General features: G+C 40.5%; 21 protein-coding genes, 2 long non-coding RNA genes and 1 pseudogene across 32 annotated transcripts; 5 read left to right on the top strand and 19 right to left on the bottom strand.

Moving 5' to 3' along the window:
* Positions 1–25,100: 25,100 nt before the first annotated feature.
* On the top strand, positions 25,101–35,359 carry LOC141778257 (metalloreductase STEAP4-like). Its single transcript, XM_074652444.1, has 9 exons — positions 25,101–25,301; positions 25,414–25,521; positions 27,231–27,301; positions 27,768–27,852; positions 30,565–30,843; positions 30,943–31,037; positions 31,133–31,286; positions 31,390–31,560; positions 33,285–35,359. The coding sequence occupies exons 1-9, from the start codon at positions 25,101–25,103 to the stop codon at positions 33,543–33,545; spliced, it is 1,425 nt and encodes a 474-aa protein (XP_074508545.1). The 3' UTR covers positions 33,546–35,359.
* A 6,825-nt stretch (positions 35,360–42,184) lies between these two features.
* On the bottom strand, positions 42,185–43,905 carry LOC141778256 (serum amyloid P-component-like). The gene is made up of 5 exons (XM_074652443.1): positions 43,895–43,905; positions 43,636–43,690; positions 43,264–43,366; positions 42,874–43,165; positions 42,185–42,723 (listed from the first exon to the last, which is right to left on the bottom strand). Exons 2-5 carry the CDS (start codon positions 43,688–43,690, stop codon positions 42,475–42,477), a joined length of 699 nt encoding a protein of 232 aa, XP_074508544.1. The 5' UTR covers positions 43,895–43,905; the 3' UTR covers positions 42,185–42,474.
* A 3,783-nt stretch (positions 43,906–47,688) lies between these two features.
* On the bottom strand, positions 47,689–49,409 carry LOC141778255 (serum amyloid P-component-like). Its single transcript, XM_074652442.1, has 5 exons — positions 49,399–49,409; positions 49,140–49,194; positions 48,768–48,870; positions 48,378–48,669; positions 47,689–48,227 (listed from the first exon to the last, which is right to left on the bottom strand). Exons 2-5 carry the CDS (start codon positions 49,192–49,194, stop codon positions 47,979–47,981), a joined length of 699 nt encoding a protein of 232 aa, XP_074508543.1. The 5' UTR covers positions 49,399–49,409; the 3' UTR covers positions 47,689–47,978.
* Positions 49,410–54,610: 5,201 nt separating this feature from the next.
* LOC141778254 (serum amyloid P-component-like) lies at positions 54,611–56,116 on the bottom strand. Its single transcript, XM_074652441.1, has 4 exons — positions 56,062–56,116; positions 55,690–55,792; positions 55,300–55,591; positions 54,611–55,149 (listed from the first exon to the last, which is right to left on the bottom strand). The coding sequence occupies exons 1-4, from the start codon at positions 56,114–56,116 to the stop codon at positions 54,901–54,903; spliced, it is 699 nt and encodes a 232-aa protein (XP_074508542.1). The 3' UTR covers positions 54,611–54,900.
* A 5,416-nt stretch (positions 56,117–61,532) lies between these two features.
* LOC141778252 (serum amyloid P-component-like) lies at positions 61,533–63,247 on the bottom strand. The gene is made up of 5 exons (XM_074652440.1): positions 63,237–63,247; positions 62,978–63,032; positions 62,606–62,708; positions 62,216–62,507; positions 61,533–62,065 (listed from the first exon to the last, which is right to left on the bottom strand). The coding sequence occupies exons 2-5, from the start codon at positions 63,030–63,032 to the stop codon at positions 61,823–61,825; spliced, it is 693 nt and encodes a 230-aa protein (XP_074508541.1). The 5' UTR covers positions 63,237–63,247; the 3' UTR covers positions 61,533–61,822.
* A 5,201-nt stretch (positions 63,248–68,448) lies between these two features.
* Positions 68,449–70,547, bottom strand: LOC141778251 (serum amyloid P-component-like). The gene is made up of 5 exons (XM_074652439.1): positions 70,531–70,547; positions 70,273–70,327; positions 69,528–69,630; positions 69,138–69,429; positions 68,449–68,987 (listed from the first exon to the last, which is right to left on the bottom strand). The coding sequence occupies exons 2-5, from the start codon at positions 70,325–70,327 to the stop codon at positions 68,739–68,741; spliced, it is 699 nt and encodes a 232-aa protein (XP_074508540.1). The 5' UTR covers positions 70,531–70,547; the 3' UTR covers positions 68,449–68,738.
* A 7,486-nt stretch (positions 70,548–78,033) lies between these two features.
* LOC141779129 (serum amyloid P-component-like) lies at positions 78,034–81,421 on the bottom strand (annotated as a pseudogene).
* Positions 81,422–91,399: 9,978 nt separating this feature from the next.
* Positions 91,400–94,971, bottom strand: LOC141779846 (serum amyloid P-component-like). Its single transcript, XM_074654875.1, has 5 exons — positions 93,518–94,971; positions 93,239–93,293; positions 92,154–92,256; positions 91,763–92,060; positions 91,400–91,669 (listed from the first exon to the last, which is right to left on the bottom strand). Exons 2-5 carry the CDS (start codon positions 93,291–93,293, stop codon positions 91,400–91,402), a joined length of 726 nt encoding a protein of 241 aa, XP_074510976.1. The 5' UTR covers positions 93,518–94,971.
* A 5,390-nt stretch (positions 94,972–100,361) lies between these two features.
* LOC141779125 (serum amyloid P-component-like) lies at positions 100,362–102,962 on the bottom strand. The gene is made up of 5 exons (XM_074653789.1): positions 102,777–102,962; positions 102,489–102,543; positions 101,371–101,473; positions 100,977–101,280; positions 100,362–100,880 (listed from the first exon to the last, which is right to left on the bottom strand). Exons 2-5 carry the CDS (start codon positions 102,541–102,543, stop codon positions 100,662–100,664), a joined length of 681 nt encoding a protein of 226 aa, XP_074509890.1. The 5' UTR covers positions 102,777–102,962; the 3' UTR covers positions 100,362–100,661.
* A 2,326-nt stretch (positions 102,963–105,288) lies between these two features.
* Positions 105,289–108,239, bottom strand: LOC141779123 (serum amyloid P-component-like). 4 transcript variants are annotated; one of them, XM_074653787.1, is made up of 6 exons: positions 108,044–108,239; positions 107,751–107,805; positions 106,523–107,273; positions 106,347–106,449; positions 105,956–106,253; positions 105,289–105,809 (listed from the first exon to the last, which is right to left on the bottom strand). In XM_074653787.1, the coding sequence occupies exons 3-6, from the start codon at positions 106,530–106,532 to the stop codon at positions 105,591–105,593; spliced, it is 630 nt and encodes a 209-aa protein (XP_074509888.1). In that variant the 5' UTR covers positions 106,533–107,273; positions 107,751–107,805; positions 108,044–108,239; the 3' UTR covers positions 105,289–105,590. The 4 variants fall into 4 exon arrangements, with proteins under 4 accessions (XP_074509888.1, XP_074509887.1, XP_074509889.1 ...); XM_074653786.1 differs by lacking the exon at positions 106,523–107,273 and having other exon boundaries at positions 108,044–108,221; XM_074653788.1 differs by lacking the exon at positions 108,044–108,239 and having other exon boundaries at positions 106,523–106,604; positions 107,751–107,806.
* Positions 108,240–113,878: 5,639 nt separating this feature from the next.
* LOC141779126 (serum amyloid P-component-like) lies at positions 113,879–116,731 on the bottom strand. Of its 2 annotated transcripts, XM_074653790.1 has the most exons (5): positions 116,628–116,731; positions 116,335–116,389; positions 114,937–115,039; positions 114,546–114,843; positions 113,879–114,399 (listed from the first exon to the last, which is right to left on the bottom strand). In XM_074653790.1, exons 2-5 carry the CDS (start codon positions 116,387–116,389, stop codon positions 114,181–114,183), a joined length of 675 nt encoding a protein of 224 aa, XP_074509891.1. In that variant the 5' UTR covers positions 116,628–116,731; the 3' UTR covers positions 113,879–114,180. The 2 variants fall into 2 exon arrangements, with proteins under 2 accessions (XP_074509891.1, XP_074509892.1); XM_074653791.1 differs by lacking the exons at positions 116,335–116,389; positions 116,628–116,731 and adding an exon at positions 115,112–115,854.
* A 1,387-nt stretch (positions 116,732–118,118) lies between these two features.
* On the bottom strand, positions 118,119–120,018 carry LOC141779122 (serum amyloid P-component-like). The gene is made up of 5 exons (XM_074653784.1): positions 119,920–120,018; positions 119,631–119,685; positions 118,943–119,045; positions 118,556–118,853; positions 118,119–118,465 (listed from the first exon to the last, which is right to left on the bottom strand). Exons 2-5 carry the CDS (start codon positions 119,683–119,685, stop codon positions 118,247–118,249), a joined length of 675 nt encoding a protein of 224 aa, XP_074509885.1. The 5' UTR covers positions 119,920–120,018; the 3' UTR covers positions 118,119–118,246.
* Positions 120,019–121,711: 1,693 nt separating this feature from the next.
* LOC141779121 (metalloreductase STEAP4-like) lies at positions 121,712–128,604 on the bottom strand. The gene is made up of 10 exons (XM_074653783.1): positions 128,102–128,604; positions 127,608–127,718; positions 127,442–127,512; positions 127,237–127,324; positions 126,093–126,371; positions 125,900–125,994; positions 125,702–125,812; positions 124,793–124,835; positions 124,509–124,673; positions 121,712–122,898 (listed from the first exon to the last, which is right to left on the bottom strand). Exons 1-10 carry the CDS (start codon positions 128,324–128,326, stop codon positions 122,641–122,643), a joined length of 1,446 nt encoding a protein of 481 aa, XP_074509884.1. The 5' UTR covers positions 128,327–128,604; the 3' UTR covers positions 121,712–122,640.
* A 16,470-nt stretch (positions 128,605–145,074) lies between these two features.
* Positions 145,075–152,555, top strand: glipr2l (GLI pathogenesis-related 2, like). Of its 2 annotated transcripts, none has more exons than XM_074653782.1 (5): positions 145,075–145,215; positions 148,395–148,503; positions 149,853–149,956; positions 150,400–150,477; positions 152,238–152,555. In XM_074653782.1, exons 2-5 carry the CDS (start codon positions 148,466–148,468, stop codon positions 152,402–152,404), a joined length of 387 nt encoding a protein of 128 aa, XP_074509883.1. In that variant the 5' UTR covers positions 145,075–145,215; positions 148,395–148,465; the 3' UTR covers positions 152,405–152,555. The 2 variants fall into 2 exon arrangements, with proteins under 2 accessions (XP_074509883.1, XP_074509882.1); XM_074653781.1 differs by lacking the exon at positions 145,075–145,215 and adding an exon at positions 147,484–147,829.
* Positions 152,556–153,985: 1,430 nt separating this feature from the next.
* nacad (NAC alpha domain containing) lies at positions 153,986–167,772 on the bottom strand. The gene is made up of 10 exons (XM_074653778.1): positions 167,424–167,772; positions 163,849–164,132; positions 158,304–163,731; positions 157,801–158,049; positions 157,211–157,302; positions 155,482–155,550; positions 155,217–155,363; positions 154,999–155,133; positions 154,745–154,867; positions 153,986–154,129 (listed from the first exon to the last, which is right to left on the bottom strand). Exons 1-10 carry the CDS (start codon positions 167,506–167,508, stop codon positions 154,115–154,117), a joined length of 6,627 nt encoding a protein of 2,208 aa, XP_074509879.1. The 5' UTR covers positions 167,509–167,772; the 3' UTR covers positions 153,986–154,114.
* A 1,828-nt stretch (positions 167,773–169,600) lies between these two features.
* tbrg4 (transforming growth factor beta regulator 4) lies at positions 169,601–177,052 on the bottom strand. The gene is made up of 11 exons (XM_074653780.1): positions 176,927–177,052; positions 174,630–175,130; positions 174,184–174,504; positions 173,906–174,080; positions 173,276–173,433; positions 173,039–173,149; positions 172,793–172,937; positions 171,303–171,545; positions 171,054–171,165; positions 170,784–170,898; positions 169,601–170,178 (listed from the first exon to the last, which is right to left on the bottom strand). The coding sequence occupies exons 2-11, from the start codon at positions 175,038–175,040 to the stop codon at positions 170,077–170,079; spliced, it is 1,893 nt and encodes a 630-aa protein (XP_074509881.1). The 5' UTR covers positions 175,041–175,130; positions 176,927–177,052; the 3' UTR covers positions 169,601–170,076.
* A 2,883-nt stretch (positions 177,053–179,935) lies between these two features.
* Positions 179,936–192,716, top strand: LOC141779115 (potassium-transporting ATPase alpha chain 1). Its single transcript, XM_074653777.1, has 24 exons — positions 179,936–180,103; positions 180,285–180,389; positions 181,172–181,231; positions 181,484–181,687; positions 181,879–181,992; positions 182,190–182,324; positions 182,768–182,885; positions 183,018–183,286; positions 184,403–184,481; positions 184,883–185,002; positions 185,211–185,320; positions 185,527–185,661; positions 185,884–186,076; positions 186,372–186,547; positions 186,700–186,836; positions 187,033–187,183; positions 187,999–188,167; positions 188,562–188,716; positions 188,943–189,066; positions 190,132–190,277; positions 190,416–190,549; positions 191,062–191,163; positions 191,874–191,965; positions 192,072–192,716. The coding sequence occupies exons 1-24, from the start codon at positions 180,092–180,094 to the stop codon at positions 192,098–192,100; spliced, it is 3,069 nt and encodes a 1,022-aa protein (XP_074509878.1). The 5' UTR covers positions 179,936–180,091; the 3' UTR covers positions 192,101–192,716.
* Positions 192,717–193,630: 914 nt separating this feature from the next.
* Positions 193,631–212,005, bottom strand: LOC141779114 (DENN domain-containing protein 3-like). 3 transcript variants are annotated; one of them, XM_074653775.1, is made up of 28 exons: positions 211,841–212,005; positions 208,408–208,570; positions 207,092–207,281; positions 206,837–206,914; positions 206,608–206,723; positions 206,262–206,386; positions 206,047–206,158; positions 205,712–205,831; positions 205,529–205,627; positions 204,638–204,757; positions 203,792–203,907; positions 203,478–203,633; positions 203,290–203,386; positions 203,046–203,149; positions 202,536–202,723; positions 202,254–202,413; positions 201,879–202,074; positions 201,576–201,744; positions 200,073–200,332; positions 199,788–199,958; positions 199,274–199,403; positions 198,716–198,823; positions 197,887–198,026; positions 196,494–196,654; positions 196,214–196,350; positions 195,088–195,206; positions 194,545–194,682; positions 193,631–194,197 (listed from the first exon to the last, which is right to left on the bottom strand). In XM_074653775.1, exons 2-28 carry the CDS (start codon positions 208,492–208,494, stop codon positions 193,979–193,981), a joined length of 3,816 nt encoding a protein of 1,271 aa, XP_074509876.1. In that variant the 5' UTR covers positions 208,495–208,570; positions 211,841–212,005; the 3' UTR covers positions 193,631–193,978. The 3 variants fall into 3 exon arrangements, with proteins under 3 accessions (XP_074509876.1, XP_074509875.1, XP_074509877.1); XM_074653774.1 differs by lacking the exon at positions 211,841–212,005 and having other exon boundaries at positions 206,837–206,917; positions 208,408–208,574; XM_074653776.1 differs by lacking the exons at positions 206,837–206,914; positions 207,092–207,281; positions 208,408–208,570; positions 211,841–212,005 and having other exon boundaries at positions 206,262–206,318; positions 206,608–206,666.
* Positions 200,218–205,639, top strand: LOC141779116 (uncharacterized). Its single transcript, XR_012596202.1, has 3 exons — positions 200,218–200,349; positions 200,610–200,702; positions 205,503–205,639. It is a non-coding gene; the product is annotated as an uncharacterized LOC141779116 (long non-coding RNA).
* Positions 212,006–213,890: 1,885 nt separating the features above from the next.
* On the bottom strand, positions 213,891–227,788 carry LOC141779112 (solute carrier family 45 member 4-like). Of its 2 annotated transcripts, none has more exons than XM_074653773.1 (13): positions 227,625–227,788; positions 224,272–225,272; positions 221,717–221,905; positions 221,453–221,632; positions 220,636–221,318; positions 220,306–220,440; positions 219,976–220,224; positions 219,666–219,785; positions 218,965–219,064; positions 218,732–218,812; positions 218,197–218,327; positions 217,685–217,753; positions 213,891–216,700 (listed from the first exon to the last, which is right to left on the bottom strand). In XM_074653773.1, the coding sequence occupies exons 2-13, from the start codon at positions 224,492–224,494 to the stop codon at positions 216,398–216,400; spliced, it is 2,463 nt and encodes an 820-aa protein (XP_074509874.1). In that variant the 5' UTR covers positions 224,495–225,272; positions 227,625–227,788; the 3' UTR covers positions 213,891–216,397. The 2 variants fall into 2 exon arrangements, with proteins under 2 accessions (XP_074509874.1, XP_074509873.1); XM_074653772.1 differs by having other exon boundaries at positions 220,306–220,443; positions 227,625–227,787.
* A 2,166-nt stretch (positions 227,789–229,954) lies between these two features.
* Positions 229,955–240,316, bottom strand: LOC141778250 (G-protein coupled receptor 20-like). Its single transcript, XM_074652438.1, has 7 exons — positions 240,233–240,316; positions 233,040–233,318; positions 232,655–232,921; positions 232,324–232,568; positions 232,044–232,128; positions 230,517–230,642; positions 229,955–230,338 (listed from the first exon to the last, which is right to left on the bottom strand). Exons 2-7 carry the CDS (start codon positions 233,229–233,231, stop codon positions 230,150–230,152), a joined length of 1,104 nt encoding a protein of 367 aa, XP_074508539.1. The 5' UTR covers positions 233,232–233,318; positions 240,233–240,316; the 3' UTR covers positions 229,955–230,149.
* Positions 240,317–246,082: 5,766 nt separating this feature from the next.
* Positions 246,083–266,621, bottom strand: dgat1b (diacylglycerol O-acyltransferase 1b). The gene is made up of 17 exons (XM_074653771.1): positions 266,093–266,621; positions 263,961–264,048; positions 260,937–260,977; positions 260,158–260,243; positions 257,122–257,174; positions 256,492–256,597; positions 252,053–252,181; positions 251,624–251,686; positions 251,405–251,508; positions 250,859–250,897; positions 250,562–250,603; positions 250,429–250,473; positions 249,490–249,602; positions 248,982–249,047; positions 248,437–248,524; positions 247,900–247,962; positions 246,083–247,211 (listed from the first exon to the last, which is right to left on the bottom strand). The coding sequence occupies exons 1-17, from the start codon at positions 266,311–266,313 to the stop codon at positions 247,062–247,064; spliced, it is 1,497 nt and encodes a 498-aa protein (XP_074509872.1). The 5' UTR covers positions 266,314–266,621; the 3' UTR covers positions 246,083–247,061.
* LOC141779111 (uncharacterized) lies at positions 265,742–447,695 on the top strand. Of its 2 annotated transcripts, none has more exons than XR_012596200.1 (7): positions 265,742–265,869; positions 268,060–268,147; positions 270,221–270,352; positions 270,733–270,788; positions 378,931–379,031; positions 445,789–447,516; positions 447,653–447,695. It is a non-coding gene; the product is annotated as an uncharacterized LOC141779111 (long non-coding RNA). The 2 variants fall into 2 exon arrangements; XR_012596199.1 differs by lacking the exon at positions 265,742–265,869 and adding an exon at positions 266,480–266,615.
* LOC141779109 (transcriptional repressor scratch 1-like) lies at positions 392,925–403,568 on the bottom strand. The gene is made up of 2 exons (XM_074653770.1): positions 402,550–403,568; positions 392,925–397,265 (listed from the first exon to the last, which is right to left on the bottom strand). The coding sequence occupies exons 1-2, from the start codon at positions 402,656–402,658 to the stop codon at positions 396,538–396,540; spliced, it is 837 nt and encodes a 278-aa protein (XP_074509871.1). The 5' UTR covers positions 402,659–403,568; the 3' UTR covers positions 392,925–396,537.
* Positions 447,696–449,937: the final 2,242 nt, after the last annotated feature.

The following is a 449,937-nucleotide window of genomic DNA, read 5'->3' as shown; positions in this document are numbered from 1 at the left end:
GAATCACTTCTGTCCACGCTGTGTGCTTGAGTAACTCCGAATTGAAGTGCCCCTCCTCTTCCCCCTCCTCCTCCTCCATCTCTTCAATTTCTCCTTTCTTTCACTTTCTTCTGCTCTTTCTCTCTTTTTTTTTTTTTTTTTTTTTTTTATACTTTATTTTTTTCACTTTTTTCAAGGTTGTTTTCATATATGCAATCCACTGTTTGGAATTACAACAGTCTATAAACCAACTTTTAAGTAGATGAACTTTACAGACAAACCCATCAAGTACACTATAGAGAAAACAACCTCAACTTTTAAAAACCCCAAAACAAAACTAAGAAAAGAAATAACAATAATAATAATGACAAAAAGAAAGGGAAGAGTTAAAAAAACAACAACAACAAAGCAAACAAAAAAACAAAACCTCCCCCCCCCCCAAAAAAAACACACATTACAAAAAACAACAACAACAACAACAATAAAACCCAAATAATAGTACAAAAATACGAGAGTAATAATAAAGGAAATCAACAAATATATATTAATATCATTTACATGGGCACACATCCTGCATCCTCCTTCACATGTCAGGTCACCTCCAAGCATCTGTATATGTGCATGCGTGTTAACCCATGTAACTTTCCTTCTGTTAGACTCCATCTCTTCTCAAAAACATCCTCCATATTGCTCTTTCTCTTGAGGAGGAAAAGGAGGATAATAAACTTTATTTACAAGGTGTGCGTCATTGTGCGCGTGATTTATCTTCAAATGAGCCTCCAACAAATGTGTCAATCTCTCTCTTTCCAATGCCTCCTGGTCCAACATCACCTCTCTCTTTTTTCCGTTTCCTTCTTCTGAGGGCATCAAAGTGAAAAAGCGCCACGCTTTTTTTTTTTTTTTTTACAAGGCCTCGGTATCGTCAGGGGGAAAAGGAAAAACCTGGCTCAGTTTGCAACCTCGGAGCCAATGATTTGATTACAGATAAAAGGGTCTTTCTCCGGCTTTGGCCTGTCAAACTGCACCGTCAAAGAGTGTGTAGCTCGGAAACTGGCTGCAGCTGAGCCTCAGTGAGTCTCAGCGGCTGTATGGCGCTGTCCACCAACGTGGTGCTGAAACTAAACAGCCACAGCACCACGGCGAGTCATGCATATTCAGCCCGGGATTAGGGCGCCTTTTGTGCTCCACGTCAACACTTAAACGCTGCAGACAGCTCCGGGTGTTTAGAGGTAAACATGAGGTGGAAGGACACAGAGGGACACAAGTCAAGGCAAGGTAAGGCAAGTTTATTTATATAGCACATTTCATACACAAAGGCTAAGATAAAAACGAATAAAAGAATATAAAAGTATAAGTTAAAAGAAAAAAAATTAAAAGGATAATAGAAACAATCAAAAGACAGTTAAGTGCAGCATTTGATCAATTAAGAAAAGCGTCTGAGAACAGTTTTTGGTCTGGAGTCTAGATTTGAAAGTGGCCACTGTTGGTGCATCTTTGATCTCATCTATAAAGTTTGTTCCACAGTTGAGCAGCATAGCAGCTAAAAGCAGCCTCACCATGTTTCATTCTCACCTTGGGTACTACTAATAGATTTTTTTCCCAGTGACCTTAGAGGTCTAGGAGGTGTGTACTGCTGAATCATATCTGAGAGGTAATTTGGACCTATCCCCTTTAGTGATTTGTAAACAAGCAGTAGTGTTTTAAAGTCAATTCTGTGACTTACTGGGAGCCCGTGTAGGGACTTAAGTACTGAAGTGATGTGATCACTTCTTTTGGTTTTTGTGAGAACTTAGCAGCTGCATTTTGCACCATCTGAAGCTGTTTGATGGTCTTTTTAGGTAGTCCCATTGCAGTAATCGACTCTGCTCGAGATAAAAGCATAGATACGTTTTTCAAGGTCATGCTTTGACATGAGACCTCTAAGTTTAGCTATGTTTTTAAGGTGGTAAAAAACTGATTTGGTTATCGCTTTCACATGATTATTGAAGCTGAGATCACTGTCGATTAAAACACCAAGATTTTTGACAACATCCTTTGCTTTAAGTCCCTTTGTGTTCAGATGATTAGCAATCTTAATTCTCTCATCTTTCTTCCCAAATAAGATAGTTTCAGTTTTGTCCTTATCCAGCTGTAGGAAGTTACAGCCTGCTACTTTTAAACTTGATGTATGCACCCACAAAGAGATATATCCTAACTTTCATTCTGCTATCAAGTTGTTTAAGGTATAGAGGACACCTGCCACTGTAGATGAGTAATGTCTCAACAAACATGTCTGACTCTTGATAGGCTACTTATCCTCCCAAGAAAGTTGCTAGATTTAGTGCAGCTATCAATTCCGCTTTAGGCTCTTTAAGTAGCTGCCTCCACATAGTGACTAAATCAAAAATAAGAGAAGGCTGCTGTTGTTTGTGATGCACAGAAAAACCCTCAACAAAACTTTCCTCTGATCGCATCTTTTATTCAACAAACACCCAAAGGACACCTTGCAGAAAAAACTTTTTTTGGTTTCTATTACCGTTTCTGAGGCAATTTAACCTCCAAACACTTGTATTACAAATATGGCTGACCCTTGTACTTTTTTGCAGCTTTTGCAAACAAGTTATTCTCGGCAACCTCCTACACTTTGTCAAACTGTTGCTCCTCTGCAACCTACTCGTCCTTTTCTTTCTACTGCATTTTCTGTCCAGTCCTCGAGGCCAGGTGCTGCCACTTCTCAGCCCTCTCAAACCACGGCCCTTTGTAGCTGCCTGCATCACTATACATGATGAACCAGCCTTGGAGCCATGTTAGTCAAAGCCAACGTTGCATTTTGGTTTTGATCTGTTACGAATGAGAGAGTGTGTGATGGTGCCTTTTTTATATGTGCATGCCCTCCTACATGAGAGGTTTATTCCTCTGGGATTCTGCAGCTCCTAGTTACAGTAAACACAGAAAGAATGATGTGTCTGTCTATACATACTCCTCAGATATGGGCCTATTAATGAACTTATGCCCTACACAACACACACACACACACACACACACACACACACACACACACACACACACACACACACACACACACACACACACACATATATAAGTCTGTAAGAAGAGGCTTGTAATACAGTAACATCTTTGTTGAAACAAGTATGGTGACCCTCTGTGGGTTCTCCGGAGACAGAGGTTCCTCAGTGATGGATTTCCCCTCTGCTGTAATGGTCGGTAGAGTGTACTATGGCTGTGTGTGATGCTGTGAAACAGAGAGAAACACATATCTGGAAAGTGAGGAGCTTTGGCGTTAGCCGACACATACGTGAAATGGCGTACAGAAGCCTGGTTGAAAGCATTTTATGATATAACATAACAGCATGGTATGGCAATCTGAGTGCAAAGAGCAAAAAAGCAAGCTCTCCAAGATTGTCAGTGTTGTAGGGAAGGTGATTGGCAAGTCACAGAAACAACTTTGCCTCACACCCACTACATTTAGAGTTTGAGCTGCTCCCGTCTGGCCATCGATTTAGGGTCCCAAGGGTCAGCTGGAACATATATAAGAAGTCTTTTATTCCCTGTACCATACAGGCATTAAATTCAGAATGACTGCACCAGGGAACACTTGTTATATTATAAGATAAGCTATCTTTTCTATTAGCATTTATATACTGTATATTTTATTTAATGGTGTTTTGTGCTATGTGTATTCTATCTATCTATCTATCTATCTATCTATCTATCTATCTATCTATCTGTCTATCTATCTATCTATCTATCTATCTATCTATCTATCTATCTATCTATCTATCTATCTATCTATCTATCTACTTATCTAGAGAGAAAACGTGTCAGAATGTATCCAACATGCATCTATTTGCTTCTGTGTGTCTGTTATACTATATATCTTCTGAAGTGACCTCAACAACCCAACCCTGTTAATATTTAGTAGGTCTGATTCCAGTGACCGAGTCAACATAATAAAGAACAGGTGCAGCACCTATTTTAGGATAGCGATCTAACCTTGGATTTAAATATACAGCCAAAGCAAAGTTTAATTAAGCCCCCTTTTTGAGGCAGATGTTGGCCCAGAACTCCAGTTCAAGCTGGTCATACACATTTTTTTTTTAGATATTACAGTAAGTTATTGGCTTCTTGCACATCACATTGTAGTCAGTAGTGTCTCTCTTTGTGATGGCATGTATTGAAAAGAGGAAGTCTATAAGAAATAGAAGTTGTGTCATGTTTTGTATTTATGTGAAGGACCCTAGCTGCTACTGAGGACACGGCGGTCTTGTCCTTGGTATTTTTCTGGTTTACACTAGGTAGATATTTTACAGGCTGATTCCAGTATTTTTTTTATTCTTTTCATTTTTTACTTATTTTAAGCCAATAAATTAATAGATAAATAAAATTACCTTCCAGTATTGTATCTTCCTGTGCAGAATCGCTGCCCATTGAAATCTACGCATCTCCAAATTTGGTGGTTTTGCATTTTTCAGACAAATAAAAGGATTAAATGTTCTCCCTACTTCTTAGGCTAAGACATTAAAAAAAAAAAAAAAATGGCTTATCTGAAAAATGCCACAAAGCAGGACTGTTTTTTTCAGTCATGAAAAGGTGGCCATACATGGTTTTCACAGAAGAGATCTTCATGTATAATATAACAATATAACTGAAACTGAAAAACTATTAAAAATGTTGGTGTGTGGTCAAGCTCTCCTGGGGGGGAGGAGGTACGTGGCCTCATGAATTCAGTATTTCCAATATGCAGGCTACTGCGCTGCTGTGCTGATCATGTAATTTTGCATGAGTCTGTAGGTCTGCATGCTCTTACATAAGTACACCACTAGTCCTCTGTTCATACTCCCTCCAGTGATTTTCTTTCTGCTAAGCTGTCTAGGATCTTTTGCCAGTTCATTGTAACCCGAGGGTCAACAGTGTGTGTGGCTGTTTACACTGTACTGATGCTGATCTGTCCCAATGGCCAGCATTGTCAGTTTGTTGACTGCTCAGCAGTCTCAACTCTAACATCACCTCGTCACTCTCCAATTTCCTCCTGCAGCCACCGGCCCCGAACCTCGGCAGATCATATCAGCACAACTCCCTAATGACAATAAAGCTGTCTGGGTGGAGAAAATATCACTAACCTCATATCTGCACCCGGACACCTACACATACTACAGACACTCGACACTCGAAACATTGTCTTTATGCTTTTTCTCAGCCACTTTTACCACCTGGGAATACACTTCTCACACACGACGAAAAGGAAACCAATTTTACGCAGGAAATTACCTCCGTGCTATCTTCTGGCTAAAGCTTTAGTTAATGTCTCATACACTTAAGCACTGCCAGGTAATGTATTTTCTGTGTCCTGGAGTGCTACTGAGAGCGGAGCAGCGGCAGTAATGAGTGCATCCTGAACAATCAGGTAATGCAAAAAACAATGGCACAAACACTTAAGGCTCCTCGATAGTGATTGAAAAAAAGGAGCTCCTTTGTATTTGTTAATGATGTTCTAATAATGTCAGGGAGCGAAAAGCACACAGTATGGTACAGGTGTGTGATTCAGTACCTTCAGGTTATACTATGTGCAGAAGGGGGGGAGGGGTTATTTGCAATGATCATTCACAAGAGGAACACTGTTGTGTATATTTTAAACACTCTAATTCCCTCAAGTACCTCCCCTCTCCCTCGCTATCTCCCTGCCACTGGTGCACTCATTACTGTTGGAGATGATGCAGTAATACTGAGAGGATGGGGGTGGGTGGGTGGGAGAGTCAGGGCGAGAGACAGACAGAAAGAAAACGAGAGAGAGAGTAGGCAAAATCTCGGTGGTATCTGTTTTCCCCAGTTGCCGCCTCTGGCTCTTTCTCCCTCTCCTCTCTCCTTATAAACCGTTGAAATATTACAGTTAGGTTTTGGGCGCATATTGCTGTCTTTTATGCAGCGTGGATGAGATTGCATCTGAATGTATTATGATCCAGAAGTGGGTAAGTGTGTGTGTGTGTGTGTGTGAGAGACAATAAATCTGTGTGTGGTATGTGTGTGTGTGGCCAGACAAAGTCTTTGGCCTCCAATGACTCAGCATGGCATCTCTGTGAAAATAGTATGCAAATAATTTGTATTAAGTGTGGAGGCAGATAAACATTCTTACAAAAAGATATTTCTTTACCGCTCATACAAACAAGACCAAAGAGCTCCACAGAGAGGGATTTCTTTTATCAGATAAACATTGCACGGTTCAAGGTAAATTGTGGCTCATTTTTAAAACAGAGTCCAATTTATGAACACAATATAACGGAGCTATGATTTGACTTTAAGCTACCATCAGCTACGAGCGGGTGTGCGAGCACTTACTGTATGTTTGCATATATGTGGGCAGTTAAATTAGGATTTACCACCCTAATTTGTGCATCTGTCCATGTGTGTGCTGGTGAACATTGAGATTTATTGCTCAGTGTGTTTGTGTGCATGCTATGTGTATGTATGTCTACTCACCTGAATGTGTGTGTGTGTGTGTGTAAATCTGAGTACGAGCATATGTGTGTCCGCACATGCACCAGTAAGAATATAAAAATGCCACGAACAGTTGTGTCTGCATATGGGCGAAGCCATGCACACGTTGGTCTTGCAGTGCAGATTGATAGGAATGAAATATTCTGTAATCTAAATGTAAATGGAAGTGAAATTTACTGGTGGGTTCTATGTAATTACCAGTGCCACAATTTATTAGAGTTGTGTTTGTGTAAGGTGGAGAGCAAGAAAGAGGGTATGAGAGAGAGAGAAAGAGGGGGATGGAGGGAAGAATAAAGAGAACAAATGAGAGTGTGGAAGGGCTATCAGAATGGCAGAGTAAGAGAAAGGATGATTTATATTTAGTTATGGTTTCACGGTTGAGCGGTAAAGGCTCGCTGCATAGGGAGAGGGGATAGGAAATAAGAAGCTGGTCAAATCTGGTCAGAAGACGACAGAAAAATAGGAGTGGAGCGTTGAATAAGACTCTGTTCAGCATAAAACAGAGAGGGTAAAATATGGGATGAGAGCCAGACTTGGGCCTGTCAGAGCTGACAACCTGGCTTTGGATTTGGACTTGATCTCCTGGGTGGCGGTCAATTAGTCACTCTCCGGTAAAGGCTTCTGATATGTCTTTGATATACGGACGGCGCGCGTGCTCTGTCCCAGCCTGAACCCTGCCGGCCCCGCAGTTAAAGTGAAATGGTGTCAGAGGCAGTTGCACCGAGAAAGATAGGGATCATTAAGGTGTGCTGCTGCGCTAACACTATTAATGAGACTGCAACTCTGCCTCATACATATGCGGAGGAAGTGTCCACTTACAAGTGTGTGTATATTTCTCTTTCTGTGTGTGTGTTTGTATCTGTATTTGCATGCATTTGCTCAAACTCCTTCTCCTGCTGCATTCTGGTGTGGTAGAGATTCAAGATGTAGTTTTAATGTACTTCTAGCAATTCATTTCACATATCTCAAAATCCTCTCCTCCCTTTTTTTTTTGCCCCGTCTCCCCTCTGCAGCCCTCTCCTCTCTCTTGGCATGCTCCCTGGAAGCTAATCAGCATAATTCTGCTGCAGATGAAAGTAATGGCCCTCAGAAGAGTTAGCACTAACACAGAAATACACAACACCCGGTCCAGAATGAATGACATCAGTCTGAAAGTGTGTGCATGGACATGTGTGCATTTGTGCATTACTCTTACTCTTTTGTTTGTCTTTGTAAGCGTGTGTGCCATGAACTTTTACCGCTCTCGACCCCATACTTGTTTGGCATTGTGAAGCCTGATTCGAAACGCTATTGACTGGATCAAAAGACGCCGCTGGTGTCTCGGTGCCAGATATATGAATATGTTTCCTCTTGTTTGTGACAGTAGAAAGTTGTTTGGAATGGCAGTTAGCTTATTTGTTGGAATATCAGCGGCGCTTTGTAAATAATAGATAAGGTCTGTTGACGGGGTCTCTGGTTCGTCCCGGAGGACAATGGGAAACACACTGTGCTCAGCCAATTTTAGTCAAACACAGGAGCACACTCAAGAGTCCTCTCATCGGCAGTTATTGTACTTCAAAGCAATGACAGTTAAGATTAAATACGGTGTTAGAGAGAGCACAGGGAGAGGAGAGGAGAGAAGAGGAGAGGAGAGCAGAGCTATCATAGCGGTCCAAGCTGATTTGGAGGAGCCCTTATCTGGCCTGGCTCGGTGCCCCCTCTGCTCTTGGCTGCCAGCCACGTCGAGGAGTGCCTAGCAGGGTCAGAGGAAGTGAGGTCATGTGAATCATGGAAGCAGTTAAAGATCCACTTGGCAGCAAATGGCAAATTCACCACTGAAGGTCAGACATACATCACCCATCAGAGAGAGATAGGGGCAGAAAGAGATAGAGAGGGGGGGGAGGGGGGAGAGGGGGAGACAACAGAAAGGGAGATCTTCCATCTTTTGACTCTATTGTGGAGAGAGCAGATATAGGGCCCGTCTTTGCGGTAACGTATAGCCCACCGATGGAGCTTTATAGTGTTGTTTTGTGCTTGAAAGCAGAGATGCCATGCAGATAAACAGCAGCTGCTGCTCTATTCATTTTATCCTCTCTTCCATCCAACTGCACTTGCACAAACACCTTTTAATCTCAACAAAAAGATATTTGCCAGAGAATTAAACACAGGCGAGCATCCGCGGCCGTGTCGTCCTCCCGATGGTGAGAGTCTCTGGAGCCAGAGGACCGGCACAGTGACCCGTCTCAGGCCGCTTTAATCCAATCTGTCTCCTCAACTTCCTGATAGGCTGGTGGTTTCCCAACAGTCTGCTCCACTGGGACTGTTGCTGCTTTTATCTGTTGTGTGGCTGTTTACTGTTCAGGGGTCAGGCCTCTCTTTCTGTTCGAGAAACCAAAGCTACATCACAGTACATTACATCCAAGCTCACTGTGATTAATGTGCTGGGGTATCCACTTGTGTGTTTATTCCATGCACAAGTGTGTGTGTGTGTGTGTGTGTGTGGTGTGTGCTTGCGTGTGTTTTAATGTGCTGCGCTGGGTCTATCAGACTTTAATCTAATCTGGTAGCCAGGCCTGCCATGGTGACCTGTAATGATTTAGAGCTGACCTCAGCTCTCTAACTCAATACACTCTTTCCCCCCTCAGCCACAGCGTGCATATGTGTGTGCACATAAATGTGTGTGTAAGAGCATGCCTGCTTATGTGCCAATACAAGCCTATTAACATAGAGACAGTGAGGATGTGCTTGTGTGTCATGATGCCACCTTGACTTTGCCCCCCCCAGCCCACCCCCCGCACACTCTTTGAACCCCTCGTCCACAACACACACACACAAACACACACACACACACACACACACACACACACACACGTTCATGCAAAGCCCCACACATACAACCCCCACTCTTATTCTCACCATACCTGACTCAGTCTTTCTTTCTCTCTTTGACCTTCAGTTTGAGTTTATGAGAGTAACCTCCAATCCTATAAACAGGCCACAGTCTACCCCCCCCCCCCCCTCCCACACACACACACACACACACACACACACACACACACACACACACACACACACACACACACACACACACACACACACACACACAATGGTTATTGGATTCATAACTGGGAGACTCCTATCCTCCTGCTCTCGGTGCAAGATGAGAGGTGTTGAAATGAAATTCTCCCGCAGAAAAGCTCTGCTCTTACCTGGGATTTAGAAAATCTCTCTCTCTCGCTCTCTCTCTCACTCACACACACACACACACGTGCACACACAGCCTCAGGGTAGCAGAGGCTGTACATTGAAAGAGAGTGAAAAATAAGTAGAGTGAGCGAATGAGAGTCAGAGAGACAGAGAGGGATTACAAGGGGGTAAACTGGGAATGGTAGCAGGATGACAGCAAGAGGAAGAGGAGCTATGAAGGCGCTCAAAAAGACACGGGGAGAGCTGAGTTTCAGACAGAACTGATCTGTCTATCTCTGAGGCTGAAGAGAGGCGGGCGAGAGGTGACCAGGGGTGGTCAATGGGGCAATGGAGAACTCAATCTGTTCTCATGACAGAGCTGATGTAGCTGCACTTATTTTTCCCAACACGTAAATGAATAAAATGCTCTAACAGGACTGTTTTTTCCCAAAATGATAGAGTAAAATACTTTGAATCTTAACAACATAATAGGTTGTATGTCATTACTGTCCAAATCAACATGAGTCATATGAAAGTTTTTCTGATCTGCCATTTTTTTCCCTGAGCACTTTCAGGACTTATCATCTCTGTTGACGTTGGAACACTAATCTCACCTCAGTGTCCAATTAGCAGCTGTTCTGGAGCTTTCAGTCATACCACATGCTCTACATCACCATATGGAGTGTGCCCACTTTGTATTTGGTTCAAGCCTCTGAACACCCACACAGGTGTTCTCAGTTAATCTGGCCGATGAGAGTCTTCTCAGGAGTGTGTGGGGCGTGTTCAACCGGTGAGGGCGGAACAAATTAACACCTTTATCATTCTTATTGGTTAATTTGTGACCCGATAAATTCCCATCAAAGCTTCGACCCTCCTTCAACCTGAGCAGAGGTCTACTCAGCCAGAGTGAAAACACCTGTGTGGGTGTTCAGAGGCTTTAAAGGTATAATACGCAACAATTTCCTTAAAAACAACTTATAGACTGATACAAAAATAGTCCATCTCAATCATCACTTATACTAGAAGTGTGTGGCGGTGTCTGTTTCTGCAGAGACCCTGCAGCCCTCTGCCTGTAGTTTTTCTTTTCTTCATATTTTGATTTACTCTCAACGCTTCTGGTCGCCTGCAAACAGCCTTTGGGCCCCATGTGGTGGTATAACCACCCCCGCCCACAACAGTGCGCAAGGGTGTACGAGCCCGTTCAGGTGGTCAAATATTGCCGCTTTGTCACGCCCCTTGGCTTCTGATACCAAGGCACAAGTCCCCCTTTAGATGCTTTGCGCCGTATTTGACGGATGAGAACGGCTTTGTTACATCGCTGTGAGTTCCCCTGTTCCTCTGTCTCTCATCTGCTGTGTGCAGTGGCTGTTGTGTGCTGCTAACGGCATGTCAGTTTGACCGAGGCACAGACACCAGGCAGAATGGACAGTCTGCCTTTCATTCAAAATCTGTCAACACGGCACCTTCCTGTAGGGGTGTGCGGAGTTAGTTGTAAAAAAATAAATAATAAAAATAACATTTTATTTCTCTGATTCGCCACTGACTGCGCTCTCTCTCCATTCACAATATAGCTCGCTTGACCATTGTTGCTTTCTCTCTCCCTCTCTCGCTAGTTGAGCTGTGGCCAACTTTGAATGCTGCCAACTGTTGTATAGCTTTAAGGCAAGGTAAATATGGGGGTCATGGTTAAAAGAAACCAACACTGATAGTTGTCAGGTGCCAAGATGCGAATCACGGCCTCTGATGTCAAAGTCTGACACTTTTTATGCCCAATCATCCACCCTGACTTCTTTTCTAAGAGGTTTTACAGCATTACAACTACATCACGCTATTTCAGCCTTTGCCGCTCTGAGACAAAAGTCATTATCCACATGACATTTGAACAGACAATGCTGTTGTTTTCTGGTCAGGTCATGCCCCTAAAATTGAATTGAAAATTGAAAATGCCCATTTGCCAAGATCCTCCCTTCCCCATTTAATCCTCGTTGAGTTTGTAGGATCCAAGAGTGTAAACCTTAAGGCCTCTGATCTGCCACACATGTGTTTTCAGTTATTCTGGCTGATTAGAGCTCTTCTCAGGTTGAAGGTGGGTGGAGCTTTGATGGGTATTTACCATCAATAAGAATGATAAAGGTGTAATTTCTCCTGCCCTAACTGGTTCAACAAGGCTTTAAGTTGACTTGTATTTCTTGTCTTATACAATAAGACTTCTAATGACTCCTCTTGTAATGAATAAATTGTGATTATGAATTTGGCAAAAGATTTACTGTGTAATTTTTCTCTTGATCAGTCCAGTTGAAGCATTGTCAACATAATAACACACTGTATGTTTAAATGAGTGACTTTCTCGCTGCTTTGGCGATGCAAAAATATTATAATTATTGTTCCATTAAAGTTCTTTGAATTGCAGAGGCACAAACACAAAGGAGACGGAGACTTTAAGTAAACATCTTACAGAAAAACCTCACCTGAAAAAACAGACGGACAACAGAACATTATTTACACTATACTAAGCCAGCCTGCGATCGGCTATAACCCTTTCTAGGGTAACATGCAAACATGCACATTATCTGCTTGAAAGTAACAGAAATACAAATTATGGTAGCCATAATTACAACAGTACAATAAATAACCGCTGCAACTACTCCCCAGAGGTGTTTGCTTTGGTTATATAGATACCACGATAACACAGCGAACCTCTCTATTCTCAGCCTGAAGCAATTAAACGACTCCCATGATTGCACCCATAAAACATCCCGTGTCTTTAACAGGTCCTCGTTTCTGTGTTGTTAAGCAGAGTCATTACGTCTAAAAATGTTTTTTTTTCTGTTGATGGAGTGAGTGTGGTTGAAAAGTGAGGGAAAAAACTGCAGTTGGATGAATCTTGTGAATGATTTCATAAAGTCTCTATTTTAATTATGTCAGAGTCGGGAGAACAGAGACGAGGTCACAATGGCCCTCTTGCTCTCCCGCGCTATCGGCCCATCTTTTAATTATCCAGCACTCCTGTGTGGAAAGCAGAGGGTTGGTATGGAAAAGCAGAGATAGCAGGGGCTTACATTCCCTCATCAACTGCCTGCCAGAAGTGTACGATGATTTGATGATTGAGTTCCCTCTCTTTCTCTCCTCTCTCCTCTCACTATCTTTTTTTCTTGAGTCTAATATTGCAATAGAAGATTCATCTCATCTTAAAAGAGTCTCTTAAACACTTGTCTCTCCTCCATCTCCCCCTATACCTTCACAATCACTCTTTTGCATACTATATACTCACTGTAGGGCATTGGAATTCATTTTAGAAAGAGATACTAACATGACCTGGAACTTCTGTGAGGATAAAGGGAAATACCCGCATGGAGAACAGGAAAATCCATCAGAGGAACATGTGAAGAATGTTGAATGTTGAATGCTCCTTCGAAATACGATCTATAGACAACTGAATCTCTGCTGCAAGGGTACATTGAAGGAAAGCATTACAAAATGTGTCACCATACCATGAATCACTCTCAATGGTTTGATATTTACCTTGACCCGTAAGCCACTGCAGCTTATTCGCTGTGCCTCTGTAAAAGAAGAGCTGCCTCTGTGAGGTCTGTTAAAGCAGATCGCCTTAAAGGACCAGACGTATCACAGATTTTTTTTTTTTTCCATTACAAATCATGTGCCTTTTACATTTAAACTGATCATTTTGCAAACAATGCTGTGGGGATTTTTGGGTGTATTTTTTTCTACAATTTTAGGAAAGCATTTGTCTTTTCAACTTGGTATCATGCGGAAATCAATAAGCAGACAAATGAAACTTGCTTGAGTTGTCTAATCCATCACAGAGAACATCAAGTTTACAATAATTTGTATCAAAGTTGCTTTGTTATTGCAGTTTATATGCAGATAAAAGTGCAAATCTGCAATGCATTACCACACAATGATAACGGAAACTTCTCTCCAGGTCTGTAAGTTGTGCTGTTGATAGTACAATGACTGGAACGTTCACTTTCTCACATTTTGTCACCTTTTTCTCATGTAATAAATTATCTCTGCATCTGAAGAGCCTCTTCTTCTCTTTTCAGTGTGAAGGCATTTTTTTGCAATGAGATGAGAATATAATGCAGACTTAATGTTCACTGTGATAGATTACACAACTCAAGCATTTTTTCACGAGTCTGTTAATTGATTGCCATGAAATGGAAACCATTATCTGCTAGGAATGGTAGGGAGAACTGTACATCGCACATTTGAAAATGATCTGAACGAATATATTGGTTGCAAAAACATTGCAATATTCCTTCAAGGAAATCCACCAAACCTCATGTCAATATACAGTGTACTCCAGAGTAAATTATATTTACTGCAACCCATCAGGTCCTGTATTTCAACTTCCTACATTTCATACTATTAATGTTGACCAAATGTGTATAGGTAACAAATCTGAGAGAAATCTTCCTGATCGTTTATTCAAACTTTTCTAATTAACAGATTCATTCTCACTCATCCAGTTATTTAATCCTCTTCTTCCCAACTATCTCACAAGCAGAGGTCAATGTACAATCATAGACTGTATATAAGAAGTGGATGTAGTCACTGTGATGTCAACCATTGGTTTGTGGACTGACGTTTCTGCATTTTGGCCGTCACCATCTTGGTTTTTAGCTGTCGCCATGTTGTTTTTTTGCAACCAGAAGCGTAGTACAACCGAACGCTGAATAAGACATTTTTAGGCAACCAAAAGGTTCTAATTAACTTTGATGAACTGAGAACACACTGGGAAAGGCTTAAAGTTGTAAGACGAAAACACAAACAACTCCCAGACCAGACAACGCCGTGGTAGCGACCTGTCAAATCACAAGGTAACCACGCCCTAAAGCTTACCCTGCTTTATGGTCTATCTGACTCTAAATGGGACCATAATTTACTAAATGAACATCATGCTATATTGGAGGAAACTTGAAACTAGCGATTGAGACCATAAACTCATGTTTACAATGTTTACTGAGGTGATAAATCAAGTGAGAAGTAGGCTCATTTTCTCACAGACTTCTATACAATCAGACTTCTTTTTGCAACCAGAGGAGTCGCCCCCTGCTGGCTGTTAGAAAGAATGCAAGTTTAAGGCACTTCAGCATTGGCTTCACTTCTCAGACCCGAAGGTAGCCCACTGTGTACAATAAGATATAGTGGTCTTGGCATATTATTATTTTATGATCATTTGGTTAAAAATAAATGTTCCTTAAAGTTCTACAGACTCATTAAAGTCCTAGAGTCTAAGAAATATTGATGTTAGGGTCTTTTTTTCCTCTACTTATTATTTCAATGTCAGTTGGTTTAACTTGGGTAAATAGTAAAACTCAAACTCTTACACATCCTAACCTCTTTTATAGAGGAGTTATATCACCTCACTCTTTATTTCAGTCTTTAGACTTCTTTGTAAAGACTCATTTTCAGACTTTCTTATTTGGACGGTGAGAAGAAGCGGCTGTCTCTGGCATTTGGCCTTCCTCTAGCGTACCACGACAAGAGGCTTTTCAGAAACTCCACGAGGCATTGTGTTTGTCAATGTGTGAGAATATCTGTTTGCATGTGTGTATTTGTGTGCACGCATGTGCTTGCCTGTTGACTGTAATCTCTAATCTATAATAAATCATTGTCACTGTCCTAGAATCTGAGCTTTTTGTTTCGCAAATGTGAATACCACTCGACAATCTCCCCTCTCTCTCTCTCTCTGTCTCTCTCTTCCCCTTTCTTTCCCATGGGGAGTGTCTATTTTAGGAACCTGATGTTCTCTGACAGCTTTCACACATTCCTCCGTGGCATTAACACTGAGAGAGGCTCTCTCACACACACACACACACATTAGAAGGGAAAGCATGCACAGCACCTATACATAGAAGATTACTGAGTCTCTCTAACAATAACATTTGCAGACGGTCCTCAGGACACGTCATGTCAGCCGCACTCGGGCAAATTAGCCTCTGGACATACACAATGAAATACAACACAATACAAAATGTTCTTCTAAAAGGCACAGTGCATTACCACGCACAATACATAACATTAGCATACAATACAATATGATGTGGCACAATGCAACTCTGCTCAATATGAAAACATCACCATACAGCACAATAAGATACGCTGCATTATGTGCATTTCCTCATCCATTTAGTATTGAGTGCAGTCAGGCTGTCTCTGTTAGGGGTCTGCCAGCAATGATGATATGATATCATGTTATACTTTCTGTCATAACTTGTCAAGTAAGATTACGGCCAGCTTCAGACATGACATAGAAATGGGGGGGGATCACATCTTGAGGCTTTTGTACAGTGTGTATGTGTGTGTACAGTATGTGTAATACCAATACGACAGATGGTTCTGAATATGGCACGGACATAACACACACACACACACACACACATTTGTGCAGCGACACACACACCAAGACATAAGAGTGCGAATGACACTTAAATGTCAATCTGTAGCTCAGGACGTGAGAGACTAATTACACTCCTCTGCTGACACAAAGACGCTCCATTGGCTCCTTCTTTGAATCTCCACGGCTACCTGACAGGATACGTGACATCGACAAAGCCAGAGGGATTACTGTCCTCAGGATGACCACATGGTCTGGGGAGAAACATTATACAAAGTGATCCCTGTCACAACACATGTATGCATTCATACGTAAAGTTTGTCGGGCTATATTTTGTCATCTTCTTCACAGCTGGAGAGATAGTGTATGAACAGCCTACGTAGCATGTGATCATTTGACATTTTGAAGCTGGAGCTTTAGCTATTCTCTGATTGTTTTTTTTCTTTTTTCCAATCTAAAGTGAAGAACTATTCTGTTGCTAGATTAAAAACATCTCTAGAGAAAAGAAGCACTTAGAATTGTACCAATGAATTTAGTACAAAACGACTGATAAAAATAGAAAAATTCGCCACGCTGGACTGCGTTCCCGGCAACACTGTGTGTGTTTGTGTCTAAAAAATGTGTGCCTTGAATGTGCTCCTCTGAATATGAAGGTCATCAGCAAGGGTATTCAGAGTAATTATACATTTTTCTCTTCTGCAGGCCAATCAGAGGAGGCCACGCCTGACCTTTGACAGGTCAGAGTTCACTGCTCTCAGCATGGTCACACAGCAATTAACCTACACATACTGTACAAACTGTCTCTCCTCCTAACTCCCTGTCTCTCTCTTACACACACACACACACACACACACACACACACACACACACACACACACACACACACACACACATTCATGCACACATGTGTGAACTGCAACTGATGCATATTTGAACTGCATGTCTCCCCCTCCGCTCCTTTTCCATCTGTGCCCTTCTAAATGGGGTCAGTTTTATCAAATGGATTATTTTAGCAGTCATTAGCACATTGGAGGGAATGTAAACTAGTGTGTACAGCAAGTTTTTTGCCAATCTTTGTCAAATACTGTCCCTGCATCCTATACAGTCTGTCTTTCTTTCTAACTCTCTCTATCGCTCTCTCTCACACACACACACACACACACACACGGGGCGTATACTCAAACTGAGGCTCAATTCATCATCCAGTGTGTGATTTTCACCTGTTCTTGCCGACACCTGCCATTTCAGCTTTGCATGCGCTGCATTTTTCATCCAGCTGCCTCATGACACATAAACTCTCTCTCTAGCTCACACACACACACACACACACACATCTGCACACATCATTCATGCTTGAATTCTCTAATATTTGATTGCCGCAAGTCGTTAATTATTTACAATCCTCTCGAAATCAATTTTCCTGAACGACAAGGTCAGACGCTCAATTCAAAGAGGCCTTATTGACATGACCACAGTGAAACACAGCATTGCCACAACACATTGTACACCTCTCTCTCTCTCTCTCTGTCTATCTCACACTTGCAGCTCTACACATGTTCGTCTCACACACACACAACACTGAAAGCCAGCTCTATTTCAGCTGTTTTTCTCATGTTGGTCTGTTGTAAGCCTCCGCTAATTAAGAAAAATGCTAGTATTGTTTGAATTATTTATAATAAAAAAATGAAGTCCCACATTTGGCAAGCATTATATAATAATGCACACATTTAATACCAATTATAAGATATATTTTCCATTAAAATGTGACATACTGTATGTGCTGCAGGTGAAATGCTTCACAATGGAAGAATCTCTCTCTCACACACACACACACACACACACACACACACACACACACACACACACACACACACACACACACACACACACACACACACACACACACACACACTGAAAGCAAAGGAGAGTGAAGAAAACACAGTTGTGTTCTTTTATGACAGCTTGGCAGTATGAATATTAGATATTACACCCAATCATCATTTTTATTTATTCATTTATCTGCTAAATGTCTGTTTCTTATCGCTGCTAGCAAACCATCTGCTATTTGGAAACACAATGTTGAATGAAGGCGCAGGAATGTTCAGCACAATAGAACATAATAGAATCACATAGACGTACGGTTTTACAGACTATAACAGATTAGTGTAGAAGACAATGAATAATTCTCGCTCTCTATTAAAACCCCCACATGAGACAGCAAAATGCACAAGGAACTGGTGTGTCTTATCAGCGCTGACAGTATGTATGGTTGTATTTTCTCCAGGGAAGCACAAAACGGGCAGGATGGTTCTGAAATACTGAGAATGTTTTTTTTTTTTGCAATTAAGGAGAAATTTAAGTAACAATGCTTTTACATTAACATTACAATACACTTCAATTCAAAGCTAATCCCTGGAAATCATGTTTCCCCCCTGAATTATTACATCTGCTGGCGACACAGAGATAGACGGGTGACCAGACGCACAGACAAACTCACAGACTGATAAACAGGCAGGCAGAGATACACATAGGTATTGTCAGTGAAGAGAAAGACAGACTTTCATATTGTCTCAAGAGGCTTATTTAAATTCCATGTACTCTCTTAGCTTGGTTTGTATTCAAACTGGGGAGGCACCAATAACCACACCACAAGCAGAAAATGCAGGTCGCCATCATTTATAAAGCTAACTTTATTGCGGTTTGTTAGAAATCACCACAAAACATAGTTTTATATACATAAGGAGAGAGACGTCTGCTCTGATATTATCAACACCAAACCGACAGTTACTCATATAAAACAACCCGCAGTTGGAACCGATGCTCACATGCATATTTCATATATTCATAGCACTTCATGTATTCTTAAAACCAAAGGAAAGGTGATTCCAGGCAAAGCCATCATTCTTTGTTACAGGTACAAGCACTGAATTCTGATTTACCAATATTTTCTGGCACCACATTCTAACAAAACATCCTTTATGAATTTATAAGTATTTGAATGTTGTAACTAAAAGCATTATTAAAGAGGATCTATTATGCTTTTGTGCTTTTTCCCCTTTCTCTAGTGTTATATCGTTTTTTTGTGCATGTGAAAGGTCTGCAAAGTTACAATGCCCAAAGTCCACGCCAAAGGGAGTTACTCTCCCAAACAGAAACACTGCTCCTGAACTGCCAGAAACACCTTTCTAGAAGTCCCGCCTTTTCTTCCGTAATGTGGTGATGTCACCAAGTAACACATCTACACAATACATGTCTAGCGGCTAGTTTGGCACACCCTAAAACAAAGCTATTTAGAGTGGAGCTGGAGTGGAGTCCGATGAGCTCAAACAGAGTGATTCAGACAGAGGGCGAAAAGAGGTGCTGCAGCACAGCCGGTATGAGAAAAATAAAGCGTTTTGTTTTTTACATTGAAGCATTAAAACATGTTGTAGTAGAAACCCAAAATACAAATAGTCGATGCACTTGAAAATGAGCATAACACCTCTTCCTAACTGGATGCGATGCGAATGAGCAAACATCAGATTGTTTCAGTTTTTCCAAATGAAGATGTCCTAACATCAGTGAGTCAGCAAACAGGCAAACCGACGTGTCGCTTGTTTGAAAAAAAAAAGCTTGCCCTCGCTCCATTTATGCAAAGCTTCGCCTACCTCCCACCTATTTTTCTACCTACCCAGTCATAACAGTTTATAAAAATCTCCCTCTCTACGTGATAGATCGTGACATTGCTTGTACTACAATTTTTCACGCTCCATTCGCCAGAGTTCGCTCCAGAGGTCGCTCCAGAGGTCGCTCCAGAGGTCGCTGTATGTTAGGAAGAGGTGTAATAGGTCCTCTTTAATTGTAATAAAACAATCCTGGTTGATTTAACGATCACCTGTCGTGATCAGTGCTAAACGCGATGACAAATACATTGTATTTCCTGTGGTTGCTTCACAATAAAAGCCAACCTGTGTTTCACCATTTGAACACTTTTAATATGACGCAGCGGCAGTGGGATGTCCCGTTTGCATCAGCAGTATCTTAATACGATATAAAGACAGTGAACAGTTAACAGTGAGGCTGATATTACGGGATTATACGCTGCATCATTTTCTGCGATGTGGACGGCAATTTAAATCCAGCGTGTGAATGGTAGACTCCGCCAGTAAACGGTAAAACAGATATACATGCAAGACAGAGAGATAGACAGACACGACAGACAAGACCTCAATTAAAGTTAGTAACCATGGTACTGATCTAACAGGCCTGCTGCAGGCTTGTAATTATTTTTCACCAATCATGGGTCTATGTGAGTTGACATTGTATCCCAGAAGGCAGTTTGAAGAGGAATGAGAACAAATGGCATCCTCCCTTGTTAGGAGATTTTTTCCTCTGTGTTTCCTGGTGTGAAAATGTACATAGATACAACAATTTACCTAATCACCATTTATCACCATACTGCTCATTAAATGTGTGCAGATTGCATGCTGCCTATAGCCCACTCTCTTCTTCCCTCACCCTTCCTGCTGTAAAAAATACAGAGCAGGGAAAATGCATCTCTGATGAGTATGAGGTTTTCATCCTTATAGAATTAGACTTCTGTGTCAGCTTTTTCCTACCTTGTCAGCTCTTTCACTCGACTGGAGGTAAGGCTGAGGAGATGAGGCGAAAAATTCTTTAGGCCTATTTCAGCCTCATAATGGGCTGCCGATTTCCCCGCAGCCACGAGGGAGGAGCTGTGTGGATGCATGCTATTTGCAGACCACAGCTGTTCGTCAAAGATATGATTATATAGAATGACACAGATACATCAGAGATTTCCATCTCAAACCTCTCACAGCATGGCAACCAAAATGGCTCTGTTCAGTTTCATCTCTCGTAGATCACACAAAGAGTGACGCGGAGTGGAAGGAAGGAAGGAAGGAAGAAGTTAGATGAGGCAAAAAGATTGTCAAAGCTTGCTTTCCAAGGAGGGGGGATAAGACAATCCCATGCAAGCATTATCTTTGTGGAGATATTTTCAAAGCGTCACAGTCCCCTGTGTTGTTGAATTCTGAAATAAGCAATGTAATTCAGCAGCGATGTGTGTCGGACGAAAGAGGAAAATCTCTAAATCTGCAGTTTCATGCAGCTCCTCCCCGCCTCTGATTTCTGCCGCTTGGCTTGCCAGATAAGATTCTGAACTTCAAACATGCAGTCAATGCTCATGCTGTTAAAGCAGAGATAGAGGACGATGTTATGTAGTATGTAGGCCTGCTGAGGAGATGGCGATAATGTTACTCGCACACAGTTTCTTTGCACCGAGCAATGACACGCACGGAAACTCGCAGGAACATGACAAATCCCAGAACACTGAGAAACGCATAAACAGTATGTTGCATATACATATGAACTATTAACATATCTCATCAGCCCTGAAGCAGCAATTTCATCAAAGACAAACATCTGCAGAAATAGGTTACACTTTCATCCAAACTGTTTCTGCTTCTCCTTAAACCTATTCTAAGTGTTTCATAATGAACATCCCAGGCGAGTCTGTCTGGAAAGCTGGTAATGGAATATTTATAGAATATTTCTGGGGATACTTGTGGGAAACTCTGGTTCTAACAAGCGTCTTTGTTCTACAGAGGCATAATTTCAGCTTTCCTAAGTTGCATCTCTACTTTTATCTCTTTTTTCTGTGTTCCACTCGCTCTGCTATTCTCTCTCCGTTTCTTTCTCATTGTATATACAGTATCTTTTCTCTGCGCCTTCTTACCTTTCTCTCTGTCTGCTTTCTCAACAACCTGAAAACCTGAGCTCAGTCAGAACCTCAATCTGAACCTCATACCTAATGCATTACAGTAGTAGCCATCATATAACAGGAATCCCACAGAACTCATCTATCCTGCAGGCTTTTCCTTGTCCATTGTTGAACTACATGGGCTACAATATGCACACTGTAACTCAAAACTCTCTTTAATAACTGTGCCTCATATCATTCTGTGTGCCTTCTGACAGCTGGAAGCAGCTGGAAACTTCCAAATAATTGCCCTCGGGAATTGAACCTCAGCACCACAGCAGTTCACTCTTGCTCGCAGTGCATGCAGTGCAGTGTTGGCGGTGAGAGTTGCAAATGAGATATTTTTTTTGTCTGCTAAACTGGCAGGATAAATGTTTAATGTTCACTATTGCAACACTGCATGTTCTTACAGTAATGCTGTAGGCTGATCCAACACAACGATAGACACAATTTGAGCTGGTGTTGCTTCTCACGTGAGCTGTAATCTGCAACTCCACCCTGACATTTATAAAATGGCAGTTCAGCATGTGTTTGATATAAACATGTCCCAGAGCGCATCACTGTTAAATGTCGCAAGATGTTTTCGGATAAGCACAAAACTCTCCCATGCTTTCAAACCCTCTCTGGATTTCTGTGGAAACCTTCAAAGATTCGGGTCTGAAGACGTGTGTGTATGTGTGTGTGCATCAGTGAGTTTTTGTCTTGCCACATTTGGAGACACATTTTGGACTACACACTACAGTAGCTGATTAGAGACTGGTAAATGTTTTCTTCTGAATTCAGCCCCTCAAGCCCCCCACCAACCAAAGTTTGTTTGGTTTAGGTTATGGCCACATTTAGTGTTTGACATACAGTATATTGGTTACAGTTACAGTTCTAATCCTTAAAGTTGCTTTATTTTTTCTATTAACAATAGATCAAATGACAATGTATAATGTGAAAGGGGTCAACAGAGAATGATCACCCGAGTCGGCATGGTCCTTCAACAATAGATTGGATTTACTGGGCAGGTGATTGGATGAACAATCTGTCAATCAAACTCTTACCGAAGCCAGACGGGAGAAGAGCGAAAACATCTTTTCCATTAAAAAAAGCCTTCAGTGTCGTTCTTTGATCTTCTTTCAATGAAGAAATACTCTCCAGTTCTGATATAACCGATGCTATTACAGCATCTACGCTAACCTCTTCAGGAGCCGTCATTGTTGTTTAGGAGCCGTCACAGTCGCCTCTCTGTGGCGTCACACACACCTCAACCACGCCAGTAGCTGCCAGTAGCTCCTCACAGGATGCTGATTGGTCCGACACAAATGCATTACTTGAAGCCTGACGATGTATTTTCATGTGATCTTGTGATATCGCGAGAATACAGCTGCACGGGATTCAAATTGCATACTCATGCACAAGGGATTTACAGGAAATGATGCATGCACATACTGGATGTGATGCAGAAGACAAAAGCTGGTGTCAGAGGACATTGTTGACTGTCTTCTGTAGTCTTCTTGAATAAAAACAATGTGACGGAATGAATCGTGTCGGCCCACAGTTTGTTTTGGTGCACAGATGCACAAGTTGCTCTTCTGCTTTTGCATCTCTGACCGACGCGCCTCTTGAGGTGTGTTTGCTGCCCCCGGTGGTTGACACGTGTCATTTCATGTCCCTCTGGAACCTGTTATTAAAACTCCCTTATTGTAACTACCAGTAAGCACAGGTGTCGCCGAATCAACCACAACTGAAATCTGAAGGATTAGCTGGAGCAAGCCATTAAATAGATAATTAGAATAATTAGTAATAATTAGAATAAGTGTCCTTAAAATGTTCAACCTTTGTGTTTCTGTTGATACGCTCGAGAGCAAAGAGGCATTCTTTTAGTTTACCCTGTTCTGTTGAACAGAAAGTAATTATGGCCAGCTTCACTTGAATTTACTAAAAGATTTCGATAGTTGTTAATTTAGGGACAGATTGGAAAAGAGAGGTGGGGGAGCAAAGGGACCGAGCGAGTGTGGTGAGCAAAAAGAAGAAAGAAAGGCAGACACTGTGGGAGAGAGAGACAGAGAGTGACTTTTAGGCAGATAGAGAAGGAAAAGGAGAAGAAAGGAGAGATGTCCCCGAGGCAGAGCGAGTAAATGAGTCATCGGAGTGGATCTGCTATCAGGTCTATTCTAACAGCGCTACAAGTGAATGGATGCCTTAAAGGTTAGGCATAAAATGATTTCTCATTTTGCTGCGATATCCCCCAAGGTAGACATTAATGCTTTAGTTATGGACTTGACTGTAAAAGCTCCTGAGGTAACGCGCTGCTTGTCTTCCATAAATATCTCCGGCTATCTATATGCACATTGTGATTCCAATGAGGCCGCTTTTATGGTGAGGAGCGTATTTTTGTGCAAATAGTCAGTAAAGTTGATGTGATGCTGTGTGTCATTTCTACAGCCCAGGTAGTCACCCCGTCTGCAGAGCCAACTCCCCAGGTGCTGCGGATCACAGCTGAGACTCTAGTCCGCTCTGATCATCCTGACCCATTTCAGCGTGCACACACATGCATGGGCACACACACACACACACATACACCGATGAACACTTGCAAGCCGCCATGCATTCATACAAAGTAAAGCAGAACACACACAAAACACTTACATATGTGCCGAGCTTTATTTCTGCTCTGTTGAGTCTGTTCATGTCACAACTTTGCAGATGTTTTAGCCATGGGGACATGAACACTATTTGCACAAATTGTCTTCCCAGTCGTTTGGTTGGAACAGTGGGTTTTTGAAATGATAATGAATCTGTGGGCCAGGATCTCCCACATGGCACCATGTCTAGAGTGGAAACAGAAGAAATAGAATAAGGCAGCCGTGGAAAGCAGCAGAATAAGATTTTTTTTTTCTTCTGTCAAATGTGAAAGTCAAATCCTGGCTGAACTAGATATCCTCTTTAAAGCGGTCTGTGTTTCTAAGAAGCGATAAAATGTTAAAAAAAAGAAGGAAGATGTGAATCTGAGATTATAGTTACATCAGCAGAGCACAGATGGTTCCCCATACAAGTGATTTAGAGTTTAAAGTCCTGCTGTATCAATCAATCTCTGGGATGCACAAGCAATAATAAAAAGATAGAAGTTGTTGGGTGGAGTGACTCAGAGACTCACAGTGACAAATACACAATCATATGACTTCAGGCTCGCATGTTCCTACACATATAATCTCAGGTGTTGATTGCAGGTGTAATAAACGAATACACCCCCACGTGCAAAGGGGAGAGGCAGGTCAGACTCCACAGCAATATAAATACACAGCCGGGATCATTGACTATTTAAACTCTGAGTGTAAACACAACAGTGGTGAATGCATGTCGAAGATGGTGAAGCCCGGGAGTGTACTGCTGCATCCTCTGGGCATGACAGCTGCCCCTGAGCAGGAGCTGCTGTGTATCTTTGGGACGGGGGACTTGGGGCGCTCTCTGGGCCAGCGTCTGCTCCAGTCTGGCTATAGGGTGGTGTACGGCAGCCGCAGACCACACAGCTGTGGCCCCTTGCCTCAGGGAGCTCAGGTACAACACATGGCATCACATAACACTTTTTAGTCTACCAAAATGTACAAAAACAAGTGTGTGTATGCAGCTCAAACATATCTTAATGTCTTGATATGTGTGTGTCGAACAGGTGATGAGCCATGCAGCAGCGGCCCAATCAGCCGGCCTGATCTTTATTTGTGTTCACAGAGAACACTATGAATTCCTGGAGACAATAGCACCCCATCTTGAAGGAAAGGTGAATCAAGGTTTGATGTTAGAATCTGTAACAATAAGGTTCACAAAATCCTTAGTAGTTACTAGTGGAAAAAAATCAGGAAGGTGCTAATTAAAAAGTAGTTCCTGTTGCTGAATCAAGAGATATAGTATAAGTTAAGAACTTACTGCTAGAGAGCTTACTAAGCTAGAAGATATTTCTCATCTGTGAATCTTCATATTGACAATCAACTTGTTGCCCCCGGTAAAATCTGAATCAGGTGAGGCTAAACAATAATTAACCAGTAGGCTACTCCGTGATTACATATCAGTTACTATTTTTGTGCCCCTCCCTGCGTAAAGTAGTTTTAAATTGACTTGAAAGTGAGGTAATTATGGAGTAATAATGATGCTTAAATAATGATAACAACTCACAGGGAATGCTATATTTCATTTGAGAGGACACAAATATGTACACAGTATAATAAAGTAGCAATGATACGTTTTTGGTTAGGTGATACACATCAGTATGAAGTAAGTCAGTTGACTTTTGAGTAGTTCCACCAAAGAATGATAATTTTTTCTCAGACTGTTTCATTTGAATAATTTTTTAGAGGCATGAAGAGGTTCAAGTATGAAGTTTTTCACAAGAAACAAATAGTGAGTCAGAACCTATTTTGTGTAGTAGAAGTATGTTTTGCCTCTAAATCATCCTGAAAGATTATGTTGTGATCCCTTGGAGGAGTCCCGATCCTCCACGTTGGGAACCACTTGAAGTAAGTGATCAGTATGCAGATTCACAGATAGGAAATAACAATGTAGTTCTCAAATAATGCATCAATAGTCACAATATAATCCATTCAGAGTTAGCTGTTAATTTGTGTTTGTTAGCTATTAATTAATTCCCGTTTAATTCCAGATTTTTTCTTTACATATTCCTCAGCACCTGTTCTGAATTTTGTGTACCATATTGTAACAAACTCAGTGTAACTTTTCGATCATCATAAAATGAATAAACAGATTTTCCTGTAGCACAAGCTTTACATTGTTTTCATTTCAAACAGTTGTACTACTGTGTTCACTTCCCATTGTGATACCTGATATATCTTGAGGGCAGAATGAAGAGGTTAAAAACAAAGACTATAACTCAAGCGACAACTTATAATGATCAAAAAACACTTTATACACATACTGTATATACCCAGCCAATTTCAAGACAAAGAGCTTAATAGGCGAAAATAAAGAAAAGATTTAAATATTTCATCACTACAAAAAATAAAATCATGAAATTACACGTGGTGAACTGAAATAAAATAATAATATATACCTAAATAAAAATAAGATAAGCAAAAACAATGCAGATGAGGTATATTTGAACTGGAAAATAAAACAATATAAAAATATGAAGTGATGAAGTTTTAGAAAATCAGATCAGAATCAGAGTTTGTAATTCCTGACAGTGGAACAGTATGTAATCCACTTTACTCTGTTACACAATAAAGTAGCGTGATTACAGTAACACTTTAGTTTATAAAACATTATTGCTGACGCTGCATAATCAGCTTTTTTTTCTTCTTTTTTTTTGTTATCAGTTCTATTCATACCTTTATCATAATCTCTGAATAACTCGACATTCTCCCTTAATTGTAAGAGGAATATGTATGAGACAAGATAAGAGTTAATTGAATTGATTGAACTCCTTTGTTTCTTTTGTTTCCTGCACCCTGTCGATGCTGATGGGCTGATCACAAGGTCCTGGTGGACCTCAGTAACAACCTGAAGAAGGACATGTACCCAGAAGCCAATGCTGCCTACCTGCAGAGGTAACACACTCGAGTGAATGCGAAGAAAAGAAATAAAGGATGTCACATTCATAAATATACTGTGCATGTAAAATGCTTCCATCCTCATAAATGTAATGTTTTATTCTTGCCATGATCTTAAAAAAAATAGAGCTAACTTTTCTGCAAACAAATCTATGTTTAATGTCAACACTCATTTTGCAACAGTGGGTGCCACTTTTTTTTTTTTTTCAAAATGCTGTCTGTCTTTTTTGGGAAAGGGCTCCTAAAAAACACTTAGAGCATGAGACATCAAAACCCTCAACTGAATCCAAAATAAATGAAAAAAAATTGCGGGGTTGCAGCTCCCTTGGCAGGACGGCCTGCTGTGTGTCTATTCATTTGAAGTGGAAACATTGATCCTCACCATTTTGAGGCCCTTCCTTCCCTGTTTGTGTATGTGTAGATAGAAAACAACTAAAGTCCTAAAGTGCTGTGTGTTCCTCAGACTGGTTCCCGGTGCTGCTGTGGTGAAAGGCCTTAACACGCTGTCTGCCTGGGCCCTGCAGAATGGACTTCTGGCAGGAAAACAGGTGAGAGAGGAGAGGATGTGAGGAATGTGTTAAAAGATGTCAGTGGGATCAGGGCGAAACAGAGCCGGGAAGCTTCCGAGCCTTAAGGAAGGCTTTGGTTGACTGGAGTACAGATACAAAGACGGAGCAGTAGGGGGGATTATCAACTTGATCTTTTCATGATGAGACATGTTTGACTTCAAACCCCGGCAACAATAACTGCTCTCAACATTTCCTGGAGTACAGCGGGATAAGTGGCTCTCAGTTAATAATAGGAGATGAATGCTTCAACCGTACACCGACGCAAAATTTAGAAAGGGAATTTGATTTCATTTGCATTGATGCAGATGATTGATTTAGCCGTCTTTCCATAACAATGCACTAGAAAACGAGGACAGCGCTTGTATAAACACACCAACAAACAAACAAACAAACACACTTAATGATGTTACAAAGTAGATAGACCACTGTTTATTGCAGCTTCCGCTTCACAGCTACAAAGAGAAACACAAACATGCTGGAACCTCTGGAGACCAAACCTGAATCTGCCTCGAATCCTCTTCAACACAAACACCCCCCCTAACCCCACATACACACACACACACACACACACACACACACACACACACACACACACACTCAGATACCACTGCAGTGCTCTATTTTCTTTGAAAACAGGTAGCTGTGCGAGAACAGGAGTGTTTGAATGTGTGTCTTTAGCAGTGCATGTGTAGGTACAGTATATATCCACATGCACATGCTTGTAAGTGTGTGCTACTCATCGGCCAGCAATTTCATTAGATCCACAGCGGGGCTGTGGCTCTGTCACATTTACATTCAGATGGAGATTTAGTCTGTCGGCCGTCCCCTGCTGTTACTGGTGCAGTAATGTAGGGAGACATGGCTGGCTGCCCGGTCCACTTATACACACACCTGGGGGAAAAACTGCTCAATCCCACTGACTCCACTATACGCCTGTCAAACTGCTCTCTCTCTCTCTCTCTCTCTCTCTCTCTCTAGCGCTCTCTATCTCTCTCCCTTTGTAGAATTTGTTTTTTCCCCCCTTTTACAAACAACTTAATCGTCTTATCACAGAGCTGTGAGTGTGGTAATAACCTTCAGCATAGTGAAGCTCTAGAAATAGGATTACATATCGAGCAGCGTATGTATATATAGCATGCATGTGTCTTTGCATAGTCACACACTTCCAGGGGCTTCATCTCAAATTTACTGAAACAGCACGGTGGAGAGCAACAATAGAAGGGTAATTCTGTAGACAGACGCTGTAGGTGTACGCGGTGCAGTCATGCGCTATTTATTCCAAACAGGGCCTGGTGAGTCATCTAACAATAATCTTAGAGTAATTATTAGCAACTGAAAAACAAAAGCTGAGCAGAATGCGGCAAGAGGAAAACATTTCTATTTTTATTGTTATTGTTTCTGAGTCATTTTTGAAGAAAAGATGCACTTGGTTTTTGGAATTACTGACTGATAGACGATATAATTGCAGATGAAGATATAATAACTTGCACATGTTGAAACTTTTCAGATTTTTTGAAAATAGTGCTTGTCAGGTAACTAAAACTGAACTGAACTGAACTGAAGTATACATCTATATTAAGTTATAGGCCCTTTTCACAGCAGCCATTTAGACATGTCATTGCAATGTAAATACAGGTGTAATTAATAACATTAATTATGGCCCTGGTATTGTGCATGCTGGCTGACTGAAATGGCTGTGACACTAAACACAACAGGATCATAATTAATTGTATCACTTACACCTATGTTTACTCTGCCATTACATGTCAAGATGACTGCCGTGAAAAGGGCCTATTAGGACCAGAGCAACATGTCCCTTCATTACAATGAACATGGACACTGTAGTTTATTTTGAGTCAGTCCCTCGTAAACCATCCTGCGGCCCTAAATACTCACCGGCGCACCAAATATGTGGCTGGAAATACAGTAGTTCAGAACAAATACACAGTTGACTCTTTGAAAATAAATTATGTTCTGCTTTTTAAGGAAATTATTTAGCCTTTTTTTAAAAAAAATGAAAGTATATATTTGTCACCACCTTTAAAGATTGAAAGATTCTTCAGCGGGAATCAATGGGCCGAAGTTGGAAAGTAATGAGAGATGGACCGTTGGTTATTTTATGGTATTTGTTGACAATTCAATCAGGAGAGACTCGTATGAATTGAATGGTGATTTATTACAAAGTGCACAAATTTATGAATAGTAACAGTCTTTGGCGATTTAGACCCAATGTGACATAATAAGGGGGAAGTGATGCCGTAGTTGGATTTAGGATTATTCCCCCCGGGTCTAGACACTGGTGATGGTGGTAGTGAAGATTGACGCAGATCCGATGAATGAAGTGGAGCAGGATTGCTCTGATGTGATGAATCAGGAGGTGATGGGGTGGTGGAGGGTCGCATCGGTTTGTGCCGAATACTGACACTGAAAACAGCATAGAGGAGAATGTTTTTTAAACTTTTGACAGCAACAATGTGATTGGTTTAGGGAGATATGGCAAGATCTGATTTGTCACGGAAAAGAGAGACGCCCATGAGAGAGAGACCCAGAATGAATGAGAATGAATGAGATTGCACCTCTAGTCTTCCTGACTGAATTTACACATAAGCTTCATTAAAAAAATATTGGACATCACCACCCATGGCTCTACTGCAACCCATTTTAAAAATAACCAACACCTCCATGCTCCAGGTGTTCCTGTGTGGGAACAGTGCAGAAGCAAAGCAGGCAGTAGCAGAGATGTCCACCAAACTGGGCCTCACTGTTCTGGATAAAGGGTCTCTGTCAGCAGCCAGAGAGCTGGAGGACTTCCCCCTGCGGCTCTTCCCAGAGTGGAGGCTGGCGCTTTGCGTGGCTGTCGGCCTCTCCGCCTTCTTCTTCTTCTACCTGCTCATCAGGGACGTCATCTACGCGTATGTTGAACAGGGGAAAGACATCTCCTTCAGAATCACGGTGGCCCTGGGCAACAAGGTAAAGATTTGACCCACCCCACCCTCTGGTTAAGTGTCCTGTGGATGGTCTATCTATTACTTTAAAGGATGTGTTCTGTGTTTATCCCCCATCTTTCAGGTGTTTCCAATTGTGTCTCTCATCATGTTGTCTCTGTGTTACCTGCCTGGTGTCATAGCTGCCTTCCTTCAGCTCTACAGAGGGACCAAGTACAGGTCAGACATCAAACCAGGACATAAAGTACCTGTGCAATTTGTTGTAAAAGCTGTATCATTTTTGGAGGCCTATAGCTCACTTTTGCATGTTCCAGGCGCTTCCCTGATTGGCTGGACCGCTGGATGCTATGCAGGAAGCAGATGGGTCTGATTGCACTCGGCTTCGCTTTTCTCCATTCCATCTATACGTTCGTCACTCCTACTCGCTATTCCGTCAGACACAAACTCATCTCGCTTGTGGTGGATGAGGTAGAGCACAGCATGCTGGTTCAAACATTGCAGTGTTTCTACAATCCTATATGACATAAAAGCTAACCACACTTACAATACTGTCTCTCTCTGTCTCCCTTAGATGAAGAAAAATAAAACTACCCCATTTTACTTTGATAACACAGAGGCATGGGGCCAAGACTCCTTCTATGTGCTAGGAATCCTGGGCTTCTTTCTTTATGTCCTGCTAGGACTAACATCCCTGCCCTCTGTGGGAGGCTCTCTCAGCTGGAGAGAGTTCAACTTCATTCAGGTCAGAGCACAGCTGGAAATGTACAGTCCTTTATGTGTATATGTTAGAGTGTGGGTGTGCATGCTTGTGTTCACCTTAACGCCTACAGACGTTATCAGTCATGTGCTTACTATCAGTAAAAAACGTCTTTTAGGGCCGAGATAATCTATATTTGGGGTTTTCCGAATCTTCATTAGAGTTATTAAAGTGTTGTAAAAGCAATATGTCACTGGCAGTCATATCCCCGGAGCCTAGTTAACTAACTGCCTGACAAAGGCACACAGAGTGAAAGCCTGGCTGACTTTAGCCCAGGATCTTAAATGTTAAGTTATTCATTAAATAGAATTATGATACCTGGTATAATCCTCAGGGAGGAGATTTGTTAATACAGGTCACAGGTCCATTTGTGTAAAGGTCAGGTCCATAGGTAGACCTCAGATAGGGAATGAGACTCCTCAGAGATAGAGGTCTAGGTCAAGATAATCATCATGATCTGGTGAGAAGAGTTGTGAAAAACATATTATAACTGGTATCAATTTACATAAACTGATTTTTTTTCAGGGGTTGTAAACAGAGCAATGTAATTTATTGAATGTTAATGCTCACAGCAGAAGGATTTGCTATCCTAAAAGGGTTAAACAAGATCCCTGATTATCATCATAAGGGCAATAAGGGCACCGTTCATTACTGCACTACTTTAATATGAATGTTTCCTTATTGTGCTGTTTACTTTAACTCACTGTGGATGAGAATATCAGCAGCCAAATGCTAAAAATGCAAATGAAAGCACATTATCCAAGTAATTAACAATAACTAAGCCTCAAAGGCCACTGGTGCTACAAAAGCAATTACTCTGGAACGGCTGTGAAACAATTTGTATTTTTAGTTTATTGTAACACTGGTGGATTCCACACAATTCATCAGAAAAATACCACAGAAAAGTTCAGTATGTGACAGGGTTTCTATTCATAAAATCAGTTGTACAATAGCTTTAATCTATCCAAAACAAAAAATGTTTTATTGGAAAATAGAAAGATATATATTTTTTTTTTATCAAGCAATATGTCTTATTTGTATATAAAACTCTGAAAGGAATAGTGTAATGTTTTGGGCAAAGTGCTTATTTGCTTTCTTGCAGAGAGATGAGAAGATTGATACCACACTCCAGGGCAAACAGAGAAATGTTCTTCTCCTCCCCACTGATTGCTTGCTGATTGGGCTCACCCGTGCCTAGTTCAGAGTCAACAAGGCACAGGTGAGCCTGTGGCTGCTCTCAGAGCTCATTAGGATGTAGGCAGACATGATGCAGTTTCTAACACATAAAAGACTGACAACCGGAGAAAACAGCTAACTTGGCTCTGTACAACGGTCACAAAATCCTCCCACCAGCTCCTCTGAAGATCATGTTTTATTACACTTGTCATTATGAAAACCGGAATGTAAAAACAACACTCTTTAGGGGGGGTTATGTGCCGGACTATTGGCTGAGCGTGGTAATGTAACATATGAATTAGTGAGCTTTAGAGGTGCTGGTAGGTGGATTTTATTAGCTTTGAACATTACGGACTAGCTCCTTCTGCCTGTTTCCTTTGTGCTAATCCAAATATATATTTACCATGAAGACACGAGAGTGGTATCGATCTTGTCGTCCAACTCTCGTCAAGAAAGTGAATAAACGAAATTTCGTAAAATATCTCAATACCATTTTAACATTTCCATTTTATGTGTTTTTTTTTTTTTTTCAGTCTAAGCTGGGCCACCTGACCCTGATCATATGCACGACTCATGGCTACCTTTACGGCTGGAACAAATTTCTTCGTCCTTCTACCTACAAATGGTACACTCCTCCTGGCTACATGCTCTGTCTGATTGTGCCCTCTGTGGTGCTGGTGCTCAAGGCGCTGGTCCTCCTCCCCTGCGTGGATCGAAGCCTAACCCGCATTCGACAAGGCTGGGAGAGGACCCAGCCAAGCGAGGGGGAGATTGGTAAGGTCACCAACCTGTGAACTCTGACCTCTGAGGTCGTCTGGGTTTCTGATTATTGAGTTTCATTCAGTCATTATTTTGAGGGGGAGAAAAAAATCTAAAAACTGTACATAACTATACATTTTAAATAGTATTAAAAATACTGATGATCATAAAGGGAAAAATGTTTGTATTTTGTAAATACATGCAAAGGATGTTCTGAATTTTCAAAAAAAAACATAAGTTATTCATTTTCTAAAAATGTACTCTTTGGAAAAAATAAATCTATTTATATTGAGGTTGGTATGTAGAATACTAAAGAAAAAAAAAAACATATCCAAAGATAATTTTGTCCTTGCTCATTTGGTGTGTGATTGTGTCCTTTGAGCAGTCGGCACTGCTTACTCTCAATTGTGCAATAGCCAAACAAAACAAAAAAGTATAGTTTATTTCAGCCAAATGGACAGGTCTCCGTGGATATAAATGCTTTTAATGTCTATTTCCTTTGAGCTTTGAAAAAAATAAATAAATGATTTCATGTTTGTGCTGTATCTTTTTCACAGAATGTGGAGAAAAATAGATTGATATCCCCCGCTGACCCATTGTTTTGATAAACATAGGCAACAGTTTCCACTTCCCTCCCTCCTCCTCTCCCTTCAAGTTGTGCGATTGTATCCCTGAGGTTGCTCTCTTTTCAGGATGTTATTGATCTGCCTGTTTTCTAACACAAATACCTCGCTAGCCAAACCTGCCTGCCTCTTAAGGGCATGCAAACGTGCACACTAACACACTATGCTCGCAGATGCACATTCACAAGGAGAGTAAGGTTAAGCTAATTATATTACCCCATGCAGAGTCAACACACACGCACAGATGTACACGTACAAGTGCCAACACCACAGTGAATAAGAGATTTGGAAACCAAAAGCAGACTCAGGAGGAAGAACAGGTCTTTTATAGATCTAACACAGGGCAGCAGAGGGCTCAAGCAGGAAGATAATCAGACCGTGTAGCAGAGCAGAATGCAGGCCGTATAACGAAGACAGTTTGGCGAAGACAGGTGACTCGATGAGGTGATGAGCCGAGGTGGCAAAGTCAATAGTAACGGCTGGTAGTGCAGAATGCCAGGTGTGGAACAACAAGATATGTTAGTATGTACAACACTAATCAGATGATCCAAAGTCAGAGGAGGGAAGAGAGGAGGATGGAGCAGCTGTCGCCATGACAGACTCTGGTGTTACGAGAGAAATATGCAGCGCCTTCTTTGCCCAAAGCAGAACATTTAGTCAGAGGCATCCTGTTATCTAGCATCTAACAGCATTATCTGCACACACAATCTGCAATCCCTTACATCCTCTCGCATTGTATTATTCTCCTATTACCAAAGAACTGCTGTTGATTTTAGCCTATTTCCTGCTGTTGGGGTATGTGTGTGTGTGTGTCTATATAAATGAGATTGCCCTGGGAAAGAATTAAGATGTAGCAACGTACAAAAAAAGCTGTGAAAAATGCTAGCTTTCTACTCGTGTTTAATTTCACACACCCTGAAACCCATAATACGATTCCGTGTGTCCAGCCATGAAGGCTCACATTCTATATGGGCAAAAAATAAACAGCTGAAATTGCCTGTAAAGACACATATCATTGAACGCATTTAATGAAGAGTTCCCCCAGGATTCATCTGTGTAATGTGCACTTAGAAGGTATATAATAAAATGACATACTGCACTGTGCCATGCCCAAAGTTTGGACTTTGCTTTGTAACAACATGATCTTGACATCAAATTACATGTCTTGTGTAAGTGCTGTAAAGTTGTAAGATAATATGTTAAAAAAAACACAAAAAACAATTAATGAATCAAGATGTGTATTAGTTACGCCCAAGTCTTTTGCTTAGTTGTATGAAATTTCATACCTTATCTCTTATGCAGGTTATAGAAGTAAGATTTGAATGTTGATTACTATGTAACATTACATTAGTGTAATACTTTCTTCTGTCAAGCAAAGCTGATAACTTATCTCAGTAGAAGCTTAATCGATTTCGTTTTGTCTCGATGTTTTGTCTTGTCTCAGTAGTGTTTTTGTTCAGAGAAATCCAATATGCAGATCAAAATGTCCACAAGAAAGTACCTTGCAAACAGTTTACTTGTGAACAGTCATAAAAAACTGAATACACAGTTTTGAATGGAAGAATTGTAACCCTAACACAGTGAAAGTCATAGTGTTAGAAGTTGTTGAAAAGGACATCAGAGGAGGCTATACCGCATTAAAAGACTACTCCGATGAGAGACCTTTTGGATTGTACAGCTAAAAGCAACAAAATACCCGGCCTCAATGATGAGATAGACTTTTCTCCTTTTTTTGTGAATTGTCACTTCAGGAATAAAATACAAAATGTCTTTCAATATATTGAACCATTAAAGGTAAAGGCAATTTGTAGATTATATGGGTTTGTGGCCATGAACAGACATATTTATGAAATATCACTTCAGGAACAACAGAAAATTGTATTTTAATATATTGAACTATTGAAGGGTAAGATCACTTTGTAGTCAATTTGTGTTTGTAGGCATAGGAAAATGTGGATCAGACTATAGTTATAAATTGAGGAACTCATCATGTGTAGACCTACATAAAAAAGTATTAGGTCCACCTTGACTTAGTAGTCACGTTGGTCATTTTAAACAATTATTGCCATGTAAAATAAAGGCATTTTAATTTTGTTCAAACACTACAGTGTGCCTTGGATTATTTTTGAGGGAGACTTGCATTTTGTACTTTTTTGAGACCGTATTCCACCAATGCAATGAGTCCTTCACAAGACTGAATGAGCCCAACACACCTGAAGGATCCAAAGAGCACTTGTATGTGGTTACCACAAAGACCCAGCAGCACTTCTCCTCCATTGTCTTCAAGAAAGTTTTTACACTGAAAAAACACTGTTTCACAAAATCTATTTAATGCACTGTTGAATGGATCTTTTGAATTAACTTCCATTATTTCTTCTGTGAACTCTGAATTGTGAGCTCTCCAGGTTCAAAGAAAAACTGAGTCTTGTTACGTGGAATAGATTAAATAAAAGTCTTTACCCATATGGTAAATCTTTTTTCATACAGATCAGAAAGCCGGACTCTGTAACGCCTCAGGATTGCATTTAACACTGTATAACTCAGCACAGCATGGGGCACATGCACCGTGGCCCAGGACATCAAGGGGGCAAATGGCATCCCAAGCGACAGTGTTCCTCATTGTCTGGGTGAATTAAACTTTTACAATGTGCCCAAACTCTCAACCTCTCAGCCTGTTGAGGTAGTAGTTGCCCTCCATTACATCAGCGAGCAGCTAGCGTACCACAGGGGGCTTTTTCTGAGTTCTCACGCAGCACATAATGCTTAATTGATTCAGCAGGAATGTCAAAAGAGAGGCGTTTAAGGTGAGTAGTGTTACTGCTACAGCTCCTATCGTGCAGCCTAATTTATGGTGGAAGTCTCTGGACGTTTGCAAGGTGCCTGAAGCATCACTGGTGCCATATAGTGTGAGCAAATGCTGCAATTCATTCAGAGAAGAAAATGTGGTCAAGGAAATAAAGAAAGACTGGTTCATCTTGCCAATGAATCGAACAATAATCCATCACACACCTTGATGACAGTAAAAGTTGATGACATAAAGCACTGCCCGGTTTATCAAACCTGCAGGCTTGGTGTGTAGTTCCTTGTTTCTTGTTCCAAACGTCACAGCAACATGCAGTGAGAAAACACAGATCAACAAGATCAGCAAACAACACAAAGCCATGTCTACAAGGGCGTCTTCAAACTGCCTAAATGAGGAACCGGCATCTTTGACAGCAACGATGAATCATTTGAAACATTTTCAATAATACACCGGTCTCTCAAAGAGCTCACAGTTGTTATACTTTGATGTATTATTTAGATTTTATTTCCCGTCTTTATTGTCGCTAAGTACGGCAGTCATTCAGTTACAGAAGTTACTGAGGTTTCTGGTCTTGCTTGTCTATAGTACAAGTAATACTGAGCATTCTTGACTGAGACCATTTATTATTATATTATTGATTTATAAAACAGGCTTAGGAGAAAGAACTGAAATGAGGTGGAGTCATAAATTGTTGGGTGAAAAAGCCACAAAATGAAGAGGAATATAATCACAAGCCACCACTCTTAAGATCCAGGCATTGAACTTCCCATTGGTTCTGATTCAACCATTAAATCATGAAGCAAAAACACTGGAGCCCACTGTACAATAAATGCACAAATGGTCATTGTAACATTAAAGGCCTTATTGATAATATTTTCATGTAGACAAATATTTAAAAAAAATGCATTTACAGAGCTTTTAGAAAGGTGCTGAATAAAAGTATGGCTTTTCTTGAAAAAAAATATGATTGTGAATTAATTATTTAAAAAATTTCCGTTAGTCCAAAATTTACGTTTTGTTTATTTCTTTGGAAGATATCTGACAGTTGGTTACCACTTGTAACAATAGTAGTAAAAAATAGTAAGACAACGTTGGTATCACGTGGTATCTGTGGGTCGTCAGTTAGTGTGGAAAAAACGGATAAATGGCTGAGACTGACGGTAAGTGCCTGGCAACGACTTGTTGTGAAGTAAATGCAATGCAATGGGAGAAGGAGAATGTGACATCTAGTGGCTGAATGTTTTGAATGTTATCAATTGAATCTTTAATAAACTGACGAAGATGTTTAGAAAATCTAATTAAATTTTCGAATTTTGCACTATTGATGCACAGTGTAAAATAAATAGCCTCCGCCCCTATCCCCTGTGGAAAATATTCCCTTGCAGACACTGAAGCAGCAACCCGAGCAGTACCCGTGTCTTCATGGCCTAACGTCGTAATTGCCTATAGGCTAAAGAAGACAGATGTAACGTACAAAGTCAAGCTTTGGTAGCACCTTGGGGACCCAGAGCTGGATTGGGCCTCTGCAATAAGATAGAGATTAAAAGAAATGTGTTGCATCAAGGCTTGTTGAGCTGTTATCAAGGGGCCCAACATTTCCAGGGCACCCCTGCCTTTCACTGATGTGCTGAATATTATTAAATGATTTATGTCAGAATGACGGACATGAGACAGGACTACAGGAAAAATGTGCCGTTTTTAATGAACTGCAAGAAGTACATCACACCAAAAACAGCAGACAGACCCCAAGATATATCACTAATGTCACACAATTACATGTAACAATTGCACCGTTAATAACACACAATACATTGAAGATGCTGATCAGAAATAAGGATTGTAATTTGTAAAACATGGTCGTTTTTTAATTCAAGCTGATTAATGCCAATAAACTTCCCAAAGACTAAGCTGCAAACTTCTCAAAGCCACTGTTTAAGTCTACAGGCCGTTTGCATTTCATACTCAATAGAGAACACGCGGGCATTGCTTGTGCTCTTCACAGGCCTTTTGTTTATCTTCTGTTAGCACTCTTCCGGTGGTCATGCTAGTCAGCGCACTCCAGTTGACCATATTCCCTGGGGGGTAGTTTTCATCATTTTTCTTTCTCGCCACAGATGGCCAGCAGCTCCCGCACCTAGATGTCTCGCCACACATCCACATAAGTATCCCTCTGCTCTCAGAAGGGGGCTGGGTCACGCGTCATCAACGCGCCATCAGTTACACTGCGCATGTCTTATACCCTGTGATCTTAATGCTCAGGCTGATCAGAATCATTAAAGAAATTCCTGAATCCGGATCATGATCCAGGTAGCCACCAAAATCGAATGGATTGTTCATTGTGCTACAATCCACCCCTCCAAAAAACTAAATTCAAATCCATCGTGAACTTTTGGAGTAATCCTGGTCACAGACAAACAAACAAACAAACAAATAAACAAACCAACAATGGTGAAAACATAACCTCCTTCCAAGGCCAAGAGGTAATAAGTGTTATGAAGGCCAAGCATGGGATAATAAAAGATACAAACACACCCATGCATTTCTCATAAGGGTGAAGATGACAACATGGGACACCTTTTGTTTTTTTGCTCTGAAAGCAATAATTATTAAAATCAAAATTATTTGGGTGAGGTTGTGATACCTGTCAAGTGTTGCATACTTGGAGACAAAATGACTTCCTGGCGTGCATAAGTTTAAAAATAGAATCCTTTACTGGAAACACAGAAACACAGCGCATTAGCATTGCGCAACTACATCCTGCCCATACGTCTGCTGAATGCTATAAACATTCACATTTGTTTTATTTTAGTCTATTTTTTTAATTATTTTGCACAATTTAAGACTGAGAGGGCGATCTGTGTCTTGCTTGTAGGGCTGTCTGGACTCGAGGCCTACAATGGTTATGTCATCTGCATATTTGATTGTTTTCACAGAACTGTCCTTGGATGTAAAGTGGGTGGTGTTCAGTGAAAATAAGCAGGGGGAGAGAACACAGCCATGAGGAGCTCCTGTGCTGAGGTCAAGAGGGCGTGAGGTTAGGTTATTAACCTTCCCCCTCTGTGGTCTGTTCCACAGGAAGCTCCGAATCCAGTGGCATATGACTGGGTCAATGTTCATATCCAAAATTGTGGTAAAGAGCTTGAGTGTGTTGATGGAATTAAAGTGGAACTGAAGTAAATAAATAGGATGAATGTGTGTGTTTGGGTTATTCTAAGTGTTGCAGGGCGTGATGGGGTGCTATGTTGACTGTATCCACAACAGACCGGCTGGCTTGGTAAGTAAATTAATAGGTGTTCATCAGTGGGGAGGAGCAGGATATCAGGTGCAAAAAAAAATACAAAAGGAAATATGTGTCAACAACGTTGTGCACAGGAAATTAAAAAATGCAAACACTCTCACGCATATCTCATGAAGGTAAACCTGGGACACCTTTTGTTCTTTTGCTCTGAGAGCAATCATTAAAAAGGTATTTGGCTGAGGCCATACATGCTATCTGTCAACATCAAAACAGGTCACAGTATCTTACAAAGCATCTAATTTTTTACAAAGTATTTCATATGTACAGTATGAGATTGATGAACCAGCTGCATGTAGGTTATTGAAACCGTACATGCTGCACTTCCTGGGGATCAGTATAGTGCACTCCAAGAGGGGCAATGAAGGTCCGCACCGGATCATCAGGTTGAGTTTTAACTACGTCGGACATTTTCAAACTGTTGTTTTGTTGAAACTTTAATTTAGTTAAATGTATTGAGCAACACTGAATCAAAATGCTGTGATGTCTAGACTATTTAACTAAGCTGAAGGATCCTGCTTACAGACTTAAACACAATTCTCATTGTATCATTAATCAACTCACAAAGATTTTTTAAAAAGCTAACTGAATTTTCGGTAACTCTTTACAATAACTGCTCCCAATCAAATTTCATAGAGTAGGTAAAACGAGTAAGTAAAACTGGGAGATCCTATATTAATGAATGATTAAGTAATGATTAGTTCATGAATATATGTGACTTGATCATACTAACAACTTTCATGAGTCGTTCCTGATTAACTCTGAATAGGCTGCTGAGTGGCACAAAACTAGCAACAACTCATTAAGTACTGATTACTTAAACATTAGTTACTGTTTTTGTGTCCAACCAAGTAAAGTGAAACATAATACGGAGTAGTTACTGAGGTGTCCCTCATTACTTCACTACTTCATCATTAGCTTTAAATGAATTCCTTAAAAAAATCAGATCTTCATCATATTCGGACCACATATACATTAATATCCACATCCATGAATATTATGAAGTTGAGCATCATTCCAGCACAACAGCTCATAGGTCGCTCTAGTCCTAAAGACTGTTGTCTTCATCACGTTAGATCAGTGGTTAGCCTTTAGTATGTTTGCAGTTAGTAGAAATGATAACTCTAATTATTTGTCACATTGGCTACGTTCACTTCACTCACCAGTTCTTGTTAGACAGTTAGTGTTGAGGTTAAATAAGTGATAACATAATTTCAATTTGTCCACCTGACAGCCCCAAATATTATGTTTCACTTTACATGGTTGGACACAAAAACAGTAACTAATGTTTAAGTAATCAGTAATCATTGAGTCATTGCTAGTTTTGTGCCACTCAGAAGCTGATTCAGAGTTAATTAGGAATGACTCATGAAAGTGGTCAGTATGATCAAGTCACATAATATTTATGAACTAATCATTACTTAATGATTCATCAATATAGCCTCTCCTAGTCTGTTCTCTAGTAAATCATCATTATCTACTATATAGTCCTCATTAGAGAAGTACTCATCAACAACTTATCAATTATCAAATCATCCCTGATTCGTTACTACACAGAAGAGACTTTTGTTTCGGCTATTTCATATTTCACATTTCTTTTAGATCTTTATTGGGTAAATTATTAATCTGACATTGTCCCTCCCCAAATGGGCTTGACACAGACACTGAAGTAGCAACCCGAGCAGTACCCGTGTCTTCATGGGCCAATGTCGTAATTGCCTATAGGCTAAAGAAGACAGATGTAACGTACAAAGTCAAGCTTTGGTAGCACCTCGGGGACCCAGAGCTGGATTGGGCCTCTGCAACAAGCTAGAGATTAAAAGAAATGTGTTGCATCAAGGCTTGTTGAGCTGTTATCAAGGGACCCAACATTTCCAGGGCACCCCTGCCTTTCACTGATGTGCTGAATATTATTAAATGATTTATGTCAGAATGACGGACATGAGACAGGACTGCAAGAAAAATGTGCCGTTTTTAATGAACTGCAAGAAGTACATCACACCAAAAACAGCAGACAAGACAGACCCCAAGATATATCACTAATGTCACACAATTACATGTAACAACTGCACCGTTAATAACACACAATACATTGAAGATGCTGATCAGAAAGAAGGATTGTAATTAGTAAAACATGGTAGTTTTTTAATTCAAGCTGATTAATGCCACTACACTTCCCAAAGACTAAGCTGCAAACTTCTCAAAGCCACTGTTTAAGTCTACAGGCCGTTTGCATTTCATACTCAATAGAGAACACCTGGGCATTGCTTGTGCTCTTCACAGACCTTTTGTTTATCTTCTGTTAGCACTCTTCCGGTGGTCATGCTAGTCAGCGCACTCCAGTTGACCACATTCCCTGGGGTGTAGTTTTCATCATTCATGAAGCGCATGATCTCACAGGGTGAAAGGACGTAGTTCCACACGTGGACATCACATATCATGCCAAGGAAAGACTGACTCCTGTCAAACCGCCCGCCATGGGAATCCTGTTCCTGTAGTGATTGTTGAGATAAAAACTATTATATTCTGTCCAATTCTTGTTAAAAAATGAATACTTCACAGACATAAAATTAATCAAAAACTTAGCAACATACAGAAATTTGTAGAATTCTATAAACTAAATGTTTATCAATTGAACTGACCTGTCCGAGGATGATAATGGGATTTACAATTGCTGGTCCACCAAAGTATTTCTTAATTGTTGACTTTCCATCTAACCACAGCTGAACCAGACCAGACGCAGCGTCCCATGTAGTACAAATGGAGTGCCATGTGTTCAATTTGTAGTCCTGACCTTCAAATTCTTTATTTGCATTCCCGACATACACGTCAATGTCATCACCTGAACTGTCCTTGAATATCAGGAAGGCATTGTGATGCGTGGCTGTGGCCAGAGAGAATAGTGCATGGTTTCTGCTGAGATCGGTCTTGAACCTGCAGACATCGAAAGAAAGAAATAAAATAAAATATGATGCTTCTACAGTGAGAGATATAGTGCGTTATTTAATTTATTTTTTCCCTTTAAACATTACCTGAGACAGACAGTTATAGCAGTGAGACGTGATAGCGCAGGTATCAGTTTCACATTAGCTGTGTTGGTTTCCTCTGGGAAGATGAACATTTTACCAGAAAGATCTACAAAAAAGAAGAAAGTTGCTAAATGTTCATGAAACAAATGAATGTCGAGTTGGAATATGATATAACGTATATGTTAAAACATTTTTATATTTTACACATCATGACAATACAACAGATTTACTCAACATTAGTAATTGCAACTATATATTTGTTTCACCCTAATAATTTAGGAAAATAGATTTTTGCAAATGGTAACACACTTGTAACTTATTTGTGAAATTCCCTTCTGTTTCCCCTCTGTTAAATAAAGCATATATATGTTTTACCGGTAGGCATTGCAGCACATGCTGTCAGCATCAGAAGGAGAAGCCAAAACGCCATCTGATACAAAGACAAATAAAGAGACACCAAAATATGTTTTAGTTTAAATCTACTAAATTAAATGCTGTTGTGTTGCTATTAACGACCAGTGGACACTTCAAATTCAAAATAAAAATTTACGGTCACTTGCAATTGCATGACACATTATACAGCACAATACAGATGGAAAAATTGCAGTCAGCTTAATTTGCTCTTTGATCTTACCTTTAAGGTTGTTTCAGGATGTTGTGCACAACAGCGAATACGAGCGAGTTTTATACCCTCACTGCTTCCTCATTCTTCTCGGGGTGTGTTCCAATCTTGGATCTGTTACTTTAATAGGTTACTTAATGTTCACACGCTAATTCAAATTAAAAGGTCATGCTTGCTTGAAAAAAAAAAAATGTGTTCACATTTATTTTCTTCGTCACCCAACAATGTTGTTACTAAGAGCAGGCAAATGCACATTACATGCTTTTAATGAAGTTTTATCACCCAAATTACATTCACACACATCCAGTTGGAGCTCTTTATTTACTATACAAAGGTAAAAATTTAACAAATTTAATAATTTAAGGCAATAAAATCAATAGATTACATTGTTTATTAGCCACATGACCAGGGTTGTTTTTGTTACAATTTGTTGTTCTCTCCAGCACAAATACATAAATGGACACATCAGACAAACAAGCGTAACAATGTGATTACCATAAATAAACAACAACCGCCTTTAGCCGACTTTCTTACGTAACGTTACGTAAAAAGCATAAAAGTGTTTGTTTCACCTATTCACAACCCCTTCTGCCCTTAGTGGACTTTCTTGCTTGTTGTACTCATGTAAAATGCAAAATGCAAAAAAAAAGTTCACATTCAGCGTATCCGTAGTTTACCCAAATATAAAAATGTTCCTAGTGACTGAGCTGTCAACAATCTGCTGTAGTTTTTTACATGTTTGACTATCCATGCTGTTATATCCTTTCTGTAAGAGAGGATGTGATAACAAACTCAATGATGGCTGAGTAGAACAGGAACTGTTGCTTGCACCGGAATTTTTTTTTTGCTGTCTAAGGAAGTACAGTCAATGTTGAGCTTTTGCAATGATGTGTTCGTGTTAGTTTTCCACTTCAGGTTGCTAAGTTGTGTTCCAAGGAATTTAAAAGAGTCAGTGGTGCTGATGAGGTCTCCATTTATTTGTATGGGTATTTTGGGATTTGGCATAAAATGGAAGTCAATAATGAGTTCCTGGGTTTTGGATGGGTTGAGCATGAGGTCCTTGCTTGCTCACCAAGTGACAGCTTGGGCCACCACATTGCGGTACTGGGTTTCATCATTATTGGAGATGAGGCCTACAATGGTTGTGTCATCTGCATATTTGATTATTTTCACAGAACTGTCCTTGGATGTAAAGTGGGTGGTGTACAGTGAAAATAAGCAGGGGGAGAGAACACAGCCATGAGGAGCTCCGGTGCTGAGGTCAAGAGGGCGTGAGGTTAGGTTATTAACCTTCACCCTCTGTGGTCTGTTCCACAGGAAGCTCTGAATCCAGTGGCATATGACTGGGTCAATGTTCATATCCAAATTTGTGGTAAAGAGTTTGAGTGTGTTGATGGAATTAAAAGTGGAACTGAAGTAAATAAATAGGATGAATGTGTGTGTTTGGGTTATTCTAAGTTTTGCAGGGCGTGATGGGGTGCTATGTTGACTGTATCCACAACGAAAAAATGAAAATGAAAAACACACCCATGCATATCTCATGAAGGTCAACATGGTACACCTTTTGTTCTTTTCCAGGGCACCCCTGCCTTCCACTGATGTGCTGAATATTATTAAATGATTTATGTCAGAATGACGGACATGAGACAGGACTACAAGAAAAATGTGCCGTTTTTAATGAACTGCAAGAAGTACATCACACCAAAAACAGCAGACAGACCCCAAGATATATCACTAATGTCACACAATTACATGTAACAATTGCACCGTTAATAACACACAATACATTGAAGATGCTGATCAGAAATAAGGATTGTAATTTGTAAAACATGGTCGTTTTTTAATTCAAGCTGATTAATGCCAATAAACTTCCCAAAGACTAAGCTGCAAACTTCTCAAAGCCACTGTTTAAGTCTACAGGCCGTTTGCATTTCATACTCAATAGAGAACACGCGGGCATTGCTTGTGCTCTTCACAGGCCTTTTGTTTATCTTCTGTTAGCACTCTTCCGGTGGTCATGCTAGTCAGCGCACTCCAGTTGACCATATTCCCTGGGGGGTAGTTTTCATCATTTTTCTTTCTCGCCACAGATGGCCAGCAGCTCCCGCACCTAGATGTCTCGCCACACATCCACATAAGTATCCCTCTGCTCTCAGAAGGGGGCTGGGTCACGCGTCATCAACGCGCCATCAGTTACACTGCGCATGTCTTATACCCTGTGATCTTAATGCTCAGGCTGATCAGAATCATTAAAGAAATTCCTGAATACGGATCATGATCCAGGTAGCCACCAAAATCGAATGGATTGTTCATCGTGCTACACTCCACCCCTCCAAAAAACTAAATTCAAATCCATCTTGAACTTTTGGAGTAATCCTGGTCACAGACAAACAAACAAACAAACAAACAAACCAACAACGGTGAAAACATAACCTCCTTCAAAGGCCAAGAGGTAATAAGTGTCATGAAGGCCAAGCATGGGATAATAAAAGATACAAACACACCCATGCATTTCTCATAAGGGCGAAGATGACAACATGGGACACCTTTTGTTTTTTTTGCTCTGAAAGCAATAATTAAAATTATTTGGCCGAGGTTGTGATACCTGTCAAGTGTTGCATACTTGGAGACAAAGTGACTTCCTGGCATGCATAAGTTTAAAAATAGAATCCTTTACTGGAAACACAGTAACACAGCGCATTAGCATTGGCGACTACATACTGCCAATACATCTGCTGAATGATGCGCTATAAACATTCACGTTTGTTTTATTTTATTCTATTTTTTTATTATTTTGCACAATTTAAGACTAAGAGGGCGATCTGTGTCTTGCTTGCAGGGCTGTCTGGACTCGAGGCCTACAATGGTTGTGTCATCTGCATATTTGATTGTTTTCACAGAACTGTCCTTGGATGTAAAGTGGGTGCTGTACAGTGAAAATAAGCAGGGGTAGAGAACACAGCCTTGAGGAACTCCTGTGCTGAGGTCAAGAGGGCGTGAGGTTCACTTCACTCACCAGTTCGTGTTAGACAGTTAGTGTTGAGGTTAAATAAGTGATAACATAATTTCAATTTGTCCACCTGACGGCCCCAAATATTATGTTTCACTTTACATGGTTGGACACAAAAACAGTAACTAATGTTTAAGTAATCAGTAATCATTGAGTCATTGCTAGTTTTGTGCCACTCAGAAGCTGATTCAGAGTTAATTAGGAATGACTCATGAAAGTGGTCAGTATGATCAAGTCACATAATATTTATGAACTAATCATTACTTAATGATTCATCAATATAGCCTCTCCTAGTCTGTTCTCTAGTAAATCATCATTATCTACTATATAGTCCTCATTAGAGAAGTACTCATCAACAACTTATCAATTATCAAATCATCCCTGATTCGTTACTACACAGAAGAGACTTTTGTTTCGGCTATTTCATATTTCACATTTCTTTTAGATCTTTATTGGGTAAATTATTAATCTGACATTGTCCCTCCCCAAATGGGCTTGACACAGACACTGAAGTAGCAACCCGAGCAGTACCCGTGTCTTCATGGGCCAATGTCGTAATTGCCTATAGGCTAAAGAAGACAGATGTAACGTACAAAGTCAAGCTTTGGTAGCACCTCGGGGACCCAGAGCTGGATTGGGCCTCTGCAACAAGCTAGAGATTAAAAGAAATGTGTTGCATCAAGGCTTGTTGAGCTGTTATCAAGGGACCCAACATTTCCAGGGCACCCCTGCCTTTCACTGATGTGCTGAATATTATTAAATGATTTATGTCAGAATGACGGACATGAGACAGGACTGCAAGAAAAATGTGCCGTTTTTAATGAACTGCAAGAAGTACATCACACCAAAAACAGCAGACAAGACAGACCCCAAGATATATCACTAATGTCACACAATTACATGTAACAACTGCACCGTTAATAACACACAATACATTGAAGATGCTGATCAGAAAGAAGGATTGTAATTAGTAAAACATGGTAGTTTTTTAATTCAAGCTGATTAATGCCACTACACTTCCCAAAGACTAAGCTGCAAACTTCTCAAAGCCACTGTTTAAGTCTACAGGCCGTTTGCATTTCATACTCAATAGAGAACACCTGGGCATTGCTTGTGCTCTTCACAGGCCTTTTGTTTATCTTCTGTTAGCACTCTTCCGGTGGTCATGCTAGTCAGCGCACTCCAGTTGACCACATTCCCTGGGGTGTAGTTTTCATCATTCATGAAGCGCATGATCTCACAGGGTGAAAGGACGTAGTTCCACACGTGGACATCACATATCATGCCAAGGAAAGACTGACTCCTGTCAAACCGCCCGCCATGGGAATCCTGTTCCTGTAGTGATTGTTGAGATAAAAACTATTATATTCTGTCCAATTCTTGTTAAAAAATGAATACTTCACAGACATAAAATTAATCAAAAACTTAGCAACATACAGAAATTTGTAGAATTCTATAAACTAAATGTTTATCAATTGAACTGACCTGTCCGAGGATGATAATGGGATTTACAATTGCTGGTCCACCAAAGTATTTCTTAATTGTTGACTTTCCATCTAACCACAGCTGAACCAGACCAGACGCAGCGTCCCATGTAGTACAAATGGAGTGCCATGTGTTCAATTTGTAGTCCTGACCTTCAAATTCTTTATTTGCATTCCCGACATACACGTCAATGTCATCACCTGAACTGTCCTTGAATATCAGGAAGGCATTGTGATGCGTGGCTGTGGCCAGAGAGAATAGTGCATGGTTTCTGCTGAGATCGGTCTTGAACCTGCAGACATCGAAAGAAATAAATAAAATAAAATATGATGCTTCTACAGTGAGAGATATAGTGCGTTATTTAATTTATTTTTTCCCTTTAAACATTACCTGAGACAGACAGTTATAGCAGTGAGACGTGATAGCGCAGGTATCAGTTTCACATTAGCTGTGTTGGTTTCCTCTGGGAAGATGAACATTTTACCAGAAAGATCTACAAAAAAGAAGAAAGTTGCTAAATGTTCATGAAACAAATGAATGTCGAGTTGGAATATGATATAACGTATATGTTAAAACATTTTTATATTTTACACATCATGACAATACAACAGATTTACTCAACATTAGTAATTGCAACTATATATTTGTTTCACCCTAATAATTTAGGAAAATAGATTTTTGCAAATGGTAACACACTTGTAACTTATTTGTGAAATTCCCTTCTGTTTCCCCTCTGTTAAATAAAGCATATATATGTTTTACCGGTAGGCATTGCAGCACATGCTGTCAGCATCAGAAGGAGAAGCCAAAACGCCATCTGATACAAAGACAAATAAAGAGACACCAAAATATGTTTTAGTTTAAATCTACTAAATTAAATGCTGTTGTGTTGCTATTAACGACCAGTGGACACTTCAAATTCAAAATAAAAATTTACGGTCACTTGCAATTGCATGACACATTATACAGCACAATACAGATGGAAAAATTGCAGTCAGCTTAATTTGCTCTTTGATCTTACCTTTAAGGTTGTTTCAGGATGTTGTGCACAACAGCGAATACGAGCGAGTTTTATACCCTCACTGCTTCCTCATTCTTCTCGGGGTGTGTTCCAATCTTGGATCTGTTACTTTAATAGGTTACTTAATGTTCACACGCTAATTCAAATTAAAAGGTCATGCTTGCTTGAAAAAAAAAAAATGTGTTCACATTTATTTTCTTCGTCACCCAACAATGTTGTTACTAAGAGCAGGCAAATGCACATTACATGCTTTTAATGAAGTTTTATCACCCAAATTACATTCACACACATCCAGTTGGAGCTCTTTATTTACTATACAAAGGTAAAAATTTAACAAATTTAATAATTTAAGGCAATAAAATCAATAGATTACATTGTTTATTAGCCACATGACCAGGGTTGTTTTTGTTACAATTTGTTGTTCTCTCCAGCACAAATACATAAATGGACACATCAGACAAACAAGCGTAACAATGTGATTACCATAAATAAACAACAACCGCCTTTAGCCGACTTTCTTACGTAACGTTACGTAAAAAGCATAAAAGTGTTTGTTTCACCTATTCACAACCCCTTCTGCCCTTAGTGGACTTTCTTGCTTGTTGTACTCATGTAAAATGCAAAATGCAAAAAAAAAGTTCACATTCAGCGTATCCGTAGTTTACCCAAATATAAAAATGTTCCTAGTGACTGAGCTGTCAACAATCTGCTGTAGTTTTTTACATGTTTGACTATCCATGCTGTTATATCCTTTCTGTAAGAGAGGATGTGATAACAAACTCAATGATGGCTGAGTAGAACAGGAACTGTTGCTTGCACCGGAATTTTTTTTTTGCTGTCTAAGGAAGTACAGTCAATGTTGAGCTTTTGCAATGATGTGTTCGTGTTAGTTTTCCACTTCAGGTTGCTAAGTTGTGTTCCAAGGAATTTAAAAGAGTCAGTGGTGCTGATGAGGTCTCCATTTATTTGTATGGGTATTTTGGGATTTGGCATAAAATGGAAGTCAATAATGAGTTCCTGGGTTTTGGATGGGTTGAGCATGAGGTCCTTGCTTGCTCACCAAGTGACAGCTTGGGCCACCACATTGCGGTACTGGGTTTCATCATTATTGGAGATGAGGCCTACAATGGTTGTGTCATCTGCATATTTGATTATTTTCACAGAACTGTCCTTGGATGTAAAGTGGGTGGTGTACAGTGAAAATAAGCAGGGGGAGAGAACACAGCCATGAGGAGCTCCGGTGCTGAGGTCAAGAGGGCGTGAGGTTAGGTTATTAACCTTCACCCTCTGTGGTCTGTTCCACAGGAAGCTCTGAATCCAGTGGCATATGACTGGGTCAATGTTCATATCCAAATTTGTGGTAAAGAGTTTGAGTGTGTTGATGGAATTAAAAGTGGAACTGAAGTAAATAAATAGGATGAATGTGTGTGTTTGGGTTATTCTAAGTTTTGCAGGGCGTGATGGGGTGCTATGTTGACTGTATCCACAACGAAAAAATGAAAATGAAAAACACACCCATGCATATCTCATGAAGGTCAACATGGTACACCTTTTGTTCTTTTCCAGGGCACCCCTGCCTTCCACTGATGTGCTGAATATTATTAAATGATTTATGTCAGAATGACGGACATGAGACAGGACTACAAGAAAAATGTGCCGTTTTTAATGAACTGCAAGAAGTACATCACACCAAAAACAGCAGACAGACCCCAAGATATATCACTAATGTCACACAATTACATGTAACAATTGCACCGTTAATAACACACAATACATTGAAGATGCTGATCAGAAATAAGGATTGTAATTTGTAAAACATGGTCGTTTTTTAATTCAAGCTGATTAATGCCAATAAACTTCCCAAAGACTAAGCTGCAAACTTCTCAAAGCCACTGTTTAAGTCTACAGGCCGTTTGCATTTCATACTCAATAGAGAACACGCGGGCATTGCTTGTGCTCTTCACAGGCCTTTTGTTTATCTTCTGTTAGCACTCTTCCGGTGGTCATGCTAGTCAGCGCACTCCAGTTGACCATATTCCCTGGGGGGTAGTTTTCATCATTTTTCTTTCTCGCCACAGATGGCCAGCAGCTCCCGCACCTAGATGTCTCGCCACACATCCACATAAGTATCCCTCTGCTCTCAGAAGGGGGCTGGGTCACGCGTCATCAACGCGCCATCAGTTACACTGCGCATGTCTTATACCCTGTGATCTTAATGCTCAGGCTGATCAGAATCATTAAAGAAATTCCTGAATCCGGATCATGATCCAGGTAGCCACCAAAATCGAATGGATTGTTCATTGTGCTACAATCCACCCCTCCAAAAAACTAAATTCAAATCCATCGTGAACTTTTGGAGTAATCCTGGTCACAGACAAACAAACAAACAAACAAATAAACAAACCAACAATGGTGAAAACATAACCTCCTTCCAAGGCCAAGAGGTAATAAGTGTTATGAAGGCCAAGCATGGGATAATAAAAGATACAAACACACCCATGCATTTCTCATAAGGGTGAAGATGACAACATGGGACACCTTTTGTTTTTTTGCTCTAAAAGCAATAATTATTAAAATCAAAATTATTTGGGTGAGGTTGTGATACCTGTCAAGTGTTGCATACTTGGAGACAAAATGACTTCCTGGCGTGCATAAGTTTAAAAATAGAATCCTTTACTGGAAACACAGAAACACAGCGCATTAGCATTGCGCAACTACATCCTGCCCATACGTCTGCTGAATGCTATAAACATTCACATTTGTTTTATTTTAGTCTATTTTTTTAATTATTTTGCACAATTTAAGACTGAGAGGGCGATCTGTGTCTTGCTTGTAGGGCTGTCTGGACTCGAGGCCTACAATGGTTATGTCATCTGCATATTTGATTGTTTTCACAGAACTGTCCTTGGATGTAAAGTGGGTGGTGTTCAGTGAAAATAAGCAGGGGGAGAGAACACAGCCATGAGGAGCTCCTGTGCTGAGGTCAAGAGGGCGTGAGGTTAGGTTATTAACCTTCCCCCTCTGTGGTCTGTTCCACAGGAAGCTCCGAATCCAGTGGCATATGACTGGGTCAATGTTCATATCCAAAATTGTGGTAAAGAGTTTGAGTGTGTTGATGGAATTAAAGTGGAACTGAAGTAAATAAATAGGATGAATGTGTGTGTTTGGGTTATTCTAAGTGTTGCAGGGCGTGATGGGGTGCTATGTTGACTGTATCCACAACAGACCGGCTGGCTTGGTAAGTAAATTAATAGGTGTTCATCAGTGGAGAGGAGCAGGATATCAGGTGCAAAAAAAAATACAAAAGGAAATATGTGTCAACAACGTTGTGCACAGGAAATTAAAAAATGCAAACACTCTCACGCATATCTCATGAAGGTAAACCTGGGACACCTTTTGTTCTTTTGCTCTGAGAGCAATCATTAAAAAGGTATTTGGCTGAGGCCATACATGCTATCTGTCAACATCAAAACAGGTCACAGTATCTTACAAAGCATCTAATTTTTTACAAAGTATTTCATATGTACAGTATGAGATTGATGAACCAGCTGCATGTAGGTTATTGAAACCGTACATGCTGCACTTCCTGGGGATCAGTATAGTGCACTCCAAGAGGGGCAATGAAGGTCCGCACCGGATCATCAGGTTGAGTTTTAACTACGTCGGACATTTTCAAACTGTTGTTTTGTTGAAACTTTAATTTAGTTAAATGTATTGAGCAACACTGAATCAAAATGCTGTGATGTCTAGACTATTTAACTAAGCTGAAGGATCCTGCTTACAGACTTAAACACAATTCTCATTGTATCATTAATCAACTCACAAAGATTTTTTAAAAAGCTAACTGAATTTTCGGTAACTCTTTACAATAACTGCTCCCAATCAAATTTCATAGAGTAGGTAAAACGAGTAAGTAAAACTGGGAGATCCTATATTAATGAATGATTAAGTAATGATTAGTTCATGAATATATGTGACTTGATCATACTAACAACTTTCATGAGTCGTTCCTGATTAACTCTGAATAGGCTGCTGAGTGGCACAAAACTAGCAACAACTCATTAAGTACTGATTACTTAAACATTAGTTACTGTTTTTGTGTCCAACCAAGTAAAGTGAAACATAATACGGAGTAGTTACTGAGGTGTCCCTCATTACTTCACTACTTCATCATTAGCTTTAAATGAATTCCTTAAAAAAATCAGATCTTCATCATATTCGGACCACATATACATTAATATCCACATCCATGAATATTATGAAGTTGAGCATCATTCCAGCACAACAGCTCATAGGTCGCTCTAGTCCTAAAGACTGTTGTCTTCATCACGTTAGATCAGTGGTTAGCCTTTAGTATGTTTGCAGTTAGTAGAAATGATAACTCTAATTATTTGTCACATTGGCTACGTTCACTTCACTCACCAGTTCTTGTTAGACAGTTAGTGTTGAGGTTAAATAAGTGATAACATAATTTCAATTTGTCCACCTGACGGCCCCAAATATTATGTTTCACTTTACATGGTTGGACACAAAAACAGTAACTAATGTTTAAGTAATCAGTAATCATTGAGTCATTGCTAGTTTTGTGCCACTCAGAAGCTGATTCAGAGTTAATTAGGAATGACTCATGAAAGTGGTCAGTATGATCAAGTCACATAATATTTATGAACTAATCATTACTTAATGATTCATCAATATAGCCTCTCCTAGTCTGTTCTCTAGTAAATCATCATTATCTACTATATAGTCCTCATTAGAGAAGTACTCATCAACAACTTATCAATTATCAAATCATCCCTGATTCGTTACTACACAGAAGAGACTTTTGTTTCGGCTATTTCATATTTCACATTTCTTTTAGATCTTTATTGGGTAAATTATTAATCTGACATTGTCCCTCCCCAAATGGGCTTGACACAGACACTGAAGTAGCAACCCGAGCAGTACCCGTGTCTTCATGGGCCAATGTCGTAATTGCCTATAGGCTAAAGAAGACAGATGTAACGTACAAAGTCAAGCTTTGGTAGCACCTCGGGGACCCAGAGCTGGATTGGGCCTCTGCAACAAGCTAGAGATTAAAAGAAATGTGTTGCATCAAGGCTTGTTGAGCTGTTATCAAGGGACCCAACATTTCCAGGGCACCCCTGCCTTTCACTGATGTGCTGAATATTATTAAATGATTTATGTCAGAATGACGGACATGAGACAGGACTGCAAGAAAAATGTGCCGTTTTTAATGAACTGCAAGAAGTACATCACACCAAAAACAGCAGACAAGACAGACCCCAAGATATATCACTAATGTCACACAATTACATGTAACAACTGCACCGTTAATAACACACAATACATTGAAGATGCTGATCAGAAAGAAGGATTGTAATTAGTAAAACATGGTAGTTTTTTAATTCAAGCTGATTAATGCCACTACACTTCCCAAAGACTAAGCTGCAAACTTCTCAAAGCCACTGTTTAAGTCTACAGGCCGTTTGCATTTCATACTCAATAGAGAACACCTGGGCATTGCTTGTGCTCTTCACAGGCCTTTTGTTTATCTTCTGTTAGCACTCTTCCGGTGGTCATGCTAGTCAGCGCACTCCAGTTGACCACATTCCCTGGGGTGTAGTTTTCATCATTCATGAAGCGCATGATCTCACAGGGTGAAAGGACGTAGTTCCACACGTGGACATCACATATCATGCCAAGGAAAGACTGACTCCTGTCAAACCGCCCGCCATGGGAATCCTGTTCCTGTAGTGATTGTTGAGATAAAAACTATTATATTCTGTCCAATTCTTGTTAAAAAATGAATACTTCACAGACATAAAATTAATCAAAAACTTAGCAACATACAGAAATTTGTAGAATTCTATAAACTAAATGTTTATCAATTGAACTGACCTGTCCGAGGATGATAATGGGATTTACAATTGCTGGTCCACCAAAGTATTTCTTAATTGTTGACTTTCCATCTAACCACAGCTGAACCAGACCAGACGCAGCGTCCCATGTAGTACAAATGGAGTGCCATGTGTTCAATTTGTAGTCCTGACCTTCAAATTCTTTATTTGCATTCCCGACATACACGTCAATGTCATCACCTGAACTGTCCTTGAATATCAGGAAGGCATTGTGATGCGTGGCTGTGGCCAGAGAGAATAGTGCATGGTTTCTGCGGAGATCGGTCTTGAACCTGCAGACATCGAAAGAAAGAAATAAAATAAAATATGATGCTTCTACAGTGAGAGATATAGTGCGTTATTTAATTTATTTTTTCCCTTTAAACATTACCTGAGACAGACAGTTATAGCAGTGAGACGTGATAGCGCAGGTATCAGTTTCACATTAGCTGTGTTGGTTTCCTCTGGGAAGATGAACATTTTACCAGAAAGATCTACAAAAAAGAAGAAAGTTGCTAAATGTTCATGAAACAAATGAATGTCGAGTTGGAATATGATATAACGTATATGTTAAAACATTTTTATATTTTACACATCATGACAATACAACAGATTTACTCAACATTAGTAATTGCAACTATATATTTGTTTCACCCTAATAATTTAGGAAAATAGATTTTTGCAAATGGTAACACACTTGTAACTTATTTGTGAAATTCCCTTCTGTTTCCCCTCTGTTAAATAAAGCATATATATGTTTTACCGGTAGGCATTGCAGCACATGCTGTCAGCATCAGAAGGAGAAGCCAAAACGCCATCTGATACAAAGACAAATAAAGAGACACCAAAATATGTTTTAGTTTAAATCTACTAAATTAAATGCTGTTGTGTTGCTATTAACGACCAGTGGACACTTCAAATTCAAAATAAAAATTTACGGTCACTTGCAATTGCATGACACATTATACAGCACAATACAGATGGAAAAATTGCAGTCAGCTTAATTTGCTCTTTGATCTTACCTTTAAGGTTGTTTCAGGATGTTGTGCACAACAGCGAATACGAGCGAGTTTTATACCCTCACTGCTTCCTCATTCTTCTCGGGGTGTGTTCCAATCTTGGATCTGTTACTTTAATAGGTTACTTAATGTTCACACGCTAATTCAAATTAAAAGGTCATGCTTGCTTGAAAAAAAAAAAATGTGTTCACATTTATTTTCTTCGTCACCCAACAATGTTGTTACTAAGAGCAGGCAAATGCACATTACATGCTTTTAATGAAGTTTTATCACCCAAATTACATTCACACACATCCAGTTGGAGCTCTTTATTTACTATACAAAGGTAAAAATTTAACAAATTTAATAATTTAAGGCAATAAAATCAATAGATTACATTGTTTATTAGCCACATGACCAGGGTTGTTTTTGTTACAATTTGTTGTTCTCTCCAGCACAAATACATAAATGGACACATCAGACAAACAAGCGTAACAATGTGATTACCATAAATAAACAACAACCGCCTTTAGCCGACTTTCTTACGTAACGTTACGTAAAAAGCATAAAAGTGTTTGTTTCACCTATTCACAACCCCTTCTGCCCTTAGTGGACTTTCTTGCTTGTTGTACTCATGTAAAATGCAAAATGCAAAAAAAAAGTTCACATTCAGCGTATCCGTAGTTTACCCAAATATAAAAATGTTCCTAGTGACTGAGCTGTCAACAATCTGCTGTAGTTTTTTACATGTTTGACTATCCATGCTGTTATATCCTTTCTGTAAGAGAGGATGTGATAACAAACTCAATGATGGCTGAGTAGAACAGGAACTGTTGCTTGCACCGGAATTTTTTTTTTGCTGTCTAAGGAAGTACAGTCAATGTTGAGCTTTTGCAATGATGTGTTCGTGTTAGTTTTCCACTTCAGGTTGCTAAGTTGTGTTCCAAGGAATTTAAAAGAGTCAGTGGTGCTGATGAGGTCTCCATTTATTTGTATGGGTATTTTGGGATTTGGCATAAAATGGAAGTCAATAATGAGTTCCTGGGTTTTGGATGGGTTGAGCATGAGGTCCTTGCTTGCTCACCAAGTGACAGCTTGGGCCACCACATTGCGGTACTGGGTTTCATCATTATTGGAGATGAGGCCTACAATGGTTGTGTCATCTGCATATTTGATTATTTTCACAGAACTGTCCTTGGATGTAAAGTGGGTGGTGTACAGTGAAAATAAGCAGGGGGAGAGAACACAGCCATGAGGAGCTCCGGTGCTGAGGTCAAGAGGGCGTGAGGTTAGGTTATTAACCTTCACCCTCTGTGGTCTGTTCCACAGGAAGCTCTGAATCCAGTGGCATATGACTGGGTCAATGTTCATATCCAAATTTGTGGTAAAGAGTTTGAGTGTGTTGATGGAATTAAAAGTGGAACTGAAGTAAATAAATAGGATGAATGTGTGTGTTTGGGTTATTCTAAGTTTTGCAGGGCGTGATGGGGTGCTATGTTGACTGTATCCACAACGAAAAAATGAAAATGAAAAACACACCCATGCATATCTCATGAAGGTCAACATGGTACACCTTTTGTTCTTTTCCAGGGCACCCCTGCCTTCCACTGATGTGCTGAATATTATTAAATGATTTATGTCAGAATGACGGACATGAGACAGGACTACAAGAAAAATGTGCCGTTTTTAATGAACTGCAAGAAGTACATCACACCAAAAACAGCAGACAGACCCCAAGATATATCACTAATGTCACACAATTACATGTAACAATTGCACCGTTAATAACACACAATACATTGAAGATGCTGATCAGAAATAAGGATTGTAATTTGTAAAACATGGTCGTTTTTTAATTCAAGCTGATTAATGCCAATAAACTTCCCAAAGACTAAGCTGCAAACTTCTCAAAGCCACTGTTTAAGTCTACAGGCCGTTTGCATTTCATACTCAATAGAGAACACGCGGGCATTGCTTGTGCTCTTCACAGGCCTTTTGTTTATCTTCTGTTAGCACTCTTCCGGTGGTCATGCTAGTCAGTGCACTCCAGTTGACCGTATTCCCTGGGGGGTAGTTTTCATCATTTTTCTTTCTCGCCACAGATGGCCAGCAGCTCCCGCACCTAGATGTCTCGCCACACATCCACATAAGTATCCCTCTGCTCTCAGAAGGGGGCTGGGTCACGCGTCATCAACGCGCCATCAGTTACACTGCGCATGTCTTATACCCTGTGATCTTAATGCTCAGGCTGATCAGAATCATTAAAGAAATTCCTGAATCCGGATCATGATCCAGGTAGCCACCAAAATCGAATGGATTGTTCATTGTGCTACAATCCACCCCTCCAAAAAACTAAATTCAAATCCATCGTGAACTTTTGGAGTAATCCTGGTCACAGACAAACAAACAAACAAACAAATAAACAAACCAACAATGGTGAAAACATAACCTCCTTCCAAGGCCAAGAGGTAATAAGTGTTATGAAGGCCAAGCATGGGATAATAAAAGATACAAACACACCCATGCATTTCTCATAAGGGTGAAGATGACAACATGGGACACCTTTTGTTTTTTTGCTCTGAAAGCAATAATTATTAAAATCAAAATTATTTGGGTGAGGTTGTGATACCTGTCAAGTGTTGCATACTTGGAGACAAAATGACTTCCTGGCGTGCATAAGTTTAAAAATAGAATCCTTTACTGGAAACACAGAAACACAGCGCATTAGCATTGCGCAACTACATCCTGCCCATACGTCTGCTGAATGCTATAAACATTCACATTTGTTTTATTTTAGTCTATTTTTTTAATTATTTTGCACAATTTAAGACTGAGAGGGCGATCTGTGTCTTGCTTGTAGGGCTGTCTGGACTCGAGGCCTACAATGGTTATGTCATCTGCATATTTGATTGTTTTCACAGAACTGTCCTTGGATGTAAAGTGGGTGGTGTTCAGTGAAAATAAGCAGGGGGAGAGAACACAGCCATGAGGAGCTCCTGTGCTGAGGTCAAGAGGGCGTGAGGTTAGGTTATTAACCTTCCCCCTCTGTGGTCTGTTCCACAGGAAGCTCCGAATCCAGTGGCATATGACTGGGTCAATGTTCATATCCAAAATTGTGGTAAAGAGCTTGAGTGTGTTGATGGAATTAAAGTGGAACTGAAGTAAATAAATAGGATGAATGTGTGTGTTTGGGTTATTCTAAGTGTTGCAGGGCGTGATGGGGTGCTATGTTGACTGTATCCACAACAGACCGGCTGGCTTGGTAAGTAAATTAATAGGTGTTCATCAGTGGGGAGGAGCAGGATATCAGGTGCAAAAAAAAATACAAAAGGAAATATGTGTCAACAACGTTGTGCACAGGAAATTAAAAAATGCAAACACTCTCACGCATATCTCATGAAGGTAAACCTGGGACACCTTTTGTTCTTTTGCTCTGAGAGCAATCATTAAAAAGGTATTTGGCTGAGGCCATACATGCTATCTGTCAACATCAAAACAGGTCACAGTATCTTACAAAGCATCTAATTTTTTACAAAGTATTTCATATGTACAGTATGAGATTGATGAACCAGCTGCATGTAGGTTATTGAAACCGTACATGCTGCACTTCCTGGGGATCAGTATAGTGCACTCCAAGAGGGGCAATGAAGGTCCGCACCGGATCATCAGGTTGAGTTTTAACTACGTCGGACATTTTCAAACTGTTGTTTTGTTGAAACTTTAATTTAGTTAAATGTATTGAGCAACACTGAATCAAAATGCTGTGATGTCTAGACTATTTAACTAAGCTGAAGGATCCTGCTTACAGACTTAAACACAATTCTCATTGTATCATTAATCAACTCACAAAGATTTTTTAAAAAGCTAACTGAATTTTCGGTAACTCTTTACAATAACTGCTCCCAATCAAATTTCATAGAGTAGGTAAAACGAGTAAGTAAAACTGGGAGATCCTATATTAATGAATGATTAAGTAATGATTAGTTCATGAATATATGTGACTTGATCATACTAACAACTTTCATGAGTCGTTCCTGATTAACTCTGAATAGGCTGCTGAGTGGCACAAAACTAGCAACAACTCATTAAGTACTGATTACTTAAACATTAGTTACTGTTTTTGTGTCCAACCAAGTAAAGTGAAACATAATACGGAGTAGTTACTGAGGTGTCCCTCATTACTTCACTACTTCATCATTAGCTTTAAATGAATTCCTTAAAAAAATCAGATCTTCATCATATTCGGACCACATATACATTAATATCCACATCCATGAATATTATGAAGTTGAGCATCATTCCAGCACAACAGCTCATAGGTCGCTCTAGTCCTAAAGACTGTTGTCTTCATCACGTTAGATCAGTGGTTAGCCTTTAGTATGTTTGCAGTTAGTAGAAATGATAACTCTAATTATTTGTCACATTGGCTACGTTCACTTCACTCACCAGTTCTTGTTAGACAGTTAGTGTTGAGGTTAAATAAGTGATAACATAATTTCAATTTGTCCACCTGACGGCCCCAAATATTATGTTTCACTTTACATGGTTGGACACAAAAACAGTAACTAATGTTTAAGTAATCAGTAATCATTGAGTCATTGCTAGTTTTGTGCCACTCAGAAGCTGATTCAGAGTTAATTAGGAATGACCCATGAAAGTGGTCAGTATGATCAAGTCACATAATATTTATGAACTAATCATTACTTAATGATTCATCAATATAGCCTCTCCTAGTCTGTTCTCTAGTAAATCATCATTATCTACTATATAGTCCTCATTAGAGAAGTACTCATCAACAACTTATCAATTATCAAATCATCCCTGATTCGTTACTACACAGAAGAGACTTTTGTTTCGGCTATTTCATATTTCACATTTCTTTTAGATCTTTATTGGGTAAATTATTAATCTGACATTGTCCCTCCCCAAATGGGCTTGACACAGACACTGAAGTAGCAACCCGAGCAGTACCCGTGTCTTCATGGGCCAATGTCGTAATTGCCTATAGGCTAAAGAAGACAGATGTAACGTACAAAGTCAAGCTTTGGTAGCACCTCGGGGACCCAGAGCTGGATTGGGCCTCTGCAACAAGCTAGAGATTAAAAGAAATGTGTTGCATCAAGGCTTGTTGAGCTGTTATCAAGGGACCCAACATTTCCAGGGCACCCCTGCCTTTCACTGATGTGCTGAATATTATTAAATGATTTATGTCAGAATGACGGACATGAGACAGGACTGCAAGAAAAATGTGCCGTTTTTAATGAACTGCAAGAAGTACATCACACCAAAAACAGCAGACAAGACAGACCCCAAGATATATCACTAATGTCACACAATTACATGTAACAACTGCACCGTTAATAACACACAATACATTGAAGATGCTGATCAGAAAGAAGGATTGTAATTAGTAAAACATGGTAGTTTTTTAATTCAAGCTGATTAATGCCACTACACTTCCCAAAGACTAAGCTGCAAACTTCTCAAAGCCACTGTTTAAGTCTACAGGCCGTTTGCATTTCATACTCAATAGAGAACACCTGGGCATTGCTCTTCACAGGCCTTTTGTTTATCTTCTGTTAGCACTCTTCCGGTGGTCATGCTAGTCAGCGCACTCCAGTTGACCACATTCCCTGGGGTGTAGTTTTCATCATTCATGAAGCGCATGATCTCACAGGGTGAAAGGACGTAGTTCCACACGTGGACATCACATATCATGCCAAGGAAAGACTGACTCCTGTCAAACCGCCCGCCATGGGAATCCTGTTCCTGTAGTGATTGTTGAGATAAAAACTATTATATTCTGTCCAATTCTTGTTAAAAAATGAATACTTCACAGACATAAAATTAATCAAAAACTTAGCAACATACAGAAATTTGTAGAATTCTATAAACTAAATGTTTATCAATTGAACTGACCTGTCCGAGGATGATAATGGGATTTACAATAGCTGGTCCACCAAAGTATTTCTTAATTGTTGACTTTCCATCTAACCACAGCTGAACCAGACCAGACGCAGCGTCCCATGTAGTACAAATGGAGTGCCATGTGTTCAATTTGTAGTCCTGACCTTCAAATTCTTTATTTGCATTCCCGACATACACGTCAATGTCATCACCTGAACTGTCCTTGAATATCAGGAAGGCATTGTTATTCGTGGCTGTGGCCAGAGAGAATAGTGCATGGTTTCTGCTGAGATCGGTCTTGAACCTGCAGACATCGAAATAAATAAATAAAATAAAATATGATGCTTCTACAGTGAGAGATATAGTGCGTTATTTAATTTATTTTTTCCCTTTAAACATTACCTGAGACAGACAGTTATAGCAGTGAGACGTGATAGCGCAGGTATCAGTTTCACATTAGCTGTGTTGGTTTCCTCTGGGAAGATGAACATTTTACCAGAAAGATCTACAAAAAAGAAGAAAGTTGCTAAATGTTCATGAAACAAATGAATGTCGAGTTGGAATATGATATAACGTATATGTTAAAACATTTTTATATTTTACACATCATGACAATACAACAGATTTACTCAACATTAGTAATTGCAACTATATATTTGTTTCACCCTAATAATTTAGGAAAATAGATTTTTGCAAATGGTAACACACTTGTAACTTATTTGTGAAATTCCCTTCTGTTTCCCCTCTGTTAAATAAAGCATATATATGTTTTACCGGTAGGCATTGCAGCACATGCTGTCAGCATCAGAAGGAGAAGCCAAAACGCCATCTGATACAAAGACAAATAAAGAGACACCAAAATATGTTTTAGTTTAAATCTACTAAATTAAATGCTGTTGTGTTGCTATTAACGACCAGTGGACACTTCAAATTCAAAATAAAAATTTACGGTCACTTGCAATTGCATGACACATTATACAGCACAATACAGATGGAAAAATTGCAGTCAGCTTAATTTGCTCTTTGATCTTACCTTTAAGGTTGTTTCAGGATGTTGTGCACAACAGCGAATACGAGCGAGTTTTATACCCTCACTGCTTCCTCATTCTTCTCGGGGTGTGTTCCAATCTTGGATCTGTTACTTTAATAGGTTACTTAATGTTCACACGCTAATTCAAATTAAAAGGTCATGCTTGCTTGAAAAAAAAAAAATGTGTTCACATTTATTTTCTTCGTCACCCAACAATGTTGTTACTAAGAGCAGGCAAATGCACATTACATGCTTTTAATGAAGTTTTATCACCCAAATTACATTCACACACATCCAGTTGGAGCTCTTTATTTACTATACAAAGGTAAAAATTTAACAAATTTAATAATTTAAGGCAATAAAATCAATAGATTACATTGTTTATTAGCCACATGACCAGGGTTGTTTTTGTTACAATTTGTTGTTCTCTCCAGCACAAATACATAAATGGACACATCAGACAAACAAGCGTAACAATGTGATTACCATAAATAAACAACAACTGCCTTTAGCCGACTTTCTTACGTAACGTTACGTAAAAAGCATAAAAGTGTTTGTTTCACCCATTCACAACCCCTTCTGCCCTTAGTGGACTTTCTTGCTTGTTGTACTCATGTAAAATGCAAAATGCAAAAAAAAAGTTCACATTCAGCGTATCCGTAGTTTACCCAAATATAAAAATGTTCCTAGTGACTGAGCTGTCAACAATCTGCTGTAGTTTTTTACATGTTTGACTATCCATGCTGTTATATCCTTTCTGTAAGAGAGGATGTGATAACAAACTCAATGATGGCTGAGTAGAACAGGAACTGTTGCTTGCACCGGAATTTTTTTTTTGCTGTCTAAGGAAGTACAGTCAATGTTGAGCTTTTGCAATGATGTGTTCGTGTTAGTTTTCCACTTCAGGTTGCTAAGTTGTGTTCCAAGGAATTTAAAAGAGTCAGTGGTGCTGATGAGGTCTCCATTTATTTGTATGGGTATTTTGGGATTTGGCATAAAATGGAAGTCAATAATGAGTTCCTGGGTTTTGGATGGGTTGAGCATGAGGTCCTTGCTTGCTCACCAAGTGACAGCTTGGGCCACCACATTGCGGTACTGGGTTTCATCATTATTGGAGATGAGGCCTACAATGGTTGTGTCATCTGCATATTTGATTATTTTCACAGAACTGTCCTTGGATGTAAAGTGGGTGGTGTACAGTGAAAATAAGCAGGGGGAGAGAACACAGCCATGAGGAGCTCCTGTGCTGAGGTCAAGAGGGCGTGAGGTTAGGTTATTAACCTTCACCCTCTGTGGTCTGTTCCACAGGAAGCTCTGAATCCAGTGGCATATGACTGGGTCAATGTTCATATCCAAATTTGTGGTAAAGAGTTTGAGTGTGTTGATGGAATTAAAAGTGGAACTGAAGTAAATAAATAGGATGAATGTGTGTGTTTGGGTTATTCTAAGTTTTGCAGGGCGTGATGGGGTGCTATGTTGACTGTATCCACAACGAAAAAATGAAAATGAAAAACACACCCATGCATATCTCATGAAGGTCAACATGGTACACCTTTTGTTCTTTTCCAGGGCACCCCTGCCTTCCACTGATGTGCTGAATATTATTAAATGATTTATGTCAGAATGACGGACATGAGACAGGACTACAAGAAAAATGTGCCGTTTTTAATGAACTGCAAGAAGTACATCACACCAAAAACAGCAGACAGACCCCAAGATATATCACTAATGTCACACAATTACATGTAACAATTGCACCGTTAATAACACACAATACATTGAAGATGCTGATCAGAAATAAGGATTGTAATTTGTAAAACATGGTCGTTTTTTAATTCAAGCTGATTAATGCCAATAAACTTCCCAAAGACTAAGCTGCAAACTTCTCAAAGCCACTGTTTAAGTCTACAGGCCGTTTGCATTTCATACTCAATAGAGAACACGCGGGCATTGCTTGTGCTCTTCACAGGCCTTTTGTTTATCTTCTGTTAGCACTCTTCCGGTGGTCATGCTAGTCAGCGCACTCCAGTTGACCATATTCCCTGGGGGGTAGTTTTCATCATTTTTCTTTCTCGCCACAGATGGCCAGCAGCTCCCGCACCTAGATGTCTCGCCACACATCCACATAAGTATCCCTCTGCTCTCAGAAGGGGGCTGGGTCACGCGTCATCAACGCGCCATCAGTTACACTGCGCATGTCTTATACCCTGTGATCTTAATGCTCAGGCTGATCAGAATCATTAAAGAAATTCCTGAATCCGGATCATGATCCAGGTAGCCACCAAAATCGAATGGATTGTTCATTGTGCTACAATCCACCCCTCCAAAAAACTAAATTCAAATCCATCGTGAACTTTTGGAGTAATCCTGGTCACAGACAAACAAACAAACAAACAAATAAACAAACCAACAATGGTGAAAACATAACCTCCTTCCAAGGCCAAGAGGTAATAAGTGTTATGAAGGCCAAGCATGGGATAATAAAAGATACAAACACACCCATGCATTTCTCATAAGGGTGAAGATGACAACATGGGACACCTTTTGTTTTTTTGCTCTGAAAGCAATAATTATTAAAATCAAAATTATTTGGGTGAGGTTGTGATACCTGTCAAGTGTTGCATACTTGGAGACAAAATGACTTCCTGGCGTGCATAAGTTTAAAAATAGAATCCTTTACTGGAAACACAGAAACACAGCGCATTAGCATTGCGCAACTACATCCTGCCCATACGTCTGCTGAATGCTATAAACATTCACATTTGTTTTATTTTAGTCTATTTTTTTAATTATTTTGCACAATTTAAGACTGAGAGGGCGATCTGTGTCTTGCTTGTAGGGCTGTCTGGACTCGAGGCCTACAATGGTTATGTCATCTGCATATTTGATTGTTTTCACAGAACTGTCCTTGGATGTAAAGTGGGTGGTGTTCAGTGAAAATAAGCAGGGGGAGAGAACACAGCCATGAGGAGCTCCTGTGCTGAGGTCAAGAGGGCGTGAGGTTAGGTTATTAACCTTCCCCCTCTGTGGTCTGTTCCACAGGAAGCTCCGAATCCAGTGGCATATGACTGGGTCAATGTTCATATCCAAAATTGTGGTAAAGAGTTTGAGTGTGTTGATGGAATTAAAGTGGAACTGAAGTAAATAAATAGGATGAATGTGTGTGTTTGGGTTATTCTAAGTGTTGCAGGGCGTGATGGGGTGCTATGTTGACTGTATCCACAACAGACCGGCTGGCTTGGTAAGTAAATTAATAGGTGTTCATCAGTGGAGAGGAGCAGGATATCAGGTGCAAAAAAAAATACAAAAGGAAATATGTGTCAACAACGTTGTGCACAGGAAATTAAAAAATGCAAACACTCTCACGCATATCTCATGAAGGTAAACCTGGGACACCTTTTGTTCTTTTGCTCTGAGAGCAATCATTAAAAAGGTATTTGGCTGAGGCCATACATGCTATCTGTCAACATCAAAACAGGTCACAGTATCTTACAAAGCATCTAATTTTTTACAAAGTATTTCATATGTACAGTATGAGATTGATGAACCAGCTGCATGTAGGTTATTGAAACCGTACATGCTGCACTTCCTGGGGATCAGTATAGTGCACTCCAAGAGGGGCAATGAAGGTCCGCACCGGATCATCAGGTTGAGTTTTAACTACGTCGGACATTTTCAAACTGTTGTTTTGTTGAAACTTTAATTTAGTTAAATGTATTGAGCAACACTGAATCAAAATGCTGTGATGTCTAGACTATTTAACTAAGCTGAAGGATCCTGCTTACAGACTTAAACACAATTCTCATTGTATCATTAATCAACTCACAAAGATTTTTTAAAAAGCTAACTGAATTTTCGGTAACTCTTTACAATAACTGCTCCCAATCAAATTTCATAGAGTAGGTAAAACGAGTAAGTAAAACTGGGAGATCCTATATTAATGAATGATTAAGTAATGATTAGTTCATGAATATATGTGACTTGATCATACTAACAACTTTCATGAGTCGTTCCTGATTAACTCTGAATAGGCTGCTGAGTGGCACAAAACTAGCAACAACTCATTAAGTACTGATTACTTAAACATTAGTTACTGTTTTTGTGTCCAACCAAGTAAAGTGAAACATAATACGGAGTAGTTACTGAGGTGTCCCTCATTACTTCACTACTTCATCATTAGCTTTAAATGAATTCCTTAAAAAAATCAGATCTTCATCATATTCGGACCACATATACATTAATATCCACATCCATGAATATTATGAAGTTGAGCATCATTCCAGCACAACAGCTCATAGGTCGCTCTAGTCCTAAAGACTGTTGTCTTCATCACGTTAGATCAGTGGTTAGCCTTTAGTATGTTTGCAGTTAGTAGAAATGATAACTCTAATTATTTGTCACATTGGCTACGTTCACTTCACTCACCAGTTCTTGTTAGACAGTTAGTGTTGAGGTTAAATAAGTGATAACATAATTTCAATTTGTCCACCTGACAGCCCCAAATATTATGTTTCACTTTACATGGTTGGACACAAAAACAGTAACTAATGTTTAAGTAATCAGTAATCATTGAGTCATTGCTAGTTTTGTGCCACTCAGAAGCTGATTCAGAGTTAATTAGGAATGACTCATGAAAGTGGTCAGTATGATCAAGTCACATAATATTTATGAACTAATCATTACTTAATGATTCATCAATATAGCCTCTCCTAGTCTGTTCTCTAGTAAATCATCATTATCTACTATATAGTCCTCATTAGAGAAGTACTCATCAACAACTTATCAATTATCAAATCATCCCTGATTCGTTACTACACGGAAGAGACTTTTGTTTCGGCTATTTCATATTTCACATTTCTTTTAGATCTTTATTGGGTAAATTATTAATCTGACATTGTCCCTCCCCAAATGGGCTTGACACAGACACTGAAGTAGCAACCCGAGCAGTACCCGTGTCTTCATGGGCCAATGTCGTAATTGCCTATAGGCTAAAGAAGACAGATGTAACGTACAAAGTCAAGCTTTGGTAGCACCTCGGGGACCCAGAGCTGGATTGGGCCTCTGCAACAAGCTAGAGATTAAAAGAAATGTGTTGCATCAAGGCTTGTTGAGCTGTTATCAAGGGACCCAACATTTCCAGGGCACCCCTGCCTTTCACTGATGTGCTGAATATTATTAAATGATTTATGTCAGAATGACGGACATGAGACAGGACTGCAAGAAAAATGTGCCGTTTTTAATGAACTGCAAGAAGTACATCACACCAAAAACAGCAGACAAGACAGACCCCAAGATATATCACTAATGTCACACAATTACATGTAACAACTGCACCGTTAATAACACACAATACATTGAAGATGCTGATCAGAAAGAAGGATTGTAATTAGTAAAACATGGTAGTTTTTTAATTCAAGCTGATTAATGCCACTACACTTCCCAAAGACTAAGCTGCAAACTTCTCAAAGCCACTGTTTAAGTCTACAGGCCGTTTGCATTTCATACTCAATAGAGAACACCTGGGCATTGCTTGTGCTCTTCACAGGCCTTTTGTTTATCTTCTGTTAGCACTCTTCCGGTGGTCATGCTAGTCAGCGCACTCCAGTTGACCACATTCCCTGGGGTGTAGTTTTCATCATTCATGAAGCGCATGATCTCACAGGGTGAAAGGACGTAGTTCCACACGTGGACATCACATATCATGCCAAGGAAAGACTGACTCCTGTCAAACCGCCCGCCATGGGAATCCTGTTCCTGTAGTGATTGTTGAGATAAAAACTATTATATTCTGTCCAATTCTTGTTAAAAAATGAATACTTCACAGACATAAAATTAATCAAAAACTTAGCAACATACAGAAATTTGTAGAATTCTATAAACTAAATGTTTATCAATTGAACTGACCTGTCCGAGGATGATAATGGGATTTACAATTGCTGGTCCACCAAAGTATTTCTTAATTGTTGACTTTCCATCTAACCACAGCTGAACCAGACCAGACGCAGCGTCCCATGTAGTACAAATGGAGTGCCATGTGTTCAATTTGTAGTCCTGACCTTCAAATTCTTTATTTGCATTCCCGACATACACGTCAATGTCATCACCTGAACTGTCCTTGAATATCAGGAAGGCATTGTGATGCGTGGCTGTGGCCAGAGAGAATAGTGCATGGTTTCTGCTGAGATCGGTCTTGAACCTGCAGACATCGAAAGAAATAAATAAAATAAAATATGATGCTTCTACAGTGAGAGATATAGTGCGTTATTTAATTTATTTTTTCCCTTTAAACATTACCTGAGACAGACAGTTATAGCAGTGAGACGTGATAGCGCAGGTATCAGTTTCACATTAGCTGTGTTGGTTTCCTCTGGGAAGATGAACATTTTACCAGAAAGATCTACAAAAAAGAAGAAAGTTGCTAAATGTTCATGAAACAAATGAATGTCGAGTTGGAATATGATATAACGTATATGTTAAAACATTTTTATATTTTACACATCATGACAATACAACAGATTTACTCAACATTAGTAATTGCAACTATATATTTGTTTCACCCTAATAATTTAGGAAAATAGATTTTTGCAAATGGTAACACACTTGTAACTTATTTGTGAAATTCCCTTTGTGGTATATTTTCAGGTCTTATACAAGACAGCGGGGCCCCTCTTATGCAAACATGGGTAAATAGCGTACGTGGACATAGGGTCCAAAGTCCAGGGGTTGAAAGATAAACATGTAGGACACACATGGACTTATGCTCAGCTCGCATGTTACATGACAGATGTTGCATAACATCTGTGCCCGATATAAGGAGGCGCGAGAGCCCCAAAGGGAGGACTCTCAGATTTGAGTTGAGACCTCCGGACGTTCTAGACGTTCGTTATGACATTTGTTGCTTGTTTGTAATAAACTCTATTATACCAAAAAGAACAGTGTCCGCGGAGCATCCTTCCTCATCACTTCAACAGCACTGTCGCAGGAAAGATACGACACCTTCTGTTTCCCCTCTGTTAAATAAAGCATATATATGTTTTACCGGTAGGAATTGCAGCACATGCTGTCAGCATCAGCAGGAGAAGCCAAAACGCCATCTGATACAAAGACAAATAAAAGACACCAAAATATGTTTTAGTTTAAATCTACTAAATTAAATGCTGTTGTGTTGCTATTAACGACCAGTGGACACTTCAAATTCAAAATAAAAATTTACGGTCACTTGCAATTGCATGACACATTATACAGCACAATACAGATGGAAAAATTGCAGTCAGCTTAATTTGCTCTTTGATCTTACCTTTAAGGTTGTTTCAGGATGTTGTGCACAACAGCAAATACGAGCGAGTTTTATACCCTCACTGCTTCCTCATTCTTCTCGGGGTGTGTTCCAATCTTGGATCTGTTACTTTAATAGGTTACTTAATGTTCACACGCTAATTCAAATTAAAAGGTCATGCTTGCTTGAAAAAAAAAAAATGTGTTCACATTTATTTTCTTCGTCACCCAACAATGTTGTTACTAAGAGCAGGCAAATGCACATTACATGCTTTTAATGAAGTTTTATCACCCAAATTACATTCACACACATCCAGTTGGAGCTCTTTATTTACTATACAAAGGTAAAAATTTAACAAATTTAATAATTTAAGGCAATAAAATCAATAGATTACATTGTTTATTAGCCACATGACCAGGGTTGTTTTTGTTACAATTTGTTGTTCTCTCCAGCACAAATACATAAATGGACACATCAGACAAACAAGCGTAACAATGTAATTACCATAAATAAACAACAACCGCCTTTAGCCGACTTTCTTACGTAACGTTACGTAAAAAGCATAAAAGTGTTTGTTTCACCCATTCACAACCCCTTCTGCCCTTAGTGGACTTTCTTGCTTGTTGTACTCATGCAAAATGCAAAATGCAAAAAAAAAGTTCACATTCAGTGTATCCGTAGTTTACCCAAATATAAAATTTTTCCTAGTGACTGAGCTGTCAACAATCTGCTGTAGTTTTTTTTACATGTTTGACTATCCATGCTGTTATATCCTTTCTGTAAGAGAGGATGTGATAACAAACTCAATGATGGCTGAGTAGAACAGGAACTGTTGCTTGCACCGGAATTTTTTTTTTGCTGTCTAAGGAAGTACAGTCAATGTTGAGCTTTTGCAATGATGTGTTTGTGTTAGTTTTCCACTTCAGGTTGCTAAGTTGTGTTCCAAGGAATTTAAAAGAGTCAGTGGTGCTGATGAGGTCTCCATTTATTTGTATGGGTATTTTGGGATTTGGCATAAAATGGAAGTCAATAATGAGTTCCTGGGTTTTGGATGGGTTGAGCATGAGGTCCTTGCTTGCTCACCAAGTGACAGCTTGGGCCACCACATTGCGGTACTGGGTTTCATCATTATTGGAGATGAGGCCTACAATGGTTGTGTCATCTGCATATTTGATTATTTTCACAGAACTGTCCTTGGATGTAAAGTGGGTGGTGTACAGTGAAAATAAGCAGGGGGAGAGAACACAGCCATGAGGAGCTCCTGTGCTGAGGTCAAGAGGGCGTGAGGTTAGGTTATTAACCTTCACCCTCTGTGGTCTGTTCCACAGGAAGCTCTGAATCCAGTGGCATATGACTGGGTCAATGTTCATATCCAAATTTGTGGTAAAGAGTTTGAGTGTGTTGATGGAATTAAAAGTGGAACTGAAGTAAATAAATAGGATGAATGTGTGTGTTTGGGTTATTCTAAGTTTTGCAGGGCGTGATGAGGTGCTATGTTGACTGTATCCACAACGAAAAAATGAAAATGAAAAACACACCCATGCATATCTCATGAAGGTCAACATGGTACACCTTTTGTTCTTTTCCAGGGCACCCCTGCCTTCCACTGATGTGCTGAATATTATTAAATGATTTATGTCAGAATGACGGACATGAGACAGGACTACAAGAAAAATGTGCCGTTTTTAATGAACTGCAAGAAGTACATCACACCAAAAACAGCAGACAGACCCCAAGATATATCACTAATGTCACACAATTACATGTAACAATTGCACCGTTAATAACACACAATACATTGAAGATGCTGATCAGAAATAAGGATTGTAATTTGTAAAACATGGTCGTTTTTTAATTCAAGCTGATTAATGCCAATAAACTTCCCAAAGACTAAGCTGCAAACTTCTCAAAGCCACTGTTTAAGTCTACAGGCCGTTTGCATTTCATACTCAATAGAGAACACGCGGGCATTGCTTGTGCTCTTCACAGGCCTTTTGTTTATCTTCTGTTAGCACTCTTCCGGTGGTCATGCTAGTCAGCGCACTCCAGTTGACCACATTCCCTGGGGGGTAGTTTTCATCATTTTTCTTTCTCGCCACAGATGGCCAGCAGCTCCCGCACCTAGATGTCTCGCCACACATCCACATAAGTATCCCTCTGCTCTCAGAAGGGGGCTGGGTCACGCGTCATCAACGCGCCATCAGTTACACTGCGCATGTCTTATACCCTGTGATCTTAATGCTCAGGCTGATCAGAATCATTAAAGAAATTCCTGAATCCGGATCATGATCCAGGTAGCCACCAAAATCGAATGGATTGTTCATTGTGCTACAATCCACCCCTCCAAAAAACTAAATTCAAATCCATCGTGAACTTTTGGAGTAATCCTGGTCACAGACAAACAAACAAACAAACAAATAAACAAACCAACAACGGTGAAAACATAACCTCCTTCCAAGGCCAAGAGGTAATAAGTGTTATGAAGGCCAAGCATGGGATAATAAAAGATACAAACACACCCATGCATTTCTCATAAGGGCGAAGATGACAACATGGGACACCTTTTGTTTTTTTGCTCTGAAAGCAATAATTATTAAAATCTAAATTATTTGGGTGAGGTTGTGATACCTGTCAAGTGTTGCATACTTGGAGACAAAATGACTTCCTGGCGTGCATAAGTTTAAAAATAGAATCCTTTACTGGAAACACAGAAACACAGCGCATTAGCATTGCGCAACTACATCCTGCCCATACGTCTGCTGAATGCTATAAACATTCACATTTGTTTTATTTTAGTCTATTTTTTTAATTATTTTGCACAATTTAAGACTGAGAGGGCGATCTGTGTCTTGCTTGTAGGGCTGTCTGGACTCGAGGCCTACAATGGTTATGTCATCTGCATATTTGATTGTTTTCACAGAACTGTCCTTGGATGTAAAGTGGGTGGTGTTCAGTGAAAATAAGCAGGGGGAGAGAACACAGCCATGAGGAGCTCCTGTGCTGAGGTCAAGAGGGCGTGAGGTTAGGTTATTAACCTTCCCCCTCTGTGGTCTGTTCCACAGGAAGCTCCGAATCCAGTGGCATATGACTGGGTCAATGTTCATATCCAAAATTGTGGTAAAGAGTTTGAGTGTGTTGATGGAATTAAAGTGGAACTGAAGTAAATAAATAGGATGAATGTGTGTGTTTGGGTTATTCTAAGTGTTGCAGGGCGTGATGGGGTGCTATGTTGACTGTATCCACAACAGACCGGCTGGCTTGGTAAGTAAATTAATAGGTGTTCATCAGTGGGGAGGAGCAGGATATCAGGTGCAAAAAAAAATACAAAAGGAAATATGTGTCAACAACGTTGTGCACAGGAAATTAAAAAATGCAAACACTCTCACGCATATCTCATGAAGGTAAACCTGGGACACCTTTTGTTCTTTTGCTCTGAGAGCAATCATTAAAAAGGTATTTGGCTGAGGCCATACATGCTATCTGTCAACATCAAAACAGGTCACAGTATCTTACAAAGCATTTCATTTTTTACAAAGTATTTCATATGTACAGTATGAGATTGATGAACCAACTGCATGATACTAAAAAATACAAAATACAAAAGGTAATAAGTGTAAAGAACGCCGTGCATAGGAGATTAAAAGATACAAACACACCCATGCATATCTCGTAGAGCCGAGGATGACAACATGGGACACCTTTTGTTCTTTTGCTCTGAGGACAATCGTTAAAAGGGTAGGGTAAAATTATTATATAGTCACGATACCTGTCAACAAGATAATAGGTCATATATCTTAGTGTGTGAAGTGTTTCATAAGTTTGATGCATTGAGCAACACTGAATCAAATGCATTCAATTAAAGACTAGTAAAGTAAGCTGCAGGATCATGCATACAGACAAACACATAGGACATTTATTCACAAAATAAAAAAATAGTCAGTCCATAGGACGGACAGACGCCATTGTTTTTGGTTGATTGATTAATGTTTTGAGTAGTTGCGGCACTAAAAATTAGTGTTGTCCCATTTTCTATGCTCTTGATCAGCTAAAATAACTCGCTGCAGCACAACATCAACAGGATATATACTGTCACTTCCAAATATTGTGTCCTTTCTGTAGAGGACTTCAGTGATGGACAAGTCTGCACTCTCCTCTCTCCACTGATGAGATCCGGTAGTGACTGTGGAGAAGCCTGCCGCTCAGAGCGAATGTTTCCTGGAGAACGGCATCAGAGCAGCTGGAGATGGATCAGACCGAGAAGACTAGACAGAGCACACTCAAGTCAGTAGGGAGAAACTCTCAGAGTTTGACTGAGCTTCCTGACAAGATAAGATGTAGTTGGTGGACAAGAGAGAGAGAGAGAAACACTCTTCAATCACACAAAAGTTTACTTTGGAGATCATTTACCAATACGTTACGTTTTTGGTTTCAAGGTTTTTATATCTGATAAAAAAAAAATGCTATTGTATAGAAGAGTATACAGAAGGTACCACGAGAAGCATAATCAGATTCACCAAACTCTCTTACCTGGACAAACTTGTCATTATTTACTCGTTTCAGCTAGAGGAATGCCACCTACCCTCATCATTAACCCAAAAATAGCCATATAGGGCTAGCTGTTCCGCTCCACTTGAAGGCAGGATTCATTCACGAAAATGTTACCAAAGAGTAAAAACAAAAAAGGTCCTGTCTGAAATTGCAGAAACAGAAGCGGTATTACAGGACCTGAAACAATTAGCCCACAATATATTGATAGTGCAACTGCTAAAGACATGTTATATGTTATCAGAGCGGCGCTGTACTGTGACAGTTGCAGACATAAAGAGGGGATGGTTTGACAAAAAGTCACACGCTAAAAAGTCTTATAAAGCGGGTGTATGGTGCAACAGAGGATGATACTGGACAGAGACTTGCGTAAAGAACCTGAGGCAGCTGTCAGAGTCAGAGAAAATCTTCCTAGTTGTAGTAGAAGTTGCTGTGCTGAAATATGCCAATAAAAATCATGAAGTCTAAAAAAAAAACTTTCAGTAAATTGACAAGCCACAATGATGTCTTATGCTTTATCGATATTGTATTCAAACTCCTAATTCATTTAGATTAAGGCATCAAGATTTCAGGTCAAATTAGTGTTTTTTCCCTGTGGAGAAAGACAAATGACTCGTATGTCGGGCCCGGACCACTGGTGAATTTCAAGAAAGAAGTACAAGAAAATGCCTAACTGCTGCGAACAAATAAGTTTGTACGACTGGTTCTTGCATCCAGCTTGTACCGCAGAAGAATAAAAAAAAAAGCTAAGACACATACTATTGTAATAACAGTACTTTATTTATAAGGCACAGTTTTAATTAAAGTGTCAATGTGACGACTTGTCACATTGACACACCTTAACCTTTTCAATAGAACACAAACAGTATTATTAAGTATTACCGTGTGAAGAAGTTCATTGTAGTGTACTAAGCAGCATACGAGGACAACTTTTGGGAAGGTGCAGTATGGCAAGTGTGGAAGAACAGGAGAAGTTGTGCAACACAGAAATGAATCAGATGATCGAAATGCAGAGGACGGAAGAGAGGAGGATGGAGCAGCTGTCGCCATGACAGACTCTGGTGTTACGAGAGAAATATGCAGCGCCTTCTTTGCCCAAAGAAGAACATTTAGTCAGAGGCATCCTGTTATCTAGCATCTAACAGCGTTATCTGCACACACAATCTGCAATCCCTTACATCCTCTCGCATTGCATTGTTCTCCATTTACCAAAGAACTGCTGCTGATTTTAGCCTTTTTCCTGCTGTTGGGGTGTGTGTGTGTGTGTGTGCTGATGTATAAATTAGATACAGTATTCCAACATTGCCCCAGGAAAGAATTAAGATGTAGCAACGTCCGTACATTCATCATTTGCACTCATGTTTAATTTCACACAACTAGGCAACCCTGATAAGATTATGTGTGTCCAGCCAAGAAGGCTCACTTCTGTAAGAGCATAAATAAACAGCTGAAATTGTGGGTAAAGACACATATCATGAATCATATTTCATGAAGAATTCACTCAGGATTCATCTGTAAAATGTACACTTGGAATATAAAAACACACTAACATGATTGTAATGACACCATCCAAATCATCCATTTATTTTTTTTTCCTCTGCCAACTAAAGTTAGTTCAGAAAAAAAATCATACAAAAGAGGCAATAGCATACAAAAATGAGTTATTATAAAGACACTAATGTGAAAAAAGCAGTATATCAAAATATCTTTTGTCTGCTTATTATTAAGTTTGAATTTTAAGCTCCTTAAAATCAAAGAATTGTCATTCATGTTGCCCGAACTATAGTAAATCTAAATATTGGACTGTGAGAGACCATGCAGGGAGGTACAAAAGGTTGCTGACAAGTAAACAATGATCCCTAATCTATTATATCCAACGCATAGTCCATCTCTAACAGAAACACTTGCTGCAGCTTAAAGGAATCATTGTTTGTGCACTAGCTAATAGACACTGACTCTGAGATTATGCTGAAGAGGAATTAGTTAATTGCAAACCTATAGATTGTACAGTGAAAATAAGCACGGGGTGAGAACACAGCCCTGAGGCTGAGATGAAAGGATGCAAACACACCTATGCATATCTCGTAAAGCCGAGGATGACAACATGGGACACATTTTGTTCTTTTGCTCTGAGAGCAATCATTAAAAGGGTATCTGGGTGAGGTTGTGATACCTGTCAACAAGATAATAGGTCACAGCATCTTACATCATGTTCCATTGAGTGGGTTGATGGAATTAAAGCGGAGGTGAAGTTTAAAAAAAAGGATGCAGGTGTGTTTGTTCATTCTAATTGTTGCAGGGCGTGGTGGAGTGCTATGTTGACTTCATCCTCAGCAGACTGGCTTGGTAGGTCAATTGATATGGGAAGGTGCAGAATTTCAGGTTTAATAGAAAATAGGAAATTGTAAACAAAGCAGTACACAGGAAATTAAAGAATACAAACACACCCATGCATATCTCATAAGGCCGAGGATGACAATGGGACACATTTTGTTCTTTTGCTCTGAGAGCAATTGTTAAAAGGGTATTTGGGTGATGTTTTGATACCTGTCAACAAGATAATAGGTCACAGCAAGTATTGAGCAGAACTGAATCAAAATGAATGGAATTCAAGACTAGTAAATAAGCTGCAGGATCATGCTTACAGACATAATCATAGGACATTTATTCACAAAATTGAGTTTATTATAACTCTCGCTGCCCGACGACCTATCCTAACCTTAGCTATTCAAGGTTAATGTCTAACCTTAACCATTCAAGGTCAATGCCTAATCTAAATTATTCAAGGTCAATGCTTAACCTTTACCATCACGCGAGAGGTTCCCAAATCATGTGTTACTTTCTAGACACGACCCGATATTATCCATCTTGGCAAGAAACCTTCAAGGCTACATTATTACCAAAGTCCTATTTCATTTATGATAAACTCTTACAGAGTAGCCTCTGCTTTTTGAAGCAATAAGTTTTGGTTCTCCGGTAGATATATTTATTTAATTGTTTCAGAAACAAAGTAAGAGAAGTGTTTACATGATATCCAATTCATTATTTACAATACAATATTATATTTTCCTTACAATATTGCATCGTTGAGCTTAGCTAGTTGTTGAGCTACAGACGTTGTTAAACACAATACAACTTTACTTTACATCAAAAACGTGTTACAGATACAACTAGTCGCAAATAAGACCATTGGGAGATGAAATGAAGAACACAGAAGGTGTAGCCATCAAAAGAGGAGACATTTACAGTAGAGTACTCACAAGCTACTACTGAAGAGCACACACAATGTGTCATATCTATGAAAGCAATATCTTTGGGAAAGAAAAGCATATACAGAACTGATGTAATACATCTGAACTTTTTTTTCATCTCCAGCTGGATTACATTTTTTGATGCAATGGCATGAATTCACAAGTTAGCTTTGACGGGATTAAAGATTGTTTCACACATTTTACGAGGGAACACAAAATAAAAAAAAAAAAAACACTCAGAGTGTTAAACACTCATAAGTAAAAAAAAAAGCATTGTGTTACAATGAACTGACAAACAAATAAAGCAAAAGAGAATAATAATAATAATAATAATAATAATAATAATAATAATAATAATAATAATAATAAAACAGAAAAACAATCTAAACTTTGTTTTAACTCATTTTAAGAAATTCTTTTACTTTTCCATTCGAGATTTTTTTTTTTGACTCTGCAAACGTTTAATAACAGTTTCTTTGTTTATCTTCTATCAGCACTCTTCCTATGGTCTGGAACGACAACGCACTCCAGTTGAGCACATTCCCTGGAGGGAATTTTAGACGATCTGAGTAGCTCTGGATCTCACAGGAGGAGAGGGTGTAGTCCCACAGGTGGACATCAGACATCATGCCAACGAAAGACTGATTAATGTCAAAGCCTCCACCATGGGAATCCTGTTCCTGTGAATTTGCAGACATTTGAGATAACATCTATATAAATGCAATATTTTGTATAGGCCATTTGAACACATAAAACAAATCACAAGGTAGCAATAGAATAGTTTGACAATTGGGGAAATACACTTATTACTTATTCGCTAACCTGCCAAGGTTTAGATGAGAAGATTATTACTTACTGAATGTAAGATTGCCCTAAATATGTTGCTGGAGCCAACAGTCAGTCAGCTTAGCGTAGCACAAAGACTGGAAACGGGTGGAAACAGCTAGCCAGACTCTGTCCGAAGTATCAGCTCACAATTTTATTTTTTTCTCAGATGCTTTGTCCAAAGCAATAAACAAATTAATTTTAAATCCATTACAAAATAAAATAAGAAAGACCAAAAAAACAACAACAGTTGACTGTTTTATGAGACGTGCACGGAGTTCCAGGTGCCAGGAAACCAGCTGAGATGACGACGAGGACAGAGGAGTTACTGCTCCTGCTAGAAATAGTCCAGCACATAACCCTCCTTAAAATGGGGAAATTATTATTTTTTTAACTTTTTGGACAGAGCTTCCAGTCTTTGTGCTAAGCTAAGCTAACGGGCTGCCGACTCTACACATTTCAAACTGACCTTCTCATCTAACTCTCTCGCGAAAAAGCTAATCAGCGTATTTCCTATAAGGTTGAACCATTTCTTTAAGTATGGTGCTTAAAAACTGTACCTGTCCTAAAACAATTATAATGGGGCCGCTGATGCTGGATCCAGAGCTGATGAACTTCCTACTTGAGGGTTTTCCATCCAACCACAGCTGTACCAGTCCAGACGCAGAGTCCCATGTGGTACAAATTGAGTGCCACGTGTTCAGTTTGTAGTCCTGCCCTCTTATGTCTAAATATTTATTCCTGATCCAGAGGTCAATCTCATCGTTTGCACCATCCTTGAAAATCAGAACGTCATTGTCAACAGAAGGGGTGGCCATAGAGAAAAAGGCTGTGAGTTCTACGGAGGTCTGTAAAGGATCTGTAGGCATCACAAAGACATTATCATAGATGAATATTTCTACAGTCAGACACACAGTGGGTTGTTTCATTCATTTTGCATATTCAACCTCACCTGAGACAAACGGTCACAGCCCTCAAAACCTGTCTTGATGTAGTCAGCCTCACATGAGCTGTGTTGGTTTGTTGCGGGAAGGTGAACATTTTACCTGACAGATCTTTGAAAAAGAGAGAAATTCTAATTCAGAATGTGAAAAGTAAATTATATAATGAGAACACAATTACACAGAAATATATTCAGTGGACAAACCGGTGGATCTCTGCCCCCGACTGACCAAAAATTTATGAATGCAGCTTCAACTGAGTTTTGATATCAATTGTACTGATCTGCTTTGTTTTACACACTTAAATAAACAACAACTTCATTCAATGGGACATGTTTCATCACGTCTCCCAGTTCTTTGATAGTAAATCACACACACTCCAACATGGCCTTTTGATTGTTTATGCAAGGCAGACAGGAGCATAACAGGAAAAGATGTTTTGAGAAGACATAAACGCATAAGATCAAATCACTGGATTAATTGTGGCAACAAATCTGAAACATGTTGAATTTACTGTGTACTTTGCCATCCGTAGAGCCACACCACCAGCGCAGCTAAGCTGAACTTTGCCCTCTGCACTACCTGCCCACAGCTGCTGTCTGTCTCGTGGTGTTTCTCGCGAGACATTCGCGACTTCTCATTGAAAATGAATTGGAGCTGATGGGCTCACTTTCCCTCCCTGCTCTACATTGGAATTGTTTACTTATCCCGATTGCCAACTTGTTGATGAACGAAAGGCTGCAAGTTAAACAATTTTCTTCATAGATATTTAAGATTCTATTTTTTTCTGCATTGTACTATTTAAATGAATGACAATGATAGTAGAAGTATGACTATGGACAATACTAATAATTTACTCATACATTCTAAATGTTTTGCCCAATTGTTGCTTTTAATGTAAAGCTCATATTCCTCATTATTTGTTTCATCCTATTAATTTAGGAAAAAAATATTTGTACATACCCAAAAAGAGTGAGCATAAAGGTAACAAAAATCAAAAAGATAACAAACTCCTGTAAGCCAGATGTCATGTATCTTTCTTGGGATGTTTCATTTTGGCATTCCCTTTGTTAAATGAAGAATATATATTTTTTACCTTGAGGAATGGCAGCACATGCTGTCAGCATCACCAGTAGAAGATACAACGCCATCTAATACAAAGACAAATAATCACCGTACAAAATGCAGAGAGTTATATGTAATGAAAATAATAATAATAACAATACTTTAAATGCTAATAGCTCAAATGTCAGTGTGTAGTAGACTAAAGATGAATGAAGTTGGACCACTACAATATGTAATACAGGTAGAAAATCATGCATTGAGCTTACCTTGAATCCTGTGTCAGAATGTTTTGTGCAAGTGTATGGGATTGTGAGTTTTATACTATGGCTGCTTCCTCATTGTTGTTATTATCTGTGTGTTTTTTTCTTGTCTCCTTCCTTGTATGCAATTTATGGCTTCAGATTCCAGTAATTTGCAAATGTATAACAATAAGTGAGGGCTCGTAAAACTGTTTTATAAGGCAAATTACACTTATCAAAATAGACTTTGAGCTGCTTAGTCACTTTACAAAATGAAAAACAAACAAGACAAAACAGTTACAGTTGTATTTGTACCTCCTGCCAAGGAGGTTATGTTTTCGGTTTGATTTGTTTGTCTGTTTGTCAGCAGGATTATGGAAAAATAACTGGCCCAATTTTCATGGAACTTGGTGGAAGGATGTAGCATGAGCCAAGGACGAACCCATTACATTTTGGAGCGAATCCAGATACATGCATTATTGTTCACTTTCGTCAACATTGCAAAACAGGGCATTTGGCCTTGGTGGACCTCCGAGTGCCCTTCTTCCGTTTTAACATTTAATCGACCCGAACGCCTATCTGTAATTACATTTTAGATATCCATAATAGAATTTATGCTCGTCAAAATTGTATTCTCACTAGTCAGAATGGCAATTAGAGATACCCACAATGACATTCTTACTAGACATCTACAACTTTGGTTGTGTTAGTCAAAACTAAATTCAAGATATCCTTAAAAAAGTACAAGTGGCCGTTTTAACATTTAATAGCTAGACTGGATATATATTGCAGTTATCTGTAATTCAATTACAGATATCTGCAATATATATTCCAGTCTAGCTATTAAATGTTAAAACGACTTGCCATACTTCTAGTTAACCATGCTATTGGCATGCCCAAAAGGATGCCAATGTCACTCTGTTGGTCAGTCCTCCACTTTGGTCCAGGCTGAAATATCTCAAGAACTTAAACGGATTGTCAAGACAATTTGTACAAACCTTCATGGTTCACACATGATGCATCCCATAACTTTGATTACACCCTGAGTTTTTGCCTATACTGTGCCACCAGCAGGTTCATATTTGTGGTTTTGAGTGAAATGACATGGATAGCTTGCCATTAAACTTGGCACAGACAGTCCCAACAAGATGATTTGTAATCTTTAGGTTCCATCATAGTGGACTCCTCTGCCAGTAAAGCCTTATCTCACTTCCTCATACAACAAGGACAGACTGCTCATGTGGACTTCTACATTTATACATCATATCTCTTATGCATTTCAAATCCTGAATATAATCATCTGTATATAATAATAATAATAATATAAGTGCTGTACATACAATTAAAAAAGACAATAAGCAAACAGTAAATAACATGATAAATACAACAAAAGATAATAAAACAGGATAATCAATGAAAGGCAAGTCTATAATATATCATATATTTAGATAGTACATATTCAATGTATAGTTCATTCTGTTTAATACTCAAGGACAATTCTGCACCTTATCGTACAGCTTTTAGCAATATTTACTTGACATGTACTAATGTACAATATTGAAGTTGTACCACATTTGTACAGTGTATATTCAGTACATATTAGAGGTTAGACGTTATAGTTGTATCTTTAATCTCTATTCCCTGTTGTTGTTTTTTTAATTCAGCTTTATATTTTTAATGTTATTGATTTATTTCATTATATATACTCTGGTCTTTTAATTGTTTTTGTTTCTTACCTGCTTTATTTGTTTGTTTTGTGATTTATGTGAAGTAGCTGCATATTGTTCAATACTCTGGTTTGTGACAATATTTGGTTTACTTCTAAAACTAATCACATTCCCACCAGTATATATATATATATATATACACACATATGTATATATACATATATACTATACATATACTGTATATAAAATCTCCCTCTCACCCTCGTTGGGTGGTATCTCAAGTTCGGGTCCTCTACCAGAGGTCTGGGAGTTTGAGGGTTCTGCGCAGTATCTTAGCTGTTCCTAGGACTGCGCTCTTCTGGACTGAGGCTTCAGGTGTCGTTCCTGGAATCTTCGGGAGCCACTCTCCCAGTTTGGGGGTCACAGCCAAGAGTGCTCCTACTACCACGGGGACCACGTCGGCTTTGACCTTCCACATTTGTTCCAGCTGTTCTTTCAACCCTTGATACTTCTCAACATTTTCATGTTCCTTCTTCCTGATGTTGCTGTCAGCCTGTATCGCCACATCTATCACCACTGCCCTCCTATGCTGTTTGTCAACCACCACTATGTCCGGTTGGTTAGCCAGCAGCTGCTTGTTAGTTTTGAATCTGAAGTCCCACAGGACCTTAGCCCTGTTGTTCTCAACCACCTTGGGTGGTATGTCCCATTGGGATTTGGGAACTTCTAGTCTGTACTGGGTACAGATGTTTCTGTACACTATCAGCCACTTGGTTGTGCCATTCCATGTACGCTGATCCAGCTTGCATCTAACACCCTGCTACTATGTGCTGGACTGTCTCAGGGGCATCTTTACCCTTTAAGATATATATTTATATATATATATATATATTACATTTTAGATTTAGGCATGATGCAAAAACACCACCTTTCAGTTTTAGTCTGAAGAGAGTATCTGGACCGTAAGACTGAACCATATGTGCTGTGGGCAAAACCAAGACAATGTGGTAGGTGGGGTATATATCAAAGATGCAGAGTGATATTTCTCTGTCGGATAATCCCAACAAGCATTACATGTGGACTTTTTTAATGTTCTCTTCTGTGACGACCCCTGCCTCTCCCTACCGATCTGTTGCCATATTTTGCAGGGACCTGGTGGCAGGGATCCTTAGGGCCAAGTGGGAACACCTGGGCCAACCCTGACTGATGGTGCCTTCAAATGAAACTCGTGAGCTCGTGTTAACGACATGGGAAGTCGTGTACACAATATGCTTGGCATTCAAGTCGTTAAGTCGTGAGAACACTGCTGATAAGCAACGGCAATATTAACATTACTGTCGGCCTCTGGAAGTCACAGAGGCTAACAATTTAGCAAGCTAGCAAGTGTGTCATGTGATGTTGTCGCGGGGTTCTACGTCAAAAACTCCGTGCAACATAAAAACACTGGCGTAGTCGGAAAACGTTGTATTCATTCCCTTTTTATTCTGCCGGCCTCCCAAAGTGCAATCATTGTGGCTATTTACAAAAAAGTGAAAAATAGAAAATAAGCTTTGTACAAAACAGCAAATAGTACGGAAAATCGAGTTCCTTAATAACTCCTTGAGTTCTTTCAGAATAGGCAAAAACAATCCAACTACAATCTATATTTTACCTTCCTGAGTGTCTGAGTGTGACCTTCTCTGTCAACACTTCCAGACCAGACTCCCCCAGGTGGCCAAGATGACCCCCTTTTATCCCAATAGCCCCTCCCCTGGGCGTATTCTTTACACAGAAATAACAATTAACATCATCTTTCATCATAGCAGATATCCATAGTCCCTTCAACCCAGGCATATCCCACATATAAATGATATATCTCTGTCTAAACATTCCCCCCCCAACCAAAACAAGTTAATTTGCAACAATCACAATTTCAAATAATAAACATATTTAAACTGATCACATGCTCTCAAAACGCCCGAGGGCACCCTTTATAACGGGGGGATTTGTTACGGCCCTTTTTGCTCGTCAATCCCATGAATGGGACTTGGCAGGATGGACAGGCAGCGTTTCAGCAACTGGTGAGTGAAAATAATGTTTGTGTAATGTATGCGTATAGGAAACAGCAGAACAACCAAGTGTGCACCTTTGGTCGCACTACTGATAAACAGTTTAGGGGAGAGGGATATGTCGCGATGTGTTTAACTACGGAGTGAATCAGGAAGGGAGCGGAGAAATGTTTGGCGTGTGTGTGTGTGTGTCTGCGGCGCAGCGGAGAAATGTTGGTGTGTGTGGCCTGAGGTGATGTGTGTGCGCTGCCCACAGTCAGTGACGGCTACTCCGTCACATCATCCCCCTCCTCCCGGAGGTTGGCGATGTGCGGCAACCTGGAAAGGTAATCTGCCACCACATTGGCCTTGCCGGATCGATGTCGGATGGAGAACTTGAAGGGCTGCAGTGAGAGGTACCATCGAGTCAGGCGGCTGTTGTGATCCTTCATGGTGTTTATCCAGGTGAGAGCCCGATGGTCAGTTTCCAGGTCAAACTCTCGGCCAAGCAAGTAGTAACGTAGGCTATCCAGTGCCCACTTGATGGCCAGGCCCTCTTTTTCCACAGTGGAATACCTGGTCTCACGTGGCTGCATCTTGCGGCTGAGGTACAAAATCGGGTGTTCGTCCCCAGGGTCCCCTTGGGCCAGGACTGCTCCAAGGCCGACTGCCGATGCGTCCACCTGTACCAGAAATCTTTTGTTGAAGTCTGGACTCTTGAGGACGGGAGAAGAACACAGGTGTTTTTTCAAGGTGCTGAAGGCTGTTTCACAGTCATCTGACCAAGTTACTGGGTTCCTGTGTTCGTTGCGGGTCAAAGCTGTGAGTGGGGCTGCAATGGTCGCGAACTGTGGCACGAATCGCCTGTACCACCCAATCAATCCCAGGAAGGACCGTACCTCCTTCTTGGTCCGTGGTCGAGGGCAGTTCTGGATAGCTTCCACCTTATCCACCTGTGGCCGTACTTCCCCTCGTCCCAACTGGTAACCAAGGTACCGTGTCTCCTCTCGCGCCCACTCACACTTGGAAAGGTTGAGTGTCAGCCCAGCCTTCTGGATCCTCCCCAGAACAAGTGATAGATGTTGGACATGCTCTACCCAGGTGTTGCTGAAGATCACCACATCATCCAGGTATGCAGCGCTGCAGTTGTCACAACCCTGGAGTACTCTGTTCATCAGTCTCTGGAAGGTGGCTGGTGCTCCGTGTAGTCCAAATGGCATCACTGTAAACTGGTAGAGTCCAGCTGGGGTTCGGAACGCCGTGTAGGGTCTGCTTGTCTCCTCCAGTGGCACCTGCCAATATCCCTTGCAGAGATCAAGGGTGGTGATGTACTTTGCAGCTCCGATCTTCTCCAGCAAGTCCTCGATTCTTGGCATGGGATAGGCGTCAAACTCTGAGATGGCATTGATCTTCCTGAAATCAATGCATATTCGGAGGGAGCCATCCTTCTTGAAGACGATGACCACCGGACTACACCACTCTGAGTTGGATGGTTCAATCACTCCAAGTTTCAACATCTCCTCCACCTCCTGCTGCAGTCTTCCCACCAGCTGCTGCGGAATACGGTAGGGACGTTGACGAATTGGTCGTCCATCTTTGAGGCGAATGACATGCTCCACTAGCGTTGTCTTCCCTGGGCTGGCAGCAAATAAGGACGGCGTCATCTTGAAGACCTGTAGGAGCCGTGCAACTTGTCCTGGTTCAAGATGTGCCAACACAGGATCAGCTGGTGTAGTAAGGGTCTCCAGTCCCATCTCCACCTCTTCTTCACTGTCGACCTTCCTTACCATCAGAACCTCCCCTGGTACCTGGATCAACCGGTCCTTCCACTCTTTCAAGAGATTCACATGGTAGGTCTGCTTGGGTTTCTTCTTGTCTGGGTGATGGACCTCGTAAGTGACCGGACCCATTTTTCGGGTGATGAGGTACGGCCCTTGCCATTTTGCTAGGAGCTTGCTGTTGGATGAAGGGAGAAGCAGCAAAACCTTTTGGCCAGGCTGGAACTCACGGTGCCGGGCCTGTTGGTCATACCAGGTCTTTTGGCTTTTCTGGGCCTCCCGCAGGTTAACCTCTGCCTCCTCCTGGTACCTTGACAGCCGATCCCTCATCTCCAGCACAAACTGCACCACCCCTCTGTCGTCTTGCGAGGTGGAAGGTGTCTCCCATCCTTTGCGGAGCAGATCCAAGGGTCCCTGTACCTCCCAGCCATAAAGCAGCTCGAATGGGGAGAAACCAGTTGATGCCTGGGGAACTTCACGATAGGCGAAGAGCAGGAATGGCAGCCAACGGTCCCAGTCCTTGCCAGTATCATCCACGAACTTCCGCAGCATATTCTTCAATGTCTGGTTGAACCTTTCAACCAGACCATCAGTCTGTGGGTGGTATGGCGTAGTTTTGATTGCTGAGATGCCCAGCTGCTTTTGGAAGAGCTGCATCAACCTGGAGGTGAAGTTCGTTCCCTGATCCGTCAGGATCTCATCAGGTATTCCCACTCTGGAGAACAGTTGCACCAACGCACGCAGCACAGCAGGAGCGGTGATCGTGCGCAGGGGAAAAGCCTCTGGGAAACGAGTAGCATAGTCACACACCACCAATATGTACTCATGTCCACCACTGCTTTTCACCAACGGGCCCACAATATCCATGGCAATCCTGCGGAATGGAGTGGAGATAACAGGTAGTGGCTGCAGAAAAGCTCGGTCAGACTTGCGGGCAATGCATGTTTTTTGACATGTTGGGCATGTGGCACAATATTTCTGAATGTCTGTGTACATGGAGGGCCAATAAAAGCGTGAACTGATGCGCAGATATGTTTTGTTGCGGCCAAGGTGTCCAGACCATGGGAGTGTGTGTGCTAGGTGCATGACGAGTGACCTACAGTTAGCAGGAACTACTAGGCGTTTATGGTCATTATCAACAGTGTACAACACATCCTTTTCCACAATAAACCTTTCCCTTCCCACACAATCTCCCTTTGCTCCCTCCCCCACCTTAGCAAACAAATGTTTCAAAGTTGTATCCCCCCTCTGTAGCACAGAAATATCATCAGGTACTGCCCACATTTCATTTGACAGTGTACTCTTTGTTTTGGGCTCTGCTGACTTCAGCTGCTTCTCAAAGCGGCGTTGGCGACGGGATTTTCTTGGGCCCTTGGTGCCACCATCGAACAGACTACTGTCAAAGTCTGGGAAAGGATGAGCACAAGGTTCCTCTTTTCTTAGCCCCTGAGTGCCACCCTCACACAGACCACGGTGAAGGTCTGGGAGCGGTTGGACCCCAGCTTTCGCCTGGGCACGAGTGATCACAGGACAAGAAACAGTGACATTAACTTCCCCCCTCTGCCCAGTGTCAGTTTCCACTGGCCTGTTCTCCTGCAGCAAGTCCAGAAGTACAGGTAAGTCCCAACCCAGGAGGGCAGCAACAGGTAACTTTGCAACCACCCCAACAGTCAACAAGTAAGACTGTTCATCAATGGTAACAGTTAATTCAGCTGTGGGATAAGGATGCTTATCCCCATGAACACATAGTATGTCCTCTTGTCTGCTGTAATCCACACTGTTTACAGGCACCAGATCCTGCCGCACCAGCGACATGAAGCTACCACTGTCCAAAAGAGCAGTAACCTGCTGGCCATTAACCGTCACAGCTTTGTAGCGTTGTAACCTCACTTCACTATCCTCCACCTCAGGCCGGGGAGCATAGCAAGCGCAGGTGAGTTTAGCTTTGCGTATGGGACACACAGAAGCTTTGTGCCCTGGCTGTTGACAATAAAAACAAACAAAGTCCTTACCGGGTCCTCGTTGGTTTAGGGCTGAGCTGAAGTTACCTGGTGGTTCCTGGCTAAACTCTCTCCTCGTAGGCCGGGGCTGGGGTAACTGAAGTGTAGGTCTGGGGGCTGCACTGTAGGAACGTGCAGCTGGTCCTCCTCTCCGAGCGTTGAGGTACTGTAGCGCCAGCTTGGCAGCGGAGAGTCCACCCTCTGGTTCATGCTCCTTCACCCAGGTCCTCACTTCAGGGGGGAGTATCCGGAGTAGCTGCTCCAGGATAATGGCCTCACCGACCTCCTCCGTGGTGTGCTGCTCTGGCCGAATCCAGCGTCGATAGAGACCCTTCAGGCGGTGGTAGGTCTCTGTGGGGGTTTCACCAGGTGGCACCACTGTGGACCGGAACCGCTGCCGATACGTCTCTGGAGAGATGTCAAACTTGGTCAACAGTGCTCCCTTCAGGTCGTTGTAGCAGTGGGCCCTCTCCTCATCCATCATGGTGTAGGCCTCCAATGCCTTCCCCGACAGCTGTGGAACGAGTCTGCATGCCCACTCATTCTCCGGCCATCTCCATGTTTTGGCAATACGCTCAAAACGTAACAAATAGTTCTCAATATCCTCCCCCATCTGAAACGGGGATAATTTGGGCTCGTTGTAATGTCTCCACCCTGGTCTTGGATGCTCAGGGCTGCTGTTATAGTCTATAGCTGCTGCTATAGGAGAGAACGTCTCTGTTGGTGCCTGCCATTGCCCACGCTGGGGTACTGGCGTCGGCAGATCAATTCTTGGACTGCTTGCTGTTACCGTGCTTGGAGTAGGAGCAGCGTATCTCAGGCCTCGGATCTCTGCTAACAGGCCCTCCTCCCTCCTATTTTGTGCTGTCATAAATTCTCTCATCATTGTCAGTAGTTCTTCTCCTGGCCCCCCAGTTGATGATGGAGCTGCAGGTGCTATGAGATCTTCTCTGTACCTGCTCCCCTCCTCATCTTCCTCTGAGGACGACGTAGTATGATCCGTCTCCCCAGCTGGGTCCATGCTGGCGGCCGCGCCCTCCTCTGACTGCCCTTGCCCTTGGGAACGCAGTCCTGTGCGCTCCTGTGTGGTTATGTCCTTCCGACTAGCCATCCCACTTCTGACACCATATGTCGCGGGGTTCTACGTCAAAAACTCCGTGCAACATAAAAACACTGGCGTAGTCGGAAAACGTTGTATTCATTCCCTTTTTATTCTGCCGGCCTCCCAAAGTGCAATCATTGTGGCTATTTACAAAAAAGTGAAAAATAGAAAATAAGCTTTGTACAAAACAGCAAATAGTACGGAAAATCGAGTTCCTTAATAACTCCTTGAGTTCTTTCAGAATAGGCAAAAACAATCCAACTACAATCTATATTTTACCTTCCTGAGTGTCTGAGTGTGACCTTCTCTGTCAACACTTCCAGACCAGACTCCCCCAGGTGGCCAAGATGACCCCCTTTTATCCCAATAGCCCCTCCCCTGGGCGTATTCTTTACACAGAAATAACAATTAACATCATCTTTCATCATAGCAGATATCCATAGTCCCTTCAACCCAGGCATATCCCACATATAAATGATATATCTCTGTCTAAACATTCCCCCCCCAACCAAAACAAGTTAATTTGCAACAATCACAATTTCAAATAATAAACATATTTAAACTGATCACATGCTCTCAAAACGCCCGAGGGCACCCTTTATAACGGGGGGATTTGTTACGGCCCTGTTTGCTCGTCAATCCCATGAATGGGACTTGGCAGGATGGACAGGCAGCGTTTCAGCAACTGGTGAGTGAAAATAATGTTTGTGTAATGTATGCGTATAGGAAACAGCAGAACAACCAAGTGTGCACCTTTGGTCGCACTACTGATAAACAGTTTAGGGGAGAGGGATATGTCGCGATGTGTTTAACTACGGAGTGAATCAGGAAGGGAGCGGAGAAATGTTTGGCGTGTGTGTGTGTGTGTCTGCGGCGCAGCGGAGAAATGTTGGTGTGTGTGGCCTGAGGTGATGTGTGTGCGCTGCCCACAGTCAGTGACGGCTACTCCGTCACAGATGTGAATTTACTGAGGAACCCAAACGCAGAGTTACAGGCAGAAATGTAGTTTAAAATAAAAGCGAGCTTTAATAATATCAAGCTGAATTATCCAAACAACAAAAAGGCAGGGAGGGGAACAAAGTACAAAAAAACAAATCCAACAAACAACAAAAAAAAAAAACTGAGAACAAAACCAAAAATCTCCAACCAGGGAAACACGAGGAACACCAGGATCAGGGCAGGAGGTAACAAGTAAAACGGAGGACAAGGTAGACGGGGCTGGAGAGACAAACGAACCGACAAAGACAGAGGGGAACAAACACAGGTGATTAAACACAGGTGAAACAAATCAGGGCGGGGCAGACAATCAACAAAGGCGGGAAAAACAAACAAAGGTAGGAAGTAAAACCAGACAAGACACAGGAGTGAATTACAAAATAAAACAGGAAACACTGGAATAAGAATATAAAAGAAACCAAACCAAACACAAACCAAAATCACATTAACAGAACTAATAAGAAGAAGACGTCATAAATGACCCTCGACCAAATGTTCTAACAGTTGAGTCACAGATCGGTTGTTTATCTTCTATCAGCACTCTGTCTGTTATGTGGAACTCCAGCGCATTCCAGTTGAGCACATTTCCTGAAGTGAAGGTCATTCCATCCAAGTACTTCTGGATCTCACAGTGGGAAATGGTGTAGTCCCACATGTGGACATCAGACATCATGCCAACGAAAGACTGAGACGAGTCAAAACCTCCACCATGAGAATCCTGCTCCTGTATAGATTAAAGATAAATAGCATTATACAATATTTGTTTAAAATCTAGAGACATAAGGTACAAAAATAATGCTTAGCAATATAACTGTACCTGTCCTAAAACAATTATAATGGGGCCGCTGATGCTGGATCCAGAGCTGATGAACTTCCTACTTGAGGGTTTTCCATCCAACCACAGCTGTACCAGTCCAGACGCAGAGTCCCATGTGGTACAAATTGAGTGCCACGTGTTCAGTTTGTAGTCCTGCCCTCTTATGTCTACATATTTATTCCTGATATGGAGCTGAAACTCATCGTTTGCAGCATCCTTGAGAATCAGAACTTCATTGGAAACAGAAGGGGTGGCCATAGAGAACAGGGGGTGAGCTCTACGGAGGTCTGTAAAGGATCTGTAGGCATCACAAAGACATTATCATTGATGAATATTTCTACAGTCAGACACACAGTGGGTTGTTTCATTCATTTTGCATATTCAACCTCACCTGAGACAAACGGTCACAGCCCTCAGAACCTGTGTTGATGTAGTCAGCCTCACATGAGATGTGTTGCTTTGTTGTGGGAAGGTGAACATTTTACCTGACAGATCTTTGAAAAAGAGAGAAATTCTAATTCAGAATGTGAAAAATAAATTATATAATGAGAACACAATTACACAGAAATATATTCAGTGGACAAACCGGTGGATCTCTGCCCCCGACTGACCAAAAATGAATGAATGCAGCTTCAACTGAGTTTTGATATCAATTGTACTGATCTGCTTTGTTTTACACACTTAAATAAACAATAACTTCATTCAATGGGACATGTTTCATCACGTCTCCCAGTTCTTTGATAGTAAATCACACACACTCCATCATGGCCTTTTGATTGTTTATGCAAGACAGACAGGAGCATAACAGGAAAAGATGTTTTGAGAAGACATAAACGCGTAACATCAAATCACTGGATTAATTGTGGCAACAACTCTGAAACATGTTGAATTTACTGTGTACTTTGCTATCCGTAGAACCACACCACTAGGGCAGCTAAGCTGAACTTTGCCCTCTGCACTACCTGCCCACAGCTGCTGTCTGTCTCGTGGTGTTTGCGAGACATTCGCCACTTCTCATAGAAAAATGAATTGGAGCTGAAGGACTCACTGTCCCTCCCTGCCCTACATCGGAATTGTTTACTTATCCCGACTGCCAACTTGTTGATGAACGAAGGGCTGCAAATGAAACAATTGTCGTCATAGATATTTAAGATTATATATTTTTTCTGCATTGTACTATTTAAATGAATGACAATGATAGTAGAAGTATGACTATGGACAATACTAATAATTTCCTCTTACATTCTAAATGTTTTGCCCAATTGTTGCTTTTAATGTAAAGCTCATATTCCTCATTATTTGTTTCATCCTATTAATTTAGGAAAAAAAATATTTGTACATACCCAAAAAGAGTGAGCATGAAGGTAACAAAAATCAAAAAGACAACAAACTCCTGTAAGCCAGATGTCATGTATCTTTCTTGGGATGTTTCATTTTGGCATTCCCTTTGTTAAATGAAGAAGATATATTTTGTACCTTGAGGAATGGCAGCACATGCTGTCAGCATCACCAGTAGAAGATACAACGCCATCTAATACAAAGACAAATAATCACCGTACAAAATGCAGAGAGTTATATGTAATGATCATTATAATAATATTTATAATGCTAATACTTCCACTTCCAGTGTGTAATAGACTTCAAATTAATTTGCTGTTACTTAAGTTAGCCCACTACAATATGTTATACAGGGAGAAAAGGGTAAACATGTTTGTATATAATGCAGTCATGTTAAATTCCTCTATTAGGCCTTACCAGCTTACGTCAGCTTTATGCAGCAGCCACCCTCTCCACAGTGGAATGTTTGACAAAAATCGTCTCAAAAATCCTCTTTGCTCTTCCCAAAGTATGGCGCCAAAGTATGTGTGAAACACAAGACTCAGGAGAAGAAAACTGTTGGAGATTCAAAAGACCCTTTATTTGCATAAAAGATCTGAGTTTGCGACTCAGAGGTACAACACAACTGGTTAGTATATCTGGGTACAGTGCTATATCAAAACATCGTAACCCAAATGACCCTCCCCGTTGGCTACCTTAATCAGTGTAATGATTTACCTTCCTCTAACAGTTGTCCCGTAAATCTGGCCTGTTCTGGTCTAATACAAATAAAAAAACAAATATCTCATTGCAATAACAGGATCAAAGTCTCATTTGACGATGGCTGTTCGAATCCAAATCACGCGGCAGATACATGCGTTATTGCTCACTTTCGTCAACATTACGAAACAGGGCATTTGGCCTTGGCGCAGGTTTGTGCTCTCCGAGTGCCCTTCTAGTATGGCAAGCCATTTTAACATTCAATTGACTCAAACTCCTATCTGTAATTACATTTTAGATATCCATAATAGAATTTATGCTCGTCAAAATTGTATTCTCACTAGTCAGAATGGCAATTAGAGATACACACAATGACATTCTTACTAGTAGAAATTGTATTTCAACACATCTACAGCTTTGATTGTGTTAGTCAAAACTAAATTTAAGATATCTTTAAATCCTTAAAAAAAGTACAAGTGGCCGTTTTAACATTTAATAGCTAGACTGGATATATGTTGCAGTTATCTGTAATTCAATTACGGATATCTGCAATATATATTCGAGTCTAGCTATTAAATGTTAAAACGGCTTGCCATACTTCTAGTTAACCATGCTATTGGCATGCCCAAAAGGATGCCATTGTCACTCTGTTGGTCAGTCCTCCACTTTGGTCCAGGCTGAAATATCTCAAGAAATCGAGTGTAGTGTTAGTTCAGGCAGGCCACAAAGTCAAGCACTGCTCATATCATAACTCTATCAGCTGATAGCAGCTGATCTTAAGCCAGCCCAATCAGCTGATGTGTCAGCTGATTCCCCTCCATGCATTCAATTGGCAAATCTCATATAGGGCGCCTTTTTTAAGCAGCTTCAGCCTGCCTATCATTGCTGCTTCCTCTACAAGCCACTCGCAACCCACCTCCACCCCAGCACCTCCTTTTAATACTGTGTCTAACTTAATCAATGTCATTTATGTTGTCATTGATGCCGGCTCTGTTCTGCACCCAGGGGGGTCTTTGCTGCTGCTCTCCCTGCCTTTGGCTTTCCATGTATGCACATGAGGGCAAGGAGGTGTGCTCTCCTTGCCTTATGCTTTCCATGTATGCACGTGGATCCACGTAGGATGGGCAGGGAGGTCCAAGAGCAGAGCCATACCACCAAATATATATATATATATATATATATATATATATATTACTGCAAATGGAAATAAAGTTTTTCTTTAGCTAAAGTGGTCCTGACTGAACTTCAACGGATTGTCATGGAAATTTGTACAAACCTTCATGGTTCCCATACGATGCATCCCATAACTTTGACGACCCCCTGACTTTTTGCCTATACTGTGCCACCAGCAGGTTCATATTTGTGGTTTTGAGTGAAATGACAAAGATAGCTTGCCATTAAACTTGGCACAGACAGTCCCAACAAGATGATTTGTAATCTTTAGGTTCCATCATAGTGGACTCCTCTGCCAGTAAAACCTTATGTCACTTCTTCGTACAACAAGTACAGACTACTCACGTTGACTTACATTTATACATCACATCTCTTTTGCATTTCAAATCCTGAAGATAATCATCTGTATATAATAATAATAATAATATAAGTGCTGTACATACAATTAAAAAAGACAATAAGCAAACAGTAAATAACTTATTATGATTAATACAACAAAAGATAATAAAACAACAAGATAATCAATAAAAGGCAAGTCTATAATATATCATATATTTAGATAGTACATATTCAATGTATAGTTCATTCTGTTTAATACTCAAGGACAATTCTGCACCTTATCGTACAGCTTTAAGCAATATTTACTTGACATGTACTAATGTACAATATTACAGATGTACCATCATTGTGCAGTGTACATTCAGTACATATTAGAGTTAACGTTATAGTTGTATCTCTAATCTCTATTCCCTGTTGTTGTTTTTTTAATTCAGCATTATATTTTTATGTTATTGATTTATTGTATTGTATATAATCAGTTTTTTTTATTTTTGTTTCTTACCTGCTTCATTTGTTTGTTTGTTTTGTGATTTATGTGAAGTAGCTGCATATTGTCCAATACTTTGGTTTGTGACAATATTTGTTTTATTTCTAAAACTAAATCAATTTAAACATAAATCAATGCACAGCACAGAAAACCAACCATCTATAAAACCTAGTTTATTTCATTTTTTTTTTACAGTGACTCCAGTGCAATGATAGAAATACTGTGGGTCCGTTTTAATCAATTTACATAGCTCAATTACTGATAAAGTGTTACAGTTCCTGTGAAAGGTTGTCTTTCTCCCTTTTCACTGGGCCCTGTTCACCAAAATGAACAGTGTTTGGTGTCTGCTTAATTGTTGATTTCAGTCCAATGTTTCAGTTTATTTTTTACAATATCAAGTAGTGTGTATAAATGACACAAGCTTGTTTATTTTGTTTTATGGGTTCATAGGATTTTGTTGTCCTGCCTGGGATGGTGAGGTAAATTTGCTGCTCAGCAGCTCAATCTAGGAAAGTGCAAACAGGTTTGCCTCATTATGTCCTCTTAGCAGGGAGGGGCATGGCTCTGTTAAGATGTAGGATGATATAAGGTAAGATAGTTCTGCAGTAAATGACATTACATAATGGTTGGTGGGCTCATTGGTATGTGTGAGTGCCCCTTGTTACGGTCGCCGAGGTGACCGTTCGTTATTGTTAGTATTGTATTGTTGTATGTTGCTGTGCGGCGCTGTTCCCTGTGTTCTTTTTCTTTTTGGTGCGCTCTGCTGTCCCGTCGCTCCAAGACGACGTCACGTCTTGGGGATTCCCTTCGGGGCCACGCCTCCGGAACGTCCTCAGGTGGATGCCCTTCGCTTCCCGCCGTTTGTGGTCCTGCCTCTGACGACGTCACATGGGAGGAGCCAATCACCAGCCGGCTGGGCCGCGTAGAAGGCATTAAAGGCCAGCTGTGACTAGACCAAGGGGGCAGTGATTATCAGTGATCTGTTCCCCGTGCCTCTCGATTGTGTGTTGACATTGTTAACCAGAAATTGTGTATAAGTCCCACTGGAGTCAGTGGACTTTAGATTGTGATATTGAAGGTTAACTAGTTTGAGGTACTCGTGTTTGTTTATACTTAATGGTGCATTGAGGTAGTTGTGTAATTTGTCTGTGTGTTAGGATTGTGCAGGGCTAGGGTGTGTGCCTTGTTTTCTCCTTTTCGGCCACCCTAAACCCTCGTTTTCATTTAGTAGTAATTCCATCCATTGTATGGTTTATTTTGCTTTAATTTCAATCACTCACAAATAAACAAGTGATTGCCTGATAACATCGGCTCTATGTTACTCCCTTTACCCCTACACCAACTCCGGGTTGTAACACCCCTAGATAGATTGAGATGTCAGCAGTAACTTAAAGATCTTGTATTAATGGTCTGTTCATTATTCTGTTTGGATTTGGATGCTTGATCGGTTTAGCTCAGCCTATACTTACCTGGTCAGGTGGTAGGTTCCAGTTAGGTGAGGCTGAGAAGATAAAATCCCATTCACTGGAGTAAGAGGGGGAAAGGAAGATAGCAGCTTGCTGTGGGGCTGCAGCTTTATTTTGATTCAGTTTAAATGTAGTTTTAATTGAATTTCCTGGGTTTAATTTTTACTCTTTGTTTCAGTCAACTTTTTGTTAATTAATGCCACTTTTTGGCACTACTCCTGCATATCAACCTGGTACTTCAACATCCCTTTTTAAAGTTTTCCAGTGCCAAACCACCTCATCTGTCCTTTATATGGGGTGTTGGTGCGACAGTTCCCTTCAGACTTGTTAAAGAAAATCAATTTTTGTGTAATAGCTAACAGCTACTGACAATGCATGTAGAGATACAACAGTCACGCTGAAGAGGAATTAACTAATAGTTAATTGCAAACTCATGTTGCCCTACATTTCATCAGGAGCCTGCTATCTTAACACAAGATGCTCCATTGAGTTCTCACGCAGCACATATTGTATGCTTAATTCATTCAACAGGAATGTCAAAAGTGAGCTGCTAAAACTGCTATTGTGCAGCTTAACTTACTGTGGAAGTTCCTGTTTTTCCCACTTGACTTTTGTAAAGGATTTTAAGATATACAGAGAGGCCCAGACTCATGGGTCAGTTTCTTCTCATGAGCTTCATCCTTCCAACAAGCAACATGTGTTGGAGGTTAATGAGCTGGTAGCTGCTTTAAAGACCAAATGTAAGGTAATATATGTTCCCACGAACAGGGCTTTGTTAATTAGAAGCCTCTGTAGTCCTTCTCATTATGAACGTGGATCCATGGGACTGACTAGTAGATTTACTGATTGAGAGACTGCCAGCATCTGTCTGCACAGAATGACTTGCATGAACAATCAAAAGGCCATGTCGGAGTGTGTGTGATTTACTATCAAAGAACTGGGAGAAGTGATGAAACATGGAGAAACGTTAGCCCTGTGCCAATAGTATAGGCCCTTTCACATATAAGGGAGTAACTACAAAGTATTGCTGTCCCATTGAATGAAGTTATTGTTTATTTAAGTGTCTAAAAAAAAAAAGCAGATCAGTGCAATTGATATCAAAACCCAGTTGAAGCTGTATTTATTAATTTTTGGCCAGGAGGGGGCAGAGATCAACAGCCCTGACATTATCTCTATGAAGTTGCCATGCCTAAAATGTTAAAAAAGAACAATTACCTACTTCAACAAGGCATAGAGCAACATCACCACCTTTCAGTTTTAGTCTGAAGAGAGTATCTGGGCCGTAAGACTGAATCATATGTGCTGTGGGCAAAACCAAGATAATGTGGTGGGTGGGCTATACTGTATATCTGATTATGGATGCAAAGTGATATTTCGCTGTCGGATAATCCCAACGAGCATTTTTATTTTTCTGTTCTCTAACAACCCCTGCCTCTCCCTACCAATCTGTTGCCATATTTTGCAGAGACCTGGTGGCAGGGATCCTTAGGACCAAGTGGGAACACCTGGGCCCACCCTGACTGATGGTGCCTTCAAATGAAACTCGTGAGCTTGTGTTTACGACATGGGAAGTCGTGTACACAATATGCTGCGGTTCAAGTGGTTAAGTCGTGAGAACACTGCTGCTAAGCAACGGCAATATTAACGTTACTGTTGGCGTCTAGAAGCCACAGAGGCTAACAATTTAACAATCTAGCAAGTGGGTAACAATGCAAGAAATGCAAAGGCATAATGACAGAGGAAAAAGAGGAGGCTGTTGGGAATATCAACATTTTCTTCAGACATATTTTAAAATTACGAAGAAAAACAAAATTCGACTAAAATTACAATATATTAACTTATTATGCACCGAAAAATAAACTTCCATGGCCTCCAACATTTCTGACAACGTCAACGAACATGTCACAACTCTTGAACTCTGCGCTTTCAGAAAACTTCCACTTACGATGTCGTGAATACCACATTAGGGGAGCGTTCATATGGACTCTCCTCGTGAAAACGGTAAACACGACAGCATTTGAAGGCACCATCACCCTCCATTCTGCTGCTGCTGTAGCTTCTCTCCTGTTTGGTGATTTTGCTTTAGTTTCTTGCTTTGCTTTTATGCCCCTTTTCAACACCCGCACCCACATCTTTCAATCATGCACAACACACACTTTACTGAAATAAAGGTTATTTTGTTAAACGTTCATATGTTGTGTGTCCCTTTTTTGTTATGGCCACCTGGGCCAGGTCTTCTCTGATCGTGATTTTTATATTTACAAAAGCTGGCATGTGTTATACCCCATAGCTCAAGACCATGTACCTGACTCTTTCAATAAGCTTTGAAACAGACGAGGAAATAATGTTAGTGAGTGTCATCAATTGCACACACAGATTGCAAACTGACATTCAATGAAGAACTATGTATCTCTGCATGTTGTGAAATACTGCTGAATCAGGCATTTTGGTGATAAATCCATGTAACTTTTGCACTTCCCATTTTTATTTTAAATCTAAATATTGTAAAGACTATACATTGTAAACAATTGCTGTTAATTTATAGCAGGATTTCAACAGTATTAACCTGTTATTGCTAAAACAGTGCTTTACTGTTAATACAAAAGAAAACCTGTTAAATTACGCTCATAGGCCGTTTTTTAACTGAACTATAATGCATTCTTAAAAAGCAGCACTTTACTGCTGATCAACTGTCTAAAGTATCATCAGTAACAGTTTCATGCAGTATTTTTTTAATTCTGGGTCCTGATCTGCACATGTGAAGCTTGTACATTGTACATGATTGTAAAATCAGTAAATTAGCTTTATTGTTCTTCACTCACATGTTGTTATGGTTTGCATTCTGTGCTTGTAGCCAGCTATAGACAGACATTTTGGGAAAAGTGTCAACAAGTCTATTATAGCCTAACAAGTGCCTTTAATTGTATTTAGTGTGACTATTCCTATGTCTGTAACCTGCTAAGTCTATTCATCTAGGCAAAAAATAATGTTTATTAAAATGTATGTAAAAAATACAACCTAAATAGTGCATTAAAACCGCCGGCCGGCCGAACATTTGTGTGTTCAACGACACAATAAAGTTGGCTCTGAAGCAACACCTTTGTAGAACGACTTTATTGAAAAATCTGGTAAACCCACTTGATTTGCGATTCATTTCTGAAAAGGAGGACTGTTGATTTTTTCCCCCCATCATGTTAGGAAGAGATCTTTTCAGTTGAATGATCAGAGACACCAAAATAACTCTTTCATGTGATTATAGTAGTAAGAAAAATCAGAACTTATCTTTGATAAACATTTAACATAAAATGCTGACATTGGTAAGTTATACTTCACATTGGACATAATAACACACAGGATTTTTGACTTTTTTATAACATAGATGGTATTGTTTTAAAGTTTAGACACAGTTCTCTTGTTTATCTTCTATGAACACTCTGTCATATCTCACGAACTCCAGCGCACCCCAGTTGAGCACATTTCCTGCAGTGAAGTTCGTGCCATCCACGTACTTCTGGATCTCACAGGGGGAAAGGGCGTAGTCCCACATGTGGATATCAGACAGCTTGCCAACGAAAGACTGCTTGAAGTCAAAATCCCCACCATAGGAATCCTGCTCCTGTATAGATTAAAGATAAATAGCATTGTACAATATTTGTTTAAAATCTAGAGACATACGGTACATTAAAAATAGTGCTTAGCAATAAAACTGTACCTGTCCCAAGATGATTACAGTATCTCGGCCGGATCCTGAGATGCTTGGTGCATAGACATATCTCCTAACTGAAGGTTGTCCATTAAACCACAGCTGTACCATATAAGACGCAGAGTCATATGTGGTACAAATGGAGTGCCACATGTTCGGCCTGTAGTCCAGCCCCGGGTATTTTGACGCTTTGTCAATGATACTGGGCTTCATCTCCTTATTTGCGTGGTCCCAGAAAACCCGGAGGGCATTGGAATAAGAGGATGTGGCCATGGAGAAAAGGACGTGGTCTCTTTGGAGGTCTGTTATTGACCTGTAAAGACAATATCATGTATGATCACAGTCACAGTCATAGTCAGAGATACAGTGGGTTGGTTTATGCATTTTACACATTCATTTCTACCTGTGACAGACGGTTATAGCACGGAATATCCGTATTGGTGTAGTTAGCCTCACGTGAGCTATGATGGAGTGGGTTGGGAAGTTGAACACTTTACCTGTCAGATCTGAAAAGAGAGAGGGAGAAAACTGTTTTTACATCTACTTGTTTGTTAGAATATTTCCATAAACATAAGGTGAAGCTAAAAATTCACTAACTACATTATACATTAGTTATTATTATTATTATTATTATTATTATTATTATTATTATTATTACATATAAATAGTAGTAACGCATGACATATGATGAATTTACTATATATTTTGGATGAAAGTCATCTTGCACAAAATGAGGAACAGTACCATATGAAGCACTGATTGTTGTTGTCTGTCACACATGTAAGCATTGCTGGGTGCCCCGATAGCTCAGTTGGTAGAGCGGGCGCCCATAAGGCTGTGTTCTAACCGCAGCAGGTCTGCGTTCGAATCCAACCTTTGGCCCTTTCCGCATGTCACCCCCTCTCTCTCCCGCTTTCTAAACTATCCACTGTCCTATAATTAAATGCTTGAAAAAACACCACAAAAAAAACAAACACCTGTAAGCATTGCTCAGCACGCCATCATTCGGGATTCATAAGGAAACTTTGTGGAAGGAAATACTTGCTAAGATGTCAACTACAAATCTTCAAAGAGGGACACCTTTATGGTTAGCCCTCATCCTACTGGATGTCATTTCTCACATTTGTTTTATTCTATCATTCCAATTTTTCATGACTTTTTCAATCAATTTGTTCCTAATGACTTCATATCATTGTATACAAAAAGTATGGGAAAATTGAAATTAATAAAAAAGAATTACGACAAAAACAATAGATATATGCCGAAAGACAACATTGGTAATTTAAGTAAATATATTTGACATATTTTGCCGAATTAAAAAATCTGCTATTAATATATTGCAACACCTCATGTCTGTTTCATCCTAATGAATTAGGAAAAAATATGTCTCTTGTGCCTAAAAAAGTAAAGTATTTCATGACAGCAAATTTAAAAGTAAATTGAAACAAATTCCAACATTTCCTTTTGGTATTCCCTTTGTTAAATAAGATAAGACAATAAGATTTATTTATTTTATTTTACCTCGAGGAATTGCAGCACATGCTGGGAGCATCACCAACAGCAGCAAAAACGTCATCTAATACAAAGACAAAAGGACACCATGAAAAATATTCACTGTGTTTTTGATCCAATGAACACTTTTGAGTTGCTACTAATACTCTGTATACCAAAGACTACAGCTTGATTCCTCTTATTTACCTTGGACTGCTGCAATAAACAATATAGGTAAAAAAAGCTCGAAATAAGTTTCCATACAATACAATCACTTTAAATTCCTATATTTTGCAGTTTGGCATGTGAAGATCTTACCTTGGAATCTGTGTTTGGATGTTGTGCGCAGCGTGAATAGGATTGTGAGTCTTGTGTAGTCACTGCTTCCCCATTTCTGTCTGTGTGTCTCTGTGTTTCCTTCCTTTATCTACTTCTATATTTTTGGGCTTCAGATCCCAAAGGAGGAGTTATCCCATACACAGTGCTTTCCACAGAATTTACAGTTTTTAAATAATAATAATACATCAGATTTATATAGCGGTTTTCAAAGTTCTCAAAGATGCTTCACATACTGAAGAGAAAATTAGAAAAATAAAAAACAAGCAGTCAACTCTTTAATACAGACAGAAACAAACCTAAGAATCAAATGAAAGAAAAGATTAGAATAAAATGGTATCAAGTAGGAAATGAAAACATGGCCAGCTTTAGCTGGGAAAGGCAAGTCTGCAGAGTTGGGTTTTGAAGGCCAATATCATGTTCTGCAGTTTGCGGTGCTGTGTTGTCACAAGTAGAATTAGGCTCAAGATCAGACAACTACCTAGAAAAACATTTGCATATACAGTAATTGCATTTTTTTTAAATATCACTTGTGAGAGACCACAAAAAGTGACAGGAGTAGCAGTGATGCTGTCCTGCTACTCATAGTGAAAAATCTACCAAATCTCATTTGTATATAGATATTTAAATAAATGATCAAATAACAAGGTGGAAGAAGTGTCGTGAGCCTGGTCCTGCACGTTATAAGTTTGGATGCGTTGTCTGAGTTTTGGTTTATATTCTATGTGTAACGTCAAATATAATTTGGTTTTGGTTTGGTCTTTGTTATTGTTCTTTTTTCTGCATTGTAATGTTTTTTTTGTTCTTTATTTTATATTATTTTTGATTTTATTTGTTATTCCCCCCTGTTTTACAAAACCTGGAAAAATTGGGTGATGTAATATTCCTACAAGAAACACATCTTAACAAGGTTGAACATCGAAAGCTAGAAAAATGAATATCAGCACAGGTATTCGCTTCATATGGTACAGCTAAAAGAGGGGTTGCTATCTTAATTCAAAAGGATATTCCTTTTAAAGTTGATAAAAAACTAATAGATAAAGAAGGAAGATACGTGTTAATAATAGGAAGAGTAGAAAACAAACCAATGACACTTCTAAACTTTTATAATCCTCCAGGACATTCTCTCCTGTTTGGTGATTTTGCTTTAGTTTCTTGCTTTGCTTTTATGCACCATTTCAACACCCGCACCCACATCTTCCACTCATGCACAGCACACACTTTACTGAAATAAAGGTTATTTTGTTAAATGTTCATATGTTGTGTGTCCCTTTTTGTTATGACCACGTGAGCCAGGTCTTCTCTGATCGTGATTTTTATATTTGCAAAAGCTGGCATGTGTTATACCCCGTAGCTCAAGACCGTGTCTCAGACTCTTTCAATAAGCTTTGAAACAGACGAGGAAATAATGTTAGTGAGCGTCATCAATTGCACACACAGATTGCAAACTGACATTTAATGCATGTTGTGAAATACTGCTGAATCAGGCATGTTGGTAATAAATCCATGTGACTTTTGCGCTTCATTATTTTTATTTTAAAGCTACATATTGCCAAAAACATAGGCCTAAGTAATCTAACATAACCACTTACAGAAAAAAAAAGCCTTACAGGCTGATGGTTTAGATTTAGTCTTAATACAAGATTGACGGCTAATTTCTAAATTTTCTTTCATTTTCTTAGCACTGTTGCCAATCTGCCTGTCCACTTCCTGTTTTTTCAGATTACCTTTGTCCAGCAATTGTCTCGGGTGTGTCTTGCCTTTCCACATCACCTGACCTCCACACCCACAAATTCCACCTGTTATATGTTGTGTGTCCCTTTTTGTTATGACCACGTGAGCCAGGTCTTCTCTGATCGTGATTTTTATATTTACAAAAGCTGGCATGTGTTATACCCCATAGCTCAAGACCGTGTCCCAGACTCTTTCAATAAGCTTTGACATTAGTGAGTGTCATCAATTGCACACACATTGCAGACATTTAATGAAGAACTATGTATCTCTGCATGTTGTGAAATACTGCTGAATCAGGCATTTTGGTAATAAAACCATGTGACTTTTGCACTTCACATTTTTATTTTAACGCTACATATTGTAAAGACTATAGGCTTAAGTAATCTAAGATAACCACTTACAGAAAAAAAAAAAGCCTTGCAATAAGCTGAAGGTTTAGATTTAGTCTTAATACAAGAATGTCAGCTAATTTATAACTCTTTTCACTTTCTTAGCACTGTTGCCAATCTGCTGGTTATTTCAGAATACTCTTCCCTGTCTGTCCAGCAATTGTCTCGGGTGTGTCTTGCCTTTCCAAGTAGCCTGACCTCCACACCCACAAACTCCACCTGTTCCCAGTTTCCTCTTAAACTCCCCATTATAAAATCATGTCCCTGTAAAGTTCTCTGCCTTAGCAACATTTCTTTCATGGCATGTCATTTTGTCTGCGGCCGAACATTTGTGTGTTCAACGACACAATAAAGTTGACTCTGAAGCAACACCTTTGTAGAACGACTTTATTGAAAAATCTGGAAAACCCACTTGATTTGCGATTCATTTCTGAAAAGGAGGACTGTTGATTTCCCCCCCCCCCCATCATGTTAGGAAGAGATCTTTTCAGTTGAATGATCAGAGACACCAAAATAACTCTTTCATGTGATTATAGTAGTAAGACAAATCAAAACTTATCCTTTGATAAACATTTAACATAAAATGCTGACATTGGTAAGTTATACTTCACATTGGACATAATAACACAGAGGATTTTGACTTTCTATAACATAGATGGTATTGTTTTAAAGTTTAGACACAGGACTCTTGTTTATCTTCTATCAGCACTCTGTCTGTTATCAGGAACTCCAGTGCACTCCAGTTGAGCGCATTTCCTGGAGTGAAGTTCAGGCCATCCACGTACTTCTGGATCTCACAGGGGGAAAGGACATAGTCCCACATGTGGACATCAGACATCATGCCAACGAAAGACTGCATCAAGTCAAACCCCCCACCGTGGGAATCCTGCTCCTGTAGATTGCAGAGGTTTGAGAAATAGTAAGTAAGAGTTAAATTGTACAATATTTGTATTGAAATCTATACACTATACACACAATAAATCAAGGATATACAGCATTTGTTTTAAGACCATCATCTATTAATTAATAAAACTGTACCTGTCCCAAGACAATTACAGTGGATCCTCTGATGGGGGTTCCAGAATTGACAAATTTCTTAATTGAACGTTGTCCATCAAACCACAGCTGCGCCAGTCCAGTCGTAGAGTCCCATGTGGTACAAATGGAGTGCCACATGTTCGACTTGTAGTTCAGCCCCATAATTTCTGACTTTGTATCCTTGATATGGGGCTCCATCTCCTTATTTTCGTGGTCCCAGAAAATCAGGAAGACATTGGAATTAGAGGATATGGCCATAGAGAAAAGGACGTGGCCTCTTTGAAGGTCTGTAATGGACCTGTAGGAATTACAAAAACATTATCATGTATGATAGTTTTCACAGTCAGAGATACAGCGGGTTGTTTTATACATTTTACACATTCAGTTCTACCTGTGACAGACGGTTATGGCACTGAACTCCTGTTTTGTTGTAGTCAGCCTCACATGAGCTGTTTTGGTTTGTTGTGGGAAGGTGAACATTTTACCTGACAGATCTGAAAAGAGAGAGGTAGAAATTTTTTTTATATCTATTTGTTTATTAGCATATTTGGTGGTGGAATAAATTACCGAAGTCCATTCAATCCACAGAGTCCCTTTCCACCTTCGAGAAAACGCTAAAGACCCAGCTCTTTCATGAACACCTCCGCACCTAATGACATTGAAGTTATTCATGTGTTGATCACAATGATACTGATGATGAAGATATTGAGGATGTTGTTAGGATATTGATGATGATGAAATAAATCTGCTTCTATCCACCCTGTGCACTGCCTGTCAGCACCTGTGTCCGATCGGACTTGAAGCTGCTGTTGGCACTTACTCACGTTGGTCCATCTACATCCTTGCTTGTGCTGTACAAACTCTCAGATGTACGTCGCTTTGGATAAAAGCATCTGCTAAATCAAATTGTAGAACTGTAGAATATTTCTATAACCATAAAGTGAAGCTAAAAGTTGACTAACTGCATTACACATTAGTTGTTATTATTATTATTATTATTATATATAAATTGTGGTAACTAATGACATATGATGAATTTACTATATATTTTGGATGAAAGTCATCTTGCACAGTAGTACCGTATGAAGCACTGACTGTTGAACTCACACATGTAAGCATTGCTGTCAGGTTTCATAGAAAAAATTTGAGGAAGGAAATATTTGCTAAGATGTCAAGTACAAATCGTATACAAAGAGAGACACTACATATGATTATTAAAACACTTTTTGATACTCCACTTAGCTTTTTGGTTTGCTTATTGTTTTGTCCCGTATTTATTTGTTTTGCACACGTTCCAATAGGCCTATAGGTCATTTTCCTGCAAATGCAGTAATTAGTGTCTGATTGAAAGGGGAATGAGCACCAGTGTTTTGACTGTCAAGTCAAGAAAATGTCCCAAATTAAATAAATCAGTTATGAAATCATAAAAACCATCCAAGTTTGATATTAAAATATAATACTCTGTTGTTTGTTACCAGTAATCCTTGTAATTTTATAAAAACATGTTAGCTGAAAATTATAAAAGTGTGAAAATGGAAAAGAATACAACTATTATGACAAATATAGCAGACATATTCATGAAGACAACATTGGTAATTTAGGGAAAGATACTTGACATATTTTGCCAAATTCAAAAATCTACTATATTGCAATACCTCATGTTTAACATTTTTCTTGTGCCTAAATTAGTATTGCAGAAAAAAACAAATGTAAAGGTCAAGGGAAACAGACTGCTTCAAACTCCAACATTTCCTTTTGGTATCCCCTTTGTTAAATAAGGATTATTATTTTTTACCTTGAGGAGTTGCAGCACATGCTGTCAGCATCCCCAACAGCAGCAACAACTTCATCTAATACAAAGACAAAAAGACATCATGAAAAACACTCATTGTGCTTTTGATCCAATGAATCCAACACTTTTGAGTTGCTACTAATACTCTGTATAGCAAAGACTACAAATTAATTTCCTCGTATTTACCCTGGACTGCTACAATAAACAATACAGGTGGAAATGGTAAAGAAAAGTTTTCACACAATACAATCACTTTAAATTCCTATATTTTGCAGTTTGGCATGTGAAGATCTTACCTTGGAATCTGTGTTTGGATGTTGTGCGCAGCGTGAATAGGATTGTGAGTCTTGTGTAGTCACTGCTTCCCCATTTCTGTCTGTGTGTCTCTGTGTTTCCTTCCTTTATCTACTTCTATATTTTTGGGCTTCAGATCCCAAAGGAGGAGTTATCCCATACACAGTGCTTTCCACAGAATTTACAGTTTTGAAATAATAATAATACATCAGATTTATATAGCGGTTTTCAAGGTTCTCAAAGATGCTTCACATACTGAAGAGAAAATTAGAAAAATAAAAAACAAGCAGTCAACTCTTTAATACAGACAGAAACAAACCTAAGAATCAAATGAAAGAAAAGATTAGAATAAAATGGTATCAAGTAGGAAATGAAAACATGGCCAGCTTTAGCTGGGAAAGGCAAGTCTGCAGAGTTGGGTTTTGAAGGCCAATATCATGTTCTGCAGTTTGCGGTGCTGTGTTGTCACAAGTAGAATTAGGCTCAAGATCAGACAACTACCTAGAAAAATATTTGCATATAATTGCATTTTTTTTAAATATCACTTGTGAGAGACCACAAAAAGTGACAGGAGTAGCAGTGATGCTGTCCTGCTACTCATAGTGAAAAATCTACCAAATCTCATTTGTATATAGATATTTAAATAAATGATCAAATAACAAGGTGGAAGAAGTGTCGTGAGCCTGGTCCTGCACGTTATAAGTTTGGATGCGTTGTCTGAGTTTTGGTTTATATTCTATGTGTAACGTCGAATATAATTTGGTTTTGGTTTGGTCTTTGTTATTGTTCTTTTTTCTGCATTGTAATGTTTTTTTTATTCTTTATTTTATATTATTTTTGATTTTATTTGTTATTCCCCCCTGTTTTACAAAACCTGGAAAAATTGGGTGATGTAATATTCCTACAAGAAACACATCTTAACAAGGTTGAACATGGAAAGCTAGAAAAATGAATATCAGCACAGGTATTCGCTTCATATGGTACAGCTAAAAGAGGGGTTGCTATCTTAATTCAAAAGGATATTCCTCTTAAAGTTGAAAAAAAAAATAGATAAAGAAGGAAGATACGTGTTAATAATAGGAAGAGTAGAAAACAAACCAATGACACTTCTAAACTTTTATAATCCTCCAGGACATTCTCTCCTGTTTGGTGATTTTGCTTTAGTTTCTTGCTTTGCTTTTATGCACCTTTTCAACACCCGCACCCACATCTTCCACTCATGCACAGCACACACTTTACTGAAATAAAGGTTATTTTGTTAAACGTTCATATGTTGTGTGTCCCTTTTTGTTATGACCACGTGAGCCAGGTCTTCTCTGATCGTGATTTTTATATTTGCAAAAGCTGGCATGTGTTATACCCCATAGCTCAAGACCGTGTCTCAGACTCTTTCAATAAGCTTTGAAACAGACGAGGAAATAATGTTAGTGAGCGTCATCAATTGCACACACAGATTGCAAACTGACATTTAATGCATGTTGTGAAATACTGCTGAATCAGGCATCCATCTATCCATCTTCAACCGCTTATCTGGGATCGGGTCGCGGGGGCAACAGCTCCAGCAGGGGACCCCAAACTTCCCTTTCCCGGGCCACATTAACCAGCTCTGACTGGGGGATCCCGAGGCGTTCCCAGGCCAGAGTAGAGATATAATCTCTCCACCTAGTCCTGGGTCTTCCCCGTGGTCTCCTCCCAGCTGGTCGTGCCTGGAACACCTCCCAAGGGAGGCGCCCAGGAGGCATCCGTGCTAGATGCCCGAACCGCCTCAACTGGCTCCTTTCGACGCAAAGGAGCAAGGACTCTACTCCGAGTCCCTCACGGATGACTGAGCTTCTTACCCTATCTCTAAGGGAGACGCCAGCCACCCTCCTGGGGAAACCCATTTCGGCCGCTTGCACCCGCGACCTCGTTCTTTCGGTCATGACCCAACCCTCATGACCATAGGTGAGAGTAGGAACGAAGATTGAACGGTAGATCGAGAGCTTTGCCTTCCGGCTCAGCTCTCTTTTCGTCACAACGGTGCGGTAAAGCGAATGCAATACCGCCCCTGCTGCTCCGATTCTCCGACCAATCTCACGTTCCATCGTCCCCTCACTCGCGAACAAGACCCCGAGATACTTAAACTCCTTCACTTGGGGTAAGGACTCATTCCCTACCCGGAGTAGGCAAACCACCGGTTTCCTGCTGAGAACCATGGCCTCAGATTTAGAGGTGCTGATTCTCATCCCGACTGCGTCACACTCGGCTGCGAACCGATCCAGTGAGTGCTGGAGGTCGCAGACCGATGATGCCAACAGGACCACATCATCTGCAAAAAGCAGCGATGAGATCCTCAGCACACCGATCTGCAAACCCTCCTCCACCCGACTACGCCTCGATATCCTGTCCATGAATATCACGAACAGGATTGGTGACAAAGCGCAGCCCTGGCGGAGGCCAACCCCCACCGGAAACGAGTCCGACTTATTGCCGAGGATCCGAACACAGCTCTCGCTTTGGGCGTACAGGGATTGGATGGCCCTGAGAAGTGCCCCCCTCACCCCATACTCCCGCAGCACCCCCCACAGTATCTCCCGGGGGACCCGGTCATATGCCTTCTCCAAGTCCACAAAACACATGTAGACTGGATGGGCATACTCCCAGGCCCCCTCCAGGATCCTTGCGAGAGTGAAAAGCTGGTCCGTTGTTCCACGGCCAGGACGGAATCCGCATTGTTCCTCTTCGATCTGAGGTTCGACTATCGGCCGAACCCTCCTTTCCAGCACCTTGGAGTAGACTTTACCAGGGAGGCTGAGCAGTGTGATACCCCTGTAATTGGCACACACTCTCTGGTCCCCCTTTTTGAAAAGGGGAACCACCACCCCGGTCTGCCACTCCTTAGGCACTGTCACCGACTTCCACGCGGTGTTGAAGAGACGTGTCATCCAAGACAGCCCCTCCCCACCCAGAGCCTTCAGCATTTCTGGGCGGATCTCATCAACCCCCGGGGCTTTGCCACTGTGGAGTTGTTTGACTACCTCAGTGACTTCCACCAGGGTAATTGATGATGGTCCCCCATCAGCTTCCAGCTCTGCCTCTACCATAGAGGGCGTATTGGTCGGATTCAGAAGTTCCTCAAAGTGCTCCTTCCACCGCCCGATTACCTCCTCAGTTGAGGTCAACAGTGTCCCATCCTTACTGTACACAGCTTGGATGGTTCCCCGTTTCCCCCTCCTAAGGTGCCGGATGGTTTTCCAGAAGCACTTTGGTGCCGACCGAAAGTCCTTCTCCATGGCTGCTCCGAACTCCTCCCACACCCGCTGCTTTGCCTCCGTCACGGCAGTGGCTGCTGCTCTTCGGGCCCGTCGGTACCCTGCAACTGCCTCCGGAGACCTCCGAGATAACATATCCCGGAAGGCCTCCTTCTTCAGTCGGACGGCTTCCCTGACCACCGGTGTCCACCACGGTGTTCGAGGGTTGCCGCCCCTTGAGGCACCTAAGACCTTAAAACCACAGCTCACCGCCGCAGCTTCAGCAATGGAAGCTTTGAACATCGTCCACTCGGGTTCAATGCCCCCAACCTCCACAGGGATGCCAGAAAAGCTCCGCCGGAGGTGTGAGTTGAAGATCTCTCGGACAGGGGCCTCCTCCAGACGTTCCCAGTTCACCCTCACTACGCGTTTGGGCTTACCAGGTCTGTCCAGAGTCTTCCCCCACCCTATGACCCAACTCACCACCAGATGGTGATCAGTTGACAGCTCCGCCCCTCTCTTCACCCGAGTGTCCAAAACATGCGGCCTCAGATCAGATGATACGATTACAAAATCGATCATCGACCTTCGGCCTAGGGTGCTCTGGTACCACGTACACTTATGAGCATCCTTATGTTCGAACATGGTGTTCGTTATGGACAATCCATGACTAGCACAGAAGTCCAACAACAAACGACCACTCGGGTTTAGATCAGGGAGGCCGTTCCTCCCAATCACGCCACTCCAGGTGTCTCCATCGTTGCCCACGTGCGCGTTGAAGTCTCCCAGGAGAACTATGGAGTCCCCTACTGGAGCCCCATACAGGACTCCATTCAGGGTCTCCAAGAAGGCCGAATACTCCGAACTGCTGTTTGGTGCATACGCACAAACAACAGTCAGAGTTTTCCCCCCCATAACCCGAAGGCGTAGGGAGGCGACCCTCTCGTCCACCGGGGTAAACTCCAACGTAGCGGCACTCAGCCGGGGATTTGTGAGTATCCCCACACCCGCCCGGCGCCTCACACCATGGGCAACTCCAGAGAAGAATAGAGTCCAACCCCTATCCAAGAGTACGGTTCCAGAACCGAGGCTGTGCGTAGAGGTAAGCCCTACCAGATCCAACTGATAGTGCTCCACCTCCCGCACAAGCTCCGGCTCCTTCCCCCACAGAGAGGTGACGTTCCACGTCCCCAGAGCCAGCCTCTACCGCCCGGGTCCAGTCCGTCGAGGTCCCTGGCCTTCACTGCCACCCGTGTGGCAGCGCACCCGACCCAAGCGGTTCTTCCCGCAGGTGGTGAGCCCACAGGATGGAGAGGAGGGGGGTGCCACGTTCCTTTTTCGGGGTATCCCCGGCCGGGCTCCGTGGCAAGCCCGGCCACCAGACGCTCGTTGACGGGCCCTCCGTCTGGGCCTGGCTCCAGACGTGGGCCCCGGGCTTCCTCCGGGCCGGGTAACTCCTCCTCTGCCTCGTGTCGTCATTGGGTTTTTTGTGAACCATTCTTAGTCCGGCCCCTCACCTAAGACCAATTTGCCATGGGAGACCCTACCAGGAGCACGAGGCTCCAGACAACACAGCCCTCAGGGTCATAGGAATCAGGCATGTTGGTAATAAATCCATGTGACTTTTGCGCTTCATTATTTTTATTTTAAAGCTACATATTGCCAAAAACATAGGCCTAAGTAATCTAACATAACCACTTACAGAAAAAAAAAGCCTTACAAGCTGATGGTTTAGATTTAGTCTTAATACAAGATTGACAGCTATTTTCTAAATTTTCTTTCATTGTCTTAGCACTGTTGCCAATCTGCCTGTCCACTTCCTGTTTTTTCAGATTACCTTTGTCCAGCAATTGTCTCGGGTGTGTCTTGCCTTTCCACATCACCTGACCTCCACACCCACAAATTCCACATGTTATATGTTGTGTGTCCCTTTTTGTTATGACCACGTGAGCCAGGTCTTCTCTGATCGTGATTTTTATATTTACAAAAGCTGGCATGTGTTATACCCCATAGCTCAAGACCGTGTCCCAGACTCTTTCAATAAGCTTTGACATTAGTGAGTGTCATCAATTGCACACACATTGCAGACATTTAATGAAGAACTATGTATCTCTGCATGTTGTGAAATACTGCTGAATCAGGCATTTTGGTAATAAAACCATGTGACTTTTGCACTTCACATTTTTATTTTAACGCTACATATTGTAAAGACTATAGGCTTAAGTAATCTAAGATAACCACTTACAGAAAAAAAAAGCCTTGCAATAAGCTGAAGGTTTAGATTTAGTCTTAATACAAGAATGTCAGCTAATTTATAACTCTTTTCACTTTCTTAGCACTGTTGCCAATCTGCTGGTTATTTCAGAATACTCTTCCCTGTCTGTCCAGCAATTGTCTCGGGTGTGTCTTGCCTTTCCAAGTAGCCTGACCTCCACACCCACAAACTCCACCTGTTCCCAGTTTCCTCTTAAACTCCCCATTATAAAATCATGTCCCTGTAATATTCTCTGCCTTAGCACTCCAACATTTATCTCATGGCATGTCATTTTGTCTGCGGCCGAACATTTGTGTGTTCAACGACACAATAAAGTTGACTCTGAAGCAACACCTTTGTAGAACGACTTTATTGAAAAATCTGGAAAACCCACTTGATTTGCGATTCATTTCTGAAAAGGAGGACTGTTGATTTCCCCCCCCCCCATCATGTTAGGAAGAGATCTTTTCAGTTGAATGATCAGAGACACCAAAATAACTCTTTCATGTGATTATAGTAGTAAGACAAATCAGAACTTATCCTTTGATAAACATTTAACATAAAAAGCTGACATTGGTAAGTTATACTTCACATTGGACATAATAACACAGAGGATTTTTGACTTTCTATAACATAGATGGTATTGTTTTAAAGTTTAGACACAGGACTCTTGTTTATCTTCTATCAGCACTCTGTCTGTTATCTGTAACTCCAGCGCACTCCAGTTGAGCGCATTTCCTGGAGTGAAGTTCAGGCCATCCACGTACTTCTGGATCTCACAGGGGGAAAGGACGTAGTCCCACATGTGGACATCAGACAGCATGCCAACGAAAGCCTGCTTCAAGTCAAACCCCCCACCGTGGGAATCCTGCTCCTGTAGATTGCAGAGGTTTGAGAAATAGTAAGTAAGAGTTAAATTGTACAATATTTGTATTGAAATCTATACACTATACACACAATAAATCAAGGATATACAGCATTTGTTTTAAGACCATCATCTATTAATTAATAAAACTGTACCTGTCCCAAGACAATTACAGTGGATCCTCTGATGGGGGTTCCAGAATTGACAAATTTCTTAATTGAACGTTGTCCATCAAACCACAGCTGCGCCAGTCCAGTCGTAGAGTCCCATGTGGTACAAATGGAGTGCCACATGTTCGACTTGTAGTTCAGCCCCATAATTTCTGACTTTGTATCCTTGATATGGGGCTCCATCTCCTTATTTGTTTGGTCCCAGAAAATCAGGAAGGCATTGGAATTAGAGGATGTGGCCATAGAGAAAATGGCGTGGTCTCTTTGGAGGTCTGTAAAGGACCTGTAGGAATTACAAAAACATTATCATGTATGATAGTTTTCACAGTCAGAGATACAGCGGGTTGTTTTATACATTTTACACATTCAGTTCTACCTGTGACAGACGGTTATGGCACTGAACTCCTGTTTTGTTGTAGTCAGCCTCACATGAGCTGTTTTGGTTTGTTGTGGGAAGGTGAACATTTTACCTGACAGATCTGAAAAGAGAGAGGGAGAATTTTTTTTATATCTATTTGTTTATTAACATATTTGGTGGTGGAATAAGTTACCGAAGTCCATTCAATCCACAGAGTCCCTTTCCACCTTCGAGAAAACGCTAAAGACCCAGCTCTTTCATGAACACCTCCGCACCTAATGACATTGAAGTTATTCATGTGTTGATCACAATGATACTGATGATGAAGATATTGAGGATGTTGTTAGGATATTGATGATGATGAAATAAATCTGCTTCTATCCACCCTGTGCACTGCCTGTCAGCACCTGTGTCCGATCAGGCTTGAAGCTGCTGTTGGCACTTACTCACGTTGGTCCATCTACATCCTTGCTTGTGCTGTACAAACTCTCAGATGTACGTCGCTTTGGATAAAAGCATCTGCTAAATCAAATTGTAGAACTGTAGAATATTTCTATAACCATAAAGTGAAGCTAAAAGTTGACTAACTGCATTACAACATTAGTTGTTATTATTATTATTATTATAAATAAATTGTGGTAACACATGACATATAATGAATTTACTATATATTTTGGATGAAAGTCATCTTGCACAGTAGTACCGTATGAAGCACTGACTGTTGAACTCACACATGTAAGCATTGCTGTCAGGTTTCATAGAAAAAATTTGAGGAAGGAAATATTTGCTAAGATGTCAAGTACAAATTGTATACAAAGACACTACATATGATTATTAAAACACTTTTTGATACTCCACTTAGCTTTTTGGTTTGCTTATTGTTTTGTCCCGTATTTATTTGTTTTGCACACGTTCCAATAGGCCTATAGGTCATTTTCCTGCAAATGCAGTAATTAGTGTCTGATTGAAAGGGGAATGAGCACCAGTGTTTTGACTGTCAAGTCAAGAAAATGTCCCAAATTAAATAAATCAGTTATGAAATCATAAAAAAACATCAAGTTTGATATTAAAATATAATACTCTGTTGTTTGTTACCAGTAATCCTTGTAATTTTATAAAAACATGTTAGCTGAAAATTATAAAAGTGTGAAAATGGTAAAGAATACAATTATTATGACAAATATAGCAGACATATTCCTGAAGACAACATTGGTAATTTAGGGAAAGATATTTGACATATTTTGCCAAATTAAAAAATCTACTATATTGCAATACCTCATGTTTAACATTTTTCTAGTGCCTAAATTAGTATTGCAGAAAAAAGCAAATGTAAAGGTCAAGGGAAACAGACTGCTTCAAACTCCAACATTTCCTTTTGGTATACCCTTTGTTAAATAAGGATTATAATTTTTTTACCTTGAGGCGTTGCAGCACATGCTGTCAGCATCCCCAACAGCAGCAACAACTTCATCTAATACAAAGACAAAAAGACACCATGAAAAACACTCATTGTGCTTTTGATCCAATGAATCCAACACTTTTGAGTTGCTACTAATACTCTGTATAGCAAAGACTACAAATGAATTTCCTCTTATTTACCTTGGACTGCTACAATAAACAATACAGGTGGAAATGGTAAAGAAAAGTTTTCACACAATACAATCACTTTAAATTCTAATATGTTGCAGTTTGGCATGTGTAGATCTTACCTTGAAATCTGTGTCTGGATGTTGTGTGCAGCGTGAATAGGATTGTGAGATTTGGGCACTCACTGCTTCCCCATTTCTGTCTGTGTTTCCTTCCTTTATCTACTTCTATTTTTTTGGGCGGGAGGTGTTATGTAAAAAGGCGTTATCCCATACACAGTGTTTCCACTGAATCAACAGAATTAACAGTAAAAGTCATCCTCATGTTGAAATAGTCATACTTCTGTATTCCAAATGCAAATCATCATGGGGAACTCCATAAAGCTGAAGTGAAGCAGGCCTACATGAGGCCATTTTTGTGGTTTGGGTTTTTTTGTCTTTCAGATGTCTGAATCACTGCAATAATAATTACGAAATATTCTCTAAATTACAATTTCTGTCTTGTTATTACTATTTCTGAATCCAAATATGTCTAAATATTGGCATCAATCCATGTAGTATAGCTTGTACAGTACAATATTCTCCTACATAACATAACTATTGTTAACACACACATAACTATGTGTGTGTTGTTGTGTTCTGAATACATGTATCCTTGTTTCACATGCATCAGCTGTACACAACAATTAATCTGCACACATATATTAAAGGTTGATCACTCATGACTAACACATATCAGTTATCAGAGATGTTCATGCTTCTGATTCATGATCCTGCATTCACTTATTGATCAGATCAAACGACCACCCCCCTTAGTGCCCACATGTTTGAAAGAAATGCAGCAGATATGCCCTCCTGGATGCCCTGCTGGTAGATAAAACATGATAAACGGCCCTCTAGGGTGTCCTTCCAGTCGAGAAAACGGTGTAAAGTGCCCTCTTGGGTGCACTGTTGGTTGATAAAACACGATAAAGTGCCCTCTATAGGGTGCCATTACAGTGGAGAAAATGGTATAAAGTGCCCTCTTGGATGCACCCTCTGGTAGATAAACATGATAAAGTGCCCTCTAGGGTGTCTTTCCAGTGGAGAAAACGAGACGCAGTGCACTAATGGATGCCCTTAAATAGAGAAAATATGATAAAGTGCCCTCTAGGGCGGCCTTAAGAATGGGTGCAGTGCCATATAGGCTGCCCTACATGCCAGAAAGCTTTCTACGCACTGGTGCCCCATTGTATGCAGGTCACCCCTGCCCTTCAGACAGCCTGAGTCCACCACTGATCAAAGGCCTATCTTTTTTCTCCCTTTAACTTATTATGTTTGGGGTTTTTTTCTGGTAGTATAGGATAAATGCAGTCACAATGCAGTTGTCACTGGGCGGTAGTCTATTTCTTTGGATTTGTGTTTGGTGATTTCATTCATTGCACCAAGGTAGGTGAACTGAGGATGTGTTTACTCAGATATTCATTTTAGTGTGAAATTGTATGCTGTGTTGCATGTGTAACAAAACCTGACAATGATGTCAGGGTGAACTGAATACAACAGTGAGAGCCAGTGGATTTTCAGCCATTTAATGTTAAAAATCATTATTAGAACAAACCAGGAAAGATGCTCAAATTAAAATACCACTTTTTTATTTATAAGAAATGATTTACAACAAAATGTTGACATAAATGGTATCCTTTACATTACAGAAGACCCAATTTTCGACTTTGTGTGACATTTTATAGTTTTGTTTTAACAGTTTAGTAACAGATCGGTTGTTTATCTTCTATCAGCACTCTGTCTGTTATCTGGAACTCCAGCGCACTCCAGTTGAGCACATTTCCTGGAGGGAAGTTCACTCCATCCACGTACTCCTGGATCTCACAGGGGGAAAGGGCGTGGTCCCACATGTGGACATCAGACATCATGCCAACGAAAGACTGAGCCGAGTCAAAACCTCCACCATGAGAATCCTGCTCCTGTATAGATTAAAGATAAATAGCATTATACAATATTTGTTTAAAATCTAAAAACATACGTTATATTAGTGCTTAGCAATAAAACTGTACCTGTCCCAAGAAAATTACAGGGGATCCTGTGATGCTTGATCCAGAGATGGCATATCTCCTAGCTAAAGGTTGTCCATCAAACCACAGCTGCACCATTCCAGACTCAGAGTCCCATGAGCTACAAATGGAGTACCAAATGTTCGGCTTGTAGTCCAGCCCCAGATATTCTGACTTTACATCTTTGATGTGGGACTCCAGATCCTTATGTGCGTGGTCCCAGATAATCAGGAGGGCATTGGCATCAGTGGGTGTGGCCATAGAAAAAATGGAGTGGGATCTTTGGAGGTCTGTTAAGGACCTGCAAAGACATGATCATGTACTGTATGATACTTCTCACAGTCAGAGATACAGCCGGTTGGTTTATACATTTTACATATTCAGTTCTACCTGGTACAGACTGTTACAGCACTGAACTCCTGTTTTGATGTAGTCAGCCTCACACGAGCTGTGCTGGTTTGTTGTGGGAAGAGGAACATTTTACCTGACATATCTGAAAAGAGAGAGGGAGAAAAATGTTTGTACATCTACATGTTTGTTAGCACATTTCCATAAATATAAGGTGAAGCTAAAAAATGGACTAACTACATTATACATTAGTTCTTATTGTAGTAGTAGTATTATAGTGGTAACGCATGACGTATGGTGAATTTACTATATATTTTGGATGAAAGTCATCTTGCACAAAATGAGTAACAGTATCATATGAAGCACTGACTGTTGAACTCTGTCACACATGTAAGCATTGCTCAGCACGCCATCATTCGGGATTCATAAGGAAACTTTGTGGAAGGAAATACTTGCTAAGATGTCAACTACAAATCTTCAAAGAGGGACACCTTTATGGTTAGCCCTCATCCTACTGGTCCCCGCAGACCCCAGAAGGAATACTTTTTGTCATTTCTCACATTTGTTTTATTCTATCATTCCAATTTTTGGAAAAATGGAAATGAATAAAAATAACTAGATTAGATATATTCCTAAAGATAACATTGGTAATTTAAGTAAATATAATTTCACTTTGGTATTCCCTTTGTTAATTAAGATGAGATAATAAGATTTATTTATTTTATTTTACCTCGAGGAATTGCAGCACATGCTGGGAGCATCACCAACAGCAACAAAAACTTCATCTAATACAAAGACAAAAGGACACCATGAAAAACATTCACTGTGTTTTTGATCCAATGAACACTTTTGAGTTGCTACTAATACTCTGTATACCGAAGACTACAGCTTGATTTCCTCTTATTTACCTTGGACTGCTGCAATAAACAATATAGGTAAAAAAGGCAAAGAATAAGTTTCCATATAATACAATCACTTTAAATTCCTATATTTTGCAGTTTGGCATGTGAAGATCTTACCTTGGAATCTGTGTTTGGATGTTGTGCGCAGCGTGAATAGGATTGTGAGTTTTTTGTAGTCACTGCTTCCCCATTTCTGTCTGTGTGTCTCTGTGTTTCCTTCCTTTATCTACTTCTATATTTTTTGGCTTCAGATCCCAAAGGAGGAGTTATCCCATACACAGTGCTTTCCACAGAATTTACAGTTTTGAAATAATAATAATACATCAGATTTATATAGAGATTTTCAAGGTTCTCAAAGATGCTTCACATACTGTAGAGAAAATTAGAAAATAAAAAACAAGCAGTCAACTCTTTAATACAGACAGAAACAAACCTAAGAATCAAATGAAAGAAAATATTAGAATAAAATGGTATCAAGTAGGAAATGAAAACATGGCCAGCTTTAGGTGGGAAAGGCAAGTCTGCAGAGTTGGGTTTTGAAGGCCAATATCATGTTCTGCAGTTTGCGGTGCTGTGTTGTCACGATTAGAATTAGGCTCAAGATCAGAGCTACAGACAACTACCTAGAAAACAAATCTAATGGATTGTTCATTTTGCCACACCCTACCCCTCCATAAAATGTCATTCAAATCCATTGCGGATTTTTGGAGTAATCCTGATAACGGACAAACCAACAAACCAACAAACCAACGCCGGGGAAAACATAACCTCCTCCCTGGGCTTTCGGCCTTGGTGGAGGTAATAACAAGGCGGAAGATGTGCTGTGAGCCTGGTCCTGCATGTTATAAGTTTGGATGCGTTGTCTGACGGGAACAGCTTTGACTCAGATACTGTAGATTCTGTATTAATAAAAGCGGCACAACATCCTCCATGGTTATGGATAATGAATGAATGCAGGGCAAAGTTCGCAAATAGTGAAATTGTCCAAAAATAACACATCAAACAACCTACCTTTGCAGGAATGTCTTAACATGTTACAACTTAGCATCTCCGTCATTGCACTCCTGGTGTCTTCCAGTTGTGTCACATTAGTGCATAATTACAAGTGAAACCAGTCCTTCCTAAATTATGATGATGATGAATCGCTTCCAACACACACCCTAACCAAACAAAAGACTACACGCTACTTTGCATACTTTGAGTTCACCGCAGCTGGTTCTCTGTCATGGCATGTCCTTAAGTGGATTTAAACACGATTTACAACTAACGGCATAATCACTATTTAGATTATTACATTTTCAAATATTTGTTTTAAAGGTGATTAAAACCTTGTGATTAATATTTTTTTGTTCAACGCATGTTTCCTTTCCTTCTTTCTCTTTCTTTCCCTCCTTCATCTTCCTGCACTACAGGTGTGTTTGTGTCTGTGTCTTTTATTTTGAATGCATCAATGCATGTGACATCATGTGTGCATGCCCTCTTGTCCAAGTTTATAGATTAATGCTTGATCATGTGTCACAAACAACAACCAGTTATCAGTTCTGTGCTTTCTTCACTCCCTTCACGATCAACTAAACTGACTTGCTGCAGCACAACATCAAGGGCCTATCTGTACTGTCACATCCAAATATTATATCCTCTCTGCAGAGGACTTCAGTGATGGAGCAGTCTGCACGCTCCTCTTTCCACTGATGTGATGAGATCCAGTAGTGACGGGGGAGAAGCCTGCAGCTCAGCGCGAATGTTTCCTGGAGAACGGCACCAGATCAGCCGGAGGGATGAACCCTGGAGAGGGATCAGACCGAGACGACTAGACAGAGCACACTCAACTCAGCAGGGAGAAACTCTCAGAGTTTGACTGAGCTTTCAGACAGGCTGAGATATATATATATAGGAGGGAGAAAGAGAGTCAAGGCTATGCTGTTAGTTTATTGAACAGTGGTTCAACTTGGCATGTAGTAAAATTAATAAGGAAGAACAACAAAAGATCCAAAAATCTAGATTTACAGAAAAAGATTCAATGTAAATCCAATAAACATAAGCCGCCATACACTGTAGATCAGAGGTTTTCAAAGTGTGAGGCGAGCCTCGGGGGCTCCAAACTGTTTCAGGGGAGGCTCAGTGAATGGAAGTGAAACAATATTACATTAGTTATCAAAAGAAGATCACAGTAGTTTGGGGGATTTTTATTGATAATTAATTGTTAATTGTTAATTAATGTCTTAATACAGACCTTTTTTATGTATTTGGTGTAGTCTGAGTTATGTCAATATTAAGTTATCTTGGCTCAATTGTTGAGCGGGGTGCCTTTTTCCAAGCTTTGTCTGAGGGGAGGCTCACAGTCTCAGACTTTGCAAACCCTGTAGATAAAGGTTGATGAGAAACTCTGAGGTGTAAAAGAGTATAAAAGTATAAAAAGTCAAACTGATGTTAAGGGAAATACAACAAAGTCGCCTGTCTCTGAGTTAGAGTCTGTAACAATACTGGATGTACATGGGTATAGTGAAATTATAGAGTTAAAATGCTGTGCGTCTGCTTTAATGCATGTGTCTGTGATACTCTATGTAGTTCCAAGGTATTTGTATAACTGAAAGCCTACACAGTGGCATTGTGTCATATATTGTGCTTACAAAATGGAACATTTACAAGATGATTACACAATGAGACACTGAAAGGAGTTTCAATCAGTTGAAGAACATCGTGCAATTTTACAGTCTCGGATGACTCGGTGACTTCCGAAACAATGAGCCGGGGTTACCTGATGATCTTGGAAGGCAAGCGTATCTTTGTGTCTGCGCTTTCCTGTGCATACCATTGTTTTTGTGTCTGTAATTGTCTCTATGTTAGCAGTGGTTTCTCACTGCCATCCTCTGCATCAGTCCTCTCCCAGCCCTGTCGAATGCGGGTGAGGCTGCGGTCCACGCAGGGCAGGAGGAGCAGCAGCTTGAGCACAATCAACACGGAGGGCAGCACCAGAGAGAGCATGTGGGCCGGAGGAGTGTACCATTTGTAGGAAGAGATACGAAGGAACTTATCCCAGCCATACAGGTAGGTGTGGAAGGTACAGAAGAACACTGTCAGGTATCCCAGCTTGGACTGAAAGAGAGAAAAAAGTTAAGACGATTCACAGATTCACATAGTTACACCTGCACTAATAAACACAGAACTAATTACTGTGTAACAGGCTCAGTAAGCGATAGACCGACCTTTACAGAGACAAGCTTTTGACCTACATGTGTGCTGCACGCACTCATGTACTTCGTGCGCACATACGTACATAGACATAATTCAACTACCGTGTGTAGAGAATGTGCATACACACTTGCAAATTTACAGGCACGTACATCCACTCCATTCACACGAACTAGACCTAAAGACTGTGGCGAAGGATAATGTATGCCCCCCAAATTACATTTGATGAATAACTTAACATTTAAAGCACTGCTCTAATTTGGGCTGGGGTAAAAGGGGAGGGGGGGCGGGAATGAGAAAATGAGCTTGACATGACCCAGTTACATTTATGAATGAGTTTGTTCCCTGTAGTGAGGCCGATTTCATTTTCGATTGGCCAAAGTGAAAAAAAAAAAAGGTAAACATTTGTGTTTGCCCGAGTAAAAACAATCTCAGTGGAAGGTTTAGCAAGAGAAAGGATGGAAATATCACCAACACACTTTCAACAGATCGCTTCCAACGGGAAGTTGGAAACAGCTATCTGGCCCACGTAACTGTTTCCCATCTGGGCCGAAGCACAGAATCGTTCTCATCAGTCATGTCTTGAATCCTGGCTAATGGACATGATGTGAAAATCGTTGCAATAGTTTTTTCTGCCAGTATTCACACACTTTAAAGGTCCAGCAGCTTCTCTGTAAATTTCCACACTAACTCTAACCTCAGCTGCCTAGAGCGTAAACAGGTGCAATACTGTAGTGGCAGTACACAGAACATTTCATAACGCACTTTAAAATACCTCCAGCGGGCACATTGTGAGTGGATACCAACTGAGCCTATTTAATATTGTGTGCTTGTCTCTGTGTTAACTGAATCATCAATCTGGTTGTCATGTGCAGCTTTTCAAGGCCACAGTGTAGAGGTGAGATAATCAGCTGTACCAAATTATATTTCCCAATGAGCTTGTTTGTATTCATTTTATCAGTAGCTGGCTCATGAAATATCATAGAAATGGCTCTGAAGTGACCGACAATGTGCTTGTCTGTCATCCAGTCTCCTTTTTTGTGGGCTACGTGTGCCAAATCTGTTGAAAGTGTGAAATCTTCTTTAATTTAGTTAAAAAAGAGTGTAACATTTAAGTGCAAAGCTAATTGTAGAGTATACACACATGCACCTTCTTAATTTGTGGGCTGATCAAGTTTCAGAAGATGTGACGAGAATACAAACAAATCTTTGTCGTTTTAGGTTTCAAGGAAAAGGTTTCAATCTGTTATTTAATCATTTCTGTAAAAACACACCAACATGTGCTTATAGGGGAAAAGCTGTTCGGACAGATTGCTTGTGAGACCGAAAGGCCAGCACCACTGGAAACTGTAATAAAAAAATTCCACAGTCCTCCGCTAGTGCTTCACTATGTAAACAGGATGCAAGGACTCTTTGCAAGGAAATATTGACGGGTTGCACAGCCAAAGAAGAGATCTTCAGGACATCCAAATACCCACATATCATATGACTCAGACAAACATGCCAGTATCCACCTGTATGAAGTTGAACTCCCTCCAGCTGAGAGCGTTGCTGACAGAGGGGAGAGAGGTTATTCCCAACAGGAGGTACAGGCCAAATCCCAGCATTCCGATAGAGTAGTAAGAGTCAGTACGCCAGGCAGAGGTATTGTCAAACACTGATGTTCGGTTCTCCCTGATCTTAAATTGACGGACAGAGAGACGGTTATAAACAGTTTTTGTACTGAAACAGTAAAGAATTATGCAAAATCATCTGAATTCATGGTTGTATACGAATAAGTACTTTTTTTATGTCTTACCTGTGAGATGGTATTTGCAGCTATTCTAAATCTTACATAATATCTGGGGAAGAAAATGACAAAACTATTTAGAGAAAAAATCATGAACATTCATGCTCAATCTTAGCAACGGCCAATCAAAATCCTTCCTCTCCTTAGCAACCACCTAGTTACTACAAAGACCTTGACAACTCTTTCCTCTGTGACTTCCTTTTTTCTGACTACTTCTGTCCATTTCTCTTTCTTTCTTTCTTTCTATAGCTCTTGTCAAACTTTTTTCAAATTTCTTTCTACAGTTCTGCTCTTTAGCTCACATTTCTTTTCCAGCTTTTCAAGTTTATTGGGTATTTCTAAGAAACTGAAGGCTAATTCTCTGTTACCCAATTTATATCAATGAGGGTCATCATCATCTCTTTACTAATTCCTTTGATATGCACTGCTTATAAGGATGAAGCATGCATTTACTTATGTTAAACCACAGCTCAAAAGTGTTAAAATGTTGTCCTTGAAGCCCAGTTTATTGTGGCCTCATGTTGTGCAGAACCAGTATTTCTACTTCGCATATCTGTGATGGTAGTATTGGTATTGGTGTTGACAAAATGACAGTGGAGGACTTGTTTGAGGCCATCTTTTAGAGTTTTTTATTACTCTGAATAGATACTATTAGAAGTACCTATCAGCACAAACCACAGCATCTAAAATTTACATGAAGTAATCTATATTTATGTAAAAACTAACGATTAACACCTTCATGAAGGTAGGATTTGTTGCAGGGCTGTTAATTAGTTTTACTGTAGCTATGTGCTCCTGTCTTAATTACTTCCAAGTTCCGAGCTGTCACTGTTGGTTGATATTAACAACAAAAATGTGATTGGACATTTCAGATATATTGAATGAATGAGCATGAGGATGTGTGCTCCTGGTACATACCTTATGGGGATGACGAGAGTGTAGAGCACGTGTAGAAAAGCAAAGCCAAGTGCTACCAGTCCCAGCTGTTTCCTGCACAGCATCCAGCGATCCAACCAGTGAGCAAAACGCCTGAAACAAACATACTTTGACTTGTAGGATACCATGTTTAAAATACATTGGAATATATTCTCTGCAGGCACTAAATTGATGTCTGACCTGTACTTGGTCCCTCTGTAGAGCTGAAGGAAGGCAGCTATGACACCAGGCAGGTAACACAGAGACAACATGATGAGAGACACAATGGGAAACACCTGAAAGATGGGGGATAAACACACAAGTGGTTACTGTGAGAACAACATGCCCTAGATTCAAGGCTGTTACTTTCAAAGAGGAACAAATGCTAATTTACCTTGTTGGCCAGGGACACCATGATTCTGAAGGAGATGTCTTTCCCATGGACAACATATGCAAAGACGACATCTCTGATGACCACATAGAAGAAGAAGAAGGCGGTGAGGCCGACGGCCACGCGTAGCGGCAGCCTCCACTCTGGGAAGAGCTGCAGGGGGAAGTCCTCCAGCTCTCCGGCTGCTGACAGAGACCCTTTATCCAGAGCAGTGAAGCCCAGTTTGGTGGCAACCTCTGCTACAGCCTGCTTTGCCTCTGCATCGTTTCCACACAGATACACCTGGAGCATGAAAACACCCAGTTACTGAAGCACTCAAAATGCCCCATATAAGGGAGTATATGTCTTCATTATTTCATATTTATGCATTTATGTTTATGCATTTGTACACGCAGTGATGAAAGGATGGTTTTGACCCCGGAGGATTGAACATGAAAGTACCTGGAGAGGCTTTCTGTATGAAATACTAAATTTAGTTGAAGAAAGCCGGTAAAAACTAACGGCAATGCTTCGTCAACACCTATGTGATGTTGCTGATTTTTCTCCAACACACACATACATAAATATACACCCCCCACAACACTCACACACACTCTGTGTGGTTTTTTACCATCCTCTGGGATTGCACAACCAAAGATCAAAATGAAACAGAAAAACCCACATATGCTGCAGCTTTGCAGTAGGCTACAGAGCAAGAGCACAAAGCATGTGATGGAGAGCTCAGATCTAAGAGAGACTGTGGAGTTAATTGATTCAAGGATACATCAGAGATGGCATTCACAGCAAAGACACCTCGGCCTACTCCTCAGATTTGGCATCTTTTACTTGGAATTGGTTTGATCAAAACTTCAAAATGAGTTAATAATATAGTTTGGACTAAAATGCTTTCCTTTCTGGAAGAGACTATTATTTTTAACTTGTTGGTCAACACCCCACTGAGTGAACACATCAGAGGATTGTAAAATGCTTGTAGTTCGGCAGTGGGAGAAGAATTTGACAAGCTTTGCTGAATAGTTTAATTCCAAAATGAGACATGCATTCCTAAATAGCAGAAGAAGAAAACCCAATTTGGCACTTTTTAAAGGGACACATCCAAACGATTTTTTTTTAACAAATCTATTGGAAACAACACAATCCCATTCAGTACCTGTCTATTGGCATCTGAGGGTCCATTCTGCAGGGCCCAGGCAGACAAGGTGTTAAAAGCCTTCACCACATGAGCTCCGGGGATCAGCCTGGACAACAAACAACAAACTGTTCATGTTCCATCAGTTGTTGGTAATTCAAACCACATGATCCACGAGATCTCCCAATATTTTAGGTAATTGCATTATTGCCTGATTTCCTCTTACCTCTGCAGATACTCAGCATTGGCCTCTGGGTATAGATTCTTCTTGAGGTTGTTGCTGACGTCCACCACCACCTTGCGATCAATGAAATCAGCAGAGTGGATGAAAAGTTAGAAATGAATCAACTGCTATGTTAAACAAATGAATCTGTCTGTGCAACACAGCATACCTTCCCCTTGAGTTGAGGTGCAAGTGTTGTCTCCAGGAAGTCATAGTGTTCTCTGTGAATACACATAAAGACCAGACTGGCTGACTGGGCTGCTGCCTCATGGCTCATCGCCTGCACACACAACAAACACAAACAACAATGTCATCAATGGCCATTAAGCAACATGTGGCAACACGCTTACTTATAACAGGCTCAGCATGTTCAATGATAGTTCGTTAGTTCAGCACATATCGCATGACAGATGAAAACAAACATGTGCAGATACACGTGAACACACACATTGTCAGTGACCTTGTTTTGCTCAAAGCCTGATAACAACAGTTTTTTTTCCCCCCCAGCTCTATCTATGCACTTTTATCGACACTGCTGTTTGAGTTTGTTCAGGACCATCATGCAACACATGTTGAAGCTGTCGATTACAACAATCATCAAAAAAAAGTTCAGAAAAAAGTTGAAATCCAGAGTTTGAGAAGACGTCATAGAGTGTGTTGTACCTGAGTTCCCTGAGGCAAGGGGCCACAGCTGTGAGGTCTGCGGCTGCCGTACACCACCCTGTAGCCAGACTGGAGCAGACGCTGGCCCAGAGAGCGCCCAAAGTCCCCCGTCCCAAAGATGCACAGCAACTCCTGCTCAGGGGCAGCTGCCGTGCCCAGGGGACGCAGCAACACGCTCTCTGGCTTCACCTCCTCTGACACGCTGCTCAGTCTGTCAGCCGACATGGCCCCAGTCTGACACAAACAGTGATGATATCTCCTGTGGTTTTGACAGAACAAAACACTCCAACAGCTTTTCTGTCAAAATGTGTAATGTGTCCAGATTCAAGGCAGATGTAACGAAATAATAGTCTTCAAAGTAACAGCTCTTCTGGGTGCTTCTGGGGGAAGAAAAAGGGTCAGCAAATCAACTGTAAGCCCCTCAAGCCCATGTGTCTGCTCTTCTAACTCATTACTGACAGATATTTCGGGCTTGATTCAGTTTTTGTATTGGCCCATCCCCTCCCATGGCTCAGGCTGAAGAATGTCTAAACTGGGAAACTCCATGGCAAAAGGTGGGAGTGGTGTGTGTCTCTGCTGGCACGTGTGTCAGGAAAAGGTTTCTCTGTACAAACTGTGTCTGTGAGTATTGGGCTGGGCTGGGAAATACTGTGGCAAAGTTTCAAGCATTCTGGGAAATCAACAAATCGTCTGTGACAAAATATGCAACACTGGAAAACCCCAAGTTAATTCATTACAGTCTGCCAAAATACTGAGGTTTTTCTGGCTTTACCAAATCACTGCTATGACTACACACATTATGCAACACATACAGAGGAAAGCAATAAGTGAAAGTCCAAGTTAGTTTGAGCACATAACGGAAAGCACATCTAAAAACCATAATAGGCTCTTTCTGACAGATTTTTAAATTGCTTATCTAATGTCAGCTGCTCAAAGACCATTATAGCAGGTTTAGGCATGTACACCGAATAAAACCAAAGGGATGAAAACAAAATGAAATCTGAAACCAGTGTCCCAGATTAAGTGTAGTTCAGACAAAAAAGGGATTAGCTGACAGTTTACCCATCACAACTGGGAACCAGTAACACTGGGCTTTCCACAAACACACTATCTGGACCGAGTCGAGGTCACGCTATGCAAACACAATATGCAGGAATGTTCCCAACTCCCTTCCTCTCTTCCCCTGCATAATCTCCATTATATGACCATAAAATTCACATGCCCTACCAGGTGCGTAATTACTTTGCCATGTGTGCAAAACAAATAACACACATTTTTTATTAGCAGGAGGTTATTTGCCATGCACTTGGAGTGAAAGAACCCAATCCTTATAATCAGTCACTGATATGGTGGTCAGTAGAGGCGCTCGCTGATTCATGCGAGCAGGCAAAACCCCCAATTACAGTCTAATCTCGTGCTGGCCCTATGAGTAATTAATGTTCTTAGCCCGATAACTGTAGTTGGCCTCTGAGTGAAGCCCTTCTTATTTTCCCAGAGGTCCAGAATAGCTCCAGTGTTCAGGGTTGAGGTGAACCGCGGGCCGAGTGACCTGTCCTACACTGTAATTACTCCCTCTGCTCTGCTGCTTCCCAAAGTGTGTGTTTGTGTGAGTCTTCATGTGACACAAATATAATGGTATTTTACTAGCACACACACACACACACACACACACACACACACACACACACACACACACACACAACACAAGATAATGTAATGAAATTTGTCGCTGATCTGGTTTCTTGGGCAGTAATTAGCCTGAGACCTTAACAGCAATTAATCTGCTGTTTGGTAAACAATTACGTGCTTACTCTTCCTCCCACAAGATCATAAAGCCTTAAGTAAAGTGATGCTCATGAGAGGAGGGCATTCAGGCTTGATAAACAAAGAAAAACCATGAGTATTTGCATCAAAAACAAAAGCAAACAGAAAAATGTCTGATAGAGAAAGTGTTAAACGTAAATCTGGCAGGTCAGTGTTATTATGCGCTGTGGTGTGGAGTTATGTTTTTCCCCACATGGAGTGGTCAGTAATAACTGACCCAGAGTTCCTTGCCCTCTAGCCCAGAGATCAACCAGCAACAGCCCAGGCACAGAAGAACAGAGCTCGACCTCAGTGAGCACAAGAGCTGCAGTCAAGTACTCATAAGCAAACAATCCAGCCTCGAAACAGCGTGGGCGGTTTTCTGATGATCAAAACAAGACTGAATGGAAGCAGCAATCACATATCAAATGTCAAGTCTGGAAAAAGGCCACTCTCAAGACGAGGATGATGATTGGAGCGTCCAGTACTCCCAGGCTGCAGCCATTACCGTGATTGGCTTTGCACTGCGCAATATCTGATTGTCTAAGCAAAACGCAGTGTGCATTAGAGCCACAAGTCTATGCTAATGAATTCTGGTGCATGAAATGAGGCTCACTGATACAGTAACATCCTGCTTTCTAGATCGCTGTACTATATAATCAAAATGATTGATTTCAATGCAGTGTGTTGTGTTTGGTAAAGTATAGAAGCTCTAATAAAATGTATTATTGGGGCCATGTTGGTGTTTAAACCTTAGAGAGCTGAAGAGACAAGCCAAGTCAAGTCAGTTTTATTTTCTATAGCCCAAAATCACAAATAACAAATTTGCCTCAGGGGGCTTTACAATCTGTAGAGGATATGACACCCTCTGTCCTTTACAGTGCGACCCTCTCATCGGATAAGGAACCCCCGCCTCCCCCCAAAAAAAGCTTCTTTTAACAGGGAAAAAAAGAAAAAATGGAACAAACAGGAAGAGCAACAGAGGAGGTATCCCCCTTCCAGGATGGACAGATGTGCAATAGATGTGTGTACAGAGTAGCAACATAATTAAAATGCAACAGAGACAATCCACATGACAAGAATTAATACATATAATGTGAACATGTGTGAGAAGGTGGATCCAGGAGGATGTCAAGCAGCTTCCCGGCATCTAGAGAGCAACATGACCTCCTCTCCACGCCAAATAGATAGAGCCAGAAAAACACGACCTCCTCTCCACGCCAAATAGATAGAGCCAGAAAAACACGACCTCCTCTCCACGCCAAATAGATAGAGCTAGAGCAACACGACCTCCTCTCCACAGCAAATAGATAGAGCTAGAGCAACGCGACCTCCTCTCCACAGCAAATAGATAGAGCCAGAGCAACACGACCTCCTCTCCACTATAGGACCTAGAGAGAGGACCAGATTGTTGTTTTTAGGTCACAGTTGCTTGGTAATGTAAACGTATGTTTCCCATGCCAATAAGCCACTTTGGACCGAATTAAATTTATAGAGAGGCTAAATCTCCTGGAGTACGGAGGTCCAAGTCCATCATGAGGAATGGGCCAGGAAGAAGAAAAGTAGGTTTGGGGTTATCAGAGCAGATGCTCCCCAGGTAATGGATTAACATGAATAACTATAGCAATTATTCAGTGGAGAGCATGGTCAGGGGGGATGAATTATTAATAATCTACAGTGGAAAGATTTGTTGCAGAGTGTGATTTGATGTCAAAAAGAAAGAGGGAGGTGGCAAAGAGAGTGTTAGAGGTCCTGCTACAGAATGGTTGCACATTACTGCAGGGGTTCGGTGGGTATAGAAGTAGCTGGATCTGAGGTGTGACCAAGCCAAGGAGCTGCTGTGCCGCGGGGCAAAAAAAAGGAGAGAGAGAAACATCCTGGTCTGAGGCGGGATATTTGGTACATTGACTTTTCCCTCTTCTCACTTCACCTCCTCCACACGACACATCTGCTGTTTGTGTTTTCCTTGAGGCACTGAGTGTCCTCACATGAGCCCCCTATGAGCGATCCTTTTGAGGTTATGTTTTGGGTTTGCGGGCTGTGACCTGACACAGCCAGAAAAGGCCACATCTAAAAACAGCTTTTCTTAAGGCAGAAAAACAAGCGGGCCCGGCCAAAAAAACAAACCCACATAATACTCATAATTTGCTCAGAAAATGGCCAAGCTGGCAAAGCCCTTTTTTGTGTAGAGCGTTTAAATGAGTAACAGAAGAATATAAAGTCCAGCTGGCTGGTTGGCAGCAGATGACATCCTTAGTGAAACTTATCTTGGCTTTGGACACAGTCAGGAACAGTGTTGCAAGCTGTGCTATTTCTCTCTCTCTCTCTCTCTCTCTCTCTCTCTCTCTCTCTCTCTCTCTCTCTCTCTCTCTCTCTCTCTCTCTCTCTCTCTCTCTCTCTCTCTCTCTGGTCTATCATTGTGATCGTTGCAGAGATTTACAGTGAAATCTCCCTACTGACCCCTGCTGCACCAGTGCTCAATGAGTGGCCTGTAAAGTTAATGGGTCAGATCCAATCTTTCCTTGTAACACACTTCACTCCACACACACACACACACACACACGCACACACACACACACACACACACACACACACACACACACGCACACACACACACACACACACACACACACACACACACACACACACACACACACACACACACATATGCATAGCCTCCCTTTCTCTCTTCCTCAGACGCACGCACACATCTCTTCCTGTCTCTCTTTCCGTCTCTTACAATTCAGAGCAGCATCAGGACATGGTCTCGGCTTTATAGGGGGCTCTAATCACAGTGTTATAAAACCTGTCTGAATGAGCGAGCAGGAGTTCTGTGGAAACACTGATATATGCAATATTAGAGGAACCCTGAAGAATTAAGACTCTGGATATTGTGTGTATAGTTGACACTCTCAATTCTGTCCCAAAAATCAAATGAGTAGGTGTTAAAAAGTAGAACCTAGAGCACGTTCACACTCATAATCCACCCACCCAGGTGTTGTCAGATATGATGCTTGATTAGACCTCCTCTCAGGACTGTGTGGGTGTGTACAGACTAGGCTTGACTGACGTTTCCTTCGCTCTCCTGTTAGTTCTGTTGCAACTGTTAGGGCAGGACACTATACCCCGCGCACTATGGTGATAATTCCTGGCATAGAGTTGCGAAGCGGAAGGAGCTATTTTGGGCGCCCAGAAGTAAAAGACACAATATGTTTGTCATAGACAATATTATGGGAGTATTTTTACAACTTGGATCGGCCAAAATCGCTCCAGGTATTGTAGTATCTCAACCTACTTGATTGTTACATTATTCAGCAGAGTTTCTTAAAGGTCCAGTGTGTAGGATCTGGCGGTATCGAGCGGTAAGGTGAGGAGATTGAAAACAAGATAAAGAAAACATACTTATTAATATTATATTCCATTTCTGCCAATAGATCCCCCGAAATGTTACACACCGGTCCCAAGTAACATTGAAGACTTGCATAAATAGCCCCTTTCACTTTTCAGCTCTATAGCACCACCCAACTTCAGCTATAGGCCAGAGAAATGTGTGCAGGTGTGAAGGGCCTTTAAACAAAAACTGGAAATAAATAAAAAAAACTAATTTCACTACCTATATAGTTAACTCAAAATTAATATACTGTATGTGACGTAATACTTTTGTGTTTGTTTTTATGCTAAATTTTCAAGGGAGAATTTTTGGCTCTTCTTGCTGAATGTCAGTCTTCTCACATAAACTCATTTATTATATGTACAGTACTGTACTGTATGCACAGAGTATCTGCAGAGTTGATATTTTGAGCTCTCATCACTCTCTGCAAAGATTTGAAAGGCCCTAAAAATGTATTTTTGCAATCAGCTTCTCAGTATGAGCGATGGGATCCGGTTATTTCCCATGATAGATTTCTGTTTTGTTTTTTTCTCAACTGGTTTGAAGTGGGCGGGGCTCCGTTTGGAAAAGGTTATGTCACCTACTTCTCTGCACCAATCAGGACTTTGCAACATTTATCAACAGAATCTGATGTCAGTTGTTGTTGTTTTTTCAGTCACTGTCAGAGTGTTTAACTTTCAATAAATAATAACTGAAAAGATTTTTTTTCCTACTTTGATTGTTAATATTTAATGTTATGGTGATTTACTGGGATTTTAAGTCATTTTTCAAAGGCGTTAAAGCAGTTTAAATAATGTGGCTTTCAAATCCAAAAGCCACACAAAGCCAGCTACAGCATGATGTCAGTAACCCTATGACTGTTATTAGACACCTGTGTAACCTGCTGTGTGTGGGTCAGGCACTAATTGTTGATGAAATGCAGGAGTGCAGCAGCAGCAGCTGTAACTGTGGCAGTGCTAGGTGCAAGCTGAGCCATAAAGTCGCAGCACTAGGAGTGTAAGCAGAACTCTTGACAGCTCAAATACACCGACTTATTACAAAGGCTCTGTTGGATATCGCAGCTAGTAGAGTGTGGCACATGTGAGCGTGGCAGCACACCTTGAATTGTCTTCCTGAATTAGCTTTTGCAGGCTTTGCTCCATTTATGCCATTTAGGATTTACAATTTGTATTACACCATACCTGCTGAAAACAATTACAACACACCCATTTGGAAATTGCATGAGGACTGTAATTATTTTTACATATTTCACAAAAAACATCTCTTGCCAAACACACTAAAACAAGAAGTGAAACTGAATTAACTGGAAGCAGCATGCTCTGCTCAGCATATTTGCACAGAGGATGTGCACGAATCATCACGTTTCAGTGAGTCATCTTTATGTGACCACAAATTACCAGAAAGAGAATATGAATTAAAATGATTGCATGCGTACTGAAAACTAAAAGTTAAAGATTGAGATAGAAAAATCCCAATCCTCTGGCTGTAAGTCAGCAGTGCCTGCACATCTTCATGCACCTGGGGAGACTTCAGTGAGCTGTAGAAGTAAAACTCCACTTCCTGCATGTCTAACCTAATCTGGCCTCCCTTCTCATCTTTAATCACTTCATTCACTCCTTTCTGTGTTTTCCCTTTCCATTTTACTCTAGATCCCACTCCCTCTTGGCCTCTACAACATCAAATCCCACTCTGAAACAGAAGTCCTCACGGTAGTGAATATATAATTCATCCCCATGACCACACATTGCTGAATATTTCACTCTGACAGTCATGTATAATTATAGTTGACTCGGTGTCAGGCTGTCAGTCCACTGCCCTGTCTTTGGTAGGTTTTCCACACAGCCTTCAGGCCTAAAAAAAACAAAACAGTTTCCTTGGCAGAGTGGGCTGCCTTTACGTCTTTCGGAGTCAGTGGATTGCTCAATTACTGTCAATCGTTGACTGGCAAACCACTATTCACCCCGATGGAACACATAATGACTCGCAATTATACTGACAAAAATTGTGTTGCACCGAGCGGCAGACATCCACAGAATGCATACTGTGGTGTTTAGGAAATGAGATAAAGCAAGCGGTAACGATTCTCACGAGGGTAGTAATGAGACTTAATGGGAGTTAATGGGGTTACCGCGATCAGGAGAGCAGAGAGACCCCAGGTTAATACAGCTACTAACAGGACAGAGACTGAGTGAGAGGGGGTGTAACACACACATGCACACGGAGCCAATATAAAAGCCTATCTCGGTGCAGTAGCCGAAATCATTAGATCGTTATAACCATCCTCAGTTTCAGAATTATACATGAGCCTTCTGGAAGGTTCCTGTCTTTGATTCACTTGTCCTATGCTACCGTTAGGGTTACACAAGCAGTGTGTGTGTGTGTGCGGGTTTGAGACAGTGTGTTCTTTCAAGTCTTCTGCGCTTAGCAGCAGTTAATGAGATCAGGGTGACTGTTACCTGTGAGGAGGCCTTTGATGAAATATGTTCAGAAAGAGAGGGGGTCGTAGAGAATGAGATGGGAGGAGAGAGTCAGGAGGAGCGAGGAGGGAAGAAAGTGTCAGGGCATGTGTGTGGGTGTGTGTGTGTGTGTGTGTGGGGTGATATATAGAGATGGCTTGAAGAAAATAGAGAGGATATAGAGGGGATAACAGTGAAAAAATGGAGGGAGCAGGAGCAGGGAGAGCGACAGAAGTGAGGAAACGTGACAGAGAGCAGAAGGGAGGACATTCATTTTTAATCGAGAGGAAAAAGTCAGCTTCACCGCAAAGAGTAAGGCAGATAGATGAGGCCCATTCACTTCTTTCACTCACACAACACAATACAGACACACCATACATTTTCACACACGCCAAAAGCAAACACACACACATGTTCACGGCTTCAAACGGCAAATAGTGTTTGGTCTGTTTAGGGTATTGTGTGTTTGAAAGAGTGGATTGCACTGAAATTGTGGAAAACCCATGAGGGAGTATTTGGATTATAGTTTTTCCTTCATCATAATCAGACTCAAATCCTCCTTTTTAACTCTAATACTTTAATTCTAATTACTCCACACAGGCTTCAGTGAGCTGAAGACTGGGAGGGTCTTTATCCCTTGGGAGAGAAAGAGGGAGAGACTGTAGGAGACAAAGGCGGACAGACAGAGCCAGAGAGAGAAAGACAGAGTGTAAGAAACAGAGAGTTGAAAGTGAAAAGAGGAAGAGGTACTGTGGAACTAAACGCATGAGGAGAACAGCACTGCCCTGCTCAACACTATTTCACTGACGGCTAGCTTTAAAATGCTTTGTTTTCTAAATGACAGGGGCAAACAAGCACACAGAGCTCCACCAACAGAGTGGAAAGCACATTTTATTTCACGAGCTACATGGCAGCAAAATCACAAACATGCCTCTTAAAAACCAGCAGGTTGAGTCGAGTTGGAGAGGCCAACAACTAAACAAAAGGTTGCCTGTGCAAACCTCGCAAGGCAACAATGCTCAGTAATGCTAGACACACATAATTACCATATGAATTTGTACCTACTTGTTGACAAAGCACCCAAATTCTATATTTATATGTATTAAAATATGCGGAACAAAATGATCTCTCATTCATTCCCAAAGCGCTGCCTAAAGCCAATTTTCGCTACAGCTTCTTGCGCTTTTTTTTTGCAGCTTTTAACTGTTCCTTTAAAGCATTTTTCTGCCATATTGATGGCCTTTTTTTGGTATGTCTCAAGGGCAGAGTCGTGTCTGCCAAACAGAAATAATTGAACACAACAGTTAGTCTTGGTCCAGGAAAGCGGGAGAAGAAAAAAAGTGAATTTTTGTCGACTTTTTTTTTTTTTTTTTGTGAAATTTTATTTTTAATGAGTGTTTGGTAAAAACTGAACATAATTAAATCAATATTTTCATTGTTCATTTCATGTTAAAAAAAAGTAGCAGAAGTTAGATTTGTATTTATGTGGTGTCGCCACTGGGGCAACATTCTCCCAATACGAAAGGATGTTTTCTTTTCTTTTTTCTTTTTTCTTTTCTTCACTAAGGCACCATGTGAATGACCCAAACCTGTCCCACTGGTGCCAGAGACAGGAAAACACGCGCTAAATACCTAACACATTTACAGCCATGTGTCTCGTACCTCTAGCAGCGACAGTATTTAAATGATTACCCCAAGGTATTGCCAACCTGTACAGAACACAGACAGATGCTCAGTGGGATCTAATAACACTTTACTGACCATTGGCCCAGTGGGATTCCAGTTCAAACCAGACCTGAACATTAAAAAAAAAACGAAACAGGACGGATGTTTCATTTTCCCCAGAGGGCTCCCTCTAGCTCTCTTCCGTGCATTCCCTGGTGTTATCTCTATCTTTCTCCACATTCGCCGCTTTCATCCCGCTCGCAGAGCTGAGGAGATACACAACACACAGAAGGAGAAACACACAGACACACAGAAGTTAAAAAACACACACAGAGAGAAAAGGAGGAAGCACATACAAAAGAGAAATGCACACACACACACACACACACACACACATATACAGGTATATATATATATACAGACACAGTGGGCCCTATTTCAGGAGGCTGTCAGCAGGGGGACAGAGGCTAGAGGAAACACAGGATGAATTCTCCCCTGCCTCGTTCCATCACACCGCCATGACACCCCTATTTACCTCCCCCATCTATCTCCACACCGACTGTCTACCACCTTGTCTTGCCTGTGTGTGTGTCTCTTACTGTGTGTGTGCATGCGTGAAGGCGCGTGTGGGTGCGCCGGCACATGTGCGAGCCTAAGTGTATCAGCACATTCACAGTGATGGAGTGAGGTGAGGTGGACACTGTATATTGTGTTGGAACGTGAGGTGCAGCCCATCCAGTCCGTTCTCATTCCCAGGGCGTCAAATACTGACGGTTTGTCACGGCCGTCGGCATTAGATATCGACGCTAAAGGTTGCCCTTTTGCGTGGTAAGAGACGCACCGGGCTTTCCATTAAAGCAGCAGTGGGTAGAAATGGAGCAAATGTGATTAAAAAAAGTTATTTTTATAAAACGGTCACTATATCCTGACAGTATAGTGAATGAGACAGGTAATCTGAAAAAAAGCATGTGCCTATGTGTCCTCCGGTGCTCCTAATGGCATCTGCAAGATTTCACAGACCGGAAGAAAACAACCAATCAGAGCCGAGCTGGAGCCTGCCGTCTCTGAGCAGCTGTCAATCACTCGTGAACTCCGATCAAACGGTCAAACTAGGCAGCGCTGATCAAATATGAATCAATATTCTGTTTCTGTAATGCCTATTTCTCACATAAAATGTTTTCAGAAACATCTTGTAGTGTACTGTTTAGCTGTAAATTGAGAAAGTTTGTAAGGAAATACCAAGCACCGCCCACCAGCCGGAGCACAGCCAATAGGAACGCTCTCTCTGAAATGACCTGTGATTAGATTTTTTAAAGCCTGAAAACAGAGCCATGAGGAGGTGCGGAAGTCTAGTTATCTCTCAGAGCACTTGAATTACAATATGCTGAAAGGTTATTATAGGATTTTTGCTCAACGATGCCAAAAACTTTCTGACTATGAAGCTTTAACTACAATGTAAACCCTTCCATGTCAGTATTAAACGCTCAGGGAAAGTGCGCTGGGAGTGTGGTGACATCGATTTAAGAGCGAAAAGACACGCACATGGGTGAGCAGGAGGAGTGGTGGATGGGTCCAACAAACACAAGGCCTTCATCCAGGAGACCGCTGTTTGGGTCCTGTGCGTCATGTTACAATCAGCTGTTTGTAGTGTCATTTTCACTGTACAAATGTAGCTTTAAGCCTGACCATGTTTTTTCCTAAACCTAACTATAGTGGTTTTATTGCCTGAACATAAGCACGATTGGGAATGAGAACGCGTTGGCCCATCAGCGTTTGACATGTTTTGTTTCGTTGGTTGTAACACTGGCACTTAGTCCCCCATAGGAGAGACTCAGGAAGTTTCTTCATTAAAGTTTACAGTGGTGCCAGACTCAAGGTTTCTCAAGCAATCTCCCCGACTGATTCCCCCTTAAGTCGTTTTTTTCTTTTCCTTGTCATCTCTTCAGGCTCGCGAGCATTCCTCTCCCCCTGTCGTCATCCGATGGCTTTGCTCCGCACCCACATATGTCCTCCTGCGAATATGAGAGAGGCACTTTTCATTGGGGGGAACGAAAGCGTTCTATCCAATTCCCCAACCTCATTTTGGCTCTGAGAGAAATGGTCCCTTTCTTTGTCTCTCACACATGTACACACACACACACACACACACACACACACACACACACACACACACACATACATACAAATGGTCCCTACCGTGTTGTCCTTCTGCTCCCCAAGGCTATGGTCATGCATTTTCGCTTCATATTAAATTTTTTTTTTGTTTGCTCTCCCTGGCCTTCTATGATCCATGTCCACAGAAAGAGAGAGAACACACAGTGAGAGCAAATAAAATGAATATTAGCAGTACAGACATGCAGTATTGAGCTGTCCAGTGGCTTTATCACTCAGCTGAAATACTAGCAAACTCTTTTCAAGGCAAACAAAAAAAGAATACTTTTATTCAATTCCTGCTCTTTGTGCTTGTTCTATAAAGACTTCCATGTTTGCACTGTAACTTAATTATCCTTATAAATAGGCACATATTATGAGCTGCATGCTTGAATCATGTATGTGTCTTTCATTTAGAACATACAACGTTGCCATTCACAGCATATATACAATACATCTCTATAGGAGATGGCCTTATAAGGTGGAAATAAATCAACATGCAAGGTGTCATTAACTCCAATCATCAGTTAGAGGCCTCTGTGATAGACACGTCTTTATATTTATTGAGCGGTGACATGATAGTGACAAAGATCACATCCTCCCAGAGATGATTGCAATTATTGTGTAAATTGCACCAGCGAGCTGTTAATGCAACAACTTTCTACTTAATTCTCTTCAGTGCCGTGAGGAGGCTGTCACTTCACCGCGCTCAGCAGAGTGAAGCATAGATGCAGCTTCACATATACTGATTAACATCATCATTTTCTCCCAGTTAACACGCTGAGATATTTCCTTAAATGTGCACTGATGCGCGTTTGAAAATCAAGTCTGCTCAGGGGTTACTATTTTCATCATTAAATATTCATTAACACGTGATATTTGAATACCTCAAGGACATACTGTATGTATGAATTTTCCAGAAGTGCTTACTTGCTGTAATGTGGTTTAAGCTGTAACTCCTGCTGGGTTTTGCAGCAGTTCATTTGATTAAATTCAATGCGCTAACCCAGTTCATAATATTCACACTCTGTTCATGGTGACAGCTTAAACACTACAGGGTGATAAATTGTTGTTCATGTGACAAGGCTTACATCCGTGTGCATAATGCGCTCTTGAGTGCATGCATACTGGTGGATGCAACAGACTGACGGTGACCAGTTGCAAAAAAAATACCTTTCATAACTCCAGCTCTGTATTAGTCAGTAGTTGATGGCTGTATTTTATTCCTGTGTGTGTGTGTGTGTGTCCATGAAAATGTGTGTGTGTGTGATAGAGAGCGGTTGACAGTCGGCTGATGGGCTAACACCTTTTTTCCAGACAGCCTATCCTCGTGTATCGTTTCGCCAGAGCAATGGAGTCCTCCTCAGCATGGTGAACAATGCACACCTATAGAGAAAAGGCACCCACACATAGACACAAACTCTCACATATATTCATAAGCACAATCATGCTCTCTCAATTCGTATTCAGCAGAGAGATTTGTAATATGTTGACCCAAAGCAGCAGCTTACAATTCCCAAGGCAAGGACAGAACATATTACTTAACCATACAAACACAACAGCCAAAGAGGCCCCATCCAAAAACACTAAATTAGCTTTCTGCCCAGTCCAAACACAGAAGCCGTCCCAGATGCTGAGGAAAGCTCCATCGGGGGCCCATGCATAATGCTTAAGGCTGGTTAGTTATTTTCAGAAGCAATAATTAGCGTCCATATAGTGTCAAGATTTCTCTCTGGCTCTGCAAATAACATTTTGTATGACAACTATTAAACAGCATTAAATCAAAATGAAGAGCTTATTAGTTACACTACTTGGACTATTTAAATTTGAATATACATAATGCAGAGCGAGAAAGGAAGAAGAGTTGAAGAAACAACTCGGCTTTAATTTCCTTAGCATTTTCCTGGAAGATTCCTGGAATTGTAAATCATAGGGAAAATAGAAAATGTTGAGTTGCTCAAGAATTTTCTTGAAAGAAATGCTCCGTTTGAATCTAAGTAAACATACATTCATTGTTTATTTACTACAAGAAATGTAATTATACCCATCTATGTTGAATTGATTGATTGCTTGACCCCCTACATTGTCTTCATTTTCACCAGAATTAGTACTAAATTACTTTAATTCCTTTCCCGGGATCTTTCTGTAACTTAACACTTACACATCAGTTCTTTTATAGGAAATTATAGGAAACTAAGAAAGAGAGGAGAGACCATTGTCAGAGCAGTGTCAGAGAGTTGCTCATTTGACCTCAAATGGATGCAAGGAAACCTACAGTATGTTATAACAGCCACCAAAACATGTCAATCACTGTCAAGGTCAAGCAATATTTGTACTGCTCCCAGCTCTGATATCCTTCATCATCAACATCTTTTACTTTCACTTCTTCTTTTTTCTCCTCCTCTTGTCAGGTCAGGATACAGTTCAACACACTTTATGTGAACATGCATCAGTGTATGCTTGGCATGAGTGTCTGTGTGTGTGTTTAAGTGTGTGTGTGTGTTTAAGTGTGTGTATATGTGTGTCTGTATTAGAATGAGGATGTGAGGATAATTTAATTATGGACCAGATAGAGCGGGTTACTGAGGTTAATATCCTGCATGCACTCTGCTCCTCTCCGGACACAGTAATTGCTTTAAGCACATTAGGAACTTTATTGACTGCGATGGCCTTTTAAGACATTACGTTTCTGCTGCTTAGTGTCAGACAGGAGTCGTCCGGCCCTGCTTACTGTCTCTGTCTCCCTCTATCTCTGTCTTTCTTCCTCTCCCACCCTCCCAGCTTGCCCTCTGCTCGCCCTGTCACTCTCTCCTCCCTGCATGTGTCTCCGTGCCTGTATCTGCTTAATTGAAGGCTCCGTAAATATGATGAGATTTGTATAGAGCCTCATCCGTAGAGGCAGCTTGATGAGGTTTGACTGGCAGGTGATTAACTCCTCTTAACCCGCAGAATCATTTGTCCTCGGTGGAACAGTTACACTAATGACACCATAAAAAAGCTTCTTGATGTGTCAAACTCTGGAGCAGAGCTCTGGAGAGAGAGCTTCCAACAACTCCTTCGAAAAAAGTACAGCCCCCTCACTTCTCTCTCAGTTGAGATCAATCCTCTCAACACCCCCTCGGTAGATCTCTCCATTTTCACTCAACTAGACCTCTTAATGAGGATGGAGGTGAATGGAAGGAGTTATTAAAAAGTCCTCACCTTCCTCCTGGGACCGCTAAAGAGGAATTATATGCAACGAAGTGCACTTACAGCCCCAGTTAGAGTTATTTCACATTTCTGTTGCCATAAATCCATATCCACTTCAGTCATGACAGGAGTGGAAAATTATTTCTGGCCCAGAACGAATTTGGTGTTCCTTTTCTTTTTATAAGGGACCTGCTGGAAGATTTTCATTAGGGGGCTTCAGGTGAGGAAAAAATGAAAATTACAGATTGGAGGGAAGGTAGGGAGGGGATGAGAGACAAAGTGATGGGGAGGAGAGGAGAAGCGATGTCGCAGCTGACAGGGAGGGGAGCCAAGCAATAAGTACAGCACATATAGCCAATGTGCAGAGATAAATGATGTAATATCTGCATGGATCGATGTCTGTACTGTCCCTCTAAAAGGGGCTCTCTCTATATATCACATCACCATCCCTCCTACTGCATGTGCACGCCGTGCGCACTCAAATACACACATTCACGCCGCAGATACACACAAATGCACACACTCCACAGCCATCTCAATTAGTATGAATTAAGATGTATGGTTGTAAAGTCTCAGCGTCGCGAGACCACTATGTAAATGTCTTCTTCCAGCTGTCCGGTCCCATCACTATGCAGATGGTAGGAGGAACCAAGGAGGAAATCAATTTGTTAAGATAGCACTATCCAGCTAATGAGAAATCAAGTGGCTTGACTTTTCACATGAATCCCATCATGTCCACTCATATTATGAAACTAAGATGTCATTAGTTGCACTTAGAGTGACTAATAGTCCAACCACATCCTTGCTCAGTGCCTTTGCTAACAGTCCCACCTTGTGGCATCTTCAGTAATTACAAATGTGGGGGCGGGAAAAGTAACTGAAACACCTCACAATGCCAAACATTAGTCCTACTTAAAAAAACAAATTTTAACTCACAATGTTTGTTTTTTTTATTGCAAAGGAGCAGATTAAAATCAGTGGTTCACCCTTCAGGAAATATTTGTCTCACACCCCTTTGCTCCTTGGATAATAATTATGATGTAGGAACTTGTATGCATAATGTTGGATTACCCAGACCAGAGGTCTTTTTAATCCAGAGGGACACACACACACACACACACACACACACACACACACACACACACTCCCATTGTACCTCACGGTATATTTGTAAATTATGATACATGAAGAAAAGACTTCTCCTTTTAGGCTCACACACTTTAATAGGTTACTCTAACAAAAAGTAAGCACAACTACAAGCCAAGTATACCTTTCTGTAGGCCTATAAGGCAAGAATACTTAATTATACTTTTCTTATCTCGATCAAAAGATTAAGTAAAAGTAGGCCTATAAGCCAAGTATACTTAGACTTTTCTGTATACTTGTCAGTATGAGCCAAGTATACTTAGACTTTTCTGTGTACTTGTAAGTATGAGCCAAGTATACTTAGACTTTTTTGTATACTTGTCAGTATGAGCCAAGTATACTTAGACTTATATCTATGTATACTTTTGTTAAGTATATATATATGTAGTACATAAAAAGTAAACTGAAAGTACACTCACTTATTTTAAGTTGAAAAGAAGTATACTAATAGCACACTTGAATAAACTTCTTTTAGTAGTAAGGGCTGACATCTGCCATAAAAGAGCAGATGAAGGGAAGGGAGAGCTCCTTTTGAGCTGTTAATTACTGCAGTAATGTATAGACAGAAAATGCTACTAATATATGTACAGTTTGTATGAATACTTCATTATAAGGAAAAGCATATGTGGGCTGATTAGCAAGATGCATCAGAATCTCAGGGTACATTTGCTTTACCCGCCAAAAACAAAGAAATCATTACAATTTGATCACAAAACAGTCTTCAGTCAATCTTGGTGTTTACTTGTGACCAGAGTGTTTTTCTGCTACACTGTGGTGTTGTGGTGCAATGATTCATCAGCGGTTCAGACAGTGATTATCTAGCATATTGCATAACGATGACTTGAGAAATCACACATAAAAATTATGATTGTTAGACTTCTTTTAAAGCTGACACACATGGTACTGCAAACTGGCATTCAGCTTATTATGACTCATTTATGAAGCTGTCTTTGGAATTTTAATTTCCTGTATTCACAGCAGGAATTGCTGCATCAATTGCCAAGACAGCAAAATTACAAAATGTGGCAAAAGAATCAACAAGACTAAGATTTAACTGCCAGGGCAGCGGTTCTGTGAGGCTAAACAGTTTATGCTTTGAGCTAAATGCTAATGTTACCATGGCAACATCCTCACAATGACATGCTGATGTTTAGCAGGCATAATGTTTAGCATCTTAGTTTAGTGTGTTCACATGCAAAGTAGCTTACAGCTGAGGATGATGGGAATGTGACATTGATATGTTATTCTAAACCACAGTATTGAGATTTTCACCAGTTGATGGCGCTAGAGGAAAAGTCAAAATGATCACCAAAGTAAGTAGGATTCATCCTCTGATGATCACAGATGTCTGTACAAAATTTCATGACAATCCATATCATAGTTGTTGTGATATTTCAGCCAAAGTGGTAACCATGCTACAAATCACAGTAGGCCTAACTGTGATGTGTGTGTTTATTGATCTTGATTTATTCAAGCCAAACAAAGTGTTAAACTCATATTCACAACTGGGAGATTAGCAATCAAGGCCCGGCATTCTGCTATTACACATTAAGCAGTTTCATCAGAGCACTTTGGTGCTGACACATTGAAGTCTTATTGATTTTAGAGAGTGTAAGAAGGGCATTTTTTCTCTATAGACTATAAGCTGTAGCCTGTACAAAAAGTGGAGAGACAATTTTCAAAAGCTGAGTTATGAGATGTACAGTAAAATATGAGGTAATCCATTTTGTGTTGCACAGCAATCCTGCCTTTGTTAAAGCAGGTGTCCTTTTTCTTCTTTTTTTAAAAATGATAGATATCCCAGTTCGGAAATACCATTAAAGCTCAGAGGGAAGCACACCTCATACAGACAAAACAAATAGTAGAAACCTGTTCTGCAGCGTGATGAATGGTCACTGTGCCTCTCCCTTTGTGTCAACTGCTGTAGGCAAATTGTTGAATCATTGCTTTTTCACCCAGGTAAGAGATCACTCATTTAGAATTGGGTGTAACTTATTGATCGGGATGTTACTGGAGAAACTGAAGGATGGAGGTGGAAAGTCTCCTATAATGTTTTTATGACCAAAGCACCTTGAAGATATCAGCATTAGTAAAAGTGAAAAAGTTTTGTGAGCTATGTCAGTTCAGAAATAACAGTGAGCATCATGTGCAGTATACACCGTGTGGCTCACCCTTACGAAAAAGCAGTATACTTAAAATTTATTTCATGAAGTATACTTAAGTAAAGTTCAAGTATATATTTCCCAAGTATGCAGTAAGTATACTAATATCAATGTACTTTTAGTACGCTTATAAGTGTACTGCTTTAATACTTCGTTGGACTAAATTGGCCCACTTTTTTAGATTATAAAAGTATACTTTTAAGTATACTTTAAGTGTAAGAATAGTAAACTTTGAGTACACAACTAGTTTACATTTAAGTCTTATTTTGTACTGCAACTATACTATAAGTATACAGATAGTGTACTAGTTTTATAATTGTGAGTGTACTACTTCAGTACTTCTTGGGACTAAATAGGCCCACTTTTTAGTTTAAGAAAGTGCACTTTAAATTATACTCTCAGTAAACTAATAGTTTTTATAGTGCAAGTATACTTGTATATACTTGTAGTCCACTTTATAGTTTATGAAAGTGCACTTTAAAGTATATTAACTACTAGTTAAATATTTTTTTTACTACAAGTATACTAACTTATAATTGTCTTAGTATAACTTGATCAAAAGATTAAGTACAAGTATAAGCCAAGTATACTTTTCTGTATACTTGTCAGTGTGAGACGAGTATATTTAAGTATACTTTAGTTAAGTACATCTTTGATAAGTACATAAAAAGTAAACTGAAAGTATACTCTCTTATTTTAAGTTTAAAAGAAGTTTAGTGGCATTCCGTCTGGATTCCCAAAATAAGCCACAAACGAGCTGTAGGCACAGTAACTTCAGTCTGACGCAAATGACAGGAGATGTAATCCAGTTTAAAACGTTTACTGAAAAAAGTTAGATTACAGAGTGTCACACGGTAGAAAAACGATGTGCTCCCGTGCCTAACACAGCTCTCTGCCTCCTGACTCACTCTCTCACTATATTAAAGGGAGTATAAACATCAAAATTCGATATACATGCATTTGTCTTTATTACCTTTTTAAACATTACTTAAGTCAGCTACAATAACTAGAAATTGTGAATTTAGCATGCTTTGCAATTTAACTTATATTCACACAGTGTGGCTCTTACAAGAAGTATACTAATAGCACACTTGAATGAACTTCTCTTTGGTAAGGGTATCTCACAGTTTGCCATTGTCTTCAGTGGCACATCACAATGCTGAATCATGACAGTGTGAATTGTGAGGAAAGCCACTGTCCCGGTTACAGTTGCTAGGGGTAACATTCTCTTGTCATGGCTACAAAGTTACAGAATTCAGCAATCTTGGAGCCATATATGGGCATTTGTCTCACAGAGATGATGTCACCAATGTCTCGGGGGCTCCCCTTTCGTTGGGAATGTAAAGACAGAGTGGGTGTGTGCAACTCTGACCCATAAAGATACACGTAGGGCATGCAGATAGTAGGGTGTGTGGTTTCAAGAGAGACAGGCAAGGTTTAGTTCAATGAAGTGAAACCAAACTTGAAGAAGAAGCATGTTGCGTAATAACCAGATAAATAGCTAAGAAGGAACTTTGCACAACTTGCTGTAAGGTGAGACAGGAATTGAAGGAAGGGCCCTGAAAAAAGGCCTTAGCAGCTGTTTACAAGCATCAGTGGTAGCAATTACGGAAGAGAGGGAGAGGGAGCGAGCAGCAGAGAAAGAGGCAGAGAGAAAGAGAGCAGGGGCAGAAAACAAGACAGGGGAGAGGCTGCTTTCGTCCAGTGCTAAACCAGTTACTGATCTTACTGAAGGCTTCCTGTGTCAGCACCATGGGAAAGTCAGGTAAGTGGAAACTGCACCCAGAGGATATTAACTCTGATTGTATCAATCTAGCCTTAGTTAGAACTTTGCCCCCATGGAACTGTGTGTGGGGCTTGCTTGTTTTCTGTATGTGTGTTTGTGAGCTTTGCTATCTTTCAACAGTATTGCAAAAGAAATGTATCTTCCTCTTTAATGGTGTGTGTTCAAAATGGCTTTTACTGATCACATTCATCTCGTAGCATGCTGAGTCGATGCCAGCTGTTAGGCAGCATTCGTGTTTGTATTGTTTGTGTGTGTGTGGCTATTTCAATGTGCCTATTGTGTGGGCACTCGTGAGATTGTGGGACTTATGAAAAGGCCAGTGAGTGACAGGCACCGGGCAGAGGGGGGGTGATGTGGATGACGTTTTCTGCTCCATCATGTGTTCACTGTCTGAGGTCAGCCAGCCTTCAGGTGGTGAACTCCCATCTCAGCTCGAGTTCTGCAGCCATGCATGAATCTTCATGTTGCATCATCACGTCTCCTTTGTCAGATTTCTCTCTCTGGCTGCCTAACCCTTCCTGCCTCTCTCCTCCCTGTCCATCAGCCTCGAAGCAGTTTTCTGAGGAGGTGCTGCGGTGCCATAATGAATACAGGAGGAAGCACCAGGCCCCTCCGATGAAGCTGAGCAGCAAGTTGAGCAGAGAGGCTACCCGGTGGGTTAATGCACACACAGATCAAATTAGAAAACCTAATTAGCAAGGCCCACGCATACGAGTCATTGTCAGACTGCTCTGGATAACAGTGACAGTTCCAGCTCAGCCTGTCAAATGAAATAATAACAGAATATAGTAAGAGATATTGAGGGTCTTATTGTGTTGAGTAAATGCAAAACTTAATCAGCGCTGTCAGGAAGGATAGAGACAGCTAACTGTCTTGCATAACAGACTTTCAGTCCATTTCCTCGAGCATGCATGATGCAATAGTAACACTAATTCGCTAAAGAACCTCTCATTTTATGTAAATGTACAATATAATGTTGGGAAAATAAATGTTTATTCCTCAATTGATTTTAATATGAAATTGCATCCTTAAGCTATAGTATGTCATAACTTTAATCATAAACATCTCTGGTAGTGTGAGTGTCTTTTAAATACTGTATATGCTGTTAATATATATGATGGTAAATATTTGAGTTTGGAGATAATCTACCATATAAAGCGCAGCACAGTTCATTTTAACGCGATGAATGACGTGTTTACCTCTCCCTCTTTGTCAACTGACATTTGTAAAGGCCCTTTACAATGATGCAATCATTACTGTTTCCTCCCTGTTCAGGAGGACGGTTAAGGTACCGCTTGCTCATTTACAGCTGCATGTCTTTGGGATGATTTGTAGATTTAATCCAACAAAATAAGTAACAAAACTCACTGGATGTGTAATTGAAAAGCTGGAGTTTGTCTTTTCACCCAAAAAGCATCATTAACTCTTGTGATGTGGAGCACCTGTGGTGTGAGAGTCTCTGAGGTCAAAAGTCACATGATTGCCAATACAGTCATTTAAATACAGACATTAATAGATTACTACCAGGCCAAGGAGTTGAACCTTGTCCCTGTAACACCCCAGATTGTAAATTGGAGTGCCACTGCATCAACACTGTGTTGATAAAACCTAGGTTAGCATATACTCCTTTGACATTGTACAGATTGAACTTGATGGAAATGTTGTAAAAGCCCCAGATGGTATTTTAACCAGTCATAATATCAACCCAATTATCAAAGGCAGTTGTTTAGAGGAATTGGTTTCTGTGCCTGCTTTGCATATTTGCACTAGATTAAACCTCTGAGGTAAGGATTTTTCACTATGTATCTTTGGGGGGTGGAGGACAGCACAGTGCATCAAGCTTTAAGAAAACTGAGAGAAGCCTAAGAAACGACAAGCTTTAAAGTATACGCCACTCACGGTGGCAATCTCTCCACTGCAGGAGTGGATTTATTTGTTGCAGGATTCATAGTGGAGAAAACAATTTCAGCAGTGCTATATTCACAACTTTCTTTGTCCACAGTTATGCTGAAAGTTTGGCCAGCACACGGATCCTGAAACACAGTGTGGAGTCCAGTAGAGGGAGCTGTGGAGAGAACCTGGCGTGGGCCTCCTATGACCAATCAGGTACATACACACCTACACACAATATACTATTTATAAAACTGACTGATTTTGTGTATATGCCCTCTTTGAGATACACATCCCTCTATGCATACTATAGTTTAGTCTATGGGACTTAGAGCAGACTGCCGCCCTGAAAGTGAACAGCTGGGATCTATTTCCCCTCCACTTCGCACTCAGTTTGAGAGCTCAGACACCATGACTCACTGCAGAAATATGTCAGCGCAGGACGGTGTGATTCATAAAACATCTTCTACGGTGCAGCACTAAAGTGCAGCTCTGGGTGACAAGAAGTGCAGCATTGTAAACAACATGTGCCCAAAAGAGATTTGTAGCTCCAGGGTGCAGTCTTCTTATAGTGCTGTCATTCTGATCAATATGTACGACACAAGACCGATTTAATGTTCCTTGAAGTTGAGGTTACACTTTGTCACGTGCACATGCAGGGAAGGATGTTGCAGACCGCTGGTATGATGAAGTGAAGCAGTACAACTTCAACCGTCCTGGATTCTCCTCTGGCACTGGTGAGATTTACACTTCCTTTCATATTTCAGTCAGTGTCAAACCTCTTGACCTACACTATTACCACAACAACAACAACAACAACAACAACAACAACAAATTAGGCAAAATTACTAAATTCAATACTAGGATAATCATAAGTAATCATTAGAGCTTTTCCGATTATTAATATACAGTATATAACAATCAAAATTAGAATTCAGAAAATCAAAATTGAGAAGTAACTGAAATTAGTTTTTTCATCGATTAGTTGATCAGCAGAAAATTAATAATCTTTAAGAAAAATGACAATAATTTTGTGAATATCTTTGGACTGAAACAAGCAAATTAAATATGTCAACTTGGCTGGTTAGTTAGTTAGTTTTTAACTTTTTTCTGACACTTAAAGGGACAGTGTGTAGGATTTGGCGGCATCTAGTGGTGTGGTTGCAGATTGCAACCAACTGAGTACCCCTGCGCTCATTCCTCCCTTTCCAAGACTTCAGTAACGTGAGCCACCGAGTGCAAAACCATGGTGACGCCGTTCACCTCGCTCAGAGGACATCCTTACCATAATAACACTACTTTAGGAGCAATGGAAGTCAGACAGCGGCTGGCGCTACCACGGTTTCGCACTCTACGGCTCACGTTACCGCTTTCACAAGCGTGTTAGAAAACTACGGTGGCCTTCAGGTAACATAAAAACGCGAAGGCTCTCTCTAGAGCCAGTGTTTGGTTTGTCCGTTCTAGGCTACTGTAGAAACATGGCGGAGCAACATTGGCGGACTCTGTGAAGAGGACCAGCTCCCCATGTATAGTAGATATGAAGGACTCATTCTAAGCTAACGAAAACACAACAATTCTTAGTTTAAGGTGATTATACACTAATGAAACATAGTTATGAATATTATATTCAATTTCTGTTAATAGATCCCCCGAAATGTTACACACTGTTCCTTTAATTTAATATTAATCAAGGAACCAATCAAGGACAAATCTGTAGATTAATCAACACTGAAAGTAATCATTCATAGAAGCCCTGAAATAATAAAAACGTTGCTCATCACATTGAACACTATGTGTGGCGAGTTTGCAAAGATTAATTTATACATCCGTGTTGTGTATCACCACATGTAAATCTAAAATTTTCATATTTGTCCTGACACATTATATCAAACACTTCCCTTCTCACATGTTTTCATGTCGTCTTGTCTTGTCTTGTCTCATCTCATTTCTCCTCATGGTTTTTCCCGATGCATTTATCTCAATGTATCTATTTCTTGCTCTGTTTCTCTTTGTCATTGTCTGTTTTCTCGTTGTCAGTTTCTCTGTGTCGATGTCATGTTTACCCAGGCATGAGCAAGGTTGCTGTTATTCCCCTGCTGATGTCACACCTCAGTCAGCGTGTGACTGTCTGACTCAGTGACCGGCCATGGGGAAAACCACAGTCCTCTGTATCACTCCTCGACCCACATGTCATTTCCAGTCGGGCCTAATTCCTCCAGATGGTTTCCAATAGCCTCAGACTCCAGTGTGCATGAGTCTGTTAATCTTAATCATACATGAAGCAGATCACTCCTAGGAGGTCATCACAGTGATTCACACTGATTCACATAAAGTTGCCTGATAGAGAAAGAAAGGAATAAAGTGTACAGGGACGGATGAGTGAGAGAGGAATTAAGATTCCTTCGCCTGTAAATATTTAGAAGAACTGCACTCAGCTTCCTGTCCTAACAGCCTGTTTTTTTCCCCTCTTTCTCTTTCCTTTTCACTCCCCACATAGGCCATTTCACTGCAATGGTGTGGAAGAGCACTAATAAGCTGGGTGTCGGTAAGGCCACTGCATCAGACGGCTCTTCCTTCGTGGTAGCCAGATACTTCCCTGCTGGGAATATCACTAACCAGGGACACTTTGAGAACAACGTCCTCGCAGCGAAAACTACCACCTAATGATATCTCGATCCCCAACACTTGACTCATGCCCAAAGGCATTTATTCCATTTTCCAGCAGAGTCTGACGTTATCTGCCTGAACTGCTATGAAGAATACTCAGGAGAGCACCACTTCTTGCCTAGAGATCCATATCTTGCATGGATTTTAAAAGATGAAATGGCTTAAAGTCCTATGTTTGTCATTTGGAAAGGGACCTGTGTGTGATACAGTTTTTAGAATGAAAGAAGCACTACTGTTTGACATTGCTAACAAAACATTCCCAGTGACCATTTGGATTGTTTATTTGGTCATGTACATTGCTTGTGACAGTATTTCATCCATTAATACCAATATGTTTATATTTTCAACGACTGAAATACATCATCTCCTCACATCTGTATTTGAGTACGAATGGGAACTAAGTCAGTCAGAGGGACAGGCTTTACGCATTTACATGTGGAGTCATTGCTTGTAATTTAGAGCTGATGGCTCAACTTGCTTGGTATCCGTTTCTGTTATTGCCACCACTTGTCAAAGCCGAACCCTGCAGTCCCGGGCATGTGTTTTGTATTCTAACCAGTTTTGTACAATAAAGTTGATAGATTGCATGAGAGATGCATCTGGCATCTGTTTGGGCATGCCTGTGTCATCTGTAATATGTGACATTATAAGAGAGTGAGAAACAGAGCAAAATGAGAGTTTAATTTCATAATGACACATCCACTTTTTTTTTTAGAAATATGTGACAGCTGGGTCTGACACAGTGCTGGCAAAGTGTAACTCTGGAGTATGATTAATATAAAAACATTTTAGATAATGTTAGTTGTATACGGGAACACCAATTCATGAGTTTTTTCCCCCCCCGAGGTTGGCATTAAACGTCTGAATAATTGTGAGATTTGCATAAATCTTCTGAAATACAAAAAACAATTTAGCAGCGCAAAGTATTTCTTTAATATCTGCAGACTGCCTCTGCAAAACATTAAAACAATTAAATGTAATCTTACAATGCAGCATACTTGCAATATTTCCTTTAAAAAGGCATTAGCAGAATTTTTTTTTTTTATGTTGCCTATTTCACCCAGTCCTTGACATCTGCCACATAAACAGCATGTGATGATATAGCACGCCTTTCACATTAAAAGCCTAATGAGAATGTATTTTGACCCTATAAATAACAGATTTCACTTTCAATTGCTTATACTTGTAAATACAGGCCTGTTAACCCTTAACACCAGCATACAACATTTTACTTTATTTTTAACTATATTGTTATCTCATTTTGAGTGATAGCCGGTTCCAATTCTGTGTTGAAAGTTTACATTTGTATCACATATCCCACCTATCAGGTCAAACCATATGAAACAACTAAAGGATTTACATATGATATGATATTGTGTAACAATTTTGAGAGATTGGCAAAAACCAAACCAAAAGGGGGTTGGTTTGTAGATGGATGGGCTAATTCTGAAGTTTTAAATATAGGCCTTGTGAATTTGCAGAATGTGAAGGACTGCTGCTACCGATGTTAAAACAATTTACACCGAAACCATCTGCAATCTTTTCAGTAAAATCAATTCCACAATGCAGTCACAGCCCACGTTGGAACAGACTTTATTTAGCAGATATTGGGGATGCAACATACAATAGCAGCGATATAGAAGAGTCAGTGGCGTTTAGGCTTTATAGGCTGGAGGAGGGGGTCGGGAGTCAAATCGTCCTCACCGCTCACATGGTCAGCTCCTACATGGAAGAGGGAGAGAAAGACAAAACAGAAAAGAGGTTCAAAGAATCGTATAGTCGGTAAAAAATTAAATCGTTATGAATAACTGAAATTAAGTGGAGAACAAAACGATTCTCCTTCATGAAATTAGAATACAAAACAGTCTTCTCTACTATTGAAATGAAGCCACTCTAGATGTCACACTGCTTAAATAGGCTAAAAAAATATTCTCTGGGATAGTCAGTATGAGAGGCTCTGTTTTCACTCAGCCAATATTTGCTAGTGATCTAAAGGCGGCTTCATCTTGCTTTGCACGCCATCAAGAATCTCAAAAAAAAAAATATCAACTGCGTCACTTAAACAAACTCTCAGTGTGAGTTGTTGCTGCCACCTTGTGGGCATCAAACTGCACTGATGACCTACAGAACTGTAGAGGTTGCTCAGTTACTGGGGAGAAACTCTACTTGTCATTTGTCCTCTGCTCTTTCTCCTTTACTTCCCCCCTCCTCTCCTCCTCCTCCTCCTCCTCCTCCATGCCCTCCCCGCTCACTGGCTATGACTCATTATTTTGTTCACCATCTGCCCTCCCTCTACTCTCTCACTCTTCCTCTCTCTCCACCTTCCTTCCTCCTCACCATGATAGCATTCACAATGTCATTCTTGTTGTGTTTCAGTGCACGGACGGCCTTGGTTCGTGACACATTGGCCTGAGCCATCACCAGCTCGATATCCCTCTGCTCAAGACCTCCCTCATCCACCTGATGGATAGAAAGAAAGAAAAGGAGAGAGAGAGATATATAAAGTTAGAATAAAATATTTTACAGAATGCTACAACCTACTGATATTAGTGTGATAGGTGTTCAGAAACAGTAGTTAAGACAGTAAGTACCTCTTCTTCCTCCTCTTCACTCTCTTCCTTGATGGTGAGGCTGGGTGGGACAGGTGGGGCCAAGGGAGAAGAGGTCACAGGCACCTTGAATTTCTCTGCAGCTGCTTTGTGAGCCTGCTGAGATAGGTCCTCAATCTGAGGATAGGAGAGGAGAGGTTGAGAGGCAATACAATACATGTGCTGAAGCTTGAATAACTAAGAAAGAAAGAAACACTTACCTTTGCCTCTCCAAATACAATGTAAATGTCCGAAGCGGGGCTTTTGAACACATCTGGTCTACTGATGACAAACAAGATACTCTTGGACTTCCTAATGGTGATTCTGGTCACACCATGGACTGGCTTCAGACCAAGTTTAGACATGGCCTACGTTCACATACAGCAGCGGAGAGAGTGAGAAAGAAAGACAAAATGACACAAATGAAACCCTGGTGTCATAAACACTTGATTTATTCATTTATTTTTATACAGCCAGTTGTCTGACCTTGCGGGCCTTCTTCTCACTGCGGCTCTGTTTTGGTCTGTTTAGCCCTTCATCTGCAAAGGAAATGGACTGAAGGAAAAAACAAAAATCAATTACTTCACTGTAATAATCTATGAGATTCTCATACGTCAGTTTAGCTATTTTGTATAGCAACAGCAGTAACAGCAGTAACAGCAATGTGCTTTAAGTACACAAAAGTACAAATTTATCATAAATAGCGCTAGCCACTATAGCTAAATAAAGAAAATATTCTTAAACTTCATCAACTGAAAATATAAAGCAAATCAACAAATCATGTTTTATGTTCTCCTCAGCTTTTAAACCTGCGGTAGTCAGTTTATTTTTGGCATCATTGGGCGAAAAATTCCATAATAACCTTTCAGCATATTGTAATTCAAGTGTTCTGAAAGAAAACTAGACCTCTGCACCTCCTCATGGCTCTGTTTTCAGGCTTTAAAAAATCTAGCCGGTGACGGGAGACTTTGACCAATCACAGGTCATTTCAGAGAGAGAGCGTTCCTATTGGCTGTGCTATGGTCATGTGATCAGTACTTGGCGTTCCTTCAAGAGATCTCATCATGGCTGTCACGTTAAAGACGTTCTCATTTTACAGCTAAACCGCGCACTACAAGATGATTCTGAAAACATTTGAGAGGAGAAATAGGCATTAACGTAACATAATATTGATTCATATCTGATCAGCGCTTCCTAGTTTGACCGTTTGGTCGGGGTTCGCGAGTGATTGACAACTGGCTCTCATAGACAGCAGATGGACAGCAGATCTCAGTTCAGCTCTTAATGCTTGTTTTCCTCCAGTCTGTGAAATCTTGCAGATGCCGTTAGGAGCACCGGAGGACACCGGAGGACACCGGAGGACACAGAGGCACATGATTTTGTTCAGGTTACCTGTTTCATGTACTATACTGTCAGGATATAGCGACCGTTTTATAAAAAAAAACTTTTTTTAATCATATTTGCTCCAATCTCGCCTACTTCAGCTTTAATTCTAGCTTCAAGATCTCTACATAACACACTTTATAGTTTTCAGGCTGTCAGTGTATACACAAACAGCTTCCTCCTGATACGAAATCATTCAATCAGGACCTTAAAAAAACAAGTTATATTCCTCAAAATAATCTCAATGTAATCCCAATATCATTTGTTATAAAGTATAACGTGTTACTAGAAAATCAAGGTGTTTGTGAGGAAGCACAAACTCCCTCACTCACTGTTTGATTGGGCCAAGTTGGGTGGATCACAGTTTTCTTTGGTCTATAGTTAATAGGTTAATTGACTGACGGGGACTGAGTGGCTCCAGGTTTGTTCAGGTGTGCTCTGATTGACCAGGTTCTCACTTCAGGTGTCTCCAGTCTCAGCTGATGGTAGTCCTCACCTAATAGGCCAGTTTGAACTGGAAGTGCGGGCTGTTAGGTTATATTAGTATGTGTGAAAGCAGAGGTTTTCTCTGAAAGAGCAGCACCAGACCTGTGGTGAGCATTGTATGTGAAGGCAGAGGAATTTTCCCTCCTTGTGTTTTTCCTTTGTTTGATGATTTTTTCAGACTGAAAATAAAAGTCTGCCTTATTTTCCAAGCAGACTTCCCTGCCATAGTGATGATGACCTTTCACCCTGCTCTCCTGCACCTCACCTTACAACAGTGTTAAACAAGATATAGGTTGCCCAGTTCAGGAAAAGAAGGTTTCCAATAAAGCAGCATGAACAGACTTACCTGGGGCTCTGATGGCCTCAGTGGCTCTGGCTCCTCTAGCTCCGGCACTGACCCCTCACTCTCAGACTCATTACAGGAAGCCAATATGGAGCCTACACAAGAAAATATTCAACACACATTCAAGTGCATGAAATTGAAGAGCATCATATCCTTATTGCCATAGAAACTAATCACCATAGTAGAAGTAATAAGGGCATTAGTGACTCTGTCTCATTAGTGCTATGCTGATGAAGAGCGTTCATTTCAAAATCCAAAAGCTCATCTAATGAGGCAATTCAATTAGCCCATGGAAAATACATTTCACATAAATATATCTCACACATACATATATCTCAACAACAGGGCACGCTTCATCCATAATTCAAACAGTGAACTATATAATGCAGAGAATTTACGCCTCTTGTGATATCTGTCATAAAAGCAGAGCCACTTTAAACTATTCTGTCCTATATCATCAATTTAATAACCATAGCTGTGGGTTTACTATTGTAGAAACAGAAAGAAAGAGGCAGAAATAGAAAAGGGTGGAGTGTATTAGGGGATTCCTGATGTTGAATCTTATTTCCCATAGGAGGTCAGGAACAACTCACAATTGTTTTTGAAGGATAGGTCGATCTCTTCTGCAATCTTGTGGTTGTGGTTGATTGGACAGCCTGACTGTCTGTCGGATATTTGGTGGGCAGAGAAAGGCTGCATTTCCCGCTGATTAGATGGACCAGACTCTCTCTGCATGGCTCCATTTCTGTTTCCTGCCACTCCTCTGGCCTGGGATCTGTGGCCACGTCGAGGCAGTCCACCATCATCCTCGCTGTCAGTCTCCTCCTCAGCCAAACTGGGACCTTACAGAGCACACATTAATTGATCATGTTTGTATTAGAAAGCTCACATTTGACAAACTTTCTGCTTCTTTTTTATTGCTTAAAACCAACAGACTATGGGAATATAGTGCCCATTTTTCTTTTTGATAACAATCCCAATTTGCAAAGCAATCTTACACTGTTGCCAGAACTGGCTGTAACAAAAATGATAAGGGATTCCTCAGTGTGTAGTGCACTGTGCTATCAATCTAACAAGTCATCATTTCTAAACTCACCTCTGCATCTGTCTTGTGTGCTCCACGTGCAACCTTGCTTGATTTGTTTGCGAGGCTGGATGTTGAGATTAGGCTGAGACTGGGGACGGGAAATAGAGTCTGGAAAACATGCTGAATCTAAAGTCCCAGGCGCAGGTGAAGACGACTCCTGGGTAGGCTGGGACAGGCTTAATAGCATGGCAGTGGAGAATGAGGGCGAAGAGACACTTGTTGTAGATGTAGTTGATGTAGTTGCAGAAAGGACAACCTGTTGGAGGTTGTTGTTGGGAAGAAATTGGGAATCAGGGGCTTGTTGTGTAGCGAGGGAGGTAGAGCAAAGCGTAGGGGTGGTGTGGCACATGGACAGTGAAGGCTGTTGCTGGACTGAGAGGACAGGTTGGGATTCCTGCACAGGTGTGGGAAGATCATCCTCTGGCTCTGTTGAGGCACATGGTAGAGGGGAGGAAGAGGAAACAGGAGATGTTGAGGAAGATAGTGGAGTCAGAGAGAATGATACGGTATCATGGGTAGGTGGGCTGTGGCCAGTATCTATGTTGTTGTCATTGATATCCACGGTGATTCCTCTCTGACTATCAGATAGTGGTCTGTTATCAAGCACTTCCTGTTTGTGATGTAACTCTTGGTTCATTGCCAACACAACATTGAGGTTGCCTGGGGTATGCGTGGAAGAATTGCAGTGTCCACGGCTAGGACTTTTGACATCAGGCCTGGGACTGTTATCCCCCTGCATCTGTGAACCAAATTCAGCTTTGTCTGTCCCAGATGTCTTCTGTTGACAGTCCCACGATGAAGATTTGTTGTTTGCCTTTCGACCTGCCTTAGTTTTACAATTGTCTGCGACCCCCTTTGACCATCCGTCTGCTGTGGTATTTAATGGAACAGAAGGTTTCTTTGGATCATCAACAGATTCAGGGCTAGAGTCAACATGACTGCCTGTCTGGGATGCCCTGTATTTGTTCTGCTTCCCTCTCCTCCCTTTCTTAGCAGCAATTGGTTTATCTGTGCAAAGTTCCCCTTTAGGGGCGTGACACGCAAAGTGCTCTGACCCATTCTGTGCAGGAGAGGTTTTTCTTTCCTTTTTGTTCTTCTTATCTTTCTCCTCACCTCTCTTTTTTGCTTTCTCTTCTGCTTTTTCTTCCTCATCTTCTTCCCCTGAGTTACTAACAACACACTGCTGTCCTCGAAAGGCATCTTTAGTCTTTGGTTCATCAGCAAGTCTGTCAGTCGCAGGACTGACGTCCCCTTTTCTTTGGCCTTCAGTCTGAGGCTCCACGATCTCTGGTTCTGACTGAGAACCAGTATTTTCCATCTTGTCTTGACAAGCTCTACTTGGTCTGGATTCATTAGATTTACATTTAGGTGTAAAGGACCCAAAGGATCCGTGTAGCAAAGAAAAGGCTGTATTAGTCTCTGGAGTGGCTGTCTGACACTCTGGGCTAGTATGACATCTTGACTTGGCTTTATCTTGTGAACTGAGATGCTGGTTTGTTACAGCTTTGTCCACGTGAGCTTCACAGACACCTTCCTTTGAGGATGGTGCCTGTGTTGTGTCTGATGCCTGGTTTATCGAGCTGTCTTTTTGTTTCCCTTCATTGGGAATTGTGTCAGAAACCTGAGGCGGCATCTCCTCAAGTGGAATATTAGACACAGACTCTCTAACACTGACACTCACACTCTGGGGTCTCACTTCCTCTGATAGAGCATTCAGACTTCCACACATGGCTACTTCCAAGGAGTCAAAAGCAGAATCATTGTTATTGTTAGAATTTTTCCAAGTGTCATGTACTTGTGTTTGTGTGTTATCTCCATCATTGTCTGGATTTAGATTACTGACATCATCCTCTGGGAATCTGGAGCTTCCATCCTCCCCTCCGCCTGCTTCTGAGATCTCCTCGATGGACTTCCAGCAAGCCAAGTTGGACTCAGAAGCTCCCTCTCCTACCAATTCTTCATCCGCCAACCTGTCCCTCTTTCCACACAGACTGTTGTTGTCTTCCTCATCCAGAACAGATCCCAGAACATTGTCATAATTATCGCACACTTCACTGCTCATGTCGGGAACCACGGCCGTCTCTGTGCTTTGGCCCTCTGTGTCACACATGAGCAGACCCTCCGCCTCTAACTCATACCTCTTCCCCAGAGACAGACAGAGAGACTCCCCTGCTCCCCAGACACCAAACTCCGCCCCTGATCCTAATCCTAGACCAAAGCCCAGCCCCATCCTGTCATCACACCATGCCCCAGCTCCAGGACGCATCTCCCTGCTCCCGCTCCTGCTGTCTGTTTCTGAGTTTTCCCTTTTGGGGGAGATGGCAAGGGGGGAGTGTGGGGATCCAACAGCTCCCAGCACCCCCTCGTCAGTACTCAGAGTGTTTTCTCTCAGGTTCTCCTGGGCAGAGTCACCCGGGGTCTGGGCCAGATTGTCAGTAAGTTCTGAGATGACTTCTGGGAAAGCAGAAACAGGGATATTACTGGGGTTGGGATTAGGGTCTTTAGGGCAAGAGAGAATAAGTACACCTTTATTCAAGTCATTGGTGGCTGAATCAATGCTTCTACCCTCCACACTCGTGGACTCAGCTGAGGCATTCCCATTCCTCTGGTCAAGCTCAGTGTCAGACTCCCTGGGAATACTGGTCCTACATATGGCCTCTGCCCCTCCAGGCACATCTGATTTATTGGAGAAAGACTTTGATAATACACGTCTGCTTGCTCCTACAGCCCTGTGGCTTTCTGCTTGATAATGACGAGGCTTGATAAGCAATTTGAAAGAGTCTCTTTCTGGTTCTTCTGTGGTTTCCTCCCCTGAATAATCATTGCTCTCTTGCAAATCATCATCCTTCATCTGGGGTTTTTCCTCAGCCAATTCTTCCGGAAGAACTGAACTGTTAAGGTCTGTCGTCTCCTGTGCAGATGCGGCCAAAGGAGGAGAGGCGTGGAACTCAGCAGGTGGAGCACGAATGACAACAGGAGTGGTAGAAGGGTTCAAATGAGGGTTGTTTTTAGGCTGCTCGAGAGGATTGGAAGAACCAGAGATATCCATCATCTCACTCTCACTCCCACTCTCGTCCAGTTTGCTGGAGGATTCTGGTGGACAAGAAATTGCTTCTGGAGGACCGGAGGGTTTCTGGCGATCCACTGGTTTGTCCATGCTCACTTGAAAAGGTTTTATCTGACCTATTCCGCTAGTAGATTCCAGTTCAGGGTCTGACTGGTGTTCAAGGGGTGTAGGTTCATCCAAGGGTGTAGGTTCAGAAAGACAGGTGGTTTTGGGGTGATCCACAGGTTTGTCTGTGCTCAGCTGTATGTGCAAAGGTCCAGTTTGACCTGTCCCAGTGGTAGATCCCTGTTCAGGTTCCGTTTGTACTTCAGTTAGATCAAGTGCGTCCATTGGTGTGGGCTCTAGTGATTGTGCATGCCTCTCAGTGCTGTAGAGACGTTCGTCTTCCTCCCCATTATAAGAGGCGGAATCTAATGAGTCATCTGTATCGTCTTGGAAACAGAAGGCTTCGTCCAACCCCTCATTGATTGATGTATCCGAAAGTGAATGAAGGAAGGATGCTGAGCTGTCCTCTTCTATAGGATCCACCACTGCTTTGCAATCACACTTCCCATCATCCTCTTCCTGCACCTCTCCCTCAACTTTCTCCTCTTCTACCACTTTCACCTCTACCTTAGCTTCCTCACCTGCCTCATCGTGCTCGTCATTGTCATCGTCTTCATTATTTTCATCAATGTCATTACCGTCAGCAGCGCCATTAGCATTGCCATCACGATCATCGTCATAATCATAATCATCATCATCCTCTTCATCATCGTCGTCGTCATCGTCGTCATCTTCAACATCTGCCTCCTCCTCTCCTGCTGCATAAGCATTAACATCCTTTCCTTCATTTCCCTCATTACCTTCTCCTATATCAGTCTCATCCTCTGTGGGGAAGAGGGTGATTTCCATTGAATCAGCCTTAAAGATAAGGCTGGTGTGGAGGGGAAAGGAGATGAGGGAGGCAGGGATCATTCTTTCCTCCTCTGGTATATCATCAGCACAGGCTGCCTGGGAGAGCATGAAAGAACTGGGGCCAAACCTGCCAAAGACTCCAGGACAGAAGGCATCCAGGGGGCTGACAGGTGAGTCAGGGCTAAGGCTAGATGAGGCCATGGTCATGCTCTCTGTGTCTGGAGTCAAAGCAGTGGAGGGTAGTTCTATGTGGTCATCCATCTGCCCATAATGTTCCTCTGATATACATGCCTCGAGTTGCAGTTTCAGGCCTGTCTGCATGGGCCTAGAGTACTCTGCTCTCCCTGCACAGGCCTCTTCCAGTGGGCAGAGTGAGCTTTCAGACTCTCCGCCATCCTCCTGGGAGTCACTGCTACGGCTGCTACTGCTCCTTAGAGGGGATGTATCGTCAGTCACCCAGCAAGGACGACAACTTTCTCTGGAAATCTTGATCTCTTCCCTTTTTAGAGCCTCTTCCTCCTCGAGGATCACGGTCCCTGTAAGACCCATTCTTGAATTCATGACAAAATCCTCAGGACGGTACAGGCAGAAGTCTCCTGCCCTTTCCTCCTCCCGTTCTGGACCTGCTCGTCCTTTTTCTTCCCCAACTTCATCTCCAATCTCTGATAAGGAGCCCACAAAGCAAGCAGGGGCCTCCAGTGCTTCTTCTGTCAGGAGCAGGTTGGGAGAGGTGGACGGGGAGGTGGAAGATGTGTAAGAGGAGGTCCAACTGCCTCCCTCCGCTGTGATATAGGAGCCAGAGGGAGAGGTGAGAGGGGAACAGAGATCCTCGCTGTCTGAGGGAGAGCCAGGGGAGAGTGGGCAGGCTGGAGAACCAGGATATGAATGGTGTTTAAGGTGCGAAGAGCGGGAGGCCATTTTGATTGGGGTAGAAGGAGCGGTATAGTATAGGTCGGGGTCAAGAGATGAGGGCACACCCACTCGTAGAGGGTCAACAGCATAGGCTGGCTCAGAGAAGGACAAAGCAACTGGGCAGGCCAGCTCAGAAAAAGAAAGGGAAGGCACTTCGTCTTGAGAAAGGGTTTGACCCTCTTCCTGGTTGTCTTTCAAATTATCATCTGTTGTGATTGGCTCCGGGGAGGAGGAGGAGGAAGGGAATAGGGGGTTCTGAAAATCGGAATGGAGTGTCGTTGGGGGCTGCACAGGGTCTTTTTGCTGATCCTGCTGTTTTTGAGGGATTTGGGCTTGGTTTTCCTCTTTGCTGGATTTCAGCTGGGTCTCTTTTGCTTGTGACTGAGGACCTGGAAAGCTTGGAAAATATGGCAAAGGGATAGCCTGACCACTTGGCTCAACCAGGGGTTTCCTTTTCCGGATCTCTGTTGTTTTAAGCAGTGTCTCTTGACCCATCACCACCCTTGCGTCAATGGTCTGTGGCTCTTGATAGTCACTCTCCACCTCAGAACCAGTCAGGACCTAGGAATAACACATTATAAGTAGAAAAAAAAGTTCATATCAGTATACCAATAAAATGTGTCTGGTAGCATTTCTGCTGTAAAATTGCAAACATGCTCATACACACAAAATGCGCACCTTGATTCTCTCCATCTTAACAGGGATATGGCGGCCACATGGTCCATGACCACCTAACTTTCCAGACAGTCTGGGTGTGTTGTTGCGATGGTCAGAGCCTTCAGGTTGAGGTCTTAGAGTACCAGAGGAGCTAGGTGTTGCATGAAATAGTCGTGGTCCAAATGGAGAGGTGCATGCTGGGAGTAGCTTCTGAGGAGTACTGGGAGAAGGGCTAGAACCACTGTCACTAGGGGAGGAGCCACTTTCACTTGGGGAGGAGTCAGTCGACGGGTGTCTGGTCATGTCTGAAAAACAGAAAAAGCAATGCAAAACAACACTTTAAATAAAGGGAAGGGGAAGTTGCATAAAATATTTTAAATTAGGAAACTGTCTACTTTGACAGATTTATGGTAAATTTTAACTGTAGTTAGGAACTAACAAAGAAGTGAGATCAATACCATTGACTAAATTATCCCAGTAGCACAACACTAGACATGATGTGGAAGGCTACGCCTCTTTTATTGTACATTAATAGACTTTTAATCTCTTCAGTTGAACTTTACTTTTCTTCTCCCACACACTAAGAGAGAGCTCAAAAGATGTCACCAAAATGCCACTCAGATTAACCAAATATCGCTCAGCTCTGTGTGTTATTCTGACACTGCAAATGGCTTTGGAGAGAAAAACAATTACCAAGACTGAAAACAGACTACTAGCACACTGTCTTGGATGGTTTTGTTTTTTAAACATGTTTGAACTGATTAATCCTCCCTGTAGTTTTCCACCATAAGGTTGGACTCAAAACGTGGAAGTAGAGAACAGCGCTTCTCTACATACACTACAGTATCTTACTTCACCTCCAAGTTTCTCTGTCTCTCTTTCTCTTTCTGTGTCAACATGCACAATTGCACAATTAGCCAGAGGCAAAAAGGAACTGTTATTGAATTACGGTGTTCACTGTCCTCTTGTCCTTCTAGACCATGCTATCATCTTCATAACTGTCATCAGGGATAAAGACATCTCTGAGATGAAATGACAGGATTTTTTTCAGTTCCACTGCTTATCTTTAATGAATTTGTTATGTTGGATTGATTACCATAACACAAAACTATACATTCAGTGAAATATCCCTAAAGGATGCAATGTAAGCCTCGTTCTCTATAGCACAAATTGAGGGAACATAGAACGTTCATTTGCTCTCTTAACTGGGCCATTGCCACGGTGACCTCAATCCACATGCTGATTGGCCATTATAACACACAAGTGGCTCAGTTCGGTGCCAGCCACAAACACACACACACACCCTCACATACACACACACACACACTTGCTCTGCCAGGAACCCAGATATCACTTACTAATTCACTCTCTGTTCTGTATCCCCTCCTTTGTCTCACTCCCTCAAAATTCCTCTCCAAACCATTTTCGCATCCTCTCCGCAGTCCTGTTTTATACATGAATATACGTGTATATATAGGCTTATATATAGCTGCCTCTTCTTGTTTCACTTTTCGTTATGACTCTCCCTTCTCTCGCCTCCATGTTCTTTTTTTCTCTGCACATAGTATGTCTCCTCCCTCGCTGCTCTCCTGCCCTGCCTGTGGTAGTGGCAGATGCAATCATCAGCACTTAGCAGCCCTGCCTGATCGCTGGCCCAATAATAAGCTCTAGGTGTGTTTGTGTGTGTGTTGCTGAGTCATGCACCAGAGACTAAAGCCTGCCATTAATCAGAAAGATGCACAAAAGCCAACTGCTGCTCTACACTTACATGTACAGCATAGTCTAATAGGGTTAATGGGTATAGAACATGTCACAGTTTCCTCCTGCATGGCCTAATACAAAGGCACCTAGCTTCAATGACCATGACGAACAAAAAGCAATAGTTATTCTATATCTGACTTATAGAATATCAAGCTAAAAAACTACATAGGACACATTTCATTCAGAAATACTGTATCTTTATCCCTCATATGTTAGGCATTGGTATATGATGTAACTGCACACTGTTGGAGCTACTGTTTTGCTAGGCTGCTAAATGAGCCAGTGACATGTATTATTTCTGCTAGCATGACTGTGTCATAGCTGCAGATTCACTGCTGGAATAGTCTGCGTAGTCTGCCTCTTTTCCTCTCCCTGGCCCAGCCTAGCAAGTCTCCTCTGGGAGGACGCAGTGAAATCGAGCACCCGGCTTGCCCTACGAGGAGCAGGCCGCAGCACGATGAGCAGACTGGAGCTGCGTCACAGAGGCTGCAGCACTGGCCTGTCAGCCCCAAGGGGAGCCTCTATTTCATCTACTGCTCCGATTGAGCCTTGAAGAAGAGGCCCACCTCAATAGTCTCATATATGCTTCTTCGTCTCATAATCAATCCTCTAATCTCTACTTTTTCATCAAGTATGTGCCCAGAATACAAGTTGTAACTAGAGCATCCGACAATTCCCTCCCCTTCCAAGATTCAGGCCAAGAAAGCTTAAAATAATTCCAAGTCTAAGAACAGATCAGGGCAATGATGAAATTGAAGCAGGAACATTTCCAAAATAGCAAAACCACTATACTTCCAGCAGAGAGGAGGCAGGGAGTTTCTGTAATAGCCACTAAGGTTATCCATCATAACTGTCAGACATTTACAATATACACACTATACTCTACTCATGAAAACTATATTGTGAGCATTGCAATAACTGTAAGAGACACAGTAGTCACACGACTTTGTTCCAATGACGAGATTCTCACTCTGATCATCATTAAGGTGATAAATTAATAAAATCTTGACCCTCCCAATCTCTCATCTGCACTGACACATTATCTACTCATCTCTCTCTCTCTCTCTCTCTCTCCTTATTCTCATTGATTTCACAACATCCCAGCAGCAACATGAGCAAATAATTGACACGATTTGTGACTGAAGCTCTTATGTGGTTGTGTTTGTGTGTTTCTTTCCTACAGAGAGTGCTGCCATGCTGCTGTGTCATGTTCCTGCTGAGGCTGGGGGGGAAGGGAGGAGCCACTCTACGCTTCCAGCTCGCAAAATTGCTGGGGGAGATGTAGATGCAGATGAGGTGGCGCCGGGGCTAAAGATGGGGGGAGGCGGGATGGGGGGATAGGGGGCGAAGAGGCAAGGGTAAGGGTTAGGATGGGGGGGAAGATGAGGATGGGGGGTTGGGTGCTGGAGAGAGGGCAATTACAGCTTTTGGATGAGAGATTGTTATGGATTTAGTGATGAGGAGTGTATGGGAGTTCTTTAGGGAGGCTGCTAATAGCTGGGAGCTGGAGGGGGAAACAACATGCAGTTTAGTGAAGAGGCCAACATGCAGCTGAATCACAGCTAACTCAGACTGCACATGTCAACAGACATACAGATATAACCCCCACATAGTAGTTTCAAGCAGATTTACCTAACAGTCTCTTACACTTTCACTACCCCAGTAGTCTCTATATATCTGCCATGCTTTTATATCCCCCTCCTGCCACAATCTATTTAACACTATGCTCATCCTCTCTCCTCAAATGATGCCCTTGTCTCCATCTTCGATCGCATCTTCCTGCTTAATTACCTCATTTCCTTTCTCCATCCCCAAAACCCTAGATGATGTCCTACCTGGTCCAGGAAGCCCTGTCTCCTCAGCTCCCTGCTCTGGATGTTTGTCGGTGGGGACAGATCTGTGAGAGCTCTCCCCCGGCATGCTTCTCGCTGGCTCTCTTTGGCTCTGACGCAACAATAAACCATACAGCCGGAACAGACAAGGTGAACAGGCTGAGAGGGGAGTGAGAGAGTGAGAGTGGAGAGGGAGAAAGAAGAAGAAGAAGAAAGGGAGGGGGGACGTGAATGCTCAGCGACCCAACACTCAGATCTCCCCCTGCAGCACGTGTCTGGTTATCTATGTGTGTGTGTGTGTGTGTTTGTGGATGAGACAGAATGAGACAGACAGAGAGAGAAAGAGTGAGAGATGGGAGTGTTTCGCTGGTCTCTCTCTGTGGTGCAGCACCGTGATGCTGCTGTTGTGGGCGTGTGTTTTAGAGCCTCATGATCCAGTTCATCTGAATATACAGTATGTGTGTGTGTGTGTGTAGATTGTGAGAGGGAGCTGCAGTATCCTCTCCTGATGCCCTCCCTTCTTCCCTCCCATCCTTCCTCCCTGTATCTCTCTGCCTCTTCTCTGCCCCTCCTTCTCTCTCAGCCAAGCTGACTGGATCTTGGGAGGATGATGTCAGCAGATTTGCTCTGCTCTCTCTCTCAGTGCTGCCATCAACCTTGAAGGAGAGGACCAGTACTGCAAAAACAAGAGGAAAATGGAGAATTCAAGGAAAGGAGGGGGATTCAAGGAAAACAAAACCAACAGGGAGGGGGTGAAGAGAAAAAGAAAACACAATTAAATAAAAGGGCCGAAACGAAATCTAAAAGTATACTGCTAATTATGCCATCTGCCTCCTGCTCTGATTACATCCATTCCCCTAAGGAATCAACAAGGAGACATTTCCCCCCCCCAAGGGCAAGCTACAGCATCTGTGTCTGCTCTCCATCTTAGCCACCTCTCCAGCACTCTTCCTTGCTCTGTTTTTCTCTACTTTTATACATAAAAAGAGAGGGAAAACGAGCGAGGGGGCGACAGCACTGAGCTAAATGATCAGCAACGGTAGTTTCCATGGCAACCTTAAACTTCCCAGGATAGATTGCCAGCTCAGCAGAAGTGCTGCATACTGGATAATGTCTAATAGCCTCTGTGCAACCCGGTTGACCTCGACAAATATAGCTGCTTAAAAAAATAAAAAGGTGTTTGTACATGATCATCATCATGTGTAGGTGTCCTGTGCACAGCAGCTTCATACTCAGGTATCAGTCAGAGACAGAGCAGGAACAATATTGTCTGTTCAAAATACTGTTTGTTTGATTTATTGAGTAGCAATAAAGCTTCATTGCTTAGAGACTGGCTGCACACTGCTAACCCATCAGACAGGAGATACTACAACCAAGGAGTTCAATACTGGAAGTGCTAGCTGGGCTCTTTGTCATCAGTCCATCAATTGATCCATTAATCCCCAAATATCGGGAAGAATGAGGTGGCGTCACTGCCCAGATCACGTCATGGTTTATCATAGAAACATTTTCGTGTTTGCTGTTCCCTGTTACCTCATGTGCCGCTCTGGCTTTGTATTATTCTTTGAACTCGTTTTGTCTCCTCTGCCCTGGCGGCTTGCATTTGTCAGTCTTCTTCTCTCCGCCATTTAACAGCCTCTGATGTCAGTGCTGCTGCTGATGATGTTGTGTAAGCAATTGCAGGGGTCAGCAAAGTGTTTATCTGTGAGTTTTACCCCTTGCTGTTGCTTCACAATAATGCTGTTTTTATAGATTCAGTATGGAATTTAAAAATATCCTTTTAGATTTCACAGAGTACAAATTTGTCCACTACATCAATTTGCTGATTTTAGTAACTTTAATGCATCTTATGTCATGTTGCAAACCACAGTTGAGCTGATAAAAAGGAATAACTAAGCACTGGATGAACACAATAAGTTGTCATTTCTGTAAGCTGTGTGAAGACAACCCGTCATCAACCCTGTTCCAATAAATGTTTGTTAATAACACTGATGCACTCACACACACCAGTATGCCGGAGAGGTGTGCCACTAGCTGTTACGTGTGAAATTAAGCATATCCTATCTGAATACCACACCGAATATTGACAGCAACAGGCCCCTGACTGCACCCGCCCTAAGACAATGTGCACATCACACACATGCATCAACATCTTGAATCTGAATCAAAACAGGTAAAAATTGGAAATAAAATAATTTATTTCATCACAAGATGTCACACATTCACAGAGTTATAATTAAGTTATTCCAATCTATTCACATGCTGATTTTAAGCCCAACGTTTTGGCCAAACTTCTACAAATGGCCCGGGTGCTTCTGTTTTGACATGTCACTCGCAGATGCAAACAGTTGTTGATCATATCATTTCAACAGAAGGACTCGCTGTTGTGTTTATTTCTGTCTCTCTCTCTGGCTCCAAAACTCTCGCTCGTCATCACCATGGAAACAGGGAAAGCCCCACACGTTGCCAAGGGAACCAGAGTGAAAATATGATTTTATTTTTTTTTATCCTGACAAAGTATGAGAGAGCTTTTCTGCAATGCTGCTCCGGTATGAGTGTGAACGTGGGTGTGCGTGTGTGTATTCCCCCGTGGTCCCATTAGATTGGGAACGCTCTGATTTAGCCGAGTCTGCAAATTCGCTCAAGACCGATCGGTTCATTTGGCCATGTCCTCGGCCAGAGCCTTCCCCATTTTATCCTTCAGGTAAGCCAGTTTCTGCCAGTCTGTCTTCAGCTCCAGCCACTCATAATATGGCACCTGAAAGAGGACAAAAAAGATGGATTTGAAAACATTACCTTCTTATGACCAGTGAGCGCTTAAGGGAACGCAGTTGTAAAACTAATTTTATAGTATATTTACAGACACGTTTAAAACAAAGACACAATGCTGGTTTTCAGTCTCAGGTAGACATGGTTGCCCAGCTAACACTTCCTGCAGCATTGCAAACCTGAGAGGCAAGTGATGCTCCTATTGGCTAAGGAGAGTGTCCTAGATGAGAGAAAGCGCTTGGATTTGCCTAGATGAGACAGAGCTGCGGCAGGAGCTCTATTTATACCACAGACTGCAGCGCAACCCACCTGACTCTCAGCTCTACCAAAGTATTGGGTCCATTGTTTGCATGGCCTTAGACTGTCAGATACAACAGCAGCGGTGCTGCTTCTCTGCCTCTGTTCATTGGGATGTTACTCACCATCACAGCAAACACCAGAAATTTCATTTTGCAACTAGTCAGTGTGTAAAGAAAAACTGATCTGAAGAACAAATAGCTCAGGGATAGAGAAAATAACTAAAAGCTTTCACTTTGAAGTAACTAAACTATGGCCACAAACACTGGGTTATCCCATCCTCCTGCCTCTCCCTACCTCCACTGTGATGAAGCCAGCCAACTGGAGATGTCGCTTCATCATGGCAAACCGTCCCAGAAGGTCTTTACTCTTTGAGCCAAAGTTTGGAAATTCCCAAGCCACGAAAGCAAGCCTAAAAACAGATGGAGATGAGGGGAACACAGAGAAAAAAATAACTTTTAGACAGCTGGAGCAAAAGAAAAAGCAGATGCAACATTTAAAAAGGGAGAAAAGTGAAAAATAAATCTTTAACAACCTAAGCCCACAGGATTCTCCTTTATGACTCACCGCTGTGCCCCGACAGGTAAAACCTGGTCACCTCCTCCACTGGGAAGATGAGGGGCTTTCAGCATCGACATGTCGACTGGTTTGTTGTCACAGTCCACTACCAGCTCACCATCTGATAAGAGAAGGGCATGTCAGCTGTAAAAAAAAGCTCTCTGACTCAATGACACTCCTTCACCTTTACAGAGATGTGGTGCTTTCAGTGTAAAAGTCTTGTTAACCTCCACTAGGAACTGACAGAATGACCCTTACCAATAGTCCATCCATAAACAGTGTCAACCCCAGTGCGAAGGGCCTCGGTCCTCCCACCCACCAAACTCTGTAAAGCCTCTGTTAGACTGCTCTGCATGGGAGAAGGGGGGGAGCTGCTGGCCGGGACGGACAGGGCACTCGGGGAGGATGGAGTATCTGAAGAACACAGGTGCTCTAAGTGGAGAGTAGCAGCAACATGGAGGAGCTTCAGCCGATAGTTCTCCACTCGAGCTGGACTGCCCTCTGCAGACAGAAAAGACAACAGAAAGAGAAGCCCACTGAAATCAGTGCTTTTCAAAACCACTTCAAGAATGTTTTAGCAATCGATGCTATGCTTCATATCTGTGAGACAATGGCATTAATGTGCCTGTCCTAATCAGAAATATATTGGTGCAGCACTGCCACCTACTGAGCCACAATGGTATTTTAGCTCTCAGAAGACAACACAGCATTTCAGCATGATAAATAATATATAAAACGAGTTGTATCATTTCTATGGTCCCAAACAAAATATCTCCCACTCTTTTGCCTAACAACTTGGGAATAATAATGCAGGACAAATGTATCGGCTAATTCAACCAAGAATATCCCTGTGGCCTTATGGCGCGGTGAGAAAAGTGGGATGTGCAAATGTAAAACTTCAAATGTGGACAACTAATTACTTGTTTTTACTACTAATTTAATCATAATCAAATTTGTTGTTTATAAATTATTTCAACAGGTTATGTCCAGGATGTATATAACATATTCTTGAGCTGAAACTAATGAATATTTTCATCATGGATTAATTTATGCATTATTTTTTTAATTAATAATTTAATCTATACACACAAAAAAAAAGAAATCACAAGTTCCCAGAGCCCAAGGTAACCTTTATAAAACATCGCTTGTTTTGAACACTGTATATAGACTAAAGACATTCATCTGAAATTATATCAAATAGAGAAAAGCTGCAAATCCTTCAATTTGAGAAGCTGGAACCAGGAAATGTTTGCTAATTTAGCTTGATAAATGAAATTAATTACTGGATTAGTTAACTTTTTCACAAGTATATTATATACTACATTATTTATTGTGCTTGCTGAAATATTGGATAATGTTGAATTTTACAGTTGACACTGTTGCTATAGCCTGATGAGGTGTACTGGTGACAAGACAAGTTAAGGAAGACAGTTGGGAGGGCGGCATTCTTACCAGGTGGCTGAACCACTTTCACCAGCCTCACCTAGCTGCTCCTCTAAACTAGGTGAGGCTGAACCACTTTCACCAGCCTCACCTAGCTGCTCCTCTAAACTAGGTGAGGCTGAACCACTTTCACCAGCTAGTTTAGAGGAGCAGCTGCTTTGAACTGCTGACAGTGTGTATGCTGCAATGTGTGTGACCTCAACTGTATTAATACAAAGTGTGTATCTGCATATTTATAAATTCCCTATTTGTCAAAAACAGGAAAGTACAGAAGAAGAATAAACGCCCACAGCTCTGTGTCTTACCTGACAGTTTGGTAACGTGACTCGGTTTTGTGAGGGGGGTGAGGTAGTGGGGCTTGGCCTGCTGCAGCACACACAGAGCCCACACCACATCTGTCTGTAAGAAGGGCTCCAGGCCAGAGAGAGAGCCCTCCAGCACAGAGTGAACCTGTACACAAAATGATACACATCAAGAATACATTTAAAGGTAGGAAGTAGAAGCAACCATGTGCAGTCAACAGATGGCCTTTAATACAGTATGATTCGTACCTTGCTGTAGAAGTCTTCTCCTTTGCTGGGCTGGAAGCTCAGTCTGGCAAAAGTCATGAGCAGATTGCAGAGCTGAAGGGTACTGTACTTCTGACTGTTGTCGGTGTAGTGCTGGTGAAAAAATGCACGGAGAGTGTTACACGGTGAGTGAGAAAAAAAATCCTACAAATTATTCGTTAATTAGAGATTAAGTGCTTTTCAAAATTAATTAGAATTAGTTTTGGGTGTATGACTGACCTCTGCAAAGGCCTCAAAGAGAGGGATGTGGAGCCACTTGAGGAAGCCCAGTGATTTAGCACAGCGAGTGACATCAGCAGAGCTGAGTTTAGGGACTCTGGGTAACAACTCGGAGGCCATTCGCTGAAATACCTGAGAATGGTGGAAATTCAACTTCCCTACAGAGAGGTAAAGACAAAGATGTTACTGTTAGCATTATACAGTATGTTACTAAGCAGACAGTTCTGACTGGCACTAGACATTAAGATAAGATAGTGGAATTCAAATTGACAATTTTGATTACATTTTCAGTGTTGAATTCGGCTAAAGAAAGCACCCAGAGATGGAAGTTTTAAGTCATTTGTCTATGGTCTTGTATGCTGTCAGGCATGAAACTCACCATACAATAGCTTTTTCTAAACTAGCTTCACGTTCCCTGCCTGCTTTGATCTTTATCTGCTGTCTGAATTCAAAAAGTAACCCTTTAAGTGGTTCCTTAAAACATCTTTCTATCAGGTCAAGAAGACAAAATGAAAGCAAAAAGACCCTAAATGACAGATGGGGCAATTAAGACGTGGATATACGTACACTATGTTTATTTAGTTTATGCATTGTGTGTTACTGGATATGTAACAATCAGTGTTATATTACCGTATGCAAAAGCCATGTCCATTATCAGTGGAGTGGTGAACTCTGCCGACGGCTTCTGGAGAAGGTGGTATGACAAAGCTCTGAGCAGCGGGACAGACCTGCGGTTCTGAGCTGCCAACGATACACAGACTTTACGGATCTCTTCTGCTGAAAAACCCTCTGCGAGCTCCAAAGCCTGCAATACAGACAGATAGAAGTATTAGTATACCGGCAAGGTTAACAAGTTTAACTGAGCCATTAACACTGTGCTAAATGGTGGATGTTTTTAACTCTGATACCTTGTCTTCAAGTCTGTCTATCAACGTAGGTGACATGCGTTGTCCATTGGATATCAGTGCGCTGACAGTTTTAGAATCAGTGATTTCAGTCCAGCGCAGTTCCAGCTGTTTTAATGCAGCATTCACTATCGCCACGTCCTGCTGTCCTTTCCTGCTTGCTCCCCAATCCGCCAGGAAGCCCAGCTGCCTGTAGCTGAGCCTACGGACTCGCCACAGGACCTCAGTCTGGACAGAAGTGAGTACTGGATCACTGGAGGGCACACCCATAATCCAGAAAGCTCGCAGGACGGACACTAAATTGCCATTCCAAACTGAGGACACCTGGAAGAAAACCACACACAGAAATCAGTCATTAATCTCAACAGGCAAGCACAAGGGCTTGGATAAGATCTCAGTTACCATACATAATGATAGTGCCGGTCCACCTCTGTATTTGGCTTTCTCACCTCCCGAGACACAGTTTCCATCATATCCAGTAGCCTCGAATCCGTCATCAGTTTTGCTTTTTGTTCCCTAAACTTGCCCTTCGTCTTTAGCACCAGCTTCATCAGGGCATTGGCAGCTTGATTACCATTCTGTCCATGCTCTGCCCAGGCCAGCAGGATGTCCTCTGGCACTTCTGCCTTATCCACCAACTCATCCAGCTGGGTGCGTGAAGGCGTGCTTGGAAAGGGGTCTTCTTTGGTAACTGTCCTTCCCTCGCACATTAACCTTTCTGTGACCCATGGCCAGCCCTGAGCCCTCTGCACCTCTGCAGGCCCAGCCACAGATGGAGGCAGGCGGGCAGCAGCTGATGTCTGGGAGGAGGAGGCCCTGCAGAGCAGACGGGCATATCTGCCCAAAAGGCGGCTGGCCATTGGGGTCTGAGAGACAAGACCACAGGTAGGGAAAGGAGAGAAAAGGTTTTCTCACAATTCAGCAACTGGCATCACCATTCCACTCCAAACCTAAGGGGGCAGTGGAGCAACAAGTGGTTAAAAGGTAAAGTTAACAGGTTAAATAAACATCTCAACAATGAGCTGATGCTTTTTTTTTTGCTCAATTTAATTTAACAACAATTACATACTGTCAAATATCCACCTTCATGTGGACCAAACCATCTTTCACTGGCCAGTGTTTATAGATATAGAGCTCTTAGGTAGTGTAATGTTACCAATGAGAGAAGTAGCCCATAACGCAGGCACTCGATAGATAGATAGATAGATAGATAGATAGATAGATAGATAGATAGATAGATAGATAGATAGATAGATATAGAGATAGATAGATAGATGGATAGATAGATAGATAGATAGATAGATAGATAGATAGATAGATAGATAGATAGATAGATAGATAGATAGATAGATAGATAGATAGATAGATAGATAGATATAGAGATAGATAGATAGATAGATAGATAGAGAGATAGATAGATAGATAGATAGATAGATAGATAGATAGATAGATATAGAGATAGATAGATAGATAGATAGATAGAGAGATAGATAGATAGATAGATAGATAGATAGATAGATAGATAGATAGATAGATAGATAGATAGATAGATAGATATAGAGATAGATAGATAGATAGATAGATAGATAGTAACTTTATTGATCCCGAGGGAAATTCAAGTTTCCAGCATCACAGTTCCATAGTGCAAAACATGTTAGTAAAAAAGTTAGTAGTAAAAAGTACAAAAAAAATATACCAGATATAAAAATACAAGGAGATGAAGAAAACTGTTAAAACTGAATATAGTGCAGAAGAGACTGTTAAAACACTGGCCGGCTCTGTAAGAAAGCCAGCTGTATTTCCAAAGACCCCACCCACCCTGGACATGTACTGTTTGCTCCCCTTCCCTCCGGAAGGAGATACAGGACAATTAAAACACACACAAACAGACTACGAAACAGCTTTTACCCACAGGCTGTCAAGTGTGTAGAACCCCCCCACCCCCCAAAGGCTGAGGACACTAGCTACTGAACCATAATTTGCACTTTATGATGATCCACTTATTTATTGTTCTACTTTGTGACTGAATGTTTTAATGTTTGTTTTTCACTGCAAAGAGCTGCTAAACTGTTTTTCGTTGTTTTCAATGACAATGACAATAAAGTCTATCTATCTATCTAAAAGTGAATATAGTGCAGAAGAGACTGTTAAAAGTGATATATAGTGCAGGGTAACTCCAGTAGCTTAGTCTATGAAAGTGCACTGATTTGGAATATATTGCACATAATGCTTGTTTCTTATAGTTTTTATTGGCCTTTTTCTAAATGACTTAGCTGAGATACTGTCAAATTATGTAAAGATACTTATGATCTAGCTAATTAATGTGTTTGCATACCTCTCTGCTATGAATTGGGAAAGATTAGTTGACATCTGAATAGTAACCCCTATTCATTTCTCAGACTCTTCTGAGTAAAAGAGTTGTAACACAAGCTTTAAAACATGTCTCACTGACACTGCAGACCTATAGGCTCTTATGTGAGCTACACAAAGACAATAGTGTGGCTAGGTTGAGATTACAGTCTGTAGTTTTAATGTATGGCGTTGTAAAGGTGATGTTAATGAAGCCGGCAGTCAGAGAGTGGATGTTTCTCCTGTCATGTAACGTTAAATCCTGACCTTGTCGCTAAAAGGAGGAGACGCCTCTTTATTCCCTTACCTCCTCATCAAACTGAGCTTTAACGTGCAGAGGCACAATGCAGACAGAACTCATAGACACCATCAGATATCAGATTGATGCGTTACTTACCGGTGATTAAGGATAACTTTGGTGAAAGCTGGTTCACATGGAGCAGCTATCTGTCAGAGGTAGACGCATGAAAATGACGTTGCTGGGAAGGTATCATGTGACTTGCGGACGCAGCTGTGATTGGCTAGAAAATGTTCGACTCATTCCAAATGCATTGTACTAATAACTAATAATATAAGCAAAGTCACTACTAAAATATGGTTAGTCTCTAATTTATCATGTCAGAGGTGGTTCATCTTCTTTTTTTTATTATTATTATTTCAAAATGTAATGTAATGTAATGTAAAATAAAGTAAAACATATTCAACACAGTTGTTTTTTCTTTTTCTTTTCTTTACACAATATTTAACTTGCTTGGATGGATTGACATTTATTATTAGAACATGTCATATTTGAGTAAAAATAATCCTTAGCCATTGCTTTGTTGTCTATTAGACTATAGTCGTTCAATAGCAGTCTAATTGGTGGCTACTGGCTAGGCTATAATATTTAGGTTATGGTTAGTCTACTAAACTTTCACTGACAGGTTTTAGCCTAGTCAGGGGATAAACAGCAATAAGAAGACATATATTACACAGTTCCCTCTGTAACCCAGTTGGTAGCTATAGCATTTATTACCAGACCCATTTAAATTTGAGTAAAAAGGGAATCCTATAGCCTTTACTTTGTACTATGTAGTCTTGGGCTACGGTTATAGTCTACTTTCAGCCCAGTTACATTTCCGTAATTACAGATTTTAATCATCACTCCTCAGTGAACTGCCTCCTTGATGGAGGTCTGAGAGCATTATGTTAAATATCTAGTTATCATTATGAATGTACCATGTTTTTTTAGGAGTCTGTTCACACTGATATAGGCTAATAAAAATAACCTTAATTTTGCAAGACAGTTAAAATATTAAACAATGATAGGCTAATTAAGCCTAAATAAATTATTATACATTTTTATTTGAAAGTCCAGCCCCCACAGTCTGCGTAGAAAAATTCTGGCCCTAGGACAAATAAAGTTGATGACCCCTGCTCTAAAGTATACAGTACAGAGCAATATTGACTCTCTTAAACACAACTTATCTTAAATGGCTCTTATTTACCCAGCATGCAACATTCTGGGCAGGAACAGTTAAGGGACAGGGTGACCTTATCTCCATCTCCATATCTTTTTACGTCTCTTTAATACAGGATAGTACAACATTATAGTATTCAAAATAATGCATTTTTAAATTGGAGTTATGTTTCCATGTTGTTGAGTGATTCACCTTACTGCCTAGTCTTTAAATTAGTTGGCTTTATGCGTGTGTGTTGGGTGGGATATTTCTTGTAGGCAATATTACTGATTAATTATATTTTTTATAATAGAGTTTCTATCTGCAACTATATCTAAAATAGTGTGCCTTTTTTAACCTCTACAGGGGTAATGGTCCTCTGATAGAGGTTCTTGACATTTAGAGAGCATGGTAGAGAGGCCTGCTGACGCACATCTGATATAATGACCCTCAACAGTTTAGCTCAGGTTAGTTCAGGGCTTGAATGTCACAAACAATTGTGTTCTTGATATTCTTCATTAACCATTTAGACCATTATTCTTAATAATGAATGAGATTTTTTGTGGATATTTGTTTCATTAACAAAAACAATTTCCCCTGGACTAGTAAAGCCAGTGATTCCCTCTTCCATTCCAAAACCTACGGAATCCATTACAAACCACATCGTGCTATCATGTTGGGAAAGAGGCTAAAAAAAAAACTTCTGAAAGTAGGCAAAATTTTGGCAAGGGAAAACTGGCATGGTGATTTTCAAAGGTGTCCCTTGACCTTTGACCTCAAGGTGACTGAAGGAAAATGAGTTTTAGGAGAACCCATGAGTCTCCCCATTTACAGACCTGCCCACTTTATGATAATCACATGCAGTTTGCGGCATGCAGTATGAATGTATTATTTTCGTCTATTCTAAAAAATGGTTTCTGCTTACTAGGGTCGCTAAACAGTCTTGGAATTGCATAAATTCAGTTATGACTGTAAAGCTGGTGGATCCAATGAGCCCAACTGTATTCATGTGTGATGATGTCAGTCCCCATAGGAGACATTTCATTGTAGTTAAACCATTTTTTTAAAACTTGATGTCACTGCATAAAATGACCTGTGGTGACCTCTAGAATAATCACAGCCTCATGAAACTTTACAACCACAAACTAGAGACCTAGGGCATTCAGAGGACAGCTTTCCTAGGTATATTGACTATAAAGGGGTTTCTGAGCAGTTTTCAGAACTAAAGTGCTCACCATCCAATTGCCAAAAATGAAATTCTTGAAGGAATCTCCAAATGTCAAAAGTTTTTGATATCAAATCACAGCATGGTTTTTTCTATGGTGTTCCTCAAGGTTTAGTTTGCTGCAACAACTTATGTGACATAATAGAGCATGGCAATGGCCATAATATACGTCTATCATAATGTTCTTAACCCTTATACACTTTCAAAACTTATTTCAATTAATTCATTATGTTTTAATTCAACTTGACACACAGTGCTGAGCTGCATCTCAAATTAATCTCCAGGTTCTTTCAGATGATGTACACCACTTCTGTGTGACATCTACTGCTGACCTGCTATCTCCCCCTAAAGACCCCTATATTGGTCTGTTGTAAAGAGGAGTGGAGTGAAAAAGGTTCATGTTAGGCAGACTGGTAGGAATGACATTGGTCTGTTTTAACCTTCACTGTTCCTCAGTTCTTTACTCCAATCAGTTTATCAGGAAAAGAAACGTGCAGAGGGGAGATAAGAGATACCAGCATAGCTTATGATATGAGTGTATTTGTATGTGTGTGTTGTGTGTGACCTGCCTAGGGGTGACATTGTTGCTACCTGAGGTACAATTCTACGCAGGTAGACGTATTAAAGTGCGTGTTTAAACATGTATATGTGTGTGTATGTGTCCAAAGGTGTTTTTGCGCATGTGCGTATAAAAAGGGGAGTTGTTATGTATAAAAGGTTTTTCCAGAAAATCTGTCCTGTTTCTGACCATTGTGTGTGTGTGAGAGAGAGAAACAGGGTGTGTGTGTTTGGGACTGGACCGTAACTGACAGCCAAAATTTCGGGGGCCAAGAAGAAGGATCGAGTGGTCTGGACCTCCATTGATTTAGGAGTGCAGTCCCCTAACACAACTGCAACCATGAGTAAAAAGGTAAGCGACCCTGCAGATGAGCTGATGACCGTTCACCTTGTTTATTATGGTATTAAGTAAAGTTTTTGTTTTGTTGAAGTACTTTCAGTCATTGAAGGTCATTCAATTAATGTCAGTGAATCACCCAATCAGTCAATTGTGTATGCATATAAACACTTTTCCAATCACTATTTACCTTTAGGACGAGTACGACATGTTTGAGATGGATGGAGATATGGACAAGAAGAAGAAGAAAAAGATGAAGAAGAAGGAGAGAATGGAGGGCATGAAGAAGGAAATGGATATAGTAAGTAAAGACAGAAGCCTCAGGTAGGGATGTCACAGTGAGGACATTTTCCCACCAGTCAATAAACTAGTGACAACACCGGTGTTACCGATTACACCGGACAGTTTACAAGAAAAGATGACACTCAATATCTGTAGAAGGTTTACTTTGATCTTTAATGTTGGATGGTTGTGTGTCTGGTCTCTCCGGTCGAGCTTTCTCTGTGGGGCTGCAGGTTTCCAACTGGCGCCACAACCGGCTGTGACCACTCCGTCCTCCTCACGGCTTCATACCAAAAGTTTACAGATTGCCTCGTTAATGTTATAGTTTCCTGTTAGCTTTGGGTTTAAATCCAAAAATATTGCCAAATAGGTGCTTTTGCTTTTTGCTTTAACACCAAATCCTCAACCATCGTCTTGTTGGTCAACTCTCTCTCATCCCGTGATAAGTGTGTGAGTGTGTGACTCCGACTACTCTGTGCTGAGACTCCGTATGGAGCTAACACTTTCAGTTTATAATTGTAGCGTCCATCGTCCAACTCAGCATTGATAACAACTTAGTATTTTACAAATTAGAGTCTTTTTATTTGATTAATCGTTTTATTACTATTAAAAAAAAGCAAAATGACAGTGCTTGGTGGGTGGTGGGTATAGTGAGAATATGTAGTGATGAACTCGCTATCCACTTATAACCACCAAGTTACAACCAACCAACGATCAATAAATCACCTTGATTCACTCTGATCTGCCCTTTTGAAGTTGGGGTTGCTCTGAATGAATGTTGCGATCTGTCTCCCCCTGTAGGACGACCATGAGATTTCAATCGAAGATCTAGAATTGAGGTACAACACTAATGTTACCAAGGTAGGACATTTCTTTCGTAATGACTTTCTTTCTTTAATATCTGTCTTTTGTTAGTGTCTTGTATTTTTTCCACTTCATTCTCCTTCATTTTATGCACTTAACTTCCTTTTCTCTTCACCCATATCCAACAACCTCCCCTTTTTTTTCCCTCTGTGTGGGCCCTTTAGGTTCAAGGACAATGATGTTTCCAAGCTCTTGTTTTTACCAACTATACTCATGTATTGAATCCTTTTCTCTGTTCTCCATCCACAGGGTTTGACCTCCACTTTTGCTGCTCAAGTCTTGGAGAGAGACGGTCCTAATGAACTGAAGCCTCCCAAAGGAACTCCAGAGTACGTGAAGTTTGCCAGGCAGCTGGCTGGAGGGCTGCAGTGTCTGATGTGGGTCGCGGCTTGCATCTGCTTCATCGCCTTTGGAATTGAACTTGCGAGAGGGAACGTCACCTGCTTTGACAATGTGAGTTATATTTCCATTTAGAGTTTTTTTCCTTCAGTGCACTGTGGGGAAAAAAAACACGGATAAAGAATACATCTATGGAGGAATCAGAGAGGGACAGAGACATGGAGAAAAAGAAAGGGAGGACAGCAATTTGAAACAGTCATTGCTAGCTACCTGTTTTTATGGTTACATCTTCTTTCTCACTCCAGTTGTACTTGGCCATCACCCTCATTGCTGTCGTCGTTGTAACTGGTTGCTTTGGTTACTACCAAGAATTCAAGAGTACCAACATCATTGCCAGCTTCAAGAATCTGGTGCCACAGGTCAGTCGCACATGACCAATGAAAGAAAAATGCAACTCCATGTTGGAATTTAATATTAACGGCTTGTCTATCATTATATCTCTTTTAATCTCTTTTCTTTTTTTGTCACTCTCTTGCTTCTCTCTCTCACTGTGTCTTTCTTCGTGTGTTCGTCTCCTTTCATCTTTGCTAATTTTACTCCCAATCTCCAAAAATAGCAAGCCATTGTGATCCGTGATGGCCAGAAGAACCAGATCAATGCCTCCCAGTTGGTGGTGGGGGATTTGGTGGAGATCAAAGGAGGAGACGGAGTCCCTGCTGACATTCGCATCATCACTGGTCAGGCCTGCAAGGTACTGTAGATCACACACATACAGTATCCTGTAAAACATACAAATGGATTAGTGAAATGTGTCATGATGCAAGATTAAGCTCAGACTTGGACATTTTTTATTGTTCTTGGGTCCACATAAAATCTGAGTATATTCCCCAAATGTCTACATTTTGTCAAAGTTGGCTTACTAGTAACTGAAATTCACCCGTTTAATTATAGCATCCCAAGTAACTCAGCAGTGTATTGTGAGTATTTACATAGTATTTAACCACATATGAGGTCCGTTGGTGTAACATTTTTGAATACCCAGAAGACAGAGGAAGACCAAATCACTCCTTTGAATTGTGCCATATTTGTTGAGCAGGTGTGGCCCAATCCATTATCAGCCATCCTCCCTTCCTACCTCATTTTATCATTAGGACATGTTATGATATATATTTGTGGATATACTTTGTGTACCAGGTGGACAACTCGTCCTTGACAGGCGAGTCTGAAGCGCAACCCAGGACTCCAGAATGTACTAATGAGAATCCACTGGAGACCAGAAACATTGCTTTCTTCTCTACAACCTGTCTGGAAGGTACAGCACAGTAAACAGAATATACTGTACATGCATAAAGGACACAGCCTGGATTATAATCTATTTAGTCATTTATTTAAGTATTTGTTTGTTGGTGAACATAAGAATAACCTCTTCTCTTCTCCTCTCCAGGTGTAGCTACTGGTGTGATCATTAACACAGGTGATCGTACCATCATTGGTCGGATTGCCACCTTGGCGAGCGGCGTCGGCAACGAGAAGACACCCATTGCCATAGAAATTGAACATTTTGTTGACATCATTGCCGGTCTCGCAATCTTCTTCGGGTTTACCTTCTTTGTGGTTGCCATGTTCATCGGATATGCCTTCCTGGAGGCCATGATCTTCTTCATGGCTATCGTCGTGGCTTATGTGCCGGAGGGGCTTCTTGCTACAGTTACTGTGAGTCACTGCAACAAATGTGAATTACCATAATACTATTTAAATGGTAAACATAATTATTTTGATCAATTTTGGGATCCCGATTATTTATTATTTTTTATTGCACTTTCACATTTAAATAAACAAAGCACTGCTTTCACTTCCATGTTGTGCAACATTCCTGCTAATGTACAAATCTTTGCATCAAAATAAGACTTAAAATAATATTCTTCGTCACCTGAATTCAGTGCTTTTTCGTTCTGCCCCTCTCTGTTATTACTCTTCTACTCTGGCCGCTGGTTAGTTTTTTAAACCTCAGTATCATAGTCGATCATGTTCATTTAATTGTGGGAAGCCAAAATCATAATTGCGATTAATATTCGATTAATTGTACAGCTCTAATACCACTGTTGTATGTTGTCTAGTTTCCATTATGTCTTTGCCAGCCAACATTTGTATGTGGGGCCCATGTGGGTAGTAAATGGGCTGAAAAAATGGGCCCTATATGGGATTGTCCATGGGTTCCATAATGCCCCCATGCCAATTGCCCTTGTGGGTTTCATACAGGAGGACACTTGGTGTTTTATGGGCCCAATCTTGGAAACATAAACCAAAACCCATCCCCCAGGTTTAAGTTCTATGTGGGAACTACATGGGGACTACATGGCCTGAAATATGAGTTGTAAGTGGGTTTGTCCACAGTTTCCATGTTGGCCCCATGCACTAATTTCCCAGTAGTGACCCAACTAGGACCCACACGGGTAGCCAACATGGGGATCCCATGTGGGACCAACTTAGTTGACCCAAGTGGGCGCCATTTGTGTTGTCAATTCTGAGCCCATGCACTAATTTCCCAGTAGTGACCCACTTAGAACCCACTTGGGTAGCCCACATGGGGAGCCTATGTGGGACCTATTTAGTTGATCCAAGTGGGCCCCAGGTAAGATACCCATTTTGGGCCCATACACACTTGTTACCCAGGTACCCCAAGCATAACCCATGTGGGGCCCACATAACCATGTTGTCTGGGTTTTAATATCCTATCTGGCCTGTATGAAGTCTCATTTTGGATGATTGCTGTGTGATTGCTGTGTGAGTAGTATGCGAAATGAACGTGACCTGTGTCTTTGTTAACAGGTATGTCTGTCTCTGACTGCTAAACGACTTGCCAGGAAGAACTGCGTTGTGAAGAACCTGGAGGCTGTGGAGACATTAGGTTAGTTTGCCTGAACAACAGACACTTCCTGTTCCTGACTGCTTTGTTGGGTTCAGGGACATAAAGATATAAAGATTTGACTTGGGAAGTTTGATCTCTGTTACACCAAATTCACACTAGACAGCGGTCGAATTTGGCTTGCCGCAATCATTACATTTTTCTGTGGCCTTGTGGCGTATTAATTTGTTTCAGGTGGGACGAAATTCTTTGTAACATAGGTCAACATGTCACAGGAGTCACAGGAGTTTACTGATTGGCTGCGTTTCCTCTCTGGATGCACTTTACCACTAAAATTTAAACTTTTCCTAACTTTTGTTTGGCCGTACTTTTGGTGTTAAGCTATTCCCTCATGCATGTATGTACAGTGTACATGTGTAACCTTTTAAACTGTGTGTGTTTAGGCTCCACTTCAGTGATCTGTTCTGATAAGACGGGTACCCTGACCCAGAACAGGATGACTGTAGCTCACCTTTGGTTTGACAACCACGTCCACGCTGCTGATACCACTGAAGATCAGTCAGGTAAACACATGAATAAAAGCTTGTTATTGTCCAAAGCATTTCCTCAATACTGTTGTTGTGAGCAATGTTATAATGTAGATGTAATATAGGCTATAATAAGCTAACTCATGAGTTGTTATTTCAACTATTACGTGTATTTAAAAGATGGAATGATGTTATTTTACATTTGAGCAATCTTTCAGTAATCATGTGATTGTGTGGTTTCCAGGCAAGAGTTTTGACCAGTCATCAGAAACATGGCGTTCACTGGCGAGAGTAGCTACCTTGTGCAACAGAGCTACTTTCAGACCTGATCAGGAAGGTGTACCTATTCCTAAGGTACAAGTTTATAGTTTTAAGACATGTGTTGTCAACATCTATGTGAGCTGACAAAATGTCACATCTTGCTGTAGCTTTAATTTTTAATTTAATATGAAATATATATTGTTAGTTTTGCCTACATTGTTGTCTTTGGTTTAAAGTATTCTAAGAAAAGATCTGTTGCTTTGTCTCTTTGTATATCTCACGTTTACCATCTCACACAGAGGCTCGTGGTAGGAGATGCATCAGAGACTGCTCTGCTGAAGTTCACCGAGCTCACTATAGGGAACGTCATGGACTACCGTGATCGCTTTAAGAAAGCAGTGGAGTTGCCCTTCAACTCCACCAACAAGTTCCAGGTGAGAGCAGGGCTTTTTATCATCCTTGATCAGTTAATACATTGTAAACCAGAGGATTAGTTGGCAAAAGTAAATAATTTTTTTCATATTTAATGCTATCATCTGGAATTTCCTACTTTGACGATGTGATACCACTGTACTGTTGTCCTATCTGATTCACGATGGATCTAAGATCTTGGATTAATTATATGCAGCTTCTTCCAACCACCCCTCTCTCTCCAGCTGTCCATCCATGAACTGGAGGATCCTCTGGACCTACGCTACCTGATGGTGATGAAGGGAGCGCCAGAACGTATCTTAGAGCGCTGCACCACCATTTTGATAAAAGGCCAAGAGCTGCCTCTGGATGAGCAGTGGAGTGAAGCCTTTCAGACAGCGTATATGGACCTGGGAGGACTGGGAGAGAGAGTACTGGGTGAGGGAGTACTTCTTATGACCCTGGGGTGACCTAATCATGTGGCTTGCTATCTTGAAAATAGTTTTCCCAAAGCTGTAATTTCCCTTTTGCTCAAAAAAAACCCTTCTTCAATCTGAAGTTGTTGTGTGGCGTGTAAAAGCCTTTATCACACAATGTACAATCATTCGTATTTCTACAATTTAGTTTTGTAGCTAATAACAAATTCAATAGTACATAGACATCCTTTTTGATACACAATAAGACATTTCTATTAGTTCTGTTTTTACTATCTGTTCCTTTTCTCCCCTCGCAGGTTTCTGTCATCTCTATCTGAATGAGAAGGAGTATCCTCGTGGCTGTCGATTTGACCCTGATGAGATGAATTTCCCCACATCAGGATTGTGCTTTGCTGGTCTCATCTCAATGATTGACCCCCCAAGAGCCACTGTACCTGATGCAGTGATGAAATGTCGTACTGCTGGCATCAGGGTGTGTTCACATTGCCTTACATACATGTAAACAGCTTGTTTGGGCTGGTTTAAATTTCTAAAAAAGATGTGTGTTTACTCTTTATCACTTGTATTTATTTCCCCCTGTCTTTCCCTAACTTTTTAAAATATATATATATCTTGGAAAATCAGGTTGTCATGGTGACTGGGGACCATCCAATTACTGCAAGGGCAATAGCAGCTAACGTTGGTATCATCACAGAAGGCAGTGAAACAGTGGAAGACATTGCGCAGAGGAAGCGCATACCTGTCGAACAAGTCAACAAGAGGTAACTGCTGTCCACACTTTGAACAATGCTCATCTCCGTGACATATCAAGGAACTGACTGTCTATCCATTGCAGAATCCTACATCATTGTTTAATAAAGATTCACAAGAGATTAACTGGACTGTCTGAATGCATGTATATGCCTTTATCTATTAATTGCACGTTACTCTGTCCTTCACTGTGTTGTTTGTGTGCAGGGACGCCCGTGCTTGTGTGATCAGTGGTGGTCAGCTGAAAGACATGTCCAGTGACGAGCTAGATGACGCTCTGCGAAACCATCCTGAGATGGTGTTTGCAAGAACATCCCCTCAGCAGAAACTGATTATTGTGGAGAGCTGTCAACGTCTGGTAAATACACACACTTCTCACTTTATTACCTGTACCATCTTAATCCTGTGATGATTGAGTGAAATTTATTTAATAATTTTAAAATGATATGTATACAAAGCAAGTTTACTATACATATAATTTAAAAAAAAACAAGGATAGACACTATACAGCTAACATCTTATTTCAGTATGGTCCACTGAGAGGATTGTGTATGAGGAAGCAGCAGGGGAAGAGATTGGTTTGCATGTAGTCGTATTTAGCATGTATGATCAGACTACTTTTTAAAGGTCCCATAAAAAAGTGAGATTTTCATGTTTTTTTATTATAAAGCAGGCTTAAGTCCTATATAAATACTGTGAAAGTTTAGAAACACTCAATCCACAGGGAAATACACACAGCCCGTATTCAGAAACTCTGCATTTGAAACAAGCTGTCAGGATTTCTGCCCATTCGTGATGTCACAAATATACAATATTTAGACCCTTGCAACAATTTTAAATGTAAACATTCTAAATGTGTCCCAGTTTATTTCCTGTTGCAGTGTATGTGAATGACATCAGCTGACAGGAAGTAAACATGGACCCAAGCTGTTGCCTAGCAACGTAATTCTGTTGCAATTCCGTCAAAATGCGCTAAAACGGAGCGTTTCAGACAGAGGGTAAATACAGGCATATTCAGGCTGACAGTATGATGAAAATAAAGTTTTTTTTTAACATTACAATATGTAAACATGTTCTAGTAGAAAACACAAAATACAAGTATGAACCTGAAAATGAGCACGATATGGGACCTTTAAGGCTTGTGTCAGATGTTTTCATCTTTCATCCCCCCAGGGCTCTATCGTCGCCGTGACAGGTGATGGTGTGAATGACTCTCCGGCTCTTAAGAAGGCTGATATTGGTGTCGCCATGGGGATTGCCGGGTCAGACGCTGCCAAGAACGCTGCAGACATGATCCTGTTGGACGACAACTTTGCTTCTATTGTCACTGGAGTGGAGCAGGGTGAGACTTCTGTGTGTTCTGATAAAACAGTCTTAACTCCAGTCTGGGAGATGGCTCACTGGTGATCACTTGACCCCAATCTCCGTTCATGTGTTGGTGGTCATCCATGGGGGGGAGGTCATGTCTCCGCTCATGGATGTCTCTGTTATCTTAAATAGTATCAATGAATCTGAAGTAAAACATAGATGAATAGTTGATGTACTTGCCATACAGTACTAGCCCCTAAAACTCAAAAAAGCACTTTATTTGAAGAATGTTTACACATTTGCTATCTTGGTGGTTATGCAGTAAAAGTACACATAAAAATGAAAAAATATACTGAGCAATGAACAGTTTGTATATTTATATAGATTATATTGAGCTATTTCATTGAGTTGTGTGTTTGTGTGTGTAGGCCGTCTCATCTTTGACAACCTGAAGAAGTCTATTGCCTACACGCTAACCAAGAACATTCCTGAGCTGACTCCATATCTGATCTACATCACCGTCAGCGTGCCTCTTCCTTTGGGCTGCATCACTATTCTCTTCATTGAACTGGCCACTGACATTGTGAGTAATTATATCATTATGTCATTACACTGGCTATTTATTTTCATCAAAGATGACTGTGTCTAATATTTGATTGCATTTTACCGCGACCCAGACACTTTGATATTGAATCACTACACTCCCGCCTTATCCTTTACAGCGAGTAATTTGCTACATCATAATCCTCCTCACTCCCATATCTGCTGTACAGTGATATATTGTTTTTTTATTCCTGTCTCTCCTGTAGTACCCCTCTGTGTCTCTGGCTTATGAGAAAGCAGAGAGTGACATCATGCACCTGAAGCCCAGGAACCCTCGTCGTCATCGTCTGGTTAATGAAGCCCTGGCGGTGTATTCATACTTCCAGATAGGTGAGACTGTGTGTGTCTGTGCTGGTGAACTAAATATACATACTATATCTTACTACTGCATTATGCTCAGTTACAACTCAATATTTACTTCACAGTCAGACACAAAATAGACAAATCTAAAAGTTGCCTAAATATATCTCCAGTAGGGCTTTCAATCGATTAAAATATTTAATCGTGATTATTCGCAAATTAATCACAAATTTTTTTATATGTTCAAAATGTACCTTAAAGGGAGATATGTCAAGTATTTACTACTCTTATCAACATGGGAGTGGGCAAATATGTTGCTTCATGCAAATGTATATATATTTATTATTGGAAATCAATTAACACAAAACAATGACAAATATTGTCCAGAAACCCTCACAGGTACTGCATTTAGCATAAAAGAAATATGCTCAAATCATGACATGGTAAACTCAAGCCCAACAGGCAACAACAGCTGTCAGTGTGTCAGTGTGCTGACTTGACTATGACTTGCCCAAAACTGCATGTGAATATCATAAAGTGGGCATGACTTTAAAGGGGAGACTCGTGGGTACCCATAGAACCCATTTACATTCACATATCTTGAAGTCAGAGGTCAACGGACCCCTTTAAAAATGGCCAATGCTTGTACGGCATGGTTGGTACCACTGGATTCATTAGGTTTTTTCTAGTTTCATATGATGCCAGTATCTTCACTCTCGCTTTAAAACTGAGCCAGCTACAACCTACAAAATGCAAGTTGCATTAATGTGTTAAAGAAATTAGTGGCGTTAAAATTAATTTGCGTTAACACGTTATTATCGCATTAACTTTGACAGTCATAATCTCCAGTTCTATGAATACACGCATAGCCCGCCAACTTTGCTAGGGCACGTCTTCTACTGTTACACCCCTTGTACAATAAAGCAATTAAGACAATACCTGTAACAGAGTGCAGTCAGTATCCCTCTGGAGGAGGCAGAGCCCCTACCACATACAGTATACCCTCTGAGTGGTGTCACCTGGCCATTGAGCTAGATTTATACACTCTTAAAATAGTATTGACCCGTTTTTCGTTTCTTCTTTCTCTTTTTTCAGGAGCCATCCAGTCTTTTGCAGGTTTTACAGATTATTTCGCAGCCATGGCGCAGGAGGGCTGGTTTCCGCTCTTATGTGTCGGCCTGCGTTCGAAGTGGGAGAATGTTCATCTTCAAGACATGCAGGACAGCTATGGACAAGAATGGGTTAGTATAGACTTGAGATCCTACCTTTATGTTAATCCCAAGTGTTAATCCTACAGAAAGTGGTTGGGTCAAGGGAATATTTGAATTTTTATCAGCATAGTAACCAAACAACTCCTCCCTTATGTCCTCTGCTTACAGTCCTTCAGTCAGAGGTTGTACCAGCAGTATACGTGCTACACTGTATTTTTCGTCAGCATAGAGATCTGTCAGATCTCAGATGTGCTGATCAGGAAAACTCGACGTCTCTCTGTGTTCCAGCAAGGCTTCTTCAGGTCAGTAAAGACCCATCCCTAACACGCATCGCTCGGCATAATATATCTTAAAAGCCCAAGTTGTAGCGTTAACATTTACAGAGTCTAATCTGTGTCTGTATCATGTTAACATTAACACCGCGGAAGCTTATGCTGCATTCACACAGTTATAGACAGAATGGGTTTAAAGTACCAGTGAAACGGAAGTTAGAGCGTCTTTAGCTTCTGTACTCTCAGTATTGAAATATATGATATATGAAACGGAATATGTGAGCCGTGTACAGTCACAGGAGGGATCTAAATCAAATCCTTCGCATTTGATTGGACCGCTAAAAAGTGGGTGGGCTTAGAATGTAGTGCGATAAGGAGCCTCCACACACACACCTCCTTTGTTGCTAAAAGTTGCAGATTGATTGATAAATGGATGGACGTCATGGTATTATTGGTTGGGACAAGCTTATTTAAGCACAAGTCATATTTTGATTGATTCCAGCTATGTGTTTGATTATTTTGTTGTGTTTCTTTGTGTGCAGGAACAAAGTGCTGGTTTCCGCCATTGTCTTCCAGCTCCTTCTGGGTAATCTGCTTTGTTACTGCCCTGGAATGCCCAATATCTTCAATTTCATGCCTATCAGGTAAAGAAACACTGTGTTGACCATTTGAAAACAAAGCTCAGACTGGATTAGAAGGGAAAGCTGGTCTCTATGTTGTGAATTCTGCAAAAACTAATTTTAATAATTAAATCTGCAAGCAGCGATGAACGGGCCCTCGCACCTTCCTGCACGTCGGGCATACTGGCAGGGCGATACTCTATGGCCGAGTTAGACGTCATTACCTGCGTGCAGTGCATGGCACTGGAACGTGTTGCACATTCTGTACCACTTCTGTGTCCACCATGCTGTGCCACAGAACATGCATAAAACCTGCATTATTGCAACATTGCTGTATATCAAGTGTAGACCACACAACATCAATTTCATGTAAAACCTGTTGCCAGTAGATGGCACAGTTACTACAACTCAATATTGACATGTGGATGTCCTCAGGCCAGGACTCATAGAACATCTAATTTATGCTGTAGGAGGAGTTTGTTAAAGTACAGCGCCTGTAAAAGGCAAAAAATACAAAACGGACGACTTCCGGCTGGGCCGCATGCAACATTTTTTTTAAGTCTACATGTGCCCACTAAATTTGGTACGGCGAGGGCTGCTTTGTTGAAATTTTGTCTGCAGGTAGAAAGTAATTTTCCCACTACAATCATTGTTTTTTTCCATATTTGAGATTAAAAAAAAGAAAAAAAGCTGTAGCCTCTGGTCTAATGTTACATGCTGTGTTTTCTCTCCAGAGTCCAGTGGTGGTTTATTCCTGTTCCATATGGTATTTTAATCTTCGTCTATGATGAGATCAGGAAGTTAGGAGTCAGAAGATATCCAGGAAGTAAGTCAGGATTCTTTATCCTTCCTGCTAACCATTTAACATTAGTCATCATTAACATCTCTGCATCTATTCAGTATTCATTAATCTATGGCTTGTAATCACTCAGGTTGGTGGGATCAGGAGTTATACTACTAAGACCAAAGAGGCTCTTTCATTCATTCATCAATTCATCCGCATGAAAGCATCACTCACACACAGAATGCTGCAAACCCAGAGGACCCCACCCAATCCACCATACATCTATATTACTTTGTGATCTATGTATTTATAGCTTAAACTGTCTTTTAATATTGCCCTTATATTTAAGGGATAGTTTGGGTGTTTTGAAGTGGGGTTGTCTGAGGTACTTATCCATAGTCAGTGTATTACTTTCAGTAGATAGCAGACAGGAGTTACTGCACAGAAGCAAAGCAATGTACTGCTGTGGACGGTGCTGGCAGCGTATCTCAGCCACCTAAAAGAAAAAATCAATATCAGTTTAAGTGTATACTATATATAGAATATTTTCCCCAGTTTACATTGCCATGAGAAAGCTATACAGTCCATGTTTCCGACGGGGAACTGAAACTGTTATCTATGCTCTCACCAAAGCAACCAGACTGCATTGAAAAAACCTTTAATTTTACATCGCAGAACACAGGAGTTGCTGATCTACCACTGTCTCAATCAGTTGGTTTGTTTGTGTTATTGTGTGACTTTGATTAGGTTGCAATCACCAAAGTTCTTCCGTGTTCTGCAAGATCAAATAAAACATTTTTTCAATGGAGTCTGGTGGGTTTGGTGAGAGCATAGATGGATACAACAGCTTCAGTTCGCCGTCGGAAAGGGCTGTCTGGCAGCAAGGTAAAGTGGTGAAAATATTCTAAATATAGCGTACACTTAAACTGATATTAAAATATGTTTTGCTGCCAGCCCCATCCACAGTAGTACATTACTTTGCATTTCCCGTGCGGTAACTCTCTGCTTCTACAAGTTGGGGGCGTGCCAACCACCATCTACTGTTGGTAATACACTGACTATGGATAAGTGCCTCATGCAACCCCACTTCAAAACACCCGAACTATCCCTTTAATATTCAAGAGTCTGTTTAAATCCTTTTAACATAGTAAAAAGTTAATGATTACTGAAAGTTATCAATGAATACTTCTCACAGATTTGTTGTGTTCCAGCTCTTTGACTGTGACTGCATTGTATTTGTACCAATAAAACATTTTAAGACTGATGACCTCAAATCGGTGACAAAAGTAGCATCCTTTTTTTGTATTTTGTATTGCTTCATGTGTGTTTTGTTGAAGGTTGTATCCTTACTCAGATTTGTAGTTTGCATTTGATCTTTGCCAATCTATAAATTGAATCATGTCACGATCACTCAGCAGTAGCCGGGTTCATCACTTTCTAAAATAGACAGCATCCATCTGGAGGTGATAAAAAGTGAGCAACCTAGAGCTGCGCAAGGGCTCACACACAAACAAGCAGTACGTGATAATACCTGAAAATGTAATTTATTATCAATGCTTGGTAATGAAACAGGAATGAAAATCATTGTAGCATTTAAATATCTTACTGCTGTTGAAATCTTGACAAAATCAAGAACATATTTAAGGCACAGACTTGACCTTTTTCACACCTCATGCGTGAAATCCAGAACCAGTGTCACAAACCAAATCTCTGTCACACAGTATATATTTATTTTAAGGGCTCTCTCTTACATAAAAGTCTCCAAATGTCATCTTTGAGGGCTGCTTTTACCATTTTGTGATTTTAACTACCAGCAGAAAAACTCAATTACCGTTGAAATGCGGCTACAAAAAGATACTCCTTCAAGTGAAAGAAAAGAACTGTCCACTATTCATGTTCACTTGCTTCACTCAGCCTCCCACAGGATGATCTTCTTGTCAAGGCCAAATACCCAAACATTTATTATGTCTTGTGTATGTACTCACAAGTACACATGTGTCCTTCTCTCCACATGGTCCTCTCTTACTTCACTTGTGCTTTCTCCATCTCTGCTCTCTACTCGACTTTCCAGATGGCGATCTTGCCATCGCGGCGTGCCGAGCCACTAAGGACGTAGCGGTCCTCAGCAGAGCAGAGCGTCTGGATGATGTCTGAATGGGCGTGCAGCTCCTTTGCCACAGTGTGGTGCTCTGCGTCCATCACCAACACCTGACTTCTCAGCTGACCGTCACACTGACCTCCGACACCGCTCCTGCCACGACAGCCCACCCAGATCTGAGGGGAGGAGAGGGCATCAAGGAAAGGTAGCAGGGGTTAAGTGATGATTGAAGAGGGGAATCCACAACACAGATACAGACGAGAAATGCTGTTTGAGTAACACAATTTACCTGAAAATTCATGACCACTTGCCAAGTAGATACTATCCAATATGCATGTTTGTAATTGCCATATTTCAAACAAATGAATAATTGCGAACAGTAATCCATTTTGCTTCCTCAATAAGCAACACCTGCTTTGTGTTCCCATGAACCACAAAAAGTGTCCAACACACATTATGTATAAAATAACAAGTTAGCACTCATGTTACAGAATCTTGCCACCTGACATGTATCGTAGCTCACCTGGTCCTTGACTCGAATCATACAGGTGACTCCTGAGGTGCCTGGCAGAGAGATCCTCTTGAATGGACGTCTGTGGTTGTTCGTGTGCCAGAGACACAGCTCGCCTGAGTCTGCACAGCCCGTCCACACCTGACCTCGCTGGAACAAATGCACACAAAAACTGGTAAGTCACATGTCTACTTTTAGCATGTGCAAACATTTTGATAATGTCAAACACTGACAAAAAGCATTTTATCTGTAGCCAGCGAGTTCTTTATGCACAGCAACATCTTTGGCAGCCAAAGCAATTATAATATGGTTGAATCTGCATATTCAAGTGTTGGAAAAAGGTTGTGAGTAAATACCTGAATGTCTCAGTTTCAGAGACTTGTTCCAGCTACATTATATCTGTATAGGTGCCAGCATTATTTTTGCATAATTGTTTCATTCCCTAATTGACTGATGTACATTGAACAGCAGACTAAATGACTGACTTGCTAAACTACTAAATAGCTGCTGACTTTCTTAATTGATTAACTTATTAGCTGAGGATTGCAAAATCACCTCTGGGATGACGACGAAGCTGCTGAAGCTACTGGGCAAGCTCCGTAAGTCATCAGGAAGTGCCATTCTTCTTTGTGGGGACCCGCTCTTTTTCAGCTCCACAATGCTGTCACCACAACCTGCACAAACACAGACACGTTTCAACAAGCTATTATCAGGGTCTTTTTTTGCTGGTAAGGTGCATTTCAATAGTCATGTGTAGACGCTGTTGGTCGAGTTCAGGCATGTTCAGAGAGGGATGTAGCCAGGTCTTATAGTTGGCATGTAGTTTACACCAGTGGTTCCAAAACCTTTTTCCTTAGGGGACCCCTTTTCTATCATTGAGTAAACTGACAATCCCTGACTAAGAGATATTTTATGGATATTTCATATTATATTCAACAATAACGGTACAGAACAACTGATAAACTGTACAATTAACCTAAATGGTGAATGCAATATCTGCAGGAGTTTAGTGTAAAAAGAGTGATTTGGATGAATTTTGAGCAAATTATTTCCTGTGAATATTGCATCAGAAATTTAGTAACTTTTAATACAACCCTCTGTCTATTTTTTTTTATTTTAACAATCATACAAACTTAAAAGGCTTCTTTTTTTGGCAATGTCAGTGTTTTCTTCTCCCTGACGCTTGGCCATTGTTCTATTAGCTCTTTGGTTGTTTTAAGTGCGTACTTTTCTAATCCAGGACGAGGCTGTTCTGCAGAGAGGGAAAGCTCTGTGAATAAAGCCTGTGTTCAATCCAAACTTTAAAAATAACAATTTCATTTTGTTTTCTCCACAGAAATGATTGAAATCCTGAGATATAAGCCAACTGTATATTTTTTTAAAACCGTACACCTTATCCCCTTTAAAATCGCAACCCATTGTGAAGCTTTGGTGACCCCTAGTGGGGGTTGGGACCCCCAGGTTGGGAACCAGTGGTTTACACTATAAAATGAGGATAACTGCGATATTAAAGAAGAAAACTCAAAGCCACATTGACAGACACAGAACCGGGTATATTCAACCAGTGAGCAGCAAAGAGGCTTTCAATGGAAAGCAATAAATGCTACTGGAAGTTGTTATATATATGAGTGTTAGTGTGTGAAAGAAGAAATTAGAACTACAACTGTTAGCGTGCACTTACAGCACCACAGTGCGCCATCATAGATCTGTATGGAGGAGAGACGGTCACAGCTGAGGTGGAACTGGCGCTTCACTTTGAGACTGGCCGAGTCCCACTGCAGAATCGTCCCATCGCAGCTGCAGGAGTATGTCAGCTGACTGGGAAAGACAGTTTCAGTGAAGCTTTCATTTGATTAAACACGTATACATTGACACATTTAGACTCTCCTTTATAAAACTGCTTTTATTAATGTTTGCCCTGATAAAACTGACAGCTGAACTAGAGATAATCATGTCTCTACCTGTTGTGTTGATCTCTGGAGTCCACCGTGAGTCCAGTCACTTCATGTCTGTGCTCAGTCAGCTGTTTGTTGCAGGACATGCTCTGAGTGTCAATGATGTAGATCACGGAGTCCTGAGAGCCGATCCACACCTGCTCCTGGACCAGTCCCAGCATGCAGTTCTACATAGAAGAAGATGGGACATGGGATCTCAGTCGCACTTCCATCAGAAAATGGTAGGCTAACAGACTCAAAAACAGTATAATAAATAGTATTATGTATATATTGTACATCTGTAAATACACAGTACAGACTATGGAGGTTATAATAATTTCTTAAATAGCTAAATTAACAAACATCTGCACAAAGAGATGCAACTTATTTCATTAATGTGAAGAATTTCAGAAATACATGCATTTAAAACATAATACTTGCTGTAGTTTCATCAAAACAACATTAAGTTTAAATACAACTGTATTAAAGCTTCTATGTATAGAATTAAAAATACATTTACATACTAGTTTAAAAGAGTATTACACCGATTTATCACCAGATTGTTTTTAATTTTCACACTTGTCTTCAGCTCCAACCAACACAAGGCCGACTTTGCCCAGCTTCTTCTGGAGCCAAAAAAGGAGTGATTCCCAAAGACTGGGTCGGGACCCTCAGGTGAGTCGCAGGAGATTTTTTTAGGGTCGCCAAATGAATTTGCAGAATTTCATCCCTAGTCTTTTATTTAACATTTATATCTGCAGTACATCTGTGAACCACATGAGGGAGCCTGAATGTTTGCATTGTTCTGATACTTGTAGCCTACTTATGATATTTAATCTAATATGAAAGGCTAGCGTCCATTCGGTTTGTTTTACTCTTGAGAGGAAAAAAACGAGTCTCTCAACTCTGCCTAAATATATATTGTTGAACTGATGAAAGGAAATGAAAAGAATGAGATAGCCTCCGCCTAAATGCATTTGTTTTTTCTCACTTATAAAGCACTTAACATGTATATATGTTTTCAATAACACATGCATAAAACAAAGTTGTGATTTATCAAACGTATATCTCTTTGAAATGGCTGGTTTACCTATTCAAGGTAATATGAGGTGATGTGGAAATGGCAGTAAAAAATGGTCAGGAACGTTCATTTACACACAATTTTGCTCTTCTTACGATTTATAGATAAGGCGTATTGTGAATTGGGTCGCGGTTGTTTGTCATTTTAAAAAAGTGGTTCCTCAGAAAAAAAGTTTGGGAAACATAAATTTTTTCACATATGCAATAGTGTTCCCCAAGCCAAGACCTTTACACAGACTTTGATGTGTAAGGTTGGTGGAGTTCCTTTTTAAATAAATGTTAATTAATGTTAATGTCAATATGTGTAAATGTTAATTAAATAAAGCATGTCTGCTCTCACCAGCTGCGACTCTCCGACCTGGATGCAGTCCTGCAGCATGGACCAGCTAGCTGCATCAAACACAACCACTCTTCCCCCACTGAGAGCCACCCACAGCTTCGGGTTCATCTCACCCTCTGAGTCATTAGAAGTCAACTGACCTGAAGTAAGGGAGACAGAGACAAAGGTTGAGAGAGAGCAGTGGACCAGTGAATTGTGAGAGCTGACTGTATGCAGTAAAAACCATATTGTGCAGCAAGGTGGTTTAGTGTGTAAGGGACACCACCACCATGACAATGAGAACCCCCATCCTGTTGTATTCAGAAATGTCTTCAGTGACATTTATTGGCAGGGACTTTGATAGACATGAATAACAAATCAGTACGCACTATATCACAGCATATGTCAGCCACATCTATCACTTCTTAAAACCTTGTGTATATGCTGTTTTTAGTTGAACTCTTGCTGTATTTAGTTGAACTTCTATTATGTCAAACCAGGCCAGTAGCCTCCAGGTGCTTTTGTTCTGTCACAGTTTAAACAAATGAGAGACTAACAAGACAGCTATTATGCTGCCTGCTAATACACAGCACAATAATACTAATCAGGTTATGTGGATACGTTTCACTGGAGCATCTTTTGCCATACAAACATTTACAAAGTACATGATAATCTCTCTGTTTAATGTGTGAACACATTATGACTGATCATCATTACACAGAAACGTCTTTGTTGCTCTGAGCTGTAAAGGACAGTTAAATATCAAAAGGGGAGACATATGATGGGGAGACATACTGTGTGAAAGTAGGGCACTAAAAAGAAACAGATAATAACACACTCCACATAGTACCTGGTGTGTATAGCAGCACGTGTACAGTCTGAGGTTCAGCCAGGTCCACTGACGGGTTGATCTTGTGTTTTAGAGTCTCTGAGGTAGTTTTCGGCACCATCATGGGTACTGGTGGTCAGAGACATAAACAGTGAATGAATGAATATGACAGAGATGATGAATAGAGAAGGATATAACGGCTAAAATGATTAGTTGATTAATTAATTAGTTGTTCCACAGGAAATTATCCGGCAACTACTTTGATAATCAATTATCTAAGTCACTTATAAAGCAAAAAATGCCAAATACTCTCTAGTTCCAGCTTCTCAAGGGTGAGGACTTTCTTTGTATTATGAGATAATAAACTGAATATCTTTGAGCTTTGAACTGTTGTTTGGACAACAGCGGCCTTGGGCTTAAAGACATCATTCTCTGCACTATTTTCTGCCATTTTATAGAAATGAATAATCCAATAAATTCTGAATGTCTAAAAGTAAAATTATACTATTTATTTGTGTGTATATGAAAGAAAAAAAAAGATCAAGAAGCAGCAAAATCAGCACAAGAGTGAGCTCAGACCTTCATGTTTGATCCTATCAAAGTAGGCCAGCTTTGAGGCAGCGATGATGGACCTCTGTGTCTGCAGGCAGCCCATGACGGCATCCATTAACAGGACGTTGGTCAGAGCCTGAGTCATGTACTGAGGGTCCTAAAGAGACATGAAATAAATCATATTTTGAAGAAATGGTAGTATAGTACACTATATTTAACACAAGGGGGTAAAATAACAAACAAATTGACTTATATTGTCAAAAAAAGTAACTAAATCACTGCTGTAGTGGTCATATTAGGTTATAGGTCAATTTGTCAACCCCATATATTACTGTCAACAGCAGCAAAGCCTACTGGAAGAGTATTGCTGAGGCCACACTTGTACCAGTCTTTACATTCATTCACTGTAATTGAAGTCACAGTTCAGTTCACCATTTAACCTGTGAATCCGATAGGAACAGTGTTGTCTTGATGGATTGTGGAGTGTCTGACAATAGAGAGAATTATTATTCCAGTGGTGTGCAATCAACCTTTGTTGTACCTTGTGCTGGTCGGCCAGTTTGCGTCCGGCCCACATCTCTTTCACCACAAGGTACCAGAGTTCAGTCTCTGTCTTCAGATTGGCCTCAAACACCTCAAGCCTGCCAGAGGTCTGGATACGAAGGGAAGGAATACGGCCAAGTAGAAAGGGAGCTGAGGCAATCTTCACCTCCTATACAGAGATGAGATAATGGGGGAGTCATTTATTGAAATAAAGTTGCAGCGTTATGAATTCATATTCCAAAGATAACATGATTTCAGAGAAAGGAGGTCAAAGACGCTTGACCTGTATGTCTCTGAACTTTGTGATTTCCAGGAAGCTCTGTCGTCCCACAGTGAGCAAAAACAGACGTTTCTGCGTCATGGCAATTTTACCGACGCCGTGGGAGGTCTTGACACACGATGACAACTTGTAGACACACTCGCTGTTGTCAAGATGGTCTATGACCTCAGAGGGCAAGTTGACGTCTTGGGCCTCGGCCTCGGTCTCCTTCCAGAAGGTGTAGAAGACTCTGAAGAGCTCGGGGTCCACCTGCTTTGACTCGCCTGGGACACAGAGAGAGGTATGCAAGCACACATACAAACAAACATATACAAGACAAAGACACGTTGACACATTGAGGGGGGAAAACACACGCAAGTACAAGCTGAAAACATGTAACTATTCGTACAAACAGATTAGTTCCACATTCAATTATTGTTATTGTTCTTCATGTGTTACTAAATGACCATCTGAAGTGCTGTGATCAAAACAGACTCTAAGACGACAATTACAAGCCATTCAGTTTGATGTTCAGTCCTGTTTCAATTTTGTCTTTGTTAGATGATTTCGACAATGTGGAGGAAACGCGACATTTCACAACGAGGCTTCTCCGAGAGAGACACACAATAACAAACAGACCTGATCAAGCGAAAAGTGAGAAAAAGGTTTCATTTCTCTGTAGGGTCCTTTCCATAATGTTGTCAGACACTTATAATAACAATCTGAGCCTGTCAGTGGCAAAAACAAGCACTTTTAGTGGACGTTAACAGATGGTACCGGGTTGCCCCGAATGATTACATTACAGGTGGTTTAGCTGCTGGCGGCTGCAGCGTTCTCCTTCAATACTGGAGCAATTTCAAAAACGTGGTCATTTTGAGGTAGAGTTTTTTTTTTATTAATCTAAAGAACTAATTAATTTCCAACAATGACTCCAACATAAACAGTGAGTGACTTTATAGACTTTGTCTGGTCAATAGGTAAAAACTAAAATTATAATACACTGTATTTTTCTACACCGTATATTGATTCCCTTCACTTCAGCTGGACACGTGTTTTGCATTTATGTGTGGCGGGATTCACTTTACAATCTGTGTGTATGTGTGTAAGCAAAAGGGAACGTGCCGTACAGCCTGTACTTCACGCTTACAGAGCATTAAATGAGTGCAACAAATCATCTAACGGCTGCCTGATTCCACCATGTCGGCAACAAGTGATGTAATCTCTTTCATGTAATGCTGGAGGAGAAAATAATTACTGTACAGTCTCTTCTCTGTCCATCATCAAAGGATTCTGAAAAAGTGCCTTCAAAATTTACAAATCTTTCACCATGTGGATTTGAATCTTGAATCAGCACCAGTGATGGTACAAAACTTTTAGCACTTTGCCTTGACTCACACTGCTGGTTGCAAAATACACCATTTGTAAGTCTGAGCTTTGATAATGCAAGGTTATATACAATTCATAAATATATCAAATATCAAAAGAGATCTCTAAACCACCCACATCACCCTGCCGGTCCTCACATACCGTCAGTGAGGGCATCAAATAAACGGTGTATGGTTGCTGCGTCCTTAACAATCCCGCACTCCTGAACGCAACGTACAAACTCTTCCTGATGCAGATGCTCTCGGGGGAGCACAAACTTCTTGACGTGGTCGTCAGGCTGCACCAACAGCTTCTCGTTCTCTGTCTTCACCTAGCAGATGAGAAAAAAAGACAAGATCACATCCATCATCACTACTTTATCACCAACAGAGGCAGACTTATTAAGTTTGATCTCCAACCTCCAAGTTTACAAGTTGGTAATAACGGTTGTGCAAACTGACTGACCTTGAGGATTAGTCTCTTGAGTTCAGGTCGCCTCTCGGCTTGCTGCCTCTCGTCTCGGTGCAGCGAGTCCACGAGCCATGTGACCAGCTGTGTGGGGAAGATGGCGGTGTCTGTCTTGTAGAGGTTCTGGAAATCACCCAGAGCGTCCAGCCGCCGCCAACACAATGTGTTAATGAAACCACGCAAGTAGTAGAATCTGCAGAGGGGGAATTATTGTAATCAATCCTCAAATCTTTGCAGTAACAAAATTTTTTTAGTTGAATAAAGAAGATCAACAACTGAGAGTGTAAAGTGGTAAAACACTTGATAGTACAAATTAAAATGAAGGAGGCAGGAATGACAGGGAAAGGATGGCATCGGGGAAAAGCAGAATACCTGGCCAGCAGAGTAGAGTTCTCATTTTGGACAGAGAAGATGGATTTGCCAAGCTGCTGGATCAGCTCGGTGTAATAACTTTGGACAGACTGGAATGACAGAGAGGCTGGGAAATCTGGGAGCTTAAACACCTTTGCTGGCTTAGGAGGAGTTCTCAGCGCTAGGAGACGAAGAGGTAGGGAGCGTCAGGGAGAGAGGAAATGTGGGGAAACAGAGGAACGGTTAATCTTTTCCAGCTACTTCTGTCTGCCTATATCTTGACTGTTTGTGCCTCAGTCTCACCGGGGTCAGACAAGACGATCTTGGTCAGCAGCAAGTTTCTTCGGAAGCTGATAGTTTGGTCGTCTTCGAGGTTAGGGAGGCTCATCCCCAGTCTCTTACTCAGCTGGCTCCCTGGAGCAGAGCTCTTTCTCCGGGCTTGAATCTCCTGCATGGTGGGTCTGCGTGGGACCTCGACCATAGCCTTCATCCTAGACGACACATGATAGAAACAATACATTTGAAGGGTGCGTTTCCAGCACAAAACAGAGATGAAGCTAGTGTTTCAGCAAAACAAATACAGATTTGCATTTTGCCATACAGCTATAGAGAAGGGGATTGCAGTGGTTATTTGGTGGTCAATTGAAATGTTGTCAGTTGTTTGGCAGAAAGAGTGTTGGTGTGCATTTGTGTTCACGCTACACGTGTCCCTGACTACTGAATGTGACCTCAGTGACTGGATTGCCTTGTATTTTCAGTATATACACTGTGTTAACGTGGTTTGAGGCTTTTCAGATGGGTATAATAACTTACTTCTGCATCTCAGAGCGAGTGCTGAGTTCCATTCGAGCAAAGTTGTCCATTTTCCTGTTGAGGCGGTCCTTGAGGAAGAAATGGAAGATGTGTGTCTCCAACACCTGCAACACAGCCATGTTAATTTGAAGATGAGCACCAGATCCGGCATTCTTTGTCTGCTAAGAGACGTCAGCTAATTTGTCGCCCATTCAAGTTAAAATAATAGAAAAAATATCACTTGTTTTACCGAGTTAGTATTTACCTCTTTATAAAACAGCTGTTCAGCGGGCTCTCTGGTTTTCAGGAACTCGTCGCTGTTAAACACTCGATGTTCATAGTTCAGATGACCGCTAACATCCCTGTTATATACATACATCATTAACAATATATATCTATATTTTTTAGGGGAATTATCCCATCCCGTCAGTACACAAAGAACACACACACAACCTGAATATGTTGACAATCAGCTCCAGTGTGATCCTCTGGATGTCGTGGTTGAGGTTGTGTTGCCACGCTCTTCTCTGTGCCCGCTGCTCGCTGATGTCAGTGCAGCTTGACTGGTGGCACTGAGACAGGTCAAAATGTATCTGCAGGGACTGACACCTGCAAAAACACAATGTATAAACTCATAGAAACGCATTCATTTGTCTTGCCAAGTTTGAGAAAAGGAGCAGCAAAGTTGCACATCTACTGTCCAAATCCATATGCCACTTATTTGTTTGTATTTCTGTATAGTACTAGTAGAAATTAGCAGTGAGCACCTCTGTGTGAAGCAGTCTGCTGCGGCCGGAGGAATCTCTGGTAGGTCGAGAGTCTCAGAACAAGAAGTGGAGACACTTCCGTTGTCAATGTTGATTAAGATCAGATCATCAGTTTCCTGGATGGAGGAAGATCAAGAATACATTTGATCGCATCCTCATTTTGTTTATGCGTTAACTGATAAGCTTCTAATGTAAACAAATATATGACAATATTTAAACAAAAACTTTTATGGAAAGAATTTTGTGATCACGATCAACAAGAAATAAGAATCAAATATAATGCAAAGTATTCACTTAGAACTATGATTAAAACTGTATTAAACATAGATAACGGTCTTAATTTTACATTTATTTAATTGAATATGTTGCTTTGAGGCCAGAGACAGAAACAATCCAACCAAGTCTGAAGCAGAAGGCTTGACTCTGTCCTGTCACTCACTCTTTTCGTCAGAATTTTCTGAATCAGAGATGGATATTTTGGATGAAAAAGCTGCTGTACTATACATTTAGCATGTACTATCAGTAGGTTTAATGTACATTCACCACACAGCAGCATTACCATTATTCCATTACGAATTACGAAAACTTTATTGTCCACAGTGAGACAATTTGCCTTCGGTTTTACCATAAGACATGCCATAAAACATACAAACATAAAAAAGTCTCAGGAGCATGGTATGTATGTATGTATGCATTGTATAATCGTAGTCTTAGGTGCGGGTCCAAGCCTCATTCATCACCTTAACAGCACTTGAAACAAAGGATTTTTTTTGTAGATATTTCTATTTGCCATCGGTAATCTGTAATGTCTAACGTTTTAACTGATTTGGAGGGTTGTGTACTCACATTAGCAACCTCTTCAAAATGGCTGAGGTGGCAGCCCATGAGGAAGGCAGTAGGAGCCATGAGGAAGTCCAGCATGCCTCTGGCCAGGACAGGAACATACGGCTGCTGCCACGACAGAGGCTGGAAGAGAGATCAGGGAGGCAGGACGGACTAATTAATGGATCAAAACATGAAATGATGGATGGCTTGATGAAGGAATCAACACCTTTCAATGTTACAGTTGAGCTGGGATTATTTTCAAAGATATTCAGTTTTCTGTCATAGAGGAGTAAAGAAACCAGGAAATATTCACATTTAAGAAGCTGGAATCAGAGAACTTTTACTTTTTTCTTAAACCATTACCCAAACCGATTCATCGATTATCAAAATAGTTGGAGATTAATTTAATAGTTGACAATAAATCAATTAATCATTGCAGCTCCACTTGCAGATATTAGATGTATTAAGTTTTCTATACAAGACTGTTCTGCAAAATGCATAAAGATTTTGTCATGTTCAAAACTCAATAGTAAGGTATCATTTCAAATTGACTGTAATGGCTTAAAATGACATTAGATCATTATTATAATATTTACTGTATTGTATTGTAACCTTTTCACAATTTGCATTCAGTTTCAGCATCCGAAGATACACATTAATGTAAAATGGGCTTTTATTTTCCTGAATATCAACAGGAAGTCCCTATTCTAAGGTTTCCAACTGCAGCTCTGCCCTACTATTCACTTAAACAGCCACAAGCCACGTAGCAATGTTTGATTCTTATTTAAAAACAGTGGGGAAAACGTATGTAATTATAATATCAAAGTTAGATACAGAGTTAAATTGAATAAAAATCTAGATTTGAACACTGCTGTGCCCTTTGCAGATCACGGAGACATATTTCCAACGGACCTGCAGGAACAGCAAGAAGCTCTCTGCCACAAGCGTGAGTCTGGCCCAATCAGCAGAAAATAACACCACCCGCTGCTCCTGCAGGAGACAAGACAGCACCTACAGACAAACCGAGAAACAGACAGAGTTAATATGAGCTTCCTCCTGTTTCACTGACATCAACACAACAGGTGTGTGTAGTACCTGTAGTAGTTGCTGTGGCCTGAAGCAGATGAAAGGCAGGTGGAGGTCTAAATCTACAGCTGGGTGGTCTTTGTCTTCTCTGGACGGTAATACAATGGTCAGAGGACGCAAGGTAAACATCTGCAAAACATACAGCGTTATTGTTTGTGTTCTTCTATCTTCTGTCCGGCTGAATCACAGTCAAAGGATGCACTGAAAATGAATATATGTACACACTTACACGAGTATGCTACTACTACCACTAACGCTACCTCCTGGCTCATGATATTGTGAATTCAAACATTATCAGGAGCCACTTAACTACACATTGCACACTCATACACACACACACACACCAAATGTAGCTGTCCAGGAGGGGGAATAGGCACCAGAGCCAGTTTGGCTGCAAACTCCTTCACTGTCTCCTCCATGTCAGATAAACGACAAGTTCTCAGCTCGATTAACAGACTAAGACAAAGAAGAACAAGAAAGAGATTGTGATTTGTTTTATACGGTGAAGCTAAACTGATTTAATTAGCCAGGCAGTTTGGTTTAGTGCCCTGTTCCTCACCATGACAGACAGTCTTTGAGTGCAGTGAAGTAAGGATATTTGGTTATGACACAGAAACTGTAGGCAGAGAAAAGTTGAGATGACTTAAAGGACCCAGATCTGTTCTGGAAGAAAGACGACCCTTCCTGTAAAAACACAGGAAAGAGAGTGAACGGTGAAACTTGAAGCTGTCATTTAGGTTTTTAGTACCTTTTCAATGTGGGCGTGCTATTTATTGACACTAATTGGTTAAGATTCTGTATTTTAAATACATGTGTATCTGCATTAGGTTACATATCAGGCTGTAGCAGTAAAACACAGTCGGGATTTATCTTGTGTGTGAAGTATTACATGTAGTACTGTGTACCAGTATCGGTCGGTAACATTGCATTACTACTCCATGGGTCTTGTTGCCAAAGACATCAGTGAAAACCAAGAAGTGGAATTGTTCATCTCTCTGTTCATTGGTTACTTGGAGCCCACCTGGAAACAAGAAAAACATATCAAAACATGGAAACACATAGACATGATATATATGTCATTGTAAAAAAAATCGAATTTGTGCAAGTGTGTGTATGCAAGGGGATATCAAATACCCGGGAAGCAGAGTTGAGGTAAAGCCATGAGGTCGATGTCTTTAGGAACACTGACGTCTTCACTTCCTCCTCTTCCGCCTGCTAAAATAATATAAAACTAATTTTCACTAATAATAACATGGATAATGTTAGGCCAGGGATAAATCACAACCCTTCAGGAAAACAACATGTTTGTGGCTCCAGAGAAGTTTTGTGTTAGAAAACCATCTAAGACCTGTTGTGTGTCTACAGTATGTGTGGATAGAAGTACCAGACCTTGGCCGGGAGTCACTGCAGCTGGAGGAGGCGGTTCCCTTTTCTTCCTGAGAAAGGAGTGCCGCCTCTTCCCATGTGACCTCACTGCTTCACTCTCCGCTTGCGGTCTGCTAAAGAAGGGAGGCGTCAGGATGTGCAGCACCTCCGGCTCCAACAGGAGGTGCTCCGGAGTTCCATTATTGTTAAAGGACTGTGTGGGAGATAGGAAGGGAAGGATACGCATCATAATTAGCTTTGATACATGTTATATTAATCTACATTACACATATTCTATATACTTTCATGTGGCCCATTTAATAGAAGAGAGGAGGAAAACATTTCATTTTTAAAATGCTGATTACCTAATATTAAAACACTTGAAAAAGGTGCTATGGCTTTAGCATCACAGCATTATTTAGGCATTATTTTTGTTGTCTGGACCAATAGTCACCATGTTTCCTCTTCCTTGCTCATTGCACAATTACTCAATGCCAAAGATGTTTTTTCTTGGTGAGTTTAAAATAACAAAGAGACTTTGGTAAATGGGAATCTGCAGACAATATTTAGCTTTTTCTTTTTAATGATTTTTTTGGGGCACATTTTGTGACGTTTTATTTTATTTATTTATTTATTTTTTATCGTTGGTCATTGGTGCTTTTCATATGTATATTTATATAATATTTATATATACACATATTTTTTTCGCTACTTGTGTACATAACAGTCCTGTCTATTCCTTACCTATCCAGCTTTTCTGTCCTTGTCCCTAGCTGTTATTTCTATTTCTGTGTGTTCTGTGTTCTGTGTTTCCTTGTTTGTATGTACTTGGCAAAATAAGAAGAAGTTCGACATTCCTGACCGGAATCCAACCGGGAATGTTGCAGTCACATGGCTTGCCTCGTAACCACTACGCCACCAGGATGATAAGAAATGTTTTCTTTTCTTAATTCAAACATTAATTTGGTTTTGACTTTTGGGCATTTTGATATGGCACTGGCGTGAAGTTTAAAGTTTGCATTGATGCCGCTTTCTTTGCTAGGTCTCCCTTGAAAAAGAAATCCTTGATCTTAGTGGGACTAGCCTGGTTAATGAAAAGAAAAAGGTAATATAAACATTGGGTTTACCAGTATTCAACATACTCATTAAAAAAAAAAAGAAATCATGAAAATATTAGCAAAACTAAAATGAACCTCCTGATATAAAAAAATGTCAATACAACAAGCTGGAATGGGGCTGCAAACACAAGTTATTCATGATGACGGTACCACTACAGTACCAATTTTCAGTTTACAGCACATCAGTCACACATGTGCCGGGGTGCGTTTGGAAGCACATACCTTGTAGACCTCATTGAGTTTGTCGCTAGATGCTCCAACCACCACACAGGTTTCCAGCAGAACAGGAGGCAGATGGTCCCCCATCATCGACACCAGCCCAGGACCCAGTTGGACCAGCAGAACAGGGCCAAGGTCTCAACTCAGACCTGCTGGATCACAACCACTGAGGTCAGTCAGAGAGAAGAGTAAAAGAAAGGTATACAGATAACAGATAATGGCTTGTGTGTTAAAAAGGCACACAGTTCTTCATCATTCTGCATGAGAACAACATCTATCAGCTAAATATAGTCACAGCACATGACACGAGTGCTTGTTCCAGCTCATTATCACCGCCGCTGATCAACAACAACGTCTAAAAGACCCAGTCAGACAGTTTTCCACCAGATTATTCCAAGATGAAAAGTGTAGAAATACTGTAGCTCTTCTGCAATTGTTGCAGCTACAAGAACCAGAGTTTAGATTGATTTGATTTTATTACATCAGAGATTACATGGTGCAGTTGTTATATTTTTTTCCACATTGCTTCTTACAGGAGTTGCACACCACTGTAGTTCAGGATATACTGCATAATTCTGCATCGCACTGCTTTTTACACGTTCTCCAGTGTTCACTTTGTTTAATACAGAAAAAAAATCTGATTGAAAAAACTATTAATGTTTCCAAAATATAAAGAAAAGTGTTTTTTTAAGGCTGTAACTAATTATTATTTTCATTGTCGATTAATCTGTTGATTATTTTCTCAATTAATCGATTAGTTGTTCGGTTTATAAAATGTAAGAAAATAGTGAAAAATGTTGATCAGTGTTTCCCAAAGCCCGAGATGACGTCCTGAAATGTCTTATTTTGTCCACATCTCAAAGATATTCAGCTTACTCTATTACTACAGTCAAAGCGGAGGTAATGAAACTAGAAAATATTCACATTTAAGAAGCTGGAATCAGGGAATTTTGACTTTTTTTTCTTAAAAATGACTCAAACCAATTATCAAAATAGTTGCCGATTAATTTAATAGTTGACAACCAATCGATTAATCGTTGCAGCTCTAGTGTATTTAAAGAAAAAGCTCCATGGATCAATCTATAATCCACAGATACTGTATCTGCAACTGCATCATACGTTTAATAGCTCAAACAAATGAACAAATCAAATAAAACTCATCTACATGGCTTAATAGCACTAAAAATGGCATTACTTTCCCAATAAATGCTGTCCAAAATGCATTATCATTGCTATGATCTGAGGGCAAACAATAACAAAGTTGTAAAGCAAATCCTAAAATGATAAAGTCTGGGCAGCCTGGACAGTGCATTTGAATGCACTCCATGACTTTTACTGTAGTACAATGTCTACATTTGTCCATCTAATACGCGGTGATATTGATTACTGCTGTGTGAATCAGTCTCTGGAACTAAACATTGTTGCCAGCAGATTATCAGCATGTCATTTTTAGTTTTGTGGCACCAGTGGAGTTCCTAGTAGGAATCCATACGACGACGACTCAGGAAAACAACTGAATTAGTTCAGCTGGTTCAAGCTATGTGGGGGGAAATACATGAAACAGGATGTTGTTCATCATACAATTAGCATTTTTTACTCTGCACATCCACATAATGTGATAAAGCACAGACACACATTATCCTACGTCCCATCTTTAATGTTCTTTTTCCTTCGACGGTATACTGCTTTTTACAACTGAGTCACCACAGTGAGGAGCAAATTATTTTAAATCACATTTTCCCTGTTTCTTGGTATAGTCACTTCTTGGAAAATTGGGCTCATGTGTACAGAGGAGGATGGACACATACACACAAAAACACAGAAACTGGGCCACAATAAATGGGCTGCATGGATGAAATGGTAACTTAAACATTTGACGGATGCAGAGTTGTAAGGACGTGCAAGAAATATTGTAATACTTTTTTTTTAAAATGCACTTTTTTGAGGCCGAGCTGCACAAAATAACTTCAAGCGTTCTCCATAGGAAATACAGAATGCTTATGTTTTTTTATCCTTATTTTACTGATAACGATTCCTAAAAATGGCCATTGCAATAATGCAGCACTGTTCCCTCGTCTGAAATTAAATGATAACTAATCCAAGAATGTCAAGCATAACTGAACTAATAACCCACTAAAAGCATATGCCACATGACCAGCTGCTGCTGTCCATCCATTATTGGTCCGAGGATGTGACATGATCATAATCATATATATACAGTACAATCATATGATCCTCGACAAACAGGGCACATTCCACATTGAACCATAACAACACAATAATACATCTTCTGATATATGACTTGAAGGCACAACAATCTGATACCTCTATCGAGACCTGAGGGGGGGTCAAACTTGCAATCGGATTGAAATTCTGCATCAAATGCCATTAAATCACAGGAAACTAGTGTGATGAGACAGAGCTGAGGAGAAACGGATACAAGCATTTACACAAATATGAGCAGATGAGAAGGATAACCATGTTGTCCATGTATCTGTTTTTATGTTTTTTATTTTTTCCCACTCATAATGTTTTTTGGTTACGACTGCCCAGAAGTCTTTATAGATATTTAAATCAGTATCCTTCTCACAAACACTAACCATACACTTCCACGCAACACATACACTTGTCTTTTTTTGATATATTTACTGTATTGTTATTGTTGTTATTATATAAATCTTGTCCAAATTGTTTGTTATCACTATTATGTTTGTTTATATTAATCTTGTCTCTGGGTGGAGGCTTCAGATAAGCCCAGTGGGGTTTTTTTGCCTCTTCCTGCACTGTATATTATTCATTTATTTTTTTGTTATGTTGTATAGTCTTAAATTGTGCAAAATAAATAAACAAAATAAACAAAATAAACTGACATTTGTGGACCAGGAACATGATTTAAAAAATATATATCTGACCTTCAGAATCAATTAGATGGAAATAATAAAAAAAAAGTAGTGCTACTACTGTTGTGTCCAACTTTACATGTCACTCCTTTGATCAGCTCCTATTCAAATCCAGGAAAGTGTATCAAACAGGATACTTTTCCAGTTTTCATGAATAATGGCTTATTGACTACAGAGTGCCATAACAGTTAGAGCATAGTTAAAAATAAAAATAGGTCACTGGCACACAACAAAACAAGAAAATCATTATATGATCCTGCTACGTGTCGAGCTACTGTCACAAAGTTATTATCCAAAGTTACACTGTTTGTATTATATAAATTGTAAATTTGTATGTCACATTTCTACTTACAGACCATGTGGTCTAAGCAGGATAACATTTCAAATCAAAGTTAGGATTACTGTTTTTACTGCACCTACAACACGTGATCCTGAGTCACAAGCTGCACAGGTGAGAGGATGCCTCCCTCCAGTGTGACTTGTCAACAATTATAAAGTCTTTCAATATATTAAAAGTCTCTTTCAGGTTCACTAACCTCCTCACCAGCTATACCATGCAGCTCCTCATTCATCCCCTTCACATTCCTGGCAGCAGTCCGGAGCTATAAAGTCTCTCCACGCGGAGCAAAACTCCTGAATGACTCGAGCTCATCCCGGTTCCCATGTTTACAGTCTGTCACATGTTCTTTTAATTATGGTCTGTCACTGCTTCCTGTTTCTCTTGTGTGGACGCACAAACATGCGCATTGATGATCTGAGGAAGCACAATGCAGGATCATATGAAGCAGCATATCATTTCTAGAATGATTTAAAAAAAAAAAAAACTTGTAGCCTCCAAGATATTGTTGATTACTTCTATATTTGATCATAAAAAGGCTCTACAGTGTCTTGCATAATTTGTAAAGAAGTCAAGGCGTTTTTTTTTCATTAGGAGCCCCACAAGAGGGCGCTGTTGTACAGAAGAAGTCAGGCTTTTCTCTAGGTCAGGTCCACAGACTGTGGCCAGGTCAGACACAATAATGTGTTGAGCTTTGTCTGCTTCATAAAATGTTTGCAATTTTTCATCATATTCTAAATGCATTTTTTTTTTGTATTTTCTGAATATCTTTCTTAAATTATGGGACAGGAGGAGAAAAGTAACATATGATAGATCAAATTCCTCAGACTCTTATGCCTTTTTGGTCATGTTTGGATTTGTGTATGTATCTTGTGCTTAGGGGGCTATGACTGTATATTTGTTGTATTTCCATTGTGGGATATATATCCTGGAGCATTATTCGTGGGAGGTTTGTGTTTATGATTATGTCTGGATGATGTTTCTATGTTTGGATGATGCTGTTATAATGTGCTGTTGGATGGTGGTGGGCTAACATGCAGGAAGGTTTGATTTGTTGTTAGTTAATGTGTCTGAATAATCCCATGAGGGATGGGTTATGCAAATGACCAGACACAAAAAATAAATGATTCATTCATTCATTAATTCAATATACTAATTGACCATCACTTTACAATGATGCCACCTGATGAAAAAAACCAAACCCAAATATTTCAGTCTTAATTGATCTGATTTGATTTCCAGCTTAATGAGACATCTGTGTGCGTAGATACTAACTTTATATTCGAAATAACTTGTATAAATAACATGTAAATTAGTGGATTTTCCCTTTACAGTAAATTTGATCCTGTTGTAGTAACTCATACTGGCCTGGAGATGGCGAAAGTTGACTAATTGAGCATTACAGTCAGCCAGACAGCACATCCATGTGCAAAATGACTTGTATTTGTAAACCTTAATTGAGAGGGTTTGCTTCAAATTTAGTTTTTAAATGAAAAATAAAATACAATTAGACATAAATAACAAAAGATAAAGTAACCATCCCCAATCATTTTACAAATAGGTATTACTTCATTTTTCATCAAGTGATTCTCAATATGAGTTTGCAGAAAGGGAATATTTTCATGGTATTAAGGAATGGCTTCATTAGATTAACCACACTGCCTGTTTAAACAAATTTGCTGAATAGCAACATGGAATTGTGACAAATTAGTACCTTTATTTCATGTACTTGGAGCTATTAAGGACTCATTGGTAGTGTTGTACATTGGGGAACTTTTTTTTTTTTGATTTGCAGCAGTTGTGAACATCTTGGATTTTGATTCTGTTTAGCACATCTGGTTGACAATCTCATGAACTGGAAGATGTGAGTACTTGTGTTTTCTGTCTCTTCAACACATAGATAATGTCACTCGTCAAAATATCAGCCTGAGCGTGAACCAATGGTACGCATAGTAGCTAAGCAAACCCTTCATTTCTTAATACAAAGTCTGTCAAGGGTCAGAGATGTACCATGACAGATGTTTAACTATTCCTTATAACTTATCTCCTGCAAATAAAACCGTTCACACTTCCTATTAAATTAATAATAAGTTTCCTGTGGCTCGTTGCTTCAATTGTGAGGTTATTTCATCTCCATTTTTACTTTTATAATAATTACAAACATTTGTGGATAGTAAAGAGCTAATGAAGACTACATGTAGAAATATTATGTGAGCGATTATCATTAAAAACACCGACACAAGTGAAGGTTCATTCATTCTTTTCTTTTTTCATAATTGGTACAAAAATACCTTGGTCACATTGTACAAAAGTCTGTGCAGCAGCAAAAAAAGAACCAAAAATCACTTAAAAAAAACACACCAGTGATTGACTTTCAAACCCAAACAGAATAGCATCGTAAAAATCTGAACATTTGTATAAAATCAAAACAATTTCAATAAGCCAGGGGCCTGTTCCAAGAAACTCTTATCCTCGTTCAGCAGTTTGGCACTATAAATGGAGCGTTTCCCCCAAGAAAAGCTTCTTAGTGGAAACATCTCTGAAACATTTAGACCAGCTTAAGTTAAATTAGTCATTGTAATATAAAAGGAAAAGAAAGTATGAATGTATCTACAGATCCCATGAAGGAATATTGCTGTTCTATTTTGATTTACAATGACTTGTCTTTGTCATAATGCAAATGTGAAAGATGTTCTATATACGTACCTCATATTACTTGGAAAACACAATATTAGTAAAAAAATAACAATAGGTGCTTAAGAAAAAAAAACAGGCCCAGACCAATTCTCAAAGAACACAAAGGCACACACCCCATGTCTCACACAGGCAGAATCTCTGCCTTATTATTATTTACAGGGAAATTAGTGATTCATTATATAATTTTGTGTTCATTCTCTCAACACCTTCCCTTCAATATCTGAAAAAAATCCACAGAATGAGGATGTTCCCTTTGTAGTGCTTGTAAATCTTGAGGCATTAAGTCCTCAGTGACGGCGATCACACCACAGAAGACACTTTTCTGTCATAACAGGCAAAGCAGTGGCATAGACTAGCTAGCAGGATACAAGGTCCCAACAAATACTGTCGGCATTGCCCATAAACAGAGTAAAGAGGTCTCTCAAGGGTCCGGTGATAATAGACATCTTGCCCTCAGTCAAGTCCTAAAAGTGAAATGAGAACCAAAAGAATTAAAGTTTGCATAGATCAATCGTTGGCCTTGCATAGAAGTGGTCCTCTCTATAGTTCAATAGGTTTCTGGAACAGTTTCAGACCATTAAACGTCCCCAATCAAAGAAATAATGCTCTTTATTAGTTATTTACACTCACTCCCATATTCAAGAGGTTCTACTGAAGATGTGCCTTCAAAGACCATCAGAGACTGTTGAATTAAGATTGTGCATAAGTCTGTAGCTTATTACACTGTGTACACTGCTCTCTGCCAATAAGATTAAAGTGTGGTAGGACTAGGCTAAACATTATCTTGCATGCTGCTCAATGTTCACAGTAATCCTCCACAGACTCTCTGCTACCTCTCACGTTTGTTATTCTGATGTAAACTGAAGCTATTCATTTTCTTATTTGTCCTTTCTGTACAGCAGGACAAAGATTAACGTCCGTCAGCACGGCACACTAAACCGACAGAAATTGCAATCACTGACAGCATTTCTATCCAAATTATATATTTTTTTACTGACTGGATATGACAAAATGTGCCATGATGAACATATTTCCCATTTCAACTCTATTTGGAATGTATATTTCAAAACACTTTTTTCCCCCCAATAGAAAGCAAAACAAATGCCACCCTATAATACAAATCACACTGAAGCCCAACACCATGGTCATTTGAATAAAAGCAATGTGGATTACAGATCCATTCATTGTCACAGCTGCTGGCTTAATTTCTTAACTACATTATGATGAAATGTTTCTTGTGTATCGTGGCATGAAAAGAGAATATGGCATTCAGAATTTTGTGTTTCTGTACAGGCAAGAAAAAATCATCATAAAGGCCACTTCTAGCTGCACACTAGCTTGCTGTATATAACAGGTTCCATCACCATAAATGTGAATTAAAAAAAAAAAGTGTATGAATTTGTTACATATGCAACAGGCTTGTTTGGAAACTTTCTGGCATTTATAAAATAACAATATAATATCGAGGTATTCCATTAACAGACTGGAACAAATATCAACATCTGTATTCAGTCTACATGTAATGCAGAGGTATACACACTTTTACAGCACTATAATTGTCCATTAAGCAGTAATGGAGCAGCTACTGTGAGGTAAAATATCACACATTACGTCATTCTGCAGCATCAGTGTGACAATACTGTTCAGGAGTGAGACAGAAAGTGCTCTGTGTGCTTCCCATTTGTGTTTTTCACAATAAAAGGCTTACATTTGTTTCAGTAGTCTGCGCTAAGTAAGTTTCAACAGTCAGTGTCATGTGGCTCTTTGTGTTTTAATGGCTTACTTCTATCCATCTAGCCATCCAAACTTGTGTTCGTTTTAGAGTTGAGGTAGCAATAAGACAAACATAGCAGCCCAACACTGAGATTGTTTCTTCTCGTCAGTCCTTTACTCCACAAAGATAATCTATCCAAATCCATCCCACCCAGATTTTCTGTAGATGGGAGTCAACCTTCTGCCATGATTTCCCTCTTTCGTCGTCTTTCTTCCTTCAAAAAAGGCACAGACATTTGGTGCAATCCCCACATTCTGTGTGGCTTGTGCTTAGTGAGGAGAAACCTCAGGCAACAGAGGGATTCTCTGTCTTCTTCAGACTATCTCTGTCTGTGAGGCTCATCAGAGCCAACCTCTGGTCAATGGTCCTTCCTTCATTTGGGTCTGAATCTCCAGGAAATCCCACCACTAAGTCCTGGTCCTGCTCTGACCTCCTGGGCTCCACGTCAGGATAAATGACAAGGAAACAGGCAGTTAGGAAGCCGAGGAAGGCGCCCCCAGAGGCCAATGCAGGAATGACACGCACACTGCCAACTGCGTCCACCACGGTTCCTAGGGCCGTCGCAACTATAAACTGGCTGATATAGACCTGGAAATTAAACAAGATAGAATGATTCAACACAACACTCTTGTATATAATGTAATGCCTTGGGATCAATGTTTTTCAGTGGGTTTTTTTTCACTTGCAGGGTAGGGCAAGTGGGTCAGAAATCCACTTGCCCGTCGTTTAATCTTTATTTAAGTAAATTCATCTAGAGTCCGCCGTCCAGCCCTCGCTCCAGCCCTCGGTCTGGGTCTCATTCACATCAACGAAGGAAGGAAAATAACTCTGGATTTGGCTATTATTTTGCATTGCATTTTACAACTTTTAGGACCTAATGATTTAAACAAGGGCTATTCAAGTGTTCATACTGGGAAGTTGATACTTCCAAAACATTTGCTGCTGATTCACGGATGTCTCTTTCCCAATGTAAGTCTATGGGAAAAAGTATTTTTGTGCCCAATGGCATCACGTGACGGACACGGAAGTTGTAGTACCGCCGTTTGGCCACTACGAGAATGTGCTTAACAGCCTGGCGCTCTTCCTGGGGGCTTGGGTGCTGCGCATGTGCAACTCTCAACAGAGATGAGAAGGAAGTGAGATGGCTCATTCCTTAAATACTTCCATCATCAGCTCCGGAAAAATTATGTGTTTAATTATTTTTTTACCACCTGCCCAATCGGGCAAGTGAGTTGCTAGATTTACTAGCCCAACCTGGCATTTTACTTGCCAAAGGCAAGTGGGCAATCCTTATTGTTGAGCCCTGAATGACACCCACACTTTCGATAGATTCTTAACACCACCCCTAGAGTAGAAAACCCCTGAATATGACACAAATATGCAAAAACACATCTTGTTACTTTAGCTCACAGCCTACACCATGGTGTCTCTGGATCAGTTAAAAAGAGATCAAGAATCACTGTGTGTCCTGTTTGGGTGTTGCTCATCTCAATAATAAAATCTTACTTGGTCGGATGCTGCTGGATCGGTTTAAGTTTAAAGCTGAGGGAGGAAAAAAGTATGAATTCTCACCTGGCAAGATAAGATGGCGCAGTCGATACCAAAACCTCTTCTAGTGTTTGCTGGACTGTGGTGAATGTACTGAGGAGAGGAACAGTAGAGGACAGTGTCAGTGTGTAGGTTTTCATGATGTAGTGTTTTAGGCTTTTATAAGAAGTTTAAGAAGAATTATTATGTTGACTGCAAGCAAGGCAAACATACACAATTTGTGTAACAACTGCTACATCAATAAGTGCCTCAAGTAATGAGATACTGAATATGTACTACAATATTACATCAACTTCAATTGCTGTAGTGTAAACACACTGACTGCCTGACAGGGCTAAATTAAATGTTCACACATTTCAAGGTTTTGTTAATTGCAAAGCTTATACTGATGTACACAGGGTAAATGATACACAAAACCTATAAAACATGGATATGTTTTGTTTGTAGGTGTGTTAAATATATGCTCCAATCTCATGTTGTATTGTATATCAACAAGTTCAAACAGTGTGCATGGATATGTGTGTGTACATACATACCTCTTTGATTTCATGGTACTGCCCGAGTAATGCATAGGGACAATAAGAGATACTCATGGAGATGATGCCCATGCTACTGATCATCACCATGGCAACATAAACATTCGGGAAGATCGCCATGATGGCCGTTCCTAAGTTTAGAGGGATGAAATCTGTTTAAATACATTAGACTTCATTACACTACACTCATTAAATGGTAAATGGACTCGCATTTATATAGCGCTTTTCTAGGCTTCCGACAACTCAAAGCGCTTTACACTACATGTCACCCTGTATTTACCCACACTGATGGCAGAGGCTGCTAAGGTGCCAACTTTGCCCATCAGGATCTAATTGAAATACTCATTCACACACCGATGGCTATGCCTCCAGGAGCAATTTGGGGTTAAGTGTCTTGCTCAAGGACATATCGACATGTGACCCGGAGCAGCCGGGGTTCGAACCACCAACCTTCCTGCTCTACCCTCTGAGCCACAGCCACCCTCATTAGGACACACCATTATTGTCAGCTGTTTATTCTATTATGACAACTGACCTATTGAGAATCCCAGCGTTCCAACAATGTAGACAATCTTAATGCTCAGATCAAAGTTATCCAGGTACTTCTGAAGGATTGCTGAGTGGAGAGATGGAAAGAGGGACACAGAGAATATATTAGTGATTGAATTGAATTAATTGCATCACTGACCCCTTCTTTTGTATGTAAATGCAGCAGTTAAGAGATTTAAATTCATCTCTAAAAATGGAATCACAGTGTTTGTGTTTTACCGGAGCAGACAGCAGCAGTAGCAGCATAGACCACCAGTCCCCGGCAGCCCATCTGTACTCCTCTGTGATAGTTTAGTAGCTCTGTGGAATTGGCTGGTGCCTGAAAAATAATTGCAGCAATGTAATCGTACACTTGACTTGACAAATGACTTGACTGGATAACTGACATTGTAGTGTTTATATTTGGCGTGCATGACTTTGTGTAGCATGCTGGGTAGGGCTTAACAATTTTGAAAAAAATATCTAATTGCGATTATTTTGACTGATATTGCAACTGCAATATGATTTGCGATATCAGAGGGAATGATCATTTATACATCATTATTCTAATTTTCATCAAAAAACAAAATGATCATGGTGTGATTGTTGCGGAGATCTACCCAACAAAGGTGTTTGTAAGTCTGTAGAATATGATATGTAGGCCAGGACATCTCTGCAGCACAACTGTATTTCATTTAAAATGGTATTTTGTCACACAATTCACCTTTAACAAATATTCCGCCTCCTGCGATTTGAAAATTGCACTAGAGTAGGCCATATTGTGATTGTGAATAAATTTTGATTAATTGTGCAGCCTAATGCTGGGTTTATTCATCTGTGTTCCTCTACTGTGTGGTCTCCATGGAAATCAGCTAGTACAACTGTCTTTAAACAATAAGACACAAAAGTGTGTGAGGGTGTGAGTGTGCATGTGTGTGTACCTTGGGGTCTCCGTGGTAGATGACTTGTCCCATGAAATCGGTGTAAAACACAGCTTCAGCTATAATGGAGAACCATGTGAGGAGGTGACACACACACAATCTCCACAGCTGCCTCGGCATCTACCGGGAACAGAAAACAAACAAGGAGTCAAGACTAGCAGGTGGACATGAAGGAGGAAATTCCACAATAAAAAGTTTGGTTTATTAGTCTGCCACAGCAGACCTTGAAATGCTGTAAAGTGATGCAGTGCAATAATAAAATAGGAGAAAAACATACAGCAATATTAAAGACATTTGCAATTTACTTCACCTTAAACATGGATAACCAGAGCAGGCGAACAGTTGTACCCTCGTCTAGTCCTCCCTCACTGCTGGAGCCCTCAGATGACAGACTGCTAACTGACAGCTGAAACTCCCGCCGGTCCGCACCCCGCTGGAGTTCACTCAGGTCATTCAGACTGCGGGAGGTGGTAACTGGCCAAAGGCTTGATATTGCTCCCCTTCGCAGTCGATGGCGCTGTGATCCCACTCGTCCGTAGTAGGAGAAAGTGAAGGAGGGCTAAAGAGAAAAAAAAATCAGCCTTTTTCGCATTTGCAAAATGACTATTACAGAAATTAAAAATGGTAAATCTAATTGTACCTGTCTGTAGAAGGTGTGCCGGTGTGGTCGTGGTGAAACGGCGGTGTTGGAGGGGCGGCTCAGCAGCCTGGTGGAGGCGTGGCCTTTCATTGCGTTGGCGTGGTCAGACACTTTGACACCATTGACAGCCTTGACCTGCTGGGACAGCAGTGAGGCACAGACGTACATATTAAAGGCACAAAGGGAAGCTGAAGACATGGGACAACAAATCTGAAACACAGTACAGAAGTTTTCTGTCTCTTAAGAGTTCCATATATTGCCTATTGAAAAAAATAGGGGAAATAATCCCATATCAAAAATAACATTTGCCATCGTAGCAGCTGATTTCACCTGTGTTTTCAGATGTGAGTCCTTTAAGCCAGACCTGATCTGAAGGAGAGGAGGAGGACCGTTTGTTGGACCCTTAAGTTCAGGCCGAGCTGGATTTGTATTCTCTAAGACCACCATCCCATCAGTAAGACCGGGTGGTCCACCAGAAGGAGACGAAGACCCAATAATGTGGTCTGATGGCTTAAAAACATCTTCTAGCTCTCCCTGCGTTTCTGGTAGAAAGTGATGCACATCTGGCAGGAAAAGGTATGCGTCTGGGTCGAGGTCAGAATCCAACCTGATTGTAGCATCTGGCATGGCTAAGACTGAATCGCTTTTACTCCGCGCTCGCTCCACAGCAAGGAAGTCCATTTCCCCCTCCTCTGGATCTAATTTGTTGTCCTCTCGGGACGGGGCTCGGGCAGAAGCGTCCTCCTCTGCAGTCACATCAAGTAAAGGTGGCGTGTGGCTTATGGGCTTGAAAGATACTTGGCTGGTAGACTCCCCACTTCCCGTGACTTTAAGCTGGTTGGAAGGAGCGAAAGGTTGCTCGGGGATACTGAGCATGTGCAGTGTGACAGAGATGATGAAGATGATGCCTGCGAACAGGAAGAGGACCTGTTCCTGTGATTTAAATGCTCGGCCCAGAGCTGTGCCGGTCCAGTCTAGACCACCCAGCATGTAGCCCACTGCTCCGCCGAGCCCTGGAGAGACGGGTAGAGACACAGATACACAAGTCAATTATTATAAGTGTAAGAAACATGGACAAGCAGCTAAATGCAGGTCTTTGTGGACGGTCTGTGTGTGTGTGGATGTCCATACATGCATGATGTCTTACCAGCAGAGAAGGCATGAATATTCAGGGCCATATCTTGCTCGTCAGTGTCCGCAACATCAAGAAGGTAAGCTCTGATTGGCCCCTCGGAGGCATCAGCGGAGAAGTCCAGCACCACCACACCTACCATAGTGAGGACGATGCCTATTGGCTGGCTGCCGGGACTATCGCCAACGGAAAGGCCTGACACAACACCACAACATATATACAGATGTGGTTAAACGGTCATTATTATAATTTGGAAGTCCTTTGAAATCCTCTACTCACCTATTGATGATCCATTTAAGAACAGCGCAACTCCCAGCAGCACACCTACACACAGGGCCAGGATGAATGGTCTTCTCCGGCCCCATCGCAGAGTGCACCGGTCACTAGCTGAGCCAATCACAGGAGTGAAAAGGAGACCCAGGATAGGACTGACGAACCAGGTTAAACTGTAATATTGCTCAGGAAGACCTAGAAAACACACACAAACAAAATGATTCAAGAAAGTATACTATTGTTGGACCTCACATGTGTCTCTCTCTTATTAAATTTCACCACATGGTTAAATAATAAGCTACATCATTACAGCAACATACTGTATTTTGCTAAAGTGTCTTTGCTTTCACAATATTATAGCCTTGGAGTATCACCAGTCTTTCTTTAAACAATGACAGTTCAATGAAATAAGACATTTGAGGGCACTCAATGAAACAGGAATGTAAATGGGAAACCAGAAGGAAAATATGTCACATGCAGAAAACACTGAAGAACCAGTAGTACTCTTAAGCAACTTCCTTTACCAACAGCTTTTAGGGTGGCAGGAACAGTTCAGATAAAGAGTTGGCCTGTTACAACAACACAGAAATATGCACCAACCAGCCAGGAAAGTGTTGAAATCACCTCCAGTTGACTGTCATGAGACAGAACAAGGCTTCAGCATGCACTGAAATCGGGAAAGTGTCATCCTTATACTGTAGCTATTTCAGTATCAATGTGGTTTGATCATTTTTGTACTGATTTGGCCCAAATCTATGTGAAATTTCTGTCTCTGCTAGATGACAATATCCTGATTTTCCACCCCTTATAAAGACGTACTTTCAAAGTAAACTTGAAGTCAGTCAGTTGGCTGGGTGAGCTGGCTGGTTCTCACGGGAACAACATGTTACCCACGCTGCCTTGCTCTGCTCCTGCCTTCCCTCTTCCTTAAGTCAACAAAACAGCAGACTTCTTGCAGTAGGAAAAATTTTGCTTCCTGTCTGTTTTTCCGCAGCTCGCTCTCTCTCCAAACAAGAAGTGTGGCAGGTTTGGTTCAACTGCTTCATACTACTACTGGCTCTAGGCTATGAAAAGAAGACACACTGTAAATGATAAATGAAACCACAAATTTAACTGACTGTATGCATTTTTCACAGAGATTATTACTGGTATAGTAACCAAGCAAAACTGGAAGCCTACAAAATGCTTTCAAAAACATCCTGAATGGGGTTTGCTTGAAATTTTTTAAACATAATCTTTCTTACAATATTGTGAATAGGGAGGAAAACAGAGAGACTAAAATGTGCTGTGTTAGACATTCTTGTCATACCTAGCCAGGGGGAAATACCTTTGTTCCGTTTCTGCTATGGTGGCAAACCTGACATCTAACTGCATAGCCCCCCGGTTGGCCGGGCAGACATGTTACATGACACAGTGGTGCAGCCGGGGAAATCAATAGATCCAGTCTGGCTAATGAAACAACAGTCAAATTCCACAGTGTTGGCGTCGTTAACCTGACTCCTGTTAGGCTGATGGGCATCTCCTTTTTTGGATAGCTGTGGTGGGCTTCAACACAAACCAAACCCAACTATTCTTATATACAGAAAATTAACAAAATACGAGACGCTCACAGCTGAATCTGGGCAAAGAGTTGGTGCGGGTCTGCCAATGTTCTGTCACTAACCAGGGGAACACTGCCACAAATATATCACTAGATACCTGGCAGGGTAAACAGAACATGCTACATATTACCTCTATGCATTTTACTTCAATTCATCCAGACTTTTCTCCGTTTTTTTTTTTATCCTTTGTTCACCGCGGAGGCACGGAACTCTGTGATGAATCTTTTCTATGTTGAGCATCCGTGAAACCCATAAAATACTCCTTGTTTTTGTAATTCCTGTTTAAAGAACCAATAGTTCAGCAAGAAGCAAACCCATTTTCCATCTCACTCTGCTCTATGAAGCTGGGCCATAATTCTAACTAAAGTCAAAACAGGAAATATCACAGAAACAGCCGGTTCAATAGGGATTAAACTCTGATGGTATTAAAGCTGCACTAAGCAATATTTGTTTTATAATAACAATCAATTAAATGAATATGCATAGCATGAAAAATGTCGCTCAACCCATCAAAGAATTATCACCCAAAGGTGCAAATTTAATTATTAAAAACTGTTCGCTATATTACCCTACTACTGTGTACCTTATGTGAGAGGGGTCTAATAACTCTGCCACCTCTGAATAAACTGAGGAATGTATATTTAGTCAGGTATGTTTGCTTGCTTGACGGTGGCACTAACCCATCTGTAATATACAAGTCGTTCTGCTAATGTCTATGTCCCATACCTATCACAACAAGGTGCACAGAATGTGCTGGTAGCCTGGTAACACTTAGAAAGTGACATCACAAGAACATTTGCTTAAGCGAGAGAAGAGCCAGACACACTCTTGCTCTTTTACCTTGCTTCCCTCCCACCGTGGATGCATGGACATGCAAGGAAACGTCCCAAGTGAGGGAAACGTGGCTGCAATTTAAGAGACTTGGGATGCACCATATGTGACTGTATTGCATCTCCTTACCTATCTGCAGCAGCAATGGCGCCACCAGGGCTGTTTCCATGGCGTAGCAGAATTCGCGTCCAAACATCACCGACCCGTGCATTACCCAGCGATGCAGAGGGATGTGCACACCTCTGCCCTCTTCCTCCACCTCCTTCTCGCTCTCACTCTCTTCTGCTTCTTCCTTGAGTTTCCTCTTCTCCGGAAGGCCAGAAGCTTCCCTCTCCTCTGCTTCTCCTTCCATTACAGTCTGGTGATGGGTTTACTTTTCTTGGTATATATCAGTGTATAGCACTTATTGCTACTATTTTGAATATATGTAAGCGGAAATGTACTGTTATTATATGCTAATAGAACATGTAATGTCCATGGTTTTTTAAGCCAAAGATATCCAGAAAAAAATAATAAGAGAGCATCGCTGTTGGTCATCACCTTCTGGGTTTATAGCCAAAGAATTGCAAATGATTGAGGAGGAAGCAGGAATCAGGAATCATCATTATAATGACATTAATATGTCAAAACAAATTGATGTGGTAAAAATATATTCCATGCGTTTTGTCCTGTGGCCATCATGCTGACATGTCCCCAGTTGCACCGCTCAGGAGCTCAGTAGGAGAGCAATGGCGTTCCTCTCTTGAAGATTCAAAATTCAGAAAGAGCAGAGAAGTTCTGCGTACAGTAGCTCCAAAAGTATGTCGAAGGGAGGAGCATGCCAGAGAGGTCGGGGAAGGGGGGTGGTTATATGTGTGTTGCGGTTTCCAGTAGCTGTGTTTGTGGTAAGCTGTGGGAAGGGTTCGAATAGGTCTGTCACCTTGTTTACTATGGCTGGTCAGTGTGTGTGTCCTTGCAGTATTTGGATTGTGTAAGATAAGAGTGACTCTGCAGAAGTCTTTGTCTGTGTTTCTGTGTGTGTGTGTGTGTGTGTGTGTGTGTGTGTGTGCAGGAAAGTGCACTTCCTGGGCAGGTCGGGATCAAAGCATGTGGCAACTTCTTGGCAAAGACCCACTGAGTGACACAGCAACCTGCAGAAAAACACATACCAGTTAGATAGTAAGCTAAAGCTATAAAATACTACAAGAGGGCTGGCATTACCTTGATGTTGTTAACAATCCCTGTCTTAACTTATTTTCTGAATGCGTGTTCATACTGTACAGATAAGACTAACAAAGTAATTTTTTTAATACTACTTTTTTGTGTGTATGGGGGTCAAGGGTCAAATACTAGAAGGTACTCATGTGTAAAACTAAATGAGGTTGGGTCCCATGATGGGAAATACAAATTCTCTTGGCTTAAGAAAAATGCTGGCCTGCCCCCAATTAAAGCTGCAGTAGGCAGAATGCTTTTGGTATCATTGGGCAAAAAATTCATAATAACCTTTCAGCATATTGTAATTCAAGTGTTCTGAATGATAACTAGACTTCTGCACCTCCTCATGGCTCTGTTTTCAGGCTTTAAAAAATATAGCACATGACGGGAGACTTTGGCAAATCACAGGTCATTTCAGAGAGAGTGCGTTACTTTTGGCTGTTCATTCAACAGAGGCAGCTGTCAATCACTCGCAAACACAGCGCTGCCTAGTTTGACCGTTTGATCGGAGTTCGTGAGTGATTGACAGGTGCTCATAGATGGCAGGCTCCAGCTCGGCTCTGATTGGTTGTTTTCCTCCGGGATGTGAAATCTTGCAGATGCCATTAGGAGCATCGGAGAACACCGGAGGACACAGAGGCACATGATTTTTCTTCAGATTACCTGTCTCATGCACCACTGTCAGGATATAGTAACCGTTTTATAAAAATAACTTTAATTTTTTTAATCACATTTGCTCCAATTCTTCCCACTGCAGCTTTAAGTACACAAGTTAGACTCAATATATCACTTGTGCTATTACACAATACAATCAGCAATAAGTTTAACTATGTAATCGACATCATATAACAGAAGAAAGGATCAAAGGGTGAAGCAATTTAACTACACCTCAACTCTATTCATTAATGTGGAGTCTGTTCAACCTGTAACCATAACCTTTAAAACACACAACACTGGCAGGCTATAAAGACATCAGAGGCATGAACAAAAGCCACATCAAGAAATCTATTACAACCTGGGTCTAAAATTAAGTTTTTTCCTCACGTGCCACTGTGGCAGAACCCTGAACATTTCTACTAGCCACACAATTTTTTTGTCTGCCACTTCTGAAATCTATGTAGAACGCTTTATAATAGTAAACACTAGGACTATGTATTAGCAATAATCTGGTGATACGATAGCCTACATATCATGATACAGGGGTTACAATTCAATATATTGCAGTACTGTAAGCAAGGCAATATATGCAACCTTTTAAAAATCTAATTTTAGGAAAACCGTCATAATATAAAGAACACACCGCCATCTGTATGAAATCTGAGTAATTTTTTTTTGTTTTAACTTTTTTATGCAATCAGAATAGTCCGATTTGCTTTTATCACAGAGGATATCAGAGAGATATCTTTGCAAATAAAATAAAGTGTTGACTAAAGTATTGTTTAAAACTGTTTGTTTTAAACTATTAATTAGAAATCAATACACGTTTTTTGAGAATCAATCCAGTATCACAAAAAAATATATTGCAATACTCTCTATTTTGATATTGTCAGGCAGTGGTATAAGACAGTAGACATTTTTAACTTAGGAATTGCTTTTTAAAAATAATATTTCTTAACATAAGGACAACCTATCTGCCATGGTGGCAGGTGAAATGTTGACCTGCCACAGCCAACATTTGCCCTATATATGGCCGGTGGCAGTTGCTAATTTCATTCCCTGATTACAACACAATAGCTGTTGCATAATTGTTAACCGTTAAAGGATCAGATAGATTTGATTAGATTTTGGGGGATATATTTAAGCTCCATTTCTCTCTCTCTTGTCTGTGCTAAATCACGTTCAGTCTGTCTTCCAGATGCAGGTCAGGACACATATAAGTTAATGTTTAAACTAGATAAACTGAGGGAGACAGCCCTGTGAAAGAGTGACAGAGTAACCTGATCCTGTGTGTATTACTAGTGAAGTCTACACAAGTCTGTAACTTCCCCTAGTTGGAGATGTGTGTTTAAACAGGCTTGTCTGGGCTTGTTGAACCAGTGAGGACATACAGTACATTGCTTTGTTAACGGTGTATACGACTTTACCTGAGGCACCTACAGTCATTAATAACGACTCATTAACAGTCATTGTTTAGCGTGTGATAGTAGATAAACACCTGACTCTAGACACATTGATGTTGACTGAGGTTTGACTTGTTGGCTAACGTTACCTCAGCGTTACCTTAGCTAATGCTAATAAGTTAACACACAGATAATCAGTTATATTAAAGACTGGAAGATGTAACATACCTGAGGTAAAGTAAAAAAGCAGCTCCACGTTATGTCAGTTTTCAATATCATCCATTTTTTCGATGGCGTTACAGTAAAACTCTTGGTTTGTGGTTAGCAGTCTGGCTAACCGGGTGACCATCTGGTTCACTGCTCTCATCACTCACTCACTGGTTACCACAGTAACAAAGCGAGGCGTGGTTGTCAGGGGACGCAGATGACGTCATCGAGCTTGGGGCGTGACTATTGGTACATTTATTACTCATCAATGAATAATGCCAATAGTGATGAAATAAACTAATTATTATAATAATCAGAAAATATAATGTGTTAATTTCAAATGAGGCATTATATTTCAAATTGTCGAAAACAGTGCACTTTCATAGACTAAGCTACTGGAATTACCCTGCACTATATTCATTTTTAACTGTCTCTTCTGCACTATATTCACTTTTTTAATAGTCCTGTGTCTCAGTTGTTACCCTGCACTATACTCATTCTTAACAGTCTCTTCTGCACTATATTCACTTTATATATACAGTATATATATATATATTATATACTGGTATTTGGATTCCTGTTGATGTTTTAACCAATGTGTTGCAGGGTTAAAAAGCTTTATACTTGAATTGTAATTCATGTTAATTTTGAAGATTTCTTACAAAGTTTCTGGTGTATGATTCATTATTTTAATAATAATTAAAATAATAAAAAATGTATATCAATGTATTTATTTGTTACATTTTGTTTTACAAAGTTAGGAAAGCAATGTTTAAGTCAAGTCTGATGTTGCCTTACACATAATAGGATGCTCCCAGTCACTTCCACACAGTGTGGGATGCAACTTATTAATTAAACACTGGTATCGAATTGGTACTCTGTATCGGCAAATATCCAAAGCCCAGGTATCGGTATCGGGACTGAAAAAGTCGTATCGGTGCATCCCTATTATATACATGTTTGACTCATTCACTTGGACTTGATCCTATCAACGTGAGACAAGGAAAATAACTGTTCACAACCCAGGAAAGCACCAGATCGATACATAAAGCAAAGCAAAACATTTGATTCCCTTGAACACCCCTTTTATTTCCCCCATAATTTCTCCATCATATATTTAATGTGACATTTTCCCTGCAAAGAGAAGTTCTGCTGATTGTTGATGAAACAAAAATGTTGAAGTGTTTACTCAACAGCACATAATATCACACTTTGTTATAATAAAACAATATTATTACAGCCCAAACATTCATGTTGTAGCTGCTTTCAGTCATCCGAGCAGTCTCCATTTGAATAACATTTTCTTTGGTCTCTTTACTGTAATGGTTTTTGAAAGGAAGTGCAATGTCGTCCTCTGCTGCACAAAAGTGGTTATTATTCCCAAATATTTTCATGCAGTGGATCCTCTGAAGTGTAATCCAGGCAAAACATACCGCCATCCTTCCATGTGGTAAACACATACATGTAGTCTGTTTAACATTGTGTTCCAATTGTGTTGAATTCCCTCCTGTTCACACTCAACCAGGCTTTACAGTAAGAAGTTGATCCAAGTCTGTTTGACAGTGTAATGAAAAGGATGCAGTGGTTCCAGGCTGGTATCAAGGTGGTCATCAGTATCTCCTTTTGTTAATACCAACACATCTGTCCGGACCAGTTCTAAGATATTCTGCATAACAGAAGTCACGGTGGCAATCGTGCTCAGGGGATTACATACAGTATGAAAGAAACCTTTAGATAGTGCTGCAACAAGTAAGACTATCCCTCTTATGTTGATAAAAATGGCAACTTTATCAGTTTTTTAAAAATGAATTGATTTAGCGAAGTGTATTTGGGCACTTTAAAGGTAAAATATCTAATATTAGAATGTGGAAGATGGAAGATCTCTTTTAAATGAGACTTGGGCTTCGTCCGAAATTGCATACTATGCACTACATACTCAATATGTGTACTATCGTTCAACATACTTTTGTGTGAATAAACAGTAGTATGTATCTCGCTGCCGTAGTGTCCAGCGTTGCATATTGTAATATTTCACCGGAAATAGTATGCATTTCGCGTACTGTTGGTTTCATATGGTTTCGTACATACTAAAAAATCTCACATGCTGTTTTAGCGTACTAAATAGCATGTTAGTATAGAATTTCGGAAGCAACCTTGGTATATTGTCACTTATATGATTCAAGTAATAATACAAGTCAGCTTTGTATTCTGTTGTATTGTTTGAATTTGGCAGCGAACTCGTCTAGCAGTGAGTGAGATTGTCTCACAGTTGAAAAGTCAAAGATCCAAAGTTGTGGGAAGGTTTCTTGACAGGATGATAATGTTTATTGCAGACTAAATTTGTATAGTATATAAAAGGTTTTAGGTCCAAGCTGAATTGGTTGGTCTATTATTATCATATTTATTAACGACAGCGTCGGTTGTTGATCCTGAGCTGTTAGCACTGTGCCATTACATCACTGGTCGGCATGTTACGGAGTCCTTTCCCCAGGCGACTGTGACATCTCAGTGAATCTCGGTTCTCTTCACCCCATCTGAAAGAGGATTTACAGTGTGTGGTTCTTCTCCAGATCATCTCTCTCCAGTGAAGTGGGGATCTTGGTCATCATGATCATATTATTAGCGCTGGCAGTTGCTTTCCCTCCTGAGGCCTTATTGGAGCTGTGCTGCATGCTGATGATGTCGCCACTAGTCGGCTCAGGCTCTGTACGGCGGAAAATATTTCTCATGGTGGCCTGAGGGAGAAAAAGGGCCAGTAAATTATTCAGTGAATCGATGAGTAAATAAGAGATTAAGTGAGTGATGGATGAACAAATTATGGCTGGAGGGAAGGATGGATGGAGAGATGGACAGGTGGCGGAGAGGAAGGATGTTGGAGTAAAGTAAGGTGAGGAAGGAAAGTACTCCAGTCACCTTGAAATTATTTGTAACGAAGCAGTAGACGACAGGATCCATGCAGCTGTTCAAACTGCTGAGAGTGACGGTCAAGTGGTAGGCGATCACATGATGAGGCATATCAGGGTGGAAGTACACCACCACCTGCAACACAGCCATGAGATCACACACAATGTTGTTACATTTAACCATAAATGTATAAAAGCAGATGCTGATTATTGTATTACCATCTACTTATCTTGATTATACAGTACTTCCCAACCTTTTGGCTTGTGACCCCTTAAAACAAAGCAATATCTACTTGTCACAGATAATGGAGTATGGACATGAGTTATGAGCAGCTCAACCAAAGAATGCTTTTTCGGTGTCAGATTGTTTAATTTGAAGGATTTTTGTAGAAAACCATCATCATCTTTTGACACCAATTGTCTTCGAACCGCTTGTTGGTTTAACTCTCTGATACCTGAGGGATCGCCGGCGACCCTGCCCGACATTACTGTCTTTAAGAGGCTGTGGCAGGCTCAGTCTTAAAGCTAGAGTGAAGATAGTGGTATCATATGAAACTAGAATAATATGTCATTCTAGCTTGTCGGGAGGGAGGTTAAATAACGCTCCAATGTTGGGCTAAATTTTGGCGAGGGAAAATTGGCATGGAGATTTTCACAGGGGTTCCTTGACCTCTGACCTCAAGATGTGTGAATGAAAATGGGTTGTATCCACGAATACCCACAGACATGCCCATTTTATGATAATCACATGCAGTTTGGGGCAAAACCATGCCATGTTTTGCATGCAGTACAAATTTGTTATTTTTGCCTATTCTAAAATTATGTATTTTAATATTTCTACATACTGGGGTCCCTAAACAGTCCTGAATTGCATAAATTGTGTATCATTTTTAAAGCTGTGACTCTTGTGGATCCAATGAGCCCAACTGTATTCATGTGTGATGATGTTAGTCCCCATAGTAGCCATTTCATTGTAATGGAACATTTTTTTAAATTTGACCTCACTGTATAAAATGACCTGTGGTGACCTCTAGGATAATCACAGCCTCATGAAACTTTACAGACACAAACTACAGACCTAAAGCATTCAGAGGATGGACGGCTTTCATAGGTGGTTTGACAATAAGGTGGTTTCTGAGCAGTTTCCAGAACCAAAGTGCTCAGCATCTAATCGTCGAAAAATGCCATTCTTGCAGAAATCTCCAAATGTCAAAAGTTTTTGATACCAAATCACAGCATGTTTTTTCATCAAGGTCTTGGTGTCTTAATGTGGTATTTTCGAGGCATTTTTGAGAATATTTATCAATTCATGAGTGGTAAAAATTGTTAAATTTAGCACTTTTCTAAGCCCTTAAATTAATTAATTCATAGTTATTTATTTATAACTAGAACAACTTGACACACAGTGCTGAGCTGCATCTGAAATTAATCTTCAGGTCCCCAGCTTTCAGACGACGTAGCCTACATTACTTCTTTGTGACATATACTGTTGACCTGCTATCTCCCCCTAAAGATGTCACACCTGTTTCTCACTCACCTGTCTGATGTGGAAGGGTGTGAAGCAGACAGTGAAGATGATCAGCACTGTGGTCAGCAGCTGGACTGCCCTCCTTCTCCTATCCCTGAGGAAATGCAGTTACAAGTTACAACCACCACTGGGACATCCCATCATCAGCTGTATGCCTACAGTGCTTTCAATGCTAGTTTGAGTCATTTAACCTCAGTCCCTTTATTATTGTATGGTATGTTCAGAAATGTCATGATATTTTGTACTTCCTTACTTGTGTCTATGTATGGTAACATATCATTGGTTATACCTGCTCTGCTGCATGAGGCGGGGGTCGGCTAGTGCCCACATAATCCGCAACGTGAAGACCATAATGATGATGAGGGGTAGGAAGAACTCGGTGATGGTAAGAAAGAGGAGCTTTGAGAGGCAGCAGCCCGGGTGCTGGAAAGCAGTGGACAGGAAGGAGTAGGTGACCACGATGGCAAACAGCCAGACAGTGACACACACACATTTGGCCACACTGGAGTTCCTCCACCGACGGGACGCTTCAACCTGCAAGGACAAAAGAAAATATGCAGTTTTAAACTCCATCTGGTTTTGAAATCAGGATGAGCATGTAGTAAAGGGACAAAACCCACCTGCACGATGGCGAGGTAACGGTCGACACATATGCAGGTCAGAAACAAGATGCTGCAGTACATGTTGACAAAGTAGCTGAAGATGTGCAGGTAGGAGCAGGTGAGACAAGTTCCTCCGCTGTAGTACAGCATGATGCGAGTCGGCAGAGAGAGATTCACCAGGAGGTCCGTCACCGCCAAGTTGATGGTGTAGATCACCGAGGTGGTCTGGTGCTTGGTGCGGAAACAGAAAATATAAAGTGCGACTACATTGAGCACCATGCCCACCTGTGGGAGAGGAGAGGAGAGTTAGGGAGTTTGTACGGACTGGCAGCGTCAATATGAACTCATATAAGGATGTTAGAATATTTACTTAGACCAGAAAGGCTTCCGAAAAATTGCCTACCAGGAATATAAGAGAGTTTGTGACCATCAGTGCAATCCAAAGGCCATAAAAGTCCTTGAAGAGCCCCTCGTCTAAATGAGCCAGTCTTTGAAGATATGCTTCCATGCCACTTCTGTTACTGGCTATTACAGGCAGGATGGGAAATGAGGTGTTGATAAAAAGCCAGGACTCAGTGCTGTTGAAGTCCATCATAATGGTGGTGATGCTGATGATGATGATGATGATGATGGTGGTGTTGATGATGATGAGGATGATGATAATCCAGAGTTGGTGCAGAAACTGTCAGACAAAATCACACAATGTTGTGATACAGTAAACATTTACTTGTAATTTTAGTCTGGGTGCAAACTGTATGATTTTATGGAAAGTTGCTACAATGACCATCTGAACATTTCTATACCCATTTATAGCTGTTCACGGGCTGCAGGCTAACCCATTTAGTTAATTTTGGCGTATCGGACGACGGATGCTCCAATCTGAAGTCTGCTTAGTAGCAGAAGTCAGATTTCACAGACACAGGCTCAGATATGAAAAATAATTAATAATAAGGGATCATGCATTTAAAAAGCGTTCTACCTCACAAAAAATAAAATAGTATAAACAGCATTTTTATATATTTTTATTATTTATATTTATATATTTTTATAAAATCATTTTTTTAAATCATGTGTTTTGCGAGAAACATCTGTCTGGCCAAATTGAACCTTATGGCGGGACAACTTTGGCCGATGGGGGCCCAATTTGGGCAGCCCTGACCTAGAAGCTATTTCACTGTGACATCTGCCAAAAATGTAAACTGCCATTTTTTAATCATCTGTCTTTCTTACTTTATCTGGTTAATGAAGCTGATTCCTAAATAACTAATAATAAATATTCACACACACACACACACACAGGCACACATCCCTCTCCACTCTCCTGTCCTGACGTCTTCCGTCTCTGTCCACAGTGTTGTTGTTGCTGTTGGCATGGCCACACTGACAAAGCCACTTTAAACCAATATCAGACTTATTTAGATCATTTAATTATAATGTAAATTATATAAAGTGTATTTATTTATGGCTAAAGCCGGGTATATTTATTTTATGCTGTTTTTATTGCAGTAGCAATTAGAAAATGTAGATGTTAACTCTTACTGGCACAGATCTCACTCTTTTCGTACGAGACAGAAATAACACGTCTACCCCTTTAAGGCCAAGATGTGACCTTTTCATGGCAGTCAATAACAAGAAGAAATCCTGTGTGGTTTCACCTCATTTAAATAGATCAGATCAGGTCTGAACCACAAATAGTCATTTTGTGCCTATGTGAATCAATCCTGATCTGTATGGCCTGTTTATTTACCCCAAAGAAAGATGACGCATTCTTCTCATAATTGGGATAAACAGAGTGGATTTGAGTTAACTGTGTAACCAAATAGATAACAAGATAACAGTTCTTTCACAGATATTTGCAATTTCAAGTTTTTTAGTAATATAAGTCTATAAGTGTACATTTATTCATTGGGTGCAGCCATAGATTATATATAAAGATGGACGACATGATAGCTCCCCAAAAGTGAAGCCAAAACATCTGTATCGCCCCCTGGTGGCTGGCTGCAGTGTAGGTCATAAATCCTTTCCCCTCCATGTTAGTGGATGGGGCATGGGCCAAACTAAAAAGTCAAAGTACACCTCAAATACATTTTTCCCAAAGATGTTTTTTGTCATTTTAGATATAGTTCTTATCACGCTGATGTATGTTCAAGTGTTCATTAATTAGTTAATTAGTTATGTGATGCTTTAAAAAAGGGGTGAGACGTCATGATTGGCAGTTGTGAGTCTCTCTTGCTAACAAGCTGCAGCTGTACTCGGCTCGCAATTGGTTCGGGCGGGTGACCCACGATCACTACTGCGCAGACTCTGGCTCCAAATGACGTCAAAATCTAAAGATGGCAGCTCCTGTATCCGGGATATTTTGGCTTGAACACGTCGTCCATGTTTGTATATAGTCTATGGGTGCAGCACTGAGACCTTTACAATCCCAGTAACACATTTACTGGAGAAAAGGCACTAGATGAAACATCCACTGATGATCCTAAAATAACTTCAAAGTGGATAGAGGTGACATAAAAGCTACAATATGTACAATCACTACTTACAAGAGCAGAGAACAGTTCAAATGTACTTCAAAGGTGAACAAGAAACTGTAACGGACGTCACTGTGACAAAATGCTATTTTTTTCACATTTCACATGTTCACAGAGTAGTGATAATTTCTTACGGTGCACAAGCAAAATCCTGCTGTTATGAGTCTTTATAAAATTAGACACTTGAGTTAACTATGTGACCCTTTCCATATGGTGTTTTCAGCTGAGAGGAGGACAATATGCAAATATGAACTAGAATCTACCAGGCGTGAATATTATAGACAGCAGAGGGCAGTCAGTGACTATGCTACATATCATATATCTCAATGGGATATTATGTGAGATAGATAGATAGATAGATAGATTACTAGACGTTGTGAACTGCCGTTTTGAAGCCTCAAGTTCGGCATTTTGGCTGATGAACTGAAAACACACCGTGAAAGGGTTAAAGTTGTAACACAAAAACACGGACAACTTCCAGACCGGACAACGCCGTGGTAGTGACTTGTCAATCACAAGGTAGCCACCCCCTAAAGCATACCCTGCTTTATGGTCTATTTGACTCTAAATAGAACCATAATTTACTAAATGAACATCAAGCTGTATTGAAGAAGACTTGAAACTAGTGATTGAGTCCATAAACTCATGTTTACAATGTTTATTGAGGTAATAAATCAAGTGAGAAGTAGGGTCATTTTCTCATAGACTTCTATACAATCAGACTTCTTTTTGCAACCAGAGGAGTCGCCCCCTGCTGGCTATTAGAAAGAATGCAAGTGTAAGACACTTACGCATTGGCTTCACTTTTCAGACCCGGAGTTGCCCACTGAGATAGATAGAAAAGGGGGGAACAGCAGGTGATTTTTGGACGTCCTCATGCAAACTGAGAATTTGAGAACTATGACTCAGATGCAAAAGGTTTATTGAGTCGAGTCAAATTCATGAGAAATCCACAGGCATTTAGAACATTAAAAAAACTGCAGAGTCAAATGAGGTTAAACACCATGTTTTCAATGGAGCGTCCCAATGGGTGCCAACCCAACATTGGCTGGAGGCTGGAATGTTTCCCTATTCTTCCATGACAAATGTAGTTTAATTGCTCATGTGAGTCCCAGACTGGATAGGTTTGTGTTGTGTATGCTCATGGCTCACAACTAATCTCTCACAGCAAAATAATCATCAGGCTGATGAAAAATGTAGTCTATTCCAGCTAATGAGAATAACATGCTCAGCTGAGGGTGAGGCATGAATAATGTGATTCATCGGCATTAACAAGATCAGTTCAGCCACAGAACATTAAGACCAATGGAGGAAATAAATGAGTGTTTTCACAGTAACATCCCCTGATATTGTTCAACTTACTGGGAGCTAGTTCATCATCATTAACGGCGATAACGAGTGTTATGAGCATCGCTCTGGGGAAATTGTGTGTTAAACCACTTACTTCATCCGTTCAGAGACAAATGACAATGACAATACATTCCAGTGGTTTTCAATGATGTGTTGTCAAAGCTGGTTTTTGGAAAGATGAATGCTGAGCCCTAACATATCCTGACCCAGCTATCCAAAGCTAAAGCACCCAGAGTGGTTGGGTGTGGTCAGAAGAGGGCTCTGTTGCACCTGTAGCCACACCCAAAAGTGATGTCATGGTTTCCTGGAGTCCACCTGCAGCAAGGTGAGAAGTTAAACCACTGGAGGGGGTGTTAAGTTACTCTTAAGGGGAACATTTACCACCTTTTTATATTGATGTCCAATCAGTGTTGGTGGTAAATGTCATCAATTGAAGCAATAAATTCCTCAGTCCATGCTATAATGACCCAGAAAGCTGAGTTCATGTACCAGGATGCATTGTGAGCAAGCTTCTGATGCCCAGAAGGTCCCCGCCGGCTATATCCTCTTGCACGGCAGCCTTGGCCTCTCTCCGCAGTATTTCCTCTGCCGTATACTCTGACTCGATTAAATATGGCTGAATATCCGAGTCAGTGTAAAACACTGTAAAATGTATCCTCGTTCATAACATCCTCTGCACTCCAGGGGCGATTCTAGGATCAGACCTTTAGGGGGGCTCAGTCGCTAATGAGAATGTGACGTGTACAGTCAAGGGCGTAGGGGGGGGGGACATATTAAGCGGCGGTCCTCCCCCAGGAAATTTTGAGCGTCAAACCCTTTTAATCAATTTCCTGCATTCTGGTGAATTTGTATGCATCAATTTCTCCCTTTTCTGCATCAAGTTATGATGGAAATTTATGTCTTGAGGTGAGAGGTCAAGGGACCCCTTTGAAAATGGCCATGCCAGTTTTTCCTCGATACATTTTTGCGTAACTATTTAGCCTCCTTTCCGACAACCTAACATGGTTGGTACAAATGGATTCCTTAGGTTCTCTAGTTACATATGATACAATATCACTCACAGCTTCAAGACTAAGCCCGCTACAGCCTCTTAAAGACCGTAATGTTGGCCGGGATTGCTGGCGATCCCGTGGGTTTCAGAGGGTTCGATTAATTTTTGTTGGGGGTGTTGAGATGAAATTTTGGTGTGCTTGAGCACCCCTAAAAAGAATCTAAAATCACCAATGCTGCACTCATATTTTCGGATGCCATTTTTTCGCTGATGGAAATGTGGCTAGTTTGCAGTACAAACAAAGAAAGCAGGGAAGTTCTGTTTTTGAGTGGCATTTATAGAGCATGCGTGCCCCCCTGGATACTCAGAGGCGGAGACTAGAAATCCAAGCTGAAAAAGTTCTTCCTCGCATTCAACTACGTCACTGTCACTTCAAATGACGGCGCTGGATGCAGGCAGAACAACAGATTTTGCAATATAGCATGCACTGCTTCCATCGACTACATTTACCATCAACACTGAATGGACAGCCACATAACAGGTGGCAAATTTAAATTCTAGTGGCATAATCAGGTCAAATTTGTTATATGTCCAGAGACCTGCAAAACTGATGACATTCCCATCAGCCTCAGCTAAAGTTTGAGTTTATTGCTAATAAGCAAACGTAAGCATGCTAACAAGCTAAACTAAAATGTGTTAGCATTTAGCTCAAAGCACCACTGTGCCTAAACTACTAGCATTGCTGTTGAGTCTTGTTTATCTAAGGCTTCATTCCTGCAGTAGCACAAAGACGGATAAAAGCCACATTTGATTTACCATTTTTATGTAACGACTTTAAATTTCGTGCCCTACATTGTAAACTGTGAAGTTGTTAATTTGGCCTAATCAATAGCCAGCAAAATCAGTTTTGGGTAACATGATAAAACCAAAATGTAGATACCAAATAAAATGTGAATATACCATCTTGGGATGGGTTGGCTAAACTGTCGTCAGAGGCACTAATTGAAAATAGATGAAATACTGGAATACGAGATTGCGTATAGGCCTTTGATTTGAATCAGCGGGCATCTTCCGGGTCTGAAAAGTGAAGCCAAGGCGGAAGTGCCTTAAACTTTCTTTCTTTCTAGTAGCCAGCAGGGGGCGACTCCTCTGGTTGCAAAAGAAGTCTGATTGTATAGAAGTCTATGAGAAAATGAGCCTACTTCTCACTTGATTTATCACCTCAGTAAACATTGTAAACATGAGTTTATGGTCTCAATCGCTAGTTTCAAGTCTTCTTCAATACAGCATGATGTTCATTTAGTAAATTATGGTCCCATTTAGAGTCAAATAGACCATAAAGTAGGGTATGCTTTGGGGGGTGGCTACCTTGTGATTGACAGGTCACTACCACGGCGTTGTCCGGTCTGGAAGTTGTCTGTGTTTTTGTGTTACAACTTTAACCCTTTCACAGTGTGTTTTCAGTTCATCAAAGGGAATTGTAACATTTTGGTCTCCTAAAAATGTCTTATTCAGGGTTCAGTTGTACTTAGCTCCACCGTCTCTTGTCACCTCTGGTTGCAAAAAAACAACATGGGGACGGCCAAAATGCCGAACTCGAGGCTTCAAAACAGCAGTCCACTGTTTGTTCACGGTGACTACGTTTATGGTCTCAATCGCTAGTTTCAAGTCTTCTTTAATACAGCATGATGTTCATTTAGTAAATTATTGTCCCATTTAGAGTCAAATAGACCATAAAGCGGTGTTTTTAGTTCATGAAAGAGTTAGTTATAACCTTGTTCGTCACCTAAAAATGTCTTATTCAATGTTGGGTTGTACTAAACTCCATCCTCTCGTGTCACTTCTAGTTGCATATAACCAAGATGGAGACGGCCAAAGCGCTGATCTCGAGCCTTCAAAATGGCAGACCACAAACCAATGGGTGACGTCATGGCGACTACATCCACTTCTTATTTACAATCTCTGATCTGAGTATACACAGATAATACGATATCAATCTAATGCATCGCTGCTGCCATCCCATTGTTGCTCATCCTCTTCTGAAATCAAAGACTGTGGTGATGCAATGACTGTAAAGCGATACTGAGAGGAGAGCAGAGGGCCCAGAGGCAGATCACAAATAACGCTGTCCAAATAAATTCCAGCAGCGTGGGAGTCCCGTTTGTGTGTGTGTGCAAGATTGTGTGAAAGAGAGGAATATATAAAAAGAGAGACGGACAGGATGTGATAGTGGAATACAGATCTCACGCTGTCCTGCATCAAATTATAGCTTCACAGAAAGCCCCTCCAGGCAAACGGAACATTTTTGTTACTGCTGTAACTCCAATTTTAGTGATAGTTGTACTTGTTCTTGCAATAAAAGTTCACGGGGGGTCTTTTCGTGTACTCGGATTGTGTAACATGTTACAAACATGCTCTGCAATTCAGGATGATCGTAACTTCTTTAAACACTTCCAATAACTCTATCAATTTCTGGAAAAACTCATTAATGGATGATTTTGATGCTTATTCAGTCTATTTAATGTAACAATTATGCATTTAATATTTTGTACACCGACTTGTGAAAGGGACTAATCATACCCCTGTTTTAATTGCATTTGCATGTTTTGATTAGTCTATTTTCCTGGATGGAATATAGCCGTTAGACCTGATTTCGTTTTACTCTCTTTTAAAAATAATATACTGTTTGTAGACCCAGTTTATCCACCGCTGAAGACAACTTACCTCTAGAGAAGGAGAGACTAACCAGTCAAACCAGTAGACTGACTCCGGGACAAGTCAAATCTGTGTCTGGTGAAGCCGATGTGTTTCACCTCTCAGTGACCTTTGCCCCCTTGTATCATCTCCGAACGTCCACTTACATCAGTTGTGTTTCTGTCCGCCGGGGCAGGTTCAGCATTTCAGTGAGAATTTCACTTCTCTTGTCAGTGTTGTGTATCTCCTTTCAGATTCTCAAATCATACCAGTTGGCTGTAGTAATCATCAACACACTCCTTCAGATCTGTGCATCCCTGTCATTCATCCTCTGTCACTTTTGTCAGCCTGTCTGCTGTTACTCAGTGTATTGATTTCTCATCTCAACATCCTCAGATCGGTCTTCAACTGTTGTACGTCTCACTCCCGTCAGTGTGTCTTTCTTCTTCTCCTCTCCTTCTTTTTCTCTCCCTGTTAGCATCATTTTCAGTCTCTCTCTCTCTGCCTTGAATGACTCTGTCTTTCTACTTCCCTCCCTCTCACTCTGAATCTTCCCTCAGTTTGGTCTTCAGACAGGAAGTCTTAGTATGTGTTTACATTCTGCCGGGACACGCAGAGTACATGTACAGTTATGCACACACACCAATGTTATAGCACACATGCACAAATCTACACACACATCAGATATCCTCGAGCACAAAACATCCCGTTAAATATTAAGATATACTGTGCAGGTCCATAAAGTCATTTTCCAAACCCTCAAATATAGTTATGTATAAAGCTTAGACTGAAAGGACAACTGTAAAACATAAATGATGGAGGTTCTGCATGTTCCCTCACGGAAAATGAAGAATGGAACTGGATTTATAGCATATAACCTTTGTGACATACAGTACATCTAAATGTGCAGTACATTACTTTTCAAGAGACATGAGGGGGAAATGATCTCAAACATTGTGAAGCACGTGGACAGAAATAGGCTTTTTGTCAAGACAAACAAAAAAAGTGAAGAAAACCTTGTTAACCTTATTCTAATGTTAAACTGTGCAATGATATATTCAGAAAATTGAATAACACCCATTTTGAAAAACCCATCACCACCAAACCCCAAAACCTTGTATCCTCAAAAAGTCGACACTTGATTGTTTTTGTAATACAAAAAAATAATATAAAGATAGTATTTAGCTTTAAGAAGACTTAAATGGGATGAAGACATTACAATTGTAAAATATCAACTGCATGTGTTGTTGATGCATCCATAAATCTCTTCCTTTTTGATATAAAATAACATACTAGTAAATTTCATCTATCAAGGAGAAGGGATTTGGTCAACCCCGATCTGTATCTCATGATAAATGTGAATATGAATGAAGAGTGATGTATGAGATTGAACTGGAAGACAAAGACAGAAAGCCCTCTGATTTGTGCTAGATTAAAAAAAAAAAAAAAACATTACTCACAAAAACAAGTGTGCATCTGCTACTGCATATTAAAGCAAGTAAGGAAAAAAAAGTTGGATATTCTCTGAGATTACAGTGGTAAATTTCCCCAAAAAATCTCAGAAATTCTCCGGGATTAAAGTCACACATTTTTGAGAAAAAAACTCTTAGCAATAAGGAAATACTCATGATTTTAGCCCAGAATCAGCATACTATCATAAACATCCGGACTTTGAAGAGACATTGCAGTGAGATGGGCTTATTCGGAAGAAATTAACATACTGATCTGAGTTTCTTCTCGTAAATGTACCACTTTATTCTCAGAGAATATCCAATCTTTTTTTTCCTAAATTTACTACTTAAATCTCAGAAATTCTGAGTTTTTCTCAGAGTATTACCCCTCCCCTGGCTCCGTAATTATTATTTTTTTAGCTACGATAGCCCTAACATAATAATATTAGATAATATTAATACCTAATATATATTGTAATATCTGTACACGGTGTACACGTGTTTACACACATTATCATCAAAAAAGGTTAAAAAAGATTTTGGTTTGTGATCAGGTGTGATTGTGAGGCAACCCCAGTGCCCCGTCATGATTCACAGATACAAAAAATTTAACTCAAAACACAAAATCAGAACAGAACAGACCTTTTTCATCTCACTCTGCTGAGCTCGAACTACAGAACCAATCAGGCTTAACAAGTGATTTGATGCTCTTTTCATCCTGACACTTGTTTTTTTACTAAAAGTGAGAAAAAACCAGACAGTAAATACTGTGTTATGGTTTAGCTCATTTGCATTGTGGATGTTATCGAGGAGGCAGACGATTTGACAGGAGAAGAAACAAAGAAAACTTCTATCTTTTCTACATTTTTCACACAAGTATGAGGAATAAATGAATGTATAATGAATGTGTAAACAAGCAAAACATCAGGGTAGAAATCAGGCTTTGTATCAAGTGTCTCTTTTAAACTGCTATTTAGGACATACTGTATAATTGCTCACTGTATCACCTTAATATATTAATCTAAATACAAAAACGGCTGACTAAAAATTACAGTATATTCAAATGTAAGGCCCGGTCTGTCTCTTTTATAACATGTCCCTGGACCTACGATCCATCCATCTTGCAGAATGAGACAGGTTTGTGTCTCCTGGTTTCCTGTCTAGAGGATCATCATCACTCACAGCTTGTCAGCGTTCCTCGGAAAGATCCGGAATAACGGATGTCAGGAGAAGAGCCATGGATCAACCTGTTACTGGGGACAAGCACAAAGAGAAGGAGCAGGATGGGGACAGAAAGGAAAGAAGAGAGAGAGAGAGAGAGAGAGAGAGAAGGGGGAGGTGTGAAAGACAAAAAATAATAGACAAAGCAAAGCTAGGAAGACAAAGACAGAGTGAGTCCAGTATGTCTGTCTGTATATAGGTGTTTAAATGACAGATGGGTCATTATATGGCATATGTTTGTGTGTGCAGGTACAGAGAGAGGTGTGACTCAGTCCAACCAGAAGAACTGTAAAGCTTTGTTTATGTCAGGAACCGTCTGAATATTGATGATAGAGGAGAGATGACGAGGTTTCTCCCCCCCCGTCTTCTCTCTCATGGTTTATTTGTCAGGAGTGAGAGGGGGGAGCAAAAGCTTACATTTTGGCACTGGTGGCGGTTATGAGGACAGATGTGAGGAATCGATTGCTAGTGCAAATAATTGCACGTATCCCTCTTGTCGAGGTGTAAGCAGAAAATCACGTTGCTTGCCCATCACATCTCTTGTAAACCCACCACTTCAGAGCATCTACAGTATGTTCAACAGAGAGAGAATTTAAAGACCCCTGAAGACTTATTTTTACAATGTGATGCTGAAAATGCTATGTCTAGGGGTATTTGCCACTAAAACCACCTCATTATTGCCCAGTATGTCTGCATCTCCTAAACCTTGATGATAAACGGTCGCGTACTTGTTGTCAGCGAGTCCGTACATGAGCAAAACAGTGGATCAAGTCCTTTTTTGGAATTAATTAATCTCAATTCGTGGAATTAAAACAAGTTAGATTGATGGAGGGTTAATAAGGTTGTACATTCTTGCTGAGCTGATTCTCTACATCGTATCGTGTATAGCCATATCCTGTCAGACCTACACTCTAATCCCCGCTGACGATTGTTTAACCGAATGTCACCGTCACAGAGCACGTACACACGCCTATACAGAAACTTTGTAATATGCCTCAGACTCGCTGTTTAATTCACTGTCAAGCTGACAAAATACAGGTTCACAGTCCTGTCCTCACATTTCTGGGTGACAAATCAAATAAATCTACGCACACACACACACACACACACACACACACACACACACACACACACGCTCACACACGCACACACACACACACAGAGTTTTGTGCCCCTGGCTGAGATGCCCAGTAACAAAGTGGTAAAATGATGTTTATCACTGTCTTAAGTTTGGTATTAAGCCTGGTAGGTACAGTAGGTAGCCTAATGAATATCACTGATTAATGATTGTTTTAAGTCATTTAACTTGTGGTGTGTTAAATGTCTGTGACTGAAACTAGTATAAGAGAATGTGAGAATTAAAAGTGGCTCTGTATGGACACAGCACAGAGTTAAACACATCAAAACTGACTCTAAACAGTATTCATTTGACCTCAGAACAAGACATACAAGAAAAAAAAAAATGATCTCAAAATAAATGAGAATGTAAAGGGAGATTAAATAAGAGTAATGATTTGGGATTAGTTATATTTGAAGAATGAGAGTACAAAAAGCAAGCACAGATTTGTAGAGCTGACGGTGTTGAGGTGTGGATTCCTTCAGACCAAGACTGAATTTGGTAATATTAGGCTAGTTATACATACAGCAGGAAACTGGATCAGTGTTGAGGGATGAAAGGAGTGTTTTAGTTGTAATTGCAACATGCACTGGTAAATTACTGATCCCTATAGTCAAGTGAATATCTTTATTGGATGGTGTATAGCACAGAGCTATAAAAGTGTGAATAAAAAGCAGGAGTATTTTGGTGGTTGGGCTTCTGCAGTCACATTAAAGGGATAATTTGGGTGTTTTGAAGTGGGGTTGTATGAGGTACTTATCCATAGTAGGCGTATCACCTACAGTAGGTGACGGTCGGCACGCCCCCAGTTTGGAGAAGCAGACAGGAGTTACCGCACAGAACCAAAGCAATGTACTGCTGTGGACGGGGCCGGCAGCAAAACGTATTTTAGCCCTCTAAAAGAAAGGCTCACCTAAAAAGAAGCAATATCAGTTTAAGTGTTCACTATATTTAGAATATTTTTCCATCAGACAGCCCTTTCCAACAAGCAACTGAAGCCACCAGACTCCACTGAAAAAATCTGTAATTTGACTTTGCAGAACTAATCTACTGCTACTGATCTACTGATCTACTGATCTACTGCTGCCTCAATCGGTTAGTTTGTTTGTGCTATTTTGTGACTTTGGTGAATTCAAACTAAACAGTCGCATTTTTCTCAACAGTTCTGTCTGATACAGTGACAGTTGTTCTTGCCTGGAATTCAAATATTATTTGACATGTTACTAGTCTGATTTATACAAGCCCAAAACGGTGTAAATGCAGTATCTCTTTCTGTGACATGAGCCTGTAAGTTTACTAGTTACAGATGAACAAAAAAAGGGGGTCTGACTCAAAAATGTCCATTTAGTAACAAGACAAACTGAAGCTATTTTTCTTTTTCATATTCTTCTGTTCAGAGGCTTAAATATGCATATGAAAATCCCTTAACATAGACTATAGACTAGTAAATCAAAACTCAAACTAAAGAGGAATGAAATCAGTGTTCATTCCTAAAATGAACACCTAACAGGGTTTCATGCTGAAGTGTCAGAACAGTTGTCTCATGTTGACAGACCGTTCCTACAGGTTTTGGTAAAACCTTTCTCACAAATTTCTAACTCCCTTACCTGTATAGTATATATATCAGCAGCAGATCATTGATGTGAAACAAGTTGTCACCTTGTGGACCTGTAGTTGACTGAACTGATCACTTGGGATGACTTGGGAGTTGCAACTGGAAGGTTACAGTTTGCTGGACCACAAAACAGAAGTTGAACTGATTTAAGAGGATACCCTTCCATAGCAGTCACATACTGTATAACTGGCATGTGAAAACACTTGATACTTGCATTTACAGTATGTCCATTTATACAGTGATTGGATACATGTTTACATACATTTGTCAGCCACAGAAGCTATGAAAGTCCTGCTCTCTTCTGGCTCTGTGTCGTGTGTGAGTTTCAAATTCAAGAAGAGAACCTGTTACACCGACCTTTTGCTTTAAATCTTTATTTACCTTGATCTCATGACAGATGTCATATTCACTCACATGAAGAAAAAATCTTAAGTGTGATAAACGTAAGCACAAATAACACACACTTAAAACAAGCCTTAAATTGAACTCTGAATGTTTAATTTCAGACACACACATTGTATTCAGACGCATCATTCGACATTATTACTTGGCAGCAGCCCAATGAGATAGTACCATGACAAAAAAAAAAAAAACTAATTCAGTGATTTTACATACTATCTGTTTTTTTTTTCTCCCCTAAAATATAATAAAAATGTTGCATGATTGGATGCGTGCTGTATTATTGTAATGGCACTAAAAAGAAAAAAAATAGTCATACAGCTAGCTGGCCTTTTCATAACCAACAACGTAAAATATCATAAAAAAATAAAATCGTACATTTATAAAATCCAGCATACTTTCACGTTTCCTGGTGATGTTCCATCTCACAGTGAAACCAGACAGATTAAGGCCCCTTTGGCTCACAAAAAGGAAACACAGTGGATCATAAATCTCTTTCACAATTTTTACAAAAGCACTTGAATCATGTTGTGAACTTGACAATTGATAGAATTCAGCTGTAGTCATTATACTATCCATGCACACAGCTGAAGAGGAGCAAAACCTCGTACGGTACCCAAACTGGCCGTCAAAGGCTTTTAAAAAGACGTTTGAAGAAAAATCACCTGAGTGAAAAGCTGCGTGACTTTATCACTTGACACAGAAGTGAAGCCGCCTCTGTATGTTACAGTAATGTTTCAAGATTCAACATTTTTCTACATTTTCCACTTTAAATATCTAAATAGTTCCCCTTTTAGCTATTCGTACCTTTCCCAGCTTGAAGGGTTGAAAGGGAGATACAACGGATGTCTAATGTAAACATGCTATGATCAGGCTGTGATCAGTTCATCCTGACATGTAAAGTACAATATCTGCACTGGATACAAGTGGTACCTCTGTGTTTGTTTGTTTGTGAGCGACAGATAGACAAAGATAGAGTGAGACAAAGTGGGATACCGATGGTAGATACAGTATGTATGTATATACAGTAGGTGTGTGTGAGCGTGTGTGTGCACATCATTCAGCCTCCTGTCTGTAATGCATGACGTAATAGTCGTGGACGTACATCAGGACGGCGAATGGCTGACCAATGATGAGTGAGATCCATACCGCAGCGTTGCCGTAGTCACCGCGCAGGAAGCGACCAACAAACCAGGCTAATGGAAGCTGATAAGTAAAGAAAAATAGAAAATTAAATAAACATGGTGGGTAATTGGGTTTTTAATGACTAATTACAGTGTCACATTTTCTGTGTATTTTCCTGATTTCTGTTGTCTGTGTTTTATGACTCAGCACTCTAATGAATAACAAACTAACAAAGTCAGGCACTTATATTGTCCTGCTATATTCACCATGATGCATCAAATGTGCCCAAGCGTCATGCTAATGAGGTTATTAATTAAGTTAATGATACTGAAGCCAAGGCCAACCACTGAGAACACATTTTAAAATGTCCCACAGGAGTCAAAAGCAACATCATCCACTTGTCTTTGTTTTGACTTTTAGTGTAATTGGGCTACAAATAAACTATTTAATAAATGCAACACTACCTTTAGTCCACCTACACTCATTTTCTTTAACCTTCTCAAACATTAAAAAGGAATTTCTTTAAAAAATTGTGTATCTTGATAGGGCTGCACGATTATATCCAAAATGATATGAGATCCCGATTATTTATCACAATTATTCATTGATTTTAGGGACAAAATATTTTGATTGCACTTTCACATTTAAATAAATTCCTGCTATTGTACAAATCTTTGCATCAAAATAAGACTTAAAAAAAATATATGTTTTAAATATATCAGTATCAGTACAGCTTTGTACTACTTGTCATCAGTGTGTTGGGTCTTACCTGTGCCATCATTCCCATGAAGGCCCAAAGCCTGAACATCCCGAGAGGAATACTCACCAAGTACTGACACAGAAACAGACAGGGAAACAAAAAACATTACATCAAATAAATTGTGTCCTTCCTCTATAAAATATAATCAGACCATCTACACGAGAACGAGGATAAAGAAAGAGGATTTTTGAGGACATTGACCTTCAATGCAGTGTATTCTATCTACAATGTAGAGGCAGACCGATCAGGACGTTTGACAAACTATCGTTATCGACGAAATAAGCCACAGATCAGCACATCGCCCATTGTAAATAAATAGAACATAATCTGATGATATAATCCAACAAATAACACTTCAGGATATATTCTTACTAAGGATTAAATTCGGAGTGACACAAAAATTATTTATTAAAAACGGTTTAAAGTAAAGAAGATATCAGTCAATTAATCGACTATCAGATTGTTTGGCCTTCAAAAAAATCCATAATCGGCCTCTACCGCAGTGTCAACATAAGCAGAGAAAGTAGTCGTGGTCTCAGCTTTTACCTCATGGAAGAAAGCCGACAAGAAGAAGACAGCTGATTGGCTGACTATTTTACTAAATCCTCTCCTCAGTAGCGGCTTGTAAAAGTGGCTGCAACACAGACAAAAGAGCAGATGTTGAAATGAATGGATACACAGATGATGGGGTGGATGGACATATACTGTAATTCAGAATACGTTTTCCAAATGTCTGATACTGTATGTTGAAATATGTTAACTCTCTTATTTGCTGTAATTCTCCCTCCCAGACAGGAATTCAAAGTAAATAGGCTTTAAACCCTCTAAATAGCATTTCATTTGCTTTGTCTAGTTTAATATAACCTCACTGGCTTTGCTCCTGCTGCTGTGTTGGTGTATGTGGAATTGGCTGCAGGCGCCGTATTTATTACTAGCACTTACTCTCTCACAGCCAGATGAATCAATTTCCCAAATACATCAGTGTGCCTTGTTAGGTCTGTCTCCCTGCATCAAACCCGCCGCTGTCCCCTGTGTTCAATTCTATAAATTTCATTGCTCCCTCTCAGTGTGTTAGTGTGCGAATAACTCACCGTAGACACCACTTGTGTACCGGGATGTTCCAGTTCTGCCAGAAATATGTCACCGTCTCCGAGTTCCTGAAAGAAGAGTCAGCAAATAGAGCGTTGAAGCATTACACGGTTTAAACAATGGATCTGAGGCAGGTTCATCAATATTGATGAAAATGAAAAGCCTAACATCTTTATTGTCATGCAGGGAAAGAGGAAACAATAGTATAATTATCCTACAGTGCATTGAGTGATGAACTTGATTTACTGATATCAGGTACAACACATAAAGAATCCCCCCCCCCTCTATCATTGCTTGCAAAGTACTGAAATTATCTACCACACATGCTTACATACACTTTTCAATTTATGTATTCATTTAGTATGCATACACATCCATTACCATGAATACACAGATGCAGTGCATGCAGCAACTGCACAGACCCAGTCAGTCCTTCAGCACAGGCCACACCTCATGAAATTCCTACAGTAAGTCATACACACACACACACACACACACACAGAAACGTACCACCAGTCGTTGTAAAACTGTCTGTCTCCAAAGCGCAGCAGCTCAGCGGTGAAATTCATAGACGAGTGGAAGAACCCGTAGAAAAACATCAGCCACAGCAAGTGATTAGGAACCTGGAGAAGGGTTAGACAAATGGAAGGACCCAAATGAACAAGAAAGTATAAGACTGTGGGAGGTTTAAGACCTTTCACTTGATCCTGTGTACAATTCCCGCTCAAGGAGAAGTCTCGTTATGAAATCTGAATACCCGTATACTCTGGCTCAAATAAATACGGCCGGCAATCAAATTCAAAGAACTCGTCCACATTGTCGAAATCTTCTAAATATTCAGCCATAACATTGAAAATCTTTTAGATAACACTAAGCTACGCTTTCTGTACTCCAACACAACAAACTCTGCCCGGCTGGCACTCGTGTTTCCACCATAGATGTATTCCACTTTTCCACCGTTGTCTTCAGGCAACACGTCACCTCTCCAGATTTTGGAACAAGACTTCTGCTTGAGCGAGACTCTTTCCATAATGTCAGACACTTATAATAACAATCAGAGCCTGTCACGGCAAAAACAAGCACGTTTAGTGGACGTAAATGACGGCGCCAGCTTGCCCCAATAGCACCATATTGCAGCCCGTGAGTAGCTGCCGTCTACAGAGCTCTCCCTCTACTGGACCAATTTCAGAAATTGTCGCTATTTGTCAGTTAGACACAAAAACAGGGGAGAATAGGGTCCAGGTTGAAAAATAGAGAAGTTACCCTTTAAATTCAAAACAGAAGGGCTGGAAATCGTTATGGCCTTTGGATAGTGTTGTACTTTGTAACACTCTATGTGTTATGCTATTTCATCTTACAGTATGTGTTGGTCATCAACTCACAGCAAGCATGAAGACAAACAACAATAGTAAAAGGATCTACGTGTACATATGTTGTGTTTTTACTCACAGCTAATCTTAGAAGTCTTTCAGTCATCCTGGACAGATCCATATCCTATAGAGGAGAGGAGAGAACCAGATATAGATTTACAAACGATGCACAGCAGCAACAACACGCTTCACTGTCATTCTGGCCTCCTCACCTCTAGTGGCTTCATGGAGCTCTGAATGACGGGAATCATCCACTGATAGAAAGAAAGCAAAAAGCAATGTTATGACATTTTCAGACATGTGCCATAAACTGTGAATTTTACATATTGGCTTTATGTTTAGAGTCATTTTTCCATAGTACTTCCACAGTTCTGGAAATCAAGGCAATATATGTAAATATATAATATCACATCAAAACCTTATATCATGACATTAAAGAACTTGAAATGTGAATGGACAGACATATATAGCACCAAACATCAGTTTTGGTTTACATTATAAGACCGTACCTGCTGAGTGAGACAAACTAACAGCTGGACGAAGAACAGCTGGGGACAAAGACACACAAGTGAGTGACATGATTTCACATAAATAAATACATAAATAAATACATAAATATTTATTATCATTTTTTTTTTACTTGTCTATCGTTACTGTAAAGTAATTCTACTTTCTGTTTAGAAGAACAAATATTGTTTACATGTCTGATAGTCTGAATGCTCATGTCCTTTGCCCTGTTGGACTTTGTTGTCATTGTGTCCCCAGATCTCAACATTTAACTCAATGTGTAAAATATTATCATAACCGCTAATAATGACGACCAGAACGACAAACACAAGACCCAGTGTTTTCCCTTAAATAAGCTAAATGACATCATTAATCATCCTCTTCACCAGCTTGCAAACAAACACTAAGCTCTTAAAGGCTGTGCAGGTGTTCTTGTACTTGTTGTTGTTGTTGAGTAGTTTTTTTTTGGGGGGAGAAATAGCGCTTAGATCGATGCGACAGCAAAGGTGTTGTTTTCTGGCTGATGCTGACATGAGATATTTCCTCACCATCTCAAACAGTCTCCTCAGCAGGAAACTCATGCGGATGTTAGGAGAGCGAGGGAAGTTGAGCTCGTAGCACAGAGTTGGAGCGAAGACAAAGTAGTACATGTCTACAGAGATGGAGAGGAGTTCAGTGTGACAGTTAGTCAAAATATGTGACAAAATGAAACAGGAAACATTATCAATAAAGTTTCATACAAACACTAGAAAGGTGTATTTGAGTACCTCTGATGGTGAGGTTGCCAGGGTAACACACCTTACTGTCACCCTTGTGCTGTGCTTCTGGACCTGCGGGCAGAAATAATACACAAACATGGGTTAGGTATTTTATGAGTCGTTACATACAAATACAGAGAAAATAATAAAATGACAATCAAGTGTGGAATTTATGTTACATTATCAATATTTCCACACAGTACTGTGACAGTTCCTGTATGCTGTCAATCTCCCAGTTTATCCAAGAGCTGCAGAATCAAGTACCTGCCATTAGATGTCACTGTAACAGCATGAGCAAGGGGCTGAGAGATTATTTGGGGTAAGAAGCAGAGACTGACCTTAACATTAGTGAAGAATTAATTGTCAATAGGTCTTAAATTTAGTATGCAAACCCTCTCTTACCAAAACTATGTATGTGCACATGTGTTTGTGACTTACAAGACATCGACCTGGCCAGTTTTTTGGCCTTGATGGTGCTCAGCTCTCTGCACCACATGTTGACGTCCTTATAGGAGTAGAGCTTCAGGGAGAGGATGGTGTAAGTACCAAGAACGAACGCACCGCCAACTGCCAGACAGAGAGAGAGAGATGATGGTTAACACTGTGATGTGGATAAAAGCTGATGAGAGAACCAACTGATATACTGCCTAGAAGTATGGGAGGATGAGAAGCAGAGATGAGGGGGGGAAATAGTGAGGAAGAGGGGAGGTGGGGAGTGGAGTGAAAAAGGAGGAGACAGTGGGCAAAAAAGTGTGAGATGGAGAGGAGAGACGGGGACAGAATGGAAAGCAAGAGAAAAACAAAGAGAGAGAAAGAGTGGAAAAAGGAAGGGGAAGAGAGAAGGAAAGGTCGTCATTTGATCTTGAACAAACAGCAAAACAAGCTCAGTAAAATAAATCATCTCAGCTCAAAGCATGGGAGCGGTCTAACTATGCCAAGGACACTATTATACAATATAGTCACCATGTTTACCAGTCTGTGTGTGTGTGTGTGTGTGTGTGTGTGTGTGTGTGTGTGTGTGTGCACTCATAAAACTGCCGGTGTTGCGTTTTGTGAGTCAATATAAACAAAATATTTGATGTTAGATTAATAAACTTATTTTGAAATCTTTTACACACACACACACACATACACACACACAAGCAGGCCAACTGAGCAGTTTGCCTACCGGGGCTTTATCAATAGTCACCATATGCTTGATAGCGAAGGCTCATGCTGACCAGAGAGGAAGACACACACCAACGAGCATATACACACTCATACATGTGCACGAACACACAAATAAAAAGTGCCTGTTGTGCCAGTAGGGTGAGGTGCAGGTCAGCACACCTGGCATCAAACCACAGCAGATCTTATCCATTAACCATCTGTCTCTCTGGCTCTCTGTGGCTTCTAGACAACTAGATTGGCTCCACAGAGCTACTGTAGATAATAATCATAGAAACACAGAGAGAGGTGGAGAAAAACATACCAGAGGAGCCAGTCATCACCCACTCACAATTTCACAACAAAATCATAAATTTGTCTGTGAACTCACAACCGTTCACTTTAAAATGTCAAAGATCTCAGCGTGGTTGACTGCACTGTTAATGTGTTTTTTTCTCTGTCAGCAGACTCTAGCATAGCAGAGACTGGGAGTGTTAGGATCCACAGATTAAAATCAACATGCTTCATTTTCTGTTTCTTTGGGGAGTGCTTTGATCTGGGTAAAAAAAGGTTCAAACAAAGTGCTGTATGTACCCCCAGATGCCAATTTGACACACCTTGCTTTCAAGCCTGTGCAATATGGATAATTATCTAAGTTTGGATCTGAGATGTGAACATAGAAATCTAAAAGGACGCTGTGTTTGACCAGAAGCACCTGGCTGAATTATTCAGCTGTGCAGAAGATTTCTACTTTTCTCATTCATCACACTGAGAGCTACCGGCATTCAAAAAAGCTGAAAGAGGTGTTTGTCTTCCTTTAGAGTCCATATACCTGTCCCAGGATTATTTTCCCTCGTATTTTACTTGTTGCTCTCTGTCAATTGTATCATCAGGAACATCAGCTAGGTTTTATGATTAAGACAAGAATCTTCAACAAAACTGTTCAACAGTTTAATACCTCTCCTTGAACATTAAGCCCAGTGTACAGTGGCTGAATACTGGTTGCATAAGCAGAGTGTTACAGTGTGTTTTATGCTTATTTTAGAACACACCACGTATGCTGGACTTCACGGTATACACCCCCCAGATTGTCTGACCATAGTGAGATGTGTCTCTAACTATAAAGCGAGGAATCTCTGTCTGTCTGTCTGTCTTTCTGTATGTCCTTCGCATATCTCGAGAACTGCTCATCCATTCTACTTCACCCCAGGGAGTGCAGTGTTGAATGTACATGCAGTGCAATTTGACCTGATGGTGGCACTATAACAATACACTTTATGTTTTGGCCTGTAACTTATAAACTGTGATTCTCAGAAACCGATTTTGTGGGTACAGACGAATTTATTCTTATAAGAGATTTTCCACCATTTAGAATTGTGTCCAAATCTGATTTTTTTTCTTTTGCAACTCCTCCGACAAATTTTGAGCAATTGTCACCAAATTTGGTACAGCACATCTCTGGACCAAGCTGGAAAACTACATAATATATTCAGCTTATATTACAAATATATTTAGCTTTGTGCTATTGTGACCACATTTGTTGGACATGTGTAGATATGACGTCTGAGTGACCATGATGAATCATCAACTTCACACTTGGCGGGTACAAGCAGCCAACGCTGCAACCAGCACTTCTGGGGGGCCAAACAATCGGCTTGTTCCGGACGGGCACGCGCTCCGAACGGGCACTGCACTAGTAGAATCAAACCCAGCAATTTCTTGCAGCAGACTTGTACACATTAAAGGACATCAAAAGCAGTGGTAATAATGAAATAATGACAGTAGAGAACAGTTCCCCCTCATCACTACAGTATTCCTCAAAAGAAATGTAATACAATTTGAAATTAAGCTTGATATCAGATCCTTGCACTCTGCTTCATGTACAATGGCTGAATACCGGTTGTGTAAGCAGTGTCAAACACACATATCTGAACACACACATACACACACACACACACCTGCCCTCTGTCATTGCCCTTCCTGTGTGAACAGCAGTGCAGAGCAGAGAACAGACAGACAGATGGACTGACTCCTTTACTCCTTCACCGCCCAGTGAGAGAACAGATGAGAGGAGAGGAGAGGAGTATATCAAAATGGGAGATGAGCAAAGAATTAAAACAATCATTCTCTTGGACCAAATTAACATTGTGTGCCAAATGACACTAGAAACTCAAATCGGTCTGTCTCATGATCAAGGTAAAGTTAGGTGTCCCAACTAAAGCTTGAAGAAAAAAAGGACTGAGAATGTGCCAAAATATCGGAGCTAACTATATTATGTTAATGGTGTGAAACGCACTGGAACGTTTGTGATTGAAGCGAGAAATGTGACCTTGGCAGTGAAATATTTTACATTTTCAAGTTCATTAAGTTCAGAATATATATCTCTGGCAGAGGTCCTACAGTTTACCTTTACCACAATACAAGCAAATCGGCCTAGGGGATTAGATAGTGAAAGTTGGATACCCATCACATCAGAAGTATGCACTTTTTCTTACACATTTTATCAGTCCATAATGAGTAATAAAAAAACAACATGTTTGCTACAGTACATTTTCTTTTCATTCTTTCTTTTCATTTGATGACAGTCAAATGTCCTGTTGAATGCATTTGAATGCAATCTTGAACGTTGAATGCTATCTTCAGTCATCTACTTACCAGCAAAGAGTAACATCTGTATTTTTAAAGAGGACCTATTATGCTTTTGTGCCTTTTCCCCTTTCCTTTTGTGTGTTATATAGTTTTTTTGTGCATGTAAAATGTCTGCAAAGTTACAAAGTCCACGCCAAAGGGAGTTACTCTCACCCACAGAAACCCTGCTCCTGAACTGCCTGAAACACCGTTTCCTTCTGTAACGTGGTGATGTCACCAAGTAACACATTTGCATAATACCTTCCTAGCGCCTAGTTTGGCATGCCCTCCAACAAAACTAGTTAGAGCGGAGTCCGAAGAATTTGGTTCGGGGCTCAAACAGAGCGTTTCAGACAGAGGGTGAAAAGAGGTGCTGCAGCACAGCCGGTTTGAGAAAAATAAAGCGTTATTTGAACAGTAAAGCATGTTAACGTGTTCTAGTAGAAACCCCAAATACAAGTATGAACTTGAAAAAGAGCATAATAGGTCCTCTTTAAAATATAACCAAAGCAACTCAGGCAACTTTTTTCAAAACTGGATCTATAATGATTTGAATGACTCACTGAAGGGAGTATATCGTGCTGGTGTGTAATACTTTGTGTAAAGTATTGCTAATTTATCGTGGGTGAATTGAAATGTTTGTTGAGGGCGTCTATGGTTTCCTGTCAGGCAGCCTGATGAAGACAGAAGAAGGTGACCTTTGGATGACCCTGTACGGCAAACCACACCTACTCTGGCATCTCTCCTCTCCTCTCCTGTCTTTTCCTCTCCTGTCTCCTCGGAGCCAGCTGGAAATAATCCAGTCATGACCAACTGGTCCATTACCACTAACCGACCAATTATGGCTCTGTATAAGAGATGTCTTTTACTGCACTATCAAACTGGTCGACTGTTTCTCTGAAGGGCAAGGATGTGAATGTCCTCTTAATCTTTATTACAATTACATTATTTTCTGTTTTATACACATGGCAACAGTGTTAACTACCTATGAATAGATAATGGTTTGGCTGCTACTGTTTTAGTCAACTCTGTTATGAACAGCAGGTAGTAGCAAGGCTGCAAAGATGGTATTTTAATAAGAGTAAAAAGAAAAAACAATTTACCTGGGGTCACGGAGGGGACCAATAGGACCACTGCAGCAGGGAATGTTAGCATGATTGCCATGTTAATGCAATGGACCAGAAATCCCACAAGTTCAGTGAATGAACCCTGGGCAGAAAGAGAGGCAAAGAGGGACAGCAGGAGTTTTTACATTAAATCTTAAAGACAAGTGGTCCTATTTTAAACCACCGTCACCCAACCTTTATTTTGTTTGCAGATTTTTTAACTTTAGTAATTTGTTGCTGAGCTTATTCTAAAAACAATAACAAAAATATAGCAGCTAAACATGAAAATTGTAAGTATTTCTTTGCTCTGCTTTTGAACAGATCCTCGGAATAAAAACAGAACCGCATTTCGAGTCATGGTGGCCTATTAAAGTTTTAAAAAGATGTTCCATATTCATGCCAAATAGACAGAGCATAACTGAATATGCCCTAAATGTAGATGGTGAAACTAATTTCTCATTTTACCATTCAACATTTGCAGATGCAATTGGGGAGGGTCAGCCAGTCAGTCAGTTTTAGGAAAAATAATCCCTCCTGGGAGTTGTATAAGTGCTGCGAATTCAACAGTTCAGTTCAAATCCACAGTGCTCTGATGTTTAAGTGCATGCAGGGTTTCTCTCCGCTCACCTTCGACAGCTGCCTTTCTGTGTAGAGAGCCACCAGGACGAACACGTTGGACGCTGTCAAAACACAACGAGAGATTCATGTCACTTCCTCTGAAACAGTCCAGATAACATTTTTTTCCTGACAGACCCACTTCTGAAGGGTCTTGGCAGGATGACAGTATGAATATGAATCTGAGAAAAACAAAATATCTCTTTGTTTGTATAATTTTTTTCAAAGCAAGATATGTTGGTTTCAAGTCTAATGTGTTTGGTCTCAAGTTGAGTATTTGAGTGAATTAAGCTTTACACCTGCCTTTTTAGCATTACCCTGCTGTCTCATACATAAGCCATGCTATCTAACACACACACACACACACACACACACACACACACACACACACACACACACACACACACACACACACACACACACAGAGACACAGACTCTCACATGATTAAACACCAACCTGATGAAAGAAATGAGCCAGCACTAACAGAGCATATGTGTTGCACAGCACACGCCAACTGCTAGTTAGTTACAAGGAAATTGACAAGGCAATTGAATGGGTGTGCCTGCACATGCACACTTCATTTTATATTCTATTGTTGTTTTCAAAACTTTAGGAAAGGAAGTAAAAGAGAACTTGCTTTGTATTAAACAGCTACAATATCCTTTTTTTAGAGAAAATGTGTGAGTATTGGGAGCCAAAAAGAGTTTGGACTGAAAGTAAGTTTCTAGTGCCCCATTTGTTTTATTTAATGCACACTTTATTATGCATTAATTGCTGCCACTAAGCCTGAATTGGCTGAATTGTATGTAGATTTTTTCTTTTCTTTTTTATCTTGTAACAGTGTCAGTTGAACTGCAGGGTAACTCTCTGCTGAATGAACTTAAGGAAACCACTGGTATATGTAGATTGCTCATTACCCTGACTAGACCAGGCTGAGCCACACTGATGGCACATAATTGCAGCAATTGTTCCATTTTAAGACCCTAATCATTCAGTGCATTAGCATGTCAATCAATCTAATCTGGAGGGAGCAGATGTGTTAACTGTCAGACATTTTGATTACTGGGTCTTATCATTTTGTCATCAATGCAACTATTCATCAGTATTGCTGTTCCAAATCAATTTGTTTAACGGTGCAGTCACATGCTTGTTTTTGACTTCATGGTATACTATAAGAGGGAACAAACAGGCCAAACTCTTTTTCATATGACGATAACCAGATTTGTCCATAAGGCAAGCGAATCATGCACAAGTAAAAACTATTTTATTCAACATGTCATCATATGCAGTTAGTAAGATAAAGTAGGCATCGCCAGGTTTCTGCAAAAAACGCTCATTATAGTTACATGAGATTCTGTATTTAGGCAAATGTCACATTTATTTTACCCCTAAAAGCACCTTCACAAAGTAAACAAAAACAGCCAGAGGGACAACTCTCTGTAATGTCCTCTCACACAGAGACCACTCGTATTTTCAATGTGCAAATTACTTTATCATAAAGCATTATGATTTGCTAAAGATTCACAAATCAAGACTTTCCTATCCGAAGAGCAGAGACCTCAGGAAATGCATAGCACGCTACTGCTAATTTTCTTTAATCTCTTTCGGAAACAGGCCTGTTGAGCATCTTTGACGGCAACAGCAACTATTGTGCCCGCTCATGCATCTAACTGGAACAAACCGCACCATTCAGCACCTGTTACACACACGTAAACCTTTCATCAGGTTATCTATTGAGCAGTTTTCGGGAGATATGTTGGCAGCAAACAGACTTGTAACGTAGCGAGATACCTTACACTTGTGTCAGTTTTATTTTTATTTTGGTCACCTCATAGGCAGAGACTTTCTAGGCTGCTTTTCCCAACTTTACCCATCTTGCTGCTAGGCCACCATAAATTGCAGACTTCTAATTTACTCTGTGATGGGCTGTTTGTGTGTGGGAGTGTGTTTAAATTGCTGCAGTGACTCTAGATTAGAAGTACTGACTGCCCTCTGGGAATGAGCTGCTTTACTGTCCATGCTACTGTAAACAGACTCCCATTCTCACCTGTCTCTAAACCATCGTCAGTGCGGTCATTTACCTTAACTCCATCCATCTCTTCCTCCCTCCCTCCCTCTCCTCTCGCTCTGTTCCGATGCAGCACTTTACATCAGACCTCTCTCTTCCTTCCCCACTCCTTTATCCTCCCCCCTTTCCAACTTGCATCTATTTTTTTATCCCTGCATTCTCTCCTTCTTCCCTATAGACCTTAAATCACTTCATTTTCTCTTCCATTTAAAGCTTCTTCTCTCTCTTCTCCCCCACTCATTTCTCTCTCCTCTCTTGCTCCCCATTTCTCTCTTCTCGTCCTCCCTCTGCAGCACAGTACCAGTGTGCAGTATATAGGGCAGGTGATTGTCCCTCTAGAGACACTGTAAGCTGCACCACTGCAGACTTTCAGTGTGATATACCATAAAAATAAATAATGAAAAAACTTTGAATACAGCATGGGCCTGCACTCTTAAAGCAAGGCTTGAAATAAGGCAGATCACTCCACCAACTATTTAAGGAAAACACTCGAAACATGTTCACTGCTTTAAATGCAGTTCAGTTATTCTTATTTAAATGTTGTGATTTCATTTCAGAAAAACATTTTATACTCAAAAACATGAAGAAAACATCTTTTACACCACTTGAAATGGTTCAGTGGTATAATTTAGGGACATGGCCAGATTAAAGTTTAGCAGGAGATATACTATCTGTGCACATACACATGAAGTTGAATCTTACTTTCATGTGTCCCAGATTATTTTTCAGGCTTTGGTAGTTAGGAGTAATTCTAGTTTAAGTTCAACACATCCATGTTTTTCATCCCATTTTTAAAAACGGGTTTCTTTTCAAGCACATTTTAAACAATTTTAAGCGAAATTTTATGTGATTTATTATTAAAATTATAAATTAAGGAAATGCTCCTAATATTCATGTTTGTTTTTTGTTTTAAATATGGGAATTATGCTGTTTAATTGTGCAACTGTGATTGTGTTGGACAGATGAAAAGTTGACCTACCGATCACCAGGCATGCTGCTGGCCAGCTGTAGGGATCATACAGAAACAGGGAAATCACCTGAATAGGGTCCACCAAAACACCGTACCTGACAAACAAAACAAAAAAAAGGAAATGGCAGATAAAAAACAAACAAATGTAAATTAAAATGTATTTGTAAATTTCCGTCACACAGAAACAGATTTTAAAGTAAATTAATGAGGTCAGTTTTCTTCAAAAAACTACACGCTGCATGCATATTTACTATACAAGAGAAATAGATAATTTAAGATTAGTGAATTGTTTATGAGTGACCCCAGTACTGGTTTAATTTTATGTTTTATATATAGATTTTTACAGCAGACATTTCGACTTTGCAGATAGCAGGACAAGCACATGTGACTACTGTAATAACATTAACTATGGCTCTGTTACTTTGGCCTAGTACTCCATTCCAGAGAAACCAGCATGCACAATACCAGGACCCTGAAACCAGCCTTATTGTTGTATTAATGACACTTGGGCTTTTTCTACGAGAGATGTTAAAGTGCTGCGATTAAAAACATCTATTGTCAAAATAGAGCAATAAAGAGATATTGCAGGTTTAGTAAAAGCACTATGAAGAAGATAGTGAGATTTTTGAGAACCTGGTACTTCTGTTTGGTATCTTTCATCTTTAACATAATTGGAATCTCTGTTTAAGAATGACATACTGGCTACAAGCATACAGGAAGCCTATTGAAATAACAATTAATCATTTATCGGTGATGTGAAAAAGACAGGAATAAAAACATGTACTCACCTTAACAGGTTTTCTAAGAAGAGGCGAGCATTACTCAACACCTGTAACACAAAGCGAGAGTTAAGGATGTTCATCCGACTGTGTTTCTTTCATTTGTTCATATTATCATTTCTACGCTTTTAATCCAATAAATGCATCCTTCCATATCACCTCTCTCCTCTTCTACACTTTTCTCTCTCCTTCTGTTGCGTTCCTACCTCTCCCTATATTTCATCTCTCTCCTCTCCTCAACCTATTTCTCCTCCTCTTCATCCTCCTCCTTTCCCACATCCGTTTTATTATCTCTCCTCCTCGCTCTTCCTCTTTTCTAAATGGATTGTAATATCTCATTACCCGGCACAAAGGCTCTATGCCTGGGGATGGGACAGAAGTTCAGTGGGAATGAAGAAAAACCTCCTGCGCTGAACACGATCTGTGTTCAAAGCCTGGATTAACAGAAGGGCTTTGCTAGCCTTGTCTTCTCTCCTATTCTGTCGCTTCTCCCCAGCACAGAGGAGGAAAGGTGTTGAGCTTGACATCAACTTGTTAAATCATGTTAAATCATTTAACTGTACTTGCACATCACTTTGACATACATTTTGATATATAATTCACATTTAACAACAAAAGGGTTTTGATGTGATTTCTCAAAATAAGCTAACTTGATTGACTCAATAATTCTTTCTGTTTTGATTATTTCATGAAAACATGTATTTTTCTCGAAGCCCCCCAAATGATTTGCCTGCACTGTAACACATTTGATTCAAACCATCTTAGAATAAGGTTGACAAGTCTTTATGTCAGACACAACCCCTTTTTATAAAGCATTTTTTGGCAGTGTGGTTAAGCTGGCAGTAAACCAGATTCAACACACAATCAGACACAGTGAGTCTGTTTGAAAACAAGTGGGTATTTATAGAACCGTCTGGACTAATTCTCCTTTAATTAATATCATTTTGTTATATTGGGTTGTATCAGTCCATGCCAGTGGATTATCTGCTTGGTTCTCCTTCTGTTTTATAGTGGGTTTCTGGGCAAGAGTAGAGCACAAACTGAAGTACACCAATGCTACTTATGTTAGTGCACATTAATATTTCCCTGATATTTTGCTTTCACTTATTATGAATAATGTAACTCGGGCTGCAGCTAACGATTATTTTCAATTTTTGATTATTCTTTTGATTATTTTCTCGATTAAACGATTAGTTGTTTGGACTATAAAATGTCAGAAATGGTGAAAAATGTCGATAAGTGTTTCCCAAAGTCCAAGATGACGTCCTCAAATGTCTTGTTTTGTGCACAATTCAAAGATATTCAGTTTCCTGTCATAGAGTAGTAAAGAAACCAGAAAATATTCACATTTAAGAAGACGGAAACAGAGACTTGACTTTTTTTTTCTTAAAAAATTACTCACACCGATAAATCGATTATCAAAATAGTTGGCGATTAAAAGACCAGTATGTAACATTTAGGGGGATCTATTGGCAGAAATGGAATATAATATTAATAAGTATGTTTTCTTTAGTGTATGATCACCTGATAATAAGAGTCCTTGTGTTTTCATTACCTTAGAATGAGCTGTTTATATCTACATAGGGAGTGGGTCCTCTTCATAGAGTGGAGTGCACCGTTTCTACAGTAGCCCGGAACAGCTTGGGCCGGAGTCGATAACGTTACTCGCTCCTGTCGCCACCGCTCTCTCTCTCTCTTGCTTCACCACTCACTTCCTTCGTACACACACACACACTCTAAGCACTGGCTCTGCTCCAAATGACCTACGCTGCTCTTACAACAAATGGCTCTAGAGAGGGACATTCCCATTTTCGCGCCGGCCACCATAATTCTCCTAAATGCTTGGCACACGGGAGAGACTTCAGCTCTGAATATAACCTGAACATTATCAGTAAACGTATTAAGGAGCCTGTAATGTGCAAAAACTAAAGACAAAGAAGCTGTCAAATGTTTGGCACAAAGAGCCACTCGCACACAGAGGAAGATGGAAGTGTTTACTGGGGATTTCAGGACATTATCTCAGTTTAGATAATGGATTCGAAAATGCTGTTCCCTTGTCAAACACTTTCCATCCACACTGGCGTCTTTATTCAGATCATAATTAAGAAAGTAGCTATGAAGAAACACAAAAAAATTAGTTTTTCCTCTTCTATTGGTTCGCCAGCAAGGGGTGCGTTACTGCCATCATCTGGTGAGGAGTGTTGAAGGTTCAACAAGTGGCTGGATACTTTGCTTGATTTCTGCATGGTTTCAGCTTGCTACCTCAGCACACAGCATTTTATATCTATTTATTCAACCTTTATTCAGTCCTCACCATCGAGTACCTTTTAATGTAGCTTCTATTGGTGTATTGTGTTTTAATGTGTCCTGTTGGATGTGATATGTTGTGTTTTAATGTATCCTTTTTAATAGTAGTTTTTGCACATGCAAACCAAAGACACATTTCGGCCTTTTGTACACAATAATTTCTATTTCTGTTTCTATATATACAGTGTATGGTTTAAACAGGACTTTGTTCTCACCCTGTCTCTCTCTGTAATCACTTACTACTGAACAAGGCTAACCATTATGCCTGCCCTCCTTTAGTGAAATCACTATTTCATACTCATGCAGTCATCTGACAACAGATACATAAAATATGCCAGTGACAACATGTTTTCTCTGTAGCGAGTTATACTGAAACATAAAACAGACAATCACAATCAAGTCAGAGGTAACAGGAGTATGGTTTCCTAACACTGCTATAACAACTGGAAGCACACCATGTTTCTGAATGAGTTGTCACCATCCTACACACAGTATAGATTTAAAAATGCTAATTTTACATGTTTACACTACAAAGCAACACCTCTTTTTTATCTATCCAATTTGCAGAATGTTTTAGTAGTGGACAAAAATGTATCTTTGGAGCTAAAACATTTTTAAAAAGATGTGTTTTCCCTTGCACCGTATGATTGCCTCCGGGTGTCTTTGGTGTTGTATGCATAGTGGGTGCATCTATGTTTGCTTTATTTGTGTGCAAACTTGTCTTACCAGCATGACCACACACCAGTTGAGGATTCCCCTGTAGTTATTGAAACCACTGGCTGAACTCAACAGGGACTCCTGCGTCTTATGACAGCTATACAGAGAGAAATGAGAGGGATAAATGGGTGAAACAATCAAGACCATCATGAGCTTATGATACATTTATTTTCATTTGACTCTGGCATCATATCGCTTGCACATCCCATGATGAACCTACACACTGACCTCCAGTTTTTAGTAAGAAGAAAGAAAGAAAGGAAGATACTGTATATTATACCATTAAAAAAAAGGCTACACCCAATAATAAAAATGGCTGGTAGCAGCTCAGAAAACTAAAAGTGAAGTTGGTCTAATTTCCAAAGGCGTGGTTCAATTTATGCCCCTTAATAACACACTACTTTTATGATTTAATTTTGGTACACCACAATAAAGTATACCCGACTGATTTATTGTACACTAAACACCACCTAGTGCTAAATCAGTTCACAGAGTATACTTTGGTATTACATAAATGGCCTAAAGCAGCTATTCTCAACCACTGGGCACCAACGGGCTCAGTTTTAAAGCGCGAGTGAAGATACTGGTATCATATGAAATTAGAACAACTAAGGAATTCATGCTAGCTTGTCGGGAAGGAGGCTAAATAACGCTCCAAAGTTAGGCTAAATTTTGGCGAGGAAAAACTGTCATGGCCATTTTCAAAGGGGTCCCTTGACCTCTGACCTCAAGATATGTGAATGAAAATGGGTTCTATGGGTACCCACGAGTCTCTCCTTTACAGACATAACATGTCATAAAATGGAGCGGTTCTTGAAACGAAAAAGTGATGTTGAAGACAACCCTGCACCAGTAAAAGCTCCAAAGCGTGTGGTGAATACTTTGGATTCATAATGGCAGGCAGTGATGGGTGTGGATAAGCTGGATATTTATGTGGGTCATTACACCTGACAGTGGCATAACACATATTTATAGCCCAGTTTGTCATTTATTTGGGAAGGTGGTCCTCGGAATTTTTTTTAACAATCAGAAATGGGCCTTAGTGATGTGTCGGTCGCTCTTTGAGCCGGCTCTTTTAAGTGAACGATGGGAGCCGGGCTCCCGTCCGAGAGCCATTTTTAATTTTTTTAAAATTAATTCTAGGCAGAATGATAGGATGATCTTCTCCGCGCCACGGGCACTCCATGCACTGACTGTGACTGAATGTTGTGTTAATGATGTCCGTGCGACCAGTCAGGTGATGACAGACAAAGATCATACCATCAAGCAGGGAGGGGCGGGGGTGCGTGGCGCGCTGACGGTCTACAGGTACAGAGCAGGAGGGAGAGGAGGAGTGCGTTGCGTTGCGGTGCGTTGATTAGCGATGCGTTGTAGTGCCCTGAGGTGCGTTGCGTTGCGGGTGCGATGCGGTACGTTGTGGTGCGCTGCTTTTGCAATGCGGTGCAGTGCGATGCGGTGCGGCGCGATGCGATGCGGTGCGCTGAGGTGCGTTGCGCTGAAGTGTGTTGACAGTCGGAAACGAAGCAGCATGTAAAATTATGGTATTCTGGAAATTATAAGGTTTAATATAATTATATTGAATAATTTAAGTGATATACGTGCACACATACTAATCATAGGTCAAAACAGCGCTAAATTTGTCTGAATTATAAAAGGCAGAAGTGGTAAAACGAAGAGCCGTTTGGGAGCCGGAAAGAGCCGGCTCTTCTTGGTGAGCTGAGCCAAATGATCTGGCTCACTAAAAAGAGCCTGAATTCCCATCACTAGTGGGCCTCAAGTTACAAAAGGTTGAGAACCCCTGGCCTAAAGGGATGAAGCTAACCCACAATTCACCTTGTTCATGGGGCCCTTATTATTAGATCCGCCCCTGATCATTATAACAGTCACACACACCCCTGGTCTAAAGCCATGCAGGTACGTTTTTGTTGCTCTGCCAAGCAGCAATAACAGGTTAAACTGAGAGTATGAATGAAAAAAGGGTTGACAACAGACACTAAATCATCAACAGGGCTTGTTCTGTTCAGGGCGACCTCAGACGAACCTGAGCAGCCGTTATGAAGCCTAACGTTAAGTCAATATTAACCTAAACTAAACTAAACTTTCTCAAACGTAATGTAATAAGTTTCGTAGCGTTAACTCACCTCAGTCTCTCACTTATGTCATTCCTGCGTTTAAGTTTCTCACTCTTTGCTTTAGACTGGGATGTTTCCAGTGAACGGTCCTGTTGTCTAACGTCAGCGGTCTCTGAGCTCTGACTGTCCGCCTCAGACCTCCCACTCATCGGCCGCAGACTCGCCGCTTTCACCTCTGCGAAAGTCGCCCTTCTCCTGAACCTGGAAGTCGCGTCCGGATCAGCCTTCATGATGACAACTATAGTTAAACCTACTCAAAGTTTTGACTTCTATAGTTGTGATAGTAGCAGCATGCCTGTTGCTACTGTACTAGCGTAGCAGAGAGGGAAGGGAAGTGAAGTAACAATCCGCCCAGAGAGCTCAGATATCCGGACACAGTTGACATGGAGGTAGGAGCGTGTTCATGACGCCACATGAGGTGACAGCTGCCTGCTATTGTAACCTGTCTGACTGTTGCACACTGTAACAGTCAGACAGGTGAGCCAAGGTGTTTCTCAAGGAAGAGATACGAGGAAGCATTTAACTAACTCAGGTTAGTCTGCAATGTAAGACTGGGCTCCTCCCAGAAAAGAGTCAAATAACAATAGATCTGTTGTTTTGACTTTCTGCCAACTCATCAATGACAGCAGGATATGGATAGAATAGTTGAACAAAACAATTAGGGCTGCATCTAACGACTGTTTTCATTGTCGATTAATCTGTTGATTATTTTCTAATCCATTAGTTGCTTGGTCTATAAATTGTCAGAAAATGGTGAAAAATGTGTTTCCCAGACCCCAAGATGACGTCCTCAAATGTCTTGTTTTGTCCACAACTCAATGATATTCAGTTTACTGTCATAGAGGATTAAAGAAACCAGAAATATTCACATTTAAGAAGCTGGAAACAGAGAATTTTTACTTTTTTTTTTCTTAAAAGATTACTCAAACCGATTAATTAATTTGTTTTAATTTATTTGCACATATATAAAACGGCACAAAATCCAGTTAATGACAAAAAAACAAGAAATGTGTCAGGAGAGGTCAAGAAGCCTTACAGGCTTATACAAATTAGTAGTGTACAATAAATCAGTCAGATATACTTTATTGTGATGTACCAAAATTAAGGGGCATAAATTGAACCATGCCTACGAGAAAAAAAGTCGTAATATTACGAGAATAAAGTCATAAGTCTACGAAAAAAAAAGAAAATAACACATAAAATTACTACTTTATAATATTATGACTTTATTCTCATTATATTACGACTTTTTTTCTCCTAAACTTATGACTTTATTTTCATAATAAAACTTTTTTTTCTCGTAAACCTTTGACTTTATTCTTGTAATATTATAACTTAATTCTTGTAATCTCAGATTTATTTTTTTTCCACAATGTGGCCCTAATACTCCGTCGTACCGTTGTACCGTAGACATACAACAATGATAAATAAAAATTTAAATGTAAACATAAAAACAGTTATTCATTTCCATTTTTAAAAATCCACAAAGAGCCACTGGAGAGAAGCTAAAGAGCCTCATGTGGCTCTGCAGCCGCAGGTTGCTGACCCCTGCTTTAGGCCATTTATGTAATACCAAAGTATACTCTGTGAACTGATTTAGCACTAGGTGGTATTTAGTGTACAATAAATCAGTCGGATATACTTTATTGTGGTGTACCAAAATGAAATCATAAAAGTAGTGTGTTATTAAGGGGCATAAATTGAACCACGCCTTTGGAAATTAGACCAACTTCACTTTTAGTTTTCTGAGCTGCTACCAGCCATTTTTATTATTGGGTGTAGCCTTTTTTAATGGTATAATATACAGTATCTTCCTTTCTTTCTTTCTTCTTACTAAAACTGGAGGTCAGTGTGTAGGTTCTTCATGTGATGTGCAAGCGATATGATGCCAGACTCAAATGAAAATAAATGTATCATAAGTTCATGAAGGTCTTGATTGTTTCACCCATTTATCCCTCTCATTTCTCTCTGTATAGCTGTCATAAGACGCAGGAGTCCCTGTTGAGTTCAGCCAGTGGTTTCAATAACTACAGGGGAATCCTCAACTGGTGTGTGGTCATGCTGGTAAGACAAGTTTGCACACAAATAAAGCAAACATAGGCTACTATGCATACAACACCAAAGACACCAGCAGGCAATCATACGATGCCAGTTAAAACACATCTTTTTAAAAATGTTTTGGCTCCAAAGAAACATTTTTGTCCACTACCAAAACAGCAGGATAGGATAGAATAGTTGACAAAACAATTAGGGCTGCATCTAACGATTATTTTCATTGTCAATTAATCTGTTGATTATTTTCTCAATTAATGGATAAGTTGCTTGGTCTATAAATTATCAGAAAATGGTGAAAAATGTCGATCAGTGTTTTCCCAGACCCCAAGATGACATCCTCAAATGTCTTGTTTTGTCCACAATTCAAAGATATTCAGTTTCCTGTCATAGAGGAGTAAAGAAACCAGAAAATATTCACATTTAAGAAGATGGAAACAGAGACTTGACTTTTTTTTTCTTAAAAAATTACTCACACCGATTAATCGATTATCAAAATAGTTGGCAATTAAAAGACCAGTATGTAACATTTAGGGGGATCTATTGGCAGAAATGGAAAATAATATTAATACGTATGTTTTCTTTGGTGTATAATCACCTGATAATAAGAGTCCTTGTGTTCACCGTTTCTACAGTAACCCAGAGCAGCTTGGGCCGGAGTCGATAACGTTACTCGCCTCTGTCGCCACCGCTCTCTCTCTCTCTTGCTTCACCTCTCACTTCCTTCTTACACACACACTCTAAGCACTGGCTCTGCTCCAAATGACCTACGCTGCTCTTACAACAAATGGCTCTAGAGAGGGACATTCCCGTTTTGGCGCCGGCCACCATAGTTCTCCTAAATGCTTGGCACGCTTTTTTTCTTAGAAAATTACTCAAACCGATTAATCGATTATCAAAATAGTTGTCGATTAAAGGACCAGTGTGTAACAATTAGGGGAATCTATTGGCAGAAATGGAATATAATATTAACTAGAATGGCACTTGGAGAGCGCAGACCTCCGCCAATGTGCCTGACTTTAAAAACAGATCACAGCTACAGTGAGGTGGTCGGCTCATTACTAACACGCTGTGTTTCCGTGTAACTGTATCGGCGGATGCCTCTCTCATTCAGCAGCCTTGTTATGTCCGTATAATGTTACACTACGTTGTCTCTCATCCCGTCATCTACCGCTTTTTTCTTTCCCACCGCGGATGGCCAGCAGCTCCCGCACCAGTAGGCAGATGAAATCTGAGATAAGTCTAACAATGTAGAGCTGAGCCTGAAAAGTTTAGTATGACGTCATCCAATGATTTAGGAAACTAAATGGCGTTTCCTCTGGTTCCACCCTCAAAACCTGACAAACTTGACATGTTTTATTCCACTACTCTAGTGCCACGGATCTAAGAACAGTTAAGCTTCTTCTACTTTTCAGTCATCCATAGTTTTTTGGTGCGTAATGAGCGTTACAGCCTCACTGGTCCACTAGTGTGACTAAAATGGACTGTCTTGTTAAAGATGCGGATCTCTTTTGACTGTATGGCCAAAGTACTATAATGAATTGGGATCTCAACTATCTTACTGAGTCTGTAGCAAACAGGATAATTACATCACACCCCGTAAGTTACTCCTTGTGTACACTGTATAGCAGCCAAAAGACTGTTTGAAAGCTTTTATTTAATGAGAATGCCCTTTCTGTCTATTCCAGTTCTGTGTGCTTATCCATACCGTGGTGGGAACTGATCAGTGGCATTGATCCAGCTTTATCAGTCCTTCCTGTCTATAAGGTTGTCTTTTAGAGTAATGAGCCTGTCTGCAGTTGTTGGGATAAGAGACCTTGGGGAGGGATCAATAGGGAACTTATGACTAATTGTTTTAACTCTTAAACTCCTTGCTGAACTACAGCGTTTTCCCCAAACCATTAAAATCTCAAGTTGCCTTTTTGGTTTTCACCTTGCTCTTTCTGTCTTTTGTTTGTGGTGACAGTAAAATGATTAAAAGCACGTCTGTTGTTTGATTTATAAGGGACAAAAGCAGCATAGTTTCTCCAGAGTTTCAGTATTTGGCTGGTGTCTCTTCTAACAACTTGTTATAATCTTCCTCAGGGGGGCTGAGCGGTATGATATTCCATTGAAGAGACGACTCAGCCACGACGGTGCAACAATTTCCCCAGCATTATCTATCAGCCTGCGCTACGAGCCAGTAGAGGGAGTCCAAGACTTGAGTCCTGCCTTTTGGTGAGTCATGCCATTGTGTTGTGTCTTATTGACGGTCCAAGTTGAAAAACCTGAAGTCAGTGTTTAGTGAAAACATGATCTCTGTCACACCCTGGTGATGAGTCAAAACATGTATTCTTATTAGAAGATGCATTAATATAAGTGTTGCATTGCTATAAGTGTTTTTTTTACATGTTGTGATGGTTCTGTAGGACATTGGCAAATTCAGAAGGTTGGAAATATGAATTGAAATTGAACTTTTCTATAGTGTACTGCAGAAGGCACTCTGTTGCGTGCGAGTCTGCTAATGCTCTACAGATGAAGTTATTTTGATAACAGCTAGCCATTTAAAATTTAGAGAATAAGAGGTTTTACCTATGCATTATTCATGCTTTCTGTAGGGCCTCAAAAACTGAAGCTTTCTACCAGCTCTCCGTCTGAGCTGCGAGAGAAGCAGGTAAGAGTACAACAAATTTCTCTTTTCATATGTCTCTCTCTTTGTTCCTGCCTCCCACTATAGAAACATGACACTCTTTTTTTACCTTGCATTTCTTCACTTATCTGTTTAGATAGGTGGTGACCTGAACATTACACCCACATTTTGAACATCTTATTCCAAAAACAACAGGCATCAATTTTTGATTATACAGTAACAGCCTACTGGGGGCTCTTTGCAGTCAAGTTCTTCTTCAACATGAAAGTCAGAAAACCGTTTCTTTAATTTCTTTTCTTTTCTTACTGTTGGAAAGTTGAACGCACACTATGGTAAAAAATATCATTGTATGCTGTTGCATTAAGATTTCCCTAAAAGGAACAGTGTGTAGCATTTAGGGGGATCTATTAGCATAAATGGAATTTAAGATGAATAAGTATGTTTTCTTTAGTGAATAACCACCTGAAAATAAGAGTTAGAGTGTTTTCGTTACCTTAGAATGAGTCGTTTATATCTACATAAGGAGTGGGTCCCCTCTCGACGGAGTCCGCCATGTTTCTTCCGTAGCCCAGTACGGACAAACCAAACACTGTTAACTTTTCCTGCTGGGGCTGGAGTCGACAACGTTACTCGCTCCAGTCGCCGCCGCTCTCTCTCTCTTTCTTCACCACTCACTTCCCACATACACTCACACTACTCTACTTTACTCTTAGAACAACTGGCTCTAGAGAGGGCCATTCGCATTTTCGCGTCGGCCACCGTAGCAATCATACATGCTTGGCACACGGGGAGAAGATGTTATCTGCAACCTCACCGCTATATTCCGCCAGATCTTACACACTGTTCCTTTAATGGGAACTGAGGGGCCTTGCCCAAACCATTAAAAAACAAACGGGACAGGGGCATCCATATACTTTCGGCTTTTGGTCTGTGTATCTATCTAATTTGTTGCATCTTTCAGTGGGTTAAAGTGTTTACATCACAAGCTGCTTAACCACGCTGGCAATTGCTCAAGGCTAGGTGGGAGAGGAAGAGAGAAAGACTGTGTGATTGAAAACATAAGATATAAGGCAATAGATGTAGAGACAGAAGATAAATATAGAGACGAGGGAACAAGAGAGAAAGAGCGAGATGTGGGGGGGATACAAAGAGAGAGATAGAGGGGGAGATCTCACCTTCTATCTACTGAATATCTCAGTCTCTCTCTCTCCCTCCATCTGGAGAGGCAGAGGGAGCGAGAGATAGTGTTTGCCCTTGCAGGTTGTAATGAAGCTGTGGAAGGATAGATGACTCACTTTAACACGGGCAGAAGAGAAATACACACTCCAACATCACTCAGCTGACCCGAGTGTGTGTGTGTGTGTGTGTGTGGGTGCATCTGGTGTGACAGCCTTTGTGTATATGTGTGTTTGCGATGGTGATGGTAGGAGTGTGACAATAGAGACTGACGCTGATTATATAGGAGACTGGATGGAGTGATAAAGGTGTCACGGAGATGGACAGACAGTGATGGAGAGGTTTGTGCTCTGCTGTGCACCCATGTGTGTTTGTGCATGCACCAGGGCCTTTTCATGTGCATTTGCATGTGTTGGCGCATAAATCTTTGTGCAGACATAACGCATGCAAATGTGCTCTTTTCTGTGTATGTGTTCAGCCTGGCATTAGTAAGTGAAGTACATATCTATACGTGCACCTGTGAGTGTGTGTGTATATGTGTGTGTGTGAGAAAGAGAGAGTGCATCATGGAGAGACAGATAGAGGCGTCATCACGCTGCTAGAGGGCTTGGCGCCACGTCAGCACTTCTACAGTTCAGCCAAGGACTCCTGCACACACTGTCCATCCATCTCCACGCGTCTGAGGGAGGGAAAGGGTGAGAGGGAGAGAGAAAGAGAGATGGACTTCCTGCTAGATGACTGGAATCAGGAGGAGAGTGGGGAAAATGGTAGATGGAGGAATAAAAGATACCAAACTTGCTCTTGTCAAGGACCCTGAAATAGATCTCTGCTGCATGTGACTGCATGTATCAAACTGAAAACTCAGCCAAGCTGTACTAGCTGAGCTATCCCATTCAGATCATGGTCCACTCTAGTGTTCTGGCCCATGCAGCATGCTGTGTTACTGGACTCTTAGCTCATCCTTCCCTGAGGAAAAGTAACCAGCGGGCCTTTACTTCTCTTAGCTTTCTATTAGTGGAATAACCTTCCCAGGATAGTCAGAAGTACAGAGTAACTTCCTGTTTTCTGATATATCTAAAAGCTTATTCTTTAAAAGACCCCGCAGGTTCCCTTCCTTGCTGAATCCCACTGCACTCTGGAAATCCTTCTATCGTGTTTAAAAAAACAGACCTTTTCTCCTTAGCTTATGTTTCTGTGCCTATTTTTTTTTAATACATGATTATCGTAAGAACACGAGAATGTTGTTACATCTACTCGGAGAGCGCCGTAGCTCTGACTCTGGGGACTTTTAGTCGGAGTAATTTGATGGATCTCAGTCTTGATTAAAAGTGTCTACCTAAAGTGTTGAAGTGTAATAGTTTTTTCTCCCAGACATTATCTGAGATATCTTTTTTGCTTTTGAAAATGAGTTATTAAAGGTGCTAAATTCAATATTCAGAACATTAATATAGCAGCAAACAACTATTTGCTAAAGATATAGTGGAGTAATGTCTACCTGAGCAGAGAATGAAGTCGCTCTCCCTCTGTGTGTGTTTTAATCCAAGCTTCTCTGTGTTTTGTTGACATTGCCACGCCGGCCGCACGTGCCTTTTTATCGCATTTGAGTGTGCTCCACTGGCTACCTCATGGCCGCCGCTCTGCCCTGCGCTCAGAAGGCGGCTACAGCTGATAACGCTGTCCCGACTGACGGCGTTGTCGCGGAAGCGTAGCACCCACACTCCGGTTCCCACTCAGGTAAACACTGTTAGCTCTGTCAGCACTGTTGCCATTGTTAGCTGCGAGCCTCTCAGATGTTAAGAGCCGTGGGGAGGCAATAGAATAGATAGATGCTCCTTGGCGTGAATGAGTCAATTTCCGATTATTCAGCGCAACTTCCTTATTTGCATCAGACTCTCACAGCCAGTCAATAAACCTTGTGCTTTCTAGTCAGCTTCAGTAGTTAGGTGTTTTATTGAATTTGGATAAAACTTATTGTAAAAATACCTTTAACTGCATTTTAGGAAAAGCACCTCTTAGTCAAGCACAATGTTTTCCTGTCACCACCGTCATAACACTATTATGTGTTAAACATGGCCGTCATTCATGGTGCCCTGTGATATGAAATACCTGTGTCTCGTTGGCTGTAAACACATGCTTCATGCTGACAAAGTTGTCAGGTTGAGTATAAATCACAACCTGTCAGATGTCATCATGTTTACTCTACATGCCTCACTCTCTACCCTTGTCATTCAGTGATGCAAAATATTGGACTCAAAGATAATTATATCATGTAGAAGGTTACAATCAGAGCAGTTTACCACTGTTGTGATATTCATTGGACACATGGAAGCAGCAGGCAGAGTTTAATGCCACCGAAAATAGTTTGACTTGCTTCAGAATTTTTAAAGGGCACAAGTGGGAGTTAGACAGAGAGAGCAGAGAGGGACAAGACAGTTTGTTTTCATACACTGACGTGCCTTTATCAGTGTGTGTGTGTATGTGAAGCAGACCATGTTTAACAGTTGGCCCGGGGAAATGTCATTCACCACTCGCCATATGAGCGTGATGTAAAATGGAAATGATTTTGTATGGGACAGAATGGAGAAACATTTTATCTGGTTCATTTGTAGCCTCTGTGTTTTCTCTACCGTGAAATAGGTGAGTTTGGACTCCACGGATAAAAGAATTTCATCAGATCTGGTTTCAGTGGAGAGACCTTCAAACCTGCATGCTGTGTGAACTTGAAAATGAAATGAAGAGGGTTTGGTGAGGATGTTTTTTTGTGTAAGACGTCCAGCACAAAGGGAGGGATGGAGAATAAGTTCATGGCTGCTTCATGGGGTTTGCTTTTGGCCATGTTACAGCAACTGTAACTGATCAGATTAACCTTCACAAATACATTCACAGACACTATAAACCCTCAAAGAACTGAGGGGAACTCTGTGGTTCATCATTACGAGCAACCATAGACTGCATATAAAGATGGATGACGCGTCTCCACTTCCTCCCTCTCTACAGAAGTGAAGCCAAAATATCCCGGATACAGGCGCTGCCATGTTGCGCTTTTGACGTCATTTGGAGCCAGAGTCTGTGCAGTAGTGATCGGGGCGGTGGAGCCGCAGCATCGAGGCACCGCCCATACACCCGCCCGAACAAAACGCGAGCCGAGCACAGCCACAGCTTGATAGCAAGAGAGAATTACAGCTGTCAATCATGATGTCTCACCCCCTTTTCACAGCATCAAATAACTAATTAAATCCAAATTTATCCGTAAAAAAAACACTTGAACATACAGCGTGATAATAAATACATTAAATGACAGTAACCATTTTTGGGAAAAATGTATTTAAGGTGTACTTTGACTTTTTAGTTTCACCCATGTCCCATCCTCTAACATGGATGGGACATACTGCTGGCTGCAGTATATGACCTATGTGATGGAATAATTGATACACAAGTTAACTTAGGAAGGAAGAGGTCCCGGAGCTGATGATGTCTTACAAAGAAGGTTTATTGAAGCTTGATCAAGGAGCAATTGTCAGGTCTCCACATTGAGGTGCTCTCTGCGTGAAGGCCTCACAACTCTGCCCTTCCTCCCTGGTGCTCAGTGTCTTACCCCTTATCATGTTTTGACTTACTTCGTTCCTCTGGCATCTCTGACCCTGGTTGCCCTAGCGACTGGCTCTACGGTCTCCACTACAGACCCAGCTGTACAGATAACGGTGGCTCCTCTAGACAGGACTCCAACCCAATAATGTCAACAGAGGGACACTCTGACAAACACTCTGACCTTTCTACCAATAAGAGAGGAATTGATGGAAAATTCCATCACAACCTATACTGCAGCCAGCCACCAGGGGGAGATTGAGATGTTTTGGCTTCACTTTTGGGGAGCTGTCATGTCGTCCATCTTTGTATACAGTCTATGTGAGCAACCACTTTCACATACATGTCATCATGTGATACATTTACATACTGTAAAAATATTAGCTGCTTTAAATTTGTTCACCTACAACATATTTCAAAGGGAAAACTGCACTCATATAAACGCATTCATCATAATATTTGTCCATCTTATTTTTCAAACAAAAATAACCATATATTATTTTTTTCTGCCAAAATGTATATTTACTGCTCTGTGCCATCATTTATTTTCTAGTTCATGTGTTTTGATGTGAGCATTGATGTCATATGAGTGTATATGACCAATATACAACACAGCTTAGTGCTGTGTGGCACCATTAGTCATTCTACTATTGTGAATGAGTGAGTAATATTCCTTTCTCTCTCACACACACAACCCGGGAATATGGCAGTATGCTGATCGTTGGAGGTGACACTTTTTGCACTCGTTAATTCATACTCATGAATTTTCAGTGGGGTGTCACATTATGATGTCATATTATCTTCTTTTTTTAAAAACATTTTCTATTCTTTTGCTGTTAATTGTGACACTTTTCCCATGAGTGCATCACCACAGAAATGTTTTTGTTTTTATTATTATTATTTGTGCTCCCACAGCTGTGATTCAGTCCCATTCACTTCTATGGAAACTCTCACAAAATGAGTGTTCTGATTGAATACAATATGTACATAAATATACAGCAAGTTAATTGCTGAAATGATTCTTTACATTTCTGATTTGGCTATCCTGAAACACCTTGTTAGGGTTCTTTATGAAAACCAATAAATAAGGCTACCGGTAGCTGTCTGCAGGTAAATGAACCGTTTCTACTGTAGCTAGACAGTTGGAAAAAAAAAAAAACTCCCACAATGTGACAAGTGAATGGTGATGAGAAATAGACTGAAATTCAAAATGTAAAGATATACTTTTGAGGTTTCACGAAGTTTCAGAAAGCTTGGGGAGAAAACCAACATAAATCAATGTCATGTGCATATACTTTAGCTCACATCTAACTCGTCAGTTGAACTTCAGCATAATTATATTTTTTGACATTTAAACAAATAAAATTACAATAAACAACATGCATTTTGAATATAGTGTTAATATAAATATATACCCTTTAGAATTGAAGCATTTTTAAACATTTGCATTTGAACCACATATCAGCTCTATGAGGGAACAAACAACACTCCAATCAACTTGTCGACTCCATATAATTGTCACTGAAAAATCAGCACTCTGCAAAACAACACTGAAAAATTCTACACAAGATGCTAATTTGTTAGTTTGTGACACCCGTATTAAAACTCATATTATCTGATTTCCGGAAATCTTGTAGTTTCCTCCTCCCTTAAAGACTAATAGCTTAAAATGTGAGGCCACAATGCTTTCACTTCAACCTTTGTACAGGTACAGATAACGTCTCCCCCTTTATCTCCAACACACTCTGGTCTGTGACTTCAAAATAGGATACTAGTACAACTGTTCTTTTTTTTTTACCTTAAAGGGTGCTCAAGGGTAAACTGCTGGAAATGGGAAAGGTGGGGAAAGATGGAGATTTGAAGGGTTATGAGAAGAGAGGCGAGGTGTCCTTTAGTCACGGGGTTATGAAGCATTTTATCACAGCTTTTCTCTGACTCCGCAGCTCCTCTGACATTATCAACCTCACACTTTGTGAAAGCAAAACTCTGTGAAAAAACTGCAACACTGCAGTCCTCAAACGTACGCCTCAAACATTTGCACATCCTAAGCATTTTGTAGCCAAATGTCTTTGTATGCAAATCAGGGATCAATTCTGTTTCTGATGAAAGAAAATGTACAAGTTCAGTGTAGCGGTCTGCTGTTGTTTACATTGTGTTGTAGCTTTTAACAGCTTCATAATCAAAGGCTTCCCTCTCTCTCTCTCTCTCTCTCTCTCTCTCTCTCTCTCTCTCTCTCTCTCTCTCTCTCTCTCTCTCTCTCTCTCTCTCTCTCTCTCTCTCTCTCTCTCTCTCTCTCTCTCTCTCTCTCTCTCTCTCTCTCTCTCTCTCTCTCTCTCTCTCTCTCTCTGCACTGTGTCTAACTCTGAGCTGTAATGGAGGAATAAATTGAAGTGCTGAGATTTCAGCATACAATTATGTTTTATCTACTGCTCATTATTTCACACACACACATACACAGCTGTGCAGACACAGTATGAATGCAGTGGGACACGTACAGTATGTATATGCGCTGACGCCAAATGCATGTAGCCAGACACAGTTTTTAAAGCCTGTGTGCTTTGTCCTTAAAGGACTTGGGAGCATTTTGCTCGAACAATTCTGATGTAATTCACCTCAATTCAATGATTTCTCCCCGCTCAGCTCTTTTGTAATTACACACTTTTCACTGCCGACTCAAATTAATTAAACCAGATCTTCAGTTGTTGTCTGCCTTCTTGCCGGCTGCTGATAAATCACCATCCAGCAATTCAGTCGAGGAGGTGGATATATTGTGACTCTCCCATTATCCATACAGTGAGTTAGTGGTCATGAGGTTGATATATGAGTATAGGACAGCTTTATCCTCCAGTATTAGTCAGTAATGTTGGAACGGTTTAAGTGCTTGTGCTGTAGGTGCTTATACAGTGCAACTGTGGGCATGTGGATGTTGAGGGTGTTGCTTTGGATCTGTCTCCATTTGTTCATTCATTTATTCATCGTAGTAACATGCCATACCTCAAAAGCTAATGATTATTTAAATAATCAATTAATTTGCTGATTATTTTCTTGATTCATTGTTTTGTTAATATATCAGAAATTAATATTTTAGCCATGCTGGCAGCATAGCTGTAGGAATGGCTATCCTGGCACTTGGTCCACCACTTTGGTCCAGAATGAATTATCTCAACAACTATTGCATGGAATGTGATGACATTTTTATACAGTCATGGTTCTCAGAGGATGAATCCTACTGACTTTCTCCTCCAGTACATAGTTTTGAATGCAATGGATGTTGCCATATCTATTGGATGGATTGCCATGAAATTTGGTTCAGACATTAATGTCCCCCTATGAACTGCAATAACTTAGGTGATCCCCTGACTTTTCATCTAGCGCCATCATCAGTACTTTGGTTCATGACCAAATACCTGCAAAACTTAAGACATTCCCATCAGCCTCTGTGCTTTGAGCTAAATGCTAAGCACAGCCTCACAGAACCGCTAGCATGGCTGTAGACTCTTATGCCTTACGCGGTCTTTGATTTATTTGATAAGCGTGATTCAATAGTTCTATATTAGTTTGGCCCAACACAACTCCATGGCTGGAAAAAAAACATGGAAGAGCTGGATGATGAGTAGGAGCTCCTGTGCCTAGAATTAATAAGATTGTTGTTGTTGTAATGGATGTGAGGTACTTGTCAATCAAACATCTGCGACGTCCGTGGTGCCTGGCGTGTAGTGACATTTTTCAGGAGGTGCACGTCTGCACGGCGCATCTTTGCGACTCTCTGTGAGCTCCGCAAACCAATCTCTGCGGCTCTGCGGAAGCTCTGCGCAAGCTTTTCCGCAAAAGTATGAATTAAGCATAAGTCGTGTTGCCTGAAAAATGACTTAAACCGAAGGTTCTCAAACTGGGGGGTGTGCCACCTATGGAGGGCCCAGATTTATTAAAAGGGGGATTACCGAAATTGCTGCAAACTAATTTTCTGTTAATCCAGTAATCTATTAATCGGCTAATGGTTTCAACTCTAGTTTTGGGTTAACGATAATTCTTGCTATTGATATTTACTAATACATTTTAAGACAAGCAGGAATAGGAATTTATCATTCAAAGAAGTTTACAACCATCACCGTTACCTGTTTCATTGTCATGAATAGTATCGTACTGTTCAACTAAATATAATGTATATTTCTAAAATGGTTTACCTTTATGATAAATTGATTCATATTCAACAAATGGAAGTCTGGCATCATTATTAGGCTAAGAGCCATAGATTACTAAGAGGTAAGAAAATGCAAAAAATGGTATGGTAAATGTAAACAGTTGAGAATAAGAACTCTACGAGGAATAGTACATACTGTACGTCACATTATATTTAATGTTAATTTTCTACTCTATCAACAGCATATAATGTATTTCCATACTTATCCATGTCGGCATCAACAAATACATCCAGTTTAAGCATGTGTTGATGCTGCTGTGTTTGTGTTAATGAAGGCAGAAGATGGTGTTTATTTGGAGCTGCTTAATTAGCTGCAACAGTAATGAAGCCACATGGGACGCAGTGTTGGTATCTGGACGGCCAGGATAGGAAGATTATTTAGACTGGATTTGTCCAAGTAGCCGTTTTTTTTTTTTTACTCACTAAATAAGCACAGACGCAATACACACAATACACAAAAACACACACACACACGCGCGCTTTCTTCTCTTGATCTGCTGCCAGAAGAGGTGTGTGCGTGAAAACTTCTTTGTGTATGTGCATGTTTGTTTATCCCTTTGTATTCAAATGTGTATCTGTGATTATGTGTGTGTGTGTTTGCGTGCGTATTATCTATTTGAAGTAGAGCTACCGGGGGCATAGCAGGAATTATTTGTAGTCTCTTTATGAAGGGTTAGTTGATTGTAGAGATGTTACTGCTAAGTGCTTCAAATCTGCGGGAATTTAATTTCTTCCTAACTTTCATTCATTTAAGTGTCCCATTAAATGTGAACCAGCTGGGATTTACGTAACTCGTATTACAATATCATATAAACTGTTAAATTGTGATGATTCATATAAATTTGCTGGTAACAATGAAAAACTTTGCTCCAGCATTAAACACAGCGTAAGACCTCAATCATTTAAATTGGTCCCGGGAGATGCAGGAAGTTAATTTATAAACAGCAGCATCACACTTCATGTCCATGTGGGTGTTCAGAATAATGAGGAGTGTTAAATTTGAACAGGTCCACTTATTTATTGCGGAAAGAGAAGAGCTTCTCCCCAAAATTTGATGTGAACAATGACAAAGTGTGTGTGTGTGTGTGTCTTTTTGCACGTTTGCAACTACCTGTGTGTGTGCGTCTGTGTGCGTCTGTGCATGTGTGTGTTGTTCCAGGGAAAATGCCAATTTCAGCGATTCAACTGACGCAGGCTGACAGTGAAGGAGCAGAAATTGCAATGAGACTGACAACACACACTTTCTCACTCTCTCACTGTCTTTCCCTCTCTCTCACACACACCTACACCCACACAGACACACCTCACTTACCATGAGCTATCGTTGTCTCCCTCCTCACATTCTCACCTCGCCCATCTTTCTCATTCTCTCCACTCTCTCTCCCTCTTTCTCCCTGTTTCCTCCTCTTCACCACACGCCTCTCCACTTTTACTCCATTCTTTTCTTGTTGCCTCTTCCTCCGTCTTCTGTCCCTTCCTATTATTGCCTCTCCTTTCTCCCTTCTTTCTAACCCCTCCCTTCTTTGTCTCCTCTTTTTCCTCCTCCTCCACCTTATCCTTATTACTGTATCTCTGATATAATAATGATGGAAGCAACAAACAAGCTCTCTTAAACAAATGAATACGTTTGTCTCTGTCTCAGTCAGAGTCGCAAGCAAATACCTGGATCTAGATACTTGTGTTTCTGTGTTGTTTAGTTCCTCAATCCAAAACTGGAATCTAAAAGTTGTAATGATTAATATGCAAGTAGGGCTGTCAATCAATTAAAAAATGTAATCACGATTTGATCGCATGATTGTCCACCATTAATTGTGATTAATCGCGAATTAATCGCACATTTTTTATCTGTTCAAAAACATTTGTCAAGTATTTAATACTCTTATCAACATGGGAGTGGGCAATAAGGCTGCTTTATGCAAATGCATGTATATATGTATTACTTGAAATCAATTAACAACACAAAACAATGACAAATATTATCCAGAAACCCTCACAGGTTCTGCATTTAGCATAAAAAATATGCTCAAATCATAACATGGCAAACTGCAGCCCAACAGGCAACAACAGCTGTCAGTGTGTCAGTGTGCTGACTTGACTATGACTTGCCCCAAACTGCATGTGATTATCATAAAGTGGGCATGTCTGTAAAGAGGAGACTCGTGGGTACCCATAGAACCCATTTTCATTCACATATCTGAAGGTCAGAGGTCAAGGGACCCCTTTGAAAATGGCCATGACTGTTTTTGGAGAAGTTTGGAGCTTTATTTTCACCTCCTTCAAGAGAGCATGACATGGTTGGTACCAATGCATTCCTTAGGTTTTTTAGTTTTATATGATGCCAGTATCTCCACTCTAGCTTTAAAACCTAGCTCGAATATCGATTGCGTTAACGCGTTAAAGAAATTAGTGGGCGTAACAACAATTTTGCGTTAACGCGTTATTATCATGTTAACTTTGACAGCCCTATATGCAAGTATTTTGGTCTGTTTTCTTAATTGAAATTCTAAGCAGTGCGGTAACCTCTCTGGCCTTTTGGTAGGTGATATTAAAAGAGAAATAAACAGAGTGTATACAATTATTATTACAGGACTTCTGTAACCCTGAAAGTGACCCTAGTTAAGAATCCTGTTACAGATCGACAGCAAGGTCCCTTGGCTTGTATTGCACCATGGAGAGCTGAGCGCCTAAGCAAAGGGAATAGTTCTGCATCACCTCCCCTTGTTCTGCTGTTATTTAGCATACAGCTTGTTTGTTGTTCTTGTGTTTTGTCTCAGTGTAATTACTTTCATTAATATTATGCTTGCACATGTGGCGAATCAAAGATAATTTATCGTCTCAACAGCAAGAAACTCCATTGAGACGAAGCTGATTTCACAGATGTTGAGTAGTTTTTCTAGTCGCTCTAAGCGCTTTGCATTACATCTATTTATCGGTCTGCCTGTCAGTCTATCCGTCTGTCTGTGTGTCTTAGAAAGATTACAGCATTGTATTTCAGCTGTATTGAAAATAATAGCTTGAATAAAAAGGTTTTTAAGTTCCCTTCAAAGTCTTCAGTTGTACAACAGAGACTCATGAGAGCAGCACCCCGATACTATACATCTCTGTCTGCATAGGAACCATGATTCTGTGCCAAGGTTTATGAGGGCGATATCTTAAAATGATTTACAGCCCTCTACAGCGCCGCTGTAAAAATCCATGAATCATCAAGGTTTGATTTTATTACTGTCAAGCTGCGATAGAGAAAAGTTCCTATCATCACCTGAGGGTGGAGGTATCGAGCTCTGCATCGTTTCTTCTCTGTGTGTGTGTTGTGTGTGTGTGTGTCTCCAACCTGAGGAAACTGCGCTACAAGGTTAACATCTGTAGGAGTCAGGAAGAGAGGGATGCAAGGGGAGGAAAAACAGCAGGAGGAGAGGAGGGGTAAGGATAGAATGAGGGAGAATTTGAGAAAGTACGAGAGAGGAGAGAAAGAAAAGGGAGGACATTAGATTGAATTTCATGATGGGTTAGGGAATATATTAGATATATAGAAATAGAAAATGGAATAGAAAATAAAATGTAATTAAATATAGTAGCAATGAAATGGTGGAAAAGAAAGAACGTGAAGAAAGGGATGAAAGACAGGAACAGAAAGAGTGATGAGAGAGAGATGGAAAAAGAGAAAGCTGCTGAAACAAGAGATCAATACTTTACTGTTGGGTGCTGAAATGGTGGTGGCAACTGTCTCCCTGAGTTTCCTCCTTAGTTAGACACGCACACACACACACACACACACACACGCACACACACACACACACACACACACACACACACACAGTGTCTAAAGCTGTTGAGATGACAGAATTAAAGGACGCCTGCTGAATAAATGTAACAGGTCCTGCCTATTTCACCTTTAGTCAATCTGAACCAAACATCATTTGTATAACACATTCATAGGCAGAAGAGCTTTACATATAAAGTAAAAGTAATTTGACAACAAAACAAAAAAAACAATCGTAGCAAAAGATATAAGTCACATGATAACTGAAGAATCTCCATGACAACTGAGTAAATTCATCCTCTGATGTAGGCCGTGAGATGTAATCTTTTTCAAACTGCTATGTCAATGATGAACCATAAAGTTCAACTATATGGACAGACCAGCCATAAACGATATATTGTATAATAGCATGTAGAACAATGTACATGAGATATACCGTATAAAATTGTGCAGTTTACAGTATATCCATACTTGGGAAGTGAGACATTTACTCCTTGGTTTTGTTCTCTAGTTGAACACACTCCTCTGCCTCACTTCTGTTCTCACCTTTATATGATTCTCTCTGATTGGGAATTAGGGATGTGACGGTGAGGAAATTTTCCCACCGGTTAATAAACTTGTGACAACACCTTTTCTTGGTGTTGTCACAAGATTTTACAAGAAAAGATGACGGTCAATATGTGTAGCGCTTGCTTTTATCTTTAATGTCGGATGGCTGTGTGTCTCTCCAGTAGAGCTTTCGCTGCGTGGCCGCAGGTTTTGCAGCACATACCGGCTCTGACCGCTCTGTCCTCCGCACGGCGATTACCTCATTAACGTTATGGTTCCCTCATAGCATTGGGTTTAAATCTGAAATATTGCCAAATAGGCGCTTTTGCTTTTTCGCTTTGACACCAAATCCCCCGCCCTCTTGTCTGTCATTTCTCTCTCGTATAATATGTGTGAAATATGAAACCTGCTACTCTGTGCTGAGATGTTTGTGAAATACTTCAAAATGCATCTTTTGCTACATATTATGTCCTTATCGGTGTATATAAATAATCTGTCCCGTTTCGAAACAGTATGTATTGGCAACAGTGCGAGATGCATTTAGTAGCCACAGTTTGTCCGCTGGTTACAAAGACTTTTTAGAAATCGGATAAAACAAATCAGCTGATATTTTTTTTTTTTTCAACACACAACATTGAAAAAAAGTTTTTGATAAAGATTTCTTTGTGTGCTTTTGTGACTAAGGCAAAGAGATATTCCATCTAATAAACAGTATGGCCACTTACAAACCTTAAAGGTGCTCAATACGAAATTCAGAGCATAGCTGTTGGATCCACACTGCCCTCAACATTTCGTCTGCTGACAGCTAAAGTTGCTAACAGTGCTGACAGTGCGAAAAACATCAACAATGCTGACAGAGCTAACAGTGTTAACCTGAGGGGGAACCGGAGGGTTGGCGCTACGCTTCTGTGACAGCGCCGTCAGTCAGGACAGTGTTAACCGCTGTAACCGCTGCATGAGAGCAGTGCAGAGCGGCGGCCATGAGCTAACTAGTGGGGCAAGCTCACATGCACTAACCTGCACTAAAATGCGCATGCGGCCGGCCCAGTTATGTAAACAAAGCACAGAGAATCTCGGATTACAACACACACAGAGGGAGTGTGACTTCATTCTCTGCTCAGGTAGACATTAATCCTCTACTGTATATCTTTACATAGCAAATAGTTGTTTGACGCTATATTAATGCTCTGGATGTCGTATAGAGAACCTTTAATAACCAATGAAAGAACACGCTGCGGATAACAGATCCACAGAGCAGATCACCTCATCCACATCTGCTGTCAGTGTGAAGACAGTCTAACCCTATTAGTCAGTCCGTCCTGTCAGTTCATTGCATCACTGTACTGTAGCCATGGTTGTATTATTGATCTTAAGCCAGCTTAGAGATATCAGAGCTCACTGCAGCCTCTTAGTCCTCAGTGTGCGTCTGAGTTTACAGTATCTCTCTCTCATTTGTGCTTCGAAAAGGACTTGAAAGAGAAACACCAACCCCTCCTGTCAGAGTTCATAAACTGGAAAGATGAAGGTCAAAAGCACATACCACCCTCACAGGGCTGGTGTGTGAAAAAATGCCCACCTGTGGAGAGAGCACTTTGGCAAGAGTGTCACAGACAATATATTTCATAACGGTGTGGTCTGACACAAAGTCTAGAGTCCTTCCTCTAAGTCAGGGGTGGACGAGGTCATTGTGCCTCATCCTGCAAAAAAAGTTCTAAAGCTGCTTCACAGTGTTGTCAGCCAGGTGGCAAAAAAACAAAATTGAACAAAGGCCAAAGTGTTGTACTTTGAAATCCAGACTGTTGCATAGCCAGAATTGAGTGCTCAACTTGAAGGCTGTGCCGCGGTAAACAATATAACCATGAGTTTACCAAGTTGACTGCAATGGGCTCCGACTACAAGCTGGTGTTTTTGTTGCAGTATGCAGGCTACTACAAGACACACTGTACATCCTAGCGTGTAAAAGAGGTTACAGGGATAGGGACATTTTTGTACCGTAAACCAAACTAAATTTGACTTTAACCATACAAAATGAAACAGTTTGATATTTAAACCAAATGTAATCTGTGAAAACTCTTTCACAAGGAATTTAAAAGGTTGTGAGAGGCAACTAACTTTCTACGGCAGCTGGATTCTTGATGGTTCATCCAATCACCTGCCAAGTATTTTTTGAAAGTGCCAGCCCTTTTCCAAACAGTTTCCAATGACGGCTTCTCAGATGGTTCTGACAGGGTCAGGTTAAGTGGCAACAGGCTGTTACAGGAGATCTCAGCAGAGATGTGATTGCGTCATTGTGATTGTATAATTTATGGCAGATCCAGGTTCAGTTTGCCGTGATATATAACTGCCGTGATTAACATGCAATGAATAATCAGGCTGGTTACAAATAGTTTACCATTTCAGTATTATTGGGAACATTTTTTACAATGGCATTTCAAAATAATCGTACATACAGGTTTTTTTGAGGTTATTGATTGTACATTGTTCACTTTAGCTCTCACTAAAGTAAATATGTCAGATTTAGTCCTGCACACCCACACAGATGTTTTGAGTTATCGTGGCTGATTAGACCTCTGCTCAGTTTGGAGGTGGAAGTATGCCAGGAATTACACAAGGTCACCAGACTCCATGTACCAATAAGAAAAGTAAAGGTGTAATTTGTCCAACCTCAGCAGGTTAAAAAAAGCTAACAAGGAGAGTGAAGGAGAGTGAAGGAGATGTCAATCTAGCACTGTTTGTATACGCCCACACAGCCCACAGGAGAGGTCTAATTAGCCAGAGTAAGTGAAATCCTGTGTGGGTGGACCATGGGTTTGCAGGGTTTGGCATTACTAAAATATATGTAATGATGGATATATTAAACACATCATGACATATTGTATTATTATCAAAAAATATGGGTAGCTTCAGGTTTGGAGTGACACATCCAATTGTACTGTACACCATTAGATACAGTAGGAAAGGATGATTCAGGTATTTGGCACATTATAATGAGGATCCCACTGTAGGCACAGGCAGATTCTCCCCTGACTTGAATCAATCCAAATCCATACACAAATATTAGCATTTCCAGTCCAATTATACGACCATTTTTAACTTAATTTATAATCCTAACCTACTTGTTTGACCAATGACAGCGTCTCTATGTGTGACAGTGGTATGTAGTCACTGAAAATACAAGCTGCTCTTACTGTAAGTGCTGTGATAATAGCATTTGTTAAAGGCACAGAGGAAAACACCACATTGCAAGAAGGCGTTAATGATATAGTGGAGCGGATAGTGGAAAAATCATGCAGATAGTGATACAAGCACCAAATTTGGCATGATGATTCCCGAGGGGTCACTTAGCAAATATAAACGATCGGCCACTTGAAAATCCAAGACGGCGGCCATTTTTCAAGATGGCCGCCAAATTGACCTGCCGTTAATGGTTTCTCTCATAGAAATTCATCTACTTGGTCAATTTGAGTGATCTTGGTGTCAAATGATGTGTTTTCTAGCATGCTGGATCTTATTTTGATAGTTTTAACAATTTTTAACTTCAATATGGCGGCCATTTTTCAAGATGGCTGTCAAATTTACTCGCGGAGAATGTTTTTCTTAAAGAAATGCATGTACTTGGTCAACTTGAATGATTGTGATGTAGAATTATATGTTTTCTGGTATGCTATCTAATCTAATAATTTTTACAGCTTTAACATCCTCCAATAAGTGTTTTTCTACTTTTTGGCTGTCCGGTGAGTCTTTGCTTCGTGGTGTTTGCATGGCTCAATTGGCTTGTAGGCCTACTGTTGTAGATATCAATAGCTGCTGTTGCCATAGGTGTAGGGGCTTAGTGGTAGAGGTAGCACCTTTGTTTCAGAAGTCAGACTCATTCTCCAGGATGGACTACTGGCACTGGTTCACACTACTTGCCCAACTCTCACCTGTGGCTCCATGAAGTTGCTAGTGCACGGCAATGACCACACCCCGGGACACCATGTTGGCTCACGGGCTGAACTAGGTGAGGGTAGCACACAGAGAGTCTCTCTGTGATGGAGTATGTCTAGCTCCAAATTTCAAAGTGCATAGAGTCAACGAACCAGCCATCTTTATCCATGAGGTTCCCACACCAACATATCTATCAGTTGCCTCTTTCTGGTCTTGGCAAACACAGACAGGCCAACATACATAGCAAAAGGTGTCTTCCTGTCCTTGGAGTGCCTGTGGACCTGCGATCCTTCCTTGTATTTGGCAAAACAGCTCTACTGTAACAGTTGCAAGGTCAGATTTTGATGCGCCATTCTGCAGTTGTGACTTGATATCAGCCCCATGTTCAATCATACATACAAACTGAAGCAGGGATGGTGTGACGGTATCTTCAAGGTACCCATCATGAGACGTGCTGTTGAATTCTGATTTATGCAGGTGGACTGCTTCTCCATATTTGCTTCCTTCTTCTGGGCCAGGTCTTCTTTCTTCTGCAGCTGTTGGGCATTCAGATAGGCTCGTTCTCGTTTGTACAGAGCAGCCAAGCAAGCAGGATGACATCTCCAGCACTCAGATTGGGAAGGAGCTTTCCATCACTGAAGGATTTTGCACATTCATTTGGTCTTTCATTCAGTTTCATGGTCATTGCTTATCTTAAGTTGCCCCCTTCTTCCTCGCACAGAAAGCATTTGGGGGATAGAGTATCTCTGACCCTCCGTGGTATTTTGTAACAGCTACTCTCATCTGTAACAGTTGAAGGGGTTGATCTCTTTTCAGCTCTTTGTAACTCGGTGTTATTTTTCATCAAGGTTTCCTCTATCCCACTACCGTCGTCTAGTCTTGCTGGGTCACGCTTGACTGATAGCTGACTGACTGCATGGAATCTGGGAATTTTCCTCGCCAAGAGGCTGTACCCATCACCTAGTCTTTTGTTGGGATTTATATGTGGAGAAGTAAGGCCCTCATTCTTGTCCATTTGACAAAGGCAACACTTGGCCCAGTCAGTGTGCCAACATTTTTCAGTTGATTTTTGGTTTAAAGCCATTGTAATGTTTAGGGTCGAAGGTTTATCCTTTTACCACCCTGTATCACGGGCACTTTCTTGTATGGGATACAGCTAGGCTCATGCATTATTTTACGCAATCTGTACACTATCTGGATAACTGAAACCCCATTATCCTTGGCTCGGCTCTCCCCGGCTTGCACATCCTGTCGATTCAGGTGTGGCTGCTTAAAACTGATCAGGGGTTGGTAGTAAGCAGCATTTGGGACACTAAGTATAATGCTGAATCCTACTTAGCTGATGTTAAACCCCATTCTGAGTTACACAGCAGCGATTGTCACCAGTGTGCCCTGGTAATGCCCAACAATCACTCCTTTACAGTTCTCTGCTGTTGTGACAATTCTGGCAGTTGGGTTGGAACCTTATGGATAAAGATGGCTGGTTCGTTGACTCTATGCACTTTGAAATTTGGAGCTAGACATACTCCATCACAGAGAGACTCTCTGTGTGCTACCCTCACCTAGTTCAGCCCGTGAGCCAACATGGTGTCCCGGGGTGTGGTCATTGCCGTGCACTAGCAACTTCATGGAGCCACAGGTGAGAGTTGGGCAAGTAGTGAGGACCAGTGCCAGTAGTCCATCCTGGAGAATGTGGCTGACTTCTGAAACAAAGGTGCTACCTCTACCACTAAGCCCCTACACCTATGGCAACAGCAGCTATTGATATCTACAACAGTAGGCCTACAAGCCAATTGAGCCATGCAAACACCACAAAGCAAAGACTCACCGGACAGCCAAAAAGTAGAAAAACACTTATTGGAGGATGTTAAAGCTGTAAAAATTATTAGATTAGATAGCATACCAGAAAACATATAATTCTACACAATCATTCAAGTTGACCAAGTACATGCATTTCTTTAAGAAAAACATTCTCCGCGAGTAAATTTGACAGCCATCTTGAAAATGGCCGCCAAATTGCAGTTCAAAATTATTAAAACTATCAAAATAAGATCCAGCATGCTAGAAAACACATAATTTGACACCAAGATCACTCAAATTGACCAAGTAGATGAATTTCTATGAGAGAAACCATTAACGGCAGGTCAATTTGGCGGCCATCTTGAAAAATGGCCGCCGTCTTGGATTTTCAAGTGGCCGATCGTTTATATTTGCTAAGTGACCCCTCGGGAATCATCATGCCAAATTTGGTGCTTGTATCACTATTTGCACGATTTGACTGAAAAATGGATGTTAGCCGCTCCACTAATAGCCAGTACTGAATTACAGGCTGTTAAAAGTATGTACAATATGCATGTATACAAAAGTTGTGGAAAATGAACCAAAGGGATAAATAGAGGACTTGATCTGCAACATCATTGAAGTCTTTGGAGTTTACCATTTCAGTATCAGAGACACCCATCCACATCTTGAAGGGTAGTTGCAATAGAAGGGGGTGAACTCTGTCAGGATAAATATTAGAAATGCATTGTCATCATCTGTAATTTCAAAGAAAGTGATCACCATTGAAGTTTAAATCTTTTGTTGTACATTGATTTTGTGAGGAATGTCGCTTGTTGAGTGCATGAACTGAACTGAAATTGAAACATATCTATGTTCTCTTCAAAACCACGTTTGAAAAAAACAGATAAGTTTCACTTTCAGTTCAGTTCCCCGTCTGAAAATATCGGGGGGCATGCCGACCACCATCTACTGTAGGTAATACACTGACTATGGATAATTACGTTATACAACCCCACTTCAAAACATCCGAAATATCCCTTCAACAGGGTATTTAAGGCTTTTGCCGTTTATAGTACTCCTTCTCTTTCCGTTGTCCTACTTTAAAGGCTTCATTGAAGAATCTTTTCACTTTTTAGCCAGTGATATTTTTTAAGGAATGATCTTTACTTGACTATTTTGAAGCTACACTAAACATTAAATGATGAAAATGTGGGCAGTGATACAGTAACCTCTGAAACCAGTCAATCGCCATGGTGGTGGAGGGAGATCTCGACAGTTCCAGGTCACAACTAAACTACACAAAAGTCATGAAATACAGCATCAAATACGCAAGACATTAAGTAATGTTAAGACCTTCTGAGATCACTTAGACTGATGCATGGCCCCGTCTGTGGGCGCGGATCCAATGTGTCTTGCAGACATAAAAATTATTTTGCCTCCGAGGAGCTAGTGAAGCAGTCAGTGTGAATGCCGAAGAAGCTTTTGCAAGAATCATAACACAAAGTGTGGGAAGATTACAGCAATTCTTGAGACATTTTATGTTCAGGAAGGTGGTAAATGGAGGTGGGACAGGACATTTACATTTTGAAGTGAGTCTTTAGCACAAAAACAGTCAATTTTATTTTACAGACTTGTTTTGTACTTAAAGAACGGTTCCTCTGTGCTCACAAACCTTGACTGACAGACTGATTATATCTTAACTTCTTCTGTGCTCACTCAATAGTATTGCAATTAATAAACTTCTGTATTATCTGTCACTTAGATTTATGAAGAAATGAGAGGACAATAACTACCTGTATCCTGTCTCTGTCCAAAGACACACAGAAACACACACACACACACACACACACACACACACACACATACAATCCATCTCTTTATAAATTATATCCATCCATCTGTCTTTACAAGTCATAGACAGACGAAGAAAAAAACTAATTTTACTAAGGCTGTCAAAATTAACACGAGCAAATTTGTTTTGACGCCACTAACGCATTAACGCAATCTATCTTTCGGAGGTTGTATCGGGCTCAGTTTTAAAGCTAGAGTGAAGATACTGGCATCATATGAAAACCTAAAATCCATGAAAACCCAAGGAATCCATTGGTACCGACCATGTCATACTAGCTTGCCACGAAGGAGGTTAAATAACGCTCCAAACTTGCACTAAATTTTGGCGAGGAAAAAGTTTCATGGCCATTTTCAAAGGGGTCCCTTGACCTCTGACCTCCAGATATGTGAATGAAATTGGTTCTATTGGTACCCACGAGTCTCCCCTTTACAGACATGCCCACTTTATGATAATCACATGCCGTTTGAGGCAAGTCATAGTCAAGTCAGCACACTGACACACTGACAGCTGTTGTTGCCTGTTGGGCTGCAGTTTGCCATGTTAAGATTTGAGCATATTTGTTATGCTAAATGTAGTACCTGTGAGGGGTTCTGGACAATATTTGTCATTGTTTTGTGTTGTTAATTGTTTTCTGATAATACATTTATACGTACATTTGCATAACGCAAGCATATTTGCCCACTCCCATGTTGATATTTTAATCGATTGACAGCCCTAAATTTTCCACATGCAGAATAACAAACAGTTAACTTTTTGATGAAAGAGCCGCCGCTTCTCAGGGGGAAATGTTTAGACATTACTCTTCCAGTCGTGTGTGTGTGTGTGTGTGTGTGTGTGTGTGTGTGTGTGTGTGCGCGTGCGCGTGCTGATTTGTCTCTTGACAGTGAGTCGCCAGTCCCTGCTGTGCCTTCTGGCTTGATGAGAACATCAAGAGGCCTTTCTGACTCATAGCTGAGTGTTTATGTGTGTGTGTGTGTATGTTTTGGCCTGTCTGTCTATCTGTCTATGTGCCTGTCAGTCTCTTCTAAGTGGATGAAGCTTCATACAAAGTCCACATGCTTTTATATAAATCAGTCCAACTTGTTGTTTAGGAAGAGACACTTTGTGAGAGATACTGTAACTGTGAGTGACTGTAGTTTTATAAACCATTCATTTCACCTGTATCAACATTAAAGATGATACGTGTATGCAGGTAGTATTTGTTTTTTTACAAGCCCAGTGAGTGTTATTGTGTATAATTGAGTGTTAGTACAGAACAGTATATTGATCAGACTGGATGAGACAATTACTCAGGTTAGTTTCCCCTCATGAGATAAGTACTAGTACATTTAAAGCAGCAAAGAGGGAGCAGAAAGACTCCAAAACAACATCACAATAATGAGCCTGTAGCATATTAGCGAACGATAGTCTCCTTACAAATCTATTATGAACAGGACAACATGGGCATCCTATGAGAGTTCTCTTTTGACCACCTGTTGAATACAAGTCCAAAAGTCACTATAGTGTTTATGCCCAGCTGCCAGTTGTACCAGCTGAATCTGAGTTTTATCCCAAGACACTGACTGCTATGATTTAACTAGCAAGTTTCACATTAAACTCCCCACTTGCTAAATGTTAAACTTTCTCACCTTTAACTTTCTTCTAGTGTATATCTAGTGTACAAACAGCTTGTGTGCTGAGAGCATCTGTCCCTGATTATATATGAACCGGCCTTGTTTGGGTCCTGCAAAGCAGGAGAATGAGCTGAAAACGTGTCTGAAGGCAGCAGAGCTGCAAACTGGGCTGTTGGTTCGGGGAGCCATCCGATTCAATGTTAATGTAAAAAATATTGCTTAATGCAGCTTTAATGATGCTGGCTGCCACAATAAGAGATTCCATTTTTCACTCTTGTCCTGAGCTGAACAAGCTGTTGAGCCACTACATTAGTTTAGAGCAAGTGCTTCTTCCTCTTCATCCCTCTTTCACTTTACTCCCTTCTTTTCTCTTTAAACATAACGACCCTCGAGAAAGGCTTGCGACTCACCCGAAGACACAGCATTTTCCTCTGCAACCTTATCAATTAAAAAAAGGGAAAATAATGTACACCACCCGCAGTTATTTGCTGTTCTGTAATTCCACACCATTTATCAATACAAGCCTCTTGCAGGGTGAATTTCCATAAACCTGTAACAGCACTGCTTTATCATTTAATTGGTCCCCAGTGAGAGAGACACCTTAACATGCAAATAATACAGAAACCCTGAATTAAAAGCAGAATACACAGGGAGAAAAGCTATTGAATTCACAAGTGGTTTTCTGACAACTGTGGTGCTCTTGCTTAAAGAGTTTTACATTTTCTTCAGGTTAACAAAAAGCCAGAAGTCCAGTACGTGAGGAGGTGATTCTGAGGTTATTATTGATTTTACAGCAGCCGACTCTTACTCGACTCCTACAAGACACAACTGTCACAAAGAAAGAAAGCAACAGGCAAAAGCTAATGTTTATTTGAGGGCTGTCAAAGTTAACGCGATAATAACGCAGTAATGCAAATTCGTTTTAACGACACTAATTTCTTTAAAGCATTACCACAAATTGTAATTATTGATTAACCTCTTAAAAATACGGCAGGCCCACAATAGAAAACCTAAGGAATCCATTGGTACCATGTCTTACTAGCTTGTTGCAAAGGAGGCTAAATAAAGCTCCAAACCTGCGCTAAATTATGGCGAGGAAAAAACTGGCAAACTTGACCTCTGACCTCTGACCTCAAGATATGTGAATGTAAATGGGTTCTATGGGTACCCACGAGTCTCCCCTTTACAGGCATGCCCACTTTATGATAATCACATGCAGTTTGGGGCAAGTCATAGTCAAGTCAGCACACTGACACACTGACAGCTGTTGTTGCCTGTTGGGCTTAAGTTTGCCATGTTAAGATTTGAGCATATTTGTTATGCTAAATGCAGTACCTGTGAGGGTTTCTGGACAACATTTGTCCTTGTTTTGTGTTGTTAATTGAATTTCAATAATAAATATATACATACATTTGCATAAAGCAGCATATTTTACCACTCCCGTGTTGATAAGAGTATTAAATACTTGACAAATCTTCCTTTAAGGTACATTATGAACAAACAAAAAATGTGCAATTAATTAAATGGACAATCATCCAATTAATTGATTGCATGATGATGATGATTAAATATTTGAATCCATTGACAGCCCTATTTGCAATGTATCATCCTGCCAAAACAACATATACTTCATAAAGTTTCTTAGAATATTGCAGGCAGAAGTGTATATAGGTGCTGTCTTACAACCTGAGCTCTAATTCCTACAAAGTCCTGTCATTCTACAGAAGATAAACTTCTGCTCTGCTGCTTAGTCCCCAAAGATGATCAAATATACAGCATTTAACATGACATTTTCCTCCATGAACCCTGTAGGTCAAAACAAGGCCTCAGGTCATCATCACCTTCTGGTGTGACATTGTGTTTTCATTGCAATGTGTCTAAATGTCTAATAAGTGTATTTCTGCTACATGTAACTTGTGACTCTCTATCCCTGAAAGTGACAGTGACTGGTAGGGTTGAGGTTGGATGACTTTGTTGTTTACTCTCCAGGGAGAAGTCCATTTATCATACTGAGAGGAGGAGGTGTGAGTGGGAGTAGTCTGATGACATGGGCTGCTGCACCGCAGAGAACTGCTGTATGTGTATATACAGTATGTACAGGATGTGCAAAAGACATGTATGTTACTGGGTAGTAATGTTGATAAGAATTAAAATAAGACTAACAATGTTATGCAATGCAACACAAATAAGACAAATACAAGACAAAAGATGGTAAAATGTATAAAGCTACATTGCTAATAGGCACAAAGGAGTCATTTTAACTCTTTTAAGTTAAGCAGGTAAACATGACATCTCAATCTTATATTTTTGTTAAATGGAAAAAAACATACCTGGACAACAATTTGAGTTGCTCAAAGTTAGAGCTCAGGTCGAATAGGACTCGTAATTTCCTGGAGGCCTGCTTAATGTGTAAATTGTCCCCAAAAAAAGTAATCATTGTCTGCGATTGATCCCACTAATCCTTTCTGGGATACAGCTGTAGCCAGTGGCATTACTGTCCCGGGAGGAATTGTTTGGATTTTTTTCCTTTTTTTCCTTGCATAGATTTTGTTTTAAAGATTGCACTGAAAATATAATTGTTTTCTTTTGATTGCTTATCCGACAGGTGGCTTAATAGTAAAAGATAGCACTAGTAGGATTTTGGCATTTTGGCCTACTGCTGGCATCAAATCAAGCTGTTAGACAAACTTCTCCTGTATCCTTCCCAGTTGTGTCACTTTCAGACAGCATTAAAAAGCTACTTGTAAAGAGACACTGTTAGTTTGACAGACATAATACATCATAGCAAAAAAAAGGGAGGGAGTAAAATGAATGTTATGTCTAAAAATGAGTTTGCACTTTTCAGCCTGAGTAATGCAGTGTTTATGACAACATTTTAACTGTACACTAATTTACATGTAGCTCTTTGCCCCGAGCAAACCACATAATTCACACAATGCATTTAAAAGTGGGTTATTCTTGACAGCCTCGATAAACGTCATGTGAGATGGAAGGTAGAGTTAATGTGCGAGCATCAGCATCATCTGACAACTCAAGAGGGTTGTGCGATTGCAGAGTTGCTTGTATGAGGATCAAAACTTGTGTGCATGGTCATATAGCACTACATCTAATCTGCATTATTTGATTTGATTTTTGGGTGCCGCACAACAAGCTGTAAACACAATACTGACATAATATCACCTCACAAAGTTGGCGAACTTGTCAGCAAGCAGTTGCCTATTGTCACGTCCAACAGATGCAACAGAGCAACATTAGAATTCATTACGTTTTTCATTGAATTCATTATTTCAGTCTCCACCAACTCCTTAGGGTAAACTATCCATATAGCTGCTAAATGCTCCACTATGTTCACCAGCTAGATACTAACTTTGACGGCTGTTTGGTGCTGGGCACACTGTAAAAAAACAACATTTTTTTACATTTTTTTTCAAGACAGTTTACATGTTTTGTCTGTATTCGTATAAATGACAGAATTTTTTTTTTTTAAATTACATGTTTCCTTTGTGATTTATATGTAAATGGTCTTAGATTTACAGTATTTTTTGTAATCACAATCGTAATTATCTGTATTCAAGCTTTTCTTGATCATTTTTAAAGATAATTATTCTGTTTTTTAGAAGTTTATGACTCTATTTTAACAATTATTTTATGTTAGAAGAAAAGGATTTCATGGAATTCTAAAAATATTTCTTGTAAAAAATACAGATTTTTTTTGCAAAACTTCTGAGTTAATGTAAATTTGGGCTTTTGCAACGTAAAATGACATGTTTCATTTGTGATTTATTATATAAAAATGGTCTTAGATTTACGGTGTATGACTATTCTAACAATAAATATATGTTAAAAGTAAAATATTTCTTTCTAATTATATAAAGATAATTAATGTTTTTTTTACAGTTTATTTATGTTAATTAACGGACAGTATTTTTCCGTTTTTTAACAGACATTTTCTGGCGCCCCTACATGCATACTCTTGGTTTATCATAGCTTCTGTTGCTAAAAACAACTTCCTGTTGTGGCTGGGAAATGCAGTTGATGAGAGCGGCGAGAGAGAGAGAGAGACCAAAACAGAAAAGTTGCAGTAAAAACAAAAAGGTCAGTAGTGTTGTGGGCAACTGCAGAGTTGCGGTAATAATAATCTGTGTGTGTGTACAAGCGTCCTCTTTCACATTACGTGTAGTCATGTGGTCCGCTGTTTGTCTGAAAATATTGATGAGTGCAGTATTAAATTTGCATTTAATTACCTTGAATGACTGACTCTGTCCCACATGAGGCATATGTTTCCTTTTTAAGACACTTCTTTATTATTTAGCAGCAATATATCAGCGCTTTTAATTAAATCTTAAATGTTGACGTGAAAGGTATATTAACAAGTTGGTATTTATGGTAACTTCCACCTGAACGCAGCATTAGCTCCCGGGGTTAAAGTCAAAGGGTTAACGGAGTACAATAACTCAGCCTGCAGTTGGCTACTGCCACGTGAAAAGGGACTAAGCTACCTCAAGGCAGCCTCTCTTGTGAGTGTCACAGCGTGGAATATCCTGGTTTAAGAGCATTCACAGTGGTAGAGGTTTAACAGTATCTTTGATTACCTGTGTGGACAAGGACATGCTGACTTAGTTCCTCTGTGCTCTGACTGATTGGCCCCCACGGACAGATGGACTCACTGATTGGCCCTCGGCATACAGAGGGCAGCAAGCAGGAAGTCCTCATAAAGAGAGAGGGACGTTCAATCTTCCAGCTCCCCAGACAACCTCCCTTCTGCTGAGCTTTATCTATTTCTTGGGTTTCTTTCTGTTTCTGCCTCTTTTTGTTCGCCGTTCGCCTCGCTGTTTAAGCATTTCCCTCCTTTCAATTGTTCTCATCTCTCTTTCTGTCTCTCAAAGTTTCTCCCTTCCTCTCTCTAACACAGTCTCAGACCTCACACTCGTATCTGTCTTTTTTAATTCCTCCTCCTCCTGTCCTTTTCCCTTCCTCTCTCCTCTCTTTTCCCTACAGCAGCTTTTCAGAAAATGGTCCTCTTTGTGCAACGAGACAGAGGAGATTGGCTGGCGGTATTAGTTTGAGAGTGAGACTCTGTAAGGAGGTTGTAAAAATGATTCCTCAATGGGGAAATACCCACAGCTGTATTAAGATCTTCTGGTTTCCTTGTCTTTTAAACACCTCCCATTCTCCAGCTAATTGTTTTGAAGCCAGGCCTGTAAATCCCAAGCGAGATTCTGGCACCACTCATTGAATTAGCCCGCAGTTACAGAAATATCTCTCTTTTATCAATCTTTGAAAGAGAAACGCATCTTTTCACCCTCCCCCCCTTTCTCTCCCTCAATCTGTTACAGTCCTTCTGTATTTCTCCCTCCATTTTCTGCCTCATAAAAAACATTTCTGCTTAATTCATTTCACTGAGCAACAGGAAAAATGACAGTGTGACAAAGATTGGGAGGATTCAGATCATGTCACAAGACTTAATCCACTGAGCCACAGGAATCCCTCCTAATACTGCTGTATCAAAATATGCTTACTGAGAACTTTTCTAGAGGTAAAGACCCCAAATGGCAGATATACCTTCTGTTCTTTCAGACAGTTTGTCATCTCCATCTCCAGAATGTATGAAACCAGCGTATAGCTTACCAGTGAGGCCAAGGTTTGTGGGAGACTTTGATTGAAGTTAAAGCCCACACCCACTGGAGGCAATTTACTGAAATGCGTCATTTGTAGCAGCTAATCTGAGGCTTGTATGACACACTGCAGGTGGCAGATTTGAAGTGTCAGCAGCAGTGATGCTGCTTTGTTTCACCACAATCACAGGTACCGTTATAGAACACCTTTTGTGAGACAAAGTGTCACAGACCACATTGTTCATGCTTTGATATTGTTTACAATTTTCATAAATGTTGAAATGTTTTTTTTTTTACCCCGCAAAATTAAGTTTAGAGCAGTTATCAAAGGGCTCTCTCTAGAGCCAGTGTTTGGTTTGACTGTTCTGGGCTACTGTAGAAACATGGCGGACTGCGTGAAGAGGATCCGCTCCCTATGTAGATATGAAGGGCTCATTCTAAGCTAACGAAAACAACGATTCTTAGTTTCAGGTGATTGTACACTAATGTAAACATAGTTATGAATATTATATTCCATTTCTATCTATTTCATAGCCAATTGAGAACCAAGCTGACTGAAGCAGAAGGACAATCACTGCCGTCATGGTGGCCACGGCGAATGCATGAGCTAATGCAAAATGCGTTGATTTGTTGATTTGTGGCAACAACACAAGTGTTTATTTAACATGTCTCCATGACTTCATCCATCCATCCTTTATGAATTTTTAGTACAAAGTAGCGCAAAAACTAGCATCGCTAATTCTTCCTGTCTGTTGTCCGCCATGTTTATTTACACTAAAGACACGTTTGATCGCGAGATATTTTGCGAGATTTACGTTTTTTTAGTCGGGAGTCTAGTTGCTCATGAATGAATATGTTAGTGTGTGGTGTGCTGTTTTGGCCAAATTGTGCTTACCACGCACTATAGGAACAAAATTGTTAAATTTAACATAACATGTTGTTCTGTGTGGGGTCTCTCACATTTTCTAAATCTGTTACATGAATTTAGCAGTGCCTCTTTCTATTGTGACCAGGCCTTAATTCTCTTATAGCCTAATGTTTTTAAAGGGACATTTAACCCTTTTTACTATAATCCTTGTTAACTGTACCTGCCAGCATTTATTATTATCCGGTTGACTCAGAAGTGTACTCCCAACACTGTGAGTATCAACCTGCTTCATGTAAGTATGTATACTATAATTGGCTGTTTAGATATTGTTTCACATGGATTCTAAACTTAAAACCTAAAACTTCTGATATCATGTCCCAAATGAGTATATTTTCAGAAAAGTTGAGCCCAAGGACAAGAGACTCATTTAATTCAACTTCACTAATAAATTAGTTTGAGGTCTTGCTGAAGAAAACTTCTTAAAACAGCCTCACAACAGTTAGCCAGCAACCTTGAGTAGTGGTAGTGTACAGAGGAGTCAAACCAAGGTGAAGAGACTCTACATCAGGAGGTGGAGACGGTGCCAAGAAAACAACAGAAATGAAGTAAATTGTTGCTTTCTGTACATGAGTCAGTTTCAGCACTGAGCCAACAACCTTGACAAGCTGGTATATTTATACACATAAGTCAAAGTCAGTGTTTACAATGTGAGTCTAAGCCAAGGGGACTTTGGAGTAAAGTGTTGCCATCCGTTTGTATGTAAGTCAAATTAAGCCAAGTTAGTTTGACTGATATGGATATTATTGAGCTGGATATTACCATAGAAGCAAGTTTTTCCATATTCATGCTGATTATTTTGGTCTCTTCACACAAAGCGGGATAAAATACTGCCTACTGAACAGTTAGAAACCAATCATCGGCTTTGATGTGAAGCCTTGGCAGACAGCAAGGGTGAGAGAAGCGAGAGGGGAGGGAAGAGAGAACGAGTGTTTGTGGGGAAAAAGAAGAGCAGAGAGAAAAAAAAGCGGCACAGAGATGAAGGAAACGAGAGAGAGAAAGCCGGAGAAAAGAAGTGTGTGCGTACTTGAGTAAGGACCCAGTCACAGAGTGAGACGGAGAGTTAAAAGAGCGTCCGTTTTGGTCAAGATGAAATGGTTGATTGTGTGTGGACGCGATCCAGGAAGTATCTGGAGTGAATTGGAAGAGCTTCCCGTCCTTTGAGAGCATCTCTTTTAATCATGGCTGTTGGGGCTGTGGGAACCAGCCTCGCCACGGAGAGGACACTGTTAATTAGACGGCATGTTTCTGCACATCCCTGTAGAGTCAACACCCTGCACGGCAATGATTACACTCAGTTTCTGTCCCACACACACACAAACACACACAAATCCCACAGTCATGCTTGCTCTCTCTCAGCATTTTTCATAAACATAAACATGCAAATATACAAATGTCTTACACACATAAACACCAATGTTTTCATGTATACACACATTCAAGGGATTCAAGGGCTATTTTTCCTAAACTGTGACCGCAACCAATGCAACCACTGTTCCTCTTCGCCAATAACGTTTTTCTGGCATTTGGCATATGTCATCCTCATTTTTGGTTCTTTTCCTCTTGCAACACTGCTCAATCACCCCATTTATGTGACTGACGCACCAGCAAGTATATATGGCCTTGTTTTCAAAAATTCGACTTTCAAACCTCTATTAAAGCTCACACATACCGCTAATTGGTATTCAACCTAATGAGTCATTTGTGTACAGGTGCCTTTGTAGCTGAGATTCACAGTTTTTGTTGCAGGTGCTTCAAAATGAATGTGGTAAACTCGCAAAAGCATCATAAACAAAAGGAACAGGGATCACATGGCCAGAGGTATCTTGACACTTGAACATTGCATCCATATCACCCCTCTTCTATATTAGGAGCATAGCCATTTGTACTCTTCGATGCCATTGGAAATATTTGGATTCCAAAACTTTTCAACCTCCTACTAATTATACAGACATCATAGTGATAAACAGAAACAAATGTATGTTAAGACAAGATAAGATGATCCTTTATTAGTCCCACAGCGGGGAAATTTGCAATGTTATTGAATGTTAGTACCACTTATATACCTTTAAACAGAGGGTGATTTTATTCAAATTGCATTTGGACTCAACTTGACAGCATGTAAAGTATAGTCTGTATTTCAAGTAACTGATCTTAAAAGCTTTCAGAAAATGAACAGTAGCAAGACTGGTATAATCCTAATAAATCCAGACTTACCAGTCTAAAGCTGACTCTCAGTAAGTGCTTCAACTTAAAAATAAATAACTTATTGCTGTGTGTCGCAATCATATAAGAGTTTCTATTGGCCTGAAGCTAATGTGGGTGGGAGGAATGAAACACAATATGCTTGTTTCATTGTATAATCTGTAGATTTGCAAGTTTTAATGATACAACACAGTTTTATAATCATGATCATGAGATTGTTGAACATCTGAATCCAAAACCTTGAGCTTTAAAATGGTGCTACTGTATGACTGCCTCCACTCTACAAGAAAGGCTTTCCACATGGTTTTGGGTCCTTTTTTTGCTCCCATTCAAGATTCAAGAGCATCAGTGAGGTCGGCCCCTGATGACAGGCCTTCTAGGTCAGAGGTCAGAGCTCTGTGCAGATCAGTCGAGTACGTCCACACCAAACTGGGAAAACCATTTCTTTATGAGCCTTTCTTTCTGCATGGAAGCATGGTCATGTTGAAACAGTAAAGTGATTTCCCCAAGCTGCCTAAATTATCATTGTATGCTGGAACATTTAGATTTCGCTTCAATGGATCTAATAATGCCCTGCTCACTATACAGACTCAAAGTAGGCAGCTCTCTTAAGAGAGATTAAGATAGATCTTAAAAGATTCTTACAGCTGTGTTTACACACTTATCTCTGACTGGGTAGTATTTTCTCTGGTTGCCACTATACTAGTATTAGTATATTATTTAAGTCCTGGTACCTTGTTGAGGTTTTATCATATTGTTTGGAGTGGCATTTGACCTGTAAATATCAGATTTTGCTCAGGAGGTAGAGCGTCGTCCATTAATCACAGGGTTGGCAGTTTGATCCTCAGCTCCTCCTGTCCACTAGGGGTGGGAAAAAAATGTATTCACCTATATATCACATTGTTTTTTTTTGTTTTACAATTTTGTAATCAATTTTGAAATGCCTGCATCAATATAATTTCTTAATTTGAGTCTATGCGGAAGTAGAAGGAAGCTACCGCTTTTATTGTTGTAGTCTGATTAACGTGACATCATATCTCTCTGTGTGAGAGAAATGTTTCCATTCTTTGATTTTTGGGTTGCTGGAAAAAATTCAATAGATAATTCCTGACAATGACTGATACATTTGACGTCAGGACATCTCTGACTACATACAAACACAAACGCAAGCATTTTTACTGTATCAATTTAGAGATATTCCCAAGTAAAAGTCCCATATTTGTACCTTGAAATAGCTACATTTCTGAATGCTTGCAATGCTATAAAAAACACATTGCGCCATAATTCCTGACAATGACTGATATATTTGACTTCTGACTGCATACATGCTGAAAATCAAACGTTTTTATTATATCAATTCAGAGATTTTCCAAAGTAAAAGTCCCTAGAAGGGTATGATTCAACTTTTTCCCATGGTCTAGTGTCAAAAATCGCAATAAATCGTAATATCTAATCGCAGTACTTGTAGAATCCCAAGACTAAAAAATTGCAATACATATCGAATCGGCACCAAAGTATCGTGATAGTATAGAATCAGGAAATAAGCATATAGTTGCAGCCCTACTGTCCACATGTTGAAGTGTACTTTAGCAAGACACTGATCCCCAAATTGATCCAGATGGTTAGGTCAGCAGCTTGTAGCTGGCTGCCAATGGTATGTAGCAAGAGGAGGGTCTGAAATTAGCACTCGCCAAATGCAGGTAAATTGGCTGCGGCGGCTAAAATTGCCAGGCCATCTCACTTGCGGACTGGCGGACAGTGAAAATGCTAGGAATGGGAATCGAGAACCGGTTCCCGTTGAGAATCGGTTCCTAGTTGTCCAATTCCTTGACACATCTCATGCCTCCTTGACTATCGATTCCTCATATTGCTGCTTTCCGACAGTTACGCATGCATAATGACGTGACGCAATACACACGCTTTATCATGTTTGGGTATGTTTGGGACCGGAGTCAAAGCAGAACAGCGTGGTACTAATAAACCTGAGGGGACGCACCCTATTTTTTCCCTGATAATGCTACACTGTGAACAACAAATCTGTGTTGAAATCGGCAGGAGAGCTAGTTAACGTAAATAACAAAGCTATTAACGTTAATGGAGGTTCCATTGGGTTACATTACGATGCGTTATCATGATGTGTTCAAATGTAATCTTGTAAAAATGTAGTTTTGGGCGAGAAACTTAAAGAGTTTGAAGGAGATAGATTATAAAAGTGGCAAATGGCCGGCAGTGAAAAAAGTTAATTTCAGACCCTGAGCATGAGTGAGAGTATATTTACTCTCATTCACCGACACACTCCCGTATCGATGGCCTATAGCAGCCAGGGGTGTCCGCATACTGTTGGCTTTTATAGTGTAATGTAAGAGACTATTTTCTTAACGGTATTACAAGTTACAGGTGTCACAAATGATCATTCCTTTTTGATAAACATCTTGCTTCTTCCCCATCTGGCTCCTTCTCTTTTTCTGCAAGTTGGTCTTTTCCTCACTCTGCATCTGTTTTTCTCTGTCACCTCCGTCTCCTTGTGAGGCGAACACACACATCCGCTTTCTGTCATGCATACACACCCCTCCTTCTCCCAGCCGTCTCTGATGAAGCCATCACTATCTGTCTGCATCCTAAGTCAGTTGTCTGAACACTGCTCAGGCAAGACTTGGAGAATTACATTCATTTCATCTACTGTGGTAATTCACACCCTCTCTCTTTGTCTGTCTTCTCTCTGTGTGTCTTTCTATCTCTGCATCTCACCGTCTTTTCTGTCTCTGTCTCTCGGTGCGTGTTCCCCTCTATTTCTCTCCCTCTAAACGACTTTTGCAGCAGAACGGTTTATTTATAGGGCCAATTAAATCTGGAGGAGACTCTGTGGGCTTTGGTGGAAAATACATCTAAAAAAGCAGAATAGTTTTACATTTTATAATCTTGAAGGCCCTGCAAGAGCTTAAACTGCTTGTCATGTCAGGTAGATAGATTGTATTTGATCTCAGAGAAACAGGAAGGGAAGGAGGGGGAAAGAAAAGTGGAAAACGTGGGGCTTTTGGAGAGAGATTGAGAGGGCAACAGAGAACGAGTGTGGCGGAGTGAATCCTTTCTTAATTTTTTAAAAGTCTTCTTTGGAGTCCCTGGAGAGTAGACAGCAGGTAAATGACATTTGCTGCAGGAGAGGAGAGAGAAGAACGATACGTTTAACTACAGCAAAGACAGGAATTAAGAACATACTAACTACACAATGCAGCTGCTTTTACAGTCACGATCTATTTTTAACTGTATGTGACTCAGATCTTAGGGGTGGAGAACATGATGTTAGTGTAGGTACTTATCTAATCATTGTGCTCAGAAATTGAAGGAGAAGCTGTTTTCTCTGGCACCGAATCAGAAGAGTTTGACAGCTGTTTGGCAGACACATAGTATTGATGCACAGGTCAAGACAATGAACTTGTGTGATTCAACATTATGTTCAAAGACCACAAACATCTCAAAATAATGTAAGAGCCAGACAATAAGATGAGGCTCAGCCTTTTCAGTGAGATATAGATGTCTGTGCCTTTACGAACCTGAAACAGCTGTTCATGCTGTGCATTACCATACCGACCACATCAGCAAAAAGGATGTTTTCTCTAGTGAGGAAGCTTAACCAACCGCTTCCGTCACTTAAGAATGGACTGTGCAAGTACTACAAATAGAAATGTACCATAATTAATTGCGTTGTTAAACCTATAACAACACCCACCAATGATGTCATTACAATTCTATCACTGCAACGAGGTGAGAAGTTGAACAACTTGAGATCAGCAAAAACATGATTTTCAGCTTATAGCATCCCTGGTTGAATGATGGTCTGACTCCTCAACTGATGGTTCACAGTTTAAACAAGTTTGTTTTAAAAAGGTTGTGTTAAATACAAAGTTCAGAGCAAAAGAAGAAAAGCAGAAAAAGCATTACCATCCTTAGGATTTCAACAGTACAGCCCTGTAGCCGTATAATCTTCCAATAATACCGAATTAGAATTCTTTTTTCTTTTTTTCTTTTTTTCTTTTTTTTCATTTTAAAAATGTAAACATTCAACAGTGGCTCATTAGCCATAATTCGTACTTTAACAATTAAGGCACTTACATACTAACATGTTGTCAATAACAAAAAATAAATATCAGAAATGTCTGTAATGTAAATATAATGCTCCATCTTAAGGCTGTTGGTAATTCCTGAACTGCAGCTTGTGCTCGTTCATAAAGAGCGGGCACAATACACTGAGTAAAATGCATGAAGACATATTGTAGTGGCCTCATGCTCTTTGATCATATGCTTTAATTTGTTTTTGTTTTCAGTGTTGCATATATGCAGTGATAACCCCTTTTATAGCATTAGTTATTACTCTGGCGAAGCCAGCTACCCAAATATCCTGACAACTATATCACAACAATTAAGCTCAGGGAATACATTAATCAAGCAGTATATATACAACAAAGTTAAACAGTCCTGTGCTTAGCTGTGTACAGTTACGCTATGTTAATGCCCAGTTAACGTTACATTAACAGACCATGAAGAGAGAGAGGGTTACTTAGCGTGCTGCTTGTTAGCTGAGCTGGCATTGATTCCATCGGTTATGTATGATGAACCAGGCAGGAAAGAGTTCTGGCTTTGAATGTCAAATATCAATCTTTCCTGTGCTGTGTTCCAGTGGTGCAGACTGAAGGAAACCGGTTGCTTCAGTCTTTGGTTCTCTTTGCAGAGTTTAGTTAGCTCTGCACTAACCTGGCTTTGTTGTTCCTGTTGTTTTACAACCAGCTGGCAGGCTCTGTAGCTGCATGCTTAACTTATTTACTCTGGGTTGAGGTCCATACTTAGCAAACCAGGGACATTTCAGACAGGCTCTTGTTTCACTGCAAGAAAATAGTCTTGTGTGTTTGCTCCAAGCAGACTGTACGGTGGTCAGAGATCCTCCGGCAGAGCTGAGGCGAAGGAAAAGAGAACGAACGCAGCAAAGCTGCGGGTTTTGTTGACCCAGTGATGTCTTGGGTTACAGGTTACAGTAACGTATAGTAACTGCTCAGGGCTCAAGGATTCTGGGAAACTGAGTTAAATGTCTCAGCTGCCATTTCGAGTGGTGAGTCCCAACATAGGACAAATGATAACACAGCCTTAAGACAATACCTATGAAACGAATAAGCATGAAAAACTAGACCAAAAGGTAATTTACTCAACTGCTGTTAAGTTGCTCTTAAAGTTTCTTCAATTTGTCAAAAGTGTCACATAAAACAGAATATTTAAAAGGCAGGAATACATTTTGGTTTACTTACATGTTGAAAATCACAAACTTTTTTCATTGGAACTACTTTCTATCAAAGAAAAAGTCCCTAGTTCTCAGGTTTTTGCTTGCACAACCTTAAATTCTGCTTCAAAGCCATGTGACAAGGCCATCAGCCCTAAATGCCGCCAGTGCATCAAGGCTGTTTAGGGATGGACCCGAAGAGAAACTCGTGGCAGAACTTGCCCTCAAAGCCAACAGCAGCCCCAGAGCCAGACCCTGACAACATGACTGATGCTGGCTGGCAGCTGGCTACACACTCCTACTGTTAGAGAGGCAGAAAGATAGAGAGAGACAGCGGGGAGAGATGAATGATTCGGGTCAGAGTCAGAACAGGATTGATTTGGATCAGAACCAAAACCACTGATGGCTTATTGAGACAGAGATGGATGGAGCAATGGAGAAGGAATGACTAATAGATTTTAGATACAGGATGTCAAGCTGCCAGTTGGCTTCTTCTGGACGAAGGAGGTCATTGGAGGGGGAGGGGGGTGTATAGCATGATGGCTAAATAGCCCACACACACACACATACACACACACATCTTACAACCTTGGCTGCCAGTCAGATTTCGACCTGATGCTTTTTAAGCGCCGCAATATACCAGATAATTAATTAGGTATTATGCCACGATTAGGACATTACATCTTGTACACAATAGAGAATGGCAGACAGGTTTGAAGAGATGGTTTCTGATGTGCACTCAAACTCCTGGTGCTGTAAGTACATGGTAGTTGCCTCATCCCACCGCTCCACTGAGTATCCCATCTATTGTCCGACTATTGTCCGTCCCGCATTGTCCTCTATAGCGGCCGAATGCCCAGAGCCACTGAACACAACACTGGACACAATGGACGGACACAGAGAGGAGCCGGGACTTGGCAGAAAGGAGTTGCACGCACACATTCACGTACACACAATAAACACGTACACACATACGGTATGCAAAACGCACATATGGCGCACATGCTCACACACACTCAGACATGCACGTATTATACACATTCATGGGCATAAACACACAGCTGCTCAAAGGTACAAAGCTGGCATAACAATGGCAGGCAGAGATGGCCAGACTCGTATACAAGCCCCTATGGGGTTGGAGGGGGTACACACACACACACACACACACATCTCAGTCTACATCCCGCAGGCAGAGAGTAGAGACACAGAGAGGGACAGTCCACAGTCAGAGGATCACAATATAAAAGACAGACACAAGAGAGGGGATGACAAAAATGATGTTGATGTGGGGAAAAAAGGATGAGAGAACGATATCAGCTCCATTGAGAGAGAGCAGCAGTGTCTGATGGGACATTGCTCTTCCTGTATGTTTCTGTAGCTCAGACAGTGTCAGACCAAAAAAAATAACACTGGTGTCAAGTGAATTATATCATGAAAGAAGGGAAAGTTGTACTCTTGTGGGACACGTCTGGCCGTCCTGTCTGTTAGGAAGTTAAGGATAAGGCAAGTTGAGCAAAAGACATTTCTTGGTCCTACCAGTTTCTGATGTTTGGGGCAGTGACAGAATAACTCGCCTCTGGTTTGCAGCAAAATCAACAGTGGCAGCTATGAATCATTGTGGTCACGTTTGGGGCTGACCCTAATGCTTCGAAGCTTCGACCGTTGCCATGGTAATCGACCTCCAAATCAGTATTCAAAGCTTTGTTTTTTTTGTTTTTTTATGCATATAAGTATGTAATAATAAAGTATAAATTCCAAAATAGCCCATGGAATAAGGAATAATCCCACAACATTATTCATTATTCATATTAAACATGAATTATTATGAATTATTCTAATATGGATATTGCTGTTTGTTGTGTGCGTATGTACAGTAGTGCGGCTTCGAAGCCCAAAAAATGGTATTCGGGACAGCCCTAGTGGTGGTCATGCAGCTACAGTTAGCTAATACAGACCTGAAAGTCAAAAGACATTTTAAATTGCATGAAAAGAGCGGCCAGACTGTTGTCCGACATGGAAATATGTGAAAGGTTAATGCATGAGTAATGCTGGCTATCAGCCTCAGCTGGCAGTCTCACCATGTAAGAGTGACTTTTGTCACCGCAGCTGGCATGCACACACATGTTTCACACTGGTTGGTTTGACTATTTTGGCATCATTCAAGCTGGCGCCAACCTCTTTTTATATTATTATTATCAGAGAGGAGATGTGCAGGCATGTATCATGATAATGGCATATGCTGTGTTGTAATGTGAAGTGTCTCAACACAAGCTTGATGACTGAGAATACAAGATAAATCACTTTGTAAGCTTGTCTTTTTTTGGCAGTGCTTTAGGAACACCATCAGTGTCACTACACATGACCAATGTGAGAAATTGTTATTGAATAATTAAAGTGGAACATGTACGATTGAGCTGAACAGCGTGACTGATGCGCTTTTGGCATCTGCAACCGAAAAGCGCGAGACTGGGCGTTTGTGGGCGAGAGCGTTTTTGTTTGTGTGCGACAGAGGGAGCATGCACATGTGTACTCAGGTGTGTGCTCATCAAGCAGAGTGGCGGTGCTAAAATACATGCTCACATAAGGGAAGCACTGAGAGAGAAGGACCAAAGGATGGGTTGTAAAATGCAATAAATGTGAAACATGTGTTGAATTTTCATCAGGCTGGATAACTGCACTCCGCCACCGTCTTGTATCTCAGACCATGTTTCTATACGACAGGAAGGACACAGCAAAAGGTGTTGAGTAGGGGTGGGAAAAAAATCAATTCACCTCTGTATCGTGATTTGAAATTGATTTTTTAATGCCAGAATTTATAGAATTGCTTCATTTGAGTCCATGCGGAGGTAGAATGAAGTTACTGCTTTTATTGTTGTAGTCTGAGTAGGAAAACAAATGAAATAAGTAATTTCTGACAATGACTGATATATTTGATTTCAGGACATCTCTGACTACATGCATGTTAGAAATCAAACATTTTTACTGTATCAATTTAGAGATTTCCCAAAGTAAAAGTCCCGAGAAGTGCATGATTCAACTTTTTTCCTATTGTCTAGTGTTACATTTTTTTACAAAAATCACATTAAATCACAATATTGAATCACAATACATATCAAATAGGCACCCAAGGATCCTGATAGTATCGAATCAGGAGATAAGCATATCGTCCCAGCCCTAGTGTTAAGAGTTAAAGTAATTGTCCAAAATGCACTAATACCTGTTGCCTCCACCTCTTTATTCAGTTGTAGCTCTAAGTTTTCATCCATTCTTCGTGCAATATTTTAAAAGAGATGCGCTAACAAAAAAAAGTGCTGAAAAATGTCAGCACTTAGAGACACATTTCTTGGAACAAGCAGCCGTTAACCTCAGTGGCTAAGTCGACACTTCCTGCAGCTGCTTCACAACAAATGCCCTTTAATGGCTCACTGGAGGAAGGTTAATTGTGAAGCAACTTCAGGAACTTCTTTTTCAGTAAATATAAAGTTTGTTACAGCTCTGAAAACAGATCAGTAGCTCCTTCAATGTTGCCTGTTCTAAGTGATACTTGATGGTATTAAAGGTTATGTGTGTGGCATTACACCCAGACCTTCATCAGACCACCAGTCTGCTCTGTGCGCTTGTGAACATTTCATGCTTCCAGTTCATCTCCTGAATATCTGCTTGGGAGAATTGGAGACTCTTTCTCTGCAGATAAAAACAAACAAATCGCAAGACAACAAGCTCGAGGCCAGGGCTTCAAAAGATAGTGTCAGGCATGTGTGTGCGTGTGAGTATGCGTGTATGCTTTTGTGTGTATGTGTTTATACAGTTTACCGCCAGCCATCACAGACACGGGAAGACGCAAAGACAGACTCTCTCCATCACTTACAGGAAGCATTACCGTCTTTACTGTTAGCTACCATGATGGTATCCAGTAAATATCAGTGTGTGTGTGTGTGTGTGTGTGTGTGTGTGTGTGTTTACTGTATACATTCTCTTTAATAGTAGTATCCTTTAATGTGTGTCCAGATCCCTCTCACCATCAATACATGCATCACTTGTTTTCCTCTCTGTGGGACATTAGTTAATGACCCTGGCAACAGTTTAAAATGCATTTTTCCACCCGACAGATGTTACAATAAAGAGTTTTTTTTCTCTTTACACATGAAACACAAACTTGCCTGCATTTTACCCACGGGGTCAGAGTGAAGGTCTGCAGGATCATCTTCTTTTTCAACCTGTCTACATATCAGCTCACCGGTTCTTTCTGCCTCTGCATCTGTCCTTCTGTCTGTCCTCCTCTACCTCTTTTCTCTCTGCCCGTCTGCCTGTTAGCGACAGCAGCTGTGCAGGGATACATCTAGCAGGAAATTCTCTGTCTTGACTGGCTGTCTTCTTGCCTGACAGCAGAGAAGCTGAGAACTGAAGAATCAGGAAACAGCTTTTATCTTGTCTGTCTCCTGCCTTTTGCTCCCAACTCCCAACTCTGCTTCTGAGAGGAGACGCTGAGAGAGAGACAGAGAGGGAAAGGGGGAGAGGGGGAGGAGGGATAAAAGCAGGACAGAGTGGGGAAATGATATTACACAGAGAGAAATGAAAGAGAAAGAAAGCGAGACAGAAAGCTGATGCTGGAGTCTCTCTAAGAAAAACGCTATTTCTTCCTCCGTCTGTCTGTCTTTCTCTCACTCTCTGTTTCTCTGGCTGTTTTGATGTATTCAGACAAACCCACAGTGCTCCGATGGTGAAACAGGCGTGCAGACACAACACAACAGATGAACAGTGTCAGCTGGTGGTTAGAGGCTCACACATGCTGCTTATCTCTCTCTTTCTCTTCCCCAATTGCAGTTCTCACTCTCTCTTTCCGCTCAATCTTTTGTCTCGCTCTCTCTCCTCCTTTTCTCCCTCCCTCCCGGCTTAGCCGTTGGAGTGAACTTGAGATCAATCATCTCTCAAACATTTGATCGCCAACAGAAGATCGCCAGGCGGGGATGTATAGACCGTGCAGCTGAAGCACACAGACACTCCTGTACTTATTCATGCTGTAAGGAATCCCCGTCTCGAGTGGATTCGTAACACTTGAGTTATTATTTAATCATACTGTAGTGCTATGCAGAAACACATTAAATGGAGCTTCTGTTGTGTTGCAAATGGTTGCATGAGTGTGTTCATCATACAGAGTCACAGTACATGACAGGGTATTACATATTCAACACATTTTAGGTGGGAGTGATGCTTGGAAGGCCTCTTAAGTTGTTTTCTAAAACAAGAAAATTATAGTAATTATAATAACAAATCATTTTTTTTAAAGAATATGATTTACTTAAAATACCGTGAACTTCTCAACTTCATTTGGTGGTGATGTCTGATATACCATTTCCTCAGAGGGAGCTTGGTGTTCTATTTTATTGACCATGTGACTACAACAATAATTACATATGTTGAAGTGGTTGTCCTCTTGTATCAAATGCTGTTCTTCTATTAGCTAAAAAAAAATTTTCATGTGAAGAGAAAACACTTGTTGCTTTTTTGAAGCCACAGCTGAAAAAAGGCAAAAAACGAGTGTGAAAATGCGAGCTGCGATTTTGCAACATAAGGTTATTTCTTCTTGCTTTTTCACACTTCTCACATATCAACACAAATGCCATACTTGTAACCAAGGCATGAGCATGTGAGAGATTTCAAAGACTTCAAATTTAGCTGAAATCTGCGAGTGACAAATAATTTGTGAAACGTGAGGCTGCCACCATTTGTTACTTTGCTCGTAAGCAGCGCTCAGTTTTGTGAAACAGGCCCCATGTTTGCAAAATGAAGGCTCAGTTTGCAGATGGGTGTGGTCTGAGCAAGGGCCCAATTTGGCGTTGCAGCTGGTGTGATCCCATCACAAGATGGTCTCTAGTTCTATTTTGTTTTATTATATATATATATATATATATATATATATATGCAGGTTATGTGAGATATCTGTTCAATTTAGGCCTGTCTTTTTCCCCCTGTTATATTTCAACCACTATGGGACATGCAGACTGAGACCAACTATATGTGCTTTGTGCTCATTTTAGGTCAGCTGAAGGACACCTAACAGGGCTGGATGCTCTGGCTTTTGCCAAAATCAAACCCGTCACCTTCTGACTGGCACCAGACACCATAAGCAACACCATGTGGTGACACCATGCATTGTTACCAGCCGGGACAGCGTGTGGCTGGTATTGCTTTCACCTTGTGAGTCTGTGTGTGTCACAATGGCAAATTGTGGTCATGGAGACACCTACTGTAGCGGGAAATACCACAGAAACGGTTTTGAGTACTTTACTAGATGTTTATATCTGTCTGTCTGTTTGTGGACAGATTGTGTCACCTTGATAATGTCACAACCGGGCAAGATGCAGTCACGAAACTTTACAGGTGTGTAGTTGAGATGAAAATGAAGCCTGAAGATGGGCGTGATCCGAGCAAGGGCGCTGGAAGTAGGTGGGCAAAAAGTGGGGAAGTTACGCCCATGGTCCTATTTAGTGTCGCAGCTGGTGTGATCCCATCACAAAATGTCCTCTAATTCTATTAGCAAATAATGTCTGCAATAAGTAACACAACATGTTGCTTGTTGTATACAATTCTAAATTCATTGGTGTTGAAAATGACACAGTTTTGTGGAGCCCAGTGGATTCATAATGCGTGGCTGAGATTTAGAGCCACTCTAATCTACAGTCAGCACTTCTGTCAGACATTTAATGGTTTTACTGCACTGTGGTATAGCTGGAAATGGCTGCATTATTGTATTCGCCAGACAGACACACTGATATATGCACATATGCACGAACACACACACACACACACACACACACACACACACACACATGCACAGACTCACAGAGTACAATAATGACCTTGACTAAGTAGCTCTCCAAATTGTAAGTGACTTTTAGAGCACTCCTCTGCTTTTCCCTGCTTTTGCTTCAGCCGCACTCCCTCTGCACACTACAGTGTCTTTCACAGTGGCCCCAGTGTGTGTGTGTGTGTGTGTGTGTGTGTGTGTGTGTGTGTGTGTGAGAGAGACTCGTCATTGTTTTATCAGGACACAAATTTTGTTCAAGCTGCATGGACAAAACAGAAAGCAGGTGGGACCTCATTATGGACTGTGAGATGACTGCGAGTCTATTAAATAAGAATAATAGATACAAGTATAGATCATCCCAACAAAGACTGAGATATTCACTAGGGATGCAAGTAGTGAAGTACTAATGGGGTAATATCTTCGTAATATTGTAGTAGGGTTTAAATTTTGTAATTTTGCAAAAACATAAGGTTATTAATGTGGAGAACATATGAGTAAAAGAATAATGAGCTGATAATAGGCTAACCTGCTGAAGTTTAGGCCTTTATTATTGGTTATTAAATAAACACTGAGCGAGGTAATAACTCTTACCTTTGGTATTCAGTTTCAAATAATATTATGATAATTAAATTAAGAACAAAATTAACGTATTTATTGTTTAGTTATCTAATATCTAATGGTTTCATCTGCAGACTTTACAGTACACAACGCTGTTGTATTTCTTTACATTTGTACATCTCAAATAACTTTTTTTTCAAATTGCTGTCCACATGTAGGAGCTTGTGCTCGTCTGGATCCAGCTTGTAATGAAAAAGTTTTTTTTTTTATGTGGCTGTAAAGATATATGAGGGTGAGAATGACTCTCACTAGCGATATGATGAGAGTGGAAACGTCTGTGGATTGTGGAACAACGCCAAACTTCAAGGAGAACTTTGACAAGAGAGATGTGATGGTCAACTCAGATTCCTCCAAAGAGATGTAATAGTGATATCTGGAATATGGCACATATTCAGTATTAATGAAACGGTAGTGTGTTCAGGTAGGGACACGTGTGGTAGGTGTGTGTGTGTGTGTGTGTGTCAATCCATCTGTGCATGTGCATGTGTGTGTCAGCATGTGCTCTTTGTACATCTGTTCATTTACTCTCTATGTTAGTGCGTGTGTTGCGATTGTGCTCGTCTTTGTAATGTGCGTGCATGTGTGTGTGTGTATGCATTGGGGTCACTAGTAATTTGAAGTGTGAACGCTTGGTTTCTCCCCAGCATGATGATTTCCTCCGTCAGCAAACTGTGAGCTGGAAAATAGACCCGTATTATGATGAGATTAACTTTAACGGTCAAGGATTCCAGATCTTTCCAACAAAGTCACTGAAGATTAGGGTGTTCAATGACGCTTCTCTCTGCTCTGCACTGGTGCAGCTTTCTGCTGTGTTCAGTTCAGTTGAGTCCTCTGCTGTTGTGTTTGCTCTGTTGATTTCTCCTCTCCTCTCTGCTGTGTAGATTTCATTTTGTGCTGTAGGTGGCAGATTAGCTGCGAGAGACAAACAGGCTGAAACATTGTATGTTTAATGCTTGATACTGACAGAAGGATTTATTCCCCAACTGGCTCCAGAGCAGGAATACATCACACCTCCACCTGCAGTATATATATACTGTAGCATGCCATTAGAATATATGCTTATATACTTACCAAGAGGTTGCGTTGTTGATCTTGCATATACTTACAGTGAAACTAAGAAACACAGCTACTCTACAACGTATTGCTCTTCACAGACATGCTGCAATATGGTATTTATTCCCTTAACTTGTTACCGTTTTTCACTTTAAAAGATTTACCCCGGGCCATACAGATGCAAATCATGCACATATCTTCTGGGGTTGCCCAAAAATAGAACCATTTTGGGACAGAGTGAACTCAGTATTAAAGGAGGTATTGGGATATATAATCATTAAGAAGTGTTCCATTTTGTACCTGGGTAATATAACTTCAGTGGTGCTGAAGGAAGATCAGTACTTGGTTAAAATCCTACTCACAGCTGGCAGAAAGGCCATTACAAGACAATGGCTTGTAGCGGACACCCCCAGACTTAGTCAATGGTTAGAAATAGTACAGGGAATATTTGTGATGGAGAAAATGACTTATTCTCTAAGAGTGAAAGAAGATGAGTTTAACAGAAAATGGGAAAAATGGATTAGGTATAGACATAAAGACATAAGCACTGTATAATTGTATTGTAAAAACTGTAAGTTATTGGAAAATGTTTTAATAAGAAAATAACCCTGAATACTGCATCATCAATTGTAAACTGAACCCCTCACTGCACTGTTGCAAGTTTCGTTTCTATATGTGTGTTTTATTTGTGTATGCAAAAAAGCAATAAAGACTAAAGTGACAAAAAAAAAAAAAGATTTACCCCGACACCCACATCCTGTGTATATATAATATGAAAAGTATGTAATATGTTACTTCTGGGAAATATCTTTCAGAACACTGTAATTGGGCATTAAATATAAGCTCTGCAATCTAAAGGAGAAACGTTTCTTTGTTTTGTTAAATATGTAATATGTTTATTTTTGAAAAGCCTTCCCAAAACTGTACTTTTACCCCCAGGTGTATGAGAGCGAGAGGTTTGCTGCATAATGTAAAGACACAATTTTCATAATTGAATTTCCTCCTCCACACACCTCTGGTCTGCACACACTATTAAAGATCTGAAATGTCAATTTATTTAACATGTGCTGTAACAACTATGATATCAAAGTAAGCCTTGAATTAGCGGAATATGGACACAGCTCGCGGGTTTCATCTTATTATGAGCGGGAAAAAAGCTGTATTTGTCTTTTCTTTGCCGATACGGTGGATGAGGAAGATTAAAGACGTCTTGTCCTGACAACTCGAGAGAACAATCTGACAAGACTTAACAAAACCCATCACAGAAAAGGAGAACTTCAAACAGAATCAAAACCCGCAGACGATGAAGGAGAGATGCAAACACACCACCTCGGGCTCTGTCTCTCTGCCTTGCATGCCTGTCTGTCTGCCTCCCTACCTGACTGTCTGTCAATCTGTCTAGCTTTCATTCTACCTGTGTTACAAAGTGGCATCTATCCTACATCACCACAACTGCAGCCAATCCTTCCTCTCATGTTGCAAATTAGAGATCAGCTGTCATGTTGTCATTAAAACGCTGTTTCTCATTCAGCTGCTCCAAAACGCCGCAATTCCCATATCTCTACTGTGTACAACACAATAAAGTAAAAAATATCTTTAAATAGCACTTTGACATCGAGTCAGATGTAACAACTGTAAGGTTTGATTAGCATCGGTGTGTGTGTGTCTGTACTGTAGGTGTGTTTGTGTTTGTGTAACTGACAGTTAGCTGGCGGACAAGCTGTCACAGCTCTCTGCTCTTCCATTTCCTATGGACTGATTATTATAGAGCCGTTATCTCTCCCTCTCTCTCTCTCTCTCTGTCTGTGTCTCACACACACACACACATACACACACACACATCAGTGTGGATGTGATAGTGACTGCTGTGTAATACTGTACATCACACTCCAAGCTCTGTCATCACAACCACTTTAATTAGGACTTTGGAGAAGTGTGTGTGTGTGTGTGTGTGTTTGTGCTGTGATTTTCCATCCAGTCTAATCAAACTTGCAGTAATCAAGTCCGTTGCTGACAGAAATGATGCAAACTTTACTTTTATCTTATCGTGGCATCTAATCACAACGGCAGCTTCTTGTTTTTTTAATGTTTCATAAGCCCACATTCTGTTTCTTTATACCGCACTGCAAACAGCTTTTATGGTGCATTCATATTTTAAGGCAAACTCTGAAGACACGTTTAATCATACACAAAAGATATAGTACAAACCATTTGGAAGTAGTTATAATATTTATATTTGCTTACTCCACGGAACCTTTTCAAAGTTGTATGTTGAAGTAGCTAAGTTAGTTGAATTATTGTCACTGCTTGCTAATTAAGCACTAAGTATTTGTGGCCGTTTGTCTCGTGATGCTCTGCTCATATTACAAATATTGTTTTCAGGTCACAACTCATGGATTTGTCTCAATGGCGCTGCTCTCTCTCCTCTCCTCCGTCTGCCATTTTTCCTTCGGCACAATGCATGATGGTATATAGTGCTTGGTTAGTGACCATCAGTTGTACGTCCATACTTTGAGTCCACTATATAGGGTATAACCTTGAAAATGGCTGACAGGCAGTTTAGTACCATAAATGTATAAAGACAACTGCATACAGCGTTGTCTGCGGGCTCCCGTTCATTCCTATGAGAGTTGCTCAATGGCGCATGAAGCCCCAAATGGCTCGGCTGCAGTGATAAATCATCCGGTGATCTTCCGCATCCATTGGGCCCATAAAGCAGGCGCAGTAGCGTTTCCTTTAACTCCGCCTCTTCAGACTTAGCAGACTTATACATATCGAGATGCCATCTTTAAATACACACGCTCTGGTCACATGATTGTCACATGATAACATAAAACCCTCTAGATCCATTATTTATACAATATATCTAAGTCTGAAAAACAGCATTACCTGGAAACGTCACTTGTGGATGTGCCAATAATTTGCACTTAAAGGGACTGTTTGTAACTTTCTAAGCGTATAAATGTAGCGGGTCGGCACACATGCGCGCTCGCATATGCGTGCTCGCGTGTGGCCGCTGTCTCGTCTCCTCTGCTTGCTCGCCTTCACTCAGACAGCGCGCGCGTTCTCGCGTACAAGCTCCACCTCTAGACGTGAACGCGCGCTGACTCCACACTGCAGAAGAGTTAGTTTAGCTCTGAGAATATCTAGTGAATGTACAGTGGACGTTTGGGCAGAAATAAATGCTGCAGCTCCTCCAGACCAACAGAGGTTTACCGTGTCTTGGGAAGTAACGGGGCTCCGCAGAGAGAAACGTTACCGTCTCGTTACCGACCGGTTGCCGGTGTCTTCCTGCTCTCTCCGGCTGCGGGCGGAGGGAGGCGACTTTCTCGCTGGGGAGCCCCGCTGCTGAAGCCTGCGCTGAGGCAGGAGAAGCAAACACAGTATCAGCATTGATTCATGGAGAGACCTTCGTCTGGTCAGCTAACATTACTGCCAAGCAGCTGAAATATAGAGTGATATTGTGCTTTTAGCTGACGTGTGTCGCCTCACTGTTTTGAGCGATGCTCGTTCATGTCCATTTAGAGCGAGCACAAACACGAGCCCGACGCTGACTTTCGTTGATTTCACGGCCACAGGTGTCGCTGTTAAGAAGCATTTCTGAAAGTTACAAATAGTCCCTTTAAGGGAGCTACAGTGTGCAGACCTTTGTTTACGTATCAATAGTGACATATTAGCACTGCGCCCAAAGGTCACTTCATTGAATAATAATAATAATAATACATTTTATTTGATGCAAACTTTACATTTGAAACAAATCTCAAAGTGCTACAAGGTAAAAGCAGGTAAAAACATAAATATAAAAAACAGATAAAAAGCTAACATCATACAAATAAGAGCATAAAAGCAGCAACCAGCAAGGTTAATTAAAAGTCATATGTTCTGCTAAAAAGGAATGTTTTATAAGTCCTTTTTTAAAAAGGAAACAACAACTCCACTGTCAAATGCTATCAGTTATGTTTTTTGGGTTGATCACAAACGTAAAATGCATAATTGCACCAGCAACAAGTAATGGCTGTAATTAGCCATATTTTGATGTAAACACCACTAAATGGAACATATGCGTGAAGAGCAGAGAAGTAGATTATGCTACCGGAGTGGTTTGAGAAGTTTTATATGGTAGTTTTGATGACTTTTAAAACTGTGAAACTTATACGTAATAAATGGTAGCTGTTGTAAATTAAAGCTGACAGCTGTTGTCCTCTGCAAAGGGCCAAATCATGTCACTTTTCAGCTATCAGGGGGGGGGTGTCAGAAATTCAGAATGACTTCTTTCCCTTGGACGCTGTGCGAGTACCTGTTTTCTTTTGTGTGTTCAGCCATTGTAGCTCTCAACAACTAAGTGGACATTATTTACATTAAAATGATGCAAGTTATTATGTTAATCTTTCATATATTTTGCAAGACATTTCTTCTCTGAGGTAATGTTTGAAATGCAGCGTATCACATTTCTTTTCTTGCCCTTTTAAGACACCTAACAGATTTCTCTGCCTTGTTCTGTCTCCAACATCAGAAGCTAGAGCACAGCCCTGCGTGTTGCGCTATGTGTCTGTAATTCCCACCGACAACTGTGTTAATGGATGACAATAGCAGAGAGGAGAGCGCCATATGTCTGCGCCTGGGGCAACACGGAGAATGGCAGGGCACACAAAGACGAACAGAGAGAGGGGGGAGACGAATGAAGAGGGGTTGAGATGGAAAGAAGGGGAGGAACGAGAAAGAGGGCTGATGGGGGGGGGGAAAGAAGAGAATTGGGGAATCCAGTGGAATAGGGATCGAAGCAGGAGGGAGAAATGTGAGGTTGAAGGGGAGCAGGAGGCCCGGAGAGATGGGAGGAATGAAGGGAAAGAAGAGACTATGGGGAGAAAAAAGAAGGGGAATTCAAACAAACCAGAGGAGTAAAAAACAAAGGGATAGATGAAGGAGCGTTGGAATAAGGAGACAGGATAGGGTTGTGTTCTTTTCATCTATTTCTCTTTCTCACCCATAATATTTTCCTCCCTAATTCCTCTTCATCTGCATCTGAATATCAACAATCATTAATTGGGATCATTTCATTTGTGGCCAGAGGTTTTTAAGTGGTTGATTGTTGAAGCAAGTGTGTTTCCTGCATTACTGTATGACTCCAGCACTGAACATTTTGACTTGTAAACATTGCTGCTCCCATGCCTCTCAGAGGAAAAACTGTTTTATTACAGTTTGAAAGAAGTTATCACAGATTTACACCTTTTATTTTGGTTTGTATCATTTATTTATTTCAGGTGTGGTTTCAATTTGTCATTTATATTTTCCCATTCCCTTTTTAGTTTGTTTTTAATAGGGCTGTCAAAGTTAACGTGATAATAACGTGATAATAACGTGTTAACGCAAATTTGTTTTAACGCCACTAATTTCTTTAACGCATTAACGCAATTGATCTTTCAGAGGTTGTACCGGGCTCAGTTTTAAAGCTAGAGTGACGATACTGGCATCATATGAAAATAGAAAACCGAATGAATGAAGGATACCAACCCTGTCATACCAGCTTGTCACGGAGAAGGTTAAATAACGCTCCAAACTTGCACTAAATTTTGGTGAGGAAAAATTGTCATGGCCATTCTCAAAGGGGTCCCTTGACCTCTGACCTCCAGATATGTGAATGTAAATGGGTTCTCTGGGTACCCACGAGTCTCCCCTTTACAAATACGCCCACTTTATGATAATCACATGCAGTTTGGGGCAAGTCATAGTCAAGTCAGCAGACTGACACACTGACAGCTGTTGTTGCCTGTTGGGCTGCAGTTTGCCATGTTATGATTTAAGCATATTTTTTATGCTAAATGCAGTACCTGTGAGGGTTTCTGGACAATATTTGTCATTGTTTTGTGTTGTTAATTGATTTCCAATAATAAATATATAGATATATTTGCATAAAGCAAGCATATTTTTCCACTCCCACGTTGATAAGAGTATTAAATACTTGACAAATCTCCCTTTAAGGTACAACAGATTAAAAAAAAAAGTTTGATTAATTGTGATTAACTATGGACAATCATGCATTTAATCGCGATTAAATATTTTCCCATTCCTTTTTAGTTTGTTTTTAATTTACAGTTATTTTTTTAAATGTATATACTGTATACTTTCATAATTTCTGTGCTTACATACACAGTGTACACAGAGTATTTTGGTTGTTATTGCTGTATGTTAATTGTAAACTCTTTTCTTTTGCAGACAATGCCTTCATGTTATCTTGATTATAGTATTGACAATTCACCTAGCTGCTTTTATTTTTATTATCCAATAATCTTTTTTTCACGTGAAAAAAAAAATCGTTTTTATAGCTCTTGTTTTATTTGTAGTGTTTAAAGTTTATTGTCCAGGTTATGACACCCCAAGCTTAACAATAACAATAACAATGTTTTTGTCTTGGTTCAATTATATTATGAATCGTCAAGTTTTGAGGCTATCTAGTGATATGTAGGGGGGGAGTACATGGGGTACATCAGACAGTATGAACACTATAAATGTTTGTTTTATAATCAGCATTATGTGTTACGTATCTAAAGTATAACTGACAGCACAAAGGCTTCCACATGTGTTTGTGCCAAAGAACAGTCATGACCGAATTGCTTTGAGCAGAATTTAGTTTATGAGTCTGCTTCTAAACATCTTTGAATATGACTTTCAGGATTTATTTTATGTGTTTATTATGGCATCACACATTAGCAGCAACCTAGTCTGAAATAGATTTACATTACAACAAGGTTATAAACTCAAAACTGTCTTGACATTTGAATTCAAGTGGTGATAAATTGGCCCCATTCTGAATAACTTCGGATTACAGTTTTGGTGGTGTCAGTCTGTAATGGCTTCTGATCAGAAGTACATCTCATCTCAGTTGCCAAAGCTCCACTTGTAGTGTTCATGAAATCTCAACTTTTCTCTCTTCGTCCCATCTCCTTTCATGTCTCTCCTTTCATCCTCCCATCTTCTCCCCTTTCGACTTCCTGTGTTACTCTTGTCCCGCTGCATCCAGTCGCACACAAACTCACACATCCACATACACTCGGCTTTATCTCTTCGCATACAGCTCCAAATTATGGAGTTAAGCGATCCGTTAACAGGAAGACGAGAGGGAGCCAACATGTCAAATATCAGACAGGACAGCTTGAGAGAAGTGGAGGGGACAAAAGAGGAGAGGAGGGGAGGGGAAGAGAAGAGGAGGGGAGGGGACATCTTATTGAAATGGAAATGGAACAGGCCAATTAAAACATTTCACTGGGAGCTTGTTTGCATCTCCAGCTCAGCTCACACAGATTATATATACAGCACATTATGGAGTAATGAATATGTATAAATTGAACTCCTCAATTATCACGCCACCACTGGGTCTCAATTAATACACTATACTTCTCAATCATATTCTAAATTAATATATTTCTTGGTCGTGATGTAAAAGCATTCACCTTTAAATGAAATCACACTGAGACTGAAAACTGATCCCACACAGACCCTGTTTATCCATTTAACAATATCCAAGTACAGTATAACTGTCAGCTTGTCAATTATAATGTAATAGACTCATTCTTTTTAAAGATACAGATGTTTGTGAGGCAAAAGTGCAATGGGAGCAGTCGTAAGTATTAAATACATGTCCCATATTTAACTCCTTAGTTGTAATGTATGTATCATTAGTGACTGGTAGTGAATATAAATAATGACTGTAACCTCTGAATGCCTCAATTATTTTATACACCTGGGACATGACAATACTGTACCAACCAACCAACAGCTAGTTGCTGCTTCATTATTGCAGAAGCTGAAAATTCTTCTCTAGCTGGAGCTGATAGTTTTGTAAGCAAGAAATCCCACTGTCATTTTTGTAATCTAGTTTAACTCTAGCAAATGTGTTTGGGAACATTTTGAATCCACCGTTAACTGCAGTCTACACACAAAGTTAAATTACTCTGCCGTTAAAGCAGCAGTGGGCAGAAATGGAGCAAATATGATTAAAACATGTTATGTTTATAAAAGGGTCACTATATCCTGACAGTAGTGCATGAGACAGGTAATCTGAAAAACATCATGTGCCTCTGTGTCCTCCGGTGTCCTCCTGTGCTTCTAATGGCATCTGCAAGATTTCACAGACCGGAGGGAAACAACCAATCAGAGCCGAGCAGGAGCCTACCGTCTCTGAGCAGCTGTCAATCACTCGTGAACTTGATAAAACTAGGCAGCGCTGATCAAATATGAATCAATATTCTGTTACTGTAATGCCTATTTCTCGCCTCAAATGTTTTCAGAATCATCTTGTAGTGTACTGTTTAGCTGTAAAATGAGCAAATTTGTAACCCGGCAGCCATGTTGAGATCAGTTGAGGAAATGCCAAGCACCGCCCACCAGCCGGAGCACAGCCAATAGGAACGCTCTCTCTCTCAAATGACCTGTGATTGGCCAAAGTCTCCCGTCGCGGGCTAGATTTTCTAAAGCCTGAAAACAGAGCCATGAGGAGGTGCAGAAGTCTAGTTATCTCTCAGAACACTTGAATTACAATATGCTGAAAGGTTATTATGGAATTTTTGCCCAATGATGCCAAAAATATACTGCCTAGCCAAGGGGGAAGTAGAAATTGACTTTGTGCAAGTAGATCTCTGACCCACTTGCGCGACCTGGCAAGTGAAAAAAACATTAACGTTGAACCCTGATTGGTGGAGCATAGAGAGGCTGACAGAGCTCATTTTGAGCTTGCTTGTGTTCCACTAGCCTCCCCTCCACACTGTGTTTTTACATAGAGAGAGCCTTTAGTCTTCCTGAAAAGCTGAACGATGCACTAGTGGGATGAGAAACACTCCTGCTGCCCACCCCACCTCGCCACCAGCCTTTAGTTCAGGCATCGAAGGGCAAGGAGTCTCAGAGGACCTCATTTACTGTCGGGAAAGGAATTGTGTTACTGCACTGTCACTTTGAGAAAAGAAAAAAATGTTGACAAATTTATAGGCTAAAGTCCTCAGCAAACACCGTCTCTCTACCTCCCTCTCTCCCTCCCTCCCTCCCTCTGTTCTCTGTGTGTGTGTGTGTGTGTGTGTGTGTGTGTGTGTGTGTGTGTGTGTGTCCACCAATTCCCCTTGTCCCTTTTTGAAACCACAAGTTTCATGACTCCAAACATGAGCCTGCAGCTTTATGTCAGACTGGAATATGCACAAAAAGCAGCCAGAAATACTCATGAACTCCTCTCGCCCAGCAGATTCTCGCCAGAAGCTCAGCCTTTGAATCAGATGGTCATCTCGCCTTCCCTCCCACAGAAAAGGGGCCCTTTGGACTTGTGTGAGTGTATGACAAAGTCCAGTATTTCACTAACTAGAGGAGACAGTCTGAAAGAGCTGTGCTCTCTAGTTTGCCTTTGCAGATTGACAAAAATCATCCATCTGTTAGTATTTACCCCGGAGCAAGAAATGCAGCTATCTATCTGGTCGTGACCAGGTAATGAGAATTTACACAGCAGACATTTCCTTGTCTCAAAACAGCAACTGAACCAGTGAATTGTTAACAAAACTGTGACTGTAACATTTTGCATGATTGAGAGGGCACCAAGTAATAAAATTGTAACATTACTTGCTCTGTCAGATTGACTGTAGTCCTGCCATCAGGTAGCAACTGATTTCTTCTACCTGTTAGTGCATGTTCCTTTGGCTTGCAGGTTGTACGCACATTTAGGACAGGTTTGATGGGATAGACGGCATGGCGGATCAGTGGATAGCTCTGTCACCTCACAGCAAAGAGATTAGTTTGATTATAGTTTTGAGAATATTATAGACCCACGATGAAACTGACAGAGGGGCAGGACTCAGAGAAAAAGTCTCAATTACAAATCCATCTGCTACTTCAGCACCATGGACAGCGGCATGGCTTCATCAATACACAGCAGAGTTAGGCTACTGATATTTCAGAGCCACAGTCGGGGCCATAGATTCTGACTTGCACAAACCTCAGTCAGATAAAGGATCAATGAATCAGGCAGACTAGACAACATATTCAACTAAACAGCCCCATCCCACTACATCCTCTCCTCAAATTGCCTACTGGGCAGTAGAGTTTCACATTTTCTCGCAGTGACTGTGTATCCTCCTGTTGTTGCTGCAGACATGCAGGTCAAGTGGATTTGAGATCAAATTGTCTGTAGGTGTGAGGGGTTGTCTGTCTCTTGTGCTAGCCCTGTGATAAAGAGTTTAGGGTATGCCCAGCCTTTCACTGATGTGTGCTGCAGTAGCTTCCAGTCCCTGCCACCCTGCCTATATATTGTAATGGATGCATGAATAGATATGGAATTGGATTTTTTTATCCATAAGACAGCCACTGTCCTTTGCCAGGAGCATTCATCCCCTCACCTTATATATGATTGCTGGCTTGGCTCACTACGCTCAGTTGCATTCTCTTTTGAATGATAAACCTTTACCCTAAAGCAACAGGTGCTTCACAAGGTAGACATGCGAGGCCATAGCTGCATCAGATCTTGTTTTATCTTTTCTCTGGCAGTGCAAGAAGCTAAATTGTTCCTTGACTTGGCAACTGTTACGAGAAGTGAGTTGGTGGAGGATATAAAAATGCTGCATGTATCTAGCATATGAATCTCCCTATAGTATTGCACAATTTGCACATGGCTCTTGCAAACACTTTATACAGTACAGTATGTACTGTGTGTACTATATAGCATGTAGTAGTGCCTAGTTGGTTTAGGTCCTGGTCGTAACAAGCTTTGCTTTGAGGTATAGACACCAGTTAATGTGTTAATGTTAATTGAAACCATAGAAATAGAATAGGAGTAGAACGGATATTGAACTGTTTTCTGTGGTAATTTGACTAGTACAGAAGAAAAGGGGGATTCTTGTTAGTTGTTATGGTTACAACAGAACACGCGTCCGTTTTATTCGTTGCTGCAAAACCTCACCTCAGTGAGTCCGCAATTTGCTGTAAGTCCATTTAGTTTATACAGAAGTTAGCCCGCTACAACGGTCGCAAGGGCAACTGGGTTGTGTGTAGAAGGAAAAGCACAGATAGTGGGATGGTTAAGGTTAGGCATTGAACTCGAATAGTTATGGTTAGGATAAGTCGCCGGGCAGCGAGTCTCGCAAGAGTTTTTGCAAGTTTTTGCAATTTCAGGGTTACCTTCTAGAAATGACCAGGCAACAGTATACACAGAAAAATGTCCGCAGCTCTGACAATCCTGCTCCGTGGATTTAAATGTGAATGTCCGTTCCACTCCTATTCTATTTCTATGATTGAAACTGATGTTAGCATTCATTATGACAACTCTTATTCCGCACTGCTTGTGAAGAGATGCAGAAAATTGCTTGAATAAACATGTTGTGGAAATGTATGTAATAGCATCCAATCCGAGTCAGTCTTAGAGAAAATAATGCAGCCGTGAGTTTGTGGTAGTGCTGAGACCTCTGCTCTCTGTCTCCCACTCTGACAGCCTCTTAGATGAATGCTTTCTGCTTTCTGGAGCTGACTTTGTTGTTTTCCCAGGCAGCCATGTGCAACTAGGCTAATGAGTACATTTAGCTGGAAAATGCTGAGGTAACACTTTCATCACACTGTGTGTGTGTCAATGTGTGTGTGCACGCAGCCATGGATTTTGTATGCGTGTGTGTGTGTATATCATCTGTTTATTAAGGTCACAGTCAGAGATTGAAGTTTGAGCTGAAAAAACTAATTAGAGACTCATCGTGCTCCTTGCATCACACCTTTCTAGTCACAACCATCTCTTCCCCCTTCTCATGCATCCCTCTGTCTCTGCCTCAGCCCACTCCTTCTTTATCTCTCTTTCTGTCTAACCTTCCCTCTATATCGCTTTCTGGCCACCTCCCACTTTCCTCCCCTTTCTAATACTGTCCCTCCCTTCCATCCTTCTTTTCCTCTTTTTGTGTCTCCCTTCATTTTCCTCCCGATGTTTTCTTTCTTTTCATTTGATCTCTCTATCTTTTACTCTTTACTGTTGTCACACTGAAAAATCTTCACAGAGTAAAGTGGAAAGAGAAAGAATGGTGGCGAAAAGGGGGATGATGATGTGGACATACTTCAGCTGTTTTGATGGCCTGATGTTGTTGCTCCTGCTGTTGTTTGACAATCTGTTCATGGTCCTCAATAGTTTTGAAATTCACTTAAACGTGCAGTAGGCAGAATGTTTTTGGCATCATTGGGCGATAAAAAAACATCCATATTAACCTTTCAGCGTATTGTAATTCAAGTGTTCTGAGAGAAAACTAGACTTCTGCACCTCATCATGGCTCTGTTTTCAAATCTAGCCCTTGATGGGAGACTTTGGCCAATCACAGGTCATTTCAGAGAGAGCGTTCCTATTGGCTGTGCTCCAGCTGGTGGGCGGTGCTTGGTATTTCCTCAACTGATCTGCCGGGTTACAAACTTTCTCATTTTACAGCTAAACAGTACACTACTAGATGTTTCTGAAAACATTTGAGGCGAGAAATAGGCATTACAGTAACAGAATATTAATTCATATTTTATCAGTGCTGCCTAGTTTGACCGGAGTTCGCGAGTGATTGACAGCCAGCTCATACACGGCAGCCTCCAGCTCGAAATCTTGCAGATGCCATTATGAGCACCGGAGGACACAGAGCCACAGGATATAGTGACCGTTTTATAAAAACTTGCTGCAGTAAGAAGTCAGACGTTTTGGTTTACAATGTTACCGAGACAGCAACTGGACTACAGACCCAAGTTATCACACTCAGGAAGAAGATTTAATACACTCCAACTCTGTTTAAAACATTGCTTTCATGGCGAAGTCTCACTCAAATGATATTTTTGGAAAGTGTATCTGCAGTGGCTTCAGTGACGTGAGCAGCAGTTTTTGCTCTTCAGCTTAAAGAAAAAAAGAAACTGTACTTGAGGCAGTGACTTTGGCCTTCGTGAGCTTTCCTCTTTCCCTCTGAGTGAGTCATCATAGAACAAATGACGACAACAAGAATTTGTAGTTGGTGCAAAAATATTAGGGCTGACCCAAATGTTTCGACCGTTGCCATGGTAATCGACCTCCAAATCTGTATTTGAATGCTTTGTTTTTTGTTTTTTATATATATATAAGTATGTAATAATAATGTAGAAATCTCAAAATAGCCCATGAAATAAGGAACAATCCCAAAACATTACTCATAATCAGCATTAATTATTATTAGTTATTAGGTGGATATCGCTGTTTGTTGTGTGTAGATGTGCGTGTGTACAGTAGTGCGGCAGTGGCGCTGTCCCGCAGCTTCAAATATACATTCGAATATTTCTCAACGAAGCTTGAATCCGGGAGGAAAAACGCTGAACTGAAACATGACTGTTTACTCTCATTAAACTCCCAGGACAAAAGGGTTTGAGTTTGTTTCACTTAGTGCACTGCTGCAGTAAAACAGAGAAAGAGAGAGTTGCTTGTTTGTGCACTTTCTGTTGTTAGTCTAATTATTTAGATTTCTAATCCAGCATTAGTCAGGCCACTTCTTCACTTTTTCCTGTCCTGGTGGGTCTGCTTCTCTGCTCTGCTGATGCCTGTCCTCTGAGCATCTGTTCAGTACTGCAGGAATAATGTTTCTCCCCATCACTCTCTCACTCTCGTTTTCATTATTACAAGTTACAGAAATCCTAGCAGGAGCGATACATAAGCTTTTGATTATTCATTATTCATAATTATACCAGATTTTATCACAAAGAAGAAATTAAATGAAAGAGAGTGTTAATCAAACAAGGAACTGATACAGAAAACAAGTTGGGAACATAAAACAGTGAGCATGAATGATTATCTTAACAGTTCCGAGTGATGATTTTCAGAATACGATTAACTAATTATTATCTTGTAGTAGTGTGTTAAGACAATTCGGGGTGTGTATTAATTCCATGCTTGTTCACGGTTATTGTGTTATGGAAACAAATCCACTACATCGTTTACAGATCCCAGACAACTGTTTTGCAAATAGTAGCATCTCTCCCCCCGCACTTAATCACCTCCAACAGGGGTCATTGCGTTCGCTAAGAGGAAAGCAAACCAATTACAAGGAAGTTTGTGCTCAGCAAACCATGAAAATGCCACATCACATCATGCAAACAGAAGGAACAGATGTTATTTTACCCCAAATGAACCGCTTCTTTTGGGAGCACGAATGAGAGTAACTTCACTGCATTGACCTCTGTAACACAAAGCGTTTTTCTAACAAGTCTGTGGAGATAACGTTCACATTATTCCAGGCAGGAATACAGAGCGCAGCTTCTGTCTTCAAAACGGTACAGGTGTTTCAACAACGTGTCAGGTCATGACACCTTCTAACAGAGCATGCAGTCCTCACGCACACCCACACAGATGCAAACACAAACATGCATATAAAGGAAAGGCATGTTTCTCTAATTGTAGTTCATGCAGTTTCTAGATGAATGTTGCAGAAAGTAGAGCATCCAAATGCCAGGCTCCGCTCTGAGTACGTTTGTTGTTGTCAATTGTTGTACTGCTGAGTTATTTACCCCCAGCTGCCAAAACCAAAGAACTAAACTGTGCATATGCAGTGGTTGTTATCACTGCTAATTCAACAGTAATATGCATTACTGTATGTAGATTTGTCCTTTTTTTCTCCTCCTTTAATTTGTCTTTTTTCAAATCATTGACACACCATTCGTTTTGTTTCATTATAAGGGGCATTTTGGGTGAAAAGCTTTATTTGGTATAAAGAAAGCTGCTGTAAGACGGCCAGAAAAGACATTAATAACAAGTATTCCCACATCCACTGCAAGATCAGTTTTATGTTGTTAGTTTTGTCAGCCACTCCCCATCTCCTCTTTCTGCTTTTCCATCTTCTGTCTCCCTCTAATTTCTGCACTGCTCCTCTTTCCTCTCATTTCCACCCCTCTAATCAAATACTTGTATCTCTCTTGTGTGCGTTTGAGGAGGAGGGAGGGGCGGCTATAGTAATAAGACCATTAATCATTGAGAATAATTCGCGGAAAAAATCAGCCAACCTTGTTGAATTTGACAGCCACCATATTGGATCTATATGCTGCAACATAATATATGGTCAGATAAGAAGCTTTGGGTGTGACCCATGAGGCGTTTTTTTCAGCACACTGCACATTTATGAGAGGCTTTGTCCAAATTTATTGTAATTTTTATTCAAAAACTATGCATTTGTGGGGGGTTTTCTATTTCATTGTCCTCTTTTTTACTGTGCATCATATTCCCAAAGTGTTCAGATCTTAAACGTATTGTGTGTAAATTTGCTTCCCTAAACCTAAAGTCTTCTCAGAGCGTCGCGGCTGCCAGTTCCATCCTTATTAAACGAACCATATGGCCGCTATAAGGCTGATGCAGCAATTTCAACAGCAGCTTATAAAATCAAAGCCGTTCTTCCGTTAAAGTCAACTCTAATCAGTCCTGTATAGTCTATAAGTATTGGTCCTCACAGGGTCTTTGTCCATATGTGACCCTTTATGTGTGTTATTGTGTTTAGAAGGAAATACTGGTAGTTTATCTTGTTAGATACTTTTCTCAAACATAATGTGAGGTTTCTTTAGACTAACAGGTGGTGGTTCGATATTAACACTATAGAAGTTAAATCATTAAGGTCATGGTAAAGGCTATCTTTCCCCGGCCTTGATTGAAATGGAGCTAACCCCTCCGGATGAGGGTTTGTATTGGCAAATTTGCTATTGATTTACATAATCATAACAGAGCCCGCCCACTGCAACCCTCAGAGGCAGGGGGAGCAGATGCTCCTCATCTACATCAAATGTGTTTAACTACAGAAAATGATGTTATTCAAACATTTAAACCATGGTGGAGCTTTTTTAAAACCTCATGTGTGATGCAAGATGAAAAATATAAACTTTTTTTGCTGCTTTCAAACTAAGCGTCAAGTCACATATTGTTTCAGAGGGCTTTTTTTCTGGTCGGTACCCACATGAGCGCCGTTTTAATGAGCTTGGTTCCCAGACGGAAATGTTTAAAAAAAAAACCTGTGTAGGGGATTAATAACTTTAGAGGAGGGAGCTGTAATAATAAGAATGGAATAATTCTGCAGTGTGTGTGTGGTTGGGTGTGCGCTGTACACATTTTGTCACTAAAAGCATGCCGGTATGTATTTTGTATTCAGCTATGTCTGTGTCTGCCTCTGTGTGTGTGTGTGTGTGTGTGTGTGTGTGTGTGTGTGTGTGTGTGTGTGTGTGTGTGTGTGTGTGTGTGTGTGTGTGTGTGTGTGTGTGTGTGTGTGTGTGTGTCAGTTTGTGTCTGTCTGCTACGCACCACCCATAATATTGTTGTTGCTATGGAAAGGGCAATGTCACGCATGTTCACAGGCGTACACACTCACACACACACACACACACACACACACTGCACTAATGTTACACATGAAGGGTGTCAGTAATGGGATTCTGGTCAGGCCAGTGTGACCATGCTGTACTGAGCTAAGGTCATTGATACCATATCAGGAGCTGAGAGAGAGAATTTGAGGTGAGAGAGGAAAACAAAAGGGACTGACAGCGAACGGCGGTTGAAGGAGGGAAGGATGGAGGAAATAAAAGAATGGATTGTTTTGAACAAATTGTCATTTAGCTGTTAGCTGGTGTTGGTTTTCTGGTCTAGTTTCCATGCATAGAGCACTGCAGCCCTCGGGTGTCATCCATTACACACATTTTCTTTTCTCGTCTCTTTTGTCCTCTGTTTTATCCTCTCCACTTGTTTCTAATCTTTTCAACTCCTCTCCTTTCCTGACTCTCCTCCCCCTCCATTTCTTTCCTCACACTCTCTCTTTGGCTCCTTTCCTCTTCCAACACTCCTCTCCTCTCCTCTCCTCTGCTTTCGTCTCTTTTCCCTCTCCTCTCTGGGCTTCTCCTCTCCTCTCCTCTCCTCTTCCTCTCCTCTCCTCTCCTCTCCTCTCCTCTCCTCTCCTCTCCTCTCCTCTCACACCTCCTTAGACAGGGCTATTTTCTGCCTGTCAGGCACTTTGCAGACAAGCCCTGTTTTCTACCCTGGTGAGACTCTTTTCAGTGTGTATGTGCGCACACACACGCGCACACATGCACACACACGCACACACAAACTACACAAATGGCCATTTGATTCATGTTTACATTTGTGTCTATGACTGTGCATGTATACGTGTGTGTGTGTGTGTGTGTGTGTGTGTGTGTGTGTGTGTGTGTGTGTGTGTGTGTGTGTGTGTGTGTGTGTGTGTGCGAGGTAGAATTGCAGCATATTTTATAAGTGGACATTTGCTTCCTGTGTATACCTGTGTGTGTGTCTGTATGTGCATGTATGTGTGTGCATGTACTGTATGTGTGTGTTCCCCTGTTGTGACAGTGTTGAAATCCAAGCTGACATCCCCTTCTCCCTGCAACAGCATATGCCCCTCAGCAAGACCACTGGGAGACTACAGAGAGAGAGAAAGAGGGAGGGAGGGAGGTGGAGGAGGAGGAGGGGGGGGGGGGGGGGTGAGAGTGAGAGGGGGAGGGCAAAAATAGAGAGGAGAGGAGAGGGGGACAATGGGTAATGGATGGCAAGAAGGAGAGGAGGATGGAAAGAGAGATGTGATAGAAGGAAAGAGAGGAGAGAAATAGCCAAAGAGGAAGAGAGAGGAACAGGAAGAGAGCCACAGACTGAGACCAAGACAGAGGGAGAGAAAGCACCCCCACTGCGTTCCTTTTCAGTCCTGCTAGCGTTGGCATGTGTTAAATGTAAAGCTGCTGGCTGACTCACCATGCTACCAGCTCATAGTCAGCACTCTCTACTGCTCTTGTCTGACAGAGACAGAGGGAGAGAGAAAGGCTACCAGCTTAGATTCAACACTGTCTAGTTCAACGACGGAGGGAGAGAAAACAGAGAGGCCGCCAGCAAAATTACCAAAACTGTATTAATTCCTTTTTCCTGCTTTTTTAAACACATAATCTGTGTTAAAGCACACATATGTCTTAAAAAAGGTTATTTACCAGAGCGGTTCAGTAGATAAACAGGTTGTCATTGCCTTCCAGCGCGTTTTCTGATGCATCTTATCTGTGGTACAATATTGTCTGTTAGTGCCTTTTTAAATGGCAATTACACATATTCTTCATCTGATCTGCCACCGCTATAGTTAAGGTTTGGTTCAATTTTGGCATAATGAGTACTTGGTTAAGGTTAAAGAAGATTGTAGAATTGTTTTTATTAAGAAATGATTGTTGTCAAGGTTAAAAGAAGAACTACCGGGTTAAGTTTAACCCATCCATCGACCTCAACCTCTTCCCTACCAGGCTTTGTGGCACTATAACAACACCATGATACTTTCACATCTGCTCCTGCAGACATGAGTTATGAATCACGTCCACTAGAGGTCCTTGTCAGGTAAACATAAATAAAGGTTATTATAGGCATTTGAACAAATGACCAAAAGGCGTTAGAGCTTCACTTCTCTTACTGGTGACTGAATGCACTATTGTCAGCTTAGTGCTAATATACAGTATGTAACTTTCTGGTTGATTGAGTTGAATTGAACAATTCAAATCATCAAAGTTATTAATTTCCACCTCTGTTTTTTACAGTACACGATCAGAAATCCAAGAAGTATGTAACAGCATTTTTGTAGTCAGTGTTTATTATAAATATGCAATCTTGTTTTGACATTGGGGACATGGTGAGATCCATTTTCTTTAACAACTAATTCCTATTCGGAGTCCCAGGGATATGGTTCATATTAGTGCAGATCACACAATGCAAAAAATCTATTTTATTTTGATTGTTGTTAAATTGGATAGATTACTATTTTTAGGAGTGTGCCTCATCTTACGCTCAGATGAAATTAATAACTTGTAGAGTAACAAATCTATTTCTCTGAGTGAGTCACATCTCTCCGGGGATCATAATAAAAGTCTCCGCGAAAGGGAAGAGAATAAAAAGGTAGATGTGGGTGGGGATGTGGGGGTTGGGTTGATAGTCGCTCTGCATTAAACTCGGTTTTATAAAAACATGTTTTATATCATGCTTTGGTTCAATTCCCACCGGACACATGCACACGAAAGATGTACAGTACCCTTTCCTGGTATTTTAAGGCACTTTTGATGCAAACAGTATACAGTATGTCGGGAGAAGTAAGGCACAAGGGGGGATGCTTAGTGATCACTCATCTGCAACTGTATTTTTCACAGTTTAAACTGTTATTTACCCTTGTTTTGTCTGAGTACATGTGCATTTTTTCAGTAGACAGACCCACACTTAGGAGCTTTATAATACAATGGTCTGTTCCACATTGCTTAAGGGCACCTGAACACACTGCTGCCGAGAATCTAATTGTTCATGTTGTGCTGATGTGAAATTTATTCCTGTACAATCACAGAATTGTGTAGAATAATGTTTCAATGCAATGCGGCCACCAACAGCAGTATTGTCACAGAAAGGAATATATATGAGTGATTTTTTTTTTTCTTTCAACATGCAAAACCATTTTAATAAACTGCAGTTTAACGGTGCAGTGAAATGTCTTTGGTGGAGGTGAAGGACTGGGGGGTTGAAGGAGAGAGAGTCTGAGGGGGCTGGTTTACTGTGTACATAATAATATAGTGTGCATATGTGCATGAAGGTGATCCAGTCATATTATAATGTATGCAGTGGCCTTGGACAGGATACATATAGAATATGAACAAAACCAGATTAGATTTTAATTGGATTAGAAAACATCACACAATGTTTTTATTTATGCAGAGATGAAAGAATTTATTACATTTTAAATATCTGTTTATATGTCAGCTCATATAAGCCAGGCAGCACCATGAAAAATAACATCTTAAATTGAAACGTTCACTGCTTTGACCTCTGTTTCCTACTCTTTCTTCTTCTCCCACCTCCTCCTCTCCTCCGTCTGCCTGCTTTTAGTCGTTTCAGCACGTCAAAACACTTTTCACTACAGTACCTGCTGATCAGGAGCCTTGATGACCGCAATGGATGTAAAATGATTTCCCTTGCATTTTTTTTCTCCGACATCAGTAAAATGCCATGATGGTAGTGTAGGCTGTTTTCTGGGACCGATTGCATAGGCAAGGTGATAGAATTCACTGCACTGTGCATACAGCATTACTGATGATGAAACTGTCCAGTGGTAGAAAACAACTGTAGTGTGATCTATAAATACAGACTTTGAAATGGTAATCTTGTTTGTTGAGAGCACTGTGTTTAAAGAGTTGGTTCACCCAAATTACAAAAACGCACATTCTCCCACTTACCACCGGTGTTGTTACAATGCAGATAGTTTTATTTTACCAGGTTTTGAAATATCTCCCTCCAAGACTCCACCCTAAATTAAATGGAGCTGAATGCATTCAACCCTTTCTCCTGAAAATTATGTTTATATACTGCTAATTTGTTTTGCTAAATATGTTTGAGGGAAACACAATTGCTGCCTGGATTGTATTCACTGGCGATGCTTTTTCCTTACTTTTGGTTTCACAAAGACACCAAAAGTTTTTTCCTGTGTGAAAGTCTTGTTTTTGTTTGACTCATCCACAACCCCCGCCCTTATTGCACCCTTAGGTTCCCAACCTGATGGATTTGTGCTGTTCACAGCATTTAAATTTCACCAGCAACGTATCTTTGTGGAATCAGTGTCCCAGTCACTCCGGACAGTCCAGACATTGACGTTGCTGTCAACAGTTTTCCATTTCTTCGGTAGAAAGTAGTTCCAGTCAAAACTATTCACAGTGAGGTCTGTGGATTATCCGGCAAAATGGGGACATTAATTCTGAAAATGGATGTAGCTGTTTGTATTGTTAAATGTGGTTTATCATTATTATTGGGAACCACCAACAAAATTCCATTTACCTCCGTTGTACTGGGGTGGAGGCCAACATTTTGGAAGATATCTCAGAGACAGATCTCAAGATCTAAACAAACTAGGGCTGTCAATCGATTAAAATGTTTAATTGCGATCGATCGCAATTTTGTCCATGATTAATCGCACATTTTTTATCTGTTCATAATGTACCTAAAAGGGAGATTTGTCAAGTGTTTAATACTCTTATCAACATGGGAGTGGACAAATATATGCTTTCTTTATGCAAATGTATGTATATATTTATTATTGGAAATCAATTAACAACACAAAACAATGACAAATATTGTCCAGAAACCCTCACAGGTACTGCATTTAGTATAAAAAATATGCTCAAATCATAACATGTCAAACTGCAGCCCAACAGGCAACAACAGCTGTCAGTGTGTCAGTGTGCTGACTTGACTATGACTTGCCCCAAACTGCATGTGATTATCATAAAGTGGGCATGTCTCTAAAGGGGAGACTCGTGGGTACCCATAGAACCCATTTTCATTCACATATCTTGAGGTCAGAGGTCAAGGGACCCCTTTGAAAATGGCCAAGACAGTTTTTCCTCACCAAAATTTAGCGCAAGTTTGGAGCGTTATTTAACCTTCTGACATGGTTGGTACCAATGGATTTCTTAGGTTTTCCGCTAAACTCCGAAATATAGATTGCGTTATTGCATTAAAAAAATTAGCAGCGTTAAAACAAATTTGCACGTTATTGTCGCGCTAACTTTGACAGTCCTAAAAACAAACATCCAAAACAGTCTACATGACTATATAGCATTGAGATGAATGAGAAAATGTATTTTTAGCCACAAATCAACTATTTCAAATGTTTTTAGTTTTCTTTCCATGTTTCATGCAACAGTCAACAGCACAGTTTGCTGTTACAATCATTAGTGTGTGTGTGTGTGTGTGTGTGTGTGTGTGTGTGTGTGTGTGTGTGTGTGTGTGTGTGTGTGCGTTGAACAGTGTTTGGACACAACATTTCTCCTTCCCTTCTCACTCTGTTTGACAAAGCTGCTCGTGATCTTCAAACCCCCTTCAACAAAGCTCTGTTCTCGTGAGGCCTGATCCCTCCTAACCCCCTGTCTCACTCTCCCTCCATCCTGTCTCTCTCTCTTCCACCCTTCAGCGATCTGTCTCTCTCACACATCTCTCAACCTTCCTGTCTCACCCCCTCCCGCTGCTCTCTCCTTTGCCCTCCCCTCTCTCTTTGTTCCAGGGATCAAACGAGTATCTCTCCCGTCCATGCTCCGTCACCTGGGAGAACACACACACATTCACACTCGTCCTGGCCTCTCTCCTTTAGTTTGTAGCAGTGCTCATGTTTCTGCTCAGGATTTTAGAGCAGTCATGGTCAAAGAACGAGCTAACCTTTCAACTCACCTATTGCTTTGGATCAAAGAAGAGAAAGAGGGGGAAAAGACCAGAAACAAAAAAAAAGAGCGAAGCGGAACAATGTCAGACAGGACAGATTAAAACAGAAAAGAGATTCACTGAATTGAACTGAAATGACCATGATAAAGATCAGAGCCAACTCAGACTGAAGAGGAAAATCAAGCGAATGTTAAAGTCCTCGTGGAACTGTGATGCAGCTCCTCTGAAAAAACTTCAGAATGAATTTTAAAGAAAAAGAAAACCTCAAGTCAATACAAAACACAGTCAATATGTTTTTTTCATCAGGAATTTTGCAAATTAGCAGCATAAACATGTTTTTTGGGAGACATTTTTTAAGATGTGTTGATGACATTCTGAAGACATGAATAACAGTGAGTGCAGTCAATCCACAGGATCTGACTGTAACAATTAGGGCTGCACATCTTAGTCGATTAGTCAACTAACTGGTTGTTTTGGTCAAAGTCGGTAAAGGGCGCTTTCACAAGCCAACATTTAGTCTGTTTTAATCGAACTCTGGTACGGTTCAACCCTTGGTGCGGTTTGTTTGGGCAGTAATCGTACTCTGATGCGGACCAAAACAACTAGTCCGCTTGCGAAAGGTGGTCTCTTTGGCATTTGTTGAGATGGACACAGGTAAACGACAGGCTAACATGAGTGGGAGAGGACTGACCTGAACTTCTACAGAAGTCCGATGTTTGCTTGACATGTGGGCCGAAGAGAACATACAGAGTCCACAAAAATAGTGACGTTTGTAAGGGCATTCGAGATGAACTGGAGGAGAAAAGATTTGTGCGCACAGTAGATCAGTGCAGAGTCAAAGTGAATAAAACTTTAACAATATACTAAAGTCTGTGTTTCCCTGTATAGAAGTGGCAGCTCTTGAGACGAAAAAGATAAATTTGCTCCTTCGTACACACCCCTAAGCAAATTACATATTGTATTTTTTTTTTATTTGGTCTAATTTCATTTGTGCACTGTGAAACAGAAAGTAAGACTAGCCAAACGGACTATTGCTTGTGAAAGTGCCCTAAGACTTCTTTAGTCAATTTTAATGCTTTTTTTAATGCTGAATGACTTATTTTCAGGTAATGTATGAGCACATCTCTGGTGAACACCAGATTTAAAGTGGTGCTTTTGTGCGATTCTTTGTGGAGGAACTCAGTTTTACAGATCTGTCGATTAAATCAACTAATTGATCAGTCGACAAAATCCTATGAGTGTCAGTCGATTAAGAATTTCTTCTGTCGAGGACATCCCTATAAAAATAACATAAATTTAACAGATGCTATTTTAAGGTGTTTGATTAACTTAATGGTTATATTTTATGAAAAGTAAGTTGTTTAAGGCTTAAATCAGAATGAAAGATATGATGCTAAAACCATTTGGTTAAGGTTGGTAAGTTGTTGATGAGGATCAATTTTAAAAACAACTTTACAACAGAAACCTTCTTCCCCTCAGGGATATAACCCGGGTCACCAAAGTTGAAGGAAACTATATATACCTGTGTGCCATCTCAGCCTCCCCGCTGTTACTTTCCAGCCTTCTTGATCTATCCAGTCTCGCTCAGGCTGGTCCAGCTCAGCCCAGTCCCGTCCACTGCAGCGTCGTTTAGTTTAATCCGGTCCCGTCCGGCTGAGAACCGAACAGGTGGCATGTGACAGCAGGTAACAGCTGACATCAAAGGATTCAGAGAGAGGAAGTACGAGAGACGCGGGGAGAGAAAAAGAGGAAACAAAGATCTGCAGACAAAAAAAATGAGTATGGGGGAGAAAGAAGAGGAAAGAGTCGGAAACACAGGAGGACAGTGAGGCGTGGGGTTATTGTGTGAATGACAGCAGACAAAGAATCAGAAAGAGAGAAAGGAGAGGAAATTGTAAATCTGTGTGCGGTGGTTGGGGAGGTCGGGGGAGTTCGGCGGCTGGGTGTGACAGAGGGTTTGGTGCTTGTCTCTAGACCAACAGCTTGCGTGCTTAACTCTGGTGAATACCAATTGTTCTGCACTGATAAAAGTCTACTGCAAAACTCCCAAAATAAAATATGTCTCTTTATCTCTCCCTCTTGCTCTGTCTTTGTCTCCCTCTCACTTTCAGTATACTCTCACTTTGAATCATTATACTTTCTGTGTGTGTGTGTGTGTGTGTGTGTGTGTGTGTGTGTGTGTGTGTGTGTTAAAGCAAACTTTGCCAGTACTTTTCTTAGACCTCTGCATCTACTCACTCTTATTATTTCCCCTCCAAACCAATGAATGCACACTTGCAATCTTTTAATTTAGACTATACATATATACATACTTTCTTTTACTCACACACACACACACACACACACACTGTCACCCCTATAGGCGGCTCTCTGCAGATGATGTCAGGTGAATGTGGACATTGTTTAACGAGCCCTGGGACCGGGGAGGAGGGGAGAGGGAGGGAGTGATGGGACAATAGGAGAGAAAAGAGGAGGAGGGGAGTCGAGGTAGAGGACAGCATGCAGCAGCAGCAGCAGGGACGGGGAAGTGAAGGATATGGAGGATGTGGGGAGGAGGGGGAAGCTGGAAGAGTGGGGAAGAGAGAGAAAGGTGGGAAGGATGAGGGAAAAAGGGGATGGGAATCTGTCAGAGGAAAGAGAAGCAGGAGGAGGATAAAAAGTGGAGAGAAGAGAGGAGGGAGGACAAGAGTGGAGGGCACCTGTTCACAGGAGGGAAGGATGGGAAAAGAGAGAAACATATAGGGGAAATGTATGTGATATGTAGCCTGAGGACAAAAGAGGAAGGCATGAAATGAAGGAGACAAAAAGGGGAAAGGAAGCAGAATAGACAAAATGGGAAATGTCGCTTATAGAAACCTTCAAACAAGGTGAGAAAGAGATGGGAAGGAGGTGAAGGGTAGAGGATGATCCCTCCTCTCTCTGACCTCTCTCGTCTCCTTCCTCTCTCTTCTCGCCTCCTCTCTTGCCGTGTAACGTTAAACTACTGGGAGGGAAAATCTCCAAAGTCAGCTCTTCTCAAAGGCTTTTCCTGTTCTCTCTCTATTCGCATTATGTCATGTTATTCCTGCTCACGAAATGGAAAACGCTCCAGACCTTACTCATCCTCATTAAACACATTTCTGCTTCAGTAAGTTCACGATTCTATTCAAACTATTTCCTTTTTAAACTAGAGCCATGATCAAAGTCGCTCATTTTTTTTTGCTGCGCTGTTGATCCACGCTGAGTGGAAATTTGTAAAACGTTTGCTTTTTTTTTTTTTTTCCTTTTCACATTTTGATCCAGGAAGGGTCTGACATCCAATTGTCTGACAGAAAGGAATTTTCTATAACAATAGATCCAATTATGTACGGTGTTACAGTGTGGCTTTCAAGATGAATCCTCTGCAAAAATCTGTTGCACTTCTGCAGCAGGTTTGAAGTCAAAGAGATGTGGGGGGTGACCACTATATCTGCGTATCTACGGTATATCCTCTCTTTCTTTCTTTCTGTTGCTCTCTCAGCAACTCTGTCAGTAACGGTCATTGGATCCAACACGGACAGACAGTTGCACGGCAGCGACAAAGGCCACTGCATGTGTCGTCTAATGTGGAATCTATCCGCCCTCGAGCGGCGAGTGCGGCTCATATTCTTCTGCTTACTCTGCTCTCCTTTGCCTCAGAGCATCAAGTCTACCCCTCTGTTCATTTAAGTCCTGAAAATAAACTGTCACTCAGTCCATCAGCCAATGTATGCCTGCTTGTGTGTGTGTGTTCATGTGGTTGTGGTTTGGAAGTTGTGGCAGCACTCACGCTTGTGTATATATATTTGTATATGTGTGTGTGTGTGCCTGTGTGTGTGTGTGAAGCTGTCAATTTGTCTTGCCCAGCTCCATCCAAAAAGACAGACAGCCCATTGAGGCGTATGCTGCAGAGAAAAATAACAACTCCAACTGACAAACATACTTTAGTCAGCGAGCAAACACACACCCTGAGACACAGGGACGAGGCTTTGCATTTAAATCAAAGCTATAGTTTACTTTCTATACTTAATGTACTTTTTTCCTGTGCGATATTGTCCCTTGAGTTTGTTTTTTAGTTGTTAAATCAAAGTATTGATTAATGATGCATTGAATGGGAGACAGACTGTCCCTGAGGGGGCGAACTGTAGCTGCTCCAGCGTGAATAAATACGAGTTCAGCTGAAGAAGGCGGCATTTAGCACCCGTAAATACTGTCCTTCTGTCTGCTTATCATGTTGCTGTGAGCAGGTCAAGAAGGGCGTTTAAGGTCACGTGAAGCCGTGCAGTACGGCTGTGTTGTCTTACTGCATGTGTGTGTGTGGGTTGCATAGTAGCAGAGTAAAATCTATAGTTGAAGAAGGGCTTGCCTTTAAGCTGCTCAGGTTAAACCATTAGGGTCATCGTGCTTTTTTCCATCAACATGTCGAATATACAGTACACCCAACTTACATCTGAAACTGTCTGCATTCATACAGTACTCACGGCCTTCAGTTAAAAATAATAATAAAAAAAAAGGTTTAAGACTAATTCTTTTCCCCCCATGGCAGGTGGCTTGTTTATTCATGCAGTGATATCTGATATGAAAAAGTTTGCCAGTGCAGAGGAGCTTTTATTCTTGTTCTTATTATTCTGTCATTATGTCTCTGCTTTCAGCTGTTATTAGGTGACAAGTTCTTTTTTCATTTCTTTTATTAGTTAAAAATAATATCTTTTTAGATTCTTCTTGTTACTTGTGAGAGAAAAGTTGTAGATGTTAAACACGTCTAGATAGATCTTAATAATAGGTTTAATAGTTGCACACACTGTGCTATATTTTTTTTCCCAAGCTATACTGTGTATACAGTATATTAAGGCTGTCAAAGTTAACGCGATAATAACGTGTTAACGCAAATTCGTTTTAATGCCACTAATTTCTTTAACGCTATCAATCGGAGGTCGTAGCGGGCTCAGTTTTAAAGCTAGAGTGAAGTTACCGGTATCATATGAAACTAGAAAATCTAAGGAATCAATTGGTACCAACTCCAAACTCCAAACTTCTGCTAAATCTTGGCGCGAAATTTGCCATTTTCAAAGGGGTCCCTTGACCTCCGACCTCAAAACATGTGAATGAAAATAGGTTCTATGGGTACCCACGAGTCTCCCCTTTACAGACATGCCTACTTTATGATAATCACATGCAGTTTGGGGCAAGTCATAGTCAAGTCAGCACACTGACACACTGACAGCTGTTGTTGCCTGTTGGGCTGCAGTTTGCCATGTTATGATTTGAGTATATTTTTATGCTTAATGCAGTACCTGTGAGGGTTTCTGGACAATATTTGTCATTGTTTTGTGTTGTTAATTTTTCTAATTATAAATATATACATACATTTGCATAAAGAAAGCATATTTGTCCACTCCCATGTTGATAAGAGTATTAAATACTTGACAAATCTCCCTTATAAGGTACATTATGAACAGATAACAAATGTGAGATTAATTTCCGATTAATCACGATTAATCATGGATGGATCATGTGATTAATCGTGATTAAATATTTTATTATTTCTCTTCTATTCCTTGGCAAAAATTACAGCTTAAATAAAAAATGTCGCAGTAAGATGTGTAGGCAAACCAATCCACTGTACTAAACACCAAAGCAAATGTTGGCAAAATTTATATTCATAATGTAGGTATTTTATTGTTAACACTGGATCAGTGAGATGTATTAAAGGATACAAAGGCAGCGGGTGGTAAGTGAATTATTACGGTGAATTCCCTTCACAACATCAAAGAAAACATAGCCCACAGTGGCGAGGTTCACTCTGCAGTAGCAGCGTGGGAAATTTTCAAGAGCAAGAAGATAGAACATGAAGGCAATATCAAAGGACTAATGCACAGGTTTGTTATGCATGTGGAGTTGCCCACTGCATATGTTATTGTTCTCTGAGATTTTGGTCAATAGTGTTTGCTTCCCAATCACCTGAAAAATGAAAGTAATAACAATAAGGGTGCATTTAGTCAAGCAGCAGTTGTGTCTGATGATTTGAGATTATACTCCATACATTTATGTAACATTTACTTCCTAAGGAACATGACCACTAATCCTGGAAGAATATACAGATTATATAAGTGGTAAATCCAGATATTCATCTCTCCTTCTTGTTCTTCTTCTACTCTTTACCTCTCTCTTGCCTCTTGTCAGCCTCTCTAACCTTCTTTCCACCTCTCTCATCTTATCTATTTTTCGTCTATTTGAAACTCTTCCTATATGTTCCGTTTACCCGTCTCTAACTTCTTTGCTTCTTTCTCAATGTTTCATCTACCTTTCTCTCTCTCTTTCTTGCTCTCCACTCCCTACTCCCCACCCGTCCACAGCAGCGTCGGAAATCTGCGAAAATGAAATAAATGATGAATCATTTCTATAGGCAGCTACACCTGTAGTGAACTACTCTGCAGAGAATGATGAAAACAAAAGCAATAAATAAAGGCAAATCCACAAGTCAGAGGCAATAGTCCTGTAGAAATATTCCACAGTCATCTCTCTAGAGAGAGCTGTGCCATTGAAATAGCAGTAATCCCTCATGCTTTCTGATTGGTTCAACAGTCTAATGTTAGCAGGAAGGCCAGTTTAGCTAATATTGCTTGGCACAAAAGGAAAAAATCAGTCAATAGTTACAGAACTCCCAGTCTTATGATGTCATATACAAGGTGAAATGCTCCACCTATTTTTTGAAATTTGGTATTGTAAGAAGTTAAATGACAATAAGTCTATAACGATTATTGGTATATAATACAAGATACAGATTTTATAAGATTACAATTAATCGAATGCGATTAATATTTGATTAATTGTGCAACCCTAACATATAATGTATGCTCTCACCTCTTTTATTTGCAATTGCTATCAAGCCTTTCTCACTAGCCCTTTGGTAAAGTACACAGATAAAGGCATTGTAAGAGAGGGACAAGAACAACGTGTGTCACTTTATGCGGATGATTTACTTTTCTATATACATGACCCCTCTACCTCTCTATCTCGTGTTTTTCACCTTCTGAATATATTTGAAAAACTCTCTAAACTAAATTTGCAGAAAAGTAAATTATTTTCAATCAATGACGCAGCCCGTTAATATCCCTTTGCCTCGTTTCCTTTCCAAATACCTCACCAATTTACTTACCTGAGCATTAATGTAACTAATAAATTTGCTCAAGGTGCTGGGGTTTGTGCTGGCTGAGTTCGAGTTGTTACAGCTAACTGCTAACTGAAGGTCCGTCTCCCAGAGCTGTCGCAAGCTCTCCTCCCGGCGTTGTAGTCTCCTGGTGGCGGGGAAGACGAAAAAAAAATATTAGTTCTTTTCTCATTTCTGCCACTTTGGACTTAATCCAATAAACCAACTATCAAAACATACACAGACCACACAGCCCCCAGTTAGTGGCACAGTAAACACAATATAGGCCGCACATGGAGATTATCAGATAGCAGTGTTATTTTGACCGGCTCTCAGAGTTTCAGAAGTTTGGTTGAATTCTGCGTATTCTTGCCCTGTTGTTTGTTAGAAGTTGGCTTTTCATTTATATAACTGATGTCTGTAAATTGAGATTTTATGAACCCAGTAGTTGAGGTGAAATGCTGCCCCCATATTTGTTTGCAGCATGTAGCCAGATCTTACACATTGCACATTTAATGACATAAAAAGTGCTCATCTCAGTGTTGAAAATATGATTTAAGTATTCCAAATGCATCCCACTCCTGTATTACTGAGGTTTTCAGGAGGGGCCAGGTATGAATATTAAAATCATCAGAGGCTGGCAGTGTTTGTGGAATGTAAACACATCTGTCACTACTGTTTAATTGGTAAACAAGTCTGACCGCTTTCTGTTTGTTTGTAAACAACCATGTCCCTGCGTGATATGAAAGGTCATTAAAACAACCTGTCTACTACTCTGTCTGCAGCTCTCTGTGCTGTTTCATTTACATTTAAATTATAGGTCCATAGATGATGGTGTTTATATCTACGGTCATTTGCAGTGAAACTAACTTATCAAGCACGAAGCCCAGTCATTTTGACCTTCGAGGCAAGTACTTGAGGGAGGGAGGGAAGCTTTTTAGAGGAAGCAGCAGAGGAGGATGACACAGAGGAGAGTGATGTGATTGAGCAGAGAGATGGGGACGTGAGGAGACGGGTTTTCAGCTTCTAGGACGGGAGCAACAAATTCATTCTGGTGTTTAGACCAGAAAGTCAAAAAGTTATTCTGCTATTGTTTTGCCAAGAGGGAGAGTAATGGAGGTTGGGTGGATGAATGACCATGCTGCGGGAGGGAAGGAGGAGCTCAGCAGCCAGTAGAAGCAGAGAACAGCAGGAGGTATGGGGGATTGAGAAATCTAAAACATGATGCAAGAAGTACCTTCCATATATGTTGCACAAATTTACCTTGGCTCCAAAAATAAGTTTTTCTGATGATTTTTGGCGTACCTTTTTCTCTTATACCCTTTTTTAAACACAGAAAAACCTGCTAGAAAATAGGCAATAGACTCCTTTCCCATTGCCAGTAGATGAGTATACCTTTCTGTTGTTTTTTTCCAGGTGTGTCAAGCTCTACGTCACAAACGCGCCGGAAAACAGGGTAATAGTCAACAGTGAAAATGTTACGGTGGTTGCTTTTTTTCCATTTCTGTTACTTGTTCAGTCTCTCTTTCAAACTCTCAAACCAGAGTTGGGGATTGTTGGAACAGTGGAAAGACTAACAAAGACGGTTCTGATGAGTTTTATTTCATTTCTGTCGAGTTTGAACAAAGTGTGTTTCACAATGATCAGCGAGGTCAAATTACTGTTTCTGTCAACGGAGTCTGGTGGCTTTGAGGAGCGCATATAACAGCTGTTTCTTTTTATTATCTAACTCTGTGAATTAAGGGATTATTTCGACCAAACAAGAGTTGGTGATTGTTGGAACAGTGGAAAGACTAACCAAGATGGTTTTGATGATTTTTATTTAGTTTCTGAGTTTGAAGTGTGTTTCGATGATCAGCGACGTAAAATCACTGCTCTCTGACTGGAGTCTGGTGGCTTTGAGGCGAGAATATTAATTGTATGTTTTGTACATTAATAAATTATATTGATTGTCCAAATCCCTGTTGATTTTATTCATCATAGATTCACTTCAACACTCGTCACATAATATTGTGCCGGAAAAAGTGGAAAATTAGGGTGTCCACCTGGGTGTCATGTTTCTACTGCCGATCGGAGCTGGAGCTGATGCCTGTGACTACTGCAAAGTCATTTGTCCCGGAAATGAATGCCAATTTGAACCTTTCCCACTGAAGGAAAAAGCCAGATGTTAGTGGGTGTTCTCCAGTACCTACTGTAGATAGCCAAATTAAATTTGGAGCAAATATGTGATCAGTACTCAAAAATGAATTATTGCTTTGAGTTTAACTTAGGTTATTAAAGAAATGTTGTCCTTTCCAAGATACTTGTCAACTCATGTCATAGCTGCACTGGAAATATTTCTAGATCATACAGTGTCATACAAGTAATTTAGAGTACAGTATGGGAAATACCAACAAAAAGGTCCAGAAATTTAAAGTGCTCACATCTGTTTTTTAAGAAAGATTTTATTTCTCCATTTGTACAAATTTGACAAATTTGACCAAAAAACGAGGATTGCAACTAAAACCAACGGTGTAAAACTGTTCAGCCCTCACCTCTGATGAGAAAATAAGTCTGTGATCCAGGTCCGTTATAATATAATAGTTCTTCTGTCACACAGGAACCCAAACAGAGGGAATGTAGTTTCTTACCCCAGGGCTCAGGCCAATTTAAAACATATTAGTGCTCTTGTCGTGAGGGGACCCAAACTGAGAGAATGTAGTTGCTCAGCCTGAGACACAGGCCAGATGAAATATCCTGGAACAAACAGGATTACGAAGCATCCATCAACCAGCAAAATTCAGTTCATTCTCTGCAGTTGTGGTACAGATAATACTCTTTGTATCCTCAGATATCAACTGTTATTTAAACGCAGTGTCAGTTATAATCCAGTTCAGTGGATGCACAGATAGTACTTTTATGTGTTTGTATTTGTGCGTGCATGTCAATCCTCTGGGAAGAATCCATAATGAACAACAGGACAGAAGCAGCACGAGAGTCTGTCAACACCAAACTGTTTGCATGTTTGAGAGTTTTACTGTGTGTGCACAGGCAAAATGGCAGCATATTTTATAAGCAATGTATTGTTTCACATTGTGTGTGTGTATGTGTGTGTGTCAGAGTGGCAGTGATCCATTGACCTGACAGCTCTTCCTGAGGGAGTGCACACATCCCTGTCATTACTGCAGTACCCACCGCTGATTGACTGCTTTCAGCACCACTCAGGCGATGTCAGTCAGTCAGTCAGTCACACTGTTGATTTCAAGCCAAAGTCAACACACTTGAGCGGTGCTGACAGTACCGACTGGCCATTGATGATTTATGAAGTCCGTTTTATGACCACAGTTATACTCCACAAAGTCATCGGCCTACCTGTAGAATCAGAATTTCTAACTATGGTGTTATGGTGCGGTTTGGGGCTTCACATCTGAGAAACAGTCAATAAATCTTGCGCTTTGGTAGAAGCCTAACATTGCTAGAGTTAATCAGGAATTTCAGGCTCCACTGGTCATCAAAAAAATGCCAGTTGGGACTATGAAAATGTCAGTTATTTCACTCTATTTTTGTAGTTCCTAGACTTATTACATTTTATAAACTTCCACTCTCAGGAGCTGTCAGCACAGTATTGCATTCTCTATTAGCAATCATGGAATAGATCATAGAATAACTCTGTTTATCATAGGATTTTTATTTATTACTGCATGTGTTTTGCAGGTGCACTGCTCCAACATGGTCTCTCCCCCTTTTAAGCCTTTTAAACAGTTTGACAAGTTATTTTTTATGTCTTAGTTATTGATTTGTAAATAAGAATAATAATAATTAGGGGTGGGGAAAAAAAGCCATGTATCGCGATTATTTTTTTTTTTTACGATTTTTAAATTGATTCTTTAATGTCAGAATATATATATATTTGCTTCATTTGAGTGTATGCGGTGGTAGAAGAAAGTTACCGCTTTTATTGTTGTAGTCCGAGTAACATGACATCATATCTGTTCCGTATCTGTCAACCAAAACAAACCGCAGCCGGCCCCAGCGAGCCAAAACGAGAAAGTAGAAAACGGGTCGGCGTGGATATGACCTGCAGCCTCACATTATAAATCCAACGTGGTAAACACTACACCTACAGTAAAGTATGGAAACACTTTGGGTTTCACACATTATCAGGAAAAGCAGAGCTAGACATCATGGCTAAAGCTGCGAACTAACTCTGTTATGGACAGGAAACTTTATCGTATTGCGGTAACGTGCGGTCAAGCCAGCCGTCACTCGCACCTCTGAGGTCAAATCAGCCGACGCTACAACTGTAAAGCACCCATATACTGACATTTATGTTAAATGAATTCAAACGGTTGATAACTACCGACTGGAGCCCAAAAAATGGTACTCGGGTCAGACCTAGCATTACTTATTTCCGCCGACGTAATTGTTGTATGTGGATTGAAAACGCAATTGCATTCACACTTGTGTTCAACGTGTTCACAAGGCCTCCCTGACCACCTCCAGAGGTGGTTTGGTCGATCGGATCACAATCCGTCCACAATGCGTTTTGAGCGCATTTACACCTGTGCTTTCATGCGGTCAAGCACTATCTGATTGCAATCTGATCACCCAAAACACATTTTAATGCCAGGTGTAAAGGGTGTCAATGGTGCACGCTTCTCTTACACACATTTGCAGTGATTATGTCTCCTGATGTGGACACAGGCATTCGTAGTTTGAACTTCATACTGGCTCATATAGACAGTTACAGACTTATTTTGTTAATTTTAACGGACACATAGGCAGTTAGACTAGACTGACTGCATGATGATAACTTCCTTAAATCCTTACATCATTTATTAAATATTTTCCTCTTGAGCAGAACTTAGAAATGTCATTTAGATGGTTCTTGCCTGTGCAGTTCAGGATTATACTTCTTAATTGAATAGTGGCTGTAAATATTCAAAAGACAGGCGGCTGGTTTTTCACGTCTTATCTTGTGAGTGTTCTCATTAAACCCTTTTATTGTGCGCATTATACTCAATCCATGTGTTTTAATTACACACCTACTGTGTTGAAGTATATTGTGACATTTTAATGTCAGTACATAAACTGGGATCAGAATAGAGAGAGAAAAAATAGTGCAGCTCTCACCCAACACAACAAGACTGCAGCCGTTTAAACTTATTTCTCTACAATGTTCTGATCAACAGCTTATGACACAGGTTATTAAGCACAGAAACTTCAATATCACACACACACACACACACACACTCACACACACACACACGCACAGTGTTTTTGAACTCCAGCCTTGTAAAGGATTGTTCTGCTCGGCACCTTCACATCTGATTAATTGACTTGTCAGCACAGTATTTTTATCCTGCTCCCCTTTGTACGTATGTGTGTGAGAGAGAGAGCGCCTGTATGCGTATGTGTGTGTCTGTGTGTGTGTGTGTGTGTGTGTGCGTGCGTGCGTGCGTGCGTGCGTGCGTGCGTGCGTGCGTGCGTGCGTGCGTGTGTCTGTGTGGATGAGGGTGCATGTGTGCAGTCCTTCCCACTGTCCTCTCTGTACTGGTGTTACTCCCTAGGCACTATGGCAACCCAACCTATAGGAGAGTTTCTGTGTGTCCTCGTACGCACATGAGCCAGTGTGTGTGCACGTATGTGGGCATGCCTAGGGGGGATTTTCCTGCTGTATGCTGGACTCTGATTGGCCGGTGCCTGTGGGCACTTCCTGATCTCTTCCTGTCCTAAAGGTGTGTGCGTGTATGTGTGCGTGTGCGTGTGTGTTCGTGTGTGTTCGTGCGTGAGTGCATGTGTGAGGGAGACAGAGAAAGAGATAGTTGGCTGGTAAAAAGAGGAAGAACATGATGAAGATGTGATGTGTGGAGTACTAATGAACAGTGAATCTCTCTTCATGAATGAGAGTTGAGAGCTTGTTAACTAGAAAAATCTGGAGAGACAGATTGAGACAAAAGTGATCAGAGAGAAAGATAGCAGAGGGAAAGATGCTGAGACTGGACAGAAAGAGTGAGAGTGAAATGAAGCCTACTTACTCTCCATCACTTTGACAAAATGCAGTTATATTAATCCACCCTAAGCTTTAAGTTACGTTGCACCTACCTGCTTATATGATGTGACATATACAAATGTACGTATAGTTTGTTCTTTGGGAATTAAAGGGCACTCCATCAATTTTACTTGTCAATTTCCCACAGTAGCCACGAGGAGTTCCACTTAACGTGTGGCTTAAGAGTTTTAAGTTCTCAGTTGTAAACTTGGGTCTCTAAATATTTTGTCTCTAATTTTATTTATCCTATTTTAACCCTTATAGTCTTAAATTGTTCAGTTTTAACATTGCAATGTGATTATTTTACCCTTTATGTGAAGCACCTTGAGATTTTGCTGTATTTTAAAGTATGCTTTATAAATTAAATTCAATGTTATTATTATTATTATTATTAGTCAGCTTTGGTTTGGAGACTATTCATTACAAACTGGGGTGGAGTTTGTAAGACATTGGCGATTACCAGTCAGGGAGGGTCTAATGATAGATGTTATTGAGTTGCATTTTGGGAATTGTAGGACCCAGTGTTTTTAGAGATTGACCCATATTAGAGATTTCAGTCAGGATATCAAAGCCTCTGGTGCATTGATTTTGAATATCGCTTGTTTCTCTCGCAAGTCCCCAGACTTTCTGGAAGTGCAATACTGAAATGTATGAGTCCTGTCTCAGTAGTGCGGCCATGAATCAACTCCCTGTATACCCACTTCTGTCTGTTCCTCACTTTCTGTCAATCGGCACTAAATCATTGACACAATTAAAAGTAGAATTGTGTGACTGACTGTTCAGTTTCAATATTTCATTTCATTTCCTTATGCATGATAGAAACGGTTTGCCTCACTTGCAGCTGCATTTTCAATTATTTCCACCTCAAAGAAGAACTGTATTGTCCAATACACCATTGAAAGACGAACAGGGTCTCAGACCAGTGGGCAACTCCGGGTCTGAGAAGTGAAGCCAATGCTGAAGTACCTTAAACTTGCATTATTTCTAATAGCCAGCAGGGGGCGACTCCTCTGGTTGCAAAAAGAAGTCTTATTGTATAGATGTCTATGAGAAAATGACCCTACTTCTGACCTCAGTAAACATTGTCAACAGGAGTTTATGGTCTCAATCACTAGTTCAGAGTCTTCTTCAATACAGCATGATGTTCATTTAGTAAATTATGATCCCATTTAGAGTCAAATAGACCATAAAGCAGGGTATGCTTTAGGGCGTGGCTACCTTGTGATTGACAGGTTGCTACCACGGCGTTGTCCGGTCTGGGAGTTGTCCACGTTTTTCGTCTCACAACTTTAACCCTTTCACAGTGTGTTTTCAGTTTATGAATGTTAATTGTAAAATGTTGGTCCCCTAAAAAATGCCTTATTCAGCGTTATTCTGTGAGATTTAAAACTCTATATACAGCATGATCGCCTCATTCTGCTGCACGTTTGCCAGTTTATACAAGAATTTAATACATAAAGGAAACTTTGAATCTGAGGCTTGTTACTTTTAGCTTTTACTCCCATCTCAAGCTCTGTGGCTCCACCTCACCTGAGTCAGTATGTACTTGTGGAGACGTGGACTAAATCATTTAATAAGTAAGGGATAATGTACAGCGAGCCGGTCATTGTTGTGAAAGAATCCCCACCAGGGCGATGCTGCAGCGGAGGGGTCTCTCGTCGCCCTGAAGGGGATGCTTTCACAACAATGACCCGCTAGCTGTACATTATCCCGCATTTTACACGGCTACTTACTGAAGAAATCCATGACACAAAAAAACGGTCTGTCAGAGTCCGACGTCTGAACTTCGCCCATAGCAACGGTCTGCTATATATAGCAACGGTCTGCTATACATAGCAACGTTCTGTTATAAAGAAATTACAGACCGCAGAAATGCCGTGATTGACCAATCAGAATTGAGCATTCAACACAGCTGTGTAATAATGTTCGGTAAATAATTTGCAAGTCAACTCAAAATGCAGATTTTGCTTGAATCAAATAACTATCTGAGGTTGAGGAGGAGGACGTGTTTGCTGTCGGCATCTCACAGAGATGTGAAAAAGGCATCCATCAGTATGTTTTCAACCTACATTCGAAGGCAGAAGTTGGTACTAAACACTATTACTTTTCTCTGACTGCAGACACAGTAGGCAACACTTTCCTCCATGCAGCACTGGCAGAGATCACCGTCGTTAGACTATTAAAAACAATAAACATCTGGTTTTCTGTCTACCACATATTGCCACAATGTGTTTCAGCATTAGCTAATTAAAAACTCTATACACACACACAAGCTTTCATACAAACACTCTTGATTACACAGTGTTACTCAGTCGACTACACACACACTTAGAGGAGACACACACACACACATTAAATATAGACAAACATTAAAGAGTTTGGGGAAATTAAGAGAAACACATAAAGAACTTCAAAACTCCAATTCCCAACCTCCCACTGGGGCAATCCTCGCTCTTTTCTTGCCTTCAGAACCAATCAGGAGAGAGCTAAATGAGCCCCAGTCATCAGAGGACTGACTGATTGGTTTGGGGCTCTGAGGATGAGATAGGCACTCTCAGAGAAACACACATTCATCTTAAAAAAACCTCAAGCAACACTTTTCTGTTTGACACCACATGTTGAAGAAGATATACTAAGAACCTCAGCTGAGTCACATTTTACAGATACAGCGAGACAGCTATAAAAAGTCGAGCAGGCTCTGACTGTAACTGCTAATTTGTCTGCATTCACAACACTGACATTAGCTCTCTGCAGTTTGTGCCCCGCGGGATGCCGCATCTTCATCATAGGAAAGTTGGATGATTTCACTGAGTCATATACATCCAAAAACAAATTAAACTGAGTAAACTCTCCCAACTGGGAGCATTTTTTTGCAAATTATGTGGAAAAAAACGTAATTGCCAACAAAATCTTACTGCTACTTCTGAATCTACAAGTCCTGCTAATATCACTCTCACTCAGCAAGGCATGGCATATAATGTATGCAGCTTATATTGCAGACCAATGATGAAAAATTAGCTGCAGTGTTTTTGCAGCCCGCAGGCGTATCCCTTTTACTATCACAGTGTAAAATACAAAGATGTCGATTTTTAGTTTATTTGCTATCTGCCAAATATAATAACATAGACATCATAATTTATAAAGGCCCCAGTAACATGTCAGCAAGGTAGCTCGTATGATTTATAGCTCATATGTGAAAGCAGTGTATTTGAACTGCTGCTAAAGAATGAATGGATATAGTAAAGAGGATTAATCTTAACTAGGGCTGTCAATCGATTAAAATCTTTGATGTGATTGATCACGATTATGATTAATCAAAATTAATCACAAATTAATACATTTTTTTCTTCAAAATGTACCTTAAAGAGAGGTTTGTCAAGTATTTAATACTCTTATCAACATGGGAGTGGGCAAATATGCTCACTTTATGCAAATCTATGTATATATTTATTATAAGAAATCAATTAACAAAACAAAATAATTGCAAATATTGTCCAGAAACCCTCACAGGTACTGCATTTAGCATAAAAAATATGCTCAAATCATAACATGGCAAACTGCAGCCCAACAGGCAACAACAGCTGTCAGTGTGTCAGTGTGCTGACTTGACTATGACTTGCCCCAAACTGCATGTAATTATCATAAAGTAGGCATGTCTGTAAAGGGGAGACTCGTGGGTACCCATAGAACCCATTTACATTCACATATCCTGAGGTCAGAGGTCAAGGGACCCCTTTGAAAATGGCCATGACAGTTTGTCCTCGCTGAAATTTAGCATAGAATTATTTAGCCTCCTTCCTGACAAGCTAGTATAACATGGTTGGTACCAATGGATTTCTTAGGTTTTTTAGTTTCATATGATGCCAATTAAAGAAATTAGTGGCGTTAAAACGATTTTGCGTTAACGCGTTATTATTGCGTTAACATCAGCGCTGTTTAAGACTAATGAAAACCTTTTTCAGCCAAACATTTCTTGGTAAAAATTGAAAGATTTGAACTTCCAACATGTTCTGATTTCACTGCTGTGGGAAGCATGCAACACTGTAGTAAGGTTTTCAGTGAATATTCATCAGTATAGACGCTATACAGTTATACAGATACAGAGACACACAAGGCAAGAGCATGCTATGAGTGAATAATAGATGACCTGTGTTGTCTGCCAGCTCTTAACTACTATAGCTTTAGTTCTTTACCTGTTTGTGTGTGTGTGAGTGAACCATCATTCATGTGAAGGCTCCAGGTTCAAGCAGTGAATATATGCCCTGCTGAGCAAAACACTGAATCTCCACAAGCTCCAGTGGTGCTTTTATACAACTGACCTGCACTGTGAAGTGCCTGCAGACAGTGACTAGAGAGAAGAAGATCCTCCCTACAGAGATCAATGAAGTATCACATTGCGTCTTATTTACCGCTCTGATGATGCAACATGTTGATGCATTTTGCTGTGTCAGATGTTTTATACCTGCTGTATGTAGATGAAATGTGATCTTTGACCATCTCTCATACAGTATTAGCACAGCTGATTACAGTTGGGTTCTGATAGACAGCTTGTATTTGGTTCCACGTTAATAAAATACCAGAATTTAGTACACTAAGATGTAGGCTAACAAATCTTTTAGTGAATCACTTGGCTATTGTTCTGCATGTGCTCCTTAATCTGCACCTGGCTGCTCATTTCATTTTCAGGTTGTATCTAAAAGGTTATGAACTCAAAAGTGTTTCTGCTTTTCTTGGCTGATTTATTATTATACGACTTTATTCACAAATGTTAAAAGCTGAACCTGAACAGATTAGATAAGGGCTCCGAAAGGATTCAGATTAAATGAAATGATATTCACTCTAAACCAGCTGTGTAATGGATTTACATTCAAGTCGCACAAAATATTTGCGTGAAGAGCGAGAGTTCAATCTCTTCTCTCGTTCAATTTACACGGATTGATTCGTAAACAAACTAAATTAATTTGCAGTATCCACTGCTACAAAACGTCCGCTCGAGTCTACAACAAATAAAACCCTCTGCATCAGTCAGTGCGTTAGTAAATATCTTACAGATTCCTGCTGGTGCATTTTTAAGTATAGGACCATACCAAAGAGAACAAAAGGCAGAGACACTAACATGATACACAATTATATGCATGGATGCTGAAATGATTAGTTGATTAATCAAGTAGCTGAACAGAAAATTAATCAACAACAATTTTCATAATCAATCATCATTAAAATCATTTACGCAAAAATGCTGAATGTTTCAGCTCCACAAATGTGACAATTTAATAATTTTCTTCTGTTTAAATCATTGATTGGAGATTCAATCTTGACCTATGGAACACCTCCTTGTTAAAATATTCTAAACTCAAGTTTCACTTACCAGCTTTTTTTCTGAGCTTTTGACATTATCCCACAGCCTTCTGAAGGGAATGGAACGTGCTTATATGTCAGCTGAATATCTTTGGGTGTTGTAAAGCAAGCAAATTAAATATGTCATATATGTGTAGTCTAAACAATAATTGACTAACATATGATAAAAATTAAAAAGAAAATGTTGCAGTCCAGCTTCTTCAGTAATCTACACACTACATGATGAAAGTTTCCAAAAATGGAATTGGCAAGATTATGAAACAAATGGTGTTGGCCAACAATGTTTTTGAATCATGCTTTTTATTGTTTCCTTAAGAAAAATTACTAAAACAACCTAAACCATATCAAATAGTAACTGTAAATTGAAAAACAAGGGAGGAGAAAAAAAGGCAATAATAAAACAAAAAAGAAATATAAACAAATAAGCAATATAAAAAATACAAAAGTGCTACATAAACTTTTGTATGTTTTTAATAAAAACAAATGCATTATAATAATAATAATGAAAAAATATACAAATAAATAAATGGACAAAATAAATACACCTCAGATTCCCAACACCTGCTTACATGTATATCCCTGTGGTCTCACCCCACGTTAATTCATCCGCACAGGCCAACAATGTTGATTGTCTATTATTAGTAACACCCTTCCACATTTGTAACGGCTCAGTATTACCGGGTTTGGACCCAAAATCACAACTCAGAGACCAGGCAGGTAAAGTTAAATGTTCACTCATGGTCTGAAACAGGCAAATATCAATAACATTAAGGCAAAGAAAGTAAAGCAAACGTATAAAAAGCAGAGAGCCGATAGAAAATGTTGAACTAGAATCAAGTTGACGTTGTGACAACATACGTGTTGTTTCTATGCTAATTCAGTAGTTGTTAGATTTTGATTGTATCTGTTAGTTACTGAGTGGCTTCAGTATGTGGACTCCAGATGAATTAGTGTTGTGTTTGGTCTGTGTGTGTTGAGCAGAGGTTAGCGGGGCTGTTACTGTGAGGTGTTAGCTAACAGAGTCAGTATGTGGACACCCTGGGTGTTCCTGGGAGGATAAACAGCCCATCCATAATTAACAGCCGCTCCGCCTGCATTCTGATCCACTCTGCTTTAAAAAGAACAACTGTCACCATCGCTTAGGGAGGGAGAGAGGGGGAGAAACAGAGGGAGAGTGTGGGAGAGACAGAGAGATGGGTAGATCACGCTCAGGCAAAGATTCCTGTACTGGATATGACAGACACCTACACACACACATACACTCACACATACTGTACAAAACACACATTCACATGCATGTACTGTTCAAAACATGCACGCACAGACACATAGGAAAAGACAAATACACAGTTCCATGCCACACACTCTCACACACACATATATACTGTATAATAAATCTTCATGCGTCCTCTTACTCACACCCAGAGCAGCGCACACATTTTGCTTCTGGCTCTGGAATGAACAGTGAATGACTTTATAATGTATTTAGTGAGAATACATTCAACAGTGAAAACAGGAAGCTTCCACTTTATGCTTCTCCTGATACAAGAACACATTTATCTGGAGCTTTTAAGACTTAACATCAATATATCCACCTGCTGCACCTCCCACCCAGTGTAAACCACATTTAAACAGAAGCCTGTTTAGTGGAGTTTGTGTCACATAAAAGCTTATTGAGGGATTGGAAGTGGTTCCTTATAAAAACTGTTTATTCTGTTTGGGGCCCAGACAGGTTTGGAAATTAACACCCACCATCTGCCTGACAGTGATTTTGTCTATATACATACATTTGCATAAGCAACCATATTTGCCCATTCCCATGTTGATAAGTGTATTAAATACTTGACAAATTTACCTTTAAAGGTCCCATATCATGCTCATTTTCAGGATCATACTTGTATTTCGTGTTTCTACTAGAACATGTTTACATGCTGTAATGTTCAAAAAGCCCTTTATTTTCCTAATACTGTCAGCCTGAATATGCCTGTATTTACCCTCTGTCTGAAACACTCTGTTTTAGCACATTTCGATGGAATTGCGACGAAATTGCAACAGAATTGCGTTGCTAGGCAACAGCTTGGGTCCATGTGTACTTCCTGTCAGCTGATGACATGTACATATACTGAAACCAGGAATAAACTGGGACACATTTAGAATGTTTATGTTTAAATTTGGGTCTAAATATTGTATATTTGTGACATCACAAATGGACAGAAATCCTGACAGCTTGTTTCAAATGCAGAGTTTCTGAATACGAGCTGTGTGTATTTCCCTGTGGATTGAGTATTTCGATACTTTCACAGTATTAATATAGGACTTAAGCCTGCTTTATAATAAAAAAACATGAAAATCTAACTTTTTTATAATATGGGACCTTTAAGGTACATTTTGAACAGATAAAAAATGTGTGATTAATTTGCGATTAATCTCGATTAAATATTTCAATCGATTGACAGCCCTACTTATGATGTTATATTAATCAGGTAGTTGGCCAGTGGGCTTTATGAATGACATGTTACTGAAATCACAAAAGTCATCCCCTTTTTCAGCAAAGAAAAAACAAGTGTGATTTTAAATGAGGTTCTTTAGCCTCCAATCACCTGAGTTGGCCGGGCCACTGACACACAATGTAAACAAACTTGTGGTGGTACGTGTTAACCTCGCAATGTCACTAGGTCACGCGAGAATCGTGGTATCTAATGTCCCACGAAAATCCATCTTGTCAGGCTCCTAGTAATGTGTTTGTGTCTGGCTCGCCAGACAACGGACTAATAAGCGTCCTGTGAGGAGCTGCTGCAGCTACGGGCGTGGCTTAGGTATGTGTGACGACACGGAGAGACGACTGTTCGTTCTAAACAACAATGATGTTTGCTAAAGAGCATAGCGTGGATGCTGTAATTGCATCAGTTATATCGGAACTGGAGTGTATTTCTTCATTGAAAGTTCCCCCATTTGTTTGGTAGCTCATTCATCAAGCTGAGGAGAAAGAGACATTGGATACAAAACTTATGTGTTGAGGTCTGTGGATCTTTTTTGTGTTGTTTTGCGGCTGTTAGTCAGTGTCACAGTGTCACCGTGACCTCACTGTTTCCTGTCTGCTCAGAGTAACAACAGCATTTTGACTGGAACACGGACAGACACGGGACGGCAAAACATATAACGTTCACCCTTTTGGGTGCAGAATCTTTCTTCAAAGAGAAAACACAGGATGTGTACTTTACACAGCAGATCAAGTGATGGAATGTACAAGTAGGTACAATTCTGAGGTACTTGCACTTTACTTGAGTTACTTGAATTTTCACTTTATGCCACTACATTTCAGAAGGAAATATTGTAGGCTATTATTTCCTCCACATGTATGTGTGTATGTGTTCAAAGTGTCAGATACATATTTAATCAACATTTAAGTAAATAAAAGTATCAGAGCAGACTCGGTATTTGGGCCGATACTGACTCAAATCAGAATCCAACAATAAATATATTGTTTTTCGAGGTATATCACACTTGCTTGGTTGCTTTTAATAATATATACAAATTTTGCAATTTATATCTGTGTATTTATTTCTTACATTTTATTTCAAGGAAGTCAGGAAAGCAATTTTTAAATCAAGTCTGATGTTACCTTACACATAAAACAATGATCCCACTCACTTCCACACAGTGAAGCATACAGCTTATTAATTAAACACTGGTATCGGATCGCTACTCGGTATCAGCTGATACACAACGCCAAGGTATCAGTATCGGGACTGAAAAATGCATCCCTACTCGGTATCGGCAGATGACTGGGACATCCCTACAAGACATATAATCAGGTTATAAAATATGACGCATTGTCATATTTGATTAAACTTCCCAACAGTTTATAAATTAGTTAAAATGAGTTCCTGGAAAACTAAAAATCCAGCAGCCAGTGTGGCCCATCGATTGGATGTGAAGTAGTATGTCTGGCACTTCTGAGTACATTTGCATAGTTTTAGGCACTCTTACATGCCATGCCTGACTTTCAGCCTATTTATAATAGATGCGTGTTGTTGTGTGAGATGCATGCATCAGAATCCAGGACAGTTGTCGTGGGGACCAGGCTGATGGTGAAACAACAACAGTTGATTGTACTGAATGTTTCTGGCAAAGAAAAGTAGTACTCTTCCTTTGTGTCTTCTCTCTTCCCTCCTCTTCCCATCCCTCCTCCTACAGTATATCCCCTATCTCTCTCTCTCTCTCCTCTTCCCCTTTGCATTTTCTCACATCACTTCCTCCTTTACTCCCCTCTCTCCCCTTTCCTTCTCTCCCCTCCTCTGCAAATCTATATGCAATCATCCCACTGCAGCAGTCTAATTTAAATGTGGAACAAATGTTGTGACAGACTAAAGCTGGATAGAAGTCCTTATCCGCAGAGTGAGAACTGAATTATCCTGCTTGACTGAGCTGCTGACACACACACATTGAGAGGAAGAGAGGGAGAAAGAGAGACAGAGAGAGAGGGCACAAGTCTCATCTGAATTAAACCAACCTTTCTGTCCGTCTATTAGTCACCCTGGAAGCCAGTAATTCCTTAATTCCACTATGGAGAGACATTCACACATATTCTTTGACTAGAATTTGCTTGTTGAGTTTCCTCTTTCCTCAGTGGTCCCCCTGAGCCACCTGTGGAAGGAAACCGAAAGGGATACTTCCGCGATTTAGTATTGCACTTCTATAAAGTTGGAGACTTGTAAGAGACAGATTAAAGGTCCCATGAAATAGTATCATTACTTCCCTACTTTTTAGAAACACCCACTAGTGCAACCTGATGTCACCCCCGAAGATACACTGTTTTTCAGGAAGATCAAGAGCTGATTTAAAAGGATCTTTTAAAAAAAGAAAGAAGAGGATTCACTCGTTGGGATAAAAACTGAACTGAGCAATCTCAATTTCTATCTTTAGTTGCTTATTGCTAAACCTCTGGAAAGTGGTGTTTTTTTTTAATTCAACTCTGGACTCTTTAGTTACAGTGAATGTTGGACTTGCATTTGATTATCTTACACTTAACTCCCCCAGATCCACTTTGTTTGAACCAATCCAACAGCATCTAATCAAGTTTCAGGAGAAAACCATGAAGAACTAACGTTATGTTACTGAGCACCAGTTGGATCAGTTACTCTGCTGTTAAAATGATGTTACATTTGGTGAAGAGCGCATGTGGCTTGTTTAGGACTCGAGACCTGAGTTGGGACTTGAGTGCACAGACTTGAGACTCACTTGTGACTTGCAAAACAATGACTTGGTCCCACCTCTGGTAGCCTATACCCAGTGAAATGTCACCATGTCAGTGAATTTAAACTACTGCTTGCAATCTGAAGATATACAGACGTAGGCAAAATCGTTGGTACCCTTCCGTTAAAGAAAGAAAAACCCACAATGGTCACTGAAATAACTTGAAACTGACAAAAGTAATAATAAATAAAAATTCACTGAAAATTAACTAATGAAAATCAGATATTGTTTTTGAATTATGGTTCAGCAGAATCATTTAAAAAAACAAACTAATGAAACTGGCCTAGACAAAAATGATGGTACCCTTAACTTAATATTTTGTTGCACAACCTTTTGAGGCAATCACTGCAATCAAGTGATTTCTGTAACTCTCAATGAGACTTCTGCACCTGTCGACAGGTATGTTGGCCCACTCCTCGTGAGCAAACTGCTCCAGCTGTCTCAGGTTTGAAGGGTGCCTTCTCCAGACAGCATGTTTCAGCTCCTTCCACAGATGTTCAATAGGATTTAGATCCGGGCTCATAGAAGGCCACTTCAGAATAGTCCAATGTTTAGTTCTTAGCCATTCTTGGGTGTTTTTAGCTGTGTTTTGGGTCATTATCCTGTTTGAGGACTCATGACCTGCAACTGAGACCAAGCTTTCTGACACTGGGCAGCACATTTCGCTCCAGAATGCCTTGATAGTCTTGAGATTTCATTGCACCCTGTACAGATTCAAGACACCCTGTGCTAGATGCAACAAAGCAGCCCCATAACATAACCGAGCCTCCTCCATGTTTCACATTAGGTACAGTGTTCTTTTCTTTGGATGCTTCATTTTTGCGTCTGTGAACATAGAGCTGATGTGACTTGCCAAAAAGCTCCAGTTTTGTCTCATCTGTCCAAAGGACATTCTCCCAGAAGCTTTGTGGCTTGTCAATATGCATTTTGGAAAATTCCAGTCTCGCTTTTTTATGATTTGGTGTCCTCCTCGGTTGTCTTCCATTAAGTCCACTTTGGCTCAAACAGTGACGGATGGTGCGATCTGACACTGATGTACCTTGACCTTGGAGTTCACCTCTAATCTCTTTGGAAGTTGTTCTGGGCTCTTTGGTTACCATTCGTATTATCCGTCTCTTCAATATGTCATCAATTTTCCTCTTGCGGCCACGTCCAGGGAGGTTGGCTACAGTCCCATGGACCTTAAACTTCTGAATAATATGAGCAGCTGTAGTCACAGGAACATCAAGCTGCTTGGAGATGGTCTTATAGCCTTTACCTTTAACATGAAGGTCTATAATGTTCTTTCTGATCTCCTGAGACAACTCTCTCCTTAGCTTTCTGTGGTCCATGTTCAGTGTGGTACACACCATGATACCAAACAGCACAGTGACTACTTTTCACCCTTTAAATAGGCAGACTGACTGATTACAAGTTTGAAGACACCTGTGATGCTATTTACAGGACACACCTTAGTTTAATATGTCCCTATGGTCAAACTATTTTACATCTTTTCTAGGGGTACCATCATTTTTTGTCCAGGTCAGTTTCATTAGTTTGTTTTTTAAAATGATTCTGTTGAACCACAATTCAAAAACAATGTCTGATTTTCATTAGTTCATTTTCAGTAATTTTTTATTTATTATTACTTTTGTCAGTTTCAAGTTATTTCAGTGGCCATTGTGGGTTTTTCTCTCTTTAACGGAAGGGTACCAACAACTTTGCCTACGTCTGTATATAGACACATGTACACATTACAGGGGATTTATTGTTTGGTTTTTTTTGTTGTTTTTTTACCGTGGTATTGAATTTGGTATCGAGAATCGTGGAAATTCACGGGTATTGGTATCGATTACTAGATTTCTGGTATTGTGACATCCCTCCTCTTATCCCTCCCCATAATCTCAATTGCAATTATTAAGCCTTTTGTGACATAGAAACATTACTGTTTGTCACATGCGTACTATGTTTCTGGGTAATAAGAAATATTACACATTGTGGAAGCAGATGTGGTGAGGAAAAAACAGGCGTTACCTGTTGCCTAGTTACAGAAGTATTTTAACTTTCTTCCAAGTTCATATGTGGTTTGTAGATGATGAAATTATGTTCTCCAGAGAGTGCCACAATGCAATCTGGGAAATGTAGGAACTGTTCACAAACTAAAGTGGAAGAAGACAAGGCAGTGCTGGGAATAAAATGTAACATCATCATGAATCAAATCCTCTGATGTATTGAACATTACTGACTGAAAATCAAACAGTGACACAGAAGGAGGAAAATAGTCCTGCTGACCAGCATGAATCCAACACAGTAAAGGGATGGTGCGAGTAGTTCTTTGGTCCTTCAACTTCTGGTCCTATTTACAGCTTTTTGTGAGCATCTCATAGTTCTTATACTATCGCTAATAGAAACCAGTTTCCAAAAAAAGGTTCTAAAAAACAACAATAACTTCCCAAAAAAGATTATCTTGCACCAAAATGGGTCCCAGCAAAGCTTGCTCTAATTGTTCACTGCAGACAAAACAGTTGTTTATCAGAGAATCCGTGTTGTCGCCAGCCAAAGTGTTTTTATTTTGGGTCATTCAGCCTGGATGATCCAGATTGCTGCTGTTACAATAACAACACATCAATGTTTAATAGTCTGCAATGCAGAGATAACGCCTCCGATAGTCACACTGAAATCTGTGACTGTGTGTGTGTTTGAGTGTGATTTTTTTGCATGTCAGTTACAAATAGAGACAGAGAAAGAAAGATGGGGAGGGGGAGAGGGAAACTATGGGAGTATTTGACATAAATACTGTATGTTAAGAAATATCCATATAACTCCATTCCCATTAATATTTATTTACTTTTACAATCAGACCGACTGTTATTTCTGGTCATCCCTGAGCTGCGCGCCAATCCTGTTTCATAACAATTTGATTTATTCTTCCAACCGGGACAATGATAAGAAAGACGATAGTGCTGCCAAGTCCTCAAAGAGCAGACTACAGAAGACACAACATGAAACATTCAGGAGGAATTGGCAACTGCTTTTTTAGTGTAAATAAATCAATTAGATGTACAGTGCCTGGAATAAAACACATTTTCCAAGGCTATGGGCCCATTTTCTGGTTCAGAGCTGCTGGTGCTGTTACGAAATGGAGCTCATTTGGCTGTAAAAACCAAACAAGGACACTATATTTCCAGAAACTGAGACTGGGAGTAGTGATTATCACTATGTTTTCAGGAAGTATGGGTCAAATTGAATGTTAACAATGTGAATACTGCAGTGGATTCCAAGTTTAAATATCCCCTATTCAACAAAAGATGCACCAACAGGAAATACACAACAATGGAACGATAAATGAGTCCTTTGACACATCAGCATTTCCAGGATATATAATAATTAGTGCGCTGGGGTCATAGACTTTAGAAGAAAGTCAATTAATTGATTTTTTTGGGGAAGTAGAACAAGATGTTAAGACACCACTGACATGTTGTCACCTTATAAAGTTGATATGGCTAACATGTCAGCAGTTTCCTATTTACACATCCAACAGACATTGAGCAACATTATCATTCATTTGGAGTCGTGTTTCTGTCTACTTGATTATTGTAAGTCCAATATTTACTCTCCTTTTAGCTCCGTTTTGGTCTCCACCAACTCCTGAGGGAAATATCTGGCTCTTCAGCTGCTAAATGCTTCACCGTGCTCACCAGCTATAACTGTCTCTGTCCGTCATTTGGTGTTGAGCAGGTAGGTAGCTAAGTTCTGCCAGCCACTTAAATATGGCCTGAGCCGGCATCTATCCATCTGTCATCCACTAATTACTAATTGGACATTTCTAGTGCAACGCCCATACATGGCGTGCCCGTTCGGAGCGCGTACCCATTTGGAACGGGCTGATTGCATGGCTCCTGGTAGCCTCCCGGTATTGCTGCTTGCAGCGTTGTCGGGGGCTTGTGGCCAGTTGGCGCGTTCTGATTGCTTGGTCCCAACGAAGTGCTGCTTGCGGCAGTGTCGAGAACCGCTCATCGCTCTTTGACTTTGCTCTTTGAGAAGAGTTAGATTGTAATGTTAGTATATCCAGCAGCAAAACTGAACTGCCTGAGTTGCAGTCTCGAACCATGCATGCTCGAGCCTGCAGAACCCTGAAGCCCCACCTCTGCTGCTGAACAGAGCACTGTTTGCTTGTTTATTCAGATTTGATTAATTTTGAATGTGACGCATGTCCAAATTCCACCAAATTCGACAAAGCACTCCCATGGGTCCCCAGCAATACACCAGCCAAGTGGGAAGTTGATCGGATAAGCGGTTCTCGAGATATGCAAAGGACATACAGACAGACAGAGATTCCTCGCTTTATAGTTAAATAAGCATTTAAAAGCACTTATCATTGGCTTCAGTGATTTGCTGTGGTTGTTCTTGGTTGAGTAAGGTTAGTGTCTTTAATTACAAACATGGCTAATGTATTTGCGAACTGTAATTGAACCAGTTGTTCACACTTACACAGCTGTCCTGACTACTGTATGTCAAGACCAACACCTGGTTGCTGTTATACTGTATGTTATAATACATACAATGAAACTAATCACAGGAAGTTGCAGGTGATGGGAACATGTATTCCCTGTAGAAATACAGAACATTAACCGTGTGTGTTTGTTTAAAAGCTCTACAGCTGCTGAGTGAGCGTGTGTCAGATGCAGGTATGTTACTTTGAGATCTGAGTTGTGTTTGTAAAATTATTCCAAACTCTGTGGCTGGTTTTGTTACTGAGCTGTTACCTTTGTATGCCCTAAGGCACACACACAAACACACAGGTGACTGTTGCTTTATGCCATGTTGTTTTCCCCAGGGCAATCACAGAGCAGTCACACACACACACCATCCACCTCGGCTTTTAACTCGTTCCAGCCTGACAGACAGACAGGTTATCATACTGACAGTCTATTATCTGCCTGTCTATGTATCATCCATGTATCCCAGTGGTGTTCAGTATTTTGGTGGCACATTTAAGAAAAACAACAAGATTCTCAGGCAAACTGAATTGACCCAAATTGGTTTAGCTTGGAGGGGAAGAAAAAGATAAGCTCATTAAATTTAATTTTAGTCATTTGCTGTTGATGTGGACTAGATTTCAAGGAAACACGTAAACTAGCTTCTGCATTTATGTGGCGTATTTTATTTTCAGAAAAGTGTTAAGGACAGGTTAGGATGCAACTGTTTGAAATAGGCTCATAATTCATGTTCAGACAAACCACATTTAAAATTGTCCATGTTTTTTTCTATTTGCTCCTCTTCCTTTCCATCTGTTCGGCCATTCTTTATATCTTTGTCATCTCTGTTTTGCCAGTAAATTCGTTTTTATTTGATCTTCGCTTCCTTGTTTGTGTGTTTGTGTGTGTGACCATGACTAACAGGTCACTGCTGTTCAGCACTGCAGCCAATCCCTTTAGGTCCTCGTCTCTGCTGCTTGTTTAGCGACCTTGACAGCCTTTCTCTGTCCCTCTGAGTCGCACTATTCCCCCTCTCCCCTCCATCCTTCTCGCCCGCCTCTTTAATGCCTTTTTTTGTTCTTTTCCCTCTTTCCCCTTTTCTTTCCCTCTGATCTCCTCTCTGTTCTTGCTCTTGTCCTGGTCTTTCCTCTTTGCTCCATGTTTAGCAACCTTGACAGCCTTTTTCCATCCCTCTAGGTCAAATCATCCCTCCTCGCTCTCTGTCCCCTCGTCTCTCTCCTCTCATTCCTCTCTTTCATCTCATCACTTCACAGTTTTCCTTTCTCTCCCTTCTACTTTCCTCCTTGGTTTCTCCCTATTCACAACCTCCAATTTATGTCAGTGTGTTATGTTGTTACAGAGTCGAATGCAAACTCAATGCAGTGTCCAGTGAATTGTCAGTATTGAGCAAATGTTAACTGTTTTTGCTGTAGCCTGCAGGCTGATGTTGCAGATCAATACTTATTACAACATTAAAGGGCATTTAGTGTCTTATAGGATATCTATTTCCAGTGTTAAGTTTGGTACCTTATTCTCATTTAGTAGTCATTTATTATGACAAAAGCATGCATTTGTTTTTGTCACATTTTAGTCAGTTGATATGTTTGATATTAATAGTTTTATAAAAATTAGGGCTGTCAAATTTAACGTGATAATAACGTGTTAACACAAATTTGTTTTAATGCCACTAATGCCTTTAACGCATTAACGCAATCGATCTGTCGGAGGTTGTAGCGGGCTCAGTTTTCCATTGGTACCAACCCTGTCATACTAGGATGTCACTAAAGAGGCAAAATAACGCTGCAAACGTACGCTAAATTTTGGTGAGGAAAAACTGTCATGTCCCTTGACCTCTGACCTCAAGATATGTGAATGAAAATGGGTTCTATGGGTACCCACGAGTCTCCCCTTTACAGACATGCCCACTTTATGATAATCACATGCAGTTTTGGGGCAAGTCATAGTCAAGTCAGCACACTGACACACTGACAGCTGTTGTTGGCTATTGGGTTTGAGTTTGCCATGTTATAATTTGAGCATATTTTTTAAGCTAAATGCAGTACCTGTGAGGGTTTCTGGACAATATTTGTCATGGTTTTGTGTTGTTAATTGATTTCCAATAATAAATATACACATACATTTGCATAAAGCATAAAACATATTTGCCCACTTCCATGATAAGAGTATTAAATACTTGACAAATTTCCCTTTAAGTTACATTTTGAACAGATAAAAAATGTGTGATTTATTTGCGTTTAATCGCGATTAAATATTTTAATCAATTGACAGCCCTATAAAATATAAAAAAGTTGTTGTATTTTATGAAATATTTTCACTTACCCTTCATCAAGCACTTAGAACTTGCCATTGCTAATCATTGATTGATAGATACTGACCGTGTTTGTTTACCGTGTCACATTGAGATGGGAGTTTTAACTTCTTTGGTTGTTTTCTAAGGCTACTGCGGTGCACATCCGTTGTTTGTTCTGTCAAGGTTACACGTCTTGTTTTTGTACATGAGATGAACACAGACTGTTTCATCCGTTGCACCTGCAGCCACACATTTCCTACAGTGTCATGTGTTTGATTTTTGTGAGAACAATCGTTATGAGAAAAGACTGTTAAGACTGCTGTGAATGAGTTTTACTCCTAGCCAGTGTTGTGACTCCCACTTGGAAATGAACTCTGAAATCACTTCAAACATCGTCTAGTGTAAAATCAGCATGAGCCAGCAAACTCTTTGACTCACCTCCTCCCATTTGTCTCTCTCCTCCCCCATGCCCTCTCCATCCCTCTCCCCTCTTCAACATCCCCTCTCTCACATCTTATCCTCTCTATATACTTGTACCTCTTTTCTTCTCCCACTTCCTCCCTCTCTCTATCCACCTCCTTTCTTCTCCCTTACCCGCTCTTCCTCTGCCTCTCCCCTCCTCTTTCTCTCGCTCGTCTCCTAATCCCTCCTCTCCACCCTAATTTAAACTCTTTGAAGCCTTCAATAAGGCTCCATAATAAGCTTCTCCCTCTCCAGGCAAGGCAAGGGAGCAGCCTCCCAGTTGCATTCTGCCGCTGTGTGAGTGCTGGCGTGTTTGTGTGTGTGTGTTCTCTGTTTATTAGCGTCTCTGCTTGTGAGCTTCCACGCCTGTGTTTGTGCATGTAGCGTGCAGTGTGTGTGAGTAGTGTGAACCTAAACGCTGAGCAGAGAGCCGTGAGGGGAACAGAGGAGCATATTGTGGAACATATCAGAATACGACTCCACTGCAGATTAAACTGTATAAGTAGGTTATTGATGCAAACCATTCCGCAACAGTTAGAATTCAGTTACATGTAATTGAATTGAATTGAATTGAATGAGTTCCTCATTAAGGACAGTGTCAAAGCCTAAGTTAATGCTCTGACCACTTTTCCAACAGATGTACAGAAGATGCCACAGTTTGGTCCACTGAACCCATTTGTTGTTAGATTGCTTACATTAGAATAGGAAAAACAGCTTTTAAACACTTAAAACAACATACAGTAAGTTTACCTTTTCGTCACATGTTGAGGCTGTGCAAATAGTGACCCTTGTCTCAGAGAAGCCAAGTGCGACGTTAAAATGATGCAAAACTGGAGACTGATTTTCACATGCCGTCTCCTACAAACTGTCAACTTTGGTCTCTTTTAAGATAAGATAAGATAAGATAAGATATTCCTTTATTAGTCCCGCAGTGGGTAAATTTGCAGTGTAGAGCAGCAAAGGGGATAGTGCAAAAAACAAGATGCATCAGCTAACACAGTAAAAAAGAGCTAAACAAAGTGTAACAAAATAGAAAAAAAAAATAGAAGGAACCATGACCACAATCTTTCCCTAACTTTAACCAGCTAGTTTAAGTTGCCTAATCTTAACCAAATCCTAGCTATACAGGTTCCAGATCAGAAAAGGCCTATATGAATCATGAATCAACGTTTTTTTGAAGGCACTGACAAACAGTGACTACGTTTACATGCAAAAACATTCAGTTTTTTGCCCTTATTCTGAAAAAGGCAATATTCCTACTAAGCTGTTTACATGGCTGAATATTTCACTAATATTCCCGTTGACGTGCAGCCGTGCAAACTTCGATTACGGTAAAATGCCCCCATGACGTACGTCCTACGGGCTACACCATTGATATGGTGTAACCGTATTGATTCATAATGTTTAAAAGTAGGCATGTTTCTCCATCCGAACCAGAAATGTGGTCTTTTCTTTTGGGCATGCATCTCTAAGCACATCCTTGCAAACTGTTGGCTAGTTGGTTTGTATCATAGGCTGTATTTAAGAAGTGGACGTAGTCACTGTGACATCTCAGTTTATTGGTTTATGGACTGCCGTTTTGAAGCCTCGGGTTCGGCAATTTGGCCGATGCCATCTTGGTCTTTGGTTGTCACCATCTTGTTTTTTTGCAACCGGAAGTGACACGAGAGGGTGGAGCTAAGTACGACTGAATGCTGAATGAGACATTCATGAACTGAAAACACACTAGGAAAGGGTCTGAAAACACGGACAACTCCCAGACCGGACAACACCGTGGTAGCGACCTGTCAATCACAAGGTAGCCACGCCCTAAAGCATACTCTACTTTATGGTCTATTTGACTCTGAATGGGACCATAATTTACTAAATGAACATCATGCTGTATTGAAGAAGACTTGAAACTAGCGATTGAGACCATAAACTCATGTTTACAATGTTTACTGAGGTAATAAATCAAGTGAGAAGTAGGGTCATTTTCTCATAGACTTCTATACAACCTGACTTCTTTTTGCAACCAGAGGAGTCGCCCCCTGCTGGCTATTAGAAAGAATGCAAGTTTAAGGCACTTCAGCATTGGCTTCACTTCTCAGACCCGGAAGTTGCCCACTGGTTTATGTACAGGTGTACAACGCACAGAGCTGGCCGGAAACAGGCACGAGGAGTTTGTCGCAAACTGTGGTAAAAACCCCAATTGAGATGCATAAACCAAATGTGCTGAATACATGTCCAAAGAATGCTCCTAAAACCCAAATGATATCGTTATATCCCACATGTCTTAAACGGAAACTGCTCCATTCAGAATATTCAAATGGTATATGGTGTTTACATAACCCGTATCAAATTTGAAATATTGTCATATTCAGAATACTAATCGAATATTAGTGTGCATGTAAACATAGTGTCATCCTGCGGAGGGGCGCCAGCTCAGAAACGCTTGTATGTGTCATTTACCTTTATTTTGTTTAGATTAGAGGACTTGTTGCTTCATACAAATGATCATACCTCAACAGAACAGACCCGTTAGTTAAACTCCTCAAGATGGCATATGACATCTACAGGGAGTCTGTAATGTTGGTGATGGACAACCTGTTTACTGTCACTGTTTGTTTCATTACTGGCGTCAATGGTGGTAATTTGGCAGGTTATCTGTAGTTCTCTTTGAGCTATAATAGATTAGAAACTGGTTTCGGCACACATTCATACACACTGAAAAACCAGCATAAAGCCTTTAGCACTGGTCTGAGAGAACACACACACACATTGCTTTCTGTGCACACACACACACACACACAGAGAGATCCAGCTCCATGGGTTTATCTTCATGATGATAGTAATCAGTATGAAGCCCGCTGGCTACAGCAGCAGACTGCTTGGTAGTCATTACCGTTAGCTTAACTGTTTACACCCGTTAATCAAATTAGCAAGTCGCACACACACAAAATTGTACACACACAAACATGCATACAAATATACAGAGATACACTAGTTGTACACACACATTGAAACACACTCGTATACACACACACCTTCAGTAGGAGGTGTACACACACAGACACACACACACACACATACGCACACACAGGGGATGTAAACATGGAGAAGGGCTCAGAGTTCCATCTGAGATTAATTATCTGTCCTACAGCAGAGACACAGGCAGAGGCAGAGAGAGGTGGAGAGAAAGAGGAAGAGAGATCTCCACACTTGTGTCGGTATGAGAGATATAAATGAGTATGAATGCAGAAAAGATGGTGAGGAAGAGGAAGAGATGCGAGGAACCAGTGGGTGGCAGACAGACAGACGGGGAACGAAGATGTGTGCAGGAGTTGAACTTCTACCTCTCATCTTAAAAACTGAAATCTCAGAGTACTCTAAGTATCCAAACAAATAACAAACACACAGTGACAACCAGAGCAGGGAGCCTGGAGGCTATAAGAGAGCTTTTAGTATCTACTTGCGTCTGCATGTGTTGTCTTGAGGCCAATGTTTTGAGGCAACGGTGATGGGAAGTTTTGTTTCCAGTAAGAATGGAGAGTGGCAATAAATCAATAGGCCTGATACAGTGGGCTCTGAGTATCAATATATAATGAAAATAGGGATAATAGTTGGTTGAATAGCCCACATACATTACCTTAAAAACTGACCATGTAACAGGAGCTATTAGCCATTACAGCAAATTAAAGCACCTCTTAGAGACTAAATGAACTGTCTGTGTTGCAGCTCTTCCAAAGGCAGCAGCAGCAGAACCGCCAGGCTCGAGAGTAGAGTTGAGTTTTTTTATGTCTGACACAAGATTTCAGTCTTTTCACTGTGTCGGAGCCAATCACTCCAGATGAGTGGCAGGTGCTGTAGCATGAACTTAACAATATACCTCCTGCCTCAAGGCAAAAAGTTGGATATTGTAGCTTTTTAGGAAGTCACAGTCTGGCCAGGATTCAACTGCATGGTGGACTGTCTTCTCTGAAGGAAGAGTTTAGCATTTTGGTTAATACGCTGATTCGCTTTCTTGTCAAGAGTTAGAAGAGAAGATCATCTGTCCGAGATAAAGACTGGAAGAACAGCTAGCCTGGTCCAAAGGTGTCAAATCTGTCTAGCACCTCTAATGCTCACTAATTAACACGTTATGTCACTTTATGTGTTTAATTCATACAAAAAAAGTGTAAATAAAGCAATTCATTGTTTTATCGTGGGGTTATGTGCCGCTGTAGCTTCCTGGAGTCTCAAAGCAAATAAGCGCTGGACCTTTGAAACAGCAGTTGACAAAACAACCTCACCACAAGGTCCACTAATTGCTTACAATATCACACTACACTGCTTTAGACCTGGTTTTCTGCTCCCCGACAGTTTTTGGAGCTCCCAGACAAAAGCCCCAGATCAGAGCCATTCGGCGTTGGCTCGCCATATGCACATCGGCGTTCATATATCACGTCATTTACCATGTATTTCTCGCGTGTGTTTTGTGACAAAACATAGTTTGAAGGCCTCATTGGGGATTCGTCCTGGTGAAAGATCTTGTATCTTATACCTGTCGCCAGTCAGTCATGTAGTGTGAAAACCACAGCGACTTAAAGACTCCAGATTACAAGACAGCAAGTAGTGTAGTGCTAACAGCACAGTGATCTGACAACTTTGAAAGTTGTGTAGTGTGAACTAGGCATTAATAGCTGTTCTGGAGCTTTCGATCATATCACATGATCTTCATCAGCAGATCGGGTCTGCTGTTTCCAAAGTAAAGTGGGATCTTTGAAACTCAACTTCAAAGCCAATATAGTATGAACGAGAAGTCCTTAAAGTGCTACGCCATCTGTGGACGAAGATCATGTGATACCATCAAAAGCTCCTGAACTGCTACTGAATCAACCTCAAGTTGAGATTGTTTTGTCAACGGGCAAAGATGTCTGGAACATTTAACATTCATGGTGGAAACATTTTGCAGAGAATTATAAAAATCTGTAATTTACTGGTTTTCCGTTCCTTGAACGGAAGCACTCATTTTCGAAGGATAGAGACAACAGCCATGCAGCGCTGGTCTATAAGTAAATTGTATCAATGGAGACAAGAGGTTACAGCTAGGTGATAGAAATATCCCCAATGTGCTTCAAAAGTACAACTCTCATCGTGGCTGCGAACCAAAGCAAGCTAATCGCTGGCAGAGAGGAGTGTTGTCCCAAAGTGGAAGATGCAGAGAAAGAAAAAAGGGAGATAGACACACAGACTGACAGTTTGAATGCAATTGTACTTTTATTACTGTATCACCATAGCCTGTGATAACCAAAAGATGCATTATACATTACAAAAAAAAAATCTCTGCGTCAGCATAACGCGAAGAAAAATGAGAACATTCGTCACAGCTCGTCAGCGTTTTATCAGGAGCTTTGTACCACGCACTCGCAGGGAAATAATCAGTTTGGCAAGTGACTCAATCCAATAACAAAAACAGAATTTACGCTTTCTATTTTTTCTTCGGCTTTCCATAAGCAAGGAAATGAGAAATGGATTTTAATTGTTTCACGATTAGCAAAAAAAAGGAAACAATTAGGCACGTCTCCAGTGATGTCACTGTCTCCGAGACGGTGATGCATCAGTTTGCGGTGCGAACTGGAAGTTGTTCAAAAGTAGAACTCTGGCTGACTGTTACACTATTTCCCTCTGCAGTCTAAATGTTCCCTGTAAAGATTAATGGAGAATAGGAGACTCTGTGTGTGTGTGGGCGTGTGTGTGTGTGTGTGTGTGTGTGTGTTTGCTTTTTTGTGTGTGTGTGAGTTATCCTGTATGCGGTTTCCTTGTAATGAGACAGTGAGAGGATGAGACTAACTAAAGCAGCGAGATTAGCAGGCAGCCATCTACTCTGTGATCCCATTTTACAACAGCTATACACCGGCTTTATCAAGAGTGTACATTATAAATACACACTTGACTGTTTTTAGACACACACTCGGAGACGGATTAGCAGGCAGCCATTCATTTCTGATCCAATCTTTCAATCCACGATTTCCTGCAGTGACTTTCAGTGACGCTACCATACTGACTGCTAAATTAATTTCAGTAATCCATTATGTGCACAGATTATACTACAAGTGTTCATGAACAGGTACATGACTAACTATTTTCAGAGGTAATTCCAACGTCTGCATCCAACCTGCATAATAAACCCAGTTTGTGGATGTGTAGAAACGATTTGCAGTTGTTGAAAATGTGTGAATAGAAATTATGCACAAATTATATTACCTAAGGCTGAAGGGGAAAAAAAAGCTTAAAACATCTGAGTGCAGGTTTAAACCAGAAAACTGCGTAAAACTCAGCACTCAAAGTGACACTGGAGTTACAAATGCACAGATACATTTAAAGCTGAAGTAGGCGAGATTGGAGCAAATATGATTTAAAAAAAGTTATTTTTATAAAACGGTCGTTGTATCGTGACAGTAGTACATGAAACCGGTAACCTGAAAAAAATCAAGTAGTAAGAGCTGATCTGAGGTCTGCTGTCCAGCTGCCGTCTATGAGAGCCAGCTGTCAATCACTCGCGAACTCCGACCAAACGGTCAAACTAGGCAGCACTGATCAAATATGAATCAATATTATGTTATTTTAATGCCTATTTCTCGCCTCAAATGATTTCAGAATCATCTTGTAGTGTACAGTTTAGCTGTAAAATGATAAAGTTTGTGACGACGCCACCATTGTGTAATCTGGTGAAAGAACGCCAAGTTCCGGTCACATGACCAGAGCACAGCCAATAGGAACGCTCTCTCAATGAAATGACCTGTGATTGGTCAAAGTCTCCCGTCACAGGATTTTTTAAAGCCTGAAAACAGAGCCATGAGGAGGTGCAGAAGTCTAGTTATCTCTTAGAACACTTGAATTACAATATGCTGAGAGGTTATTATGGAATTTTTGCCCCAATGATGCCAAAAATATACTGCCTACTGCCACTTTAAGTTACAATATGAATTTTGCAAAAATAAGAATTTGTGCACAGGTTTTTATTATATTTTAATCTAAAACTACACCTCTTCTTGTTTAACCACAGCTATCACACATTCATATATGCATGAATGCACACAAACGTAAGCAGACAGATGAGCGTATGTATACACAGAGACTGTAAACTCACACACACTCACAAACATAGACTGCAGAAAAAGACAGAACCCCTGCCAAGTGTTGAGAAAACAAGCAGGGAGAGAAAGGTAAAGAATGGATGAGAAACGAGAAAAAAATGCTGGATAAGACACAAGTAGAGGGAAATAGAGGAAGAAAACAGAGACAAAGACAGAGAGGTAAATCCAGGAAAACCGTGTAAAGACACAGAGATGGTGTGGAGAATATAGAGAAAGGATGAGTTGGACAGGAAGGATACAATAGAGAATAATTAGAAATGAAAACCTGCAGCAAATTAAAGAGAGATAAAAGGTTAAGGAGTTAAGATTACAGTTGCTACATACACCGGTATTAAGTTCTTCGAAAAAATTCTATTAACACTTTAATGCTATTCAAGAGCAACCAATACCTCCCTTTTGACCGTCCACTTACTTCAATACAAACATCTACTGAGTTACATGTAGAAGAAGAAAAGCATAAGAGATGATGATACGGATGACAAAAGTGATGACTGTCTCCCAAGAATTACTATTAATATTATTATTATCAATAATACACAACAATTTGCATTAACAAATATGCTTTATAGGAATGTATAATGTTTTTATCAACACAAGGAAATGTTAACATTAAACACATCTGCAAACTGTTCCCTTGCAATCAATCAATCAATCAATCATGATCATTTTTATTGTTATGTTTAAGCAGCTCCAAACACTTGGTTGATCTCAGGGAAAGATTGTGGTCTTGGTTGAATATTGGAAAAAGTCAACGTTGACTTGAAGCAAGAGATAAGACATGTTGAATTTATCAATATTTACCAGAACCACAATCCTTTGCTAACCTCGACCTCAGAGTGCTTTAGTAGACTAAAGGTCGAGATCTGTGTGAAACAAACATGTTTGTATGACATGTTGGTTGACCGCATCTCAAGGTAAAAGTGTTTCTAGTTGTTCCGAATGCTCAAAGATGAGGTTAAAAGTGAGGGGTGACATGCAACAAATAGTACAAATGGGAATCATGATGCACAATGTGGGATAGTCTCTACTCAAGCACATTATGGGTGTTGCAACAGGCCATAAATCCCTCTCTATTGTCTATGTTATGTTGCTGTAAACAACTGTATTTATTCAAGTTTCTCATCATAAAATACATTTTACAACATTACTTTTAAACACATCATGATAACGTTAGAATTTACCTTCACCCAGTACATCAGACTGGCACATAAGGGCACTTCACTAAAAAGTCAAGGCTGAGCCACCTTTTGGGGGAAAGAAAGCCAAAGATCCCATAGACTTCAATGCAATTTGACGTATGTTTGGATTGTAAATTCATATATATTCATCTGTTGTTATACAAACGTCTGTTTTATACACATGTCTAATAATTATTTTGCAACCTTGCCTGGACCTGAGCGTTCGCGATACCTTAATCAATTAAGGTTGATCGCCGTCATGTCCCTTCAGTCTTCACCCGTCCAACACAGTGGCCGGATATTGTTTATCCAGACTTCTATACATATTTGACTGAATCACGTTAGGTTAAGTGTTGTCTGTAAATAACCAACGTGTTAATAGCCAACTGTTTGATCTATAGTTCGAGACGACAGTCTGATGCTGCTATAACGTTAATGTATTACTGTAGCAGCCTCACACTCAAGCTGACGTTAGCTGGCCATGCTAGTCATTGTCACCAACATCATTTGTTGGTGCAACCAACTACACAGCAACTCTTCGGTATAGCATTATTACTATTACTGGTTTGTTTAAAGTAGAAGTTTGGAGACCTGTTTCAACTTCTTCTGTTTACGCTGTTACCGTTTAGGAGGGATGAGGGATTGTTTTCTCCCAAAAGGGGGCGTGGTCATACAAGTCTACTCTGGATGACGTACTACCCATCTGATGTATACTCATTTTTACTGAATAGAGCCTAATGTAAATCAAGGGCACCTCCTGTTAACCAGCTGCTAACAGCTAATGGTAACTAGCTCATGTCCTGCCAATTTCAACACAGATTTGTTGTTGACAACGTAGCATTATCAGGGAAAAAACAGGGAGCATCCCCTGGACGTGTCGATAGTGAGTTCACTGCATCCCAAACACGTTTGCTATCATCCCTGGGACGACAGGATGCCATTAGTTCCAAGCCCTGACAGTACTTACGGTACATGCGGTGGAGAAATGAGTACATGAGTCTTGTTTTCAGAACTTTAGCATCAACTTGGTACTGAAGTATCGGTTCTCCTGACATCACTAGTCGCCATGGATGAAGAATGAGCAATTGAGAGAGAAGTTCAAATCCTGCTTTACTGCCTCACCTTCACAAACCTGGCCAATTACTGTGTGAAGTCAGAAAATTAAACAAAAATTGTCAAATACAGCCCCCCAGTTACGAGATGGAAAGGTGAGGGAAGAGGGGGTTTCAAATAGTTTGAAGCATACTGACGCCTTAAAAAATAACAGGTGTGACATCGGACACAAACCTTGGTCTCTGGTTTCAAAGTCCTCCTCTGTGTGACTCATTTTTCATTTTTTTCTGGATGGGAAAAACATTAGTTGGTGAATGTAATCTAATGATGTTTCCTCGAAAAAAGTTTTCGACACAGCAAAGTGGTACTATATAAATATATTTTTGTAGGAGAGAGATGTCATCGTGTGTGATTCAGTTGGTATTTGCTTCACAAGCAAAACCCTATCCGGTAGCATTAATTTAAAAATGCAGCTAGTTTAACAGCATCAATACCACAGAGAGAAATGATTTAATTTCTTCACCACATTCCACATAATTACAGCGAGGTAGGTAGTGGAGCGCCAGTAGGAGGCAGTCAGAGAGAGAGATGTTGTGCTAATTGTGGTCTACCCCTGCTGCGGGTGGAAATGAGCTCCTGAAATAACTACTTCCTGGTTCTATTTTCAGCTGAGGTCAGCGGCGGAGGAGTACGCCACGCTGAGAGGTGCGATGTGGCTCTGTTGGTTTGACCCACACCTGCTGCGCATCCTTCACTCAAGCACTGGAGGGTGAGTGTTTCTGTGTGTGTGTGTGTAAGGCTGCATGCATATATGCAACACATGTGTCCAAATACAAACAGGTAACTGTTAGTTTGTCCACTGAGTGTGTGTGTGTGTGTGTGTGTGTGTGTGTGTGTGTGTGTGTGTGTGTGTGTGTGTGTGTGTGTGTGTGTGTGTGTGTGTGTGTGTGCGTGTGTTTGTTTGTGTGGGTGACCTTGACTGAGAGTCCAAACACACACAGTCCTGCCTCACTGGAAACACACATCTGTTTGTGTTTTGTTTTCTCTTCCACACTCGCAAACACACAAATACTCTAGTTGCTCTCAAACTGTTTTGGTCACATAGCGTTTGGTGAGCTGACCACACACACACACATACTACACACACACACACACAAACACACACACCTCATACCTCACTTGTTAAACATGCAAATGACTGTACACATGCTTCCACACCTCACGCACACATATGTAAACAAAAATAGTTTAACCTTGCAAACCAACACACATTAACATATTCTCTCTCTCTCTTTCTCTCTGACACACACACACACACACACACACACACACACACATGCACAGTAGAGGCTTTAGTATAACATTGAGTCATCACACTGCATGCGCGTAACTTCTCTCTTCCCTTTCCTGCTGGGCCTATAGTACTGTAAGTGAAGGTCAGTACACACATACTGTATACACAAGCATGTGTAGACTGTGTGAAAATATAACACACATGATCATCAACTACAGTACAAATGTGTTTGTAAAATGTTTTTGAAATATTTTATATTTTGTGTATATAAATGTAGGAATGTGTGTGTGTGTGTGTGTGTGTGTGTGTGTGTGTGTGTGTGTGTGTGTGTGTGTGTGTGTGTGTGTGTGTGTGTGTGTGTGTGTGTGTGTGTGTGTAGCTGTAAGGGGCCTGGTTTTTCCCCTGCAGGCTGGTTTGAATCGATAGCGCTGGAAAGTGCTGAAATAGCAGCCTGACACACACACACACACACACACACACACACACACACACACACAACACACACACAGAGAGAGAGAGAGGGTGACTCACTGGAGCTGAAAACATGAACAAGAATGCTGACTTCTGAAACAAGGAAAACAGAGAGAGAGAGAGAGAGAGAGAGAGAGAGAGAGAGAGAGAGAGAGAGAGAGAGGGAGCCAAAGAGGAAGAAACAGGGTGACATGGAAAGAAAGGAAAGGAGAGAGGAGACTACAGCGCAGTTTCCACTTCAGTCTCATTTCCACTTGTGCGTAGCGGTGAAATTCAGCGTTGCTGCATTCAAAATGCAGTGTACATAATGTGTTTGTGTGAATGCACTTGTGTGTATATGAGACAGGGGAAGGAGGGTGATATGTGTGTTGGGGAGTAGCCGAATATTATCCTACTAATCCCTTCGTCCTGTTTTCCATATTTCTTCATGCTGCACTGTTGCTCTCTTTCACTTGACCTTGCCTCTACATGGAGAAACATTTTCACGACCTTGGAATGGAAGCTTTATTTCTTTGTAAAAGCAGGACCAATGCTGTTAATGAGCAAATTCTACTTTTGTGATTGTAAAAAGTTTGTTTTATTATTGGGTCCTGGAAGAGAAGTATAATTCACTAATATCAAGCCCAACCTTTACAATTTTAGCTGTAAAAAAGAGTCCATGAACTGTGACCTTTGTCTTTGGAGCAGTAGAGAGATTAGAGTGGGGGGTTTAACCCCAGATATCCTCCAGTGAGGCCCTGTAGAGGAATCAGTCCTGGCTCAACCCTGAACTCTGACCGCTCTGGTGATGCTGATGATGCTGTTTACTGTAGTACATATAACTGGATAGTATAAGATTGGGCAATATGGCAATGTATATGAATAGCCGGCTGTTATCCTGTGTTTTCAGGTTCAAATCTCCCTTTTATTACATGGCGTTGTTGAATACTCAATTCTGATTGGTCAATCACGTAGTTCTACGGTCTGCTATTTCTTTATAGCAGACTGTTGCTATGGGCGCAGTTCTGATGTCGGACTCTGGCGGACCGTTTATGTGTCAAATTACTGATTTCTTAAGTAAGTAGCCGTGTAATAAGCGGGATAATGTACAGCTAGCGGGTCATTGTTGTGTGTCTGGGATTCTTTCACAACAATGACCGGCTCGCTGTACATTATCCCCTTACATGTAACACCACCTCTATGTATGAATTGTACCTTTACGTTTCTAAAGTTTTATTATGCTGCTTCTATGTTTCAACAGACCGGCCCACCACTTGTTGGTCATCTTAACACTGCAAATAAACAGGACTCCAGGGAAATCGTATTATATTTTATTACACGGCTTTGTTGAATAATCAGTTCTGATTGGTCAATCACAGCGTTTCTTTATAGCACATTGTTGCTATGTATATCAGACCGTTGCTATGGGCACGGTTCTGATGTCGGATTCTGACGGACTGTTTTTGTGTCAAATTTGTTATTTCTTAAGTAAGAAGCCGTGTAATAAGTGGGATAATGGAAAGCTAGCGAGTCATTGTTGTGAAATAAACAACAATCCACCCGCATCGGGGTGCTGCATCACCCTGTCGGGGTTTATTTCACAACAATGACCGGCTCGCTGTACATTATCCCATACATGAAATGCAGTAATATAGTAATCTTTGTGAGGAGATAATGTTCTGTAATGTTCTAAAACCTCATAGTGAACGCTTCACACATATGTTGAGAAAAGAAAGTGGAAATATGCTGAGATTTCGGATTGTGCAGACTTTCTTAAATGCATTATAAACACTCCATTATTAAGCGCTGCAGATGCATGTGTTTACTTGTTGATTCCCTTATTTGTCCAGGCGTGACAATTGGTGTATTAAAAGGTTAAATTAAAAGTTGGGCCCACTGAGATTGTTGTGCTACGCGGCTGATATCACTTGCCTGTTATCACTTTTTTTTGTTTTGTGTAAGAGGGGCTGAGTAGGGAGTCTTTTTTTTCTGGTGACCACTATCATCCATTTGTCCAGTTTTGGGCTGCACAGTTTCATATCGTGCAGAGCCTTTTATAAGGTGTTGGTGTTTTGCTTTATAATACAATTTACTATATAAACAACCAGAAAGCGAATTGTTAGCTTTTGTTGTTGCTATAACAGGATGTTGCTGAACCCATAATGTCTCTGGTTGTGTCAGGCTTTTGCCTTTGAATAAGTTTTATGCAGCACAGAATAATGGAATAATGTAACATTACATAAGAACAGTAAAGTCCGGTCTAATTTCATGCTACGTTAATTTGTAGGAAATACTGTAGACATAAGCAACATTTAAAGTTTCAGGTTGCCTGTTGACTGGAGTCACTCATTGGAGACAGAACAAGTTGCAGTGGCTGCTGCAACACTGATGCAGTATTGATGTGAGATTAAACAGCATCCGTTAAAGTGCTGCTGCAGGACAGATGCGAGGCAGAAGTGAAGTAGCCTGTTCATTGATTTCGTCAAGTTTGTCAAGACATTTTTAATGAATTGACAAACGGTTACAGGACCAAACTTTTGCCAGGAGAATAAAGTAGAGTCTGCAATTATGTGTGGGAAGGTTTTGTTTTATCACAGATTTCGCAAAGGCAGCTAATGTACTGCTGATAAATGGTAAATACGTACATGCTACAGATGCTGGATGGAGGATTTGTACAGTGACCATCACGTTAGTGCTGATGAAGAACAGAAAGTGGATTTCTCCCATGGCCGTACTCACTGTGCATCACCAGTAAATCCACTGCATGGTTGGACGGTGTGTTTTTTTTATTTCGCTTACATAGATAATCACATCACAGCCACAGTAATTCAACAGGCCTGAGCTGAACTCCAGCAACAAGAGTCCCAGTCAACAGTGTCTGTGTGTTTCTGTGTGTGTGTGGGGGGTGAGGTGGATGGATGTGTGTGTGTTTGCATGTATGTGTGTGTCAGCGTGCAAGTGGTTGGCGCTATTAAACATTCACCGGCTCACTCAGCTGCTGCTGCTGCTGCTGTTAGGCTCCCAATCTGGGTCAAGTCTCCCTCCTCTCCTCCCTGAGCTACCTCCATCCCTCCATCCTCTCCTCCTCCTCTTCTCTCTCTCTTTCTCTCTCTCTCTTTTCTACTCAACTCCCTAAGTGCTCTCTCTCTCTCTTTGTCTCTCATTTCCTTTTATCCCCCGTTTCTCCTCCCACCTTCTCTCTTTCTTTCTCCTCCCCCCACCTCTCTGTTTCTCCCTCTCTCTCGCTCTCTCTCTCTCCCTCTCTCCCTCTGAGTATTTGGTTAGCTACAGAGCTCAGAGGCAGACCCGTGCTCTCATCCAGTGTCCAAGTCAAATAAAGATGCCTATAAATTTTTGAGAGACACGATGAATAATTTCTGTTATTTCCTGCGTTTGTGTGTGTGTGTGTGTACGTAACGCAGTGACCTTCATAACTCAAGCAAAACCCACTAAGTGTTACCATTACGTTGTTGTCATTGCTACTTCTTTACTAATGGAGCGTTGTGTTAGTTTAGGCAGAAACAACTGCATTAGCTAATTGGCGCGTTCATGCTTCGACACCAGTGGCTCATTTATCAGCTGCTTGGCTACCAGCGGACTAGTAACATCCTATCACACTCATACAGGTGTACATGGCAGCCCCTCGCTATCCCTCTTCTTCTGCATGCCAACACAGTTGGCTGCTACAGTACAGCTCCCTCGACCTCCTTCTTATGTGCTAAGCTTTTGGTATTGTTGATTCCACTAAGATTTACTGCTCAAGTATGTGTTTGTTAAGAGGAATTCATTTTCCCAGCAGAATCCTCACTGCTGCTCTGATGAGAGATTCCTCAAAGAGCTGAGCCTTTACTTCTTAAATGGCCTATTCCTTGTCGTAATGTCTCACACTGAACTAGGTTACATTATTGGTCGTTACTGGTTCAACAAATGTCTATTGTAGGTTTTTGTTGCACTGCTTAATACTTTGCAAGCTGCTGATCTCTGATTTTGGTGGACGTTATAGTTATGGGTGGGGAAAAAAATCGATTGACCTATGTATGTATCGCGATTTTTTTTTTTAACGATTTTGAAATTCATTCTTTAATGCCAGAATCGTTATATTTGCTTCATTTGAGTCCATGTGGAGATAGAAGGAGGTATTACCGCTTTTATTGTTGTAGTCTGAATAGCGTGACGTCATATCCGTTCCATATCCGTCAACCAAAACAAACTAGAAAATAGAAAACGTCAGAGGTTCCACGTGGATACAACTTGAACCCTCACATTTTAAATCCAAAGTGGTAAACACTACTCATACAGTAAAGTATGGAAACACTTTGGGTTTCACACATTGCCAGGAAAAGCAGAGCTAGACATCACGGCTAAAGCTGCATGCTAACTCTGTCATGGACAGGAAACCTTATCGTATTGCTGTAACGTGCAGTCAAGCCAGCTGTCACTTGCATATCCGTGGTGAAATTGGCCGACGCTACAACTGTAGAGCACCCATATACTGACACTTATGTTAAATACATTCAAACGGCCCCGATGGAGCTGACCATGGATGTATAAAGAGAACGGAGCTAACGGGGAGAACTAGCGACGGAATTGGTGAAGTTAGCTGAAGTATACATGTAGTCACACGTGTGACTAAGTCACATATATACACAAAATACATATATGGAAATAAGATTGATTGGATTATATTCACCAGACGTATAAAACATTATAGATCCCTTAAAAAATAATGAATAATGCCTGACAATGACTGATATATTAGACTTCAGGACATCTCTGACTACATACATGCTGAAAATCAAAACTTTTACTTTATTAATATTGATATTTTCCAAAGTAAAAGTCCCTAGAAGTGTATGGTCTAGTGTTAAAAAGGTTACCAAAAATCGCAATAAATCGTAATATAGAATCGCACTTGTAGTGTACTTGAATTGCAACAGTTAAAAATCGCAGTACATATCGAATCAGCACCGAGGTATCGTGATAGTATCGAATCAGGAGGTAGGTGTATCGTCCCAGCCCTAGTTATAGTGATGTTGATGATGATGATGATAATGAAGAAGTAACGGTAGTTTTGGCAACAGCATCATTGTGTTGGTACTGGAGATTTTTTGATATGAAGAAGAGGAGGAGAAACAGGAAAGCACTGATAATGATGCTAATGGACATGGTATTCATTTAAACATGAACATAAATTTAACAGAAATTACGCAGCAGTAGATTATTGAAAACAAGATATTAGCATCATTATTTTAGTTGAACAGAAGCAGCCTTACAAACTGAATGAGACAAAAGCTGTTTCAATGTGTCCTCAGCATGCACGTGTAGCATCAAGTGGTGCAATAATCAACTTTAATTCATCTGCTCTGAACATATTGTAGTTTGAAATTTGGAACATCAGAGACTATAGCGGTTATTGTTTGTTTATAGTTTTCTGCAACTGAGTGAGGAAAACACAACAGGCCACTAAACAATAAATAAAACATATCAACGTCTCCTGTCACTGTAAGCGCAGGTAGCGCTGCTGCTGACGCTTCAACTCTGCTGCCTGCAGTGCACCACAGAAGTATCAAATTAGGAGCTACAAATAACACAAGTTGTGTGCGTGTGTGTTTCGTTTTTATAGTCGTTTCTATATGCCTGTCACCAAAATAACACATTGTGCTTAATGAATAACAAAATCATTTGTAGGACAAATGATGTGGTCTTGCATTTTTCGACTCAGTCCATTTCCTGGCCCTGCAGCTGGCCTTAAAGCGGTTATGTCCTCCTGCTGAAACAATGACTCATCAGCCGTAGGTGAGGTGTATTGCCTTTAGCTAAACACTGACGAACACGCATGGATGCATGCACGCAGCATACACACACATGCAATTAGGGTATGTCTATCTCGTTGCGGCGCCTGTCATCTTGTCATCACTGGTAACAGATTGAGTAGGAACCAGTTTAACGGCTCTACTATAGAAAGCCTGTTGCTACACAAGCTACGTGTGGCTGCTATTTTTAAGGTGAGACATATAGTGCTTACAGCTTTGACATCTTTTTAATGTATTGTATCCAGAGGGAGGTATTTCTTTGGCTTGGTTAGATTTCTTTGCAGCAACTCCTGCAAATACTCTTCTATAAATGTGAATGTTGTTGTTTTCTGACATCAAGTGTTACTGGAATAAATGTAGCACCAGCACAGTATGTTAGCTGTCTGGAAAAAGTAAAATGTTGTCTGTTTGCGACTGTGTGCATGAGAAAAAAAGAGAAACAAAGAAAGGAATGAATTGTTCTCCAATTGCCATCTTGTTATTGTACAGATCGATATCATCTCTTGTAGTACCTGCATATTTGCACATTGCATATTGAGTATGTTGTTCCAGACTAATGCATCTTGCAGCTGTACATTTCATTACACAATGATCAATTGTTAATTGAGAAGGTGAGCCACTTGTAAAGACTACTGAGAACTCTTAGCGTTAATCCAGTAGCTCAACATCTCGCCCCTTTCGTTCCACACCTCCACCTACAGTACCAGAGTTGTGAACAGCATTTGTCTTCAGCTCGTTGATGTTTCTGATGACAGCTGCCATCTCTACAAATAGCCTGGGATGTGGTGAGAACATTCACAGCCCTGTCCTACACTGCTTCGCTCTCTGAACATCAAGCATGTCTGGAGTGGGAGTTGAAGATGTGGCTGCACTGATACGGATATTTTACCATTCACTGTTCGGCAGCAGATAAACAAGGATACAAGTATAATATGTATAGTAGAAGCACATACGGTTTATTTGCCCAAATCCACATGGGATTTCACCAAGCATGGTGTAACATTCCTTTTTTTATTGTAGCAGTAGCGCTGGGAGATTTTTGAAAGAATATGTACTGTCTTGTATCTGTAACTGTTGATGAGGAGGAACAGCTGTGATGCTGAAGTGCTGTAGACACTGTAAATCTTTCCTTCCCTTTTGTCTATAGTATTTACACTGACAAGTGGTTTATCCTTGTTTGACGGACAGCACATCTACTTAAAACTGTAATAAGTGATTTATGGCCACTTGGAGACAGTAGAAACAAGCTGTGAACACAGCATTGACATATCATCACCTTTTAAGTTCATATGGCATTCTTGTTAGCAAACCGTTTCATATTTACACATCCAGCAGTTACGCAGCAACCATAGACTGTATATAAGAAGTGGACTTAGTCACTGAGACGTCAACCATTAGTTTGTTGACTGACGTTTTGAATACTCCAGTTCAGCATTTTGGCTGTCGCCATATGAGAGGGCGAAGCTAAGTACAACTGAAAAACACATTTTCAGGCGACCAAAATGTTACAATTAACTTTCATGAACTGAAGACACACTGTGAAAGGGTTGAAGTTGTAAGACGAAAACATGGACAACTCCCACACCGGACAACGCCGTGGTAGCGAACTATCAATCAAAAAGTAGACACGCCCTAAATCATACCCTGCTTTATGGTCTAATTGACTCTAAATGGGACCATAATTTACTAAATGAACATCATGCTGTATTGTAGAAGACTTGAAACTAGAGACTAAGACCATAAACTCATGTTTACAATGTTTACTGAGGTAATAAATCAAGTGAGAAGTAGAGTAATTTTCTCATAGACTTCTATACAATCAGACTTCTTTTTGCAACCGGAGGAATGCAAGTTTAAGGCACTTCCGCATTGGCTTCAATTTTCAGACCCGGAGGTTGCCCACTGGGAGCAACATTATCATTCATTTGGAAACTTGTTTCCTCCTGATTCACTATCTTTTAGCTCTGTTTTTGGTCTCCACCAACTCCTGACAGAAATGTTTTGTCTCTTTAGCTGATAAATGTTCAACTATGTTCACCAGCAAGTCGCTTACTGTGTCTGTCTGCTGTTTGTTGCAGAACAGGTAGTATACATTGGGTTTTTAGTGCTTTTTCACTGAAAACTGCTGCCCGCTGTGGCAGAAAACGATGCTATAAGAGCAGTGAGAGTGAACCATTAAAGTTGTGGGCCGGACAGCTAAACTATGAGCAGAAACTCACTATAAAGTTCAGCAGTTCCTGCAAACGGATGTTAGCAGTGTACTTTTCTCCAGTGAATGATTGTTTGGTGGCTCAAGCGCATGGCAAGACGTGTGTTCATGTTTGTAAGTTTGATAGGAAGGAGACTTTAACGGGAAGGCTAATCTGGGTTGCTAAGAGTCTGTGGCTCTTGTGTTAGTTAGTCAGTGTGAACGTCTGCTCTGCTCTGCACTGACATTGCTGCTTTATGCAATGATTTGATTGGCTGTACCAAAAGGCGCCATCTACTTAGACGTACGTAACGGTACCATGGATGTATAAAGAGAACTGGATACAGCGTTGTAGGCTCCCGTTCATTCCTATGAGAGTTGCTCAGTTGTGCAACTGCCGAGTGATAAAGTAACCAAATCATCTGCCGATCTTCCGCATCAAATAAGGGTTATTCAAGTGTTCGTACTGGGATTTTGATTTGCCTCAAAAAAAATTATCCGCTGAGTTACAGACGTCTCTTTCCCAATTTAAGTCAATGGGAAAAAGTCTTTATGGGCCCAATGGCATCACATGACGGATACTGAAGTTGTATTACCACCGTTTGGCCACTACGAAAATTTGCATCAAAGCCCGGCGCAGTTCCTGGAACGGTACTCCGGTATTTCATAGAATTAATGCAAAACTAGGGGGTGCCAAACCAAAATATATAAAATATAAATATCCCCTTTTTGGTTTAAGATTTTTTTTCTCAAAGGAGAAAATGACAAGGAGTTTACAGACCAGATATGTTTGCTGTAGCAAAAAAAATGCAATTTAATTTCAGTTGGACTTGGTCTAAATTGATAAGCGCTATCCCAGCACAGCATGGCACGACTTAGTTCATAAAGCACATAATGATGCCTGCTTTGACAGATGACATCATGGAACCCAGAGGAAGCTGGATTTATTACTGCTCGGCCTAATATTACAGAGGTTGGGGTGGAGGAGGAGTGACATGAATGAGAGGAGACACAATGAGAGGCGAGGGAATGGGAAGAACGAGAGAGAGGATGACTGATGTGCTCATTAAATTTCTGCTTTCTCAACCTGCAAAACGTATCCCACAGCTGATCACAGACACATCTGAGGTCATCATTATTAGCCATGACATCACATTGTTGAACATCTGCTCTCTGACACCTGATGTGACCCTTAAAACGTGGCATCGTCGGGGACAACCAGCTTAGCCTAAATGAGCCGGTTAAGTTGCTTTATTTTAACTCAGGATTTTCAAAATTGGGTCATTTTTGTCATGAATACACTTATACTGTGTTTATTCGTGTCTTCTCACTATAATTCTCTGAACACCTGCATCAGCAAAACCTCCAAAACAAGCTTTTACTTACAGTGGCATGCTTACAGTCATCTCCTTACAAGCTCTCGTGCTGTTTTGAGATTATCATCTGCATGTTTTCTGGGCAATTTGAAGTCAAGTCCCAAAAATGAAGGCTGAAACAATCTCAGCAAATTAAATCACATTTTCAATCAGCCAAATGAGTTTGGAAAAGTTTTCTTATTTTACTTCCTGTCTACTTTCCTGTCATTTCATCGCAGTATCTATCAACAGGTACTATCTAAGGATTAAGTAAAATACTAATAACGGAATGGTTTATATAGGGGTTTTGATAGGGGTGTAACCGATGTATCGATTCAAAGATCAACGATCCAATATCATCGACGCAAAGTGAAAACATCGATACACATCGTCATCTTTAAGATACGCTTTTATTTTGAAATTCTTAACTGTTAAAAAAACTTTTGCCCTCAAACATGAGAAATGTGGTACTTTATAGTGAACTATATAGAGGTCTATTTTTATGTAACTGATTGTGTTAAATGGACATGTGATATCGTCTCGTATCGATCGCAGGCTCTGGAATTAAATCGAATCATAATCGTATCGTGGCTTTTTAATCTCAGCAAATATTGTATTGTTGCCCAAAGAATCAATATAACATTGTATCGTGATGAAACTTGTTATTTACACCTCTAGTTTGGGATAAGAGTTCAGTGGTGAGGCCAGAACAGAGGAGATATGAGAGGAGGAAGAGGAGGACATGTGGAGCCGAGGAGAGAGGAGTTCAAAGTGAAAGTAAAACAGCAGGATAGGACAGAGGACAGGTGAAGTTTCTGAGGGACTATCAAAGCTGATCAAAATTAAAGTCAGCATGAGGTTAAATAAAGAGGTTTATGTCACAATTGTGGACCATTAAATCTGAACTATTTCCACCAGACACTGGAAGCTAACCTTTGGGCTGGTTTGATTTTATTTTGCACCTTCAGCAATCTCTCATTCCCTGTAATGAGTAGTCGTTGATACACACACACACACACACACACACACACACACGCACACACACACACACACACACACACACACACACACACACACACACACACACACACACACACACACACACACACACACACACACACACAGAGAGTGTTAATTTGACTTGCCAGGAAGGAAATAGTGTGATTCGCCTGAGTAGGTCCCCGGACATGAATCTAAAGACAGTAGGGAGCGTGCAGAGCAATCAAGTGATAAAGCTTATTATCTGAGAGGAGCTATATTCTAAGACTTATTATCTACCAGGAGTTAAATGACTTTCAGGTCCTCAAAGGCTTGATGGCCTGGTTTGACTTGGCAGGAGAGAGAAAGAAGAGAGGTGGCTGGAGGAAGAGCACGCAGGAGGGAGGAAGCGAGATGGGAGGAAGAAGCCGGCAGGTGATAGAGATGGGGGGAGGGAGGAGGGAGGTAGAGGGGAGAGAAAACCAGATGTGAGGAGAGGTGGAACAGAGGTGAAAAGATGAGAGGGAAAACACAAAGATGAGGAGAAAAGGAGGAGTTTGAAGACAGGAGGGAGGAGAAGGTGATTCATAGACGTGGGCAGCCACATTTCTGTCTTTTTGCAGCGGCTGTGAAACCAATTTTCTGGTTAGGGTCGGGAAATATACTGCACTTCATAAAGCTGCAGAGTGCTGCATTGTGTCTTTGTTGAGGCAGTTCAGATAGTTTACTACTATAGATACTGTAGATGGTTTATTGCCTTGGATACCACAAGTGTTGGCATAGCAACAATAGATTTAGACAGTCTGGGAGCACGAGGAGCAAACAGTAAGGTTGGACTGTAACTCCACTAGAGGATGGGATACCCACTGCATATGATGTAACAGGTGATCATACAAACTCATTTCAGAATAAAATAATATACTAGATATGAATGTCATCACTAAAAGTTGGCTTGATGACGACAAAAGAAAAAGAAAAAAGACAACATTAGGTATAGGTCGTGTACGTTTACAGAGAGCTGTCAAATTGTCTTGAGCTCAATAACTAGCAATAAAGCTTCTGCAGTGAGGCTCTCCAAATTGCCAATTACACGAAAAGTTGTTTCTATGAGGTGAGGTCCAGCTGAAATGATGCCTGACCAGGTCACCTTTAATTCAAAGTCACCGCAAGATAAAGGTTAGTTGGTCAGTTTCCCATGCTGCATCAATGTCACCGGAAGCCCACAGAGCACTTGTGGTACTGTTCTGTACGCTGGATGACAACAACAAAGTGACCCTGAGTGTGACACAGAAACATCATCAGGGCCTTGTGTTTCCATTTCTTTATCGTTGTTATTGAGGAAAAACAATTAAGGTTTCGGTCCATGAAGTGTTCGATTTCAACTCTCCTTCAGTGTTTTTCAATTTCCATCTTTCTGTAACAGCAGCATTATGTTCCTGCCGTTCTTCACACTTTACCACTTTTACAAAAAGCAAGTCCTTGCAAATGCTGTAAAGTGAAAAGGTTGGATTTGTGCCTACACAAATTGCTAGTGCTGCCCCCCTTACTTAGTCGATTAGTGGACTAATTGGTTATGTTAGTCTTAGCCGACTAATATTTCTTTAATCAATTAGTAATTTTTTATGCTTTCTTCATGCCGAATGACTTATTTCTAAGACACTTATGAGCACATCTCTGGTAATCACAAATTTAAAGTGGTGCTTTTCTGTGAGTCTTTGTGGAGAAACTCAGTTTTACAGATCTATTGATTAATCAACTAATCAATTAGTTGACAAAATCGTACGAGTGTTAGTTGACTAAGAATTTCTTTGGTTGAGGACAGCCCTAGAATTTATAGTAATGAAGACAAAACTTATCCAATTCTTACTGCGTTGTCACCTCCCTGTTTGACTCTTTCCACCACTGTGTGTGTATTGTGCAGTGTGTGTGTGTATATAGTAAAATATAATCTTTGTATTGAGCAGCAGTGATAGTATAGAGTCTAGATGATGAACAAATAACCTAATAAAAGATTAGAAGTTAATAAATATCTAAGAACATTTTTTCCTAAACTTTAACGTTAGTTGTTCCATAATTAAGGTTAAAGAGAAATACTTCAGATTGGGAACAAAGGGGCTTGAAGTGATACCCTACTTAACCGCCGCTAAATGTCCAAATATGGAAGGAACAAACTGCTGTATTTAGCCATCCAGGCAGCCCATTACTGGTAGATAGCTTCCAGCCTAAAGAGTGCTAATGAGCTCTCTTTGCACCAGTGTTAGCCCGGTCCCTCTTTAAACATACAATATTGACAAAGCTAATACAAAGTATGGGCTGTGGAGTGCAGAGTTGAGTGTTATTCTATGTAAATGAACACTCTTCTGACTTAAAGGTACATTTACTTTATTTGAATGGATTGCTTTAAAAGCTACTTAAACAGAAGATAAATTATAGGGGTCAAAAGAGTTTAAAAGGAAAATATTACTCACCACTCAAGTGCAGCATAGCAGCCACAGTCCAATACTGCTCGTATTGTAAAATACTGCTGTGTGTATTGATTATAATTGACAGAATACTTTATTATATCTTAAAACAAGACAAGACACAAAACTATGACCCTGGTTGGTTAAGATTATTCTTTATTATGAAGTGCCACAAAATGCTTTGTGTTCATTGTGCTTACATTGTCTGAATTCTGGCTCAAAAAAACCCAGGAGATCCTCCCTCTGCAACAGAGAGCCAAACCTCCTGAGATAAGGTGTGTTAGATATCACTATACAGCAGTAAAAATGTCTCAATCCAAAGGATTCTTTACAAACCCTCTTGCAATAAATGATTATTTAGGTTATCATCATTCTTTAACTTGGAAATACAAAAAAAGAAGAGAGGTCAAGCTAGTACAAGGTTTTTAATTCTTCTCTACCTGAATTCTAGTTAGTTTCATTGTGCTACTTTCTTTAAGGTGGAGATGACAAGAATGGAAGTGCTTAGAGAGGACAGACCTGGAGCTCACCCAGAGACAGACGCACAGTCAGACAGACGCACACACGCAGCTTTTCTGCCTCAAAACCACTAAACAGCCACCCAACAACAACTTTAGCCAAATACCCTTAAGACGTTTGGACTGCAGTGCAACGTTGCAAAGAGTTTTAATACACAATGATACAATTTGTAAACAGAGACATCGCTGCCAAAGAGACTCTCTGCAACTTTGTACCCGTCATACTGTTGCTACAGTAGAAATTGTGTTATTAAGTTTTTTGTTCTCATTCAGATGGAAATGAGAAATAAAATCTCAGGTGGTGGTTAAAATAGTGGTGTATTCTTATTTATAGGGTGGGGTCGAAGTCTCTGAGATGCATTGAGAAATATGAAGCATATATGGTGTCTTTGCCAAACTTGTGCTTTTAATTTTGTATTTGTGTAGAACTTGTTTTTAAGCACCAAATGTAATGTTTTATTTTACTTACTTGTATGTATAGTTGTTGTAAGTATTTCGGCTAAGGCTTTAAAATAACTGATAAAAAGACAAACACAATCATTTTAGCCCTAACAAGTTGAAGCTCTGTGACTGATGTGTCTCTATGTCTGATACAATTCAAGTAATTGCAGCTCAAATCTCGTTCACACATCAGGGAGAGAGATAAGACCTGTAATTTGCTGACTCACATACTGATAGATCCAGTCACAACATTAACTGCCTCTTTCTTTACTGACTTGTGAGCTACATTTTATTTTTTTAAAAGCTTCTTTGTAAAAGACTTATAGATTGTATCTCCTGCAACACAAGTCTTTCATTAGAACATGTTGACTTTTTGACTTCAGAACAGATCTGACCACCTTCGATGTCATACAGGTCCTATAACTTTATCTCTGAAATTAGGTAATGGGTCCATCTATCAGTGCAGACTCTCTTTTTGTCCCTTGGTGTTGGATATCAGTCAACCCCATCTCTTATTGAGTAATCTCGTGTCTGAGGAAGCACTGCAATTATCAAAACTTCCTTTGTCAGAGATTCACATCTGAATATTAAACGCATGTCTTTTCAGTTGTTGGAAGCTTGACTGTAGACGCAGACTCTCCCTGTGTGTCTCTCACGACAGCTCGTCAGCAGGCACTGTGTGCTCACTTGTGCGCATGTGTGTCCATGCAAAGTTACAATAAATACATATGGCATATAAACATGTTTTGTGCAGATCTGTGTGTCCTCAGTCTGTCTCTCAGGAAGCTCCATGAATCTGTAGAAAAGGTTTCTGAGCTGCAGAGAACTGGGTTCAGCAGCACTGGTATTGGCCACCCAGGTCAAAGGTTAAACCATCTACGGTTTGGTGGGGTTGATTAGAGTTAGCCTGTCTGTAGGTATGTCACTCATAGAGTTAGCCCATGGTCGGCCCAGTAGGATTAGATGGGGCCTACTGCAGAATAATCAGGACTTGGCCTAATGTATCTATTGGACTGTAACAGTTAAGCTGCAGTCGGACCATCCAGCTAAAGTGCTGCTTTTTCTGTGGTTTAAGAATGCACGCTTTATGGTTTGGAAGTGCACTGGAAGGGTAGTTGAATAATGCATTGCATTTAAAGTCGACCTCGGCCCAACTTCAACAATGCACCAAACGTTGACTTGGTTTGCTGTTGAAAGCATACTGAGAGTTGTTAAGTACCATATTCTTACTGGCATTTTTGGGTTGCATCTCATTGCAAAGTTCTCCAATCTGATTGCTGTATTAACCATGTGTTATGTTTCTTTGTATCAGGACAAAAATATGTCTCTTATGGTTATTAAAAGGTCTGTTGAAGTGCCATTTTAACATCCCAGAACCATTATTAAACTGTTGAACTCTCATGAATGGCCAATCATCCAATCTGAGTAAAAAATGTTGAGCGGTCCAATCCAAAGTTAGGCCTCCCTTGGTTATTGTTAGCAGGCGTATTTCATGCTTAGCTAAGCACATGTGTGTCAGGGTTATAGTTATCCTACAATAGGCCTCACACCCAGCAGGCAGCTGATCCCAGCCTCTCTAGCCTACATCCTACATTAGTTCTACTCACTAAGAGGCAGGCAGTGCATAACAAGAGAGGAAAGACAGGACTTTTTTCTTTTTGATACTCTAACACTACATTGGCATGTTCCCTGATGTCTGTAATATTAGTATTTTTCTGTTTATGACTATAGGTGAAGTAAAACATACCTGATTTTAACTGCTATACAGTAGTAGGTAATACTTCATAACTTCATCATAAAATACCATGCATTAGGTGATTATTGCTTTTAAAGAGTCCTACGGAGGCTCCAAGAGAAAAATATTGCCCTCAGGTTCTATCTATAGGAATTTGGCAAAAAATCATAAGCTTTTTATGATGTTGGCATAGATTTCAATATTTTTTTTTTGCATGCAATAACGGTAATACAAAAAAAAGGTAAACAACATAATAGGAAAAAATAGTACTCAAAAAAGTGACATATGCTTTGGCCTGTAGTGATAGAAAGAGGTTGGCAAATATCCTACATACATATATAGAAATTAAAGTGCAACAAATAAGTCAACGGTATCATTTCATTGTTATCAAATCAAATATAAACATACAACAAATAAAAAAAGGCAAAAAATGCTAAAATAAATAAGTAAATAAATAAATAAATAGTATTTTTACCTCAGTAGTGGAGAGAATATGGTCACTTGGTGCAGCAGAACATTATTAGTATCATTATTATTACTATTATTATTATTACTATTAGTCCCCCAAGAAACAAAATCAGAAGGAAAGAAACTCTTTCACTGCGTTTCAGTGCAGGGAGGAACCCAGTAGCTATAGGCTTACTTATTGTCTTTGTCATCATCCTCATCATCATCATCAGTGTCCCAAAATATATGATGCCATACTGTATCTAAATGCCAGAAGGAAGCCGTGTTAGTATTATTGTCTCCATCCAGAATAGACCGAGGAAGAGGAGGTGAAGAGTTTTTTTAAGGAAGTGCATGCGTAGATCAGTTAAATCCTTAAGTGGGCAAATCTCAAGGAGAAAAATTGTGCTATCTTCATCATCATGAATAGGCTCCAAGGGAAAGCAAGGTAGGGAGAAAGTGAGAGAGGGGGAGGGGGGGAAAGCAAGGTCGTATTCTGACCAAAAATAGATTGTTTGTGTCTGCAGTTGAGTTTGTAAGGATAATGGTAATTTATGTCTGCAGTTTTGTCCGTTGTTTTATCTACGCCGGGGGTCATGCATCTAGGGGGCCGAGAGGAGAGAAGGGGCCTTTGAAACAGGCGGACTCGTAGTGCTTGTTCAGGTAACTCTTGAGCGCGAAGGTCTTGTTGCAGCGTTTGCACTTGAAGTGCTTGAAGGCCGAGTGGGTCTGCATGTGAGCGCGCAGGTTCGAGCGGTCGGCGAAGGCCTTCCCGCAGTGGGCGCACCCGAACGGCTTCTCGCCCGTGTGAGAGCGCATGTGGCCCTGCAAAAGCCAGGGCCGACTGAACGCTTTCCCGCACACGTCGCACTTGTGCTTGAGGTCGTGGGTGAGCAGGTGCATGGCCATGGCGGGCATGGACACGTACACCTTACCGCAGGTCTGACATTTCTTCGCCAGCTTGCTGTCCAGCGAGCGGTGTGTCTGTTTGTGCCGGCTCAGGTTGGAAGACGTGGCGTAGGTTTTGCCGCACTCGTTGCAGGTGTGCCTCTGGATGGTTCGGGGACTGCTGATAGCTTTCCTCCTCGAGCGTCCGTCGGTGATGTAGAAGGCGTCGACTGTGTAACCCTCGCTCACGGCGGCGTCTCCGTTGATGTAACCGTCGGTGATTTCTGAGCCGGGACTGTCAGGGGACTCGGAGTCATGGGCCCCGTAGTCGCTGTGGATACCATCGTAGAGGGGGTCCGGGGAGGGTACCTTGATCCCACCGTCACTCTCGCCATCATACACAACGGGGCTGATGTAGTCGCTGATGTAACCAGCTGACAGGGAAGAAAGAAAACAGTGTGAGGTTGTAGAACGCTGAGGTGGAAGTTAATATAAAATCATGGCATGGGAATCAAAGACATACAGATCAGACTAAAGAATTAGTCCCTGATGTAGCCGTTACATAACTTGATAGGAAGTACATTTGCTATATTAAATCTATCTTAAGTCACAGAGGGGCACAGGCGCTAAAATTCGGCTCCACCACCTCAGAGACCCACGGTTCATATAGCAGTAGGAAATGTGGACATTCTCTGCTGCACATGTCTGTCTAACAAGTTTGGATTAACGCCATTAAACTGCTGTAGCCAGCTGGACAGGAAGAACTGAGTGAAATCAGATAGTCCTCTTTTCTCAAGCTTATCCTTCTTCACAGAGACAGTAATGCAGCGATTTTGGTCAACTGACCAGCAGTTTGAATGTGCGGAATTGAATAAATGCTTGCTCAGTGATGTAAACAACTTTCATTAGTGATCTACAGCTCGCCCTATAAGGTGTTTTTTTTCTGTTTCTGCATCCCACTTGAGTGCATTTATTATAAAACACAGAGATGACGGGATGACATGAACAGCTTGTTCATTCAACCAGTAACTTGTATGTAGAAACACCATTAAGCTGTTCACTAAGTGCTGTGGATGAACACAAACGCTGACATGACAGGCAGCACAGTTCTGTATGTGTTGAGAAACCGGATGCATTTTTTCCTTTAAACTGAAAGAGCAGGAAAGTTCAGATTGGCAACGCAGTAGGTGAAACAGAAGATCTGATCCTAGGTCAGCACCTTTACATGCAGTTCCAAGACATATTAACCATAGACTGTATATAAGATGTGGACGTAATCACCGTGACTGCCGTTTTGAAGCCTCGAGTTCGGCATTTTGGCCGTCGCCATCTTGGCTTTTGACCTTCTCCATGTTGGTTTTTGCAACCCTACGTAACATGAGAAGGTGGAGATAAGTACAACCAAACGCTGAAGAAGACATTTCAGACGACCAAAATGTTAAAATTTGTAACACGAAAACACAGACAACACCCAGAACGGACAACGCCGAGGTAGCGACCTGTCAATAACACACCTTAAAGCAAACCCTGCTTTATGGTCTATTTGACTCTAAATGGGACCATAATTTACTAAATGAACATCATGCTGTATTGAAGAAGACTCTAAACTAGCAATTGAGACCATAAATTCATTTTTACAATGTTTACTGAGGTAATAAATCAAGTGAGAAATAGGATAATTTTCTCATAGACTTCTATACAATCAGACTTCTTTTTGCAACCAGAGGAGTCGCCCCCTGCTGGATATTAGAAAGAATGCAAGTTTAAGGCACTTCAACATTAGTTTCACTTTTCAGACCTGGAGATTGCCCACTGATCCAAACCACAAGATCATCTGTGGTTATATATATATAGTACCCAGGTGTTACTGTCCTCCTCTCACTCTGAATGTACTGATAACAACTTTAATAAGCTGCCACCTGTCAGGTGTAAAAGTACACAGAATACTGTGGTAGCCACAGTCCTTCACTATGTACCTGCAGTAATACTGCAGCAACTATGGCCGAGTCCAATTCCCTGCATTTACTCTGCATAAGTAGTATGGGATGATTCTCAACTCACAATCAGTAAAGCAGCAATTACTTTTAGCAACTTTAAACATACATGTTTAAAGTCTGAACTGGCTTATTGTAACACAGAACATCTGTCTCTCTCCTGAACACCTGTGGTCAGTAGTGGAGTGTGAAAGAAAAACCTGCAGTATTAGTCCAGAGATAATTCAGCAATATACTTCCTCTCAGTTCTCAAAGGTTGCAGTTTAAACACTTCCTCTGAGAATGATAAATGAACACAGGCCGACCCTGAACTTGAGAAAGCTGATTTAGGCTGTGAAAATGAGCATCAGCACCACGGACAGATCCAGCGCGCTGCAGGTCGATGGCACAGTGACAGCGAGGATGCTGCTGCTGCTGCACACGCTCAGTCAGTGTGGTGGCTTTTTACAGATCAGGGGGTTGAAGAGTTGCACGGCAAGCCTTTTGGGCAAAGTAAAGTTACTGAAACTCATTCTTCTATAACAGTATATAGATATATATGAGCTGGTTGGGTGATGCTACGTCTCCCTCTTTATAAACTGGGGAAAAAATGTGAATTCTTTCACGTTTGACGTATGTTTTTCAGGGGCATCATAATAATGAGAACATATATACATATTTCTAAATATAGAAATGCACATACAGTACATAAATACATACTAACTAGCACATTTACACACATTATGAAATACCTATAGATTTCGTTATCTGGCAGTCAGTCTAAACATGTGGTTTTTTTTAGTGTGAATCTACAAGTGTGTCATTACACACATGTTATTTTCTGCTCATTTGTTTGTTTTGTGTGATCATACAACATGTGTGCTCACTGTCTTTGAATCTATTATTAGTGTGACAGCATAGGTTTGTTTTGGTGGTTTGAATGAACACTGTTTTGATAGATTAATAGCTTCAATGCAGACTAAACTGTTCCTGAACGCAGGCATCCATTAACAAAACCTGTGACACTGCTTACATAATAGTAGCAACGCAGACTATTTTATTGAACTTTATACACCTAACATATACCCAGTACCATCATACAACTTGTTAAGAAGTTACATCTGCATTGAGCCAACCAAAAGTAAGGAAAAAAACAGCTATTCTACATTGAGATTGTTTCTTTTTGGGGTATTTTTAAGTATTTGTCAATTAAATATGTGTATGATGTAAAGGCAATGCATCATCCAAACATGCATTCTTTTACTTTTACTTTTTTTTTCTCCTAATGAAATGCATGTTGTTATTATTAATCCGAACTCTCAGAGGATTTTAGAGTAAGATGCAGAAGCAACACGCTCCATGTGACACCACATATCTGTCTGCATACAATAACAGCTACCACATATCTGCCACAGCATCCCATCTGAATACACAGTCCCATCACACACAGCGCACGGAACACGAGTGGGATATAAATTATTCCAAAAGCCGGTTCGTTTCAAGCAAGAGAGTTGTTCCTAACGTGGCGTTGTGGGTAGAGGAGCTTGTGCTGTATACTGTATGTAGATGTTAGGGATGGAGACAAAAGGTGGCTGCTGGGACAGGCAGCGTTCGGTGCACGGCGCTGCTGAGGTGGCAGATCGCGTGTCAAGCCGAGCAGGGCTTGTTAACCTCGACATTATAAATACACCGCTGACAGCTTTTGTGCTTTATGGGAATGCAGGCAAGACTGCACACGGAATGCACATGTTGATGTGCAGCAACGTGTCAGTGACATTGGGGTGGAAGCAAAACAGGGGCTGCATTTACATGGCAAAGGCATCTCTGTTTTCTTTTTTCAAATAAAATGTGACGCACATGGTTACAGGGCGCGAGGAAGTTCACAGCTTCAGGAGCAAAGAGGCAGCACTAAACAATGAATCACATAATTGCAACAGGGCCCTGCTTTTGTTACTCCCTAAAGAGTAAATCTAAAAATGTTATTATAAGATAAAAATATTCAACAATTATACCAAAAATAATGAATCCCATTGAATAGAAATGTGACTTCCATTCAGAATCTGTCACCATGAACTCATATTCAACAGTTCATCTGTGACTGTAAAGTGAGATAAGAGCAGTCAGGAATGCCAATTCTGGTTTTGTGATATTGTGACAGTATAATAGGCTTATGACAGCTATTGTAGGCATACAAAGCATTTATTAAAAAAATTTAAATCTTCAATCTAGGCGAGATATCATCCTGCAAAAAAATCTGCTGACTCTGCAAAAATGGGAAAGGCATATACCTGGACATGGAGCACACACACAACACCCTCATGCAGAAAATGATGGGGATAATTTTATATGCAATCAAGAAAAAAACACTGTTATGGGCCACTGGTGGTAATGTTTCTGGCCACAGCATTGTTACGTAAAGGAGAGCTAGACTTATTTGTGCTGCACCTTAGTGGACAATACTGTACAGTTTATAAAACGCTATAAACTGTTATCAAACATGAAGTGTTGTGCTTTTGTTTATCAGTTTATTTTCTGTATGAAACATCCACAGCCAACCAACAGGAATTAGGTCTCATGCAACATCAGAAGCATCCCACTGAGCCTGCAGCATGTCCAGACAGGGAGCCTTCATTAATTCCCCCAAAAACAAGTGTAAGTGGACCAGATATTAATAACCGCTGTCCAGTCTTTATCTCTTTTAACCTTACTTAGCCTGCGTAGAGGGGGGAAAAGTCCCCACTGACTATGAGCCAAGATCAATGAAACATGGGAGGATGCACTGGATTTGGTTGATTTCTCAAGTGACCTTTCCGCTCCAGTGGCAACTCAGCTCCCTTCAACCGACCAAACGCTTCCATCAAGCCTGCTTTATCTTAAATACTCCCAGTAAATGAAGTGTTAGATGCGGTGTGGTTATAGCAGGGTGTAGTGGTTGTTGAGATTGGCAGTTCTTCAGTGTTTTACCGCGTCCATCTCATCTCATCTCATCAGTCTCTGAAGTCATATTTATTTTTGAAATGGACTGCTTAGTGCAAGGCTGTGAAGCGTTTTATTATCCATCAGAAAGGTAATAACTCTGTGCTGTCTGCTGTTGTTCTGTAATCAATGATTAGAGGCTACTTATCTGTCTGAAGTATACGCCCACATCATCCTACAGGTAGCAACACATATGGAACAGCTACAGATGCACCAGGTTAAGTATGGAAATATGGCATTATTATAAGAACAGGTACATGCATGTTTTGTATGATATTATGCTATGTATTTATTTTGCATTTGTTTTATGTTGTGGCGTCTGAATGTATGTTTAAATGCTGCTGTCTTGGCAAAGTCTCTCTTGCAAAAGAGATTCTTAATCTCAATGAGTACTACCTGATTAAATAAAGGTTAAATAAAATAAAATAAAAAAACAAATGCAAGACTGAAACTGAACTATTGACACACCATGAGTCCTCCATGTGTGAACTGTATATTTGGGATACATTTTTAAAGATCAATCAGAGGGAATCCCTCCAGGGTACAACAGGTAAATCCACCTCTTAGTCACAAAAACTAAAGCTTTATATTTGGAAACAGCATTGTTAGGCTCCCTGCCTGTCATCATCCTCCTCCTCTTCCTCCTCCTCCTCCTCCTCCTCTGTCAGACTGACTTGTCTGTGAGACACCTGTTAGTGCTCTCTGTGTAGGCAGCAGCAGCAGCAGCAGCAGCATCAGTCTGACCTACAGTACAGCAGCAGCATCCTACCTTTGTCACGGAGCCGCAGGCTGAGGTCTGTCCTGCGGTACACGTTCTCCAAATCCGCTCCGGCGAATTCATCCAATTTCACCTTTTTCACCAGGAAAGACCTTGGCATGGTGGTCGCGACACACACACACACACACACACACACACACTCACAAACACACAGACACACGCACACAAACACAGCCGCTTGCCGACAGCCTGGCCAGCGTGCTGATAGGAGAGATTGGCTTCAGAGGTTTGGAGAAGACGCACGAGTTGATCCGGTGAAAGAGTTGCACGTTCAACACACCGCTTGTCTTCTTCTCTGTCTCTGTCTTTCTCTGACTGTGTCCTCTGCTTTAGTCCTCGTCCATACACGTTCAAAACCACCTTCTCTGTTTCTGTCTCTCTAGACTGTCCTCTGCTTTAGTCCTCGTCCATGCAGAGAGATGAGGAGAAATGCAACTTCAGCACCGGACAGCTCCCTCCTGGAGGTGGGTGCGCGCCTGTCGCACTCTTTGCGCACGGGTAGACCAGCTCGTGAGCTGTCCAAATATAATAATAATGAATAAAAAAAACAAAATAACAAGCCGTGCAAGGCACCCTGCGGCGCGTGCTCCTTTTTAAGAAGAGGGTGGAGGAGGAAGAGGAGGAGGAGGAGGAGGAGGAGAAAATAAGAGGGGAGGAAAAAAAAAAGAGAGGACTATTTTGGAAGCTTTTCAAAAAGAGAAATAATGTCAGGAGGCTTGTCCTTCCTCCCTCTCTGCCGCAGATATAGTCCTTAATAGTCCCGGTAATGACGACTTATACTCAGGTCGGTACAAAAAAACAAACAATCACAATAATAAGAGTCCCTGCATGCGGCCGAGTGGATCAACAGCGTCCCCTCTCTCTCTTTCTGGATCCCTCTCTCTCTTCTCTTCTCTTCTCTCTCTCTTCCCCTCGGTCTCTCTCTCTCTCTCTCTCTTTCTGCTGCGTCCAAGAGCTGTTCCGGTGAGTGTGTCGTCTCGCGATCAGCTGTTGGCTGTTTATATACGGAGCAGGGAGAGAGAGAGAGAGAGAGAGAGAGAGAGAGAGAGAGAGAGAGAGAGAGAGAGAGAGAGAGAGAGGATGGAGGGGTAGAGGGAGTGCTTAATTTAATCCATCCCATCTCCCCGGGGAGCGGCGACTGGCCCGGATGATTTATTGAAGCTGTTATCACCCCCCTCTCTCTCTTTCTCTCTCTCTCTCTGTCTTTCATTCTACTTCTTCTTCTTCTCCCTCCTTCCTCTCTCTGTCTCCCTCTCTCTCTGTCTCTCTCTCTCTCTCTCTGTGTGTCTCTCTCTCTCTCTCTCTCTCTCTGTCTCTCTCTGTGTGTCTCTCTCTCTCTCTCTCTCTCTCTCTCTCTCTGTGTGTCTCTCTCTCTCTCTATGTCTCTCTCTCTTTCTGTCTCTCTCTCTCTCTCCATTTTTTGAGCATGTGTGTGCGTTAGTTTGTGTGTGTGTGTGTGTGTGTGTGTGTGTGTGTGTGTGTGTGTGTGTGTGTGTGTGTGTGTGTGTGTGCGTGCATGTGCGTGTGCGTGTGTGTGTGCGTGTGCGTGTGTGTGTGTGAGGCTCCATGTTTTGGGGAGATAAGAATGGAAATAGTTATTTTTCTAAAGCACTCATCGATTTGATTCAGCGGGCAGCTTGTAACACAGATTTTTAACTATTGTCCCATTGTGCATTATTATTTTTTGGAGTCCATATCATCATAACATTTTTTTTATCACCTGCTAAGTGTATTCTATCTTTGTTTTTTTCACTTTTTAGTTTATTGAGTTTACACAAGAAAAAAAAGAAGGAAATTTTACATACCCAATAAAATACAAAGAGGAGAAAACATCTCATGATGAGGACAGTGCCTTCAATATACAGAAAGCTAGAGCGTGTGCATCTGTTTTGTCTGATGTCCAGTGTTCTTTGTCTTTTCAATTCAGTTATTTGTTTGAGAATCACATCACTAGAAATGGTGCCTCGTTGAAGGACCACTGCACACTTTGTCTTCCATATTATTTTGTAACTGTAATTGTGTGTATTATCAGCCAATATAATTCTTGCTGCAACAGATTTTCTCAAAAAAAAACATACATCACTGCATTATAGTTCACATCAATATTAAAACCAACTCCAGAATTAAGTGTTCAATAGTTTCATCTTCATCACAGTTATCAATACAGGGCACCTTATTGTTTTAACAAAGCAACTCCACTTTACCACCGCCGGAACTGCTAGTCTGCAAACTGATACCAACCACATAATATCACATACGTTTTTACAAAATATGTTTTTAATACATACCTAGGATTCAGATTCATTTTGAATCATATATGGGAAAACACCCCCGTAATAGTTTTATTACACAGTTTAACATATACAGTATATTTTTGCTGGACATCAATATTTATGTGTTTAACATTTGTCACAAGATCACTATACACAAGTTTGTAGTACGGCACAGAGTTTCTTGCACGTCCTTTTTTCTTCGTCCAACTCTGTGCTTCATGATGACAAGGGTTATATGGAGGGATATTAACTAGCATGCTGAGAGCCTCTAATTATCATTAATGTGGCCCCGAAGGCAAATGGGTGTAGACCAAATGGAGTGTTTTACAGTGAGTGCCGGATTAATATGGGAGTAGAGTAATATGTGCTCAGGGTCACGCTGGGTTCACCGGCAAGTTTTACTGCAAGATCAAGGATCGTCTCTGTCGGTGTCCATATTATGTAACGACAACAAAGATCATTTGAGAGGTTAATGAATCATCTGCTATGTAGACTTTCTTTATTCAGCCTCACTCTCTTCTTTTTGTCTCTCTCAGTCTCCAAATAATAATATCACTTATACATTTTAAAAAGAAGAGAAAATATGCTAATAATAAAGCATTGTAGTGATTTAATTTTAAAAGGCACGGACCATCTAAAACCTTGTTGTCAAGTTTTTTATATTTATGTAAACTGCAGCCAGGGACCTTAAAAATGAATACTGGCAGGTTTTAAGTGGTTCATAATCTCACTTTATTAGTTCAACACCCAGAATGACAGTGTATGAATATGTTTTAATTAGTCTCAGGGTGTGGAAGTACTCATACTGAGTTGTGATTATAAAGTATTGCTGTGTTTTTAATGAGGCAGGTATACTGAAGTACACACTGACTCAGGTTTGTGGGCTGTTAGAAAGCTGCTGAACATCTGTTAAAGGTTAGGGGGAAGCTCAGTGGATGACTCAGACCGACAGAGATAAACCACTGAGAGATCAAGTATTCACAGGAAGGGGAGAGTTTGTCACATTCATCAACTCAATTAAACATCAGAGTTTATTGGAGCCCTATGGGGAAATTAAGTTATTGATTACATTTTGAAATCGCAAATAAATAAACACATTTTCAAAATAAACACTTCCATGATAGATTCCATGATACAAATATGTATATTTACTGTGTATATTTTTTTAATCTATAAACATTTATTTATTGCAGAGTTCTAAGATGTGGTGTTAGGGGTGTCGTGATATACCAGTATTGACGAAAGCCGTGATATTTAAAAATAAAATATTGATATCATGTTAATAATACACATATGATAATATTGTGTAAATAATCCAGCGCCTCTTATATCATTTTATATATACAGTTATGTCTACACTCTCTCTCTCTACCACCCTACACTTTATTTGCCCAAAAAAAAGAGACAAAATGCACAATAAACAAAGTTAAAGATGAATTTGACTGATTATTATTATTATTATAATTATTTTCAAATTTTCTCTAGATAGCGCTATGATATAGTTTTGTGAATTCTTGTGGCCACGATAATGAGTAGTGAAAATCTGGCAGGCCTATGCAGTGTGTACATAGATGTACATGTCAATATTATGGAAGGATAGAAAAAGTAAAGATTGGTTCCTCTTCCTCCTTTCTCTCTGTTTGTATTTCTTTCTTTTTTTATAAAATCTGTGCTTTCATTAATATTACACTAAAGGTTATGTGCTTCAAAGACATTTTATTCAAAGATTGTCAGAGTGTGTTTGATTCTGCTTGTGAGTCAACAGGCGGGAGGAAAAAATATTCCTGAATTAAATATTAAGTATTTAGGAAGTTGTTGTCAAATATGACTCATTTGGTGATAGGAAACGTGATTTCTATGCCAGTCACCTTGTTAGTTTTTGGTCTTTCTTGTTAAATCTGCAATGAATTTGTCAGTCAAACAGACGGAGAAGAACGGCGGAGAAGTTGTGTTAGAATTGTTGCAGGAGGAGGAGTTTTCTTGCGTAGTTGACAATGATGATGAGAAGGGTGGTGGTGGTGGTGGTGATGAAGCATCTGGGTCATTTGAGCTTGATGTATGGATATCTAGGGGCCAGATACATCCCACTCTGTGTGTATTTAGTATTGATTACAGGCCGCATGACTTGTACAATATGTATGTGGTTGATGATGACTCATGACTGAACGTATTCTGTGTGTGTGCGTATGTGCGTGCGTGCGATGTGCAAGCGTGCGTGTGTGTGTGTTGTGATACCAGTCCATCTGTTGTCCTTAATCAGGGGAAGAGCAGATGAGTTCCATCACCTGGAGACTGGCTCAGGGTGGTCCAATTAAACACACACATGCACATGCACACACGCACAACTGGCTTTACACAAACCCACAACCACCTCTACAACAACTGTCAGTCGACAGAAATAACCTACAACATTAACAACATATTTCATCATCATTAGAGGTCATGTGAACACACACGCACAACCTGCCAGACACATATGGACAGAAATAAAACCAGCATACATACATGCAGGTTTCAGCACATGTACATAAATGTAGATGGTCATCTACTAAAAAAGTGTTTTATGTTCTGATTTTTGACAATCATTTGCATCTGGCATTTCCAAACTTGGATCTACTGTATATTCAACCAGCAAACTGACAGTGAGTCACTCATCGTGTCGCTATCAGACCGAGGATGTGAGAGTGATTTCTAAAGATGGAAGGGACACTATTTCACTGCAGCTCACATGAGTGTAAATTACAGCCAAAAGTGGAAAAAGCTCTGGGTGTTCTCTAGTTGGTGTCATCCTCACACTTCGCTAACAGCACCTCACTTTATTTTTGGGACAAATGGGAGATTTTCTTTTTTTTTTGTCAGCAGGCCTTGTGAGCAACCCAAAAAGGATTGTAATACAAATATAGATATTATTTAATCTGGTCAGTTTGTTAAAGTTTGATTGAATAATAAAGGCGATATATCTTTAAAATGTTCTGATAAAAACATTTAGCTCTTTGCTTTTTGTCAACCGCAAACATAGTAGTACATACAAGTAGATATAGTGGGATATATATGAATTACAGTGCATTACTTTTCGTAGGTATAGCTGCAAACGGTGTATGAGAACAGACTGTAGTTTTTGAACAAATAATTACTACATATGTTATTATATATATTTTTATCATTTTACTCCTTATATTAAGGATAGAAACAAAAGCCACTCCTACTTTATCCATCATCATCAAACTGAGCTCTTAAAGATGCACTGTATAACAAAGTTGACAGTGGCTGTAGAACTAAATGTCAGTGAAAGACATAACTTACATCTCTTACTGCAAAAGGATTTTCAGTGTCTGGATTATGCGATAGGAGATGTTATGTATTCAATCTATAGATAATGTGTAAGATATATGTTTGTTAACAGCAAGATTTAAGGCCTTTACACACCAGGGGCATGATGAATAAACGACACGAAAATGCGAATATGCTAATATTATATACAGTATCTAGGGCTTTTATTGTGAAAAGAAAGAGTGGATCTGGTCTGTGAAACCTTTGTCAAGGTTGAAAGAAGTAATAAAGTTTGCCGCTTTGGTTCGGACTACGGAGCTTCCATGTTGTTTCATAAATATAAGCGCAACTCTGCACAATGTGATTGGTCGATGCCTTTATTCACGGTGCAAAAGCTCAGAAAATCAACTTAGTTCTGAAATTTGTTTTTTAAATATTTTTTTTTTGTCGCATATTCAAGTTCTGTGTGAAAATACTCATGACAAAAACAACAGTTTGAAAAATTTGCACTAAAAAGGGTGGAAAGTTGCTGCCTATAACTACCCATACAGTGATAAATAAAAGTGTAGTGAATTAAATTTAGGACTTGAAAAGTGTTTAAGCACAATCAGTGAAATAAAATGAAAAAACTAACTTTTTAAATCATGTTTTTATTTAATGAAAGATTGAAGAAAGTGAGGGGACATGGCTTATATATGAAGAGTGACCCCTCCTCTGTTGCTTCCTTATTTTAAGGGTTTTTCTCAGGGAGTTCTTCCATGTCCCAACCGAGGGTCAATTTGGATTTGGATTTTGGATTTCGTTCTACTTAAATAAAATTGACTTCACTTGGTATTTCAGAAATGTAACTTTATACTCATGTTTGAGGGGAATGTGAGAGAAATGTTTTCATGCATTGTGTGTGTGTGTGTGTGTGTGTGTGTGTGTGTGTGTGTGTGTGTGTGTGTGTGTCAGACGCTGCTCTGAGGTTACCTGTGATAGATGTCCTGTTTGGTTTAATTGATGCTGTGCCACGTCGAAGGCTGACACACGTGTTGTACACCGAACACGAAGCCGCAGTCCAGCTGGTCTGTGTACATGTGTGTGCATGTGTGTGTAGGTGTATGTGGGTGTGTATAAGATGCATGGTGCATGTGACAGGCAGGCGGCTGCTGCCTTACACCCCAATATGAACACATGCACACGTCACGACTCATTGTCACACATCACCCCTGACCTTAGACAACACACATTCACACTGCCTGGTAGAGTCTGACTTAAAGAACTGCAGCATTTAAATGTTTTCAGCACCACATAGTGAAAAAAAAATCCAATGGTGCAGAAACTGAGGTCCCAATTTATATGTAATACAGATAAGTAACAAATTATTGTGAGTGTTATAATGAATTGTGTTGTTTCTGGACAATTCAAGGCCACAAAAGGTCACACCTTTCTTTCTCACCACTCTGAGGAAATCCAGATGGTTCTAGTGTTTGGCATTGACGTTTTTCTTCTTACTTAAAGCACAGTGTTTCATCAAGGAGCGTCAAAAGTCAAATTATATATTTCTGTCTCTTTCCCTCTCTGTGTGTCTCTTTGCCTCTCATTTCGTCTTTTCTGAAGGTGAGCCTTGTTCTGTTCTGTCCTAAAGCTGTTCTGTCGCAGTAACGCTAAATATTGCTGAGCAGCTCTTCTCATCAGGCACACACACACACACACACACACACACGCAAAGACACATGCACACACACACACACACACACACACACACACATGCACACTTGCAGACACGCAGAAGTGCTGGGCTAGGGGAGAAATGTGGCCTGTTTCTTTGCAGTTTTTGATGACTCCCGCTGTACTGGTGAAACAGAATGCAGCGTACATTAGCTCAGGATAGAGTGTCCCAAAACAGAGGAGAGGAGAGGAGATACAAAATACAAACTGCAGGTGCCTTTACATCTGGAAAATCTAATCTTAATCTAATTGGGTGTCAAAGACGTTTTCATTGACAGTTTCAAGAAGATACAAAAAAATTGGCTTTACTGTAGATTAAACATCAGGAACCATTGTTGACAAAAAAGGTCCCCTTAATTGCTTGCTTTGGAGCTTTCAACAGTTTCACACCATCTTCATTAGCAGATGAAAGATGTGCAGTTGTCAAGGAAGTGTAGGCGTTGAAACTTTACATTATTCTGAGCACTGAAAACCAGCTATGTGGACCAGACCATTCTCATTCCCAGGGCATAAAATACAGACATTTTCTCACACCCCTCGGTGTGTGATACCAACACACAAGGCATATGAGACACACTGGGCATTCAATTATCTACAATGTAAACCTATCCGCGGCAACAGTAAACGCTCAGGGAGATTGTTGCAGGAGTGTGGTGATGTAGTGTAAAGAGCAAGAAGACACAGATAAGGGTGGATGGTAGATGTGGTGGATGGGTCCAGCAAACACAAGGCTTTCATCCAGTGGACAACTGTTTGTGTCCCGCGCGTTAAGTTTCACTTTCACGTTACAATCAGCTGTTCGTTCGTGTTCCGTGTTCACAACGTTATGTTTCATTTTCACTTACAAATGTAGTCATTTTAAGCGCAACCATGATGCTTTTTTCTAAACCTAACTAAGTGGTTTCGTTGCCTTAACCTAAGCAAGTGTTTTTGTTTAATTCACAACGTTAAGCACGTGTTTACTGCGACTCTAAAGTGACGCCGTGGGATCTGACAAAGCCTCGGTATGTGACGAGTTGGGATAAGAACGTGTTGTATGGACCTAGAGTGGAAATTGTTTAGTCAACTGCTGGTTCAAAGGTGAAGAATGAACTCAAGTTTCTATATAAAGACAATATGAATCAGCAGATTAAGAGCAAACATTTTGATGGTGTAATGTACATTATTATTATTATTATTATTATTATTATTATTATTATTATTATTATTATTATTATCTTAACCATGTGCATTTATTTAAAGCACCAAGAAGAAAAAAATCCTTCTACAGTAGTAAACCTGTCCGATAAATTGTCATATAAATGAATAATATTTTCATCCACCGCATGTGAATTTCCCTCGGGATCAATAAAGTTACTATCTATCTATCTGTATTCATTGTAATTACTGTCATTGGTTGACCCAGAGAACACACTGTATTGCGATGTTTTTCTCCGTGTCTGGTCTTTACAGCCTGATCTAGAAAAGGCAACGTAATGCTTCATTAGTTAAATGAATCTGAAGGAAATATATGAATGATGTGCTCTTTAGGAAGCGATGAACTCCAGTTAAGAATGTCTAATGAAATTGTATAATAATGGATCCATAAGAGAGGATTTCACAGTCTGTAAAGTAGGATGTAGATTAATGCCCCTGGCATTTATTTCTGCTGTAGGAGATGAACATCACACAAACAAACAACCCTTGTGCACATACAAACTGCAGGTCTGGTTGGTTGGAAAAGCACTAAACTCTCTCTGACCCACAACGCCACTGCTAGAGATATTTCTCTTCCCCTCTCTATCTTGGGGTAATTGTGTGAATCAGGAGAGATTGCATTTACCCAGACAGCTGAGTGGCGAGCTGGCAGGGTAATAAATGGCCTGATAACCAGCACTACTCTGATCCCTCTCAACGCAGAAATAAGAACAAAAAAATCATTACCTGCTTCAGACAGGCCCATCCTGTGATGTCGCATGTGATAAAGAGAGACATATTTCGGAAACACAGAGAGGTGAAAGGGGTGGGAGGGAAGGAAGGAAGAAAAAATGAAAGAAGGGATGAGAGACAGAGATAAAGTGAGTGAAAGGGTTATGGAAACGGTCCAGGTAACATTTCTATTAAGCATAGAACAGATAGATGGAAGATAAAACATGATTTAGGAGCGCAAATGGTTGAGAAGGGTCAGAAACAATCAATTGTATCCATGAGTTTTTATCAAGACTTTAAAGAATTTATTGCGTATTTTTTTTGTTTTGTTTGGCAAGATCAAGCATATCAAGCAAATAAATCATGTATTTGAAAGCAAATTATACCAGTACACACACACATTACGTCTCAGTGTTGTATGCAAATGCAAGCTGTGGCTTTGAAACAGACATTACTTATTTAGCTTGCATTCATGTAGTACAAAGGCAGTCACTGCAGCATCAGGTTGATGTTTTTAGGTTGTGTTTGTTCCAGGACTGGATCATGTGACTGCGAAGCACGAGTGAGTTTGTGCTGCAGCCAACAATTCATGTAAAATCAGGGCAGCTGTGTCATCACCCTCACGAATAAAAATAGCTTTCAGAAATGAAACACGTCCTGCACTTAAAGCTGCTGTAATCAATATTGTTTTGAATTAAAAAATGAAGGAAATGACTACGTGTACATGTCAAAGTGACAAACCCACAGAGATTTATTACCTGACTCTGCAGACTGAGCATGTTTGCATCTTTTAACTCATTGTTTAGTTTTTGTTTTGATTCACTCACACTGCTGAGTGAATCCCCATTAGCTGATGTCACGGCAATGACCTAATCTTCCTGTGGTCCACACCTGACACACAATACATAGCACGTTACATGATAAGCATTAATTGCATTAATATACATAAAATTACATTCATATACAATTCAGAGCCAGTCAACACTGGACATACAATTAAATAGAATACTAATTTAAAATCCATAGTTTTAAAATAATGACAATAATACAACTTATATGAAGCCAAATGCGAATATTAAGAAACTAGCACAGAGTTATACCTCCTATTACTTTGTCCTGACTCCCTAATTTTCCATAAGCAAATTCTATAATCTTGAGTTCCTGTATCTCTTTAAGTGAGCTGTCCACTCTCTTATATGCCCGCCATCTGAGATCATTTCAACACAAGATTTAAAGTTCTTACTTTGCTGTTCCAGCAGCTCTCTGTTAAAGTCCTTATGTCGCTCCATCATGAATTGAAGCGTAGACATTGTCACCAGCTCTTCTTCTGGATATGTCTGTCCTTTGTGTGGCATCTTGTCAAAACACACAGATGCTCCACAGTAGATGGCTTGAGTTTCCAACACGGAGGAGTAGGCCTCAAATCCTAAAAAAGAAAATCAGTTAAAAATCTCTCTTTGTGAACTGCATCCATCCACAACTATTTACTCTATAAAAACTGTTTAACTTTCATTGAATGAGTATTTGATTAAAACAAGCTAAAAGATATGAGTGAAGAAGATGTGCTCGCTGAAACAGGAAGCGAATCAATTTCAGCTGCAACATACAGCTGTCAGATACCGTTAATATAGAGCAACAAAGTCTGTAGGGAGGGGGTCAAGGTGGATCGATGGGTCAACAAAATATATCGCACTTAAACACTGAAGACCGCTGTTCATGTCCTGCTATCAAACTGACGATTGTTCCATAACCTTAACCACGTGTTTATTATTGTAGCTATGGCTCCCTAATCTTAGCAAATTATTACTTTAAACTAAACCACGATGTTTCCTACCTTTAACAAAGTAGACGGCGTTGAGACGTGACCTGCCGACCTGGGCGTCCGAACAGAAAACACTTCTATTATTTCTTCTTTCTATTTCTTATTTCTATCTATTATTATTTTTATTTATCAGAAGACATGGAAATAAAGCATATCAATAAACTTTATATTTTTTTCTTGGAAATGTATTAAGAAAAATGACCAATTATTGGGAAATATCAGAATATAATTATTAAATAATGTTTATAATAAAGAAAATTTCAAATAGGTTAATTGCTAATTATCACCTAATAACCATGAACTTTGTGGACCTGTAAAATGAAGTGTTACCCAAAGAACTACTAAAAAACATGAATCCTACAATTTGTTCAAGTATTGTTTAACTTCTATTCAAAGCTCTGAACAATAAACTATTCACAGCCCTCAGTGCTGTCGGTAACGTGGATCAGATATATTTTTATTGAAAATCAGTAAAAGAAGCCAGCATTGTGCAGAGACCTCCTCAGTGGATTGGGAGGCTCAGCGCCCTTCCTCCCCTCCCTCCTCCTCCTCCTCTTTCTCTCCGAGTGTTTCCAATATCATCAGACGTTTCATTCTTTTATTCCATCCGCACCACTATTGTGTCTTAGATTTTTTTTTTTATCTCACACACAAGCAATCTGTCTCTCCGACACACACAGTCACTCATACACACATGTTCACACACACACACACACACATATACATGCTCACATGATTACAGATACACACAACCACCTTGCAGGGCATGTGCACGACACAAATCCACGCTCAGAGACACACACGCAGCCGGTATGTATGTATGTATCCCTGAGGCGGTGCAGCAGCATCAGTCGCTCGCCGCCTGATGTTCCATCAGCAGGACAACACATTACTATTCTCACACTCTGCTGTTCAAATGTTCTCATGTTTTGTCAATACTGCTAAATCAACTTTATATGCCTCCAGAGGGCAAACAGTTTACAAACACACTTCTGTTATGAAGGAATGAAATGAACTTGGAATGAACCCATTACATGATCATATTTTTTTATTCTCCTATAATGTGATTTTTCAGAATAAGTGTTTCCCATTTTCTGAGATTATCTTTATGTTGTCTGTGCTTTATGAAACAGTACAGGCAGAATATCTTGTGCACGAGCTCTCTGAAGCGCCACAACACTCTATATCGTCGGATTTAACTTGACTGCTGGATTTGATTCAAGTTCACAACAAAAAAACATGACGTTTAAAGTATGTACAGCCTCAGACATGGCGTGAAAAGAGGTTTTGACAGGAAATACGTGAAGGAAAAAATAAATCTACATCAATGAGGTGGGGAAAGCTATGAGAAGGTGAACTGTAAAGGTGGTTGTTGAGTGAGGACTTGACTGTTTCTAATTCTGGGATGCAGGCAGTGAGGTTTGTCTCCAGGGTTTCCCCCAGCGTTTGGAGAGTGTCGTGTGAAAATGTCGCCGCTGTGGTGCGTTTTGTGTGGCAGTGACCTTTTATGGATCGCAAGGATGCAAGAGCTCCACTGCGCACAGGAACATCACTGTTAAAGAACATTATGTTTCGCTTTATACAATGAAAGATACAAACTATCCTGTGTAGGTCATTTCACATTTTCTCCTCTATGCTGTACTATCTTTACTTCTGCCTGAACATCTTTCTTTCAAAGCTGGACTGCAGTGAACAGCACCAATTTATTTCTTTAGCTTTGTAGTTTACGAAACATTTGTACTCTTGATACAGCTAAGACATTTCACAGTAGATGTTTTGATGACTAAAAAGGATGGATACTCAAAACAATGGGGATCAGAAGGTATCATATTGCAAAATCTATAACTCTTCATATAGAATGTATTCAATGCATTTTATTTCTATACTTGGAAAAAAAAAAGCTCTGTCTCAGTGATGTCACAATTTGCTTTTTTCTGTTTGTCTAAACATTAAAGGGACAGTGTGTAGGATTTGGCGGCATCTAATGGTGTGGTTGCAGATTGCAACCAACTGAATACCCCTCCGCTCACTCCTCCCTTTCCAAGACTGCAGTAACGTGAGCTGCTGAGTGCAAAACTGGGGTAACACAGTTCGCCTCACTCAGAGGCCATCCTTACCATAATAACACTACTTTAGGAGCAACGGAAGTCCGACAGTAGCTGGTGGTACCACGGTTTTGTACTCACGTTACCTCGGTTTCGCAAGCGTGTCGGAGAACTACGGTGGCCTTCAGGTAACGTAAAAACATGAAAGGCTCTCTCTAGAGCCATTGTTTGGTTTGTCCGTTCTGTAGAAACAGGGCGGACTCCGTGAAGAGGACCCGCTCCTTATGTATATAGTTATGAATATTATATTCCATTTCTGCTAATAGATCCCCCGAAATGTTACACACATTTCCTTAAACTGAGTTGGTAATGAAATATGTACAATTAATATATTTGCAGCATTGGTAGGAAAATGATTGTATAATAAATAAATTCAAATGAAATTCAAATCAGTAAAAGTGATTTAGTAGATGCAAGAGATGAAGTAGTGCCTGATCAATGAGGTCAGTCACACTTTAATGCACAGACGTTAGCAGCAGGGATGGACTACTCATAATATAGGCTATGACAAATGGACCAATTTAAGATAGATGTCTGAAAACCTTCTGAATGATAATGAGTGATTAGGACCAAGTCCTGGAGAGGAAGAACATTTCTAATCCCTCTTCTGCATTGTTTGGTAATTGAATCAAATCAGCCTCTTTTAAAAGTTATTTGTGAACCAACCACCACTTTCTCTTGTTTTATGCAAGTCTGTGTTCCATTTTAAGATAGTGCTAATTATAAAATGACCATATGATCATCCATATGGCTCATTCTAATTGCATCTCTTCTCATCTGCCATTACACACTGTTAATAAGCCACAGCTTTCTCTGTGTTTATACCTGTTCTCTTTCAGCCCACTGTCCTCTGAGTTAAAGGAGGAATCTGAGAACCAGATAAAAATATCACCTGAACTCGCTCCATCGTCCCCACTCTGTCTCACTCCTTATCATCCATTTGCCAACTTCTCTATTATTATCTTTCTATTTATGCTTGTTTGTTTGTTTACTTCTTTCTTTCTTTCTGCTCCTTCTCTCTGAAGATGCAGGTTTCCTGCCAAGACATCCGTGTCCTCCATAACATCGCCGCGCAGTGATGCCAGAAACCTGCAGAGATAAAATAGAAGTGTATTACTTACCAGCGGTCATGGATTCCAGGGCTAACACTGAATTGGAAACTGCCTGCTCCAAAAATCTTTTAAAGAAATAGTTTTATATTTTGGGAAACACGCTTATTCGCTTTCTTTTCGAGAGTTAGAAAATCGAAGCTGGTGCCTTGAGGCAATTAGCTTAGCTTAGCATAAAGACTCCCCTTACACCTGGCATTAAAATGCATTAAATACGATTTAACCTGATTACATTTACACCTGGTATTAATATGTGTCTCCAATGTCTACGTTGAAATCCTATTGAGATCCGATCGCTCTGAGCAGAAGCCTCCGGGGGCTGCATCGCCCACAAGCGTGCAGCCGGGCACTGTCGTGTCTAATGCGCATAGACATCAGCCTCAAGACGCCACCGTTTAAGGTTGAGAGGGCCTTGCACACGCATACACTTGTGTCTACACTCGCACACACAGAGGGATGAGAAGATGAGACGCCGAGCACAGACAGAGTGGTGGAGGGGATGATCTCTCTGGTCACAGCGGTCCAATGACGGAGGAGCGCTGAGAACGTGCTGCAGGTTGAGCCCTTAGTTATAGCACGTAACTCCTTGTAAAGACCTTTACACATAGGGGCAGGACGAATACACAACACGGAAATGCAAAATAGTCGGGTGCAAATATTTGGCATCAAAACTATTCATACCGCCAGCTTTGCGAATTTGCGACAGTTGCATCACTTTTTCAATAAAAAGGTTAGAATAGATTAGCACAGGCAGACGACCAACTACTGGGATCCTATTGACCCAGAGCAGCGTCTGGCAGTCTGTCTGAGGTAAATTATTGTACAGTCTAAACTACAGTAAGCTATCTTATTGAGTTTCCTTTTAGCGAAATGTGTGAGTGAATTTGAGTTCCCTCTTATAGACAGTTACACAATGTATATATCCAGGGCTTTTATTGTGAAAGGTAAGAACGGAATGAGTGGATATAGTATGCGCTGCCTTTGTCAAGGTTGAAGGGATTAATAACGTTTTTCTTCAGATATGGCACAACCTTACACTTACACTCAAGGATGAACTGATCCGATTTTGGAAGTCAAATGTCAAGGTCACTGTGACCTCATAAAACACATTTTTGGCCATAACGCAAGAATTCATGAGCTAATTATGACGGTTTCACACAAATATCTAACAGGATAAAATAATGAAGTGATGACATTTTGGACAGACATGGATGTGAACTGCAACTTCATTTGTTGGCGGAGGCATACAACCGCGCTTTATTATGTGGTCATCCGGCAAATAATCTAAATATCATGTTGTTTGCAACAAAAGATGCCTCATAAAGTATTCAACAACTTAAAATCTGTTGTAACACACTCTGGTTACACTAATGCGCTCACATATGTGCTATGATGTCTATAATGCTTTATGAGCTCCACTTCAAATATAGCAGCTGCAGTTGAAGGAAACAGTAGGACTGGATGCCAGACAGAGCCTGGCTGGGCAGTTGGTTTGTATTAAAATATTAGTATTAGCAGTAAAATAACAGCCTGGCAATAAAACCACTATATCTACCTATTTATTTATTTAACTGTAGCCTCAGGCAACAGCAAACTGGTGGCCTGTCAGCTACACCCAACATCCAACCAGTGGAAAAGCCCCTCTGTGTGTGAGTGCATACAGTATGTTTGATTATTTATAACCACAACAGACAGAAGCAGAGCTAATGCAGAGCAGAGCAATAATAATTCTCCTCCACATACTCCTCGCTCCACACACACTAACTTTGTCCCTCTCTCTCTCTCTCTCTCTCTCTCTCTCTCTCTCTCTCTCTCTCTCTCTCTCTCTCTCTCTCTCTCTCTCTCTCTCTCTCTTTCTCTCTCTCTTTCTGTACCTCTCTCACTCCCCATCTGTCGCTCCCTCTCTCGTCCCTCCTCTCTCTCCGCTCGGTCGGTGAAGATGGATCACTCTGTGTCTGTCAGCAGTAGTATCACAGAATGAGAATGTATTGTCTGCTGTCTCAGATAATAAATGCTGCTATCTACGCTACTGTTCCCGGTCATAATAGATGGCCCATATCTACACAGCTTCTGTTTATGAGATTATCACAGCCCTCTGCCGTCCCCCAAGCCCCCGACAGGAGAGACGGAGAAATTACTTTATCGCTAGGGGGCCCCGAAAGTTATCATTTGCGAGGAATTCGTCGAGTGGGAGCTTTGTGAATTGGCAGTTACTGCCACTTCTGCTGTGGCGACACGCGCGCTAAGAGTGTGAGTACAGAAGCAGGAGAGGTTAAATTGTTCTGTGATTGCTCTTTTATGCTGCTTGAATCCGTGATGTGTTATTGAGAGAGGCCACCTGAAGGAGGGGAAGAAAAGATTAGCATCAAAACCAAACTCTCCCCCCTCGTCTTCACGGTACATCGCCATTTATCTTCTTTTTTTTATTTTATCTTGTTTTGGTTTCTGTGAGCATGTACTTAGCTCATGCGAGTAATCACATATAGATCTCACACTGTGGAGGTTTATTCACATACAAAGAGCCAGGCGCTGAGTGCATTATTGAGATGTTTGGAGCTCTTTCCAACCAGCTTTTCTAGCTCAAATCAGAGCAGACCATGTGATAAATAAAGGTCTGGACAGCAGAGGGAATCGGTCACAGTCACTGATCACTGTTGGACAGGGTTGCCAGTCATTAGAGAGCGTGTGTGTGTGTGTTCATGTGTGTGTGACATTTATTACTGCCGGTCACTGAGGGAGTCTGTTGACATTTGACCCCAGCCTTGACCACCTGACCCCAGTCTGACCTCTTTGTCTGGCTCCGACTGCAGAGCAGAGGGTCTTATTGGCTCGAGCTGCCGACTGATGGTTCTCCTCTCCTCTCTTGGCTGAAAGCCTCGACCTGAGCTTGACCACAACAGGACAGAGCAGGATGAGCCAACGGGGGCAGCTCAACATGACCATCATGTACACATACTGGGCGCTTGGTGCATATGGGGGCCTGTGATTATACAGATAATTAGCTATGTTTGTTTTTGTGCCTGTTAGTGTCAAAACCAAGTCTTAATATTCAGTTCAGTCTTAAAAGTAAGTAGAAAAAAATAATTTTGTGTAGGCAAAACACATACAGATTCACTGATTACTGATAATAAGCGAAGCAGACTATCCATATCCTGTCCTGTATTTGAGAGAGTTCTGGCTAAAAGCACTGACCAACACTTCATACTTGCTGACCAATGGCTCTAATTGGCCCAGGACCTGAACAAGGGCTTTAATTGGCTGTTGGCCCTGTCCGTATGAGCAGAAGGGACAGTTGGCTGTAAGCCGGGCCGCCTGCTCTGCTGCACATGGCTATTAATCTGAACTACTGTACAGTGTTGCCTGGATTTCATCTTCACACAGAGCACAAGTCCAATTTAAAAAAAAGACTTCCCTCATATTACTTCTACAATCTTGGTACAGTACATATCTGATATCATGACTGATTTCACTCCAAAGCTAGAAGACCTTTACTAATCATGTCGTCATGAGAAAAGAGACGTGAGAGAGATTTTTGAGCTGTATCAGCAGCTTTTTTGCAACAATTTGACAGAGTTTATAAGTAAGAGTGCTGTTTCTATGTCCACCCATTTCTAATATGATATTGTGGCCTTTCTATAAATAAAGCTGAGTCGATAGCGACCAAGTCCGACTCCAATTATTGCCGAAAGCTTAAAGTTACATTGAAGTTTAACTTATAAAGGTCATCTGCGCTGCATGTGGCTTCCTGCCATGCGACGCTAAGAAGAAAGGGTTCTTATCTACAGTGGATAGTGCAGACAGGGAGATGAAATTTCGGCAAATAAAACTTGTGTTTAGTGTTTTAGTACCCATAAAACATGATCTCATTATAATTGAGATGATTAATAGAATAAACATGCTGGATTGGATTGCTTCAAGGACTTTAAAAAGAGAGGGATGTTCCTCCAGTACAGAGTTGCTTTTAAAGCTCTCAGGATTTCATGCAGTTCTGGACTTTGAGTAATGTCAGCATATGCCAATCATTTCAACCATACTGGTAATTGTTTACAGGCATGCAGAGGTATCATTTGACAACTATATTGTGATGTTTAAAATTGCTGTATTACCCAGTTTCAGTTATTCCTGTGGGGGTGTCAGTCTGCTGCTGCAGCGAGAAATAAAAAGGAAATAGCAAAAACGAGTTATGCACTATGCAAACGTACATAATGGACAACATCAGTGTTGTCATACTGTGCATTTAAATATTCAGGCTGTTCTCATACACCATTAGCAGCTATACCTAAGTAATGCACTGTAATTCATATATCCCATGAAATCAATTTGTATGTAATCCACAAGGAGTACATCTGACTTTCGCCCAGGAGACCAGTGTTCGTACCCCGTGTGAAACCAGAAGTCAACGTTGATTTATGTGTCAGGTAACTTCCGTACTTAAGTAACGCCACTTCCGAAGTTATTTTAACCCAAACCACGATCTTTCCCTAAACCTAACCAAGTACTTTTGTCGCCTAAACCTAAGTAAGTAGTTTTGTTGCCTAAAGCTAACTAAGTCGATCTTTTCCTAAACATAACTAAATTGTTTTATTGCCTAAACCCAACTGAATTGTTTCCGGTGAAGACGGAAGTTTATTTTGAAAAGACTGTATGCATGTAATGAACGGAAATTGACATGAACGGAAACACATACGTCACGTGTTGCTAGACATTCGTTGGAAAACACACAAAATAATGAGGAATAACTTTCCGTGAGATGTCATATGAACCGCTGATGAGGATGTATGCGTGTATGAGGACATGTTGAATTATTGTATAAATGCATTAGTGAAACTATGAAAAGGTATATTAGGCCATTGAGATGGTGTGAAAAATAGTAGCAGCAATATCCAATTGAGGTAAAGAAAAACAAATGAAATGCAGCTATTCTATTAAGTCTTTACATATATGGGATGTATAGTATTCATATTGCAATATTATGTAATAATATTGACATTAACAGATCTACAGAAGGAAACATACTGTATACTGTAATTGCACTGAAAGTGTCAAAGTAAACAGGAACACTGCGCTAAAAAAAAAACGACAGAAAGCTGCTGTATAAAGTTTGTCAGGTTGCAGATGTAGTTAGCAACTGTGGATTTATTTGGATAGCTACAGTACACAACTAGCTGTCTCCCATATCACATTCTCCAGATGGAGACACCATATGTAGAGGAAGGAATTTATGATCTGTTGTCCAGTCAAAACATTCAGTAAGTTTACTTACAAGTGGCACTTCATCGTGTACTCGCTTGTGTCTTTTCCTCGAGACCGATTGTTTCCCTAGTGAAAGGTCGTCAGCTTTGGATAAAGTGTTTGCTTATATACCTTTAAGCTCAGTTATAGATTTTTAGAGCTAATTGGCCAACTGTTCACATCAATCACAGAACAAACTCTGAGATAACTTCCAAGTCCAAAACTCTCAATACATACCTACAGTATAAACATCCAAAAGCAAATGTTTGTAAGGCAGTTTGCAGCGAAGACAAACATGTGAGGTAATGTATAGTTGACCCCTGAAGCTACTTAGATATCAAGCTTAAATGTGAGGCTCTCTCCATTTCTGCAAGTAGTGCTTTTTTCGTCTTGAAGTGATCTTCATTTCTTCATTGCTTAAACAGTCCAGAAAGGTCAACGTTTTCAGTTATGAGCTTGAGTCAGGATTTCCTGAAGCTTTTGCTGTAAGCTCGTCGTTTGAAGAGGGAATAGTGTGCTGATATTATAGCTCCCCAGTTGCCCATCTCCTGCTTGCTACAATAAAAATGTCCCTGTTCTCTAGATCTTATTGATTTGTAAACCTTGACAAATGTCAGAGCAGGCCAGGTTCAAATCAGGCATCTACTTTATATGTTTGCTTACATTTCAGACAACATAACAATGAACCACATGTCTGTGACACACGATCATTCAGCTCTGTTCAGTTGTATGTGTTGACTGCGTGTGTAGTAATCAGCTGGTGTTTGAGGGGAACATCCATCTAACTGTCACACTATAGTCCATAGGGACAGACAGACTAACACTGGGACTACACACACACATACACACACCTCCTCTCTGTCTGGCAGACCATTGGTTCCTCATTAGATACAGAGGGTAAAGAGACAAACTGGAGACAAAGAGTAGCTTTGCTCATGCTCTTTGAGTTTCCCCTCTCCTTTATCAGCAGTTGTAAAATATATTCCTCTCCCTTATCTGTATCACTTTCTCATTTGTACACTCTGCATGCTTAATTTTATTGTATCACAGAATGAACAACATCTTTGTTGTCACTAGCAAACTTCAAATCTGCTACCACAAACACAGGGCTTTCATCCAGGAGACCGCTGTTGGTGTCCCCTTGTGAAACCAACAATGTGTTGTTTGTCTTTCACAACGTTAAGTTTCATTTTCACTTTGCAAATGCAATGACTTTAAGCGAAATCATGTCATTTTTTTCCCCAAAACCTAACTAAGTGGTTTCGTTGCCTAAACCTAAGCAAGTGTTTTTGGTTGAATTTACAACATTAACCACAGTAGTGGAGCGTCATAGTTTGACATACTGGGATACCCAGCGCGTAAGAAAGGGACGTCAATGGGTCCTGACCAAGCGTCAGTATGTGACGAGTTGGGCTGAGAAAGTGTTATTATATCACATATATCCCCCCCAAACAATAACTTTACAACAGCTGTGGCACTTTTGCCGCTAACTCAATCCACATGCCTTCATCAGCTCTTGATGTAATACAAATATTATGTGGATTAGTGCATTGGAAGTGTTATTATCTGTTAACAGTGAGGAGAATACTCTATTACAGTTGCAACTGACATTATAGGTGAAAAAAAATAAAAAATTCTGCCACCCGAGCTGCTGACCCCTAGACTCTCTCATCTTATTTCCAACAGATAAAATAATATGTAATATTAAATAGTCTCTAACCCTATTTGATGTTTGTAGTTCAGTGTGAATGTTCATGCAACTAAGTATAGACTGTTAGTAAAGATTACAAATAACAGAATTTAGAAATGTTTACATCTTGATCACTAATTAGGCACCTGTAGTCGGCAACATAGGCATTACATATTCATCTTGAGGCTAACCCTGTCTACTAAACAGTAATTGGTCGACCTTTTCAGTGCATCTGCCTTTATTAAAGCACTAATTAAGAATCCCCTTGCCAATTAAGATCTTGCCAATTAATACAATAGGTCTCTGAAATACAAAGAAGTCTTGTACTTGTATTTCAACATTGTAGTATTTATTTTATAAAATCAAACGTTGGTTAATGGTGACATTACTAAAAGTTTTGATGAATCTTTAAGCACTGAACATTATAAAAACTCTAGAAACTGTCTGATGATATCTGGCTGATGTATTTGAAACTGTTAGTAGATCAGTCACTGCAACTATAAAACTGCTTCTTATATGGGATGATGCACATATAATGGAGTAGCAGCCGTATCGCCAGACAAGAACGTTGTTATTGGACGATTCTGCACCAGAATTATGTTCAATGATGAAATTTTTTTTACGTGCAATGCCAAAGTTTTAAAAATTCCCACTTTCAACAACACAGTTAGTGTCAGGCAACTAAAATGCCTTGTTAAGGTTAAGGAAAGATTGTGGTTACAGCGAATAAAACTTTGATCTCTTGCATAAAAGTCAGACGTGTTACGCCGCTTCACTGAATGAAGGGCACGCTACTTGAACACTGGCAATGTATGTGAAATTGTGAGGTGTGAAAGTGTCCAATATGGACGTACTGCGAAGGGCTACTGGGCTGAAAGTACACCTACCTTTGGCATGATAGAAAGCATATTGTTAATGTGTTTGATTTAGTTCCAGTTTATGCACAACACAATCAGACTTCATTTATCAGCTCTACTTATAAAAGTTTCCGTGTACTGGAGTGAAGCTGATGAGGACAGAAAAACATAGTCAGGATATGAGTGCTACAGGCACAGACCTGTACTGAGTCGACTAGTCTAAAACAGGATGAAAAAGCACGGGGCATTTTTCACCTTTTTATATCAGTGTTGCAAGACTCACCTTCATCCAAGAAGAGAAAGCTCTCTCTGCTCCAGATGGCAGGTCCACCTCAGACTACATCTCATAGTTCCCTCTACAAGTAAATGGTAAATGGACTAGCATTTATGCGGCGCTTTTCTAGTCTTCCGACCACTCAAAGCGCTTTACACCACATGTCGGCATTCACCTATTCACACACACATTCATACACTGATGGCAGAGGCTGCCATGCAAGATGCTAACCTGCCCATCAGGATCTAATCTAAGTGTCTTGCTCAAGGACACTTCAACATGTGACCGGAGGAGCCAGGGATCGAACCTCCGACCTTCCGAGCCACTAACTAAACTCATCGAAAACAAAACAAAGACCTCACATGCTATATGCGATAGGTCATCAGACCAAATTTAGTAATGTGACAAAAAGGCTGCTTAAATATGAAATGAAGACGTTTCCATTGAGCACAGAAACAGAACCGAATCATCCACGTCATGTCTCCACTTCTCAAAAGTATGTCTTTGTTTTTTCTTCGGCCCTGATGTCTCCTCCTTTTCACTTGCTGCAGTGCGCCCGTCTGCCTGCCTCATAAATCCTACAACATGTCACCACAGTCTGTCTCCAGTTTACTGTCTCAGCTAGCCTCGGGGCAGACAGGCTAAACTGACATGGTGGGCGGTGAGGCTGTCCTATTTAAAGTTTCCTTTAGTCACAAGATTTCTAATCAAAATGAAGAACAAGCATGAAACACACCTTGTGTTTACTGCAGCCAGTTTACTCCCTAAATCATCAAGTTGAATTCAGTTGAATTCTTATTGTGTAAGAATATAATAATAATACGTATTATTTCTTTAATGTCAGTTTCATTGAATGTAAATGAGTCAGAAGGGTCACTGATAGAACCAACTGACTACAGGGGGTCAAACACAATTGCAAGACGTACGTAGCCTGTCTGCTCTGAACTACACACACACACACACACACATTTACCCCATGTGGAGCTGTATGGAGGTTTGGTGAATGGACTTGTTGGGATTAACATGCAAACAATAGTGTGGAAAAGGACACACACACACATAGAGACACATGAGCACTGGCAGACACAGCGAAACCAATCTGTGTGTGTGTGTGTGTGTGTGTGTGTGTGTGTGTGTGTGTGTGTGTGTGTGTGTGTGTGTGTGTGTGTGTGTATGTTTTTCAGGGGGAACAATGCAGTGGCCCTCTCATTTTCATGTAGATGACCACCATCACACTCACAGACATCTTTCTTATTCATCTAAAACTGGTCAAATGCTATCAAGACTCAATAAAAGTGTAATTTAATAATTCATCAATGCCCCTGTGACTGTATTCATAATCTGAACGTGGCTGTCAACTTACTTGACTGCATGGCCTTCTGCATGCGTCAGCCTCTCATCAGCGTCATCTCACTAGTCATCCTTTTGAAGCATCCTCACACTTTACACCATGTACAGTAGAGGCATCTGTTTCACTTCCCAGGCCAGCGTTACTCAGCTCGAGGCTTGAGAGGTTATTTCCTGTGTTGGTTTTTAAGAGGAAACATCCCAGCTGCAGCTCTCTCTTTTGAAACCGTCCCTGAACAAGTCTGCGGATTATAGTAATGACATTACCGAGTGTGTTCTCAGAGAGACGTGTACAAGGGAACCCCTGCCTTTATGCTGCGAGAGCTGCATCCTCCTGTGTTTCTGTGTGCGTCCTGAAAGATGCTCTTTCAAACATAAATCACACTTCCAAGCGGCGGTGAATTCTGAAGAGCTCCCGTGATCAAGGTTATTGTCCTCGAGTGTGTACGCTGCCTCAGACTGCATCGTTCTATAAGCTAAGCCCTCTCTTGCCTTGGGACTCCACTAAATTAAAGGCATGCTGGCATCTCTTTCAAGACCTCAGATCTCTGTGAGTACCGCTGAGCAAACTTTCAGTGTCTGTACAGCGCCTGTGAATGTTAATTTTTTATGCTCCTGCATACACCCTGCCAGACAGCCCCTAACTTTTTGTTTGTCTTTGAAGATAGTGTTGTCAAAGGGCTTCCAAATGCCAGACAATTGATTTGACTGAGGGTCTAAGGATGGAGGGTTTTGTGTGATGTACAGATTCAAAGGCCCTTTGAGGCAAATTTGTGATTTTGGGCTATATAGATCAAATTGACTCAACTTGACTTGGATTTACTGAAGCTGATTGATTTATTTTGGTGTTTATATCTAAATGGATGGATAGTTGGCATACAACTTGTCTGATATGACATTGGAGGTTGCTGTACTGATCCCATCTCCTACCAACAGTCAACGTTGGTTTGTTTTAACCATATAGGTGGTCTTACCTTATCCTTAACCTCCTATGTGTTGTCTAAGCATATCCAAATCTTTACCACAGAAATGACAAACCATAAATAAATCCCCTTAACCTTTAACCCAAACCACGATCTCTCCCTAAAGGTCTTTGCACACCAAGTCCGTATCTTTTGTCCAAAATGTTCGCATGTTTAAAGATAAATATGACCTCACGTTGTGTCAATCACGTTTACACACCGACTACGAAACTTTCATCTGTCAAGTCTTCGAAACAGGTTTGTTTTTCTGCCTTTTTTCGCATCCGTCAAAAGCCAAAAGAGGGTTGTTTGACCACTCAGATCCACCATATGTGCAAAAATCATCGTTCAAAATGGCATCTAATAAACTGATTCTCGCAGCGCAAATCTTTGCATTAAAGGATTAAAAAAATGCATACAAAAAATGCAGACTTGGTGTGCAAAGGCCTTAAGCCTAACCAAGTTGTTTTTATGCTTAAAAAGAGAACAGATTTTTCTTTACAGTGATTTGAAACAGTTTAGGGGCGGCCAACAACAGCAGTCAACGCGAAGAATAAAGTAGTAGTAAGATAGACCTCAGAAACAGAGGACCAACTTGTTGATTTGTGGTAACAACACAAGTGTACATTTAACGTCTCCATGACTTCATTCATATGTTTTTCTTTTTTCTTCTTGAATTTTCAGTACAAAGTAGTGCGAAAACTAACATTACCAATTCTTCCTGCCTGTCGTCCGCCATGTTTGTTTAAACCAAAGTCACATTTGATTACGAGAGATTTTGCAAGATCTCTGGTTTAGAGAATCATGACACTTGAATGGGATCTGTTAGTGTGTGGTGTGCTATTAAATTTAACATAACATAACATAACATTTTCAACATCTGTTAAGATTTGAAAAATCTTTTAGTGTGGGCCAGCCTTAAGAGACAAAAAAATTAATTGAAGAAAAAAGATTAAGAACATTTCCACAGCCTAGGAAAACAAAAATCTTATTATTACTATACTACAATTGTATAAAAATAGATTTTCCAGTGATGTATCAATGGTCTAGTGGTCTAAAGCATGTACTATGTAATCACTCTCTTTGTTGCATGTCATCATCCTTGCTCTCTCTTTTCAGTTTCATGTCAAATGATGGCCAAAGCAAAAATGAAAGAAGGTTATCTTTTAAAAAGACACTGATGAATCAGCTGTGTGTTACAAAAAAGTACAAAGTAAAAGTGAAAGTCATTCTCGCTGTCCTGATATGAAGGATTTCACAAACACAGACACACATACATGGACACACACCTCCAAGCATGTAACGGAGACGAGAACACAGGTGTGAGATGTAGGCTGTGATTACGGTTAGTAATGAACACATAAATCTGTGTGCGTGCGTGCGTGCGTGCGTGCGTGCATGCTTGTGTGATATGCGTTGCAGCTTGAGGGGGATGTTAAAATGTGTCTGTGTGTTTTTCGGAGGACCCCCTCTGTGTTGCAACATGCTCTTGCACACTCTCCTATACTCCAGATGGTGTAGGTGACTCACACACTCTCACACACACACATCCAAAGTGCCAGACAGACATATAGTAAGCAGCAGTGATGTCAATGATTACAGATTGGTGACAGGATTTGATTAATTACTCCTGATAGAGGGTGAATGTGCTTCGATGTTCAGCAAAATGCATAATGATCCATATTATAGGCACACACACTTCTGCTCATATGCAAATATTAAACACACAAACCTTCTCAGAGAGCTGCAGTGAGGATTTACTTAATGAGCGAGTATATAGAAAGACAGATGTCTTTAACATTCTGGGATATACACTTATTCGCTTTCTTTACAAGAGTTAGATGAGAAGATTGATACCACTCTCATATCTGTGGGTTAAGCGCGGAGCAAGAGCCAGCTGGCAATTAGCCTAGCTTAGCATAAAACCTTGAATCGGGGGAAACAGGTAGCCTGGTTCTGTCCAAAGCTTTTAAAGAAAATCCTCCTACAGGCAGCTCACTTTGTATCTTGTTTGTTTAATCCAAACAAAAACATAAAAGCAACAATTTGTGGTTTAAGAAGGAGATACGTGGCGTCTAGCAACTACTCTACGAACGACAGGTTATTCATCCGCCCGGTACTTCTGTGTAGCATCTTCGCTGGTTGCCAGGCAACCTCACCTTGACAACAAGACTCCACGAGGTCACTGTGGTTTGCTAAAACATAGTTACATCATATAACTAATTTTTGTTGGTGTAATAATTAGTGAGTTTTAGAGGTATTTATGCTAAGCTAGGCTAATTAAAGAAACGCACAGACATGAGAGGAGTTGGAAAGAAAACACATCAGCATATTTTCCAAAATGTTGAACTATTCCTTTACAACTAAGAGGCATGTATCCAAAAGACTTTGCCAATCAGGATTGGTGTATTTTTATAATGTTACACTAAACCAGGCTTGTGGTAAATCCTAAATAGCTATGGCTAGCAAGCCCGTAACCTACAGTAGTGCCTCTTCCTACGTACTGCATTACATGTGAAAGATCCTGGATTTCCCCGTGTGAATGTAACTTTTCCTATATGGGATGGTTGACTCACCGGCAGCCCACTGTTTTTATTTCCTGACACCAGCTCGCTCAGATCGGGCAACTCCTCTGGACTCCCCTCGGGTGCAGTTCCGTCAGTGCGGTCGGCCAGCTTGCTCCTCCATGTGGATGTTCAGTGTAAAGTTAAACTTATAACACGCACTATATGGACTATCTGCATCTATCTGCACTACCTGCAACCACCTCTCCTAACCACTGGTGCACTTTAAACTTTAAACTTACTTTACACTACATCCCATATACCATTTTATAGACTGTACATATTACATCTATTTATTGTACACTACATTTTTTATTGACGGATGGTACACGCTATGTTCATTCACTTTGTTCATTCACTATGTATATTCTGTATTTCTATTTATTGTTTTATAATCTTTTTGTACACCTGTACCTCTGTATCTGCGCTTTGCTGCTTTGACACCTGAATTTCCCCCCGGGGATAATAAAGGTTCATCTTATCTTATCTTATCTTATCTTAGAGTGTAACATATATACAGTGATAGTTTGTGGTGGTGTGTGGGACAATGATTTCTCAGTCATTTTGTCTTCAAAATGTCTTACCTCGTGGCCTGTCCGATCCAGCCCAGTACCTCAAATACCTCTCGACACAAATGACCCTGCCTCCTTCCGCTTGCCTAAACCACACCTGTGTCTAAAAGACATTCATCAAAATATACCAGTAAAGATTTATCATTACAATAATGTATGAAGCCCATCAAAGGTTTTTATTTATTCTTAATCATCCACTTGACTGCCAGGAATTTTATTTTTTTATAGCACATCCCAACAATATATAGGCATATTTTTCGTTGTACTGAGTTTAGCAAACATTGGGCAATAAATGAGCATCAAATGTGGAAACTTTCTCCCTCAGTGTGCCCTGTGAAAGCAACCAACTTAGATTGAAAATGTCAAGACATCGCTTTAACAAGGCAGATGCGATCAAATTGTTCACTTCCTGTTCAGCAGACCAGGCATTGGGGATTTCTGAGGATTACATGAAAGGTCTACTGTGCAAAGCGAGAACTCTAATCACGTCGCTCCTGAAACTTCAGCTGCAACTCCCCTCGACGCATGTCTCTGAAAAATCCAACAATTGTGCACAAAGAAAGAATTCCGGTGCCCTCTGTTTGTTGGATTGACTGAGTAAATGGGACCCTTAAGGCCGAGCTATGAGACCATCGAGACAATGGGGTATTTTACAACTCCCTCCAGCTATTTAGGCGGCTATTTCTAAAGCAGTGGCAGCCACTTTAGCCGGGGTCCCACATGGTGCTGTGGGCGGATATGGATAGACAGGGCAATTACACTGGATTTTTCCTCACACACACACACACTTACACACATACACATACTTACATGCACTTCTAATGGCACTGTGATTTCAAACACCTTGGGAGGTGACCGTGAGGCACACACACGCCTGTCCTTTGTCTCAGCTGTAAGCCTTCCTGTGTCATCTAACGCGGTAATCTATGGCATCATTAACAGCAGTAATTAACATATGTTATCCATGAACATCTGATACCAAAAAATTAACCAATCAGTCTGCCTCTTTGTCCGTCTCCCCTCTCTGCCTGTTTTACGTTAATCATATAAGAATATAAGACGGCAGCATCAACCCCACCTCTTCAGCAGCTCAACGCCTCCTCAGGAATATACAGTTTAATCTGCAAGTTCATAAATCTCTCGGTCATAGGAGGAAAATCTGAGATTGAGTGGTATGCCACTTAAAAAATTGTGGCTAAAGATAGTACTGTAGCTGGCAGGACCTTTCGCGGTGTGTATCTGTGGGTGGCTCAGAAGCTCCTCTGAACCCCTGCTGTTATTCTGTAAAGAACCGAGCAGCCTGCAGCCCGATAATGGCTCCGCTGAATAGCTGCATGATTATACCTCTTTCTGTGAAATGTTTGTCTTTTTCCCCTTTTCTGCATTTTTGTCTGCACCTCTCCTCTTTGTCTGTTTCCTTCTTCCAGCTTATATTCTCATTATTTTCTCCTTTTCTCTGTTGCTTCTTTCCTCTTTATTATTGTCTGTACTCCAGCCCTTCTTCTTCCTTATTGACAGGTCTAGAGTTCATTTAACCATCAGACTTTACCAGCTCTATCTATCTATCTATCTATCTATCCATCTATCCATCCAACCATCCATCCATCTATCTCACTATCTATCCTCAATTGAGCAATTATCGTGCCTCGCCCCTCACTGGCACGATCCTGCTGCAGGAATGAGTCCTAAAACCCAGAAATGAGTTAGCATTTTAACACTTCCTGTTCCGTCATCTTGAAGTCAATGGGTTTTTTGAACGGGTTTTTATTTAGATGTCTGAAATAAGGTCTGTGGTTAACACAAGCTTAAAAGATTTTAACATTTTGTTCCACGATATAAAATGCGTCAGTAAATACCCCACTTGTGTATTTTGAAGCTTTTACACGTCCTAAAAAAGGCGGTTGCTAACAATTGGCTAAATGAGACTACTAAACGCCATCGCGCCGACTCGTCTGCCTGTACAGTCTCGTTTTGTATACTTGCGTTCATGCGACCGTGGTGTAGTTCGTCTATAGACTAACATTAGCGTTTTACCTCTACCGATTGCGTTCACGTTTCATCATTCAGTCATAAAAGTGGTGTTCATTTGTGAAGATTATCTTGCTGAACAAAAACGTGTAAGTATCATAAATGTTTGCCACAGAGCTTATTTCTCTGCAATAATCCAAAACACAATGGAAAAATCCCATCGGCTTTTTTGTCTACGGAACCAGAGCGATGCTAACTTCCATGTTGGCCAACAAAAACACGTCATCCCTGCAGCACTCTATGACAACTATAATCAACTTTGCCTTTGGTTATCAAGTTGTATGAATTAGTTCATTTAGAACACACCCTCGCCTTTAACCCAAACCATAGTATTGGCAGATCACAAAACGCTTATATAAATTATTTTTTTTTTATATATTATTATTATTATTTATATAATTGTCATATGTAACAGTTAAGGAAAACACAGGCAGATTATGTCATTCTGTCAAAAGTTTGTAGATCCAATTCTATTTTATTTGACCTTCCTGAGGCATTTATTTTGAAATGGTATATCCTTTGTGAGATGACCTTGTGTTTGTGTGTGCAGGTATGATTGCTGCATCAGTGCCTGCTGTAACTAATGCATGCTGCTACACACTCTGTTAAACCCCTCACCTGGTACAGCCTCCATCTCCCCTCCTTCAGTGTCTTCAGTAACCTTCTATTGTCTCTCTGCACATATTCTATCATCTGCTAACGCATGCTCCTACACACACCACCGGCACATACATCAACACACAGGTACCTACACACACACACACACAGAACACAGTCACAGGCAGTATATATAGGCTCCCCACACACACACACATGCACATCCTGCCCTCTAACACTCACACACGCACTCATAATGCGTGCTATGGCATTATTATAACTTAATGCTAATCTTACAGCATCACATTATTAGCTGTTAATGTATTCTGGGACACTATTAGCTGCTAACACTAATGCTAGGGCACTATTAACGCTTAATGCTAATGCAGTAACAGTGAGAGTCCTGATCCAGCCCGCCCATCCAGGATTATGCGAAGCTTTATAATCCCTTGTTAGCTAGCAGCAGAGGCATACATCACACCTCCAAGATAATCTGAGCGCTGTGTGACAGCCGTACACCTCGCCTTGTCCTCATCTACTCCCATAATCTACTCCTTCTGGGATAGTCTCTCTATCAGCTACTTTGGTGATGATATGTTGGTACACATCATATATGTTGTAAGGACAATCTTCCTTCAATCTAAAGCCAACTACAGAATCATAGTACAAACTGTGAAGTATAAACAGTGTGTTCGCCATTTTCTGCATGCCAGAGGGGATGAAATGCCATTATAGGCACAATATCCACTCAATGTTATGTTGTATAACATTCAAGGCTTTGTGTAGTATATGCCTCAGGATAATGCCAGATAACACAAACCTAGTAAGACTGAATGGATGGACGGCTATTGCTTCCTTTCACTCTCAAAATTGTTCTCCTTTGCCGTTGTCTGAATCTCCCCCTCTATGAGAAATAAGTGATGGAGTTAAAGGGATAATTTTGGTGTTTTGAAGTGGGGTTGAATGAGGTACTTATCCATAGTCAGTGTATTACCTACAGTAGATGACGGGCGGCACGCCCCCAGTTTGTTACCACACAGAACTAAAGTAATGTACTGCTGTGGATGGGGCCGGCAGCAAAACATATTTTTAGCCACCTAAAAAAATATCAATTTCAGTTTAAGTAGAAGATGGAATATTTCCTTGCCATCAGTCAGCCCTGTCCAACGAGGAACCGAAGCTGTTGTATCCATCTATGCTCTCGCCAAAGCTACCAGACTCCATTGAGAAAACCTGTAATTCTACCTGGCAGAACAAGGGGGTTGCTGATCTATTGTTGCCTTGATCGGTTAGTTTGTTTGTACTATTTTGTGAATTTGGAGAATCCAAACAAACCAAAGTCACACAAACAAACTAACCGATCAAGGCAACGGTAGACCAGCAACTGTAAGGCAAAATTTTAAAAAAATTAACGGAGTCTGGTTGCTTTAAAGAGAGCATAGATAACGGCTTCAGTTACACGTCGGAAACTTAGACTGTATAGCTGTGTCATGGCAAGATAAACCAATGACAATATTCTAGATATAGTGTACACTGATATTGATTTTTTTAGGTTTTTGGCTAAAATACATTTTGCTACAAGCCCCGTCTTCAGCAGTACATTGCTTTGCTTCTGTGCAGCAAATCCTGTCTGCTTCTCCAAACTGGTTGCGTGCCGACCGTCATCTACTGTAGGTAATACACTGACTATGAATAAGTACCTGAAGCAACTCCACTTAAAAACACTCAAACTATCCCTTTAAGCTACATGCTGATGTAGAAAGGTAAGGACAGGAAAAACAGGGCCTTCCCACCAACACTGCATAGCACGAGACCATCCGAAACTGGCTATATTATTTCTGGCTATATTAATATAGCCAGAAATAATAGTTTTGGATGGTCTCGTGCTATAATATAGCGTGTAGTCTAGTGCATGCTTCTAGAGCTATAGCAGCATGCACTACACAGATTTTCTCCCAGGTTTTGTGGCCAAAAGTCAACTAAATTGAACTCTTACCCCAAATACGCTTGGGGAGAAAATATGCATCCAATGGGATTCTGGCACTGATGAGAAGCTGAAGTTACGACACCAATGATTTTACAGTCAGAAAGAATCATGGGAAAGTTAATGTGGTTTGTAGCATCCTTAAACATCCAGTCAGTGTTCAGACCAATATAGCACTGCCCTCTCATACATCTCAACGTGGCCACTGTGTTGGCCCAACAAAGGGCTCTGGCAAAAATAATGCAGGATTTTCCAGCAAAAAAGTTCAACCTGGCGCAACTTTTGCAAAGTGGCGTCATCTGTCAATGCACCACAATCACAGTAGATTACCTTGTTACATGAATTTCATTGTGAAAATTCTGCTATTTGCCCTACAATCTTCAAGACGTAGGATAAAATGACTGTCGATGTCGAAAATCCTTTCTCGTAGTACAAACTTATTCTTTCTGACAAGGTTTCAAACTCACTGATCTATTACTCAAACTGGACCATATATTTCACACCACACCCCCACCATCACGGCCACTTGCATTTTTTTAACCCAGCACTGTTTTCAGTCTGAACGCCTGTGCAGTAAGGCCTGCTTTTTTGGTTGTGTATACTATCTACAAAGGCATCTCTACCATATTACAATAGCCATTTTACCTCCGGCAATGTTTACTTTACTTAAATACTTTAATGTTTACTTTTAGTTTTACCAATTCTGGCAAAAAATCCAACAACCCTAAGGGTTTTAGTCTTCTGTAGAAACATTAGAGTGGATTCTGTTTTACATTTCTCCCGCATTGGGGCAGCAAAGTAGTAAGTATAGTATGGAGATAGATCCATCCCTCCATTTTCTGTACTCACTCACTCTTCAGGGTCATAGGGGGGTAGATCCTATCCCAGCATGCACAAAGCAAGAGGCAAAGGTACACTCTCAGGTCTACTACAGTCTATCCTGTGGATATACGTCTGGCAACTGGAGATTAAAACAAACCGGAGACGTCTGAGTCCAGTCAAACCAAAGGAAAATTAAGATAAATATTTGCTTGTCTGGACTTCTTGCCCCGTGTTTGGTCAAACACTAATCTTACTGGCTGAGTTGACCTTGCTGTATTGTGACTGCTATATTAAAGTTGCTGTCTCACTCTACTGGCAGGCAAACAGACAATGTATCTCGATAGCCAGACGTTCAGGTAGGCAACATACATACTTAGTAATGCCCTTTTCTCTTCTGGTTATCACACCATGATAAGAAAACAGCGGATGGAAAGCTGAGAAGCATGATAGGAGGGGAGGAAGAGGGAGTGGAGATGAGGGAAAGGGGGGCAAAGAGAGGTAGCGGAGGGGAGAGAAGAGAGGTGAAAGAGGGGCGATAGGGATGAGAGGAGGAGCAGGAGGCAAAAAGGGGGGGAGTGGGGAGACCAGAGAGGAGTGGGGAGATAATGTACTGTAGGCTGATTAATGTCAAAGGCGCTGAGTCCTGAATACTTATGAAGCAGATGTCAATGGAGCTTTATCCCGCAAGGTTACACAGAGGGAGGGGCGGGATGGGAAGGGGAGGGGGGTTCACGATCAGAGTCGGTAGAAGGGGATGAGGAAATGAAGGTGAGAATGAAACGGATAAAAAAGTTGAATGAGAAAGAAAAGAGAAATAAACAAAGCAGGGGTTGTGACAAGCAGGGAGGTGATAGAGGCCACATCCACAATTTGAAAACGCCAATCCAAAGTTTTCTGTCTGCACTAGCAGTTTTAGATTTTTTAAAAGTTTGTCGTCTACAATGAAACAGCAGAAAAACTCACACTCTTCTTTTGGGTTTGTACAGGCTACTTGAGCAAGAAACCGTACGCCATTCGAATTCAAGCTGCCTTCTGCAGTTTTTTGAAGCCTTGTTTGTTGTTTACAGAGCGAACGTGAAGAGCAGACTGTACCGGAGAGTAATGGATCACATGACAATAAAAACAACACTCTTACATCAGCATTTTTGAAAAGCTCCACATTAAAAAGCAAATCCGGAGTTCTCCGATTTATTTACTTTGAGCGTTTTTGAAAAGATTTGTGTTTGTTGGATGGGACGCCAAAAAAAGAAAAAGAGACAAAATGATTCATTGAGGACATGAGGCAGGGAGAGCAAGTGGTCCAGACAGTAAAGATGATGTGTGTACCCGGATATATGCGTGCGAGTGTGTGTGTTCAAAAACAAGAAACCTGTGGACTGAATCAGGGAAGCCTGTAAGCCTGAATAAGCCACCACATCTGACTGAACACCACAAGGTGAACATTCATCTTAACGAGTGGATTCAACACCAAAAGGGCAACTCATAGTGCAGCTGTAGTGCATAATGTATTCTGCGCTTGAAAAAACTGTCACATACAAACAAACAAAAGCCGAGCTACGCTCCTGATCCAACTGATGCCCCCCCCCCCCCATCTCTGCCTGTCACTACTTGTAGACAACAATAGACCTTCCACCCTGTTTGTTATTGATGACAGCGCAGCGACCTTTCACCTCTGACCTCTAGGAGCAGCCTTGACCTCGGGTTTGACCTCTTGGGACATTTGTAATGATACTGGGATACATCTAATGACCCCTGCGCAGGGGAAAGGTCATTGATGAAAGGTCAAGAGCAGATGTCCCACCGCCACGGTGACCTCAGGAAGGGACTGGATCTGCTGATTAACTGACCGGACAGTCGATTGAGGTACGAGAGACGGCGCAGGGAGGAAAAGCTGGGTGTCTGTTATCAAAGATTACACGTTAACGCTGCTCACAGATCATTCAAAGGAGTCAGGAATTAGAGAAGGACGGAAAGACAACAAAGACAAACTGGAGACATAAGGAGACAGTGAGGGTGGGTGGATTGATGATTTAAGTATCGATACAACCAGTACAGTATCTTGTTTTGAGTATCAAGCTCAAAGCGGCAATAGGATTGATACCAAAAAATGGATCCGTCTCATGTTAGATCACCTTCTGGACACATGAACACTTTTCATGCACTCTTTCCTGCTCTGCTGCTGTTGTGTGCAGCGATACCCTGATTCAGGTGATATTCACAGTAAATGTTTGTTATTTGCCATCGAAACTGTCCTGTGTTTTTACATCCATGTGAGAGAATCACTTGCGAATAGTAAAAATAAATGCTTAAAGGTACAGTGTGTAAGATTCGGTGGCATCTAGTGGTGTGGTTGCAGATTGCAACCAACTGAGTACCCCTCCTCGCTCAGAGGTCATCCTTACCATGATAACACTACTTTAGGAGCAACGGAAGTCAGACAGTAGCTGGCGGTACCACGATTCTGCACTCTGTGGCTCACGTTACCGTAGTTTCGGAGAACTACGGTGTCCTTCAGGTAACGTAAAAACGTGAAAGGCTCTCTCTAGAGCCATTGTTTGGTTTGTCCATTCTGGGCTACTGTAGTCACATGGCGGAGCAACATGGCAGGCTCTATAAAGAGGCCCAGCTCCCTATTTAGATATAAACGGCTCATTCTAAGCTAACGAAAACACAAAGCTTCTTAGTTTCAGGTGATTATACACTAATGAAAACAACTTTATGAAAATTATATGCAAATTATACACAGACAGTCCCTTTAATGTTTAAGTATCCTGTTAATGATGCATTCAGCTCAAAAATCATGACACTTTACTTTCCTGTATGATAGTACATTTGACGCTTTTAATAATAAAAAAAGTAGGGGTATTGATATTGGTGACTCTGGCCCTGGCATTGTTTGGTATAGGATTGAAACCAAATTGTGTGATTACGCCCACCCCTAGTGACATGCAACAAAGGCCTGAAGACCACTAGTCCAGTACCAGGAAAAAAATGATCCGTCCTCCATCCCGTTCTTCGAGACAATAGAGAATTACACTAAAGTAGATATTTAGAGAGAGAGAAAGGGAAATGATGGTAAATACTTTGCATGTAAACTATTTTGATTGACTATTTGGGATAAGCCTACACTTTTTAAGCAACATTTTGCCTTAAGAAGCTGGAACTACAAGGATTATAGCCGCCCGAAAAAAACTGATCCTACTAAAAAGTAGCTCACTGAAAAGAAGAACTAAAGATATAATCAGGCTTGTTGGACATTTTTAAGAAAGACACTGAAAAACAGTTAGGTTGCTGCAGAAGATGGAGAACTGTATGACAAAAATAAACCTGGATGAGTAGTTTACCACCTTCTTGCTGTGGGGACCCTTGAGTGAGCAGGGCAGCTAACAGGTGCAGTGACTGAAATATGTTCAAAGTGGTCAAACAGTTTCACACTTCTAGTGAATTTAACTTTGCTGCTACAGGTGTGACCTGATGGGGGGTTCCTCCCATGTTTGGAGTTAAAATGTGGCTCTGCTGACATTACTATTCCCCTCTCATCTCCTTCTTCCTCCTCTCTTTCATATCTCTCCTCTACTGTCCTCTCCTCTACTCCTTTAATCTCTCTCTCTATTAGTAGTCTATTTACAGCGTATAGTCAGTCTGGGGTCTGGCAACACTTAACGCTCTCCAGAGCTTTATCAAGCCGCTGATAAACTGCGCGCACACACATTTACATACAGACACACGATTTTATGGAGAGATTTTATGGCGTGTGTCTGCAGGCATGCATTTGCAGGACATTCATGTCGGTGTGTATTGCTATATAATGCATGCAGTTTCTACGTGTTGTGGTGGGTATGGATATACTGTATAATGTATACGTGTGGTTGTATGCATCCATCTTGCGTGTGTCCGTGTGCACGTGTGTATACGTTATCAGCAGTGTCCCAGTGTGCTCGCCGAGGGCCAGTCTATTTAGTGTTCATAACAAAGCCTTTTACTGAGGCTCCAATCAGGATTAAACCCTTATCAGCACACACAGACCACAGGACACAGCCAGCCAGCGAGTGTGTCTGTGTGTGTATGTGTGAGACAGAGGGGTGGGGGGTAAAGGGGATTATTTGCACGTGTGCGTGTTGTATATTGTGTACGTACGTGTGTCTCTGCAAATGCGTGTGCATATATTTTGACCATACAAGCTCATGAGTGAATGTGTTTCTCATTGTGATTTCGTGTACGTACGCAATTGCATGTGTGCGTTTGGCATCTATGGTATCCGCATGTATGTGCGTCAGTGGACTCAAGTGTTGCAGTAAATATGAAACTCTGAAACCACATTAAATCCAGATTCAAGGCTGGCAACCCCCCTGTGGGTTAGATGATTATCATCAGTGTGTGTGTGTGTGTGTGTGTGTGTATATGTGTGTGTGTGTGTGTGTGTGTGTGTGTGTGTGTGTGTGTGTGTGTGTGTGTGTGTGTGTGTGTGTGTGTGATAGTAGAGAAAGACAGAAAGAACAATCAAAGATCAATCAAACAGCGATCAAAAGAAGGAAAAGGAGAGAAATCCGCAATACAATACAGTGTCAACTATTGCCAGACACTATAATCATGTAACAATTTCTGAACATAAAAAGCTTTAACTGGAGCATAAACCCTCTGAATCGTGTTACAATCTACCCGATAAAACTGCACTTATTGCAACAGTTCCTCTGTAATGCCCCACATATGTATTTTCATGTTTATACAGAGGAGCTCAGCTCAAAGAGACAATAAAGTTTAGTGCGTCTGCGCCTCTCATGGCCCATGGCTGCAGATCCAAGGAGCGATCTCGGCACTACACTCATCTTTGTTCTTTTCTAGGTCAGAGCTCAAAGATCTGATCTGAGGTCTAGGATCCTATAAGAGATACTATATACTGTAGGCCTTTATTATTATGATAACACTGCATCTAGTTATGCAGATTTGGCTCATTAATATGCATGAGCCACGCCGCCGCCAGGGAGGAGCCTGCAACAGACACAACAATGAGCCGGCAAAATTAGAGTAAACTGAATCTATGAATAAAAATCGGAGGCCACAGAGGATTATTTACACCCGTCTGTCTGCGTACTGTACAATGAAGGTGCGTGACACTATTGTAAAAATAGAAAAGTGTTAAATCTCTGTTGCTCTCTGCGTGTTTTGTGTCTTTTAGTTTTCATTTAATAGAATCTTTTTTTCTCCATTAAGTGGATTTCATTGTAAACTAAACACATATTAAACTTATATTTTAAAATGTGCTTATTGTGCTTTTCATACATTTAATCACAGTCGTTGAATTACATCTGTGAAGGAAAAATCCACCGAGGATCATTTAATATTCTCTGTCTACTCGGATTCTACTGTATACTAACAGTGCATTAACTTCTAATTAAAACAGGAAAAAAACAACACAATTTTGAGAGAATCCCCAAAGAATACAATCACTCAATTTAAAATCCTCCCCAAGGCTTTTGCTTTAAATACGTTTTCAGTGAACTTGACTGATTAAATAAGCATTAAAATTCAGAAACACCTAAAAAGAAAAACACAAGAAAAAGTGTTGCTTTCTCCTTGGTCTCAGCGTCCACTTTTAGAGATACAAGTCACAATAATAATTGCACTTAAACCAAATGACTCACAAAAGCTAAATAGCAGAATATAAATGCAGAGTGAAAACAAGATAAATACATTTAAATTTGTAATACTCCAAGTCAAAGTTATAATGTTGAAAAACATTATTGTATTCAATAGATCAGTGATGAACTGAATCTATTAATATCTCAGTCTCAACAAAAATCACCATGTTTTTCTGCACATAAATACAATAAAGGTAGACGCCTCCGTTGGACAACGAGGATGAAGATTTAATGTGACACTTCTCTGTCAGCGTGCTGTGCCTGATATACAGTAAAGGTACATCAAAACAGAGTGAAAATTGGACGGGCCATCACAGCGCATTTGGATATAGGAACAGAATTAGGCTGAAGTGAATCCATGAATAAATATCTGAGTCCTCGGAGGATCATTAACACCTGTCTGCCTGCTAATAACCACTACTGTATGCTAATGTGTTGTACATGTATGACCTGCTGCTAGCTTTTAAATGCAGAATAATGAAACTCGGGTGTATTGTGAAGATGCACAGACCGGATCACAAGTCTGAAGAATATTTTTACTCACATTCAGTCATATCATGATGGCCAAAAAAAATGACATTAAACATTGATGAAGTGAATTTATGAATACGTATATCTGCCTCTGTGGAGGTTCACTCCTTCCTCTGTGCTCACTGTTACTGCTGTGGATCCTAACATAGTTTCTATTCTCATTTTGGAACAAACGAAACACTTGCTGATTCACTAAAATTGTGTTGTTTGGGAAAATGTGTGCAACCTTTGTCTTGCATACTTGCAAACACACTGCTTGTGGTGTGTCTTTAACCTAGAATACAGGGTCAGTTAGGGAAGAGAAAAGAGGAAAAGAAAAAATTAAACTTTTATAATCTCCACGGAGAAACTGGGACATTGCAGCATCGATATTAACAAAAACATATCACTTTATTTTTCTCAAAAGAAAGAATATGAAAATAAACACATATAGCTTGAGGGCGTATTTAAATTACAATTAAATCACAGTCGCAACTGACAATTTCAACAGGAGATGTGTTGCGTAAATGTGTGATTCAAAAGTATGAAAGACCAAATTAACGATGCAGCAGACAACCAACATGTGTCAGACTCTAATCATTCGTCTGGGAGCCATTGTTGTTAGGTGTGACAGACAAAGAGGTGTTTTTTTTTTCCTAAACTCCCTGTCTGATTATTAGTCGTAAATGTACGGTAATGAGTTAAACATTCTCAAACATGAAACACATCAAAACACAAAGCAGTTAAGGCATATTCTTCACACACTGCCCATGTCACACATTGTTAAAAGACATCATCATGTTTTCATTTCATTATTTTTGCAGGAAATCAGGGTCTCAATGTTATAAAATGAAACCGGCGTGAGGGATGTTCATTCTTCTAGAGATCTAACACTCAAAGAAAGTGGTTTGACCCATTCCAGGAGAAGCTATCAAGTTATCGGCTTTGTGTGTATGTGTGTGTGTGTGCGCGCTTGTACGTGTGTGCGCGCGTGTACGTGTGCTTGTTTGTTCTAATGAGCATCTGTCGGTACAGACCTGATAACCACGGTAACACCCGGGGTGATTTGCTGCCCGTGTTCACAGAAGCTCTGAGGCTCTATACAGCGAGGTCAACATCTGGGCTAAAAGAACAACTGTCACACCCTGCAACACTTTTATCACTGCTGTCATTAAAATGTAGTAACAGAGGTGCACTGGTTCTATCTGTAACACTGGTAGCACTGGAATGAAATCATATATGTAGTTTAGACGACAAACACTCTTAATTTTATGGACTTTAGGGAAATAAACATCATTAGAAAGGAAGAAGTCTGTGGTGTGCTCGGAGACTCTACAAAAACGGAGAAATTGTGCAGAAAGTAGTTACAGTACCAAACATTTTATGATATTGAACTGCAGTGGTGGAAAGTAACAAAGTAAATTTACTCCAGTAGGTACTTGTGCTTTACTTGATTATTTCAATTTTCTACTACTTTATACTTCTACGCTACTGCATTTCAGAGGAAAATATTGGACTTTTTTACTCCACTACATTTTAGGGCTGTCAATCGATTCAAATATTTAATTGCGATTAATCACATGATTGTCCATAATTAATCGCAAATTATCTGTTCAAAATGTACCTTAAAGGGAGATTTTTCAGGTAGTTAATACCCTTATCAACATGGGAGTAGGGAAATATGCTTGCTTTATGCAAATGTATGTATATATTTATTATTGGAAATCAATTAACAACACAAAACAATGACAAATATCCAGAAACCCTCATTTAGCATGAAAAAATATGCTCAAATCAACAGCTGTCAGTATGCTGACTTAACTATGACTTGCCCAGAGCGGCATGTGATTATCATAAAGTGGGCATGTCTGTAAAGGGGAGACTCGTGGGTACCCATAGAACCCATTTTCATTCACATATATTGAGGTCAGAGGTCAAGGGACCCCTCTAAAAATGGCCATGCCAATTTTTCCTCGCCTAAATTTTGCATAAGTTTGGAACGCTACCAATGTATTCATTAGGTTTTCTAGTTTCATATGATGCCAGTATCTTCACTCTAGCTTAAAAACTGAGCCCGCTACAGCCTAACAATCGCAAAAAATTGCATTAATGCGTTACAGAAATTAGTGGCGTTGAAACAAATTTGCGTTAATGTATTATTATCGCATTAACTTTGACAGCTCTACTACATTTGTTTGATAACTTAAGTTACTAATTAAAGCTGTTTCACACCAAATACGGATTTTTGTCCGAATAATTCGCACGGAAATTTAGAAAAACTGATTTTAAAACTTATGAATGCTTGCACATCCCTGCGGAACATTCGTGCGGGGAGAAATATACTCAGACATACCTCGACTTCAGCGGATTTCTGCCTTCAGAAATATATGTTTGACCAATGAAATCCTTTGTTCCTACTGATCACTGTCATTCTGCATAATGATGAGTCATGCGCTTCTGTTTGTTGCACCTACAATGTGTATTTTCGGAGCAATGGGCCTTGGAACAATGGATATTTGATTTCGGGGTAATGGACTGTCGGACAAATGGGCTTTTTTTGGTCCAATGGGACATTTTTCTGACTATTGGTGGTTTGGAATAACAATGGGCCGTCCCCTTCTCAACACCCAATAATGTACGACAAACACCGCGAGGACTAACGTACCTCAACAGCCAATAACAGCTAGCGTTAGCATCAAATTTGGGGTCTGATTAATCAATGTAGTATAGTTAACGTTAGCCAGTTAGAAATTCTCTGTCTGTGTTTTAGTTGTGTGAAGTGGACACAAATGAAACACGGCAACGCGGATAATTCAAACTGGAACCAGAGAGCGTAGTTTTTACTTTTCAGATTCAGATTAATAATACATATACATATAAAATATGATGTAATATTATAGATTAAGATAAGATAAGGAGGGGATTCTAAAGGTACTGTAGCATTGTACAAAGTAGTTAAAATTTGCTTCAGCATTATAGTGATGCTTACAGTGCTTCTCCCACCACTGTGTAACTGTGGCTACCAGATCTGTTTTGGGGATTTTGGGTCTCAATACAAATCTCAAGTCTTGTCAAAGCCAGCTCAAAGTCAAGTTCTTTAGGGCAAAGTCAAGTAATGCACAAGTCTCTATTGTCAAACTCAATTGGACAGCTATAGCTTCCACGAAAAACTATAAGCCAAGTCATCACCATCAAGTTTCATTCTTTTGGTCTGCTCAGGTTTGGTTGTCTGAGACTGTTGAGGGCTGAGATGTATCAGCATTTCTTTGAGCTCTGTTCACAGTGACAAATAGGTTTGCCGGTTGTCACAGTATCGCTATGACAAGACAACCTTGAGCTGCTGTCACCTGCTGCAGCTGAACAGGATTTTTGATATGGTGATTTTGATGTTTATTGCGTATTTGTTCCGTTTTGCTACGCTTAAAAACATAATATAAAAATGTAGTTAACGTCAGTGTCACCTTGTGTTTTTTGATGTGGTGAATCTTTGGGAACCACAGTTTTACATAGCTGAGACAAAAAAAAACTTTCAGTGTATAAACCTACTGCTTTAATATTCAAAATGTGTGCTCATGCAAAGCCTGTCTTTCACTGTCTTTACTTTACGTACTTGACTTGTTATTGCTTTCACTGAACTTGACCTCAAGTCCAGTCTTTAGGTAGTAAAGCCACACAGCAGTCAAATCCAAGTCAAGCCTCTCAAGTCCAATAGACAAATAATTCAATTCAATTTAACTTTATTTTAGACAAATAGATCCATATCAGAAAAAATAATAAAATAATGTAATGTGACAGCATGTACTGTAACTGTTCCACTTTTCAGTCCTACACTAAATTAACATTTGCTCAATTTTGTATGAATGTGACAATGTTTTAATGTGCTTAACACACTATAATCGCATGTTCGCATCATTGTTGTACAGTAAATATCGTTGATCTGTTTTCTCTGCAGATACATGTAAGGTGTGTGTGTGTGTGTGTGTGTGTGTGTGTCAGTGTGTGCATGGTTGGGGTCAGACATAAACTGTGTGTAAAAGTGGACATATCACCGTGACGTCACCCATTGGTTTGTGGACTACCGTTTTGAAGCCTTGAGTTCGGCATTTTGGCCGTTGCCATCTTGGTCTTTTGGAACCAGAAGTGAGGGTGGCAGGTACCGTTAGCATTACAAACGCTAAGTTAGCAGCTAACGCTAGCTAGCTTGGTTATCAAGGTGATTCCGTAATTCACGTTAACTGTGATGTTAATTCGGAGTGACTGGCTGGTGAAAAACGAGCTTGTACCTCCCGAAAATAATTAACAGCCAACCTCTTAGTGTGTCTTTTAGTAGCCTACAATCGAACGCTGAACAACGCCGTGATAGCGACGTAGTGGTAGCGACCTGCCACTCAAAGCGGCCACGCCCTTAATTATGCAGAACTTTAACCCTTAATATAATTTAAACGGGTGAGTGTAAACATGTTTTTTATTTCTGATGTAAAGCTAGGCACTTTAACATGGGCGTCTTGACTTGCTTTTGGAGCCAAGTGGCCATTCGAAGAACTGCAGTTTTTGGCACTTCCGCATTGCCGCTTAGGGTCAGGTAATGTACAGTGGTTTTGTATGTGTTCATGTGTGTAAATGTGGTAGTTTGTGTCTCTATTGGTCCATTAAAGTGAACCACACAGGATGTCTGTCAGTTTGAAACATAGCAGGGGACAGAGTGTGTTATCCCGAGGCCCCAAAGGTGTGTGTGTGTGTGTGTGTGTGTCTGTGTGTGTGTGTGGTGCACAGAGGCGTGACTGAGCCAGAGGCAAAGGAAGGTCACCTCACGTGCACGGCTCGGTGGAACAGCGCCTGGCGACTGTGCACGAGGAGCCAAGCACCAGCAGTCTCCCAAGGACAACAAAGTGCTTATGCAGGAGAAAAAAAAGAAGAAGGCTGTAGAGCTCTCTGATCACACACCTCAGTATTCAGTATATAGGCTCATGCATAGACATAAACAGAACAAAGCCTCTTGACTGAATGTCTCTCTCTCTCTCTCATAATATCTGTATCACTCTGTCTCTCCCACTCACACATTTACGGTAATGTATCTGTCTTCATCTCACTATTTAGACAAGTTATCTATCTGGGCCGTGTGTCCCTGCTGCAATGTCAACACATTTACTTTGTACATTTAATACAAATGATTCTGGGGAATCTGTTGCACGGGCCCTTTTTTCTCAGAAGACATTTTGACATTTCACAGTAAGAAAAGCACAGGTGTAAAAAATAAAATGAGTGATGGCTGATTTCCATTTATCTGCTTCAGTTTCAGGGTCCTTGTAGTCACACTGCCATGACTTATTGGGACACTTGAACAGAGCAGAGCCATCGTTAAAGTTATTACAACATCTGTGCTTCTCCTACTACAAGTCAAAATGTTGGCTGTGAAAAAGGTCAAATTCTCCACTCCGACTCTTTCCATCTTTCACTTTACTTTTTTTTATTTAGACTTCTTAGAAATTCAAACATAACAGAAATAGACACATTTCTTGTAACATTTTCAAGTTTTGAACCCCCATTAATGTCCAGCCTACATACACACACCTATAACTCTACAATCCACATGCCATATAACGGGAACGTCCCCCGTTCGATTCCAGCCGAGGGACCTTTGTTGCATGTCATACTCCTCTCTCTCTCTCTCTCTCCTCATGTTTCCTGTCTGTATCTCACCAGTCACTGTTAAATAAAGGCAAAATGTCAATAAATTAATACAGTAAAAATCCCCCCCAAAAAACACAAAGTATAAAAAAACTAAGCAACAAATAATTTCATTAGAAAAGAAACAGATGTGTACTTACAGTCTTACCAATAATAAAGTTCAGAGACCTATCTGTTGTTAGTGAACTCCAAGAATGGGCTTAAGGGGAATAGTCCAGGTGTTTTGAAGTGGGGTTGTATGAGATAGTTATCCATAGTCAGTGTATTACCTACAGTAGATGGCGGTCGGCACGCCCCCAGTTTGGAAAAGCAGACAGGAGTTACCGCACAGAAGCAAAGCAATGCACTGCTTCGGACGTGGCCGGCAGCAAAACGTATTTTAGCCCTCTAAAAGAAAGGCTCACCTAAAAAAACATTATCCGTTTAAGTGTACGCTATATTTAGAATATTTTCACCGCTTCACCTTGCCGTCAGACAGCTTTTTCCGATGGGGAACTGATGCTGGTGTATCCATCTATGCTCTCGCCAAAGCCACCAGACTCCATTGAAAAAAACAGTAATTTTACCGCGCAGAACTCGGGGGTTGCTGGTCTACCGCTTTAAACTTTCTGCAGGTTGCTACACTGCCCCAATTTTTACATAAAATGACCTCAGTGTTCTCACTGGTAACCACAGACTGTATATAAGAAGTGGACGTAGTCACCGTGACCAAACAGTGGACTGCTGTTTTGAAGCCTCGAGTTCGGCATTTTGGTCGTTCCCATGTTGTTTTTTTGCAACCAGAGGTGACACCAGAGGGTGGAGCTAAGTACAACCGAACGCTGAATAAGACATTTTTAGGAGATCAAAATGTTACAATTCACTCTGATGAACTGAAAACACACTGTGAAAGGGTTAAAGTTGTAACACAAAAACACGGACAACTTTCAGACCTTTCAATCACAAGGTGGCCACACCCTAAAGCATACCGTGCTTTATGGTCTATTTGACTCTAAATGGGACCATAATTTACTAAATGAACATCATGCTGTATTGAAGAAGACTTGAAAATAGAAATTGAGACCATAAACTTATGTTTACAATGTTTACTGAGGTGATAAATCAAGTGAGAAATAGGGTCATTTTCTCATAGATTTCTATACAATTTGACTTCTTTTTGCAACCAGAGGAGTCGCCCCCTGCTGGCTATTAGAAAGAATGCACGTTTAAGGCACTTCAACATTGGCTTCACTTTTCAGACCCGGAGGTTGCCCACTGGTACCAGGTCCTATGACTCTAAATATAACTTGTTCATAACTGGGCAGGATTTCCAGCCAGTGCTTACAGTAAATAACGAAGGTATATCGGATTTCCTCCATCTCAATAATTCTATATCTTGTTAGCGTTCCCACCTGGCACCATAGTTTGCGAAAAAGCAATGCATCAGCCAATTCTCAGTCATAATACCCATCAAATATAGGGCAAAGCTTTTAGTCAGGGACGCATTAAACATCTCCACGTCCATACTTTTTCATTTCAGTAAGTATACGTGTCATATAACAACTTTCTATTTCCGTGCAGAACCTTGTTTTGTACAGTAAGTGGAGCTGTCCATTGCCTGCAACCCTCCTCACTCTCCTCTCTGCCATCGGTGGTTCAGCTGTTGTTTCTCATTATAAAAACCACCTTATTGTGTTTCTTATTATCCCAAGCTGCTCCAAGCAACCAGTATACTGTGTGCATCAGTGTGTGTGTGTGTGTATGTGTGTGTACAGTAGCTGCCAAATGGAGTCTTTATTTGCCTCCAACCTTCTCTCTCTCTCTACTCAGGTGTTTGTCTCTTCTGTCCCCTCATTATAAAAAACACTTTACCCCCTTCTTCCCTCTCTCTTCTTCACGTCTCTTTCTTTTTCTCCCCCCTCCCTCTCCTTCCCCTCCACTCTCAGCCTCCTTTTCCTTACTACTCCTCCCTCCCCCCTTTCTCTTTACCTTTCTCTCACTCATTATCCAACAGCTTGAAGCAACCAGTCAGCCATATGTGAGTGAAAACTGCCACCTCACACTGTTAGCTTGTATTATATCGAGTCTGCTCTTTGCCTTAAACTTTGCCCTAAACCTTTGGCTATTTCTGTTCTTTTAAAACAGTAAAACCAATTAACCGAGCAGCTCGCAGCCAGCGTTCAACCATATGTGAATCTACCTCGTAATTCTAGCTGTATTCGTGTTTGCCTTGAAATCTTTTATATTGTTTTCTTCCTTCTTCTCAGTATAACTAATTAGTGTAGGAGCTCACCATCAGCCCTGTGTGGAGCTTGTTCGGTAGCCTTGTTTGTAAGGAAACTGTGTCGGCCACAAGCTATCTCTGTCCTGTCCCTCATTAAGGGGTTCCAAGTTGTGAATTTTTACATTTCATATTTCTACATTTTTACTTTTC

This window comes from Sebastes fasciatus, chromosome 12 (assembly GCF_043250625.1).
Source record: "Sebastes fasciatus isolate fSebFas1 chromosome 12, fSebFas1.pri, whole genome shotgun sequence".
Lineage (NCBI taxonomy): Eukaryota > Metazoa > Chordata > Actinopteri > Perciformes > Sebastidae > Sebastes > Sebastes fasciatus.
This window is presented reverse-complemented; position numbering and strand designations above follow the sequence as displayed.

What these genes read in the sequence shown, in the direction of transcription:
- LOC141779115 (XM_074653777.1), top strand. An exon ending in ACAGCTATGGACAAGAATGG is followed by an intron (nt 190,278 to 190,415) that starts GTTAGTATAGAC and finishes CTCTGCTTACAG; the next exon opens with TCCTTCAGTCAGAGGTTGTA. An exon ending in TTCAATTTCATGCCTATCAG is followed by an intron (nt 191,164 to 191,873) that starts GTAAAGAAACAC and finishes TTTTCTCTCCAG; the next exon opens with AGTCCAGTGGTGGTTTATTC.
- LOC141778256 (XM_074652443.1), bottom strand. Translation starts at nt 43,690, where the DNA reads ATGGCGTTTTGGCTTCTCCTTCTGATGCTGACAGCATGTGCTGCAATG. An exon ending in ATGTGCTGCAATGCCTACCG is followed by an intron (nt 43,367 to 43,635) that starts GTAAAACATATA and finishes TCTTTTTTGTAG; the next exon opens with ATCTTTCTGGTAAAATGTTC. An exon ending in CCATTATCATCCTCGGACAG is followed by an intron (nt 42,724 to 42,873) that starts GTCAGTTCAATT and finishes CAATCACTACAG; the next exon opens with GAACAGGATTCCCATGGCGG.
- LOC141779846 (XM_074654875.1), bottom strand. Translation starts at nt 93,293, where the DNA reads ATGGCGTTGTATCTTCTACTGGTGATGCTGACAGCATGTGCTGCCATT. An exon ending in ATGTGCTGCCATTCCTCAAG is followed by an intron (nt 92,257 to 93,238) that starts GTACAAAATATA and finishes TCTTTTTCAAAG; the next exon opens with ATCTGTCAGGTAAAATGTTC. An exon ending in TTATAATTGTTTTAGGACAG is followed by an intron (nt 91,670 to 91,762) that starts GTACAGTTATAT and finishes TAATCTATACAG; the next exon opens with GAGCAGGATTCTCATGGTGG.
- LOC141779114 (XM_074653774.1), bottom strand. Translation starts at nt 208,494, where the DNA reads ATGATGGGGGACCATCTGCCTCCTGTTCTGCTGGAAACCTGTGTGGTG. An exon ending in AACAGCTGTTTTATAAAGAG is followed by an intron (nt 203,150 to 203,289) that starts GTAAATACTAAC and finishes GCTGTGTTGCAG; the next exon opens with GTGTTGGAGACACACATCTT. An exon ending in TGATTCGAGTCAAGGACCAG is followed by an intron (nt 194,198 to 194,544) that starts GTGAGCTACGAT and finishes TCCTCCCCTCAG; the next exon opens with ATCTGGGTGGGCTGTCGTGG.
- LOC141779122 (XM_074653784.1), bottom strand. Translation starts at nt 119,685, where the DNA reads ATGAAGTTTTTGTTGCTGTTGGTGATGCTCCCAGCATGTGCTGCAATT. An exon ending in GCTGTAACAGTCTGTACCAG is followed by an intron (nt 118,854 to 118,942) that starts GTAGAACTGAAT and finishes ATGTCTTTGCAG; the next exon opens with GTCCTTAACAGACCTCCAAA. An exon ending in CTGTAATTTTCTTGGGACAG is followed by an intron (nt 118,466 to 118,555) that starts GTACAGTTTTAT and finishes TAATCTATACAG; the next exon opens with GAGCAGGATTCTCATGGTGG.
- LOC141779126 (XM_074653790.1), bottom strand. Translation starts at nt 116,389, where the DNA reads ATGAAGTTGTTGCTGCTGTTGGGGATGCTGACAGCATGTGCTGCAACG. An exon ending in ATGTGCTGCAACGCCTCAAG is followed by an intron (nt 115,040 to 116,334) that starts GTAAAAAAATTA and finishes CTCTCTTTTCAG; the next exon opens with ATCTGTCAGGTAAAATGTTC. An exon ending in CTGTAATTGTCTTGGGACAG is followed by an intron (nt 114,400 to 114,545) that starts GTACAGTTTTAT and finishes TGCAATCTACAG; the next exon opens with GAGCAGGATTCCCACGGTGG.
- nacad (XM_074653778.1), bottom strand. Translation starts at nt 167,508, where the DNA reads ATGCCGGGGGAGAGCTCTCACAGATCTGTCCCCACCGACAAACATCCA. An exon ending in TTAAGATGGAGAGAATCAAG is followed by an intron (nt 163,732 to 163,848) that starts GTGCGCATTTTG and finishes TGTTATTCCTAG; the next exon opens with GTCCTGACTGGTTCTGAGGT. An exon ending in TGAGGCCATCAGAGCCCCAG is followed by an intron (nt 155,551 to 157,210) that starts GTAAGTCTGTTC and finishes TTTTTCCTTCAG; the next exon opens with TCCATTTCCTTTGCAGATGA.
- LOC141778255 (XM_074652442.1), bottom strand. Translation starts at nt 49,194, where the DNA reads ATGGCGTTTTGGCTTCTCCTTCTGATGCTGACAGCATGTGCTGCAATG. An exon ending in ATGTGCTGCAATGCCTACCG is followed by an intron (nt 48,871 to 49,139) that starts GTAAAACATATA and finishes TCTTTTTTGTAG; the next exon opens with ATCTTTCTGGTAAAATGTTC. An exon ending in GCTATAACTGTCTGTCTCAG is followed by an intron (nt 48,670 to 48,767) that starts GTAATGTTTAAA and finishes CGATGTCTGCAG; the next exon opens with GTTCAAGACCGATCTCAGCA.
- LOC141778251 (XM_074652439.1), bottom strand. Translation starts at nt 70,327, where the DNA reads ATGGCGTTTTGGCTTCTCCTGCTGATGCTGACAGCATGTGCTGCAATT. An exon ending in ATGTGCTGCAATTCCTACCG is followed by an intron (nt 69,631 to 70,272) that starts GTAAAACATATA and finishes TCTTTTTTGTAG; the next exon opens with ATCTTTCTGGTAAAATGTTC. An exon ending in GCTATAACTGTCTGTCTCAG is followed by an intron (nt 69,430 to 69,527) that starts GTAATGTTTAAA and finishes CGATGTCTGCAG; the next exon opens with GTTCAAGACCGATCTCAGCA.
- glipr2l (XM_074653781.1), top strand. An exon ending in TTGAGCAGAGAGGCTACCCG is followed by an intron (nt 148,504 to 149,852) that starts GTGGGTTAATGC and finishes CTTTGTCCACAG; the next exon opens with TTATGCTGAAAGTTTGGCCA. An exon ending in TGGATTCTCCTCTGGCACTG is followed by an intron (nt 150,478 to 152,237) that starts GTGAGATTTACA and finishes CTCCCCACATAG; the next exon opens with GCCATTTCACTGCAATGGTG.
- LOC141778250 (XM_074652438.1), bottom strand. Translation starts at nt 233,231, where the DNA reads ATGATGGACTTCAACAGCACTGAGTCCTGGCTTTTTATCAACACCTCA. An exon ending in CAAACTCTCTTATATTCCTG is followed by an intron (nt 232,922 to 233,039) that starts GTAGGCAATTTT and finishes CCTCTCCCACAG; the next exon opens with GTGGGCATGGTGCTCAATGT. An exon ending in GTTACCTCGCCATCGTGCAG is followed by an intron (nt 232,569 to 232,654) that starts GTGGGTTTTGTC and finishes TTGTCCTTGCAG; the next exon opens with GTTGAAGCGTCCCGTCGGTG.
- dgat1b (XM_074653771.1), bottom strand. Translation starts at nt 266,313, where the DNA reads ATGAAGGCTGATCCGGACGCGACTTCCAGGTTCAGGAGAAGGGCGACT. An exon ending in ACTGGTGTGTGGTCATGCTG is followed by an intron (nt 260,978 to 263,960) that starts GTAAGACAAGTT and finishes TTTGTGTTACAG; the next exon opens with GTGTTGAGTAATGCTCGCCT. An exon ending in GCTCCATGAAGCCACTAGAG is followed by an intron (nt 250,474 to 250,561) that starts GTGAGGAGGCCA and finishes TCTCCTCTATAG; the next exon opens with GATATGGATCTGTCCAGGAT.
- LOC141778257 (XM_074652444.1), top strand. Translation starts at nt 25,101, where the DNA reads ATGTCGAAGATGGTGAAGCCCGGGAGTGTACTGCTGCATCCTCTGGGC. An exon ending in GACTTCTGGCAGGAAAACAG is followed by an intron (nt 27,853 to 30,564) that starts GTGAGAGAGGAG and finishes TCCATGCTCCAG; the next exon opens with GTGTTCCTGTGTGGGAACAG. An exon ending in GAGAGTTCAACTTCATTCAG is followed by an intron (nt 31,561 to 33,284) that starts GTCAGAGCACAG and finishes TTTTTTTTTCAG; the next exon opens with TCTAAGCTGGGCCACCTGAC.
- LOC141779125 (XM_074653789.1), bottom strand. Translation starts at nt 102,543, where the DNA reads ATGACGTTTTTGCTGCTGTTGGTGATGCTCCCAGCATGTGCTGCAATT. An exon ending in ATGTGCTGCAATTCCTCGAG is followed by an intron (nt 101,474 to 102,488) that starts GTAAAATAAAAT and finishes CTCTCTTTTCAG; the next exon opens with ATCTGACAGGTAAAGTGTTC. An exon ending in CTGTAATCATCTTGGGACAG is followed by an intron (nt 100,881 to 100,976) that starts GTACAGTTTTAT and finishes TAATCTATACAG; the next exon opens with GAGCAGGATTCCTATGGTGG.
- LOC141779109 (XM_074653770.1), bottom strand. Translation starts at nt 402,658, where the DNA reads ATGCCAAGGTCTTTCCTGGTGAAAAAGGTGAAATTGGATGAATTCGCC. An exon ending in CCTGCGGCTCCGTGACAAAG is followed by an intron (nt 397,266 to 402,549) that starts GTAGGATGCTGC and finishes CTTCCCTGTCAG; the next exon opens with CTGGTTACATCAGCGACTAC.
- LOC141778254 (XM_074652441.1), bottom strand. Translation starts at nt 56,116, where the DNA reads ATGGCGTTTTGGCTTCTCCTTCTGATGCTGACAGCATGTGCTGCAATG. An exon ending in ATGTGCTGCAATGCCTACCG is followed by an intron (nt 55,793 to 56,061) that starts GTAAAACATATA and finishes TCTTTTTTGTAG; the next exon opens with ATCTTTCTGGTAAAATGTTC. An exon ending in GCTATAACTGTCTGTCTCAG is followed by an intron (nt 55,592 to 55,689) that starts GTAATGTTTAAA and finishes CGATGTCTGCAG; the next exon opens with GTTCAAGACCGATCTCCGCA.
- LOC141778252 (XM_074652440.1), bottom strand. Translation starts at nt 63,032, where the DNA reads ATGGCGTTTTGGCTTCTCCTTCTGATGCTGACAGCATGTGCTGCAATG. An exon ending in ATGTGCTGCAATGCCTACCG is followed by an intron (nt 62,709 to 62,977) that starts GTAAAACATATA and finishes TCTTTTTTGTAG; the next exon opens with ATCTTTCTGGTAAAATGTTC. An exon ending in CCATTATCATCCTCGGACAG is followed by an intron (nt 62,066 to 62,215) that starts GTCAGTTCAATT and finishes CAATCACTACAG; the next exon opens with GAACAGGATTCCCATGGCGG.
- LOC141779123 (XM_074653785.1), bottom strand. Translation starts at nt 106,627, where the DNA reads ATGAATAACTTCAATGTCATTAGGTGCGGAGGTGTTCATGAAAGAGCT. An exon ending in GCCATAACCGTCTGTCACAG is followed by an intron (nt 106,254 to 106,346) that starts GTAGAACTGAAT and finishes TAATTCCTACAG; the next exon opens with GTCCATTACAGACCTTCAAA. An exon ending in CTGTAATTGTCTTGGGACAG is followed by an intron (nt 105,810 to 105,955) that starts GTACAGTTTTAT and finishes TGCAATCTACAG; the next exon opens with GAGCAGGATTCCCACGGTGG.
- LOC141779112 (XM_074653772.1), bottom strand. Translation starts at nt 224,494, where the DNA reads ATGGAAGGAGAAGCAGAGGAGAGGGAAGCTTCTGGCCTTCCGGAGAAG. An exon ending in ACTCACATCTGAAAACACAG is followed by an intron (nt 220,444 to 220,635) that starts GTGAAATCAGCT and finishes CTGCTGTCCCAG; the next exon opens with CAGGTCAAGGCTGTCAATGG. An exon ending in GCGCCATCTTATCTTGCCAG is followed by an intron (nt 216,701 to 217,684) that starts GTGAGAATTCAT and finishes TTTAATTTCCAG; the next exon opens with GTCTATATCAGCCAGTTTAT.
- tbrg4 (XM_074653780.1), bottom strand. Translation starts at nt 175,040, where the DNA reads ATGGCCAGCCGCCTTTTGGGCAGATATGCCCGTCTGCTCTGCAGGGCC. An exon ending in TCTTTGAGGCCTTTGCAGAG is followed by an intron (nt 173,150 to 173,275) that starts GTCAGTCATACA and finishes TTTTTTCACCAG; the next exon opens with CACTACACCGACAACAGTCA. An exon ending in TCACGTTACCAAACTGTCAG is followed by an intron (nt 171,546 to 172,792) that starts GTAAGACACAGA and finishes TTCTGTCTGCAG; the next exon opens with AGGGCAGTCCAGCTCGAGTG.
- LOC141779121 (XM_074653783.1), bottom strand. Translation starts at nt 128,326, where the DNA reads ATGTCGGCTGACAGACTGAGCAGCGTGTCAGAGGAGGTGAAGCCAGAG. An exon ending in CACCTCAACTCAAGGGGAAG is followed by an intron (nt 127,513 to 127,607) that starts GTATGCTGTGTT and finishes ATTGATCGCAAG; the next exon opens with GTGGTGGTGGACGTCAGCAA. An exon ending in ACTCTCGTCATCCCCATAAG is followed by an intron (nt 124,836 to 125,701) that starts GTATGTACCAGG and finishes TTTCTTCCCCAG; the next exon opens with ATATTATGTAAGATTTAGAA.